The sequence below is a fragment of the Cygnus olor genome, chromosome 10 (genome assembly GCF_009769625.2).
Source record: "Cygnus olor isolate bCygOlo1 chromosome 10, bCygOlo1.pri.v2, whole genome shotgun sequence".
Classification (NCBI taxonomy): Eukaryota; Metazoa; Chordata; class Aves; order Anseriformes; family Anatidae; genus Cygnus; species Cygnus olor.
Genome location: NC_049178.1, coordinates 9,465,640 through 10,018,832, shown reverse-complemented (window position 1 = coordinate 10,018,832; position 553,193 = coordinate 9,465,640). Strand labels below are relative to the sequence as shown.

General features: G+C 44.5%; 17 protein-coding genes and 3 long non-coding RNA genes across 47 annotated transcripts; 8 read left to right on the top strand and 12 right to left on the bottom strand.

Moving 5' to 3' along the window:
- Positions 1-7,235: 7,235 nt before the first annotated feature.
- IP6K2 (inositol hexakisphosphate kinase 2) lies at positions 7,236-28,056 on the bottom strand. 2 transcript variants are annotated; one of them, XM_040568804.1, is made up of 6 exons: positions 27,946-28,056; positions 14,049-14,332; positions 11,717-11,939; positions 10,830-11,005; positions 9,368-9,543; positions 7,236-8,020 (listed from the first exon to the last, which is right to left on the bottom strand). In XM_040568804.1, exons 2-6 carry the CDS (start codon positions 14,248-14,250, stop codon positions 7,523-7,525), a joined length of 1,275 nt encoding a protein of 424 aa, XP_040424738.1. In that variant the 5' UTR covers positions 14,251-14,332; positions 27,946-28,056; the 3' UTR covers positions 7,236-7,522. The 2 variants fall into 2 exon arrangements, with proteins under 2 accessions (XP_040424738.1, XP_040424737.1); XM_040568803.1 differs by lacking the exon at positions 27,946-28,056 and having other exon boundaries at positions 14,049-14,392.
- Positions 28,057-41,957: 13,901 nt separating this feature from the next.
- LOC121075465 lies at positions 41,958-45,586 on the bottom strand. The gene is made up of 2 exons (XR_005822976.1): positions 45,481-45,586; positions 41,958-43,667 (listed from the first exon to the last, which is right to left on the bottom strand). It is a non-coding gene; the product is annotated as an uncharacterized LOC121075465 (long non-coding RNA).
- Positions 45,587-46,081: 495 nt separating this feature from the next.
- Positions 46,082-60,977, bottom strand: ABHD6 (abhydrolase domain containing 6, acylglycerol lipase). 8 transcript variants are annotated; one of them, XM_040568800.1, is made up of 10 exons: positions 60,864-60,977; positions 54,898-54,973; positions 53,142-53,285; positions 50,804-50,960; positions 50,302-50,415; positions 49,888-50,020; positions 48,977-49,134; positions 48,297-48,351; positions 47,847-47,947; positions 46,082-47,378 (listed from the first exon to the last, which is right to left on the bottom strand). In XM_040568800.1, the coding sequence occupies exons 3-10, from the start codon at positions 53,258-53,260 to the stop codon at positions 47,202-47,204; spliced, it is 1,014 nt and encodes a 337-aa protein (XP_040424734.1). In that variant the 5' UTR covers positions 53,261-53,285; positions 54,898-54,973; positions 60,864-60,977; the 3' UTR covers positions 46,082-47,201. The 8 variants fall into 8 exon arrangements, with proteins under 8 accessions (XP_040424734.1, XP_040424727.1, XP_040424728.1 ...); XM_040568793.1 differs by lacking the exon at positions 60,864-60,977 and adding an exon at positions 57,317-57,450; XM_040568794.1 differs by lacking the exon at positions 60,864-60,977 and adding an exon at positions 56,982-57,189.
- Positions 60,978-62,890: 1,913 nt separating this feature from the next.
- Positions 62,891-67,721, top strand: DNASE1L3 (deoxyribonuclease 1 like 3). Its single transcript, XM_040568802.1, has 8 exons — positions 62,891-63,057; positions 64,134-64,222; positions 64,581-64,673; positions 64,812-64,924; positions 65,296-65,408; positions 66,111-66,268; positions 66,995-67,091; positions 67,338-67,721. Exons 1-8 carry the CDS (start codon positions 62,926-62,928, stop codon positions 67,464-67,466), a joined length of 924 nt encoding a protein of 307 aa, XP_040424736.1. The 5' UTR covers positions 62,891-62,925; the 3' UTR covers positions 67,467-67,721.
- Positions 67,722-73,697: 5,976 nt separating this feature from the next.
- Positions 73,698-161,506, bottom strand: FLNB (filamin B). Of its 7 annotated transcripts, XM_040568792.1 has the most exons (50): positions 161,419-161,506; positions 158,747-158,803; positions 147,143-147,240; positions 145,355-145,745; positions 121,700-121,948; positions 120,655-120,752; positions 119,645-119,792; positions 116,993-117,111; positions 116,206-116,283; positions 115,374-115,536; positions 113,922-114,119; positions 112,066-112,203; positions 110,829-110,955; positions 110,079-110,215; positions 109,493-109,686; positions 109,031-109,144; positions 108,366-108,509; positions 107,895-108,018; positions 107,472-107,632; positions 106,797-106,887; positions 106,373-106,542; positions 103,881-103,998; positions 102,865-103,127; positions 101,666-102,263; positions 101,259-101,432; positions 100,717-100,879; positions 100,192-100,352; positions 98,753-98,920; positions 97,922-98,008; positions 96,982-97,105; positions 96,173-96,329; positions 94,364-94,553; positions 92,174-92,421; positions 91,431-91,505; positions 90,597-90,699; positions 89,595-89,735; positions 87,907-88,035; positions 87,211-87,384; positions 86,901-87,059; positions 86,329-86,532; positions 85,556-85,708; positions 85,116-85,238; positions 84,281-84,547; positions 83,681-83,818; positions 83,475-83,590; positions 81,468-81,600; positions 80,202-80,378; positions 77,522-77,740; positions 76,360-76,563; positions 73,698-75,522 (listed from the first exon to the last, which is right to left on the bottom strand). In XM_040568792.1, the coding sequence occupies exons 4-50, from the start codon at positions 145,701-145,703 to the stop codon at positions 75,335-75,337; spliced, it is 7,956 nt and encodes a 2,651-aa protein (XP_040424726.1). In that variant the 5' UTR covers positions 145,704-145,745; positions 147,143-147,240; positions 158,747-158,803; positions 161,419-161,506; the 3' UTR covers positions 73,698-75,334. The 7 variants fall into 7 exon arrangements, with proteins under 7 accessions (XP_040424726.1, XP_040424719.1, XP_040424724.1 ...); XM_040568785.1 differs by lacking the exon at positions 97,922-98,008; XM_040568790.1 differs by lacking the exons at positions 77,522-77,740; positions 97,922-98,008 and having other exon boundaries at positions 161,419-161,505.
- A 21,392-nt stretch (positions 161,507-182,898) lies between these two features.
- Positions 182,899-267,804, bottom strand: LOC121075758 (sarcolemma associated protein). Its single transcript, XM_040569327.1, is given in 26 exon segments — positions 182,899-184,824; positions 189,209-189,343; positions 191,738-191,794; positions 191,796-191,910; positions 192,576-192,692; positions 194,005-194,258; positions 194,260-194,327; positions 198,446-198,520; positions 199,264-199,386; positions 204,146-204,205; positions 204,513-204,593; positions 207,963-208,019; positions 214,037-214,099; positions 218,268-218,318; positions 218,894-218,944; positions 219,028-219,196; positions 220,467-220,604; positions 221,606-221,746; positions 222,582-222,653; positions 222,972-223,067; positions 224,429-224,491; positions 225,552-225,588; positions 226,871-226,943; positions 232,493-232,640; positions 266,141-267,475; positions 267,642-267,804. Coding segments are annotated over 25 exon segments (2,532 nt in total). The 5' UTR covers positions 266,339-267,475; positions 267,642-267,804; the 3' UTR covers positions 182,899-184,734.
- A 7,392-nt stretch (positions 267,805-275,196) lies between these two features.
- DENND6A (DENN domain containing 6A) lies at positions 275,197-301,399 on the top strand. Of its 3 annotated transcripts, none has more exons than XM_040569322.1 (20): positions 275,197-275,416; positions 278,670-278,708; positions 278,802-278,844; positions 282,413-282,525; positions 283,472-283,552; positions 283,919-284,024; positions 285,077-285,156; positions 286,507-286,569; positions 287,237-287,292; positions 287,618-287,740; positions 287,917-288,012; positions 291,023-291,117; positions 292,898-292,963; positions 293,062-293,126; positions 293,679-293,768; positions 296,618-296,671; positions 296,770-296,879; positions 297,356-297,458; positions 298,940-299,014; positions 299,522-301,399. In XM_040569322.1, the coding sequence occupies exons 1-20, from the start codon at positions 275,234-275,236 to the stop codon at positions 299,651-299,653; spliced, it is 1,773 nt and encodes a 590-aa protein (XP_040425256.1). In that variant the 5' UTR covers positions 275,197-275,233; the 3' UTR covers positions 299,654-301,399. The 3 variants fall into 3 exon arrangements, with proteins under 3 accessions (XP_040425256.1, XP_040425257.1, XP_040425259.1); XM_040569323.1 differs by lacking the exon at positions 299,522-301,399 and adding an exon at positions 299,123-299,495; XM_040569325.1 differs by lacking the exon at positions 283,472-283,552.
- Positions 301,400-302,248: 849 nt separating this feature from the next.
- On the top strand, positions 302,249-312,626 carry ARF4 (ADP ribosylation factor 4). Its single transcript, XM_040569326.1, has 6 exons — positions 302,249-303,012; positions 308,795-308,875; positions 309,421-309,530; positions 310,113-310,184; positions 310,664-310,789; positions 311,672-312,626. Exons 1-6 carry the CDS (start codon positions 302,946-302,948, stop codon positions 311,756-311,758), a joined length of 543 nt encoding a protein of 180 aa, XP_040425260.1. The 5' UTR covers positions 302,249-302,945; the 3' UTR covers positions 311,759-312,626.
- A 4,576-nt stretch (positions 312,627-317,202) lies between these two features.
- Positions 317,203-321,831, bottom strand: PDE12 (phosphodiesterase 12). The gene is made up of 3 exons (XM_040569319.1): positions 320,545-321,831; positions 319,431-319,509; positions 317,203-318,729 (listed from the first exon to the last, which is right to left on the bottom strand). Exons 1-3 carry the CDS (start codon positions 321,808-321,810, stop codon positions 318,287-318,289), a joined length of 1,788 nt encoding a protein of 595 aa, XP_040425253.1. The 5' UTR covers positions 321,811-321,831; the 3' UTR covers positions 317,203-318,286.
- A 986-nt stretch (positions 321,832-322,817) lies between these two features.
- On the top strand, positions 322,818-394,403 carry DNAH12 (dynein axonemal heavy chain 12). Of its 5 annotated transcripts, XM_040569316.1 has the most exons (75): positions 322,818-322,913; positions 324,228-324,391; positions 325,829-325,919; positions 326,209-326,235; positions 327,210-327,399; positions 328,534-328,609; positions 329,412-329,570; positions 330,226-330,421; positions 331,052-331,240; positions 332,335-332,485; positions 332,586-332,677; positions 332,939-333,117; positions 334,000-334,135; positions 335,044-335,169; positions 337,137-337,271; positions 337,821-338,014; positions 338,805-339,045; positions 340,039-340,224; positions 340,582-340,782; positions 341,957-342,151; positions 342,359-342,480; positions 342,650-342,932; positions 344,238-344,357; positions 344,771-344,927; positions 345,178-345,350; positions 346,290-346,442; positions 346,844-347,083; positions 348,150-348,395; positions 348,731-348,850; positions 349,741-349,850; positions 350,684-350,867; positions 351,975-352,115; positions 353,001-353,084; positions 353,168-353,356; positions 354,089-354,208; positions 354,939-355,127; positions 355,634-355,785; positions 356,525-356,663; positions 356,751-356,917; positions 357,945-358,200; positions 360,032-360,331; positions 361,061-361,239; positions 362,332-362,524; positions 362,615-362,776; positions 364,474-364,668; positions 365,437-365,570; positions 365,902-366,064; positions 366,797-366,877; positions 368,132-368,308; positions 369,147-369,278; positions 369,731-369,820; positions 371,349-371,489; positions 372,206-372,447; positions 372,832-372,979; positions 373,459-373,604; positions 374,685-374,899; positions 375,476-375,668; positions 376,911-377,103; positions 378,066-378,238; positions 378,723-378,863; positions 379,793-379,951; positions 380,305-380,449; positions 381,325-381,475; positions 381,797-382,050; positions 382,625-382,765; positions 384,673-384,810; positions 385,755-385,988; positions 386,406-386,594; positions 387,097-387,200; positions 388,241-388,445; positions 388,642-388,779; positions 389,239-389,330; positions 389,875-389,942; positions 393,135-393,174; positions 394,319-394,403. In XM_040569316.1, the coding sequence occupies exons 2-74, from the start codon at positions 324,228-324,230 to the stop codon at positions 393,146-393,148; spliced, it is 11,703 nt and encodes a 3,900-aa protein (XP_040425250.1). In that variant the 5' UTR covers positions 322,818-322,913; the 3' UTR covers positions 393,149-393,174; positions 394,319-394,403. The 5 variants fall into 5 exon arrangements, with proteins under 5 accessions (XP_040425250.1, XP_040425248.1, XP_040425247.1 ...); XM_040569314.1 differs by lacking the exons at positions 393,135-393,174; positions 394,319-394,403 and adding an exon at positions 391,041-391,773 and having other exon boundaries at positions 324,307-324,391; XM_040569313.1 differs by lacking the exons at positions 393,135-393,174; positions 394,319-394,403 and adding an exon at positions 391,041-391,773.
- Positions 393,535-407,261, top strand: ASB14 (ankyrin repeat and SOCS box containing 14). 3 transcript variants are annotated; one of them, XR_005823139.1, is made up of 10 exons: positions 393,535-394,531; positions 394,973-395,028; positions 395,292-395,423; positions 395,520-395,678; positions 397,610-397,855; positions 399,320-399,491; positions 400,350-400,893; positions 402,084-402,237; positions 402,995-403,349; positions 406,562-407,261. XR_005823139.1 is itself a non-coding variant. In XM_040569320.1 (9 exons), exons 1-9 carry the CDS (start codon positions 394,404-394,406, stop codon positions 403,186-403,188), a joined length of 1,785 nt encoding a protein of 594 aa, XP_040425254.1. In that variant the 5' UTR covers positions 393,535-394,403; the 3' UTR covers positions 403,189-405,317. The 3 variants fall into 3 exon arrangements, 2 of the variants coding, with proteins under 2 accessions (XP_040425254.1, XP_040425255.1); XM_040569320.1 differs by lacking the exon at positions 406,562-407,261 and having other exon boundaries at positions 402,995-405,317; XM_040569321.1 differs by lacking the exons at positions 393,535-394,531; positions 394,973-395,028; positions 395,292-395,423; positions 395,520-395,678; positions 406,562-407,261 and having other exon boundaries at positions 397,679-397,855; positions 399,340-399,491; positions 402,995-405,317.
- A 786-nt stretch (positions 407,262-408,047) lies between these two features.
- Positions 408,048-411,093, bottom strand: LOC121075636 (DCC-interacting protein 13-alpha-like). The gene is given in 6 exon segments (XM_040569126.1): positions 408,048-409,421; positions 410,074-410,123; positions 410,126-410,159; positions 410,513-410,563; positions 410,799-410,996; positions 411,085-411,093. Coding segments are annotated over 6 exon segments (492 nt in total). The 3' UTR covers positions 408,048-409,271.
- Positions 411,094-411,699: 606 nt separating this feature from the next.
- Positions 411,700-438,572, bottom strand: LOC121075759. The gene is made up of 8 exons (XR_005823140.1): positions 438,435-438,572; positions 419,008-419,246; positions 416,121-417,183; positions 415,404-415,582; positions 414,970-415,066; positions 413,618-413,680; positions 413,131-413,180; positions 411,700-412,708 (listed from the first exon to the last, which is right to left on the bottom strand). It is a non-coding gene; the product is annotated as an uncharacterized LOC121075759 (long non-coding RNA).
- Positions 438,573-446,660: 8,088 nt separating this feature from the next.
- On the top strand, positions 446,661-453,990 carry ALAS1 (5'-aminolevulinate synthase 1). Of its 2 annotated transcripts, XM_040569311.1 has the most exons (10): positions 446,661-446,977; positions 447,601-447,807; positions 448,748-448,903; positions 448,987-449,209; positions 449,673-449,857; positions 450,478-450,657; positions 450,831-450,995; positions 452,101-452,369; positions 452,873-453,035; positions 453,602-453,990. In XM_040569311.1, exons 1-10 carry the CDS (start codon positions 446,779-446,781, stop codon positions 453,760-453,762), a joined length of 1,908 nt encoding a protein of 635 aa, XP_040425245.1. In that variant the 5' UTR covers positions 446,661-446,778; the 3' UTR covers positions 453,763-453,990. The 2 variants fall into 2 exon arrangements, with proteins under 2 accessions (XP_040425245.1, XP_040425246.1); XM_040569312.1 differs by lacking the exon at positions 448,748-448,903 and having other exon boundaries at positions 446,683-446,977; positions 448,972-449,209.
- Positions 453,601-458,221, bottom strand: LOC121075752. Its single transcript, XR_005823138.1, has 3 exons — positions 457,767-458,221; positions 457,397-457,682; positions 453,601-457,117 (listed from the first exon to the last, which is right to left on the bottom strand). It is a non-coding gene; the product is annotated as an uncharacterized LOC121075752 (long non-coding RNA).
- Positions 458,222-459,837: 1,616 nt separating this feature from the next.
- On the bottom strand, positions 459,838-489,287 carry TWF2 (twinfilin actin binding protein 2). Its single transcript, XM_040569310.1, is given in 14 exon segments — positions 459,838-462,003; positions 462,712-462,833; positions 463,267-463,417; positions 463,502-463,627; positions 464,631-464,687; positions 465,479-465,523; positions 465,525-465,563; positions 465,566-465,658; positions 468,349-468,363; positions 469,727-469,831; positions 470,763-470,858; positions 472,865-473,043; positions 477,598-477,675; positions 489,130-489,287. Coding segments are annotated over 14 exon segments (1,299 nt in total). The 5' UTR covers positions 489,155-489,287; the 3' UTR covers positions 459,838-461,835.
- Positions 489,288-491,549: 2,262 nt separating this feature from the next.
- Positions 491,550-501,430, top strand: PPM1M (protein phosphatase, Mg2+/Mn2+ dependent 1M). The gene is made up of 10 exons (XM_040569306.1): positions 491,550-491,788; positions 493,138-493,261; positions 495,745-495,999; positions 496,374-496,486; positions 497,094-497,178; positions 497,505-497,623; positions 498,123-498,186; positions 499,080-499,187; positions 499,713-499,861; positions 500,129-501,430. The coding sequence occupies exons 1-10, from the start codon at positions 491,565-491,567 to the stop codon at positions 500,274-500,276; spliced, it is 1,389 nt and encodes a 462-aa protein (XP_040425240.1). The 5' UTR covers positions 491,550-491,564; the 3' UTR covers positions 500,277-501,430.
- Positions 501,431-504,731: 3,301 nt separating this feature from the next.
- WDR82 (WD repeat domain 82) lies at positions 504,732-520,234 on the bottom strand. Its single transcript, XM_040569308.1, has 9 exons — positions 519,838-520,234; positions 514,141-514,238; positions 510,907-510,973; positions 510,603-510,702; positions 508,428-508,544; positions 507,913-508,068; positions 507,419-507,488; positions 506,139-506,281; positions 504,732-505,667 (listed from the first exon to the last, which is right to left on the bottom strand). Exons 1-9 carry the CDS (start codon positions 519,996-519,998, stop codon positions 505,638-505,640), a joined length of 942 nt encoding a protein of 313 aa, XP_040425242.1. The 5' UTR covers positions 519,999-520,234; the 3' UTR covers positions 504,732-505,637.
- A 21-nt stretch (positions 520,235-520,255) lies between these two features.
- Positions 520,256-534,178, top strand: GLYCTK (glycerate kinase). 5 transcript variants are annotated; one of them, XM_040569301.1, is made up of 9 exons: positions 520,256-520,454; positions 520,798-520,875; positions 521,408-521,597; positions 523,843-523,890; positions 526,823-526,928; positions 528,863-529,253; positions 529,622-529,773; positions 531,626-531,801; positions 532,424-534,178. In XM_040569301.1, the coding sequence occupies exons 6-9, from the start codon at positions 528,967-528,969 to the stop codon at positions 533,327-533,329; spliced, it is 1,521 nt and encodes a 506-aa protein (XP_040425235.1). In that variant the 5' UTR covers positions 520,256-520,454; positions 520,798-520,875; positions 521,408-521,597; positions 523,843-523,890; positions 526,823-526,928; positions 528,863-528,966; the 3' UTR covers positions 533,330-534,178. The 5 variants fall into 5 exon arrangements, with proteins under 5 accessions (XP_040425235.1, XP_040425239.1, XP_040425238.1 ...); XM_040569305.1 differs by having other exon boundaries at positions 520,376-520,875; positions 528,863-528,914; positions 529,005-529,253; XM_040569304.1 differs by adding an exon at positions 524,051-524,138 and having other exon boundaries at positions 520,376-520,875.
- A 788-nt stretch (positions 534,179-534,966) lies between these two features.
- Positions 534,967-535,888, bottom strand: LOC121075749 (mediator of RNA polymerase II transcription subunit 27-like). The gene is given in 2 exon segments (XM_040569309.1): positions 534,967-535,339; positions 535,341-535,888. Coding segments are annotated over 2 exon segments (921 nt in total).
- Positions 535,889-553,193: the final 17,305 nt, after the last annotated feature.

The following is a 553,193-nucleotide window of genomic DNA, read 5'->3' as shown; positions in this document are numbered from 1 at the left end:
GCAGGGTGCAGGATGCAGGGTGCAGGGCTGCAGTGATACAGCGTTCAGAGCTGCAGGATAAAGGTGCAGGGGTACAGGGATGCAGGGCTGCAGGGATGCAGGATGTAGGGTGCAGGGGCGCAGGGATGCAGGGTGTAGGATACAGGTGCAGGGGTGCAGTCATTCAGGGTTCAGGGGTGCAGGATGCAGGTTCAGGGGTGCAGTGATTCAGGGGTGCAGGGTACAGGGATGCAGGTGTGGGATACGGGGTGCAGGGTGTAGGACACAGGTGCAGTGATGCAGGGTGTAGGATCTAGGTGCAGGCTCACAGTGATGCAGGGTGCAGGGATGCAGGGTGTAGGATATAAATGCGGGGTCGCAGGGGTGCAGGGTGCAGGTGCAGGGACGCAGGGGTGCAGCAATACGCAGTTCGCAGTTCACAGGTGCATGGTGCAGGTGCTCCCCAGCAGGCTGCTGCTCAGCAGAGGGCACCAATGGCTCGCGAATCGACGCGGACGCATTTCGGCTGCAGATTTGTCTGCAGCGCTGTGTGGGCTGCAGGCTGCGGGGACAGGCACCGCTGCAGCCCCCGAGCTCAGCAGGACTGGGCGGCCGGGCAGGGTGCTGTGCAGCCCTCGGCACCCACCTGCAGCACCGCCGGCTGGGGAGGCCATGCACCATGGCTATGGGGTGCCTCTGCCTGACCCCGGGGCATGCACGGTGCCCTCCGGCCTGGGACACCCCAAAAACCCCTCTGCTGTGTGTGTTGTCACAAAGCACGGCGACAGCCAGGTGGGAGAGCACCCTGGTGCTGCAGAGCCGTCTTCGGGGAGGTTTCCAACCCGCGTTCAAGGACGGATGTTTGGGAAGGTAATTAGGACACGTCTGGAAAAGCAGCACCTTGCTGGGGCACGGGTTCACACTGGGATCCCAGCGGGGCTGTGTTCCCCCGGGGTGCAGATCACCGCCCGGCTGGGGGGGGGGCCAGGCTCCCCGTGCCCTTGCCAGCTGCAGGGGCCGTGGAAATTGCCTGGCGCCAATTGAGGGCACAGAAAGAATAGGTGGAGGGCCAGCACTCAGAACAGGAGTAGTTTGGTGTTTCCGTAGAGATTAGCTGTATTCCAGGGTGAGGTTTCCTTGCTCTGGACAATATTAAATCTGTTTTGTGTTCCTCCGAGAGGGCTCCGCGTCCCCTATCGCGGCTGGCATCGCTGCGCCGAGCAGAACGGCCCCTCCAGGTTGGGTGTGCGGGAGCCCCACGTCACCAGCTACGTGACTGCTCAGCACCACCGCTCGCTGCAGACCCCCTGCAGTTATCCCCGAGGGGCCGGGACGGGCAGCGAATGCCCAACGCCTGTTGGCACAGGCACCGCGGACATTACGGTCTCCGGGCTGGGAGAGAAGTTCTGGAGCCTCTGGATCAGCACCGTTTGCTGGGGGCTCGCTTTGGGCCGAGGTGTCTGCCCTGCAGGCCGCCAGGTGAGGGCCTGGATGCGGCCCAGCTCCTGTTTGCACTGGGATAAGGGAGCTTCGTTTCCGTGAAGCCAGCAGCACAGCGTGTGCCGGGAGGCGAAGGCAGCCCCGGGACGTGGAGGCCCCAACCTCCCACACGAGCACCGTGGGCACTCCCTCGGTTCAGCACAGCGGGAAAGGGCCTGGGTTTCCTCCACTGGGGTGGGGAAGCCGAGGCGATGCTCTGCCTGTCCCATGGAGCCCCAAAGCAGCCCCTCTCCTTACCCCAGGGCACCGCAGCAGGGTGAGGACACCCACCTGGCCTGGCCCCATCAGACCCCCAAGGGGGCTTTGTGCCGTGCTCCATGGCTGGGGCTTGCCCAGGGGCTCGCAGGGCAGCGCATTGAGCCCGCACCCGGCTGCGGTGCACTGAGGGCAAGGAGCCTCTGACGGCACCCTGAGAGCAGGGTGAGCGGCTGCTGCCCGTGGTGATGAGGAACCGGCTCTTAATTACGAGCCGCAGGTGATTTATCTAGGGCTGGGTGGGGCAACGAGCAAGGATCCCACTGCGTCAGTCGTGTGACTTCAAGAGGTGACCTTCAGCCCCCAGATAACAGCACTTTCATCCGCTGCCCTCAAAGCAGGGGAGACCAATGCCGTCACCCTGCGGCACGGGGAGGAAACCGAGGCAAAAAGCGATAAAACGGTTCCCAGGCCTGCATGTGGAGCAGGGAGGCACGAGGCCTTCAATCCCTGCTGCCTCCACAGCAACCCCAGAGCTCCTAACGTGGGCAGGGGGCTGCTCCCGCGGGGACTCGGTGCTGAGCAGCAGCAGTGGTCCCAGTGAAGCCACTGCGGTGCCCAGATGGGAAGCATTGCACAAGGGCGCTCATATGATCGCAACGCAAACCCGCCGGCGCTACATACACTTATATAACTCCGCACCGCCCGCTCGTCAACAAGTTGCAAAACAGCAGCGGGATCGATCCTTCCACTTTTAGGTGTGCAAATATTATTGTGCTCCCGCGGGGCCTCTCTGGGTGAAAAGTCAGGCGGGGCGGGAGGCGCTGCGGGACCCCGGGCTCCGGAAACCGGGCAAGGCCACCGGGAAGCGGGGTGACCGTGAATGGCACCGGGATGCTGCTCTGCCATCCTCATGTTTCCTGGCATCCTGGCAGCTCATCCTCATGGAAGAACTCACTAGGGTTGGGAGCAGGTGGCTCAGCACCCCTTGGTCCTGGCCACCCTGCTGGTGGGCACCCCAGAGGGGATGGCAGGAGGGGGACACCCACCAGGGACACCTGGCTCCTGCCACCATCCCCATCAGGCCCCATTGTGTGCCCTATGGGACCCTCCTCCCCCAAATCCCTGGCAGGAGAAGCCCTCAAACACACCCAGCAGTGGGGAACAGCCAGACCGGGGCCGTGTGGGGCAGCTGGGGGGCCCCAAATGGGAAGCAGCAGCATGGAGCCGAGCGGCCGGGGCTGCCTTGCGCAACACTTGTGCACGGAGCCTATGGACGGGCTGGCTGGGGCCCAGGGCCCCTCCTTCGGCTCTGGGGAAGGAACATCCAGCTGCTGTCAACAGCTGCAATTCCTAGAAACGACCAAGACAGAAGGTCGGACGGGTGGAGGGAGCGCAGCGGGCGCGGACAGCCAGGGGCTCAGCCTGCACGTGCGGACACGCTGCAGGTTTCACGACGAGCGGCTCTCCTGGCCAGCTCCGCTCAGAAAAACAACCCCACGGCTCCGTGCAGCTGCGCCCCAGACAGAAAAGAGGCAGTGGGACACAGCCCATGGCCCCAGGAGGAGCTGTCAGCCCGGCGCAGACAGCCCGGCGTGGCGGCTGCCAGCCCGCAATGCAGGGCTCGGTGTGGGCTTCGCGCTGCCTCTGCCGGGCCGCAGGCTGCGAGGGAAGGCTCCGGGAGGCCGAAGGCTGCGGGAGGCCACTCGTCTCGCCCTCATTTCCATACAATGCAGGGAAGGCGGCTTCGCCTCCTGGCAGCTCCCGTCCCGGGACACGCGCTGCTCTGTGTCCTCCCCGCCCTGCCCAGGGGACTCCGGGCTGCGGCACCGGGCAAGCACCAGCACAGGACCCTCAGCTCCCAGTGCCACGGACGGACACGTGTGGGACAGATGGATGTCCCAGCCCCGCTATGGCATATGGCTGTGGGTGCTCGTGGATGCCCTCGGGGATTGCCACGTGCAGCCGCGACACCCCAGCTCGTCCCCTGGCGGCGGCACTGCTGGCTGGGGCACAGCCTGACGCCTCGCTCTGCCGCAGGGTAGCAGTTTCTGTTCCCAGTTAATGGTCTTGTGGAAATGGCTCGAAACCAGTTTTATTGCCCCGGTTACATAAACCTGAATCCGGCACTGTTAGACACCACAGCGGGACGTGCCCTGTGCCTTGCCGGGGCGCAGCACTTTGCAGGCTGGGGGGATGCACGCTCAGGCGGGCATCGCAGCGCTGAGGAAACGTTTTGCTCTTGCTCTGTGCTGCCTGGCGCTGTCTGCTGGCAGGGACCCAGCCGGGGGAAGCCGCCCGGCCCTGCCAGCCACAGCACCCCGCACGGGGCTGCCCTGCGCCGCGGGACCTCCTCCACAGCCTGGGGACGCCCGGGCCACGAGTGCCAGGGACACGCTGCTGGCAGGTCCCCGCCATTGAAGCGGGGCTTGGTTCGCAGCTCCGGCCACAGGAATGCGATTCATCTCCATCCAGCCGACCCGTGGCGATTCCCAGCAGCCGCCTCCTGCCCCAGTTTTTGGGCTAAAAGTGACCTATTTGTGTAATGAGTGGTCCCCGTGAGCCCGGCGCAGCATCGTGCGGGGAGGCAGCGGGGCTGCGGGTGCCCGGCTCCTGGACCAGGCGCTGCACCTCCCTTGGCCCCTCAAAATGCCATCAGGCAGCAGCAGGAGGGAAGGCGGGGTGCTCAGGAGGGCTGGCAGGAAAAGGTGGGTCTCCTCTGAGCATCAGGAAGTGGCCGGGGAGGAGACCAGACACCGGGGAGCCAGCGGCGCCACGAGGAAGGGGTCAGGGGAGCAGGGACGTGCACTCAACATCACCCTCAGCCAAGGCAGTGCTCGGTCTGCAGCTCTCTCTGCTCTACAGCCACAGGAAGAGGGCTACTCCGCTTTAGGTTTCCTCCCTGGTACCTGCAGTGACACGTGGGTGTCCCTCCGGCCAGGAGGGGACATCTCCAGAGCACAAGGTCAGCCTGCTGCTGCCTGCCAGCATCAGCCCTGTGCTGATGTTGGAAAAACAGGAGCAAAACAGGAGCATTGGAAGAAAAGCCTTGCACAAGTACACAGCTCCAGGGCAGAGGGCGGCCACCCTGGTCCCAAGGGAGCAAGACAGGACAAGTGTTCGCTCTGGGCGTGCACGGCCCCAGGGAAAGGCAGGACAGTCCCTGAGAGCCCCGCGCCCAGGGGTGCCAGCAGGAGCCCTGCTGCTGCCGAGGCCCAGCTTTACGTAATTCACTTTCCACAAACACAAGGAACTGCTTGGAGGAATTTGTGCAGAGCAGCATGGAAGGAAAACAGCCCCGCTCTTGAACTTTGCAGGATAATGTTCCATTCAGAGCCGCTCGCTGTCTGGGTCGCCCCCGCGTTAACCCTGGAGGACATGGGCTGGGCCAAGCGCCAGCACAAGAAGGGGCTTAGATCACGGGCAAGCGAGGGACGTCTTCCTCCCAACATTTTGATCTTGCTCCTTTTAAAGCATCTAAAAGAAGAGCTGCCCCTGCTCTCCCCATCCCGCTCCCCAACCGTGTCTTTGCTTCTCTGTCAAGCAAAAGGATTGGCAGAAGGATTTAAGCAGGGAGAAGCGAGGTCCATCTCCCCCTGTTCTCACGCACCCATTGCACCCAGATAGTTGCCATCACACACCCCAACTGCTCCAGGGCTGACAGCGGGCACTGTAGGACTCGGAGAAGTCTCAAGCCCCATTACGCCGCTCCCCGGGCAGAGCCCTGCCTGCGAGCAGCAGAACAAAGAGGGCTTGTTGAGGAGGCAGCTTGCATCAGAGCAAATGCGATTGTTCTCATCGGATTTTATGAATTCCCTCCAGAGTTCATACGTAACACAAGTACATTAGAGGACTTTATCCCTGCTAATTTCAGACTACAAAGTCAAACCGTGTATCAGATGAATCTGCACAGGCAGGCTTATTTATATTCCGCGGTGGCACTGGGTGACTGCAGCGCCTGCCAGGAGGCTCGGCATTAGCTTGTTAGCAGAGGGCACCGCAGCCTGCGCAGCAGAACCCGAAAGTAAACGTCACATTGCTTCAAGCAATCCTCCTCCTGCTTCCCAGTCCCCCTCCTGGTTCCCGGCACTGACTCACACCTGGGGCACAGCACGGAGGGACGGCAGGGAGTTTCGCTGATCATCGCCCAAAGCATTTTGCAACCCAAAAGCACGCGGAGCCCACGGCCCCAGCCCCCTCCCTGGGCATTTTCACAGCTCAGGGCAGGAGCAGCTTAGCAGGGCTGAGCACAGAGACTCATGAAGCACAAAATGGCATGGGAGTGATGGACAAACCTGCCTCCTGTGGAATCCCCCCACCTCCAAGTGCAGCCACAGAACAGCAGGGTGACCGCAAAACAAAAAACCCTTTAATACCAACAGCAGTTTGTGCACAGGTACTATGGAACAAACAAGAAAAGCAACCACCAACTCATGTTGCAAGAGTAAAGGTAAAAAACCTCTTAGAAAAGTACAAAAGAGCACAGGACAGCCAGCAGACAGACTTTGAACGGGAGAAGCCGATAGCAACAGCCCGACTGTTGCCCTGCCGATCACATGCTCCCTCCAGACACTGAGGGGTACCCAGGGACTCAGGACGACGACCTCCCACCCCAGTACCTGGGGCCTTCCCCATGTCCCCCTGCCCTGGCACGCCTGTGGGCAGAGGATGGGCCGGGGAAGAGTACCCCAGCACCACCCCAACTCCACAACCCCTTTATTTCTGCATGCCCTCGCTGCTTTATTCCGAACAACTGCAGTAAGCAACAGCATTCCTGTGCTCCTGCGCCCTCCTCACAGCCCGCTTCCCATTTGCGCTATCACCATGACTTGCAAGCTGCCCAAGGGGAGAAGTCAGCCAGCAAAAAATGGCTAGATAAATAACGGCTAGATAAACAAACAGGCCTCTTCCAAAAGGAAAAGTGGAGTTACTCTTATCTTTGGTGCCGTTATTTGCTGTCTTCTCACCTTTTGACACTTCTTCCCACCTATTTGTCCCGAGTAAGATTTTAAGCTACTTAGGGTAACTTTCAGGCTCTGCAGCCCTGCCCTGGGAGCTGCTGTAACAGCTAATCCTGTAGGAGTCTCTTACGTATGCCTTGGCTCAGCCTAGATTAAGAAAATGTATATAGAAACGGGTTACACAGCAGGGGATTCAGTTTACAAGGTCCTGAAATTGGAAACAGCCTGTTGGCTATTTTAAAAGACAAGTTCTCACTTAAAGTCACTTTTTTTTTTTTTCTGGCTGGGAGACCTCTGGAGGTCTCCATCCAGCCTTTGTGTGTTTGGTTGCTCTGAGCTGTCTTTCTTTCCCTGACCTACAGAGGCCTTGTTCCTTGGCCTCTCCTCAAAGGCAGGTGCTCCAGCCCCTGGCCAGACTGGCAGCTCTCCACTGGACTTGCTCATCGTTCTTGAGAGGAAGCCCAGAAGTGATGTTATTCTGCACGCAGCGTATCGAGCCAGGTGAGCCATGCTGGTTTTACGCTGCCTTTGCATTACGCACCCAGGAAGATCTCGGAACTTCACCTCTTCCTCAGCCAGCAGCAACGACAGAAGCAGCACTTACAATGAACAAAAAGAATTTTATTGGAACGTATACACACAGGGATAACAGAGGTATCTGAGTAATCAAATATGGAATGTTTAAGAAAGTTAAAATAAATAAGGATACCAAGTTTTGCCAGTGCTAGGTCCAGCACCAATATAAGTAAATGCCCTCCGAACAAGTCTGACTCTGATGGGACCATCCCTGCAGAGCCTGTAAAGATTCCTACCACCAGAAAGTGGCCAATAATTTTGGAATACAAAGAGTCACAATAGTGCTTTCTACCGCTGTGCATTCACACTGTTTATTCGCTACTTTCGTCTCTTATTTCTTTAATAATATCTATTAAATTCTGAAGTCCAAAAACATAACCCGTGTCTTGGCCCTCATGTACCACGCTATCTTCTCCATAGTACTTGCAGGTTGTGTGGGCAAAGTCTATCATGCGAACATCAACAGTACTAGCAGTGGGTTTGTAGGCATATGCTCCTGCTGACTCATCTGAAGACTCCTCTGAAAGGTCCTCCAAGTCCTCTGGGTCTGAGTCAACAGCGACTTCCTGCCTTTCCTTCCCATCATAAATGATCAGCAAGGAGCTCGAATAGAAGCGGTAAGACTCCTGTTTCTCCAGGACAGACTTGAGTTCAGTCAGTTTTTTAATAACAGATTCAAAGAGTTCCCTGCGCAGGTATTTGCCATTATGAAAGAACTGGTAAAGTGCTTCTTTAAATCCTTGGACTGAGAGTTTTCTTCCGTGGTATTTATTCATGAACATTAGCTGGCCAGTGCCTGCCTGGTAGACCTGCATGTTTCAAGGACACAAGGGAAAAGAAGAGTTAAAATTGTTGGCAACACTTATGCGAAGACATGGGGGCAAGGTGTGGGAGACATGCTATGCAAAGCTCTTACAAGACAAGGTACTGCTCTTAAAACTGCTCTCGTAGTTACAGAAACTGTTAGCAACAACAGATCCAGCCGTGTCTATGGAGCTTGGAGGCACAGAGGAAGTGGAAAATTCCTTCAGTTTAGATTTGAGCTTTTCCACTTGGAATGTAAGAATGGGGAGGTTAAGTGAGATTAGGAAAGCTGTGGCCAAGATCTCCAAAGTCAAGCTCCAGCTTGTACCACAGCCACTCACTCAGTTCGTTACCTGCCTCTGCTCATAGGCACACCACGAGTCCCAGAATGCTGGGCTCTAAGTGACAGCAACCACCACTTCACAAGACAAGGTGTGCCCCATAATCCTCTGTATTTCAAAGAAGTCAGAATTGCTCCTGCAGGAAGATTCCTTCCTATAGTAGAGTGTTCTATACATCACACAGCTCACTAATGCCAAAGTATCTACATCACGTAAGGATTGCAGGTGCCTCTGTTTTCCACCACAGGTCTACACTGGAAAACGAACTGACAAGCCAGCCCTGCAGTTAGAAACGCAGCTCTCACACTTCTGTTTCTGCCTCGTGCTTTTCTCCGAACTGAAACAGCGAGCTGAACACCAAACATGCCAAGAGTCATGCTGTGGAACAAGTCCTAGCAAACACTGCTGGCATTCCTGGAATCTACTGGATGGGAGGAGAGAGGCTTCAGAAAAGCCTCGAAAACAAACAAGTTGTTTCCCACTTGTCACTCTAGGAATACAGAAACAAGTAAACAACTCAGGTGAAAGTCCACACATCTATCTTGTTTGACCGATAGTTCTGTCATGCTTCTTAATCCACTTCTTGTCAACACTTCACAACAACTCCACTTTAAGCCCTGAAAGATCTATGGCTTTGCAAAGTCTGCAAGACGGACCTAACTACTAGTTAATATTTTGGCAAATTTCCGCATTTTATTTAAAACACATGTGCCAACAGACCTTCAATTGTTTCTTATGCTATCCTAAGATGTTAACCACATCAATAATTTTACTACACATTTTTCAGCTACTGTTATGGAGCAGGAGTCTGTTTCCTTGCTCAGAGAACACAATCACTGGGATGCAGAAGGTGCTACAGGCTGCTCCTGCAGATGCTGCCACCTTCAACTGGTGGAAGGGAATGAAGCACAGCATCTCAAGGACAGCAACACACAGGGTTACTACCTAAGCCAAAAAAAACACCAAGAGAAACGGGTGCAAGCTTGTCCCCTTGCACATAATTCCTCTCACCTGCATGCCACAAACTCGGACTCCAATAACAGCTGATGTACTCTGCTGACATTTGCGAATCTGATTAGCCTTCTTCTCTTCTGATGCATCATCTCCGTGCTGTCGGGTTCCCATTTTAAGGTCCAACACGCATGGTACTTCATATCGAGATGTCAGGTTTTCCAGCAAAATGAATTCTGACTAGTTAAGGAACAACCCTCACAACAGAATACAGCTTATTACAGACAGATTTTAGTGTCGCAGTCTTCATTCTAAGCACACCAAGTATACAGTAGCCTATCAAAACTTAGCTAAGACTTGGTATCATAGTGGATATCTATTCCCAGTTCCAATGGTCTCTAAAAAAAGACAAGTGATTTTCTACATCAAGTGGGAAAAATATAACTAGGTCACACAAAAACATGATCTGGCAGATAAGCCAGACTTGGAATTATGAAGTATTGCCTACTTAGCAGAAGACTTATCTTCTTTTGTGGGAAATTAAGATTGCATGTGCTTCAGTTCCTACTGAAAAAACGCTGAAGCATTTCCACATCTGAAATGCCAAAGTTCAAAAATACTTCAGAACATTTGCTATCTGTTTCAGAGACATTACACACTAGTACTTAGATAATTCAATAATCACCTCCAGTGAAGCCATGACGATAACAGCCATCAAGTACTTTCTACCAATTTGAACAGTTTTAGTCACCGAGTTGTTCTGGTAAGTCATTCACCAGAACTCCTCACATAGGGGAATTTGCTTACAAAAGTGAATAGATACTAATATTTTTGCAGGATTTACTGGTTGCATGCAAGCCTGCGTACAGCAATAACCCCCCAAGGATGCACGGGGGAGAGATGTTTACCTACAGCTGCAGAGCCCAGAAGTGGGCTTCAGCTTTTGCACTTTGTCACTTTTTTCTTTACTCCCATCCTGACAGTTTATATCCAACTTCTCTTTATCAAAAAGTCTCACTATGAGGAGACTACTAGAAGCAGACAACTCCTTGCATCAGAACACCCTATCCCTTATATTTAAAGCAACACTGAGAAGTTGCTGGAAAAGCAAAGAGGAAGCTTGTTTTTAAGATCACCAATACTGAACACAAATATTCGTGGTTCTTGCCACTGAAAAAAAAGCCACAGAACTATTCTCCCTTGAAAGCTTACACTAATAAACTGGTTTTGTGGAAGATCCCAAACACAGCATACTATAAAGCCTTTCCACTAACTAATGCACAGTATATGGATTTAAATCAAGTTATTTGGATTTCTTAGCCTAGCTACTTTACTACATGCTGCAAAAGCCTGTGTTTTGGAGTTGGCGATCCCTTCAAAGTCACCAAGTAAACGACTGCTTCACAGAGTCTCTCTGGATTACAGTTAAGCCTGTGCTGAGTATTTTATCTGTCACGTCCAAGAAATAAAAAGCAGAGCCCTTCTCATTCCATTGTCATGAGGTCTTTTCAGGAAAGGATACTATATTGATTCCGATGTTTTGCATTTTCCTTCATCCGTTGTAACTGTTGCTGGTGACATTTCATGCTCCAAGGATTATGGTGTTTAAACTGTGAACTGACATTTCCTTTTTTCTCTACAGTATAATATAAAACTTCAGATTTCTTCAGCCACTCAAATTCTTCTTCCAATTTGTGACTAGAAAACAGAAGCAGTACATTAGAGTAAAATTCCAAAACAAGCTCCTCGAAAGGTTCATCAGTGGGTTTAACTTTTTGATCTATTTTGCTCACCTTCACCAACAGCTAGCCTAAGTTTTGTTTTGCTTTCTGTACATCTGGACAACTTCCAAATCAGTGATGTATCAACCTTTGTAAAGCTACTTCCACATTAGTACAGACTAGCATACAGCCGAGTCATGTTACAGAACATCTGGTAATTCTATTTGTACATTCTTTATCTGAGCTACTTCTGCAGAAATAAGAGATACTCTAAGGTCTACCCTTTGCTAAGGACAGTGGTTTAGCACAATGCATCACAGCTCAGAGTTCAGAGTGGTCACAATTATTGTAAATGGGGGGGGGGAATGCATCACTAACAGGGACAAAGCAGGATCCTCCAGTACAGCAGAACTGTGGTGGTTTGTTTGTAATATATATTGTCCAACACTGGAAAGCCCTTATCAACTGATCACAGCAAAGAGGACTCAATATGCTAGCAGGCTGAGCACAAAGTAGTTTCACTACTAACCCTGACTGCACTGAGATCAGGAAAAACAAAATGTGAAAAGAAACTGAAAGCTAGAGGTCTGGAGAATTCTCTGGAGTTCTGGAGATCACATCCCAGTTTGGCAGGAAAAAAACGTTCTGCTTTAACACTTTGCAGTCCAGTTCTCCCTAGCAAACCTACCTTTTCATTTTTTCCTCTTTCCTGTGCTGTCGTACCCATTCCTTAGATATCTTCTCGTTTTCTAACAACATTGTCTTTTTGTTAGTCCATCGCAACAGCTTACTTTTGGGTTCACAGTCAGAATTATCTAAGTTTTCCAAGTTATCGTGGTCCCCATTTAACGGATATGCTATTAGACATAAGTTTCCATCTTCATCCTCTTCAAAGCTCACTGACACCACACCTGAAGAGAGAGAAAACATAAGAAGCTGTGAACTGCTGAAGTGAGGAGCGAGCCCTTTACAACAGGTAGTGTTACACTGAGAATAGAGCAACTTTTGGTTTGTTTCTCTTACCCTTGTCCTTAGTTTCTATCTCGCCACAGGCCAAACCTCATCTGTCAACCTAACAAATATCAAAAGACCTAGACAAAAATGACACCCCACAAAAGACAATTCATCACATTAACAAGACAACGATACAAAAAGTTCTTTTCTCTCTCTGATGCAGAATTAATTAAGAATCAAATAATAACAGGAGACAATTTCAATTAATAAAAGCTTTTATTAATTTGAAAAACCTGACTGGTCTGACCCTAAGTGAGATGTAAAGCATGTGTTAACATCTTGCAGTGAGAAGTGACCTGCACAAAAAAACACCAAAAGCTGCAAGTTTTGCATGGCAGCAAAACAAAGAGCACTTATCCAAACAAGATCTGGTTAACAGAACCCCAGGGGAAAGGAAAGACTTGCAAGCAGGGTAACAACACAAGAAAACATCGCATTACAATAGAAACTAGTCCAAACGCTTCTCCTTAGAATCACCACGTTTAATTATACATTTTCTCCTCTGTTTCGGAATATATTTTATTGATACTGGTAATGCAGCAGTCTCGTGAAATAAATAACAGAATGCAATACAGAACAAATCTGACTGGTACACAGACACAAGGTGAACCTTGAAAGCACTTCCTTCTCATCCTCCCTCTCAAGAGTCTCTAGAGCACTACGCTGCGTCTTAAGAGTCTTAGCAGAGCGCTCTGTCACATGCCCTTAGTGCCACATTAGCACATTTCAACACTTAGCAAAGGAGCCATAACGATTGTCTGAATTGTCTTTCAATTTTATTTTTCAGTCCTCTCTCTTTATTCTCAAAAGAATCAATCTGCACAGTTCTTGCAGCTCATCACTAGGCCAGAGGGGAGAGGTCTCGGTGAGAGAGTGGCACTTCTGAGCTGGGCAGGCGGCTCTGAGACCTACAGTAGCTGGGGCAGGGAGTGCAGAAGCTCTGACTGACAGTCCTGCTGCCACAAAGGAAAGGACAACAGGAAAAAAGGGGGAAAACCAGCCAGCAAATGGCCTTTGGCTTTATCCTGGAAAAAATAACAGAGAAGGACCAAGTGAGGCCCCTTATCCCTCCCCACACTCCCCCAAAAGCCACACACACTGGTACAATTGTTCTATTACATTGTGAAAAGTATCATTCAACGACCACATTTTCTTCCAGTCCAACAGAACGTGTAGTACGATGTGCCAGAACGTCTCTGTAAGCACGCAGGGAGCATAACTCTGCGACATCTCCTCTGAAGTCTTCCACCAGTTTTACAAACAGTATGCAAAACTCGGTCACCCTTACAGCTGTTAAAGTCAGTGTGCTTTAAAAAGCAGCTCCGTTTAAAAAATGCTTCGGTCATTATTTATTAATCACTAGGCAGCAGTGGATGGAATACCAATGGGAAAGAGAAGTATTTCTGTTAACTAGCGCAACGCTTAGGAGAACTGGAATTTCCACTCCTACATAACATCTGACTCAGCCTCATCACGGCTACTTGATCCTTGCCTACCTCAATGCCATGAATTTTCATTTCCTTAATGGCAGAAACAACACTGCACATAGTTAACAAGACACTTTACCGACATGTATTTATTGTGATCAAAATGAGAGAGAGGACGCATCCAAAAATAAGAGACCACAACTAAGCTCACACAAAACACCAGCAACCAATCTTATTAAATCCCTGTAAACAGACATTAAACAAGTGGCAAAAAAAAAGAATCCACAAAAAAAGCAGCAGCGAATTACTGAGAACATTTACAAGCTGTTAGCTACTTACCTGTGCCTAAGGGAGATATATGGGCTATCACCAGCAGAGCTGCTCTACTCTAATGCTGTTAGTCAGCCCAAACACCAACTTGGCAAGCATTTCCACCCTGCCTCAGACAACATCAAAATACATGAAAAAGAAAACCCTAAAATCTCTTCCTGTAGAAGAGACTTCAGAGACAACAGAGAGCACGGCACGCTCGCAGTTAGAGGAAACAGCACCCAGCCCCGCTAAGTGTTGGCGACTTACCCTCGTACTGCGGAGTGAATTTACGCATTTCCGTCGGGAGGGTCTCGTAGAACTGGTGCTCCCGCTGGATGAGGGGCTTGCAGATGGTCTTGTCGTTAAACCGGAGGACGCAGGAGTGCCCCCCGACCTGGTGGACAAAGGGCTCGAGCAACACTCCCTTGGAATAGTGCTCCACTTCCATGGCTCCGAACGCTGGGCTCATCCTTGTAGCTCATTAGACAGAGGCAGGGGACGGCGGCGGAGAGCCAGGGGGCTGGCCGAGGCGCGGGCTCCAGCGCGGCCGGCTGCGGAGGCAAGCACAGGGCGCCCGCTCAGCCCCGCACGCCGCCGCCCCACTGCGGCCGCGCCGGGGGAGCAGCCAGAAGGGGGCCGCGGCAAGCCCCGCCCACCGCCCGCCGCCCAATGGCGAGCGGAGGGGGGCGTGGCCGACGAACCAAGGGGGCGTGGCCACGGCTCGGTGGGCGGGGCTACGGGCCATTCCCCCTACCCCCCCCCCCCCCGCACCACCGGCGCTGTGCTCTCAGCCACCCCCCCCCCGAGATCACGGAGCTGCCGCCGCCGCCCGGCCGTGCGTTACACGAGCGGTAATGCACTGCACGCAGGGACTGCCGGGTGTCCCGGGCACGGCTCTGGCTCTGCTTGGCCTCCCCGGTACTCCCCTCGGAGAGCCGAGGCCGCAGGGCCGCAGCAGGGCCGCTAGCACCTGCAGCCCGCCCGGTCCGTATTACTGGAAATAAACAACTGCTCAGAGAACCTCATCGATCAGCTCAGCTCAGCTCAGCTCCCGGAATGTTTACCCGCGCCCACGGATAACAGATCAATACCGGCTTACTCACTACGCACCAGCTAGCTGGGTTTTTTCCTCCCCCTTTGCTTTTAAGACCCTCAAGAACAGCACTGAATCAGCAAGCCTCCCCTCCCCAGCTGCTTTCCTGGTGTTTTTCATCACATGCAGCTCCTCCCAGAGCACCCTCACCCCCCTCAGCATCAACCAACAGGCGGGGAAAGCCTCCCAGCCTCACGCCGGACACCTGCCACTGCCAAATCCGTTTGGCTACAAGCCCCACACCAGCACAGAGAGGGGCAGGCCCTGCCCGACCCCCACGGCACCGAGCACTGCCAAGCAGGACCCCTCTGCACACACGGGAGCCCACCCCAAGCTCACCTTGGGTAAGGCACAAGCTCCCCAAACACACCTCGGGAGCTGCTCCACTCCCCAGCACGGCTCTGCCACGTGCTGCCAAAGAACTGCTACGCACCCGCCTGTACTTGTACAATGCAGCGGTGGTTTTAGGAATCCGGAGTTTTAATGGGGATCTCTTAGAGCCAACACCGCTCCTGGAATTTCCCAGTGAAAGCCAGAGCAGTGCTGCCGAGGCAGGGAGGCACGGCTAGGCGCACACAGTGAGACCCTGCGCTGAGGGAGCCTTACACCAGCACGGCTGTGCCTCTACCAGCACCAGCGCCGCAGCGCATCGCCCCTGCAAGGGGCGCTCCTCACAAGCCGCTGATCCTGAGGCCACTTTCCCACTCACCCCGCGGTACGGACACCGACTGGCACCTGCAGTGGTTCAAAAGCAGCTTGCAACACCCCTGTCCTCTACCACCCGGAGAGCCCCGGTCCCGCCGCATCAGAGCTGCCCGAGGAGCTGAGCCTTGCGCAGGCTGCTGCTGCAGGAAGCACCGCCCGGCACAAAGCACCTCCGGCACAGGCAACACACCACCTTGTTTACCCAACACATCTTCAGGGAGCTCACTAGCAGCAGCTCAGGGAGTTCTCTGTAACAGGTGCCCAAGTGCTCTGGACAACATCCCTCGCCATGGTGCACACGCACTCGATGGGATCGCGGAGCACAGCCCTGACTGCTCGCACCACTTCACTTTCCTGAAAGACCCGGACCTGGCAGCACATCACACGCTGCAACCTCTCATTCAAGGGCTCACAAAGCGAGGGTTTTTTATAGTTCTGATATTACAAAAATAGCCGTTACGCAATATTTAGGCGGGCTGCGAGAAATGTTAGAAACATCTACGCAAGTCAAACACAGAGCGCTTGGTCGGCATGACCACAAGGCAAACGGGAATACCGAGAGGAAGGAGGGAACTCGCATCAGAAAAGACAACTTCACTGTGCCTGCACTAACAAGCTCTGCTGGGTTTGTCTTCCAAAAACACAGCACAACTCTCAAGTGATATTTCAGATTTTTGTAGTACATCGCCTGATTCTATAACCAGCTTGTTTTCAATGCTCTTCAGAGAAAAAAGTGCACAGGCTAGCTGTTTTTCAGCATTTTTCCCAGACGCTAAACTCAGGCTCGGTGTACTCTGCCCTTTACCCCACCACCACACGCTTCAAAGTGTCTTTGATGGAGTCTTTTGTTCAAAAAACACATCAGAAAAAAAAAGCAGATGTGCAATTCCTTCACAAGTGTCAAGCATTTTAAGAAAAACCTGACGTAACTTGAAGGAGGCAAACAAACTTGTCTAGACACAACAATAGCTTGAGCAATGTCATTCTCACAGTAAGCAGCAAAAGATGTCAAAAACCCCAATCTATAAAACAAGAGTGATGTGTAATGACATCTTATTCTCATCCTAGCATGACAGTGACCAGCAACAGAACACCACAACGCACTCATCTTTGCAGAGTTTTAAAATTAATCTCAGGTGACGGCATCCTTTGGCAGGTATTTCATGGCATTACAGATTCTCCGCTCAGTCCCACACGGAATTGCATTAACGAACGCAGCCTCTGGAGAGCACAGCTCTCAATTAGGCAGCGACTCCTTCCTGCACAACAAGCTCGCAAAAACAACCCCCTTCCCCCAGCCCCTGCGACAGCAGACTTTCTGATGCACAGCTGCCCTCTGAACCAGTCTGCTTGAACCCGGCTCCCCCAGCACAGACTTTTACATCAGGCGGCCACCCGCAGCTCCCAAGAGACCCAAGACAGCTTTGCAGCAAGACAGACAAGGCAAAGCTTTCTGCCTGCCTTCCCACAGCCCACTGGGCAGTGCAAAGGGGAAGCTGACGGAGCAGCGACCTGCACGGCACAGCTGCTGCAGGACGTGATAACCCTGCCGAGCCAAAGTGGTTCTGAGGAAAGAGAAAATCACACAGCCAGCAACAGGAGAGAGGAAAATCCATGAGCCACTGAAGCAGCCGAAGAGAAAGCCGGCTCAACTTGAAGAATACTCAGAATGCCAGCTGAAAAGGGATGGAGGAACATGCAAACATCGGCATCGGAAGAGTTATGGAAAGCTGGTGAGACCAACACCTCCTTTGTGCACAGATCTGGAATTATACCGCAGGTCTCGGTGGTAAGTCATTACAGCGACTGGAGAGAACGACTCTTCACAGCTGAAGCAAGAAGCACACCAAGAACCTACCACATCCCTAACTGCAGTAGTTACAGGTGTGTTACAAGCCCTCGTGTGGCACAGGAGAGCCAGCCTCCTCTCCTGCTCCGCCAGCAGCACTGCAAGTCTCCCACTCCCAAGCAGCGAGGGACGTGAACCCAACAACGCGGAGCACCCAGCGCTGGGATATCAGAGCCGTGAGACTGGTTAAATGGGCCCAAGGCTCAAAGTTCTTGCACAACTTGTGGCTCATCGTGACGGAAACACACAGCACCATTTTATTAGCACACGCGCCCAATCTAGCATCAGTGAAGAGCTGCTTCTAGCATTCGCTTTAGTTGCTGCTTGGCTCATGAACTGAAGCTGCTCTGGTGTGTTTTACTCCACGAGATCTTAAGACAGGAACGGGGATAGCCCAATCCTCCAGTGCTCAGTCAGTTACCTTAACACAGTGTCAGAAATACAAAACTATAGAGATAAACTGCACACAGGATAGGAACCAAGCCCTGTACAATAGGCTGTTTCTCGGTGGAAAAAAAAAACCACCTTCCGCATTCTTTTATCACAACTGTTTTACTAGATTCCTAACTTTCAGGATCATTATACCTCTAAATAAGGTAAAAACAGCCCCACAAAATGCTTTTGAAACCTTTCCTACCTTGAATAACAACAATGTAATTAAGGTTAAACAGTAAAAGCGAGTTTCTAGCATTTTTTTCTCGTTAGGGTAGAAGTGCTGAGCCCACAGAGTAACACGCTTCCAAAAGCCACGGCTGAGAGCAGCCTTACATTCTGCGTGCTTACAGAAAACAATCACTTATTCTGGTAACTGATTTTTAGGGAAAAGGTCATCTTCACTACACGTGTGTGCTAGCACTGTAAAGTCTCCAAAAACGTTTTTTGCTGTAAACAAAAAGCCCTTCCCCAAAGAGCAGAAACGTAAGTGGAGCACAGCAGATTTAATATTGCTTCCAGCACAGGGAGAAGAGCCACAGACTCAGGAAGGGGAGACCCGACAGGCGAGCATGCTGCTTTTTACTTCTCTCATTTCGTTTTCCCTAAATGCAGGAGCAAAGACACACGGCAGCAGCACGCTGTAGGTCTTTGCAAGGTTCCTTGACAAATTTGGATAGCGTATCCCCCAACACTCCACCCTGTATTTCAGAAAACTTCACAACTGAGCTCTCTTTTAAAGACTGACTAGATTGGACAAAAATGTCTTTTTGTTAAGTGCGGCGTTAAGCCAAGCGGCTGCGATGCCTCTCACTACACCACTTACTGAGACCACTAAGAAAAAAGCTGAGCTACAAGTTTCTATGCAAACCAACGTTACTTAAGCTCCTCTGCAGCAAATTCATCGATCTAATGATAACTAAGTTGTCTCCAGGACACGCACTCAGAGATGAGCAAGCATGAGGCTTTGCAAAAATACTCAGCAGGAACACTTAAAGGAGTGAGCTATCGACTCCTCCACACCGAGGCTCCACGTGCTTCGTTCCCCAAGCAGAAATATTTCTGCTCTAGCCTTCGCTGCTAAGCCACGAGGGCGCTGGGAGTCAGGCACTGCAATAACGGGCTCATCCCCGCCACCCCACGGCAAGCCACCCATGCAAAAATCCAAAAAAGCGAATCCTGCTTGGGGAACGTAAGGTGCTTGGGGCAGGCCAAGAGAAGAAACCACCCGCTTCTTAGAAGTGCTGACACAGGATATATTTTCCTCTCATCTGCCCTTATCAAATGGGTGGCAATTGCAGCGACACACTGATGTAGTTTGGGACAACGAAAAAACTTCACCAAAGGAAAAAAGATTCCTTGAAGTCCTTTGCTAAATCACACAAAATAGATGGACCTAGGGACCCAGAATTATTCATGAATCCTGGAACAGAGTTTACACAAAACAAGCTTGCAAAGCCCTTCTGGGAAAGTGACAGAACTAACCAGCTATCAGTCTCGGCCCACTGAGGTAGAAATCTAATCCTGTTTTTAACATCAGACAAACAAAAGACTCCCGCCAACGAAAATGCATACTTATCGTCAGGTGGAAAGTACCTGCTCACCAGCTCAACAAACTAAAGCAGCAGCAGCGGCCCTCCTCCGCACAGTTACAGGCACTCCCATTCCAAGTTGTGTACACTTTTCCTGCTGGGCTATTGGAGGAACGTAGCAATAAATTCTGGAACACACCCACTGGCAGTAGCTTTTAAGAAAACCCTGTGCTCTGTGCCAGAGCTCATCCATCACTGGCACATGACAAGCAAAACACAGCTGGAAGCAGTTAGTTCTAAAAAAGTTTCACCATTTTTTAAGCCTTTACCAGTTTTACAGCTCTTCATAATTAGTGCCAAACAAAACAAAGAAGTTGAGGGGTGTTTAAAACAACTAGAATGTGCAGGAGAACCCCCTGAAATACCCCAGGCTCCTCTGAGGACATCGTCAGGTGTGTCACACTAGAGGCACTCGACCTTTTTCCCCCGCACTGAAAGGAGGGAAGGGCAGCCCGGCACTGGCTGCCACAGCCAGGAGTGTAAGCCAGCACCTCTTACAGAGAGCCCCTTCTGCAGGGAGAGTGCTGGGCCCTTCCTGGCCAACACCACTTTCACCTGTAACATACGAATGAAAGATGAAGCATTCCAGTACTGACACATGTACAGAAAGAAGTATATTTTCAGCATATAATGGACTTTTAAAATAAAAATCAGCAATATTTTTACTATCACCTTTTACTCTCTTAACACAGAGTTCTATTTTTTTCCTTTAAATATAACCCAATCCCAGCAATATTCACTATGGGGGAAAGCCACTGCCCCACAGGTTAAGAGTTATTCACACCTGTAACTGTAACCCCACAGCTGCAGACCACATCTTGTAGCAGATACCAGCAGGACTTTTGAATACAACTTCACAAAACAAACACAAAAGCCTGACTTGCATCATGTTCCATCACTGCTCCTCATGCAGGACCATCATCCCTACCTTAAACCAGCTCTACACCACTAGGAGAGCCCAGTTCCCCTGCATTTGGTCTTAGAAAGCGAGGCAGTAACCAAGGCAGCCTCCAAGAGCTTCTGGCTTTTTCTTACCAGAAGCACACAGGGCAGCCACTCAGCCAGGGAAGGCAGTTTCTCCAACCTCAATGCGGATTTTGGGTGCTCAGTACAAAGAGTACAAAGTACCAAAAAGCAACACTTTTGGCTTTCCCTACACCCTTTGTAATCTGCAAGCTTAACAACTACAGACGCAAAGCTGCAGAGAAATGCCAGATTTACCCCTCAAAGTTATTTTATCTCCCTAGAACTAAAATAAAGCCAAGTTACAGGTTACTAAGCATACCCAGCCAGAAAAGAACACACAATTCGGACCCGTGCAGTTTTTCCAGGGATTGTGTAATTTAAGAACTAGCCTCTTTTCCAAGTAAAAATGCCATGGAAACTACGAAACCCGAACCACCAAAGCTAAGCTACTTAAACTTCCTATTTAGAAACTGATCCATCTTAAAACAGCACTCTGGCACCAGTGGCTAAAAACACCAGTTGCTATAAAAAGACAATACTGCCCTTTGTAATGGAGAAGCCGGAATAGCATTCAGCCTTTAATCTTCTGAAAATATGACAGCAATAGCTAAATTGCATGGATTGCACATGTGAAAGTGTTATTCAAGACACAAAAGAAAGCGAAATTCAAGCACTGAGGTTAAAATAAATTCATGTCCACACCTTTCTCATTACCATGAAGTCGGCAGCCTGGTAACTGTTTCCAACCCTTCCCTCCAAGGACACAGCACGTTTCGGATTGGCCCTTGAAATTGTGACCAAGTTGTCCTAAATGAGAATTGCTCTGAAGTGCAGCTATCGAGTCCCTTCCAAAGGTCTTAAACTCAAGCTTCCACGTCCAAATCCAGTCCAACTCCTTGAGCCAAAATTTCCAGGAATGCCATGCCAAACAAAGATAATCTATAAATAAACTACAAGAAGAATAGTGCCAACAACCTACAGTTACCTATTTCATGCCTCCTAATTATACGCATACTCATTTGTACCGTCGACATACTCCAAACAAAGTTTAGTCCCTTTTTGGAGAAACTGGTCAAAAAAGCAACCCGTTGCAGAAGAAACTGGTCAAAAACAACCCAGACAGAGCCAGTAAGCAGACATGAAATGCTCATCCACAGTTCAAGCCATGGTTCCTCAAGTGTTGGCTTTGAGATGTTACTTACTGCTCATGACAGATGGAGTTTTCATTCCCCAGCAGCTGAGGTTCACGAGATGCATTTAACGGATCTTTTGAAACTGCATTTGTTTCAAAACACTTCAAGCTACTGAAAACACATCTCTAACCAACTAAAAGCCTGGACTCACATCCTAAAGGGAGACGATATATGATTCAGCAATTCTACACACTCTTCTTTCCCCTTTCATGCTTCTTAGAGGGATAATGAAATAAAATTAGGTCCCAAGACCTTGAACATGAGCTCCTTTCCAGGATGCCTAAGCACTACAGAAATTTAATTCCAGAACACAGAAAAGAGTGATTTCACTGTGCTTCTTGCTGAAGTACAGATTGGACACGAGCAGATAAGGACAGGAGAGGAGTTTTACAAGAATGACTCCAATGCGGCACAGTAAAACCACAATATTATTTTATTTACACAATGAAAAGGGACAAGGGCCTTTTGTACAAGTATGCCTGCTAACATAAAAATGTTTCTTTTAAAAAACATTTACGTTTTTCATCTTTCAGTGATCTCCCAATACACCATCTGGGACCAATTACAGGCTTACCATAGTAATTACTGTCGAAGAATTAATCCATCCTCATCTCGCACAGTTTACATACTCAAACAGTGGTACAGAAACACTTGACAAAAATCCTATCAACGTCAGTAATCCATAAAAGGAAGCTTTCACAGGAGCTTGGCTGCATTGCTCTCACACCCCAGCAGGCTGAAATACACTCAATAACGCAAAAAAAAGAGCTAGCTTTATTAGTCCATTAACTGGGACACAACCAGGATAATTTTTACGCCCTCAAAGACCTTCGCTGCTTTACAGGAAGTTTTTAGAGCACGAGCAAGCACGGCTGGCGCAAGTGCCTTCAAAGAGACACCATCACTAACCAAAAAGGGAAGACTCAGACAGGATGACTGCCAAAAAACTATTTTTTCTTCAAAATCCTGCACTACTGCACCACCATCTATGCTGTGCTCACGTTCCAATTCTGTGTTTCCGAAAAACAGCCTACTGTTCGAAAAAAATGTGTCAGGGAAAAATCAAGCTCATGAAAGACCATTTTATTTTTTCAGATCAAACTGTGCGGTGATGTTAGATCATTATTCACTCTTAAACACAAGAAACCACCATTAGGCATTTACAGTTAAATATGTAAAAGGCTTTGTTTCAATGGAACGAGCCTCAGACAGCCCTCCTCTCACCACTCAACTCGCTGTGCCTCAATCAGCCTTTATTCAATTTACCCTCATCCTTGGGAGACTATTTAATTCTATGAATTCTGAAGTGATTCTCCAACACACTGTTCCCTCATCTAGAACTTTCCCTTTGGTTTAATATTCACAGGCTTCTCTCCAGAAAACCGGCCAATTATATCGAGCTAAACCCAATTTTTTATTGTTTGCTTACATGTATTATTCCCTGTTACAAAGCTAATTATTTCAGTACGAACACATCCACCAAATTTAACCTCAAACCTCTAGTTAAATGGAACCAACCTTCTGAAAGAGCTAACACCTCAGAGACATCAAGATGATGCCTATCGTGCCCGCAGTTCCACTTCAGGACAAGGTACTACATTAGCATCTGTAGGCTGACGTCAGATTAAAGCGGTAATTTGCCATCGCATTCTTAACGTATATCCGAAGCACAAGACAGATAATGTGCTGTTCTTCTGGAAAAATATGTGAAAAGCAAAAGAGCAATTGTTAGAAGGAAGCTGTCATCCTCAGTGAGCACAAAATTAGGCAGCACCCACAATTCCTGATAGGGTTTCAGGCACTGTTGAAGTTTTCTGCATCACAGCACCGCGCTGCTATTTGGGTACTGCCGTCAGAGCCATCTGTGCCTCAGGAAGAAAATCAACATTTCTGCTATGCCTGTTCTAATGCGGACCCGATGGTACTTGTGATACCAGTCTTGTTCTGGCACAAAGCCCCCAAACGCTTCCTTCTTCCAAATGCGATCTTCCGAGGAAGGACAGCCCCAATAGCTGTACCTGCTGTCCTTGGGTTTGCTTGCCCCATCCACAACCTGGGGCATCATCAGCCAGTTTCAGCGAGTCGCCCCCACCTCATCAGCTCCTTCCAGCTCCAGCGTCAGCACAGCAGGATGAGAACACAGGGACCAAGACTCGCAGTTCCACTGACAGGCTGCTGTGTGAAGTCAGTAATTACTGCTTCTGTGGGGCCTACTAATTGGCCGATCAGCATGTACGCAGCTCCAAACCAACCCCAGCCCGTGCACTGCCTCCCAACCATTCATCACGGCACACGCACAGAGCTTGTCTTCACCAAGCAGGACTCTCAGAGACCCAAGTCATTTTATGAGCAAACCTTGACTTCTTCCAGTAAAACAATGCAAAACCGGGCACTTGCTGGCTCCAGCCACCTCCAGTAAAAGACCTTCCATCCGCACCAGCGATCCGGGTGCAGAGTCATCAAAGATAATTTAAGAATCCGACAGCCAGCACAGCGAGAGTACTTTCTGTACCTATTACGAAGGTTATCACTGCCCTATTCCAACACACCCTGGCTTTCAGAGGCAGGCTCAGGACCTCAGAAACTTAGTCCCACACAAGTCAAGAGGCAGCATAAAACACCCAGTGATGATTCCAAGCTCCTAAACACTTGATTAAACATCAGCAAACAACCTTCATTTGAACAATCTTGCTTCCGCTGCATCAGCAGAAATTCAGACTTTGCAGGAACAGAAATATTCTGGCTACTTCCAGCTCATTATGTTGTGTCACAGAGCTTTTTGCAAAGGGGAAGAAAAGAATTATTTTGAAACCAAATCGTTATTATGAAAAGCCCACAAATAACATTGTACTGAGGCATTTCAAAGAAAAGCTAGAGAAATATCCCCCTACAATTATACCTTAAAACCATATAGCGTGGCCTCTTAATATCTGAAAACCATCCCTATACTGTTTCAAAGATGCGTTAACCTTGGGCAAGATGGAAAGCCAGATAAAAGAATTAGAGACAGAGGAAAAATCCTCTCCCCTGCAATGGAAAATTTTCAGCTCTGGGAGCGAGGCACGGAGATGCTCAGCCGGACCCGCGTTGCCTAGGCACCGAGCACAGCCGCCTGCCAACAGGGACGAGCCGAGCGTCAGCACATTCAGCCGCCGCTCAGCGCACGGAGCGGGTGCGAGGCAGCGAGTTTGGCCACACCAGTGTAAAATACCTGGCTGCCTCGGTGTCGTGGCTCTAGTCCGTGCCCGAGAGATGCACAAGACCCACGATGAATATAAAAATATTGACGTACTGAGCGCGTTCAAGTCAAAATTTTTATCTGCGTCTCTTCTTCTGCCCTTTCCACCTTTTGATGTAGCATCTCAGCTTTGGAAGGCATTGCTACCCATCACACCGGCTCTGTATTTAAACATTGGTACAGAAATATGAAGGAAACCAACGAACTTCTTCAAAAGGAGGAAGCTATACCTTGGCTCGGCATCACAAGCCACATCAAACCATACCTCACCCCAAAACCCCGCCTTCGCCATGGCTGCCCCACATCTCTCCCACGCGAAGCTCGGCTCCCCCAGGCAGGGCAGCATCAAAGGGACACCACAGAGGCACTTACTCCGCACGCTGTGGGTCTGGAGCAGCTCCAGAGCTCAGGGAAGCACCAGCTCTGTTCCCTGGCCCTGCAGCAGCGCTCCTGCCTTCCTGGAGGAGCACCTGACCCGGCTCTCCTGATTTCCAAATGCCCTTAGAAGATCACAAAATAAGTGACATTTAATACCAGTCAGCCCCAAATTCCCAACCTTTACCTGAGCTCCCTGAACTTAGACAGTGAAGATTTAAAAATTAAGAGTGACTACCGTTTAATTTATCACTTTAGGTGAAATTTCTTTGTGGAGTCTCTATCACCAGTAGCTCTCTCACCATCAGCCCAACAGCATACACTGCTGTGCCACCACCTTTCCCTAAACTGAGGCAGACATTTGTGACCACGGCAACACTGCTGACAGACCGAGGCACTCTCCCTCATGACAAGGCATGCCTACTATCCCCAACCTTCAGAAGAAAAAAGTCATCCCAAAAACATCCTCTCTCACCCCCCAGCTGATCAGAGGACAATTAGAAAGTGTCACCATACCACTGATCTGGCTGCGGGCCCAACCACTGACAGGCGGCTGAGAGTTTCTTTCTTTAACATCTTTTCTCATCCTGCTTTTTCAAAACCTCATGCCTGACAAATCTGAAGTATTCTTTGCAAGCAACTGGTAGGGAAGGAATTTTTCAGAGCATACAGCCCCGCGTTCACGTGTCTGACCACTATCCAGATTTCCAGCTTCATCCCAAGTTACTGTACCACGTCGTTATGCTGATTCTGATCTACCTTGCTTCAAGAAGAGATAGCGACATAAATCTTATGCTATTTGTACAACCAAAGTACTGCAGGCAAGTTAACAGATGACTCCAGAAAGATATAAACAGCAAAAGCAGAAGAGATAGAAGAAGAACTTTTCAATTACATTAATGCATCTAAATTTATGAAAAGCTACTTGGCCCCATTTAAGGTCCTAATTTTTTAGAAAGAAGTATACATGAATGGCTATAATCCTTGCCAACATCTTACAATTCTTCCCTGAAATCCTTCTGCAAGCCTTCACCAGGCTACACTTCTGGTCACTTGAGATTATTTTAGGAGAAGAAACACTCCTGGATGTTTGCAGTTCAATTGTTGTCCCCTGTTGTTCTCCCTCTCCCCCCCTCCATTTACCAATTACAACAACAGTCTGGAAGATGCTAAAGAACCCAAATAGAAGTAAGCATTAGGTGGCAAATCCATTTTAAAGTACACATACTGGTGTGCGCATGTATGTATATATAAAAGCAGTCTCCACTCCAGGATATTATATATCCTGAAAATATGCAAAAACAACTCAAAGGCAATTTTAAATGCTACAAATAGTTCATTTATCTTTAATAAACAGAGCCATGAGCACGGATACCAATTCTTCAAGACATTTAAAAAGCCAAAATAATCCTGACCTTTTTATTCTCAAGGATCAAATTTGACCTGTAATATTCCCACTTAATTTCACACGTTGAATACCAATAACACATCCCATGGCATCTAACTCAAAAGTTAAAAGAACTCAGAGCCGCATTAGCTTAACTCGGAGTCGCATTAGCTTAAATGTTCCAGAACTAAATACTAAAATTCTGATTTCATTATTTGGCACAGAAGGGCCCCCTTAGATGTCCATGAGGATAAGAAGCACACACGCACTGGATGCATTTTTTAAATATCTGAGTAGCCATGGGACACATAAGGCAACACGCCTAAAAGTAAAAGATGACAGACTAGAAGTAAGGGCAATTAAGTTCCAGCTTGTATCAGGAAAGGTATCTGTGTTCAACATGTGTACTTTTCACAGTGGAATTAAGGCCAAGGACATATCAGGGTGTAGCTACCAAGAGGCTGTTATTCTATCAACAACGATAACGTTTATTTCCTTTAGCTGAACGCCGATTTCCAAAGCCCCAACCCCAAGTGTTTTTGTTGGGGACCTGAGGGCCCCCAGCCGCGTTAGCAGGATGCCGCAGCAGCCCGCAATGCTCGGGGCAGCACGTAGCGAGACAGCCCCGAGCGCTTCCGACTTCACGCAGCGGCGTCGCTGAACGGCACATCCCGTTACGCAACGCTCCCCAACATGTTATTTTGTCATTCTGCGATTTCACGAAGCAGACCCCAAACCTGCAGCACATCCCGCACACGGCCAACACCTCACAAACCAACACCAGACCGTGTCGGAGGGGTTTTCCGACCTCAGTGACTCCACGAACCAGGCTAACACCTACACCTACACCACTGCGGCCTCCCACAGATGGGCCAGAAGCCCCGCACTGGCGGGGGCAGCGATGCAGGACGAGGCAGGACGAGGCAATACGGGGCAGGACGAGGCAGGGCCAAGTGGGACGAGGCAGAATAAGGCTGAAAGCTCGGCGCAGGGCACAAATGGGGTGACACTGGGGCAGCACCCCCCATCGCATCCCATCCCATCCCATCCACCCCATCCCACCTTCACCTCACCTCACCCCATCCCATCCCACTCACCTCATCCCATCCCGTCCCATCCCACTCACCCCACCCACCCTCCCTCCCTTCCTCCCTCCCTCCCCCACCCCACAGCCAGCCCCAGCCACCGCCACCACCACCCACCCCCGGAGCACCCCAACGCCGCGCAGCTTGGTGGGGAGAGGGCTCCCCACACACCCCTCAGAGCCCACCCCCGGAACGCTGAGAAGGGCACGGAGCCGGCGGAGGGCCGCGGAGCGGCGGCCGCGCCGTTACCTGCTGTCAGGGCCGGCGCCGGCGGCGGCTTCGCCTCTTTTGTTTCTCAGACGCCAAAATGGCGGCGCGGGGCCGGCCTCCCCCTCCCGTTCCCCCCCCCGTCCCGTTCCCATCCCCACCCCGGCCCGAGGCCACGCCCCGCCTTCGGGCCCGCCTCGCCATTGGCTCGGCCCGCGCCGCCGCGCGCTGATTGGGCGGCCGCCAGCTGCCGCTGTTGCTAGGGGAGCGGGGCGGGAGGGACCCGGGCGCCGCAGGCCTCCTGAGGCGGGGAGCTTGTCCCCCTCAGGGACCCGCTGAGGTGGTAGGGGTCTTGCCCCGGTTTGTTGTCCAAAATCAGTCATAGTGGCCCAAAAACACTCAAATAATGCCCCCTCGGTGGCTCCCCAGCCTCCCCATCAAGGAGGAGCCCCGGCACTGAGGCCACACAGGCCCATGGGGCTGTGCGTGTTAGGCTCACCCTAAACATCAGACCCTAAACATCTGTAGGGTTACACAAGTCTTATAGGGGCGACCCTGCCCCAATTCACCCTGAGGGACCTCGTGGTGCCACTGCAGCAGTCAGGGCTTGCGTGCCGGCCCGCCGGTGGGCCTGTGACAACGCGGGCCTGGGAAGGAAAAAGGCTGAATAATGGGATTGCTGCAGTTTAAATTACTAAGCGACAGTCTCTCTGGCAATGAACTTAGTGACGCCCCGCCATCTATTTAGTCACGTTAATGAGACAGAACAACTCCTCTTAGATACAAATTACTCCGCGTTTCATTTAAATAAAGGTCAGAGAGCTAAAAGCTGCGCAAGCCGCCACAATTCTGCTTTGCAAAACACCCAGCAAAAGGCACCCTTTGTCTGCGAAGGCAGGCTGACATTTCTGGAGACCAGCTGCAGCGGGGCTGGGAGCACAGGGTGTCCCTGGGGACACGCACCGTGCACAGCTCCCACCGCCGAGCACAGGCTTGGGGTGCAAATGCTTTCCACAGGGCCCGGGAACGCTGCTCGATCCAGAGGTCTGAGCATAGGTTCATGAAAGAGATTCAGAGGACAGGAGGTCTTTGGTTTCTCCTTGTACTAAAACACTAGCATGCATACAGTCTTCTATAAGAAATAACAATGTATGCTGGTTCTCACCGCTTAAAATACATCAGTCTCGCTCGGGTAACAGTTGAAGCCAAGCAGGGCTTCCTGTTGACAGTTTTCTGATTTATCTGGTTGGTGCCATAAGAATTATCTTAATTTCAAAACGCATTTTCTTATGCGTCTCTCACCATTCACAAGTGGTAACCTTCCTTGGGTTTTTAAAGATTTTAAGTCCAATCTCTTTGGGCTGAAGCTGGCCATGAGTGGTCAGCTCAGTAATTTACCCAAGAGACTGGCAGTTATGACTGGAGATTATCACTACATGCTACCAGTTTTAATCTGCGTTTGCAAGCCCAGGAGTACTACAAACAGCCCAGAGCTGGTCCAAGTTCCTGCCTGATTTACACCCCCAGCCACAGGGAGGTGGGAGCCGCAGAGCTCCCGTTGTGTGACAGCACGGTCCTTCCGAGCACTAGGGAAGTTCCCACAGGATCACGGAAGCATTAGGTTTCCTCAAGCCTTGCTTCTTGCTGCTCTTCTTTCCGTCCCTCTTAATTAGCCAGGGAGCAATTCCAGGCTACACGAGTCACTCAGACATCTCCTGCCTCCCTGCGATCAGCTTCCCCGATCCGGGTCATGCCTGTAATGAGAAGACGTTGACACCGAGCGTGGCTTGGCAGGGCTGTGTTGTTGCTCGGCTCTCAGTGCCCCTTTCATTCCTCGGCTGCCCTTGACTGCACGTGGCTCACGGTCACTTCCCTGCCACCAGCCTGCAGCAAGCCCTGCTCACAGACACGGGGCTGATCCTGGGGCTGCCCCACTTCACCGCTGGGGAACATCGCACCCCAAGCAATGGCTCGGGGCTATGGAGCCGAAGCCGCTGAGCTCCGCAGGCCCCGGGGAGCTGCTCACAGAGACAGCGGAGGTGTCTCTGGAGCCAGCAGGGATCTGCTCAGGCAGGCACTGGGAAAGGTGCCTGTCTCACACTGCCAAAACCATTCACAAAGTAAATAGGCAATAAACATCCTGCTTCCCTAAACACCCTCCTCTCCCTTGTGTGTGTGTGTATATCTATGTTCGCATTTTTAAAGAGCCGTTGAAAAGCACCAGACTGACAGTTTAAAGGAACAAGCACTTCCCTTTACTAACAGAACTCATACAATATAGGAAGCAGCAGAGAAAAATCCTCTTTGCTGGGCTGTGTTAAATACACGACCCAGAGGAAACACCCCTGAACATAAAGTTCATGCACGTTCATTTTTGTTGTCTCCTGGCCAAGGACCAAGGAACTGTTCCTTTTACAGGGAGCAGAGGAATGCTCTGAAGTTCCGTGGTTCAATATTACCTTTGCCAGGATGAGGGCTGCAAAATTTCATTATATAAATGAAAACTGAGACCCTGAATCAGAAGATGTAAGCCAAAAAAATTCAGTCACTTCTCACCAGATCAGCCCAGTTCCAACCCAAGACAGTTTTCCTCCCCACTGCACAATCCTCACACTCAGTCTTCAGCCTGTGGTCTGTGCCATTTTTGTTGTGCCTACATTAGTTCAAATTAATGCACATGGTTCTCATTATTTACTTGCAAAACATTTCATCAGATGCTGTGTCTGATTCAGTACACAAAAAGCCAGACCACTAAAGGAGGACAGCACTTAACTTAATAAGGAAGATGGGAAATGTCATGCTTTAAAGATGCCTTGCACGGAAATAGATTCCATGCTCTATCCTCAGTCCTGGCGGGGTCAAAAATAATAATATTAGGAGCATGGAGCTGGAAGGAGAAGGCTAGCGATGGGGGGATTTCTGTGCGTGGGCAGCAAAGCTGGTTGCCAGAGCCTCTGCAGCTCTGCTGCCGGCCTTGCCAAGCACCTTCTGTCACCCCTGAGCAGTTACAGGCTGAGTGCTGAGGCACAGGGGATAAACACCGCATAAACATGGCCAGGCTCTGTTTACCAGGGTTGAAGCTCTGCTCTGGGATTTCTCAAGAGCTGTGGGGATGAGGAGCTGACAGCCACTGCCTGATGAGCCAGGGCATGAGGGGTCACAGGTGATGGATCCGCGCTTTCCTGCAGGAGGCTGTGATTAACGGAATGTTTTTTTCTCCCCTCCAAGTTCCTTTTAACTGATTTGATCAGATCCAGGAACCACAAGCAAAAACATCTGTAGCTTATGGTTTACGGGCTCGGTTTGTTGGCTGTGCTGCAGGCGTGCGGGGAGGACACAGCAGTGCTGAAGCCGTGAGCAGCACCAGTGCCCAGCCAGGAAGAGCGGTCACCGAGCAGCGCAGCCCATCTGTATTCACCGGCCCAGCTGTGCCTCTCCATGTCCTGCAAAGCCTCAGGTGCCCTACGTGCGCCAGGGTCCTGCTGGGACCTGCTTGCACCCGGGAAAGCAGCAGAAGAGTGACCGGGAAAAGAGCTCTGAGCCAGGACTACGGGCAAACTGCTCCCTGCCCCTTCCCACAGGGATGTTCGCCCCCTTCAGAGATCTGGGTGTTACATAGATCCAGCTTGGGCTCCTGATAACAAAACACCAGCTACTGCCATGTCTCTCCTTCCCCAGCCTTTATCGGCCGTGTCTCCTGCGGCTGCACTTCTCCAGCAGGACTCTCTCTTCCCTAGTGAGCTGCTGGCACAGCAGAATTCCTCTGCGCTCTTGCAAGATAAAACCATTACTTGTCAAAAGACACCTGAGCAGAACAATATGTAGATAGCCCAAAGGTTAGGGCAGGCCAGAAGAATCTTTTTTCCTTGCAATTTTTCTATGTTTTCCTGCACGGCAAGGCAGTGCCTGCAGTCCCGTGGGTGCCACCTCCCCGGGGCTTGCAGCCCTGGCACAGGGTGGCATTGCCGGGGCTCTGCGCCGTGGGCGAGCTCAGCCGTTTCGGTGCAAGGTGGCCGTCCCAACAGGAAAGCACCGGTGGTTTTGGTTTCCTCTTCTCACTTCTCTGCTCAGGCAGCTCCGGCCCCCACTGTACGCCCTCCTGCAGCTTCGCTTTCTATTTCTGCTTTTCCTGAGCCTCCCTCAGACGTTTCTCAGTGAATAAATCCCTGCTCTCCTGCTCGTCTCTGCATCCCAGTGGGGACAGGCAGTGGCACAAGGGCCATCTCAGCACCCAGCCTGTGCCACGCCGAGTGGCTCTCTGCCCTCTGAGCATTCACCCTGCCATGGTCTCACCTCAGCAAAGACCAGCTCCCCAGGGTGCGGAGGAGCACAGCCGGGAGGTGAAGCTCCTTGGGGCAACATTTTGAGAACTTCCCACGCTGGCTGACACCAGGGTTTGGTCAATGTGCCACGCTCCCACCCCACCGCAGCTCCCCACGCAGACATCACCGTCACTGCTTGGAGGAGCTCAGCCATGCGGGTTATTTAGGGCAGGGAAAAGCCACTTTAGATAAAAATATCAATCAAAACGAGAGAGCTCGTCCTTCAGCTGCTGCCAGCTTGCCATCCACACCCTCCAATTACCATCTTCTCTGCAACTGCTCTGCACAGCCAGGTTTCACTCAGAGATGTGCCCCCCATATTCTGCTGTCCTTGTGTTTCTGCAGGACCAGGGTCCCAGCAGACCCCGTCTGAGGTGTTTGCGAGGCAGGAGGAGGTCAGAGCTGCAGATGTCCCTCACTGAGCCACCCCGGTGAAGAACCAGTTTTGCAGAGAACTTCTCGTCCCCATTCAAGCCCATTTAATGCTTGCAAGGTTCTGCACAAGTAAATCAACTGAGAGGAAGAAACGCTGGCAAAAATAGCGGTTCAGAGGAGACTGTCTGTATTTTACACATCACAGGGTGCCTTTGTGCAGCCAAGCCAGGAAGAAAAGGGCTTGTGACTCCTCGCTCATCGCTCTTGCTGCAGATGGGCCGAGCGCTACATGGCAGATCTGCTTCCTTGCAGAAATTCAGCGTGACTCCTGCTCATCGAGCTCGCTGGCAGCTCTGCTCCCTGCCAGCCAAACCTGCAGCGACCGAATAACCGCGAGGCTCGTGCCAAGGGCACACAGGCACTAACCTGCCACAGCAGGGACCAGAGCCCCTCTGTCCTCCTCATCCCTTTAGCCATCTGTCCCCAGAGGCAGCCCCCCAGTTTATCTCCCGTGGAGGAGCCTGGATGCATTTTTCCTCCTGTTATTTTCTCTTGCCCGCTCATCCATCAGCCTGCCCCAAAATGCAGCCATGGGGGAGGAAGCAGGACTGGCAATGCCAAGGGGTCAGGGCGAAGCAGCACTGATTGGAAATGTCATTTCTTGTGGATCCAGCCTGCCCATATCGCCCTCCCCGGCAGCTTCTCCTGCTGCTCCAGGGACTCTTCCTGCAGCTATTTTTGGTGCCGGGTTACATCACCGCCAGTCGAGCTGCTTTTAAACAGGAGCTGGCTGCGAACATCCAGGCATCAGCTACAGCAAGCCGCATTGCTGCCGTGACAGCAGCTGGGAGGCGACCAGGCTGCACCCACCAGGGAAGAAGAAGCAAGGAGCACCTCCGTGCTGCTGGTGCCCTGAGCAGCGCCCATCGAAAGAGCCTGGCTCCCCCTGGCACCGGGAGATGCTTTCCAGCAGCATCGCTATTGCCTGGCTGTGAGATACCAAGCAAGTTAATTAATCGTCTCCACTTCTCCTCTTTCCAAAGAGAGACTTGATGCTGACCTACTTCTTAGAGGGGAATTTGCAAAGAGCTTCGGTGCCCGTGACAAGTGGATGGCACTGCAAGTGCTGCTGCTGCCCATTCCCAGCACCCCGACCGACCACTGAGGGGCTGAAACAGCAGGGAGTGAATGCCAAATATCATGGCTGCAGGGCACATAACAGAGTGCTGCTCCTGCAAAAAGCTCACGATTTCCAGCCTGGCGAGAGGCTCTTGCTTTTGGGCGAGAGCAGTTCACGTGCTGGCCGGCCACGTGGCTCCGCTGTGAGCCGGCCACAGGCTTGCCATGTGCAGGGCAGCGAGCCCTCAGCGTGTCTGGCACTGTCACCGCCACCGCACTTCTCCCAGCCACCCCATCTTCCAGCCTCCCTTGCTAACTACAGAAAGCTGTGCAGGAGAGATCAGCAGAAAGGGGGAAATAGGGGGACCCCTGCATGGCCCCTCAGCAGCATCCCACGCGGCCCCCCCAGCCCCCTGCATCCCAGCCGGCCAAAATCCCTCCCCTGAGAGACTGCGCCCAGAACGAGGGCCAGAGCCCTTAAGGAGGAAATTCTGCATTAAATTCCTTCCTCCCGAGTCACTTGCAGAAAGGGAACAGCGTGTGCTCCCAGCACACAGATGACGTCTCGCTGGCTGCCCGCCGCTCCTGGCTGCTGTCGCTGCAGGGCCATGGCGGGGGGCTAGGGGACAAACATCTCCCCGGGGCCCCCCCACATCCCTGGTGGGCAGAGCATGCAGACGGTCACCGGAGAGCTGCACAGACCCCTCTCCCCTTCTCCTTCATCCTCTGGAGGAAAGCAAAGGCAGAGTCACGCTGCAGGTTGTACGTGAGCCCGGGGCAAGGCAGCGATTAGCAAGGGCTCAATGACCAAGCCTAGGATTAAGCAGAAGGACCAAAGCCTCATCCGGTGCAAACGGACACAGCTGTGCAGAGGCCACCAGCAACACGTTAATTCGTCCTCAATTCCTCCAGGGGAATAATGAAACAGTTAAAGCGACCCAAAGAAGTAGTTAATTTTGTATTTGCATTGAGCTGCTTAAAAAATAAACAGAGAGCAAGGCCAGGCGTGCCAGCAGCTGCCACTGACCTCAAAATAAAAGATGTTGTGGGCTGATCCAGAGCAGGGCAGGCTTGTGAGCAAAGTGAGGAAAGAATGTGGCAGCTTTGCCTGGCATGGAGCAAGCGCTGCTGCCCCCTTCTTGGTCCCAATCTGCCAGCAGGGGCATGACACTGGAGAAGTTATCCGAAAAAATATTCCCAGCGATTCTCTCTCATCTCAGAGATGAGGCAGACGTTGCCCTGATCTGGGCAATGCATGCAGGGATTATTCAAGCAAACTATCTGGGCCAAGGTTAATGAAAAAGCCTGCAAAATCCTGCTGGTCGCAGAATTCTGGTTCCCTCGCCGCGGGCGAACTGGCGTCATGGGGAGGTGCAAGGCCAGAGCCGGGCACGCACCTGGGCTCGCTTTGGGTTTCCCATCCTTGCGAAGGCGACAAGAGGCTTAGTTCCTCCCTGCCCATGAAGCACACAGAGCACCTCTGCTGAGAGCTGGGAGGGATTATTATTACTGTTATTATTATCATTATCCGTTACCTCCGTCATCCTGCAGGAACGAGCTCCGTGCTGCTCAGCAAGAGCTGGGGTCATCACAGAGCAAGCTCAGCTGGCACAGCCCTGCCCCAGTGGGCTCCTCTGCGGGAGCAGCTTCCAGCATCTCAGCCCTGACTTTAAAATCATTATGTCTCTGGTCATTAATGCAAGGAGCACCTAGACACCAGGGCACGGCAGTAATTGGGGCAAGAAGGTCTTTGCGAGTGTGCATGCGGACACCAGGAGTCGTCTGAGGGCAGCACTGGCTCTGGAAATTGGGCTATGAGTCATGCCCACACCTCTTTGCAGAGGTCCCCAGCTGCTTTCCCTGGGACAGTCCCCATCTTGGAGGTCCCAGGCTGCCTCTCCCTTCCGATGGCAGCTCTTTGACAGCTACTGGGTGGTGCTGTCACATTCCCCTCAATCTGCCAAGTGATCGATTCATTATGCACCAAAATTCATCCCGAACCTGTATGGGTTCACGGAGTTGGGCTCCTCAAGGTGGAAGCAGCTCCAGCACCCAACCTCTTCTGTCAGCAGCCTCCACCCCTCAGTAAGGCACAATTACTGTTTGCTTAAGAGCAAGGGTAATTAACCACGCAAATAGCTGCCAAGGAATGTCAGAGTCACAATGGTCCCTGTTACGGAGGAGATGGCACTAAATGGGGATCATTGTTCTTCTTGGCCCTAAAAATCTGCTGTTGGCACCCAGCACTGGAAAGCAAACCCGTAGAAGCCTCAGGGTGAAGATGCACAGGGCACGGGCTCCTGCTTGTCTCCTCCTGCGTGGCCACCCCAGTGCAGTGTCCCCTGAGGCCACCAAGAGCCTGTCACCGCACCGGCTGGCACCAGGGCTCAGGATGTTGCAGGAAGGGGTGGTGCGGGGACATTCAGACAGCAGCATCGGAGGGGGCTGTTGCCAAGAAATCGCCCAAAATAAGGCGAAGAGGAGGCAGCCCCAGACAGAGCCACTCGCCCACTGCCGCTCGAGTCCCTGCCAGGAGGCCATCCGCTCACGTCACACCTGGGAGGGGGACGGTGACAGCTGGGCCACGGCCATGGGGAGAAAAACCTATTTATAGTCCATATAATGAGCTACAACTGAGAGAAGATGACAGGGAAGGCGATGCATCAGCAGGGCAAGCGGGGCTGAGCTTTCCCACTAATGGGGCAGTTGTTTCACATAGAGCCATGGCCTGTGTCACTTCCAGCAGTGTCACTTCCAGCAAATGGCGGCTGACAGCCCTGGCCTGCCTCTGTGCCCAAATCACGGTGACCACCCCGCCACGGTGACCACCAGATCCTGCTCACCATCTCCGACCTTGCTGCAGGCAGCACGGGGAGCGCAGAGCACCCCTGTGACCCACTGTCACCCACGGTCCTGTGGGGACCACTCATGTCCTCACACCACCAAGGGCCACCAGCCGTCATGGCGGGGACACCTCTGCCCCAAATGAGGCCTACCCAAGTCTAGCTCCAGGGGAAAGCAGACCAGAGCTTGGCCCTGGCACCAGCCTGCAAGCTCCAGGGTTAAATGTTGGTGAGGGTCCCCTCCCCAACCTGGTGACTGTGCCACCAGGTCCCCTCCCCAGGAGCACAGGGCCCAGCAGCTCTGGCAGCCAGCAGCTCCCCGGGGTTATTTTTAGCTTCCTCGCTCAGCCTTTCGTTTTAAAGCTGCCCACGGGAAACATTTCTATTTTATCATGAAAACAACTGGTCTGCAAAAATACATTATAAGGACATCAAAGTGCTGGAATAAAAGGGGGAGGAGGGGAGAGGCCTGCTTGCAGCAGAGCTGGGGAGAGCGGAGGGGCAGCTCCCCGCCATCCCATGGCTAGGGCACCGGGCAACCTCCTGAAGGAGAACTGTCCCCGAGGAGAACCCCTGTGGTGGTTGGGTGCCCAGAGACCCCAGGACCTGCTCGCTGGGGACCCCAACCAGGCCACCAGCCCCTGAGGTGCCAGCCGTGCATACAGATCACAAGCAGCTCCACCAAAACCCCCCAAAATGTCCCCTCCCACATGCAGCCCCACGCCACTAAGACGCTGCGGAGCGGCGGCCATGGGGAGCCACCAGACTGGGGACGAGCCAAGAGCCTGACCTTCGTTTGGCCTCCCGCCTGGTGAAACCCAAACCTCACCCATGGTGTCTCTTACCAAATTAACAGATCATAACCTGCCCGAGGAAATTAACCTGGGAGACGTGGGACAGAGCAGTCCCTGGGGTCTTCACAGGACCCAGAAAAAAATAAAAATAAAGGTAAAAATAATCAAAGAGCCTTCATTCAGCAGCCACAGGGGCCACAGGTACAACTTCTGCCCCACGATTATGGCCATTTGCCGGCCCCGAGGGGTCTCTGAACAAGCTACACGCTGAGGTGAGGGCACCAAGCAGGGCTCCCGTGGTGGTGGGAGACATTTCTGTGTCAGGCTGTGCTGCTTTCAGCAACTCAAACCCTCAGCCTGCTGAAAAAGCAGACTGAAATTCAGAGAGGAAGATGACACAAGCCCTCTCCCCTGTGGATACACACAGCAGGGGGGCTGCAAGCAGAATTGGCCAAAATCTGCCGGCGTGCTGGAGAGCAATCCCAGAGGTGAGCCCTGGGGTGGGGACGCAAGGGGCAGGGACATGGGGACAACCTGAGGGAGCTGCTCGCAGGCCTGGCACCCAGCCGGGGGTACCCGTCCCCGTGGGGCCGGCTGTGACCCAGCTCTCAAGAGGCTCTGCCAAGCATTGCTGTGGTAGGCTCTTATGAACACTTCAGCTATTTTATTTTATTTTAGTGTTGCCAATTTAGTTGGCTGGGTGGGGAGCGCCAAATTACCCTGAGTCAGGGCTGGCACCCAACAAACCGCCTGCTACTGTTAGCGATCACCTGCGCCCAGTGGAAGGGCTCTCCTCAGCCCAATTTTCCAGTTAAAGAAATGCCCTTGGGGGAAAAAACACGTTGTATCACTGGAGATGGTATCAGCCCGCATTCACCCCAGGTGAGAAAGTCGGGCTGGCACGGGCAGCCGTGGGAGCTGGTTGTTTTTTCAGGCCGCCAGCATTGCAAAATGCCTTTTCCAGTGGCGATACCGATGGGGCAATTCTGCACCTCTGCACGCAGGGCTGTGCCGCTCTTACAGAGCCCTCCGCTGGGGACCAAACCACAGAGAAAACTGCTTTTGTTTCGGTCTCCCTGCCACAAACCCACTTTCTATCCATCCATTTCAAGCAGCCATTGGGGGCAGGTGCGCACGGCTTTGTCTTTGGAGAGGCAGGCACAGCGGCAGGGAGCCCGCCCTGTCATTAGGGTGGGGGTGTTCTGGGTGCTCGTGTTCGCCGTGGGGTTTGCCCATGTGCTTGTTTTCCTCAGTGCTCAGCTCTGCAGCTGCAGCCCACCGCGCTGCCCAGCCTGGCTCCTGTCCTGCAGGCGAGGGGAGCCTCCCCAGCATCAGCCATGGCACCCAAAATGATGGGTTTGTCGCCCACCTACAGCACACGGAGGGGATTCAGCATGGGGCAGGGGGACAAGCTCGTCCCCAGCCCCATCCCTCATGGAGCAAAGGGGCAGTTGCAGAGCAGCAGTGCCCATCGCACACTCCTCCGTGCTCCTCCAGCCTTGCACTACTGTGCCAGCTGCGAGGTTTTAGGAGTGTGATCACACCTACAACACAGACACGCGTTTTAGTAACACACATTATGTATTGCCCTCGTATACAAGCACAAGTAAGGCGCCCTTCCCTGGGCTCCCGGCGCAGGCAGCCCAACATTATTGTCATTTCATGCCCGATGCTGGAGCGCAGCTGCACCTCCCTCTTGGCTCTCCCCTTCCCCTGCCCTGCCCGCTCCCCGGGCCGAGCTGCCTGGCTCCTGCAGCTCTATTTCCGCACAGCAGACTGGTCATTTCCCTGTCACAGGTCCGGGTTTTTATTTAACTCCCTTTCAGCTTCCCAAATTAGTAAGGACGGGCTCCTGCTCTGTTTGCTTTGGAAGAAGATGCATTGCCGCAAATTATTTTTGATTAAAGTAAACAAAGTCTCTCTCTTTCTTTTTTTTTCCTCCCTGCTTTGATGTTGTGGCTAATTTTAGCTCTCAGAGGAGTGATCCCAAGGGCACTGGCCAGGGCCCAGCACAGGGCACCGGGGACGCCCGATGCTGCCAGCGCTGCCCAGGCACCGCTGCCAGGGTCATGCGTGCCTCCGAGCCACGAAACTGCCCTGGCTGGGGGCTTCCATGGGCAGCAGCCATCAGGAAAATGCCCCCAGGCACCAGAGCAAGCATCAGTGCTTGGGGCACCATCTCCAAACCTGCAGGAGTGGCACCAGGGTGCCCAACATCCCTCCTGCCCTGCTGTCCCTTTGTGACCCACAAGGCACAGGCTGCCCCAGAGCCGTTTCTGTTTCATTTCCCAGCCTTGGGGACTTTCCGTGCAGAGCAGCCTGGCACAGCAGGAGACACCACAGCCATGAGAAACCAGGCTCTGGGACAGGCACAAGGTGCAGATCCCAAGCATGGGGAAACAGGAGGGGTGGCCACATGGACAGGGGGAAAACACAGCCTATTTCCAGCACACACACAGGGTTGCGAAATGCAGGATTTGTCCCGGCTGGGCTGTTCCTGGTGGCAGAGCCAAGGGATTAGCGGGTGCAGTAATTCCTATTTAACCTGCGGGGAACCAGTGCTGGTTCACATTCCCATTTCCTGAGTCTGTTTACTACCCACCCGTGCTCATCCACTGACCCAGGAAAGCAGCCAGACGGGGGTGCAGGTGTTAAAGCAGGGGCTGCAGCAAGCCCTGGCATGGCACAGCACGGCACGGCACGGCACAGCAGCATGGGGCCAGGCCATGGGCAGGATGACACCAGCTCGGACCCACGCAGGGTCCTGCAGCCTGAACAGCGAGGGGGGGTTCAGGTGAAGACTTGCACAAGGTCCTGAGTCAGCAAGGGCATACGGGGCGTTATTTACCCAGACTATTTTTGGTAGCTGTTTTGCAAGGGGACAGCACCTCCTCACCCTGTCCCCATGTGTTCACTGCGGGGAGCATCCTTCCCACCCCAGCCAGCCCTCGCCTCAGGTTTGGGGTGGCTGTCCTTCTGAGGGGACATCTGGGCGCTGTCCCACGGAGTCCCCACATCCTCCCCCTGCAGCCCCCATGGACGGGCCCCCTCCCGACAGCAATCCCGGTCGGCACAGACAAGGCTATTTATAGCTCGGGCTGATGTTGATTTGGATGAAGTGGGAGATAACCAGGTTATTTTTAGGTGCAGGGCAACATGCTCTGCTGGCTCAGGCAGGCTCTGTCCCACCTGCCGGGGCACGGCCGGGAGCTGGGACAGGGCATGGCCCGAGCTGGCACCATGCCTGAAGATGGGGCAGGATGAGCCCAGTCCCTTCCCCTGGAGCCCAAACCCACACTGCGGGGACCTCTACAACGTTAGGAATTAACAATATTTTCAGTAACAGCTGCCCCAGGCAGGCCACAGGTCACGTAAAACATCAGCCCACATAGCCAGGACCAAGAAAAGAAGCGAGCGGCTGAGAATCGAGCTTCCTAAAGGGAACCCCTGGGCAATTCTACTAACAAGTGGCACCAGCCCGTCCAGCCTGCAGCGGCTGTGTTGCTTTGTGAGCATTCAGATGGGCTCTAATGGCAAAAATCTGGTCTCATTGAAGGCTGTGCTGACATGGGGTTCAGCGCCAGCTCTTTGATCCCTCTGCTCCAGCACGCTCGCGGGAACCATTGGGAAGGCCACAGCAGCGACAATTAACCTTCAGGCTCGTTATGCAAGTGCATTGTGTTCAGGAAGGACGGGAGCGGCGCTGAGCCTGGAAGCATGGAGCCAGCAGCAAGCAGGGGGAGGATTCGCTGCGACCACAGGCACGGCCACAGAAAATGACCCCCGGGTGATAAAATCTTGGATAAATCCCCACCGCCCAACAGGAGCTGTAAAAAACTCATCGCTCCTGGTGTCTGGAAGGGGAGCAGAGCTGCCCTGCTCCTGGCACCCGCAAACGACGGGAGCAGCCCTGGCCATGGCGCGGTGTCACGTCCTCTCCCCACCGACTGGGACACAGGGGCACCTCCCAGGAGAGCTCCTGGTGGCAGTGCAGCTTTTGATTTACAGCCACGCTTATCAAGGAAACTGTCTGTGCTCCGTATAATGGGGAAAAAGCAGCCGCACAGAGGTTCGTGCGTCTGTTTTCCCCAGGTGCTGGTGGTGGCGGGCAGGAGGTTCTGTCCTCCCTGCGCCCCTGGCACGGGCAGCACAGCAGAGCGCTGGATGTGGCCCCAGCCGCGCTGCTGGCAGGCACCTCTTTGGCTTGATTAAAAGAAAACGGAGCGGGAGCAGTGCCCGGCCGCTCGCTGGAGTCAAGTGACAAACGCACGATTTCCAGCATGCCCTGCACGAGGGCAAGGTCTGGTTAATACAGGTCCAGCCAAAAGCAGGTGTGAACTCCAAAGAGGAGCCTGCCCTAAGCCGAGAGCTCACCCAACCCCGCTGGCACCCTGATGGATGAGGGGGTCACATCGTGGGGGTGCCAGCAGGGCACGGCTGACAAAGCAGAGGGAGATTTAGCAGGCAGCCACCAGAGCAGCCTCCCCCTCTCTACCCTGGCTTGTTCAAAGCGCCAGAAGCACAGGTCAGCAAGCAGAGCCCTGTGTCACGGAGATACAAAACCCTGATGCCAGTGAAAACGTGAGCGTTACACCAGGCCAGCCAGCCGGATCACCCCAGGACGATCCAGGAGGGGATCAGGCCAAAACCCAGGCTGGGGAAGGCAGGGAAGGGGCAGGTGTGGGAGCACAGAGGGGCTCACGTCCCAGCCCAAAGCCCCACAGGCAGAACTCACACGGGCCCACGTGGCAGGGGTCGAGCTCAGCAGTGCCACACAGGGCCTGGGGGTGGGGGGGGGCTGGTACCAAAGCCCAGGGTCCCCCAGCGTGGGCAGGGATGGTTGAGCAGCCCCATGTCCCGGGTTAAACTATTATATAAGGGCAGGACCACGTGAAGGCTGCCTGGTGAAAATGTAAATAACGTTTGTGCCAAAGCTCGGCCGCGGGGCCAGCAGGAGCGCAGAGCCACGCACGGGGACGCCGCGGCCAGGACAAGGGTGGCGGGGCTCATGGCAGCGCTTCGTGCCTCGGCCTGCGCTGTTTGAATCCCTCCCTTCTGAAAGCAAGACCTGAAACGAGCAAATAAACACTATCTGGAAGCACAAAAGGCCTGACAAATCTCCCAAAAATTCTCTACGTGGGCTGCTAGCGGCGGTTGCACAACAGGAAGAGGTTGTTGATCACATTTGCCGCGTGCCAGCTCCGTGCACGCGTGCTCCAGAGCTGGGCCGGCCCAGGCTCCGCGCTCAGCTGAAGCCAAAATTTTGCTGTGGGCCAGCACCCCCGGCTCTCGGCCTCCCACCCGTCCTGGTGTCCCGTTCCCAGCCAGAGCTTGGAGAAGCAGCCTTCACGCCCCAGGAGCACCAAGGGCTTTGCTTTCAGTCTCAGCACAAGTTAATGAGTTAACCCCTGTCAGAGCTGACTTGTCCATAAACTTCAAAGTCTGGACATCTCGTGGAAGGACAGAATTTGACCCCGAGTGCAGCCAGCTCTGAAGGCGAGGCGGGAGCTGGGCTTTGCCCTGGGATGGGTGAGGTGCAGGTGGGTGCCATGGGACACCCAGCTCCCGGCAGAGCCCAGCTGGACCCTGTGCTCTTGTAGGGCATCGGCACCCAGCCAGGAGAGGGTGGGGAGTGGGCACGGGGACAGGGGCAGCTCCTCCTCCCCGTCAGCGATGCGCAGGGCCAAGCACACATGTGCTCTGCCTTCCCCCGGCCAGAGGGAGTTATTTCCGACCCCTACAAAAATAGATTTGGGCAACATCTTAGATCCGCTTGTTGACATCGTATCGCTTCCTCGACTCTGCAAACGCTCCCCCAGGAGCCAGCCCAGCCGGGGCATGCAGCAAGGACCGAACACCAAATGGGCTCCAGCGGGACCCGCAAACGGTGCCTGGACGTTCTGGGGGAGGCCCGGGGCCCTGCTGCTGAGCGTGCAGCGGGTGCAGGAGCACCGAGGCCACCCCTGCTCCCCTGGGTGCTGCAGCCTCTCCCCACGCCGGTCACTTGCTGCCACCTGGTGCCACCACGCCACAAGTGCTGACGCAGGGAGCTGGCCAAAGCAGGGACCCCACAGGCGCGTTTGTCCACGTTGCTTGCACCAGGGCAAAGAAAGAGCTACAGGAGCAATGTTTCTTTGGTGGTGTTTTTATCATGCAGGACAGTGTCATTCCCAATGGAAAAATAGGGATCCCCAGCTTACACCAGCCCACAGTGATGCACGACGTCTCGCAGCTCCAGCAGGACTTAGTTCCCTGTGCAAGCTGTGGGAGGGAGCTCAGCAGCCACCCAAAAGGTGCTGGGACTCGGGATCCTGGCAAATAGAACACAAAAAGGAGGAAAAGAAAGGTGGGGGGGGATAATTTTGGAAAAACAAAGGTGAAATTCTGTGCTTAGGTATGAATAACCAGTTGCGCAAAGGCAGATGACAGGCTCAAAAGTAAGACTGCAGAAAACGGTGGGGGTGAATCATGGCTGAGCAATGTCATTTGGGGGGGCTTGGGGGTGTTGGTCGGGAGTTTTACTTTAAACCATGCTGGCTGGTGCGTGTGTTCTTAACATGCTCGTGAAGTGAGCCCCCCACTGTCTGCAGGCAGCAAAGCTGGGGACAGGGTTGTTCCAGCTCCATGCATTGCCCCACCAGGTACACGAGGGGCAGGTGGCAGAGCCTGCAGGGTCAGGGAGATTTTGTCCTGCGGACATGCAAGAGGGAGCCACAGGGGGCTATGAAGACACTCCTGGAGTCCTGCCTCGCGAGGACTTCATGCTATGTGCCCCAGGAATGCAGGTCACCCTGCGCCCAGGTAGCCCATGCCAGGGTGACAGACCTCAGTGCTCTTCTTTGGTCTTACAGCCCCCGTGTCATAAAGAACACACCCTGTCCTCTTTGCTGGGACAAAGCACGTTTGTCACTTCTCTAGGCTGACTTGGAATAAGAGCACCTGGCAAAAAAAGACACCACTGACCCTATCGATCTTTAGCTTGAATTCTGCATGAGAGGAAGATGACTGATCAGAAGCAAACACTGCCCTGGTGGGAGCAGCGCGGCGCTGGCCAGCACAGTTGGGAAAAAACATGAATCCCTGCTCTGTGAGCAGAAATCCGATGGCTCACCCAGTGCTCCCACACAGCTTTTCCCTGAATACACATTAAAAAAAATAAAAAAAAAAATCAATAGAGCAGTACATCAAGGCTGCGCGTGGGTCCCATTTTCCAGAGCGAACCAAGGGTTTCTAGGAAGCGGTTCAATGCAACGCCACTGCCTTCGGAGCAGCATTCTCACAGCTATTTGCTGCACCCTAACATAATAATAAAAAGACAGCAGTTGCTGCCCCCCGGGACAGATTGGGCAGCCCCAAAAAGGGCCTGCCAGAACGGGGAAAAACACCAACACCGACCAAACAGAAAAAACCTCTATCCCATACTGAAAAAAACCCAAAACAACCCAAACACAGATCCTATGCGTTTTCTTGGCGTTCCCCCTCCTGGTTTCAGCGGGGCAGCACGGCAGGGCTGGCAGGGCGCAGTGCTCTCCGCGGGCGCCCCGTCCCATGCAGGCAGGACGGACATGTCCCGGGGTGCTCCCATCCCGGCTTCCCCGGGATAAACACATTTCACGGCCAAGGGGGTTGCGAAACGCGTTGAGTCAGGGGAAGGTTCACCGGCCTGTTTGCAGAGCTGGGTGAAGGACTCGGGGGGAGCGGGGCTGCTCCCCAATGGCAACCTGCACCGTTCGCTCCTGCTCCCGGGTGCCACCAGCACCCAAACCGCAGCACCCACCATGGGATGGTGCCAGCAGCTGGCAGAGCCCCAGCTGTGTTCTCAGACACAGCCTACAGAGTGCTACAAAGGCTTCGAGCTGAGCACCCAGCCCCACGTGTTTCTCCACCGCTTGCCAAGGCCTGTAAGCAGCCCAGGCCAGCAGCAGCACCAGGACACCCCTTTTTCCCAGCACTGAGCACCCAGGAGCAGCCGCTGCTGGCTTCATCCTCCCCTCCCACTGCCCAGGCTCACCCTAACTGGGACCCGCTGGGCTCCCAGTGCCCCAGCAGGGCAGCCAGACCCCCATCAAGCAGCAGGAGCCCCCCTGCCCCTTCCCAAGCCCCATTCTGTGGACACTGCCCTACCTTGGGGTGAGGAGTCCAGTGCCAAGGAGCAGCTGAAAATGCTGGAGCAGCCCTAAATGTTGGGCAGTGCTGGGCTTTGCTGGCTCCCAGCAGGAAATGAGGGGCAAGCCCCACAGTGCCCCATCACCAGGTGTTTCTGATGTGTTTCCTGATGCTCTCAGTGGGCTCAGCTGCTGCCAGCCCCCTCCCCTAGAGGCCAAGGGTTTCTATCACCCAGGGACCTGCTGCCCCCAACCCCTTTCCCTGCGGCTGCTCCTGCAGAGACATCCAGCTACAGCCAGGAGCTGCTCTGAGCACACTTTTGACATGTTTTAAAGTTAATCACTGCACTTAAAGCCTAAATCTCCTGAGCTTTGAGGTTTTATTGCGTTTAGGGCTATCTCCACTTAAAAAAAAAAAAAAAGTGAAATTCCTGTCCTCTTTGAAGAGGTGAGCATAGAGCCTTCCCCGCTTGCCACCATCTCTCCTGATATTACCAAGCATCCTCGTGGCAAAACCTGGAACTTGCAGAAATGTGGAGAGAAAAGAAGGAAACAAGCAAGGCCCCGGTGCTGCCATCCCACACAAGCCCAAAGGAAAAAGAAATCACCACATGGCGCACTCTTTAAATTACTAGATTTTAATAGCCATATAAATCCCCTGAATACAGCAATCTGTGGCATATGAGAAACCATAGAGATCCAACAATTTTTTCTGCCTTTTACCACATAAAACTATCAATGTTTTTTTTTTTTTAATCAACTCCTGTAGTAGAAACAATAACCAAGCAATTAACACCAAATTTCTAATTTTCTAAAAGAACAAACGTTTCTTCTCTCAAAAAGAGCAGAGAAACCACCGGGGAGTTTCAAACATATGTACAGGTTGTAGTACCTCGGACCGATGGCAAGAAGATGGCTCAGAAATACAAGCGCCGGCAGCCTCGCGGGCGCGCTGGAGCCACCCGTTACTGCGACCACGCTTCCCCCTCTTCCATGCATTTCCAGCACCGTCACCACCCACAGAATTCACAGAATTCATTAAGGAGTTCGTTATTTACATTGGAGTGTTCAGCAGCACGACGGGATAGAAAAGAGCCGAGACACGCACTCGCCCCTGCACTGGCTGCACGCGCAGGCTGCCCGGGGGCTGTTAAGGCATCACACATGCACAGGAGCTGCTCGGGGATTGGAGAAAATCCGCTCGCCAGAAGTGTAAACAGGTTTGCACACACAGCCGTCTGCCTTCCACGCGTGTTTCTCATGTGTCCTGCGTGACTGACAAGGTAAGGAGCTACACGGAGGGCGCTGCGCTGGAGCACGGGTTCTCGCAGCACGGCGGCATGCAACGCGGGGTCTGGGTGCAGGGGGCACAGCGAGTCTCGGCCCGGGGCGCTTCCCCCTTCCTGCGCTTGTATACTTCAGGTAAAGGTCATTAACAGCTATCTGCAGGTAACTGGGATAACATGGGCTGCATAGGGAGCTTCAGCACACTGCATGGCTAGCGTTTTGTCATTTCAGCTCACTTTTACCTAGGAGTAGAAAAGGTACGGATCCTGTTCCTGCATCTACGAAGGTTGCTCAGAGTTCCTAGATCAGTGTGTCAGTAGTGCTACAGGTTCGTGTATCAGTGGCTCTGCCTGCCTCAGGGACTTTGGCACGTTCACCACGGTTTGTACAAGATCCCTGAGAACTCATCGACGCTTCAGTAGGTTACGACTCCCAGGCATGGCATCAGCCCCATCACGCCTGCTTTTTGCTGTTGCCCGTGCTGTGCAGCAGCGCCAGGAACTCCAGCATGAGGTTCGCCGTCTTCCGCGGCCGCTCCACCACCACCGAGTGTCCGCAGTTCTCCAGGATGGACACGTGGCAGTCCGGGATGGCGCTCGCTAAGAGGTGGGCACCAGAAACATCCAGGACCTGGGCATCAGGGAAAAAACAATCACTGCCATGGAGCTGGGCTTTCCTGGCCACAGTAGAAACCCTGCTGGAGATGCCTTTGCAAGCTCAGGCAAGATGCCGAGCAGGAACGTGGTCCTTGTGATGCCTCTGAGGGCTGGGGCCGTGCTGTACCCCCCTCCCTGGGGCTCTGTGCTGCGTGCCAGCTCATGCCTTTGCATGCCAGTGTCTTGCCCCCTTTCCCACCCTCCAGATGTCTTCGCTCTTCCCCCTGTAACCACACGGACACCCAGGGAGATGGAGCCCCACACTTCTCCCTTGCCACCTACCCACGGAACAGCACAGAGCAGCACATCTCCCCCAGTCGCCAAGACAACTCTGCTGGCATGTTATTCCTCTTCCTAGCCCACACCAGCCTTGGCAGCATTGATGTGGGTAGGGATGCAGATGCGGTCCCCAAGAGCCGAAAGCCAAGAGGTGTCTACGTACCTGGTCCTGCTTTCCCCAGATGACCTGCGTCGGCGCTTTGATCTTGCCCATGTTCTCCTGGAGGGAGTGCCTGGACTTCTCATCCACGATTTCCAAAAACACTAGGGTGGGCAGGGGGAGAGTCAGTCCTATGTGGGAGGCACACTTCGCAGGCAGCCCCTGTGACACCGGTGGGAACCAGCCTGTGGGCAGGGGCGATGGGCAGAACCCCGAAGGGCTGTCCTTGTGAAGGTGTGACAGAGACATCCTCCTCCGACCCCACCTCCCCACAGACACCGGTAGGAGTTGGACCAGCTGGGAGGACGAGGGCAAAGCAGCAGCTCCACCACCCACGCATCCCCAAATCCACTCGCCCTCTTGCTCCCTTGGGCCCTCAGCACAGGAATGTGGGGCCAGGGCGCCAGGGACATGGTGACAGCCCGGGGAGCGTGGGTGCCACCTTGCACTTACGTTTCCGATAGAAATCGTTGTGTGGGATGCGGACGTCAACCAGGCCCTGGAGGATCTGCAGGGAGAGCACAGAGACCTGCCAGTGGGGCCGAGCACAGGGCAGGCGGCCAGGAGCATCGCTCAGCCCCAGCACGCCCGGCTGTCACAGGGCACTAAGGGAACACGCCTTTCAGCAACAACTATTTCGGTCTTTTATGATGCAAAATGGCATTTTTCCTCCGATGGCTGGCAGGCTGTCTGTCTCAGCCATGACTCTGCTTTTCTTCCTTCTTTTATTCGTTTGCCAAAAAATTGTTTTTGGCATTATCTTACTGTTTTTTTTCTTGTTCTCCAATCTACTCATCCCAGATTTCCTAAGGAAAACCAGCTAAATAGTGAGCCCCTAGCCAAGTTCCTCTCACCTCACAATGTGATGATTAACATTCCCATTGCTTCTGCTAGAAAAGCAACAAACGATCCCCCTCCAGGCCAGACAATAGCCTTCTTCTTTATTTATTTAGCGCTTCCTGCCAGCCATATTTATTGAAAAACACTTGTACATCCCAGCCCACTGCCCAAGCTCACGTGGGGATATTTCAGCTGGTGCTGCTGAAGGACAGGGGGAGAAGCCAGCTGCTGGAGGACAGAGCTGGGCAGAAGCAACCCCACTTCCACCCCAAAATCCCCTCCTTGCTTCTCACCTGCTGCGGCACCTTGAAGCGAACATAGGAGCAGAGCTTCAGCATGTCGGCCATCTCCTCGGGCGTCGAGGGAATTAAAGGGATCCTGTCGATGCGCTCGGACTCCTGCAGCTCCCGGAGCTGCTTGACAAACTTGCTGTCGGTGGAACTCGGCAGACCTGGGCCGAAGGAGAAGAGGTGCACACACTGGAACCCACACGAGACCACCATGTGCCCAGCGGGCTGGTGCTACACGAGGTGTGTTCCCTGCAGGCAGGCACCAATACCTGGGGAAAACTGCGGCACGTAGCCTCATGCATACAGTGGGTGCAAATACCAGTACCCAGCCTGCCAGGGTCAAGGAGAGGACATGAAATTGCAGGAGTGCCCCACCCGTGAGTGCCTCTGCAAGGGCTGTTCCTAAGAGGCTGGAAATCTGGCAGCAGTGCAGACCCCGCACAGGGGTCACGCATCCAGTAACACAGGAGGTATCAGCCAAAACCCCTCCAGAGGGGGAGGAGCAGGGCTCGTGGCGGCTAGGTGATGTTTTGATTTGCTTCGTTACTGATTTCTCATCTTGGAGCTGATCTGGTGCAGGGAGGAGCTGCTGGAGCAGCACAGCTGCAGCACAGCCCCCGGTGGAAGCCCTCTGCCCTGCACCCATTTGCCCCTGGCTCAGCTCTAGCTGTGGCACAGAAGGGCAAACTCCAAAGCCCTGGAGAACAGCAATCTGGGCAGGGCTGGGATTTCCTCCTGTGTGCTCTGTGCCCTGGCAGTGTGCCCTGCCAGAGAATTTCAGACTATACATATTAATTATATCCAAAATTACTGCACTAACAGGCAAGGTCTACTTTGCCCTCAGCACTGCTCTGGGCTTTCGCACCAGCTCCCGCTCACTCTCCTCCACGTTTCCCCCTCCTCATGTTACGCACCCGCGGGGCAGATAAGAGTCAGGCTGCAGATGTCCTCTGGGTACTGCGCGGCATAGACTCCAGCAACGTTCCCACCCATGGAGGTGCCGACCAGGTGGAAGGGCCTCTTGTTCAGCTTGATGCACTCCACGAACTGCACGGGGGCAGAAGGAGCATATTTAGGGCAGGGGAAGCAAGAGTGTGGGGTCATTAGAGAAATTCAACTCAAAACCTTGAGGCCAGTGGTCCTGGCAGCCCAGGAAGGGCCATGGGAGGGAGCGGGGCCACGCAGGAACCAGCATCCCTCACATCCCTGTGTGGTTTCAAGGCCAGGCACAGCAGGAGCAAAGCACTGAGAGCACCAGTGGCCTCACCAGTGCCGACACACTGCAGGGCAGGCACAAGGAGCGGGACCAGGTGGCAATGGGGCTTTACCTGGTGGATCCTCTTCGCTTGTCCCATAATGGAATAATCGTCCAAGGCCGAGCGGGTTGTGCCCTCGTGCCCAGGCATGTCAACGCACACCAAGTGCAGGTTCTTGGGGAGGAACTGCCGGAACAAAACGGGGGCGGTTACACCAGTGGGGAAATGCTGGGAAATTCATGGGGGGAAAGATGGGGGCTGGTAACTGCGGTGGGAATGTTTTTTTTTTTTTTTTTCCTCCCAGCAGCCCTCGGTTACTCTTGCTCTAGAATAAATCAGCTCACATACCAGGGGTGAAATGCTGAGAAACCACAGGCAAGACTTGCTACTACTCTTACCCTGCATGTCAGAGGGATGCAAAGGATTCAACAGACACTGAGCACAGAGCTGGGGGTACTCCTAGCACCTTACAGACACCATCCCAGACCACGCATGCAGCTCTGCGGTCCCTGCACTGCCCACAAGCCCAGGACTGTTGATTCCCTAAGTAGTGACAGGAGGAGCGGCGCCCCACCTTGACTATGGACAGCCACATGTCCTTGTGGGCTGAGAAGCCATGGAGCATCAGGATAGACGGCCGGTACCCAGGTCTCCCTCTATAGGAGTAACAAAACTGATAGTCGTCGTAGTTGGCGTATCGGACCTGCATACCCAGCGCTCGACGCCAGTACCTGGAAACAAGGAGAAAATAACTCCAGGAGCAAGGCAAGACCAGGGCACAAGAGGACCTCTTCCCCATATGCCACCCCAATGATCTTTAAAAACATGCTTACAGCCACACAAAGATTGGAGGTGGCCGTCCCCACTCAGGTGATACCGGCCTGACCCCAAGGAAAGCCAGGCCATTTCTCTGAAAGCAGGTGCAGACAGCTCCCAGCAGAGCAGGCTTGCAGCCTGGTGAAGGACGATGCAGTGAAATTACCAGCTAGAGGGGACCTGGGCGGAGATTACCAGTGACACTTTGGACACATGATGTGTACGTGCGGTCCAGGACTGAGGAGCAGGCACGGTTTCTCTGCATTTCCCCTTATGGCCAAAAGTGACCCTTGTCAGGGCAACTGCTGGGCGACTCCCAGCTGCCAAGATGCTTCCAGATACTTTTGTACACAACATCAAAATTTACACAAGACACAAGAGCAAGGTCACCAACACTGTGCTGGGCTGTCCTAGCTCTCTGCCCACTCAAAGCTTATGCATAGCGCAATCCTCTTTTATCATAATCCCTTTTTTGAGGGAGTTAGGGGGACTTAGGCAGCATCGTGGCCGTGTGCCGGTCCTACAAGGAGAAGTGAATTTCTCCCTGAATAAGTGTCTTAAGAGTGCTCGCCTCAAAGGCACCGGTGTAAACTACCGATGGGCAAGATGATAACATTTTTAGCAACTGATCCCGATGGATCAATTGAGCGGAAGACAAAATAATCTGCGCAAAGCTGAACTGATCCCCTGCAAGGTGTTAACAGGCTTAGTGGCAGCAGCTAATCCGATTAACCCCGCGGGTAGCAGAGGCCGGTGGCCCCGGGTGCCTCCCAGCCCCCATTAGCGGCGGTGGGGCACGATCAGCCACCGAGGTCCCTGCGTGGCCCTGTGCCACAGCAGCTGAGGATGCGTGCAGCAATGGCAGTGGTGACAATACAGAGGGAAGTGAGTGATGGGAGAAGGGAGAGGTGTCCCAGGGATGTGCTGCTGCTTTCTCCTCTCACTCAGCCCCTGAAGGACAATGCTGTGGGCTCTTCTCTCACCCCTTCTCAACACGAAGCTCCCCAGCGCCAGCCCCCCACCCCTCATTCCCCTGCCATCTCTGCCAATGTCCCTCCAAAGGCTTCACTCCTATCAAACCCCACCTGGCACAAACACCTTTTTCCGGCTGTGCTCCTCTGACCTGCAGCCCATCATTGTCCCCCCTACCCTCCGTCATCCACTCAGGACGTGGGAAGGAAAAATCCTTTCACTGACCGAGCTGGCAACGTCTGCACCAATTCCTGGTCCCTGACAAGCCGGCTCACTTAACTCACAGATACTGAGATGTCAGATACGGGAGAAGCACATCACCTTTGCCATGTGAGGCTCGGCCCCAGGTCCCACCGATGGCCCTTGGCACCTGCCCTGGTTCATGAGGCGACGCATTGCCTCACCACATGGTGTGAGGAGCTGTGTCCCCCTGTGCCGCTTCGGCTGCGGGGGCTGGAGGCACCTCACCCCCTGCCAGCTCCCAGCTGCTTTGATCAAAGTGCTGCTGGTGAACGCTCCCTCAGAAAGCTCAGAAAGACGGCCTTAACGGCCGAGCAGTGGGGCAGGACAGCGGCCTGCTCTGTCAGGAGGTGACTTTGGTCAGGAACACCTGCGAGCAGGACGGCGGGAGCCACCATCTGCTGCTGGCACGTGCCGGCAGCCCACGCGGGAGGCCGGGTGAGACACCGGGACACTGCCCGACTTCCCAGAGGAGCGCTAGTTTGGCTTTCCTCCGCAACAAACCCAGAAATGAAAGCCAACAGCATGCTTATCGCTAATTTCCAGGGACGAACCACGACTGAAGGACGTGGCGCCTGCCTGCTGTTATCAGAAAGGACAGGGTAAAGAAAACCATCGCTGAGACCTCTCTGGTGCCTCAGCCCAGAGGAGAGGGGGAGAATGGGGAGAGCCCCCTCCATAACTGCTGGTGCGAGGAGAGGCCTTGCCCTCGGAGCAGATCCCAGACCAGGAGGGAGCGGGTGACCTCAGGGAGGCTGGGGGGCCCCCAGCCTGCTGGGGCTGAGGGCAGGAACAGCAATTCTTGGCCCGGCCGCAGCCCCGTCCTTCCTAAAATGCTCAAGCCCCCCACGCTGAAATGCAAGCAGCCGGAGTAACTCACTCACCAGTAGTAGATCCGGATGAGTGCCGAGGGCCACAGGAGGAAGGAGGCCACGAAGGCCAGGATGGGGATGGCCAGGGTGCCACCGGCTATGACGAACATGTTCAGCACATCCAGGTCCATGCTGCTCCTCACGGCCCGGCCCTACCTGTGTGCATCGAGTGAGGGTCAGTCAGTGCTAAATGACATCTCCGCAGCCAGGAGAAAAGGAAAGTGGCAGTGCAAGAGGCAAAGGAGAGAAAAAAGCAGTGCAGCAAACTGTCTTTCAGTTTTAAAGCTCAGTATTTCTTCCAGCTCCTGAATGATGTCTACTGCGATGTTATCCTCACAGAGCGCCCATCCCAAGAGGGCAATAAGCCTCCAGATGGGCACGGACTGAGGCAGCGTTGATGGGGTTCAGTTTTTGCAGCGCCTGGCAAACCCACCAAACGCAGCCCCACACCCATGAGATGCTGGTGGCCCCGCAGGGCTGCCCCCACGCCAGCTCCACGTTGCTTTAGGGTGCCCAGCTCCCTCCCACCTCCCCTGCCTGCTCCCAAATCCCCAGCACACAACCACTGACCTAGAATTCACGGTTTGAGCCTGGCTCCAGACTCATTACCGCTCCGCACAGCCACCAACTAATCAAGGGAGCAGAGCCTATTAGTGCTCTCGGGAAGTGATAGAAGAAACCTGGCAGGGTGCTCTTTGGCCACCCGCCCTCATCTGAGACAAATTCATCCCCGTCCCTGACACAGCATTGAAATATCGCTGTCCTTCCCCCTGCCCTAGAAGCATTTTGCCCTTGCTGCCATTCCCAGGTCCCATCCCAGCTCCTGAGTATCCTCAGGACAAAGTCTCCAGCAGGTATCGCACACAAAGACAAGCGTTCATGCAGCTCCTTGCTCCGCTCTCCTGCTCATGGGCAGCATGGATATATTTTTCTCATTAAGGGATTAAACCCTGTTACACACACACAGCCTTTAATTCCTGCTGCTAACCAATGTATGCCTCGTCCATTTCCTCAGCGCTAGCTCTTTGGTCACAGTTATAAAACAAAACGTTTCCAGCACCTCATGTCCCCCACCATCGCTCCTCCTGCCCCCCACGTTTCCCCACGTCAGTGCAGGCAGGGTATTTCTGCTTCCTTTAACTGTCATGTTATGCTGCAAAACAGGAACCAAGTCACCACGGTGATATCCTCTCCCACACCGACACTGTAATACTGAGTCACATTAAAAACACAAATTACATATGGCTGAGATATAAAGTTTAGAGAAGCTCTGTAGCAAAATCCAGGTTCTCCCTCTTCCCCAGAGAGAAAAGGGAGTAACTGAAATTTGACGAATACAGTAAATATTTGCATTAGACACCTCCTTAACAAAACCAAACGTCAGTTACTTCTTCAAGCCTCAACAACACACATTATTTGTTTAATTAACATTTTCTAGAAAGACCTTTGCTCCCTGCGCAGCCTGCCCGTAAGCCCACATTTTGTGCAGCGGGTCCACCTTGTGCCCGGGAGCAGGGCTGCAGCACCCAGACCCACCCGTGAGCACTTGTTGCCTTTGGCTACGCCACTAAAATAGGGAAGAAATGAGGCACAGAAAACAGATGACACCGACAGACCCACTAGGACAAGAAGCCCACAGCGGGGCCGGTGCAGGGGCGAAGCGCAGGCCAGGGGCCACTGCCCCCGGGTCACCACCTCGGCTCTTCCACCTCCAAAGCTCTTGGAAAGCAAAACACCAAGGGGAGAGGTGTTGGAAAGCCCAGCTTACTCTGCAGAGATCCCCTCCTGCTCCTCCTCTCGGCACAGGTCCCGCTTGCTGTGGGTGTCGGCAGCGCCCGCAAGCACTGTCAGAAGAGGAAAACAAGGTTAGGAGCTCTCCTGCTTGCCTTCTTTCTGACCCTGCAGGCACGGAAAGCAGCCACTTCAGGGTATTTAAGGAAGCAGCTCCCCTTCCAGATACATCATCGTTGCCTTCTGACCAACCTTTCCCCTATTTGTGTAAATATGGTGTTTTGTGCAATACGGTGCTATCAGGGCGCCCGTTCCGAGCAGGACCAAAGTGCGAGCCACTGGCGGAGCCAAAAGGAAAAGCTAGGCAGTGCAAGCGTGGGGCACAAGAGGATGGCAGTGATAAGGCTGAGTTCGTGGCAGGGCACGGGATGCTGAACCAGGGCCACCCGTTTGGCCCCCGCATCCCACAGCTGCTGGGAAGGGGCTGGGGGGTGCCCCAGAGCCAGGGATCCGGGCAGGCTGGAGGGGTGCCCCCAGCCCTGCCAAGCCCCCACAGCTAGCGGGGTGCACCACCGATGGATGCTGATGAGTCCCCAGGGCCACTGGCCAAAAGGACAAGTTACTGTGGGCAAGGTTGGGATCCCCATCAGTATTTTTTTCTCTTTCAAGCTTGTTGGATCATCCCAGGAGGCCAGAGAAGATCTAACGGTGCAGCTCAGATGTACATATTGATTTTTTTCAAGCCCCGTGTAAGACGCAGCAGCAGCACATGCCAGTGTGTGGGATTAGAAACCTGCATTTAGCTCAAAAGAAAAAAAACCAACACCCAAACCCACAAATGTGAAGCAGCTCAGCTCGTTACCCAGGGAGACCAGGAGGCTTTGCAATAGGATTGGTGCTGCTCACGGAGCAGGTCTCGGCTGCAACAGGCACAGGGCGAACCTCTCTGACGGGACGAGGGCTGGCGGGGGCTGCACAGGGGTGCCGGGGGGGGCTGTGGCCTCACAGTGCAGCCTGGTTCAGCAGGCTCTGGCTGGGGAGGGATGCACTGCACTGTGTGCAAGGCCAGGGAGAATTTTCACCCGGAGAAATCCCCTGTGCACACCCACTAATCAGATGTGTCAACATTCAAGTGTAAAGGTTACGGGTCCGTGCCGCACACGCAGGGCTGCTCCCCTGCACGCTGCTCCCCGTGCCCACAGCTGCCGGTTTCTGACCTGCAGACCAACCAATTTTAAATCTCCAAATATCCAAAAGACCAGCAGCACATTTAAGCATACTCAAATTTTTGCTCGAAGAGCAAACATCAGGCAATTTTAAGTTCCCACTGCAGAAACAGGGGGCTTTAGCGGGCCTCAGCAGCTGAAAGAGGGCCCCAGGAGCCCTGACACACCACTACCCGGGTAGGAAAACCCAGCAACATGCAAATGAACATTTTCCTTGGAAACCACCTCCCCCTCATCAGCCTCAACACCCAGCAAAACACCACTGACCATAATCCATGACACCCCTAACATTACAGCTCCTCAGAGGTATGTTTTGCAGCGTGACCTTTCGGATACCAGTCAGGGTGCAGTTATAATTTCAGATCTGTTGGTATTTGCATGATCTCTGTCCATCAGCCAGCTCTCTGTCTTAATCCAGCCTCTGGAGGGCTGGAAGTAGGAAATGTGCCCTTTCACCTTCACTTATTTATAGACGGCAGGAATGAGATCATTATTTCTGCAGCGCCGCTTCATAAAGCGCCCATCTCTGACCCACTTGCATCTGCACGGCGCGGCTCGCCAACGTGCGTGGGAGAGCCCCCGGCCCTGGTGCTGCACCCGGGGACGAGCCATCAGCGTCACCGCCGGCAGCCTGGGGACAGCCGGAGCCGTGCCACCAGCCAGCTGATGGCTCGGGAACCCATAACGTGTCTGTCCCCATGCCAGGAGCCCACCGCCGTCCCCATCCCGCTGCACACACGGATGCGGATGCTCGGCGCAGCTGATGTCACGAGTGCGCCCGGACTCAGCTCCCCCCGGGGGTGGGGTTGGGGTGCTGGGGGCCACCTCCCGGACCCCCCTGCCGGCACACAGCCCCCCCCCCCCCCCCCCCATACATCTCCCCCCACGCACACACCCGAAACCTGCCCCAGCACAATGACGGCATCCTCTAGGCAGCGGTGCCCGAGCAGCATCACTGCTCTCCTCCCCTTCGTGCCCTGCTTTCCGATTATTATTATTATTTTTAATTCGAAAGCAAATTCTTTACGATTTTTAAATAAATCGTTAAAAATTGCCTCTCGCCTTCCAACCAAGGCCTTTCGGCTTCTCCCCCAGTCTCCTCCTCCCTCCCCGCCTCCGTCAATACCAGGGCCGGGAGGCACCGGGGAGCGGGGGCGGACGGCGGAACGGTGCCCCCCGGCCCCAGCATTGCCTCCATCAGCTCCTCGCCCCCCCCCCCCCCCCGCTTACCGTGCCGAGCCGAGCCGTGCTGCAATGGCAGCGCTGGGCGAAACGAGGCGGCTCCGCTGCGCCCTCCCTTCCGCGCCGGTACCGGCGAGGCTCCGCGGGGGCGCAGCGGAGCGCACCGGCGGCGCTGGAGAGGCGGGGGGGTGCGGGGGGGGGGGATGCAACGGGGAGGTGCAAAGGGAGCTGCAGTGGGAGAGGAAGGGGGTTCAGGTGGGGTGCGAGGGGGTGGGGGGGAAAGGGGGTGAAGTGGGGTGCAGGGGGGGGATGTAATAGGGGTGCAAGGGGGGGCTGCAATGGGGGGTTGTAATGGGGCTTCAATTGAGTTGTCCGGGGGGGGTGCAATAGGGTTGCAGGGGGGGTCTGTGAGGGATACAACAGGGGTGAAAGGGGAGGATATAATGGAGCTGCAATGGGACTTTAACCGTGGTGCAAGGGGGCCATGCAATAGGGGTGCAGGGAGGATGCAACAGGGGTGCAAGATCATGGGGCTTCCGTGGGGGTACAAGGGGTACCGCACTGGGAGCGAGTGAGGTGATGCAATGGGAGGGCAGCGGGGTTACAACAGGATCCAAAGGGACTGCAAGGGGGATGCAATGGGGTGGGAGGGGGCTGAAATGAGGCTGCAGAAGGGAGGTTGCGAGGAAGGCATGCTGAGGACATATAGAGGTATACAAAGCAAATACAGCTGGGGTGCAAGGGGGGTGCACTGAGGATGCAGCAGAGATAGAGGGGTTGCAATAGGGATATAGGAGGGGATTTGGTGTGGCTGCAACGGGGTTACAACAAGCATATACAGAGGTGGATGCAACGGGTTACATCAGGGATGTAAACGGGATACAGCATAGTGGCTGCAGGGATACAAGGGCAAAATCCAGTGCTGCACCCTAAACAGAGGCTGCACAGCCCTCTTGCACCAGGCCCAAAAATATGAGATAATTAAATTAGAAATAACATCAGCTCCTGAATAATCACAAGCAAACCACATCAAATTCTCACCATATGCACCTTGATAAAGCATGTTCCTTTGGCCTGCCTGGCTGGAAAAGCTGCAAGAACTGGCGCACACAGCTTTACAGGTCAGAGTTTACTCCAATAACCCAAAGCTTTTGATAACATGAGCTGTCAGAAGACATTCATCGAACCAAGTACAGGCAAGTTAAAGCAGACATAATCCAGCTGTGCTGCCAGCTCAGGATGGTGTCAATAAACAAAATCCTGGTTTCTAACTGGGCTGGTGAAGCCAAGGCACAGCTGTTTTAGGAGAGTCATTTAAAGAACTTCCCAGCCAAGTTAGGCTAAGCAAAGAAGAGCTCCGACTAAGGTGACCTAAGCAGGCATATGAGTCATTTCATGAGTTTCTCAGCGGTGTTTGCATCATATTTGTTTGTCCACACCTGCTGTGCCAGGCGCGAGGCTGGAGCAGCCCAGGGCACCTCCCGCAGGACATGTGCGGGCAGTGAGTTACAAAGGGGGTGTTTGGTGCAAGTCACCTGGCAGGAACCCCCTGCAAACAGCCATGATGAACCACCACACTTAAATAGAGAAGCTGAAGCAGAAACTTGCAATGGTTTTGTGCTGAATCATGGTGGGAGCTAGCTGGGAGCCCACGTACCCTGTGCTGGCCTGCTCCAGCAATCCCAGCACTGGTGCTCACATTGAAGACCGGTGCCTGCACTAACCTGCCCTGTGTGCCTGGTGTCTCCTCTCAGTACAGACACGGCCCATTTTGGCAGCTGAACAGGATGGGGGCACCCCCATCTCACCCCATGGCTGGTGGTGGTGTTTCGTAGCCAGGTGCTGGCCACCCTGTCCCTCAGCTGAAATTCTTTATTCCTGGTCCCAGCGTCAGGAGCGGTGCGTCCCACCAGGGCAGGAGCACGGCTGTGATGTTGTGAGGAGAGGGGCAGATGACTTAGCATGTAGTCAGAAACAAAAACACATTTCTAAATCAGAATAGCCACAGGATTTCAGCCAGGAAAAAAATAAATCAGAGTTGGCTGGCCTTTGCCCTCAGAAAGGAGGCAGCAGGACAACCACAAACCATCTTGTTTCCCATAGGAAAGCGGAAACTCTGGCTGTACCCAGGCCTGGGTAGCTACGGATAACCAAAGCTCTGGCTTCACCAAGCTGGAGAGCAGCACTGCTTCACCAGATAAAAGGCTTCCACGCTATTTTCCACCGCTGGGTCACGCATCCGCAGAGAGCACGGCGCGATTACTTGCAACCACAAGTGACCGCGCGCCGCTCCGGCGATGTGAGTCACCTTCCTGGGATGAATCCTCCCTGCCTGCTCCCACTCACTGCACGGTGCTGCCAGCAGCCCCAGGGACACCCCAGGACCGGCTGCTAAGAGCACCTCACTTGTAATGACGGGAGGACAAAATGCAGCCCGGGGGCAGGGGCAGGCTCCCAGCACCTTCATCACACAACCAGGGAGCACAGCAACAAGCATACCTGGCTCCCACAGCGCTTTGAAGCAAGACTTTTAGCAGCTTTCAATGATACTTTTTTGACTCAGAGTTGTTGCACATATTACACGTGTTTTAATTGCATGTTTAACTGCTAACAATTGCTGCATACTAATAGTCACAAAAAAACCCTTGCTTATTTGGTGGCTGCAACACCTTTGTGTCTGTGTACTTCAAAGCCCTGTCTAATTGCCACGCGTCAAGGGCTTACTCGAGGGTTCAGTTCAGAGCATCCCAAGTTCTTCTGCGCCTCAGCTACACAGCCTTGCTCAAGAGGTTGAAAACATGATGAGGCACTCTACCTTGAACTGCCTTCGCAGGCAGGCTTTCCTGCTTTAAATCACTACTTGACCAACACAGAGGTATCACGTTTAAAGGAAAACCCTGTCAGAGCCCTGCACAGCAAGGATCTGTGCTCCAGCAGTGACGTACCAGGCAGAACGTGCACCTTCCAGACCTGCAGACAGACTGAGCAAGGAAGGAGACCCTGCTGACTCCGAACAAACACCTTTCACCTTGCACAGCTCATTTTCACCCCCAGCTAACTCTAGATTCCTGCAGGGTGATGCGAGGACAACTGTTTGTGTTACAACAACATAAAATCCCTTCCCAAATGGCCATATTTGGTCTGCAGCCTGGTTGTGAACTTTAGCAACACAGAACAGCCTCAGTGCTATTACTTATTAACTTGAAATTCCAAGGGATGGCAATAAAGCACTGCCTGACAGCTGTGGTAAAGCCAAAGGCCCTCACCCAGGCCGCCCCACTTGCCCAGTGCCACCAGTGACCACAGGCTGGCTCCCGCTGCCGACACACAATGGGATGCGGCCTGGCCCATGGCTTCCTCCCCCTTGCCCCTTCCAGTGGGGCGCAGGAAGCATCAGAGCCGCCAGTCCCAGCTCTCCAGCAGGGAAAACAACGCTGTGAGTGCCCCGCATGGCAGCAAGGGCCATGACTGAAAGGAAGCGTCTGCGCCTGAGGGGTGAGGAGGCTGCTCCAGACATCCCGTGTCCCCACAGGGACTCCAGTGAGACACACAATGAAGAGACACATCCCACCCCACCCCACCCATCCCTCAGCACCTTCCTGGGAAGGGAAGATGATGGAGAGCTGAATCGCTGCTCCAGAAATAGCAAGGCCCCAACACCTGCATGGTGCAGGGCAAGCAGGCAGAGCCCCCACCACCACAAGCTGCCCCCAGCCCCACTGATCACACCCTCTACCCCCAGCTGGGGGAGGTTTTATGGGAAGGTGAATTAGGGAACGGCCTGCAGCTGCTGCTCAGGTGGAGGCAGCGTTTTTGTGCCAGCATCCCTCAGGGCAGGGGCAAACAGGAAAGGAAAAGCATCCCTTAGCGAAGCAAAAAGGATTCCTATATCTATGGCCAGTGTCAGGGGTGCTTGTCACCCGTGTGGTGGCAGGGACAGGTACGGCACCCACAGAATGGCTGGAGGTGCTCTTGCACAAGTCCGGGACAGCCCAGAGCTGGAAAGAGCTCACACTACACATTACAGCTTGATACGGAGCAAAGAGTACAAGCTGTAAACTGGGAGATAAAGCAGTGCAGGAAGGAGCAAGAGCCATCCAGTAACATTGTTGTGTTGCTGTCACCTCCGCAGAGGGTGACGCCGGCTGTACTTCTGATCAGGTGCGGCCTGGAGGGGAAAGTGGAGCTGAGTCAGGCTCTGACAGCAGCTGCCCTTGGGCAAACACAGCTGCAGGAGGCAGGGCACCCGGTTCAGGACTGAAAACCCTCAGAGGCACCACAGCAAACATTTTTGACGCTGGGGTAGCACAAGCAGGCCTGGCGTGGCGTTTTGGTGTCTCGGACACACACTGAGGCTGTGCCCCACACCACAAGCATCACAGGATGAGGTGGGAGGCAGGTTCACCCCCCTGAGCTGCTGCTCTCCCTCCTGGCCACCCACAGCTGGGAACACAGCAAATCTTTGGTTCCCCAAAACTACACGCAGCCATCTCTAGCCAAGGAGCTTCCTACTTACCTCCTTTAAAACAAGGCTACTCCTGAGCATGGAAAGGCCCTTTACATCACTTTATAATTTACTGTTTTCCTGTGGAGTCTTTCCTGACCAAGCAGGGCCCAAAGGAGAGAAAGCAGCTGGGACAGGCTCACTCCTGTCCCCCTGGTGTCCAGGACAGTTGCTGTTATTTCTGACCACAGCACAAACCTGTTTAATTAATTAGGTGGTGATTAGAGCTTGTGCTTCTGGATATGGCATTAAGAGGGGCCCTGCCGCCCTTCCCCAGTACGTGGCTGTGCAGGCAGGGCAGCGGCACGTTGGGGCTGTGGGGCTTTCTCAGGAAAAGCAGAGAGGATGTGAAAGCACACTATCAACCGAGAGAAAATTCCAGAATGCATAACACCATCTGGCCTGACTTCTTGTTATACCTCCTTTCCCATCCACTGTGCAGCACGGGTCTGAGCCACATGCAGGCTCCTTGGGCCAGCAGCCCAGGACTGCTGTTTGCTGGGGACACTTGGCTGGGAGATTTTGGGGCTGGGGCCATCACGTACCTGCCCGTTACTGGGCTGGGATGGCTGAGCCAGGGCGAAGAAGCAGAACAAAACATGGGCACAGTCAAAACCTCCATGTTCAGGGTATCCCACCACCATTCCCTCTCACCGGAGCTTTTGGTGCCCACCATTAGCGCCCTTCAGGCATCCCCATCTCCCCACCGCTGCCTCCCAGACCCGTTCACCACCCACCCCCTCCACCTCCTGCTCCTCCAGGCTCACCCAGGGAGCCTGGTCCTGACCCAGGGTGGCCCCAGCTGGTGGCCAGGGCTGGTGGGCACCCCACGGCGGGTGCCTCCCCATCAGGAGGGGTGCTGGGGGCCGGCAGAGCAGTTGCCTCTCTGGGACGCAGAGGCCAGCTCAGAAAAGTGGGTTGTCCCCAAAGGGCAGAAGTTCAAAGTCTCAGTGCTGCCTTGGGAGACGGAAGTGAGGGAAAGGAGGAAATGGCAATTCCTGTTCGTGCTTTTGATTGACAAAACTGAGCGTGCGTTTTGACCTCTCAGCTGGCTGCAGGGGGACGGATGCACAAACACACACGCACATGCACACACACGTGTATATATTTATAGGCACACTCCCAGCGGCTCATTTTGTCCGAGGCCCTGAAGATGTTGCTCTTTGTCTTGTTCTCGCTCTTCTATTTCAGCCCATCTCTGAGCCTGAAAATCTGCTCCTTCAATGTGAGGTCTTTTGGAGAGACAAAAATAGGCAGACCTGAAGTCATGGATGTCGTAGTAAAGGTACGTTCATTTGCCTGGGGGAAACAGATGTGGAGCTTTGCAGGGGCTTCTTATCCGCATAATCTCGCACTTTATTTATTCATACTTGAATTTCAAGTAAAAGAATGAGTGAATAATTGAAACCATTTATACCGTTAGAGTGAAAATCAAGCCTGCAGTTGAGCAGGGCATTCACAGTTATTTTAGCTTGCGTGAGAGTATAACAGAAACAGCATTTGCTATTTCCTTTGGAAATTGAGTTAGGAAAAGGATGAAAATTTTTGTGCGCAGTAAAAATAGCTTTTGCTTTGAATCCACAGAGCTTTGTTTTGCGATACATTATTTACCTTGCTCATGTGCTAATTATTCTGAAATATCCTTGCCTAATTAAATGTATTCTCAAGATAGCAGAGTATCATCTTGGAGTGTGGTGCAAAACTGAAAAACCTGCGTGCTAATTTATTTAAACAAAACCTCACCAACTTGCTAGCTCTGTGGCAGCTGAAGATAACTTTTCCATTCTAGTGGAAGGAGCCAGGTTGCGGACTTGCAGCCTGGAAGCACCATCCGTGACACCACGGTGGCAGAGGACGTGGTGCCGGTGCTCGTAGCATGCCCACGTGCACCAAGCTGCAGCAGGAGGGGCTGCTGCTCTCTGTGCTTTAATCCCGCCGTTGTGAAGAGCTGGAGAAGAGGGGTTTGTTGCAAAGGGATTAGACCTGCCATTCGGGACTGTCTTTACTATAGTCAGTGCTACATGCAAGATAAAGTAAATGATGGCAGCATATGCATTTGATATGGTTTTAGGGGAAGAAAGGGGCTTTTTCTCACAAATATCACCCGCAAAATTTGAACAACAAAACCAGCTCACACTGCAGCCCCAAAAATGCCCTGCTCCCAAGTTCCCTCTCCCAGCTCCTGCGTGGGCCGGCAGCAGCACCAAAAGGAGAAGGGCTTTGCTCGAGTCGCTGCCCGCCTCCGGGACCCCGGGGGCAGCGCTCTGCTCCTTCCACAAAGGACTTCCTTCGCACCAGTAACCACTTCTTTCTAGCCTCTTCCTAATGCTCCAGGCTTGCTTCTGCTCTTTCCTGTTGCAGATCATCTCTCGCTGCGACATCATGCTGCTGATGGAAATAAAGGAAGCCAAGAACAGGACGTGTCCCCTGTTGGTGGAGAAGCTCTCCGGGTAAAACAATGTGTTGTGCCCCTGGGCCAGCACACGTGAGGCATGGGCACTGCGGGAGGGCAGGAGGCCGCGTGGCCAGGCGGGCGTCCCTGTGCTGCACAGACCAGCTCTGACCACAGCCTGGGCTGGATGTTTCTAAGGAAAGCTTAAAAATAAATAAACCTCATAGCAGGCAAGAATTGGGCAGGACACTCAGTCTGTGCCCATCTCTAAGACGATTCTGTCTCCATATCCCCCTCTGAAGCCAGGCAGCCAGTCTCTCACCCGGGGCATAGGCGCTGATGTGAGACCCATGGGACATCAGCTCCTCTGCCTCTGGCAACACGGGAGTGAGCTAAGGCAGCTCCTCTCCTTCCAGCCAGACGAAAGGGCAGGAGGAGGAATACAGCTGCATGGTCAGCGGGCGGCTGGGCAGGAAGACCTACAAGGAGCAGTACGCCTTCATCTACAGGCAAGTGTGCTCGGCAGGGACAGCATGCCCGTCCGTGGCCAGTCCACAGCACGTCACCCTGCCCTCCTGCAGCATGGGGATGGGATGCACGTCCAGCGAGCCACGAGCACCTCCAGGAGCTCTGCTATTCCATTGCAGGCAAAATCTGGTATCGGTGAAACAAACCTACCAGTACCCTGACACCCAGCCCGGGGACGAGGATGCCTTCTCCAGAGAGCCCTTCGTTGTCTGGTTCCAGTCACCAAAAACTGGTGGGATGCTCTCAGAAACGTGTCCTTCTGCTGGTGGCGGGGCTGGGGTGGGTAAGGGGCAGTGTCCGAGCCCCCCGCCGCAGCACCTGCCCCTCAGCAGCCCCAGGGGCCTGGCAGCTCTGTCCTGCACTGGTGGCACGTGGGTCTGGAGCAGGTTTGCAGCAGCATGGCATGTCCTCACATCCCCAGCTTGGCCTCAGCACTCGTGCTGCAGATGCTGCAATTACCCAGCAAATGCCCTCTGATGTGCAGCCAAAGCAGAAGCTGTTTCTTCTTTCAGAAAACTCTTCTGGCTTCCAAGCCAGTCTCTTTGTGATTCATTGCGTGTTTAACCATTATATTATTTCCTTTTCTTTTGCTTTGTTTTTAAGCTGTCAAAGAGTTCGCTGTAGTCCCTCTGCACACCACACCGGAGATGGCAGTACGGGAGATCGACGAGCTCTATGATGTGTATTTAGACGTAAAACAGCGCTGGGACACCAAGGTTGGTTGCCACATGTGTTACTATAGCAGCTCTGGGACTCATTCACCCCGCACAGTACTCAGAGCCTGACAACCTGAAAACTGTTGACACTGAGCCCCAGATTTTGAGCATCTCTTTGACGTACATTCATTGAGGTCTCCACCTTTTGACCAGTAAATGTGATCCCCAGTAAAACCGCCACACCTCAGAGGGGTGCATTGCCTGCCCCTTCTCTGCCAGCCCCTTCTCTGGCTCCCAGCCAGGCAGGGATGGAGCTGGGAAGTGCAGGGCTCATCCTGAGCAGCACAGCCATCAAAATCAGGAGCTCATTGGTAACTACATTACATCAGAGGTGCAGAACATCCTCCAGGAAAAGTACCTTTTTTTTTTTCATACTCTTTTCTGCTCTTCCGTTAATGGACTAGCGTGTGCTTCCCTAGGATTGTAAAATATTTAGGTTTTTCTTCTTATGTGGGTCCAGATCAGGGAAACCTCCCCTGACATCAGCAGTGCCTATCCCCCGTGCGCCCCGGGGGTGCCAGCTCGGCACAGGCAGCAGCAGGCTGGGTGCACGGCCCCTACCAAGCCCCACAGCGCTCCTGAGCACTCGCTGCATGCACTGCAAGGGCCGCTCGTCACCTCTGTGGACCATAGAAACCCTTACTGGTCTTATTTTGAAGATCTATCCTCACGACTGCCTTTGAAATCCCTCCTGCCTTGCAGAACTTCGTCTTCATGGGGGACTTCAACGCCGGGTGCAGCTACGTTCCCCGGAAGCACTGGAAGAACATCCGGCTGAGGACCTACTCGGAGTTCGCCTGGCTAATTGGTGACAAAAATGACACCACGGTGAAGAGCAGCACAAGCTGCCCATATGACAGGTAAACAGCTCACAGCCCAACCAATCCCTGCACAAAACACTCACATAAAAAAAAAAAAAAAAAAAGCAATGGGAAGGTGTCACTGACTGTCAGACAAAGCAAACTGCGTTGCTTTGGGGATGGATCTGAAATCATCCCATCAGCAGGGAGAGTTGCAGCTGCCCTGCTGCAGAGGGGCCTTGGCGATGCCAGCTTTGTGCCACGGTTTCGTGCTGAGGTTCTTGTTATTGCACTCATAATCTGAAGGGACAAATGCAGAGCCTTGTTCTGCACAGCTGGTGTGAAGCCTCGCCCAGACCCGGCATACGGCAAGTCCTGCTGGGGCAGGCAGCTCCCTCGGCAGGGACAGGGCGTGCAGCAGCTTGCTAGAGCACAGGGGCAGCCAGGGCTTCAACCCCTTTAAAGAGCTCCTGCATCAAAGCCTGACTTTGGGACACCCCAGTCCTTGGTGGCTTCTGTCTCCAGACTCCTGCTTTGAGCTCTGTGGTGGTTTCGATGCACATCATTGCACGTTGGCTTCCAAGGCCAAGGTATTTGGGTGTCTCGCTGCCAAGGAAAGCAGTCAGACAGCTGTGGCACAAAAGCAGCTGCTGGCATCTCTCCGCAGCCAACCCCAGGTGGGGACAAACCTTTTGTATCTGTGCCTGCGTGGAGGCCACCTCTGCGGCCACTGGCATGGCTGCCACTGGTTGTGGAACCGGTGCCCCATTCCCTTGCCCCTCACAGGATCGTGGTCAGCGGGGAGCAGCTCAGCCAAGCCGTCATGCCGCACTCCATCAATATCTTTGATTTCCAGACGGCTTTCCAGATGACCGAGGAGCAGGTAGGCACAGCACAGCCCACGCGGCACCACCGGGTTCCCCTGGGAGGGCCAACGCGGCCCACCTTGGCCAGCACAGAGCCATCTCCCTGCAGCAGGGAGGTGCAGATACGGGCACAGCTTGGGCCATGCATCCTCCCAAAGTGACACAGCATGCACGTGTCCCCTCCCAGCGCCACCAGAACCCCTCCAAACAGGGCCTGGAAGGCGCGTGGATGCTCCCAGCACCCCTGTGCCCACCCCTTGCAGGCGCTGGGGGTGAGCGACCACTTCCCAGTGGAGTTTGAGTTGAAAGCAAAGGGCGGCTTCTTCGACTGGATAAAATCCAAGTTCTCAAAGAAGAGGAGAGGAAGAAAGAATCGCCAGGCAAACTCATGAGCATGCTGGATCTGCTCACATGGAGTGACAATACAAGGATGCCACCAGGTCTTTCAGCAGACCAGCGTCACTATACTCACAGCAAGTGCAATATTTAGCAGGGGAAAAAAAAAAAAAGTTTGTTAAACCAAAAATAGAGTGTGAAGGTGAATTAAACCTTCAGGTTATTTTCCTGATTGTAAGTGCAGCAAAAATAAATCATCTAGAAGCAGCACGCTAGACTTACTGTACCAATTACCCATGTAAAGCAGTAACGCAAAATGCTTCCCCGTGCTTTATTTGTAACACCCGAGGGGCAGAGGCCCCCCCCCACTGGCTCCACTACTCCCCGTCAGCAGCAGAGGGGCTGCAGGACCTTTCTGCATCGTGTTGTGCTTCAGGGATGCCACCAACAGGATGCAGGGCTGTGCGTGGCACCTTGCAATGTAAAACATGCAAAACGTCGCTGAACTCGACTACTTGGTCGGTCTGTGAAATGCAGAGCGCTCACAGCATCAAGGGCTTGGGGAAAGACAGAAGGAAAAGACAGATGGGCAGACAGCAAGAGTCCCTTCTCGGCGCTGACACAGCCACAAGGCAGCAGCAGTAACGCACGGGTGGTCGCACTCCCATCCCGCTGCCAGGTGCGCCCACCCTTCCTGGCTCACAAGCCTCAGGTGAGAAGTCTTGCAGAGCCTAGGTGAAAGGAGAGCAGGATCAAAATTGCAATTAAAAATCTGATTTCAGCACCCTGACATGGAAGTGAGCTAGCCCCCCCCCCCCCCCCCCCCCGAAAAGTCATGGCAGCCAAAAATTCTCCAATAAACCAGATTTTAATGCTGCTTATTTAACCTCAAGGCACAGTGATCTGCTTTCTCAGATCAGCCTCTATTTAGTACAAACCCTGTCGCACAGAAGACATCTGAAATGTGCAACTAATCCAGCAGTTTGTGAGGGCAAATATTCACAGTCCTTAATCCACGCCCCTCATTTTGTCTGCTGACCAGGGGAGGGCTGGCAAACAAGATACTCTTGTAGGGGAGGAAAACAGTTTGGCCTTTGTGAAAACGGCCTGTCTGGGGAGAAAGAATTTGAAGAAAGAAAATAAATCTGGAGGAGATCATGCCAAAAGGGGGACAGCAACAGTCCCAATTTTCAGTAGCAATTAATCTGAAAGTGATACAGCATTTCATAAGCTCCCTTGATTAATGTCCCAGCCAAGGCAAAAGGAAAGAAAGAGCCTGATTTAGAACAAATATTTACATTGGGATTTTTATAGAAATGCCACTGTCTGGCTGACAGCAGCGATGTTTCATGTGAAGGTTGAAATCAATCTAAGTCTCTGGCCTCGCATCTTAGTCCACATGACAGATGCTTTCTGGCTTTCAGAAAGAAGCAATGCACACAGGAACAAAGCTCACTCCAGCAAAGTAATAATGGATATATTCAATCATGAAAAATATGTAAATATGACTAAGCTTTACTGAAAAAGGTTTATCCTTATTTGCAACATCGAACATTATGCTTTAGCCAGCATTTGAGACCAAGAGGCATGCTCAGCTACTAATCGCTGCAGTGGCTGCAGCCTGGGGCATGGTGTTAGCAGATGGCACTCTGTGGATGGCACAGAGGATGAGAATTTGACCTGCAGAGAGACATCTTCTGCAAAGTGCTGCTCCTTTGCACTTTTGGAGGACTCAGAGCAGACAGACAGCATCGCTTCATAAGATTGCAGAGGGGCTGGGAGGTGCCCAAAGCTTGTACGGTCAGTGCAGCAGGTCTCTAGATATATTCCTATGCTTATCCCACACATTCATCAGACAATATTGCAAATATATACATATAAACTTTTAACAGTTTGTCTTCTCTGAATTTTCCACACCAGGGGATCATTACCCAGTTCTCCCAGCTGCAGAGAGGTTTTTAAATAGTTCAAGCCTCCAGGATCCTGGATGCTCTGCAGCCAGAACAAAGCCCCTCTTTAGATGAAGGAGGCTTCTGGAGCTTTATTTATGACCAAACAGGAGTTTCACGCTAGAAATCAGAAATGGCCCGGGGAGACGTTGTCTTGCGCGAGCCAGGTCTCAGCTGAGGGCTGGGAGAGAAACAAAGAGGCTGTTCTGAGGCTGGAAACTCTCCGCTTCCTCCACGAGGGCCTTGGCCAAGTGCAAACAAAGAGCAGAGGGGGTTCAGCTAAACAAAAGGTGCTGAGCCCTTTGGCCCTGGGCAAGCATCGCCATGCCTCCCCTCGGGTACCAGAGGCTGGGAGAATGGGGAAAGGGGTACCGGTGGCAGGAAGAACAGGGGGACACCAGTACAAATCTGCACGGGGATCTGGCCGTTTGGGGGGCTTTGCATGTGCCCCGGAGCAAACTGGCACGGAACACAGTGCAGTTGAAAATGCAGCGCTGGCGGAGCATTAAGAAATGATAAATAAATCATCATCAAACAGAACGTGCTGTTTAACCAACTGGGGTCAGCAGGACTGGGGACTGTCCCCTCTCTGCAGCAGTACAAGCATCCCCAGCTCCAAATTCCTCCAGCACAGCGATACCCACGTGCAGCACAGCCCCTTCTTTGTGTTTACACCCATGTTTGTTTTGCTTTTCCAAAAGTTTAACTGTGCACGAATACAAACAGAAGCAACTCCAGCCTGCACAGCTTCCAACGCTCCTGCTGCTTTCCTGCTCCTGTGGCAAGGGGAGGCCAGCAGCAGGCACTGGCCACCCACCAAAGCCACACCAAACACGGGGTGTACAGCGAGCCCCCAAGCTGCAGCCCCAAAGCAGGCTGTGCTGTGCAATCACCTCAAAGCAGGCCAGCAGCAGAAATATCAGAGGCAAAGAAATCAGGGAGCCTGCTTTCTTGGTCATTAAAAGCATTTCCACGACCTCTGTAAGCCCCATGCCCAGGATAACACCGGTTTCTGCCTTCTGCAAGCCTCTCTCCAGCTCTCGCGTGGGGAGCTGCGCGTGCAATAAATATTATTATGGCCCCCCCTGGTGGCACCATTATAAATCCCAGTGCCTGTTGTGGCACTGCTACAAATCCCAGTATCTGCGTGGGCCCCGCGCTATCCGGATGCCCATACCGCAGCACCGCCTGCAGACCTGGCATGGGAAGGAGACGCAGCTCTGACTGCAGAACCTCACGGACCTGCATCCCCACACACGCCTCATGCAGCCCCTTCCCACTGACCCTCGAGAGTTGCCCCCAAAATGGCCCTGGTCTCACCATATCTGTAAGCGAGCTGGTTACAAACCCAGGCTGCAGTTGGAAACGCGCTGCGGTGACCATTAGGAAGCCTGCCCTGCCCAGCTGAGGCAGACAGCATCGAGAAGGTGGGATTTTTTGGGGGGGTCTTCCTGCTCAGCCCCCCTGCCTTCCTGAGATGCGAGGCCACCTTTTCACCATCTGTCACCTGGTATAAAAGCATGAATGCCCTCTCTGTGCACTCTGGTTGTATATCAGGAAGGAAAAACAAGGTTAAATGCTTCAGGTGTCATTTTAAATATAGCGTCTCAGCTGTCGGCATTTGCACGGTATTTTCTATTAGGCAGAAGGCAGATTTATAGGCGTTAATTTACATATTGGCAAAGGAGATAGAAACCTTCAGTGAAACGCTCTGTAAATGCTGGTAGTTGGACTGGGACCTCCTTTCTGTGCCTCCGAGCTAGGAGGGGGCTTGGCCCCAGCTATTTTCAGTGACGCCAGATGCAAAAATCCCCCAATTCCCCCCAAAATCCTTAGGACATTGCTGTCAGAAAGAAATATCCTCGCAACCTCTCAAAGTAGGGCCAGCTCCTCCACAGGGCTCAGAGGACTCACAGGCTTCAAGCTCAGCATATATGTAAATATTTGCAGTACCAAGGTCCTGCAGAAAGGCAGTTCATCATAGGAAGGAGCTGTCAAACATACCTCTGGGTCCTGCTAAATTATATTTTGCCTATCAATTTTTTTAAAAACTCACATATATTAGCCTTTCATTCGTGTTGTATAAAGAATGCACTTTAAATTCACTCAAATTAATAGCGACACAACCATAAATCCAGCCTGATCTCGTGACATTGCCAGTATTTTTTCTAAGCATGCAATATGAATTCATAGCTCTGGAAACAAACCCTGCAAGCCTGGGAAACGTAGGGAAGCAATGGAAAAGCATTTTCCCAGGCGGCCCCGTGGAAGCAGGAAAGCACATGCAGGATTTCTGGCAGCAGGGCTGTTTCGATGCCCTTCTGTGAGAGGGACCTGCTGGTCGGTAACTCAGCTGCAGCCTGTCCTGCTGCTTCTGCCCAGCTCTGTGCCCTGCCCTGCGTTAACAGTCTCACTTTAGCATCCCAGCTGCTGCCAACTGATGCCTGTTTGTACGTAATCTCTCTGGGCAGTCTTTGAAATGCAATTAGGACATGGTTTGTTTCCTTTAAGCAAGACAAGTGCATTAAAATGCAGTGTAAAAACAACAAAAAAAGGCAAAAATAAAATCAATTCAGTTTTAAATACATTTGGACGCTAAAACTGCCCACAGAATAAAACAACTGGAAATTTCACAATCTTGCTTTCCACAGAATGACAATTAGAGGGGGAAATGATTACAGGCTTTGCACAATCTGAATAAAAACAGTCCTGCTAAGCAACAGCCCAGTGATCTGCACTGCCGATGCATGTCATGAACACCAGAACAGCTCGATGCCTGTCAGGGGGTGCAGGGAGACCCGTCCTGGCCACACGAGGTACTCTGCACAGTCTGAGACCCAGCACAAGCTCCAGAAAAAAATAAGCTAGGTTACCTTTAAAATATAAATGTATATTTAAGGTCCACAGGGCTCTCCTGCTGGTGGCCCGGAGCAGGAGCAGCAGTGTCGCTGGTGGGAGCCGGGCCTTAAGGCGCTGCCGCAGGAAGCCTGAGGAAAACACGTCCCCAGGCCAGCAGGCCACAGCAGATGAGAGGCTGTGGAGAAGCCACACTGTGGCACTACACACACGTGCTTAAAAACCAGCCAGTCCGCTCAGAAGACTGGAATTAAGCAGATGCGTGGCTGCCTACGGAATTAGGGCCACCTGGTACCTGAGGAGAAACAATGCAAGTCCTGTTTGGACAAGCTCAGAAGAGCCCCCACAAGCCACGCAGCCTGCACTCTGACCGGCCTGTGCCAGGGCCCTGCCACGCCTTGGGTTTTCCTTTGGGGTTTTCCCCCAAAAGGATGCACGAATTTGGGCCTACATCAGTGGGGTGCCGCAGGGCAGTGGGCTTAGAAAGGACGTCCTGTCCAGCTCACCCCGCAGTCCTCCTCCCAGTCTCTCTCCCAGGCAAGACCCCAGGGCATGGCAGGAAGGAGCACGGCGAGAGGCACCGGGACGCCAGTAACCAGGCACACCAACATCCCAGCCCCACTGCAGCCTGCCTGCCGTGGTGTAACCCCTCAGACAAGCTAATGATCACAGCCCATCAACTTCAGACAACTCTCCTTAATTCCAGCTAACGTGATTAGACCAAATGGTAACAGACAAGAGGAGGCCTGACAAGAGCAGGGCGATTGGGTAACACCAGTTACACAGGCACAAGCCTCTCAGGTTTACTCAACCTGACAGCTATATTCAGGCTTTTTTTTTTTTCCTTTCAAAATTTTAAATAGGAGCTTCAAGCTGACACAGCACAAAGCTAATGAAACACAATTAACTACAAAAAGAAAACAACCTGATAAACCTTGGGCAGGAAAGTCCTTGGCAGCAGCTGCTGGCCCGCTGCCTCTCGGGTTTCAGTGGTGTTTCCAGTGGGAGCTGTGTTTGGGAAAACATCTGCTGGTTTCCATAGCCGTGCGCTGGAGCCGGCTGGCCTGAGGTGCCACGCCAGGAGCCACCTTCTGCAAACAGCCCCACGGTGCTGCTGGAGAGCACCAGAGAGCTGCACGGGTGCCGCTGGCAGCGATGCAGGAGCAGCCCCACAGCCCCACAAACACTTCTGCTCTCCAGCTCCGCTGATCCCCCATCACCGCGGTCTGTGCAGAAAGACCTGGCACAACATGGTCACGTCCTGCCATGCTGATGCCGTGGCTTAAGCTTTTGCAATGTTTTGTTTTAGCAACAAAAAAAGTGAGGTTACAGGAAAACATACAATGGCACTGAAGCTAGGCCCAAGTTTTTGGATGCCTCCTGCATGGCTCGTGGTCCGGAGGTCACTTGGCATGTCTGGAGCTGCTACACACTGTAGTTTTGGTTTGGACTTTATGGACTACATATGAAAAGAACCCGGTGTTGTTTTTAACATGCACATTTTAATGAAGCAAACATTTCTATTTAATAAGTTATAAGATACAATTTTACAATCCTGCATTTTATTCCAGTTTATTTTGTTTTCACTTCCTAGTTTACAATGTAGTGAGCATTTCACATTAAGGCACAAAAAAGCACAGTAAAAAAACAAACAACCGTCCTTTATTTCCCAAATCAACTGTGCTCAAGGGTAGTGCATCCACAAGTAACTACAGAACTGTAAGCGTGAACTTCTCCATAGGGACAGACAGTGACATTTCAATATGTTTTCACAAATCCTATCTTCTCCTAATCACAGAGTTAAAGCTCATTTGGAGAGTTTTACTAAAGCCCCAGAAGCTGACAGCAATTCCGATACACACTTGGAAAGTAATATTGAGTAATCCAGGACAAACATATAAGTTACAATGGAAGTTTTCACTCCTTGACCCTAAGCATGAATCCCCCTCACAGCACTAAAGGAAATTTTGGAAGAGATGAGCATGCTTCAGGCACGTCCTTGGACTGAGATATAATAAAACAGTTTGCAACAAAACCAAGGGTTTGTTGGTTCTTATTGCCATTGTGTCAGCACATTTACACACCCACCCGCCCTCCCGCCCACTACCCAAGTACAGATGTGGGTCTCCATGCCCAGGAGGGGTTTGCACCATCTCCCTTATTGCCTGCCCAGCAGCAGCCAGGGAAACTGCTGATCCCTTCGCCATTATACTGCTGTGCTCTGACCTGCGTGGATTTTGGGTCACTCAGATGAGAGCTATGCCTGGCTTGGCAAGCTAGGGACTTTATTTAATGCAGCCAAACTGGGAGTTGTTCTTAAAAAGAAAATAAATCAGTAAGCGTGTTGGGAGTTACCTGTAAAGCAAAGTTTTAGAAATTTCACCAGAATCCCAAGCTAATTAAAAAACGCATTGCTAGCATCACGGCCAAAAAGCTACCTGTATAGATTTACAAAGCATTAACATAAAGGCTGAAAGCTCTCAGGAAATAATTTTAAGTCTGCTTTTGGTCTGCTATAAAAGATAAACTTTTCCTAAATGTAAACCATTAGCAATGCATTTTCAAAAACATTTTAAATTTGAATGGTAAAGCCACTTTTAGTAGCCTTTTATTATGTTAAGCATTAAAATTGATCAAGTATACAAAGGCACCTATTATAGTACCAGTTTTATCTCATTTCTTTACAGAAAAGAATTTGAACTGGGGACAGCCCAAGTCATGTTCCATAACTAAAATGTAAAGTCTCCAGTCAAATAAAATCAGTAGTTAAGATACCCAATTACAAAGACAAATTCCAGTTTTCAATTAACATCTAAAGTCTTTAACATCCACAAGGGAAATTAGTGTCTAGTTATCCACATGATTCTCCAAACATTGACAGTGACCTGGACAGTACTGCAAAGGTACAATTTGAAGAGGATATTAAATAGATTTACATTATGTTGATAAGTAGAAGAGAAGTGAAATGCTTGTAAAAACAAAGTTACAGAATTTACTTCTGAGCGTATTGAAATGTGAGCCGTGTGTATCTAGATACTGCATTTTGCAACAGGACTGCACCCAGTATAACTCTACATCTGAATTGCAAACACACAGACTGACTCGGATGTGGGTTGGGATTAAGGAACAGTGATATGGAAAGGACTCCCAGGAATGTGCTCGTCGCCCCACTTCACCGCCAGGACGTAGTCACCCCTCTCCTTGACGACGTAGGTCACATTGTACTGATGGCTGCCCAAATGCTTGATGGATACTTCTTCGCACGGTATTGTAGGCCCGTGGACACCGACTAACAACATATTTGAACCTAAAGCAAAATAACAGACTGTTAGCATTCATAAGCTTAAACAAACAAGCGTGACGACTGTACCACAACATTAGCTCCATAATATTACCACAAGATTTTGTTATTTTAATTTACAATTCAGAGCAGTAATCTGAGGTATGGCTAAGGTAGCTTGGTTTACGAGGGAATTTTATTTAAAAATCTTCAATCTCATAGAGGCAAGGGTCTATTTGTGCACTTTGCTGGACCTGACACGCTACCATTATCTAATTACAGCACAGGAGAGATTAACGCTGTGAAAGCAAGCAGGCACTGCCTCTCAGGTACTTCCTTAGAAGTCAGCAGCAGAGACCAGCAAGCACAGCTGGCCTGTTATCTGCCCACCACAACACCTGCAGGTGGTGATCAGCACTCAGCTTATGGGAACATCTTGCACTACAGGCTGCAATGCACCAAGAGGGATGCTTAAGCTTAGCAACCTGCCTGTTCTCATGCCATAACCCCATTTTTATTTCAGGTGCTCCTGGCTAAGAAAAGCCATTTGGAGAGGACGTGGAATCTTTATAGCCCCTTAAGATTGATTTGGTGAGCACCATGCAGCACTTAGAGTGTTTCTTTACAGCCAGATCAGCACCTCGAGCTCTGAATTTCAACTTCACAAAATGCTGATTTACAGCTGAAGCTGAAATCAGGTCTCAGATTGCTGCTAAGAGCTCTCATTAATTCATAGCTGCCAGCTCACAAAGTCATGCTCTTCCTCTTTCCTAACACAGAGTTTGCAATTAACTGAATGATGTTTTAATGCAAAAACCACCCAGCTAAGCCACCATAACATACAGCTGGTTCCTATACCCTTACCTGCTTTGCTGCAGTCCACAGAAAAGGAGCTTTTCTGACCCACAAAAGCCTTTGAGAGTCCTGCTCCCCGGGAAACCACTTTGCTGGCATCCGAGGTGGATTTGGGAATGGCACTATAGCAGGTTTCAGTTGATGACCTCGTCACTGACTCTACCATGATGGAAGAAGTTTCGTTTGCGCTGCCTGGGCTAACCAGTCGCTGTCCTGGAAACAGAAAAGACTTCTGACACTCAGATTCACCCCATCTGAAAGGCATCTAGCAGGAGGTTTTGAAATCCTCCTAGCAACTAGCATGCATTCTGCATCCAAAATGCATTTTCAGAGGAGCAATTTCCTTCTTCAGTATTTAAACCAACATCTTCCAGTAACACTGGCAACAGTCCCATCCCAGAGCCCTTAAGTGGTTAAAGGACCACAGGAACTTCAGGATTCATTAAGCAAAGCTGGCCGCTGGAGAAGAGTTAATTGTGCTCCAATCACCAAAATGCCAAAAATGGCTTGAGTTGGCAGAAAAGCAGGTGCAATTTCGCAACAATCCATTTTGAAAGCAGAGCATGTCCCAGCCCGGGGGGAGTGCAGTCCCTACCATCTGCCCCCCAAGACCACCACCACACCTGGGCGCCAGGAAGGATTCCTCTAGCTTGGGGCAGCAGTAGAGCTAGCCTATGCTTCAACACAGCACTGAAGAGAAAGAGCTCCTAGATGTAAAACCAGCCTTCCTCACATCATCTGAAAGCCCCTAGACACTATGGCCCTTGGTCAGGCCACGGCAGCACCAAAATGAGACCAAGAGGGGCATCATTTGTGCTGTAAGTCTCCAGGTTTCAGGGGCTGGGGAGGAAAAGTGGGTAACCAAGTCGTATTTCCCCACTGCCAATGCAACACCTTAGAGCTAGGTCAAAGTCTAGTATTTCCCCTGAAGCTGTTTTAGAGCTGAGCTGGCAAGCTCCACGACTGATGCTTCTGCAGCCCGCAGGCAGTTCTCAGCATCTCCCCAAATCCCTATCTAGGGTTTGGAGGTGATGGGGAAAAGTGTTTTTTGCCTCTCGTGTTTTTGGGCACCAGGCATCTAACCCTGACTGCTGCGCTATCTCAGAGGGACATACTTGCTGAGTGACACAAACTACTTCAGGCACGCAGTAAATACTGGTTAGCTTTTTACCTGTAACCTTTGCCTTGAAGGGGCTGCCCACTATGTGGTTAGGTCCACCATATTTAACTCCAATTAAATAGTTTCCTGGAGCCATGGGTGTGTACATGACTTTGTAACCTTCTGGAGTTTCCTGGCAGTCCATTTTCACCTTTGATGGCCCTTCAATTGTAACAGAGAGGGTACCTGGACCAGCCTTGGTCGTGTTAATGAAAAACTCCGACTGCAACCCTAGAAAGACGTAGCACAGTAAGACACACTCTTCCTCACAGCCGTTGTTACAAAAGCAGCCTCAGTTATTAAACAGGAGCTGATGATTTGATGCAATGGACAAGACAGCCCTTCAGGACCAAAAGGGAAGTGTCTCGGCATCAAAAGGCCGACTTAACAAGGAAAGGCAGAACTCTTTAAACGAGGGCCTTTCTGCTGGGAGCTGGAGCCCGCACTGAGGCGAGTTCCTTCGTGTCTAAGCTCAGGGAAGTTCAGAGCCGTCCCACCACACGGGCCATAAATCAGTGGTGAAGGGCCCACAAGAAAGCCTGAGAGACAAGGGCTGAGAGGTCTCCTGGAGGAGCCGGGTGTTTGAACTGCTCTGCAACAACACTCCAAGCAGTCTGTGGAAACAAAAGCTTGTTTAATTACAGCATCTGGCTAACAGAGCTGAATTACTGCTCTTAATACTAAGCCAATGACACAATGCCAGCAGCACGAGAAGAATTTAAAAGTGAGGCTTTTAGTCCTCAAGTAATTTACTGTCAAACTGGCTTCAAATATTTACGATCTTTGGTTGCTGTATCAGACGCTGCTGACAAGGAATAAAGGGCTCGAGTGCCATCAGAACCAAGACAGCTATGGGAAAGTTTACTACAGAGAGACTGAAGCATGTATGTGTGGTGGCAAACCCGGGGAAGTTTCTAGCCTTTCTGCACAAGCAGCCGCTGTGTTGCAATGCTGGAAGAGCCTGGAGCTCCCAGAGGCACTGTCCCTGAGCGTGGCAGCAGGAAGCCTTACCAAGGAGGCCAGGCAGCCAGCTTGCAACACGCACTGCTTAGCCACAGTGTTCCTGGTGCAGCCCCGTCCCCTCCCACACGCTGCTAACAGTAAACGGGCTCTGCAAATTAATACATCAGAAGCTGGAGGAAAATTAATTTCCCAAAGCAGCAAGCCTCACAGCTTCTCCCTGCAGACTCCTCGCTCAGGAGCCGCGGCTTTTTCCTGGTGCCCCATCTGAAGGCTGCCTTGTTGGAGGCTCCCGGGGGACACGTTTCAGGTGCTAAGCCCCCAGCTATCCGGGTCTGACACTGGGCCATTGTTCGAGAATGCTCCCTTAGGAGTGGCCAGGATTCAACAAAGGGGCACAGAGTAACCTTGCTGAAGTTAAACAGTCTATTTAGATTAATAACAACCCCAAGCACCTTTATAGACGGAGGAAAATTCCCCCGTCCCTGATGCATCAGTGGCTAGTATTAATGAGTGCTTTTGTTTCCACCTATTAAAGCAGCGCAGGCTGCAATATCTTTATTTTACACAGTATATCCATACGCTTCCAAAACTAACTGCTTGGTTTCTCCAGAACAGCACAAGCTTTGGCTGAATAAACACAGTATTTCTTCCAGGGACAAAAAAAAAAAAAAAAAGGTATAAATAGAATCCTCAAAAGACAGCAGTGGATAGCATAAAGGGAACTAGCTGCTGCCTTGCATATCAAAGGGAAAAAAAACAGCTTTATTCTGCTCTTCACCTGTGTGTGGCCCACAAAAGCACACAATTAAACAAATCAAAGCGCATATTCTGGAATGCTTTCATATTTTCTTACAAAGACCAAAATCATACAAATGAAAAAAAAATCTACATTCCTGAGTTGAGAACTGTCAGATGGGGCAGCCAAAGTAGATAAATAGGTGTCAGATTTCCAAGTAGTGTCAGTATTCATGCTGCATCTGAAGCATATATGAAATACTACAAACAGAACACAATTCATCATATTCCCTAGGTTTACACGTCATGTTACATTTAACTTGACATTTCTTAGAGGTGCAAGCACTAAGGAAAAGCTAACTGGGTACACCCTCGCACCCAGTTGATTAACAGGGGTATGCAAGTTAAATGAGACTCCTTAAACTAGTCAGCCGGCTGAATAACTGCATTCACTACAGGAAAAGCTTCCAAAAACCCTGTTTTGCTGTTACTTCTCATTACCAAGTTTCAAGACAAAGGAAAATAAAAACTAATCGACTACATTTGTTCCCCCCCAGTATTTTGCCCACTCTGGAGCATACATGCAGGGCAGTCACTGACTGCTTTCTGACAGCTGTGTAACTCTGCAAAAGCCTCCGTCCCTTGCAGGTTCACGTGTGGAACAGGGCCAAAGCATCTCCAGAGCTCTGGGGGACCACCTAAGCAGAGTTCGGCTAACCAGCTCAAGTGAACTTTTGCTGCAGTTGCTGCTTTACAAAGGTTTTAAGTTTATTAAGGCTCAGTGTAGCATGCAGACCTGCTAGTGATGGTTATGAGACTTCAGGAGCATGCGAGAAAGCAAAATTAGTCTGCACCCAGGTCAGCAGAGAATGTGTTAGTTCAGCTGCCTTAGCAGAGCAAGTCATGTAAAAATATGCCTACAAACAGCTTCTGGCTCCTTCAAGAAAGCCAGAAGGCCAACAGGTTTGTACAGGAGCTCTAAAAGAAGGGTTACCCGTGGTACCGCTCTCCAGGCCCGGTCCGTACGCCGTGACGAGCGCAGGGTTGCCCGCCTGCCCGGGCTCGCCAACGCGCACTTTGAAGGGGCTGCCCACCACGTGGCTTCCGTTGAACTTCACGTCGATGGAGTGGATTCCGTTCTCGTGGGGGATAAACCGAACAGCGTACTTGTCTGCAGGAGAGAAGAGGCTTTTCTGACATTTCGGAGATGACAGCAGCAGCAACTAAACCCAACGTGGAGCTAGTTAGCGGCCCAAGCAAGGCTTCCACGTTTCAACATATTTTGGTCCCAACATAAGCAAACTTGGCTTTACAAGCTGCTACGCTCCTATTTAAGTAGAAAAACGATGTATTTATCACAGGAGGTGTCACGGATTGCATTTTCACCTTGTCTACCAGAAACTGATCTCAGCTGTCATCCAGCCAGCAGCGTGAGTCTCAGCGTTATGTGCCTCACCCGCGAAACCAGAGGTGACAGCTGAATCACAGCCCAACCTGTCAGTGGCAGACAGAGCAGCACACTGGGCTTCCTTACGAAAAGCAGCTGGGAAAAAGCAAGTCAAGTTGTACCAGCAGGCTGAGCGTGCTGCTCTGACACCACAGACGTGGCACCTTTAAGAGTTATTCAGCAATTTGCTGATATTTCATGTTTTTGATTAACCCAGAGGAGTGACTGACCTTCCCCAGCTGGACTACAGCTAGACTGGCACAGTACAGACCATAATTCATTCAAACTTCAATTGAAAAAGAAAACCTCATTGCTGAAACAGGTGTTGAGCTTTCTGTAGCGTTTGCTTATATTCGGTTTCCTTAATGTTTCATATGAAGGAGTGCAAGTTAAAAATAAACTATTTGTCAAAGATGGAAGCATAGCTTTGAAAAATAAACTTCTTCACTGGCTAAATTCAACAACCACATCATATTTCACTCCCTTCCTTTACGAATAATATCGCTGTGCCTTCACTGGCAAGCCAAGATTTCATGCAAAAACTCTAATTTAGAGTTTGCCCTTAAATATTAGCATCTTACACAAGTTAGGACTCGGTCACTTCATTAGTTATCTAGGAAGAGCATGAATGTAAACTTGATTGAACAGCTCTTAATGAAATTGCTGACAAGGAGAAGTCATTCTCCAAGCAAGCTGCTCACTCCTTGGGTACACTATTAGCAAGCCAAGGGATTAAATCCAGACACTGTGAGGCTGGGAGAGTGTTTTTGCAAGTCACCCCATGTGTTTTGATAAACGTAAAGCTGTTCTCACCTGGCTCCAGCTCAGACACATGGCACTCTTCTACAGCTCCGGAGGGGCTGTGGACTTTAGCATCAATCTTGCCCTTTGCCCCATTCAGCCTTATAGCAAAGGATGCTGGCTGATTAACTTTTAATCCAGACTCCTGAGAATGCAACAGTCAGATTACCAAATTTAAACTTTTGTTTAAGATTAGTGGCAGGGAAATAACCATTTCAACATAATTTTTTAGATTTCAACAAAAAGACAGCGTTATGACTTAACAGTAACTCTCAAATCAGAAGTTTTTTCTTCTCTATTCTTTTTAAACTCTTATGGAGTGACTGATTTAAGTCACCTACATCCACTCAGTTGATTTTTTTTGATAGTATAAGACCATTTTTGGAAGCCAGATGACACTCTGCCAAATCAGGCAAAGGCAGGTTTACAAGACTAGTCACCCATTATCACCGAGGTCAGACCCCTGTACGCAGGCACTTGATTTAAAGGATGTTTAAGTGATAGCTCCATTTTCAGCCCATTCATTCATTCCAGATTCATTCAGGGGAAAAGCCTCTGATAATCCAGTTGTCTGAAAGAGTAATAGGCATGTTTATATTTGCCACAAGAGGCTACATTTAGAACGCCACCACAAGATGTCTTAAAATGAGAAAGTAATTTAAAGCACGAAACCAGATGTTGCTGTGCTGTCAGACCATCGGCGCTGCGCAGCATTGCTTGCTGGAAGGTGACTCAGCTCAGCACCCATGCTGCACTGCTCGTCACAGCTAGAGAAGAGCTCTTGCAGCTATTAGAAGTAGTATTTTATGCCGAACATACGTTACCTGATTTCATTTTCAACTAAATCCTGGAGAGGTAAATAAATGCAACTGAGTAGAACTGAGGTACAATATACAAAGCAAATCCCTGATGCAGGTTTAGCAGAGCGATGCTGCACACGGAGCTCCTTTACAGAATACTCAGCTTTATCTGCCTCTCCAAGACTTAATTGAAGTGAGTATTCCTGTCAAAGAGTCTTTAAATGAAACACAAGAGAAACATCAATACCACAGTGACTAATTAACGCCCTTGTAACTCGTTGGCAGAAGAGACACTACAGGAACAGGCTGTCACCATTTGTTTACACAGAGAAGGTGGAGAAGCCCAGGCAAAGTCCAGTAAAGGCACATCAAAAATAGCCTCAACTGAAGTACTAATTGCTCGTCACCACTCAATGAGGACTGAGGTACAGTATATTTAGACACACACTTTACTCTCAGTCTCCTTTCCAAGTTTCTGGCTTTGGAGGTTTAAGTCAGACCTTTAATGTTACTTGTACTTTAATGCAAGTAACCACACACACAAAAATAATGGTAAGGTTAACAGATGAACCCGGACCAACTACAAAGCTGGAATTCTCTCCTACAGATTTGCTGCCATTCATGAATTATCTGAGCTGTGACTGTGGTTTCGTGACATCAGCCAGAGCGAATTCGTGCTCTGACTTCATCGGGGGGCCTCATCCATCTGCCTGTGCAGATGCTCAGCGCTCAGACAAGGCTGCAGTAATGTCCTGACCAAGCAGGCCTACACTGTCTCACCTGCAGAAATGCAGCTTTTCAGCCCACGTGCTGACACAGCAACTTAGTTATCAGCATGATCACTGCTTGTTCATTTTCATGCTTCAGTTCTAACTGGGCCTTCCCTAGCTAACTGTGAGGGAAAAACAAGTTTTAGCTCTACCAGTGCTGCTTCTAGAGCCTTTTATTTTTAATTCTCAAATGTTACTACCTGTAATAGACTTATTTTAGCCTTCTGCCTTCAAATCCTAGCTAGTTAAAGCTGGACCAACTCTACTGGCCTAAGTTACCAAGAGGCTAACTGTCAAAAACCTCTCTCTATCTGCAAGCTGAACTTGAAAACAAGCACCAACCAAGGCAAGGTTATCCCTAAGAAGAAAGGGCAACCATTTTGGTCTCAGAGAACAAGGACGAAATCAGTCTCTGTGGCAAGTTGTGGAGATGTTTCCTTATGTCTCACCTGAAGGCTAGTGACAGTGAGCCTGCGAGCATCATCAGACGGGGCGATGACTGGAACCAGGTAGGGGCTTTCAGGAATGTGCTCATCATTGAACTTTATGGACACCTCATAGTTGCCTGGGGGGAGAAAAAATGCAGTGAGTTTCCTTCATGTCTTTGGAAACAGCTTTCAGTTTTATTTCAGTACATTTTGGTCTTACTGTGTACCTGGCTCTTGAACTATGTATGATACACCACAAGATCCATCTTTATGGTCTTCAAAGGCAATTTCTGCTTTACTTGGGCCTTCTACTGCAATAGACAGTCCTCCAGCTCCAGCTTCCCGTGTCCATATGCTGAACTCAGCTGTTGAAACACACAAGAGCATACACAAGAGTAAGATCACTGCAGCTGGGTTTCAGCTTCCTTCTAACATACATCCTCTTTCTAATAGCAATATCCCATAATTATGTGTATGAGAAATGGTACGTTGAGCCATGGTGCCGGGTGATAACACTTGGCAGCTTTTCCAAGAGCCTTGAATTAGCCTATTAGCTTTGAATAGTACACTAACAACTTCAGGCTCATTCTGAGAGCAGTTACCCAAACATGGGTTTCCATATTGTGAGCTTCTCCATCTGCACGATGCAGCAGTATTATTTCTTTGCACATGTTTCTCCACTGACCACCCCCAGGCGTGGGGCGAGCCTGCAGTGTTACACTGAGCTCTGCTCAGGCTCTCAGAAGCAGGACTTTCACAAAGGCCAACAGAAACCAAAGCACTGCACTGCAGACCCAGACACGGAAGCCCAAGAGCAGAGGACTCACCTGGGATGCCTGTCTCTCCACGCTCCAGCCCCGGGCCTCCAGCTCTCACTTTATGAGCTCCACCCTCGCCAAGCGGCCCCACGGTGAACTGGAAGGGGCTGCCGGGCACGGGCTGCCCTCTGTATTTGACATCCACAGTGTGAACTCCCATTTCTTGCGGTACAAAGCGGACGCAATAGGTGTTTTTGTCAACTTCTACTATTTCTGCATCAAAGTTTCTTCCAGAGGGACTAGTTACCTGGGCTGTCATGTCCACGCAGTCAATTTCTAACGAGAACAGAATACAAAATGCAGAAGAGAGGGACAAAGGGGCTGGGTACTTTGTTTTTTGAAGCAGAAACTGAGTTCAGGTGATAATGATGACAGCACAGATGACAGAACAGGTACATAGGTGCTAGGTTGTACTGTCAGCTAGATGCATGCTGCTGAGCAGCAAGCCTGACCAGTTGCAGCTCTCCAGGTGCTACGAAGGCAGATGAAAACGCTGGATAAGACCAGCCAGCTTATACTGGTCTATGATTCACATTTGCCAAGCAGCAGTACAAACACTTAACAGATTATCTTAAAACCCTGGAGACAGGCTGAGCTGTGCAGCCCGTCCTCCAGCTTGCTTTACACACAACAGATTAAGGTCTCCCTGTTATTTATTTCTCCATTTGCTGATCATGGTTATGCATATTTTTAACAGTTCATAGAGACCACACTACCAGTATTTCTTCCCTACACTGCCTTAACACGAGGATGACTTAACACTGAAGTTCCTATGTCCATTGCTTCAGGTACACCTACGCTATACAAGTGCAATTTATGGTTACGGGAAAAGAATGTCACTTACCTGGAATTTTTAGGTTCAGATCACATATGCTTCCAACTGTTGCAACAGAGGGAGCCCGTCTTGTTCGTGTGATGCTCTCCTTAACTCTTCCCTCACCACTTATCTTCACAGTAAATGGGCTGCCTGCAAGTGCCACAGCAAGTCATTCCTCTTTTACTCACTACACACTGCATCAAGGTGAGGAGCGAAAGCTTCCTCTAACTTGCACTGTATCACAGTGGAAGTTTTACAGCCAGTTTACAGTCAAGTCCAAGTGAAATACAGCCATGTAACTAGAACAGTTTTGGATGCCTGCTTGAAGGGTACTGGTAAGACCTCCTCAAATCTTCAGGACTTACGGTATGGTCCAGATCACGCAGCCTACCCACAGTTCCAGCGTGCTGGCCAGCTAGGTAAGACCTTTGCTGCACTAAACAAAGGTGCCAAACACTCCTGCTTACCTGGAATATGTTCATCTGCAAATTTAGTAGACACAATGTACACGCCAGGTACAGTTGGAAAATAGGACACTTTGCAAGTTCCATCTTCAAGGTCTTCGGTTTGGATATCTACCTTGCTGGGTCCTTCAACTGCCAGCGAGATGCCACCATAACCTATAAAATAGTTAAGTTAATGTCACATTTCTACAGTTGTATCATAAATTTGACATAACATACTCTAAACCCAAAGCAGTAGCTAGTCATTAGCCAGCTTGTTTCAGAATTCAGGAGCTGCATGATGTCTTAATAGTACTTTGGTAGTCCTCATAGGTCAGATCACATTTAATGAATGCACAGAATGCATTCAGCTCCTAAAACGCTCTGACCATATCCCTTTTATTTCATTAACATTGAAAAGTTAGCTTCAAAGACTGCAGGCAAGGCTCCACGTCAAACCAACAGGAAAATATCTTCCTCATGTCCTTCTTGCTGTACACTACGATTCTAGAATCAGCACCATCAAATGGAAGAAAAGCTTTGTCAGTCCCTCAGTGACAGTCCCTGTTGGCTGTAAAGAAAGACACTGGCCAAAATACAAAGCATTTTAGAAGTTCATAGCATTGCCTGAAGTTAATAACTGAGAACAACAGTGCATGCTTAATGTGCTCTTTGCATTACAAACAGATCTGCTGCTTTGCAGTTTGTGACCTGGTGATTCCCTGCTGAGGAAGACAATGCCGTCCTTCAGAGAGTGTGTCTCACAGCAACTCACAGTCCTGTGCAATGGAACTAACCCGCATCTCTTGTGTCTACAATGAAGTCACACATTTCAAAGGTTCGTCCTTCTACCAAACCACGTCCAAAAACTCTCGCTCGTCTGGCATCTCCTATCTCAGACTGGACCACCATGATTGTTACAGGGCTGTTTGGTACATGGCTCCCATTTTTCTTGATGCTAACCAGATGTTCTCCTACTTCCCGTGGAATGAATGAGATACCTACAAAGCAGAGAAATGTGACAAACTTACTCACTTTTTATGCATGTTTTACTTGATTAAAAAGCCTTAAGCATACCAAGCAATAAAGAACACTCTTTACACATGTTGAAGTGTTATTCTCAAATGGGCCACAAAGCCATTCACATATGCTGACAAACAGCAGCTCAGTCACAGCCTGGAATGCTAACAGAAAAGGTCAGTATTCAGATCCTTCTGTGTTTCACCAACCATACCAAACAACAACAACCATTTGGTTTGACAACATACTTTTGGGAAGGTGCAGAGAAGAATTAAGTCATTTTACATAGCAAAGAAAACTGGAGTAGAGGCTGCTACACTGCTACCAGATGAAGACTATCAGAACTTACCAATGTGGTTATTGGGCAGCCTCTTCAGAAGACAAGGCTCATCACGACCTGATGGGGCTTTAATGCTGGCTGTTAGGAGACTGAGATCAGTCTCAGTGATGTCCAATAAAAAGTCAGCAGCAGAACCAAGCTTAACCTGGGACCGTCTTCTGTTATCATCTGTGGAAATACAGAGAAATGAGTCCAAGATATCAGGTGGTTAAATGCAGAACAAGTTGGGGGACTTCATGCTCTTGCTGCAAACCAGCCCCCCATGCTATCAGAGGTTAACTTTCACTCTGAAGTGCTTCCAGAAGTCTAAGCTTTATACCTGTAATCTTGGCTGTGAACGGGCTGCCTGGGATGTGCTTGTCATTGTACTTGACCAGTATGCTGTAGTTCCCGGGTAGAGTAGGCAGGTATGTGACTGTGCACGTCCCATCTTTGTTATCAATGCAGCTGATTTCTGCTTTTGAAGGTCCTTCAATAGCCAAGTCCAGTCCACCTAGGAAATAAGGAAAACAGCACTGCTGTAAACCTTCATGCACAACAAGATCAACGACTTTTAAAGAGGAAGATCCAGTACTTGGTACTGGAAATGCAGCTCAGATTTACCTTTTCCAAGGATAGCAGCAAAAAAGAGCTCAGGCCAATCCATCGAGGCCACGAAACCATTCAATCTGTTAGATTTACTTAATAGTGATTCTACATCCACTACTCATATTCCACCAAATCTAGGCTGCCTTCAGCTTAATTTTAATCAAGTGAACTATTTGTACCCTGTACCATATCCGAGCCTACTTCTCTCAGAAAGAAGTAATAAAACAGTTCAGTTGTTACTGCACAGAAGATGCAGCTTAATGAAAGCCATTTTGCATTATATTTGCATAAACCATTATTTGTATTATACCAGAGATTCTTATTTGGACAAATGAATGCAAATTATGCTTCAAATTAAGGCTGACACACATCACGCTTCTTAGAAGTTTCTAGTTTAGAGTAGGATGGATTTAAAGAACAGACTTACCCTCTCCTGCATCTTCTGTGACAATGGTAAAGGTCGCTGGCTTATTGGCAACCCCATAAATGAGGCCAGGCCCATAAGCAGACACACTGCCACTGTTTGGATAATTCACATAGAATTGCAGAGGACTCTCTAAAGAAAAAAAGCAAGAAGCACTTTTAAGGATGAGTGGCCTGGACTACAAGTTTGAAACAGGCATCAAGCTGCTCTGACCCAATGGAATCTTAGGCTATGAATATACCCACATTTTTCAATGCCATTCTCACCATTTGGTATTTGAAGAACCTTTGCATGACTCTAGGGCACTTTAAAATGAATAATCCTTCCCCTTCATCTTCAAAAGATACCTCTCCACAATTTGTTCCACATTTAGTCATGACAAAGTGCTACTCTAATCACCACAGATAAGCTTAAATGATGTCGTAAAAGGGTCTTGCGCATCACAAGTTTATATTTAGCACATTACATCAGAACATGACTCAGAGAAGCGCTCTTTCAGTTCAGATACAAATCCTGAATTTCACTATTTCAGAATTAGGAACGAGCACCGCACACTGCCTGACTCAATGAACCTGAACTAGGGAATTTGAAGGGTATCCAGAAACACATTTGCCAGCCTCAGATTAGTAAAGCTGGTGCACAAGAACAAAAAGTACAGTCACCAAAAGCCAATAATAGTTTCAAGAAAAAAGACACAGATAGCTCTCAAGTCCAAAATGAAATTTTGCAGCTGAGACAGAAACAAGCTTAATTCATGATAGCCATCAAGAAGGAAGCATTGCAGCATATCATCCTTCTCTGGCCAGGCACAGGCCAGTGCTCTCACTGAGCCAATACGTCAGATAGTTTGGCACTTACTGAGGTGCTACATCCACATGCACTACTGCAGATACTGAAGTAGCACTGTGCATCACGTTATCTGAGCTCCCTGTTTCAGCCAGAGTTATCCTGTGTTTCCATGTACCAGCAGAACCAGCAGTGATGATGGTATTTTGTCCCATGTCTGCACAAACTGCCATGGGGCTGCCCCTTTTCCCCCATGCAGCTGACATGCCTGTGGTTACAGGGCAGTGTGAGCTGCCAGGCGAGGCAGAGCGCCGGTTGTGGAGCTGATGAATTAAGGACAAAAGAAGAGAAGAGAAAGGGAATGAAAGGCAGTGGTTTCTCTTTGTTAAGAAGCAGCCAGGAAGAAAGAAAGATTACAGCACAGCGTGCATGAGTGTTTTATTTTATTGCAATGAGATGGAAAGAGTAACTATAGTGTTTTAACCACTTAGTCTTCCCCACAGATGATAGCTTTTATGCCAATGCAGTTTTAAGGATAAACATGTACTGTAACTATTAGTTTTGTTGAGCACCAAGGCAGTAAATTTCAACCTGAAAAAAATGGTAGTTAGAAAATTGTATGTTTCTTCTTCATAATAAAATGCCACAAAAGCTAGCTTCCAAAACCAAAATCCATTTTAAGCCTGGCTGGTACTATTAAACCACAATGGAAGCTCATGTGTGCCTGCACTTACTCCTTTGCTTTCGTTTCTCTTTGGACTGCCTGCAGATGAACTGCTGCTGAACAGTAAGATGTCCTAGGCAGCTTCTACTGCAGTGCATACGACTAAGCTACAGAAACCTTAACAGGGAAAAGATGCATCAGGATACTTGACTCAGAGCTGTGTGTCTGTTATCAGACTCACCTGGGATGTGCTTTCCCATATATTTAATGTGCATTTCATGCAGTCCAACTTCAGTAGGAGCATATCTCACTGTTACTGTGCCGTCCTTGTTATCCACAATATCTGGAGTATCGGTCTTTCCAGAGGGCATGTGTACTTCACCTACAAAAAGCCACCATGTGAGTTACAAAAGGAGAAACTGCCTGCTTCCTCTCTCCCACCCACAAAGAATGGTCCAGCCTTTTTAAACAAGCATTTTAAATTGTTAAACTTTTTACCCACAGGCACAAATAGGAGACTAATGGGAACACTAAACAGACATGTTTTCTACTTAAGCTACATGAATACAGCACAGTGGTAGACATCTGGCAAACAGTCCTGTGACCTTACAAACTCCACAGGCAGAGCTGTTTGCTTCAGCCACTGGAATTTCCATGGCAAGCCCCAGGAAAGGCACTGATATACTTCATCACAAGGCACCCCCTCTCTAAGATCAAGAATCCCTTCAGCGGGGGCAGACCAGGGCTCAGGGTGGGACTGCTGACCTAGAGAGCAAGGGGGCCCCAGCCCACATGCACAAGGGCTTTTTGTGACTGGGGTGCTGCCAGATGAAGTTTCATGCAGAAGGGAATTGCTTTGGAGAAGGGAAGTGACAGGGATGCAAGATTAGATTTTTTTTTCAGCATCTGCACAAAATATATTCAAAGATAATCAAGGATGTATATAGCTGCTCCAGAGGGTAAAAAGCAGCAGCAGGTCCTGCAGCATGGTAATTCACAGCCTAGCGCCAAGGGCCATGGCAGCACCAAGAACTCCCTCGTTTAACTCAAACCAGCACATGGGTGTATCCCACTTAACCCTCAGCGGGTGCCACTTGATGTGAAATTAAGCAACTAAGTTACTGGCACAGTACAATTCTCCTCCACACGCTATGACCTAGACCACACAGACTGTTAGCTGCAAACGGCTAAACACGCTAACAAAGAGCAAAACCTCTCCGGAGACTCTGTGTCCTTTGGGTACCTGTTATTTCTCCTTTCCTTACAGCAAAGGGGATAACCATATCAAAGGGCCTGAATCCCATGCCGTTCATGTCTCCAACCGGTACATAAGCTTCTTCCGTCACCTGCGGGAAGCAAAAGGGTCGGTCACATTGTGGATGAAGGTAGGCACGAGATAGCTGAGCTCTGAGCAGCTCCACCGTGAGCAGAAGCAGGACAAGGCGCAGTGATTATGGTGGTCAGGCAGCCCCTGGACTGGGCCCAGCTAGAGCAGCGGCCAGTCAAGCTTTCCTCCACAACACCACCACATGGCAGAGCAGAGCAAATCAAACATGGTGCGGGTGGATGGGAGGCATGCTGGAAAAAAGTGAGGTCAAAATGGAACACAAGAGCATGGGAGACAACGTAGTGCACGCAAGACCCAGAGTGGCTCCATCTGAAAGGATTTAGTTGCTAAGGCCTGGAAGAGAAAGTGATTTGAATGTGGCAGGGTGATTGCAACACAAAATTGACAAAAGAAACTAGTTTCACAATGCGACTCTGGACTCAAGACACGGTGCTATTTTACTGGGAAAACAGAGCAATGCAGTCAGGTTGCTTTTGCTAACAGGAGACATTGCAGAAGTAGAAGCTGTGGGCGTAATGATCCTCTTCGTGTTTAAGGTTATGGAGAGTTTACTTGGAGATTCCCTTCAAGCAACATGGAACAAGCAGGTCTGGATCCCAAGAACAATTGATCAAACAGAAAGAATGAATACAATGACCAGACAGAATCAAGCAGTCCCAAGAAGCAGGCCGTCATCTGAAATGGAACACAGATGGGGGAAACCAACCAAAAAATGTAAAAATTGTGTACCCAAGGGCGGAATCCAGCGGGGGGCGCACCCACTGTCTCCTGTGACCGCACGGCAGCAGCATCTGCATCTACAGCCTGGTTGGTGGTAAAGGCAGGTTAGGCGTTATTCCAGTGCCGTTATCCCCACATTTCACGACAGAAGGCAGGGCACCTGCCAGCTTCTGAACACCTTCCTCCCCCCACCGCCCCTCCCAGCGGTCCCACAACCATGGCCACCTCCAGCCGGGGGGGCTGCTAAACCACCTGTACCCACCACCGGGCTGAGGCATGGGGGAAGGTCACCGGTGGCACAGCAAAGGGACAACGCAGTTTGGGGGAGTTTGGGAGGGAAGCTGGAAAGCAGTGCCTAAACACGGGTCAAACTGAGTTGCACACCATTTCTTAGTTTGGGGTCAACATTACAGAGTGAAAAACGGACAAGTCAGAGCACTGTATCTGATGACAGCTGAAATAATTAGCTTTAGAAGCTGATTACAACCACCCTTACATCATTTAGAAAGAGAACTACATAGTCAGGAAATGAAATATTTTGTTCAGGGCAGCCAAGCCTTCAGCCTCTGATAGCTTCTATCCCTTTTCACCTAACCACATTGCCTGCTCAAAATAAGCTCTGCGAGTAACAAGGACTCATTAGCTAGGCTAATAAATACCTAAAAAATTACACACACAGTTAACCTATCACTAAAGAAAACATGGAAGCAGGAATCTGAGCGGGAGGTATTTGTGGAGCAGAGCTGGCTTACCATAACAGTGAAAGGACTGTTGGGAATGTCCACCCCACCAAAGCGGACATAAATCACATAGGTTCCTGGTTTGGCAGCAGTGTAGAAGATATCGTAAGTCCCGTCCTCATTTTCAACAACATCTGCCTCAGCTTCTGTCCCATCTGGTGTCAGGACGGTGCAAGTCACTTTTCCCTTCCCTGCTGATTTGGCATCGACCACAAAACCAACCTCCTCACCAGTCTTCACAGTGGGTGCAATCCCAGGACCTACAAGGCAAGTTTTGTTACAGAAACCATTCAGAGGGCAGCCTTCCCAGGCAGGCAGCCTGGCACCAGAGCCCCACAGAAATTGCTGGGGAAGCAGACGTATGGCAGGGGCCCCCACAGCACTGGCCAGCACAGGAAAGGCTGGCGGTATGCAAGAGCTCACCACCCACCTTCCTCCTCCTCTGCAGTCATGGAGACTGGATGAGAATAGAGAAGAAGGAAGTTTGAAGGAAGCAGCGCCTTACACATGCCCTTATCACCATACTCTTTATGCAGTGCCACAGGCATTATCTTTTACTGCCCTGGCCAGTGGCTTAGCTTTACCTATCACTGCTTTAACCCCAAACTCCCTGGGCAAGCATCTGCACCGCCACAGCCTGTAAAATGGCACAGTAGCAGCCATGGCCATGCTTCTTCTTACATTTACAGCAAACAATTTTCCACTGCTTTGCCACGCGTCCAAAACAATCATGAAACAATGCCCAAATCAAGCAGATCCAGCCTAAAGAGTGCTGTGTTTAAATGAGAACTATTAACTCTTGTTTGCAGTGTGTATTTGATACTCCTGCTTTTGACCACCGCTTGTTACTGGGTAAATGGCTCATTTTCAAATGGCAACGAACCTGCCATTTTAGTACCTGAACAGTATTCCAGCAGCTACTCCTACAGCGACTGCATTTCAGCTTGGCAGCTGAGAATCAAAGCCACTTCTTGGAAATGGGAAATTTAACCTGGCATCTGCGAGGAATTGCCATTACTGTTATTTTGAATAGTTAGCGACTTGAGTTACTTGGAACAGTATCAGATTCAGCAGCCATTAGGCTCTGAACAATTTTCGTAGCAAAGGGGATACCTGCCGCTCTGTTCTTTCCATTGTGCCAGCAACATATTTCTGGTTTAAACAGGCCTGAAAGCAGCCAGCTGCTGGTCTGGCACTGGGTACACTCTCACTGCACAATTCAGGTCGGTACAATGCCCAGACAACTGTCACGGGTCTACAACCAGAGATTAAGTTTCCCTGTTCAGTTTGGTCTTGCCCAATATATTTATTTATAAATCACAGGACTTAACATTCAGTGATGTTGCTGTAACTAGTTCCTACCCCTTCTGCTCCTTCCCACAGCCTCTTGCTGCCTGGGAGGTGGCAGCTTGCCATGGTGGCCAGCCCAAAGCTGCATGATGACCGCTCTGTATGAGAATGGGCAAGGGCTGAAGCTGTAAATGTGCTCCACCAGCAACAAATTCAGAATTCCTCCCCTCTACCGAGGTACTGATTTTTGAGTTGTAGTAACTTTTTACCTTGAAGATCTCTCCTTCCACTCCCTCTTCCAAAAGTCTGTCCGTACTCTGGCCAACTTCAACCAGACAGAAAAGCAGCAGAAAACATACCCAGCCTGAGCAGGATTTGCTAACCTTAAAGTACACAGCCAGCTACTTTCACCCACAGCACAAATTCTGCTCTTGCTCAGAATGAAAAGCTTCTTGCAATTCTAGCAGTGTAAAGAGCATGAATGCAGTGAACATGTGCAGAGGTGTTATTCTTAAATCAACCTCACTGCAATTCTCAACAGGGCTTACCTAGGCCAAAATAAGCATCAAACTTCAGTTGCATCTAGCTGTTTATAACAACACCCTGGATGGTTTAAAAGATTTTGCTAGAGAATGCAAGAGATTCTTGTTCACTCCATGGGGTAGAGGGTTCTCTACCTTTATGAAAACCCCTCTTGTAAGAGCAGCCAGATTACACAAATCTCTAGTGTCTTCTACAAAGTCAGATCCCTCGTGCTCTTCCCCCCCTCAAATTAGCATTTTTTCAGAATCAACACTCATTAGATAGTGCACAGGGAGCACATGCAGCCTGTTGCATCAATTGTTCCACACCCTCTGAAGGCAGCTTTACACCAAGTACAAACAACTGCAATACACAGGACCCAGCACACACCTGTAGCCAAACACTTGCTGGCATCCCCTGCTGGAGATGCCCGGATGCGGTAGGGAGAGGACGGGATGTCATCGCCACCGTACTTCACACCGATTGTATAGCGGCCCGTTTTGTCGGGGACGTAGGTCACGGTGTAAGTGCCATCCTTGTTGTCATGAATGTCCACTCTCTTGGGCTTGCCCTCTTGGTCCTGAGGAAAGCAAAGCACATGATCTAGGCACCATGAAGTTAGTTATGATTTCCTTCAACAGGATAGCAAACCTTTCACAAACATATTTAGATGGTATCAAACAGGTTCAGAACTGAAGCTCAGAATCAAAGTACTAGGAATAGACTATTATAAGCACTGTAAAACAGTCAGTGCTATCAGCAGCTAGGCTTTGCTTGATACCAAAACCTTTAAGAGATGTAGCAAGCCATTTTAATTAACTTTGCATTAACTGTACGAAATTTAAGGCTTTGTTGTCATATAGCTGCTGGAAATGAAGAACACCTCCCACGTCCCCAAGGCACAGATCAGGAGTTAGACCAGGCATCTCTATCCTGATAAAGCACCGGGTTGCTTTGCCCAGCTGCTCCCTGAAAGGTTTGAGGTCAGGAAGTACTGAGGAGGGCTGACAACAGACTCCAGTATGAGGCATCGAGCTCTTGAGATACTGCAAGGTCTACAGTTAAAAGCAGGTCCGTGCAGTCCCTTCAAACACTACTTCTATACTGAATAGAAGAATTAAAGAGCTGCATAAACAATACAGACCTGAGCTTCAGCATCAAGCCTTCTTACCTAAAACCAAGATCAGTACTGTGTAAAATGATTTGGACAGAGCTAGTCCCAGCTTTCAATGCAACTCAACAGCTGCAAAGCGTGAAGCACTTTAGAAAGTCCTCCAGGCCTGCTCACACACAAATCTACATGTTGATGCCATTTATAATTTATGGCTTAAACTGCCTGGACTACAGTATAAGCTGCGATGGACTTGAGATTTCAGGTACAGTGTGGAAGAGCTTGCTCCTTTCAGAGAGCCCTGTGAAACATTTGACATTCAAGAGCTGAGAACCACAAGCTGTATCAAATACATTCCCACTGCGCAGGGCTTGTGGAACTTAATCTTCAAAGCCATAGTCATGCTGGGAGCTCTGATAAATATCCTGGATCCTTTAAAGGGCACACTTGCATTCCAGAATAAAGCCAATTGTTTTGCAGCACCTGAGCAGATGGGACAGCACAGGAGCAAGAATGCAGAATGGCAAGTACAACCGGCCATGCCATGACCTAGGCATGCCAGGGCTGAGAAATGTGCTTTATGGCCCACTAAACAGAGACATTTTTGCTGAGGCCATGGAGACCAAGCATCTGAAACTTCAGGGAAAGCAATAACCAAGTCAAACAAAAAACATTCCTGTAATATCTCTTTAAATGGCTTACGACTTCAAGCAACCTTGAGGGAAACTCGTTATCATCACATAATGCTCAGTGTGGATGTTACATCGTGGCCTTGCTGAACTACACTGATAGCAGGCTGTCTCCATTTCAAATTCCAGCATTTCTGTAATCTTGTAAAGAACCTGTATTTATCTCTTTTGGGGCATTTGCAGAGTGTAAGGTTAATTATGAGCCGAATATAGTACAGGTGATGACTAAGACAGAAGTCTCAGAGAAGCAATTTCAAGAGTTTCACAAACAGAGCTTAAGGCCCAGCCAGCAGTCCAGTCTTCAGAACACCAAAGGCTGTGCAGACTTCATACTGGAGCCACTCAATCCCACCTAGAAACAATTTGTTGCAACCCCTGCATGGCTTTGCAATTACTCACAGTTATCTGTACAGCGAGAAGCCCCTGCCCGGCATCTTTAGCATCCACAGCAAACTCCACAGGCAGGCTGGCTGGTATGCCATAGGAACTGAGACCTGGTCCACTCGCTGTCACTTTACTGGCATCATACGTAGGAAGCACCTTCACCTTGAAGGGACTTTAAGAGAAACCCGTTATCAACCCCTCCTCCTAAGTCAAGGTTGATCATTGTTGCAGAACATACTACACAGGTGGTAGTATGTACACAAGGTAGTAGTACACAAGGGGCATTTGACAAACTACCAGCTTCATTTGAGCCTTTAGCCAATGCCCAGCCAATCACTGGGACAGTTTTCCCTTCCCTCAAAGATTGATACAGGACACTGCTAACTCAAGAGATCTGACATGCTGTGGAGCCTTTGAGCTACTGGGGCACATGCGCATCCCAGAGTCTCTGCAGTGCCTGAACCCACGGAACAGTGTTCTGGTTACTGCCCTGAGGAGTAGGTGTGGCTCTCCCGGTAACTGTCCGGAGTGGAAAGGAAAGCTTAAAGCAGAGCTTTGTCACTGGGATGAACAACCTCAGAAAGATCACGGGCAGACAAGCTGAGACAGAGCCGGTGCTGAGGTGCAGATACACCTCCCCTCTGGCATCCCTGCTGTAGAAGCAGCAGTCTCAAACCACCGCTAAACACAGAAGCCGTGCATGTAGCTGCACTGGTTTTAGTAGAAAGGACCACAGCTAGTCCTTAAATGGTGCTCAAGTGCTTCGAGAGCACAATCAGGTCACGAACTCTTCAGGTTATCTAAGTTTATCCTCACCACCTTACCTGCGAGGAATCTCTTCATCAGCATACTTGACAGAAATCATATACGGTCCCTCCAGGGTGGGGGTGTACACCACTGTGTGGGTGCCATCTCCATTGTCTACCACATTAACAGGCTCCACAATTCCTAAAAAAGCAACAGACAATTCTCAGCTGCAATATTAAAACTCAATTCCTCATCAGCTCCAAGATGTTCTGCTGATTTACAGTTTGGAACAAGTTAAATTTCAAATTTTTTTTATTTTTTTGAATGAAGATAGTGGGCATGGATCAGTGATCAGTTTCCCTTATTTTGTATTTAAGAGCCATTAACTTAAGATAGATTTGCCATCAACTGCTCTCTGGGCGCCCGTCTTCTCACTGTAAACAAAAGCTAGCATGAAGATACTGGAGAAAAAAATCTGCCTTTTTGTACAGTCCTGGTCAAGAGCAATTGCTCAAAATACTCTGAAGATCTTCCCACGAAGAAAATGAGTAATGGTTATAATTGCCTGAACCGCCATTTACAAGATTACATACTGCTACTGGGATTCACTGCACAGAGTTGAGCCCTAAAGCCTGTTAGTGCATAGCATTCACCAATTTGAGTCTTTCACAATCAGGTATTAGGAAAGGCAGGCTCACTGCCTAGACAGGAGAACCCTGCAAGCTGCCAAAGTCCTAAGAAAGCAGGATCAATTATTTCAATTTGCATTAAACTAAACCTACAGCAGATTATGCGACATATCAGTCCAGATCGACACACAAAGCAGTCTACAATTACAACTTGGCTTGAAACACAGGAAAGATTAGCAGTATAGCGAGTGCAAAAGAAATGTATAGTTGTCATGCAAAGCCTGAAAAGCAGCACAGTTTGTTCCCACTCCCTCCTCCAGATGATTCTTGCTGTTGCCAGTTGGATTTCTGAGAGCCAAAGTTGCCAGTAGTTAGTAAGAGTTCAAACCTGTTGCAGTGTCACCCTTTGGATCACCTTTAAAATCCGAAATCGTTTTCAAAGGAGAGCTCGATCCCTGGGAATCCGTCTCATCCACTAAAATTAAAGAACCGTTACCTGAAAGTCACTTGCACCAGGACGACCCGATACTTGAGCGGTGAACTGACTCTCACCTCCTAGCAGGGTGCAACTTAGAGGCATCTAAACAGTTCAGTAGGGGCGACCTGTACACTACCCCTTGCTACCATTCTAGTAGGGCTTAAAGTTGCCCCTCAGCTGTGCCTCGTGGATGGACAGTTATTTCACTGCTGGGCTCTGGGGATCTTTTTAGTGATGTTGCTCCACAGAGGGGCAAGGCTGTAGCAACGGTCCTGCACTGGTCTGAGCAGCGCCCTCGCTAACAGAGCTCTGCTGTGTGCTCAGCGAGCAGCGGCTGCCCTGACCGAGGGGCTCCTTGTTCTAGGTGAGATGCTGTGCTATGCCAGCCAGCCCAGGTTCAGATGGAAGGCTGCTGTGAGACGTTGGATTTACTTGTTTATGCCTAAACCTAAGCCATGTTTGTTCATCGGTGATGCTTACTCATCTCACTTCTCTAACCTCTGAAGATTAGGATAAAGCGATTTAAAGACATTGCTCAAAGCAGCCCTGCACAGCACACAGCTCTCCTCCTCTTACAGCAACACACGTGGATCAGCATTCCAGATGCATGCACCAGAAGAATGGGAACCAAGGGAAATGCTCCTACAAGGGGCATCACCACCCATGCAAGTAGGGCCAGTAGCATGATACCCACCCAAGTGCAGAGATGGGCACAGCCAGGTTGAGTTCTTCGCTTCTTACCTCTGGGTCCTGCCACCACCACCTCCAAGGGCGCTACTCCTGCCTTGCTGGTGTCTACAGTAAAGGACTGTGGGATTTTGGCTCGAACAGCTGTTCCGAGACCTGGCCCTGCAATCTTCACCTTGCTGGGATCCACAACATCCTTCACAGGAACCTTGAAAGGACTGCCTGGAAGTTAAGGCAGACAGTGTTAAAACAACACAGCTTTAACAGTTACAGTAAAATGCCCAAACGCCTGCAAGTGGCTGGCTCTGGCTTTGCAGGCTGAACCATTTTAATACCTTGGGCACTTCTGTGGTACCTAAACAAGACGAGTTACTATCAAAGACAGCACCAGTTCAGCCTATGCTATGCACTAAATCAACATAGAATAGAACTTGCAAGGCACAGGCAACTGATCAAATGGCAGGTTGCAGTACATAACTTAAAATGTAGAAATAGCACTTTTAAAGGGGAATATATGAAGGGTCGTCAGACTGCACCTGGAAGTAGCCAGGCTGAGTGCTGCAGACTGCTGAACCCAAATTGTCTGCTATAACCCAAGTTTTAGTCCTCAGACCATCTGCTTCTGCTCTGATCACAGAGTAACAGTTGTGATTTATCAGCTTTGAACACCTGAGAAGAAATTCATGAAACCAACCAGAAGCACAAGCAAAGCTTCACACAGGCACTTGTTTCTTTCATTTTTTAACAGTTTCAGTATGTTGATAAATAAAATGGGGCCAATAGGAAAAAAACAGCTCCCTCTGAATGCCTGGGAAAGAATATTAGATATATGCTGTATGACAGCACTAAACACACAGTGCAGCAAAACGTGCCTGGTGTTTAGGAGCATTAATCACTGGTTTCAAGCAAAACATCCTTCTTTTAATTGTAAACTGCTGGCTTCCAGATGCATCTGGAACACTGCTTAAATCTACTTCAGCTTAATATCAGTGCAAATACACACACAGATTAATGCTTGCTTTCAGAAACGGTCACTACTCTTCCCTGCAGAGACCAAAACTTAGAGCATTTAATACAATCCCCATGACAATACACTTACTACATTGTCCATCCTCATGACAATATGGGCTTCATATAACCCCCATTAGACCATATTACTGCAGAACAGTCTGGAAGGCATCCAACAAACCAAAGGGCTATTTTCTTAACCTAACAAGTTACGCTGCACTTAAATCATGTCCTCCCTGACCCAACACAACCAGCATGGGCTATATGTGCTGTTTGTCAAGGCTAGCATCCCTGTCCTTATCCCACCCATCTGGACATGCTCTTTTGCTCCCCTCAGCCAGGTACTAAAGTTTCTTCCGGTACTCCCAAGAAAAGCAGAATGTTAAAACCTCAACATCCTCAGCAAGAGTGAGATGCAGCGAAGGCATCAAGTCCTTAGCTCAACACCTTCCCTCCTCAGAAAGCCACTGAGCAAGAGCTCTTACCAGGAATATGTTCTCCCCCATAAGTGATGTTGACATCATAGTCTCCTGGAACATAAGGAACATACTCGGCGCTGCAGCTCCCGTCCTTGTTATCTTTACAGCTAATTTTAGATTCTGAAGGTCCCTCAACAGTTATTCCTAGGCCACCAATTCCTGCCCCTCTGCAAAAGAGAAATACAGATTGTTAGAATTACCCATTTGTAGGAGCACTCGTGCTACCTTTAATGAAAATGCAGCAGCCTGACTTGTGATGTCCAGCCTTTAGTGTGCTCTGGAATGCAAAGCAGTTCAGCATAACCTCACTCACGTTTTCCCAAAATTTTATCCTCAACCATTATCAGCTTGTAATCTCTGCAGAGCAAAGTGCTCAGTAACCTATGAGGTAGCATACACATTAATCAAGAGTACATAGTTTGGCCCTTTTATAAATATTTGTACTGGATTTAGCATCTTGCATTGCACAGCCCATTACGCTCCTCCCTCTCTCCCTCAGATATTCTTGAAAGATCAAGTAGGCCTAGGTACCTGGTCACAACCGAAAAGGCATTTGGCTGATTTGTGAAAGCTTCTTTGAGTCCGGGTCCTTGCGCCTTTACACGTGACGGGTGGCAGCCCTCTGTCACGTTCACTCTGAAGGGACTGTTTGGCACAGGCACACCATCGTATGTTACGCTGACTGTGTGGGGACCTGTTAGAGGAGGAAAACACACACTAAATTCCCTAAATATTTTAAACATTTCACTTCTACAAGATCCTATGGACTTAGATGTCAGCAGATAAGACCATCCTCCTGCATTTCACAAAATTTGAGTAGCGTTTCGTAACTGAGACACCACCTACGCACTGTTCTTCTGAAGCTAAGTTACAGTAAGTCATTTATTCAAGTTAAAATAGATACTTTCTGTAGAATTAGCTTCTCTACTGGCAAAAAAAAACCTGCCAGAATGCAAAGTTACTGGCAGACCTCAACAGTTTGCCAAATGAAAGTGTCAGAAGAGATGTTTGCTGTTGGTTTTCCCCTCTCAAGTGGAAAAAAAGACAAAAAACAACAAAACAACAGAGGTTACCCTTTTCAAATGGCGTGTACTCTACTGCATATGTTCCATCAGCATTGTCTTGGATCTGACAGTCTGCGGGGGAGCCAGATGGGCTTGTGATCTGTGTCCTGATGTGGTCACCACCAGCTTTTGTTAGAGGTCGAGCATCCACAGTGAACTCAGTTGTAGCTTCCCGGAATACATCTGCAGAACAACATTTTGAAGAGTCACTTCAAGAACCACATGCATTTCAGACGACAAAACATTTCATGAACCAGCATGATAAACAACTCGTTTGGGAACATAACAAAACAACCCCTTTGAAGGTCACCATGGAAACACACAAAGCTGTTACAACTTGAATTGCTTAGAATAGCCTGTGTAGGGTAAAAGACCTTCAGTCCTACAAACTCTGACAAAAGCTGGGTTATTCTCACCTTTCCCTTCCACTCCTGGTCCAAACACTTTAACTCTGCTTGTGTCCACTGCTGGCTCCACTTTGACCCGGGCAGGGAATTTAGGCACTTGCTCTCCACCATATTTCATCTTGATTGTGTACATGCCAGCCGAGAGAGGCACATATGTCACAGCGTAGGTCCCGTCTTTGTTGTCGTCAATCTGGACTTCAGCTTTAGAACCAGTATCCGACACCATGTCCACTCGAAGGTCACCAGGACCCGCTTCCGTACAGTCGACATTCAGCACCCCTGCTTCACCTACTTTGCCACGTTCGAGACCTGGGCCTGTGGCAACAACTTTAGAGACATCAAATGGCATTTCTATGTCTGCTTTAAATGGTGAACCAGGAATGTGGACCTCTTCGAAGAGGATGTTTACAAAATACTCTCCAGGCTTTGTGGGCAGATAGGAGACAGAGCAGGTTCCATCACCGTTGTCTGAGCATTCAATCTTAGCTTCACATGGGCCTTCTACTGTCAAACCCAAACCGCCAGTTCCTGCCCCTTTGGTATCTATCGTGAATTGGGCTGGTTTTCCAACAAGGCCTCCTCGAAGACCTGGGCCATGAGCTTTTACCTAGAAGAGAATATGCAGTTGAGCTTAACTTTTCATGCTATTAATAGCACAGACCACCTAGACAGTCGTTTATATGTGAGACTTGACTAACAAGCTCTTAAAAATAGACAGAAAGCAAAGTCTCTGTCACTCCTCCCAGCTTTACTGTACAGTTGGTGTCTCATTACTCCAAACAAGTTTCTAGACAAGGATATCCATGCTCTTGCCACAGTTGTTTTTATCCAGCCACTGAATATAAGAGGTAGACATATTGAATAGTGGATAGCTATAGACAAGTTTTCCTTGAAATTTATTTCCTTAGAAAGAAACATCTCAATTAATACATTTGATACAGCCATGAAGCCAACTTCTATTAAATTAGGAGCAACTCTTGCATGTGCCACTCTATGCAAGATGCCTGCGGTATTCTTAATTAGTTCAAAATGTTTCCAAATGGCGTTTTAAGGATGACTTCCATGAGTCACAGAGTCTGCAAAAGAAACAACTCAATGCTCTGAGGAAGGATGTTCCAGGGACTAGTTCGGCCAAAAGTTTCATACCATAGCACACGATTCAGTTTTCAGTTATTATCTGCTGTTACAGCCATTAACCATTCCCTTACCTTGGAAGGATCTGGAGGTAGAGTGGCCTCCACAGTATAGGGGCTCCCTGGGATCGGATTGCCATCATAACTCACATCAACCATGTACAGTCCTTCTTCTCTCGGGATGTACTTCGCCGTACTGCACTCCTTACCCGGAACTGGCTCCACCAGGCATGGCACAGCTTTCCTTGAAGGACTGGCAATATTAACATCCAGTTTACCTTGTCCACCAGCTCCTTTGGTGTCAATTACAAATTCCTGATCCTTCCCTACTTCCACTCCTGAAAAAAGTACAAAATCCATATTACTACATTGAGTACTTAATGTTTGACAATGCTCCAACAAATCCCTAATGCACATATCATTGAGGGAGCAAGCACTGGCAGAGCCTTACTCAGCCTACGCCCTTCTACATGGAAAAAAAACAACAACACAGAACGAACAAAAAAAAATCAAACAAAAAATAACAAAGTGCCCTGGCTAATTGGAAGTTACAAAGCTACAGTGCTAAACAAGGCTGCAAGACATGGCCTAACAGTGTAATAGAGGCTCATTTCAGGAACACAACATTTCACAGCCCTAAGTTGTTCTGCTTTCAGAAAATGAGACTGTATGAATGAAACTCCACACTGTAGCAGTTACATATATTTGAACAATGATCTAGCCCCAGGAAAACCAATTTCGTCAGCAGGTTCCTGGTTTGGTGAAAAATCCAGTCCTGTTCACCACAAGGGACTAAATCCCAACACAAACCTTGCTACATATTTTTTTTGCCACATTTTTTTTCCAAAACAAAAACAAATAAAACAAAACAAAAAAAGAGGAAATTTCAAATTTAGTCCTCTAAAGGACCAGCTAAGTCAGAGTAGCAATGCTATGAAATTGCATGAAGCTGGTTTATCCCTCGATTACAGCAAGTTAAAGAAAAGCTTGTTTCGCCCACTTATGTTATAGCAGAACGTGTTGGCTGTTGCACAGACCTAGGAGACCTTTCAGAGGCAGGCTATGGGGCTTCCAAGCCCAGACGTACTTACTGTTTTCAAGTCCATTGACTTTAATTTTGCTTAGGTCAAGCGGAGCAGCAACTCCCACAGTGAAAGGGCTTTTAGGGATAGGATCACCACCATAAGTCACCAAGACCTTCATTGGACCCTAGTTGGAGAATTTATGAGTTAGATTAACGCCTCACTTCATACAGATGCACTAATATTCAAGCAGTACATAATCATTTCACCTAATCTGTTTTTTTCTCCTGGCATGGAGGCGGCACAGGCCGTCTCCCACCCTCCAGGCCCTGCAAGACCAGGTATCCCACCCTGCTGCCCCGAGGCCAGGCCAGAGCCCGGCCTGCAAAGAGGCCATATTATTACAGCATTTCAAATACCAGGGCTTTAAGCTGTACAAGTCAGAAAGATTAATGCTCTTGTGTATTTTGGCTGAAATACCACACAGCCATGGCAAGTTCCAGCCCAAGATGTGTGCTCCTTTTATTCTCTTCTACCGCAGTCCATATTTTAGCTATATTCACAGTTTGCTTACTTTTCGTTCTTGGCTCGTTCAGCTCCCAAGTGAAATAATCATGGATGTTTCACACAAGCTAGTGAATAGCTTCCATGATTATTCTTAGTTGTTTTTAGAAAACACACACACGGGTAGCTGTAGCAACACCACAAGTGAGAGAGATAAGGCTGAGTAAACAGCATTAAACCAAGGATCCTCTGCTGCTGACGTGGTCCCTCAGGAATTTAACTACCTAGACAGTCCTCCCACCGCTCTTTAAGAGTACAGAGTCTCACCGCTCCTGCTGGCGAGCCCTAAAAAGGCAGGGTTCAGGAATGATCTACGCACTCACAGGCTGAAGGAAAAGCAAGGCTACTAATTACTGTACAGTCTAATTTCACCTCTTTCTAACCACTGTTTTTCTACCACCGCTACCTGTGAGCATCTCCTGTCAGTCCACAGCTTTTCCATGACCCAACATGCTCCCTCAGATGCAGGTTTCCACCACACAGCCACGTACACACACACTCCACAGCCAGGGGACTTGTACTGCTCCAATGTTGAAACATTACCAGCTGAGATGCTCCCCAGAGCGCTGCAGAGCTACCCCTGCAGCATCTGAATGCCACGGTCTAGCAGCTGAAGCTATGTTATCGCACACCAAGTGTTGTCCATAGGTTCTTCAAGGTTTTCTTATTTTTCCCAGCTTTGGGACTACACAAGGAAAGATGTGAAAGGCTACCAGGTCTGTCCATGGCTTAATAAAATCCAAACTCATTCACTAACGAAACTATCCCTCACACAGAGGCAATAAGCCAGAGGGTTTCTAATTCTGGCACCAGGGTGCAGTAACACTGAGGACAACCTATGCAGAGGACACCTGGTTTCAGTATCTGGCTTGTCTCACCTCTGCCCTTTGCATGAAGCAAGGTCACTGCTCACAATACACACCCGCAGGCTTCGGGTTACTTTGCTCCCTCCTGCATACCAACCCTGACTGAACAAGCAAAAGCTTCTCCAAATAGACACACCAGCCACATCCTGAGATCATGCAGCTACTTTATTCAAAAACAAACGCTAGCTCTACGATGCGCCCAAGAATGCTAATCCGGTATTATCAGATAAATAACGCTGCAGTCCCCCATATCAGCCCATTTTTATACAGCTACATTCAAAGAATTCAGTACAGATGACCAAGAAGCTCACTTGTTTGCTCAGGATAGCAAAACACTTTCATCTCAGCACTACAGTGCCTGTGTCTTCAGAAATGCATGAGTTAGGCATTCTGGAGTTTAACACCACTTTACAAACACACAAGCACAGCACAAGCAAAAATACTTCTAGTTATTAGCAGCTTCCACTTTCAGCTCTTTAATGGTGTTGCTAGGAAGCATCTGTCTGAACCAAAATGTTAGACTGAAGTTATTTTCAACCCAAGGGCAAACCTCAAATACAGGCAAATACTTTGACGTGTTTAATCTGCAGTCCAGCTTCCCCGCTCAGCACCAATTCCTTCACTTTTCTACTTGTGTGGGGCAGTACCATTGCCCAAATGCTGTGCTTTTTCACCTTGTTCTGGTTTGCAGCAGAGCAGCTGCTCGCTGAAAGCTGGCACACTGCAGCCCCAGCATTACAGCACTGCAGACGGTGGCAGCAGCCAGGCCAGCTGTGCAGCAGCTGGCTCCGTTTCAGACCCCAGGATGGATCACCACTTTTCCTTTTCAACAGATAAGGCAGCACAGAGATATCACCAGTGTGGAATGACAACATGAGCTCTGTGTTGCTGCTTCAATAACTCACTTGGTCCCAGGAAAGAGAACAGTGAAAAGCTACCCATAACTAAACCAGAAATCTGTACCACTAGCTTCCAATTCACTCTGTCATGAAGGCTTTGTCTTAGCGGAACTGGACATCCTGGCAGGTTTTAACCACTAATTCCCCTGTGTACAGGCACCAGGGAAGGCAGTCATGGCATTACAGCAACATGAGACATTCTCTTTTGTATTCCTACAGGAGTCAGACCTACCTGCTGTATTGGGGTGTACCGAACGGTGTGGGAATAGTCATAGTTGTCAATGATATCCAGATCTGTCACTGCCTCTCCTGGCACAGGGCTGCTGAACTGCACATCCAGTGGTGCTTTTCCAGCTCCCTTAGTGAACACGGTGAAGTGTGTTGGCTTGCCATTTTCCACACCTGAAGAAAAATGTTAATTCTCATTTACGCAGAGTTCACACACAGAAACTCTTCTCAAGAAGCATTCAGTACCTATAAATGCTGCTCAAGCAAAAAGCCAAAGGAACAGAGCCCTTTCCAATTGCCTGCCACCCCAACCAGCTGTATCCAGCACTGCATTGCTGAATCCCGGCAGTGTCCAGAAAGGCAGCAGCTACCCCGCAGCAGCTGCTCATGGGCTAGCACCAGCAATGCCATCTCAACCTAGGTCTCACCAGTTTTGTTCAGCCCGGGTCCTTCAGCTTTCACTTTGCTGGCGTCATGTGAAGGGTCCACTTTAACTCTGAAAGGGCTGGCAGGAATTTCCTGCAATAAAAAAATGGAGCTCTAGACATAACCATGTCACTCTTCACTACCCAAACTAGACAGATAAAATGAAAGCAGAAACATCTTTAAATGGTTATCTCCAGCAGCATCTTAAGTAAAGTTTCACCTCACTTAAATGCTCTGCCTTACTGAACAGCAGCATTCAAAGTCTAGGACATTGTTAACAGCTGGACTGCTTGCAGGGGCCTCTCCCACTTCTTTCTTTAAGACCTTATTTTTATTCCCAAATTCCCTGGTGAGTAAGATAGGTTTTCTATCATTTAGAATGTAGCTTTGCCTTGCCTCTAGACCTAGGAGGTAAGCCATGACTCACACCACACTCACTATGCCAGCTCAACATGTTACTTGCTTGAACTTCATAGTCTCCAGCCATCTCCCCCTTATTTGTGTACCTTCAAGTATGAGAAAAGAGTTCTTAAAACACTGACTAGACAAGGGGCATGTAAGTGGAAGTGAAAAGAGCCATCTGCACATTGCCACAGTCAGCTGTTGAGTGCCAGGTGCTATGCAGCCAGAGAACACAGACTCTGGAAATATTAGGCTGTAAAATGAAGACTACAAACCTCTCCTGCAAAAAGCACTTTAATAGTGTAGCGCCCAGCGGCAGGTGGGGCATACTTCACTGTGAACGTGTCATTAGCATTGTGGATAATGTCAAAATCTATGTCTTCTTCCTCATCGCTGACCACACGAGCATCACACTTAATTCCAACACTGACATCACCTAGGAAAAGCAAATGGCAGTTTTTCACCAGATGGTACAGACATCACTAGCCAAACAGCCAGCACATTCTGATTTCCAGCAGTTGCACAAGTCACAACGTTAACTGATGAAATGGATCACATCACAATTCATTTTAACGTTCTGTTGCCTGAGGTTTTTCCATTTAAAAAAAAGGAATACCAGCAGCAGGAAACAAAACATAACTCCCACCCCTGCATGACCTGCAGTTCTGATACCACAGCAAAACCCAGTTTGCCTTTACCTTCTCCTGCATCAGTGCAGTCAACAGTGAAGTGGGTTGGCTCGCTCGCTTTCAGGCCAGTTCTCTCCACACCAGGTCCGAACACCTTCACTTTCTGAGGATGACTTCCCTGACCTATCAGGACCTGTATGGATTCACAAGGGTCCAAATCACACACCTGAGTCATGCTTGAGACCAGAGTCAAGCTGGAGCATTACTTGGGCAGAGGCTATATGAAAACAGTACCAAAGTAAGAACAAACTGCCCTAACTCCCCCAGGCTGCGTCTGGATTGATATTAGACCTCCAACATGTGAGCTTGCAAAAGCAGAAAGCTCTTTCCAAGTGGAAATATTCCCACAAAAGACAACAGACAGGCACACTTTCTTCAGGATCACAGAAGGGGTTTATCATCCTAGATATAATGACAAGTAGTCTTAAGCACTAGTGTCCTACTTGGATAGAAGTAGTAATATCCCCCATCTGTACTTACCCTAAATGGGCTATTGGGCACGTTGGCTCCTCCCCAGACAACAGAAATTGTATGTTTGATTGGCTTAACTGGCACATAGGAACAGGCAAACACACCGTCAGGTTTGCTCTTTATCTGGATATCAATAGGGTTTCCTTCTCCATCCTAAAGAGCAGGGGGTATAAGCAGAAGGGTCAGGTACTTCAAAAATCTTTGTATAATTTGAATATCCCAAGACTTTCAAAATGTTTTTTTCCTCAGAACTGCAGCTCAAAAACACTGAAGAAACATACAGATTACACTCCTGTAAGTCTTCCTCAACTAAACTGCTTATTTCTAACATCATCTCACAATACATATTTCAACAAGTTCACCTGAGATTCACCGGCTCAAAGACACTCCAGGTGCTTTTGAATGACAACTCCAGAAAATTACAACCTGCCTCTTTGAGGAGGCTCCAAGTGCAGGAGTAAAGCCATGTGTTTCATACTCTAGGGAGAAGTCACCTTGTCTTGAGTTGGATTTGCTGCCTGACTACATTATACAGATCAAAGCACAGAGCTGCAACAGAATTACACACTCAGAATTAAGTGGTGTGTAATTGAGTAGAAATACTTAAGGCATTTTTCTCAATGGTTCTAAAGCCCTTTTGCTGGAGTTTCACATCTCTGCCTTTGGCTTTTTACCTGTGCATACATCTTCAGAGGTGCTTTTCCAGCATCCTTGGTTTCAACTGTGAACTCAGCAGGATTGTTCACTATACAGCCAGTTTTCTCCAAGCCTGGACCATAAGCCTTCACCTGAAAACAAAACCAAGAGTCTTAGCTTGCAGTCCAGAAATCAGCAAAATTAAGCTATTTATTTCTACAGACCTTCCCTTCCCACAAAATTCATGAAGCACAGGATACAAGCAGAGGCTTGTCTGAAAGTTGATAATTTTGACTAATTCAGCAAGTTTCCATTATATTTAATTGAAACCACAGCAGTATTATTAGAAAAAGCTGAGTAATATCTGGCTGGAGCATGGCAAATTCAGAGCTGTAAGTAGAGTCAGCTTAAGAGTCTAGTGTGTTACCAGAAGCCTTTAGAAACATCTCTGTAATAGTTTTATCAAGGACTCATATGCCACAGTGAGCTCTATACACTACCTTATCCGGGTTGAAGTCTCCTGAAGCTGGTCGGATGAAGGCCATGTAAGGACTGTCTTTTATGTCCTCATCATCACACATGATGTGCACAGCATATTCACCAGGCTCTTTGGGCCAATACCTTACATCACATGAACCATCATTCTTGTCATCACATTCAATTTTAGCTTGAGAAGGACCTTCTATTGCAAAGCCTGAGAAAGAAACACTTATTTACCAACTGCACAATAGGTTTGTCGTGGCTGCTAATCTAACACTGTTTCCCCAAACTGCTTTTTATTAGCCTTAACCATTCCTTATGCTATCTCCCTTCTTCAGCAACATCATTTCCTTCTGTATCTCATCCCACAAAACCACAGAAAACATTCCCTGTCACAAGCATGCTCCTGTCTCTAGGACTTGCCTTCAGTACAGACTTCCGCCCTGATATATAAATTCGTGTTTAGACTAGAACATCTTACTGATCTGTTTTGGTTTGGTTTTTTGTTGTTTTTAGTTTGTTTTACTGCTTCTCACATTTCTCATTACTTTGTTACTGGCATTGCAATATTTAAGTATTTCAGGCAAACTAAGTAAAGTAACATACCAAGAGAGCCAACTTCTGTGCCAATGGACTCTACCACAAAGTCAGCTGATTTGCCCACAATCCCTTCATGCAGTCCTGGCCCCCAGGCTCGTACTTTCTGAGGACCTGCTTCATGACCTATGTGAACCTCAAAGGGGCTACAAGAGAAAAGAAAAGCACAGAATTAGAAACAAGGACACATACAGCATACATGCTTTTTCCCCAGGCATTTTAATGAGGCTTCACACTGGATTTCCCAAATTAACAGATGCTATCTTGTGGTGGCACAGCGCCCAGCAGACAGTCTCTCTAGCAGAGAGGTCATCTAATGTATCATGCACTTACACCTCACACCACAGATCCTGAGTGTCAAGTACTTCGTTTGCGCTGCTTGCTGTAGTCTCTGACACTAAAATAACAGATCCCTTCAGAAACTCACAGTGAAGTTCAAGCTGCAGGAGTTACCGGAGCCATCAAGGTTGTGTGTGTGTGGTTTTTTTTTTGTGTGTGTTTTTGTTTTTTTGTATTTTTTTGTTGGTTTGGTTTGCATTCACCATTTTGGGATTATCAAGACTCATGCAAATCACCTTTCAAGACTTTCCCAAAGCCTCTGCAGCCCTAAAACTGGCTGCAGATAAACTGTCACAGCAACTGCTGGCTGTAAACGTCCCACCAGAGCTTCTTCGAAAGTCAGCTTTGCTTTAAAAGCCTGCCAACTACACAACCTGCTGAATGACACAAAAACCTCAAACTACGCTACTTCTAACTCACCTTTTGGGGATGTTGTGTCCACCCCATGTAATCGTGACAATGTATTTCCCTGGGGTAGCTGGATAATATTCAAATGCATATACACCGTCCATAAAGCCTTTTTGTTTCACAAGCTCCTCCAAGCCCTCTGTTGAAAGATCAGTTCAGCATTAAACTTAACAGCTTCCATCCTGCCGTCAATTACTCAGACAAGTTCATGTTTTCTAGTATTTATTTTAACTTGTAAGAATAAATTTCTCCCACCAGAGGAAAAAAAAAAAAAAAAAGGTCAGGTTATACAGGAAGTTAGTTCCAGTTGCCCTCTAGGACAAAGACAGCAAACACTTCCAGAAGAAATACAGCAGAAAGTATTTTAAGTTACCAGACTTAATAGGTTCCCTTGTGTTTTATTTTCTTAGTCTGCAGTATGATGCATGTCATATGTTAAAACAAAAAAGCTTAACATTTGTCAGACTTTGCAACCACAAGTATGCAGGGAATGCCTTCTTTTCATTTTCTTCAAGATGAAGAATCTGGGGAGAAAAGCCTAATACACTAAAATTTACATCGCTACGGCTGCTGCTTCCCCCCGCCCCCCCGTAACCGCACGAAGCCACACAGTCAGAAGGCTGTGCGAGTGGAGGAGGTGAAGGCAATACAATGCACCTTTTAATACAGCCTCAGCCTGGGGGGAGGTGACTGACTCAAAGTACAACACAAACAAAGCCATTCCCTGAGCCCAGAAACGGGGAATGGGGAGCAGCAGCACAGCCACCACTGCTGCGCAGCCCCAGGACCCCCCAGCACAAGGCAGCGGCCACCAGTGCGCCCATCGCACTGCTGTGCTGTGGGCTGAGCTCGTGGCAGAGTGAAGGACCTGGGGCCAGATCCTGGCAGAACGTCTCCATGCCCGCCTGCAGGTTCCCTCAATCTTCTCCTTCCCTGTTCACGCAGTGCTGAGCACCCAGCGCAGCCAGGATGCTGCTCTAAGGCATTCCTAGCTTTATGAGGGCATGTTTTCCACCTTGCCAGAGACCCTGGAGTGTGACTTGCTCCTACAGATCAGATAAAGATGCAATGTGAGCCCATAAAGCTTGGAGGACAGACAGTGGTGTGGATTTTCTCAGTTATGCTGTGGTGATGCAAACCCCGCCAGTTCCAGTAGGCCACCATCTCCTCACTGCTCCTCCTCGCAATCTCTGCTTTGCTCCCTTCCCCAAAACCCATCCACGGCACAGGTTCACCCCACCACACTTACTTGGTCCTTTTATAGTCACGCCGATGTCTCCGCTGCCCGCTGCTCTCGTATCAACCTTGAAGTCAGCTGTTTCCCTGATGCGGACGCCCTTAGGTTGCAGGCCTCTACCGGTGGCACGACAAGCATTTGGATTGCAGGCTGCAAGGGAATTTCAGACATCAATGCAGCCTTTGATTCTCAAAACACATGCAGCCTAGCCAGCTTGGAACAACCTTTAGTTAAATGTTGACTCAGGGCAACCACAGCTGAGCTTGCAGCACAAGTCTTAATGTTATGGTAGTAAGAAGAACACATACAGAGTCTGCCTCACCATTGTCCGTGTCCCCCAGCTTTTGGACAGCAGCATTCAGTGCAGCCAGGTGACACTGAACCCCTACAAGAGCCATATAAGAAGTAAAGCAACTCTGAAGCCATGTTGCTTTCTAATTTGATGACAGTTACGAGAACAAAACTTTTCCATGGATATCACCCCCAGATATTCACTGTACTAGGCACAATCTTCTTTAGACTGTGCCACATGTAGAGGCACGCTGCAGTATGGGGTGAAATTCTCCTTTGCAGGTAAGCCCTCGTGAACAATGTTATTGTGCCATTCTCCTTCAGATGCACCAGACTGGAACAGCAGTCACTACTGGAGCCAAGTTCTGCACTTGCTTCTTTAAGAGATGTCACATCAACCCCCTGCTTGCAGCAGCTCACACCCACAGAAGCAGAGCCATAAAGACCCCACAGACCAAAGTAGTCATGGGTCGGGGCAGAAGGTTACACATGGCTGAGCTTAACCTTAGGCTTGCCACCTTTACTCAAGTGCTTCTCCAGGCCTGCAGAGCTGCTACAGAAACAAGCTAACGCACACTTAGGAACGACTGTCGTTATATAATCCAACTATCAGGTGGTCTTCAATTCCAGAGACCTAGAGGGTTTGAAAAGACTTAGAAATCACAGCTTCCCGGTAGCTTAATCCCAACATGCGTTTCCCCACAATATGCCGTGCTTACAGCAGGAGCACCAATCTGCCAAGCTGCTCGTTAGGTTCTGACATGTTTCAGTAGCTTACCACTTTTACCCTCACCCCGGCAGCAGCCACACCACTACATGTCCCGTGCCGGACGGTACAAGCGCAGATCGCATGCCATCTGCTAGCTCTGAGAACTGGTGGGGTGGGAGCACACGTGAGCAAGCCTACCTCGGAGTGGGAAAGGCTGGTGGAACCCTTACACAACTGAGTCAGGCAGTTTGTGGTTAAGCAAGTTTCACTGACTGGGTCACACACCATTTCAGTTTGCTTGCAACTTTCTTCCCCAACCCCAACAAAAACAAAAACCCTTTTGGCTGGGACAAGCTGCAGGCTAGAAGCTTACGAAAAGCAAACATGACGGAGCATCCTGCACACCTCTTACCAACTATGAAGCCATTAGCAGTGAAGTCCAAAATTCCACAAATGGAGGGTAGCTCAGGAGAGATGAGCAGAGATCTAAAAGCATAGGAGCACGTAAGGATGGAACAGAAAGCAAGTTAGGTGTCAGTTAGGAAGGAAAACTGTAAATACAGTAATCTGAGGAACAAAGGTGGAAAATAGCAAGATACTGCATAGCTGCTTAAAACATCTCAACAAAATACAAAGGGCAGCTTAATGTTTAGAGTTCTAGGCAGAAAGAAAACTCTCACAGCAAAAGCAGTATTACTGTTAGGGAGCACTGTTTTGACCAGGTGAACACTCAGGTGACCCGGTGAAATCAGGTCTAAGATGTTGAAAGGTAAAGAAAAGGCCCAAGGCAACATTTGAGCATATTCTGTGATCGTACCCAACGTGAAAAGTGACCATCTACATTTAGGTGCATTTTTAAAAAGCATACCTTCTCCAACGAGAACATTGCAAGGAGTTTTGGGAATTGCCTCCCCTGCAAAAGTCACTTTGACAATGTGAGGACCGGCTTGAATGGGTTTGTAGACACAGCGGTAGACTTGGTTGCCTTTGTCTTCTACTGTAACTTCAGCAAGGCTTCTCCCCTGAGGATCCTCCACTTCCACGTTCACGTCACCCACACCGGCACCTGCAAAGGAAACCAACCGAGCTGAGCCTTGGCTTCCCCACGGCAGCGCGCGGCGGCCAGGATCAGAGCCAGCACCTGGGCTCAGCTCTGCTGTCATCTCTGAACACAGCCTAAATTTTCAGCCTCTACTGACAGCAATCAGCTGTGGAAGCAGGGTGGGGACAAGACAGCATGGTGGCATCTCCAGGAAGCTATCAAACTGACAGGACCAGTTACGTGGCCCTCTCCACAAGGTTTGTTACATTACTGGATACACATGTGGCCTGGTTATGCTACTGCTACTGCTCTGTCACAGAGTAGCCCATAACTTCAGTCAATTCAATTTGCTCATGCTTTGGAGCAGTTTAGATTAAGAGCTCAGACAACAGACATCCTGGCCTGGGCAAGGATCCTTCTCTGTATATATTCACTTTTGCTCAGACACCTGCTCTGTACAGGTTTTATTAAACTCATCACGCAACAAAAACGGTTTTCCAGACACTTGCAGAGGCCAGACATGCCTTTACATGATTCAGACCACTCCCTCGCTCAATTAAGAGACCGAATATAACACTTCCCCTCACCAAAATCACATTTAAATTTATTTCTGAGCACCCTCAGGTAGAAGGCAATTTAAAATATGATACTCAGCACATTTCAGTGTTTAATACTTCAAGTAACTACTCAAAGTAGTTTCGCATTGTTCAAACTGAATTGACAGCTGCAGCACCTTATTGACTCACTCCTCAAGGCTACAGCATTGGCCTAACAGTAGGCAACAAGCCACGTGATGGAGATGTTCTAATGAAGACAGAAGTCCTCTAATAATTAGAAGAGTTTGAAATCAGTTTGTCAGTGAAGTGTGAACTCAGAGTAGCACTAGATCAGATTCTTTTTCGGTAACACTAAATACAGAGCCCACTAAGCATTTAGTTTATTTACAGTTCATCCTTCAGAGGCGGGTATTTCACATCCCTGTTTAAAATGAGTAGTGGGAAGAAACCAGCCAGGAACTTGCCTGCTACCATTCTGCAAGTTCATGGCAAAAATCTGGGTAATGCTTAGCATCTTCCTGCCCCAGCTCAGCTCAGCTCAGCACTTCAAATGTTTCATCCACAGCAAAAGCCTCCAGAGCAGCTTATTTCACCTCTGAACTCAACAGGCTGCAAATCCTCATCTACTTTTCAGTTAGAGCTTGTTTGTTCCTCCGAGACTTAGGCTTTCTTCACATCTGAGGACACTGCAGAATTTCAGCCCCCCGTTTGTTCTGCTTACCTGCAGTGTAGAGGTCAAAGTAGGTAGGCTTGTTGGCAATGTTTCCTGTTGCCTCCAATCCTGGTCCCTTTGCTGTCACTTTGCTCGCATCTCCCTGGGCTTTGTCAACATTCACTTCAAAGGGGCTCTTCGAGATGTGCTGGCCGGCAAACAGGACCGAGACCTGGAGACAGACAGCGTCAGCTCCGACCCACGGGGCAGGGGCAGAGCTCAGCTCCACTGCCACACAGCTGAGCATGAGGCTGAGTGCATGCATGGCTCAGAGGCAAGAGAGACAATGTAACGGACAACCCAAAGAGTTGTATCTATCTTTTCAGGCTGGCTGTAGGGACCAGCAATCAATGCGCCAAGCAATGGCATCACTCAGCAAAAACCTGCTTCTGCAGGCCCCTGGGAACAGAGCTGGGTGGAGAACCTTCTCTGCAAAACCCCCTCAGCAGACAGTGTTATCAGCAAAGAAACACCTCACAGAAACAACCTGATACTCTCCTCTGCACTTCTGTGACAAGCCACAAAACTTTTCATGAGGTTTCATGAGCTGCAAGAAGTGGCCCCAGGTGAGAAGAGAGCCAGCTGTTGCACCGCCTACAAACCCGATTCCCTCAAACACCCACACATGTTCTCCCAACACATGCACACCCTCCCCCTTGAAAAGGTGACAGCCCAATAGTCCAGACAAAGGATTAAGGCCACATCAGGTTACTGCTCCTTTAGGATGCCCAGAGAGGCTCTTACACCACTAGTAAACATGCAGCCCTCATGGGCTCACACTAACAACCAGCAAAGCAGCTCATTTAGCAAGAGAATCCTGGGTATTTGACACACAACCTACCTTGTGAGGTCCGGTAACCTTTGGCACATACTGAACTGAATAGGTCTTGTTTTTGTCACTGGATGGCATTATCTTCGCCTAGGAAAGAAAACACATCTGCCTTCGAGCTGTGCCCATGCACACCAGCCTAAGACTTCACTGGGTAGCACTTGATACTGCAGTCAGCAATGTCAGAGCCACGTTTCTGCGGAAGCAGGTATATACTTGCTAACTCCCCATTCCATATGGAAAAATGATTTGTCTTTAGATGAGAACCACGCTACCTTTTCCCCAGCCCCCTCCCTTGCTGTTAATTGCTCTACTAAGGCAGGCCAAAACTGAGGAGACATTAAGTCCAATGTACAGCTGTATTTTTCTGGAATGTCGTAACATGATCAAGTGGAGCACTTGGATGAGAAATTTCTATAAACATTAAAACCAGCATTTTAACTCAAAATGATTCATGGCTTCTAAATAGCTGCTTTAGCCATTCTTGCAGAATGAGTAAGGGCAGTGATTTAGTGCTGTGTGTTATCTAAACCCCCGTCAGAATGTACTTGGCCACTCAAGCTAAAGCACTACAACTACCGGACGTTTGACTTGTGTTGCTTATTTGCAGGCAGTGAAGACTTTCAGGCTCACCCAGTAAGGCAATTATGAGGGAACACTTGAAGCTTACACTTTTGATAGATGGTACCGTGCAGCTTCTTTTTAGATTACTTATCTTGTGAAAGATGGAGGCTACTGCAAAAACTTCAGTGTGCAGACTAGCTTTCTGTTTTCCCAACAAAACATTTAGCATACACACCTCTTCCCTGTTTCCTTCTGGATCCTCTACAAAGACCATCAGGTCTCCCTGCCCAGCACTGATGGTGTCTACTGTGAAGATGGCAGGCTGCTTCACCATGTTCCCATGAGGCTCAATCCCTGCGAAGCAGATGCAGAGCGGCACATTAGCTGTTGCTACAAAACTCAAGAGGTGCTCAGAAGTGCTCAGATTTACCATTCTTCGAAAGCTGCTCAAACTATTTTGCCAGTAAGCTCTGTACAAATGGCATGCAGGAACCCCTTCAAACCATGAAAATCCTGCAATCCAGTACCACTTCCATTTCACTTAATCAGAGTTTCCTTATTCCTTAGCACAGGGCCTGCTACAGCATGCAGTTACCAGCACGGTTTCATCATCTCTCTATACTTAGCCCCAAGTCATTACACCTGTCATGGTGGTGTCAGACTGGGCGGGAGGAAGAACTTCCCAAAGCTGCTGGTCCAGACTAGCCCAGACTTATTTATCTTTCTTCCAAGGGAATTACTCCTCGGCTTATTCATAAAACCGTGGGCACTACTTCTCCGTCGTACAATTAGTGGAAAGTGCAATGTCTGAGAGATTGTAAGGGAAGTGGTTGTGTACAACAGAATTCCTGAACTTGTTTATCTTTGGAAAACAATAACTTGAGAGCAATGCAAGGAAGATTGTGTTTTTACTAGGAAATCTGAGCATTCTGATAAGGTGTTAACAATTGACATATTCATTCTTTCAAACTAACCCCTAGATTATCATCTAGTTTAAACGGCTATAAATTCACTCTGCATATCTTCAATCCTCTGCACAGACATTACAATACAGTATTTGAGTATCCCTCCTCCTGCAGGCACAAAGACAAGGACAGCTTATCCTCGGAAGATGCTTTCAGACAGGACAGCATTAGTCATAGCACTGTCCTAGCCTACGTTTAATCTTCTAGATTTCTCTCTCTTCTCGGAGATCTGCTTTGGTTGGTTAACTGAGAACTCATCATGCGTCACTCATGATCTGCATGCTACCTCCACAGGCTCATTCACAGCAAGCCTGCAGACAGCAGACTCCCTAGGAGTAAATCACAGCATTGTCCAGGGAGATGTGCTGCACCTAAGATTCACGTTAGGATGTTCTTACTTCAGTACATGAAAAAAACAATAATAAACAAGACTGACCAACTTCACACTTGACAATTACCTTTTTCTGGAAGCATAAAGAAGTGTTATTTATTTGCTCAAAAGACTCTGCCCCATTTGGCAGCGCTCCTTGCTGTTGGAGTCACCTTTCAGTCCTGACACGTTACCAGTCAGAACTGTCATTTATATTCAGTGACTCAATTTTGACGATTAACTAACTATGGGAAAACATCCGTCTTTCAAGAAGAGCTGCTTATCCATTATATTTTCCATTACAATGGCTTCAGAGCACAGTATGCAGAAAAGCTGACAGCAAAATTATTTCAATTTTTGAAAGAATGTGAATGTGACTAGAGCCAGACCTAGCAAACTGATGCAGGCTGATCAGTCATTTACGCAGTCTGACAAATGTGTCCGTGTGCTGTGGTTTGCTGTGCAAGCCACCACCAGAGGATGTAAACCTAAAGTAGGGAAACTGCTGAACTTCTGACTACAGTAATTGCTTATCAGTGCACAGGTAGCATGCTCATCCACTTGACTAGTTAAGTTTCAATAGAAAATCAAGTCAAAAAAATAATCAAGAAAAAACAAAACAAACTAAGGAAAGTCTCATTTCTTTCCATTCCATTTTTATACACCCAATTCTGAAATACACTAATTCTAAAAATCTTGAAGGACCAGCAGCAGGCTGCAGGTCTGAAACAAGACGGAATGGAGAACAAAGTGCACTGCATAAATTATGTCTTGCTACGTACCAAGCACATTAAACATAAAAGTCTGTTATTCATTTAGCTGTTACTGTATTCCAACCTAGAGTAGAACCACATCAGAAGTTATGGGAATTTTCTATTTAAAACCTAAGTTAAAAATACGAATGTCTATGCAGATTTACAACTGCATAAACACCGTGGACGAGTCATTCCAATTAGGAAATACAACCTTTACAACAAAAGCTCAGCACTATTTAGCATTTGAAGGGTTACCAACCCACCTGTGTGCATGTGCAAAGTATTCACACTTATCAATCAATTCAAATAACTCATTTAGAATTAGCATACCCTAATATGTATTGTCACCTGTCTGGAAAACTGGACTCTCTGCCTCTACAGAGTGCCCGCTCAGAGATGCACACAGATGCAAAGAGGTTTTTCTCTTTAAAGGAGTGCTGTTACCAGCAGAAGCATTCGCTGCTCTATCACTGACCACCAGCAGCAATACAGCCAGCTTAAATTTCATACCAGGGTTGTTTTAGCCCCCATGTCATGCTGCTTCTTCCATCTGTGGACTGCAAGATCAACAGCTTGCAAAACAGGTTCAGAGAGCTTGGGGAATTCACATGTTAGAACTAGGAGTGTCTTTTGGACTATATCCACGTATTTCTGAAACTAGGCACCACACCAAGAGTACACAAGTGAAACTTTGAAGTCTGTTACAGTAGGTCTGGAGTTCAACATAAGCAAAAAACCCCACCCAGCTTTCTGAAGAGTTAAATACTCTGCGCAGGTTAAGCTTACTGAGTCCTTACCTCTGCCATAAGCTCTTGCTTTCTTTGGATTCAGTTTGGGCTTTAAAGGAGCTCCTGGTTTCAGCTTGGCTTTAGGGAATTGTGACAGGTAAGTCATTACAGAGTGCTCATCCACATCAGGGTGGATAATTTCCTCAGGAGTAATAACCTGAAAGACAGTGCAATTAAGAATATGATATCAGTGCTTGGATACCGCATGTCAACACAGAAACAGAGCTACGGCACAAATTCTTGCATTTGAAAACTCCCACACGCTAATGTGCTTTCTTCCATTTATTTCCCTGTGATACACACTACTTCATTTATTATCTCATGGCAAGAAAATCAAGAAGCTCATTATGGTCCCAATGTGATTTGGGAGGCAGGGGGTTTTTGCACGTTCATTATCTAGGGGTTGTCAGGAGACTGTGACAAGCTGAATGGTAGCACGCCAAGACAGCTGCAGCCATGTTCACCCCAAAAAGCAGCACAGGGATAACTGAAACTGAGAGAATCAAGAAATCAGAATTCTGCGTGCAACAGCCCTGAAGTGAGACTTGTGACCAGTTTCTTTTCGAGCTCCCAAGGTACAAGCTGCTCCAACAGCTCCAGAGACTTCAGCACTTTTGTCCAGCTTTATCAGCATGAAAACAAACTGGTCTGCAAATATATTGTTCTCTGTTTAGAAGTCATCTTTGCAGATGATTTTGTAGCCCAGTGAGTTTTTCTTGTACAGAATTCAATGCAGCTGAACAGACTCACTCCATGGACTAATAAGGCAAGCATCACTAAATGTGCACTTTTCCCCCACTCCACCTACATGCTGCAACACTGGCTACCTTCAGCAGAGACACAAAGAAATAAAAACTCACAACTGGAGCACCGAAATATAATAGTGTTTTTCATTAAAATTTGTCCTCTCAGGCACTTTTGCTTAAATGAACTGTAACTTTTTCACCTGTTTTTCCCAATCTCAGTTCAAGCTAGCTGCAAGTACAAAGCCCAGCGCTGCGCCTCCCGCAGTGCCTTACCTGCGGCACACCCAGCCAGTCATCCGCCTGTTGCATGGCCTCGCGAGCGTTGTCAACGGGTTTGCTCGGGTCCCAGGTCTCCCAGTCAGGGCACAGGCCTGCAAATACATTTCAGTCATTAGGTGTCATCTGCAGAGAAGCTTCCTTAGCTAAAGAAGCCAGGTATAACCTCTGTAACTACTTGTATTACGCTACCATAAAGACATTTGGACCCTCATAAATGTAACCAAAATGGGGTGAGCAAAACTGCTCACTGAAATGCTTCTTGGACAATCACCACCATCTCCAGGGGCTCTTCCAGCAAAGTATTAAAAAGCCGGTTCAAAAAGTCTCCCTCCCATCTTGCCTGTCAGCAGAAGAGACGTGTATCATTTTAGACAGCCACACAATGCATGGCTTTAAATTTAAATTGTGGAAGACACTGCCCTAAATTCAGCACAAATACATCTACGGATCCTTTATGTTCTGGTGGTTCTCCTGTGGCAAATTTCAGCAAGCAAATTTCAGCTGCCTGCCATAGAACCCCCGATAGCATTAGCGAGGCTGTATTACGAGGAAGTGAGGAAACTGCCTTTTTCACACTTCATCACATTGTTCGCTTTAAGCAGCACAGCCGTAACTTGCTAAACACTGAAGCTGCAGGTAGTGTGCAGCTTTTGGCTGCCCGCTCTCCCTGTGCAGCCCTATTTTAAGAGGACACACGAAACCTTGAAGTTGAAAGGCTGCTGGCACTTGCTGTGGGAACTTTCTGCCATTTGGGAGCCAGCATTTGCGCCTTCGTCCCGTGCACCCGATACAAAACTTAGAGGCGGCACCTCCAACAAAGCAGTCATGCACTCTGCTTGAGGCCAGTATTTCTCTTGGCCAGGTCTTCTACAATGTGCTGCCCAGCAACTGGCCTCTTTGGAATTGAGTTTTCTCAACAGCCTTGCTGTTGCTCAACAGCCTCCAGCACAGCGCTGAAAAACCTCCTCCTTCATGAGCAGCAGATCAGGCACAAGAAGAGAGAGCAAGAGAACATTGACCATCAGAGCAAAGGACTTACCTGGAGCACAACTGTCAACAAGAGCCCCCAGTGCTTTGCCATCCTGCCAGTTCTGGTTGAAGTTCGTGATTGGCAAGTAAGGAATTTTGTTCTGAATCCAGCCCAGCAGCCTCTGCTTCGGGGTCTGCTTTTTTGCATCATCATCACCCTCATCCTCCCACACGGGCATGGAAATCGAGTAGTGGAGGATCAGGGTCCATATTAGGCCAAGGATCAACTTCAAGTTTCCGTCAACTATGGCTTTACTATCTGGAAGACAAAAGACATGCATCTCATTATTTCTCAGTATGTTCTTAAGTACTGCACTCATGTAATCAAGGAGAGAATCCTGCAGGCCACCACAAGCATGTGCTCAGCAACACCCTCGGTTTGTCCAAGCTCAGCCAAACAAGGGCTGCTCTGCAACGCTACAGGATGGCCTCAGACCAAGTGATCTTTTCATGCACAGCAAATTATCAATACATGCTATCAATACAAGAAGGTCTTGACTTTCAAAATAAAGTGATTATAGGGAACAGCTACCAAGAACAGTACGCACCAGGGCACTCCCTTTAACCCAATGCTCAGATGAAGCTGTTAATGCTCAGACAGTTTCACAATAGGTCAGTATGTCCCAAGCAGATAGTACCCTAACATCAGACCTTGAATGGCATTTTATCTTTGTGGATAGCTAACATCTCGTTTTGCTCAGATTTTATTTGCCTTTCTTTTTTTTAATATCAGTTTTGACTAATCTTACAGGATATGATAAGTGTCTGGCACATAGCTGCTCAGAGCTGATTTCACATTCACTCTGAGACATGAGATAGATAGCCAGGAAGTGATTAAGCCCTGGTGGATTTTAATTACCGGCTTGAGGTGAAAGTCTGCCTTGCGCAAGCAGTGCCATCTCCTAGCACCAGCGCCACAGCTGGCCTCGTGTCCCTCCGCCTGCCTCCTCCCGTGTGAAGGGCAAGCTGTTCAGCAGAGCGAGATCGTTCCCTAATCAGTTCAAAGGGAACATCTCCTGTACCAGAGCCAAAGGCATAACTACATTTTCCATGGCAGTGACCCCCAGACCTTGCTGGCAGGCTTCACATGGTGCCAGAGCTCTGCGAACTGGAACCACGGGCTGGAGCGTGCCAAGACATGACCAGCAGTGCCAGAGCATCTCTGTCTCATGGCAGGACCAACCTCCATAATACTGCACTGGAGCACACGGCTGGCCATCGCATCCTCATGCCAGAAACGTCTCTGAGCTTTAGTCTGGGATTTATCCTGACATCGGCATTTTTACTAGAGTGGATGCAGCAATGATTTAGTGTATTACACGTAAACTCGTCTCAGAAAGCCAGCCACATTCCCGGGGATGAAAGCCAGCAGGACAGCCACCTCGAGCAGACATGTTACTCGGGATAAAGGATAGCCCGTCTCGTGTTTACGGCACATAAATGTGTCTCTGCACAGACGTGCCGCGGTCACTGCGGCAGCCAAGCGGCTTCCTCCAGCCCCACTGCCACCTCCGAGGGCAGGACACAGCAGAGGTCCTTGAGCAGGGTTAAGAGCCCGTGCACGAGGGCTTCTGCTGCAGCACAGGAACCTCCATCTCACGAGGCTCGGCGGGTGGCTGCCCGAGGGCAGGAAAAGGCCGCAGCAGGAGCGGGACGGCTCTTCCTCCCCAGGGCCGGTGTCATTCCCGCAGCAGTACTTGGTTAGCAAAGTCGGTTTGCTTTTTCAGTCTCCGCACTTCCTGACGCGCATAAGGATCTCATGATGTCATTTTTTCCAAGCCTGCTTGCAGGAGGACTTGTCTGCTTCCATTTGGGGTGGGGAGGAGAGCTGCAGAAGGCAGGCGAGACCCTAGCGGCGCCGCGCAGAGCACCCACGCACCCTGCCTGCAGGGATGCATCCCGGCTTCCCACCCACAGCTCATCACCACTATCTCCAACACGCTGCAAAAGGACGTGCTGAGGTTCAAGAAGAAACCAGAGCCCAAAGCAACAGTGTGACGCTCAGCCCCACCAGAGTACTCAGTCTCCAGAAGAGCCAGTTCAGCACCACCACGCCTGCAGCCGTCCCCACCAGCTCTACGCGCACACCGCCAGTGTAAAACAACCACAAGTTTGGAGTGGTGAAAAACAAAATTGTTTCCAATGACACTTAAGCACCAGCAATTACGACTCCAGGCACTGTCGCGTACCCCAGCTCGGCCGGTTTTCCAGTGGAATTCCCCCATTCCCTGGTTTGCTTCAAGCCACTTTTCCTGGCGGTACCAGAGTGGAAAATGAATGATACAAAGAGCAGATCTTGCAGCACTGCTTTCCTACCACAAACGCTACTTTTAGACATACTTATTACTCATACAATCTCCACTGAAGCTTTACAGAGCCTTTCAAACTACGTTTCCTCAACGACTCCCCTGGAGCTCACGGTACATTTGCAGCAGAGACATCCACCTCCTGCGGTCACTCCCTCAGGATTACAACGCTGCTGCAGAGACCCTCCTCACACCTCACCCACCGAGACCACTGCAGGCAGTTTGAGGTAAGCATTTTTGTGAAAGCGTGATCTGCATGATTTACTTCATTCATGTTATGACGCCTAAGTGAACATCTGCAAGACCCACTTACGCATACGCTGGTGGAGCCACTGGGAGATGCCTACCTTGGACTCGAGCCCAGCTGGGAACAGACACCCAGCTTTACTAGTGCCACCTAAGGCAACCAAGGGGGTTGGTGGTTTTTTTGTTTGATTTTTTTTTGCATTAGAATTCAAAATATTTGGCCTGGTACGTGCAAGTACCGCTGACGCTCAGTTGCAGGCTGTGAATGCTGCTACATGACCACTTCCAGAACATCTGCAAGCATCACGGCCAGAGACCTGGTCCACAACCCGCAGGCAGCAGAACAAGCAGAAACCCCCACGTTCACCTTTACCAGGAACCTTTATCCCCACCTACCCCGTTCAACGCACATTTTAACTCGGGTTACACTAGAACTGCAACTCGCTTTCCTCCTGCGAAAGATGCGGACAGCAATCCAACCCCAACAGCGCCGCACGCCTCACGCCGCCTTCCTCCCACGGCACGGCCTGGCGGCCCGCAGGGACACAGCGAGGCCGGGCTGCCAGCGCGGCGCTAGGCCCTGCCGACCCGCCGGCTGCTCGGGAAGGCCTGCCAGCGGGACGTAAGCTGTTCTGCAGAACCAATGCCGGCGCTGAACAAGCAAGCACTCACTCTTCTGTTTTAAGAAAGAAAGAAGAAAAAAAAAAGCCTATATATAGCCTGCTACATTAAGTTTTATGTAGGAGTATCCTGCTTCTTAGTCAGCTATTAGGATTTAAGTGGCTGCCCGGTAGGGTAAAGAGGAAAACAGACCGAACCAGAGCTGGTTTGCTTCCCCCATCACACCTCAGAGTCTAGATTGTAATTCTTACCCTTTTATTATCCTATTAACTAAGTGGCAACCAGCCCAAAAAATGGATTATGGAGATTCCATAGGCCTGCAGTACACGCCACCAATTCCAGCCTTGAAAAGGAACCAAGTTTTAACTGCTCGAGCTGATTTATAATTGTTGCTCTATACTAAATATTAATATGATATGTTACACTTGGACTGTTAACACTGCAGTCTTTGCAGCACAAAGACATTACAGTGTCTAGTTCCAAGCCAGCAACGTAACTCATTGGAGCCCAAAACGTGGCCATCCCAAAACAAATGTGTGCCATTCTTACAGCTTGGGCCACAACAGACCTCAGGACCCAACATACCACATGGAAAAGAGCCAACGCTGCAGAACTTGGTGCTCTGCGTTCGGACCTGCAGCTGCCCCAAGAGAAAGAGCCAAAACTGAAACCTGGCCTTGATCCGAAGCTTGCAAATTCACCTCTTCTGGTACAGATCTCTGAATTCCACCCAGTTCTGTGCCATTACAAGCAGGATGGTAAGGTAAGAGTTGTCTTAGGGTCTAAATCACCAGATCGCTAAGTAAATTCAGCATCTTTTGCCTTTAACCTCAGCACCGTGGACACACTACAAATTTATTTGAAGCTTCTTCAGAGCTATAACAATATTAGACTATAATCATTGCTTGACTTCAAGAGCTCGTGCTTCAAGTGAAATTCCTGTGCTCTTATACATCTTTCAGAACAGCTTCACTCATCCTGCTCAGGTTTTTTCCTAGCCCTGTCTACGTTCTTGATTTCAGTCAGCTTTATACTAGAAGCAGCATAGTTTTTGGAGTTTAAAAAAATAAATGAAAAGATCTTGTCCCATGTGCAGTGCTGGAGGCCCCTCACTCCTCTGCTAAAGAGCTTCCAAGTTGCAACATGGAAAATTCCAAGCAGATTTCTGGGAAAAAGGGGAAAGTCTTCTCCATTACGGCTGCTGCGTACTGGAACAGGAGCCCAGGCAGGCCATAAGGTCTCCATCCTCTGAGATATTCAAACTCAATGGATGCAGCCTTGAGCAACCTGAACGAGCTGAACCTACAAATACGTGGCTTGGACTATAAAGAAACAGAATATCCCGAGCTGGAAGGGGCCCACAGGTCATGTAAGTCCATTACGAGTCCATGATCCCTGCAGGTCTCTTCAAAATAAAATTATTCTACAATTTGAAAAAAAAAACTATCTTGCAAATAAGTCTTGGAATGGTATCTTTTGCTCATGTGCAAGTCTGCCTTACATTCAGACGAAGCTGAATTACACTCAGCTGTGGCGAGGCTCCTTGAACTCTGCCCTATAGCAGAACTGCAAGTCATTTTCGTTGGACAATTAGTGGAAGCAAGATAAGCTACCGCAGCAGACAGTTTCCTCACTAAACTAAGCTACTAACACAGACTATGATAAGTCTTGTGAAACAAATGAAGGACTGAAAAACCAACTCAGAGTAGTGAATTTAAAACAGTTTCTTAGCTAAGCTGCAGTTGCTAGATCATTCTCAGCAAAGTCATCTCAAGTTTTGCTGTTGGTCTTCACACATGCAAGTTCTGTCACAACCAGGATAAATATTCACATGCAGGTCCTCTACAAAGCTGTCGCCCTCTCCCATCTTGATGTCAGCTACATTTACAATTTAAGAAAGAAGACAAACCCAAAATGCCTGGTCCTTAACAGAAGACAAAGGCGTGGTTCCAACGACAGCACTTTCTCCATATTTCCAGACGCGGAAGGAACTTTGTATAGTGCAAAGTTCATCTCGGTTACTTATCATCGCTTATGCCCACATCTTAGGAATTTTAAATCCTGCTGTCCTGCAGCTTGTGAGCACTCTCCCACCTCTAATTATTCTCAAATATTATTGAACAGTTATAGCAACTTGGGAGGGGAGAGCGAAAGTTAAGCACTCATTAGGGCTTTATATTCTGCAACAGTTAAAACTGAGCACGGAACCAAGCTTCAAAGCCCTTCTCCATGCTGTGCACGCCGAACAGAAGTATGCAGATGAGATGGAGCTGAGCAAGCTAAGGAAATTCCTTGCTGAAGCATACAGTATGTGTTCACAGGCTTACCGTGGCTGCTAAAGACATTAGCAACATCCTCTGCAGGGATAATATGTCTGTAAATCAATTACACGGGTTTCTCTGTGCTTTGAGAACATGCTTCAACCATTTCCTTCAATGACCCCTTAAGCCTAGGTGCACCTCTCAGCTCCTCAGGGCTCAGTGCAGAGCTGTCGCCTGGCCGCACACGCTCGGCTCACCCAGGGGAAGCACAGGCTGTGCTCGTCTCACATAGTTGGCACCACAGCCGCTGAATTCCAGCCAGTTTCTTGGATTCCCAGCTATGACCTGGTAGCCTCTAACGGCAACGCGCTCCAGCCTGACCGCATCGCGGCTTCTCAGCCGTGTTTGCAGTGTGCTGTGACCCGTGGGAGAGCTCCTCCTCCGCACCCAGCTCACCTGAACGCCGGCAGGTGGTCACCTCCTCACCTCCAGCTCCAGCTTTGCACCGTGCCAAGACTGAGCACAGCCACAGCTTTACTAACCAGCCTCGGGGCACCGTCCACACCTTCAGGAAGCGTAAGTGACACCAGGCGCACATCGGCTCCACCAAGCTTTCCACAAGGGGAATTTTCCAAGGGGGACGGCATTACACTGGAGGACCAAAAACACTGAGTGTTCATCTGGACACAGGAGGATGGAAAATGTTTTTTTTTTTTTTTTTTTTTTTTTTTTTTGCAAGAGGAGGGAAATGACTTTCCTCTGTGCCTACCAGGGTATCCAATTATTAAGAAATTTATAAGATTCCTCTATGAAAGGCTCACCTTTGTATTTAGGAGATTAAACCCTGCAACTCAGGGAAGGGTTTTTTTGTTTTGTTTTGTTTTTTTTTACTTTAACTCGATTTGAAACCCTCCAGACCAGCGAGCAATCTTCAGGCAGCTACTGCATCCATGCCCCGGAATTCTCATTCCTGCACGCTGTGTCCTTGGAAGGATCTCTCAGGAGGTGGAACAGGCAACTGGAAAAATAAGGTCAAATTCCACCCCCCAGCGTAGGCTTGACAAAAGAATCAAACAGGCCTTTAATACAGAAAGGACTAAAGAATCAAACCAGTTGGGCTCACAATGAAATACAGATTAAAACAGCTCTGCCCAACTTAGTGGGCACCTAGAGGCCGCTGACTTCTCACATCCAGAAGAGTGAGGTGTAAGCCAGCAGAAGAGGTGAATCTAAGCCAGCAGTGTAATAGCCACAGCCACCAACCCAGTTTCTCCAAAAGTAAGTGGAAACCCAATAGGGTTGGGAGGAGAAGTCACAAATTTCAAAGTTGGGAACTGTTGGGGTAGGAGTGGAGGAAAAACAAAAGACTACAGGTGGCTTATGATCAAATTCCTTCATACTCTCACTACACTAGGGCGTTTGTTGCCTTCAGAGCCATGTACCAAGTTATGGACGCAAGGAAAATGTGCCTTCAGGAAGAGCCACACGCGGCAGCTGCTGGCGCACACCTTCCTGACTCCTGCGGCAAGTGCTCCCTGAGGACATCCATATACCACCAGCTCTCGCAGGAGAAGGCATTGGGGACACCTGGGCTTGGTGGCACTGCCACGGAGCACGAGGACACACCGGCTGTGCTCAGGCCAGGTTGCTCAGGAAAAGCACTTTCAGAGATGTCAGGAGGACTTGGTATAGCCTGCAAGCTGCTGGGATGGACTGACAGAGAGCAAGGAAGCAGAGCAGAAGACTAAGAGCTGCTGTCCATGCCGGCTCTTTAAGACTCAGCTGCTCGTTGCCAAGCAGGTTTTGGCTTGCAGCAGGAGGACCAGGGATACAGACACCCAGCCACCACGCCGTGCACAGGAACACCACACTAACGATCTGAACGATCTTTTCAGGGCAAAAAAAAAAAAAAAAAGTCAGTCTGAACTTATTCACTGCCAGCCAGCCCTGTGGGGCAGCGTGCCAGCCCCAGCCCGTGCCACCACCACAGTCTGACCCCAGGCTCTGGCTCGGCCAGCAAGCCCTGGCACGGCACTGCCGGAACCCCAACGCCGCCGGCTCCTGCAAGCCCCCCGCGGATCGCGACGGGCAGCAGGCCTGCCGCGACACGCTGCGGGCCGTGACATCACCGCCGAAACCGCCCGGCCGCGGCCCCGCGCGCCGAACAAAGCGCATTCCCTGCTGCTGAGCTCATCCCCACGCTCCGCCGGTGCCGGCCGGGCCACCGCGGCTCCCGCTCGCCTCCGCTGGGGATGTGCCCTGCATCGCTGGCCCAGCCACCCTCGGCTGCAGAGCCCTGCTGTTGGGTGGAGGAAGGAGTGGAAGGTGGCTGCGGAGGCTGGCAGCCCCTACGAACCACCCCGTGCGATGCAGACGGAGGGTTTGGTTCACGAGGGGTGTTGAATCTCCCCACTGGCACGTGGGGAAGGGTGCTGGCAGCAGCCCCCGTCCCCATAGCGGCGAGTGACCGCAGCGAGCCCACGGGGGACGAGTGGCCTGGGAAAGGCCATGGAAGGCGTGGGAATGCGCCCACACCGCCGCACGTCCCCATCGGCCGGGAGGGAAGCACCAAAGGCTGGAAGGACAGTCGGCGCAAGGCATCCCAGCGGTGACTAATCATCCAGGAATTCGTGCGAAGGAAAGTCCCTGTGGCTTGGGAGTGAGCTGCTGGGAAGTGGATTGCTGTGAAGCGATGGAGAGGGGGCAAGGAGGAAGGTGTTTTCCTGCCTTCGCCATATCCTGTTAGGTTAGCCAGGAGAAATGCTCACCTCTGCTGCCAAAACCAAGTGCCGTGGCACAAACCACACGGCCCTCCTCCGGACGCGGGGCAGGGTGAGGGGAACGACCCTACTTCAGGTCTCCGCTCACCACGGGTCAGCACATTGCTACGGCACAGCGAGCCTCTGCCCTCCGCCACAGTGAGCTCGTACATCCAAGTCAGCAACACTGCCACCCGATTCAGGGGAATTAAGTTCCATTTTAAGCGAGACATGAAGATTTTAGACAATTTTGCATTTGACTAAGCTTAGTGAGAAATGTTTGTCTGATAAACTGGAGGACATTACTGCATGCATGCAAACAAAAAACGCCTTCTCACAACACACCACGGGCTTACACAACCAGAAAACCCAGCCTTGATCAGCAAGGCTGAACTGATAAAAACAGCCACGCAGTTAGACGTCTGCAAGTTTAACAACAAAACTCAGTATTTTCTCTAAAGGAGGAGAGCCCTGTAACCACCTCTGCAGGATTAAGATAGCCCTAAACCACCCTGGTTCGCATCAGGTTGCATCCAAGTTAAAAACCTGACTAGTTTTTGCAAAAACCTCCCAGGGCCATCAGAGACCCCAGCAGGCCAGATCCCGATGGCATTAACGCCATCACCTCCACGGAGCTCAGCCCCAGAGCTGTGCATGTCCAGTGCAGCAAGCTGTGTTGCATCTGCTTGGGAAAGGCTCTGCTTTCCCAAGAGCCCGACTCTTCCCATCTCCAGCCACACCCTCTGTCCCCAGCACAGGCACCCGCACCGAGAGCGGCGAGGCCGAACAGGAGCAAGCAGCGCGGAGGTTTCCAGACGCCAGGGTGACCTCTGCGCTCCTGAGGAGCGTGTTTACTCACACTGCGGGTAGGTCAGGACAGTTGTAAGAAACAGCACGGAGAGCTGTGCCGAGATAAATGAGCCCATTCAGATAGGGCTGCCTAATGCCTTCTGGGCCGCAGACGCCAGGCACGGAGGCTGCAGTGGATGGAGTTCCTGAAGCCAAAACCAACACGTTGGAAATTATCAGAAGTGATTGCTGTTTGGGGAAATCCTTGGCCACAACATACACCGAGATTCAATTTTTCCACCTGAAAAGCAGAACCATTGTATTGTCACAGGACCGTCTGAAGGAAATTCCCATTCATGCAGCCCTGCATGGCTCCACCAATCCCCACTTTGTGCTGCAGCACCAAGGAGCTCAAGATCAGAGCACGCTTTGTGCTCCTGGGCTGTTTAACACGTCAAAAAAATATCCTGCCAGGTATTTCAGCTACTGAAAGGATTTGTGGCTTGTCCAAGCCTTGACGTTCTCTGATGCTGAGCACCTCACAGCACAGCTCCAGGTTTTTCTGGAAGCATTTAAGCACAGAAACCCTGTTACAGATGCTCTATAGCTGTCTGCAGCTTAGTGATAAACTTACCCCAGAACTTACCAGCAGGTCAGCTCCCTGTCCTACCACTTCTCCAAGAAGCGGGAGGAAACGTGATTAATCTCTACAATCACATCCTCACTACAGAGAGCGCCAATTACTTTGAAAACCTCTCTCCAACACCTGAGCCATTTTAACGACTCATGTTGGCATTGAGGCAGGTACGCACTCTCAGCATGACCACACAGCACCGAAAGCAGCCCTACAGCCACACGCTGCCACCAGCAAACACCCCGTCACCCCATCTCAGCCAAGGGTCAGGCTCAGCAACCACCCGCTGCCACTGGGTGCCACCACGATGGCACAAAGCACCGGGGCCAGCTGCCGTTGTGCCTCCGAGCACTGCCACAAGTGTGTGTGCCCACCCAGAGGGGTGACGAACCCTCACAGAGCAGGCTGCTCCCTGTGGCCACGTGCCCCTGCCACCCCTCTGCCACCTGCGGGAGCCAACAACCCTGAGCCCCTAGCTCTATTCACACGTGGGGGATTCGTTCCAGGGTTTGAGGGTAGTTGTTGGGTTTTGTTTTGTTTTTCAAGTACGCTGCACGGCTGTACTGCTTTTCCATGACTGCTGTGAAAATGTCTTTGTGCTTTTGCATCCAGCTAGATGTTAGCTCCTCACTACCTTTCATAAACAGATACCTGCCCTCCCCTCCACTGGACACCGTGCCCATCCCATCTTCGGCAGCAATTCCACACACCTGTACAGCCCAGCAGCACACACACTTCCACCTACATGGAGCACCAAGCACAAGGCTTGCCCCTGCACGGTCAGGATTTAAGACCTGCGTGCTGAACATCCTGCACAGGACAGCACTGGGTTTACACAGCTTCAGCCAGAAGCTGCTAACACCAGAACAGCCGCCTGGCTCGAGGTCCAGGGAATTCACCCACCGGTGGCAGCCGCGATCAGACAGACCCCGTGCAAGAGGAGCCCTCAGATGCAGGAGAGCGGTGGCAGATCCACGGAGAGGCACGGTCGCATGGGTGGTCTCTGAGCACCTTAAGGAGGACCATATGGGATTAATGGCACAGCCTCAGCACACATCAGCCACGGCTGCACCACACGCGCCCGTGCAGAGCACGTACCCACACCTCCCGCCCCAGCACCCCGTCCCTGCCTGGTGCTCGCTGCACAGCAAAGCTCTAAGACGACTGCTTCGGACGCTCTCCAGCTCCGTGCATGGGCTCCCACCGCCTGCAGGCCCGCTGCTAACCAGCAGCAGCTCTGCCCATCTGACGCAGCCAGCCTAGCCCAACTTTGTCGGGAGCTGCTCACGCGTAACGGGCTCTGGCCGCTAACAGCGTTTCCGAACCAGGCAGTGCCCAGAGGGACACCTCCTTTCCTCTCCGGAGGCTGGACCTGAAGCCTTCCAGCTGGGCGCTCCGTACAACCCCTCCCAAGCATTGCAAGCTCCCAGCCGTCTGCGCCTCCAGGGACAGCGCTCTGCCATATACGAGCTGACTGCGCGGGGTGCAGCCAGTTACCCAAATACCAGCTGCAGGACCTAGCTTTTCACCTGCAGTCTCACATTGTCCGCATTTGCAAGCCAATTGTATTTTGCATTCCTAACACAACACAAAAATAAAGGACTGGCTTCAGGGGCAATTTTGCTAGAACCAGAACAGCTGCTCTGCCTGGTTGCCCTCTGTGCCACCTCCTGACTTCGCACCCATCAGTAGCACTGAAGACAAGCTCAACTAGCAATAAGACTTATGCCCCGAGACAGTCAAAACTCACATCCCACAGCGAGGAGCAGCACCTCAGAGTTTACGTATCATTACCATTTCCGCACGTGCACACCGCAGGCCTGCTATTTAAGCAGCAGTTGGTTCCCAGGGATGAAGCCATGCCGTCCCAGCACAGATAACTGCACACAGATCCAGGCAGGCAAGTCCACTCTAGCCTGCACAAGACCTGTCTTTGCTTCTGGGACTCAGATATTGGCACCTGTGACCGTATCCCTTACAGTTACCCAGCAGACTACCAGGTATTTACACCTTGTTTGTTACCAATTCCTCAGTTTCACCATGAAAAGTGTTTAGTAGCATGCCTCGCTGCTACCCCATCCAGAGGTATTTGTCCTGTTCCCAAAAGGGACTGGGCTGCTCCTCATTGTTTCAGTGCTCAGCCTGAATCCATCTGCTGCCCAGGCACTGCATCAGGAGCCTCAGCTCTTTTTCTCACAGGTAGGGTATGAAATATTCTGCAGCTAGTTAAAGCCTATGTTTAAGTAATAAAGCTGGTTAATTAAAATATTTAAGTTTCCTCTGCCTTAGGCAGTATTTTCAACCAATAGGCGCAGCAGCTAGTGTTAGGCAGTTTATTTTTCTCCTTGCAATTAAAAATCTGTTAGGTGTATGTAGCTTCAGTTATTTATCTCTATCAGAAGAGGCATCTCTTTAGTTTTAAGCACCGAGCTCACAGCTATGCTGCAGTACCACAGCGAAATGTGAAGTAGATTTACAGAAGCAGGTTTCTGTGCCACTGACTCCAGGGAAATTCCCCGGCTGAGTCAGGGGCGCCAGGCAGAGCTTTACTCAGGAAACCCCGCACACCTCAGCTGTTCCCAGGGACCGAGCCGGCAACGTCTTACTCATGGCTGCTGCTCCTGGCGTTGCGGCATCGCCTGCCAAATTGGCGTTTTACCTGTTCGACAGCACCAAAGCATACAGCAGGCCCCAGTGCTACTGCTGATGACAGCTTTCTGTGAGCGCCTTGCAAGGTCCATCCTGCAGGAGCTCACCAGGTCAGGCACTTCTGCCGACTCAGCAACCAGGAGCTCAAGAGCAGCCCAGAGGCAGCACGCAGCAGGCACAGCTCGGCCTTCAGGACAGCCTCAGGGTGACCCAAGACCCAAGCTCGGGGCTCTGGTGTGCAGGCCGAGCCTGCTTCCACGGCAGAGCGAGACACCCCCAGGACCCTCACGGGGTAGCTCCAAACCTCCACCTTTCAAAAAGCTCTTCCTAGGCTAAATCCTGACTTTTGGAGGCCTATGATTTTTAAGTTCCTATCACCCCCACAGTGCAGTGACAGATCTGGAAGCCCCCAGCTGGTGGTAAGGCACACCATGCCCCAGCTGTCCCCAGGGGGTGCTCAGCCAGGAGCCAACCACCCTTTGCCCAGGTTGGCAAATGTGACCCTAACAGAGGACAGCATGACCATCTTGTCTCATGGCATTGTAGATACCACGCACATATGGGTGGGAGCAGATGGAGAAGTATTTTATTAAGTGAAAGTGCCACACGTTTTGGGAGCATGCCATACTTTATGCCCCGTGTCAGGAAAAGTCTAGGAATATGCCCAATAACCTTTGTGATATGCTCCTCCTGTGCTGAAGTTCACAGCAAATGAAGATGTCGGTGGCCACAGGGTTAATTCTTTGGGACAAGTTCTTTACAATATCCTTGCTCAGGAGTCCCACATGCTGCTGTCTCTATAACTGCAGATGTCTGCAAGTCGTTAGCTTGTTCACTAATGCTCACTGAGCAGCCACTAATCATCTGGCTGTGACAGCACCAAGGTCAGGGCTGTGCCGTCAAGCCTTTAAAGTGGCCATGTGCTGAATGAAAAGCTTAAATTGGTGCTTTTTCACCCCCTTTGCACAAGGGGAGAATCTGAACCACTAGAAGACAATCTCAGAATTTTCCAACTTCTTTTTTTGTGCAAAAAAAACTTTAACTGGCTAGCTGAGAGCTGTACCTGCTCCTGCACAGCTCCATGGAGCACTAGGGCACATGGCAGCACATAACCACAGCAATCCTCAACAACCTGATGCTGTAGTTCCTCAAGCAGACATCTTCTGCTTTTGGCAGCTGGGCTGAGCTGACAATCCTTGCTCTTCCTCACTCCTAGGTTAGGTCAGGGAAATACAATCAGTACAGAAGTTGCTTTACCAGCACACTCTGCCAGCTGGGGTCTTCTGTGGTAGGACTTCCTTGACCACTCACATTTGTTGCAGCCATTCAGTTGTCCACTATGCACACCACATCCTCAGCTAAGAGGATCTAGTTCAGTTCAAACAGCACTAGACACCACAGGGCTATGTAGTTACCATAAAGCTCACATTCACACAAACTGCTGGGAGCTTCCACACCCAGCACCATGCTAGCTCTCACTGTACACTTTCTTCTCACATACAGGCTTTGTTTTCAGTCTATAAAGAAAAGAAGATACTTCATTCTTTTGGACATGTCACAGGCATGGCCTCTCAGATGTACAGTTACTCCTGAACACTCATTTTGGTTTTTTTTGGGCAGCACATCAATGTGAGTGCAACACAGACCAGCCAAAGGAGCCCGTTAGGCCTAATAAAGTTTTGGTGGACAGCAAGATGCAGTGCTGACAATTACCATCACCTAGCCCGAGTCTCCCAAGGAGCAGAAAGACATTTCCCCACTCACCCTAGACTATGAGTATTTGAGGAAGATTCACCATGACCTGTTTTGGCCATTCAGTATAGACCTCCAACCTAGCCCAGGCAGTTCGAGCTACACAGGGGGATCCCCACAAGGCAGTTTGTAAGAGGTCCTCACATGGTCAAAGTCAACAAGTCTATGGCTGGTAAGCTCTGTATGGTTATGGTAGCAGTCTGCACATCCACACTGGAAAGGGGAACCATTCATGGGTTGGGAGCATTATGATTTCATGGCTAGAGAAGATCCTACGGTGCCAGTCTAAAAGCTTCCACGCCTTTGTCCTCACATCCAACAGCTGCAGCATCTGGCACCCCCAAGGTTGGGCTGTGGCACTGAAGTTACATTTTTTCCCCAGAAGTCACCAGCTTGTTTTTTCTTTATAGCTGTATTTTCACCCCAAGCCTAAAAGAATTACTGAAAGAAATAATCCTCAGAGACAACCAAAGCTGTTTCCATTTGACTTTTAATTAGACCATTGATTTTGTTCAAGCAGTTACATAAGCTATCAGACATTTGCATGCAGCCACACTGTTAATCAACAGCCAGAACAGAGCTGAAACAATGCGATTAGCATCCCAGCCTTCCCACAGTCAGTAAGTTAGGTCTGCTCAGAAACCAACACTTCCCCCACAGAGGAATTTGATAACAAATTATGTCTGCGCGAGTGACAACCACTCACAGAGAACCACTGCAACTAATAGCTGCTGCAGCAAACAGCAGATCTGCAAAAGCAGCCAGGTGTTGGAGCAGGCTCATCCAAGTCCACTCACAAATAACTACGTTTAGCATTCAACAGAATTCCAGCTCTAGTCTGTGCATCAAAACTTGCTTTCCTGTGTTTGTGGAACAACTCAGATTGATGCAAAGATCACTCAATTTGGTGTTTTAGAGCAGGCTCAGGGATGCCAGGGCTACAGATTATTTGTGAGAGCAATGAGAAGAGTTACAGGGTCTTGCAAAGAAGGAAACCCCACAGAAATCCACTGTCTAGCTATGAAGTGAGGTAACACTTGGTATCTTGCACAGTCAAGATGACAGTTTGACACCAACATTGTTTAGTAAGCTGCTGTTCCCCATTCCATGGCAGGGATCCGAAGTCAGATTAACCCAAGTTTTGTGTCTCGCACCACAGCGGACAAGGTATGTTTGTCACACTGCCCCTTACCAGGCAGGGAGATGCCCTCGGCCAGATGCAGGCCCAAGGCAGCACCACCATCTCGGGCACTTCTCTCCCACAGCCTGAGCCCAGGGACCTCCTTCATGCAACAGGAGCGAGCGCACGTGCCTTGCAATAAAAAGATGATTGCACAGAGGTGAAGGTCTGCTCCAAGATGTGCATGTCATGGTTTTAGCCTTGAGACCTACACCAGCTCTGAGAACTGGTTTGCCAGTGGTTGGAAGTCCACCAAAACCGTGCTGCATCTACTTACCACTGCAGGATTGTTGTGAGAAAAGGGCATGTAAAACAGTTAATTACACCAATTAAAGGAAGGATAGCTAGCACATTAGTATCTAGCCAAAGAGAGCACTATTTCCTCTTCTGTGTTTGAATAACCTTCAGATTCACATATCATGGATGTTTGCTCAGAGCACAGGTCTGCTCCCCCAGCTCTGTGCATTGCGCCCAGGAGGAAACATTTCAAAGCTTGTTTACATGACAGAGTTCACGAGCTGCCACCTACAGCTCATTTCAGCCCACCAACCACACCAGTGCTCTTTAATACAGTCTCAGAAACGCATACACATGGGTTTTGTCTCCTCGCAAGGGTGGCTGTAGACTAATCAAGACCAGCAGGCAGCCACGAGCGGCCTGGTTGACCTGACATGGCCGCAGGCGAGACTGCAGCCACCCGGGGCACAGGCCCGCAGCAGCTGCCCTCCAGACCTCAGCACAGAAGGCCGGTGGGAACGGCGCAGCCAGGAGGCAGCAGGAAGGGTGGGCTCACAGCTTTCGGGTACTGCCCCGCAGCGGCACAAGCGCTGCCACCACACCCATGCTCACAGAAGACGACCTCACGGATCCCACAGCCAGAGCAGGGAGCTGCTCGCATGCACCTCAGCAGCGCCAGGACCACATCTGAGGGCAGGCCTCACCCAGCTTGGCCCTGACAGTCACAGGGACACGTTCTGCAGGGCACCTTCAGCGTATTCCTGCACTGACTCAGCTTGAGGGGCCACAAGCAGAGGCAGAGACGGCAGGCCACCACCCCTTCTCGCCTCCTTCACCCTCAGGGGCACTGAGGGCTAGGGCTGCTGTTCTGCTCTCATAACCGCTGTCTCCAGCAACCTGTACCACCCAGGAAGGGTTCTGGTTACAGAAGCTCTCAGTAAAAACAGCACTAAGTGTTGCAGCCGCCCCAAGGCTCCCACCCACCACCCAGCATCGGCCGCTCTGGGGCTACTCTCCTCCTCCCTGCCGAGCAGAGGCCCCTCACAGCAGGCGGGCTGGGTTCCAGCACAGAAGCCTGTCTGTCTGTCCATCCGTGCCTACCTCACCCTCAGAGGCACCACCTCCTGGGAGATGTGCTGTTGCTGCCACGGAGCCCGGCACAGCTCTTGCTGGAGTAATTCAGTGCTCTGACAAAGAAATGCGTCATGCTTTGCTGAGTGCCCCAGAGCACGGCAGAAGGAGCGGCAGCCCATGATGTCACCACAGCCCGCGGCCATTTTCATGCTACTGCTGGGTAACCCTGGCAGGGGAGCTCATGCAACCTGCTGCTGCTGTTAGAAGGAACAGCTCATCCCTCCGCAAGAACAATCCCAGCCTGGATGTTCAAAGCTGCGCCAACAACCTGCAGGCTGATCACCACAGCTTTCTGTATTTCAGAGCTCTTTTCTGTAGGTCAGTGAAATATCAGCCGAATTTACGCTTTAAAGTTAGAGCTCGCCTTCAGCATTGACTAGTTCCTCCCCATTAGACGGGCTGTCTGCTTCTGTAAGCTGCAAGGAACAGAAGAGGACCATCACCCAACAGACTCAGAGGAAACACCCCATTAACGATGAGGCTGCGCAGCTATGAATGATCATTCTCCTCAAAGGGTTTGTTAGAGAACCGTGGCTGCTTTGTTCAAGGGCAGTACCAGCAGGAGGCCCAAACCACGCCAATCCATCACAGCCGCAGAGACCAGATTGTGCTGCTCCAGCCTCTGCCCACCCCCGGGCAGGAGAGTGTCTGGTGTTACTCACCACAAGGCAGCCCATGCTTCCCAGGAACTTGGGCAAGGCTGCAGATGGCTGTTTGAAGTGGCCTAGCTTGTTTTCCCTAACAAAAAAAACCCCTCCAATTCTATTCCTGCAAGGGTCTTGAATATTACCGTTGGAACATGCTAACAAAGTAGAAGGCATTGCATACATCTTACTACAGATGTTAAGCTTCCAACTGCTTACAGCAGAACAGCGTCTGCACTAGGAATTGCAATCCATCGAGCCCACTGCAGCAGATCCACTCCTTACTGTGATGCACCAGATGCTATGCAGACACCCCCAAAAACTCAAGGTTAGTTGTAGGAGACAGTAGGCTGAAGGAAGCTCACAGACAACATTAGAGTCCAGAGAACCATCTGGTTATGATGCAACAAACTCACTGCAAGGCTTTCAACTACAAGATGCTAGATTTACCTCTGACCTGTGATGTGTGTCCTTCCTATTAGATTACAGAGTACTGGTCTTTATTCAGGAGGAAGGTTAAGGGGTAGGGTGTTTTTTTTTTTGCCTGGTGGGGGATAAAAATCTGTACCAAGCAAAAGCAAGGCTCGGGGAACAAACCTCTCTCAAACTTCGCTAAATTAGTCCAAACCAACAGGCAGAGCTTGCTCAGCCCATTCAGAAGATAACCTCAGACATCGGTTGACTCAACTCGAACCCAAGATTAAGTTCTTCAGAGGAACCAGGGCAGCTCACCCCACCCCACCCCACCCAGGCACCCGTTACAGGAAGGGCGGGTAAGCACCCACCGCTACCGCACTGACTGTGGCAATCGAGAAAAATACAACAGCAGCTAACGCAGACTTCACATCCTCAATACTTTCATAGCAACTGCTACTCATTTCCCCAAACATAATATAAAAGGGCATGTATCTGTTCCCTGCTGTTAGCAGTTCTGCCTGCAACAAACCAAGCCTTGTGAGTAGTGCCACACTCACACAGTGAAAGCTGTAGGAAAGTTCTCAGATTTCCTTTTTGGGATGGGCAGTGCCTTTCCTTAGCCTTTTTTACATGGGTTTTGTTTTAGATTCTTCCCCCGACAGTTAACGCTCAGCTACACAGCATTTCCTTCCTCCAGCACAGACATGCTTGGAACGTCTTTTTCTGCTTTGTTGCCAAGTCCAGGCGGATTGCAGCAACGCATCCTCACCTACTTCTACCTGACATGCATCTCCATCACTACCTTGGTGCACCTTGCCCAGAGGTGACAATCCCTCCTCAGGGGGAGCTGCTCTGGAACAGGGACCACAGCGCCATCACGGTGCGCACACACCAAAAAGAAGGAAGAAAACCTCACAGCAGCCTAAAGGCTTCTCTACAGAAAGCCTGGCTACTTCATCCAGAGCCCAAGTCAGATGTGATGCTTTGCAAATGATAACTGCTGGGACAGGCTCTTCATGCACATTGGTACCAAGCTCTAACAGAGCCAAACCCTGCATCTCAGAGCTTTGAATCCCCCTTTCATTACAGCAGCAGTTGCAGGCCAGGTGCCCTGCCTGTGAGCGGTGTCCCACTTTGGGCAGTACAGGATGACACGTCCACATGCGGGTACACCCGATGCCGGTGGCAGAGAACTGGGCAAGCGCTGCAGCACAGCACAAGTCTGTTCACACCAGCGTCACCTGCAACAACCATTTTGCTCTGGTGCGCTTGCTTAGCATCTATTATTGGTCTGAACTTGGCACGCCCTCGTTCAGGTCCCACGCAGGCTGCACAAAGCCTTTTCCTGACGGGCAGAGAGAAAACAGAATTCCTCTAAAGCTTGAGGGATTCGGAGATCATTGTTTTACTTCCCATTGCTTGCAGCAGACAGCAAACAATACTGGGAATGCAAAAGCCCGGCCACACACGAGGCTAACCACATTCTTAGATTACAGTTGTAGGCTAGGAAAATAGTTATCCTGCCCACTTTAGGTTTAAACATCCCCACGTAAGTCAAACAGGACACAGCATTACAATATGGAACAGTCAAGACTTCAGTCCTTCTTGAATGGCTTGTATAGTTTTCAGTGCCTTAAACAAAAAAGCTGTTTAGCACATTAGTCTAACTGGTCTCAAGTAATTTTACGAAAGAATTTGATCACTTTACAAGTTTCCTCTCAGATGTAAAAGAATGCAAGAACAGCCTACCTAAGCTACTTTAAACTGTAACTTGGAGCAAATGGCTCAGGCAAAACCACTTACTCTTTAGTCCAACAGTCAAATTACTGAAACACCAGGTCCTGAGGAGACCCAACCACCCCTTAAAACACAAAGCACCTCCAGTCTCCAGTAGTGAGGCCCATTGTCAGTCTATCAAAAATAATTTTAGAGGGGAAGGATTAAGTGTCATGTTTCCAAGAAGCAGAAAGCTGCTTCCAAGAAACACTGGATATTTTCCAGAAAACAGCCTCCAGGGCAGTCACAGGTAAGTGGCAGACAAAATGCAAGTGTGTTTTGACTACCTCCTTATGATGTGTTAATAGCACCTGGAATGAGACAGAGAGAGACCCTAAGTGTATACAGGCTGAAAATACATTTGCCTTCTTTCAGGTTTCAAGCACCTAGCTCTAGGTATTAGAGGATAATACATTTATCTAGTTTAAGAAATCTAAGACTCACTCTGTCACCCCATAGTGCATCAACAGCCTAGGGATAAAAAAAAGAGCTGTGTCCCAACCGTTTTCCTGGAATGACATTTCAAATGGGTACTCAAAGGACCCACAGGTTGAGACAACTCATCTTTACAGCATGCTGGAGGTCTGCGCTACAGGGCACAGTGCATGCATCAAGTACTCAGTCCTTAGCCAAAAACCCACCCGAGACACAGGTTAGGATGGTCAGGCTAGGCCAGCAGATGTCCTTTCCAGAAGTTCTCCTGCAGCTGGGACATCAAGGCCACCAAGGTCCCCAGGAAGCAAGTACCAGCAGACCGTGATTACAACCCCATTCCCTCCTCAGCCACCTCCCTCCTGGCATGGTTCAGCTCCCTCTAGGCACTGCAGTGGTGCTCAGGACAACCACAAAGACAAACCTTAAAACCCAACGCAAACTGCAGCTGACACCAGATCCCAAGAACACAGGAGCAGGCAGCAACACTGCCACGCAGCCCCCGCTGCCTCTCCCCACCTTTTTACTCATGTTACTGCTCAGCATCCTGCAGCTGGGAGGCAAGTCAGATCAGCTCACTTATCTGATGAAAGTGCAACCCAGCAAAGATAAACCACATGTTTTTCAGTTTGATCAATCTGAGTGCTGCACTCTAAGATTACCGTTTCACCAAACAAACAAGCCGGCTGCTCAGCACCCGTCTTGCTGCTGCCCGTGACACTGCACTGCAGGGCAAGCATTGGGTGCAAGCTACGGTACAGGCTTCAACCCATGGCCACAAACTGTCCGCCAGGCTTCAGACCATAAAGTCCTGATTCTAAGCTAAATCAGAGGACTCACTGCCTGATACCTGGTTTCTGGAGACAAGCTCAGTGCCAAACATAACCTCAATCCCCTCCCGGCAGTTTGCTGTGGCTTTTACCAAGGCACAATGTGGCTCCCATACAAAGTAATCTCTGGAGCCGATCAACTCCTTAGGCCCTTGTGCTCTGCATTCCTGGCGTCCTACTCTGCCTGTCACGCTGCACCACTCAGCACCCAGGAATCCGCAATTATCCTCAGTCTAGCAGGCAAAAAGAGCTAGACTTAACACTTCAGTAGCACAGCAGCCACCTCGCACTGAACAGAAGACTCCTTCCTGCCCAAGTCCCCTGCCCTAACTGCTTTTTCAGAGCTTTCAGTCCCACCTTTGCTGGCTGGCCCACAGTATGGACATGCTTTACATTTGTTCTTACAGTAGATCACACGGTCACAAACTTACTTGCACTGAAGTGAAGGCACCTCACGCCTTGAGGAAAAGGCAGCTTGGAACTGCCCGTGGACTCAAACCAATGGCTAGATAAGGGGCAACAGCAGGAGAGGCTAACTCCTTCTCCCAACTGGTACAAAAAAAGGTTGTGGCCAAATATTACAGATTTGATTGATTTCTCCACATATGTGGCTTTTTCTTTCTTTTTTTTTTTTTGGACAACATCTGAATGCCAAAATCGTTCAGTACCAGGCTTCTAGAAGCATGAGCTGTAGGACAGCAGCAGTAGCTAAGCCTTTGTGCACGGCTTCTAAAGCATTCCTGGAAGTTAAATAATAACTGGAACAGGCACTGCATCCATTTAGCAGAGGTTTGATGGCATTATTAATGCTAGAAATCCAGCAGCCACAGCTGTCTGTTTTCCCAACCGATTTGGCTCAGAGCTGGCCCCAGGTCCCGAAGGCCAACCTAGTCCTCGTAGTTCTCTACCTAAGAGCCCGTACTTGGACATAGCTCTAGGCCTCCAAATGACCTCATGTTTGTTCAGCAGCACAAAAGAGACAAAGTCCTAAATTCTCCAGAACCTAAAGCCAAAGGGAGAAAAGCACTAAGGGCAGGCAGTGTTTTACAGCCTTGGCTGTGCCTGCAGAAGGAGCAGTGTGGGCTTCAACCTATTTTGCTGAGCAGAATGCCACAAGGTTTATTTTGAATGTCTTTTTTGGAAGGCAAGTTCAGGATGTTTTTTCAGGAGTGGTTCAGTTTATCCAGGGCTGTACGTATAGTAGGACGCCTGTGCTACTGCTTGGCTTCCACTCCAGTTGCGCAGCACAAATGGGGCTGTAAACCCCTCCATGCAGAGGCACTAGCAGCCACAGACACCTCATTCTCCAGAACTTCAACAAGCTGTTACTGTAAGAGGCAATACAACACAAGTAATCTCCAGAACAGTTAAACATGTCTTCAGTAGCTATAGCCACCCTGCAGCTAAATCTTATCTTATAAGAGTGCTGTGCTGCTGCAGCAGTGTTTCTAGAAAGGAAATCGCTCAAAGCCAGGCCTGACCAGACTAACCTTGATCTCCCAAACCCGTATCCGTCGGGAAGCCTCACAGCACAATAGGAAGGCAGCTGGAGCAGCTAAGTTTTCCTAGGTCAAACAATACAATAAGAGGGAAGCGCTCGCCTGGCCGTTAAAGAGCTACTCCACTGGCCGAGCAGAAAGGTGAGTTCCACCATCAGCAGCATTGAGAGCTGGCAAGAGAAAGCTCAGCAGAGAAGCCAGGCAGCTGCAAGTCAAACCCTGCTGTGTGAAGGGAATGCAGCTCTAAGTAAATAATTAGCACCAGCTCTGCTCCCAGCTGCGAGTACATTAGCTGTTCTCCCCTCCAAGGGGGGCCAGACATTTGGGACCCAAGAATCCTCATTTTGTCCACATTAGCAGTGAGAAACCACAGGGCACCCACCCACTCCACCGAGCACGTTTCTAGGGAGGGCTTCTGCAGCAACTCTTACCAAGTCTCTCCCACACCAGGAAAGTTCTTATTTTATTGCTGTTGTAGCTAATGCCTCTGAAGGGAAACAGCTTTCACCTTGGCGGAGAGTTTTAGACAGCCGAGCAGAGCTAAACTCACCCAAATTCAGCTGTGTAATTCATTGAGGCCAGAGTCATCAGGAGACAGTAATTAGAGTTATCTGGCAAAGAGCTAGAAGCATTCACATTCTTTCCCAGAGATCTCTCAGGCATTCAAATTATGGCTTTACAGATTGTGCTGTGGCCACACCTGAGCAATCCCCAAAACGGTCACCACAGGCATTCCTGAGGGATCAGCTGCCATTTGCCCTGCATACCAGCCGCTGCAGCTTCCCGAGCGGGCTGCCAGCTACACAGCAGTCGCACCCTCTGCTGCGGGACGGACAGCGAAGCCTAGCGCCAGCCAGGGCGAGCATCAGCTCCAACCCCGATCTCCAGGCATTAGCAGAGCTCCTTGGGCATTTTCTACCGCGAGCTACCGCAGCACAAGGATTAAGGAGAAAGTGCAGCCCTGCTCAAAAGCAGGATGTAAGCTGCAATTGCACTCTGATAAGCATGCACGCTAGCCTGAGCACTGGCATCATCTACTGGGCTCTAGAATGTAAGAAGAGTCCTCTTACACTCCTCTATCATCTATGGTAGTGCCTTTGGGGGGGGGGGGGGGGGTGCAGGCTGGGGCCAGCAGCATCCCAGCTGGATCTGCTGCCTGGGCTGACGAGGGACATCTGGGGAAAATGCTGCACAGAGAAAGAACGTGCTGCAGTTTTCCTCGGGAAGGCAAGCTACCTGGAAGCACAGCCAATGATACAGGAGAGGCATCAGGAGAGGATAACACCATAGTGCTGACAGGCAGCTGGGGGACACAGCAGTGGCACAGGACCATGCACACAGCTCGGGAGCAGCACCCCACTCTGCCCGGCGAGGGGACCCCACGGCCACGCAGCACCCAGGGGCGGCACCCCAGCCCGGGGAGCAAAGGTTCTGCACGTTAAGCCTTAAAAAAAAAAATTAAAAAAAACGATATAAGAAGGCGGCGGGGGGGCACTCACCGATGGAGACCAGCTTGATGCTCTCCCGCTCCAGGAACTCGAGGGCGACGGAGACGTTCTCCAGCTGCATCTGGCGGAAGGTGGGCCGCTGGTGGTACTTGCGGTACATGCGCTTCTGGCTGAGCACCTCGAGCAGCGCGATGAGGCGCAGCCCATCGCTCAGGTCGTGCTGCAGGTTGCCGATCCGCTTGTTGACGCAGCGCAGGTGCTCGTTGCACCAGCGGGTGAAGGTGTTCTGCTGGATCCGCTTCCAGGGCGCGTCCTCCGCCAGGTCCTTCTCGGTGGCCGGCATCTCGCCGTCGGGCTCGGCCGCTCTGCGCCCGCCCTGGCCCCGCGCCTGCGTGCTCATGGCGGGCCCCGCTCCGCCTCCGCCCCGCCCGGCCGCGCCCGCCTGAGGGGAGGGGAGGGAAAGCGATGGAGGAGGGAAGGAAGGAGCGCGGCCTCGCGGTTGTCCCGCTCCTCCCGCAGCCGCCTCAGCCCGGCTCTGCCCGGGCCCCCGCGCCGCCGCCCGGCCTTTATCCGCGGCAGCGGGGCCCGCCCTCGGCCGCATCAGCCGCCCGCGCCCCGCCGGGCTCGGCCGGGCCGGCCCCCGGGCTGTGTGGGGCCGTGTGGGGCCGCTGCGGGGCGCGGGGCTGGTGTGGGGCCGGGGGCGGCCCCCGGGGCACCGGTGTGGGGTCGGGGGTTACAGGCCCCGTAGCGCTAACGTGTGGGCGGGGGGCTGCCCCCATGGCACCGACACAGAGCCAGGGGTGCGGCCCCTGTAGCGCTGCTGCGTGCCCGGGGTGCAGCCCCCTGGCACTAATACACATATTTGGCGTGCAGCCCCCCTGGCACTAATGATCATATCCGGGAGTACAGCCCTCCTGGCACTAATACACATACCTGGGGATACAGCCCCCCTGGCAGTAATACACATAACTGGGGGTGCAGCCCCTACAGCACTAATACACATATCTGGAGGTGCAGCCCCTATAGCACTAATGCACACATCTGAGGGCACAGCCCCCCTGGCACTAACACACATACCTGGGGGTACAGCCCCTATAGCACTAATGTGCATACCTGTGTGCATATCCCCCCTGGCACAGGTGCACAGCCCCCGTGGCACCCGGGCACGAACAGAGCTGAGGCCAGCAGTGCAGCCACCAGTGCAGCCCCTGTATGCGCACAGCCGCAGCAGCACGGCACCCCAAAGATAGCACGGCCGGCTGGGGGTACAGGCAGCCGTGGGTGGGTGAGCCCAGGCTGGGGCCTGCCCGGCACCGAGCTGTGCGGCAGAGGCCGGCAGAGCCAGGTCTCTTTGGGCAGGGAGGGGTTGGGTTGTCTGTAAAATGCTGCAGCCACCGGGCGCCGCCGTGCAAAGTACAGCGCAGAGCAGCGGAGGCTGTGGGCTTGCACAAGATGCAGCACGCTGCTGGGGAATAGCACCCACCGTGCTGACAGACGCTATCTTATCAACTGCTTAAACAAAAAACAAACTTCAAAAAGCGAGCAAGTAAGGCTTGAATTCTCGGGGGTTTCTCTCTTTTTTTTCACTTTTGTGACTGATTTCCTGGCGAGCCACTCCCTGCCGACATACAAGGCTGAGACTTGCCGCTGACTCATTTGATGACAGCAAAAAGTCAACAGAACTATCCCATCTGCAGTTGCTACATGCTGACTTGGTAGGGGTTGCTGAGAGTCTCATGACACTTAACTGGTCAACAAAAGCCGCAGGGAGGTGCCTTTGCCCATCCCTGCCCCGAGGGATGCCTGAGCCCACCCGCGGGCCACATCCCGCGCACTTACCTACGGCCTTGACTCTGCTCCTGGAGCTGCCCCGCTGATTCCAAGTGTCCGCGTGTGTCTATTTACATCAAGGCCGTCACACCGAAAGATGTGAGAGTCTGTCGGAGGAAGCACATCCATTAAAACACAATCAATAAAGTCTAATTTCATTAAATGACCACAGCCACTCTCCACTAAAATTAGAATACAGATTTCCAATGATTTTATCCCAGTTTTATTCTAATGCCTTTACTGAACTGGAGCACTGCAGTTTCTCTCCTGCTCCTTCCTCCAGACTCTTAAGTTTTATTTAATAAACTTGTTCACAGGAAAATAGGAAAGAAGCAAAGATGAAGGTGAGGTAAAGTGGGAGCCGTGCCCAAATTCCCGTCCCTCCCCAGCCAGCAGGCAGCATCGCCTCCTGTTTTACAGTTATCTCAGAAATCAGAGATCAGATTTAACGTACCGAAATGATGAGGTGTGTCTCATGGCACAGCAGCCATTGCCCTTTCCTCAAATTATTGACCGAGCAACAAAGAATTTGAATAAAAAACGCTTATGGAGTGTCAGGCTCCAACTGAAGGACTTTATTTACAGAGCAGAAACAGCAGCAGGTCCCGGGGGAGACCTTGGAAGCTCCCTGCCATGGGCACAAACTGGTCCAGCTCAGGAGAAAGTTGGCTGGGAACAAGGAGCTGAGCCTTTTTCCAAGGGCTCCTCTCCCATCACCCTATACTTCATCTCTTAATAGATGCTAATTGCTTATTGACTTTGGCCTGGGTTGGGGCTACTTAGCAACCATGCCACATCCGGATTAGCTGATTGCTTATAACATTTTAATTTCAGTTCCTTTCCACTCCCGCACCTAGTAATGCACACTCTTTAACAACACTTTGTGCCCAGGCCACGCTGCAATTTGGAGCTTCGGGCTTTTTTTTTCCTGTAACAAAAGAAGCAAATAAAAATTAAACAGGGAAAAGGTAGAAACAGTATCAGGACCTTAACTGTTAACTTAAGCTTAAAGTTTTCAGTGGAACTCGTCTTTTCCATAGGGCATTCAGAGAAAGTTCTCATCCCACAGATTATTGTGCAATGGCACACTCAGCACACACAAGGACGGCGGTTTGTTTCTCTGAGTGGTTTCGCACCGCTCCATCCATCCACACGTCCCACCAGCAGCTTCAAGGCATGCACTCGGATGTGAAGCTGTAACCCCAGGCTCACCCCACCAGCATCGGGGAGAGGCAGAGCCCACAGCTGGGGCCAACTGTGCTGCTGCCCCCAGCCACTGACCCCAGGACCCGCAGGACAGAGCCTGTGTCCTACAGCTCGCGTGCGAACTGCTCCAGTGCTCCAGCTTTTGCACGAGCAGAAGAGAAATAAAAGCAGCCGGACGGCAGCCTGAGGGGGAAAAACTCCCAGAGAAGTGGCCACCACTGGTGCACGTCCTGTGGCCATCCAGCACCCGTGGGGGAGCAGCACCAGGTTGCAGCAGCCGGCCGTGACCACCAAAGGCAGCGGCGGCATGGTCGGGGCTGCTGCTGCTGGGGACGGCAGCGGGGCAGCGGGTGCTGGTGCTCTGGGTGCAGTATTGCGCTCCAGCCCCTCTCCTCTGTGCATCGCAGGGATTTTAAACAGAATCCGGCCTTCTGCATCCCGATTGCTTTCACAATTTTGGGAACAAAGACTGCTTTATGGGAAGAGAATGAAAAGAAAGCAAAATAATTTCTGCTCTGAGGACCAGATCCTGTTTCCTTCCTTCCTTCCTTCCCGTTCACAGATGGTGTCTGAGCTGTGGTCCGAGCAAGGTTTCTGGCTGCTGGGCAGATGGGGCAGCCCACACGTGCACCCCCTCGCCTGCCCCTTTGTGATCGGGGCAGGAGGGCACCGTGTCCGGGAACTGTCCGGCCGTGGCTGTGGCCACTGTGTGGTGCAGCTCCCCTGGCACCAACACCTGGTCCTCTGCAGCCCGTGCAAGAGATCCCCCGTGTGCTCCGCAGCCAGGCTGTTCTTGGGGTCATGTCTGACCTAAAAAACTGGCTTGACTTTGAAATGAAGTTGGAAGACATTTTAACACAAGCGAACACATTTCCTGTACTTCATTATAGATGAACTAATGTGTGCCTTGCATACCTTATACTTACAGGGATGATGTGTGTGTGGACATACGTACACATGCAGGGAGAGGGAAGGCGATTTCAACACTACACACTGTGGCAAATACTTTTTTCTTCTAATCTGTCCAGTTTGACAAGGAACTTTCCAACCCAGCTTTGCTCACTAGACACAGATATATGGAAGGAAGAATAGAGTCATTGCTTTTTCAGTTCTCTTTAAGTGGTTTCAAAAAAAAGCAGCATTGATTTTTTTCCAGTGTTTTAAAAATACTCTTCCTCCCTCTTTATGATAATTTGCAAGGATGGGCTTAAAAAGACCCTGTTTATTCTGCACCGGAGGTCTTCCACTGTCCCACATTCACTGTTTTATCACGGAACTGCTCAGGATAGTTTGCATTTGAAAATGCAGCACCGACAAATGGGATGAATTGTAACGGCATTTGGTTCCTTTACGTTTTGCAAAAAGACACTGATGACTGTCCCAAAGGAGAATATGGCAGCAGGCTGTGCGAACCCACAAGGAATTGCTTTGTGGGCAGGAATAAACAAAATCAGGAACATAGGTTACACTTGAGGAGTAAATAAAAGTTGGCCAGCCTTTACAAGACTGCTGCTGCTGTTCCTGCTGGAATCAGGGATAATCCTTAATGGAAATTAAACCCCAGCACAGATTATTGATCCGACACGTCAGGGCCCTGGATGTGTGCTGTGTGACCCCATGGTGCACACTCATCATTAGATTTTGGAGCATCCCAATGGGGGGGGACAGCAGCTCTGACTGCTGACTGTTGCGTTCAGGAAAGGTCTGTCTAAACCTCCCTTGCAAAAGCAGAAGGGTGTGGGGAGCAGTGGCAAGGCTGGCACTGACGTCCGTGGCCAGGCAGCGCATGACGGGTGACTAACGGGGTCTGAGTCTGCTCCAGAGGAGCCGAGAGCATCACGGCCCCGTGACAATGCGTTCCTGCACTCCTCTGAACCAGGGATCCCCCATTTGGGGCACTGTGCGTGTCCTCTGCTTTACGCAACATTCAGCAATGGTTTGCTTTTATCACAGTGGACAAGGATCAGAATTAACCTCAAGTGGTAATCCAGGGTTGGCACAGCTCGGTAAGAGCAGGCAGCAGCGGGCTGAGCATTCAGGGCTGAGTCTTTGCAGGTGGAGGGGATTTCTCCACTGGCAGATCATATTCCTGTTAGCCCCTCTGCAAGTAGAGGCTGCATCTTGTAAAGACTTTGGTGACGCTGCTAATACACGAGGAGGGCTGACTTTTTTCCCACACTGCAACTAACCCCGCACAAATGGCTTTGAAGATGCACTGCAGCCCAGCAGAAAAGTGTTGGGAAAAGCCAGCAAGATGCCTCCATCCCTTCCAAAGGCTTCTGTCAAACCCGCTGTGCTGTGAGGGTTTGTGCCCCAGGGCTGCCCAAGTTTGGGAGTTGTCAAGGCAACCGCTTGGAAAAAGAACTGGGCCATGGGCTATAGCACCCGGGCAGCTTTAGAAATTTATCAGGAGATTTTAAATATTCATAAGTTTTTGGCATGTAATGGCCTTACCCAAACACAGGACAGCATTGTGCACTGCAACAAAAGCCATGTGCAACAAATGCCGTAAAATAAACGACCACATGATCAAAACACTGCACAGATGTTAATCCTCACAGTGCCCCGGGGAGACTCCTCCACCAACCCAGCCTTCACCCAGTAATTTCAGTGAAGCTGAGGCTCAGGGCAGCTAAAGCTTTGGCTCCTCGTGAGCCACAAACACCATAATCCTATGGGATTTCGGTGACAGCTGCCACTCACCAGTGTGGCCAAGTGACCGAGCACGGCATCGCCACGCAGCGAGCGGCACTCGCCCCGGCCCGGCTGTCACATCCAGGTCGCAGCCTCGCACCAAGGCTTCCCAAGCATACCACACATTTTCTTCTCCCCTTACACTATTTGCTGAGTTTTAAAAGACAATAGAAGTGTTTCTTCTCTATTGATGAAGTAGTCATTAAGCCTCTCCTTTCGCTACCCTGATCTCTACCAAGCGAAGCAAAACCAAGACAAGTCGGTCAAGTCAAAGCATGAATTCAATGGATTGCGTCATGGGCTGTGTTCTCCTTATTCAGCAGCTATATGGAAGGCAAAGAAGTTCCGCATTATACAAATATCAGCTAGGACATCTGATACAACTTGTTCTCACTTTTTCCAGTTTCTTTTTCCTCCTCCCTTTGTTATCCAGGATTGTGAAGGCAGCAATGTGAGAGCATGCAGCAGTGGTTCAATCCAAATCGGGCAGAGGGATATCTTTAGGCAGAGAGATCTCTAGAAACATACTGAAAAATATAAGACTTAGTCCTGGAATTTGTATCGAAATTCATCATTTGAATGTCTACTTAGGCAACAGTTGCTTGCAGTAGCAGTTACGTCTGGGGCATTTTTTTCATCTCCCTGTGTCTGGAAGAACATGATTTCTCTTCTGTACGTAGAGGTCTCACTGCATTATGTATGTATCCAGAAGCTGGAAACAGTGCCAAAAGCAGCCATCCATCTGGCAAACACGGTGCCTTGCCAGAACTTACACTGCTGCTGCCTGTTGGATCCCGGGAAGGCTCGCAGCTGGGGTTTAAAGCTCTGCTTTTGACACAGGCTGTGAATGGCCCAAGAGCAAGCCTGCTTGTGCCTATTGCAAGCCCGTGGCAGCTGAGATCAGGGACACAACCAAACTGGGACCCATCGGGTACGTGCTGGGACAGAAAGGACAGGGGATTCCCCAGGAGCGTGTCTCATTCAGGAATTCACCTCCCTTCTTCATCTGAAACACCCTCACTGCCTGTTCCTATGGCAATGCTGCAAAGATCATCAAACTTTCGAGGCTCTTAAGAGCAGAGGAAGGCGTGCAGGGGAACTGGCATCTGGGGAAGGATGTTTAATTTTACTTCCAACCCCTGCATATGGCTTTAAGTGAGAAGTATATGCTCTGAGCCGCAGATAGGCATCTCCGTTTGCAGAACCTCCCTAAAAGTTCTGCAGTGCCTGAGGAGGATGCCCGGCAGCACCAATGTCCCCATGGCCGCTGCTCCCAGCAGAAGCCCCACCGCGCAGCGGGGCCTGAGCGAAACGCAGCTCTCCCAAATCAACGTGACTCGACATAGCAAACGCTAAGTCAAAAAATGATTTGAAATAGCAACTCATTTTTAAAATAGCTCAGGATCTGATTTCATGACCTAAGAAGTCAGATGCTGTAGCAGAAACACAATGCCCCAGTGTGCGTCTAATCGCGGCTTCCTGCCCGTATCAGATAGCTGCAGGCGCTGTGCTCGTTTGGCACTTCTTGCGGTTCCCTCCAGCTCTACCTACTGCTCGTATTTGCCTTCAGAGTGGCTGCGGCTCTCCCCCTGAGCCGGTACACCCTTTTTTCTCAGAGTTTGAGCTCCTTTTCCTGTGCTTTTACTCCGTGAGTCAGAGTTTTCAAGAGTGACGGTGTAAAACCAGAATAAAACTGCTCACCTCCGCCAGCCCCTGCGGCCCGCACAAACTCCCAGGTGTTCCCCTGTTACTCCCCCAGGAGCTGTTTTAACCTGGATGGAGAAGAACAGCTGTATTTGGCCAAGCTCCCCCTGGGGACAGCTGGATGAAGCATAGGAAGGAACACTTTCCAGGGGAACAGCGTATATTTTTTAAACAAACCGAAGGCCTTCTGTGTGACATAAACAGAGCCGTTGACTTCTATGCAGCCAGAGGGGGGTCGTTCGGCAATCCTGGCGCTCGCCCCAGGACACGGCGGCTGCGTGGACGAGCGGTGGTGCAGAGCGTGAGCAGAGCCACGCGCGTCCTGGTGAACTCAGGGGAAAGGCATGACGCAGCACAGCACTCGTATCCATCGTCTCTGCTGTGTTGTTCTCTTGAGGGTAAATAATCGACCAAAAAAATACTTTAAATGGTTTTTCTTTCTGCAAAAGGCTGACGTCACTAAACATTTCTCACAAAAAAATATTCCCAGACTGAAACCTTGCACAAGAAGCCTACTGGCTGATTTGGAAAGCTGCTTTATGAGCCCCTAGAAGGGCCGATAAGCCTTGGCTGGAGCGCAGGGACACAAAGGCAGGGCATTGTTCTGCTGCTCAGCCCACTAGGTGCTGGCAGCCTGGTCTCGATCCAGCCAAGCAATTAGAGTATTTGACTTCCTATATAAATGCTTGGATGCATATGCATGTGAGGCCATATACCTGGGGGCACTTCTCTGCTCGAATGGGAGCAAACCTTTTAAACGGGATCCCCGTGTGGCAGCCGGCCTCAAGCCACTGCTCCTCCGTGCAGTTGGTGTTATCACCTGCAGCACAGCGATGTCCCGTGGCTCAGCTCTGCCCTGCAGTACTCTGCAAGAGGAGGACAACTGCAGGGCAAAACCTGCAATTCCCGTGGCCCTGCTGAAAAACTGGGGATAATGGTGCTTCCTGGCTTTTGCAAAGCAGCTCCATGAGCACCAGCTTAAAACGAGGCGATAAAAGGTATGCCCCTGGGAGAAGAGGGCATAGAAAGGTGCTCCTGGTGGAGTCAGCAGGGAAGCCAGGCAGCTGTGCCTCTCACTGTGCGTGTGCCCGGCAGAGCTGAAACAGGAGATGGGATCAAGGATAAGCCCGGTAACACGCTGTCGGATTGAAAAGGACCAAAAGTAAAAATAGATCCCTTTCAATCAAACAACAGTGTATTTCGAAGGGCAATTCAGCCTTGCTGGAGTAATGGGCACGGCACTTCACGGCAGACACCTGGTACAGTGCTCCCAGCTAGGAACATTGCCTTCATAAATCATACGCTCTGTTAAAACACCAACAGAGCAGCTGGCAATACAGCGGGGGGAAAGGAGCCCTACTGGTCCTGCTCATCTGGAGGGAGCACAAACAAAATACAATGGGGCTGGGGCTTTGCTCGAGAGCCTTTTTTGGGGGTGGTCCCCGTGCCCTGGTGCTGGATGCCGCATTGCTGCAATGGTGCTGCTGGAGAGCGGAGAGGGAAGAGTGAAACGTGGAGCCAGCAGCCCCAGGTAAGCGGCTTCAGCTTTCTGCCACGGGGATAATGCTTGGTGGCCACCAGGCACCTCCAACGGCCCTTGTTGGCTTTCTGTCTCCCTGAGGCTTGAGGCCAGAGGCTATTCTGGTTACCAGCACCCCTGGTTTGCAACAGCCGCCAGCAGGGCAAAGCGTAGCCACCAGCAGCTCCCTCCTCCTTCATTCTGCACAGAAATGGTCTTCTGGACCTATCTCCTTATTGTTGAACTTTGCACATAAAACATTTCTTCAGTCCTTTCGGTCCTTTGGTCCTTCGCTGGCTGGCAAGCTGCCGATACAACCGTGCCTTCCTCCCACTCCCCCGCCAGCCTTGGTGACGGCATGCCCAGGCACATGCAAACCGAGGGCGGCACTGGCCCGCTGCGTCTCCTGCAGTCCTCACAGCAGCAGTGAGTTTTCCTTCGCCGAAGCAAAATCCCCTCTCTGGCTCCTCGACAGCAGCGAGCTTCCCGGAGGCAGGATAGGGGCATAACGAAATGGCTGCAAACTGGTGAAGTGCAGCAGCAGCCCAGCCTCACCGATGGTGTCCGGGGCTGGAAGCCTGTGGGCAGAGGGCACTTTCCCTTCTGGGAGAATCCCAGCCCCTTTGACGACACTTAGAGACACAAATCCGCATGAAATGCATTCATCTGCCAGCCCAGGAGACCGGAGGGATACAGCCCCACTCCCGGGTGCGTGTCCCCAGCGCGGTGGCTTCGCGGTGGGGCTGTGGGCTGGGAGGGAAGGGGCAAGCTGCGAGGGCAGCCTTGCTGCCAGCCCCACGCCCCAGGAGGCATAAACCCCAAATGCAAACATTTTACAATGCTGCCATCTACTGCCACCAGCCTGGCCGGCCCCACGGGCTGTGCCCGGGGCCAGGGACACCCTGCGGGCACCACCTAACTTTTCCTTACGGCTGCTCCTTGCAGCCAGCCAGGTCTGGTGCTCTGAACATGGGACAAGCCCCAGAGAAACTAGCCAGCGGTTCGGTTCGATGAAAATCCCCACAACGGGGAAATCTCTAAGCCCGAGGCAGGCGAGCAGCTCGCCTGCTCTCCCCACGCCTCGAGAAAGGCAGCGGTTCGGTGGGAGGCAAGGAAGGGGATGTGCTGCCCCTGCCGCAGCCTGGGAATATCTCCTAATGCCGCAGGAATGCGGTTATGTCATGGCGAGTCCCCCACACGCCCTGCCACTGCCTCGCAGCCATCCGCCAGCACAGCGGGGCTCGCCGAAACCTCGGGGAAGCATCGTTACGGCTGAAATCGAGGCGTAAATTTCTGCCGGTGCGGCTCCTGGCTGCGAGGACCTGTGAGCCCCAACAGCCACTGACTGCGGCGAAGTCACACCGATGCTTCCCAGGGCCAGGACCAAGGTGCTGGTACCTGGCCCGTCTGTGAGAGCCGTAGTTGAGAGGAGGGGGGAAAAGGTTTTTAAAAAGCCTCCCGTTGAGCGTTACCAGGGGCAATACTTCTGACTCTGCAGGAATCCTTCCTGCCGCATTCACTGGCAATGACGCACCCACGGGAGGGTGAAGCATGCCCGAGACGAGAGCCGCTGAAGCCCCCTCCTGCTGAGCTGCTGTTTCTGAAGATTTGTAGCTCTTTGTCCAGCGGAGGAGCTTTATTATTACGGAAAGAACATGAGATTTTTATGAGTGATTTTACAAATTAGTTTCTCAAATTGTTTGCAGCAGCACGAGAAACGTTGCGGTCATTAAAGTTCATGGAAAGTATCAAATGTTTGTGCGCCGCGAAGGCCTTCCTCGTGCAGCAGGAACGGAGCAAAGTCAGCCCCGGCGTGTTTAAATGCCTGACCTCGAGGTGCCATTCGTTAACTCCCGGTAAGCGCACGGCCGCTCCTTCTGCCCAAGTGCACAGGGGTGAAACGAGCAGGGAGCCAATCCAGCACAAACCCAGCTACAAACAGGATTTTCAAAACAAATTACTAATTATTTCCATTCACCTCATTTAATTTGGGCTCATAGAGAAACGCTGCTCATCCAATAGTCCAAAATATGTCATGTATTAGGAGCTCAGGAGTCCAACCCAATGAATGAGTCATCACCCAGCGGATGAAATCTCATATCTTCATGGCTGCTCATAAATAAGACAAGCTCAACTTTATAGTAAGTCATAAGTAAACAATGAACTATATGAAAATCAGAGTCAGCTGTGCTATAACTGCACGGGCACGGTGCCCACGCAGAAATGAAAAGCAAATGTGATACCATCACCGTCTGGCTGTGGAGACTCAGTCCGGGGCCGAAGCTCCAGCAGGGGTTTTCATGCTCGTAGCAGGAAGGCCGAACGCCCGAACCTCCGAGGTGGCTGCCGATGGCTGCTCGCAGCACACGAGGCATTATCATAGCTAACACCACGTCTGCAGCCCCGCAACCCAGCCGGGACACCCAGGCAGGACGGGAGGGGAAGCAGCAGGTGATGTGCCCGGCGCCCGCTCTGCTCAGCACCCTCCTGGCCTTGTGCCCCCACCACCAGCACCCCTCAGGGGATTTCTGTTTTTTCAGACGCAGCCTTTGAAGCCTCCCAGGTCCTCGGGGGCTCGGTGGGGTGCTCTGAAAGGGAGGTGTCCTGCTGCTCCCTGCCCGACCCCTCACCTCTTCAGCGCAGCCGAGCAGCTCAGGCTTCCACGAGCATGGCGGTAGGGCCAAGACGGTAGCTGCTTGACTATAGGAAGGGGAGAGAGACCAGAACAGCCTTTCCCTGAGAGCAATGCTCCAGTATGTGCCAAAATACACAGGGACACGGGCTGCCTTGCAACTGTCCCTGCAGAGCAGGGGCCGGGGCAACTCAGGATATCCTCTCCTCTCTGCAGCGATGTCCGTAGGCACAGGGGGAAACCGCCAAGATGAGGCAGAAGAATGAAAACCCCAAAGAGGCACACGCCCGGCCGCAGCAGACTCACTGCAGGGCAGGGAATGCTGCATCTCGTGCCCACGGCCTCGCTGCCGGCTCTGCCCACCAAGCACACCCTCAGTGGGAAGCACGCTTTGTTTTCCCAGCCCTGCTACAGCTGGGACAGGGCAAAGCACAGGCATAACCCAACTGGGGGCACGACTGCACAAGCCCCCACCTCTGCTTTCCCTGCAAGCAGGGATCCTCTGTGTGCACGCACCTTTTAACATTGTTAATAAAGTCGCCAGTTGATGAGCAATTTTCAGAAAGAATGCAAAACTTGCATCAGTGCAATATTACCTCTAATCAAGAGATCTTCACAACCCTCCAGAACAAATGGAACTTCATATTTTCCATATGTAACCATCCTTGTCACCCAAAGCACTTTGTGTTCAATATAAATACCAGCTTTCATTAGAGGAAAAAAAAAAGCCTTGTGGTGCACGGTTTTCCTGGAATTACATAGCTCTGGTTCCCTCACTCAACATGTTTAGAATTAAATCAGAAAACCTTAACTCACCCTCTAATGATCTGTTTGTTTCCAGATCCATATTCCCACAATATGTTTGCTGACAGCAGTTGGGCTTTTTGACAAAAGACAAGCATTTTTTCCCAACAATGTATATTTGATTTGTTCTGGTGCATTACAAGAGAAGAGTGCAGGCTGTATAAGCTGTCACCAGTAACGTGATTGCAAGGCTAAGTGTAATTTATTTAGTACAAACTAAATGTTTATACTAAATGTTCTTTGTTCTGAACATTATCACTTCAATGTTCAGCATTTTATGAAGAGAACAGTGAAAAGGTTGGGTCCTGTTTTGAACGGATTTTTAAATTTAGCATCGCTATGAATCGGAGCCAGAACCCCAGTGCGTGAAGCTCTCAGGAGAAGGATCGTAAAAGCTGCTCCCCTCAGCTTCAGGCACTTCCAGACCGCCCCGTTCAGCTCTGTGTTATGTGTTCGATGTAAGGAAACCAAAATAGCTCTTGAAAGGATACGCTGCTTCAAATAAGCATTACACTCTGAATAATGTTGCATGCGATATTTTGACATTACTGTAGCTTATTTCTTTCTCCCGCTCCCTTAAAAGAAAATTCCATTCAAATTCCCCTAGCTTCCACAAAGCACTTTGACAGCAGCAGAAAAGGAAGGGGCTGTGATGAGACCCAGTCCCCCCAGCACCTCTGCAGCCCCGCACCTTCTCGCAGCAGGACAGCACTGAGCCGGGGCACGGCGGCTGCAGCACCGCGCCACAAAGCAGTGAGAGCCAGCAGTTAGTTATTGGACAAGGGGCTCGCAGCCGAGCATGAAGCACACACAGGTTGGTAATACCTGGGGAGCCCCAGATGTGGCCTCTTCTAAAAGATATGTTTATCTTATCTTTTTCTGGGTGTGGCCAAGTTCCTCTACCAGCAGGGAATTGCACGCTGCTGGTGGCATGAACAGCATCGCCCCTTATATGCACCTGCCGGTGCTGGACACGTGGCTCCAGCTGTGACATCCACCGCTCACAAAAAAAAATGGGGAGAGGGGAGGAGGATGGCTAAAGCACAGGACTCACCTCGTAGCAAAGAGCCTCGGGAGCCTGATCTGGGACGAGCCTCGGTCACTGCAGCACCTGCGCGAGATGAGAGGGCTCAGGCGGGGGCTCCCCCCCGAGGCAGCTGCAGCTGCGCAAAGCGATGCGCTGCAGAAACAAGTCCCCAACAGGGGCAACCTGGTGACCAACCAACCCATGCCCCTACTCACTTACTACAAAGGATTTTCCACCACTACATGTTGAAAAACCAGCATCAGACGTTTCTCTAAGGCTAGCTTAAGTTGGAACTATTGGAGCTGGCTGTCTCCCCGCTACGCTGTACCTCATCGCTGGCTTTGCAGCCCCTCTTCCCCAGGGGGTCATTTCTCCTACGAACAGCATCTCCAAGTCTTACTCCTAGAAAGAACTGAATATCTTACTTCCATTTCTACAGAATTATTCTTATTTGCTTATGGTAAAGCATTTTAGACCCAACAAATGAAATACCAGAAAGTTTATCTGGAGAAAGGAAATACTTTCTGTGGAATCCCATTTGCTCCCTGCTGAGAGGATGACTCACAAGGCTGCGAAGTCCCTCGGCAGCGCACAGGGGTGTTCCTCTGGGGTGTGAAGCTGGCCCTCCTTAATCACAGATAACGCCTGCATGGCACCAGCATTGTTCTGCTGCCAGTGCCCCATCCTAAATAGGCTTTCAATGGCAAAAATGCACACTGAGATCCAGAAGGCAAGTGACCTTTGTGCTTGCGATTCCGAGTTCGGTTACGCTTACTTTCCTAATTAACATATAGGTATTCCTTTTTGTTGTTGTCGTTAAGACAACTTTACTTAGTTTTAATAGGCTTTTTTGTTGTATTTAAAATGTAGAGGAAAAGAGAAAAAAAAAACACCATTGTTCTCCCACATGTTTGTTTTCACTACGACTGCTAAGAGGAAAAGCCCTCTACAAAAACAGGATGCAGCAGACTCCTCTGCTCTGCAGTACCCCGCAGCCCCCGTGCCCTCCATGCTCAGGGCATATTGCAGTGTTCATCAGGCATCCATAGAAAGTCATATGGAAATGAAAACCATCAATGGGAGTTTTATTACCCTCCTGAATGGGAGTGACACGAGGTCCCTGCTGAATAAACCCCACCAGCCTGGGCAGGTTCTGCTCCCTTTGGACAAAGCACAGGCTGCCTATAAAGCAGACGTCTTTCCCTGCAACCCTCCTTACAGACAACAAGGGGTGGATGGGGATGTCCATGGGGCAAACCCCACTGTTGTGGGAAGGCATCGAGCCAAGGGCTGCATGGCAATAGCCAAGGCACCCAGTGGTCTCATCCCATGCCCCTGCTCAGGTGGCCTACAAGGCTGAGCACAAGGGACCCAGCCGATGCTGCCCAGGTTGGGCACTACCGGCCCTATAGGACATGTCTCCAACCCCCTGGAGGCTTCACCCCAAACCCCACATCTCTGGGGTGCCCTCGGGAGCAGGATCCCACGTGCACTGCTTTTGTCCCACTCTGATCACTGCTTCCCCTGCCTGCTTCTGGACCGAACACAAGCGGTCCCGGGCTGTGCCAGCAGCCTGCAGGAAAGGTGCCAGAAGCCAGGCAGGAGGGCTCGCTGCGAGCGCGTTCCTGCAGGCTGCTATTAGGGAGATGATAAAAAATCCTGCTTTCTTTCTCCCAACACATTGGCTTTTGGAGGAGCTCATCATTCCAGAGAATAACGCTGACTTGTTCTCGGTGATACGGAAGAATAAATCAAAGGCGGTGGCCAGGAGAGCTGCGTTTCTGTAACCAAGAGCCGCATCTCTGGCCAGAAAGCACCTCGTGGGAATCCGATTCTGGCGACTCAGGGGCCTGTAAAGAGCAACTCGAGCTTTTCCGACTCTGAAACACGGTGATTGCAATTCCATTCACCCTACTCAGAAACTACCACTTAACAGCCATCCGTCTGGCAGCCTCCTTGAGACACCGAGCCAAAAGTGTTATAATAAGAAAAAAAAAAAAAAAAGTGGGTCTCAGATTTTAGGGAAATACTTTTTCTGGTTTCTTTCTAAGGAAAAATATATAATGCTGTAAGGTTGGAGGGTATTCTTTGGGGTGAGGGGAACAATTGGCTATTTTAGTTTTAGGTTTATGGGGATGGGGCACTGCTCGTTTTCCTTTGAACTAAGCAAAATGCTTGTTTCTGCAGCTGAAATAATCGCCTTTGATCCAGCCTTAACTTCTGAACAAGAGGAATCACTGCTATAATTCCAACATTTTACAACGTAAATGATATAGTAAATGTTTATACAAAAACCTTAGGTAAGACTCCGCTGCTTTATCACCGCAGAATAAAGAGAAGCCCAATGACGGGCACGCTGCCCATCACCCGGCGGGTACTGCCTTCGTTCAGTAAACCAAAGGGCCAGGGAGACAACGCACACCTCGTACCGCAGCTACACCCACTGTCACTTAGGACCAGACCCCGACACTGCCAGCCCCCAAAAGCCCCTCTCCGTTCATGCTGAGATCTTTCATCACTTACAAGCTGTAAGCAAACACCCGTCAGGAGACGAAAACCCACATCCATCGCTTCTTCCTCCCACACCCGCAGCATGCAGGGGGCTCCCCCCGGCACCACCCGGTCCCCGGAGCCTCTCCGCTCGTTCCCAGGACCAAGGCCCCGGCCGCCCCCCCCCCCCCCCCCCCCCCGGTACCTACCGGGGGCTGCCCGCTGCGGGAGGGCTCCGGGCGCCGCTCCGCTGCCGGCCCGCGGCCGAGATCCCTGAGGCGGCGGGAGGGCTGAGGGAGGGGCGCGGGCAGGGCGGGCTCGGCCCCTCCTGGGCCGCACCTCGGGACTGTTGGGGGGCAGCCAGCCCCTTACCCCCACGGCTGGGGGTGTGTGGGTACCGGGTGCCCTCCCTCGGGCCCCGGGGTTCACGCCCGGGGAGGTTTGGGGAGCACCGCTGGCAGCACTTCTTCCCCAAAATGCCACCTCGCCAAGCAGGGAATGGCTTCTGGGGGAGAAGCCCGGCTCTGGGAGAGGGTCCTGGAGTGCCCCAGCAATGGTCAGAGCCCGCTGGGCCCTACCTGGGCACCCAAATCCCAGTGGGTGACCTGGGGACAGGGCCGAGCCAGGCCCAAGCTGAGAGGGCGCTTGCTCCTGTGAGGGAGCGTCTGGCCCTGCTCGCACCCAGTGTTCCCCAAACCCATGTGTACGTGGAGAGGGTAGGGCTGGTCCCCAGGAACTCAACCTCCCGTTACTTCCAGCAAGATGTGTAAAACCACTACATGACAAGTCCTGACTTCCATGTTCCTCCTGCTCTGTGCTGCCATAAAGCCATTGCATTTTGGGGGCAAGCATTTTGGGGCACTGCTTTCTGCTGGGCTGTGTCCCTAAACCAGCTCTCACCTTGACCTATCACACACACCCCTACAGGTCGTTTTGAGGTCGTAGATGGGAACCTTTGGGCTCCAGGCCCCCTAGGAAACTAAGCTAAACCCAGCCTTCTCTGAGGCTTCCTCAAAAACCCCTCATTCTGCACGAAACTGTACCCCCATGTAAAGCTCTGCTGCCACAGCTCACCCACCCCCTGGCCCAGTCACCGACCTCAGCTTCATCTCAAAGCTGAGTTTCACCCCTGTGTGCCACAGCTGGTCCCCAGGTCCTGGAGTACAAGAGGGATTCTGCTCTCATTGGGGACCAGATTTGGGTTTGGGTCATCTCACTCGGGAGCGGCCTAGCGGGCGGCAGCCTGTGCTGTGGCTGGGGTTACTGAGCCAGCAACGCTGCGGTGCTGCCTGGGGGGCAAACATCCTCCCCCCGGGGCAAGAAGCGGGTTCAAACTGTTTAGAGAACAAAACTCTGTTAGAACGTTTCATTGGAGTCTGGGGAAATTACTTTTAAAATACATACACATCGCATTAGCAGCAATAATATGCTTTTTAAAAGTCCACTGTAAAAGTAATGATGTTTAGGGACAGAGCCAATGTTTCAAGCCCTTCTGTATGGAGATCGCATCAGGCACGTGGTTCATGTTCCCAGGTTCTGCAGCGTGAAAGAAAATCCTCTGCTAGCTTGCTAAATTGAGATAGTTCAGTTGTGTGATTGTTGGAACTTGGAAAACTTCATTAAAATTGGGGGTTTCAGTAACAAATATAGGCTTTTCAGCTTGTACCTAAACTGCCCTTCTCCTCAGTCATCAGTGGGCTCTGCTGCCATGATGCTTAAATGAGCTGTTATATTTAAATTATTAGAAGATGACAAATGAAACCAGGAAATAAAGCATCCACAGGACCTGTCCTGGCAGCTGCCTCAGAGCACTACGTTGTGAGGTTTCCACTCACCGGGCAGACATCGGCTGCTCACCTTCCCCTGCAGCCGGGCACCACGGAGGCAATGCAGCCACCTCAGCACCTGGCCCTTGCTGATGTTTCGTTAAACACTGGTGACTTCTCAGCTGAAAGCAAACTAGGTTACCTCCAAGTGCATCTCATGAGAGCAGAAGCAAGGTCTCCTCGCCTTCACCTCCCCGCGAGGAGGCGGCCATGGAGGGGCAATCGCAGCTGATTTGGACCCTGCATGGCCCAGGACACACCATGTGCAAGCACATTATATATCGCTTTTACTTATAGTTACCTGCCCTTGATGGCATTTTCTAGGGGAGCAGGAGCTCTGGAGAAGGACCAGCCCCACAGTCGTGGAGATGATCCCATCTGGAGCACAGAGATGGGTGCTGCAGCAGTGATCTGCTGGCATGCATGCTGTGAAGCCAGCCTGAAATTTCCACAATGTCTAAAATAATGAGTAAAAAGTATGAACAATGAGAAGAGAATGATGAAATCCAAGTAAACACTGCTAATGGATTTTTTCCTAATTTCTTAAGCCACCTCCTACATTTTTAATGAAACAGAAACATCCAAAACTTTCCTACTTGGAGATCTCATTTCCTTGTTAGTCAGAAATGCCCCAGATACTTCTCCATCTTTGTTTTCAGCGGCTGGCATTTCACAGAAATGACTAAAAGCATTCATCTTTTTGTTAAGAATACACTTTATTATTATTATTTATTTTAAGAGGTGTTTCTTTTTTCTCTCTTATAACAATCCTAAGTTTTTCTTTTTTGATATGGGAATAAGCATTTTTCCAAATTTCAACCAGCACCTCAAAGCAACTTTTCACAGAAGGGGTGGAGATATGAAATATTTCTAAGACCCAGTTTTCTTTGATTTCCAAAGAATTTGATTTAAGAGCTAGAAAGCTGTGAAAAACAAGCCCAGTGAGAGAGCAGTAACACGGAGCCAGGTCCTTCCTAAGCCTCTGAGACCCTTTCAAGTCAGTCTGAAAACCTCTTTGTTAATCAAAATAATTGCATGAGAACCCATCGGGAAATTCTAAAACATTAAAAATGAAAAGTTGGCATTACAAATTCACCATTGTGGCTAAAAAACAGATTATCTCCATCAAAAGCTGTGGGAAAGTTTGCTTTGCAGCAGTAGGGGTAGAAATAAATATTTGCCCAATCTGTTTTGTTTAAACTAAAAACATGCATACATGTGCAGTGTGCTTCAATTAAATGCTATTTTCTCCCCCCTCCCTGTGTGTGTCATCAAACTGCCCCCATGACGAGCTCTTACAGCATCTCTCCCAGGAGTTGGGCCAGCGGGTCACAGGGAGGGTTGTGCCGTGCCAGGGCGGGATGGACCATTTTGAATTTTAAGCCTTTTTTCTTCAGCCTCACCTCCGAGCCCATTTAAACATAGCTTGACCCAACATGGGGACCGGGAGCAGGGACTCCTCTGCAGCCACCCAGTGTTGTGTGTCCGCCCCGACCGACCCCAGCGCCAGGGTCAGGATCCTCAGCCATTTCGAGTTGAGTGGCCTTGCTTGAGGAAGGGAGCAGATCGCTTGGGGTCACCAGCCTCAAACTAATGGTTCCAAACCCAGCCACACACAGCCCCACAGTGGTCAGGAGCTTCTCTCGTCACCTACCCCAAGAACAAAGTCCCCTGCACCAACAGTGGCTCCTGCAGGGACACATCCGGACTTATGAACGCTACATGTCTCCACTCTGGGCTCTCATTCTTAACATCTGTTCACAAAGTTAGCCATGTGCTTTGTTTTGAAAATAAGGTCCATACTTATAAACATGTCATTTAAAAATTCATCTGTTTAAAAAGAACAACACCTCCACTCCAGCAGCCCTTCTGGTCCGCTCCTCGGTGGCAGCAACGTTCAAAGGGGTGAGGAAGAGAGAAAAGCAATGGCTGGACTAGAAATGAATGGTTGACACATTTAAAATCACCTGCTGGAACCAGCCACAGAAGAAAATGTTTCAGGATATTTTGGGAAATAAACGGATGATGCCCATAACCCACTGCTGCTCCCGAGGGGGCTGGGGGCCTCTGGGTGCATCACACCAGGACCCCACTGGAGCAGCTGCTGATGCTGCTGGCATCACATGAAAGCGCAACAATTCTGTGTGTGGTACATAGATCCTTTCAAAATGTGTTCTTGCCTGAAACAACTTGCAGCTAAACAGAAGCACAGCTTATTTTGTCCAGATTTAGCAAGTCTTGGCTCTCTGTCAGCTTGGGAGGTCAGGGTCTCAATGCTTCTCCCCCTCGAATCATGAGGAACGTGGCCACAGGCTCCAGACGGGAACCAGACCTTACCCTACGTGCTCATCTGTTGAGCTGACACCTTTTAACATCGTAGTGCTTACAGCAACAACACACGTGGTGCAGCTGAGGGCTGCCACAAGGAGCAGAGCAGGAGGGGCAGACAGCAGCAGCTCCCCGCGGGAGGTGACAATGCTCACCCGCCGCTGTGACCGTGCGTGTGCCTGCACCCAGCACCACTGGTCGTGTGAGAGGAAGGTGACTGATTTGACACAACGCTGTGTCTGAGCAAGGAGTGGTGGCTGCTGACAGGCTCAACCTGGGGGCGAAGGCACCTTCCTCCCGCCCCTCAGACAAACCGGAGAAGCCCAAAGGCAGTCGAAGGCACCTCAGGAGAGGAACAGGGACCAGCGGGGAGCTGTGCTGGGGAGGAAAAAGGCCACGGAGCAGGATTACAGATGAACACCACGTGCAGCGTAATTAATCGAGATTAGTTTTTATTTTACAGCACGAGCAGCCTGCAGGCTCAGCATGTGGCGATCTGGCCCCACGAGCTCCCAGGCGCGGGGCTGGGCTGGGCGCCTGCGCTGGGAGCGCTCCAGGCTCGACGTCAGCCCGCGGGAAGCGGTGCTGGTGACTCACCGAGTGCGTGCTTGCTCTGAGACTGATGAACCCCTGCCCGACACTCTGGCCCTTTCCACGGCCCTGCTCCATTAATCTTCCGGTTAAAAAGCACGGCAGCTGCTGGCGGGGGAATTTCCCACGGAGCAGAAGGGTACGGGCCCGCAGCCCCCCGCACTAACTCGCTGCAGGGCCGCGGGGATTCACGGCTCTGCCTGTGGCCAGAGCAGGGGCTGGCCACAGCATCGGGCAGCTCATGATGACATCTTTGCTGCCATGAAAGATCCACCTCGGTGCTTTTAGGCAGATTCCAGCTTCTGCAAGAGCAAGCTGCCCGGCTGCAATGCTCACAGCCAACCTCCCGCCTCCCCTCGCCCCTGCCCTCTACAAACCACAGAGATTTGGGATTTTGTTTTCCCTAGATTACAAGTTGCTGTGTGCTGACGCAGCACCAGCGTGCTACCCCCAAAGGCTCACCTACCTTTGTGCTGTGAGCAATAACAGGACTTTGCCAGCCTCAAAAACCTGAAGCACGGTTACACACCATCTGCTAACGCTCCTGAGGCGCAAGAACTGCCCGGGGCCACAAATGTCAGAAAGACCCAGGACACTGGGGAGACAGGCTCCACCGAGGAGCTACATGGAACAGAACTTGGTGTCTCCGTCCCTTCTCATCCAGGACAGACTGTACCTAACACGGTATCTTCAGGCGGAGAACTCTTTGGTCACACTGGGGATGGGGACCTGGGGAACAGGATGACCAATGCAGCCAAGGACTGGGGTCCAGTTACCACACAGCTACTTTACTCCATCCTTTGACTTTATTTTATATCCATATTTCTTCAATATAATAGAATACAACTTATTTTACATAATGTATACAAACTATATCACAGTGCTTTACAGAGCAAAGCATGAATTACATGGTAAGAACTGGGAGAAAAATGATGGGATCCTCCGCACTGCCAAGCCCACTGATTTCCCTGTGGAAAATATTTTTCTCCCTAGTCAGTGACTACTCCCTGGACACCCTCAATCTACTCCCACCTGACTACGTCCTGCCCCAAGGTGACCATGGCTGTCACCACAGCACCGTCCCCATCCCCAGCAGGAGGGCAGGGCTGGGGCTGCTGCTGCCTGTACTGAGGCTCCCACTGCTCTCATCTCCATGTCTCACAAACCATAAAAAGCAGCTGCCTTCTGAGCATCACAGTTATTCCCAAGGTAATTATTGCAAACTCAAGGAAAGAGAAAAAAAATGGTACAACTCATTCTTTTCTCCAAGGATGAGCTTTGAGCTTTTTTTTTTTTTTTTTTTTTTTTCCCCATAACACATGGGTGGCCCCAGATAAATCTCTGGGTTTGGCAATGCTGCTTGCTACATTTATGGAAGCAGTAAATCAGTTGCAGCTCCACAGTAACAGAGCCAGGGCAGGACATGGACCTGTCTCCTCTGACAGCTTTTTTTTTTTTTTTTTTCCTTTTTGCAGCTGCTTTATGAACACAGCTAGGAAAAGCACTCAGAACCATCACTCAAGATATTATGGGATACTGTAGGTGATGTTGGATTGATGACTGCTACATCTCTAGGAATGAAAATACTGACAAGGGGGAAGGGGATGGCTTTTCTGGAGGTGGTGGGCAGCAGAAGCTGCTGGGGGGCGGAACGCAAAAAACAGGGAGACAGCAAGGAGAGACAGAGGGATACTGGCCTTGCTGGTAGGAGAAAAGATTAGACAGATCCCCCGATTGATCTCTGTAGGAATCCTGAACGAAACGCACACCTACGCAGACACACGAACACGTAGCCACAGAAGGAAGGTACTGGCTATGGCTTCCCGCGACGCCTGCGTCACTGCAGAACATCCCATGGTGAACAGGGCGCTATTTTAAAAATTATTTCTAATGAGTAATAAGAATAATAAAACACCCATTTTCCATTCTCTAACCTAACGGAATATATAAGTTCACAGCATCTGTACAACAATGTCACATCCAGAGCATTTCTCCAGAATTGGAAAGATCAGGTTCCCTTCCTGAAAGAGCAAAGTTGAACACACCCACGGCAGAACTGATGACAATGTGCAAAAAAAAAAAAAAAAAGAGTACAGGAAAGCATGTAGGAATGTTTCTGTGTCACTTAATTTAGAAACATAGGTCAAACATACATTTGATGGGTAGGAAAAAAGGGTTAGTGGACAAGAAAATATAGATGTTTCCTAAATTCTAGTCTGCTTCCACTCCTAATCCCTTCCATTCCAGTTCTCAAGCTGCCACACGTCAATGAATCAAACTTTGACCTCAAACCGTGCAGCAGGAGAATTAGTTAAATACTTGAACTAAATATTGCTCATAAAAATCTATTTCATTTTCTTAACTGCAAGCTTTCCAACTGGGAAAGGAGTTTTAGGCCCCGAGACAGTCTAAATTGGTAGGAATAGAAGTTTCTCTTCTATCCCAACCCAAATAATCTGGAAAAGATACAAACTTGCACATGGAATTCTTTTCCAGGAGAAACTCAGCATGATATTTGCTTAACCAGGAGGAATTCTCTACATCTAAACGATCCTTGAATGATCTCGTCATTTCTGACCACACTTCCTGTAGTCCTTGAAACCACTTCAAGTATGATGGGTCTCTGCTGACCCTTGCGGCTGCCGTTCAGCGTTCCAAGAATTCCTCCTGACCAGGACCTGGAGCATCTGCTGCAGCATCTCTTGGGCCCAGCAGCCCTGGGACAATCCCACCTCAGCTTGGCTGCCAGGTCAAGCACTACTGTGAGGTCATTCCAGCAGAAAAAGATCTCAGACCATGCCTGCACATCTGCACTCACCAAAAAAATATTATAATAACTTGTAAAAAATCTAACATGTCTCTTCCATTTTATAATGTATTTATATCATAATATAGGTATAATCCCTGGAGCAGAGCAGCCACAGCCCAGTGAGTAAGCACAAAATAAGCCCATGCCATGGCCTCACAAACAAAATAAATGCACTGCTGGATGACATCTGGCCACACAGGTGGAGCCAGGTGAACGACAGCTTCCAACGTTTTCAAGAACAGATTAAGACTTGGGGATAGAAATGGGTCCCACCCAGACTCATTTTGCTTTTAATCAATAGTTACATGAGCTTTTACCTTTATTTAAAGTTTGGATAACTGAAAACTGATAACCATAGTCTCAAATATTAAAAGAGCAAAGTGTTTATTAAATAAATATTGGGTAGTCATTATGAAGCTTCTCTTCCAGAGAAGGTTATGACTATAATTAAAAAAAAACATTCAAACCCTAAATAGAATAGAACTTCAGTGACTGTGTCTTGGCCCCATTTGTAAGCGCATCACACTCCTTTCTCTTGGCTCGCCACCTTACGAGCAGCAACCATTTCTCAGACCGTGGAGAGGAGGTTGCATCTTCCATACAAGCAGGCAGAAGACTATTGCATTAAACTAACGAGGGAAGCTTTGCCTGTGGAAAATATCATCATTCAAGTTTCCATATTGGTGGCATAACTGGAATATCTAAGTAATCGTGCGAGTGTTTTCTTGGACTAGTTTTAAGATTACTGCATGAAAGGAAACGCTTTGAAGTTCTGGCGAAAATGAGAACTGGAACTGGTGGCTTTGTATCCTGCTGGGCCTTTTATGGGCCATAAGCATATATATAGAGCAGTGATTAGGTCAAGCTTTTTTACTGCTTTCAAGAAACATTTCTACATCTGAATTCTTCCTTAAGAATAGAGAAAAGGAGGCAGCAGCTCTCCCTGTTTTGCTCCTGGCCAGCAGAGGGTGGCTTTACGTGATGCTCTGCAGATACACAAGGATGGGCTGAAGGATCTTGTAGTCCAAGGTCTGCTCCCTCCTGCGCAGAGGCATAAGGAAACAAGCCCAGAAAGACCGTGAACTTCAGGTGAGCCCATCTCTGTGGCCTGTGCACATGCAAAGACAGCTTGCTGCCTTCTCCGCCACACAGGCCTGCTGCAGCCACAGGGAAGATGTCCTGCAGACCTTGTCTGGTGACTTCTTCTGAACCTCTGCCTTGGGCCTTAGGTTCTTGCAGGAACATGGGGTCACAGCTGAAGGGAAGACTGCAGCAGAGACCCTGCTGGCCTTCCCCAGTGTGGGTGGCACTCTGTCAGGCAGCTTTCACTGCACACAGGGTCAATTCCTATCCGCTGTATCCTATCTGCCTCCACAAAGCCATTAAGACATGCAAACAAAATTCACAATGATGTTATTTTGATGTGTAAACAACAACTCATGGCCAAGACAAAAAAAGGCAAAATACTGAGAGTCTAGTATGGCACCAGTTAGCTGAGAATATTCTTTTTCCTTCACCCTCCTTGCTTCAATAGGATCAGTACTTTCTAATGCGATCTTCATCACATCATCTTAAAAGATTACTCAATTCTGTTGAAGCGTAATGAACTGCGTTGTAAAGTATAATTTCCTAGGATTTCACACTCATGATACTCTAAATTACACTGACTCCTGTTCCAGATGTGCAAAAAGATGTGCTGAATTTTAAAGGACAAAGAGAAGATGCTATTAAATACCCACTAAGTTAGCCCTTCTCTAGAAAGTGCTATATGTAGATATAATGACCACTGAAAGAATCCGGAAAACATAGACCATATCCTAAGGCAGTGATGCATCAAACATGTGCTGAAGCCCATAAAAATAAGTTAAAGGCTGTGTTGACAGACAGGATGAAGGGAAAATCTGTTTCTGGGATTAGTAGTTACAAAAGGTCTTCCAGATTCTGGAGGAATCACAGAATGAGATTTCCAGATGGCTAACCAGGATCTTAGGAAGACCAGAGAAGAGGCATGTGTCCCTAAAGTCACCAGGCACAGAAAATCTTCTGGGTAAATGGTATCTCAAGGTATTCCTGAGAACCTTCACATGAAGGTGACACCCAAAATATCCAAATGAGGGCAGGCTCTCCAAAAGCGGTCAAAATCTTCTAATGTATAGTTTCCCTCAGATTTTAGCCTGAGCTTGGGTATTAGAGTAAGCAAAACACAGCAGATAGCACAAAAAGCAAGTGTGTGGCCCCTTCCAAACCATCTCAGCAGCGTTGGAGCCCTTTGCAGGGCCAGGTGCCGGGCTGATGGGTCGGTCTGTAAGCGTTTCTCCCTCTCTGGCTGACAGCTTGGCAGCGCTGCAAGCAGCAACAAGGAAAAGGCAACAACCAGATGAGAGAAATCAGGAATCTGACCCAAAAGCTCGTGAGACAGACCTGGCTTAAGGCCAGAGAGAAGTGGCAACAGCCACCAGAGTCTTGTGTCCTTCCACGAACAGTACAAGTGACGTTGCTTGCTGCCACGTGAGCCCATGTCTGTGCACAGAGTGCTAGGAAACGGGGAGCATGTACCTGCTTTTCTCATGACAATTCAATAGAAATCTGTTCTTTTTGGTAAACATGGCATAGAAAATCCAGGTGAGGAGAAAGCAGGGCTTTCTCTCTCCAGCAAGCAGAGGCATTGGTGCACTGCAGCCGAGGGCCAGCCTGCACCGAGGTGGAGCCCGCCAGGCTGCGGCTCTTCCCATCGGAGCGAGTTTTCTCCCACTCAGACACAAAACCGATGCGTGAACCCAGCCCGGACAGTGCTCTTGGCTGCTGACAGGACAACTTCAAAAGCTGAATGACAAGCTGTAGAGCAGATGTTCACCCCTGGCAGCAACTACAGCCGTGCCGTGGTGCATCATTTTGCTTTTTAAGCCACGGCCAGAAAGGATGCACGTTTCCTATGGGCTGTGTTATATGAAGGAGGCTGAACCTGAATGTGGTGATATTTTCTGACAGACACCAGCAAACTTCACCAGCAACCTTTCTCCGGTAGGAAACCAAGAGCTTCCCCGACAGTTCATCAGTGCCCTGAGCACCAGCACCTCTCCGAATGACTAACACACTGAATCACAACAGCAAGGCAGTGGTTCCCGCTACTTTATGGTTCAGGCATCATTTACAAAAGGCCTCTGGAGGAGTACAAAAACAGATTTCTGGAGGAAGCCTGAAGAGGACAAAAGAGCTGCCTGTGTTTGCCTAGCATTTCCCAGCAGGCTGCAAGCACTAATTTTCACATAGTTTTAAAAGAAAAAAAAAAAAGTGAATAGTTTTTGCTAATAAATTACAGTTTGATTCACAAAGCTGATCTGGCTCAGGACACAGCATCTCTTCAACATGCAACGTGAAGATGAATCACATGTAGCTCAAAAGGACATCGTTCTTAAAATTTGCTCTTCCAGAACTATTTAAGGTTCCTGTCCTATAATAAAAGATGATGTCATTCTTAATAAATGTAATGGTGCTCAGATCAAACCTAGGAAACCAGTCTCTTCCCTCTAAGAGTTTAGTAACCATGTTAACCTTCTTATCAGGTAGGAGAGTGTAAAAACTGGCCATGGTATAAATAGAAGCATAGATAAAAAGAAAGATGTGCAAAAGTAACCAAAAACACATACTTGACACATACTTCTTTTGTTCCTAGAAAACTGGCTAAGTCAAAAGTGATATAGTTCTCATTGCTCTCCCTCTGCCCAAGTTAAGGAGATTAAACTTCCACACAGGAGAGCTGTAACTGAAAAGTATTGCCATTATTCTAAGCACAAATAGCTTTTTCTCTAATACCGAGCATGCATGTGGCCTCCCCTCTCCCCCCAGCTTACATTTTATGAGAGTTTGGACAGTCAGAGAAAACTCTCCTTCCACACGTTCAGGATGTTTAGATTTCAACCTCCTTGCAGCAGGAAAATAAAGTCATCTTCTTTGCAATGCCACCACACTGAGCATACACACAGCACTTAAAGAGTAACGCATGAACTGATCTCTGCCATTGCTGAACACTGCAGTGATCCCGAAGCACGTCTTGGTCCTGTCATGTCTGCAGATGCTCTGTTAAGGACTCCAGGGACATAGAGCAATTACTAGGGTTTGTTTCTGCTTTCCAGGAGCAGTTCTGTTTAGGAGAGAATAAAAAGGGATTATTTTTACCTTATCATTTGGACTTACAGGGTGTGAACTGAGTATGTCTTCCCACAGAGATGCATCTAACAGCTAAGTGTTATAGTGCCTCTAACAGGGGGGGTTCCTCCCAGGCAGTGTACCCAGCCCTAAAGGCTAACGAGTGTGAAGCGTGGGGCCCAATTAGCAGCACAGCTGGGGGCTGCATGGTCAATACCACTGCTGTGTTCAGGCCACACACTGAGGGCTGTCCAAAGTTCTTCTGGTTTGGAGTGGTTTGTTTGTTGGATTTGTTTTGCTTTAAGACTGTTATACTTGACATCTGATTCTGGTAAAAATAACAAACCATCTCATTTTACTTAACCTTAAATTTACATTAAAACAGTACTGTAAACTGCATTGTCTGAATCTGTGGGACTGTAGGAAGCCTCTATAAGGCATTTTCCATTTGCATGTGTATAGAGAAGAAAACATTTAAGTGAAGATAATTTTTTCCATATATATTCTGTACCTTATTATATACAAGAGAGAACGAGACAAAACAAAATTAGAACAAAGATTCTTTGAAGTTTCCAAAGAATCTTTGCCATAACCATAGGGATAGCTAAAACAAAGCTCCACGGATGAAGCAACGAATGAAGCGACAGATGCATCGAGAGCGTCTCACTCAGAGCACAGGATTTAGCCAACACAATACCGAGACCTTGCAGAGGACGTGCTGACACCAACATCCTATTTCCTACAGCAGAAGAGGTCGACAGGTCTTACGTTCTCCTGACGCAGTCACCCTTCATTATGCCCCACAACAAAGCCTGGCTACGCCTGCCCCCGCGATGGCCCCGTACCAGGGCACACAGCACACGTACTGCACGAGGTGACCGCCGCTACACCTCACCCTACGTTTCCTGCTGCAGCGATGGCTGAGGCAAAAGCCTCTGCTCCCTGGAGACCACGGAGACTAGAAGGCCATCTCTAACTAAACACCCTGGACGTGATTGCTACCTTCTTTGTTGTTCACCCGCTTGATGCTGCGAGGAAAGCTCCACGTCAACCTGATGTTGCTGCAAAAAGCAGAAGTCGCCTCACATGGGCCCGGCCTCAGCTGCTCAGGCGGCACTGAGAGGTGGTGACCTTGCAATGTCAGTAGGAAACCTGGGCCTCAGCTGAATGCCAGGAAGGGGACAAGAATGGAGCAGGCTTCCCAAAAGGTTCAGGCACGGAGCAGGAAGGCAGATGCCGTCTCCGGGGCCCCTCTCTCTGGCAGTGCTCTAAGCAGCACCATCACCTCACTGCCTCCGAAGCTGTGCCTCCTGCGCGAGGCAGGCCAGCTCCCTGCCATGCAGGCTGCTGGTGGCTGCAGGACATCCACCAGGGAGCACCAACCCAGCATGGGAGGCAGCAGGACAGCAGGCAGGGACCGAGGACATGGGAGTGCTCCTCTAAGGCTGTGAGAGGCTTCCCTCCTCTGAAGCAAAACCCAGGAACACCACTCTCCTTCCCAGACCTGCTCGCCTCACCCTTCCCTTCCTGATGCCCCCCGCGCCTCTCCTCTGCATGCTGTGAGAACTTTCCCCAAACACACAGTTTCTCCCCCATTTCCTTCCTCGCAAGACACCTGGAGCTTCCTCCTGCAGCAAACCCTGCTGACCTGCTGCAGTGACACCGGCCAAGCCTCACTTCCCAGGCCCTCGTCTGGTTGTCTGTGACCTGGGAACAGCCACACAAACAGCACGGGGCTGCTGGGGTGGTGAATTCAGAGACAGCATGGCTAAGGACGTGAGGGCTTTTACATGCTGAAGATGACAGGTAGATTATTTCAGCAAAAATAGCCTGACATCCTCGAGGAAAAACAGAAGCAGAAACTACTGGCAAGGACTCTCTCAAGAAAGCTGTAGGGGAAGTATTTTCCATCATGAAATGTGGGATAAAATGCATTTGAAATTTCTGTTTTGACATCTCAAGCTGTTACGGGAAGCCCCTTGTTGAAGGGAGTCAGTTTTGCATGCAATAAGCAGTGTAGCACCGAGACAGAAGAAAATTCCTTTCCAGTTTCAATGCCAGTGTAAAAGTTATTGAGAGGCAGCCAATATATTTGGGGATGCTTTTTACACTGCCCATTGCAAACAAAGAGGTGCCTCAGCAGAGATCTGCAGACACAGCAATTACCATTAATACCGACTCCAACTGCACCCTTTCAACACAGTGATTTTTAAAAGCTTGAAATGCTTTCAGTTTTGCCTGAATCCATCCCATTAAAACAGAACTGAGAAGCACAAGGCTTCATTCTGCTAAGACAGACTGCACAGGTGAGTTTTATACAGTGCCCTCCTACACCAAGCTGTTTCTGCTGTACTGTTCACTTGATTCAAAAATACAGGTAAACGCACAGCTTGGACGGCTGCTAGAATGTGTAGTTGTAAAATCAAAGTTGCATATGTACACTTAACACACAACTTGGACTCCAGCTGAAAGCCACAAGGAAGACTACAGGATACTGAGATACAAAAGACTGTGCTTTTCACCAGAGCGTAAATGTTCAGAGCGCAACCACGTGGGCACTGCCCAGGTTCAGTTCTCCCACCCTGGATACTTGGACATGCTGGAGCAGATGTAATCACATTTACTGAATCAACTTTAGATCCCACTTCTCCAAACCCACCAGAACCCACATTTACACATTGAATCATCTTAACCTGCATGACTGCACAGAAAGGCACAGACGGAAAAGCCAGATGCAAGCGAGGCCATTAGATCTGGCTGTGTCTGTAGACAACCACGACACAAAGCAGGGGTAGAAACAGCCACCACCAAGGAAGCGTGGTTGACTGGATGCCAAGGCCTCTCTAAATGCTGCACTTGGCTTGAGCTGCTTTTGAACAGGTGAGCTACCTGCATACAAGATTTGGATAGCAACAGACCTCAGAAGGATTGTCTTTCCATTTTTCACGTTCCACGAGACCTCTTTTCACTTTTTTTTCAGCTTGATTAGTCAGAACACGGAAGGGTGAAGTGGTGGTGTCCGTAACCAGCGTTAACAGGATGTGACTCCACCGTGACTCATCAGCCTCTTCATCCTCAATTGGAGACGGCTGCTTGCACATGTATTACTACTACCTATGGTAATCCTCGTCAAGACAAACAGGCAGCTTTGCATGCTTGTCTCACAGGTAGCAATGTTCCCCTTAAACAGTTATAACTTGGTATTTTCACAATATATTCATACCAAAAAGGACTGAAGACCTCCAATACATGCTCAAAATCTAAAAAAAATAGCACAGCAGCTTCCCAGTGAAATGTCCAAGCCAGCAGGATCTAGCTAAACCTGAATCCCGCTTACAGTACACGAAATAAAAAAAGTTGACCCGTATAATTGCAGAATATAACTAAATACCCAATTATTGATTTTTTTTTAATTTTTTTTTTAGGTTTTAAAACTTACCATGCTTTAATATTCTTCAGTGAAATGTTTTTCATTGGAACTGGAAAATATTTACATTAAACAAACCAAATTAACACCACTGTTACATGAGTTAGTGTGCATATGAGTAGAATTGAGATGCTTTTGAGAAAGATCTCTGCCAGTTCAACAGCTGCATCTTCCATCCTGATACACATTTCATCAATGCTTCATCAATGAATTTCCTTGCCCACCTAAGGGTGCTCAGTAGCAAAGACTCCCAGCAGACCCAGACCCACTTCCCGAGCAGATGCAGGATCATGTGCATCTGATAAAGAGATTCAGTTCCACCAAAGAAATATCCCCAAAGCACTCTTTCTGATGGAATTATTCCAGTATTTGTTTCTTAATTACCGGGGAAAGCATCAGCTTAGAACAAATATACATTTTTTTTTACCACTCTCTCTAGATTTGAAATGAGAAACACCTTTTAAGTCACAACTTTTTTGCTGCTTTGGTATTAAAAATCTCCTCCTGAACAGGGGCACGGATGTACTTGGGAACACCCTCCCTCACTGCGTACACAGTGTAAGGTAATAATAATGGAGATTGTTAATCACCTGTTATTGGCTAGGACATAATTGAGAACGTATAAACATGATATTATGCAGCAGGTGTGTGATGGCAGCAACATGAAATTTGCTGTTTAAATAGACTGATGAGAGCCCTTTACATCTGAGCATTTTGGAAACTAGGGAGGACTTATAATTCAGAGAAATCTCAGAGGAAGGACGTACAGACGTACTACTGTTGCAACATGTAGGGCCAGGACAGCAGAGATGCCGACACCTGGCCAACCCCAATCAGCAAGTGTAATGAAAATGACCATAAAGTTGCTGCAGGCTATGTGTTCACTTACATGCGATTGCAGTAAGTATGAAATGGGAAAAAATACTGAGCAATACATTTCTATTACAATGCCCAGCCACAGTCAGATCACAGTTAAATTCTGCAACACAGAAACTGCCAATGAACTTGACTGCTATATACAATTGAAAAGCACACCTTTAATATCACATCTAAGCAGCCTGTAATACTGATACTGAATTCTCAGGAACAAGAAAACCTTATCACCACTTTCCACCCATAGAACTGCTCAGAAAAAAAAAAAAAAAAAAAAAAAAAAAAACTAATTCAGTGTTTGTCTCCTTGGTCTAAGGACGAGTACTTTGCACTGGCATCTGGGAGACAGGCATCAAAGACAAAGTTACTGGCAGACAGAGTAATATCTGCTACCAACAACATCCGTGAAAAGCAGTTAGAGATGTTTAACACTATAGGCTTTTTTTCTTTAAAAGCCAACATCTACTGCACCTGGTAGAATGTTTTAATGTTAACTCGAAATTTAACTTTTTAGAAAGAGAAACAGAAAAGAGACAGGCTTTCACACCAGGACTTGACAGGGCCTGGTGTGCAACCATGCTAACTCAAACCCCAGCCTGGGCTGGATCCAAAGCATGCAGCAAACATGGAAGAGACTTCCTTCCATGAAAATACTAGAAAATATACTGTGAAAATACCTCCACTGCCGCAGCTAACCGAGAGCCACCTGCCTGCCCTCAGTGAGTGCCCTTCTGCCGAGCCAGCACTGATCAGAGCTCCACAAGTACACGGGATTTACAGCACAGGTTAGCAGCTGTAGGCTTTTCAGTTTTCTTACAGGATGATCCATGAATGATGTCCCCAAATCTGTGAAGGATGTCACTAAACAACAGGCAATGCCTGCACAAACTGGGGCTGCACTCGCACCCTGCACCAAGTACCTCCAGCCCACCTTGCCCTGGGTTTGTGTGCAAAAACAAGCACTGCTTGGAGCCCTGCTTTACCCTGAAGCAGGGGAGGAAATGTCGTGTGTCTGTGAACCCCAGTTGTACCAAATAAACAGGTGATTAAATCCCAATTTATTTTAAAAGTAAGTTTTAACTGGCTTCCTTAAAGAATTGTCGTCTGTTGCAATAAAGCAGTGCTGCATGTTACTGGGAAAACGTAGAGTGCTGAAATTTGGAGTTAGACTGAATGAAAGACCATGTACAATACAAATCAACTTTCTGTTGTGTTGTAGGTTTATTCTTGTAAATTTTACTGTTTATTCATCCCAAAAGATATTGTATATTCGGAACATTTTAAATACGAGTTACTATATTCTTCAAGACAAGTATTGTTGCTGCATCAAAACTGATGACACATCCAATAAAATATTTTCCAGAGTAAGAACTCCTAACAAGAAATATAAATATAATATTGACATAATGGTTTAGCATGAAAAGATTAAAATAACTCCATTCCATACCGATGCCCTTACTTAAACACTCGTCGTGTGTGTGTGGTGATTCTAAGAAATTCCTATCAGAGGTTACTGAAACAAATACGAGCTAGATTTTGGATAAACTTTATTCCAATGGAACGGAACGATCACTTTTCTCTCGTTACTCATCAGGTTTGAGAAAATTACTTAAGCTTTGGTTTATCTTCATCAGATATGACAAACAGAGAACATGCTTAGAGGCACACCTGCATTTTCAATATATCTCCTGCCATAATGAAATAATTACATCTCCATACTAACCTTCCTTTGCATGGTTGCTAAACGCAAGCAATTGCAATCTACTTTACCACACGCAAGCGCAGTCTCAAAGAGCAGTTATACACATGCACACGTACCCTTGGTGCATTAGAAGTGTTACATTGCCAGCACTGGAAATAACGCTCAGACAGTGTCTGTAGGTTGAAAAATTTAGACAGTCACATGAATAATTTGGAATTAGAAATGCCTTTGAGAGGCAAGTGGCAGTAACAAGCAGCAATATAGCTAGGAGAAAAGGAAAAGACAATATGGTCTTGGGAAAATGACTGGTTCTGCTTCACCTCTAATCGAATCACATTGTGTACAGAATGCAAGAACGTAGAATAATTTATACATAAAGCATTTTTTTAAAAATAAAATCCAATTTTTGTAAGTTTTTAAAAAAGTAAATTTATTGGTGTTACTATACCAAGACTTCTGTAAGTCATTTGACAGCTCAATAAAAACGATCATTACATTACTAGCACTGCTACTAATAATCCAGATTAAGAAACAGCTGACATTGCAAAAACGAAGTGAAGTAATCATTGCGTGTTTTCTCTACTGTCCTGCAGAGATCTGGGATTTGGCTCACTCCCATTCAACAGTTTTTGATCAATAATGTAGAAAAGCTTCAACAGTCATTGCTGTTAAAACCCCGAATGGAAAAAAAAAAAAAGACAAACCAAACAAAAAATAATAAAACCAAAAAACCACTGATGATTTGGTGAACAGTAATGGGAACAGCTTTCTGTCTTGTGCTGCCCACTTACAGCAGTTACTGCTGAACAATCCTGCAGTCAGATACCACGCGGCTGGAGCAATGTGAGGAATGCACGGACTTGATTCGCAAGATTAAAATCCAAATGTTAGAGAAGCCAGTGAATACCAGAAAGGTCCTAGGGATCTGGTAGGCAGCCAAACAGGATTATCAGAGTGGGATACAAAACGTATTATTTATCCCATGTTAGTAGGTTGTCACTGTAAGAGCATGTTCTGTTCTGGCATCCCTTCCAAAAAAATAACGCTCATACAATTAGATATAAATTTAGAAGCTGACAACAAAAATCGGAGGATAATCGGAGGAACGAAAAAAAAAATTAAACTCAATCCATTCATATAAAATAATATTAGAAGGTATTTTGATCATGTAGTGTCAAATCTCTGGATCAGGACATTTGCAGTAGTAGAACATCCTTTAAAAGATATATTGAAATCTAACAGCTGGGAGCCAAAACCAGATGAATTTAAGCTTTTTTTTTTTTTTAAATGAAGAGTACAGTAATTGCTCAAGTAACTTACCTAGAGAGGTGACCAATTCTTTTCCTGAAGTTCTTAAATCAAGATTTCTTTCTAAAATATGTGCTGTAATTTAACTTGATATTATGTTTCTGACATTAAAATCAGTGAAGTTTTATGACTGCGATACCCAGAGCAGTAATCAGATATGAATTCCCTCCACTTTTGAATGAATGGAAATTTGAATCTCTGATGGCCATTACCGCTGAAACTTTTGTTTCTTTTGCTAATTTGCCTTCTACATTTCCAAGCCAAATTCTGGTAATACGGTAGCAGCTTTTAAAGCAGTAATGTGTACAACCCTTTCCCAGCAGAAGAATCTGGCTCTCTGGGCAAATCTTTGCTTACTAATTTGAAATAGCTGGCACAAAATAAAAACCCAGGGAAGCAGGAAGGACTGGGAGACACATACTGCAGCCTGATTCCTGCCAGAGGAGGACGGACAGAAGGATGGAAGAAAGGAAGGATGGAAGGAAGAAAGGAACTGTGCATCCAGAAGTGCACACACAGAGGGACTGGGAACAGCAAGGCACCTGGATCTGAGGAATTCAGCACAGTTGTTTGCTAGAAACAAATCACCCTTAGAACAGATCTAAAGGTATACGCTTGGAAGACAGAAGGGGAGAGAGGGAATATAGCTTCTAATTCTTTCCTATGACCTACTGATATTTTAAAGAAAATTCAAACTCTTGAAACAAGTTGCTAAGGGCAGATGAAAAACCAGAGGGGATAAAAGGCTCCAGGGGTAAACCAGCCAACCCGCTGCAGAGCTAGTGTGAGCTACAGCAGCTTCCCGAAAGCCCCTGGGGTTAGGGTGACCTGGTGTTTTAAAGCACTCGGGTGCTACTGGTGGAATGAATCTGCAGGGCATTTATTACAGAGAAGATTGAAGCTGAAGAAATGACTCTTGCGAACGGTAGAGCCACACAGATTAAGGCAGGAGACATTCAAAATATTACGTAAAACACTGAAAATTTGAACAGATGATATACTTCAGAAGACTTGATTGAAAAAAATTTAAGAATATACCCTCAAAATACACCTTTGCCTCAGCTATCAGTCATTTGACACTAAATCTCCCTAAGACTGTTTTATGAGAAAACTCTGCAATATATTGTGCAGGCTCACAACTCTCTATTTAGCACCAAAACATCCAGAGAATCTGGAATAAGGGTCAGGAAGACACTGGAAGAACACCTTTAGTTCAGCTGCAAGGAACAGCAAAGTTACAGTATAGTTTTTATGTTGTACATCAAATGCCTGTTGCTGTAGTAGTCCCCAGGAAGGCAGAATTGCTATTAGAACTTAATAATAATAATAATAATAATAATAAAAAAGAAGTGCCTCATCAAGATTCCAGAGAAAAACTGAAGAAGCATTCAGATATTTTATTATGATAGATCTTCCAAATTGAACTATTAACCAATAAAATAACTCTCAGATGTATTTTCCCAGTATGAGAAACCTTTTTAAAACCTCAGAGTTTGGTTCAAGCTCAGAGCACTTATTTTACAAGTAGATTCAGAGCATCTTAAATGCTTGTGAAAAGCTGCTCTTGTTGCAGAAATTCCAAGGCTTAGCTAATCAAGCCTCAAAACTAAAAAAGAAAAAAAAATCTGAATGTAAAAGAGCACAGATATTTACCATAAACAAACACAATGAAAACCAGCTGAAAAGAGAGGTTTGTGGACAGACTGCTTACAAAACTCCACTTGCTGCTTTAGTGTCAATGCGCTGGAAAACAGTAACTTCCCATTCCCCAGCCCTTCTCCAGGGATTCTCAGGGAGTGAACTGTGCTGATTCCTGATCATTTTGAACATGCAAATGTCAAGAACTCCTGGGAAAGGCCATGTATTAGGGAAACACAGGTATAATTGTAAGCATGAGCACCCATGCAATGTGTACTACGCATCTGTGTATGCAATGTAAATATGCACACATGCACGTAATTAATCTTTCTCCTTTAATACAGCCATGTTGGGTCTCAAATTTCAGCTCTCTGATGCACTAAAGATTTCTGAAAACACAACATTTGTCTTTAATACAAAACCAGGCCTACGTCACAGGCAGTGTTGCTCTGTATGGGGCACCCGTTGGCAGTGGGGGCCCCCCACCGATGTGGGTCCAAAGGAACTCAGCCCCTTCCCCGCTGCGAGCCACGAGGGACTCCTGCTCCTGGCCTCTGCTCCACCTCCTCACACCACACCTACATGCTACCCGCAGGGAGGAGGGAAGAGGATCAGTTGGAAAAGTGGCTGAAAGGGACAACCGGAGAGTGCAGGATGCTGAGGAACAGACAGCATCAGGCTCCCTTCCCCCAGAAGGGCTTTCCATATCTGCAGCCACTGCTCCTGCAATCTCATGACCTCTGCCACAGGCGCAATCCAGCTTTCAGCTGTAAAAACTTTATTATTTTCTCCCCAGCAAGAATGCTCCCAAGTTCTTCAAGGCCCTCTCCTCCCCCCTTTCTTTCTGAAAGCCACAGACAGGAGAGAGATCAGCTAGACAAAAACTTAAACCAGTGCAAATGTGAAATACAATGTAAAAAAAAGTCTTGATATTACTGAACATGCTGCAGACATTGCGCCTAGTAATTGTGGCAACATGTAGCACAAAAGAAACTTAGCATGAGTATTGTTTTCAAATGAGATTCAACTCAAACATGCATAGGGAGAGTAAAGTTATTTTATTAAATCATGCACATCACGTGTGTTAGTGCAAATAGTTTAATCTGTACTCCAGAAATTCTATTGTATTTTTATATCTTTACAAAATAGATTTAAAACAATTATTTACTTTAAAAAATGTAATTCTGAAGTTAAGCATTTCAGAACAATATTTGCAATAACCTATATACAAGAGGTACTGAGTACCACTGGCATACGAGTGTTCTGTGGTTGGGTGGCCTCCTGCAACTGAAAATGATGAAATGAATGAACTAAATGACAATATTTTCTACGAGTCTTGTGGACTTTTTTCCATAACTAATAATCCTCCCAATAGCAAATCCCATGTAACTTAAGATAGAATCTTTGATTAAAGGACAATGACCCTCAAAACTTTACAAGGTAAATTATATACTAAATTTCTATTTAAATATTTAAACTACCTGTTGATTGCCATAGAATTGTTTAAAGCCAATTCAATTGTTGAGATTATCTCCCTATGTTGAAGTTTCCTTTAGCAGAGCCATTTTACTTTACCATTCTTTAACATATTATTTAAGTCTTTAATAAACTTTTTTGACAGAACTGTTGAGCTGAACAAGACAACTAGAGTCTACATTTAATTCAGCACTAACTACAGTGATTCCCACCAAAAGTCAGCAAAAAGCAATAGGCATAGTACTTGGATAAGGAAAATAAACTTTGTAATGGGGACCACTGCATTGTACTTACAGCCATGGAATGAGGATGCACAAAATTCTACTACCAAATTAAAATCACATTCACCTGACAATACATTACCAGGTGTATGATTCCAATTTTGTAGTATTTTATGTATCTTAGAATTTTTTCAGCTAATCACACTGTTGCAGTTCTCTTAATGAAGTTATGTCAATAAAAGCTTAATTAAAGAGTTTCTCCAGCTCATCAGAAAGTATCAAATGACTGAAAAAATAAATCGATACAATGTGATATGTGAGAAAGTATTCATACTTTTAAAGAACGCACCTCTTTAAATATATGAAATTTAATAAATTACATTCAAACTAAAGTTAACGTGAGTTGAACCACTGCACTATGTCCATCAAATGACCAAGTATTTGCTCCCAGAAATACCTTAGCTCACTCAAGAACACACACATGCTTATACTCGCACACGCGCACACTAAATAATCTAGGCTGGTCTCCACCATCAGTATCTCTGTCTCTTTAAGGCTGGACATGAATTGTGTTTATTCCCCAAAAGTCATTAATAAAGCAATCCTTATCAAAGAAAAATATGTTTCCTTCAAAAGGCGTGATAAGAGAAGTTTTCTTAAGTCTTGTTCCCAACAGCTCAGTGACTAACAGCAAGTAAAATGGTATACTAGTTTAAAAAAAAGTCATACTGAAAGGCACTGAGCACACTGCATCCGTTTTCCAAGTATCTGCAAGGTTACTTGGCATGGGTGTCCAAATCAGAAGTGTGTTTTTCCTTTTAAATCTGGCAATCAGATTCTAAAGCACGTGTCTGCAAACCTAGCTATTATAAATAATTTGGTACCAAGAAGCCTACTTTAGGCCACCAATATAGTATTCAGAATCCCAACATACTAATTTAAAACTTGCATGAAATTGTAAGCAAAAATATTGCTCACAGTATGATGAATCACAATTTTATTCCCTCTTTATAGACAGATACATTTTATACAGTTTAAAGCAAATGACCCTACTGCTGTTCTCACGCGGAGCTGTGCTGTATTAAGAGGTAAAAAGGAAGAGAATTAATCTGTTTTCCCTCAGTATATGAATGTTGCCAGCTTCTAAAGGGAGGACGGTGTATGGATTCAACAACAGTTCTCATGGAGAAGCTCTGGTTAGGCCTGGGTACAGCACCACGGCTGTTACAGCAACCAAAGCTGCCATCACAGGCATCCAAGGCCATTGTCTCTGTGTGGAAAGAAAAAAAAAATCAATATCATATTTGTTCTAATTCATACTAATCAGTTTACCCCATGGTTCCTGAAAGTCCTGAGTACCTGTTGATAGGCATCACTAAAATGTTACCCACAAGCCCTACTGCAGGCTAGTCCTGACTTGGAGGGGCACAGTGACCCGTGTTGCTCTGGCAAAGGGAGTTCCACAGCTCTTCATGACTGAAGGTCACCAGGAGAACCAGTTCCGTATTTCCAGCTTCGTTACCGTACGCACCTCAAAGAAATCTGCTATTAAACACGTGAGGGCTTAAGATGTTTAAAACATCACTTGTGCGAAGCAATTGCTAGCCAGGTGTACGTAGTACTGACATCTTTAACTTGGCTTTTGAAGGTTCAAACCCAGATCTATGAAGTTAGTTCATAACAGATCCTAACAAAATCATTTCCAACGGACTGTCACAACATTTTATGACGACAATAAGAGAAGGACACACTGGGAGACGTTAGAGGAAATGCAAGCTGAGAGGTCAGAATACAAACCAACCACCTATTTCTCATCTTGGTTTTATCCCATCTTCTTCACAGCCATAGTGAGAAAAATAAGGGTTTAAAGACAGAGGAATTTCTTAGTCCGTAAATAAGAACTGAAGCTTGTTGACTTTTATTATTATTTAAAGGCAAACTCTTCATTTTTTCGTAGTTAATTAAGCAATTAAACTTTCTTCCAGGCCCTAGCATCACAGCATTGTGCAAAAGGTAGCCCATTTGCTAAAGACAAACTGAGACCAAGTTAGAAGAGGCACATTCAGAACCAGTTAGAATGGAATTCATTGTTAGAATTAAAGAAATCAGACAGATGTTAAGTGATTAGTTGATCGCTCAGCTCATCAGTATCGACAGAATGGCAATATTAAATGAAGGGTTTGCTTCAGGTAAAGAAATACCTGTGAGCATTTCACCATGCACTATTTTATACAGAAATGGCACATACAGGTGAGAGGGACAAACATACATCGACTGAACAGTAGTGCTTGTACCTTTCGCTACCACAATGGGCCGTAACACCAATACAGGAAAGCCAGGATTAGGCCGATGAATACGGCTGGGACGGGTTGTAATATGGAAGGCTAAAGAAGGGAAGGGATATTAAAAATCACTTTGTGCTATAAATCAATCAGGTAAAGATGATTTAGAGAGGGGAAAATAAGTCAGTGAGCTTTGTTTTAAATGAAATGTATTAAAGACATCTAACACAATACAGCATTATCTAATCTGGTATACAAAGTTAGTACACCATTCTACTCAAATGAACAGGAATGTTTAAAAATAAAGGGAAGGAGGCAGAAAATGTTCTAAGAGACTTCATCTCAACTTGGAATTTGCCTGTATCTTCATTCTATTTTTTTGTTTGTTTTGTTTTTTGTTTTTCTTTTCTAAGTGATAGGAAATCCAAACTGGATTTCTTAAGGGAGAAAGACTCATACCAGATATTAAATTTTTCAGCTGCTTCTTCATTCCACCTTTCTCATTTCCATCACCAGCCTCCAGGAAAAACAATCTTTTTCCTTCATTAATGAATTAATTACAACTATGTCCACAGGCAAACCCAGTAGTTCAGACATTTCTGTAAGGTTATAGCATGACTGTACATTCAGCACCAAGGTACTATGAATCAGGGAAGTATATTGCTGTTAGAGACACCACAAAGATCAGCATCTCTGGCAGGGCATCAGCCTTGTGAGCAAATGCAATTCTAAAAATCGATCCAGTGATGCAGCTGGGCCAAACTACCAGCTAGCAAGACTTCAGGGTTCATTTAGCTTACGCTTTTATTAGAAAAATCTAAATATTTTCTCAATTATTTTCAGTTAACTGTAAACTACTTCACATGTTGGATATATAGCCTCTATCCTTAAAATGATAAACTAGAAGCAAAAATGGACCTAATTTCTTCTTCAGCTGTCCTTGGAAGACATCTGCTTTCTCTGCATCTTAACCTATATATTTGTGCACACACACAGACACACAGAGGTTAAGTTCAAACCATGCTTTGTATTTTCTTAACAACTTTTTTGTGCTGAAGCCACCCTGATTTCTTTCAGCCAAATAAATACATGATCAATTCAGGTTTGAAGACTTCTAAAACATTGTGATTGAAAAACAGAATCTCACAAATCATGTGCAACTCTTAAAGTAATTTCCATGCAGTATTAATTTTTTTTTTGTCATTGGTGCCACAAATCACAGTGCCATCTTCCCACAGAAAGCACATGGGTAGAAATAATCACAGCAGTGTTCAAAAAAGCGCCAAAAGTTTAAGTCAACCAGAGCAGCTAATGTTCTCAAACCATTCACATAAATAAATCCATCGTATGAAGCGCATCAGGAAATAATCAGTGACTACAAACATGCAAGCACAAGTAGTACACCACACTGCTAAGCAGTTCAGAACACTAAGCTTTTTCTTTTTTTTTTTTTTTAAAGTAAACTTCATCCTTCCTAAAGGGAAAGTATAAAACCTTAATATTTAAATGGTATTCTAAATGGAAAAGAGAAGCCTTCTCTTTTCTAACATTTATTAGTTTACCAGACAACCTTAGAGATTTGTTTATTTATCAGCTACACACATTCAAGTCTGGGGGCATCTTCACAAACGAGACAGATGACAAATATTCACCACATTAAATGAAGTTGCCTCCAAATGATTAAATTTCCCCCCTCATGAACTTATCAAAACACATAAAAAATTCTCCTTATTGCTGAAGAGCACTTAACTAGGTGCTTCATCAAAAACATGCATCCTCTATTAGGATATGAAGATATGCAAAAACTCAGATATAGATGGGCTACAAAAAGGAACAAATCCCACACTGGGAAGTCACTTTCTGTGGGACACTGCCCTAAAGAATGAAGTAACGGATAATGTTTCCAGTAAGAAGGGGACAAGAGTACTTGAAAAATTAGAGTTTGGAGCTCAGCCCAGTATCCATGATGCTTCAAATAATCCACAAGATAGACATATTTTACATTGCTGATTTTGAGTAATGCTCGCTTGGATAAGCAAGCTTGTCCTGCGAGTCCTTATATGGTTGGATGCTCTTCATACCCTGACCTCCGGGCTTCAACTCTTGTAGCTCTTCTGGAAACAGATTTTGGCAACTGGTCTAGTTCCTCATTTCATTTAAACACCCACCTCAAATTCTTCCTAAAAAAAGTCCCTTACCTCACAAGCTTTCATCTGGTACTCCAATTCCCCTCACAGTATTTTTCTTCCTTCAACTACCCTCCTTTTTCACTAATCACCTTAGGGCTGCGATTAGTGTTTTAACAGAACAGGAAGTCTCACATTCACAATTATTTCATTATGGTCTCTTCTATTAGAAAGTTTTGGTTTGTTTATTTCTGCACATCTGTCTATTTCAGTATCTCAACATTGTTTTGGCACTGCAGAAGAATTCTTAAAAGGAAGCAGGTTCCAAGAGGATATTAGCATCATAGTCATGATAACAGCTTTGAGTTCTTTACATCTTTGTTTAACTATGTCAGAGGTTTACTTTCAGTAAGTGGGCTATGGTAAGAGTATTCGTATCAACTTTGGGCATGTAGCACACAGCTGATTTTAGAGGATAATACATGTAAACTTTTTATTTTGTACTGACCACTACAGGAGTTGTTGACCCACCACAGATCATGGCAGCAGTACAGGAAGACAAACTGGCCATCCCAGAGCAGTAAGGTATCTAAAAGGCTATAATTACCTTCTAACACATCTGCCACACTTAACATTTGGAGGATCTCAGAAGCCTCAGCATAAGAAAAAGCTGTCCCTAGCTGTAAACTTAATTCTAATGATAGAACCTCTCAAATGAATTGTAGCAGAAAAGATTTCCATTAGTGAATAGAAAGAATGGTTCAACTACGTGTATAAAGCATGAGCTGACCAGGGATAATCACTGTTAAGAAGCATAAGCAAGAGTGAGGAGGGAACAAACGTTGTAATATTCACTAATAAATAAAATAAAAGCACCTCGAAGAAGGTTGCTTAACTCTTTTGGACCCAAGTTTCTCAGCTTTTACTTATGTATCAGTCTCTGAAATTAGAAAGTTTTGCCTAGTTCTGGTTCATGATTAGTTAAGCTGGATTATTTCAATACAGCAGATACCTAAGGCCATACTTAAAACTGTCACAGAGCTGTAAATTTAACTTGCATGCATAATTGTACCAGTGTAATGACCTGCAAATTTGCATAAGTAGTACCAGAATGGAATTTTGCATATGATATGGTACATTGACCTTTTGTTAAGGCCAGCCTTTTCTATTCAACACTTAGGTGTTCTCTCAGTCAACAAAATTGGTGTCATAACCAGACTTCCCCAAGTATTTTGGGCAGACTTACATTGTTTCCTTTTTCTTGTAGCAGCTTCAGGTTTTCTTTACACTGTTTAAGCTCTTCTGTGATTGACTGTTTTTCTTGCTCAGCCATCTCATACTTCGCCTTCAGTTCTGAGAGCGCTGCCTGTGTTCTTTCATACTAAATGCAAAAAGAAAGAAGGCTGCAGATTTCTGGACATCCAAAGCATGCTTACAATTGCTTAGCACCCAGCTTTCTTTTCTGCCCAGCATAACTTGCCTTGGATCAGAACACTCTCTCTCAATAAAAGCAAGACAAAAATATTGTTTTGTTTTTTTTTTTTAAATGAAGATTTTGTTCCTGTCTTTGAAAAACTAGGACTCCTTGTATGCTATTTCAGGATAATTAAGTGTAAATTCTGTGTTTATGTATAACATGATACAAAGAAGTGTAATAAATTTCATGCTAGATATGTAACGATCTCCCCTACTACTGGAGGAGAAAAAACAACTCACTTAATGACTAAACAGGCAGCAACAACATTACAGCTTGCTTCAGAATCAGAAAGATTATTAGAGGTCACGTTACTAACAAAAATTCACAAGTAGATAGAATTAACAAATTAAGTCTAGAAACACAGATTAACTAGCTACATTTCTATATTAGGTTTCAAATATTTTAAGTGTCCAGAGCTTCAGAAATTTTCCACTTCAGACAAATGTAGCACCTGCCCATGCTGTATGACATTAAGAACATACAAGTGCAATAGTTCAGAATGAGCTCACCATTATCTCTCATTAAATAATCAATAACATTTTTATATTACTTGAGAGGATTCTTTTGCAGACAAATTTTGCCTGACTTGGAACTTCTTAGGAATATATTCAGACAGCAAATCACTGAATAGAAAAGAATGTGTTTCTTTTTACCTGGGACATTCTAGAAGTAAACTACATTTTTAGTAGACTGTCACGTATTTTCTGAAAAAATCACTGCATTGAGTACTGTGTCCTTTTCCAGAAAGCTTGCTCATACTCAACTGTGCTGAGTCTTTCCCAGAGCGAACAATTTACGTGCTGTACCAGTAACAATACAGTAACATGACATCTATCAATGATAATCATGGACAACAGTGCATGAAGAAATTAATATGAATGGTTCACAATTAACACATCTTCATGCTAACCTCGGAACACAAGGCTAACACACAGCTTATCAACTCTTGCAATGATTTCCAAAGCAGAGAAATATGAAGTAAATTAACTCATCTCTCTTATCAAACAATTACTCATTAGCATATGGGACAGAACTGTAAGAACTATAAAGACAAAACAAGATACAGGGGAATAAGGAATCCTTTACATTTAAATAGTGGTCTTACAACTATGCTGATCAGTCAAATAGGTGCAAAAATCAACATTTTGTATGAAGCAAATAAAACCATTTCCCACACAGCAAAATCAATCGTAAGAGAAGGAAAGGCATTTAAAAAAATAATATGCCACAATTCTTACTGTGGATTAAGTATAAACAATACGGGGACAATGCATCTCATCTTTCTATCTTATGGACAGTTTCTCCTTTTTCAAACTTGCATTCGATTTTCTCTACAGATGACAAGTTTTCTAGTAGTCATCATGCAGTGGTTAGTGAGGACAGAACCAATGACCTTCAATTTGTTTGTGGCATTTGCCACAAACTTAAAAGAGTAGGCAACTTTACAAACATGTCTGATTGCTAACACACAGATTAGCAAGACTGTTCAAATTAGAAAAACAGTAAGGAATGTGACACGGATGACCTAACGACAAAGCAAAGAAAAACACTGCAGTACACAAACTAATAGCAGTGACAGGGGAAAACTTCTCTCAAAATGCCTCTAGAAGAAAGCAAGAAACTAACAGAGACTATGGCCTTCTTCCAGACATGATCATTAGAAGCTAGGCTCAAAATGCTGGCTTTTCCTTATGCGCTTGCTAACCATCTTTAGAAGCCTAGTGATCCATCACGATGAAAGGAAACCATATCTAAAGAATGTGTAGTCCTGTTCTCAAATAAAGCTTAAATCCAACTAGGAAAATCATACTGACTAAGAATACATTTTGACTCATAATGGCTAACTAGACTCTATACCATGACGATCAGGAACATTTCTGAATAAGGGTCACCTGTCTTTAACAGCTTATAAGTAAGCTGTTAATAAGGGTCACCTGTCTTTAACAGCTTATAAGTAAGCTAATGCTCTTACTAAGGTAATGCATGGAAGTAAATTTCAGGAATTTCTCAAAACACAAATTATTTGAAATCTTCCCTTTGAGATTTAACCATAGATGTGTGTGTGTGTATATATATATATATATATATATATATATATATATATATACATACATACATATATATATATATACACACACACATATATATATATAGTCACCTAACATAAACGTACTTGAAATAAAAGAAAAAGTTCTGCTACTAAAAATTTTGAATTTTTGACGTCTAAGCTTTTATAGTGAAATAAAAGGAAAGTCACTGGGCATTGTATTCCTTCAAAACAGAAATGTTTCATGTTACCTCTTTCTGAACATCCTTTGCTTGACTCTCAGCTTCACTGAGTTGGCTTTTTAGACCTAGCTGCATCCTGTTGATGTTTTTCTCTTAAAGATCCCATCTGATTTTCAAGTTCCTTTCGAGACATTTCAAGAACACTTATATTGCTGGTTAGCGCTAAACTCTGCTTCTGAGAGCTGAAAAATAAAATCCAATTGATTCTTTACCTATTTTAAATTTAAACAAAAGATTTTTAAAGCAGTTTTCACTTTCAAAAGCTTCACATTTCTATTTATTACAGAAAAATCAGCTAGGAACAATCATAGAAGTGCAGATCATCACTGACTCCCTAATGCAAAGTACTGACATAAAAGATTGTCCACGGACTTTTAAATGCATGTGCACACATTATCATGTTTAATGTAATTATAATCTATACTATAACTTACATTATCATTAATTTTTTAGTTTCATATTTTACTTTTTTTATTAGTCTCTAATTATATATTATATACATGAAAGCATTGTGAACAAACTTGTAATTTGAAGAAGTCTGTCCAAGGTTGTTAGAAGTATTTCATTTGTTTGCACACATGCTTCTTTTGCTTACTCCAATGGCATAAGCCAATAGCAAAATATATCAGGATACCATGTAACATATCTGAGAAGTAATACAGAAGCATTTGGGGAGAAATAAATGGCAAAATTGTGTTCTGCCAAAAACTGAGATACAAACAAAATTTCAGTTCATTTAATCACGAACACTATCAGACATTTAGTACCAGTTTTGGGAAGAAATAAGAATAATCAACCTCTAAAGTTTTCTCTGATACCTTCCTAGACAAATTCACTGTGCCCTTACCTAGAAAGCTCCTTCTCTTGTCGCTGAAGTTCAGATGTAAGCGAAGTATTTTCCTTTCTTAGTGTAACACATTCAGCTTCCAGAGCACTCCATTCTGCCTTCAACTTTTTCAAGTTCACCTGCAATTAATAAAATTAAATTTTGAGTACAATAATTTCATGAATGCTTCAAGCAGCACTAGCTAATAAATGGTGGAAAACCTGGTATTAGCTGTAAAGCTCAAATTATTATAATCACATTATATGAATTCTATTGCAATCATTTATAAAACATATCACAGTATCTTTTACTGTTAGGAAGAGCTTGTGAGCCAGTAAACAAGCTGGTGCTTTTTCTTAATGTGAGCTTCTTTAAGGCACAAAGCAGTAGAAAATTGTCTTGCTTATGTGTCTACTCGAGTATTTTAAAACCAGTGACAAAAAAAGCATATCTGAAGCATATTTGATTTCACTTCTCAGCAGAAAATCGGAAACTAATTGAAAGTAACAAACAACTAAGATCATTAGATAACCATGCCTCTGCTATAGGGAACAGTATGTTTAAAGCAATAACTAAATGGTTAAAATGAGACCTTTGAAATAAATCAATCTATGGTAAAATTGGTTTTTATCACATATTACATGTCTTCGTAATATAATGATGGAGACTGGAGTCTCAGCTGGGAAAAAGCTTTTCTAATGACTTCTAAGCTTAACTAACTCAGAATTCAAAGCATATTTTACAGATACCAGCTTCTCTGTGGCATGTAGAATATTTTAGCATGAGCTTTTGACCTCTATTAGCAGATTCTCCAAGACCCGAAGCTATAGAACTCCAGTGTATTTACCTGCGTGTACGGCAGGTCATGTGAAGAGCAAATGAATGAGCCTAGCAGATCTGGCTCAGCACCAAGTATTTGTGTATCTCTGCACATCATGCTTCCAAAATAAAACTTTAATTCTAAATGTATTTTAACATAAATGAACACAATATCATCTGTTTTATTAACCCATAATAAATGCAGGTTTCTCAAGTGAAGCTTTGCTATAAAAATTAAAAGTTCAGAAGCTACCCCTTTACAGGCTTTAGTTATATAGATTTAATTATACAGATTTCATGCAAGTCCTTTTGAAAACCTGTAGCAGTATCGATCTCTCTAACAACACACGTTTTCCAAATGGCATGCATTTGGCCTACTTTTGGTATCAAAAGGGTACCTAAGCTAATTTAAGCATAATTGAAAGTTACTATTTAATGAAATATACAAAAGGGTTTTATTACACTATAAGCCTTGATACACATCTATAAATAAAAATATAGTAAATGCATGTGTGTGCATGCATGATGGGAAGGAGGGATAGAGGAAGGGAGGAAAATTTGAATTACTGACATTCATCAGACTGAGAGGGATGCTGTTTGTGGTGGTCTGTGACATTGTATTAAACAAGTACCTTTCAAACGAGTAGCCTCTTCCTTGTGCTGCTCCTCACACTGCTGACACCTGAGCTGAAAACTGGCTTGTAGATTGACAATTTCTTTTTCATAATCTGAGGCATCTTTCCTCCACCGCTCAAGTTCTGCTCGCACAGTTTGCAGCTCTTCTTGAAGAGCAGAAATATCAGTATCTCGTTCTGATGCTGCCTTTTCGGCTACTTGTTGAAGGGACAGAATTTCATTCTGAGCGCTGACTAGCTCATTTCGAGTGGCTTGAAATTTCGCTCCTCCTTCTCTCACGAAGATTCTCAATATCTTCTTGCAACCTCCGCAACTGAGCTGGAAAACATACATAATTGTTACGATTTTTATAAACCTTATTTACAGAAAATCTAAACAAACCCTCCCAGTTTAATAGAACTAAAGAAAACTAATGCAAATAAAACATATTAATATTAACAATGATCTACGCACATGAGGGGTTGTATATTACAGAGAGTTAAGAAACAAGAAAAAGGGTTTGACAAGCTTTCTAGACATGGTTGTTATGTGGAGGACATTAAAGGAACTATCCTGAATATGAAATCAAGATTTAGATCCAAATTTGTTGTAAGCAAAACAAGTATTACAGAATGGGGAAACTGGGGGGTTAGTGAACAAGACGAAAGCAAGAAAGCTTCTGTGACAAGCCAAACAGATTAGCAATACTACACTGGAAATGTTTGCCTGTTAAGCAGCTAAAGTTAACTTGTGATGTCTATAAATATTTGAGGCACAGAGTGTAATTTCTACTCCATTCTCTTAACTTGTAAATTAAACAATTACTTCTTTGCAAAAGTGTTTTGGCAAGGCTCAAGATGAATTTTAGATCAAAAGCAATAGCTGCACCTAACATACTGAACTGTAAGAAGACCTTTAGTGCTCATGAGTGGCTGCAAACTGCAAATGTGCAGCAGTCACCTAAGTGCTGGGTTATTCAGCATTTCACAACTGCATGAAGCAAACCTTATAAATTATTCCTATTCAAACTGTTTCATTACTTAACATCCCTTCTCTGAGCACAATTATTTTTTCATAAATATGTATGCCAAATAGAATCCTGTGCAAATACTTACAAAAATACAGTACAGAAGAAAGGAAAGTATGAAAGGAAGAAGAACAAATTATAGTTAAAAACCTGACTGATGGAAGCAAAATGTATAATTTGCCCAGTGTTTTTGTTTTGCCTTTTAAAGTACACAAATCAAAGCTCACATGTATTTCACTGATTTTCAAAGAGAAAAAGCAATTACCTAATTAATGAAGAAATGCCTCTGAGAAAAGAACAAAGTTCTTTAGATCACTCAAAACCCTAATATCAAATATTGTAGAGGGTTAGAATTACGCACCTTACAGTAGTATGTTACTTTTTCTGAAGCAAAGGGCAAGCAAGGACAGTGGAAAGCACGGGGAAGATAACTGAGGACTAAGTAACCTTCATAGGTTTCTTGCATTTATTTTTGTTCTCTCAATCCATTACAGAAGATGACACCGAGAATGTGAGCGAGTCATGCTGTAATCTGATATAGCATAAAAACTGCTCAGGAGGGGCTTTCACGACAACTATCCATGATGCTTGATGTCTTTCAGACCTTTCATGTACAGAGATATAGGCATGATTCATGCACAGGTACAATCTAGAAACTTTGCTGCTAGTTGACATATAGTAAAGAAGAAACATGTAACTTTTTTTCTCTTCTGAACAGGCTCCAGCAAGACATTTAGCTCATTAGATGAGCTAAGGAACCTATGAAACACCCAGTTCTGCACTTTGGAAGGAAAATACAGCACGGTAAAGACCATGATAACTCCTATGTATTATAATACAAAACAGCTATTATAGACTACACTAAATGAGATTTCACAGCAATCCTGTGTAAGATGAAGCAGCATACCTGTTCCATGACAAAAACATCTGCAGCATGATGGATTTTTGAATACGCAAGCAACAAAAGGCTTCCATCTCATTCATTTGGAAACAATTTCTACAGGATTATACTAACAGAATAGTAATCAAACTAGTAGATGAGAACAATCTGACAGAGCAAGACAACAGAACATTAACAATCACCTGTGTATTGTTGTACTTGAAGCTTTGAACCTACCAAACCCTTACTAAAAGTACATGTTTCTAAAACACCACAAATTAAGTCTTGTTAACACAGCAGAAGCCCATCAGTTAGCAAAGCGGTGATTTTTCAATATACATATCTTCCTGATATATATGTTTTTTAATCAAGCCCAACTAAATTGCTGCTTCTCAGGCAGCTTTTCCAAGAAATTTTATTTTTTTGTCTGCATTATTTATGAGCAGCTCTCCCTTTAAATACTCAGGCATGAAAACAAGCATGGTATGAATGAAAATCCAAAAATATACAAGTGTTTCTAAAATTTGGTGGAGTTGTAGAAATAACTTACACAGAAGATTACTACAAAGAATACTGGAATGGTTTCCGAGGCATGGGATATAATTTGAAATGGCTATTAGGAAAAAAGCTTCCATTACATCTCTTATTTATGTAAGCCATTACCTCAACCAAACTGAATGTTTCACTTTTTTTTTTTTAATAGGCAATGACTAGTTTCTTGAGATACAAGAATTTCCTTGCTTTACCTATCTGTGCATGTAAAGAACTTCACGTGTAGAGACAGGATTTCAGTTGTTTCTACAGCACCCTCTCTATGTCAAACACATGAGCCACATAGCACTGGCTGGTCTAAAACACTGATTCCATGAAAATACTTCAACAAATGTTATTGTATGAGATTGTCAGGATTTTTTTTTCTCCGCTAGAGTTCACAGAGGCTGCCAAGATAGAACAGTGACATCATAACAACTTCTCCCAAGTTGTGTGATAAGTCACACCCTAAAAGTTTGGAAAGCAGCAAGCAGACAGATAATATCAGAATGTTTTAAACCACAATGGAGTGATAAGAGCAAGAATCATTAGCAAGAACTCACTTGGGAAGTGTTCAAGAGACAAAGAGCCACCTTGCAATTAAGCATGGCTCTGTCAAGCTTCTACTTTTTTCTTTTTTTTGAGAAGTTGTAAAATTTCTTCCTCCTGCATAGAAATGCCTATCAAACCCTAATTTCTAGCTTTTCCTATAGCATTTTTTTCTTAGAGAATTTTCCTTGTTAGCAGGACAGAAGTCAAAATTTAATCGCTCTTATTCTGAAGAAGGCTCCTCTTTCTTAGAGGAATAATGGCAGAAGACCTAAATACGCTTTGCTGACATTCCTATAAAACAGTGCAGCCATAAGCTTCTCAGTAAGTGTAACTGGTATATGAAAAGTATCACATTCTACAACAATTACTACCCATAAAAATAAGTTTCTAAAGCTAATTTAATTTCCTAAGACAGTAAGACTTGTGTTTTAGTCCATTTACCTGTCTGTTCATGTTTTCTAACCATTTTGATGTCCAAATCCAGCAATATTACTGACAATGATCTCAAGGTATGAAGTTCCTACACATCCCTTCTCAATGGCTGAGTTGATAATGATGGTGTTCATACCAACATTTGTTTTAAGGAAGAGTCCTAAAATAACCCTTATCGATTTTAAGGCAAGATAGCCTCTCGACCAGTGAACTCACTCGCACGTACAGGCTGACAAACAAGCAGGCGTGTAATGCCGAAACTGCTTACATGACATGCTACCACTAGCCCAACATACTGGACGAGCGACTCTTGTCAAAGCTTGAGCTAGCACAGATCTCTTAAAACACCAGGGCAACACAAAGATGTGGAGGGGCTGAGGTATTCAAGAAACCCATAGAAAACCAAACTTGGCTAGTTTCACTGCTCTTCCAAAACCCTTCTGCTTTTCAGTAAATAAGAACTTCACAAGCTTGAAAACAGCAGCTTCTGTGACACAAGTAAGAGTTACACAAATCATGGGACTCCATTCTGCTATAATCATTTTGGGCCGAAAGGAGCATGAGTGTGGTCATACGCATTTTTCATAAAGCACAGACTGTGCCTCTGTTGAAGACATTTTAATGCATCCAACTTGAGTGCAGATCTGGAGTGATTAAAAATTATTTAAGAGGATTTTACTAATAAAGTGAAGAGACTGGGAAGTACAACAAAATAAACCTTCTGAGTGTTTAAGGAAAAGGTAAAACAGCCATAGTAAGAATCTCTGGATCATTCAAAGCTAAGAAAGACTGAAGGAGAGAAAGGAGAAGAGGAATGTGTTACAGATGACATTACTTGCATTTTTAAAGTCATCATTAAAGAATAGAACTTGACAGGAAACATTTAACAATAGAATTCAGAGATACTGTGAAACGAATCATATTTAAAACATACACTCACTTAACATTTTCCTTCATAAGTCCTTATGATGCCATGGAAACAGCTAAAGCAATATATCTCCCCTAGGAGACTGAGGTGAAAAAAATATTTCATACCTTGCAGAACATTTATTTGCTTGTTAGATTCTTCAACTTGCACTCGATATGCTCTTCTCTCTTCTTCCAAAAGTGCTACAAATGAAAGTGAAAATGTGCCCAAATGCTTGTTAGTAAGAAGTATTTCAGTTTTGTAATTAGTTTTAGTCATGACTTCCCCTTAATTGAAAAAGATTAAAACAGATTATTCCAGTAAGTTATCAAAGCTGGTAACTGTGTAAGTAGTTTAATAAAAGTTAATAGTAAATATATTATTATTGTGGTAGTATTGCAATTAATTTGAAATTAATATAATCAGTTGCCTGATCCAAAACTCCATGTGTGCTAAATGCAAACTGGTGTAGGGGTGGGAAGAAAAAGCTTCAGCACGACCACTGGACAATGTGAGTTAAACTGGACTACGCTATTTCCTGCTAAAAACAACCCATGGTCTTGCTGATGACAATGAAACAGCTCCATATTTGAAAGGATGATCTGAAGAGCTACCACTGAATGCATTAAATTATGTGCCTTATCTGATTGAAATATGGATGAACCAATATATCTAGATAAATATATCTTCTATGAATGAATATATAGAGTTCATGTACGTATTCAATGCCATGAAAAGATGGTCAATCTTGAACCAAAAAGTCAGGGGCTCAATCTGACTGCTTATATATATTAAAAAAAAAGTTTCCGACTTTCTGTGCAGGAGACGGGAAATGCTAGGAAACAGATCTATCCAACAGTCAACAAAGCTGGACCCCTTTTTAACATTACCTATTAAATACAATTTTAATGGATACCCTACATAATCAAGTTGATCTGAGTCTCACCTTGAAGTTCAAAGCATTTTTGTTTACTTGTTCTAGCTAGCTCTTGTGCTTCAATCAGCTCCTTGTGTAGTTGCTGAATTTCTTGCTTAGCCTCAGTCTCTGATTGTGCACCCTGCAATTCATCTGATAAAAGAACATTTTCTTTAAAGCATAAATTTGTACAACAGTTTAATTTGCACTGTCATGTGATGTCATGTGCCTTTTTATTCACATCATCCAGAGTTAGTTAAAGTAAACTCAAATTTGGATTAGGTAAATATTAGCAAAAATATTAATACACTTTAAAAAGGAGGTAAACATATGCATAGTTTAAAACATTCACTCTACATAACATGCAGTAAAAAAAATCATACATGAACTCAAGAATTTTTAAAAATACTGTATAGATTGGCAAGGATTTCTGTATTGACATAAATGAAGAAACAATAAGCATAAGACAATCCATGACTGTATTTACAATTGGTCTATTTTTAAAAGGAAGCTACTGTAACCTTCTTTCCTAGCACAGACCTAGCAGTAATGATCCTGCATCCCCTATCGCCCAAGCCCACCCTCCCACAGTCCTGCTGCTCCACGTGCATCCCAGCCCGGTCCAGCAGCATACCAGCACTCAGAAAAGAGGCTGTGTCTTTCCTATTCTCACAGTAATGAGTTGGTGGGATCACAGAGTAGAGATATGGGTGCACATGCGCTTTTAGACCTTCTCAGAACCAAATTATGAGAGCAGAAAGAACAAAGAGGACTAAATATTTCACCCAAATACTCTTTTATAAATTTATTAAGAGTTCCAAATCCTAGTTGCTCTCTACTGGAGATGTTTTGTTCTTAGCTTCCCATGGATGAAGACTTGGAGCAATTAGACTTTCAGTCCTCCTTAATGAGACAGTTCAGCAGAAACGGATGAGGAAGTTGGCAAATTATGTTCTTGATAAAGAAGCAGTGTCCCAAATCAAACAATAAACACCCTAAATGAACTTTCTGGTGGACAGCATTTTCAATCAATGAAAGCATACATCACGAAAGATAACACTGCTTCAAGGGAGACGAGAATCTTAAGTTATGGGACAGCATAATCAATTTTGCAGAGATGCAATGTGTGTCAAGGTAAAAATTCTTTTCTACTCAAATGCAGTTGGGAAATTTCCATACACTTGATACGTTTTTAAATCAAAAGCCAAGAAACACAAGTATGCCTATGAAAAAAATAACAGGTTTTTGGTCTTATACAAACTGACAAACATCACGTTTGTGCTAACTCTAAGATGCAAAACAATTCTGTAGTAGGATGCTCTATTCATAACTAGTAAAAACTGTTATTGGGCTTTGAAATAATTCTTTCCAGAAGCAATTTCATGTCATGAAAACTGGTTTGAGAACCAATGCAAAAAGCTGCAATTAAACAAGTATTTGAGCAATTTCCAGAAGTATTCAACATTGGACTAACTGTCCTCAGAAGTCTAAGGAGTTCTATCATTAATTATGAGGTATAAAAAAAATAGGTTGAAATACAACCGTTTGAAAACCCTCATTCATTTATTCTAGTTCATGGAAAGTTTTCATCTATGATCAGATTTTTTGCCATGTTATAATAGATTCTTAATAAACTCGATTTTCTGCCCCACACCCCAACACAATTAAGATTTCCTTTAACATTTCTTTCATTTGTTTTTTACTCTACTGGTAGATTTAAAATCATTAAAAACAAACAAAACAGTGTGATATGTAACAAATCGTTTCCAAAGCATATGAAATCTGCTTCTCCCTCAATCTGGCTCTAGAAAGAAGTCTAACTCACGGTCAGTTCTAAGGAAAATTTAACATTTCCAATTCATTAAAGAATATGATAGTGTGTGAAGGAATATTTTCCATCTAATATAAACCTGGATTTTGCAATTTCAGGATCTATAAAGCTTCAATAAAAAAGACAAAGTTGAGATTAAATCAACATGATTAAATCAGCGTGAGCACATTAGCAGAGCTCTGCTTACATGTTTGCCTTTATATTTTTGTTCTGATAACAGAGATGACAGGATGATACATAGGCTGCTGTCTTAATTCATCCCTTATCCGTGTGTCTGGTCTGTGGAAGCAACTACCTTAGTAGGCTGGTATTTCTCCAAGTCTCACAAAAGTTCCCTTTCAGAATTTTACAGGATTTCTGAGGTTGTTCAGATGAGTACTTTCAGAGTATTCAGATGAAGTCAGATAGACAATTTTAAATCTGAGTTTTCTTCACCTTTATAAGATTCACAGAAACCTTATAATGCACGTAAAATAAATATTTGGCTATTACTGCAACATTAAAAAAAATGGTTCCCAAACTTCTTGAACGAGACCTCTACTGATTCTTGATATTTATTATCTAAACTAACACTATTCAGCAAACAATTCAGCAAACCCTCAACGGAACACACTTTTTACTTAGATTCCACGGATCAGTCCCGGAGTTACAAAACAACATAAGGAAGTTGACAAGAACAAGATTACTGAACTTCTGATGGCATTTATTACTTTCCATCTGTTCAACATATACCTGTTTTTCACTTTGCAATTTTTCTTTGTTATAGGTAGTCACAAGCCACTTACACAGCGACATCTAAGGAATTCTTATAAACGGCTAATAAAGATGTTTAGCTCTAGTAATCTGTGCAAGGTCTTCCCCTTCCCCATCTTTGCCAGATTCTGACTTGCAGAAGCTGAAGCAGATCCCTGAATGCTCTCAGAAGTTATTGATAGAAAATACACTTGGAGGAAACTACAACAATTTAACATCTCATCATTTTCTTGTTCCATACATTTGTTTTTAAATTCCGACAGTTAAACAAAAAGGAGCAGTGCTTTTTCCAACAGCCATTTCCGCATTCCAGCAGCTGCCAGATGAGAAATGTTCTCACTCTTCCTTAATTACATGAATGCATAACAAACCCAACTCAAAGTCTTTCTGTGGCAATAAGATCCTTTTAAGGGCAAAGTCAATAGTATGCAGTGGCTCTCTGACATAATCGCAAACAAAACTGTGAGCTTACAGACTCTTCATAAAAATTACAAAGGCAAATGATTCACTGTACAGATATTCTTAAATGGTTTCAGGAGAACAAAATAGGAATGCCCATAAATAGCTTCAAGAGAAGAAGTTTTTCCAATTCCTTTAGTTAATTATAATATGCATTTTGATTGCAAAGCTGTCTATGCAAATAAGTATTTTTCTACTTTGAAATTCTGTGATGGTTATGGTTTAAGTCTAACTGGGTAAAGACAGATGAAACAATGACAATCACCCACATGAACACAAGACTGTTTTGATGTTACTACCAAAAATTTGATTTTAGCTTTTTAAGAGTTCAATTACCCCTCCCTGTCACTTTAATACAGCCCGGACAGAAAAAGTGTTAAGTACACCCAACCCTTGACAGAACACGAGCCCATTCTAACCCAGGAAGCAGCATGCTCACAGAAGGCTTATCTTGTTCTTGGGCTATAAAAGGCAACCTTTCTGACAGAGCCTAGGAAGGCTTTATTTGCATTTAGGGAGAGTTCAGTCACCAGTGATTTTCAATCTGAGGGTCCATGGACTACTTTTCACGTACCTGCAGAGGATAACTAAGAAATCCAGCCAATTATGAGTAGTCTTCAGTTGGCTACATGAGAACATTCACTTCCACTGATTTAAAAAATATATATACGTACACACACTTTTTTTTTTTGAGAATCCAGAAGGGTAGAAAAATCACTTAATCAGTGGACCTACCACTACAGATTTTTTATTTGTTTTTCCACAAAGCATATATTTGCTTAAAACATTTAGCTAACTGCTTTTGAATTATAAATATAGTGTATGAGTAAGGTTATATGCTTTATTTTTTGCTGTTCATTGCAGAGCAAATCGTAAATGGAACATGCTCAGTGTTATGAACACTCCTTTTTATATGGTTCTGTTGAACTGAAATTCACTAGAAAATCTCATACTCAGTTTTAGGTTTCTTGTTTGGAAATATATATACTACATATTTTAAAGTTCTTTCTATCAGAAAATCAGAGAAGTATAAACAATTACAGAAAAAAAAGCTCTCTTACGGATTTCCTAAATTTCATTGTGGTTTCCTGTCTTTCTGAACCACGAAAAGCTCTCACATTCTTCTTTACTTGGGATGCCAATGTAAACATTATTTCATAGATATTCACAAATATGTGGCAGCACATAAAGCCAAGAAAGTTAACTTTCAGTATGCTAAATGTAACGATATCCCACAACACATTTCAGATCATGTAAATATGTAAATGGCTTGCTAATCAAGCCTAAAGTACATGCCTTCAGAGCAGTAAAAAGTGTGATTTTGTAACTATTAAGATCATAGCTAAGGTTCAACAATCATTCCAAATACTGTTAAAACAAGGAATTAAATCTTCACTATGTTAACAATAAAAAAAGACTTTAGACTTTTCTTTTTAGCCACCAGATACAAATCAACAGAAACATTTCTGACAGTGATGGAAACTACACAGGTAAATGTCACAATGCTTAAAGTATTTGTCAGTGGTGGAGGAATCCCTTTTCTCCTTGGTTATTAGCCCTAAACTGAGTAAATGTTGAAACTATTTTTCAACAATACTTGAAGTTATAACATGTAAGTTCATAGAACAGTGTCGGTGAGTGCAGCTAACTTTAAGCACAAATTACTTCTATATTAACACTCGGCAGTATGCTTTTATATCACCCAAAGGAAACATCACTAAGTGCAACTCTTCCATACTACCATGATTTAAACATTTCTTGAGTCTTTGTACAAACACACATTTCATTAAAAATCAACAAAAAAAAGCTGGTAGACTAACTTATAAGTACAGATTATGAGTCTAAAATTACAAAAATAAATTTGTTTACCTTTCAGAAGAGCTACTTTAGCAATAGGTTCATTTAGATCTTGGTCATCCATTTGGGCATCTGGAAAAAAAAACCAACGCTTTCAGAGAACAGGTAGACTACAGACAGTTTTCATATATGCATTCTTTAAGCAAAGAACCTTTTATACTCTTCCCACATTACAAAAGTTAATTATAAAGTTGCAAAGTAAACAACACTGCTTAAATTTATATTATTAATAATATTTTATATTATATAAATTTATATAACCAACTTATAATACATAACACACAATACAAGTATTCTCTGCCCTTTTAGAAAATTCTCATGATTAAGTGATTTAATTCAAACTAATTAGATTTTACAGAAACTTCAGTTAAATCTTTACCTGTAGTGTCGTCGCTGCTTTTTTCCTTGCTTGGACTGAGAGTGTCTGACAAATCAGATTCTTTCACTCTTGCCTGATTCTCTGTAAGAGACAAGGAGATTCAGCTACAGTAACTAAATACTTTGTTCAGTTTCTTAATCATATTTTTTTCTATACACATATATATCTAATGACTGTTGAATGTCACTAGAAAAAAAGCTGATAACACTTAAAAACCTGGTGTTTGCTTATTTCTTCATAAATCTGGGCTAAAATGGATTCAGTATTACTGAAGTCATTATCTAGCCTAACATCTAATAGGGGATGTAAGAGCCTCATGCACAGCTTGAACTTTTGTTTAAAGCTGTATTCTTGCCAGTTGGAACTCTGTGCAAAAGCTGATTGTTTTATTCAATCAGGGAACAAATAAGAAAAGAAAAGTAGAACAATGCAGATATTGTTACAAGTCAGAATGAGACTGCTATTAAGAATAAAACTGTGCTTCAGTATTTTGGACAAAAAAATAGCAGCAAGTCTTGTATATACTGTACTGTAAAAAAAGCATAGCGTTAACCAATCAAGAATCCTAGTAATATAAATTAATACACTCACTAGTTCCTAGAAAGAATTTTTAGTTCAGATTGTATTACTACAAGGCAGTTGCTATGTCTTTTCCATAAAAAAAAACTTCATGAAATAACTGCACCACATTATTGTATGCAATTTAGTGAAGCCTCACACGTTTTTTTCACCAGTTCTAAATTTTTTAATGGGAAGCAGACATTTTCAAAAGTTGAGCGGACACAGCAGTAGCCCTGACTCCTAGTCTAAAGGCTTACTTTGTGAGCCTTTTTTTTTTTTTTTAGTAACTATTTAAATTTAATTATGACGGAACCATTAAACAAAGGCACAGCATCTCTTGACTAAACCCTGTAAGTTCGGCACCTATGAACCTTGACACCAACATGCAAGTGAGGTTAAACATAAGGAAGTCTTTCTTAGCCAACTATGCCCAGCCTTGGTTTCACAGCATTGCTGCCTACCACAGATTAACAGATGTTTCTTCTGAGTATCAAGTTCCAGGTGAAGAGAGATGCATACGTACGTACGTACAAAGGCATCATTACAACATTCTCATTATACAGACTTCCCTTCTACCATAGATACAGAAAAGCATGGTGAACATAAATAATTTCTTCACATATAGATATTGTAGATTAAAAAGTGTCAAGTAGTAAACAAATCAAGTGTGTTATACCAACAGGGTTAGTATATGAAAATATTAAAAAAAAAAAAAAGGCAAAGGAGTCATGAGAAAGTTTGGGGGAATTGTTTTTTCAAATAACAAGAGAACAAATGGAACTGAATGCCCCCAAAATGAGACGTGGAAAAATGAAGACATATGCACTTACACTGGGAAATTAGCAAGATGACAAACACAACAGAAAGAAACCATTTTCTTCATTTAACATGAAAAGTTTTCTATTTCTTTGTGCCAGAACATCTACTTTAAAATGAAACAGAAGAAGGCAAGTACAAACAAAGAAACTGATCAACAGCCAGACTTCCTACCTTAACATAACTGAAATCACTGGAGAGAGAAGGGGAAAGCATCTGTACACTTAAAACACATTAGGGGTTCAGACCTGGCAGCTATTCCAAATAGAAGTCATATGACTTCACAGCTGACTTCAAAGCTCATATGGACTGGAGCAAAGAACTTGACGTTTGGGGGTTCCTCTATGCTAAAACGAAAGCAGTACTTCCCTAGTTTAAAAACATTACTCCTTAAAAATAATGTCTGAAGATGTTATGATACAAAGCATTTTACAGGTATCAAATAGAAACAAGCCCACAAGACTGACATGAAAACTGTAATAATTATTAAAACAAGTAATACATTATTTGTAAAGCTTAGGTATTAAGAAAAGTATATCCTAAAAACCTCACCCATGTCAATGCAGAAGTGCTAAGCTGAGCAGTATTTGTATCCAGCTAACTTTACCATATCTGGGCATACATGGACACAGCTTCCTTCTTCTGTGAGAAACGGAGCAGTGCAAGTCCCAAACCCTGAATTAATTCTCTCTCTCCCCACCTCCTCCTATACTCCCCTCCCACACATCCTCAGGTACACAAATTCCTCCTCCCCCCCATCCTCCTCCTCCGGAAACAGGGACCAAGATCAGGCACTAGAGGAAAGATATATATGCTATACATATATATATATATATACATACATACATATATATATATATATATATATATATATATATAGCAACTATCTCCATCTGAAACAGCAGAAGTAAAAGAGAGAAATGGTTTAGAAACCTGCTTACTATTCTTGAGCTGCAGTCTTAAGGACAGAACTCATTTTTGTACTATATTATTTCACAGCAGTCATTCCTGTTTCCCATAATAAAACTGAGCTGCATAAATATAGCCAAAATGATAAAGTATATTAAAATGTGTTGACATCATACTTTCTTGATGAGTTTGAGTATATTAACAAGCACTAAAAATAGCTTGTCATTTTGCAAGTTAAGTGGCATGCAAGTGTTAAGTTACAGTTATTGTATGCATTCTTCTGCCAAATATGGCACACTGTCTGTAACTTACTCACATACAGCAACAGATTAAAGGTGCAATTTCATACATAAGGTGAAAAGTTTCTAAAATACCAGAACTTTAAACAAGCTGACATTTATTCAATACAGTAACTCTTTGTAGAAGGACAGAGGATAAGGAAGTTAGTATGTCTGGACATGAATAAAAAGCTACAAAAGTGGAATCAGCCTAAAAGTCCAAATGATTTTACATTATTAGACACACAAGAAATATTGATCTACACACTTTGAAACATTCCTGGTTTTGACACTGCTAGATAAGGATCACTTGTCTTTCAAAAGGTAAATCTTTTCTAATTAGACCTTTGTGTTTCACTTGTTTTACACTGAAGAGCAAAAGTTAGAGATGCACATTTATATTTTATTTGGAAAAGGCAAGTTTAGAAGGTTAATAGTTATTTTAAAGTAATTATGAAGGTGTAAAGTATAAACAAGTCAAATTAAAAAACTCTTAATCACAACTTAAGTGAGCCTATACATTATTTCTATGTCCTTCTATAATAAAAACAAAATCATGATTGAAATTTATGCAGGCATGAGAGATTTAAATCAATTTGCAAAAAACACTTTCAATTTTTTAGAAGAAGTAGATTCAGGTTAAGAACTCAGTCAAGACTAGAATTTCGTCCACTCAATCTTCAGAAATTAGCTTCCCCTAAACATTTTTACCCCACAATAGTATGTGGAGCAGAGTTCAGTACACAATATAGCTCCCCTTCATTGGTTGTTTTTTACTTAAATGAACATTCAACAACACTCAAACTGCTAGTTAAAGACAGAACAGGCATTAAAGTGACATAAAAGCCATGCTTCAAATACAATTAAATAAATCCATAAGTCTAACCTTTCAAAAGCTTTGTTTCTTCAACTTTGGTTAGATGTCCTTCATCTATGATCTTGTCTGCCAAACAAAATAAGTGTTACTTTCCAAGCTCAAATTAAGCAAGCTTTTCCCTGCACACATCTACGTAGACTACATTCCATGACCAAATTAAAAGCTGATAATATTACAACTCAGGCTTGAACAAAAACTTTATTCTGGCATGGAATAATGAAACAGAGCACACAAACCTAGTGGAACTTGGTGATAAAGTGCATAATTAGTTCATTTGCAATTTATTAAACTTACATTATTAATGCTTTGGTTCACTGATGAAAAGTTATGATTTTTTTTAAATGAACTTTTTTTTTTTAATCTAAGTGGGAGCAAAAAATAATTAATAAATTCTCAAGTTAAAACTAACAAAAGAAAGGAATTCTAAGAGCTGGTTGCTTGAAATGAACACCCACCAAATAGAGTGGTAAGCCACCTCCACCTCACAACTGCTTTATCAGTGCCCAGGAAAAGTATACAGAAACAGCCTTTATTAGCTTAAAACTTTCAGAACGCTGCTTTCCAGAAGGCTGTGCATACATCACATTCAGGTTCACAAAACTGAGTTTACGTAGCACAGACAGGGCAGTCTATCCATGTATGTCAAGTGCATAAACAACTAAAAACTGAATTTGAGACTAGATTGCTAACTTCGAACTAAGTAGCCTATTCCAGGTAGGACACGAAGACAAACAGTAAGACCAAGGGAAATATAGGTTTGGATTCATCAGTGATACCAAGAGAACTACTGAACCAGCAATTAATTTCTTGTTACAGGATTTCATTATTTCAAATTCCTTAGCAAGCGGCTAGGCAATGCCAACATACAAAGTTACTGAGGGTCAAGTACCTTACAGATCACATAATCAATTTCTATGCAGTAAATCTTGCACTTTAGACAGTGTTGAAAGCATTCCTAAGGGCTGTTAACACTCAGTGAAACACCAGGCTGAAGCTGCCTCTCGTCCCCACTCGGCGCTCTCCCTGCTGGATCCCTGACAATCTGGCAGAGAACAGTTTGCTGGTTCAGCCATGTGCTTGCTCTTAACAGGTAATTGAGATGGAGAGAAGACAGGACATACAGTGCGTACAAGAGTTCAGATTAAGCTAGTTAGCTGACAGGAAATCCTTCTCAATTTCTTAGCAAAAAATAGTGAGTTTAGTCATGGTTTCTAGCTTCACGTAGGTCTGGAGATTAAGAAGTCTCTATATTCCTCTGATGGCGTGTTGCTGTTAACATGACAATCTAAGGACAGATGCAGGACAAGAGTTGAATGGAGATATCTTTTTCACCACAGATAGAAAAGAACAAGCTTTTAGACATGAAAACCTGAAGTCTGAAAACGTGTCTGTAGGACCAAAAGCTTGTCCCATCCCATTCCTGCCCCCCAGCCAGACAAACCACTCTATAAGAGATGCATCCTCCATCTATTTTTATCTACCAATATTGTCCTGCATTTTCACAAGCTTTCACAAATACTGTTTCAGTAAAGCACCAAACTGGTGCTTGGTTAAACCAAACTGGTGCTTGGTTAAAACTCTGGATTTTCGGGATTGGATTCAGGAGGTCACTTGTCATCCAGTTCAGAAGAGTCTCATGTTTGTCAGAACTGGAGAGAGACTGCAAAAGGACAACAGTGGGCATCAAGCTTCTACAGCTGCCAGAGAAGACTGACTGGATGATATCATGAGCCCTATTCTGTTTAAAAATAAATAAATAAAATCTAAACAAAAGCCTTCAAATGTTATTTTTTCCAGGATTCAGCTGAGGCTGGATGCGTGTGCAGGCAGGAAGGCAGAGAGAGAAGAACTGAGGAATTCTGCCCTTATTTCTGAAAAAATGAGCTGAATGTAAAAACCTTGCACTCAAAGTGGCTATAAAACTGCTTGATCTGAAGGGCTGATCTTCTATATGCTGGATGGTTAGCTTAAAATACACTTCTGTGATCAGCTTACGAAAGAAAATTTTGCATTATGAACTGATGGATCTTGAAGTCTTCACGTTGAAAAAACAGAATAATTATAACACAAAAGAAAGTAATTAGTCTTCTTGGCCCAGTCACTCTCATAAACTCCCTGAACACTGGCAGCAGCTCTTTACATTTTTGAGAATTCTGAGTTCCTACGACTAAAAGTTATGTGCAGATTTAAAAAGTTTTTGCCTTTCCCACAGTGGTTTACTGTTTTCTATTGCTCATTTTGGCAGTTTTAATTTCAACATTTGTACCTAAGTTGCTTTCTTGACACTATTTCAGCAATAACACTCAAGTCCCCTTGTCCAATGTGACCCAAAGCTGGCAGAGCAAGTATTTTTCACTTGGTGGCTAGCATCTCTCATAACTTACAAAAAGACTAAATACTCTGTGTTTTAAAAATAAAGCGTCAGTATAGTTCAAAGCCAACAAGAAATAGCTTATTTCAGCATACCTGTGTATACTTAGATAATAAATAGAAAATTGGATGTAGACATGAAATTAAATAGCATTTTATACTTCTATTCTGTACTCTTACCTCCCTACTCATTAAAGACAGCAGAATCCAGACGACAATCAGAACTTCAAACAAAGTTGAAGTAGATATACCTGTATCTTTAAAACTTCCCTGTTTCAGATCTCTGCATCTTTTCATGTTACTATTTCAAAAAAAAATCTTCATAAACTCCATCACTTAAATTTAAAAAATATGCAATTAAAAACAAAATCTCCATTTGTCCTGAATCAGGATGTTCATTTTTGAAAACACACAAAAAAGAGGATCCTAGCTTTAACCTCTGGCAGAAATAATTTTAATATTTCATGTTATCCAGTAATTATTTATCAAAAATTAAAGAGCTGTTGATATATACATATATATATACACAATATTTTCTATTGAAATACCATGCTTTGAAGTTAAGATTTGCAGTTCATATTTAAGTCAATTCCTGTCATTTAAATTTAAGAATTCCCCTTTAGATGTAGGTTGCCTATTACTATGTGCAATCTGATAGGATATCTTAGCATTACAATGATTGCTTAAGTGTCCCCTCTCAATATATTTCTGTTTTTGTATCAAATTAATCTTTCAAGGAAGCCAGTTTTGAAGACCAATGAAAGGAAACCTGGCCCTCTACAGAAATTTCAAAACATCTGAAAAAAAGTTGTACTAACCAGTTTTAACTTCGTTTGTCACCCACAGGTCATAAATACATTTTAAAAAGTTGAAAACAGCCATTTAATCCATCCAAAACCTACTCCATTTAGATAAATAAATTAAAATACAGAAATAAAAGCGCAAAGACAGACATAGTAAAAAGGCAAAAATTGACTTGCATTTAAAATCATAAATGCAAAATCATAAAATGAGGAAAAAAATAGGTCATAAGGAACAGCTAAATTGGAGCAAAAGATAGGAAGCTGACAGGGCACTAAACATCTCTTTTGTCTATTAATCATCACATTTGGCAATAACTCATACCCAGTACTAATTAAGAGGGAGAAGAACGTGGTTTTTTGCTATCGATTGCTCTGGATTTCACCAGTAGTAACCGAAAAAAAAGTTATGAAATGAGCAACGGGTGAACTGGATGTAATGATCAAAAAGCAGCATACTTCTCAGATCATTCAGAGCAAGATTTCATAACATTTTATAGCTGCTGTAGATCAAGAGTTACTGGATGATGTCGTGAGCCCTACTGTTTGGAAAAACAAAACAAAACCAAAACACTACAGAAGTCAGGTTTTACAAACAATGCTACACACATCAAACATCCATGCTGCATTGCAACTAAGCTTTTAAGAGTCCTATTGTTTCTTCCCTACCAAAAAAAAAATAAATAAATCTATCTGGACTATCTTGAGGAGTCTGTTAACTTATAAATACTTTTAATTGCCTTTACCTCCATAGCAACTGTTTATACAGAATATTAAATCACTTAACCATCAAATTCTCCTTCTCATGTTACTTTACATACATTTACTTGACTCTTTCTTCATGCATTTTTCTTCACTTCCCTGCTGATGCTTTCCTGATTTATTCCCTGCTTCTTCCCCAGAACTAGCAATACACACACTTTCCTCTTCCTACCAGCACAAGTCAAAACCTTCTCTTCTCAAACTGCATCACAGCTGTCTCACTTCTCCTTTCTTTTTAGATTTCTCTTACAGTTTGCAGATGATAGAGTTTTAATGCCTCTGCTTCTATTATGAAACAGCAAACCCTACATAAGACTACTTAAATACGTGACATGCATTTCCAGGATTTTATTTTTATAATACACCTGCTCCTTTCCCAAAGAAAACCTTGGTGGGGGGGGGGGGGGGGGTGCAGAGCATAGTATAGTATGACAGGCTACCCTTTCTCAATCCTGCTAGTCTTTGTCATATCGTTCTAAACTTCAGTATTTGCTGAACGTCTTAAAGCCTCGTTCCTGGTGACCCCCACTAACTCCCAGCCTTCACTGCTGCAGAGAGTGAAACACAGGAGCAGGACTAAAAGAACAGCTTTTACATACAAAATTAAACAGACTTGGAATCTTTTTCTTACTTGATAGTAAAAACGTACACTGTCACAAAAAACGCAGAACACTGAACCCTTGAAACTCATATCCATTCTGCTGAGTTCTTACAGTCTCTTTACTCTAGCTTTCAAACCCCTCAAGAAAGGGGAGACATAAATAAATTGACCTTTATTTTATTGTTACTACTTCAAATTGAATGTTAACATCTTTCATTAGATCCTGATGGTTGCTTCTGCTTCTCAATAGTGACAAGACTGGCCACATTTCCTTTGCAGACTTGGTACTAATTTAAGTTTTGCTAAAGTAGGTTAAGCTAATGCCCAAACAATGAAAACGGTCAACCAAGTTGTATTTGAACATGACTCAGCATGCCTGTTTTTTCAATCTAGACCAAAAAACAAAAAACAAAAAACAACTTCAGTTCAGATTATGTAATAAATGAACACGATTCTTTGTGAAATTTAAAATTATTTTAAACGTCAGCTCTCCAGGAGACAGCTACCACTCATTCTCTTTTAAAAATAAGTATTTTTCAATTCAATACAATTTAAGTTTTCTTTGATAAACATTAGTAGTAACCTGTCATTCGGTTTATAGCACTGCAATTGGTATCACAAGCAGTAAAGTCAAACAAGTCTGTTATGTTTCCCTACTGAAATACAAAGTGGAAGGAGCCCAACAGGTATAAATGTCAAAAAAAGACACCATCTTATTTCTGTTCAACTTAAGAGTTAACAGAAATTATGTATTAGGGGAAAAATAATTCCTTATGCTACCAAGGACCTTTCTTTGAAGTTTAATAGCACTTTTCTCTTTTTCCTAACGATGTTTTTCTTCAATTGGAAAACAAGTATTAACACCTTAAGTGTTAATACACCCTCTTCTTTAATTACACATATGCAGATTCTGCTGCTTCATCACTCAATTTCAAAACCCATTTGCTTTGAAAAACAAGTTGCTCATTCCAGAATATTACATCTTTCCAAAGATCGGTATTGCGTATTTACACTATTTTTATTAAAAGAATCTCTTATATTTCCACAGAGAAATTAAGGTCTTGTTTCCCTTTTTGTTCTTTGTAACAGATAATTAGAAAAATATGTAAAATCTTTAAATATCATATAAATTATAGATATAAAGTGAAATGGAGAAAAGGCATCATTACCTCATCTCTGTCCCACAGCAGCCTGTAATGTTTGCTTAAACTGACATTTGTAGGCTTTCAACTTCTTAATTTGTAACACAGAAGAAAAATTACACTCAGTTTTAAGTATCAACCGGCAACGTTACCACCCTTTTACGGGCCGGAGGAAAATAATGGATTAACTGCTAAGAAAAGACAATTCGATCATTACTTTCCAAGAGCAAAGATATCCTCTTCCTACTACAGGCATCTGTTTAATACCACAATGCCACAGTTCTATGCTTAATAAGTTTCTGCTACTACAAAAATAATGAACAGAAGTGACAAATTCTGGGTTTTATCCACCTTTTCTGAGTTTTCTGTTGTTTTTAAAGCAAATGTGACAAACACTCTTGTACTCACTCTGACATTCTATGAACTGATGAATAAAAGTGCAGTCCCCTCCACTCTTTGAAAGAAAGTGCTCTAGTAAAGAAAGAAACACTGAAGTTTACATCTTCTTATCATTTTCAGGTTGATGCAACAAAAATGTGAAAGGTATGTTAACAATATTTGTCATTGTGTATTTACAGTGAACTTTTGAGGTCTGGGTTAGATGCAAGTAGACAATACGTACTTGAAATAACGTCTGATTGGGTGATACTAGAAAGAGATTACTCCATCTGATCAGCTTCAAAAGGGTACCTTTAAATGCTAAAGTCTAAGAGCAGTTCTGAAGCATAAGAAGAAGTCCCTTAGCTCAGTAGAAGCTATTTAAAAAAAACACTTTATTTAACAAATTTAGTAGGAACAAGTTAGAAAATTCCAAACATTCTGCATTTGGCATTTTCAGTATTACTCTTTCAGGTTAGGTGGTGACAAATGAATTCCACTGAATTCCCATTTACAACTTTAGACATCTGGCAAAAAGATTAATGCAGAAGTGATATTCAAATGACAATAAATTTAGAATACATAAGATGATACATTATTGAAACACGCAACTCCATAGTGCTGTCATCAATTCCTACTTGTTAATTCAAAACGAGACATGAATATTGGCAAATACCAAATCCAAATACTGAAGAAATAGGGAGCGTGTATTTAACCTACAGTCTTCAGCATTTTATTCTTAGCTTTAAAAGGGTATTTAATAAGTTTTTTTTTCATCTTCATGTTTATTCTTCATATGGCATACCCTCTTGAAATGCAAAAATATTTATTTTACAAATGTAAATATCTTCCTTTACTCTTTTTAAAAAAAGTTTCACTGCACTGAAACAATTGATTTTTGAAAGGAGGATATTCTGCAGTGAAGATCTAAAAACTGGGCTCAACTCCCAGGTTTATCCGAGTCTTTTATTAGACCTTGTTCAGCTCCCAGCACCTTGCATCTCTTAAAACAGTGCTAGCACTTCCATTCTGAAGAACCTTAAAATCCTTTGACCTCAAGAGTCTAACAATCTCAACAGAAAAGGCTGCTTTTTTGTACACAAACCAGCAAAATTTGTTACATTTCAACAAACTTGCTCCATCATTAGCTTCTGATATCAGCAGTCTAGCTGTTAAGAGGAAGGACATAATATTAACCTTCACTAATTTGAAAGTAACTTTAAAAACTTAAAGTAAGCTTCATTTTTCTAACCCACAAGGACAAGGGTTTTAAAAGACAGCACCATGGATGCACATATGGCTCAAAAAAACCCTTAAATCTGAAAGCCAGGTGTGGTGGAACTCACTGAGAAAAATACAAGTTATTGAAATAACTCAGTTCTACACAATGTTTGTCAGGGGCTTGATGTAAGTTATTCTCTTCTGCACCAGAATTTCCATGTGTGCAATGAGAGAAAATGAATGCCTAATCATCAGCACTTTAAAACACTTAGTTATAAGATGACTCTAGAGACACTGTTAGAAGAGCTCTTTGTTCCTCTACTTCTGTGGCTGTCCATAACATTAAAAAGTCATGTAAAATCCTTGTTCTTGCAACAGTTTAAGTATTATGTCTAGGAATATACCTTAAGAACTTGACCTGAAGTTTTGAGAGACAAAGAGACAAAAGGAACATTAAAAAACATAAGAAGTTTGTACAATTTTACCTTTTTCCTCTTTAAATAAATAAAGAAATGGAGGGGGTGTCATATGCAGCACATCAAAAAAAATATTTAAGAGAAAAATCTTGTCTGAGTGTTTTAGTTGTGTAGAGCATTTAATGATGGAAGAGTGTAAATAAATAGATAAACAAATAGAGGGAACGTTTTTTCTCCCTTACAGGCTATACTATCTAGTACAAAATCAATTCTAGAATTTCTAATTTCTACCTTTATCTATGAGTCTTTCCCTTATGCAAAATATCCACAACCTCTTTCACTGCAGGAGCAGCTGAATCTACATTACAACCCTTAAATTCTCAGTTCTTCTAAAATAATGCAAGCCTGCTCAGCAAAACACAGTAACTGTTCCCTGCTGATTTCAAGAGGGCAAAATCCAAAATCTGGCAGAAAAACAGTTACTGCCCGTCTGTCATTATATGAGAGCTGGATAAAGGACAGGAGAACAGAGAAAGGCACAGTCTGTCACCAAGAGAACACAAGACAACAAGCTCTAAAGAGTCAGAGAAATGTCAATGGACTAGGTATAGCTGAAATGTGCAGACGAATGTGGTACAACGGAAAATATGGAAAGCTAAGCTAAAACACAGAACAAAATAACATTAGATGCATGAGAGAAAAAGGTGACAGATTTCATAAACATGTACGAAGACAACTTGAATGGGAAGTTCTACAGTGTCTACAGTCAAAAAATGAAAATAAAAAAACCTGGCAGACAGCTTTCTAAAACTCCCAGGTTTAAGCATAAGTGCCTGTCCTACTGTTACACAATTTAAGGAGGAATATGTATTTCCATGCATTCATCCAGATGACATTTTGACTATTACGTGATCCAAAATAAATCAAAAAGGGATTGCTTCTTAAACTTCGGGAAAAAAATGAGTGAATAGCAAAGGTACGTTGGTATTTAATTGCTATAATTGCATAATAATGAAATTGATTTTGACATAATATTTCAGACAACTTATCAATTTTGACTAATAAAGAGACATCAGTATTTAGAAAGATAATGTGGTATTCCTGTGCACAAATTTAAAGCACGTGTTCATTAAAAAAAATAAATCAGGCATTTTTTCCTACATTTACTATGATGTTGCAAGTTATTTCTCTGTAAAACAAAATATATTTAAGCTCATAGCTTGGAAGCTTTTAGTATATGTTTCGATTCAGTTCTAGGGCTTTTTTTTTTTCACAGTATTATAGGATTTTCTAAAAACTTCCAACAACCTAACTTACTAAGTCTTACAGTTTTTATGTTTAGAGCAAAGACTGGTGATCTTTATACCGTATTTCAGTTTTGCACTGTAGAGAAGTTAACTATTTTCTAGAGTGGAAAATTAAAAAAAATAAAAATAAAGGCAAGTTTATTTCTTAACCATTCTATCCATCAAGCATGAGGATACCACTTGAAACTTATGGAAACTTATGGAAAAGATGGATCGATGCTAAGGCAAAGGGATAACTAGCACTTAGATAAAGAGTTTTTTACACAGTTCCTGTCAGTGTGTAATGTTTCTCTCCTCCTGCTCCAAATAAGAAATAGACATGAGATTATGCCATGATTAACTGCTTTTATTTTGCTATTATTCTCCCTAATTAAAAAGCTCTTCATTTATAGTACAAAGAAATTAGATAAAAAGCTAAAAATTAGAGCATAGACAGCTTTTAAATTTTGTTTCCAAACACTTAAAACAGCATAAATATTAGCTGGAACCACAAGTTCTCATCCAACTATTGCCACCAGGATTCCTCAGAGCTTTCACTATCCAGTAAAACGCAGCAAATGCTCAAGAAAGCTACATCAAGGAATAATTTTAAATGAACACATGACAACAAATTTATCTTAGTTAATGGAACAATTTAGTGAATTTAGAATCATAACTGGAATAATTCTTTTATACATGAAGTCAGGCAGATAATTACTCAGACCATTTTATTCTAAAATCCTCCAGTGTCTGTCAAGTGTCTGTCTCTCAAATGTCAAGATGTATTGGTTAAAAAACCTAGCTTAGACTAATTTGTCTTAAAAAAAATAGTTAATCTGTATTATATCCTGTTTTGTAAATAGACACTCAAGTTTTAAAGATAGCTTCTGCTATTGGTATGTCATATACTTGCATTTTTCATACATTACAGACAGCAAAAAAAGTTTGCTGACTCTACTTACCATACCCAATTTAATAGAAAAATTGGGTGTGTCTGTATTGCAAGGGAAAACAAAGAGAAAAATGGTTAATGAAGGTTTTCCACTTTGTGTCATAGGTCTGACACCACTTCACTAGATTCCCGTGATTCCAGTGAGACTCCATCAAAAAAAGACAACTTCCAAGTTTGGCACCTTAGAATTTACATAACTTGCTAAAAAAAAAAAACAAACCACCCTGGACTGAGAGCCTAAGCAAAAAAAAAATGCTGGTCAGAAGAGTGGACAAATGCTGTTTCGTTTTTTAAAGAGAATATTATTCAAAGTAAGACTTCAGAGAACAAAAGGTATTTGTTCAAACATCAACCATAAGACAAAAGGTAGCCTTGAGATACACTACCTTTTTCTGTGCTCCCATTAATTTTAGGTATGAAGTCATCGACTTGTATGCCTAGGATTAAGAAAGGGTATTATTTCTAGAACCAAGCAAAATGTTTTGGTTTTGTTTGTTTATAAATACAGCACTGTGAAATGCAAATGGCTTTTCAGGTTATTTCTTCTGAGTATCTAATCTAATCAAACAAAACAGATAAAATGTAACGCATTTTCCAGCAGTACAGATCATGTTTCTGATTGTTCAAATGTGTAAGATGTTGCTATCATCCAAAGAATTACTGTCCATTACATATATATATATTATATATATATAAACAATTTAAACAAAACTAAAACAACAACAAAAAAAATCTTTGAGGGGGTTAAGGGACAGGGAGGCAAAAAGCACTCAAATTGAGCAATGAAACCTAGGTCTGAATACTCACAACAGCAGTGCCCTCTGCTGGCACTCTGTTGTGGTCACATATATTTCAATGTTAACAATCTATACAGAGAAGAATCCAATACTGGCAAACTTGTAAATACGTTATTCTATTGCCAGACACCGAGACAACATGATTATTATAATAAAAGAAATTGAACAGATATAGTCCGGAAACCAGTTTTAAACAAGAAACTGATCACACCTACCTAAGCTGTTGTGTTCTTTAAGTGTTTTCTCTTGAAGGTGTTCTAACCGTACTGTAAACAGAATTCCAAGAAAAAGATATTTCACAGATTAAAAGAAAAAACAAAAAAACAAATTTTCCCCACTAGTGACTAACCTTGTAAAGCAGTTAGCCGCTCATTGGTGAAGTCATTATCAGCCTGCAAAGCTTCTATTTTTGCTTGAAGCTCTTGCTCTCTCTCTTCCATCTCATCTATTTTATGCTGCAGTTCTTTTTTCTCAGCCAATCCTTTCTGTTGGATTTCTTCTTGTTTTCCTTCTGCTACCTGCTCAAAAGAAAAGAAAAATCCCCACAGAAATGAAAATTAACATCTAAAGGAGTAGATTTCCTTGATGTTTGTATGACTAAATGCACTAAAGTAACTTTCTTTGGTAGTCAGATGAAGAACACATGAACAATGCAAAATTTTTCTACTGCTATTTTTCTACATGCTTCACTTTAGGAACAGTAAGAGAGAAAGAATCTCAAAGCATTTCAACTAAATTTTTGTCTGAAGCACCTGAGTTCTGCAGAACAGTACCAGGGCCCAAGAACGAAGAAATACCTGAAGTCTCCCATCTCAAATTATCAGTCAAAACCCAAAAGGCCTTCTCAACTGAACATACATTGCACAGATCAACTTGATTGAAAGCCGCAGCTTCTCACTTGCTGGACCTCATTGTAAGTTTCATAGATTTCCCTCCCCGCAAAGCTAGGTAATAAGTTTCAGTTTTGATCCTTTTGTGTACACTCATCATCATCAATGATTAATTCATAATTGAGAAACCAGGGGCCTTAAGACCAACAACTTAATATTTTAATTTGGAAAGAAAAAATTTCCATCTGAAATGCCAAGCTAAGAACCTAAGTTAAAGAACCTAAGTCAAAATTCCAGTATTTATCCAGGACAACAACAACTGTCTCAGGGCTAAAAAAAAGAATGCTACCTTCCCCACAACATCTGCCAATCTAGACAGGAGTCTCTTTGGGAACAGGCTTTATCACACTGTCATTAGTTTTTTCTCCAGCATAAAGGACCTTTAAATATTAATACACTTAGAAGTTTGGTCGAATAAACATGACATCATGCTCCTCTCCACCTAGAAGCTGAGACAATTTAACTGTTGTGGGCTATCTGCGCTTGAAACTGCACAATAAGGCAATGTGAAATGCAAATTTATTTCTAGATATAGCTTTCATTCCCATTAACTAAGTTAAGTTTTTTTTTTAAGGTTGAAAGGTCTTGTTTATATAAAAGCAACCGAATATGAAATTTCATGTATTATATAGTTTTATATTAAAAAACATACTGCAGCTTCAAAAATACGTTAACTCTTAAAGTGAATGAAAAGGGAACCTTTTTAGCAATTTAACTGATGACACTTTCAGGTATATTAAATGTAAACCAAAAGAATATGTAAACATTAATGTGCATCTTTCTTTCATTTACTTATTGTTTTAATAGTTTCTTAATCTTTACTTGATTGCTGCATTAGGAATTAAACTTTCTTTCATGCATTACAGTTCCATTGTAAGTCAGATAAGGTTGTCATTACCTTTAGCTTGTCAGAAAGATCTTTAATTTCATTTACAGCTCCATTGTACTTATTAGCTAATTCTCTTAATTCTTCCTGAGTCCGCTCATTCATTTCTTTAAGATGAGTACATTCATCTTCTGTATTACTTAAACTCCGCTGTAAGATAGAATTACAATAAATACCAAATATTCCAGTTGATGATTTTTTTTCCATGAACAATATATGCAACTAATCATACTTGCTTTCAAACTGTTTTGTTCCTAATTATTAAGGCTAAACACAACAAATCGAGTCCTTGCAAAAATGCTACTTGTATAAAACTTGGTAATATTCTACTGGTAATGTTCTATAACAGAACAGATTATGTTAAAAGATATTAGCTTCATGCACGTGCAAAAAAAAAGGCTATAAATTTAATTGGGACTGATAAGAATAAAGAACTGAAATGCGTGATTGGAAAGTAGGAGAAAGCTAGAAGTAAACATGAAACTCTGGCCATTAACAAACCTGTCAAGAACTATTACAATATACAAAGGTGTATTTAACTGAAGTCTCTTAAGATTATTTATTACTGCACTAAATCTATTGCATTCCCTAAAAAGCATGAAGTGGATACACACTTCTTGAATATAATAAGCAAGTCTAGGATATTTCTTAACCTAAGGGGTCATAGCAAATAAGGATAACAGAAAGAGAATATAGAATTGGAAAAGATAGTAGTGAGAGATATTATAGGGGCAGAATCTTATTTAAAGTGTCCAACACATCATCATCTTAACAGCTCATTCTTAAGTGTAATTCGTATAAGCAGTTCAGCTTCTATTTCCCCAAATTTTACAGTTTAAACAAGGTCTAACAGCAGTTTTTCTAAAGCACGTGTCATTTTAACGTTTGCTTCTTTCCCAGTCATACTAACTTCTATAAGACTACTTCATCCGTTCTAAATTGTGAGCAAAGAGTTTCAAGACTAATTTCTCATTAATTTCTTTAACAATGTAAGTACTAGATTAGCATATAATAAACGATGTTATTTAATATACTGCAAGTGCTACAATACAACAGATAGTGGCCTGCTACAGGCAACAAACATGGATTTAAGCAGTAGCAGTTATAACTGTTGCAGTATTTCCAGAAGACTAGTTATGAAACTAGAATACCTCCACTTCAGACAGTTTTCTGACTACTTCAATTTTCTCCTGTAGGACCCGCCTCAGGGACTCTTTGGCTGTTGTCTCATAGTTGTGTTTGTCTTCTTGTAATGCTATAAGCTCTTTTCGTATACTGTCTTCTGTTTGATTCTGTACGTACAATTCAAATACAAAGATAAAATATAAATTAATATTTTGCTGATTAAATACATTAGATTGTGATAAGACCTGTTCTATTCCAGAATATTTAGCAATTGCTGGCAAATGAGAAAAACATTACAGGCAAATCAGTGATCAAGGATTCTTGACATAACTGGGTGTAAACCATCTGTATGTATGACGGTACACATTCTATAATGAGCTTTGTCTTGTGTTCAAAAAAGGTATAGTTTTCCTATAATCAATGTCAAACCTAGGAGACCTACAGTATGATAAACCAGAACCATCTCAGGTCCCAATTTGAAAGACCTCCAACAGGCCCTGCAAAAAAGTTATAATCTAGGTAGATGTGAGTAAGAAAAAAAAAATAATTTAGGCATAATAGTGGCCTTTCATGTTATATGCAAGGCATGGCATACTTGTTCCTTTGTCTCTGAATATGAAACAGCACATGCCTAATGCCTTTTTCCAAATTCCTACTTGAAAAGAAACATCCACAGTAAACAGGACTTAAAGAATGGTTGCTTCTCACTGATAACAAATTCCTTTTCTGTATTTCACTATACACGTTCATATGCATATACAAAAAAAATCAGTTTGTGCTGAAAAGATGCTGAGAGAGAGCCATTTACTTAAATTTAGAATGATTCCATGAAATACAGAACAGACCTATAACTTTCATGATATCCAGCTTACCAAAACTGCACAGCCTCATTTCAGAAAGTTCACGTTCCAACTGCTTTCCTAAGTGTTTCATTTCAAAATACTTCAGAAGAGCTATCTTTCAGTATTCCTAGCGTGGAATGCTACTAAATGAATTACTTACCTTTGAACATGCTTGTAGCTGATTTCCCATAACCTCTAATCTTGATAGCAGCCTGTCTTCATCTATTAAAGCCTAGAAGAGAAGTTTGACCCTTGCATTAACATTAGATGTGGCAAAACAAATAAACCATTTCAACAGAATATTGTGCTTTAAGTAGTTCAAGTAGACAACTGCTTTATTTTCATTTTATTGGACTATTTACCATTACTAGTTACTTCAAACTTGTACATAATTGCTAAACTTAGTAAACATTGTCTTTTTCACAGTTTAAGAGAACCACTGCATGCTTTTTATTATTTTTTTTGGTCCCCCACTGTTTGTAAAGTAACAGATACAATTTATATATCACTATTTTTTCAGTCTATGAAGGGAAAGGATGGCTGCCAGTACCTGCCAACTAGTATCTGAAGCCTCTTGCGTGACAGCAAGTAGTCGCTGAAGGGTTGCCAGCTTCTGTTCCAACATTTGTTCCCGATGTAAGGCTTCCTATGATGAGAGCAGAGAGCCAACTGGTCAGTTCAGCCAGAACAACTCAGAAAAACAGAAGGAACAGAAGAAATACCTAATAATTTTAGACTGAAAGAAAAAAGGAAATGTGAGTAGCAAACACTGTCACATCCCGTTTTATCCATACGCACTTTTATTTGGATATTTCAACTATAAAATGTTTTCCTATAACCTCAGGTTCCTAAAAAGCTTAAATTTTCATGCACATGTTGCACATGCCAAGTACACATAGTAACAAGTTAGTCATTCCAAGACTTGAAACAGTATACCCACTCGGACTTTTGGCAGTAATTTAAGCAACGGAATTGGTGTAATGACCTGAAGGCAGCTTTGGTAGCTCCCGTGCAATTAGCTGCTAGTCCTTAAGTCAGGTCACAAAAGATAAATGCCAAGCAAGAAGTGATTTTTGTTTGTACTTGTTTTGAAACTGTAAGGAAAAAAAGAGCATCTTTGTTAACGATTCCAGGATATAAGAGTGAACAGACTGGTGAGCAAACCTGTATTTGCCCTCTCAAGAAAGAGCATATGCCTGAGCTGCTTCCTGCCGTGTCAACAAATACATATAAAGTTAATACCTGTCTCAAAAACCTCATCATTGTTTTGAGTAACTGCTGTTGGCAAACAAAATACAGATAAAAATAAATCAGTAGAATAACACACAAAACTACATAGAATTTACCAGTAAGAACATTTCATTTATTTTCCAGAAAGCTAATTTTATTATAATTTCTGAAGAGTTTATTTACATATGTTAACACACACTTTCAGTGTTGCCATTTTGCAATCTAACCCTTTCATGATATGGTATCTTTGGGAAAAAACACACCCAATAAAAACTGACACAGGGACAGGCACAGAAAGGTTGGTGGTGCGACTAAGGAAAAAGAACTGCTGGCACTGTCACCTCTTTAATATTTTCCAATTAATCCAGAGACAGAGATAGTCACACTAAGAAGTTATATTCACAGAAACTAGTCCTTGATAAGCCAAGTGACACCTTGTTTTGTCATTGTTTTGTATTACACAGTACATCCACAGCAATACATGATGCCAAAAATACCAGGAGCAAAAGAAAATCGGGGGCAGAGAGGCAGGAGAGGAGAAAGGCCAGGAAAAGTCATAGTTCATACTGCTCATGAACAATTCCAAAAGTTTACACAGAACTAAACTATGTTAAATTACAACAATTTTTACACTGTTTCACTATAGAAAAAGGTAGTTAAATGCTTATCATGTTCCTGTTTACAAACTGGAAGCCAAACAAAGAACATAAGAATTTGGGGTTTTTTGAACAGAGATTAAATATTTAGCCAAACTAATACTGTGATGAAAAACATTACCTGTAGATACTGTGAAAGCTGAAACAATTCCTGAGAATACATACTGGGAGTGTTAGCAGCAACCTGAGGAATAAGAGAATTTATGATTCAAAATGTTTTGGGATTTTTCACTAGATGCAAATAATGCAAAGTTCATAATTTAAATCTAGTCATGAAGATAAACTTCAGACTATCTAACTAATAGTGTTTTCAATTATTTATTGTTCTACTATTATTTTCCCTTGCGTTAACACAGAACTTTGCAACTCTGGACTGAGGCCCCACTATGCTAACACCTTTACAAGTTTTTGAGTCACCAAAGCCCCAAAGAACTTAATATTGTCTGAAACAAGACATAACCTGACAAAAGAAACATGGCGCACAAAGGTGAAGCCATTCAACCAAGGATAAATACAAATCAGGGGTGTTCCAGAAACGAAATTAGTTTCTCATGTTCAAATTTGATGTGTCTCATCCTCCCCATTCAGACTTCATCGTACATTTTCAGTTGACCTAACTTTATCATCTTCATCATTCCCCATAGAAGTACGTGTTTCAGATTTGGTGAATACCTGTATTATCTTTAACCATAATTGTTCTTGCTGCATATTAGCATCATCACCTAACTTGATTTTCATAGACATCCAATTAAAGAAAGTTTCACTATTCAGTGCCACTGCCTCAGCAAGGGTTAAGAAAGCCTGCTTTTGCCAAGCCTTGCTTGAACTCTGTACTTTCTCCGGCCCCAGAAACAATTCTGGATTTAGGGCTAAGGAGGTGATGTGGTTCATTGTTGCTGTTGTTTTATTTGAAGACTCTCTACGCTGACATAATTTTGAAACTGTTTTTCACATAGTTATACCTACAGTCCCTCTTCAGAGTTTCTGCCATCACACCTTGGATTCACCTGGATACACCGTTTTGAAACCTTAAATGCAAAGTCTATGAACTCTTCAGGCTGCTGACTTCACAAATAAGTTTCCTTAGTTTCTCAAAATTTTGTTCTGTGCTTTGAAAACTTCGATTTGAACCTGTTTAAGTTAATCCATTTTTTTATAGGCTAGACAGACAACCAATTGATGGTCATTTGTCCCAGGCAAGTAACACCTATTAACAGATTTTCAACAGCAAGTTACTGAATTACCTTGTCAACAGGACTTGGTAATGGAGCATGGATAACACTAAAAAAGAAAAAAAAAAGGTAAACGCAAAGTATGGGACAGCAGTTCAAAATCCACAAGATCACTATTACTGTGCATTTAATCACAACGCTTTTTACTAAAGTTTTTTTTCTTGGGGTAAAATTGAAGAATTTATAACAATCACACAAAAACAGTTGATACTACACTAAGTGACATTTTTGAATTTACAGAACTATTTTCATATTATAAACCTAAGGTGTTTTCTAAGAACACTCTACCGACTTCTTCTCCAGTAATTACATATTTGATGTTTTAAAAACCAACTTACTAAGATTTTAAACAATTTGCATGCACAGAACAATGCTTATGGAAAGAGATACAATATTGGTCACAAATTCAGAGTATATTCAATGACTTACATAATTTTGTACACTTTCACTTGCACGTTTTCATCAGAAAAAAATAATACCACACATTTCTAGTATTTCTTAGTGCATGCAGTTACACTGAAAACTTTCCATAATACTTCATTTTGACTTTAGCCTTCCAAGAAACAAACACCCTAAATATTTCTGGATATTAATGATGTAGGAGTATTTAAATAATCAAAAACGCACAGTTGCTGAGGATGAAAGCTGGTTAAACTTATGTCATTTGTAATTTTCACTCAGTTACTGCAAATGTTATTGTTGTTTCTACTACTATTTGAAATTTTCTCCAATATATACACATATACACTGAAAAGCCGCTTGGTATTCATCTGAGTTTGCAAATATTCTTTCATCCAATGTATTTTATGATTCCTTCACCCCAATTCAGGCAAAACATTCCTTCATTGTAACACTGAGTAATTACATCATGAGGAAACATTATTTTATTACTTAGCTGAAGAATATAAAGTGTTATGTGTACACATGTACAGACAGAGATGATACTAGCTTCACTTTGGTAGAGTCTGTACATTTAAATGAACAAAAATAAAAATCTCAAATTATAAAACAGGGAAGGAGTATGCTTCATTTGCTTTCTTTTTTCCGGTGTTATTCTGTTTTTAATACCATTTCAGTATACTAAGAATCGCATCCAAACAGAAAAGTTGAACTTGGTAAGACCTTATTTATTCTTTCATAGTTGCCATGATTTTTAAAACTGATAATCAAATGAGATTTCTTTTTTCACAACGTCTGCAAAAGAACCATGTTCTCAGTTATTTTCTTTGCTTAAACACACAAAAATGTTCATATGTTGATTTTAAATATAATATCCATCAAATCTTCAAAATACAAAAATTTATTTTTGCCACACAGATACTTATACTTACTCTGATCGCAATCGAGCTTCCATTCCATCTGGAAGAAAGAGTTTGATTGTGGAGACTATACATCCATGGGTAACTGAAAAGAAACAAATAGTACATCATCGTGATCCGTTACTACTTAATTAGAAGTTCAGTGCTTAATGATATAGTAGAACCAAGTGAACTGTCTTAAGAAACTCCAAGGCTGGTGAACAAGAAAAGGCATAAATGCCTTCAAGCACCAGTACTTTGGTCTGCCTTCTCAGCCCTTCTCTGGAGACAGGAAACTTTACCATTAGAAACTTGAACAGTTTAGGCTGTGTACTTGGTCCCGGCCTATGAAGCAGTTGCAATTCCAATTCTTCCAAATGAGCAATGCCTGCAAGATTTCTTCACTGCAGTGAGTTAAAACATTATATTTGGTTCATAAAAAAAGGGAAAAAAAGAATGCATCTTACCTGCGTTAGTTAACAGGAATACAGAAGTATAAACATAACAATGAGATAGCTTTTTGACACAACTCCTGCATCTAGAGACTTCAGAGGTAACAAACAATTTATGTCACCAGACACTCATTTGGCATTTGGAACTTGCCAAGTAATCACTATTTACAAACACGAGGATCAAAAAGGAAGCACAGAAGAGAGTACAGGAACATCCTCTTGGGCACTATGAACACCAGCGGCATTCAGGACAATATATCTCTACTATTGTATGCTTGTAGTATGTATCTGAAATACACAGCCCTAGTCATGAGACCTTTCATTTCAGAAAGAGAAAGCTTGCTTCTCCAGGACTGAATTCAGGATCTTTTGAACTGATGAAAGATCCTGAAGAATAAGAGGAGAAAATAGAGTATTTGACTCTCCAAATATTCAGGATACTCAAGATTCTTCAAATATTCTTCAAACATCAAGATCAATCTCTCTCCACGTTTCCCAAAATTATACTGATACCATTTTCAGTAAGACTGCAAACAGTCAAATTACAGCTTTTTTTTTCCTGTGTAGTTCTATGATTTGGGAAGTAAATCTTCTCAGTCTCACAGAAAGAAAGATAGAAGTTGTTTGCAAAACACCCCAGCAAGCTGTATCCAAGTAAGTATATGGTCTTCTATCACTACACCTAAGGAACCCACCAACATGTAAGACACAGCTGCTCTACTTTCATGGTTATTAATATCAGCAAAACAGTTAAACTGGCTTTGAAAAAAAGGGCAATGGGTGTTTTAGGGCAACGGTAGTACTCCAGGGAAAAGAGACAGGTCTTTGAGGAAGCTACCTGAATAGAATCTAAAAATACAGGAGATGATCCAACTAAAGAGTTCTTCCCTAACCTGCATTCAGTACTAAAAGCTAAGTACTTTGGAGGAATATCCTTTTGGCTATAGTGCCTTCAGTTGCTTTGCCTTTAAGTTGAAACATTAAATTTACATGCCAGCAAGGAACAAACAGGACCTTATTCTTGAAACAGATTGATCCACGGGTTTGGTGGTCTTTTTTTTTTTTTCTGCAAAATTTACAAATCTGTTCTCGAGAAAACAGTATAAAAAATAAATAAAGGTACGTTAGCAATATTAGTTGTAGCATGTTGTACTCACACAGCTTTCACATGGAAGGCTCCTTTCCTTTAAGGCATCATAAGGAAACTACTGATTTCAGGCAGAAAATATTAGGGTATGTGAAATCAAAGGTAACAGACAGCCTTACTGCTGCACCGTGTATCAGGTAAGCACACTGTGAGATTATGTAATTCTGAAGTTTTTCCCTTAACGCTCACACTGAAAAAAATACTAAAATCTAAAGCTTTTTTGGTGTTAAATAAATAAATAGGGGACTTAATAGTGACTGAAATAGTGACAGTGAAAAGGCATTGAGCATTTTGACTGGTTTATAAAACAAGAAATAAAATAAAATCTTACTCTATAATGAGCCGATAGCTAAAGGGTGAACAGAAGAAAAATCAGACAGCCTAAGGGAAAGGTAAAGCAACATATTAAGCATTATAGTGGCAGCTGGAGAGGATAGTAGGAATTGCTTTACCTCCTGCCTCTATTATTTCCTTCAGAATAAACAATAATAAATTAAAAAAAGAGACCTGTGGTTGCCAAAAGGGCAGGGAAATGCCCCTCCAGCCACAGCAGGTCCCTCAGCCCCGTACCACTGCCCGCTTGCCTGCACTCACCTCCCGGGCTGAGGGACGCCGTGTGAAGAGGTCGCAGCGGGGCCTGCGGCCCGGTTCTCGGCCCGACTCGACTCGGTTCAGGGCTCGGTTCTCGGCCCGGCCCCGCTGACAGGACCCGGCCCGGCCGCGGAGCCGCGGCGGCTGCGAGGAGGCAGCAGAGGGCGATGCCCGCCCGCGGCTCGGCGCTGAAAGCCCCGGGGGAAGCGGGGCCTGGGAGCGCCGGGGGGTGGGCGGCGAGACCAAGGGCAAAGAAGGGAAAACTCTCTGCTTGCAGGAAACCTGACAGAGCCGACTGGAAAGCAGCACAAAAAGGGGTTTTTATCTTAGGTTTTGGTTTTGTTTTGTCTCAAAACTTTTGCTTCATGGATAGACAGATTACTGGCAAATGATGCTCTCGTCTTCGTTTTCACGTGTTACTGGGAAAAGAGCAGTCAGGGCAGCAACCCCAAAACCGCTAAGAGACTGCCTGCCTCTGTTACTTCACCTGGCTAGCTCTGTGCAGCTGGGACACGGCACGCAGCGGCTGCCCCACCTGCACAGGCTTTTACCAACTCCATGCCAAGAAAAAGAGGGATGAAGGGTCTAAACCTGACCAGAAAAAAGTGCACAAACTGTATTTGAACTGACTCATCAGGTATTACTGACGGCACTGGAAAGCCTCGCTCCCTTCCACGTGGGTACTGTTAACTCTCATAGCGTTCTGGCAAGGAGCGGGACATTTAGGCACTGCTAAAAGAAAATAAACCAAAGCACACCAACACAGGGAGAAAAGCACAGTAGGGTGATTAATAGATAGACACGGCAATAAGGATAGGGAAATGAGCAGGCCTGGGTGCTCGCTAGTAATAACAACAAGCGGACGAATAAGGAAGCAGGAGGGCTGGAAACATTTCTCTCAGGCCTGTTAATGACTTCAGCTCGGCAGCAGAACTTGGAAGAACCGGTGGCTTACATAAGACAGCCCGAAAAAAAAAATCACTTACAGAACATGCCACTATTTTAACGATCCAAACCAAGGTCATATTTGCAAGGAAATGACTTACTAAAACACAGCCTGAACAATAAAATAAAAATAAATATATTCTAGCAATATTTACGCAATTCAAAATTTACCTAGCCAAATACACTCTGCCTATCCAGTCATAACCTTATAATTGCATACAACAAAACGCCGTGATGCCTTATGCAAGAAAGGTGTTATATCAGAATGCAAAATGGTTTTAAAGGGAACCACTAATTTAAAAACTCCTTTCATGTCTGTGTTTTGTTACTAGGTTAGGTTAACAGTAACATCTAAGATTACTGCAATGAATTGGTGGAAAAAAAAGCTTTTATATGCATTCCAATTGCATTCATGTGTAACCACTTTTAGCTGTGATGCAGCTGTTTCATGCCCCTGCATGATACAATTTTCATTCATTGCTTGAGGAGGCACAGAGGGCAAGAAAGCAAACTTGTACACCTTCCTCATTAGCTAGCTCAGCACATTCATGAGCAGTGCTGGAGTACAGTTCCTATGTTCAAAGCAAAAGGAAGGCAGCAAAACCAGATCGCTCATGACACAGAAGCTTGGTCACATGGATCGTGTCCTGTAAAGCTAACAGAAGACATTGGGAAGAACTACTGCTGTCAATTCAGGTGACTATGCTTACAGTGAAACTTCCACAAACTTTCACATAAATGAATTGCAAATAATTGCTGATAAAAAACAAAGGAACTAATTTTTTCTTCCAACTAAATCTTAAAATAAAAACTGTTTTAGGTCTGAATAGACACGAACAAATTTGGTTCCTTTTAGTGAGGACAGTACCACATCAAATAGACAGTCCCAGGTTCACTGGAGATGCAAGGTATTCCTTTGACTTAATGATACACTGAATACTACTAGTATTCATAAATATTTGCAGTTGTGTCAGATGAAATAACATTTTAAGTAAATCCTAGATGATACCAACTAAACATCCAGGAGTTAAATTTTCAATAACATAATTTTTGAGAAAACTGAAACATTTTAATGACCTTTAATATCACGAATCACTCAAAAATACTATAGCTCCAGAAGTTCTTCACGATAAAGTACTAGCCACCTCCATGCTTAAATAGTGTTTTCTTTAAATATGTGTTCATTAACCTTCTTCCAATACTTCAGACTTATCTGGCTAAATACAGAGACAGAATTCATGAGTAAGAGATGGGGGAGCTTCATAGTTGTTTTGTTCACTTAAGGCTCTTCAAAAAATCTACTGCTGTACAATGTTTTTTGTCGTTGTGTACATGTGTGTCTGTGTGCTTTAAATATAAACTTTACCATCAGCAAAAGAAATCTAACATTCTTTCAGTTCATCCTTTTCTAATATACTTTCCTTTAAGGATAAGCATGGATAAGACCTATGAAGGTCTTGTTCCAGATAGTAGTAAAGTAGAAATGCAGTGATGACAGTTCTGCCATTTTATTGCCAAATCAGTTACTGGATTAGGATCCTTCCACACACGGCCAGAATACTGATGTCCACAAAAGTAGCAGACCCATTATGTAACTTACAAGTCCTGATGATATTTATTACCATCTATTGATTACCATCTAATAATTCAAACACAGACCAGCAGCCTTTAGAAACAGAAATGGCTCCTGAGACACAGTACATAAATGCAAAAGAATAGAGACTGAGGCTGCATTTTTAATTGATTAACAAGGACATAGAGTTTTTATCATAATACGAGATCTCCTGAATGTGCATACTGGGAGGGGGACAGGAACAAAACCAAACCGAACAAAACCCCATCACTTCATTTTTCAGCTAGCAGATTTTTTCTATCCTTATTTTTTAAGTACCTGCAGGAACCAAAAGCAGTACCAGTTATAGAAAAAAAAGTACCTAGATACCTTGACAAGAATAAAATTACCCTGTTCCACACCTCTGCTTAGCATGTTATCAATAAACTCAGTTTCATACTTTTGCCGCATTATCAGCTGAAACTACAGGGTTCATATGCTTGAAAGAAACGTAGTGACAAAACCAAACCCAAAAGAACTATGCACACAGCCCCACGCACACATGCTCACACTGAAGTTTTAAAATTGCTCTAAGTCAATTTAAGTGAGACAACAGGTCAACATGGTCCTAGCTGAGCCTCCTTTTCTGCATCTGCATTACCTAGTCAAAAACACACCAGCACCCATACAGCCACCCAAGAATGTGGTTTAGGGAAGCAAGTCAGCAGAAAATCTAGTTGTCAGGGTGGAGGAGGGGGACAGAGCTAGTGTTTTCAGCAAATCAGTTTCTTGATCTAGTTTACCCTGCAGACTCACTGCCAGCACAAAAGAGGGAAGGGAACCAAAAAAGGAAAAACTTTTTCCTTTCTTACAACAGGAATACCGTTTACTCTTGAAGTTTACACTGCAGTAAGATGTTCTAATAAATATAGTTGGGGAAAAGAAAAAGAAAAGATCCATACCCTTACCTTTCCGCGTGTTCTCCGTCACATCTACACCAAACTGGATGATGTCACCTGACATAATCTCACATGGTGGGCTCTCCTCAGATCCTCTACTCAGTCTCTGACTATTAATAAAGGTACCATTACTACTTTTAGTGTCTTGAAGATAGAACTGTAAAAACAAACAAAAAGAGTAGTAAGTGTAGTAAGTTATACAGAAAAAAAAACAAGTATGATGAAACTGGAGCTCCAGTAAATTTTTATTTGCTTTAAAATATAGCTTGATACCCAATGTAAAAGAGAAGTAATGGATTAAAATCAAGATATTCTCCTCAGGATGTAACACTTTTACATTATAAACAAATATTTTTATTTGATTTTTAATTGTTTAACATACAATTGAATACCAGCACATACATTATGCAAATAATTGCTATGAACTATACTTAACCTACTGCCTGCATGGAAAGAATCAGATGTTGTTAGCAACACTTTTTATGTACGAATTTATGTTAGTTCACAACGATTCTAACTGCATACAGTTTATGATGGCAATATTCCATGATACAAATGTGCTGGAGGGAAGACTAGCATTGAGGGTGGACAGAAAAGATTTGGAAGACGACAGGATTCAGGAACTGCAGTAACACTTCAGTGAAACTAAGGAAAACAAAATGAGGATGCCTTCACTTCTCAGGGAAACTAGTTCACACTATTATGTTAATCTTAAGATTGCTGCATCATCAAGTACCTTTGCAAATATCCATTTATAGAATTAATTCAATTTTAATAGCCACTTACTGAATCTGAAATGGCTTATGACACAAGACTTCTAGTCAGAGGAACTGCTGCATCTGAGGAAAGGTTACCTCGCAGGTGAGTCACCTGGCAGAGGACCGGTGCCACTGGCTAAGACCTGTTCAGCAGACAGCATGAAAGAGGGGACTGGAATGTTATTAAACAGCCAGGTGGAGCTCTGCTACGTGAGCCATTTTCGGGAGTTCAAGACAATGCCAGTTATTAAAGGATCCTTATGGGATGCTAGAAGTCCCTGACTGCCTGCACTTGTAAAGAATCTCATCATCTCCCAAACAAGTATAAGGCTGGGGGACAAGTGTTGCCTTCAGAAATGAGGGTATTCCCATGTTTTACCCATGAAAGCAATTGAAGATTATTATTTTTTTTTTTTTTTTTTAGAATTCTGTGGAAAAAAAAACAACATGCTTTTATTTGTCTCTATTATCATATTCCTCAAAAAAGTGATAAATATAGCACCCCAAAAATATTGAAGGAAAATGTGGTCTTAAAATGGAGAGACCAGCTCTGGTACTCTTCAGATCTCATCTTGGAAATGACAGCAAGCACATGACACACGTGCTTGTCCTGAGTGGCATAAAGTAGCGTCCCTAACCTGAGGGCTTAAATGCCACTGCGTCCAGAAGCTGGGACTCAATACAGCAGGTAAGGTGAATGCCGAAACAGGAAAGCTCAGCTAGATGGTAACATGAAAAGCAATACATGAAAGACTTTTTTCTAAGAGATACGCCTTCGGTCTTAAAGAAAAAAATCAATTAGTCATATGCTCATAAAGGGGAAGGTAAACATGAATTATGGACAGATCAAGAAATATCACCTGCATTCACTGTATTAACAATCAGACCCACCCACTTTAAATAGTAGTCTGTATATATTATTAAATATTAATATAAACATAATAGTCATATAGCTTTTATAACAGTTTAAAGTCAATCAAATTAATTAGCTCATTAATTTACTAATCTGAAAGTCTTCAACCCTCTCATGGTTCCGTGCAGAGGTAATTATTTTTACATCCTGTTTGTTTTCAATTAGTGTTCTGCTCCACTTGAAAAATCCTTCTGTTACGAAAAAGTGAGTCACAGGCAAGGAGAAACAAACATGTTATTTGCTTTTCCCCACCCTTTTCTTTCCTATGCATAATACCTGCCTCTTACTCCTCCAAATTTTTTGATTCATCACTGCCCCTTGTAAACACATTTCTGCAGAACCAGCAGGTGAAGCACAGACAATATAGCACAGAGAAATACAGAAGAGTTACCGGGGGAAAGGGAGTGCAACAAAGCATCAGCAACACCAAACTTACAAAATACCAGTGGAGTCACAAAATTTAAAGTGGGGGAAAAAAAGCTAAATAAATGGCTCTAAGAAATACACATTAGATTTGATATTATCAAATTGATGTCCATTAAAATACACGTTACTGAATTTCATTATGTAAATTTTAGAAAAGTGATGCTCTTTAAACGTCTTGAAGTTTTTATAAACAGGATTAAACTACTCTGCTTCTTGCAGCTAGTGAAGAAATCGGTAATACCAGCAATATGTTAATGAGCTGTTGTCTGGGTAGAAGTGCACTGACTTCAACTGAAACCTTCTTCCTAAGTGCTGTCTTGTCTTCAGTGCAGCAACTGGCCAGCAAGCCCAGCAATGGTCCCTTTCTTGTACCAAGTCCAAATGTTATTTCCCTACTAGTTTTCACCAGTTGACATGGTCTTTCTCAAAGGTCAATTTCTCCACCACTTTTGTAATATTGTTAGAAGTTATCCTCATGAACCAAACCCAAGCACAAGCCCTGAAACAGACACTTGTATCCATTAAGCAGCATTTATGGTAGGATAGTGGTATTTAATACAGTTTGAAATGTGCCGTGTACTAGGTGGGTTCCCCCACTCCCCAGATGCCTGTTACACTGCAGGTAGGTAATACAGGGCCTTCTGTGAAAGCAGCATCAGCTGTTCTTCCTGATTTTCAGTGCAAACTGACAAACTTCAGCAGCAACCAGCTTAAAGACTAACCAAACATTTCACTTTCCCATTGCTCATCGCTGAGTTTCACACCACCACCTCCTCTGCTGTTCTGGCTCGAGCCTTTATTTAGCTCCAGCAAACCAGCTCTGAGAGTTGTATGAGTTGTACGAGGAGGTGCTTAAGCTGGTAGTGCCAGAAAAAAGGGCAGCATATACTGACCTAATTATACCTGCTTTTGCAATCCCTACCTCTCTTCAGATCATGCTGGAGGCTCAGCCCTTCCATGCCTTTCCTTAACTACTACCGCACTTCAGAGGGCAGACCATGGGCGCTCAGAGCACCTCAGCTTTGGAGGCCTGTTAAAGAATTAGCGCATCCTTAGTGCGGACAACTACACTTAGGGTACAACAAGGCAATATGGAGTTATTTAAAAAACTCACTCTCCAGTATCCTAACACCTTCTCAGACAGAAAAAAAAAATCCATCCCACTTTTCTTCCATAGTCATTTATGGGTTTATGTTCATTTACATCCTCTCCCATTTACACCTCATTAATAAACTCAGTTAACTGTGGATGTCCTACCACACTGCTTCCACAAAATTTAAGGAGACTATTTTAAAGTAAAATTTGCAGTTCATCTGTACACTCAAACTTCTCCAGGACAGCCCGTATTATTCAGAAACGGCGTTAAGTTCCAAAAAGTTAGATTTCTGTTTCCACAACACTTTATGAGCATTATGTAGCATTGCTCATATTTCAAGTTACTGTTCAGTTCTGCAAAGTGAAAAAAGTACCTCCTCTGCTTTGACCTGTGTTGGATAAAAAAATCTTACTCCATTTAAATTCCATTGCTTTCTAGGTCAATGACTCAAAAGAGTACCAGCAGCTTGCTAAATCACAGAACACATTTTACTTTCATGCAGTTAGATAGATAGCACTATGCATTTTTTCCCCCTATATAAAAAAATCCTAGTATTTTCTAAGTACTGAAACAGAAAAAATCTTCCCGAGACAGCTCACGACTACGACAATACATGAAATTTACGCACAGTGTATGCATTCTAGCTGATATTAGGAAGTTACAGAATTGTGATGTTCCAGAAGGCCAGATTCGAGCTTTACATATGAAATGCAGGAGACTTTTCTTCAATGAAATAAAACCAAAGGAAAAAAAAAATCACTCTAATTAACAGATACTAGGATAACACGCTATTTCCAGCAGGTAGGCTGAAGGTAACTCCTTACTTAGCGTGTGCTTCCAAGCCATATGCAGTTCTGGTATAGGATGAGACACTTCCGACGGATCTCAGAAAAGACAAAGGACGGGGTCAGAGATGCACTGAAGATCTTGAAAGAGAGAAGCACGCTTTTCCAGTGATTTAATTACTTGAATTTAATTACAGTACAACACTAGGGCAAAACAAACAACCGATATGCTTCTGTTTTAGTCTCTTCTACAAGACTTGCTTATAGCACTCCCTTCTTACACCTTCATTTTGACTATATACAGCATTTCTCTCAGTACACTGCATTATTTCCCTAAGGATCAACCTAGAAATTTAACATGAAGTTCTAGAATTAGCCTAAAGTGTAGGCAAATAAATCATCAGTTAACTTGCTAGTTTAACGTTTTAGCTTTCTCAGAACAAGATTAAGATCTCAAAACCCAGCAGTGTATAATAATCAATCACACATGCAGAAGCTGAAGATAAGAGATCTGTCTATTGCGTAGCTTTTCATTGCAAAGCCCAAGGTAAAGGTGGAGAATGAGGGCTTCACATACTAGCCTAGAAGAAACCAATGTTTAAAGAGTAAGTACTCTATTGATGAGTTCTTGATCATTCAAATAGTGTTCTTTTTTCCAAAAACTCATGATCTAACTACTGCAAGTACAATACAATGAACAGAAACCTCAAGCCTCCAGAATGGAAACACACCAATAATGCAATAAGGCAGTAAACAAAGCACGGCAATTGTTCTGCGAGACAGACTCGCAGAACATTCGCAATCACTACACAAAGCCATCCTTTTCCATTTAAGAGTACACTACTGCTACTCCCTCGACCTCAAACTTCTGTTGAGGACAATTACACCGAGAATTAAAGAGAGAAGAATTACTGAAGAACGGAGGCAATTTGCCTCTGCAGATCTAAGACCCACTTCACGAAGAGGAGTGAACTCTCTCTAAAAACGCAGACGCAGACCACAGCATACACTTGCACATCACCCTTATTCCATCGCTAAATTATTAAGTAAATAATAAGCACCAAAATGTAGGCCATTGCCTATACCTTATTAATTCAATACATTACATGCCTAGACAAATAATATGGAAAGAATCTCCCCATTTCAGGGCTTCCTCGGTTACCCTTTTCCTCATCTTTATTTCCTGTGTGAAAGAAGCATGCACAACTCCCACACACTTCAGAGCCCTGTTTCACAGACTTGAAGGCATCAATTTAGTCCAGCAAGATTTAAATGTCAAATTCTGATGCAAAGGAGATGACAAATTCCTTTTTGCTGTATTTACTACCACAAAGGTGCAGCAAGGTTGTCAGCTAGAACAGTAAAGCCAGAAATGCTGCAGCTGAAGACGAGAGGTTCTTCCCCCTTACCGTGCTACAAACTAAAAGACCACTCACGGAATGATTAATGCTGGTTTTACAAACACAGCCCCTGAGGACTAAAGCCAATACACAAATGCAGCAAATAAATGAGACTGTAAAAGTTGGAATACTCAACTTTTAGTAATACTTAGTGAAAAATTGATCTAAATAACACAACCGTGGTTTTGCTTCACGCTGAGTATTCTACTGTGAGGTGAAGTACATTGCTTGTGCACAACCTGAATTGTGCACAAGGATCTTAAAACAATACATAATGGGGTCAAACCAACATGGCCAACATTTATCACACCGCAGCCAAAATTTTCTTCTCCCATACAATTAGTAGATCACTTTATATTCCATAAAGTATTAACACCGAGTATTTTCTGGATTTGGGAACAGCACTTCTGCTAACAGAGTACACTGTACAAACCACAATGAATTCCAGGTCGCTCCTTTGGCTGTAAGATAGATGAGAAGTTCAAATGCTAAATTATCTCCAGATTCAATTGATTGAGTTCCTCATTCTGGTCTGCTTAGACACATCCTAAATTCCTTTCCTCTCACTCGACTAACTCCACCCACCTATCAAGGAAGTAGAAGTATTTTTCTCCATAAGCAAGCATAATTCACAGGGTGGGGTACATCAAGAAAAACTGCTTTTCTATTTAGTTTTATATTTGCTAAACACATGGACCTAATAGCTCATTGCTCACTGAACTCCAGCTCCTTAAACAATGTGGACACAAAACTAGGGCATTAACTTCTGAGTTCTCAGCAAATCTCTTTTTAAAGGGATTCTACCAGCTACCTGAGGCACGCACATGCTGTGAAACTACAAGTGACAAGCCGAAGAGAGGGATTTGCCACGCAGATTGTTTGGACTGAAGGAGAAGCAGCAGGTTATTCAGAGACCATAATTATTGAAGGTGCCCAGAGAGAAGCAAAAGTTGCTTTTTAGTTTACAGTAGCCTGTTTGGAAAATAAATTTAACCACTCTTTCCATGCATTAAGGAAAAAAAAAACAAAAATCTTCTTTGATACAAGACTGGGCAAAAATATTCCCCCTAAGCTTTCAACTAGGATGTAAGCCTAACCTAAATCCACCATTTCTGTTGAAAAAGGCTGAAGTCCTCAGGTATCCCCAGGAATTCGGTGCCATACGTCCAAAGCTGCCAGCAGGCCCAAGGGGCAGGAAGGAGAGGACAGCAGGGAACCGCTCTTCTGCTGCCCAAGTGGCTCGTGTCTGTTTACACCTTGAAGGTTTGTTGATTGTACTGCCAGGACAACCCTGCTGGTTGCTCCTATCTGTTGTCAAGCAAAATAAACTGCAGCAGTAAAAGCAGCTTTGTGCCTGCATAACTCAGTCAGGGTATAAACAGACAACCTTTTCTGGATGTGGCTGAAGTGCTCTGAAGTATTAATCCCTCTGCAGCTTGCCATGCCCTGATCGTTCGAGTGCTTTCAAATTCACTACGGGCCCTGTCATTCAGCGGAGCTTTGTTTGAGCTAACTCAGCCGCCTTTGCCTGAAATGGGCACAGGGTCTGCGACGGGGCAAGGAAGCCAAGAGGCAGGGGAGGAGGAACCACCTCAGGCAAAGGGGAGATGCGGAGCAGCCAGACGCTAACAGCTCAACCTGCGCCCAGAACATATGTCTACGTCCAGCCTCAAGTTACTCCAGTGTTTGCCTTTGTATCAAAAGGTCACCTTTCTCAATAAAACTGAGCAAACATTTCCAGATGTGTTGTACCTGCAAACGTTTCAGTGCAGTTTGTTCTTTTGACCTCTTCTTGACATAATTCTTACTTTAGCTGGCGAGTATACACTTACCACAATTCTAAATAATGGTATACTGAAAGCACTCGCGCACACAAGAACAACAACAAACCTACCAAAAACCATGTTTGCAGAGTTAATACCACCTCCTACCTGTCAGGCCAATCAGGCAGAAGTAGTTACTTTCTAAGCCAGTACTAAAACCCTGTGTTTGCTAGTAGTTGTAACTTACTTGTTTGAAGATGAAAAGTTCAGGACTCAAGGTTACCTATGGTCAACAACACTATGCTATTCTTCAACGCGTAATCTTTAGATCAGGAAAATTCACAAACAGGATGCCAAACATTTACTTCAAGAGAATTTTTTAATAATGACCATTTCCTAATATAAATTAATTGAAACACCATTAAAAAAAATAAAAAAATGTTTAATTATTCAGCTTTAGAATGATCTATGTGGCACATAAAGGAGTTTTATGTAAATGGTTTGGGCTATTTATTATTAAATAAAATTCTCAACTTATATTGTTGTATTGTTCAGAGTAATTATATAGAACAGATTGGCAGAAGATGGCTAAAAGTATAACTTCAGGACCTCCAACTAAATCACAATCCAAGTTCTCCAGTTTAATAAAAAAAATCATGGTCACAATTTAAAGCTTATGGATATAAATAAAAGACTGTGGAATAATCTCTCTACTATTTATCTCCCAAAGCGTACTGTAATTATGGATTGCTGCCTACAGGTCCAAACCAGTCCCACACACCTTTCACACCCACTGTACCATTCAGAGCCAAGGTGAATGGTATCTTCAACTCACATGTGGCAATGGACGGAAGAACTGGGACAGCTGAATCCACCGCCACCCTAGTTTTCTGCTTTCTGTGATGGGGAAGGAGCAGATAAATTGGCTTGATGGCAAGTACAGCTGAACAACTCAGAGCAGTTTCAGAATTTTTTTTTTTCTTTGAGAAGAGCATGCCAGAGAACTGCCCGCACTTACAATGTCAACTGTCTGGTTTCAAGCGATTGCTCTATGTCAGATTCTTAAGACTGCAAAGTACATATTGCAACCAGAATACGGAGTTGTCTGTATTACAAAGACAGCTATCTGAAACTGGAGATAAGCTTAGAAAACAATGAAAAACTACATCAGATTTGCTTTCATAAAATATTAGCGAACAAAGTGTGTCACAGTTCCTGGAACACCGGTCAGTACAGAACTGTATGGCCATCACTAACCCACTTCCAGGTTTCTTTTATTTGCTTTAGCTCTAAAAGGAGCTATCAACACCTAGAACAACATAACTTCTGGCAAAAAGACAGAAGTGTGATGGGAAGTTTATATAGAAAATATCCTTTTATATGAGACACAGGTAAGATACCAATGTTAAAGTGATATTTTACACTGAGAGCAGTGCTTTTACTCTGTGCTTGTGCACTCATCCAAAACTTTGCACAAAAGATGCTCCCATCTTTCTCTCTCTCTCTTTTTTTTTTTTTAAACTGGAACCAACCAAGAAGAATAGAAGCATCATCAGAAAGGCTGACTACCCTTGCTAACTTACCTGACCTCACACTCCTCTGGCATAACTGCCAGCACTCTATTAACCTCACAAACTCTTCTTAGAAACAATTTATAACCTAGTTTGACAGCTGTGAATTTAATACCTCCAATAATCATTCTGTGACCGAAAAATGCCATAAAACACCCCATCATAGAATAGAAGGATGAGAGGATGAGTCCTGAACATCCTCTACTGCACAGGAACACTTCATAACTCAAGCTTCCATAATCAACATCCACGTAGAAGACTGACGTTGAAGGATGTGACCTGAAGCAATCCTAGGCACAATGCACAATATTCGTTCTGCTTACTGAATAAACTTTTCTGTGGTGAACAGAAGATGTGGAATAAGCTGGTTTAAAAAGGTAAAAGTTACTCACGAACACTGTTCTGTCCGTAGATTATGCAAATAATCCAGAAATGCAGGCACAATCAGGAGGAGCAAGATGACAAGATACTCCAGAAAAACCTTGAGGTTTTTTTTTTTTAACCAAAAAATGTGGGAACACTATGCAAAAATAGATCTCTCTCTACATCAATGTCACTAGTTTTGATGCAAAAGACTATTTTTAAAGAGATGAGATCTAGAGGAAGAGTTCTGATTTACAAGTAATTTGGTTTATATATAGCTGACTGACTTGCTACTGTAAGACATCTGTCACCATAGTTACTAATTACTACTCTTTAAAATACCTCTTTTACTTAACTTTTGTCCTCACAGTTCATGAGAATTCCCCCAAATCAGCCTTCAGCTACAAATGCTGGATGACTTTAGGACAACTAGAAAAGATTTCAATTAATTTTCTTCAGAGCTGAATCTTAACGTCAGTCACTTCACATACGGCCTGTTTTAAAACCCCTTGGTAAGTAACTCACAAAATAGCTACGGGCATTAACAGCATTGGAAAAGCAGCAGCAATTCCATTCTGAAAACAGAGACAGGACCAATTTCCCAACTCACTACTGATTTCACACAATGTTCTTGAGGGGGAAAAAAAAAGTGAATTTTCAGCCTGAAGATGCTGAGATATTTTAAGGTATATTGCTGCTGCAAGTGCTAAGCTAAAGGAAACGAACAATAAAGTGCAGTCCTGAGAATGGTTACTCACATGGTCCTGAGATGCCCAGACTGACTCATTAGACTACGAATGCAATATAACGAAGAGACTTGTTTTGCATGGCTGCTGTCACAGATGACAACATCTTTTACAACATACAGATACTTTGAAAAAAAAATAATCCTGTAGCTTCATATTAAAAACCTGGCTAGTGTTACAGATTCATACAAACAGTAAAGGATAAAAAACAGGTTTTCCAGAAGGACATTATATTTGTTGCTGAGTAAGTAGTTGTTCTGCTCTACTTAAGAAAGCTAATTTTCTTATTACACAAGAATTATTATTATTACATTTAATATGGCTATGTATCATTTATCACAGTGATACCAGTGATTACTTTGTATAATTTACATCAATTTCTATCACTATACCAAAGACTTAACCTGGGGCAAACATATGGACAAGGTGACTTTCTGGCATTCCTTTTAATGTTACTGCGTTCTCTGTATAAAGCAATTATGGAAATACACTGCAACTCAACATGGCTCTAAAAGAAAAAAGAAAAAAAGACTGAATAGGTGATTACCCAGAAATTCAAACTTCTTCAGGATAACCACTTAAGATAGCACAAGAACCTCTAGGTGTAAAAAATTGCAGAAACATTCATCAATCCTGATGCCCTTGCATGAATACTTTCCTCCAAAACTCAACTAACTGCTCAATGCTATTGTTTGCTGTAATACTTTTATGGGACTTTGGCAATATGAAATATTTGAACTTTGCAATAATGAAAGTAAACAACATCCTGAAGCGTGCAGTCCTGAAGACTGTATCTGTTGGAAACAGATATCCAGGTAAAATAAGCAAAGAATTATTAGCTCTACAAAGAACAGGTTCCCACATAACTAATTTCTTTTCAAATGTATGTTCCTAGAAGCCTGCAATTTATCACTGCAGTTTCTCACCTTTATGTGCGAAAAGCACCTGTACTAAATTTCTGCACCAGGGAAGAACACTAGAACTATTCAGAGAACTAAATTACTTATTCCTAAATTCATGATCAAGAGAAGTGATTACACATGACAGTTACTTTCCCTAGACAACTTTATAGGAATGCTCGAGTACAGGATTAAAAAAAAAAACAGCAAAAAACAAAACCCATGGTCTTGTCGCTGACTATAGCGATGAAAAGTGTGACAAAAAGGCAGGTTTGTCATGTTTAAGCATAACTTTGCTCAAATTTAAGACCAGAAGTAAGGCATAAATCTCTTCTACTCCTTAAATTTTAAGAGGTTGACATTATTAAAATTTGGCACAAATAAAAATGAAACCCAAAGATCCGTAACACCTACTAAAAGAAATGCTGAACTGTTTCAGTGGGAAGACACTGGAGGACAGGCAGAATTGACAGAAAAAGCAGAAGATAGATTATAAAAAAGGTAAAAAAAATGAAATCTTGAAATACTACCAGGAGCTGGCTCAGCAAAAAATTCAGAAAAGAAATTCAACACTAACATTATCCATTGTTTCTGCTTCCTCAAAAATCCTGAAGTAACTAGGTAACTGATACACAAAAAATTAACTGAAATTGAAATTTTCCTTTAGAAATTTAATTAAATCACCAAACAATATTTTTCATTTGCAAGAAAATGGAAAACAAAAGCAGAAGCCAACAAGATTACCCGATACTTCGCCAGATGAAGAGCCAGAAGAGAAAATCTACTTTACAGCAGCAGAAAGCACGAGGCTAGTAGGTGTATCAAGAAACTCCAACTCTCATCCACAACCCCAGACAATCGGAGGTCGGTGCAGCACTGCAAAGGCTGCTAGCTATCTTGCCACACTGCTAAGTTTCTCCCTTTGGTTAATCATTACATCAAAGCTCCTCTACTCCTTGCGAAGAAAAAAATCTCCTCTCACGTGTTCACTTTTAACTGTATAGAGAATACAGGGAGGATTTGCTGCAGCTGGTTTAACCTTTCCTCGTTTTCACTCCTTCCGCATAAGGTCCTGCAGTGTTTGCCTACAGTCATTAATGCCATACTACTGCTGGTTTATGGCAGAGAAAATTCCCGGGGATCACACAGTCAGATACAGATAAAACACACATTGGATTTCACAAACGTTCCCAACTTGAAGTATGGTCTGGTAAGCAATTTTCACAATAAAACTCTATAAAAACTTTTTAAAATCCTGAAGAACTTATGAAGGGGTTTCTTCCTTTTAGTAAGGGTCAGGTTCCACCTGCAAAGACTTGCGATGTGACTGCAGTGTTTGGTACTCACGTCTGAGCAGAGCTAGGTAATTCACCTCTCCTTTACACAAAGCAGAGACGTCTTGCTTTCTGACACCATCTGCTCCCAAACTATTTATTAACACAATAGATTTTAAAATGTTCAGCACATTTCTAAACTACAGTTAAAATGACCGTACTGGGATAAGTTTTATGCTATGGTGCTATAAACTCAATGCAGCCAATAAAGAGGCAGAAGCACAAATTCTAACTCAAAACAACTGCCTAAGCACAAGTGACACTGCACTAATTTTAATCACATCAAATCAAGTATTTCTGTAAGAGATCCAAAACACAAATATTTCCTTAACAGAGTGTGGTAAGTTCACTGCACACATCTCCACACTGAAAACAGGAGGTCACCAGGGCACTTTGCTCCTCCACCTGTTTCTGAAAACTTCTCTGGGTCACGTAAAGAGCAAAACATTTTTATTCTTTTTAAGTACTAAATTAAATTTATTTCCATTCTGTGTTTTGAACTTGACCATTCCATACAGAGAGCAAATGTAATTAACTGGAAACAAAACACTGTCAGAGAAGGGTGCGGCTCCGTCCAAAGACGGAAAATTCATTTTCCAGAACAGAGGAGAAATTTGACAATTGGGAGTTTATTTGTACTCAAGGCACTGCCAAGTCATACCTCCAAAAAAGTGAGAGTGGAAATAGTCTGGGAGGAGGCTGGATTTATTTGCAACTCACTCTCAGGTCAAGACTTCCAAAGCAGGCAGCAACAAATATTTGCAAACAAAAGGCTGATTATTCTGGTGTCCTTTTGAGATCAATGATTAGACATTAAAAAAATGTTCACCATTTTTCTAGCTTAAGGAAGGAAATACCTAGATCACATATCCACGTACTGAGACGAGTCTGCCAGTGACACGATAGATGGTGCAAGCTGCTTCTGATGGGTGATCTTGGAGGATGATAGTGAGCCATCTGTGCAGCCTCCTGGGGCCGGAAAGCCAGCCCAGCCCCGGCAGAGCGCAGGTAGGATGTTCAGGAGCACGGTAATTGCAGTTTCAAACACAGTGACTCACGATTTATACTGGTCTTAGTGAAGGGCAAAAATCACATCCATGGCACCTTGGGTTTGCAGATTAAAAGCTTTGCTAACGTGGCAAAACTTACCAAGCTAATTATTGCAGCACAGCTCTCCATGCAAAGTCTTTCAGTGTCCTTTTTTCTAGTTATTTTCCATCACTTTCAGAAAGTCAGCAGGGACATCACACTGATAACACCATGCCCACGACTTTTGTTCTTCGGACAAGGTAAAGAAACCTGAATGCCTTTTCAAATCTCTTTGTCAATAAAAAAAGCACTCAGAACACGTGCAAGCCCACATGACCAACCTGCCAGGGGGCACCAGGAGCACAGGGAAGGGAGCTGCAAAGCTCTGCTGGCAACCTCAGCCTTGCAGCTGCACAGCCAGAGAGGGAAGGAGCCCACACCGATCAGGAATACGTTATCAATCAACGCACCTTATTTCCTTCTAAAGCAAACATTTTTTCAAAGTACGAAAAGAACTTCCTTCTAGCCCCAGTGGTTCTAGATTGTCACCCAAGAAATATCCCCCATGATAAATCTCATATGGGAATAAGAATTAGATGCTTTAATTCTTTAAACAGCCATCAGGCAATTTTTCAAATGGCAGATCCTTCAGTGTATGCAAACCAGAGGCATCTACAGGCAGATCTCAGGTCATATTATCCAAAGGTCAAAACACAATATAATATTATCCTTACCAACAGGATAGGCATTAATTGCTAGAAACAGGCAGTGGATTTTTTCCATAGTTCACACCCTAAGACCACCAATCTTAAGCTGCTAATGCTACATACATGTATTTACTCAGGCCATTCTTTGCACTTAGGTATCATCATCAGAAAAAAAAAATAATAATTTCACCTTCTTCCACCTTGACCCTTTGGGGAAAAAAAAAAAAAAAGGAGTTTTGATAAGCATTATTTTTTGCTCCAGACTGATTAAAAAAAAGAGGGTGGGGTGTATAGATAGTTTCCACCTGAAAAGCACATGCAAGATTATAGAAAAATGTCTGGTCCCTGACTAACGTGCTTTTCCATGCAGCTACGCATCAAGGGACCTCGTCCTGCTTAGTGTAGTGGCCTTGTACATTATTCATCCATGAATGAAGGGCCATCAAGTGATTTTTCTCATTAATTCAGTCATGATACTTTAAAGTAGGCATAAATAAATAAAGGCCAGTTGTAGAGAACATATAAAGCAAAACTATCCTACCTACCAAGAAAAGCTGCTGAACAGAACAAAACCACACAAAGCAAAATTAGTGTAGGCCTAAATGACTTGAATACACTTTAAAATAATAATAATAAAAAAATCCACTCAACTAAAAGGTGAACCTTACCAAAAGATTAACAGCCTCGCCAAAAGGTTAGCAATGTCACATAACTCTTCCCATGTGGTTGCCAAGGGCATGTCCCAAAAGGTTTAACTAACATACCAAAGAGGCCCGAATAATATTTTCTTAAGATTAGGAAATAATTAAATTATACATGAAATACATTTTTTTTTAATTACACCATAGTAATTATGGCGAGTATCCTCTATCAATTTACATAACATCAATATTATGTTTTTTCTTTGTAAAATCTTGGTGTTACTCATTTGACAAGGAAACAGCATGCAGTCCCACAGACCAACAATGAGAAAAAAAAAGACAGTTTGCAAGCATGAAAATGTCTTTTTTCAACTATTTAAACCTGAGTTGCAACCACTAGAGGGCAACAATTACACACACTCATTCAAATTTGGTAAAGTGAACAAATTCAATGGAAAAAAAAAAGCACCTATCAGAAAATAAACCAGATCTGTTTATTTTATTTAAGTATTTTTCATATCGAGGTTGTCATTAATTGTAGCATATATATCGTTGGTTGTCTAAACTGTGAATTCCATCTTTACAGTCTGAAGTCTTCATACAGAAGCAACGTTTAAACTACAACATTCATATTAACAATTCTTCTGCTTCTCAGATTTGAAAATTAGGTTTCTCAGCTTCAATGTTCCTGCTACCAAAATTACGCAAATTACTGAAATTCTATCCAGAGTAAGCATGTGTCAAAATCACAATGTTGTCAAAGCCTTTTCAGATTAAACATAGGAAGTGAACTTCCTATTCAGTGGTAAAAAAAACACCGTGCTAGTAGTTGGCCATACACTCCAAAAGAACTGGAATCACCATGCAGATTTTTTCCATGTCTAATCAGCAGTTCAAAAATATTGCTGTTCTGAGAACAGGGAGGCTTTTTCTTCACGAAAACATTTTCTTGAAATGTGTTCCTGACATTTAATATATTAAGTTTTGCTACCATTCATTATCCAGACTCTCAGAAGAACAAAAGAGAAAGTCCAGAAACTAAAGCAAACCAGCAGAATGAGTCACTTACTAAAAGAACGAGAATTAAAACAACTGGTAGAAGAATATGCGTTGGTAACCCTAAGTAATAACATTTAAAGAATTGTTTCAAGATCTACAGTTCCATTAGGACACGGAAGGAAACTCAGCAAGCTTGGTTTCTGCAGTCATTAAGAATGATAATGACACTGAATAAACGTTTGATGCATTCAGGCATGCATCAGATCAGTCCCATTTACACTGGCCCATCTACTCTGAAGGAAAACAAAAACCAGATGAACCCTCATATTCATTTCACATGAAACTCCGGCTGCACCCCCAGTATAAACACAGCCTTCCCACAAAAAACCAAGTTTGCTCTTAAGTAGTAAGCTTTCACATACCAAGAGGCTTGTCATCCAAACTTAAATTTAATATGGCTGTAGACAAGACTATTTATACTTTGATTAAAGAAAAATCAGCAAGTCTTTTACGCTACCTATAATTAGGTAGCATAGTCTAGTATTAGTAGGAAGTTTTAATAACCTTGAATTAGGATTAGATGTTATCCATAGTTTCCTTCAAAGGAAAATAACTTGGGTTTCTGCGAATTGGCAGCATTAAGAGCAACATGACTACATACAAATTCAGGAGAAATGCGTTCCCCCATTGTTTCTTCTGTACTCCTCTGAATCATAGTTTTCTCCTGCAGCCTGGCAGTGTACTGAGGTCCTATGCAAATACCAGGCATATCAAAACCTGTAGATGATGAAGCCAGACAGAATGTTTTGTTGGATTATTATAGCTTTGCATTATTTTAACACCATCATTTATAAAAATAAAAATAAAAAAATTGACTCTTTTGCTAGAACAATTTACTAGACGGATTTTTACAAAGTGTTTACCTGTCGAAAACATGTAAAATGCTTCAGATTAAAGACTGCCTGCCCAGTCTTAAAACAAGATGCTATTATTATAATAAGAAAGGAATGATCATTTTATATATCATTTTATATAGAGATCAGTAACAGCTCTCCTTCTTGCTTATATACAGATCCATGTGAATATTCACTGAAGCTACATAACCTGGAAGATAAAGGCAATAAATGGCGGGTAAGATTTTCTTACATCAAAGTACCTTTCCACGCTGCTTCCCTTAGTAGGCAGTAATTAGCCTGCCTATTGCGGGCTTCAAAAGGAGGAAGCAAGTCCTTTTCCTGCGGGATCTTAAAACTACCTCCTTCCTCTGTTGCCATCTGACAGCAGGGGTTTGAAGAACCAGCTTAATTTTAGATACTCTTAAATGAGAGACTCAATGGCAGTTCCTGGAAAGAAACCTGCACACAAGCTCAGCCTTTACACATCTCCTGGCTTTACTGGACAGCGCTCAGTATCCCCCAGCTAAGTTTTCAGGGAAGTGTCAGGAGTCAGTTCTCTGCTTTCTTTGTGTGTTTCAATATCTTGCATCCTGACAAGTTCCCTCTTTCTCACGAGGTCTATGCCGTGCAGCAGTAGCATTTCACAGGGCACCCAACTGCAGGGAAGGCATGCTGGGCAGCGTGCAGCCATTCCCTTCTCCCAGCCATCTGCTTTCAGAGCTGCTCCACGCCGTGTCCCCAGCTTCCTCCCTGTTTACATGCTCTGGTTTCTTTTGGAAGGAAAACTGGGCATGTGGAGGAACTGAGTGCAGACGGGTCCCCTCCCACCACAGAACTGAGATGTGTCCAAAGCATGTAAGCGACCAGAAGCACACTACAGAACATCCTGCACTATAGGTTCAACCTTCAACAGAAGGTATCTTAAAAACCAAGGAGTGCTGCACTTGCAGACATGAGCACAAATACTTTAGGAAATTCTTTACAAGTTCTCATGGGACAAATAAGCTACTTTTGTTTTTTCCCCTGATGTTTGTTTGTTGCACGGCTTGCTTTTCTCATCTCTTTCTTAAAGTTAGGTACAAGACCAAATAAGCACTTAACCAAGGTCCCCCCCTTACACTGTTAAGTTGCATTTTACACGGCTAATTGAAAGCTGGACAGCTTGAACAGCCTATCTACCTACGGACTGCACACAGGACAGCCTGCCAGATTCCAGGCTCAGCAGCTCACTGTCTCCAGACTCCCAACGCCAGTCAGTCAAGCAGAGCTAACAAGAACCAGCTCAAAGCATTTCACTTGTTATCGTCCACCACCAGCCAGCAGCGTTCACCTTCTCTGAGTTTCTCAACGGTTTTATAACCTCAGTGTTTCTTAATAGGCACATCAGGAATGGTGACGTTTTCTTCACTTCCTTTTGAAAGGTTTAGCTTGAACATTTAAATAACAGAAACAGTAAACAAGAGTGTTAAGCCACAGCGATAGTTCAGAGTAACAAGGTAAAAAAAAATGAAAAATCCCAGGCCAACTCACACAGACACTATTCTGAAAGAAAACCTGTAGGCATTTCAAACTCACTGAACTCAGTACTTTATTTCTAAGTGTTCTACTAACGTCTAAATTATGGTGTTTAAAATCATTTACAAATGTACTAAGCAATTTTAGAAAATCCCTCTGTACATAATCATTCATACATTCAATGTCTAACTGGCATTTTTTCCCCCCCAGTTTTCCCTTAACTTTAAGGGAGCATTATAGTCATTAAGCAAAGCAATTCACTCAACAGTAAAATCCTGTAAGTTACAGTAAAACATTATTGCACTGGGCCAGAATGCCACACGTGTGCTTCCTTCCCAGTAAGACAAGAACTATTAGAAATCTTTATTCGGGAATAACCATCACCTTTTACTCTTCCACTCCCCTCTTTCTAAAGGTTTACACTTGCATTACAAATGCATATTTACAAGCATCTTGCCCTGCTAACTCCAGGAGCAGGAGAGGTGTGCCCGTGGTGAGTCAATGGATCAGCTGGAACCTCCACACCACTTGAACTACAGAAGATTACTGCTTAACTTCTCTCAGATTTATGTGCAGCCACAATTTCAACTGAAAATTCAGTATATACCAGAAGAATTCAGTCCCTAAACCATTTCAAGAATAAAACAGAAATAAGATTTAAAAAAAGAAAAGCCTTAATTCAGCCAAATAATTAAATAAAGCACTTCAAACTCTACTCATTTTGGAACACAGAAATCATTTTAAAGCAGTACTTAATCCTCCTTACCTTATGTTAAGAGTCACTTTTTTTTTTTTTAAACTATTTTTACTATTCACATTTTATCTGAGTTTTTGTTTTCCATTCATTTCAGATACTGTTTTACATGGATGTTCAAACTTAACAGATCAAAATCACTATTTACAGTCACGAAGAGTCTCAGAAAAAAATAAATGCCTTGGATTTCTGAAGACAACTATTAGAGCTTTTACATACTGCAGATACAAAAAGTAATCCCTCGTGTCAATTTGAGGATGCAAACGTTTATCTCTACTTAGTATCAACTACAGTGCAAACTGAATTGCTAGGTTTTATGAAATGACACATTCAAAACTACATCAAGTATAAACTCTTTGAGCTGTGACAACAAAGTAAATGAACATCAGTAGCTCTATGCTGCTAATTAAAAATACAAAGCAAAACCACTGAAGCAAACCCTCGAATCCAATGATTTCCATTAAAGGGTCACAATAAAAACATTCAAGAAAACCTATTTCAAACCCATATGAAAACACATGAAGTGGTAAACAAGAAGTTTCCGTAGAACAAACAGTTATGGCACAGAGACTGCGTATTTCTCACTGTGCTTAGGAACAGTCTTACACGGATTTCTGGAACTACCCTCCCTAAAAATCTTTAATGGAAGATGACTTACCTTACATTTGCAACGAAAACTCTGTCTGATCAAGAAACACTTATCTTGCTGCACAAGAAGCTAATAATAAATGCTGTTCCTGCATTGCTCATAAAGATGGCACTATTTAACATGCTAAGACTATTTTCACAGAACTGAAGAAATTCAGCTGAGAGAAATACGCATTCTTAAAAATGAAATATTCAAGCAGCAAACTAACAGAAAATTTTCCAGGAAAAGCTTTGTTACCTTAAATGATAACTAACCTTTACATTTTTTTTCACCAGCATAGAAGTCTGCTCGTCAAGTACTATGCTTAATGGTAGAAGTAAATTCAAAAAGGAGAAGTGGTAATACATGTTTCCTGTTATGTGTTTTTTTTTTTTTTAAGAGCAACTTGCAATCTAAAGTGTGTAATCTAACTCCAATTGTTGTAAAGTTTCAATATTCCCTTTTGCATCACTTCACCCACTTGCAACATTGATCACCTGGTCTCTATCCCGTCTTCACTAAATCTTCAACGGAATCAAACTCCATGGTGTATCCTCACTGCTTTGGTGCTTGTCTCACTTGACTCATTTGTTTACCCCTAACACTGAAACGTCATCTGTGCAGGAGTGCTGCTACAAGGCTCACCTCCACATTTCTCACACCTGAGTGTACAGAGCTGCTTCCCGTCCTTCGTACTACCTAGGCACCTACAGACCACCTTTTGATATGGCCTGTAGTCTCAAATCACAGAAAGCAGGCTCAAGACTTGCATTCAGAAGGAATAAGAGACGTGGAACCAGAAAAGTTTATTTCAGCCCTTGACCTCACTCTTCTTTCCCCCAATTTTCTCTCTCTAGTCCCTAAAAATGCTTATCCTTGACTTCTTCACCAACTATCCAACATTTACTTTGAATCCACCTGGACAAAAGTCGCGAGGAAGCAAAGCTGCAGCTGAGATGGGACACTGCCACAGCCCCTGGGAATCCTGCCTTCCTACGCTGCAGAGAGGGACAGCAGGAAGGGGAAGGCGGCAGCTAGGATCACAGTGACTTTTGGGAAGACACGTATAGACTGTGTAGTACCCAGTGAGAAAGGGGTGCTTGAAAACAGACAGCAAGTAGGTAAGGCAGCTCCTTATGAAAGGCTGGAATTTTTTTTCTTCCCCATGAATGGGCGGAATAGAGGAGCACACAGCTTAGAGCACAGGCAGGGGAGCTGACGTCTATGGCCAAGCTGTTGTCAGAGCAGCCTGAGTTAAGGGTAGGTGTGTGGATGGCAGAACGGATGGGGCACCAGTCATGGAGAAGGGCTCAACTGACTTCTGAGAACTACTTTGGGAAAATTAACAAGAAAACAGCCAGAACACCCACAACAAAAACTGAAACACTTACAGCTACATGGGCACTAAGTCTCAAGAGAACTAGAAATATGAAACAAGGATCACTTCAGTCTGATGCTGTAGCTCAATGGTGCCTTTGTTGCCTACTCCATTTCACTCTCTGTTAGCTTACTGGCAAGAGCATCTTGCTCTCAATGACAATTATCAACCACATGCTTAGAAACGCACAGATTCAGTGATGCTGGACTTCCTAAAAGATATTTTCACTGGACAATACAGAACACATTGACAAGGTTTTGCTTCATGCTATTTGATTTAGCTGTTCTGTGAAGGGAGCTAGAAAGTACATATTGAAACAAGCACTTTTGAGGTGGACTGAAATCCTTCAAGACAGGAGAACTGGAAACTGAAAAGCATGATCATTCTCTGAACTGCAGCACTGAGTCTTGCAGAAAGTAACAAAGACTCCATCTTCTACCAGTTTTCATAATCCAATTTCTCATTAGCACTGTGGAAAGATGCAAGACATATAAGCTTCCCGCTGCAGGACGCTTAGGTTTTACCCCAACATCATACCAGCATGTCCGAAAAAATCTTAATGCTTTACTTTGTAAGGAGCAATCATTCAGGTCTATTTTCCAGATGTTGAAGTCATAACACTGAAGAAAAACTAAGAAGTATTTAAATATTTCCAAAACTCTAAAGTTTGGGTTAATACACTATTAGTATGTTAAACAAATATATTAACTATTATAATTCAGGCATTTAAATGATAATGCCCTTTCTATGCCTCAAGTGTAGGCAGGTGTCTAAGTGCTTTGAACTTTAACTGAGCTGCACTGTAACTGACTTCACCACTTCTGGTTGTATAGAATAAATATTCAGGACATTCCTCCCATCATGGTTCTTCAAGCAAGGTCACAGAGCTCCTTCTAAAAGCTTGTTTTTCAAAGCAGATAAACTTTCTCCTCCCTCCTCTAAGATGCCAGCCAGCAACCAACGCTCACACTTCAAAGGCTGCATTAAAAAAAGTAAATTCTAATACAGCTAACACTCTTTCAATTGGTCATAAATACAGTCCATCAGGAAAATAAGGAGCTCATCCCAACCAGCATAGACTCAACGTAGCATATGCTTAAAGCAAAAGAAAACTTGCAAAAAGGCCCCAAGACCTGCACACCGACACAGTCAAAGAAAACTGCCCTCCTGGCCAGCTGTATGAGTGAATGAAGTGCATCTAATACCTTTTTTTTTTTTCTGATTTATTACTGATGTTCTTTTCTTCCACTGAAATGGGACACTGCATCAAGAATTATAAGAAGCACGAACAGTGGGAAACTCTACTGCAATCTGAAATGTTGTAAACAATTCAAATACTATTTTAGTATTTCAATGAGTGCAATGAAGTAACGAAATACCACAAAAGGAACAATGACGGGGAAAAAAACAAACAAACTGGAAGATCAGTAGCAGGGCATCCCCTCCACCCACTGTAGCTTCTTTAGCTTTATGGAAAGTAAACCCCAGAGTGTGAACTATAAGTAAAAAATTGTAAAAGCAAAGGCTGAATTGGCCCATTTTTCATATTTGACTCAGTACACTCACTAAAACCCCTTTTAATGTCCTAGCAATTACACAGCCACTAGTAATACTAAAACTGCAGAAAGCTGCCCGCTTGCTTTGGTGTAAAATATGTTTTGCTTGTGTGTTCCCACCACGTTATTTGTTATTTCAGACTACAACCAGAACTTCCCAAAAGTTGCAACTTCTCTTCAGGCTGAAGGGACTATTCCTAGAAAGCATTTCTGCCTTTTGTTGTTTGCTGCTTGCTTACATTTTCACTTTCTCATCCACTAAACGCAATCAGTTTTAAAATAAAAATGCAAGTTGGCTGTACAATGCAGTAATTCAGTTCTGAGTTAAAAAATGTTTTCTGACCACATATAATAACTGATTCTCATTCTAAAACTGACCCTGCCATGAAAGCTCCCTACTCAAATGCAATTTCCCAGTATAAAAGCATTTACTGTTGTGTTAGTAAATGCTAACAGCCTGGCCAGCACACAGGCTGTGCTGTCATGTTACAAATTCTTAGCAACATCTTGAGTCTCAGAAGCCCAGCAGCTACCCACACACGTACTGTTAGCTTCCAGGTACAGACTAAACCAAAGTACCTTGTGTTCGTCATAGATGTGACCATTCACACACAGGCAGCCACTCTTGAATGAAGACACTTGTTAAGCCACCAAACTTTTATCAGTGGTATCCTGCACAGTCGAGGACTAGAAATTTCAAATGAAAAAAAAATCTAAGAGGTTTTTTGTTTGCTTGTTTTGGTTGGTCAAAAAAGAAATATGAAGTAAACACCTCAAATCTGGAAGGTCAGTTGTTCCATTTCCTTTTTCTCTTACTTTTTAACATGGCATCAAGCAATTTCTCATGTTTTATTACAGCTTAAAAAAAAGCAAAACAGAATGAGAAGTTCACCAGATCTTTACTCTTTAATTGCCAAGTAACTTGTAATTTTAGTACTAAAGAGGAAATCAGAGTGCCTTGGAAAAACAGCTTCAACCTGATGGCACCAGAAAAGGTATCCTTAGTGCTAACACCAAAGACCTCATTAAACATCACCAGGCAAAAGCTTCCTTTCGGATGCAGATAATGGACCTCAATTTTAGATCACTAAAATATACAAATTACCAATTCTAAGCACTGTCAACAATTAAGTAGAATTAAGAAGGAATACTTAGGAAACCTCAGCACGAGTACAACAGTGGAATAAAAGGATTACTTTTCCAAATGTCCACAGGTATTAGTAAGCGCTTACCATTTCTTACATCTTTCTATTAACTGCAATGTTTGCACTGGATAGGAGACAATACATAGTTTTGGTTCAGCTTTGCTCACCTATGTAAAAACCTTCTAGAGCAACATTTAAAGCATCATTATGTAACGTACTTTTTAGACTTAATTTAGGTTGAGGCATGACACCAGCAGACAGATCCAGTCACTGAAATAATGTAACAAGATTACAGCCCTCCTAACATTACACAAAACTACATCTGCATTAAAGGTTTTTAAAGGATACTAAAAAGCAATTATTTTTGTAAATCTTTTGGAAACAAAACTGCAATTATAAAGGAAGATGTGCACAGCAAGTTTAAGCTATAAAATACATCAAAGAGCACAAGTTACAGATCTCACAAGAAAGACTAGTCATCATGATTCTTTAATATTAGATCATAAAGCTTACATCATCATCTCAAACTCATCCAGTACCATCTACCCCGGGGAAGACTCAAAATAAAGCTTTGTGGGAAAGGGAAGAAGAAAATTGAATGCACTTTGATTTGATCAACCAGGGGAGAGCAAATAACCCCACCTATCATTGTATCTGCATAGAAGATCATTCAATTTCAGGCACATTTACACCTTGCTATGAAGCAGGGAAAATCCCAGAACAAGGATGACTGAAAGAGCCCCCAGGAAGGCAATCTGGATCTCCCAGAGTAGCTCAAAGAAATCAGGGTGGCTGTGTTAGTGCAATGTTTTTACCAAATTAACACCTCTCAAACCCATTTCTGGAACGTGGGGTCACATTAACTCAACCTGAAGCTAAAGGGTAGATAGATCTACATTAAAACTCTCTGAAAGCAACAGCCTGTGACGGGATGCATGTATAACCTGCGCTGACTTCAGTAGGTGGCAAAGTGATTGGACACAGATTCCAAAACAGAAAGCAAGTTTTGAAAGTTGTCAGTGTATGTCAACGCAATGCATTTGTTCATGTACAAAAAACAGCAAACGTTTTCCCTTCTGTTTATGTGATGGTTAAAAACCTATCCAAAACAAAGAGTGTTTTAATTTTCTAATTAACAGTCAGATTCATAAATTTAACCAAAAATCAGGATGAAGCTATGGTAAAGAGCATTCAAAGCGCCTAAAAATAACCACGTTTCTATATTACCATAAAAGTAGTCCATCAGTTCCTCCTTTAACTACTTCGGAAGGTCTCTGTCCACAGACCAAATCACTGACTTATAGTTACAAACAATATTTATATATCTACCGAAAGCCCTGCCTAAACAGCACAATTGTAGCTTTATCTAGTGTCAACCAGCTACATAGATTTCAAAAACAGATATGCCTTTTCTATGATGATTTGTATTCTTGTCTTTCTCCTACAAACTCTGGAATATGCAGTCTAGGAAAAGTTCTCAAAGAGGAAGATTTAAAAAACCAGTTTCCCCTTTGAGTTTTTAAAAAGGAAGTGGTGGTTGAGAGCCATAAGTGAAAGTGTTGAATTATTTCCACCCCTATGGAACTAGGGGAAGAACTAGGAACATCATCATGTCTTTCATCTAGTACTTCTTTTCTGTCAAGTACATTTTAAGAAAATTTCTAGCTGACATATTTGGGTGGGAATTCTGTGTTACAACATAAAATTAGTACTCTAGGTATTTCATAATACTAGATTTATATATATATATATATATATATATATATATATATATATATGCATATATATACACATACTGAAAGTTCTAGGTCCTCAGAACATATACAGCTTAAGACAATAGCAACATCAGGCAGCCTACCTAGCAGATATGCCTGACCCCATCCTTAAAAACTTATTTTGTTGTTGCCGTTAAGGATTAATTCTGTACCCAAAAATTCTATCCCAAGTCCACAAGCAACCTAATTAGTCCTACTGAGAAGCTGAGGACCGGGCTAGGTGACTTCCAGAGGCGCCTACCAATCTAACTTATTCTGTGACAATCCATCCATACCATGCAATTTGGCAGCCCTTGTTCATAGCATTCCATCTTTCTTCCAAGTAGATACCACCCTAGCTATACATAATGACTTACAGCTCTGCAATTTACAGAAACAAAAAGATATTTAAACTTATAGTTTGTTCCTTTATAATATGAGATAATATGGACTCCACATAGCCTTAAAAATCCTGACATTCAGCAAAAGGAATCCCTATAACAACAGCAAGAAAATAACAAGGGATTGCAATTACCTATCTAGATCAAAGATTAGAAGAACATTTTGTCTGCAGAGTGGATTATTTCACATCCAAATATAAACATTTGGTTTTGTTTTGTTTTTTCCCCTGCAAACAAAATTGAAAATGTTAAGAATTTCAAATAATTCATTATGCCTCCTGAAAGCTTTCAGAGTCTTCAAGCACCTGGAAATGGTAAGTCTGAGTACAGAAAACAGCAATGCTAGAATAAAATTGCAAGTAATAATACCATCAACATTGATTTGCAATGCCACTGCCTGTCAGTTCATTCAACTATCATAGCCAGCAACCAGACAAGAAGAGAGTGGCCAATTAATTGTGCCAGAAATCACTGGAAAGGTCACCAGAAATTTAAAAGGCAAACAAGCAGACAGGCTAAAAGCCCAGCTCTGCAAAACCAGGAGATCTGGCTTCTACCCTATATGGTTAAGTATAACACTTCAAGAAAAGCAATTTAATAATAGAAAACAAGACAAAGTCATCAAAATCTCTTTTGTTTTATTTTTGAGAAGGGAGTAAAGTGTTAAATAAACCACCAAAAACCTCTTACAGAGCATTAATATTGCACCATCAAAAAGATATCAAAGTTTTAGAAAATCTATGGGTAAACTTAATCTTGCTCAACATCCAGAAAAGGCACAACTCTGAAAAAGTGCCAGTTAAGAATATAAAATGCTGTATCAGGCAAGACCGATGGCATATGCAAATAGCAGCAGCCAGTACCAAATGTCCTCAAAAGAACGTGCTGTACAAATATCTATTTGGCCCATACCAAAATTTTTCTTCTTTGATTTGAAACATACGCATTTCTACTCCTTCCTTTAAAAAGGTTACTAGTCTATACACAAACATCCACAACTTTTTTACCTTAAGCCCTTGCATTAATTTTATTTTTTATGGAAGACGTATTACAGCTGTAATTATGAGAATATACAGAAATGAACCATTAACTAGTATATAACTTACTTTTGCAAAAATATTATAAATTCCTCAAGCCCTTAATTATTCTTGACTAATCCCAGTACGTTTAATATTTACTTTTTATGGTTGCAAGTTTGCTGCTACGGTTTATTGTGCTTTTCCCCTCAACTACAGCGTTAATTCAGGATTTGGGACTTTCTGTCACAAGCCTGCTGGAAGTTCATCATTATTTTTGAGACTGAAATGAACTCTAAGACATCACTCAATCACATACCTGCGTGTCTGCTGCAAGGTAACACCAAAATTGTATCTGATTGAGTGTCCAGCACAATTATTTTCCTTTTCAAAAAGGAAACTGTTCAGAGTCTCTGGCACACATCTTGCGGGGGCTTAAGATGGTGCAGCCCACTCCACCTTTCTGCCGGAGGTTACCACTCCTAAACCAGACTGAAAAAAAGGCATGGCTATACTGGAGAAGAACCTGACAATGCTGCAAGCCTTCTTCTATCAATTCTGCTACATGAAGAAATATTCCTAGAAATACAGACAAGTTGGGAACATCAATGCATTGCCACAGTAAGACTTAACTTGGAGTTCTTAGATAATCCAAACTCAGCAAGTTAGTAACATCAACAGGAAGCAATTATTGATGTGACTCAAAAAAAAATAATAATAATCCAGAGACAACAAACAATCATATAATTTAGTAGCAATAGCCTGTAAAATTGCTAGCTTTAGGGATGGAGACAGTATTCTTCCTTCCCTTTCACTTGCCAGGTTGGTCTGTAAACAACGAAGTTCACACCAGTTTCATTTTACACTACCTATTAAAAGAAATTACAAAAAACAGAACGCAATGAATCAGCTGATGAATGTCTACATATTTTGCAAAGTTTTAGACGGATCAGACTGAAATCAACTCAAAGCAGCACACTGACTCAGCTAAACACTACTAACCCATACAGCTCTTTAAAGGACACAAATTCAATTACATTCACTAGATAATGAAGCAACCAAAACTGTTTAAACTCACTAAGAAAATGAGAGGACAAAACCAAATGAAAAGTATTTCTCCAGTGTAATGTAAATCTACCTGCCAAAGAGCAATGGATTGCTGCGAATAACGCGTGGAAGTTTTTCAGAGAAAAAAAGTTTAAGAGATTTTAAATAACAGAAGTGTATTAGGGAGCAAAGTTTTACATTTATAAGCACAGAACCAGGAGCAAATGCAAACCACGGCATCCGAGGCCTAAGGGAAACACGTTTACCGGCCTTCATTACTGCTAAGTAACGTAATTCATTTGAGGTTTGTAAAAATTCATTTCAAATACAAAAGGGGTTTTTGTTTGTTTTTAAAACCTAATCAATGTGTTGGCGTTCCTGGCTCAGTACAGATGCATCATGACTGCAATGGATCAGCTCCAAGAATTACAGTATTAGCTCTGCAGCAGTGGCTCTAGATGGTACCGCTGCAGGGAAATCCTTATCGGCAGCAGCTCACCTCTGCTATAAATGGCCAGCTGACCTTCTATATGGCTTCTAACAGAAACATTTTGGTGAAATTTACCGAAATTGATAACTCCCTACTCTATCCTACTTACAATTATACCAGCATAAAATTGGATAGTTCATTTAGGGTGAGGGGCACTTACATAAAAATATTAACAAGTATCCGTACAAGGCTGGCTGATCTCACCCTCTCACTAAAAGCATCTAAGCACTGAAATTTCACCTCAGAGCATTAGGGAAGATCCCAGGTCAGTCTCCCAGGCCACTTGGAATAAACAATCAATGTCTGGAAGATAAAGTGTCTCTTCAACAGACACTGCAGCCTGCAAGCACAGAGCAACACTGAAAATACTGATAGCACTATTCAGCTCTCAAAGACAATTGTAACAATGATGAAAAGAGGTATTAGAGGAAAAATAAACATCAGATATGCTACCTATCTAAAGAAATGCTACTCATACATGAGAAGTTAAACATTTGATACACAGACCAGCACCGAGCAGCCCAGAGTATCACACAGGTATCTCTATAGGTGGCAGCACAAATAACCTCTCATGAAAATCCTGCAACCCCAAATACCATTTTTCATATCCCACTAAGTTCTGTGAAACAGATTTACTCAAACACTTCTGAACATACACCATGTCCTAGGAAGGTGTCCCATGTTCTCGAGTCCTCTCGAAGTCTTGACCTCCAAACAACATAACGTGTAATGTTATTTGAACAGCATAATTCCTTTTTATATTTTTTTCCTTCCACAGTCAAAATATGTTTATCCCTTGTATAATACAGCAAGAAAAAAGAGCAACTAATCTTCTGACTCCCGTTTACCAATGTGTTTCTTATATTGTTGGTCCAAATTGCATGTAGTACCTTAGACATGGCATAACAAAGTGTTGAGGCGGATAATCGTTGGCTGTGCTCCTCTTACAGCCCAACACGTTCTCAGCCTTCTTTGCTACTTAGGCACGCTACTTGATCCTGTTCGGCCTGCTGTGCCCACCAGGACCCATCCAAGTCCTTCCAGCACAGCTGCTCACCAGGCAGTCTATCCCTGGCTAGGAGAACTGCATGGGGTTCCTCCTTCCCAGGCGCAGAACTTCATGTTTGTCCCTGTTTGGGCTCCTGAGGTTTCCTTCCGCAAGGCGACGTCCCTCTGGATGGCAGCCCTGTCCTCAAGCGTATCCACTTAGTGACCCTGCCTCAGAGAGTGCACTCCAGTACCTCCCTCAGGCCATCGATAAAGATGTTAAATACAAGGGGTCACAGTACAGACTCCTGTAGCATTCTGCTCATTACCAACATTCAGGTGGAGTACCACCTATTAACCACTACTCCCTGAGCTTCATCCTCCAACCAGCTGTTTCTTTGTTTTTAAATCATCTACTTGTTTAGCCATCCAGTCCGCAATGCCCTACCTGGGACAGAAGACTGCCACGGAAAACACTGTCTTCAGCAGGGCTTTTGACAAAGTAATAGTGTGTGCTGCTTTCCCCTGCACACAAATGTAGTGAATTATTCATAAAAGGCAACCACACTCACCAGAGATGATTTCTCCCTGCTGAATCCATGCTGACTTTTACCAAATCACCTTCTTCACGTGGCCAAAAATGTGTTCCAAAACTTGTTCCAAGATTTTCCCAGGGACCAACACAAATCTGTCCAGCCTGTAGTTCCCTGGCTGTATCTCTGAGGTTGTTTTTTTGTTGTTTTGTTTGAAGAGGGTGCTCCCTGCAGGGAACATTCTTTAACATTCTTTTATCCCACATAATTTAAGGCTAGAAGCCATGAAGTACAGCCTTAATAAACTTCATCTGCTATCATGTCGACTATTTGGCTTTTAATCTACTAATTAGCATTTCTGTAACCAAGATAACATGAGCCTGTTCAACTCAATTCGTACCCACACTGACTTAAATGAAAACAGTAGTATTAACTGCCACCCTAACATGGAAGCTTGTGCCTACAGATTTTTTCAGTTGTTAAAAATGACCAGTAATTTGTAGTCCTTTTGGTCTAAGACAATACTTTACTTCTCACACAGCTGAATTCTCTGTTATAAAAGCCACTCGCAACAATCTACCTCAGGCACTGGATTAACTCCGAGAAGTTCTTTTCTGAAAGTCTGAATATCGGCTGGAAACTTCAGGTTTGTACCAAAAGCTTCTTTCCCATCTGCCAGAAGCATTTCAGCCTGGGAGAAGTCACACACAAATTATGAAGGCTTTTTAACTTGCTTTTTTAAAAAACAAAACAAAACAAGAGAACAACTCAGGTTTAATACTATTCCAATTAAACAGCTTTTACATCGTTCCTGTCCATTTGCAGTGATAGAAGCTGAAGGAGCACATTTAGATTTTCTGAAGTATAGCACACTTTCTTTTGCTTTGATTCACACATTTTGGAACACTCCTTGTTCAGCACAACATCCACTTCCTACATATCTAGTGACTCATTTCTACAGGCCTCTCTTAAAAAGATCCACATGTAATTACTCTCCCCCCCAAAAAATATCAAAATCAATTCTAAGCATAAGCTTCTCATGTTACTGATATCTGAAAAATCCACAAAAAGCAAAAGGATACATTGCACTGTTTCTATAAACACAAGCAAATGGAGACATTGCGCTGTTTTTCTATAAATATTCTACTAAGCACAGAAATAAAACGAGTACAGGTTTCCCCCTCCACTGCTTCCACCATTACTTTTTCAGGTTTACATGCTCAAAAGGTTTACATGTGCTCAAAAACATTTTAAAAAAGAAATGTAACTTTAAACATCTGCTTTTAATTGCTATTTACTTGTGATCTTGAAGACTCATCCTGCTTTTATCATTAATAATGCCAGCGTTACACAGACATTATCTCCTTTGGGCAGTCAGCTTTTCCCATGCATAGTTAGAGTGTCTTTATACAAGGTCAATATTCACCTGTCTCAACCCAGAATAACATATCATCTTCAACTTGGTGTATTTATGTGATTCACTTCAGCTTAAGCATATCCCTGCCTCAAAAAAAATTGTTTAATAGTTCCCTCACCAATATTTACTGATGTTCCCTCTCCCCACTTTCCACCCTTCCCTCCTGATTATGCTGATGCTATTGTTTACAGGCTACGTAGCAAACAGGATCACTCACATGATTCACTAAAATAAAAACAAACAAAACTTCAAACCCTCAAGGAAAAAAAAATATTAGAGTACAACTGAAAGACAGTTCAAGAGGCAGCAAAGAGGATGGACTGGGAATACTGGAAACTGGTATTGCCATTGAAGTACACAACTTTTCAAAGCATAGCCCCAGATGATTCATGAACTATTTTGAATTATTCAAAGATTCCTCTTAGTAACAAAGTTAACATTTCAAGGTCCTTTATCTTTCATAAGAAACAGTGTTGGTAAAAGTCCTATACATAAGCTCCTAAGAAACGTTAACGAATACTGTGGAAAAAATAATTTATGTAGGTTTAAATATACGTCACTGATAGGATAATGACATATTCCTAGATGAGACGTACTTATTTGAAGTTCTGTAAACAATGATAATAAACGTTCTCACATGCAAATATTCTGGTATAATTTTAGGGTTTTGTTTATTCTTTTAAAACACCACATAATTTTTTAAAATCACTTTTGTGATACAAGATTAAGACTATTTACCAACAGCTCATCTACCTGCCTTTTCCCAACAGCTTGTATGTATTATCTCTTAAGATGCATTTTCTCCTCTCCTTCAACTATCAATCTTCCCAAAATTTACCATTCAGATACTCAGCCAGATCCAAAAATCAGATGATATTAGTAATGAAACAAACACAGAAACCAAAATTCTACATCCTGCTTTACACTTTTTACAGTACTACGTATAAAATTTATAGTAACGTATTCCTACACATCACCCAAAACCCACTCTCCTCAGTTGATCATTATGGCTGCTGATCAAGATACTCACATGGGCAATTATCATCAGGATCCCCATCAACTCATCGCACGACAGTATTTCAAGAAATACCACATTACTATCTTATTTACTACTTATTCACTACTAAGTTACTATTTTAGATCAGCTAGATAAAAGGAATAATCATATATAATTTTTTTGACATGTATTAGAAAAGCCAAGCTAAGTAAACATTTAAAAACAGAACTAAAAACCAGCTGACTCTTTTAAACTCCTCTATTAGCAGACTTGCTCACCACCCAATGCTTTATCAAATTAAACCTTCTTTAATATGGCTAAATAATGTATAGCTATCACAGGGTATATGAGGGTCTTAAAATGTTTATAAATCATGAGAAATGTTAATAAAAAGCTGTACGTACAATGCTTTTGAATTTAAAAACAGTACAATAAACTGGAACACTTTATTGAGTCAAAGGTTAAAAATTAAGCTTAAACTAAAAATAGCAATATTTCCTGCATGTAAGTTGTTTTCTAAGTGTCCAAGAACACACATTATATACACTAGAGAGCCAAAACAACATTTTTAATGAAACACACAGATAGCAGTTTGCACAATTACACGCAGGTAACTTGAAAGCCAAGCCATAACCCAGCCTTAATAAATTAAATGCTTGTCTTGTCCCATCATGCCCAAGTATTGCATAACATGGGATAGTTAACAATGGAAGGTTTAAGAACTTTGACTGCATTCTACAATTCTTCATGCTGTGTCATACTACTAAGAAATACTGCATTAACTACAGACCATATTATTCTCAAAATCGAGAGCTACACTGACCACATTTCACAGAAGGGCATGCAGGGAATCTAAAAAAAAAAAAAAAGAGCTAATTTATAGCAGATGAAGTTCTAGGGTGGAATATCAATACATTTTCAAAAATACTGTGCTGAGCAACTGTAATCTGCACTTTTTTCATTTCTTGTTGGAAATTTAAAATTAACTTGACAGACATTAAGTAAAATGGCTTTACTTGTCCCAGTTCAATCCCTAGTGGACAAAACATGCACTGCAAAGCCCCTAAATTTCACTTAACAAGATATCCACTGTCTTTTTGAGATAAACAGTGATGGGTTAATAAAACACAGGCATATTTTAATATCGTTTTCACTATCATTGAGAAAATACTTTGTATGCCATTTGCTACATTCCTGCTGACATAACAAGCCTTCTATCAGACCCAAACAAAACACATTATACACAATTTCAAAATGACAAGTAGGAAGAGTGGCACGCAAACCCAGCATTTTTTAAAACCAGCTTTTTGATGGCTCCTCATGATGAGATTTATTTACGTGCTCTGTGAATAATTTCTCAGCGTTTGAGGAAAAAAAATACTGTTATGCCACTTCCTTCATACAATCCTATGCTTTCAGATTTATAATTATTAATCACCTCAAAATCACTTACTCTCAGCAATGAACAATAAGCATGCAAATTCATCACTTATCTTCAACTGCTTTTTTATGTACTTTTAACAATAGGTAAAGTTTCCACACAGTAAGAAATTACCAACTTACCTGAGAATTAATCACTTTAACACAAATCTTACTCCTTCCACATGTAACCATACTTATTACAGTGAAACTAAAGTGACCCGCAACACACAGGGTCTTGTTAAATAAGCGTGAAGGTCACTATTTTTAAATAAAGAAAACAAAACGTCTTACCTTGCCTGTCTTGTGATCAAACCAGACAAGAGCATGGTTCCTGGACAGCACCTTACAGTCAAAAGTTGCATTATTCTGAGCTGGCCTGCAGCGAGCCACTGAGCGGCCAATCTTGACAGGCTCGTCCAGGTAGACATGACGCTCCTGAAACGGATGAGAGTTCGGGCGGCAAGTGAAGATGGCCAAGGCTGAAGGCATCGAGGACAGATTGGGGTTGCCACACCAACCAGAGATGAAGAGAACCTCTTCCGATGCAGACTGTCCTCCACGATTTTTAAGCCGAACCTCCACAGCAACTTTACATTAAAGCACGACAAACATTATCACGTATGAGAGGCCTAACAACTCATTGTTTCAGTGTGTAAACTAATTCTGGCAATAATCCAGTGAAAAAGCCCCATTATGTCTTTTAACGACATCAGCAGTGGCCCAGAAAAAGTCTAAAATGCACAACTTTCAATCCATCCTCCTCTGGAAGAATAGGAACAAGCATCTGATTCCTTCAAAGAGAAGCAAAGGCTCCTTGAAAGAAGGATAGGATGTCTCAAATCCAAGTAGATGAGTCATACAAATACTTTTGTTTGGGACCTCAACTGCCTTCTTTTTTTTCCCCCTTCCGTAAACAACACTGACCAAAATTCTGACCCACGTAACATGGAAGCAAAGAAAGGTTTAGGGAAGGGGGAAAAGGATTAACGTCCTCTCTCAAAGCACACAGGTGAGGAGTTGGAAGGTGACCACAAAGCCCTCACTCCACAACAGGGATCTAGTCACCTCACAGGGCAAGCCGCATTTCATCATCTTCACGTATTAAAACAAAGCAGAATAGATGGTCCTCGATTTAGGAGCTACGCTGTTTTCCTCCCCTACCCCTGATAAAGCCGAACTGCTCTACAGTTCCTCGCAGCCACTCAGATAAGGAACTTGATAAGGCATGGAGAGGGCTGCAAACTGCTTCTCTCGGGGACAAGCCGAGGCGGGGGCAGGCTCCTCCGGGGCCGGCCTAGGAGCAGGCTGACAGGTTGCTGCCAGCGGGGCTGGGCGCGGGGCAGGCTCCCTCCGGGCGGCGAGCGGAGGGTCCCGGCCAGGAGCCCCCTGCTCGGGGAGAGGAGGAGGACGAGGAGGAGGAGGATGAAGAGGAGGAAAAGGCGGCCGCAGCTCCGCTCCTCTCAGCCCCTCCGCAGGTGGCTGCGCATCGGGGGGGGGCCGCCCCTCGGCCCCTCACGCTTCTCCGCCCGGCGGCGGCGGGAGAGGCCTGGCGGCCGGGCCCGGGCGCCTCCCGCTCGGTAGCTCTGCCTCTCAGGCGACCGCCGGCCGCGAAAACTTTCCTCCGACCTGCGGAGGCGAAAACAAACCGGGTCAGACGCGGCCCTCGCCCGGCGCCCCCCTTCCTCCTCCTCACCCCCCCCCCCACCCCGTCCCCGGCCTAGCGGTGCCCGGCCCCGAGGGAGGCTCGGGTCGGCCCGGGGGGAGGGGGGGGGACTCGGTCTCCCTCCCTTACCTTCAGCACAGCGGCCGCCATAGTGACTGGAAACCTACCCGGTGCGGCAGCCGGGGAGGGGCTGGGGTCGGGGAGGGGGGGGGGAGGGCAGGCGGAGGGAGGAGCCGGCCTCGGCGGGGCCTGACCGGAGGCGAGGCGAGGCGAGGAGGCCGCCCCCAGCCTCCGCGCGGGAGGCTGCGCAGGCGCCGGGGGTGGGAGGGAGCCGCGCAGCCGCCTTGCGGCCCCGTGAAGCCGCCGCTGCCGCCCTGGGGCCGCTGCTGCCCTCTGCAGGGCGCGGGGGGAGCGGGGAGGGGACGTCGTGTGAGGGAGTCTCCTGTGGGAGGAGGTTCTGTGAGGGAGTCTCCTGTGAGGGGCTGCACGCAGGGCTGTGAGGGGCTCGGGGGCTCTGAAGGGGGAAAAGGGCTGCGCAGAAAGGGCACGGTTATGAGGTGGGAGCGGGGGCATGTCGCTGAGGTGAGTGAGCCCCCAGGGTAGGCACCATCTCCTTCTGCTACAGGGTGGGTGCGCCCCCCTGGGTGGGAAGGAGCAGGGGGCTCGCCCTGAGGTGGGGGTTCCCCTGCCCTGAGGTGAGGGGTTCATCCTGAGGTGGGGGCTTGCCCTCCTTAAGATGAGGGTACCCCAAGGCAGAGCAGGGTTTCTGCACTGTCTCCAATATCTTGTTTATTCAGGGTGCTCCCCAACACCTTCCGCCTTCCTTTCATTTTTCATGCCATTTTGTGATCCTAGGTGTGAAATTTGGGAATGTCGTGTGACGGAGAGGCTGGCTGTGTTTTGCTGGCTCTGGTAACGATTTGGCAGCTGGGGTGGACCCCTTGAAGCGGTTGCTGCAGGCCCAAGGCAGAGCGACAAAAAGGTCAGGGGAGGATGGAGGTGGGGTTCGCTGGCCCAGTGTTCTCCTTCAGCTGTTCAGGGAGCATCGCACAAGGCCATAGTTATCCCCGTTTTATAGAGATTGAGGAAAGGGTGTTACTTTTTCAAGGTCATACAGTAGGCTAGTGCAGAACAGGTCTCTCCAGTCCAAATTCATTTTTAAGTCAGTCAGTCCCTATAAAGCAAACAAGCAGAGATTGTTTGATATAGGATAGATGCTGGGGTTGCGCCAGCACTATAATTACCCTGTGACAAGGTGTTGGGATTAGGGAGATGGGAGGGTTTTGTGATGCCAGGAAGGCCAGGCAGCCGTGGAGGAAAGAAGTGGAGCCGTGCCAGGCAGTTTAGCCAGCAATATAGGAGAGAAATACATAGCAGTTGAAGTAAGGCAGTGAAGTGCCTAAGAGAAAGAATGATTACTGTGTTATTAGTTATAGCACGGTAAAATCTTGGGGTCATTTTTTTTAACCTTTTTTTTTTTAACTCTTATTATTGAGGGTGTAGGATTGGATTCATTGCAGCCTAGTTTTCTATTTTTCTTCTAATGATCCCAAGAAAAAAGCAACAGCAAAAACATGTTTGTGTATCTGTGTTTGAAGCAAGGAGATGAAATCCAAAATGAGACACAAGTTTTATTTTTGAGAACAAAAACAGACTAGTATATGGAAGCTTTAGGGTTGTATATCTGTAGTTTTTAATTCTACAGATGGTGTATGTATATGATACACCACCTTATAGCTTCCATCAGCTTGTTTGTAAGATTTTACTATTGTTACAACTATATTTCTAATTTACTCTTTTATGTAAATGGAAATTTGATATGTCTGTTGTTTATAGCATACAGGCTGTCGTAATTAATCAAAAAGAGGAAAGGAACGTAACAAGAAGATGGGGAAATGGGGAAATAAAAGTCTACCAGGAGTTAAACTTGAGGGAAAGAGCTGCGAAAGCAGAAATAATTGAGAACATTTTGGAATTGGAAAGGAGTAAGAAGTAGAGGGAACAAATGCTTCTAACAGGTGTTGGAATGAAAAGAATGTTTATGAGAGCATTTCTCATATTTGTGTATGCATGTTTAATTGAGAAAGGAGTTTGAAAGTCAAATCCAAGATGAAGAAGCAGCATTAGCATTTATAGGGAGTAAGAGAATCAAGAGAACTAAGAGGGATATTAGTTACTGATGTTCTCTGTAAGTACTATTTTTTAGATATTAATGAGACTCAAACATATTTCATACTGTATTGTCTGTACAATATCTTTCTCAAGGTTTTCTGTGACCAGTAGAACAAACTAATACCCCACATTTAAGCGTCTTTTAAGCCTGTGCTATCCGTGTAATGGTATCCTGAACCTTTCTCCCTCTATCCCCTGGAGAAATCCCATTACGACAATCCCAAGGGGCAAACAGTGGCATGTGCCAGCTGCCTAGTACTTCTGGGCGCTGCCAAGTGGCTCAGCAAACAGAGTTCTGCCTGCTTTCATCAAGGGGCCTAATTCGAGCCCTCCTCTTCTGTGTGAGTGCCAGCTTTCGGAGAAGTTGGATGGACTTAGTTCTCTCAGACTTTTTAAATCCTATTTCAAATTGGCTAATGAGTTCAAAAGTTACTAGAGGCTGACTCATAGACTTAAATTAAAAATACAGAAAGTGGTTGCATTCTGAATTGGGGAAACAAACTATAATACGAGTATTTTATGAGGTATTTGATACTTATCAAAAAGTGTCCATCTTCAAACAGTGGAAAGCAACAGGAGGATGAAGAGAGTTCAGTATGGAGCAGTCAACCACTATACTCTGCTCAGCAGGAGTACGGAGGATGTGTACGCACATACATCTTTTCTGCAAGCCACTGCTGGCCACACCACCAAAAGAGGTAGTGAGCTTTGGCAGCCATGTTAGGCAAGGGCAGCAAGATGCTACCTCGGTGGCCATCCTTTTTCTGGGCAGGAAGTCCATAAAATTTAATGATAGCCATCATAACTGAGGGCAGCTACAGCATGCTCTATAGCCATCTTGGATAAGGGAAATGAAAGGGAGCCATCTGTTGCGTTTGTCCCCCAAAGAACTGGTGTCTGTTTCAGAACGATGAAATGTGGCAGGGTTACGGTTTATGTATGTACCTGCTAAATATCTGGATTTTGGTTTGTGTGTGCCAAAGTGCAGGAAAGACCCTTTGGTTCTAAAGACTTGCTGAAAAATAGGATCTTCTGCTGAAGAAAGCCTGCTGTGAATTCTAAATTATCTGTAACTGCCAAGGGGGGGAACAAACAAAAAAAACCACTGAGCATCATTATAGCCAATTCAGTGACAAATTTCTGAATGTTGTGTAATGATCTAGAAGGCTACTAAAATGTTGTATGTTAGATTAAGGTTGTCACTGAGAAGGTGTTGTGAACCGATTGCTTAGTGGGAGATCCTGAGTAAAGAGAGATTGTTAGATATGGAATGAATGAGGCATGCTGTGTGGAAAAAGTTCAATTTGCAGTATAAAAATTATGATGTAAGTTGAACATGAAAACAGAATAAATAGATAAGGAGAAAGTTGGAGTTGCACAATTTTCTGCTGTGTTCTCACCCCTGAAACTCATTCAGCAGCAGCTAACTAAATCAATTTCTTATGATTTCCAGAAATAAAACAAATAATATGCATAACTGCCCTACACAAAGCCATACCAAATTTTAAAATATAACACTGCATAAAGGGATTTACAGTTACATAATGTGGAAACATACAGCAAAGTTTGAACTGCTATCTGTGTCCTGATGTTATATCTCTTGCAAAACAAGCTTGCCTTGCAAGTAGCTGCGGAGACATACAGAGTGAAGCTGAAGCATCAAAAAGTAAAAAATTGTTTCAGAGCAGTAGGTTGGTTTTCCTGCAGCTATAAATGTGTCAGTTCGGATGAGAACAGACAATAATATTTTGGTTCATAGCAATCACTTCTTGTCCGCTAGAGGGCCAGGGGGAGGACCAACTGCATGTCATCTCAGACTAGCTAGCTCAGACAAATGTTTGCTGATCTACAGTTGCTTTTCAGATCCAGTGACTGAATATATAGTAATTTTTTTCCTAAGCAGGAAAAGTGGTCTCACCAAATAAGGTAAGCAAGGAATGGCAAGATTCTTGTGACACTAGTGATTTTACAATTTGTTGAAATATACTGCTTGCAGTTCTTGATAAAATTCACAATATTCTGTGCGTGCATGATAGCATATATCTCTGGACGGTGGCAAGACTAAATGGTGTGGTTGCAGAGCGTATCAATACAGCAACAATCCAATTTGAATTTTCAGATACATGTTGTTTTCAGGAGCTGCTGAATACATATACTTTTTACAAATGTTTTCTCTAGCAGTGTATTTCTGTCCTTGCTGATACATCATGAGAAATAAATGGAGCAAGATCATTTCCTCAGAATAACGATCATTACTGGAAAAGAATAACAGGCATTTGCTAATAAGCTATTTGCTAGTTTCATGATCATGTTTAAAGAGAGTCAAATTATCCTAGTAACTAAAGATCATAGAGAACATAAAGCCCGTAATACATATCAGAGCTGCATTACACTTTATATTTAACTACAAACCTTGCATTGCAGTGTTTGAAGCACTGCACGTAGACGAATTTTGGAAAAGATTCTGTATGATGATTCTATAAACATTGGTATGTGAGTGAGAAGGATCCGACTCCTGAGTCCCTTAGCTTCCAGTGGCCACACAAAAAGCTTTCTACAAGCTCACCAAGCTCTTCCTAAAAACTTAGGACTCTAGTCCTCACTACTCTTGTTGGAACATTTCCTTCAAAACCTTGCTTCTCCAATGATTAGAAAATTTGTTCTAATTATCAGCCAGAATTTATTCAAGGGTGGTTATACCTGCAGTGCTACCATTTTTCTTTAGTTTCAAAATTATTTTCTGTTCTTTCACCTCTCTGACTAAAGAACCGTTGCATTATCTTTCAGCCTTAACTTTGAAGGACAAAGCAACTCAGCTGGTTTAATCCTCTCTTGTCAGGTAGACTCTTCATTTATCTTGTTTCACTGTATACAGTTATAACAATGTAATATGCATAGTAAGTTTTATATACTATGTAAAGTAAATGTTATATGTAAAATGTATTCTCTATATAATCTTTGTTATATAGAATCTGTCGTATGTTGATAATATTAATACAATGTATATAGCAAATATAATGTAACATACTGTTAATAGTTAATCAGTTTATATTAATTCTAATATATAACTAATTTTACATAGAATGTTTCTTTATTTCTAATGAAATTCTCTAAGTTGGTCTACCTGGCCTCTTCCCTGCTTTATCATTTTAGTAGAACACAGGCATCGTGTGATGAGCTCTTAGTTGCCTTTCTGTTAATATGAGGTTGACATTTTTGGGATGTTTGAAATTTTCCGTGGTTTGAAGAGTAAGAAAAAGAAAGCGTTAAATACATTTTTTATAAATGTATTTATTACACCTATTTTTCTGATACAAATTAAGTATTATTTTAAATAAGAATCTCAAACGTGGGAGGCAAGGGGAGATAAGCAGAAGATGTTTATCCAGTCCTTTGGTGTTACGCAGTGGATATGTGCAGTCCGCACTGTCACTCCCTACTGAAGCTGATGGAAATTGGCCAGCCAGCAGCCAACACTACATTGGCTGCTACCTGGTAGGAAGCTTCCTGCTGAGAGGCAGGACAGAACAGCAGAGAGAGCAGTTGTGGTTGAAAGAGGGTGGAAGAAAGCAAGATAGCTTCAAATGCTGAACAGCGTTGGACTTTAAGAATCCACCTGTCCTGCATAGGCCTATACTCATCAGCTGTCACTAAAGAGGACAGTTTTTTCAGAAGGTACTCATGTCCAAACCTTGTAGAATATTTATATGAACAGATTGCAGTCTTTCTGCAAAGTAAGGCAGAGTTCAAAGAGATTTGTAAGTGCAAACTCCATATGCAGAGCCCTACAATTCATGTGCAACTTGTAGCAATGCATTCTGTGTTGACAGGTTCCCAACTTTGAAGCTTGTACTTTGTCCTGCACTGATTTGACCCAGTATAAGCTTCCTGAAGGAGAAAGCAGTCAGCCTCAGTTGTTATTACAATACCTAAAATACATGCAGGAACATTTTAATTCTTTTTCTTAAACAACTGACATCCATTCTCAACCAAGAAAGATCATTGCACTTTTTGAAAACTAAAATGCATTTGAAACGTCTATGTAAAAATTTTCCTGAACTGATTATTTCCCTAGTAGTTAGGAAAATCTCCAATAAGTGAGAACCCTTCTTTCTCAATGATGATATCTCTGTTCTCTAAACTTTCTCCTTACAAAAGTTTATTTCTGTTAAGCATCAGGTGGAATTAACTTACTGGTTATTGCCTATGTTTAACAAAACGAGCAGAGAATATCAATCTTGCTAAAGGACTTTATTCTCCGTAGTTTACTTGTGTACAAATATATAGAGAGACATATTTAGGAGTATACTTTTTGATTTCATGAAGACTTAAAAATAGAGACCAACGAAAACTAGAAAGGAATGCATAATATAAAGGTCTATAAGAAGCCATGACACATCATCTTTTCCTAAACCAAGCGATAAAAGCTTTTGGCCAGGCCTTGTTTCAGCTCCTAAACGGAACCAGCAAATTAAATACCACTGCTGTGAGTTTAACCTGATGAAGCTAAGCCTTAGTCACATCATATTTTGGATGGCAATCTTTTACAGAGTCTGGGAATTAGCTACTGGAAAAGTTCATGAGTCTGAAATGGCATCATGGTAAAAAACCTGAAGCAACGGGAGACAGCGCGAGCCTTCCTGTACAGCCACTCCCATTGCACGCTACATAACTCCTTCCATATCTTAGTTTATATCTAAAATTCACTTTGCCACTAATGGTTTACGATAACAGAAGGTTGCTATATCTTAAATTATTACAATGATAATTTTGTGTATTATAATTTTATTTGCCTGAGTTATATATGAATTTCTCCTTTGTCTAGGAAATTACTATAATGATCAAAGCATGATTTAATTTCTTCCAGTTTGGTTTTGATAGATAAACAAATGTTGTTAATGAGTTAAGGAAACAGTGCATCCAAATAGTCCTAACTTTTCTGTTAAGTATGCACAGGTGTGGTATCTTAGTTTCAATATTTGCAAGTCCGAATTGGAAGAAGTGTTAGGGCGTAATTCAGGCAACTAGCCTGGCTGCACCTACTACAGGTGACGTTTTTCTGGTAGCAGTCAAGCAAAAGCCTAGTGTGAGTAACCAAATAAAAGGAGTGACGGGTTAGGAAAGCCTTTTTTTTCCCCTCTGGAGGGAGATGTGTGATTTTTTTATTTCTCAGAGTAGCTGTGTAGCACATTACCTTGAATGCCGCGAACTCCGTGGGACATGGACTGTGCTAAAAGAACACTTGGAAGAATATTTTGAAAGCATTAAATGATGAGCAACCCTTGGCTTCTGGCTAAGACACCGACACAGGTTTTAAGAGCTGTGTTTCCTTCCCCATCTGTTAGCCCAATTTCCCGTGCAGCCCAGCTCCAGCCGGCCCGGGGGCGCAGAAGTACCCCAAGGCTCCCCCCCGCGGCGACGATGGTTGTGCCCGGCGGCGCCGCCCGCCCCCTCCCCCGCGGCCCCGCGCGGCCTCTCCCACTCGCGGCGCGGGGGGGGCCTGGCAGGGGAGGTGCTGCCGGGCCCGTCACGTGACGCGCGGCGGCGCCATGGCGCTGCGGGAGCAGGGCCCGGGTAGCGGCGGCGCCGGGGATGGCGGCGGCGGAGCCGGTGCCGGGGGCGGACAGGACGCGGAGCCGTGCCTGGCGCTGCTGCCCTGGGACCGCTTCTCGGCCTGGCTACACTGCGTGTGCGTCGTGGGCTTCGACCTGGAGCTGGGCCAGGCGGTGGAGGTACGTGAGGCGGCCGCGCGGGCACCGTTAGGTGCGGGCAGCGCGGCCGCGTTTCCCCCTCCCCGGGCCGCCCGGCTCCGGGCAGGGCGCTCCCTGCACCCCGCCGGCATCGGGAGCTTCCTCAGGGGGCATCGGGAGCTTCCTCCGGGGCCGGCGTTACGCGGCGGGGGGTGCGAGGGAAGCGGGGTGGGCAAAAGGCCACGGCGAGCTGGGGGGGAACCCTTGAGGAGCCCTGGGGGAGCCGTGTGGAGCCCTGAGGGAGCCAAAAATAACCGTTTGAGGTACGTTCCTTGCACTATTAAATGAACGTCGAGCTGTGAGCTACTGATGCTGCCCCACACTGCAGCTTTTTTGCTCCCAGCTGCCTGTTACCATCTTGCACAGATATCTCTGGAGCAGCATATTGAACTGCATTGGGCCAGGTGATCTTTTCCAAGGCCTTTTCCGACCTTAATGATTATATGATTGAGATGAAAAACAAACTAAAAGAGTACTTTCATTTGGATCAGTTTCACATCCTGTTCCACTGTGTTCATCATATGACTGTGCAGCAAACACAGTTTGTGTGGAAGGAAAAGTGTCCTTTCTCTAGTTTTTTGGGTTGTTGTTAAAGTGATGCTAGCATAAGCGTATGGCAGACGGGCTTAAAATTCAACAAAGATAGCTATTACAATAGTTAAAATACGTAATTTATATGCATTGTTGGCTGCAAGAGAAATACAAATAGTAAACGGGCACACTGGGGTTATTGTCTGAGTTACGTTCATCTAACATTATAAGGTGTTGCTAACAACTAAGACAGGTATTTCTTTGTAAGCTGTGACTTAAGCAGATAATGTTCGCGGTGGATGAGGGAAGCACAGAGTATCCCTTGTCCTGTCAGCAAACAGCTCAAAACTGTTAGCAGTCCCATTAATTTTAGTTGAAAGCACAAAATGAAACTCAAAATGTGTACAGAAGTAAGGCCTGAGTTGTTTCAGTTATGTTGCTGTAGGACAAATAATTAAGTTAGTTTCCATTGGAATCCTTAACAATTAGGTTACGTAACATTACAGACAATTAAGACGTGGAAATGCAAAGTAAACACTTGCATTGTTTCAAACCCACAAGATGTGTTATTTCTTTTTTGGAAACTCCTTAGACAGAAGCAGCTCCGTGCCCAGATCTGCAATTCTAGGAGAAAGTTCTGATGACTATTCCGGGGGAATAGGAGGGAGGTGGTTTCCAAGTAGGGGCGAAGTTACATTTCCTCCAATAATCACACTTTGCAAGTTACTTTTTTTTAAGGAACTTCTCAAGTTTCACTTATAAGCACATGCACTTATAATAAGGTTGGAGTTTGTGACACTGGATCTGCTGTAACACTGGAATCCATTTTTCAGAAAATGAGTCTTTTGGGCTTATTATTTTCTTTCTTGCCCAGCAAGTTAATTTATTGATTCAGTCAGGAAAGAAGAATGTGTGTAAAGGACATGTAGATTACAAAGGGAAATGTTTGGAAACAAGGGACTGATGGTCTCTCATAATTCTGCTTCTTTGTGTCCACTTTGCATTCTTTTCTTTTGTCCACCTTGCACTCTCGTTCTGTCCTTGCTTTCGTTCATTTGATAGGCAGCTTCATTTTCAACACCTTCTTGCATAGCGGTAGCTCACAAGAATGGTGTTCATGTTCTTTTCTATTTGGACTTCTTTAGTAAGGTCATTCAGAATATTGGGAAAAGTTTTAAAACTTCCCCTGTGCTGTGCTTGCATTCGTTATCACAGCATCGTTCTGACATGGGTGTGCAGGTCAGAAAGGCTGAGGAGATGCAACAGTTGGCCTCCATTCTGTCAGAACTGTTTTTAACACTTAATTCCTTTAACTTCTGGGAAGACAGCGGCTAGTGAGCAAAAGGAATATTAATTCAAGTCAGGTCTATAGTCCTAATTATCTGACTAGGTGCAGATCATTTCAGCATCGTTCAACTGCTGAAGTAGTTCTGATCAAGTGTATTACTTCTGATAAGTTCATTACATCATCACATTAGTACAGAAAAATGTACGAGGTTGAGAAGCATGAAGATAGGAATTGCAATTTAGTACATGCAGTATGCGGTATTTCACCTATTCCACTATGTCTGGAAGTCACTGGATAGAAGGAGACTGAGGGAAAAAGAAATGAAGAGGGGATTTAATGGCCAGGGGATGGCAAGTCTGCTTATTTGGAGACCTGGCAATTGATGTATTTGTTGCTTTCTATAAAGTAGAATGACATTATATTATCAGGAGATACATTTACTTAACATGTTGTAGAAAACAAGATTAAATGAGATAAATGAATATGGTCAACTTGCGTTAATGGTATGGTAGTATGAAAGGACTCTACACTGTGTTACTGTTCTTGGATTGAACCTCCGTTCTTACAGAGGTTCTCATCTGCAGAAGCCCTGAAACCACCTTTGAAACATTATTTTTGAATTTATGTTGGATTTTCTTTGCTTACAGGCTAGCCGCCCATTTTAGTAGTTTGGGGTTTTTTTAGTACCTTTTAGTTGAAGTTCAAGCATCTCATTATTTTTTTCCTCTATGTTCTGTTCTTACTTATTGGCATAACAATCAATTTTGTACATCCAGTTCCTTTTTTTGTAAATGATGTTTCCATGTCTTACATTGTGTTGCACTTTTTTTGATTTATGCATTGTAAACAATACGAAATATATATATATATTTTGTTCTGTCAGTTCAAGTGGCTTTTTGAGTTTATTCATTGAGCTTTCGCAGTTGCCAGCTCTCATTAGGGGCCAGTGTTCATCCTTCACCAGTTAGTATTAATCTATATTAATACTGCAATTGAATTTTGATTATTCCTACCTAACTATCCAGTGCAACAGATTTCTGACAATAAAATGTTACTGACATTCTGTGGAATCATTCGCTGCATCTCCTAGGTACAAGTTAAATATAAAGGCTGTGATCTTGCTCTTCCTTAAGACCAGTTGCACCAAAATGTCAAGTACTCTGAATTTTTGAGTGTACCTGTATGGTCTGCAACTGGCACCCAAAACACCATGTAAAGATATTTATCTTTACTCTCCAAGGTCATTAGCCTAAAAGCGTTTGAGAAATAAGAACAGACATGCAGTGTTAATAACTTGTCTCTGCAAATAGCCAAAGCTTGCAAGTATTTTTTAGGGTTGTATTGTAAAAATGTTTGGGAAGCTTTTTGCTTATATCCAGTTTATTTTCAAATAAAATATTACCTTTTTTCCTGTAGGTAATATATCCTCCACATTCAAAACTCACAGATAAAGAGGTAAGTCTTGGTTGCTGTGTAAGTATATCATTTGTTTTTAGTTTAGTAATTTCAGGAAATATAACTGCTCTCTTCCTTTTTCCTATTCCTTAGAAAACCAGTATTTGCTATTTGTCATTTCCAGATTCCAACTCAGGTAAGTGCTTCTTTTAATCTGTATTCATCTGTTGCTATGTTAAAAAAGAATTTAACAGTAAATATCTGTGGTTTTAGATTAAATTCTTCATGTGCAAATCTTAATATCACAGTCTAATATAACTTAATATAACTGTATTGCAGTAAGGTCTGAGAACTCTTTATTTAGTGTGAGTGAAATACTGGGAATGTATGTAACAACTTCCAAGTGACATGCATGCAGAAGTTTTAAAGTTCTTTGCCAGTAAAGAATGGATATCTTAATATCTCCTTTAAACAAAGTAAAAATATTGTTGTTGAAGAGAAAAGTGTAGGCACAGAGTTCAGAAATGCATGGAAGGGACTTGGGACCCTCTTCTCATAAAGGAGTAAATGTATATTTTCTAAATTCTTAACGTTGAAATGGACTTTTAAATTCAAGAGAGAGAACGGTCCTGAAGGAAAAACTTTAATTATCTTAAATTTTCTTCTCTATTCTTTGCTTTTGTTGCTGTGTGGTCCTGCTTGCTGAATTCTTCATTCATCTAAACTTTTCCTTTTCTGCTGCCAAAGAGGAATTAGAGGCATATGGCTGATGACTTAGACCACCTGCAGAAAGAGATGGCAAAAGTACAGACGCTTCTTTTCACGTTCTTTTCTTTACAAAAATCAAAGCTTGTAGTAGCAGATTTGTCCCTATAGTGCTCTTAACCTCTGGTTGTTCTGCAGCATAACTCTGATATCAAGTGATGCAGATGTATGCTTTTAATACATATGAGAGAGCTCTGACATACGCCATTTAAAAAATGCCTTAGCTATTTTTCCTCTTTGTCTTAATGTCATTAAACTTAAGATATTTTCACTGTTCTTGATATCCTATGTATAAATAAAGCAAAAGCGTCTTTCTGTTATTGAAAGAGAATATGTGTTAATTGTCTTCTTATTACTCTCATTGTTAATGGTTATAAATTTGTCCAACCTTTGAAAGGTATTAAAGGTACAAAATAATGCATTAGGAACAAAGACTGATTTTTTTTTTTTTTTCTTTTCCAAGTAAGTGTTAGTAAAGTTATTTTAGGCAGAATAGGTGTATGTAAAGAGGGTTTCCTTTCAGCAGGAAAAAAAAAAACACCTTTCTTCTCTTTATGATGTGACTATCTGCAGGTTCTTGAGCATCCTTGATTTTCAGTAGGCTGATTTCAAATGGTTTAGAGGGATTACCTGCATAAAACCCACATTTAAAAATTAGCTGAAAGTATGTGCTATCCTTTCTGATTTATTTTTGATTGTAGGATGTAACATATAAATAAAAGCTTTGTGTAATACAGCAGTAGAGGAAGTTACTAGCTTGTAGCTAAATTTGAGGTCAGTCTTTCCTAGGTTTTCGTGGCTTAAAAAGGCATAAAGGGCCTGGGAGGGGTTGTTTGGTTTGAGTATTTATTTGTGTGGAGAACTTGACAGATCACTTCATCTTTTCGTTTTTATATCTATGAATAGAAGTCATTCTAAGACTCCTAGTGACCATGAATTTAGAAAAAAAAAAAAGATTTAATCAGGTGCTAGGTCATAACACTTGTGTTTTTATATGAAGTTATGTGATACTGTTATTTTTAAAACAGTATATTTGACTCTTCTGCATGGGTAGTAAAGAAAAGAACAGTCATTTACCATTCTTTTTGAATTCTATGTACATGAAGAACTTCATCATATTGTGAATCATATTTATTTAAGAATTCTCCAGGGTGTTAATGATAAAGGGTAATTTACTTTTACCTCTTTTTTTACCTCTTAATTTACTTCTACCTCTGTGGTAGCTTTTTATAATAGCTGGTTTTAGCTATACAGCTGAATGAAGGGAACTAATTGAAAACATGGAGTAATTTCTTAGTGCTTTGTTATTGGCATGTAAGCTATTTTTCTTGTGATGATTAGGTCCATGTTCTAAGAACTTGTTTCAGCTACCTGTTTGAATTGGTTGGCTGTCCCAGGGTACAGTGTTGTGGTGTTTTTGGCTTTGTCTTGGCACATTGTGGTTTCCCACTGCAGCTTCGAGGGATTCTGAGCCTCGGGTCTGGATGCTCTGACCATGCCATTATTAATCCATGCTGCCAGTTGCACAGGAAGGTGAATTTGGCTGAGGATTTGGGCTACCTGTGGTTGCTGTAGCAGTAAGCATGTGGTTGATGGAGAAGTTTAAAAAAAAATAAAATATTGGGCTTGTTAGTCTGAAAAAGAGTTAGCTGGAGTGTGGAGCTTTGCCGCTCTGTTCAGTCAATTAGCACTGGCTAGTATAAGGACAGCTGTTAAGAATCCAGATTATCGGTAGTCACTTCCTGATTTTTCTTTTCCTGTAGAGCTTGACAAATGTTGTCTAACAGCTGTAAGAGCAAAACTCTAATGAAGAAATTACACTTGCTTCCCCATGCTGAATGTCCTTTACCATCTGGAAACCTACTGCAATAACAGTAGCTATAGGTTTAGCAATAGATCTTTTTTATAGTCACTTACATGAAGGTTTCCATTGTTAGAGTAAAAATAGTCTGCTTACCATAGCTTGGCAATGCCTGGGAGGTTGCTTTTCAATTTATTGTTTTCATGTTAATAACACTGCATTCCAAAGGGGCAATTTTTTTTAACAGGTTTGTCGCAGTGCGCAATGTGCTTGCGTGTTCTTAAGATTCTAGCCAAACAGCAGTCTGCTCAGCTTATCTAGCTTTTACTTGAATGTCAGGTATTTTTTTTGGAGCATCCTCTGTTTCGACGGCAAGCAACATTTTTAATGGCAAGAACATAGTCACGAGGGCATCAGTGCTACAAGTTCTGATACTATAGTTCTCGTGTTCCACCTAGAGAAAGTTTCTTTCATGTCTGGTACGAAGTTAGCCAAAATTTCAGACTGCAAATAGTCAATATACTTAATTAGATTTTCCTGTCAGAAATTTATTTCAATAGCAATGAAGGGAAACTTTACTCTTTGTGGGTATTATGGGACAGTCTGTTTTTGTCCTTTCCTGGAATTCTTCTGATGTGACTTTGTGTTAGTAGCAAATATTTGTGTTTAAATATATGTATTATGTTTATGTTTTGACAGCATGTTCAGAATGTCTGAATTTCATTCAGTTTTATACAGTTCATTTTTGCAACCATCAAAGTTATTTAGTCCTAGGCTTGCTCTTACAGTGCAACTTCTCTATTAATTTGGCCCAGCTTGATATCAAAAAAAGGCTAAATGCTGTCATTGAACAGAAATTTGGTCAAGATCAGAACTGTACCAATAAAATAGGTAATAACAGTAGGAGGACAGCTGTTAGTGGAGCTTTTCAGGGACATTACAGTCTTAAGTCTTTACAGCTAATAAACTCACTGTGAGGTGGAATGACTTTACTTTCTCTTGTTGAAGAAAAGCTATTTATTGCTGCCACAGGTTTCAAATCACTCACCCCAAATTTATATATTTATAAATAAGTGGGCATAATAGCAGTGCAAAATAATTGAACCAGAACTATTTTACCTCTTTCTGTGGACAAGTCCTAATGTTTAAGCAAATTCAAAATACTGTCATTTGTTGTTTATTTCTTCCCCCTATGTAGGTTGTCTTGGGGACACACAGTTTTGTTTTAGATTTCGACGGTCTCCTGGAAGGAAAGTTTCATTGTGTTGTTTTCTGGACCAATTGGATAGAGATCTACCAGTTTACTTAAAGGTTGGAAATTAAAAAAATAAATAAAGTTAATTTCTTCTGGATAATGTTAATTAATAGGTCTTAACACTTAGATTAATGCTTGAAAAACAGAAACTGAACTGGATGTCCTGAAAGGTGAAGCTGAGCAGATGTTTTTTCTAGTATGTCATTATCATAATAAGTAACTGATAATGGATTTTGGACTGCAAAGAGTCAAACTGATGACCAGAGCTGTTTTGTTACTGACTGGAAACCTGAATATCAGATTGCAGGAACCCTTACCTTATAGGGAATCTGAAGTACTTTATAATGTTAACAAACAAGACAAAAACAAACAAAAACCCACAAAGTTGAGAGGTCTCTCTCTGTTTCCTCTCTTCATGTTCTTGAAGATGGCGGAGTTATCTAAAAGAGGTAGTGACCAAAAAGTCATTCTTGGTATTTTAACTATGCTAGTGGGAGTTTGACTCTCAGATTCAATTTGAATCTGTTTATGCGGCAAATAGTTGAATTCCTGCATGTAGGAAGTATGATGTTTTACTGTTGAAATGTGAGAGCATGCTTCCTTAATATCGCAAGCGTATTTTATAACACTTATACATTAAAAGACTAGTTTTTATCTTCTCAAGTCGGGGTTTCTTCAATTTTTTTTAACTACTAAAATCTTTTTAGTGCAATTTTGCAAAATTTGAGTGTTGATTCGTCAGGGAATTAACTCTATTTTTGCTTTCATGGTATTTCAGGAGAATGTAGATATGAAAATAGTAAAGCCAGAAAGCACAACTATTTCCACACACTGGTGCTTTCTCTTTGAAGTAATTGAAAATATTTTAATGCAGAGTACTCTTTTTGTGCCTAATCAACTTAGGAGCTTGCAGGTAAATAAACTTCTAAAATACATATAGAATCCTTCTGAAAGACAGACATTATCAGGTTGATATATTTAATTATTTTGGTTCTTTTGCAGAAAGATCCAGCATATTACTATGGCTATGTATATTTCAGACAAGTTCGAGACAAATCATTAAAAAGAGGCTATTTCCAGAAGGTAATTTCAATTATCCTAGGAAAATACAAATTTCAAAGTTAATTATTTTTCAGTGACCTTAGAGAAGCAGGAAGAATATCTTGCACTCTTAACTAAATTCTTTGGTGATTTGTAGTAAACCGATTTAATTTTACGTCAGCTTTGTTATGTTCCAGCAGTACTGTTTGGAAGAAAACTATTTTATGTTAAAACAAAAAGTTGGGAACTTTGGGGAGTTCTTTCTCAATTGCCTGCAGTAAAATGTGTGGTTAGCTTGTATGTGTGTGGGAAAAGTCACACTTGGTGTTCTCTGAGGATAATCAGTAGAACTGCAATACAAGTGATTAACTTAAAGTTACATTTTTGTTTTGTAACTCTTTATTCCAGTCACTGGTCCTCATCAGCAAGCTGCCATATGTCCATCTCTTTCGCACTGTGCTTAAGCAAATAGCACCAGAATATTTCGAAAAAAGTGAAGCTTTCCTGGAAGCAGGTAGTGCTACTGTTATGTAGTTCTGGAAGCGCTCCTACAATATCACATACCTGTTTTGGAAAAAATAACAAACCGTCATGGTCGAGTTTGTGCGTTTGTGTTTTTGCAGGGTAGAGGGCTAAACTTCAGCAAACTGGCTTGATTTCTGTCTAGATCATTGAACAGAACTAATCTGGTTTTGGATCCTTTGTGGGAGAGTTGATCCACACTGAAAAATATTTAAGATTTTGTCATAAATTTCAGAACTAGCTGTTCGGTACAAGTAGCTGATGGAAACCTTTAATGTGTACTCTTCACAAATTGAGTCCTCTTGGGCATTGTGACAACTTTTGTTAAGCAACTGTACAAATGTCATCTTGCATTGGCGGGGGGGGTTGTTTTAACCAAATACGAGAAGCAACAGGGCAGCACTGATAACAGGTGCATCAGCCTGCCCCATATAAAATCTGAGTCTTTGTACTTTCACTGAGCAGCAATTTATGGAAACCGTTCTTGCTAAAAGAATTACCTGTGTATAGGCAGACTTTTGACAGGTTGTATTATGAACAAAATAAGTTCTAAAACAAAATTACTACTAGAATTAGTAATGATACTTGTAATTGCTTACAACAAAATGCTGGAAAACTTTGTAGGCAAACCTTTTATATCTCTTAGGACTTTTATTCCCCCATAATTACTTGTGTCTATCTGTTCTACAGTAGCTGATTTGCTGAAGTGTTTATGTAATGTTCACAGTTTTTTAATAATGTGCTTTCATGCTTTCTCATAATATTTCTTTAATGAATTACAAATCTGCTATAAAAACAGAAGACAAGATGACAGTATTTTCTTGAAATGAAAAATTTTCTAGTTCTAATGAAATAGTATATTAAGAAAGTCAACAATGCTGTAAAACTTCCTTAGAGTATGGAGTGAAGAAAAGATAATGTTGTGGGGTATTAGCACTAACTTAAAAATTCAGTGTGCACAAAGGTGACTACAATACTGTGAGTTAATGCATATACATACTAGCTGTATGTATATGTGGTATACTTTATATTTTTTTCTTTAAGTCTGTAGTGATGTTGATCGCTGGCCACCACCAATTCCAGGGGAGATACTACATTTGCCTATCATGGGTATTATAATGAAGGTAAGTATTTCAGCACTTCTTTTCTCTGAGGGTGGTTTCTTTTCCGTTTGTTGTGTATGTACTCACTGTATTCTCCCTTGTTTTCAGTGTCTCATACTTCATTCAGAACAAGAATAGACTTATATTCCACTCTGAGTAAAAGCTGGGGTTGTCTTCATTAGGTTCCTTGATTGAGGGGGTAATTTTTTATTAATTTTTTGTGGTGCATAGGTTAACATTTGTTTTTTTGTGGATATTAAAGAGAGAGATTTCAAGAAGACTATTAATTGCACTCTCTATATTAACCGTCTGGAATATGCAGGAGGCTTTAATGCTAATTATATTTGTCAAATATTAAGTAACACTTGAAAATACTGATAATTAAATTGTAGTCAACTAAATGAAATGTATTGATGAAAAACATTCTTGTTATTGAAGTTTGATAAACAAAAATCTGTTTTGGCCCATGCACCAGAAATTAATTTCTTGGCCTGTTGATAATTCTCAATGAAACTGAAATACGTCTGAAGAAATCTATTAAAGAAGTTGGATCTAGTGCATGGAGAACTGTGGAGATTAAATGGTGGCCAAGAATTGTGCCTCTGGGAGCCACAGTATCTTTATTTGAAATGCAATTAAATGGAGTTGATGGATCCAGAGGTTACAGGCAGAAGTACATTCTTAGCAGATAGTTTCAAGCTTATGGCCAGACACATTTGCCTTACCAGGGAGAAGTTTCTGAAGCTATTTTGCTTTATATATCTTTAGAAATAGTAGAATATAGAATAATATAATAATAGAATAATAATAGATAATAAAATATAAAAAATATAATTCTATAATAATAGAATAATAAATATATTTAGAAAAAGATATTTATGTTGTTCACTATATTTGGGTTTTGTACCATACCCACCAAGAAGTCTGACGTTTTGACAGTCTTTTTTGTTTTCCCCCTCCTAACAATAATTCTGTATCACCTTAAAACCCCATAACCTTGTTTTAGATTGTTCTCTAAAGCATTTGAATGTTTTTGGTTGGTTTGAATTTATTTTAATTTGAATTTATTGTAAGAGTTGTGACTAATGTAACCAGTGGTCTTTTTATTGAAGTATAGTTTTCATATTCTAATATTCAAATTGCAGTATAGTGCTACGTAGCATTGCATATCAATTCCTGTAATAATTATCTGTAGTTTTAAGCTATGTATTCTTTGTTATGTGAATATTCTGGAGAGTAAGTTAAGCACAGTACTGTATTACATTCTGTATTACATTCTCTTTAAATGTTGCAATTTATGTGTAAGTGATTATTTTAGGTCAATGCCAGATTTGATACAAGGAGGAGAAATTATTTGTCTTTCTTTCTTAGCTGCGGATTCCGACATACCGTGACAAGCCTGGAACAACCCAAATAGTACAGAACATGCACCAGGTAGAGATTAGATGCTGCTGTTGTGTATAGCCATAAGACAAAGCTAAATAGCTGCCTTCATTCTTTCTCTTTAAACTTGTTCATAAAAGATTGATAGCAAATCCTTATATATTTTGATAAAAATGAAATCCAGTCATTGAAATTTTGAATAGAAGAGTCTAGTGTTGGATTCTTCATATAAAAGTATTTTAATCCTGTTACCCTGGGCACATCAGGGGATGACACGAGTCATCCTGCTGCGGGAAGAGGATAGTTGGCTAACAAAATTACTTAACTTGAGCATCCTTTTAAAGAGTGAAGCTATACAAAACTATTTGTTGGAGGACAAAAATCACATCAAAAATCTTTTCCCATAGAAGCTGGTTATAAAATAAATCTGTCTGTGCCTTCATATGCTGCACAGCTCTTGTTTGAAACAGCTTCAGCGTTTTTTATCATTTTCAGCCTGACAGTCGCATAAGGGGGTGGGCGGGTGGGTGAGTGTGTGTGTGCTGGGGAAATCTTGCTTTTATCATAAAAAAAAGTTACTTGGGGAGACAGTGCACTACGACCGCAGTAGTACAGTAGTGGTACATAAGGTATATAGCATCTACTGTATATAAACCCTTAAGGCAAACTGTTTTAATACCTGTGATGACTAAAAAGCTAGTATTGTGATGTCTTTTAGGCAAATGCTCAGATCTCTATGGCCTTACCAACTGTTCATGAAGTAGACCTTTTCAGGTAGGACTGATTTATTCCTAACTGTGAATTTCCCACAAGTCAAAGATGGAGGGTTCCATAACACAAAGTTAACAGGTCACAAGCTATTGTTTATCAGTATTATTTTTAATACTCTTTTTCCGTAAAGCTGTCTAAAAAAGAATTCAGACAACATGAAACTGCAATCAGTAAGCAAGTTCATTAAATGTTCCCTTTTACAATAATATTTTATATTTTTCAAATGACTCAAATTCTCCTGGAAACCTTCTTTTCATACAGTTATTAACCAGATATGTATTCCTTCTGGTTATGTTAAATGTATTAAAATCTCTCAATCTGTTTTCAGGTGTTTCTGTCCAGTGTTCTTTCACATCCAGATGCTTTGGGAACTAGTACTGCTAGGAGAACCACTTGTTGTGATGGCACCGTCACCATCAGAATCTTCAGAAACCGTGTTGGCACTTGTTAGGTAAACGTATTGGAGCTGCCAAACTGATGACCGAGTGGATCATTGTTGATTGCAGCTGATTGTAATTGGAGTTGATCTGAATATAACAAAGCCTTACAAATTTTAGATTAACTTTTTCTTTCATGAAATTTTGTATTGTATACATAAAACAAACTTCTACTCTTTCTACCCTGCAGTTGTATTTCACCATTAAAGTACTGCAGTGATTTCAGGCCATACTTTACCATACATGACAGTGAATTCAAAGAATATACAACTCGCACACAAGCCCCGTAAGTAAACCAAACTTTGTTGTGAAGGTGTTGCTTAAAGTCACTTGTAACCGTAAATCTGCTTTAAGATATTGCTCAACTATTCTGATTTTAAGATTTATCTTATGAAATACAATAATTGGACATTTAAAATTGTCACTGCAGTTAGATAGGATAAAGAAGTTATTCAACAATGCCATAATTTGAGCTTCATAGGACTCTTGTGTACAGCATAAATAAAAGTGGAAGTCTGAAAGCAAGATTAAGTTTGGCTTTTCAGTAACACTTTGCCTATGCAATATCAGCTCTGGAATAGCTCCTCTGGAAATTGTTTTGTACTCATTTTAAGCAATAATTGAACACAGTGACATCTAGAATTCAACATCCGTACGTCTGTTTTGCAAAGTTAATTCATTTAGAGTCCTAGCTGAGACTCTCCTTTCAAAAGTATCTCTTCACTAAATTTGCTAGAAAAACATTGTAAATACTTCAGAAGTTAAGATCCTTTTTTAAGAGCATGAGTCTCAAATCCTGTACGAAACAGTTGTTTAAAACTGCTCTAAGGACATTTGCTTCTCTTTAAAAAAAGATTAATATATTCTACTTTTATTTTAAGAGTATACACCTACGGTATTTCTTATGCTATTTAAATGCAGCTTGATTTGGAAATGGAGGACGTGTGTTAGATTCACTGATATTTTTTAAACAATTTTTTCTAGTTCCTCAACAGGCAGTGGCAGTTGTGTTGGGTTTTTCATTTGTTTGTTTTTTACTGTGTTTTTCCTCTCAAAAAAGTATTGCCAGTGGAAAAACATCTAAACATAGGCATTGTGCTTCCAGTTGTATTCCAGGGGCATGGTTATACAGTATGTAATTTAATTTCTAAAAATAATTTCAAGAAGAATTTAGCTAAACTTTAGTCACCCACGTTTTACTCATCTGTAGCAAAATATAAAGGTTGTTCAGTACCTTAGAATTTCTCTGGCTTTCTTACAGAAAAATGGCAAGGCTAGAAACAGGTGTTTAAAGCGGTGGCTCTAAGAAGGGGAAGAATTCAGATGATGCAGATTCTGTGTATTTCATTCTCTTTAGGGAGAGGGGAGCAAGGAGTGTTTTTTCCTCTTTGTTTTGACTTATGCTTTTTCAAATGTTACTTTAGTGATGCAGAATCAGAATTGGTTCTGGTAAGTGTGCTCCTAAAAGTGACCAAGTAGTTTACCACAAAATCTTGCTATTGTGTTACCCGTAGCAATAAAACAACATTCCTCACGATTTTCTACCAATTTACCTTGGCCTGGAGAAACTTCTCTGTGTGAAAGAAAGCCTTACTTTAAACCTTGATGGTTTTCCTCCAGTTAGTAAAAGAATGTCAGTTCGTGTACATTGGTCCAAATCAATTGTGTGTGAAAGCCGCTTTTTACTTCCCACACAATAAGCATGAAATAATTGCTGTGTTAAGTTAGGCTAGGCTAGACTTATCCATCCCTATGGTTGTGATCTTTTGAGACTGTTTACTGTTTCTTATGTTGATTATTTATCATGACGATTATAAGAATATTAGATAAGTCATCACAAATCGATTTTTTTCAGAGTACAATGGAGGAATGTGTTGAAACATTTTTATGGACGCTGATCTTTATATTGTTTTGGAAGAGAAAATATAAGTCTCCTATGATAACATGGAAAAATCATGAGCAATATTTGCAAATCCCACTGAATTTAAATCAACAGTAGTAATGACTTTAGCAGGTTTATAGAAACACCAGAAATAATGAAACTGAATTCACAAGGGTGTGTGAGTGGGGAAATATGTAAAAAATATGTGGAATGAAATGTTTCCAGGTGAACATGCTTTAACAGCAGTAGGACTGGGAAGAAGTGATTTACTGGTGAAGCTTGAGTCAGTGACGAGCAAGCAAAGACTTCAGAGTTACTGATGTGATTTCGCACTGCTCAGTCTATGGTGTAACAGGGCTGAGAGATGAAAATTGCTATTTCCATAGCTCAGGCATTATACCAAGCTACAAAGCTGTGTGTTCAGATTTTTGTCCTCTCTCTGAATGCCTGAGTTTAAAAAATATATATTGTTATAATTAGTAAGTGGAGGCAGGAATGTAAGTCAAAAATAGTTGTAGATTAGCATTAAAAATTTATACCCACTTGTCATCATGTTAAAAACATGAGATTCTTACAACCAATCTGAAGAAGTAATGATAAGCTATTTTTAGCATAGCAGTTCCAGTGAGGTTTGCAGTTGTACTCTCTCCTTAGCTAAGATTTGACCATAAAATGGATGGCAGCCACTATATAGAAAAATATAGGACTAATATGATGTAATCATAATATAAGACCCAGATTCTGCAGCGCTGCTCTTACTGCCTCTTTTTCTGCCTGCATGCGTCCTCAAAGCCAGTTTCTATACAGAGTAGAAAGGAAAATCTGGCAATTTAATAGCATTGTGCCCAGGTTTACGATGTTCATGTACTTAATAACCTAATAACTGCTTTTTAACAAAGGACACTGAAGTGTTGGAAAGGAAGTAGAACAGCAAGTGTCTTTTTCCTTAATCTTGTCCTCTGAGCGGTAGCTCAACTGAGAAGTCTTGAACAAACAGCAGTTGCATTGGACATCAACGTTGAAGTACTGAGAGTCTGTCATAATCAAACTTTGAAACATAGCAATTAGCCTTTCAAATATAGGGTTAAATTTCTGCTCATTTAAAACAAACAAGCAAAGCCCACAATAATGTTAGATAATACCCTGTTCTCATTGTAAGTGGGCAGGAAATAGCTGAGAATGTCAGGTGGAAGGTATGGCACTTATATTCTCTGCTCCTGTTCAGACTTTGAGACATCTGTCCAGCTGTTTTCTAAAACTTTCTTTAAACATGTTGTCTTACCTGCAGCTTAAAATTTAACTCTTAAATACAAAACCAGAATAATTTCAAGTTAAGAATTATAGTTGACCTCTTGTATTGATTAAGACACATGCTCTTGCTATCATATTTTAAACATTGTCATTATTTTTCTAGACCATCTGTCATTCTAGGGGTGACGAATCCTTTTTTTGCTAAAACACTCCAGCACTGGCCCCACATTATTCGGATTGGAGATATTAAACTTCCAGGTAAAGTATAAATATCCTCTACAATCCTGTGTGACAAGATCTGTGTACTTATTTATAAACAAACATGTAATTTAGTTTTAGTTTAGTGAATTTAGTTTACTACTAACCAAATACCTGTCAAAAAAAAAACATAATCAAATACCTGTCGAAAAACAAACAACAACAACAAAAAACTGTCAAAAAAATCTGTCACGTGAAATTAGGCTCTCCAGTACTGTATGTTTTGTATTGCCCAATCTAGTATATTTAATGCAAAAGGTGGCTTTGGTGGATTCTACCAAAAATGTATTAAATTGAGAAACGTCAATTCTGATACTAATTCTAGGATTAGCAGAATATAATAGATCAGTTGCAGTAAGTGCACGGAAAGTAAGATCCATTAAAAAAGCTAAGTTAATAAAATAATTCTAATCTTCTAACATTTCAGTAATTATTATTTGTTCAAGGTGGACGACTTCCTTAATTTTAATGTAATATTTGATAACATATGGATGGCTAGTCTGTAATAAAATCCTGCAGTGCTCCATTTATGATAGGAAATTCCTGAATGTAGTTGTTTGCTGTGACAGGTTCACTGTTCTGAAAGTAGGACTGTATAAATATCCAGTTAGGGTAATATACCATAAAATTTGTAAAAACAAGTTTTTTATAATCAATTTTTTTTATAATCATGGAAGTTTTTGCTTTACTTCAAAATATTATCCCTGTCCATGCTTCAGAATACCTGTTTCATAAGAAGGAAGATGGAACTATGTAGTTAAAATCTGAAAAATAGAATCTTACTTAGACTGTTGATCTGAAAGGCCGTGTACCAGGTTGCTTTCAGATTGGATACACAATTTTCAAGTGTGAAACTCTAAAGTTTTGGAGGAACTGTGTAAAATGCTTAGTTGGGAAGTTCTGGAGATGAATCTGTCTGACCTGCCTTTAAAAATTTAAACTTTAAAAAATTTAAACTTTATTTCTTTATGGACAAAGAGAGGGCTTGTGATTTATTTTTATTTTTTCCTTTTCTCCCCACTCTGCAGTTTCAGTAGTAATTTATACTATTACAAGTGTACTAGATATACTAGATATAAGAAGAAAATTCTGCCAAGGCTGCAAGATTGTTAACAGGATTTAGGGTCTTAGGGCTGGACAAGAATATATTTGACTAGAAGCAAAACAAAACAAACAAACAAAAAAACACTTACTTTGAAACAGTGACTTAAATGGATTTTGTTATAACACGTAGTCTGTGACTACTGTTTAGTTTCATATATATCTAATGACTTTAATTTTGGCTAAGGTACTAATGATTTGCTCCTGAAAGTGTTTACCTTAAGAGAAATAAAGGAAGATGGAATAAATTTTGAAGCGAATGAAACAAACATTCATTGCTCAACAGTCAATATTTTTCTTTGGCTACTTTGTTTCAGAAGGTTGTCAGTTTTTTGTTTTGTTTTGTTTTTGTTTTTCAACAGAGAACCTTTACATAAATTAAAAGCCTGTGTGATGGTGTTAATGTTCTTACTGGATGTTTCTGTATATTTACTTGTATGCTTGTTAATGTTTCTGATACCTCTTAGAATAGATAATGTCTTAGATAATATTATACATGGATACTATTATAAATATTACAAATATTTGATAATATAATAAAATTTTATAACATTATTGTAAATTATTATATTATTATAAATATTATAAAATTTCTAAAAATCGTTGCAACATATAGCATACTAATACCTAGCAACAGGAATGGAGATTTCTAGTAAGATGGCTTTGAATGTTTTGGCAGGTGATGTTCCAAAGCAGGTGAAAGTGAAAAAACTGAAGAACCTAAAAACTTTGGACTCCAAACCTGGTAATCAAGTTGCCTCAGAGTTGAATTACCAGTATTTTTAGTTTAAAACAAACAAACCATTTTTCCTTTGGCTATATGCTACTGCTTTTTTTCTTTAGGTGTTTATACCTCTTATAAGCCATACTTGAACAAAGATGAAGAAATTGTTAAACAGTTACAAAAGGTAATACTGTAAGTCTCTTCGTGGAAACTGTATAGTATGCTGTCTTACAATGTTCTCATTTAGGGTTGATCTCTGTCTACATAACTAAAATGAAACTGCATTCTGATTCCTTTGCCCTGATTGGTAACTGAATAGATACTTTGAAATCCTCATTGTAGAAGAAAGGCCTTCGTTTATATGTTTCTATAACAACATGAATGGTGAAATTCACGAAGCTTGCTTAATGTTTTAGATAATTGAAATGATTGATCAGTCTATCTGTTTTGGCTTTTCCACCTTCTGCCATCCTCCTCGTGTCTCTTTAGTCTAGAAATTTCACCCATGAGGTATTCAAGAATCAGAGCTTACAAACTAAAAAATTAGCTATTGAAGGCTTGAATGTGCAGAAAGAACTTGATCCTATTGCTTTCCTTTCATGGTTCAGGAGAGGGGGTGCAATGTATAAGCTTATGGCAAATGAGTACAGCAATATTAGAACAAATATTCTTTTTTTCTAAAAAAAAAAAAAAAGCCCTACTTACATATCAGACTTACTCTGATTTCTTTTTTAAGGGTGTGCAACAGAAACGTCCTACAGAAGCACAGAGTGTGATTCTTCGGAGATACTTTTTGGAATTGACAGAAAGTTTCATTATTCCACTAGTAAGTTGTTAGACTTTTTTTTTGTATATGTAATACAAGGTAGGTTTCTTTTGGTGACAGTGTACCCCAGGGGTCAATACTGGGTCCAGTACTATTCAACATCTTCATTAATGACTTGGATGATGGGGCAGCTTTTACCCTCAGCAAGTTTACAGGTGACAACTCTGGGAAGAGTGGCTGATACTCTGGAGGGCTGTCCTGCCACTCAGGGACCTCAACAGGATGGAGAAATGAGCTGACAGGAACCTTATGCAGTTCAGCAAGGGGAAATGCAAAGTCCTGTACCTGGAGAGGAATAACCCTATGCATCGTTCCATATGGGGCCTGGCCAGCCGGAAGGCGGATCTGCAGAAGAGGATCCAGGGGTCCTGGTGAACACCGGCTGAACCACGAGTCAGCAGTGTGCCCTTGTAGCAAAGAGGACCAGTGGTATCCTGGGCTGCAGGAGGAGGGCCGTTTCCAGCAGATCCAAAGGGGTGATCCTTCTCTTTTAGTCAGCACTGATGAAGCCACACCTGATACCTGCAGTATCGTGTCTAGGTCTGGGCTCCTCAGTACAAAAGTCATATGGAACTACGGGAGAGAGTCCAGCGAAGGGCCAGTAGAGCGATTGATTGAGGAACTGGAGCACACTAGGAAAGGCTAAGATAGTTGGGAATGTTTAGTATTGTAGCATAGGGAAGAGAATAATCAACCATTCTGTCGTTCTATGAATAATATTTGAGCTGCAGAAATTTAACATTAGGCTATGTCTTGACTTTTCTAAAATTCATTAGTCTTACGTTTCTTCAGGTATGGTAATCAGCATAAGAACGATGTGGTAGCGTAATATCAAAGGAGGAAACGTTTATATTCCTCGACAACAGGTTCAGATTTCAAAAAATGAATGCTCTATTGTGTATGTTCATAGCATTTTCAGATGCTTGCTTGTGATGTACTGTGTAGCATTTATGCAAAGTATAACTGTGCGTATATTTTAACATGGGTTAAGAAGGAAGTTTGTTTAATCCTTCCTCAACACTTGGAATTGACACCCCTGCCCCTTGTCTGTTTGAACTTTTTTTTGTTGGAGGTTTTTATTTTTGTGTGTGTGTGCATTTAAATACAGGGGTGTTTCCCCTGAACTTGAGGAAATGGCAGTACTGAAAGAGTAGAGTTGGAAAGTACTTGGTGATGAGAAGAGCTCTAAAAATGTTGATTCTTGTAGTAATTTGTTATGATAGCTGAGGGGTAATCTCTCTACTAGTGCATGACAGATCAGCCAGCTCAGCCTGTAAAGGAATGATTCTCACGAGTTTGCTTTATCAAGTGATACTTTTTCTGGTTTTTGGTGCAATAAAACCAATTCCCAGCAAACTCTGCGTGTTCAGATGACTCTAGAAGATGCTGTTAAAATTTTACAAAGGGGAGACTGACTTACATTGAAGGTTGAGATACGTATACTTTTCATCTAATATAAAGGGGTGTCATATAAATTATTGTTTTTCAGTGAATCAGAATAATTTATTTTACAGTATCCTGCTCTTCAGCAAGTGGTGGATGCCTGCTGTTTAGCTCTCTAAACGTGTTACTTCACCTGTTCAAATCTCTAAGTGTAAGCTGAGGGGGCAAATTTTGCCTGATTTCTAACCAGTAAGCAGGGTTTCTTGGAATGCTAAACGTTCACCAGATTGTTTTTAATTCTTGACTGAGATGAGAATTGGCTGAAAGAAACTTACAAGTAGGAAAATTTATGTACTCTAATAGTAAAAACTTACCTGCCTTGTAAATTGAAATCCTGTTCTAGTGGTTGCAGGCTAGTGATACATATTTATGCTGACAGATGAATATTGAGTTTAGGTTGCTGAATCCGTGCAGACTGACAGCTTGGAGGCTTTGACTAGCACTGAAACTGAGATTTGTCATCTGTTCTCTAGTCCTTGGGATGATGTTAAATGTGTTCTAATGCGCTCTTACCTAGCATTTGGAGTTAGGACATTCGCAAACAGTTCTGTACAAGGTTGTCATGTCTCTGGGCAAGTGTTTAAAAACAGGGAATTGATACCTAAGGCATTGGATTTTACATACTGATGATCCCTTTCTGAGCTCCATAAACACTCTGTGGATGAGCTGAACTTTTCATCATTTTAGAGCATGCCATGATTGGCATCCAATTTCTGTTTTCATAATGTTACCAAATCCGATTATGTTTGTAGATCAAAAAAGCATGGCCATGTGCAACAGCTTGTATTGATGTGCTTGTGTGAACTGGCAAGGTGGAGCTGTCTCCTGAAGTCAGAGTTTAAGCTTCGGATTGACATTCCTAAGAAATGTCTCTACCACTGATGCTTGAGATAACCAGCTGAAGTGCTGCCAGTGCCTTTGCCAAGCATTGCTACTGCAGAGAGGCTCACAGCTGATACAGCGTTTGGTATGGTAGTTCTATATTTCTTTGTGCAAGAGACTCTTAAGCACCCCTTCCAAATACTTGATACAATACGGGATTAGTGTTTGGCATTCACCCAGGATACGAAGGTACCTGTGAACTACCAAAATAGGAGGAGAAACTATTAACTAGTGGCTGGAGTTCAGGGTATATATATTTCACATATGTGTTTGCTTCCTATCCTGCTATACTTTTTCCTGCGTCCTTCTAGAACCTTGCTGATGTCAGGTTCTGTAGTTGAGAAGTGAAAATGGAATTAGATAAGCTCCTTCTTATATTCTCATGTGGTAAATATGTATGACCCCACCCTGTACCATTACTTAGAAGAGAACGCTCTGTGGTCACAAGTGATAAGTAAATATACACGTGGACTGTGTATCTTAAATACTGGTTATGCAAGCAACCTTTTTTTCTCTTTCCCTAGGAACGTTATGTGGCAAGCCTAATGCCTTTGCAAAAATGTATATCACCATGGAAGGTAAGGAAATAGAATCGGCATGAGCTGGAGATCGGTGATTGGAGAAGACAGTTACAGTATTCTAATGATTTTTTTTCTTTTTTTTCTTCTTTCTGTAGAGTCCACCACAACTGAGGCATTTTAGCCAAGATGAATTCATGAAGACGCTAGAAAAAGCAGGACCACAGCTCACTTCTGGTTTAAAAGGAGATTGGATAGGACTTTACAGGTCATTTCTTTCATCAGCATTATTTTTTTTTCCTGAGCATGCTTATTGTCAGTATTGGTTTGAGTAAGACTTTATAAAACTGACTTTTGGAAAATATACTTTAATAGAAATTGTCCCGGTAAACAAGTATTATCTGTCAGGAGGTTAGAACTGGACTTTCCCCTTAACTTCATACCTGATTCCAATTAAACACAAAAATAAAAATAAGGATATTTAAAATTCAGCCTTGCTTTTATCTTGACAAAATGTCTAACGTTTATTGTCTCTCAGACACCTTCTATTTATGTTGATTTCTCAATACTTTTCTGGATTAGTAGAAGCTACTGTTTCACCACGGTTTTGTGAAAGTAAACAGAGAAAGGGTCCTGATCCTTATTCAACATCAAACATAACTACTTTACAGTTGATGATATAGAAAACTGTTATCAGAATTGTAATTAAAATAAAAATTTTATTTTGTTTCTGTGTTTTAACAGGCATTTTTTGAAATCACCAAATTTTGATGGCTGGTTTAGGAGCCGGCAGAAAGAAATGACACAGAAGTTGGAGGCCCTTCATTTAGAGGCACTCTGTAATGAGGTTAGAAAAATGCGTGCTTATGATTGTATTTATCAACTTGTAATAATAAAAATATCTCCCTCAAGTCAGTTTTACTTCTGCTGTTTGCATTGGTTGAACATAAAAAAGTTGATAACTTTGTCAAGTACATGTAACAAAACATGAATTTGTTAACCATGTACAGGCTAGAAATAAGATAACAAAAGAGAAAAGTATGACAGTTCACTTTCTTTTTTTAATGACTGTCATCATTTATAACAAGTCTTTAATCATTTTCTTTTTATATATATATATTTATATATTTTGAATTTCACATTTTTCCTCAGAAAAGATGGTTTTTTCCTCCTATTTGGCAATGTTATTTCATTCATCTTCTTTTCCCTCTGTTTAATTTTGACATAACACACTTTGAGCTGCTATTTAACTTTGGAGGTATAAACTAAGTGAATACCACAGAAAGTTGACAACTGATTATTTATTGATAGGAAATAAGCCTACAACTAATCAATAATAATTAGAAACTGAGATGTGAAATCTGTTATTGGTATGTAATGATCATATGTTGTAAGATCTATTCTTTACATAAGCAGCTGAGGTATGTATCAGCATAATTTGTCAGAACAATTGGCTGAAATAAAGGCATCACAAAAAGAGAAGAGATTGTGCAGCTAAACAGAGAATAGGAAAAGCAAAAAGTACATCACAGCTTTAACTAGTGGATCTATCTATATATATTTAATTTTAATTTTAAATAAGCTATTGATTTTTATCCCTGGATTTGTCAATTCCTAAACAGTACTTCATAGGAATCCACACAGGTTGTTCAAGTAGAGCAGCCTAATAGTTTGCAGGGCAATAGCTAGGTCAGTTATCTCACCTAGAATATATCCAACTATATTTGATACTAATTTATTACAAAGAGAAGGATTTTTGTCACATTTATTACAGTTTCTGCTCCTTGTTAGCTTTTTCTTTCGATCTAATAGTTAAAATCTTTCTGTACATGAGAAAATGTCTTTAATAGGTGAATAGTAAAGGAAGAGGAGAACAGAATTGGCATAAGGAAATTCACTTAAGTACATTTTGCTGGTTATCAGCTATGTGATAGATTTCCTTTAATGCCCTAGAAACAAGAAGTGCAGCTTGGCACTATTTTAATCTATAATCATGCTGGCCAATCTGATTTGGAAAATACTCACTGCCATTTTGCATTGTAGATGTTATTTTTGAAACTAAGCCTGTTTGGCATGATTTTTTTTTCTATATTTGTTTGTATTGTGGTTGTGCCTTAGTCTTCTTTTATGTTAAGTCCTGGGCGAACCTGCAAATAAAGCAGATTTTGCAGTTCAGAGACAGTATGTGAGTAAAACAAGTTAGGTAAATGGCATAAAAATAAGGAAAAGGAGAAGACCCACTAAGAACAGTAGGTGTAAATTACTTCCACTTCTGAAAATTATATGTGTTGCCATAAATACTTCAATGCTTAATTTTTATTCTGTTAGAATTTGGTTTTCTGGAGTCAGAAGCATACTGAAGTAGAAACGGTGGATCTTGTCTTAAAGTTAAAGAACAAACTGGTAAGTATGTGAATTAAACATGGCTGTAATTTGTCTTGATAAACCAGATAGAAGCATTATATAGTTGTGTTCACAAGTACTTCAGCAAAAATATTCTTTAAAATCTAGGTGGCTAAAGGAATCAGTTGTTATAAACAAACAAACAGTTCAGCCATGACTGAAAGCAAGCCAGCTTCCCAACATTAGCCAGCTATGTTAGAAGCATTGCAGAGAGATCTTGTTAAAACCACTTGGAACTGCCTGGGAGCAAGGCTGAATCCTCACAGAAGCAGAAAACCAAACTTTCTTGTCATTTCTGGAAGTCCAAATCAGTGTTAGCTCATGCTGGTGTATGCACCTTGAGGAAACCTGATGTGGCAGGTTTCTGACCAGAACAGCAGATCCAAATCTCTATTCGGTTGACAAATGAGGAATTCATTTTCCAGATTTGCTAATATGTTATTTTGGTGTCTCTTGAGGTAAACTGGCATTTTTGGTAGAAGTCATTTCTTATTGTACATTTTGCAGTTGCAGGCTGACAGAGAGCATCTTCCTGTGAAAACTGACACACTGAAAAAGCTGCAGGCACACATCCATGACATTATACTAGCACTTCCAGATGACTTGCAGGACATCTTGCTCAAAACTGGCACAACGTGATTTCTACTGGCCTTTTGTGTGTGTGTGTTTGTATGTGTGCAGAAAATGGAAGGTGAATGTAGTGTCGTGGAAGACAGTGGCTTACAAAGTTCAGGACACATATCTAAATAGTAGGTTAACACTACAAATGGACTACACTACTAGTATAGTCCACTGTAATATTTTCACTGTTTTTTCCCCACTTAAGTACCAATGCAACTAAAGGAATTCTTGTGTCTAATAATGTTTCAAATAAGTGCTCTTAAAGAAGAATCTGTGGGCATCTGAAATTATACCACAGTATAGGACCACAGTGCAGTGCTGGCATTGCAGAATGTTTTCTAATTGGTGCTGCTATACCCAGTCCTGTTAACTCAGGGGTAAGCAATATTGATCCTGTACTGTCCTGTTGGTGTAGTATCTGACGTTTGTTTGTTTGTTTTTTAAAAAAAACTTGGATAACGTGACTTGGTCAGTATGCATCATATTTGAGGTATTTTACTGGTAAACCATCAACAGTTTACAAAACTGTTTCAGGGACAGCTGAAATCATCAGACTGGTTCTTAACTTCCTTCCTTTCACCTTCTTAACCTCTTTCCAAAGACCATATTGATTTAGAGAATCATTAGAGAACAGAAGGCAGCTGACAGAAATTTCCTGAAGAGAAGCCTTTTCTATTCAATATCAGTTAATTAGGGTGCTCTTATTCACATGCCTTAAATAAATATATACTAATTTGTGGCTTTAAACTGCTGACATTCAGGATTTAAAGTGGATCACCAGTGTAAATGTATTCATCACAGTAACAGTATTCATCGCAGGAAGTAAGCAGTAGTGTTCTAAAACAGAATTTAAAATCAATGACTTCAGTAGAGTTAGCTGATACACAATCTCTTTCGGTTGGAGATCACAGCTTCTGTTTGAAATTTTTATAAATATATTTTTTTAATTATTTTTGGTTTTGTTTTTACTTACACCAGTAGGGTCTTTGACGAGCTAACAGGGTGGGAGGAGATGATGTTGGCTTCAGCTGACAAAAGCCTACGGAGAGGTCAAACTGTGGCAAGAAAAGATTGTAGCAGGAAATTGTTCTTGGTATATGCATATAGCAGACGTGCATAAAGAATAATTTCCTCTTGCATACTAAGCAACAAGAACATGATGTTTTTCTTGAACAAGGTTCCGTGGTATATTAAAACTCAGCTGCTCCACATGCAGTGTTGTACTTTGACCAATTTCAAGTAGAATAAACTTAATGCTATAGTGTACACACAGCATAAACTTTTACATAACAAGTGGATCACAGTTATCAAAAAAATCTGCTTTTAAGTGCTTGGATAGAATTTTTTAAAACATATGACATTGTAATCCTGCTATAAGAAAATGCTTTTGTATGATATTTCATATCATCTTTCTAAAAATGTCTTATTTAGATAAAGTGTCACAATTGTATTTTTATGAAAATGTGTATTTTAATACTGTTATGGTTTGTATACAATTATTCATGACCAAAAGTTTAATGTATCTATTATGTTACTTAAACTACTTCACTTTAGCATTACTTTCTAACTTGGAATTTCTTTTGCACACCATGATGAATATAATTTCTAATCTAGAAATTAGTAAGTGGCCATTCTTATACTAAATTTAACTTGGAGCACTGTGTAGCTTCTCGGAACCATATAAGCTGGTAACAACTGATAAATATTATTACGTGACTGCAAATATGTATTTTTGTAAAAGAAAATAAACTTTTTTTTTTTTTGGAAGTTATGTGTCTTAGATGCAGGGTGTGACTTTTTCCTTTTTTTCTCTCAGCTCTTAGAGAGAGACCTCTGCTTAGTCTGACTTTGTGAAGCTGTATGGTGTAGGTGACCAGAAATACATGCTACAATGGAGTGTTGTAGTTTGATCATGCATCATGGTTATTGTGTGATAGAGTCCGCAGGATCCTTAAGAATCCAAATAGCAGGGACTGACTTCCAAGCAACATTTGTCTATTCTTCAATTTCCTGTACACAGCTGATGGGCCCTGGAGAAACATAACAGTGGGAGGCAGGTTCCAAGCAAAGTTCAATTTGCCTTTCCTTAATGGAGGTGGCATTAGGTTAAATGCCTGAACTGGATGTTTAAACAGAATTATTTGAACCTTGCTCAAAAGAAAGGCAAAAGGGAAAGTTGTACTGGGTTGTTTGCCATCTTTGTCAGTGCTCTGTAATGCTTTTTGTAATGGTGGTTCAGAAGGCCCTTAAGATAGAGCTGCAAGCCCTGGCCAGAGGTGGTCAGGACGGTGGGAGCAGCCCTGTCCTGCTCCCTGCAGCGTTCTGGTTGCCCCTTGCTCTTCCACCTGCCCCTTTCACCAGAGGGCTCAGAACCCAGAGCCAGGCTTGAAAATAAACACAATTCTACACAGACTAAAGAAACCTTTGTCTGGGGATTGGAGATTTCCCTTTTCACGTCATACCCTCCAAAAAGGAGCACGTTGTTACTAAAACGTGGCTCGTTTCGGTTTTCATTCCTGCGTCTGTGTGCTGCCTCCTTCCTGCTGGGGCAGCCGCACACGCCGTTAGTGCCAGCATCACCCTTGTTTACGTTCCCTCTGCCCCTTCCGGCTCCAGTCAGAGAAACAACGTCAGGGAAAGTCCTGCTGCAATCAGCGCTCCTGGGGCTGGGGGTTTGGGGTTTTGTTGTTTTTCACTTTTTTGTTTTTTACTGCATGTTCTGTTCGTTACTGGGACGTTTTTGGGGTCTCGCTGGGGCTGTTTTACCCCCAAAACCACCCTCTCTCATGTTCTGAGCAGTCCTTTGACCCTGCTGGCTGTGCCGGCGAGGTGGGCGAGCCCCACGGGCCGGGGGGCGAGCCGGGGCCGCGCGTGGTGCAAGGCCTGGGCCTCTGCGCGCCCCGCGGACTACATTTCCCGGCATGCCGCGCTCCGGGGGGGCAGCCGGAAGCAGCGGCGAGGCGGGAGCGAAGCCCTTCGCCTACATCCCCCGGCACGCACCAGCGGCGGCGCTGAGAGGCGAGCGAAGCGCGGAGCGGCCGCGGCGCCTGCCGGGAAGCGTAGTCCCCGCCGCCGTTGGGCGTTCGGGCAGGGCGGCGGGCGGGGATGTGGGGAGCGTGACGTGATTTTGTCCGCGTTGGAGCCGGGGCGGCCGTGGCGAGCGTGACGTGGCACAGAGCGAGCGAGGGAGCGACGAGGCTCCGGGCACCGAGCAGCCGCCGCCGTCCGCCGCGTATAAATCGGCGCCGCCCGCCCGCCGCCAGCTGTCCACGGAGCCGGGCCGCGCTCCCCTCCCGCCGCCGCTGCCGCCATGGGCCTCACCATCTCCTCGCTCTTCTCCCGCCTCTTCGGCAAGAAGCAGATGCGCATCCTCATGGGTAAGGGCCCGCCGGGCCTCGCGTCCTGCCCGCCGCCGGGCCCGGCCTCCTCCTCCTCCTCCTCCTCCTCCTCTTTCTCCTTCCCTCACGGCCGGGCCGGGCGCCTCCCTCCCGCTCTCCTCAGGGTCGTTGGGGAGCGAAGGGTGGGGATGGGGGTGGTGGAGGGGCTGCCCTTCCTCCTCCTTCTCCTCATCCTCGTTCTCTTCACCCGTCTTTGCCTTCTCCTGCCGGCCCCTAGACAGCTGTTTGAACCCCGAGGTTCGCCCCGTAAGGTTGGGGGGTCCTGAGGTTCGCCCCTCGCCCCCGCCATGGCCGATGTTCTGGCAGCCGAGGTCTCGGCGCCGCTGCTTTGCGAAAGGAGGCCCTGGCAGAGCATCTGCGTGCTGGGATTCCTCCCCGCTCCGCGCACGAGACCGTAAAACCCCACAGGTTGGCTTTTTTAATGCTTAATTATTTTTACTGCCTGGCCGTAATTATTTACTTGGAGTTGGATTATGGTTCTTTGGGAGCAGATCGTGCAGCAGCTGAAGCCAGTGGCTGTTGAAGATTCCCACTGTAAGGTTGCAGTTCAAAAGGTCAAAGCGAGCACACACTGCCTGCCTTCACCATTTCCTCCTCCGCTCCAACTCTTCCCTTCCTTCCTCCACCCCGCCGAGCTTTATGCACAACCGGATCTTAACCCCCCATTTTTTTTTCTCACATTCTTTTACCAAAGCGACTGGAACTTGACTCGTAGTTGACTGAAGTAGCTTGTCCTAAGAAATTTTATGAATTGTTCTCTTTGACGTAGCCAGCAATAGGACTGGGTCCTGACTATGAAACTTCTTGGCACACTGGCTCAGCCTTAATGCTGCACTGCAGACACCAAATGCACCTTTTTTAAATGATAATTTTTCATGCTCTGCATACATTTTGTGTTGACGAAGTTCTTTGTTATACGCGCAGTAATTTTTATTGTAAATTCTGTGCTTGAAATGAGAGACTCTCATCCATTTCAAAATAACCTGAGTAAATTTTGTCTTTTGAGACAACACAGGACATCTGTTAGTTTCAAGGAAGTGATTTGACTGTCTGCCTAGCAGTCGGACTCTTCATATGACTCTAAATGAGTGATGCGAAGTCTTCAAATGAGCTCGACTGTAACATGAGATGGTGTCAATGATGCTAGTAGCTCTTTTGCATTCTGCAAAATAATGAAAACAGGCACACAATGCCAGACAAATCAAAAGAACTTGCCAGGGCTTTAGTTTCTTCACTGGTAATTAGTTCAAATGAGGTTAGATACGGGTTAGGGAGTCGTGCTTTCTTCTAGTTGGTTCAACTGCATCAGTTTCTTCTGACTACAATTTCAGTGCTTTTACCTCCTTCAAATATAGGGCAGGCTGAGAGCAGGAGAGTGCTCCATTCTTGTTACGTAGTATGAGAGGAAAAATTTCCTATATCATGATGAGGGTGTAGTGGAGGTCCCAAACTGGGTGTTTAGAAGCAGAATATGTTCTGTGAATTGCATAATTTGCTTACACCTGGCGAAGAAGCTCTATGTAGCATTGTACATTGTATATTGGCACTTTGAGGAGAGATGTCTGAACAGTGAGACTGAATTAAACTTTTCCTCAGAGGTGGTAACTTTAGATTTATGATTTGAAAATGAGCTCAGCAAGGTTAGGCAGTTAATTTTTTTACATGTAGCGTACTGGTGAAGTAACTGCATGGGGTAAGATGTTCATGAAGAAATATTTAGGGGGGAAATATCATAGGAGTGAGTTGGTAGCGAACAGATGACTCATTTATAATTCATACTTCCCTTTCACAGCTTTCTTCTGTTTCTGTGAAATTCAAGTTAAGTAGAATTAATCTAGCTCGTAAAACAGACTCGATGTTACTGAGTTCTGCAGAATTCGAGTACATATAATCAAGTATTTTGAGGGCACCTGAAGCTTTCATTGCCAACAGCAAACAGCACGTTACCTTTCATAGTCTCGAGCTACATTTGTAGTGAAAGGTGGCTGGTATGTCATTACAGAGCTTTCTTTTCAAGTGCACTTGAGTAATAAGGTATATTTCAGAAATATTAAGTTAACTTGCTTTTGAAGAAAGGAATGTAAAATAATTCCTGGATCTACTTCATAAATGGAAGCGACGTAAGAGAAGAGAAAAGAAATAACAAAAGGGAAGGATCAAATGACTTAATGTTAGACAAGGCAACCGGGGCATTACAGCGGAGAAACCGAGTCCTGATCCTACATGTACATGTCTGTAAAACTTCACTCGTACTTCTTATGCTTAAAAAGGAACAGTACTCGTTGTGCGCCTTTCAGTGCCATAATTCAGCCTGCTATCTTCTGGTGTAGTTGTGTGAATGTTAAGCAAGATAATGGCTACTCAGAAGCTTCAAATACAAAGGTAATTGTTAAATACATTTAAAAAAAAAAAAAAAAAAAAAGGCCAGATTCTTTGGGGAACGTTATCGTGCAGGACACAACTATTTAGCAGTTTTTGTTGTATTTTTTTTTTAACTACTGTCCACTTGCATGCTGTTGGCTTTCTTCATGCATGTGTTTTCTTGAAACTGTGTTGAGAATTGCCCCTTGGGGGCCTCCAAAGAGTTACCACTTGAAACTAAGCCTGAAAGAGGACTAATATGTAAAGGATAAATAAAGACGTGTTGAGAGAACTGGTATCAAGGTAAAAGAAAAGTGAAGGAATAACCATTTCTAATGAATTGGGCTACGTTAATTTTGTGTATCTTTAAGCTGTTGTTTGTCACAAGGTAGACTTCTTTAATTAGTTAAATCCAGTGGAAGCTCCCCACATCCCCTCCTCTGATCAAAGTAGGAAGCTGGGGATTGTTGGAGGGATGTGGTGTGGTGGAGTTGCTGTTACCACGGGCAAGCAAACTCTACACTGGAGATGTAGAAGCGTGATGGACAGACTATAAATAAAACGTCCTGAAGAGAAGTAAAGGGCCTACAACTACCCTTGTTTTAACAGCAGCTGGAAGCGCTGTAGGTGTTTTTTCTCCAGCTAGAGGAAGAGGATGTTTGACTTAAATTGTTTCAAGTGCAAGTCTGAGCTTCCCATTTGTACTTGAATTGTAATCTCAGTGCTTTGTGCTGTAACTGTTGGCTGTAATAACCTACATCGAGATTCTTACACTTACACCTTGTCCTCTTGGTGATGGGTAGTCACAGTGGGAGCAGAGCGGACATCTAGAGTTGGAAGTTTATATTATTTGAGGATTTAAGACTTAAATTGAGGTTGCTCTCAAGATCAAAACCTAAACTTTATGATACGGAAGTAACTCATAGATTTACATTTAGTGTTACAGAGTAAACATAAATGTGTTCATTCTTGGAAAACATGATCCAGCAAGTAGTGTAAACTGCTGGACTCCTAAAAGCAATAGATACACTTCCTAGTGGCTCTAAAAATTAAATATGACTTGGTGCTCTGACCCCTTTTGTTCTAAAAAAGGGGTAAATCAGCAAACTGGTGTATGAACAGAGGCTATGCTGCTGGTAGCTATTGATTATATAAACTTCAAGTTTGTAATTTGATTCAAAGTGGCAGTTTCTGCAAACGGGGTCATGGTGATTTGCAGAAACTCTTTCCCTCTGTTAAAAGCTGCTGTCTCAACAGTGGAGTCGGAAGAAGAAAACATCTTTCCGTAATTCAGCCTGCCTCCGTGCAAAGTCCAACGGCTTAATTAAAATTGTGGATAAGAGTGGGTTTAAGCAAAGGCTCTGGGCTTTGTGCTCACATAGCTAACGTGGCCTGCCAATGCCATCGAGGCAGCAGTAGGTTCTGGAGCAAGAGCAGAGTGGGTAGCTGTGGCAGTCATTTCTGAAGGTCAGATAACTTCAAATTCTTGACTAATTTCTAACTGTTTTTTTTGTTGTTGTTGTTGATCGGGGAGAGTTCGTGAGTATGTGTAGCTTTAATTTGGTGGTTCACGTCAAATTCACTTACTGGAAAACTTTTATATATGATGCATGTACACCACGTGCTTTCTTGTAGATATCTAGGCATCCTACAAACATTTGCTTGAGGATGATCTACATAATAATATTGGGTTTCAAGCATTGTGCTATTAAAACATTGTTTTTCAGCTTAGATGGAGTGTATGAGGGTTTCAGAGTTTGCTTAAAGGGTTTTTAAGGCTACCTGGCACTTCACTGATACAGGGGGAAAATGCTAATGCTTACAAGTTTCATGACTTGTTCCTGTGAAACTGCACTCTGTTTTTTGTTCTTGTGCATTTGGTTCTAGACCAATGCTGAGACAGTAACTTTAAGTAAGACTTTAAGGCTTTTAAGGTTAATTTGAGCATTTGGGGAGTCTATTCCTCCTCAAAGAGCTTTGTTCATGATGGTAGGTTTTTTTTTTCCCCTTTTACTCCATTATATTAGTAATTAGAACAACGTTTGTATTTATTTATTTATTTTTTACACAATGACAATACCAAAGAAACTGCATTCACATGTATGATCCTGTTCGTGGTATTGAAATACAGAACGTTTAGGTTTTGTAAATAGTTTCCTGTAACAGCAGTTTCTGTCTTGAGAAGGAGGCAGCTTTTTAAGAGTTGGGTTTCGTTCTGAATAAGTAGGGTATTTTCAATTCCATGTTATTGCAATGCCAAGGAAACGGTTGTATTATTAGTAGTCAAGTCATCAAGCACTCAGAGCTTATGTATGGCAGCCACCAAGTAGGAAACTAATGGAGAACACTTAGCAGTGTTATCAAGCAAGGATGATGGTTGGTTTCTGCTACAAGTATTATTTAATTCTTATATGTGGGTTTTATTTTTGCTTGGGCAAAAATTTTGAATTGCACAAATAGACATCTTATTCAAGCTGTTGCTTGCTGAGTGCTTGTAACCTACTTTTTATTTAGGTGTTTGTGATCAGCACTGGATTATAACATAAATAATTGTATTTTGAGTTGCTCTTGCAAGTTCTGAAATGTCTAACACTAAGCAGTTGCACAAACAACTTTGGGAAACTACAGTGTGTGCCTACAATCTCAGTGATGTTTCTCAAAAAAAAATCTTCAAGGCTCCAGTTTCCTTTTTTTAAGGATCATGTTTTTACCCTAGAACTTGCCTTTTAAAACAGCAAGCTTAATTTTAGTTGTAGCACCAGAAGAGCAAGAAGATCAGTGCAGCAGGCCTTCTATAAGGATCAAAAGTGGAGAGTGTCTCGTAAAGAAAGCATCCTTGAGGGTCTCAATGAGTAGAAGTGATGTCACGGAGAGAATTACAGCCCTTATGGTCTACATGGAGGGAGGGCAGGATTTACGTAACATGCTTGTGGTTTTGTTACTGCAAAAGAAATATCTTAGTGAAGGAACAAGGGGCTGCAGTGAGGGAGAGTAGCAGTTGTGTGATCAGTTAGAAGCGACTTTCTGCTTGTAGAATGTTTCCAGGCACTTAAGACCATCTTGACTTACAGAGAAGAAACTTTCAAAGAGAATGAGAAAACTTAAGTAGCACAAACATGAGGGAAGATGACTAGAAGCTTCTTCGTCTGTAGGTTGTGGTTGAAAATGTGTTACTGAGCTTGTTTTCTTTGCTGCCTGAGTTCTGTCTCGGTGCCGGGTAGAGAAGGTGGGGCAAAGCATACAGTACTATATCAACAGTGACTTAAAGTATTTAAACAGTTGTATCCTCTTGGGGCGGAAAAAAAGAAAGCTAATACTCTACATTTAAAATGGCCTACCTTTGAAATTAAGAGGTTGTAGTTCGTATTGTGAACTAAAGCAAATTTTCTGTTTCTTTTAGTTGGTTTGGATGCTGCTGGTAAGACAACCATCCTTTATAAGCTGAAGCTAGGAGAAATTGTCACCACAATTCCCACTATTGGTAAGATAACCAATTCTCATGTTTTTAACCAATTCTTGTCTTCATTCTCATTACTCTGTATTTCTGTTGTGGAGGTGGGCTGCTGAAGAGTGTAGAAATTTGCTGTCCTTGCTGTTAGTGTAGGAATTAAGACAAACGTGGGCTTTTCAGAATAATTTGTAAGATCTGGTAATGCCGTGGCAGAGTAACTGTCCTACTGTGTCCCACCAAATACGCACCCAGACCGGAATCCGGTGTCTGACAGTGGCCAGCAGCTGGTGCTCAGAAGTATGGGAACCAACGAGGTATCAGTACTTAGCCCAAACACCATGAGCCTCCAGCAGGTTGTGGCTGAAAGACTCTGAACTAAAAGTGGTGAACTTGGGTGTGAGTAATTTTCTTTTTTTCCTTCAGTCAGTTTTTGCTTTGATCTCCTAAAAGATAAAATGGCTTAACAGGAATAAATTGCTAGAAGTAAAACTTGAAGTTGCTGTCTTTAACATGATTAGAATTACATTTTAGCAATAGCATTAACTATTTCTAACTACTTGACTCTTTTATTTCAGGTTTTAATGTGGAAACAGTAGAATACAAAAACATTTGTTTCACGGTTTGGGATGTTGGTGGTCAAGATAAAATTAGACCTCTTTGGAGGCATTATTTCCAAAACACACAGGTAAGAGTTTTAAGACAGCAGTAGTTAATGACCTGTTTTGTAAAGACTCATTGTTCTGTACTCTATATACTCCATGTTCTGTAGAATAAATATGGGAAGTTGTCTTCTGTTCCTTCCTGTCAGAAGGGTTCCTCACTATCTTCCTCAAGTTGTGAGGATACCCAGATTTTATTCTAGTGGAAGCTAGGTTGTTACCCTGAAAGCTTCAGGTCTTAGTCATGAGCATAGTCTGGCAAGGATGAAGCCCTTAGAATCTGTCAGTATTCAGTAATATATTAGCTTATGAAATCTTACTGTTTGTTTTTTTGTTTTTCCAAATTAACAGTTCCCAATCTAGCATATAAACTGACGTTTCTCGGTTAATTTTTTTTATTTAAAAGATGTAGCTTAATTTTGCAATTGCTACTCATTGTGTAGTTGTTCAGACAGGTATCTTGCATTCCTTGAACAGTTTTTTTGTCAAATTTGCTTCCATAAGAGGGGGGACATTCACAATATTCCATAAGAATTCTTTAATTTCTAAAATGATATTATGTGTTTGCATTTTACAATGGTTTTTCAAAACTGCTTAACTTCTTGCAGGGCCTCATTTTTGTGGTGGATAGCAATGACAGAGAGAGAATCCAGGAAGCAGCGGAAGAGCTGCAGAAAATGGTAAATGTTGATACCTTCTTTTTTTTTTTTTTATGTATCAGATTCCTGAACAGATTTTTTTTAAGTCGAGGGAGTTTGTAGAGTGCATATTGTATGTACCGGGTAGTGCTAGATTAAGTAGTGCATTGAGTTGTAGTTACAACTCCATGGAGAGCTTTAGCTCAAGAACTACCAATGTGTCAAAACCTTTCTTTCGTTTGCTAGAACGTTAAGAGAAATGCAGCAGATGGAAGAACAGTTTTAGTAAAAGAGAGTTTCGTGGCAATGTCCTAATAAATTTAAATGCCTAATGAAAGAATATTTCATTACCTTTGGAAATTAAGTTGGTACCAGATAAATTTCACTATGGACTTGCTAGTGACTTCAGGAGCAAGAATTAAAAAACTTATGCTTTAAACAGTATTTAGATTTCTTTAGTGCTTGTTGACATACTTAACTGAGATAATTCAATAACGTGGCCATTTTTTTTTTCCTGTTAGCTTCAAGAGGATGAGCTGCGAGATGCAGTGCTGCTTCTGTTTGCAAACAAACAAGATCTGCCAAATGCCATGGCAATCAGTGAAATGACAGATAAACTAGGTCTTCAGTCCCTGCGTAGCAGAACTGTAAGTGCTGAACTTGCCTGGTTGCTAACTCTGGCTTCCTGTATTATATATCATAAAAATAATTTCTCTTTAAAGGAAAGGGAAGTTTCTACCTCTTTTTGTAGAAAGATGAGTGTATCTGGTATTCAACTCTGTGGACAATGCTTAAGGTTTTCCTTCAAAATAGGTGATTTAGAAGTATAATCCAATTTGTACAGCTGTTGCAGGTGCTTCATCTCTTACCTCTTTCTGGAAAAATAGAAATACTCCAGGCTGTTACTGAACTGTAGCTGTCAATGTTTGACAGAGTGTGGTGGGCTTGCCTGTTGTCCCAGTGCTAGCTATTCTTGGGGAGAAAATGCATTCAGCGTTCTTACCTCTACAAAGATGGGAGGAAATTAGGTAGCTCCGGAGTCATTAGATTCCATCTATGCAAGCCTTAGAGATATATGGTTGTTTCACATAAACTGTCTATCTTTAGGTAATACTCGATCTCTTTGTTGACACACCAAAATTGTAATTTAAGATGTCTTAGAAGTCCCTTAAATTAGATAATTCCACGCCCATTTCTTGGCAAGCTGTCTTGGAGAACCAAGAAGCTATCTTTCTGTATAGAAGACAAATGCAAATTCTGAATTATTTTTTTTCTTGATGCACTAAACGGTGTTCTGGCATTTGGTAGGCCAACACTGAGCTTTTGGATGATGTCTAAACCCTACCTATCTTGTATATATTTTTCAAAACTTAGAAAATACCCTCTGCTCAATATTGATTCTGTGGTGCAAAACGATGCTTAAAGAATGCTATTTGAGCATTGATCTGAGCGTCACATACAGTGATAATTTAAATACTAGCAAAATGCAAACTAAGTTTACTCTTTTTGTCTGTTTTCTGTGTTAACAGTGGTATGTCCAAGCTACCTGTGCTACGCAAGGAACTGGTCTGTATGAGGGACTTGACTGGCTGTCAAATGAACTCTCAAAACGCTAACTCAAACTGGATGACTCTTTCACCAGGGACATGTTTGATATAAGTGGTCTAGGCTTGTTACAACAAAATTAGTTTGCATCTTGGTTATTACAGTATCTGGAACTGATATTTGGGCAGGATATTAAAGCGTTTCAACTTATTTTGTTGCCAATTATTGTTTACCGAGCTACATGTTGCAAAGGTAGCAATATGCTTGGGTAAAAATCTCCTTAACTTGGAAAAAGTGTATCTTCTGATTTTATTCCCCTTGTTAGTCTAAATGCCTGAATATAGTTATTGTGACATCTTTGAGATCTGTTTTGAATACTTTTTTTGAGCCCCGATAAATTAATGTTTTAATTTTTTTTTCTCCCTGCTACTTTTAGTTTACTGATGCCCTGTTTCATTCCTCAGACAGTCTGCTGATTTAAAAATGTAGCATTCTGTATGTATTTATTTCTATCCCTTGCCAAGAAGAATTCCTAATATTGCTTGTTCCCGCCAAGACAATGCTCTAAAACACTATTCAAATCTACTGCACTGAGGAACATTTTTATTAATCTTTAGGTTCTGTTAGCCCAACTTGCCTTTGTGTGAATTGGATTCGATGGGTAGAATAGTTCTGTGCTGGTTGCGAAGAGCTCATGTTGAGGTTGTTTTTAATATTCAGCAGATTGTCTTCCTTTATATTGTATCTTTTTTTATGTTGCATGTTGCTTTTTGGTATCAGCCTGACTATTTTTGCCCAGTGTATAATAGTTCTGCTGAAGTTTTACTGTTTGTTGGTGAACATATCTTCATAAAGAAATTTTGGAAAATTCATCAAACTCAATGGATTAGTTTATTCATAACCCACTTGGAATTATTCCTAATAAAATGATAAAATGTATAGTTCTGTGTATGCTCTTCTTGATTCCTGAAATAGTTGAATTGCAAGTTGTCAACCATTTTCCATAAACTGAGTTTTCCTGCAGCTTGAATGTGAACATAAATCTCATTTTCACTTGTTTGGAGCTATATAGATGGGGACACAAAGTGGGCAACAAAGTTGTATACAGTGCAGTAGAGTAGTTGTCATAAAGACATATGATTCTGTAAGTGTCTTTTGAAGTTGTAAATCTAAAATTCTTTTTAAGATGTCCAGATATGAAAATACTAACAGTTACAAAAATGGTAATAAAACAAGTACAAACTGCCTGAAAAGCATGCATGTCTGTTTCGTAGTTGTTTCTACCTTTAAAATCAACCTGGGGGCTAGCAGGAGAATCACAAATTCTGTTGGTGGCTAGCTGGAAAGCTAACTCAAACACTTATACAGGGCTTTAACCAATACTATGTTTATGGTGATGGTCACCCCCAAAAATAAGGTCTATGTAACTGCTACTGCGTGCTTTCATACTTCTGTCCCCCCTCATCCCTACCATGGTTCCAAAATATTTAAATTAACATGTTTTTTAGAATGTTTTTCTCTTGTTCTGTCTGCTGTACAGATGCAAACATGTCTCAATCTTGCATATTAATTATATGTCCTTAGGAACCCAAAGCATGATTTCACTGCAGATTTAGCTCATGCTCTTCTCTTATTTTTAGCCCAGGTCTTGCTGTCTTGCTACAAGAAATCCCAGTGACAAGGTCTGAAACTCAAGCAAGCTTAGATTAAGAGCAACTCCCAAGGCAGGTTCTGCTGTAGCTGGGACTGAAGTTTCTAGGAAGTAGTGGTACTGCAAACACACACAACTGGAGGAAATTCCAGAACTCTTGAAACGAGTCATTGACTCTCCTCAGTATGTAACAGAAACACAGGAGATAGTTAAGGTGAGTAAGGTTTTGCTTGCACCTTTAATGGCTTGCTGATTACACGTTAACCTGAGTGGACACATCTGCTCTTTGGATCAGCAGCTGTTAATACGCATATTTCTTGTAAGGCAGTTGCTTGGAATAAACCTTGAAAGGAACACCTTGCTCAAAAGAGCTGGTTGGTCTGTAATGTGGGATGTATTGTTAGTCCCGGGGGGGTAAAATGAAATGATTGTGACACATTAAATGCCATCTCCTCTTCCAAGGCAGACATTAGACTAAAAACACAGGCAGGTACATGGAAAAAAGATGACTTTTCTTGAAAGAAACATTATTTTCTGTACAGATAGATGACTTCATTGTTTTAATTCTTTAAAATACTTTTGAGTAATTAAATGTGGTAGCAACTACACTTCTGAGTTACGGCATGTGAGTAGCGGTTAATATTGCAAAGGGTCACCATGTTTGGCATTCATACCAGTAGGTTGTAATTCTGCTATAAAAGGAGTGATTTACAAAATCAAAGTAGTAAGGATCTTCAGCCTCAGTTAAAAGTGCAGGGAGGTCTGCACGAGGTGCGAGTGAAAACTACAGCTTACACTGGAAGGCAGGAGCCAATGAGAAAAGAAATGTCTGCTTCCTGAGACAACAGATACAGCATATGCTGGAGCAGTGCTCTCCTGAGTTTATTGCATCCTATATCAGAGAAGGGAAAATAGATTAGAAGGCAAAATGAGATGTTCCTTTTTCCTTTAACTGGCTAGAAAGGTGTAGTAATGAACATGAAAAATGCTAAGAGAATACTGCCTGATTTCTTTATTTTTATGTTTTATGTGGAGGATATGGAGAATTCCAATTGCTGGAACCATAGCTGAGTTCAGGGTTACGAAATAAAATGGCAACAAGCTTTACAGGGCTCCTATTAATGTGGGATCTAGAGCTGCTTAGGGAAGAATTAATTGCTAGGCAAGATATGGGTAGCTGTATAGGGTGAACTAAAATGAGATCTAAAATCACCTTGTGTAGTTGTGTAGAGTAGGAAGTATGATGTGTAACTTCACAAGAGGTAAAAACAGGCTGGTTACAAGAGGTAAAAACAGGGAGGTGTGGGTTAGTGGTGTATCTAAGGCTTGCTCCTTCCACCACCCAACTCGTCCCTTACCTCCCAGGAAGAAAATCAGAACTCTTTTGTTTTTCCTTACCTAAACCCCAGTGCTGTGTTCTCACTCCAGAAATGCCTGCCTAATGCCTGACACATTGCTGCTATTGGCAGTCAGCCCAGGCTGCTGCATTTTACTAATTAAACCAGGGATACTTGTGCTGGAGAACAGCCAGCGCTAACTTGTGGGGCTCTATTTCTTCCCCAAAATACTAAGGGATTAAATGCCATGGGCAAGGACTGTCTACTGGGCCATGCTTTCCCTTATCAGTTGCTTCCTCCAGATGCCAGCTGTTCCGTGCTCTTCCTCTCCCTAGTCTGCAAGGAGGCAAAAGAAGCAACCCAAATTACCGATACGGGGATTAAGAGGGACCTGCTGCTTCTTGGAAGGGAGACACAATACCAGGCAAGTCTGTTCTCTGTGCAGCTCCATCTTGTGGTACTATGGAGAAATTAAAGTGTTTTTTTTTTTCAATGTTTTAGATAGGGTAACACAGTTGTAATGGATAGGTATTAAAAAGGAGGAAAAGCATGCTTGTTCTCAATTTCTAAGGGGAGCTTAGCCTATGTAAGCAATACAACTTCACATCCAAGCTTACAATTGCAATAAGGGATCTTAACATGGCTGAGAGGTTTCTCTTTAACTTGCCATATGCTTGCAAACATTAGGTCTTCAGGTGTAAGCTTTCCCTCATTTACTAAATCAGTAATTATTCTTTGCCCAGGTATGAGGTTTCCAGTCTCCATTCTGTGCACAAAACTTTCTCCTTATTTCTGTATCTTGAAGTTCAGTTATAAACCATGGATGTTTTTTACTGTCAACTCTGTAGTGTACAAGAGGACAGATACCACCACCAAATAGTATGCAAGGCTGAATTTCACTTCCCTTTTCAATTAATTAGCAGAGACCAGTAACTGACCAAGGACCAATCCAAAGTACTTAGGGTCTGATTTTACAGGTTGGGTACTGTCCTTCACTCTGTATTGCAATGATCTAATGTCATTTGTTGCCACATTTTGCATTCTGCTTCCACTTTAATCATTCAAAGGCCCTTGGCTACCATTTGGCTTGGTTAAAATGCTAATTACCAAAAACTGACATCTGAAGGTTTTACATATAAGCTTACCAAAGCTCATTACTGTAAATGAGAGCACTTTCAATGATGTTGAAATGATGCTGAAGCAGATACTGCCTTGATGACTTATTCCCACTTCCAAGCCTGAGTCTTGTTTTTATGGCACAAGATGCTTATGGTGAACCAGCTCAAGAAAATGACCCAGTAAAATGTTAATACAATTAAGAAAAGACCTGGATTTTAGCCAGATCATTTCCGTATTTTAGTCTGGTATGCATAAGCAGGAACAAATAGCCAGAACTCAGAGGTGGTAGAGTAGGATCAGGTAAAAGAGGTTGGGATGAGAGGAAAAATAGAAAGTGACTGCTTATGTTGCTTGAAAAATGAATAAAAAAAAAACCCACATATTACTGGAACAGTCCTTTTGTCAGTTCCTGTTTACCTTTGTGGAAAAAGTTACCTCTCCCTGCAACTGAAGCCAGTTACAAGCACCCTTTGTGACTACAGGGGCACAAGTTTCGGCTCCTGTTTATTTGAAGGTAATCCTTACTTGACTTTTTTTTCCCATATAGTAGGAAAGGGTTCAGAGATTCTCTTTGTCTGCAATTCCTTAATCCTCTCCTTTTAACTTTTTAGATCCCTTTCTAGCTTCTCTTAAGAAAACATTTCTCATGCCCTCTGTGAGGGTTTTTCACTAAGGTCTCCTGCTATCAAAGGTGGCTTTATGAACTACAGAATCAGGGATAGCATCAACTCAATCTGGAAAGGGTCTGGACAAGTGGTCCGCTCAAGTGATAGTATGTAAGTCAAGGCAAGTTATCTTACTATGCTTGCTCTTACACCAGCTCAGTGTCAGAGCCAGCTGCATCTATCCAGCTGCTTCTTCTCAGAAATAGCAGAGCTACAGTCTTTCTACAAGGAGGAAGCACCCAGTTCTGCAGCACACCTACAAGGCAAAAGCACAGACTCTCATGACCCCTTATAAGGTTAGATTACAATGTTTCTCAAGGCTATCAGCTATCCAAGCAGGACTAAGTTACCTCCTGGCTTTTTCCAGAGACTTTAAAAACTGAATAGCAATTTCACCATTAGCATGGAAGGCAGAGTTTTGAAAGTATTGTAACTAAAGTAAGCACAGAACTAAGCACAGCATTGGATTTTAGCTCTAGTTCCTAGAGTTACCCAACCCACAAAGTTCTGAATTACCTTTTTTATTCTCTTCCTTAGCATTTTTCTTCTGTTTAAGCACAGATTCTGTTAAATCTTTTAACATACTTGCTATTGTAAGTGTTCAGTCTGCAGATAGTTACAGTTCTGCTTGTTTCTTTTGCCTCTTAGAATATAAAGAACTTTTTTTTTCAGTAGCACTTTAGGACTTCTTTTGCCATGAGAGATACCAGTAACTAGAAAGAAGTCAAATGAGAACAGTGACAAACAATTGAAAAGGGAACTTTATTAGTCAACATCTAGTGAAAGTGTTTTTAAGTGGTGTTTTGTTTCATATAAACTAATTATGCAAGGAAATAATAGTTAATGATTCATACCCCTCCAACACCTTCAGTGATGGTATGGATAAAATACATTTCCCAACATCCAAATTATCTCCTACACAACAGGGAATTCAGGTCTAGGCAGGAAAAAAATACAGGAAAAAAAAAAACTATTCAAAATATTTTTAATAGAACCTTATGAAGGTTTTCAAGTCACTTTTTTTTTTAATTTAGGCATAGATAACATACCACCTTAATTATTCTGCCCCTCCCCCTGCTTGAAGACAGGTTGTTAAACTGAAAAAGTTCCCTCCCACCCCAAGTCAGCTGCCTTAAACTTAAATATTTCTTATATTACTAATGACAATAGACAACAGAAGAAACATGTGGATACAGCCTATATATGGAATCCAGTTTTAACAGGTGCTGAAGTTACCCTCATTACCCAGACTAGGTGGGCAAAGTGCTTCCAAATGAATTATGATATTCAATTTAACACAGTTGTTGACTGAACAAGTCCATTCACTGATAAAGACCTTCTTTTCAGAAAGTAGCCAATACATCCATCATGCTGCTTGCTAAAAAACTAGGCACAAGACAATTTCTGAATTTATTTTAAAAGTTTGGTCTTCAACAGTAATCACCATAAGATTGAACTAACTGAAGTAATTTCTTTTCAGGTTCTGTATTTGGTTCTGAATTAAACAGGGTTCAGTTTGTACACTTACTAAATTCATATAGCTTTTTTAACAAAGTTTTTAATCTTTAAAAACCCATAAAAAGGCATATGATAATCCACTTTTCAAAACTCCCCATCTTAAATATTTTCCTATTAGCATATAAAAAAGGGAAAAGCTATCATGCAAATATTCTGAACAGTGAGTTAATGTTTGGTAGAACCATTAAACACAAATTTTTCAGTAGTTCTAACTTTCCTTTTAGTAGCATACAAGCCAGGGCACAACCTCAGTTTCCCAAAGGTAAACGAATGATTGAAAACCCCAAAAAGCACCATAGGAGAACCGATCTATTTCCACTTTAAGTCACATATTAGTGCTATATGATCAGAAGGATGTGAAACACTTGGCAAAGCCTGATGGGTTGTTACTTCTTCATGACTTGGCAATGGAATGACCTGTTCAACCTCTAGAGCAGTTTTGTCAATGAAAATGTAGTCCAGACATCCATGAAACCCACCAACATAGTTTGTGTAAGCAGGTTCCCCACAAGCGCTTTGCAGTTTGAAAGGATGGGTTAGAGGCATATTGCACCTTTCTTCTTCCCCATTAGAGACCCAGTCTTCATGATCTTCAGCAATGCCACCGCTGCTGATAAAACTGTAAGTTCCAGATGATGGCGTGCTGTTAAAGTCTCCACAGAATATGACAGGTATACTGGGATGCAAGTCACATGCTACATGCTTGAGGTGAGACAGGGCTACAGCGATCTGGATGAGACGGATGTGCCCACCTGAGAATATAGGAACGTATTGCTTAATTACTTCATAGTAGCACTGGAAGAGTTTTCAAAAGTTGTTAATTTAGGCATATGTCACGCATGGCACTAAAACGGTAATCTTGCTTTAAATTCCCTGTGCACGTTATTTTAGAATAGTTTTCATACATAAAGACGCCTTTATTTGCGACTACAAAATTTTGCAGACGCAGACAATGTTTAACTTCAAATTCACAAATCTAAGTACTACAAACCTTAGACATCCATATCACAGGAGCCTTACAATACTTGGAAACCATCCTAATACTGCTCCTAAAAGGAACAGAACTAAGATAAAAGTAATTTAAAGACGGAGAGCCTCTTCTGAAAGCTTCTCTAGCCAAACCTGGTTCCCTTTCAGGTACAAAAGGACTGGGGAGCCATGAGCACACACGGGGCTGTATTTTATAGTCTGTGCTTCAGGCAAATTGTGCATAACATGACTGACTTTCAGCTGTATTCTACCAACTTCCTGGCAAGCTAGAACAATCTCACTATATGGAAGATGATAAATCTAATAGCCTGGCTTGGTTTTATCTATATAAGGAATTGAGCAGGAAATCTCACAAGATCTTTCCACAAGAAAAGGTAATAGCTGCAAAAAATTAGGGTTAAATCAACTCTTCCCCAGGAAGGAGAATGCAGTCATCCCATATACAGGAATGCAGGAAAGTTACCTTTTGGATGCCAGTACAAATGGGTGTTAGCTACACAGATCTTCTTGGAAGGATCAGTTGCAGACTGAAGAACAGAAACCTTTAAGAAAAAGAAATCTTTGATACATTTTAAATAAAGGCACTATACATTTTTTTTAAAAGTGCGTTAGGTAGCTTATGCCTTGATGCCATTCCAGACAACAGAATCTGAGACTTATATACCAATGAATGGTACAGCTCTTAAATTGAGTCTGTTTATCCTCTGTGTAAAGTGTAGCCATTTATATTGTCAGTACTACCACTACAGAATTCCACTGACATCAGATATTTGACAAATTTTGTCTTGTTTTTAAGTTTCTGGTTTGAATGGATTGAAGGAAAAAATATGGCCAAGATTTTTTCATATTACGTTGCTAATACTGTACCATTCTTGGTTATTTTACTTTCTCTTCCCCTACCCCGACAACAGCTTTAGCAAGCAAACAGCAGCACTGTACTGTTGTCGAATTAAACTTAGATTTGAGATGATTTCAGTTATCAAGGAAAGTTTGTTATTCCTACCCATGCCATAGAAAACTTGTAGCAATAAGCATTTCTGAAATTCCAGACACAGACCTAGCAGGCAGCCCTTCTGCCATCAACAAGCTCACAAATCTGTCCAACTTTATTTCTCTACCCCCTGTCACTTTGTAAAGTGGCACCATTAAAGCAAGCTAAATTAACTTAATCTCACAACTGGCAAGATTAAGTTTTGTGAAATGTGTTATGAGAGTAAATAAGTGGTGAACAACCAGGCAGCAAATACCACAAACCAGCAATCAACACCAAGCCCAGATTAATCCTCAAACAGCTGATTTCATCTTCAAGCAAAGTAAGCTTGCATTTTTTCGAAATTTTATGTTGTTCCATATATCAAGTCCAATTGTCAACATCTCCTTCGCCTTAAGTTGCTCATTTGCCCTACTCGTTATTGTTACCCTAGCTGGTGGGGAACATCCCCCTGTTCTGTCATTGTTTCACATTCCTAGTGCTTTGTCTCCCTTCCTCCTGCAGCTGGGCACTCAAACACACCTGGCTCAGCTGCCAGCATACAGCAGGAAGGGGAAGGAGGGAGCAGGCATATAAAAGCTGGTACCTGCAGCACAGATGATCTCTGCAGCACCTTCTCCCGCACCGCGGGGTATTCGGCCAGCTTATCGCACAGCTCCTTGTGCAGCGGGTCCGAGAGCAGGGCTTCACTGAACGCTATGTCGTGCTGGCTGAGCAGGCTGAACTTGTCCCTGCGGTAGAAAGTGGCCAGGCCCTCGTGCTGTTTCTCCTTAATCTTGAAGAGCCCTTCGAGTCCGAACGCATCCAGAGCCGGAACCAGGCTGTCCAGGAAGACAGACTTGTCCACTTCTTGCAAGCAGATGAGGTCGGCGCTGTAGCCCGCCAGCTCCTTCTTGAGCAGGTTCTGCCGGTAGTCGATCTCCAGCGCGTACGGGGCGCAGTACGGGTACAGCACGGTGCGGGAAAACTCCGTCTGGGCGTAGGTGTCAGCCAGGATGTTGTAGGAGACAGTACGGACGGAGCCGTGGCCGCACACCTTCCTGGTGTACAGGTGCCGCGAGTCGAAGGTGCAGGCGCCGGGGCCGGCCTCCACCGGGCCGCTGCTCTCCACCTCGCAGGGCTGCCCGTAGCGCTGCTCCCCGTCGCCGGGCGTGCAGCGCAGCTTCAGCCGCAGCCCCACGAGCGCGTTGCAGGGCGTGAAGACCCGCTCGGTGCCCGCCGCCTCCTCCACCCAGGCCGCGTCTCCTCCACCGCCTTCCCCGTCCGCGGGCCGCCGCTGGCGGTACCAGCGGAAGACGCAGTGCCTCGGGGCGGCGAACTCGGCGCTCACCTTGGGGCACACGGGGAAGCCGGCCAGCAGCGAGCGGGGCAGCCGCAGCTCGGTGACGGCGGGCGGGTTGCGCTCCACGCGGTACCGCGCCTCGCCCACCTGCAGCACGGCGCCGTCCTGCCACGCCGCCGCGTTCGGCACCTCCTCGGCCACCGCCAGCCCGTCGCGGGAGAACAGCCGCACGGCCGGCACCGCCGCCGCCGCCTCCCCCCCGGCCGCCGCCGCCTCCTCCCCGGGCTCGGCCCGCGCCTTCCTGCTCTTCTTGGCCGCCTTGGCTCGGCCCTTGGCGGCGGTGGCGGCGAGGCGGGCCAGCGCCCGGCCCAGCGGCTCCGCCTGGTCGCGCTGCATGTGCCTGGTGCTGCCGTCGGGCAGCACGAGCCGCAGGCTCAGCTTGGGCTCTGCCGGCACGCAGCGCACCACGGCCCGCTCCATGCCGGCCCGCTCCATGCCCGCGGGGACGGGGCCCGGGGCCGGGCCGCCCGCGCGGAGCCAGCCGAGAGCGGCGCGCAGCCGCTGCCACATGGAGACGGCGCCGCCCGCCCGCTTCCGGCCGGAAGTGACGGCACACGCACAGCCCCGTGGCGGCGGGGCGGGGCGCCCAACCGTCGCGGCTCAGTGCCCGAGCGGGGGGGCGGGGCCTGGGGGAGGCAGGCGGGGCTGCTCTGAGGCGGGCGGCTGGGGCGGGGCGGTGACGTCACGGCCCCTCCGACGCCTGCCTCCCCCCCTCAGGGGGCTGCGGGGTGCGGTCCCACCGGCCTCGCGGGGCCCCTTGGGGGCGTCCCCTGCCCCTGTGCCACGGGTTTGGGGCTTGTGTGCCGCTCGGAAACGGTTATGAAAGCTGAAATGAAATCGTCCTTGTGAGAAACACTCTGTAGCCAATAACATAGGCTCAGGCGAGGATCTCAGTGAAGTAGCAATTTTATTCGCGATTGCAACGGCGGGCGTCCCACAAGCAGGAGCGCGCCTACTAGTTCCATAACACAGTTTATGTATGTGTATTTTTTTTTCTCGACGACCGGGACCCTCCCCTGTTTCCCCATTGACTGGGTAATCCAGGTTCACAATGTATCCGGTGCTTCACAGACAATACATGGCTTTCAGTTGCCGGCCTGTTATAAGTCAAATTTTTTTTGACTTTTTTACTCTTTGAGGTGGTAATGTTTCTTACACCGTGATTTCCGCCTAATTGCCCTAAGGATCGTGGTTGTCTACATTTTACAAGGTCGTCCGTTAAGCTTTCTTATCGCTGCAGACGTATCTCAATACCACATTCCTTCCCTCTACACAGTGTAACTGCGCAAAAACATTTCTATTCCCACAGTCCTGGGCTGCCAACGTTCGTTATAAAGGCGCTCAGCTCTGTCGAAAATGGTTCTCGAGCTGCTGCCCCCACAGCCTCAGCCCCCGCACCACACACAGCCCCCGCCGGGCGCGGCTCCCTGTGGAAGCGCCGAGCCGAGATGGCGCCGCTGAGGGAAGGCGGCCGGGCGGCCCCCGCGGGGCGGTGACCAACGGTGGCGGCCCCGGGCCCCGCCTCGCCCCGCCCGGCAGCGCCGCCCGCTCGGCTCCCGGCAACCGCGCTGCTATCCCGACCGGCCGCCGTTGTGCCCGGCAGCCCCGGGGAGGTGAGGGCGGCGGGGACCGGGGGTCCTACGGGGAGGCTGGGGCTGGGCTGGGCTAGGGCTGCTGTTCCCCCTCTTTCTCAACAGAGCTGTATCCGGTCCTGCTGGGCCGGGGGAGCTGACAGGAGGAGCCCCTCGGCTCTCCCCAGCCCAGCTGTGTTTCTTTGGCCGGGCCCCTCCCCGTCCCTCTCCCCGTCCCCGTTTTAATTCACTTTTAGGACGTAGCACTAATGTAGGAGGCGGCTCTGGCTTTCTGTTTCCCGGCGGGAACCTGAGGAAACGCACTCGCGAGTTTGGGTATCGTGTTTCCAGGGGAACCCTGCCGTGAGGCTGTGGGGATTGTCATGCTTGGCTGCACGCAACACTGAAGCCCCTGCAGAAAGATAGTCTTTTAGTGCACCTGAATCCAGTCATACATCAGTGTTTTTTTCTATTTTCCAGTCCTTATACGAGGAGATTAACAAATTTTGTTTGCCAAAGGTCTGTAACCGTGGTGGTTACTATTCTTTCCTCACCTCCTTTTCCTTGCTACACATCTTCATCCGCCCCCTGACCAAGATTCCTACTTCAAATCCTTATGTCTCCACTGTCTTGTTGCGCAGCCCAACTACTTCCCAAAACTGTGATCGCAAACCAAAACTCCTGTCTGTCTCTCAGACACACCACTTAGTTTGAATCCCATATCCACCCAACCAAATTACAGCCCCCTGTGAAACCAACCGTAATTTGAATGGTAATTCACTCTGCACACACAAGCCAGGACTTAGCCACGTTCCTTCAACCACGTTAACATCTCACTTTTCTCTTGTTTTAGTAATCTCACTTCAGTCTTTGCTAACTCATGCTCAAGTTGCTTCTTACCCATTTGGACCCCATATTCAGTAACATCGTTTGAGGCCCTATCAGAACAGGAACTGTGAGACTGAGCCGTTTTGGTGCAGTCTGCCCAGGGCTGGGGGTTGATAGACTCCTTTGCTGGTATCTTCTGTGCTTTGTACAGGTGGTGGGTTAGCACCTGAAGAATTTTGTAACAGAACTTAACTGTTATGCAATGTACAAATCTTGAGTTAATGAAATGTACCATCATTTTCTACGATTGCAGACTTTGTATGTACCTTCTGTTGAACTTCGCCATTTTAGCATGTACCGTATTTTTCTCTTTTCTGAAACATAAATTTTCATATCTAAACTGTAGATATCCTTGTGGCTACCACATTTTATGTCTTATGTAAATTCAATTTAATATATGCACCTGTTAAGTTGCTTTCTGGACATGAATAATTGTATTCTCATATTGCCTGTTTGTTATGGTTTTAGATGCTACACTCAGGTGGAGCACCTTCCAATAAAAAGACTTTGAGAACTTTGTTTCTTCCCACGGTTTTACCTTCAACAGTCACATCAGATATGTCACCACTACAGAATAAGCTACTGACATACCGAAGAAGCAAAGAACAGCAAGAGATGCTTAATCAATTACTGTGAGTTTCATGCAATTCAAGAAATGTTGAAGTTCAAATGAAAGAAACATCACACTCTAGACATCAGGGAAATAATAATGGTGTTTGTTAATTTTAGTAGAAGAGCATTTGTTTGTTGGAATCTCAGATTGCTTTTATTTTACAGCACCTAAAATCCAATTGAGGTGTGTTTGTTGGGGCTAGTCGTGAGGAAAAAAATAACCTTCCGGTTTTGAACATTGTTTATGACAGGCTGCGAAAAACAATTCAAAGAGAATCAAAATCTGGATCACTTGTTTTTTTTCGTATGAGTGATCCAAATGTGGGTCTCCTTCTAAAAGGCTTCTTTGTCACTAACCTTAGTGGATTTGCTCCTGAAGTTAGCGATCTGTGTTACTTGCGGAGTAGCACAGCTGCCAGGATGATAGGTAAATTTTTTTTAGAGGGATGATTATTTCATATAATTTTCTGACTAGTGTATACTCAAGATTTAAAAGTGTACCTTTTTAAATATACATGTACAATGTGAAACCAAATAGTATTTTAAATAGAAATATGCAAATATTATGTGAAATCTTTTAGTAGTGTGATTAAAGAGCCAAAAGTGTTCCTGGAGAGTATTTCCATACTGTATGTACTCCTGAATTCATTGTGCCCAGTTCAGTTCATTTGCATGGATAGAGGAGTTGCAATCTTAATTTCCCTGGTCTGATAAATTAAAGAGCCTGCAAGAAGGATCCACCTTGCTGAAAGTGAATAAGAAGTATATTTTTGCATGTGTATCTGCTCAGTAAGTTAACTGTACTGTTGCTCTGTTTCCAGCAGGGGGTTCTCGTAAGTATAATAGATCAGTAGGACTTTGCATCTTTTTGGCTTTTTCATGAAGTGTTAATACACGCATATACTTGGAACTGGCGGTCTTACTTCCATTTGGGAGTTTTTAGCTGAGCCATATTGAGGTGAAGCTGGAATACTCTTTGTAAGATATGCACAGGCTATATCCCAGAAGGATGGACTAAAATATTTTAATGCATAAGGTCATGCCAACGTTAACCTTTAAAGTTTTCTGATAGTTATTTAGCAATTTATAACCAGAGGCAGTAAAAAAGAACTAGGAGTTCTATTCTGTACATTATTTCTTGTTTCATAATACAGTTGGGCAAGATCTGTTGTAGTTTGTTGAGGAAAAGTACAGTCCCAGCAGGAGCACTGGGCAATTGGTGAGACTGATCAAGATGTATATATAGAAATACATACGTATGTGTATATTGATTGTGATTAAGATAAATGTGTCTCTTTCTGTAAGAGAAGACAGAATCTGCAAAAAGAGCCTCACTTTTTAGTGATCAAACAGTTGGCAAACATGAAAAAACAGGTTAGATCAATTAAAATAACTGCATTATTTTTAATATAGTATTTGTATTTTTTCTGAACTTCTGACTGTACATTTTACTTTAGAATTGATCGAGCTTTAAAAGTCTATTCTGAATCCATGGAAGAAAAATATCAGAGAGTTCCTGCACCCCCTATCCCAGAACTACCTGCCACTGTGAGTGTGTATTTCTTCAGCATTATTGCCAATTTTATGCTTTGTTATTGGGCATTTATGCTCTTACTTCTCAGTATTTACTTGAAGATACTTCTTATCTCAGTTATTAGTAATTCATAAATGGATTTATATGCACAAGTAGTCCTATTGAAATTGATACCTGTATATATACAGTTAAGTCTTTACTTAGGAATCATACCTGTTAAATTTAAAAATCAACATTTATATTTCTGACTTTTTTTTGTTTATGTTCTTAATACATTAGGATTTTTTGTTCTTTTTTATACAGATGAACAGTGAGCAAAAACAACGACGAGTGAGTTAAATTCTTTCTTCTGCTTTTTTAAAGTGGAATAATAAATTATCTCTGTTCAGAAGAGTTAAGTATGTTATGTGGAATTTGTATCTGTTAAACAGAAAAAAACTTTGCAATAGTCTTGTAGGGGGAAAAATGCAATCGAAGGCAAAAATGGGAATCCTTCCTTGTGATCCAGAAGGAAAGCGTTTTCCGTTATAGAAAGCATGTGTATGTCCAGCAGTAATTAAAGTTTTGATATAAATTTTACTTAAAGATCATTACATAGAAAATATCCTATGAGGCTTCAGAGTTTTTTTCAGTTGAACTCATAGATCATACTTTAGCCTTTACAAAAAGTAGTCTTTGACATTGTTCATTTGATTTCAACAAGGAATAAAGATGTGCGAATATTGATAAAATTTTTTGAATTGAATTGTGTATAGTTTTAAAAATAATTTCTCTCTGAAAGCCACTTTCAACTTAAATTAATATTGAAATACTTGTGTTAAGTAACCTAAGGGAGCTTCTGTTTTTCTTGGTTGATGTTAGATAAACTCCTTTTTGAAGACAATATATATACTGTTTTATAACAAATGCATCACTCAAAAGCATAGATACCTATTTGTTTGGCAAAACAAAACCAAAAAAACACACCTATTTGTGCATACTCTTTGCTAGATGAATGTTTGTCCAAAGAACAGTAGTATGAACTTGGAACTCTTTTATTATCAGTCAGGAACTTCATCAGAGAAACAAGGAAAATACTAAAAAGGTGCAATACTTCATATTTGAGCACTAACACAGGGAGGCCATTTTATCAGCTTGTGAGTAGCTTTTAGTGCACTACTGAGTGAATACTTAAAAGACTTGATTATGTCTCCCACCCATAGGTATAAAAAATGACAAATAAAAAGGGACTTCATTGTGAAACCTAATGTAAAAAAATATTTACACAGCCCGTTATTAGACCTCTGATAATACTGTCCTTTCAGACCAACTATCTCTTTATGAAGAAGTGTGTGCAAAGTAACCCGGTGGTTCCCATTCAGCAGCAATGTCTAAAGTCTGTGCTTGCGCTGGTGCCACAGTCACTCATGGAAGGCAAAGACAGAGAGCTGTTAGTTGAAAAGCTTTTAGGGCAGATAATAAAGGACTTCGAAAAGAGCATGAAAAGATGTGTGGGTAAGTACCACAAGCTACACAGTATTAATATTACTGTATGTGTGTGTATGTGTATATATGTGTGTGTATATAATATGTAACAGCTTATAATGTGATATGTTATCTATGATAATAATATATATAGCACATATGTATTATATATACACACGCATATATATTATATAGATATTATAAGCTGTTACATATTCTCCCACAGAAAATATTTTTCTAGATTGTTCTTTCAGTGAGACATGACTTCTGCAATTAGCCATTCATTTCTTTTTGGACTAGTAAAAAGTTATGTAATCCTATCTTAACCAGTCTCAAGCTATAGCTCCGGCAAAGGCAGCTGTAGACTTCACACTGACGTCCGTATTTCATTAAGCCTTTAACCTTTTTATATAATTTGGCGCATTAATGTATGTCTGTTTTCTACTAAAGACAGTAGAACCTTTCTATGTACTAGTCATCCTTTATTTTTTTTGCAGCTTCAGGAATAGCAGCTTTTCTAAGCCGTTCGTCCACAAGCACATGCATAATTTTTCTGATGCTGCTTTCTCTCATGAATAAGATCCCAATGAAAACTTGCAAAGATAATTAACTATTTTAGAAATCACTCACAACTCATCTAAAATTTTAAACTTTTAAAAGAGATTCATAAACTTGAATTTTGAAAGTGGATTCCCTTGAATTCATGTCTTAACATCTTTATTTACATCTTTAATATCTGAGAACTAAAATTTAGCATTTTTTTGTCAATATTTTAGTGAAAGGTTGATCTTTTTTAAAACACCAATTAAAAAGATCAACAATTTAAACTGTGACCAACTTTATAATGTCATCAGTGGGATAATTATAGTATCCCACTATATTTATATGAAAAAAAATGCCATTAATACCGAATTATTTAAATACTAGTTTATCTAGTGAATAAGGGACAAAGTGTCTGGAAGTTAGCCACCTGATTCTGTACAGGTATTTTCAAAAGCTGTGATTTTGAGCTACCTTTGGGAGAATGATTTTTTGGAGACTTGGATGTACAGTTACCTTTCCATCCCACTATGTGTGTAGGCCAACGTGGAGAATGACAGAGGAAGTACAGTGCCTATTGAACATGCTCATACATTTGTTGATTTTTACTTTTTTTCTTCCTAGTGCGAAGTGTTCTTATTAAGCCAAATGTAAAAGGGCTTGAATACGAAGAGGAGGCACCTTTGTCTTTATCACCTTTGTGAGTGGATTAAATTATCAAATTACCCATAGGCAAAACACTCAGTTGCGTGTGAGAAATTCTAATTGAGCTGCATGAACAGAGTTATGGCATAATATTAATTCTGGAGACCCTTAATGAGGTGTTTTTTTCTGTTCATAGTGGATTTTATATATGAAGTTCAGAATTACAAAGCTGACAATGTTTTAATGCTTTTGCTACAGTTACACTGAGTAGAACCAATGAGTGCAAATGAGACTTCCAGCCCTGAGTGCCTAGATACTAAAGTTGCCTCTGGAATGAAGTGTGTCCATGCAGGACACTTTACCCACAGACAGCAACATCATGCAGTAGTTTAACATGCTGAAACTGCATCCAATGCCAAGGTTTCATTTGGCCTTGGTGCTATGCGGTGAAACCTTGAGACCAAATGCAAAGAGTATTATATTCTGCAAAGTAGAAGAGGAATTGAGGTAGACAGAATATAATTATCTGAATTGTACAATTTCTGGAACATTAGAACATCTGCCACCTAAACATTGATGATAAATACTTCCTGTTAGCAGTTTATTGAAGTTTGAAGTTTACATTGATAGAGCTTCTGGAGGAGCAGGTGATTTGAAAATACTCTGGAGTATAAAATCATGGATGATTAGACAGATTATGGCTTCCACGGCATTATACTGAGGATGTATGTATGGCACTTAAGTAAATGTTTGTTTTCATGAATAAGGTTTTTGATACTTTTGTTTATCTGTAATAATGTTTTACTCAAATATTACTTGAACTCCACTTGTTTTTGTTTGTTTGTTTGTTTATTCAGAGGCCTAGATTTTTCTAGACCATGGCATAACAGTTTTATCCACGCAAAAAATCGGATCCTTTCTAACTTGCATATTCTTCACCCCACAATGAAAACTTTACTGGATTTTGGTTATTCAGCATTTTCTACCTTTCTTATAGTGGATTTTTCAAGTTTCAGGTAAAGTCTGTTTTGGTGAATTATTAACCGATAGATTTTTGAAGCTGGTAAACAAAAGAGTTTGTGCATTTCTATTACTTACTGTGTTTTGGGGCTTTTTTCTATAATAAATATGTTCAATCTGTCATTTAAAGTTCTTTGAGCAGGTTACTTTGTGCTCATAGAATCATAGTGTTGTGTTGTCACAACTTTGTGTTGTCACACATTTAATTTAACTTTTCTTCTAAGCATAAATATTTTACTTGCCCTTAAATTTCTGGTAATATCAGCTGTTTCAGTTGATGTTTTGTCTGTAATTCTGTTAAGGTCTACTCATTATTTAGTTAATGTCAATGCCATGATCTCCATGAAACTCTGGTTGAAGTGGATCATATTTCTTATTCTTACTATTTTTCATCAGTTATTGAATTTTATTTTTAATCTTGGAGTTTCATTGTCTTTACCTCATTTTTTTTCTGGTAACTGTTCTTCATTTTCTAAGGTTTGAGGTATTGTTTTTTTTCTTTTAAGACTGCAGAAGCGGTACTTAGGTTCCCACTCTGCTTACTGCTAAGAAAGAATGTGTTTCTAATACAGTATAACATTAGTATCGCTTCATTCCTTTTTTTTTTTTTACTATTTTCTGTATACAGTAGGCTGTAATTTTCTTTTGTAGATTGAAGGGGCCAATTGACTGCGAATCTTTAAAGACCGATGTCTCTTTATGCTGTTCAAAAGCAGAAGAGAAGATACTGAATACATGGTATCAAAGAGTTATCAGCCTCTTCACTCAGAAGGAGGCTTTGAATAGTATAAACTTAGATCAGGTTGACTCTTTTTACAACTGTGTGGCTACGCTCATGATTAATCAGGTAAATATGCTTCCTCCTTGTGATTAACTTCATGTGAAAGGTAGGGGTTTTTTGAGTTTACCGAAAATTAACAATCCTTTAACATCAAGTTAAATTGAAGCATCTGTTGTTTACATTGTTCTGTTTATGAATATAATAATCAGTGGGAATATCTAAGTTCAGCATTTCAAGAAGGCAGACATTTTTAGGATCAAACCTTTATTTAGTCTGTAGAAAAATAATGGAAGATATTCTAATCAAATTATTGTCATATTAAAAAAAACACAGCGCATCAAAAACCAAACAAAAAACAAACACCAAAAAAACCACCACCGCATTTAGAGGAAAATGCATTCCATTTATTTCATTTATATTTAAGGCACATATTACTAATAGACTTACTTTTGTAGCAAGAATAGATGCATGGACTTTACTGAAGTGTTTGTGTACATGTTTATTAGTTTGCGCTCTTAAAGGGTTGAGACTAATACCCACTGAAGTCATCAGAAAGATTCATACTGCTTCAGCTATCTATGAATCAGGCCAAAAGTACTACAGTGAATGGAAAACCTGATTTACTGAATGAAGGGAAGGTGGGATGGGGCTCCCTGTTCTTTCAGCTAATAATAGGAGATATATTTTATGATCTAGCTGAAAGAATTCTTGAGAAGAAATGTTGAAGCATTTGTGAAACTTTTTGATCCTGAAGACAGAAGTCGTCTACCTTTATTTAAGATGGAACTGATTCTTGATGAAAAAAAAATGGAATTTTATCCAAGCTTCCAAGACCTGGAAGAAGCAATTCTGTTTATAGTGAATCGTATAGGACAGACTCTCCAGGTATGCTTTTATCTTTATTTAAATATATAAGTGCTAAGCAGCTCACCATGTGTAGATATTAGTAATTTAGGATGCCGACTATGATGGTAATGAGAAGCAGAATGCATCTCCTGATAATTATTTTCCCTGAGGATTCTGCAGGTCTTATAATAAATCGTGATGCTCAGCAGAACTCTAGGCTCTGAAACTCATTTTGCTATTCCTTGTTCATGAAAAAGTGGCACATTTGCTACTGGTTGTTTTAGTCTGCTGTTCTGAACTGCAAAACTGTGTGTATGTCCACAAATGAACAGTCGGTCTGTTCATTGAATAGAAATCAGTCTGAAAACTTAACCAGGAAAGAAAGCTAGCTAGAAGATAACCTTTTATATATATTTTTTTCTTTTGTATGTTTAGAAAACCTGGAGGTGCTTTAAATACAAATAGACACACTTAACAATTTATTTATGTATTTTTTAAGGCATGTCTTTTTAACACTGAAAATCAAGTAGTTTTGCAGTGTATACTGTGAACTAATGTTTTGCGTAGAAACATCTCTAACACCTTATTTATGTGTGATGATTTACTATAAACTTGCATTAATAATTAAGATCCACAAAGAAAAACAAAGAAAATCAGAGTTGATATGCCTTGCTTAAAAAAAAAAAAAAAGGCACCAAACAACTACTATATACAATACCTAAGGATTTATATTATAGGAACCAATCTATGACGCAGGGAAGGCAAGCCTTTTCTAGTGGCTTTTAAGTGTATCCCTGCAAACTGAGTATTGGCCTTTAATCATATGTGATAGCACTTTCAGAAAAGTGTTTTGGATTTAGTTGTGTTATTTTGCATGTAGGACAGAATTCCAATTTATGTAAGATTGGATAATGTAGTTAATTTTTGTCCATCTTACATGTTTCTTGATAAGCTTCTTGAATCTGGAGGAGTTGTTCTAGGTCCGTGTCACGTGCCTGGCCTTAATTGTGATTAGGGTCTCATACTTTTCTGATATAGTGTCTTCTGCAGATTGCAATTTACTTTTAAAATAAATGTATCCCTGTATTGCTTTTATATTTAAATTAAATAATCAGAAGTTGCACTTCTATTAGAATGTCCAAACAGTACATTCTTGGCTAGCGGGAGACACTACTTGTCTGGACACTGAGCTTCCTACTCACGTCATATCATGGGCCACATCTACACTGAAAAGCTCTATCAAAGACAACTTAGAAGGTCCAAAGGAATATTTTGAAAACTATGGTGAGTGATAAAAGAGTATGTTTAAATAATGGCTGTGTTACTTTGAAATAAGTAACTTACTGTACAGTGTGTTATAAAATGTGTATTTCTCAAATTGCAGTTGAAAAGTATGGCTGGCTTGTGGATGGAACTGCACAGGCACGTGTAGAAAGATTTGAAGCAGAACAACACAGTTTTGGTGAATACACTGCTGTAAGTTTTTATTTCTACATTTTGTAATATTTACTGTATGTATAGCAGTGATAAAAAGGGATCAGAGAATAACAGGTATTCAGCCTTTAGCTAAAAGTCATGTTGACTGCCAAATGTACAAAATAAGCTTTTTCTTTCCGTAGAAGTGTATGTGGTAAATAGAAAAAATGAGTATTTATTTTCTCGGATGTGTAATACTTTTTCATTTAGCCAAATATTTAAGTAACAGCCCTGCAATGTAAATCTAATGTTCTTTTGCAGTTCATAGATGAATTCTTCACCCTCGAGAAGGAAATCTTGAGTTTACCAGAGATGGCTTATTTTCCAATGATCTGTTTGAATTGTGAGGATTTAAAACAAGGTTTGGCTAGTAGTGCAAACACCTTTGCAAAAATGTTGATGGACAGAATAGTTGCAAATTACAGAGAGGAAAATGAAAAGTAAGTAGAATTTTCTGTTTGTGAACGTTATGTGTGCTAAATCCGTAGTGGAAATATTTAGAAGAAATGCAAAAATACCATACTCTTTTTAACGAAGGCTCTTGGCTAAGTAAAAATTTCATGGAAGTTGCTCCAGCTGATGCATTTTTTCCTTTGCTCTAGGCTTAAAAACTAGTGGAGGAAATTATTATTAAGCTTGGATAATGGGAGAGCTAAAAGATCAAAGGGCTTCATTACTACTACGGCTTTTTAAGTGTGAAATACAGTAGTACAGCACTGTCAAAGACTGGATGGATTCTTGTATTACATGATAGATACCTCTAGGCTTTCATAGATAATGCCAGATAGTAATACTAATGCATTCTAATAGTTAACTTGCAGGTATAGATTAGATCATTAGTGAAGTCATATTAAATTGTTCAGTTAAAATGGACAAATTATAGTCCTGTTTTACAGTGATTCCGTATTAGCAGAATGAAAGAATATGTACTAGGGATGTGTTTGAGTGTGTGCTAATGATACTGTGCTTAAGTCACTTAAGCACTTTATGTACTTATTAAAAATAATTGAAGCATTTGTTGCAAAAGAATACCCCCAAATTCAAACAAACCTATTATTATTGTAAGTTAATAAATAGTATTTTGCTAGGCTTACTTGTTCATATTCTCTATTTAATTTCGTATATTTAATTTCATAAAGTAATGGAGCTGTACAGGGGTAATACTTAAAAGACAGTGATTTGAACTTTAGTTCTATTCAAGCTGAACTAAAATCTTAAAAAGTTTTTTTAAAAATTTTAAATCTTTAAAATCTTTAAAAATCCTTAAAAAGCCAAACTAAAATATTAAAAAATTGATATTTTATGTAAAAATTAATTTATAGGATATGTAGAGAATTTGAAACAATTAAAGAACGTGCATTAAAAGTTCCTGAGACCACGGAGGAAATAATGGAAACAATAGCTTACATAAAGGAGGTCAAAACCAAAGGTGTTCAGGACCTCTTGCTAAGGATCAAGGTAAATGACTATTCTTTCATTCTTATTTTTTACCAAACGTGCTGGTGTATACAAATACAGAATTCATTCTGGAGTGCAGAGAATTTAGTTGTCTTATTGCGTGTATTAATAAACTGTACCCTCAGTGTTGCTTCATACTAAAGTGGAAAGTTCTGCTCATTCTTTGTCATATGCCTTTCTTTGAGAAACAACCTAGGCTTGTGATTCCCCATTCCCATGTGTTCTGCACATCAGTGAGGAAATGCAGCTTTTGATAAAATAAAGCAGACTGAAAGGCATTCAGGTTATTGGTTGTGCCTAGAAACTTATTTCAGGGCTGCTTAAAAAATCTATTTCTGTAAAAGCAAAGATAATTTTAAAATTATTACTTTAAAAGTAAAGATAATTTTATGTATAATAAATCATGGCTTTGAACACACAAGAAGCAATTTGCTATTTGAGCAGAACATAGATGATGATACGTTAGCACTAGTACCATGTGTGTGCTTGGAGAACAAACCTGGAAAATTGTGTAAGGTGTGTGTCAGCCAAAAACATTATTGGATAAGAACCTCTGTGCGTTGTTATACATTAAGATGATGTGCATCAGATTTTCTGATTTGGTAATACGGCTTTAAGGATAACATATTTATGTTGCATAATGTTATAAAATGATATCTGAAGATTTCACACTTAGATTAACTGGCCACAGAAGTCATATTTAGAGAAAGAAGTTCATGAAGGGGGCAGGGATTTGAGTAACTTTTTACATATTTTGAATGTTAATATTCAATTGCCTGACATAGCTCTAAATTCTGAAAAGTCCATGAAATGTAGATTCCTATTGCATCATTGTAGATCATTTTTTTCCTACCTTGTGTCTTAAACAGGCCTATGATACATAAAGTTTTGTGATATGTCTATTATAGGAGTGCTGTTGGCAAATGAATTACTTCTTAGATGTTTTTTCATTTGCTCCTGTAGACATTGCACTGAATGCAACAGTTCTTCTATGGCCAAAGAAGATTGACCCTATTTTTGATGAACATGATAATGTAAGGGTATTTTCTTTGTTTATGGTATATTTTGACTTGTTAGATTTTTCACTTTTCTTGAGCTGTTCATTTTTTCAGCAGCTAGATATATCTATACATATAACATGAACCTTACTCATTTTGAAGAGCTTAAATAATGCATTTCCAGGTTTTTATATCAAAAGAGGGCTTTTTGGAGTAATTAAAAAATGCAGAAAATTGTCATTGCAGCTTAAAACATTCAACAAGTCCTAATATCCTAATTTGTTTGTGCTCAATACTAGGTAATTCATAGGAATGTAAAAAATTACTACAATGCAATTGACTGTTACTGAAAATATAACTGCCAGCCCTTAATAACATTTGTTAGTAATGAATGGTAGGAATTGTGTTACTTAGGTAGCCATCACTAATAGAAAATACATGACATCTACAGTTACAAAGAGAACATTAGATTATTAGATTACTTTTTTTTTCCTTTTTTTTTTTTTCTTCCTCTGGTCTACATTTGTCTTGCAAGCATTCTTTCTCTCTGGCTAAGATATAGTAAGTCAAGCCTTTTGGTGTTCTTTTTTCTCTTTGTAGTAATTGTGTAGAATTTGTCCTTGGATTTATTAATGACTTTTAGAAATGGCATTTAACATTTTTTATAAAAATAGCGATACCTTTTAAATATCACAATTGAGGATTTCTCTTCCGCTATGTTTGATTTCCATACTACAGAATATGTCCAAGGATATTGAATAAATCTCTAACTTAAAATATACCCAGACGGTGAGATTGTCTGATAACATGCAAACAAAATATTTTACATTAATGTAACACCACCCCCCCCAAATGAGTGGAATTAATTTTATACTTGTACACAGAGAATTCATGACGCTTGTTCAAATTATTTTAAAGAAAATGTTGCTACAGAGTGTATCTGACTTATTAATGGGAGTCCCTCAGAAATGTATCTCTCAGTAGCTGACTATCTGGCAACTTGCATTGTGCTAGAACTTAAGGAAAAGAATATTTTTACATCAGATCTTCACGAGTCTGCAAGTTTGAATTTTATACTGTTAGATATAAGTCCATTCCTCATAGAATCTCAGTATCATGGAACGGACCCTTAAAATTCATCTAGCCCAACCTCCCTGCTGAATGGGATCTTTCACTAGATCAGGTTGCTGAAAATCCTGTCCAAACCAACTGTGAACATTTCCAGTCATTGGGTACCCACAACTTTTCTGTGCAACCTGTTGCAGTGTCTCACCACCCCCATTGTGGAAAATTTTTTACTTATATCCAATCTAAATCTACCCTCTTTCAGTTTAAAACTGCTGCCAATCATACTGTAATGCAGTTGAAAAGGACTGGTTCCTCTGGAGAAGTTCTGTTTGTCCTTCACAATTTTTGTGCGGCAGTAGTATTCTTGTCTTAGGAGATCTCCTTTGCAGAGATTGATTTCTTAGTTGATACCTTAAAAGTAACCCACTTTTGTGCAGATCCTGTGCTTTAGAGTTTTCTTGTGTTCTATAATTTCTGCCTTTTATAGGAGTAGATACATGTGGGGTAGCATTGGACTTCAACAACTGTAGATGTCTCCTTTTTTGGCAATAAAGCATTGAATCCTAAAGATGAGAATCTCTTTATTCTTTGCTGTAATACATGTCTTTATGGTGTCAATATTTACCCTGTGCTGTAGCAATTGGAGCTTCCCTATCTTTTTCTGAAGGAGTCCTTCATGCAATTCTAACTGCTATGATTGTTGAGGTACGGGTTCCACATTAACATACAGAGGCTGCACACACTTAAATGGGACATACAGAAAGCAACTCATCAAGAAATGTATTTATTTTAAGGATAATAACTTACCTGTATCATTTATTTTCTGCCTGTGCTAAATATTTAATTTAGACAGCACTGTGTATGTTAATTATTGTGGGGATTTACAACCACTTCTGCATTGTTTTTTACTATAAAAACAATCGTCTGTTTTGTAGATGATTGAAGAGTCCAAATGTAAAGGAGAACAAGAATTAATACAGAAGTCTGAGAAACTGATGGTGGAATTAGAAAAGCTGGTACATTCTGTAACAGAATTTGAAGAATACTCAGAACTGGACTGCATGCAACAGGTATGACTAACATTTAGTGTGAAATGGATAGAAATGTTCTGTATGTTTAAAACACAGGGATCCTGGAAGGAGTTTAGAATTAAGTAATCAATTCTGTTAGCAAATGTGAACTACAAAGTGTATTACCCTCTTGCCACAATGTCAAAACTCATTAAAAGCTCTACCCCCACCTGTCTGGTTTCTTGGGCTATACTGGTAATAACATCTGACTCAAATGAAAGTTTACTATAAAATTGTGCTTAAATTAGCTGATAGGTTCCTTCCCCTTGGGAGGAAGCTGCAGGCTGCCAGGAGGCCTCCCCTCAGCCTGCTCTGCTCTGGGCTGAACAAACCAAATATGCCAGGAGCAGAATCCAGCATTTGTTTTTAAATTTCATATATCTGGTGATTGCCCAGCACTCTATCAAGATCTCTCTGCAAGGCCTCTCTACCCCTGGGGGAGTCAACAGACAAAAATACGAAGACTTACTATGTTTCGATGCTTTATTTTGATAGCTGTCCAGAGTATAGCTTAGTTATTTCTCAAGACATTCAATTATTTGATTTCAGTATGTAGCTGACCTGAGAGCATTACAGAAACGCATACAAGAGGCAGATGAAACAGTAGCTCATATTAACAAAGAAGAGACTCTGTTCAAGTGGAAATTGAGTGTCTTCCCACTCCTCAGCAACTTAAAAGTTGATATTGAACCATATCAGAAACTCTTCCAACTTATACTGAAATGGCAGCAAACACAGAAGAGGTATTTCAATATTATATACTTGAGGGTAAATGAGGGAGAGTGGACAAAATACTCATGCTATTTTTGTTCATGTCAGATATAGAACATGCCATTTGTTTTCTTGTAAGCTTTTATCAGTTGCTAGAAATCCAAGTTTAATGGTACTATAGTTTATATATTAGGGTTGTTGTTTTTAATTCAGCTAGAAAACATCTGTTGTTTTTTTTTTTTAAATGCAATACAAATAAGTATATTTCATATTGGATTCTAACTGTATTGGTCACACTGGTAAGTCTATAAATAAGAAAAGTTCTGCGAAAGAAATGTATTGGGACAAAAAAAAATGGTTAGGTATGAGCCATTTTGTATGCCAGAAGAGGAAGAAGTTTAATTAGGAAGGTCACAGTCTGCATGTAATGAAAACCATACTTTATCTAATGTCCGTCCAAAGTGCCATGTAGATGTGCTCAAATGATTATGCTGCTCTCCAGTGGTTAGATATTACCACAAAAATTGTGATATGACTCTAAATTAAGTGAGATTTCTTACCAGTTCTTGCGTTCTTTCAATAAGACTAGAAAGTATTAATCTTTTTTGAGAGCAGGACAGAAATACACAGAAGAGCATGATCAAGCCACCCTTTTCTAATGCGTTAGAATTTTGTGTAAAATGATGGTAACTGGAAACAAGAGCTTTACTCTCATGTAAATAACTATTAAATTAATCTGACTTATTTGTGTTGCAAAACAAAGTGTTAAATGTTTGTGTAGTACATTTGCTATTCTGTTTTTTAACTTTGTTTTTTTCTCAGATGGATGGATGGTGCCTTTTTGGAACTAAATGGGGAAAGCATGGAGGCTGAGGTTGATGATATTTCTCAAGAGATATACAAAATGTCAAAACTCTTCCAACAAAAACAGAAGAAAATTCAGCAGGAGTTGAAAAAGACATCACAACACAGAACTGTAGAAGAGAAGAAAGGAGAAGAAATAAAGGCAAATCCAACTCTTACAATGTGTTCTTCAGTTCTTGAGCAGATTAAAGACTTTAAGGTAAAAATAAAATGGCGAGGGTTATTAATATTTAATGCTAAGGGACAAATTCTAAATTAATTACTCAGTATGGGTAAATGCTGCAGTGTCAGAGTTTTCCTCTTTAAGTTAGGATATTGATGTTTCATACAAGTAAAACTCATTTAGAACTACTAACTTTCCTAGTAAGTTGAATGGTGCACCAGGGCCAAATTTCTTCTGATCTCACGCAAATGTTCAGAGACGCAGGAGGGCAAAACCTTTCCTCTTCCATTCTGTCCAGCAGGGCCTCAAAAGGAAGGCCAGATAGCAGAAAGCTACTGCTTGTTTGAGTAATAGTTATGGCTATGCAATTTTTTTAAGAATGTCTGTTAAACTTGCATTGATTAGACCCTACATATGAACTAGTGTACAAGGATTTACGCTTTTGCTACTCTGTGTTTGTGGACATCTAAATCTAGTCACGGGAAACTAAAGAAAAATGCTTGAACCTAAGCACCATGAAGTATCCTCTGTAAGTTATTTCTTCTTCCTATTGTGATAGAGAGAGCCAGAGCTCCGAATCACCATGCCTACATTGTACTGTCCCATTTATTTTAATAAGATTATAGATTTTTTAGCAGTTTTAGGGATGTGGACAGTTAAAGAGTGAATGCATACAGGGGAAAAAAGTGCTTTGGGGATTCAGGGAAACATTTAAGAATGTAGTTAAGAATTTTGACCTGGGACCATGTATTATATTAAGTAGAAGTCTGATTTAACATAACATAGTTGAAATTTTGTTCCTTTTCACTTTCTTGCCAAGACCTTTGCTTCATAGTATTATATTTCTTCTTCAGTAATTTACTGCAATTATTTAGGAATGGAATGGATCTGTCTGCACTTTTCAGAAAAGACTTCTCATGTCATCAGCTACTGGAACAGAATTTTAAATGCAAAACGAGGATGAGAAAAAAAGTTGAGAAATAATGCACATTGCAATTTTTATGTTATAAATGTTTTTTCCTCAACTAGGAGAATATTCCCACTGTGAATGTCTTTTGTAACCCTGGCATGCGAACTCGGCATTGGCAGCAAATGTCAAATATAGTAGGATATGATTTAACACCAGACTCTGGAACTACCCTGAGAAAAGTTTTAAAGCAGAATCTAGCCCCTTATTTGGAAGAATTTGAAGCTATAAGTGTGGGTGCGAGTAAGGTAAGCATGGAGATTTGATAGTGACAAATATAATGTCAGGTCACTTTGTGCTGGCTTTTATGACCTGCTAGACCTTTTGCCTTTGCCCTTATACTAAAGAGATTTGGTGAGACTTTGGCCCATTAAAAGATAACTGTGAGTGTGTAAACATTTGTCTTTCATGTTATGTCCTTTGTATTTCCTGAGGGTACTGCTTTCTATGCACTAGAAAATGAATTACTAAGAAAAACATTAAAAATAACTTATGCTGTTAGATCAAAATAGTTTATTCATCTCAGTAAGATCATGTACTGAATTAATCAACCTGAAAAAAATAATAAAGTAAGTAGAATAAATTATTTTCTTTTCATATGGTAGGAATTTTCCTTAGAAAAAGCAATGCATGCCATGATGGAAACCTGGGATTCGATTTCCTTCAATATGACTGTGTATCGTGAAACTGGTGTTCACATTCTGTCTGCAGTGGATGAGATTCAAGCCATTCTCGATGATCAGATTGTGAAAACTCAGACAATGAGGGGATCGCCTTTCATTAAACCATTTGACAAAGAAATCAGAGTATGATGAGAAAAACATACTTTTTTTTCCATTTTGATTTGCATAATAACTGTAATGCAAGAGTAAGCCAACAGTGTTACAACATTGTTATTTGATGTTAGTGAAATGCATTATTGTTTCTTCAGCAAGATTCTCTGGAGTTCATTTAAGTCCTTCATACATCATTTCTCAGTGTTGCAGTTCCCTCTACATCTCAAGTTTTGGTTCCTCTCTCTTTTGCCATTCAGATACAAGTGCAACCAAAAAAACTTTTGGTTCACATACTTTGAAAATTGCTGTTTCATTTATGGTCTTTAACTTTGCTTCTTAATATCTTCAAAGTAAGATTTCATTATTGTTCAAATAATCGACATTTAGTGATGTAGTCCTTGAGTTTTGGAATCAAATTTTGAACTATAGTGTTTACTTTTGGGCAGGGAAACTTTTGGAGGGCTGGGAAAATTTTTCTTTCTTTTTTTTTTTTTTTTTTTTTTTAATCAGGCCTCAGAACAATGATGGGATCAATTTACAGCTGCTTGTCTATTTGCAGAAATAGAGTAGTCTTTGTGGTACTAATGCTGTGTCTGCTGTCAGTAGAGAAGGTGGTCAATTTGCTATGCAGTTACCCTCTCTAATTCCTTCTATTTGTTTAGAAACAGGTGATTCAGGCAGGCCCAGTTAACATGTAATAATCCTGTAAAGGGTACTTATCCTTTACAGACAGCCTCTTCCAGAGTCATCTGCTATTGTCTGCTTTTGAGACAGGATACTGGTCTGGCTGGATCGGTCCTCTGATCTCATGGTCTTTCTGGTATTCTTGTGTCCCTGCTATAATTCAGCTGCAAACCAAGAGCTCCTTGCTGTGGGAGATGGAACATAATTTGTCACTGGTAACCTGCAGGGTGTTACTGAACCATTAAGTTATTAAAAGATCGTAACACTGAAGTGATAACTGCATTTTGGGAAATTCATTTCCAGATACATTAAATTTCTGAACTCCTTTGGCCATCTGTATAAGTGAAAGAACCTAAATACTCCTAAATATTCTTCCATTATTTTGCAGACTGCTAGACACTTTTGTTTAATTTTCTTCTTGGGAACTAGAGCATTACAGTGTCCTCTTTTCCTCTAATTATTCTCTTTAATACTATTTGTGTGGAAATATCCATGTAACATTCTTTAAATATTTATTAAGGAATGGGAAAATCGCCTAATTCAAATTCAGGAGATAATTGATGAATGGCTGAAAGTGCAAGCACAGTGGCTTTATTTGGAACCCATTTTTTCTTCTGAGGATATCATGCAACAGATGCCAGAAGAGGGGCATCTCTTTCAGACTGTTGATAAACACTGGAAGGATATTATGAAATATTGTGCCAAAGACCCAAAGGTAAGGAAGAAAGACTGTATTAAAAAGAAACAATAGTTTCTCTGTTTCTTTCTGGCATTATTTTTGTTTATAGAATATACAATGATCAGCTACGTTACCTGCCTAGGCTTTCTAGGAATAAAACAATGTTGTACCTTAGTTGAGCAACTTTTGCTGTGCAAAGTATCTTATTTATAACTTACAGTTTGCATGTGTTTGTTATTACAGGTTCTTGTTGCTACTTCCTTGCTAGGGTTGTTGGGGAAGCTTCAGAACTGTAATGAGCTTCTTGACAAAATCATGAAAGGGCTTAATGCTTATCTTGAGAAAAAGCGTCTCTTCTTTCCCCGGTATGATGTGCTTAGGCTATTTCAAAAACAAAAGTCTTGAACATTTATATTGTTGTTCAGTAAGGTCAGCCTTTAAAGTAGCTTGATAATTCAGTTAGCTTCCTTTCTTTTTTTTACCTTTTTTTTTTACTCTTTTTTTTTTTTTTTAATGTTCTCAATCTTTTTCTAGCTTCTTTTTCTTGTCTAATGATGAAATGTTGGAGATCCTATCAGAGACTAAAGATCCTCTCCGAGTTCAGCCTCACTTGAAGAAGTGTTTTGAAGGCATTGCTAAGCTACATTTCCTTCCCAATATGGATATTAAAGCAATGTATAGTTCCGAAGGAGAATGTGTTGAACTGATTTCAAAGATTTCTACTACTGAAGCTCGAGGTGCAGTGGAGAAGTGGTTAATTCAAGTAGAAGATATTATGCTGAAGAGTGTACATGATGTTATTGCTAAGTCAAGAATGGTATGGATTTTGTAGTATGTTTTTTGTAATAATTTAATAACAATGGCACAAAGAGAAATAGACCTTTATTTTAAGGATGTCTCTTGGCTTCCTAAAATTCTTACTGATTACAAGTGTTCATATAGATGAAGTTATGGCACCAGGAACAAGTTAACACGACTTGCATTTATAGTGAGTTAAGTAAGAGTTTACTTTGAATAAGAATTAAGTTGTTTTCCTGTAACAGTGGATTTAATCTTTTTTTTTTTTTTTTTTTTTTTTAAGATTCACAGCAATACGGTGTTTCTAGGATATATAATTTGAAGTTAATGAATTATTTAGCATTTTTTATTTAACTAGAAGTTAGAAATAAATAAAACATTTACAATATGCTTGCTCCCTCCTAAAAGAAAATCATTTACCAGAGTATTTATATAGTATGGAAAGATAAGTACATGAATCTTAAAAATTATTTGATAACAAATTGCAAATCTAAAGGGAAGAAGGCATTCAAAAGATAATTTGGACTTAGAAAAAAAGAATAGAGTGTTTTCAGCAAAGAATGTTAATAGGATCACAATATATGCTTCTGTATTATATCACAAAAACATAGAATGGTTTGATTTGGATGAGACCTTAAAGATCATCTAGTCCCAAGCCCCCTAATGTCAGCAGGGACACCTCCCACCAAACCAGGTTGCCCAAAGTCCCATCTAACCTGGCCTTGAACAGTTTGCCCCAGAGATGGGGCATCCACAGCTTTCCTGGGCAGTCTGTTCCTGCACCTCACGACCCCCATAGTAAAGCATTTTTTCCTCATATTTAATCTAAATCTACAGTTTTTTACTTTAAAGCCATTACCCCTTGTCTGTTGTTACACTCCCTGCTGAAGAGTCCCTCTTAGCTTTCTTGTAGGCCCACCTTTAAGTACTAGTAGGCCACTAAGGTCTCCCAGGAGCCTTCATTTCTCCGAGGTGAACAACACCAACTCCATCAGCCTTCTTCATAGGAGAGGAGCTCCAGCCATCTGATCATCCTCGTGGCACTCCTCTGGACTCACCCTAACAGGTCCACATCCTTCCTGTGCTGGGGGCTGCAGAGCTGAATGCAGGGCTCCAGGTGGAGCCTCATGAGAGTGGAGCAGAGGGGGAGAATGACCTCCTTCAACCCGCTAGCTGCACTTCTTTTGATGCAGGCCAGGATACAGCTGGCTTTCTGGGCTGCAGGTGCACATTGCCAGCTCTTGCTGAGCTTTTCATCCAGCAATACCCCATTATTTAAGTATGCACTGACACTGTATTTGTACACTGTATTTATCTCTTTCAGGCATATCTAAAGACTGAGAGAAAAAGTTGGGTTCTGGAGTGGCCTGGACAAGTAGTTTTGTGTGTGTCTCAAATGTTCTGGACAAGTGAGGTACATGAAGTTCTTTGCAATGGACCAGAGGTACTATGTAACGCATATTTTATTTTATTTTATTTTTAAATTTTTATTCATTTTTCATTTCAGCTGGTGTATTTTGCCTAGTCAAATCTTCTCTTTCTGCAATCAAAATAAAATTTGATAAAACGTCAGCATATGAGTTTGATATGCATGAATATCTGTAAAGTGATTTATACCTTTGATTCAGGTACTTGAATACTCTTGTTTAGAGCAACCCTGGATTAAAATGTAGTTTTGGAACATACATGAAAAACTGTGATTGAGAGAAAAGTTGATGCAAAAAAAAATAAATGATGATGTATGAATATATAGGTTTAATAAGCAATCTCCATTAAGGTATTTAGTTACTGTGAAGAAGTCTGGAACACTTGAAGCTGTCATATACTCAGTTTCATAATTACCTTTGTTTTTCCCAGGGGTTAAAGGATTACTATAATACACTTCAGCTTCAACTTAATGATATCGTAGAGCTGGTAAGAGGAAAACTTTCAAAGCAAACAAGGACTACACTGGGTGCCTTGGTTACTATTGATGTTCATGCTAGAGATGTCGTCATGGAAATGATTCAAAGTGGTACTTCTCTTTTAAAAATATTTTTCTTTCTGTGTGTCTTTAATTCCATAATGCTGAATTAATCAAAAATAGCTAACCAATCTGATTTTGCTGCATGAAACACAACAGTTTTAAGACGTGAGCATCAAATGTATGTGAGTATTTGGATGCGAACATAAACAGTAATAATTTCAAAGTTGTTTTAAATTTAAATCTAATAGAAAATCCAGTTATCTAAAACTTCTTTTACTTTTAATTATGTATTTATCAGGTGTACAGAGTGAAACAGACTTTCAGTGGCTTGCACAACTACGGTATTACTGGGAATCTGAGAACGTTCGTGTCTGCATCATTAATTGCAATGTAAAATATGCTTATGAATACCTTGGAAACTCACCACGCCTTGTCATTACTCCTCTAACAGACAGGTGTTATCGCACCTTGGTATGATCTCAACAATAAGTGGTACTAAATACCATATTTACTGTAGTATGTTATTTTTTGCATTGTTCATTATAGCCATACTTTTAGGGCTTTCAGTTGTTGTGAGACTGCTATTTCTGTAAAAGGCAATTTTCAAAGATCGTAATTTCTATAGATTATTGAAAATGAAATTGAGCTACAGTAGCAAATCTGGACAGCCCATCAACATGACTTAAATTTTAGTGGATTGTTTTGTTGTGAATATGATTTTTAAAATATGTACAGAAAAACTTCCCTGTTTAGGTTTTGTCACTTTCTAGGTTACAAGAACACGAAATCCATTTCTGATGCCCTGTAGTTGTTAAATGAAATGGAGAAGGAACCACTTGTTATCATAGCTTTCCTAAGGCTAGTAGAAGTTTAGCAACTTTTTAGTCTCCCTGCTCCTGTTAGAGGTGTTTATCGTTGTACTGTTCTATCATCAACTAACCTGACAATGGAAAATTACCATGCGTAACAAAATGATATACTGTGAGGAGTACAAATGCAACAAAGGGGGACAGGGTAGGAAAGAAAAAGAAAAAAGGAAAAAGTATATGAAAGTAGAAGTGGAGGTAGAAAAGAGTAAACTAATTGCTTGAAGTCTGGTGTGAAAGATGTATCTAAACAAGACCTGAAAGACTGGATTCAATAAAGTTCGAGTAACTAATCATGGTCGTGATCATAATGTATAAAACTAAATTCTCTTTTAGGGAAAATTCATTTCTCTTGTCTCTATTTCTAAGCCATAAGTAAATTTCAGATTATTTTAAAATTTGCATAATATATAAATGTACTTCTTCTTTTAGTTTCATACAGTCATTTTATTTATCTAATGCAATTTAAAGTAACAGTTTCATTCAGAATAATTTCATATGAATGAAGTACTAATAATTTCCATAAACTATTTCTGTTCCTTAGATTGGAGCTTTTTATTTAAACCTTGGTGGGGCCCCAGAGGGTCCAGCAGGAACAGGTAAAACAGAGACCACCAAAGATTTAGCTAAAGCTTTGGCTGTGCAGTGTGTTGTCTTCAACTGTTCTGATGGCCTCGATTACCTGGCAATGGGAAAGGTAAATAGAATTAAATGTTAGGCTTTGTATTTTATTTATTAGGATGAAAAACTGTGGGGTGCCCACTTTGCAGGGACACTTGAATAAATGAGGTTTGCTACCCTTGGACACAATATAATGGCCCCTACATATGTTAAATTTCTATGTATCATGAAATCCTGTAAGTCACTAATTAAAACACAAAAAGAAACAAGAGTTTGACAGAACAGAATCTTGTGATTTAGCTTTCTTTAAAACAAAGACTTTGTCATTATATCACTGACTTTTGCTCTAAACAGGCCTAGATATTATCAAAATTGTACCTTTCATATAATTAAACTTCCAACATGATACTCTTAGTTTCTTTTGAATCCTTGAAAATTGTGTTAGAGATATTATTGCTGTCTTTCTTAATTTTACAGTTTTTCAAGGGATTGGCTTCGTCAGGTGCATGGGCATGTTTTGATGAATTCAATCGCATTGAACTGGAAGTATTGTCTGTTGTGGCACAGCAGATCCTTTGCATCCAGAGAGCCATACAGATAAAGCTAGAAAAGTTTGTTTTTGAAGGAACTGAACTGAAGCTTAACCCCAACTGTTTTGTAGCTATCACTATGAACCCAGGTTATGCAGGACGTTCTGAACTTCCAGATAATCTGAAGGTAAAATTGTAAAATACATGCCTTTGCTTAAAAAAAAAATTAGAAATAGTAATAAAAGATATATATTTCTGGTATTATTTCAGGTTTACTTCATATTTTACCACATACTTTTTTTGTGATTTACACATACCAAATCTCTTTTTTCCTAACTACTTTTGTTATTTCTGAAAGAAATTAAACCTTTTTTTTTTTTTCCCTCTTGTGTCTATTTCTGTTTTTCATGCGTATTTTTCCAGACCAAAAATTTCAATACCGTAACAAGTAAACTGGCAAGTGTCAGACTGTTATTAGATTGTATGATTTGGATGATAACTTTTTTAAGATGGAAGGATACGTTGGAAGAATGCTTTAAGAAAGTATTTTCACATAGCATTTATTGTAGGCTTGCTTAAAAGAAGTTCTGGTGAACTACACTTCATACATATGAGTTTGCTTAAATTACATGGTTAAATAAAAACTAAGGGATTATTTTTGTGACTACATTAGCTGTTTCATTGAGGAGGTTTGGCTTTAACAAAGTGATTTGGAGCCTTTTGGAAGCAGTGCTACAGCGTACTGTTCCTTAACACTCAGGGTAGGGCAGAGTAGGTGCTATACTATACATGTCAATTTAAAGCAGACTTAATATGGTATGAAAATATGTCAAGCACTGATTACCTCAGGAAAGGAAGTGCATTCTCTCATGCTATCTACATCACTTACTGCTGTGTTGGATGCATCAGTGTAAGTGGCAAACTGCACTTCTGAGGCAGTGTTGAGGGGAAATAGCTGCAGAGTGTCTTTCCTGCATTGACGTGTACATGGAGATGGATCTTGATGGTGTTGTGTTTACATTAGCTTCCTAGCAAGTCATAAACTGTCTCTGCATAAATTAGCAGTTTTTCTATTTGATTGGCTCCCAGTGTTCTGCACATTACTGCTTTCCAGTGTGACTGTGTAAATGATCCACAGCTTATCTACATGATCATATTAAGCAGTACTTCAGTAGAAAGTAGAAATGCTGTGGTGGGATGATCCATTACCCACAAAAATTATCTAAAGATATTTCTTTGGGTATGTGTTTCAGGTTCTTTTCCGAACAGTAGCCATGATGGTTCCTAACTATGCTCTGATAGCAGAAATTTCTCTCTATTCATATGGATTTCTGAATGCAAAGTCACTGTCAGTGAAGATAGTAATGACCTACAGGCTTTGCTCAGAACAGCTTTCCTCTCAGTATCACTATGACTATGGTATGCGAGCAGTTAAAGCTGTTTTGGTGGCTGCTGGGAATCTAAAATTGAAATTTCCAAAGCAAGATGAAGATGTATTGGTGAGTTCAAGGAATAATTCATAAGGAATTTTACTGGTGCATGCAGTTCTGAGTTCTGAGGGTATTTCCACCACATCTTCACTGTCACGTCACTGCTCCACTTTATTTAGGTTCCCTATTTGTGAAACAAAGATTGTCTTTTTTTATTTTTTATTAACATCTGTTAAGTACATGCTGCACTTTCCAGTGCTCTTCTGCTGATTGCATAGTTGTGTTTAACTGCTTATCAAAGGCACCATATAATTAATAATCTTTATTACATATTGTTTTAATTTCTGAACAGTTTATTCTTTGTTTCTAATGAGAACAATAAACTGTGTAATTGTTTTCTCTAGCTTCTTAGATCAATTAAGGACGTGAACCAGCCCAAATTTTTGTCATGTGATATACCTCTGTTCATGGGTATAACTAGTGATCTATTTCCTGGAATCAAACTTCCTGATGCAGACTACAATGTAAGTATACTTGTAACCTTTTGTTGGTAAAAATTATCAGTTTTGCTTGTTTATCTTGTAACCAAGTGTAATTAATACAGTAATTTGTGAGTTGTTGTGAGATATGGAAAATTGTGAATGTTTGCAATGAAACTTTGTACCACAGAAAATTCTTGGATCTGTTGTGAGTTTAATTCACATCTGAGTTCCCTTATGTCCAGAAGGGCTGTGTAAGGCATCTTACAAATCAGAAACTGATCTGCAAATTTACCGGATTTCAGAGTCTGGCTGATTTCCATCCTAATTTTGGATGTAATTGATCCTAATTGTTGGATATATTTCAGTGAGATTAAGCTTTGTGCTTGCATTTTCTTTTGCTTATAACAACAAATAAAGCACAGTTCCTTTGTAGGAGGATCATTGGGAAGAAGATAAAGATGGTGGAAAAAACAGAATGGATTCACTTTTAAAAATTTTCCAGTAAATACTAGACTCCTGTCAAAAGTGTAGTATACTGATGCACAGTGTTGGTTTGCTGCTGATGATATGCCTTTCCCGCAGGATAAAATTTGTAGTTAACTCCTGTTCTAGCATAGGAAGTACAGAAGTGATTTTTTTTTCAGGGATGTTTGCTCTATTCTGATTAGTAGTGTTTCAGTTATTAATTAATGTGAAACCCTTGACAATGATCATAAACTGTTCTACTGTAGTCCAAGAGATGAATTTAATTGATATGGTGCAATGAATATTTACTTGTAATTTTACTAATGAATAAAATTAATAAATATACTTAATCTGGAATTATACATTTGTAATTTGTAAACACGAGAACAGGGTTTTAAAAGTGGGAGGGGAGGAGAAGAAAAGAAAAACTTGTAGCAAATGATAAGACTGATTTGTTTTGATTTTAGGATTTTCTGGAATGTGCGAGTGAATGTTGTATTCGACATAATGTCCAACCTGTAAAAGCTTTCATAGAGAAAATGATACAGACGTATGAAATGATGATTGTTAGACATGGGTAAGATTCCCATTACTGTTTCACAAGCTGTATTTGTTGTCATTTGGGTTTATACCATGGTTATCTATATCACATATAAAAGGTTTTAATGGTGGCAAAATGTTTGTGTTGAAACAGTTGGTTACCAATACTACTTTAACATGTACCAAAATTCTCGTGAATCTAGTGTCCAGATTTTGGCCTGGATAGAGCTAATTTTCGTCATAGTGGCTGGCATGGTGCTGTGTTTTGGATTTAGCATAAGAATAATGCTGGTAACACACCGATGTTACAGTCATTGCAGAGCAGTGCGTATACTGAGTCAAGGACTTTGCAGCTTCTCATACCACCTGCTAATGGGCAGGCTGGGGGTGCACAAGAAGCTGGAAGGGGACAACCAGGACAGCTGGCCCAGCCTGGCCAAAGGGATATTCCGTGCCATGTGGCATTGTGCTGAGCAATGGAACTGGGGGGACTCGGCCAGGGGGGCTGCCATTGCTCGGAGATTGACTGGCCATCAGTCAGCTGTAGTGAGCAATGGTGTTGTGTGTTAGTTATCAGATCTCTGCTGTTCTGTTCCTAGGGGGTGGGTGGGGGTGGTGTGTGTGTGTGTGCGTGTTGTAAAAATCAGGCAGATACACAATATAGGCTTGCAAGTTCATGTATGATTTTGAATGCAACACCTTTAAAAAGTTATTTTCTAGATACGTTGGCCAGATCTACCAAAATATTTAAGCATATGGATGATGATGTTGGTCTTCATGTGGTCTGTAAAAGTAAAAATTGCAAGACATCTATTAATAGCTTTTAATTTTTTTTCTTTCCTCCTTTTTTTTTTTTCTTCCATCTAACAGCTTTATGCTGGTAGGGGAACCGTTTTCTGGGAAGACCAAAGTTCTACACGTGTTGGCGGATACGCTGTCTCTTATGAAAGAGCGTAGTTATGGTGAAGAAGAAAGAGTAATTTTTAGGACTGTGAATCCAAAATCGATCACTATGGGTCAGCTTTTTGGGCATTTTGATTTGGTATCTCATGAGGTAATGCATGTTTTTAAAATAGAGTGTAGCAATTGCCTGTCTTTATCTGTTTCTTCCTGTCACATGCTGTGGCTTTCATGGGGCTTGTATGAATGTACTTTTTTAACTGCATTTTAACTTTAGGTTAACTCATGGTGTTATTGCACAGCTGTTTTCAGGCCAGGAAAGGCTTCTGCTTTTTTAAGTCCCACTTCCAGACAGTGTTTCTTCATTCTCTGGAATCCAGTGTTTGTAGGGCTGTATTGTTAATAACATTACTGGTTCGTTGGTTTTAAGAATCAATAAGCAAACATAACAGTATGGGTTCTTTCTTTTTTTTTTAAACTTTTCCCATATATGTGAGACCTCCTTGATTCTTGATAGTAAACAGTGGAATTTGTGGTTTTATCACTTTAAACGCACATGAGAACACAATTTTAATTAGTGTTGTTCTAACTCATACTTAGATGGCTGGTTTCAAATTAGTGTTGAAAATAATGCAGCAGTAAGTGTGTATGAAGTTATGTAGGTTTCAATATGCAAAAGAAGCAATGCTATTCTGGGAGGCATTGTCCTAATACAGCTCTATCCATGCTAGGGAGACATACCAAACTTAACTGGATTCATTTCTCTGTCAGTTCTGAACTAGTGTAATCAAAGTAGTGCCAAAACTATCTGGGAAAACTTACATACTCATCAGTTCCCCACTGTAAAACTTAGGTTTGGAGAAAAAGAATATAGAAAAGTGAATATGAAATACTGAAAATTAGGATGAGTCTGGGAAGAATCCAATGCAAGCCAGAAAAAAAAACACTTCTAACTTTCTGTGAAGTGAATTCCCTGTCTTCTGTTTATTTTAACAAAATGTATTTTTAAAGGCGAAAGATCACTGTCTGTTTTTAAATTTGCTGATGTTGCGTGGCCCTTTGTGAAACTGCAAAGCTGTACTCTGCTCTCTGCAGAGCAAGAGTAGGTAAAGAGAAGAAAAATGAAAAGGAATAGTTTAACTTTTTCAGTTCAATTGAAAAAGCCTTTGACAAATACTTACTAATAGGATTACTGGTAGTTTAAATTGAAATATGTATACTATGTCTTTTTACCTTTCCTTCCTACATTCTCCCCTTCTAGTGGACAGATGGTATAGTTGCTAATACTTTCAGAGAATTTGCATTATCTGAGACTCCTGAACGCAAATGGGTTATCTTTGATGGCCCAATTGATACTCTGTGGATAGAAAGCATGAACACGGTTCTGGATGACAACAAAAAGGTATCAGTGTAAATAAATGCCTAAATAATATATGACATTTTGAAAGTATTCTTCTACATATAAAAACACAAAAGCAAGCAGAAAAACTTGGCATTTCAAATGCAAGGTGGCTTTGGGAATAAGTCATTACATTTTGTGTTTGTTTTTTGTTGTTTTCTTTTTTCTTTATTGGAATCATAATCATAGTATCAACCTGTAAGTTGTTTAATGTATAGTATTCCCTTAATATCAGATGTTTGTAATGAAAATGAATAATTCAATTTTAAATTAAAAAAAAAACAATTAATGTAAAGTCCACAGTTTCAAAAGTTGTCACTAATTGTAAGTGCTTAAGTTTCTGCAATCCCAACTGAAGACAAAAAAGGTTTCATTTTCAATATTAAATTCTGAAGTTAAAGTTGTAACCATACAACTTCTGAAAATGGGCCTTAGGAATTTGCAAGTGTATATAAAAATTACAGACAACATTTTGCATTTAAATTTTGGATAATTTGTGACAATACTCAATTTGAACTATTGTTCTTATAAGCAGGAAAGGTGGATCGCCAACTGGAATGCTTCGTTATTAGCAACAAGAGTAGCAGATATCCTTTCTGCTTGCTGCCTTTCTTTATCCTGTCATATATAGGGTCGATAGTTATTGGTAATGAACCTACTGGTAGGATAATGTGGAGTACTATGGTGTAAGTGAAGAATTTAGGTAATGCTTGTAAACTACTGGTTTTTGCTCCAAATTATTAAACATTTTATGTGGTTGGCATTGCTTCTGATTAAACTTGGATTTGCTAATTTTCATGTATACCTCCAGTGTGATAGGAGGGGTAATTGACAACTGCATGTTTTCTTTTTTTGTAATCTTCCTTGTGATTTTTTTCTTAATTGAAGCTTTGTTTGATGAGTGGAGAAATCATCCAAATGTCCCTTCAGATGAGTCTAATTTTTGAAACAATGGACCTTTCCCAGGCATCTGTAAGTTCTGTATTTAATGGAAATATAAAACTAAGTTCAATAAATTAAATATATAATAAAGCGAGTTTACTGTTCTTCCCTAGCCTGCTACAGTCAGTCGCTGTGGCATGATTTATTTGGAGCCTTCACAACTGGGCTGGACACCACTTGTTACCTCTTGGTTAAGTAAACTGCCTGAACCTCTTAATCTAAAGGTACATCAAGATCTTCTGCAGGGACTTTTTGATTGGTTAATACCACCAGCATTACAACTCCGTCAGAAACAGTGCAAGGTATTGTTTGTAATTTTTTCCTGCAGTAGTTAGGTATCCACTTGCATTCTTGTTACTTGGGTAGTGAGAACTGTTCTCTCTTGACGAGGATAATTACAGTGTCTATGCAGCAGCCACCCATTATTTTGGGAAGTGCAACTCTTGTGTCCAGTGTGAAAAGTTGGAAAGAGAACATTAGGTAAGATGTGTTGTAAGTTCATCATAGTTTCCACCTTGTTCTTTTCAAAAATAAATTAATCATTCAAAGTATTGAGTGGAAAGTCACCCTTTTTTTGCATTTTTGGTGATGGTTTTCTGTGTGTGTTGTGTTTGTTTTTTTTCTCCTTTTTTTCCTTTAAAGATGTTGTTTTGAATAGAGAAAGCACTTTTTTAAGTTTTAGGGAAATGTACATGTAGTTTTTTTGCAAACTATGCATTTTTTAGTGCATGCTTTTTAGTGCATGGGCTTTTGCTTGTTCATTGTTGTAGTTGTTTCTGTGTGTTTTCTTTTTATTTTAAGGTGTAAGAATAGGAAGTCCCATGGTAGCCATGAACATGGTTAACAACCTATATGTTGTGACATTTCAAGGGTAGAGAGAAGTAAATGATCTTTTGAATGAAAATCAGTGAAAATCTTGCCTTCGAGTATTTGTTCTGAATTAGCTAATCGTTTAATTACTTTAGTATTTTGACTCCAAAATGTAAGCTAACTTAACTCATAAAGTATAATACCTCTCCTTTTGTATCTCTTAGGAACTGGTACCTACAAGCAATAGCAATACTGTAGTAGCTCTTACACGGCTTTTTGAAATGTTGATTTGTCAACCTGTACAAGAAGATCCCACCAACAAAAACATCCATGTGTGGATTATGGTTGGTTTTGTGTGTTTTTTTTGTTTGTTTGTTTTTTAAACATGCTGTAAAATGTGTATGTATCTGTTTCTGCATATGCCTGTTTTCAAAACTAATTGGACTAACAAAAACAATTTAGTTTAGGAGTAAAAGATATGAGAAACAACTTTGCTTCTTTGTTGTTCCCTTCCCACAAACTTTGGAAGTACCCAGATGTGACAGCAGCATTACAAGTAACAAATGAGATTAGATATTTTACTGTTTTTCCAGCTATCTGGGATAACTACTGTTACCAATTGACTTGTTTGAGCAAAATTTCCTTGGGACAAGTTTTCTCTAGAAGTTATAGTAGGTGGACCCTCTGTCTAACCTTGTTTGGTGGTTCTTAAGATAGATGGGGAAAAAAACAAACACCAGAATGTAGGAGCCTGTATTTAAAACTGAATTTGAAAATTCCTAGATCTTGGTTTGCAGTTAGAGAATCCATGAGACCACAACTGAGCTATTATCAGGCTCTGTCATGTGACATAATAATTTACTCCATGGCCTCTTTTTTTTTTTTCTCAAGTCGGTTTTAGTTTGCTCTGTCATTACTCAGATTTCTAGATTTCTTTAGACCAAGTTTATTCAAGGGTAACCTGTGACACCTTTATGCTTAAATACTTTTCAGAATTATGTTTGTTAATGAGACTATACAGTGTTCAGATTATGTCATCTTTTTAGACAGTTGCTGATCTTTTTGCCTTTGCAGGGTTGCTTTGCTTTTGCCACAGTCTGGTCCATTGGTGGAACTTGTGATGGTGATAGCAGAATTATTTTTGATAGTTTCTTGAGGGAAATTTTGGCTGGAAAATCTGGAAGAAATCCTGTACCAAAGGTAGTGGCAAAATGGGAATGTCCCTTTGAAGAGAAAGGCTTGGTCTATGACTACATGTTTGAGGTAAGATTGCTTGCTTCTGTCTTGATTGAAGTAAATTTTTACAGTCTGAAAGGAAGGAAAATAGAGGTAGATGTATATTTTAACTTTACAAAGATTGTTGGATGTTGTAAAGTGTTGGTGTTGAATCAAATCCTATAGTGCATATTTCATTTATTATTATTTTTAAAATAGTAATATGCTGACCAATTTTTTTTTTAGACAATACCTAGCTGTGCACATCAGTTATGGTCCCTTTTTAGATAAAGCTAAGCTGACAGGGTCAAGTCTGGTTTTGCATAGAAGGAAAGATGGCTACTTTCTATACAGATGGATATTGTGTCTGTGGGCAACTTGTTTATGTTACAGTTGTGTTTATTGTATCCATTGGAAATGTTAGATTCTACTTACTGTTTTAAAGTTAGGCATATGTTCTTTTTTTTTTTTTTTGGTCTGGTTGCTTTTTGTTTTGTTTTGTTTTTTCTTTTCCAAACCAAAAGCCTTAATTTTACCTCTGTATTTTTTCCTAGCTGAAAGGCAGAGGATGTTGGGTTCATTGGAATGGATTTATTAAAAATATTAATTACAGTGATAAAAACTTGAAGATTCAAGATATCATAGTCCCAACTATGGATACAGTCAGATATAACTATTTGATGGAACTATTCATTGCCCATGGAAAGTAAGTAACTTCAATACAAATCTCAGAACAATTTGCCATATGTAGAAACATCTTTTACTCTTTCCATTGACTTCATGTTTTTTATCAAGCCCTCAAGGTTTGTTTGGCCTGTTAAAAATAGGCATTTATTATGAAGAATACAATTTGTTGCCTTAAAGTCTAGGTTTGTTTTGTTTTGTTTCAGTGAAGTCCTGTTATAATTCTGCTTTAGTGTGTTCATTCTGTGTCTTTCTGATGATTCAGTTACAACAGCTTGAGGAATTTTTTTACTCTTTCTTTTTTAGTACTGAAATATGTATTTTTTCTTTGATTTGTCCTAAGTTAAAATCAATTATATTATATATATGTGTGTGTATAAATATATTGTTATATATTATTATACAAAAGAACAAAGTTTAACAATTTCAGGTTGAATTTCAAGGCTGAAAGTTTTATGAAGTTTAAATTACTGAAAGACCTATCAGGAGAAATTTAAGTTCCACGTACGTCCATATATACTCCAAAGCCAGTAGAATGAGAGAATGAGAAATGTCTCTTTCTCCACCTCTGATCCCTTTGTCAATTACAAAGAGATTGTGTGAATGAGTATTTTAAAACATTATAGCTTCTTTTTTTAAGGCATTTAATATTTTTAGAGATAGGAGAACTTAGAGCCTTTGTCTTCTAGTTGCAATTAATTTGTAGTTGTTTAGATTTCTGTGGTCTATGCTTTCTTTTCTTTCTTTCTTTCTTGGTGAAGACCACTGCTTTTAGTGGGACCAACAGGTACTGGGAAATCTGTATATGTCAAGGACAAGTTAATGAACAACTTGGAAAAGGAGCGCTATTTTCCCTTCTTCATTAATTTTTCAGCTCGAACCAGTGCCAATCAGACTCAGGTTGGTAGAACAGACAATTTGTGCTTCAAAAAGATGATCTATATGAATATTTAATCAGTGTTCTGAATATTCCTGTCTGCATTGTAGAACATTATTATGGCCAGGCTGGACAAGAGGCGTAAAGGAGTCTTTGGCCCTCCAATGGGAAAAAAGTGCATTATTTTTGTAGATGATATGAATATGCCTGCTTTGGAGAAGTATGGTGCACAGCCTCCTATAGAACTTTTAAGACAGTTCTTTGACCATGGAATTTGGTAATTATTTGAAATAAAAGTGAAGAGTTCAAGTTGCTGCATTTGGTGATATTATTATTCTCTTGAATTTTCTTTTCAAAATTTTCTTAAAATACTTTGTAAATTTTATGATAGCTTTGGTTTATATGAAAAACATATTATTTAAAGTTGAAGCAACTTTTATGTTGCTCTTTAAGTGATTTTTCAATTTAGGAAATTGATAATCAGTTTTTTTTTGTGTGCATTGGCTATTGCTGAAATTCAGTATTTTTACGTATAAATAAAATCATTCTTTAACACTTTAATTTTTCTGTGTCAGCATTTATCTTTGTTTTTATTTTTTTCAGTGTTCTTTGTTACTTGCCATTCTCTTCCTCCTCCTCACAGTGAATTGGCAGACCTATTTTTTAGAATGCAATTATATGTAACTTTTGATTTTACTCAATACATTGTTTTTTACTGATATCCAAGATTCTCTTGGTCATTAGAATATTTTTAATTAACTTTTCTTTTTTTTTAATAACATTGAAATCAGATCTGGTAGTAGGCATGAAGAGAAACAAGCTGTATCTCTTCCTAGCTTTTGATTTTTTGGCTCAGCTTTGATTGGAAGATTGAACCAGGTGGTCTCCTGGGGTCGCTTCCAGCCTGAATTACTCTGTGATTCCAGGCATTTCTTGAATACTGTTACGTTTGTGATTCCAGGCACTGCTCAAATGTCTGATACTCTTTAATAGAGAGAATATATATTTTGCCACACTACAGGTTTAAATATTTGTTTCAAAATTTCAGATCAGGTTTTATTTAACCCTTATTAAACAAATAATCTTTCTTTCAGGCCAGCTTGATGTGTTAAGATGAGCTGGGGAATAGTTAGTTACAAGACTAGTCTGGGGTTTTATTGTTTTTTAGTTTTAATTGTTGTATTTTTATATGTATGTACATATGTTATGCACATAGAGCATTCTGTAGTATGGGTGCATTTAACCTTTAACAAATGTGTTATATCTTTCTCTAACTAAATGTCACATTACAATTTATTTTGAAGGTACGATTTAAAGGATACATCTAAAATTACACTCGTTGATATACAGTTACTTGCTGCTATGGGGCCTCCAGGCGGTGGGAGGAATCCTGTTACTCCTCGATTTTTGCGACACTTCAACATTTGCACTATTAATTCTTTTAGTGATGAAACAATGGTCCGCATCTTCTCTACTGTAGTAGTTTTCTACCTACGGGCTCAGGAATTTCCTCCTGAGTTCTTCTCAATAGGAAATCAAATTGTCACTGCCACTTTAGAGGTAAGAGGAGAGTACCTTAATGGAAGTTTCCTTTAGTTTGTTTAGTAAAATTCCACTAGCTCTATAATAATTTAATTGGTGAAATAGAGATTTTAGATATTTTGTTCCTTGTTATTTTTAACATACAGTCTCATATGCCGTGATAAAATTGTCTTAGCTTTATGGCTGCAGTAACTTTCTTATTCTAGGAAAAGTCTTTTTGAATGTATGTTAATAAGGGCTTCATGGTACCTATCCACATACATCAAGTAGGTCAGACTGCAGTCTCTTTGGGGTTAGACAGGCACAAGAAGCTATTTCATGCAAAGGCAAAATGAAAATAGCAGTTACAACACTCCCCAAATCCTTCTTTGAGAGACTAAGATTGAAGAAATCATCCTCTCCACTTCTGTGGAGACTCTTCCAACTTCCATGTTGCAGATTTTGGCAAGTATCATATTTGCAAGGTACCACGTGCAAAAAAGGAATGGCAATTTGTGACATCTTTGCAAAGAAGCATCAAGTTGAAGACATCATCTCACACACACATATAGCTTTAACAGCTTATGTAGCCCAAACTAGTAGCAATGTTAACAAATCTAATGCCTACCATTAAGTATTCAAAATTGAAATGCATCAGGTAGCTAATTTGACCGGTGAGGAATTCTGACAAAAAATCCGACTAGCTCCAAAGGCAAAATCAAGTGGCTCAGGTTTCACAGGGGACGTGAGTTTGGAATTATTAGCAAGTGACTTTCTCTTCTGCTGCAGAACTGAGGCCTTTCTTACATGTACACACTAGTTCTGCTTATACCCAAGGCTGTATTCAAGACTGAATCCACCTTGTTCCAAGGCCTTATAGAGCTGATATTTTGGAACTCCTGTCAGATAAGACATTCAAAGTGTGAATGATGAGGCTGACTGAATATTGCCACTGGAAATCTCTTTGTGCTTTCAGTTTATCCTTCTAAAAAAAAGGAAGAAATTTGCAAGAAAGTTTTGCTTCTTTAGGCAGAAAATAATAGTAGCAGCCCAGTACAGTTATTACATACAGCTGTTTGAGTGCATTTGACTATATATGCTATTTAAACTGTTCACTGCTGTCAGGATAGAGAATCTATTCTAGCATGGATTTACATCCAAGTAAGTAGTATCTTCTGACTCCTAGGATTAAAGTGTAATGGAAGAACTAGGCTTTGGATATGAGATAACAGGTGAAATAAGTGTGTAGACAGTACCATGGATATAGTATGACTGTTAAACTTTTGTTTTAGCGTTTTGTTTTGTTTTGCAAGTTTAATGTTTGATAATTTTCTTCACATATGAGTACACAGAGACAGATCAAAAGTGTACTCTGCTGGCATTCCCTTAACATGTTACGTATGTTAAATGTAATGTCAAATGACATTATTTCCATCATACAACATAAGCTATTGACAACTGATGCATTCAAAATTACAGTAAAACATCATCAAAAATACTTTTCTTAATCTGACCATTCATCATTTTTGTGGGTTTTCTTTTTATTTTTGAGTAATTTGTAGGTATACAAACAAATAGATTCAAACACATGAAAACTAGGAAATTAGCATTAAATAACTGATTACTTATCCCATTTGGAAATTTAGATTAATATTGCATATATGTTCCAGAACTTCATGAGAAGAATCCAATATATTCACAGGACTTTGAGATCTTTAGACATTATTAGGATTTCTGAAATGCGTGAAATGTTTTCCTTAGAAAAATACAATTTTGGAAGAAAGATGTTTTAAAAGATTTATTATAATAATACAGTCAGTGTTAATGTCTTGTCAATTTTTGCTCATTTTTTTGTTTTTATTGCCTTTAGGTGTATAAGAAAGCTATCAAAAATCTTTTGCCCACACCAGCCAAATCTCATTATACATTCAACTTGCGTGACTTTTCACGTGTTATCCACGGCTGTTTGCTCATTAAGAGAAATTCAGTTGAAAGCAAACACATAATGATTCGTTTGTTTGTACATGAGGTATTTCGTGTCTTCTATGACCGTCTAGTGGAAGACAATGATAGAGCATGGTTGTTCAATTTAATTAAAGATATTGTGAAAGAACATTTCAAAGAAGCATTTGATTCAGTTTTTGCACATCTGAGGCAGGAAAACACACCTGTGAGTATCTCATTTAAGCGGTTGCAAAATCATTGTTTTTGTTAAAAATTTAGGACTAGAAAATTTCTCTATCACAAGTGAGATTTTGGATTAAGTATGCTTGAAAATTAGAGTTGAATTTGGCAAAATGACTTTGGAAAAAACGAGTGAAAATGTTTGGAAGGTGTTTGACTGTCATATATAAACTTCCTTTTCAAAATAACATTTAATTTAAAATGTAACTTCCAGAGACCTGATTTACTGAGAAAAAAGACATTCCCTTTTTAAATCTAGCCCATGTTTGAATTATCATGTGGTAAGCTGCGTTCTGTAATGGTAACGACATTTTAATATTTTGAATGTTGTATAAGTCATGTCATATTCCTTGACCCCCCCCCATTCTTTGCTGTATAGAAGAAATAACTTTGTGGTCATAGTTGCCCATTTCATATGTTGAAATTTGTGAAACATACATCTTACAAATTTGGTATAAGCTGGCAGTTACTATCATGAGACTATAAATGGCTAATCAAGACAATTATGTTCAAGAACAAATTTTTTTAAAAGAATATTGTTTAATCTGGGAAATACAGAATTTTAAGGTGGGTGTTGTTTGTGAGTTAAAATATTTCAGAGTGCTTGTTCTGCTCTCTTGAGTATTTGTCTAAATTCTCCTTTCTTTCCTAAAATTCCTACTGAGAAATATTATTATTAAACACTACTTCATAATTTGTTGTATATATACAATAGGTGACAGAAGAAAACATGAGAAGTTTGTTTTTTGGTGACTACATGAATCCAGAACTTGAGGGAGATGAAAGACTTTATGTTGAAATTCCAAGCATTCAGCTGTTTGGTGATGTTGTAGAGCAGTGTCTGGATGAATATAATCAAACGCACAAAACAGGAATGAACCTTGTGGTTTTCAGGTGTGTACGCTCTGTATTATTGTAATACAAAGAGCTCTGAGCAGTAGTTGCTAATTCAGCGTATCCAATTTTGCAGGCTGTGTTTTTTGTTTCGTCCCTTTTATGTGTTCCTGGTATTCCACTTTTTTGGATGGAAATGAACTAATTTTTCTGTTATGGCTCTGCATTTTTCTATGAGAGAGTAAATAATGAGAAGTTTTTTGTTGTTGTTTTTTTGTTTTTTGTTTTTTCCTGAGAGACTCTTTGAATGTATTCTTCAGCTGTTACAGAAGCCTTGTGCACCAAATCTGGTGGGTGCTTGACTTCTGCTGGGCTTCTGTTACCAGTGAAGACTGATGTCAGTTTAGCCTGCAGCCACCTCCCTGTTGGTAGAGGTTACTGTCCCGTCATAATTGCCAGCGTAATTTAACATGTAGATGATCTGTGAAGATGACTAGTTCGTTTACACACAGTTTATTTAGTCTAAGTCATTTTGACAATCTGGATTTGTAAGTACCTCTATTATATACAACTGTACTGGGAGTGTGAAGAGCTGACAGCCTCAGATTGAAGGCCTCTTCCTGAGCATAGAAGCAATAACCCAGTTACCTCACAGAAGGGCAGCCAGGAGGAAGGAGAAACATGTATGACTTTAGCCTTAGAGACCCCTCTCATGGATAACATCCTCATTTGACTACATTATTTTTCTAATCAATCAAAATGAAGAAGACTTCTTTGAAATGCTTTAACTATTTTTAAGACTGCTTGGAACTACTCAGCTTACACCCTGTGCTTAAACAAGGTCTCCTGTAGATCTTGCTGCATATTCCAAAATAAACCATGGTTGTGTTTCCACAGTAGGCAGGGCTCTCAGTGATGTGCAGGTACTGCTTTCTGAAAATGTTGATCCCTTCTCTATTTCACATATAAATTATAAAACATTTGTTTTTGATTTTATTTTATTGTGGTGTATATAACTCCCTTTCTCACCCTCCATGTGCCTTCAGAAATTTGTTTTGGAGATGGTACTTCTGTACATTTTTAATGGGTTTATTGGTGCGCAGATGTATATATATTTCTGCCATTCTGGTAATTAACACATTTCAAATTTAGGTATGTGTTGGAACATTTGTCTCGTATAAGCCGTATACTGAAGCAGTCAGGAGGTAATGCTTTGTTGGTTGGAATGGGAGGAAGTGGACGTCAGTCTTTGACTCGTCTAGCAGCATTTATGTCAAAAATGTGCGTTTTTCAACCAGAGATTTCAAAAACCTATGGCACAAATGAGTGGAGAGAAGACCTGAAAGTGAGTATTAATAACCTGTTTGCATTTTGACTTGATTTTGATAAAGGATGTTTCAAACTATACAATATTTTAACTGTCTTGCATTTTTAGAGGCTGCTGAAGAACGCAGGTGTAAAGGGCTTGAAAACTGTATTCATAATCACAGACGCACAAATTAAAGAAGAAAGTTTTTTAGAAGACATTGACAGTGTCCTCAACACTGGGGAGGTACCCAATCTTTTTGCAGCAGATGAAAAACAAGAAATTATAGAGGTATCTTTATAAATTCTCTTATTCTCTGTCATTTCCCATTTAAGCTATTTTATCAGTTCAGTATGAAGTATGCCTTAATTCAAAGTGGCTTTTGGATGTATGCATTCAATTTTGTGAGTTTTTTTTGAGATTTTTAGATAAATCAGCTAGTTATTAGTAAGCTGGAATAGCTTATGCCTACTACAAGCTTTAATTCTGACCTCATACTCTGTTCACAAACCCATTAAGATGTCCACATAGGGAACGTTGTTCACAAATATGTTAATATGCTGGAGCCATAGTTATTTTTTGCATTATATTGTGCAGAAGAAGAATGTACCTCATAATGTTTTCATTGATCCATTCAGGACAAAGATGTATTTTGAGAAATAGACAGCCTGTCTTTGTCAGTAGACTCTTGTGGTCTAGGGCACTGTTTGACAGCATTTCATAGTCTTGACACGTCTGATCAGAGAGAAGCTGGGGGAGGGTGCTCCATGAAATCAGGCTTAGAAGTAAAGATGCAGTGTACTTGGGCAATAAATAAATAAATAAATATAACTTAAATCATGCTTGGAATTTTCAAAATAGCAATCACTGGTTGGGGGAGGTAGGGGCATCAATCTCTGTATATCTCAAGTTGCATACATGATGTGTCCCTTTTACAATTTTACAGTTTGTACAAACATACCCAATTGGTGTATGCTAGCACTTGGTAGCTACCTGTAATATGCCAGCTGGGACAAAGTTACCTGTTACTCATTTAAATCTGCTTCATCAAAATATTTCCACTTTATTGCTACTAATCTGATTTTTGTCATTTATTTTAATTGCAGGATTATGTAAAGCACACATGCTCTTGTGGTGGAATAAGTTGAGTTGTAGGGAGCTACAGTAAGGCCTAAGTGTTTCATGGATTGTTAACTGAGGATAATACTTTCATGAAGTAGTCTTTTTTTTTTTTTTTTTGAGAGAGAGAGGGTTTTTTTGAAATAAATCAATAGAATATGTTTGAAACTTGAATATTCCTCTCCAATTAGGTAAATACAGCATATTTTAGTGTAATATTAATATTGAAAATGTTCTCAGTAAGTTCATGTCTTGAAGTGTTGTTTAGGGAACTTATATAGCACTTAAATGTAGATGAGAACAACACGTGTTTTTGTGTAATGGGAGTAGTAATTTGCCTCATCTGTTCATATATCCTAAATCTGTTTGAGTGACTGAAGATGGGTTGTAATTAAGTCTAATTTTATTTGTTCATCACCTGAAGACTTTGGTCCTTTATTTCATGAGGGAGCTAATTTAAATTTTTGATTTTCCAAATGTGTCTTAGCCATCTGTCTTATCCTAATGTGTCTTGTCTATCTGGCACTTGGAATCTATTTTTTTTCCAATTTTTGTTCTGATGTATTCTCAGTTGTTTAGCGCAACAGGTGATCTTTTCTAGAATTATTTGTTAGTGTCACAGATTTACAGTAAATGTACTATTTACTCATATTTACATACTCATAAATATTTACAATATTTATTCATTTACTTATTCTCAACTAGTACTTAGTATTCATTCTTTCTTTCTAGTTTATTCTACTTATTTCATTTATCAATTAAAAAAAATATTTCATGGTGTTACTATCATTAACAGGATTGTTAAAGGACTTCAGAAGTACTTAATGAGAAATTATATAACAGCTTTTACCCTATGTATCATTCCCAAGGGTGTTCGTACACTAGCTCAGGCTGGCAATAAACATGAAGAACTCAGTCCCTTGGCCTTATTTGCATTTTTTGTGAACTGCTGCAAAGAAAATCTCCATATCGTGGTAGCATTCAGCCCAATTGGAGATGCTTTCCGCAATCGTCTGAGACAGTTTCCCTCACTCATCAACTGCTGTACTATTGATTGGTTCCAGGTATGTGAAAATATTTATGTTTTTTTTTTGTCAATGAACTATGTCAGTTTTTTAACCATGTCTGTGTTTTCATGGTATAGAATTACTCTGTTTTTCAAAATTTTGAAATAGCATAGACAGTTTTGGTAATATTTTGGGAGCTCTTTGGTGTGTAGTCTCAGTATTTCTTGAACTAAAGAAATTCACGTTTTGTTGCTACAAATTTTACACTTCTACAGTAGTGAGTAGTCTCAGTTTGGTGATGGTAATTTGTCATTTTTTTCATAATATATATGTTTTAAAGGACTAGAGAAAACATTTCAGTGTGATTGCACAATGGTCATAATTTCTGCTGTCTGTTAAGCAAATGCAAGTCCTGCTGGAATACTGTAAGTAAATCTTTTATATCAGAATAAAACTTGGAAAGCTACTGATCCTTGCTAAAAAGCAAAGTTATTCGCAGTTAAAGTACAGTTAACTTTATAGGTTGGCTTGGTGCTGAAGTCAATTGATTCATCTACCAAAGGATAACATAGATGCAGAAATGTTTGGATAGCGTGACAATATGCAGCTTTTAACTAGAAGATCATCCAGGAGTCACCAGAACAGATTGCATGGGTAGTGACCTTGCTGCCTGATGTAACTCTCATATCAGTTCATCATTCTTGAGACCTAGTTGGGACTAGCATGTCTCATACTGGTATTTCAAATGGTGAAAAATCTCTTTAAACTATGAAGACTGCTAACAGCTAAATTTTACACATTCTTCTCTCCTCATTTCTCCATCAGCCATGGCCCGAAGAGGCCCTTGAGCGTGTGGCAAATAAGTTCTTAGAAACACTTGAGCTCACAGACAGTGAGCGTCAGGAGATTGTGCCCGTCTGTCAATACTTTCATACTTCAGTTTTATCACTTTCCTCAAGGTCAGTCTGTTTCTTTTAAAAACAACACATTAATTTCTAGAAATATTAAGAAGAAAAAGATTATGCTAATGAAAGGAGTAAAATGAACATCAGAGAACTCAAAAATTGATTTATAAGGGGCAAGAAACAAGATAGGTGGCTGAGTTTCATTACTACTCATTTCTGTCTTATAAATTAATGTATAAGCTTTGTCTGCCTAAAATATATAAAATTTTGGAAACCATTTACTTCTGTTAATTGACAAATAGTTCATTGCATACCTTTTCTACCAATAGTTAAGCCAATAATAATAATAATAACAACAATTAAAGGTATTCTTTATTTCTAATAGGTTTTTTCAAAGTCTCAAACGCCATAATTATGTTACTCCCACTTCTTATCTTGAACTTATTGCTGCCTTTCGGAAACTTCTGACTGAGAAACGAGACTCTGTAATGACAGCCAAGAAGAAATACGTGAATGGACTAGATAAACTAGCTTTTGCTGAATCACAGGTGATTTGGGATGGAAGTGGAACTGAAAATACAGAGTGGTTGGCAGAAGCAGGTCTTTTGCTAGAGAGATAAGTCAAAAGCACTACTTCAGATCTTTAAGTATGTGGAGGTTTAGAAATGGATTAAAATCCTTAAAATGGGGAGCAGCCTTAATTATCTGGTTCCAAATCTGGTTAAAATTAAGAAATGATTTGCATTCTAGCTTGGGTCCGTGTGAACAAAATATTTATTGTTTAAAAAATATATTTTCTAACAATGAGGGGCAGTACATTTCAGCAAATATAAAAGTGACCCATACTGTTTTTTTATGATATATTATTTTTCTGTTATACCTAATAATTTGTGTGATTAATTTCAAACAAATTATCTCAAGATTCTGGTCAATCTTAAACAGTAAAAATACAATAAATTTGTTTTGCCTTTTTTTCTTGCATTCATAGCTGTCGTGTTAGAGTCCAAAGGCCTCTAAGCATGCATTTCTAAGCAGTATGTGAACAGAGCTTCCCTTCCTAAATAGTTATGTGAATGTACTAAAAATAAATGTACTTCTTAAAATTAGTGATTGTACACGAGATAAAAATAAGTCTCTGAAGTGTTTTGATTTGAAAACAAATGTTTTTTTTTTCTTCCACCAGTAAATTAGTCATTGGATAAAATCTGGGTTCTAAATAAATTGTTGGAAATTATATTTTGCAATTCAGAATCCTGGTTAATTCTTTTGCATATGTATAGGTTGGTGAGATGAAACAAGAGCTAGTTCAGCTGCAGCCCAAACTGGAAGAGGCTAAATTGGATAATGCAAACATGATGAAGGTAGAGTTGCATAAAACATTGTATTTTTAACACAGGCATGTGCATATATATATATATATATATATATATATATATATATGTGGTATCCATAATTTCACCTTCATAGTAATTAGTTTTGAATGAGGAATCTAATCATACAATGCAGTTCCGTGTCTCAGCTGACTGTTGACAGATTCTAAAGAATATGCCTACTTATGGTTACCGATATGTATCTTTTAGAAAATAAGAGCTGAGTTCGTGTTTTTGAGCTTCTTGTTTACTGCGGTTAGCAGTACTGTAAAATTTGCAGCTGTTTGTGCTTATATCCTTTGAACTGGAAGAAAATTTTACTTTTTATCTAAAATACGTATACAGTCAAATGAATATACAGTCCTTGCCTAAGCTCCGTGCTAAAGGATGTTAGAGAAACATTCACGCTAATAGGGGTTAGACTGGGTTTCTCACAATTATTCACAAACATCGTAGTTTTTCAGCATACAAAATGAACAAGGTAAGTATTGCATGGTTTGTCTTTGTGTGCACAGGGATTATACAGTTGATATTTAAAAGGATCCTAAAAAGGAGTAACTTCATAAAAATTTATTGGGATTTGGGAACAGTCTCTGAAGTGTATTTGAAAACTCTGACTTGAGAAAAGACACTTATCTGGTATGTTACTGTTGCATCACAAAAAAGCGAAATTTGAGTAACATTTCTGTGCACCTGCTTCTGGTGCTTGTAAGTGTTTTTACAGATACAGTGGTATGTCTTCTACCTACTATAAGAAACTGAGATTTCAGCTCCACCACTACCAGCGAACAGCATCTAAGAAAAATAAATACCACTTCTGCAGAACTGAAGAGGGAGTACTTGGTTGAAGGGTTGACTTGTCCCTGAACATAAAATAAATTTCTGTAGTATTCAGTATTACAAACTGAAGCTATGAAAACTCACTGTAAAAGCTAGTCATTTTTGAATTACAGCCATATGCGCAAACTTGTTTTCTTTCATGAACTTCGAACATATTTTAGCTTTTATTGATGGTAATCTGATTTCATGCAGTGTACCTACTGTTAAAGATCCATAACAATGCTGCAAGATCCATAACAATGCTAAGAAATAAATTATTCCATTAACGTAAATTGAAAATACATGAAAATATTGAAATACTGAAAAATAAAAAGAGAATATCAAATTATTCCATAACTGCTAACCTAGGTAATCTCAATTTGTTTCATCATTCAATAGGAAGCTCACCCATATCTTTTTCTTTAGACTATAGAGATAGAATCTGCAGAAGTAGAACAAAAAAGAAAAATTGTAAAAGTAGATGAAGAAATTGCGACAGAAAAAGCTGAAGAAGCTCAGGCTTTGAAAAATGAGTGTGAAAGCGATCTGGCAGAGGCGATCCCAGCACTGGAGGCTGCACTTAATGCTCTTGACATTTTAAAGGCAAGCTAATCTAAACTTCAACAGTCAGAAGAGTTACTTAATATGATGATACTCTTCCATTTATTCGGGAAAGCATGCACTGAGATGAAAGGATATTAAAAAGTACTAAATTTCCTGGGCTTTGGCAAAAGAGATATAATACCTGTTAACAGTTATGGTTCAGTAGATGTTCATTCCAATGTACTCAGATTACAGGAGGGGGGTGGGGAGGGGAGGGGAGAGAGGGGTTGTGCATTAAAAATTTTTTTTGTTCCTTTGCAAGAAAGTCCACCTCTGGGGAAAATACACAAAACCTGAAGTTATCAACAGTGGTATCAGATGAATTTTCTCTTTCAGCTAAGTTAAAGTTGACCACCAATGTGTAAGAAGGCCTATGTTTGTGGCTAAGAATTATCTGGATCTTTAAGTGAAAGGTTTCCTCTTTGTCATGACTTTGTCATGACTTAGGCATGATCTGAAAGCAGTATATTTTACAAAAGTCCTGCAGGACTTGCTTTGTAGGAGTTATGAAGTATATGAGATGTATATTAGATGATGCTTATGAAAGCATGTAAAAGAATTCTGACCTAGACTTTTAAAAATATAATTTTAGTTAATCATTAGTTTACAGTTACCAGTATTGCTTTCATTTTTATACCTCTGCATAGGATAAATTAATGTTTTTTTTTAATTGCCTTGCTAATGCTGTATCATCCCTTCTAAAAGTCCTTAAAGTCCTTTATAATTATGTTCATTGGCAATGGTGCTGTAATTTCTTTTTTTTTTTTTTTTCTGTTCATTTATCTTAGTGGTGAGAAAAGCATAACATCATTTTTTTTTAATGTGATTTTTATTTTAGCCTTCTGATATATCAATTGTCAAATCAATGAAAAATCCTCCGTCTGGTGTCAAACTTGTCATGGCTGCTGTCTGTGTCATGAATGACATAAAACCTGAAAGAATTCCAGATCCTTCGGGGACTGGAGGCAAGGTAATATGACAGACTTTGAGTTTCAAATAAAAGTGTAATTCATGTTCTTTGTCACAGCACAGGACACTTGTTCAATAAGTAAAATAACCTGAGATCCAGTAAAGTAAGGAAGTATGTACAGCCTCCATTCATTATTTTGCTGAAAACTATGCTTCAGACATCTTCAGTGTCCAACTTACATAATTTGGAATTCTGAAACATGCAGAGAGAACTCATGTAATTTGCTTAACTCATATATAGGTAAAGAGATAATAAATAATTCTTCCTTGAGTCACTGCCTGGTTTTTAGATATGGTTGGGGGAAAATATTTGATATGATAGACTTCATTCCTGTGTCAATGAGATACAAGATCATCAGTATTAAATATACATGAGCTAATTAGAAAAGGTTTCTCTTTTTTGTGTGTGTTTGTTTTAAAGTTTGAAAAGTTATTTCCTGCTTTCTTTTGTAGATTTTAGATTACTGGGGTCCAAGCAAGAAGCTGCTTGGTGACATGAATTTCTTAAAGGATTTGAAAGAGTATGACAAGGACAATATTCCGGTATGGTTTTTGTTTAAATTTTCAGTAGTTTTTGCCATGTATATGTTTTCTTCCAGGGGGAAAAAATTAGAAAATATTATATTAGTGGTCACATTTGGCCTGAATTTGTCAACTTATTATGACCAACAATGTTTACAAGATTACAAGGCAACTTTATAGGATGAATATTGTAATGGCAAATGAGTTAAATTTTCTCAGGGTGACCCTTGTAAGTGGCATTTCAGAAGGATTTAAAATTCCCTTTGGGAGTTTCTAAGGCTTCTATTTTGCCTATTTTCTATTTGAATGAAATGTCCTTCTGTGCACAAATTTTTCTAACTTTGCAATTTATAGGTACTATCTCATAAAAAAAGACGTAAAAATAACACAAACTGTCATCTGTCTTACCCAAAAATGGCCATAATTAGGTGCCTTGAAAAGAATAGTGTGTATGATACTTTCACCAAATATTTTTCCACCCTTCCACAATTTAAATGAAGGATGCCCTAAGTTAGGTAGTTTCTGTGTTTAGTAGCTTTTGGTGGATCACTCTTCTTTAACTTCTCTAGTCCCCTTAAGATCATATACGCTTTCAATAGCCACAAGATCTTTTCATAAAGCACTCCAGAAGTCTATTTTAAGTGATATGAAAAGCTGTGTTGTTTCTTCTGAAGCTTGGTCCTCTTAGCCTCATTTCATGTATTTTGTTTTGGTTTTATATTTATTTATTTATTTATTTATTATTTTGTAAAGACAGTGAACATTTGATCCCTGTCCAACCTTTCCATGCCTTTTTTTTTTTTAAGATAGTTTTACTCAGTCAATTATTCCAGTATTATAATGTTTTCATTTTTTAAAATAACTGTCTACATTGGTTCTTTTTATAATGGTTGTTTCTAATTGTGTAATTTTGATTGAATGCATGCTGAAAAAATGGGCAATATTTTTTTACATATACTAGAAGATACACAATAAACCAGGAAGTGTACTAGCTACATAACTTTAAATTATGACCTTCTCCCCCAGAGATCATACTGTTCAAGAGTGTGATTCTTGCAGTTTTCCAAGTTCAGTAGAGATTGAACTTGCTTTACCCTTTAGAAAGCTGGTCCCAAAAAGTGGGCACAAGCAATGTAATTCATTCAGATCTTGTCTTATGTTAGTAGATACACATTCTTATAGTCAATCCCAATAGCTGTGTCAAGAAATGATAGCAAATAATGAAATTAGCATGTTTTGCATCAAGGGACAGTGTAAATTATGGCTTCTATAAGACTGTAATGCTCTTAACATTTAAGTAACTGACACATGGAAGATATACTAATTGTGTGATTATGAACGATAATGATAGGATTAGGATGAAAACATGAAGGACTGCAAAGAGTGACAGGGAAATTTGAGGAAACAAATGAGAAGTGGTTTCTACAACAATTAATAAATGCTGAGCAGTTCTTTACTATTTTGGTGTATAGAGAAATGGCAATCAGTGTCAGCAGCAAGCCTTTGCCATATGAAAACTTTAATGACCTGTAATGCATTCATTATCCAGGCAGCTGTCATGCAGAAGATTCGGGCTGAATACCTGACTAATCCAGAGTTTGATCCACCAAAGGTGGCTAAAGCTTCCTCAGCAGCAGAGGGTTTGTGTAAGTGGATAATGGCAATGGAGGTGTATGACAGGGTTGCAAAGGTAAGTTTTTGATCCTAATCCCACGGTGATTATGAAATTTTTCCTTTGCTTGGTATCTTCACCTTAAGCATTGTTATTAAATAATAAATTGTTGTGGTTTAGCCCGGCTGGCAGCCAAACACCACACAGCCGTTCGCTCACCCTCCCCCCTCCCTCTCCGGGATGGGGGAGAGAAACGGGAAAGTGAAGTCTGTGAGTTGAGATAAAGACAGTTTATTAAGACAGGGAAAAGAATAACAACAACAACAATAATAATAATAATAATAGTATTAATAGTAATAATGTGTACGAAATAAGTGATGCACAATGCAATTGCTCACCACCCGTTGACCGATGCCCAGCCTATCCCCGAGCAGCCGGCCCCCCCCTCCACCCCGGCTAGCCACCCCTATATATTGTTCAGCATGACGTCAGATGGTATGGAATACCCCTTTGGCCAGTTTGGGTCAGCTGTCCTGGGTCTGTCCCCTCCCAGCTCCTGCTGCATCCCTAGCCTGCTCGCTAGCAGGACAGAGCGAGAAGCTGAAAAGTCCTTGGCTTGGTGTAAGCACTGCTCTACAACAATTAAAACATCAGCATGTTATCAGCGCTCTTCTCATTCTAATCCAAAACATAGCACCCTGCCAGCTACTAGGAGGAAAATTAACTCTGTCCTAACTGAAACCAGGACAGAAATATACAAAATGTGCATTTGTGTATTGTTTGCAATTGAATAGGTGGTTGCACCCAAGAAAGATCGTTTGAGAGAGGCACAGCAATCCTTAGCAGAGACACTGGAACTTTTGAATCAGAAGAGGGATGAACTTGCAGCAGTCGAAAATCGTTTGGCTGCTTTGGAACGAACCTTTACTGAGAAAACTGAAGAAAAGGCTCGTTTAGAATTCCAGGTTGATCTGTGTGCTAAAAAACTAGAACGAGCAGAGAAGTTGATTGGAGGCCTTGGTGGAGAGAAATCAAGGTCAGGTTAAAGTTCAAATGTCAGATATAGTATCTATTGTAGAAACTTTAGTTTCTACATCAGTTCTCTGAGCCTTTAATGCTGTATCTCTATCTGAAGGCTGTATAGTTTTGGACTGTAACTGTTTGGGCCCTTGAAAGATCCTTAATTATTTGTAATATAAAAATGCAGGCAGCAACATTGGGAGAATTGTAGAGAAAGTCTTCAAAATGTGAAGAAACAACAATGTAATATATAGAACAACATCTCTCTATATAGAGATACAGATATAACATGTACATACATATATGATATAAGAACAACAGAAAGGTTGATGTTTGTCATCAATGCCATAAATGTGGAGGTTTCAGCACCATTTTATTCTTTAACTTCTGCTTGTCATAGATGGAATAACGCTGCAAATGATCTTCAAGACGCATATGATAATTTGACAGGAGATGTTCTGATATCAGCTGGTGTGATAGCTTATCTGGGAGCATTTACTGCTGGATTTCGACAAGAATGTACGAAAGATTGGAGCAAGCTGTGCAAGGTTAGAACATTATCTTATTTTTTAATAGTGTTTTTTTTGTTGTTGTTGTTGTTTTTAGACTACTGCAAAAGGCTTCATAATGTGGGCCTAAACCTAAAATCCCTTTTAATTTGTTTATTACTAGCCTAATAAAAGTCATTAAAATAAGTGAGATAAATTCTGATAATCCAGTATTCTGTAAATTTAGGCTTCCCTGAATCAGTGAATTTACTTCAGGCTTAAAGTAGCATATCTGAAATTGAGAGAACATCATTGACTTTGTGAGGCTTGATTATTATTTAAATATAATCTCAGAATTTTCTCTCTTTTGCCTTTAAATGGAAGGATTAACTTTAAAATCTCTTTAAAAAACTCTTAAAGGAAATGCACTTTGCCCGTCTGAATTGAAGGCATTTAATAAAAGATGTAAAGAAACATGTAATAAAAGTTCACTTTTTTTCTTTCTTTCTTTGTTTCTTTCTATTTTTCTTTTCTTGCAGGAGAAAAATATCCCTTGTTCTGATAATTTCTCTTTGATCAATACTCTTGGTGACCCAATAAAAATAAGAGCCTGGAATATTGCTGGTTTACCAACTGATGTCTTTTCTGTAGACAATGGGGTCATTGTTGAGAATTCAAGACGTTGGTAGGTGACAAAAAGGTTTAATTTTCTAATCCAAACAAAAACAAGATTTCACTTAAACACACACAAACAAACAAAACAAACAAAAAAAAACCCTTAAACATCTAGAGACACTTTAGCCTCTGTAAATACAATGTACCAGAAAGCAGAACTGGAAACCTTTTATCCTGGTCCTGTGAATTTAATAAATTTGAGAGGTATTAGACTAGAGGAATTTGAATATGTAGTTACTGGAAGCTTTCTGGAGGTGCAGTGCTCCTGCAGGGGTGTGTTACTGGAAGTTACTGGAAGCTTTCAGGAGGTGGAGTGATGTGAAACCTCCCATTAGCTATCTACAAATTGTCTGCACTCAGCTGGAACATAAGATTATAAAACTTCCTAGTAATGTTCCTGTGATCTGTGTTATCTTAAGAGTCTTAACTATAGATTCAGATTGCATTTGGATTACAGTGTGTAATTCCATTCTTTGAATGTTACTTAAATTCTCTGAAGGATGCAGTAAGAGGAGATGTTTTATGTTGTTCATTCTTGACTTCTATTAAAATACAGAAATATGGATAAAATCAGCAAGAGTAAAGGGGAACGAATTTTGTTCAACAAAATTAAAATAGTCATCTTGCCCTGCCCTTCTTACAATTCCAGCCTTACACCAACTAACACACTAACGTCTCAGATTCAAATTGCAACTGATTGTTGATTTTTTTTTTTAGGTGCAAAGATATGTGAGAGAGAACTCAAAACTATCAGAATTTGTAAAAATAAATTTAATTTAAAAATATAGATAAATAAACGGTAATAAATGGTGGTAATTCTAGTGGAGGGACAGAACAAGATTTTCATAGAATTCTGCATTCAGGTGTATTTTATGAAAAAAGTTATGAACGTTTTTTGAACCCCTTAAAACTATTTTTGCTATTACTTTTCAAGTTGTAATAAAACACTTGTACCTCCATTTGTCAATGAAGTTCTAAAATAACTGAAATCAAGATTTTATCACTTTTCCCTTGACAACCTGACACAGAAGCATTTTAAGATAGCTTGAAATTTCTGCAAGAACTGAGAAAACTGTCTTATATATTCTAGGCCATTAATGATTGATCCTCAAGGTCAAGCAAATAAATGGATCAAGAATCTTGAGAAAGAAAACCGCCTGAATGTTATCAAGGTCAGTGACGCAGATTATATGAGAACCCTGGAGAACTGCATTCAGTTTGGAACTCCACTTCTGCTGGAAAATGTTGGGGAAGAACTAGACCCATCACTTGAACCTCTGCTACTTAAACAGACTTTTAAGCAAGGTACATCAAAATTAATTTTGAACCATGGATTACATTACTGTTCATCTTTTAGTCTATGATATTGTCTGGTTTACTTCCTGGTTTACTGCTAACTCCACAGTTTTCTTGTGCTTCTCTGAAACTTGCTGAGTAGCTGTGACTTTGGTTTTCAACTTTTCTTTCTCTTTTATCTGGAAAAAGACGGAAAATGCAGACAAATACAAGTATGTGTTCAGCCCTTCTGAAATAAAAAGGGGAAACGTTGAAACACTGTTCACTTGAGTTTATTTCAGAGAGAGAATTGAAGGAAAGGGTAGTCCCTAAGAATTCAGTATTTGAGAGTAATTTCACTGTTCTCAATTACCATCTCTGGTATTGTATATGTACATTGAAAGTACAGTAGAAATTGGATTGAATCAGTTTGAAAATTTCACTCAATGTGAAAATTTTGCAGAGTATCAGATTTATTTATTTGTTTTTATTTTTCAGAAAATTGTCATTGAAAAGAAATTTGCTTTTAATTCATCATAGAAATAATGTTTTTTCTATAAGCAATTGACATAAAGTTTTTCTTAATGTTTCTGATCTTAACTTTAGGAGGCATGGATTGTATCAGGCTTGGTGAGATCATCATTGAGTATTCCAGTGATTTCAAGTTTTTTATTACCACAAAACTGAGAAATCCACATTATTTGCCTGAACTTGCTACAAAAGTTTCTTTACTCAATTTTATGATAACACCAGAGGGACTTGAAGACCAATTGCTAGGTATTGTTGTAGCGAAAGAGAGGTAAGTGTCTCTGTATGGCAAACGGCCATTTAAAATATTTTATGGCATAATTCCAAGGAATCACAAAATCACACAGAATCACGGAATTGAAGGGGTTGGAAGGGACCTCGAAAGATCATCGGGTCCAACCCCCCTGGCAAAGCAGGTTCTTTAGAGCAGGCTGCCCAGGTAGGTGTCCAGACGGGCCTTGAATATCTCCAGGGAAGGAGACTCCACAACCTCCCTGGGCAGCCTGTTCCAGTGCTCTGTCACCCTCACCGTGAAGAAGTTCTTTCTCATGTTCGTGCGGAACTTCCTGTGCTCCATCTTGTGGCCATTACCTCTTGTCCTGTCCCCACAAACCACTGAAAAGAGGTTGGCCAAATCCCTCTGCCTCCCACACCTCAGGTATTTATACACATTGATGGGATCAAAATGGAAACGAGAGGTGAATTTGTTGTAAAGCATAATGAACGTTATGTGTTGTAAGTGTTGCTCAGTAACAGCTTAAAAAAAATTTTTGGTTTTCTAAGTTGTCCTATACAAAGTTTACTAGGACTTCACTGAAATGCAAGTAGATTATGTCACGTTTACTGTGAGGTAAGTGTCAACAGGATAATCAAAATAGCAGATGTAAAATCATTGTGTTTTTTTTTTTTTAATGGAAGTTTTCTCCTGTAATATTCCTTGATTGTTTAAATAATATTAACATAGTTTTCTATGTTTAAATCATTACTGTGTTTTTGCAAGTCGATTAAGCTGCCAGACGTAGGTGCTGAATTATCAGGATTTAGTTTTAATTTCTTACGAAATAAACACAGAGTACCTCTGAAACTTAATACAGGTCTTATCTGAACCTTCACAGAGACATAAAGTAGTTTCTGGGTCATACAGAATTGTCTATGCAATTGGGCTAAATTCTGTTTGCTAAAAAAGTGCTTCCAGGAGTAAACTTACTCCGCATATCACACTTTTTTTTTCAGACACCAGAGATATAATAAAGTAAAACTTGGATGTGCTGACATTTGTAAAGTGCTAAGATGTTAAAATTCAGTAATTCATTTCCAAATACTGAACTGAAGTTATGCAAAGAAATCTGTACTCTGTTATAAATATATGCTCAACAGTAGCAACCCATTTAAACTGATGAGAATACTCACAAATATTTATGGTGGGAACAGAGAGTTGTCTTCATGGGCTTCCTTTATAGTTAGTGGAAGATGAGAATTGACTATGTTTGCTATACGTGTGTTTCTTCATCAGACCAGAATTAGAAGAGGAAAGAAATATTCTCATCCTTCAGTCTGCAGCCAATAAAAAGAATCTAAAAGAAATCGAGAGGAAAATTTTAGAAACCTTACAGTCATCTGAAGGGAATATTCTGGAAGATGAGAGTGCTATTGAGATCTTGGATTCTGCTAAAATAATGGCTAACGAAATCACAAAAAAACAGCAGGTAAGGAATGATAATGTTTTTTCCTTAATAATATGTAGAAATTAAATGTAAAATTTGCAACTAGCAAAAGAACTGTGGATTAGATGCAAGGAAGAAATTCTGTGCTTGTGAAATATGAAGAAATAAAGTTTGGACTATTCTAGAATCTCCACAGGTTGTTTATTCAGTCTCCAATTTACAAATGTTTTGAAGAATACATATCTATCTGAAGGACTGAATAAAAAGTGGCAAATCCTGAAGTTAAGGTAATATGTTAAGCTAAAGAAAGGGCCTAATTTTAAAAACAAATAGAAAATTCAGACACATTAATAATCTGGGTGATTAATATAGGTATGCAAGCCTAGATTCTTTTGTTATATTTAATGCATAAAATACCATCTAAAGTCAATGAGAGCCAAATAATAAGAGAATAAAGATGTTTTTAAAATTACTATAGACTTAACAGAAATCAGAATTTCTTTAAACTGATGTTGTCCTTTTGTTAATGCCTCTTAAGGGTAATCTTAGAACATATCTAACAGTTTAATTCTGAAAAACCTTTTTATATTCAAAGTATTATTTTGTATAAAGCTGATTTATAGTTGAATAAATAGAGCTTAAATACATGAGCAGTCTGAAATTGCCCATGTTTTTTAATATTGCGGAGATAAAGATTGATACAGTTGCTGCTAAATGATGCATCAGAACTGTTGTGCTGTGTTTGTCCTTTGTTTTGACTACCGCATCCTGCAGTATAGATAAATAGATTAGGCACTACTGCATTAAAGTTCTCATTTTACTAGTGTAGGCATCACCTATTGTGATTGTGCGTTTTGGAATATTAAAGTTGTCTTACTGTGGTGTTAGAAAGTGCTGTGTAGAAATATTTTAATGATGTTATTAGATAGGAACATTTTTGTTCCAAAGAGAATATTGAAAGATTGTCTTTGGGAAAAAAACTTGAAATTACTATTGATATGCAGGTTGCAGAGAAAACGGAACTTAAAATAGCTGAATCTCGAGAAGGCTATCGACCAATTGCAAAGCATTCATCGGTGCTGTTCTTCAGTATTGCAGACCTGGCAAACATAGATCCCATGTATCAATACTCCCTTAGCTGGTTTGTTAATCTCTTCATCAACTCTATTCATGATAGGTAAATACAGTATTTGTGGTGTAAAATAAGATGTTTTCATTCTCTTCTGAACAGTTCCCTCTGTTTTTAAACCATTTACCTCTCAGCCCTCTTTAAATGTAGGCTTTTGAAACAAAATATAATTTGTTATAAAATAAATGTTCTTTTTAGTCACTGTTTGAGCAAATCATGAACTGTAAGCATGCACTGGAGACTAATACTTAAGTATTTTTAAGAATGTTGCTTATAGAAAGGGTGTTCACTATGAACACTACAAGAGTGCTGCCACCTAACTCCAGCAAATCAGTTCATTATTTTGCTTGGAACTCTCAACAGAGCTGTAAAGCATTGAGTATAATTGAATTTGGGGGGAAATGGGCATCTAAGTCCCTTGTGGAGCATGCAGGCTTAATACGATTCATCCACAAAGTTAGATTTAGATTCTTAACTGATTTGCTTAAGTTATTAAATCTGAAGTGTCACCTTATCATTTGTTTCTTTTTAGTAACAAATCCAAAATTTTGGAGAAGCGACTTCGATACCTAACTGATCACTTTACATACAATTTGTACTGCAATGTATGTCGGTCACTGTTTGAAAAGGACAAACTACTATTTTCCTTTTTACTCTGCTGTAATCTTCTCATGTAAGCCCATTTTTCTGAATTTTTTAATAATAGAAACCAATGATTTTCTCATTGGGGAAAGAGTCAAGAATATTTGGGGGTTTTAATACTCATAATATGTATAGGTGGAAGATGTAGGTACATGTACCACTACTATAGCCTTTGGGCACGTTATGGAAAAAATGTTTGTGTTCACCTTTAAACCAATGGCTTTGTCACTGATACATCTTTTAAAGAAAATACATCCCTTTAAAGAAAATGGATAGTGCTACGTCGTATCAAAAGCTATTGCTATTACTTAAGACCAAGTTTATAAATAGAAGTCTGACACTATTGTGCCATTCTAGCAACTTCTAGGCTTTTGTCTTTTTATTTTTTTTCCATTTTCCCTCGTCTTCCTCTTATACCCTTTTGCATCCATCATGAGATCTCAATTGTAGTCTCTCTTCTACTGTCTTTTTATTTGTCTTCCTGTGCTTTTTTTTTTTTTGTAATTTTGTGCTAATACATTCTGAAGGGAAAGATAAATTCAAAATTGCATGGTCATGACTATAATGTGCATATCTATTTAATAACAGTGTGTACACACCTGTATATGGACCATTCTTCCTGGCCCAATTTGTTGCTTTATTGTGTTCCCAGAATCTATTTTTTCTATTAAGCCTTTAAAAATAAGGAATAATAGCACTTTTTAAAAACAAATATGTTGATATATACTTTTAAATCTTGAAACCGTTACTGTAGTTGTTATCAGTCATTGTTTACCATACAATTTGATTGTCTAGAATACTGTGATCTGATCTCAGCTTTTACTGCAGTAGAAGTATTGCTAAATGGTAGTGAAGTATAATTCATTAAAACAACTCTTTGTTATATAAAATTATATCTCAATAACAGAATATTATCCAGTTCTTTTTTTTTTTTTTTTTTTTCCCCTGCTTGGAATATAGGGCTAAAAATGAAATTGAACGTCAAGAGTTTATGTTCTTACTGACTGGTGGTGTGGGTCTCAAGAATAAAAACAAGAATCCAGATCCGTCTTGGCTACCAGATAAGAGCTGGGATGAATTATGTCGTGCAAGTGAAATCCCAGCTTTGAAAGGACTGAGGTATAGTAAAATGATATGAATTATCCATAATTGTTTTTGACCAAATTACGCATAACATGCTGAAAAGAAATGTTCTAAAGTGGAGTTTTTCCTGAAATACAAGAAGCCAAAAATTCATGCCATCATCCCACACCTATGATTCTTTCAAGTACCACACAATGCTGGATAGAAGAGGAAGCAGAGCTTACTGTCAACTCAGAACCTTTCAGGTGAAGTCTTGTATTTCTGCAACAGCATGCTGGGAAAAGAGCTTCATTCAGCTGTTGGATTATTTTCTGATATAGATGTATTTTTGATAAACATCAAAATACACTCCAGGTATTTGCAGTAATTGTAAGCACTTTTTCCTCTAGGAATAACGTCACTGAAAATATAGGCGAATGGCAAAAAATCTATGACAGCAAAGAGCCACAAAGCTTTCCATTACCAGAACAATGGAATAATACATTAAATGAATTACAAAAGATGATAATTCTTCGGTGCTTAAGGCCAGACAAGGTAAAATGATACATTATCATGTGTTTGTAGACTGTTGCAGGTCTTGTACCATAGTTTGCAATAGTTGTTAAAAGAAAATATGAAGAACAGATTGGTTATTAAGAAAATAAATGCTGTTCTTATTTTTCAATTAAGCAGTTAAAACACCAGAAGCATCATCTGAGATATTCTGTTTGATGTGATTTTAATGCATTTTTCAGAGTATACTCATCGTTACAGTTTTCTTCAAGTGCTCATTTGTGTTCAGTCTGTTCTTTGATGCACCCCATATACATAAGAGCAGGACATGTTAACAAGAAGAAATGCACAGAGTGTCCAGTACCATGTACTTTCATACTAAGGGTTAAATGTGAATAGAGAGATTAAATGTGTTGAACAGCCAAATAGAACTTTTAACACATTCTTCCTTATTTCACTTAGCAAATTGTATTGTGTGCTGTTTAGTAACAACCAATGTTAGGATTTAAAGTACATGTTGCAACTGCTTATTAGTGAACATTAGTGTAATTATTTGTAATTAATTCTAAGGGGGAAACGTGCTGGTCCTTCACACTAGGCCTCAATTAAAGTTTTAATGTGATTCAGTATTGCTCATATGAGTTATTTTACCTTCTATTTACTAAAAACATTTTTATCACCTGTGGGGGAAAAGAAAAAAAAAAGAAAAGAAAGGGAGGGGGTGACAACATGAGCTGAAACCTATGCTTTTGAAGCATTCAGCAAAACTAGTCTCACATCTGTGTGAACTAGAGAGGTCTCTGTCTAGGTGTTTTGCTGAGGAATTTAACTGAGTTAGGGTACAGTGTACTTTGAAGATGCTGTGAAATAATCATTTATGTTTGATTTCAGTTAATAGTCTGCATTTACTTCACCAGATTGGTCCAGCTATAACAATGTTTGTAACAGATAAACTGGGGAAGAAATTTGTAGAGCCACCACCTTTTGATCTAACAAAAAGTTACATAGATTCAAATTCTACAATCCCTCTAATATTTGTGCTATCTTCAGGAGCAGATCCCATGTCCAGTAAGTATATACACAAAGAGAAAATGAAAGCCAAGAACAATTTTTCAGATTAGAGACCTGTGGTTTAGATTAGAGGTTACCTCAATACACAGTGGGGATTATTTTGCCCTTAGCACAAGTAGATTTGAGTGCATTATGTCAGACTGATACAATCATGTGCTCCCTAAAAAGGACAATGGTATTTAATACTGAATAATTACACTCTGCACCAAAGCTATACCTTCTTGTTGTACGTACATTTTTAAAAAATAGTAATTAACGTTTTTTCATTTTTTTATGAATGAATGAAGAAATGCTAAAATCGTATGCTTTCTGTTCAAGGCCTTCTGAAATTTGCAAATGACAAAGAAATGGTTGGAAATAAGTTTCAGTCCATCTCATTAGGACAAGGACAAGGACCTATTGCTACGAAAATGATTCAAGAAGGAATGGAAGAAGGAACCTGGGTTTGTTTACAAAATTGTCATTTAGCTGTCTCCTGGATGCCGGTACTGGAGAAAATATGTGAAGAGTTTAGCAGTGAAAAATGTCATCCAGCCTTCAGACTTTGGCTTACTAGTTACCCGTCCCCAAAGGTACATGTATTGACAAACAGTATTTATTCATAGAAGGGTAAAGCTGGTGAAATTTTAACCAAAATTTTCATATCCCTGAAGGAACTAATAATGTGGAACTTCTCTAAAATGATTAGAGGCTGTTGAAGAGATAATTTAATCAAGAAAGGTCATTTGAAAATTAATTCTAAAAATAACAATAGCAATCTTCTTTTTTAATACTTTGATATTGTGATGTGTGATATTTTGTATAGTAGTGAATGGAACTGCATATTGCCAGCATGTGTAATTAAGGAGTTTTTTTGTTCTCTGTGAGGTTTTCTTTCACATAAATTGAAAAAATTAATTTCGCAGCATACATTTTACCTGTAAGGTATTGAATACCAACAAAACTCTTTAAAATACAGGTTTGTAGTTTACAGCATGGTCTTAGCTTTCTTTATCTTTGAGTACTTTTTTAAGCTGTTGATGTTTAAAATGTGATTTCTTACAGATAACCGATAATATAACAAACACAATATAATATATTGTTCTAATACTATAACTTATATTCCATACTTTCTGAGTGCAGTTTTGCTATTTTTTTAATTTCTAGTTCCCAGTAACTATTCTGCAAAACGGAGTAAAGATGACAAATGAACCTCCTACTGGTCTCCGGTTAAACCTACTTCAGTCATTTCTTTCTGATCCTCTTTCTGATCCTGCATTCTTCTCCGGATGCCCTGAAAAGGAGCTGGTAATTTTCTCATCTCTTTGTCTCTTGACGGTTTGTTTGTTTGTGTGTGGTGGTGGTGGTTTTGTTGTTGGCTGTCTTTGTTTTTGATCCACAAATGCACTGATTTCTGTCCAATGAATATCATAAACTGAAGTGATTGTGAGTTTAGGTTTTAGAATGATTAAAATGATGAGCTGAGAATTGCTATACTGGGTAATTTCATGTGCCAATAGCTAGAATGTTTTCTTTGGCTTTATTAAATTACACAAAACTAAAATGTTACATGTACATATTACACAGTTTGCATAAATTTTGAACATTCATTAGTAGATGATACCTGTCCAAGTTGTGTAACTGAGGGGCAGAACTCAGCTGTAATGCCATTCCAAACAGAAGCACATGCAAAGCCAAACTTCCTTTTGAAGGTATAAAATTAGGATAATATAAGCATTATCACTATTGAGATGGTAAGGGTAAGCACTCAAATCCTTTTCTTGCTCACAGGGACTAGTACTGCAGTGCTCATATCTCTTCCTGATAAGTAAGGAGCCCCTTAGGTAATCATCACCTCTGAAGGAAGTGAAAAAATAGTGGGATTAGTTAGCAAAGAATATTGTAATCATTATATACAGCTGTGAGTGGTTGCAACTAAGGATTTACATTTAACAGTACAACTATATTTTATATGTTTGTCTGTTGAGGCTTAAAATTAAATATCTGATATTTGAATTCTTACGAAGTCAGCACCCCTCTACATGGAAAAAGAGAAAAATCTTGTATAAAACTTTAACGTTTTCATTGGTCACATGGACAGTGGGTTTGAATGTCCCCTCTGCAAGTCTCCAGATGACATCTAGCTGGGTGGTGCAGATGACACTTTAGAGGGAAGGGATGCCATCCAGAGGGACCTTGACAGGTTTGAGAGATGGACACAAGCAAAGCTCATGCAGTTCAACAAAGCCAAGTGCAAGGTGCTGCACCAGGGTCAGCAATCCCCAACATCACCAGACTGGGTGATGGATAGATTGAGAGCGGCCTTGTAGATAAAGACATGGGGTTCTCATGGTTGAGAAGCTCAATATGAGCCAGCAATGTGTATTATCAGCCCAGAAAGCCAACTGTGTCCTGGGCTGCGTCAAAAGAAGCATGGCAAGCAGGTGAAGGGAGGTGATTCTCCTCTACTTTGCCCCCTCATGAGACATCACCTGGAGTACTGCATCCAGATCTGGGGCCTCCAGCACAAGAGAGATGTGGACCTATTAAAGTGGGTCCAGAGGAAGGACACAAAAATGATCCAGAGAGCTGGGACAATTCTCCTGTGAAGAGAGGCTGAGAGAGCTGGGAGTTGTTTAGCCTAAAGAAGTTTTGTGGAGACCTTCAAGTACATAAAGGGGGACTACAGGGAAGATGGGGATACTCTTTATCAGGGTGTGTAGTGACAGGACAAGGGGAAATGGTTTTAAAATAAAAGCGAGTAGATTTAACTTAGATATAAGGAAGAAATGATTTACTATGAGGATGGTTAGATGCTGCAACAGGTTGCCCAGAGAGGCTCTGGATGACCCCCTCCCTGGAGGTGTTCATGGACAGGTTGGATGGGACCTGGAGCAACCGGTCTAGTGGAATGTGTCCCTGCCCATGGCATGGGTATTGGAACTAGAGGATATTTAAAAGTCCCTTCCAGCTCAAACCATTCTGTGATATTTATGATAACAGCACACCTAAGTGTGTTTGCATACGTGGCAAACGTGTGCATATCTATTCCCAAGTCAAATAATCACGACGTATTTCATAGTTGCCTGTATTTGTACACTAGACAGAGAGTGGTAATCAAATGGTGTGTTCTTGGTATAAATTCCTGAATAGCATGAACATGTAAGTCAGTTAATGATACTTTTTCGTTTTGTTTTGTTTTGTTTTTCTTGAAGGTATGGGAGAAACTGCTCTTTGGAGTCTGTTTTTTCCATGCTCTGGTTCAGGAGAGAAGAAAATTTGGGCCTCTTGGTTGGAATATACCCTATGGGTTTAATGAATCAGACTTGAGGATTAGTATCAGACAGCTGCAGGTAAAATCATCTATCACTGCTTTTATTTAATCTCTGATCTTATGAACCATAGGAAAGAGTCTGATAGTCAGAAAGGAGCATCCACTTCAGTTATATCAAATGTTCACAGAGTTTTAATCAAACTTCCATGACTTCACTTCAGCCACGAAGGCAAGGAACGTCAATCATATAAATATTTTCAGAATGACAAAGAAATAAAATTGTTCTGCATGAGATTTTGGTGCATACGGATTTATGGCATATAATGAGTATATATGAGTACAATAAATTTTTAATTGTCATATGTAAGAGCTCGCTGTCCTATAAGTAACACCATGTTAGTAACAGTCACCTATTTGTGATTTTGTGATTCACATGCTTTTGTGATTAGCAAAAGGAATTTTGTTTCTATGTATATAACGTTAATTAAACAGAGTCCCAGACTGTTCTTGTCCCCTAAAACAAAGTACTCTACACTTCTTGGCCTTGAGTCTTCTGCAGGCCCTTTAATAAATCAAAATCAGGACAGCTAAAACTGATTTACAGAAGTCAAGGTTGAGCTGTTTAAGTTATCAAGCAGTTAATTAAAGAAATCAGAAGGTTCTGGAGGTTGGAAGAAAAATTCTGTGAAACACACATTTCTACATGCACAAGAAAGAGAAGTGTCCTTCTAGAAAGTTTAGGTTGAAGAAACTATCCATTTGTAAATAATTCAAGAATTATTTATTAATTTTGGTGTTCATTAGAGGCTTTTACTACTAAGTCCTGTTAATTTTAAACAGTAATTTTACCTGGGAGGGGTGTTGGGGGGTAGGGGGTGGGGGTGTCAGAACTTTGGAAATTCTAACACTTAAGTGGGGAGAAAACTGTAAGTGGCAGTTTTGCATGCACTACAGTTTCCAGGCCTTCACTTTGTAGGTCAGACTGTTGCTCTGCAGATATTTCAAGTCTCTCTTGTGTTTCAGTTATTCATAAATGAATATAGCCATGTTCCGTTTGAAGCTGTATCTTACCTAACTGGTGAGTGCAATTATGGAGGTCGTGTGACAGATGACTGGGACAGACGCTTACTGCTGACGATGCTGGATGACTTTTATAATCCTGAAATAATTGAAAATCCTCGTTACACTTTTTCTCCCAGTGGAATCTATTATGCTCCACCAAAAGGCACCTATGAGGACTACATTGAATTTATTAAGGTAAAAAGTAACACTGTCATAATGAAGATGGGCTAAGAACACATCCCTTAAAAGCTTCACTGCATTAAAAAAAATAGGTTTGCAGCATGTTTTACCGGGTGCTTGGCTTCTTGCCTAACATCCTTGTAAGATCCTTGCTATGGTCTAGTATGTGTTTCTGCGAGGGTGAGGGACTCAGTAAGGTAGATAGGAGGATGTAGCACAGATAATCAAGAATTCCTTAGAAATGGCTTTCTGTGTGTGAGTTGATGGCTCTATCACCAGTAATATTGTCTATAAATACCCATCATTGAGGTCCTTATCCACTTTCTGTTGAAGTCAGTAGTAGTTTTTCACTCAGCTTCTTAAACAAGTCTTGGATTTAATTCTCAGTCCATTGCTTTATCTCATGCAAATGTTTACTGTATTTTGTCCTAGAGTCTTCCCTTTAGTCAGGAACCAGAGGTATTTGGTTTGCATGAAAATGTGGATATTTCAAAAGATCTTCAGCAAATTAAGATCCTCTTTGAATCTCTGCTTTTAACACAAGGAGGAGACATTCAGGGAACTTCTTCTGGAGGTGGTGACAGCACTCTTTATGAAATTGCAGATGATATTCTCAGCAAGGTATTGTAGTATACCAATGACTCCAATTTATCTTTTTACAAAGCAGAAATTCTTTAGACAGAATTTTCAGTGTAAAATTGATTTCATATTGGAGGAAAAATCTACTGAAAGGAATTAAGTGCAATATGAAAGTAAGAAATTGTGTGGCTGTATTTCATTTGAAACTATTTTTACAAAGTAGACAGGAGATAGGACAGAGAAAACAGCAAATGAAGTTTGAAAAAATACTTGTTTCATGTATGTGAACAAGTTTAAAATTAAAGAAAATGGAAATGTATTTATAACTTTTCATGGTAAGGAAAAACCATGGTAAGGTTTTTAAAAGATAAATATAACTTAATTGCTTTTATTTGGATTATGCTACTACAGTATCGATTAGATACTCATGAGCAAGTTTAACGGTGTCTAATTACTCTGCAGTTTTTCATATCTGCATGCTTTTAATATAACTCCAATTTATAACGATATGTGGAATGATTTCTAAATATGTTGACATTTACAGCTTCCAAATGATTTTGACATTGAAAGTTGCCTGACTAAATATCCTGTGAGATATGAAGAAAGTATGAACACTGTGTTGGTGCAAGAAATGGAAAGATTTAACAAGTAAGAGAGTTCTATTTTATTAAGTGTAACCCAAACCACTCCATTAACAGAGGATGTTTTTCTGCCACTCATATACTGTAAACACTGGAAATTCAGAGTGTAGGATAGATTTTGGGAAAAATGATCTGGTGGCAAAATGAACTGAAAGAGAAAAAATGCATGATAGAAGACGGGAGTCTTAAGAGTCTAAGTAGCATTTTAAAATAATGTGAACGATATTTTTATGTTTTTTATTTTTTTAAAAACTACTTTTTCAATGTATTTCATTATATTTTACTTTCTTCCTTCACATTTCTGGCCTGCAGGGCAAAGGGGTAAGAAACTGTAATATACACACAGTTTATTTCCTTTGTAGCTGGAAGTATGTCTGCTTATTTCTATATTATCTCATATGTTTTTGTTTTTAAATTCTTACTTTTTTTCCCCTTTCCTGATGCCTTTCTTGCTATAATTCTCTGTAACATTTTTTTTTTTTCTGGGATTACATATCTCTATCCATTTTTATTTTTGTCTTAGGGTCCTTAGAAAACTAGGAAAACAAAGCAAGAGAGAGACTTTCTTATCTTTACCTGCTCCTCCATTCTTTCTTCCTTATTTTTCTCTGTTCTCCTTTTTCTTTATTTCTCTGTTCACTTCTTCTACTTCAGTTTCTCCCAAAAGTTTAATAATACTCTGTGGCCTTAATTCTCCGAGTTTTCCTTTGTTTCAGACCTTACCCACCCCTTATTTTATAATCTAAAACTTTTTCCTTCATCTAGTATACAGTGTATATACATTTGGAGTTCCAAATTTGTCTTTTCACCATACAGTATAGATTATATTAAAGATTAAAAAAGAATGTATTAAACTCTTTGTAGTCTTACATAACTTTGTAACTTTAAATGCGTGTCTTTAAAGAAGCAATTACAGTTATATACCAGTTATACAAGTTTCATAGATCATTCCATAGTCGTCTTTTTTTTTCAGTGAGGATTTAGTATCTTGCAAATCATAATTCTGTATCTTACAAATCATAATTCTGTCTTATTTTTTAATTCTAGTTTAATACGAACTATTCGTATTACGCTAATTAACCTGAAGAAAGCCATTAAAGGATTGGTTGTTATGGATGCAGAATTGGAGGCTCTGTGTGGCAGTCTACTTATTGGAAAAGTTCCTGAGAATTGGGCTAAGCATTCGTATCCTAGTCTAAAACCATTAGGGAGCTATATTCTAGATTTTCTGGAAAGGCTGAAATTTTTACAGGTAATGTACAAGAGGCAGCACTACTAATTATTTAATCTACTTTTTTTCATATAACTTGCCATTTATGTTAAAGGAATATTGGGAAAGAAGTGATAGAGTTTGCTAGATTTTCTAAATCCAATTATGTAGAAAGTGATCAAAGAACATAGGATTTGTCTCTTTCTGATTATTGAATGTATCATTTTCCTCTTTCCAGGATTGGTATGAATTAGGGAAGCCCACAGTTTTTTGGCTGTCAGGATTCTATTTTACTCAAGCATTTTTAACTGGAGCTATGCAAAACTATGCTAGGAAGCACAGAATCCCTATTGACCTTCTGGGATATGAATTTCAGGTACAGATAAATTATAAGTGTGTATTTTATTAATCTGGGTCCTGATGTTACAGTGAGATGCACTAAGTAAATCCTGACTGAAATGTTCATTTTGCAATTGTCATGCTGCAATTGAAGACATACATTTAATTCTGTGATAAGGTAGGCACATTTCTGTAAAATAAATTTTGAAAGTAGTTCTCTCATTGGACCTGGGCCTTCACTCAGAGGAAAAAAACAGCCTACACAGTGTGTATTTGTCTGTGTGATTAAAGCCTTATTTTATAACCTACAGTAAGGGCAACTAACAAACCACAGAAAGCTTCTGTCTTTATGGTTTTGTATAAAAGTAGTACCCAAAAGAAGGTACTACATTATTCTGATTTTGGATTGATTTTCTGAAAATTGGCAGTAGGTATAATACCTGAAAAAGCAAACACCTATGAAAGTTTATTAACACGGATCACTTATTTCTTGTAGGTTATTCCTCAGGATACTGCTGATACTGCACCAGCAGATGGTGTTTATATACACGGATTATTTTTAGATGGAGCTCGCTGGGACAGGACAAAGTCAGTAACAAATTATTTTAGTACAGTTTTAGAAAGCTTTCTTAAGTCCTCAAACAAGATTTACGTATTTTGAGTGTTACTTTTCATACTACTACAATAACACACTTGAAAATATATTCATTCTTCTCACGGTCTCAAGATAAGAAAATAAAAGAGTGACTCTTTTAAATATTATTGTGCTGGAAGCGTTGGGATGTGCTAATCTGCGTTAAAATACAAATCCTTCAAAAAATCGTCTGGCAGCATGAGCTGCAGAAGGATTTCAAGCAGATGCTCCAAATTTTTTTTAAAATAACCAATAATTGGTATCTAGCCTGAGTCATCTTAAGACTGTAAGACTGTTGTGACTGTAGCACTTTCTTTGCTTTTCTCACAAGTTCTTCAAGTAAATGTTATGTTGCCAGAGAGAAGTATTTTATATATAAAAATACTTTTTCATGCACGGAAAATGGAAAACAAATATCAAAAAAGAGCACTAAAATGTTGTTTTTTCTTGGTTTAATACCAAGCCGCAAATAATGACTTTGTTGCTTTCTCTCACCAGGGGAATGTTAGCTGAGCAGTATCCCAAATTGCTCTTTGATATAATGCCAATCATCTGGATAAAGCCAAGTGAGTATAATTACCTTGAAGTATGTGCTATTTGACTAGATATTTGAACAATGAGTTCCTTTGTTACAGAAGACCAATGCTCATACCCTCACCAAAGCACCCAAATGTGCACCTGACCTTTGACTTCTACATAAAAGATTGAATGAGTCAAGTTGGCAACCAGTCTCATCTCATCTGAGCAATAGGCCTGTCCCCCCTCTCCACAGGTGTTTGTAATTATTAATTTGACAAATGGATTATTTAGATTAACCTGATCTGTTTCTCAATCAAAAGATAATTTTGGTAGGAAAAGCACATGGTGTTTGAATTCCTGGCTTACTCAAGTTGAGGAGAACTTAGAATTGACTTACAGAGACTTACTGTTTTACTTCGCATGATTTAACAAGGTTTGCTCAGATTATTTTTATCTGCTCCTAGTTTTCTGTGATGCCAATAAAATATTTTCTATGAGACTTTTCCTTGATTAGGAATAGTAAATAGCTGATTTTCATTTATTTGCTTAAGCAAGACTTTATATTCCAGTTGTTGCAACTTAGATGCAATTATCTAATATGCAGTCACACAAAGTTTCCACTTTTTCTGTCTGTGCCTTCTTTTGGCATTGGGTGAATCTGTTCTCAGAATTGCACGATTTTAAACACTGTGCAAGTTGCATGTGAACAGTCTGGTTATAAGAGGATTGTTGAATCTCCAGTGATTTGAATTGCAGTTAGGCTCTGTGGCTGCTGGACTATAACTCTTAGGGAGATTCTAAAAGCTTGCATCTAAATGTTAATCCTAACATGAAAGCAGAATGCAAAATGCTTTAATTATGCAACTATTCAGATTTTAATGTGTTTTTGAATTATTACAAAGTTTGTAGAATTGCAGAAAAGCATAAATTCCTGAAAACAAATTGTAATTAAACTAGTTTTCTGGCTTTTTTAAAGGAAAAAAAAAAGATATTGTGTTGCTCGCAAAGCAATATTGCTATTTTTATTTAGCTTTAAAGATGTTACTGTAAGTATTTAATGTTTAAATTAATACTTAATGTGGAGGTTATATTCCTATCAATAAATCTGCTATACGTAGTACCTTGGTTTCTTTTGTTTTTTAAAGCTGCAAAATCGGATATAAAGAAATCTAACGCGTATGTTTGCCCTCTCTACAAGACAAGTGAGCGTAAAGGAGTCTTATCTACTACTGGACACTCCACTAACTTTGTCATTGCTCTGACGCTTAACACGGATAAACCAGTCCAACACTGGATCAAGCGAGGTGTTGCATTGCTCTGCCAGCTGGATGACTAACTTTGAACAGTTCAGATACAAATGTCAAAAGATACCTTTCTTTTTGTTTGCTTACAGAGGTGGAGCATGCTGTATAACAGAAACCTAGAGAGTGTTTTTTTTTTAATCTTAAAAGAAGGCATGTGTTTTCTGATCCTCAGTATTTTGCCTTAAAAAAGTATGTGTTATTATTAGCACCTTTACAATCTGTAAAAGGTATGGTTATGCTTTTAGCCTTTGGAAACATTATTAATGTGTAAACATAAATTTTATGCATTACTAAAATATCACTAAATACATCTTAACTGAAAGCAAAGCGTCTGCACTTTCTGTGAGAAACATTACAGTTAATGAACTTGAAGCATTAAGAGTGCTTAATTGTGTGAGTGGAAACCCAATAGATAGTAAGTTTGGGGATTTCAGTCTTGTGTTATGTATAGCCTATGTTCTGTTCTGCAATAATGAAGACTGCAGTACGAGAAATTTTTAAACTATCTGTACTAGGCACTACCAAGTCTCTTCCTTGCTCAGCAAATTCATCTTTTCAGGATTTAATTTGGATTTTTTTTTTACTTTTCTAAACATTAAGCAGAAATGATCAGAACCTCCCTTATGACTGCCTGCCATAAAATGTTATTTCTGCTTCTTTGTTGCTCCAGAGAGGCAGTCCAGTTTCAATTCCTTCGATTCCTTTTGTTTTCTTAAAAAAAAATAATAATAATTAGTCAAGCATTCTACCTTAGCTCTCCTCTACTAAAGAACTATTTCCACCTTGCATGCAGACACAGCTATCATCATTTCTTTGTAAGGATCCCTCCACAAAATACAGTGAGTGAATTAAGCACAGAAAAGTCTCACTCCAGCCTACCTTCACTGTTATAATTAGACAACTTTGTTTTTCATTTCATTGCTTACTGTGTGTTACACATAAAGAGGTTTGGGATGTTTCTTTTTGAAAAACTCCTTTTCCCTCTACAGACTCTATATTATCTTTTGTTTGCCTTTCTATTTCTACTAATATTTATATGTAAATTGTGATTAGGCAATCAGAGGTGCATAGTAATTTTAATAGGGTCATCTCTCTATTTTATCTGATAGTTTATACTTACTTTTATTGGTTGTATTGTTTTCTTTATGTGTCACCTTATCCATTTTTAAACAAGCTCCTGCCAGTATCTGTAGTTAACTCTTGTGAAGTACTAATATATTTTTTTTCTCCGTAAGGTAATACGTACCACTTGCAGTTCTCAGCTTCTCATTCCAAAAACTTAAACAAGAGTATTTGGTAAATAAACAGAACTTCACATTCCTTATTTTGCTGTACCATTTGTCAGATCAGATTATGAAATGTAGCTAACCTGTATGAAAGAAACATGGAGAAGGTCCCAGAGTATCTTATGATAGGTTATTTATAGTGAGCTATTAACGGACACAAACTCTACTGAGATCATTTTCTATCCTGCAAATATTGCTTTCAACTTAATAATCGCTTCTTCAAAGTGTGAAGTCTTCCACAAGGTGAGGAAAAACTGCTTTTTCTCAATTCCTAGGAAAATTAGTAGTTTTTAAAAAAGTGTTTATGTACACATTGTACTACTGTAGGTATAATTGAATGCTAATAGATACTTGTATGTATGTTTTCTTACTAAATTTCTCTTTCTTGATACATATGCAATTACAGAGCAAGGCCTTGCAATCACACATTAGGTGGATCGCATAACAAATGAAACGATGCAGGATTGCTATGAATTACTGCTGCTCAACTTTAAGACATTTCTAGGATTATTCCAAGTGTTGTATTGACATTTCTTCATTTTGCTGTGCTTATTCATTTTCTCATTTATTTATTTGTCTTCAGTTTTATTTGTTCATGTTATTTTATTTTGCCCTGTATTTTTAGTGTTTTGTTTTGTTTTGTTTTCAGGTCAACTCTCTTGAAAGACAGAAGTGCAAGTTTTGATGAGGTAAAATGGATGAAAGGTTTGAGTCTAACAGAACATATTTGATTTTAATCTATAGTAACATAGCCAAATATACAAAGGAATAGTGCTACAGATTATGCATATAAAAAGTGTACATCTACACGCATAATATTTAATGATCGATTTGAGTGTAAAGATTTTCTAATCTTTTTTTATTTGAACATTTAGACTTGAATACTATAAATGGGATTTTTGTGCTACATTGTTTGTATTATAATCTTAAAAGATTCTTAAAAACATTCTTAATTGAATCCTTTCAATTTGGTAAACATTTTCTTTTTCTTTTCTTTTCACCGTGGTGATGTTCTTAAGCTTTTTATTATTATTATTATTAACTCCATTGTGATTACACCAGTGTTTTTTGATTTCTGCATATATTTGAATTTATATTGTTGCAATATTTTTATATATATCCCTTACAACTGTTAGGCAAGTACAGGTATGCATTAACAAAGAATGCACACTTGTAGGTTTCTCTCTGCCAAATGGCTGCAGATGATGTACATAAGGTGGCAGGTTTGGTCTTTTTTCAGCCATGGAGTATGATGTTGTTTCAGTTGAAAGACTGAAGTACATGATGTTAGCACAAATTTGCAATATTTTTTCTGACTACAAGATAGGGCTCCAATGAGATCTTTGTTGAAACACGTTGAGCAAAAGGTATTAGTAACAAATCTCGTATCTTTCAGCTACTTTTCACTACCAGGCCCTCTGTGAACAAAGTGAAAAAACATCCCAAATTTTGTTGCAGATCTGCTTTCCTACTAAGGAAGCATCAGAGCATGATTGTTGTATTTGAGTGTCTGAAAGATTTAAGGGGGGAGGACTATTTAAACTATCTGAAAATTGTATTTTACTTATTTTTATTCTTTCTAGTAGTAATGCCAGATGAAGTACCTATTCTGTATGTTCAGTCTGTGGAATAGAGATAAAAGCTGGCACATGCTATTGGACTAGAAGACCTTTATTCTGTTCTAGAGTAGAACTGCTCTCTTTGCAGTGTTCCAGACTAAATACCTGGGAGAAGATGGTAGCTTGAGAAGGAGAAGTTCTGATTCATTTATTTTAGGCTATGCTTTGTTTCTCTTGATAGTTAAAAAAACAATTGCTGTTTCTATTACTGCAGACATAACCTGAAGACTTAACATCTGTGTCCAATTAAAAAGTAGTGTTTTCCTACAAAAAGGTGATCCAAGTTGTGCTGATTGGCCATGTATAATGCTATATATATATCTGATGATAATTCTGATGATGAAATCCCTACCCAGCAAGCTATTCAGGAAAGCTTACAAGATATGCATAAAAATGAAACAAGTGCCAATGCAACAGAGGATGAAAGGTAAGGTGTTACTAGTTCTGTTTTGGGTGTTTTATTGGCATTATTATATGTCTGGTCTTGTGTCATGGGTACTAGAAACCACTTGTAGCTTGCTTGTTCTGAGTTCTCCCTAGAAAAGTACGCGTGTTTCCTCAAAAATACGGAATGTATGAAGCTGTCAGGTGACGTTTTATCTAATATCTAGATGAGTACAAGGCTTCACTGAGGTAGATTAGGATGTGATATAAGACATAGGTTGGTGTGGTCTTTGGGTGGAAACCCAATATTTCTAGTGGCACAGGCAGACCAACAAAAATGCATTTTAATGTGTTAAAGTCTGACAAAACCTACATAACTCAAAGAAATGTAACGTGGTCTAGTCTTGAGTATGTAAGTTAAGGTATAATTATATCCTGAACTTCTCATTAATTATAGCACTTTATTTTTATTGTGTTTATGCAGTTTCCAGTTTGTTGCCAGTAAAGAACATGGAATGATAATTGCAGCAATTCGGACAGTTAAGTACAAATACACTGCACTAAGCCTATACCCTAGGAATCACTTTGGTACTGCATTGTTGAGCAATGCCTACATTTTGTGTGTTTGATCAGCTGATTTAAGTGCAGTTTTTCATGTAAACAACCCCGAGATTAAAAATTGCTTTCTCAAAATAATTTTTTTATTCTTGATACACTGGGATAAATAGCACTCAATATATTAGTTGTGTTAATTTTGTTTTATGATGAGTAATCAAATATGTGTCTGTCTCAAAATATCACAGGCCAAGAAGAGGTCCTGAAGAAGCTGGTGAGGCACAGTTCTGCTTTTGAGGAGGCAGATCAGCAAGGCTGGCTTCCCATGCATGAAGCTGCATCACAGCTTAATATGAACATCCTTGAAATAACGTTCAAAGGTATGGGGTCCTCCTGGTTTTCCACTAAAAAGTATTACAAAGCCAGGTCTGTTGAAGAATTCGGCTTCAGATGTGTTCTGCTTTTCTGTATTTCAGCCTCCCGTGCCATTACGTGGGAACAGACCACACTTAAAGGGGAAACACCTCTCTTGGTGGCAGTAAGAAATTGCTTTGTAGACCATGTCCGCTTTCTCCTGTTCAATGGCTGCAATCCCAATGTTAAGAATGAAGAGGGAGATTCTCCTTTAGTTGTAGGTGAATATCTTGTTTGGGGGTGGAGAGATGAGGGAATGAAGTGAGATTATAGTTAAATGTTTTAGGTTGCAATTTGACTTCTTTGACTTGTGCAGTATCTAAAATATTTTGCTGTAAGGAGCAAAAAATGTTAATCTCAGTATTTAATGTGTTTGTTTTTCTTAGAAGATCTAAGGCTTTAAACGAGCTTACAGAGCTTACATTCCAAGTTAGGAACTGTCACTACAAGGTTCTTAGCATTATTTATTAATTAAAGTATTGTCCTTATTGGTCTATTGAAGCGTGGGAAGCACAGAGCTAGGAGAAACTGATCTAGTGCAAGGAGCTCCAGGTGACCTATTTTCTATCTCTCAGTTGGAACGAATTTGAGGTTCAGGTTGAACACACATCTTTTTCCTTAAAGAATCAAATAACTTTCTACATAAAGTACTAGAGTGTCTTTCTCTGCTTTCCTTGGCATCACTTATGTAGTTGTGCCAGATAACCAAGTCCTCCTGCTTCTTCATACTATCACTATTCTTTATGTCTGCGGGCATAAAACATTCATATTCTCTACTTCCTGGTACCACTTTTGTTGCATCAATTCCTCTTTCTCAAACAAACAAACCACCAGAGTAATTGGTTTTGATTTTCAAAAGTAGTAGCAAAGCAGCCTGATTTACCAGCGCTACATCGACCATAAAGCAGTTCAGGCACTGCTGGAATTAATCCACATATAAGTGATGAAGTGAGCCATGCCTAAATTCTTGATTCACTTCCGTTTGAATTTTTTAAATCTAAGGAGAAAGTCCTATAGCTCATACCACTCTGCATGTGAACGCCATTTTAATTTAGTCAGGTACAAGTACTATAAGCCTTGATTTGTAAAGAACCAGTCCTAGTATTTTGCCAAGATGATTTTCAGAACACTTCTATGTACATTGTCTCCTCTGATTTGGACTACTATGCTATTGTTATTGCTGAGTTCTAGCCAATAAAAGGAAGGTCTGTTCTCATTATCCGAGTTCTGAAGGAGCTCTGTAAGTTTACGGAACAAACCTGTAAGTTTTTCCTTATTAGAAGGGTGGCTTTTTTCAAAACAATAGTCAAAGAAAGAGGAAAAATCCTATGAACCATCTGTAGGACTCTGTTCATTCTTTTGAAATGATTAAAGTTTCTGTTCAGGGCTACCCATTTAGAAAAGATGCAGAATATTCCTAGATACTTTTAAGTGCACTATATTAAAGTGCATCATCCCCCAAGAAGGGGATGTATGAGATTTACCTAAAGTAGCCACACAGGTTACAGATAATGGAACGTCACGGGTTACAGTGTGCTGTCAATGCTATTTCAGGTAGCTGTGGCACACTATTCAGTCCTGCACAGCCAGGAAGATCAAAGAGAGGAGAGGAAGGTGTTGCCTATTAATTCCATTTTCTGGAGCCAACGCAAATCACTCTTAAAAGATCCTTACTGTCTTGACAGCTGAGGCTTATTAAGATGTGAAGGTATATGGCACAGTCATTGTAAACTTTTTTGTATTATGGTAACTGCCTATGAAATTTAACTATAGCAGGCCGGCTTCTGACTAGAGTAAGCCCACGTATATGAACTCCATCTAGTGGCAGGAAACCTTGCATTCTGTTACCAGAGCAAACACAACAGATGAGTAGAGCGAGGAAAAGAGATTACCGTAAAATTATTCCTTTGTATAGTTTTTTATCCTGAAAACGAAGAACAAACGTGGTGAAAAGTTAAACCTTTCAGTGTAGCTTGGCATTTCTTGTAGTATAAATAGTGACATTGCTTCTTGTATAAATAGCAGTGTGGGAACAGTTTGAGCATTCCTGGGCTGCCACCTAACAGAAGCCATGCTGCATGGAACAGTGTGGGCTAACAGTCTGGCTAATGTTTTTTTTTTGTTTTTATTTTATTTTATTATTATCTTACAGCAATTAAATACAATTCACATGAGATTGCCACCTTGTTGATAAATTCTGGTGCAAAAGTGAATTTGCAGTGTGTCCACAAGAGGACTGCTTTGCATGAAGCAGCCAGACTAGGCAGAAAGGATCTGGTGAAGCTTCTGCTTCGTTCTGGAGCAGATCCTGACCCTCGCAGTGGATATGGGCTCACACCTCTTGCACTGGCTGCACAAGCTGGACACACAGAAATCATGGAACTCTTATTGCAAAAAGGTGAGACTTGATTATACAGGATGTTACGGGAAATGAAGGCTCAGGGCAGAGGAATCTTGCCAATGTCATAAATATCTGAGGGGAGGTTGTAAAGAAGACAGACCCGGCTTCTTCTCTGTGGTGCCTATTAAGGGCAGGAGGCAATGGACACAAATTGAAACCTAGGAAGTGCTTGGAAATCCTTAAAGCCAAGCATGGAACTGGACCGTCTGCTGTAGCTGACACGACTTGAGCGCAGAGTTGGACTGGACAGTCTCCAGAGGTCTTTTCCAACCTCAGCTGAACAGTGGACCTGTTTTAAAATGCAGTAGATTCATTTAGTAACATGTAGGTTCACTGTTGTTCCAATGAGTAGAAATTGTAAGCTACACATGTTATATGAAATGTTTAAAGTCCAAATGGAACAAAGTGAATCCTCTTTCACTTACAGAAGTGAAAGGAAATAAAAGGATTGTTTTGTTATTGATTATACAGTCTGTGATGATAACAGAAACAAACATACAGTATGTATTTTGAGAGATTACTTTTCTACAGCCAACTATAGTCAGCAGTGAGTGCTTTGCAAAACTGATACATTGCAGGAGAGTTTTGTTTGCATTTTTGGGTGATTACTAAATTATGTCTTACATTATTTGAAACTTTTAAATCCCAAATCACATGGATTGAGGTATGCCTGAAGAATTCTTAGTATCTAAATTTCATGTTATAAGACTTCTATATATATTACCTCTAAAATAGTTATCCTAGTTATACACATTTTATTGGTCTTTGCAAAGCTCTGTGATTGGATTATAGCCAGTTGTTGTAAGACATGCCTTTAGAGTTAACAGCAAAAGTACCTTTCATTACTAAAGCAAGTAAAATGCTATTTGTGCCCCAGGGATTGTTGTGATTTAGTTAAGGTCTGAAAAAGACTACACTTTTTGTAATATTCAAGCCATACGTTAATGTTTTAGTGAGTAGTCGTAATTTTTATTTAATATGCAATATTGTTTTCTCAGGTAGACAGCTAACCTGAGGGAAGGCCTGACAGACTTTTGAGGTGGGAAGTTATATGTGATGCTCAGCAGCACTGGACTAGATTGTATGACCTGTTTTGATACTGGATTCTCTGACATTTCGTGTTATATCTGTTAGGCCTTTGTAAAGGAGAGCTGAAATTTATTGTGTGTAAGCCAAAAGCCAATTATTTTTATGAATAAGAACTAAACCTCTTGCTTGCCTAATGCTCTCCTATCAGGTCTTATTGTGTTATAGAGTTCAAAGTAATTTGGACCTTCCTGTTTCCAGATTACGTAATCACTTTTAAAATCAAGGATCCAACATAAAAGCTTATGACATAATGGTTTTATGTGGTGAAGAATAGAATTCACAATATCTTGTCACTGGAGGAGAAGGGTTGGAGATACTAATTGCTGAAAATTTACAGTGAATACGGTGAACATCCTTGATGCTTCTTTTCAGGTGCTGATGTTCTTTCACAGGCAATGGACTGTTCTTCTGTATTATTTGAAGCAGCAGGAGGAGGAAATCCCGATTCCCTGAGCCTTTTGCTACAATACGGGGCTGATGCCAATGTACCAAAGCACTCAGGTCATTTGCCAATCCACAGAGCTGCATATAGAGGACACTTTCTGTAAGTTAATATACTTAAAAACCAACTAAAAATGACATCAAAAATATCACTTTTGCGAATTCTGCCATATTTGAAGCAGGTGGTGAATCTGTAGTTTTGTAGAAAAAATTCTAGCCAAGTAAATAGGAGTTTTCTGTGTCTGAACGTAAGAGACCAATCAGGATAAAAGCTTCATTTTAGGATGAACATACTGTCTTTGGATAAATCTCATCTCCATCCTATCATAGGAACAGAAACATACCAAATACTTTAATAGGTTTAGGAGATATGGATTATCCCTATTTTAAAGACATGAAAGTTAGTGGAAGATAGTGATGTTAAAATCGCAACCAATAAGTAAAAAACAACTTTTCGATACTGGGAATGTTCCATGGTGCTTAAGAATCTAAGGATTTTTAATTCCTCTATTAATACATATATTTAAACTATTTTTAAAATCATGTATTAATTTAAACATTATGTTGTACTATGTAGGTATTAATATTAGAATATATTGTATTAATTCCTTGATTCCCATAGATTAAACAACAACACGTTGCTCTCAACATTCACGGAAAGCTTTTATTTGAGATGGAACAACTATTCCTCTGGCAAGGACTGGGGCTGTCCATGAATAATAGTATACAATTTTATGAGAAGCTGGTGTAAAGTCATAGTATCCATTTCTGGCTAACTATTTAATTCTTAGCAATTAAAGTTAATGCAGAGGTATAGCATGCCATGGTACTGATTTCTTAATTAAGACATTGAATACCGTCAGGATAAATTTTGAAGCCCAGCAACACAGAAATTCAAAGATTGAGGTAGGTGAGCCAGTGTGCTTCAGATTCCAAGATTCTCTTTTTTTATCTTCTTCAGTGCCTTAAAGAATTTAGTTCCAGTTACTAATTTTGATGCCATTAAAGAAAGTGGAATAAGTCCGATTCACTCAGCAGCAGCAGGAGCTCATCCTCAGTGCCTTGAGTTTCTTCTGAAATCTGGGTTTGATGCCAATTTTATGTTGGATCAAAGAATTCGCAAAGGGTACGATGACCGCCGGAAATCAGCGTTATACTTTGCTGTTTCAAATGGGGATATCTGTTCAACACAGCTGCTGCTGAATGCTGGAGCCTTGCCAAACCAAGATCCCATCAACTGTCTGCAAATAGCCTTGAGAATGGGCAACTATGAGTTGATGAATCTACTGCTCCAACATGGGGCTAATGTCAATTACTTCTGCAGAGTGAATACAACGCATTTCCCATCAGCTCTACAGTATGCTTTGAAAGATGAAGTCATGTTGAGAATGCTGATGAACTATGGCTATGATGTGCACAGCTGCTTTGATTGCCCTTGGGGAAACACTTCCCATTCGCAGTACGTGACTGATGGATGGACTTCTACTGTTATCAAAGATACAACAGTAAGTGTATAAGGTGGCTTCGTATGTTGGTGTTTTACTGCCAGTATCCTTCATATAGCTGTGTGAAAACGTACTTACAAATGTGATCTGTCTGAAAAGGAAATGTTGGAACAGTAAAACAGTTTACACACAAAGGTTTTAAAATTAGATACTTTGCTGTCATGAATGAGGCCTTATGGCAACATCTATCATAAAAAATGTTATAGAACTGTGAAAATACAGCTAATGATATGCTGTTGATAAGTACAGAATTTGCTCTCCAGGGCAGTCTTGTCCATGCTGTGAAAGCAGGGACTTGCAGGCTGGCTCGCTGGGTTGTCTCGTATCACGTCACTAATAGTGGAAGCCTGTTGTAGGAACCCCCTTAGTCTGGCATGATAAACACTGAGCAAAAATTAACAAACCTGGATTGACCTAAACAGGTTCCTAGAGACACCCATCAGAGTTACTGTATTTTTTTGTAAAGTCCATTTGAATGTAATAAATCTTTATTTAACCTGAAGATCATAAAATCATAGAATAGCCCGAGCTGAAAGGGGCCCACAAGGGTCATCGAGTCCAGCTCCTGGGTCCCTAAAGCACCACCAAAAATCAGGCCATGTGTCTGAGAGCATTGTCACTTGAACTCTGGCAGGCTTGGGGCCATGCCCTGGGGAGCTTGTTCCAGTGCCCGACCACCCTTTTCCTGATACCCAGCCTGAATCCATCCCCTGTTGTGCCTCAGACTCTTTCCTCAGGTCCTATCTCTGGTCACCAGGGAGAAGAGATCAGTGCCTGCCCCTCCGCTCCCAAGATAAAGGGGTGCAGCATGCACCAGGCTGGCAGGTTCCCTCTTCAGCATGTTGGGACATAGGTGTTCTGCAGCACCAGCACTGTCCATAAGTTTAAATTCCCAACTGAGGGTTTGACATTTCTCTTAGGGAATGGTAGTACTTCTGTTTAATCACTTAGTGATGCAGCTGTTTAAGTTCATTTTTGGATATAGTACAGAATAAGTCTCTCAGATTTTCAGACTGTACTAGTGAGGCTTAACACAAGCTGTGACGACCTCTAAAGCTCCTCTAACAGACTGAACACTTGCTCTTCCTAGCGTTCTGCTTAAGTTAAATAATTGTTCTTGTCCTGCAGAGGGGGAAGTCATTTACAGGAGTATTGAATGTTTTCTTATTAAACGTTTTTTTTTCCCTCAGTTCTGTGAAGTGATAACCTTGTCATGGCTGAAGCATCTTTCTGGGAAAGTGGTGAGAGTAATGTTAGATTATGTCGATCATGTTAACATCTGCTGGAAGCTAGAAGCAGTTCTCAAAGAACAGGAACTCTGGGCAGACATCAATTCAATTTTAAGTAAGTATCTGATATTTAGATGTGAAATGACACGCAAGTTGTTCTGGGATTGGGACCTTTGTTGTTGGCGTTATTTTTATTTATTCTTGACCCTTGTAAGGGCAAAGTTATGTTTTGACAATAAGGTATCTCTGCAACAAAACTCAGCCTGTGTAGCGTTTAAGCTAAGTCTCTTTCAGAAGTCTGACAGACTGCACAGTTCATGTGGAGTACTGGGGAACTTCAATTACAAGGTAGACAACACAATCCTCTTCAAGGGGAGAAAAGCTCTTCCCCCATCTCAAGGTGATGGAATAACTAATAAATTACTGTCTTTAACTAAGTGATTGGAATTCCAGTCCAGATTAACTCTGTCCTTTTCATTTGTACACAGATTAAAAAGCAGTAAGTAAAAATTCTACTTTCAGTAGCTTCTTCAGGTTGGCAGAGAAAATTGAACAACTATGTGGGGTTAAAGTATGTTTGCTTGACTTAGACTACTTGTACTCCATTACCATACATTTAGCTAACTTGACAGAAACACAGTCTGTTGCTTTAGCTGACAATGGTTGTAAATATAACTGAGAGAGGCATGGGCTGTGGTAAAAATGCTCGATCCTGACAGGTCTGGTCATCCAGGGACAGTCACGTTGATTTTATCCATCAATTCACAGAAAGAACATATGGCAAAATCTGGAGCAAAGTTTTTGAAAGGTGTAGGTAAATAATTGCACAGAAATGAATAAATAACTTATCAATTTCACCTTCCTATTTCTAGCAAATCCTCGCTCTCTAAAGCACCTTTGTCGTCTGAAGATACGGGAATGCATGGGTCGGTTGCGTCTCCGTTGTCCTGTCTTCATGACCTTCCTTCCACTGCCAAACTGCCTGAAAGACTACATACTATACAAGGAGTATGATCTTTATGGACAGAAAAACTTCCTAGGAACCTCCAACCTCAACTGCGCTTAATTATTAGCTCTATAATTTGGAGGGAATGTTGAAGTGGATAAGACTACCTTATGCATCTCTTTTTTCTTTGGGGATTTTTATCTCATTTGTATATTAAGGAATATGAAGCTTCAGCATTTCCCCCCCCTTACCCCTGAAGAAAAAGGAGACAATCTCAAACTGTAAGTATTGGTGATCCCATTCTATATGAATACGGTGGAATATAAAATATCTGAAAGTTATGGCCATACTGCTTTAAATGCTTAGTGTGAAAATTTAAAGAACTGTTAAAATCACAGGTAGGGCTGTAAACCTTGCATTATTGCTAGGTTAAAAGCTGTCATAACATGTAATACTACCTCCAACTGCAAGGTTAAACTCAGGGTTTGGTTGAAGGCCATGAAGTTAACTAAAACCAGGACAGGACATAATTGTTTTTAAATCTTGTACCTTCCCTTCTCTTGCCACGAAGTAGAGGTTTTATTTATGAAGACCTACAGCAAAGTTCTAGAAAGCAGCATAAGTAGATTTCTTTTTTTTTTCACCCAGTTAGATGATCCCACTTCCTAAGCATTAAACTGGGATTAACAGCTACAGATGCCTGCTTATTACAGCAGCTAGTGTTAAACACCAGTGTTTCAACAAGGCAACGGTACTTCTGAAACAGGTTAGTTCTGCATCTCAGTCTCAGGTATTGACATGTCTCATCCACTATGTATTGCATTGCTCTCTCTAGAACTAGCTTCCTTTCACAGTACTGGCCTAAGCCATGCTTGCATTTTTTTGGAGTTGCTCCTGAAACAGTTGCAGCTTAAACTTAGGAAGCATGTACCTGACAGCAATCACCACTGTTGTCTTAAGAAAGTCTTACATGATGCACACAGACCCACAGCACGCTTATTCCTTCTAAAAATAGTACTGCTGCCAGTCTGTGTATTTAAAAAAAAAAATCAACACATGTGGTATTAAAAGTATTTATTTATTCCTTCATTATCAGGTAAGCATAGATTTTCTCATTATACATGCATCTGTATTCGCTTAAAGTTACAGAATTCAAAAGTCTGCTTTTCTCCAGAAAAATCTACAATTTTTTTAAAATACAAATTTAACCATAATGTAGTTATGACCCCTTGCTTTTTACATGGTGTCTGTCATGTAATTAAGAAAACTAATGAAGCCAGTGGAAATATGTAAGTACCCATGTTAATAGTTGTGCTGGTATAGCTTCTGTACACATGAATTCTGATCATTACCATAATGACAGCTCTGTACAAAGTGCTACACATCATCAGGTAACTAGAGCAACATATGCACTAAAACAGCCAGCTAAGAGAGTAAGGATTTTCTTCTAATGTTCAGTCTTTGATTGTTGCAGAAGTTAATAGCATTCCCAAGTACAGCAACTTCCTCTGAGTATATCTAGCTAATGTGATTAAACTTAAGGGAATTGAGATATAGTTTGACAACAGAGGGATTCAACTGCACATTAAAACTTCGTTTAGTGGGAGGAAATGCATCCCATCACCAATAATGGTGCTTCCTCAAAGTCAGTATTATGTATTATTAAGAAGTAGGTAGCTTTTGCATCAGTACATATTTCCCCCTGGAAGTTACTATACTTAAGCTTTTATTTAACCTACAAAATGCCGACTGAAGCTCTGGCAAAATATATAATTTACTATTCATGCTTCCAAGATTAAGACACAACAATCAAAGCTGAATTAAGTATACTAGTGGAGGTTTTAATACAGCTATTCAGGGAAAAAACGTGTAAGTCTCAAACATTGCAAAAATCACTTACACTTCACTAGAACAGGACCAATCCAGAACATCATCATAAGAATTTGACCACTCCACTGTATTATAAAAATTGACCTGAAAGATTGTACAAAATCCTTGGCTTGCAATATAGACTTCATTAGGGATACAAGTGCATTCACAATGACACAACAACTTATTCTTGTCATAACAACTTAGATACCACTGTGGCAGGACAACAAACAACAACTTAGTGCCTGGGTGAAAAAAAAAAAGCCTTGGAGACTGACTGATTTGCAAGAAATTTTATAAAATAGAGCAAAGGAAAGAATATAAAATATCAGCTCTTGCTGTTAGACTAGATGTTATCTCAGTTAAACTCAGTAAGCAGAGGCAGATTTTCGTTCTCTTTGTGAATTCTGAAATAATAAAAGACTATATAACAAAACTTCCTCCAATGGCTTCTCCTACATTCTGTGCAACTGTAATTCATCGGAATTCACCTTAAACATATGCACAGTCAGTTTTGTTTCTTTATATCAATGTACATCAATTACATCTTTATAAATGGTTTAGCAGTATTAGGTTTTTTAGCTGTGGGTTCACATCCATATAAAGATGAAATTTGACTGGATTGTAGAAGGGAAATATTTCTGAACTCTTAAACATTACTGACTGTTAGATAGTAAGTAAGTTGTCTTGATATAGTTTGAAACCTAAAAAGATTAAGGAAATAATAGACTATTAAATCCACGTTAGCTAATACAACACACTTGTTACCAGTTCTGTGTGGCTAAGTTGCATATGACCGTTAACTTGTCCTCTAGTTTAGACTTCAAGAAATATATTCCTGGCCATAGAGGGAGTGCTAGGTATTATCTGTAATGCAATAAAATGCATTTCCATAGTTTGCCCATGCTTCTTATGTGTTTTGATATTCATGATGTTATATACATAAAGAACGTATGTAGCTTGAAACAACAACTGACAGCAAGACTTGCATGGTCTACATAGTGTAATAAACTTAATATCCCTTACCCAAGAGGAAAAAAAGTCGGTAACCATTAGGCTGGAATTAGCAACATAACTTAGTCCTAAAAAAACACTGCTGACCTATGCAACATCCTTTCAAAATTGTGTACTTGAAAAAATAGTTTCTGAAATAATACCAGGTTCACATGAAGCAAACTACAGCTTCAGCTGAAAGTGCCTGGAAGTTCAGTCCCTAATTAAAAAGTAACAGGAAATATTAATCAGGAGAAATAAATTATGGGAACAGAAACCAATCGGTAATTTACTTACAATAATAGGCGGTGAAATTCTACCCCCGTAGCTTCCAGGAGAACTTGAGGTGTTTATGTTAAAAATTGTACTCTCAAGGTAAATATTAAACATTTTGTTTTTTAATTAACAAAAATATTTTTTAATGAATTCTGTTCTACTTTAATGTCCTGATCTTCCTTGACTTGCCATTTGCTCCTGCAGCTTGTGTCACTCTCCTGGATGTATTTCTATCTTTTTACTCATTTTATACCAGCAAAAGTCTCCTAAACAAGCAAAAAACCCTGATTTCATTCACGTTATCGCGTTGTTTTTGTTAAGCACTGCTCTCCTCATTAATTTCTCTTCTTTTCAGTGGTTATGAGAGAAGAATCATCCACTGCAAGTGAAATGCAATTCACTCCTACACTGTTTTAGAAAACTAGATTTAATGGCAATAGATGGGAAAGCCTGAGCTAAAAATGAAGTAATTCCAAACATAGTGGAATCTGAAAAATTCCTTAACAGGTATTTCATGTCTCATCTTTTATTCCTGATTTCCTCCTCATAGTTACATGCTTAAGTCTAAGACATAAATGGTAGGGGTCAAGAAAAAATATATCTATTCTCTGTCAGCAGTGCTTTCTGGTGAGATTGCTCATCTATTATCTGTCTTCCCTGTGGAGTGGTGGCTATTGCAGCTAATCTTACTCTGACAGCTCGGTGACTAGCTTCTAGAAACTGGATACCACTAATCACATTCTTCCTGAGCTGTTTCACACTTACTTTGTCTTCAGCATGTACTTAAGGAAGACACAATAACCTTGAGCTGTGTAGGCATGTTATTTGATTGACAGAAAGCAGAAATAGTGCAAAAAACAAAGACCATAAGAGAAAGAAACACAAACTAGATCAGTTTACAGAGAGAAACTGACTGCCATGCAACTATCTGTAAGCCCATATTTAGGCACAAAAAGGAGAAAAAAGATGCATTTGCTGCCTTTCTGTACTTTTTTTTCGAAAGAATAAAAACAGTCTCTTACAGATGAGATGAGAATACAAGACTATAAATAAAATTAAAATGACATTTAAGTTTTTTGTTGTTGTTGTTGTGTTTGTTTTTTTTTAAAAAGCCTCCGATTTGTATGGTCCATGTGACAGTGTGCTGGCCAAATCTGGCCACAGACTGATGCCATTGGGCCTGACTGGGCAACACCAAAAGCAGGTACTTCTGCAACTGGCTACAGTGGGGATGAAACATGCTGGAACTGGAGCTGCTAACTACCTCAGTAAGAGAGCCTCAAGTCTCTTTGTTGCTCAGCCTCCCACGCCACCTCCTCTTTCAAGGCAGGAATATTGTGACCACTTCCATGGCTGCTCAGTCCCTTCTATATGCTCTGGGGACTGTGGCATCACAGGAGCTGCTCTAGCTCCTGTTGCAGTAGCAGCCCCAGCGCAGCAGACTTATTCCTGCAGCAGGCACTGCTCCTTTCTCTCTTCTGCAACAGGAGTCAGATGCAGTTAAGTTTCTGCATAGAACTTAACATCTCCAGCAGGAAGAGCAGGAGGAGATTGCCATTATTAGCCACAACTCCTGTGTGCGAGGAGAGTTAAGGATAGCGTTCCCTCTGTGCACCTACAGATGTCTAGCAGAGAGGTCCTGAGCTTCCTCCCTTACTTACTTTATCAGTGTCAACCGACTCTAGCTCTGAAGGACTGGGCCATCACCAGCTGATGGGAAATATTCTGAAAATTGCTTCCATTCCTGAACACCAGAAACACCCTGCAATAAACTGTAAAACAGTCATAACTTATAATACAACTTGGAATATAAGTATTTTCTTTTCTTTTTACATTTCCTATTACTTTCAGGCCCCTATTAGAGAGACAACTGTTTCATTGGAGTTTAGTACTTACAGTAATTAGTGCAAAAAATAAATATTTCTTCTTACTTCAAACAAGCTTTCTCTTCTGGATCAAAAGATGAATGCACATTTAGTATTATACAAAATAAATATTACACAGGGTATGGACCATGGAGTTCAGGCTTACAAGGTGTAAAGAGACATTACTTTGAAAAACGCGTTATGGGATTTGACTCTAGGATGTAGACTAGCATAGGCTTTTACTTCTGTTTGCAAAATACAGCTCCATAAAAAGACTTTAAAAGCCTTAGCTCATTTTCAGTAAACGTAGTGTACTGGTAGCAAGGCATTTATAGATTCAGAAGATTTTTCAAATGATAAAATTCAAGATGTTCCTGCAACGCTAAGCATGTTGTTTTCTTATAAGAAAGTGAACTCAAAGGCTTACAGTTTTTTATCACATATAGTGGGGAAAAACCAAGAAAATGGCACTTGTGCTACAAGAATATATACATTATTCTTACTGTTTGATAAGGAATGTTTTATACATTCCTCACGCAGCGAAGTGCAACTGCATCTTTTCAGCTCTTATATAGGTGTGACAAAGTATTTTTTTTCTCTCGTGTTCAAAGAAGCCTTCCAGCATTATATTCAACAACAAAAAAAAAAAAGAAAAAAAAATCAAGACATGCAATATGAAACAAAAAGTATGATCTTTCTGTTTAGAACTATTGCACATCTCATTGATATTAATAGGGATTTTTCTTTCTAAAAACAGTTATGTGCAACAAGTTATGTAAAGCTTAGCACTGCCTTATTTGGACATCTACTTTTGTTTCCAACAATGTGTTCTGCATACTTGTGTAAAGAACAAATTTCACCATACTGTTTAAGATTAGTGAGTTTAAGTCTTGTTTCAAAAGCAGTCAATTACACAGGCAGGTAAAAGGGAAAAAAAATATAAGAGTTTTTCCATACTGCAGAGAATTTTTTGAGAAAACAATTTTGTAATAAACATGGTAGCATCACCATGCTTTATCTGGCATACAAAAGAGAAATTATACTGACATGAAAGTGGAAATCAATCGATAAAGAAAAGTCAAGGCATATAAAGGTCTACGCATCATGAAGTCTTTTATACAATACAACAGACCCTCCACTTACATTTCACTACTTGTAGAACTTAAATCCATGATTCCAATTTTAATTACGTAGACAACCTTAGGTTTCAGATTCTCTCTTCTTCTTTCTATCTTCTCCTAAATTGCTGTCTTCTGACTGGCTACTTCTAAGGACTACAAACTGTCCTTCTCCCCTACTTGGGTTTGATCTGCTGGAAGCAGCTATCAATCGGCTTTGCTCCTTTAAGTCCTAATTTGAGAAGAAGGGGGATCAAAGGGGAAGAAATCAGCAAAATAATACTCATTTTAAAGTTGTCTAAAGTGGAAACAGGATACCATTATTCTGATTTGTAAACTGTCTTTTAATATTTTCAATGGACAAGTTTTGTAGAGACGGAGTTAGAAGAACAAGCAGGAAACGAAAATATTTTGGTTTCAGTAGCTGGCATTATTAGAACAGCTAATGCATTTAACGCATCTGTACCAGCAACCCATAAAAAAAAGCAGGTCAGAACAAAGAGCTTGGCCTACGGCCTGCAGCCCCTTCCTCACTATGTAGCAAATGAACCGTCTCAGTACATGGCAGATGGTTACTTGCCACAAAAGGGGCAGTTCATGCATGTGACAACAGCGTTTTTATTTTGGGCCTGTGATAGTCCTTCAAGCACTGCTCCTGAGTGCACCTATAAAGGTGTTCTGTGGTTTTATCTCCTCAGAAGAGCTCTTTTTAAAAACGACTGTGAAACTATACAAAATCCGCACAGGAAATACTTTCAACAATTAACTTCATTCCACAATGTTCTGTGAATTTGTACTAAAGACTGTGAGACAGTAGCTGGAAGTAAAAAACTAGAAAATAAAGATAGTAAGTAGGAAAAAAAAAGCATTAAGAAATAACATACCTTTTTGATTTGTTTTTGTTTACTTAATTCTTTTTGTTGTTTATCTTTGACTCTATTTCTTTTGCCTTTTCTGATGCTTTTTGATCCTGAAGGGTAAAAATGTAAACAAAAGTAATGGACAACAGTCTGACATGTTTGATACAGTACTGATTTATATAAGTTTGTTCAAAACCATTAAACACTTAATTAGTCTTCTCTTAATGGACAGGTATGCTTGGTAAAGGTATTAAGAAGTCATCTTGAATATTGTTCCAAAGTAAACATGGCTCAAAGTCTTTTTATCTCGGGTTTAAGTTCAATAAAACAAATCCCTTAGAGTATTCTACAGCAGCATTCAGTGCATCTAGAAGCATCTTGCAGAATATATTCTATTACACATACTAAATATACCATCTCCATTCCATTCATGAGGGTACCTTCCCCTAAAAAAGATTCTTACCAGTTCTGCATGAAAAGCTATCTGTTTTGCCAGTCCAACGGAGTCACAAATCTAAATACAAATCAGATTTGAAATAATCTGTAAAAATCTAATTAAAAATGCCTTTAAAAATACACCATATTGTCATATCAGATATGACAGTATATTAAAACATTTTGTGGTACTATCAGGTTAACTCTTTTTCAGTACATAAACAAAATACTTAGCCAGCTTGAATGGATTGGATCTAACATCTTTGAATCCATGTCAGGTTCCAAACCGATACAAATATAACTGTCACCAATACCTTTTCCCCTTCGTTATTTGATTCAAATATATAGCAGATGGAAGTTTGGCGGTTGTCAACTCTCCCTCCTGAAGTTTTAAGCACAAATCCAAAGAGGCGCTTAGTCTCTTGGTGCGTAGCATACAAGACTACGTTGGGCAAAGGAAACTGCCAGAAAGGATCAAATATGGAGATATTAAAACCGGTTTCAGATATTTTCTATATGAAGTTTCACTGTACTGCACATTACTTTGTTATCAAAAACATGCAACCACACCAGAGAAATTTACAATCTGACTGGACATGCAACTGCCATGTTGCATGTCAAACAAAACAAAACAAGTTAGAAGGGAAAGATTAAAAGATTCAAACGAGAGAGGAGGGAATTACATTTGCCATGAGATTCAGTCATCTTTCTAAATGCGAACAAGCATTTTATTTATTTTTATTTTTAAAAAATAGACACATATACAAATTGCATTTTTGACTAAGCTTTCAGTATTTGGTGCAGTGGTGCACTTCTCTAAAACTTTAACTGCAAATAGTTCAGCTCACCTGAACTATATAAGCAAGAAAACAAAGAAGCAAAAAAAAAAATCCATATAGCCTTATTATTTTGTCACAATAAAAATACTTTGCCTTCTCAATTCCTAAAAGAAGTCAGACTAGACATTTCAAATAATTTTTTTAAAACTTAGCAAAGGATAAGTTTTTAAATTCTGAAGGTCCCTATTGCAAGTGTTATAAACTGACAGGATAAGAGTTCTTCCTAGACTTAACTGCACACATTTAGAATACTAGACATTCGCCCCATTGCTTTATCCCACCTTTAATAGCTCCCAGCTTTGGGGCACTTTTGAACTTAGTGTCACAAAGGTAAAGAAAGAAAAGGGAAAAAAAACCCACAGCTTGAAATATTAGAAAGGTTTCATATGCTTAGGATTTCTTTTTATGGAAATGGTAATTTAGAGTTCCTGACGAGTTGAGCATCTTTAAAAGACCCAAAGAAGTTAAATGACAGACCTGAAACTGTGCAGAAACAAAGGACAGAGAGGGGAGGAAGAGTTTCGAAATACGAAAAATAAAGATTGCTAATACTGAAGAATTAAGCTTGCCACATTTCATATGCTATGAAGAATTCCACCTTTTTTTCCATGTATATTTATTGCAAAAAAAATAAATAAACAATCAAAAAAACATACAACACTAAACATAATTATGGATTAAAAACAACATACAAAACCAAACACCAACCAAAACCTATTGGACTTCTGAACTTACTTAACTCCAATCTTAATGATACTTCTCTACCACATATATATTTCAAAACAAACACATTATTAAAATAAAATATTCTTATTTTCTTAAGATTTTACCCTATCAAATCATGGAAAAAATGTTTCAAAAACCTATTTCTCCTATTAAGATCATTCCCCTTAAGCCTGATTTTCTAGTGTTTTTCTGTTTATGTTTAGATGTTTGCATCTGTCTCCCAGTTTTCATGGAAATTTTTGTGGAAATTTCATGCTGTCAGTGATTTTTGCTAACATTTCATAATATTTTCAAAGTAAGAGAAATATGTCACTGGGTATTTATCTCAAAATGTAAAGTTACTTACTCATAGTCTTGTAACTTGTGTCTGTGGATTGATTAACCTAAAAATTGTTTTTAAGAACAAATCAGAAAGTAAATTTTATCAAAGTGAATGAAGATTACTCTATAAGTAAACATCAGTAGAAGTCAGAAGCAAACTTACTTTAAACAGTCACACGTGACTAATAAATATGATTCTGTCATCCGGAAAATGTTATGGATAGCTTGAGCTGCTAGTATTTAACGCATTCATTCATAAGCAATGTCTGGACTTTCATCAGACTTCACCACCATAGAGCCAAGAAATCTTACAATAAACAACTGATGAAGAATTGAATCTAAGAGAAACAGAAGTAATGAGTAAGTGATCTCCACTTTGGGTCTTCCATTCAAAACTACTTCTTCCAAGACCAAAGATGGACTGCAGTCAGGAAAACTCCAGGCTTCCAATAACTTGAGAAGAGTTTACTTGTACTTATAAATTACAGGTACAATTACTAAACAGCAAGTCACATATCTTTTCATTTGGTTTCATGAATACAAAAGATGCAATACAATGATTAAAAAAAAACAAAACAGGACTTTCAGACAGTCTGATTTAACTTGTCTAATAATACATTGCTAGTGTAATGTAACTAAGCACTCTAAAACTGGTGTTAAATAAGAAGGTACAGATGAAAGCACAAAATTAATTTGTAAATTCTATTATTCACCATTAATTTATGTTTTTTTTTTTTTTTTTTTTTTTTTTTTTTTTTACCTTCTGTTTCAGATTTTGAGCCTCCAGATTCACCAAAAGAATTTGTGCATCTATTAAAAAATGAAAACATTAAATCAGGAGTCAGATTACAAGAACCACTAATGAATAATGTTGCAATCTCATGTTGCGTCAAATAAGATCAAGATGTAATGATTTCACAATTTATAATCTGGAGGAATAATGTATTATAAATCATAAGAGCAAGCAATTTAATTCGAAGAAAGACATAAATTGCTATATTTGAGGGCTCAAATTATGGGCAAAGTACCAGGTATTACTGTCTTATTGCTACCACAGAGAATTTGACTCACATGGTATTTCTTATACTCGAATTAAGCCCAAGTCAAAGCTTTGTTAATATTTGAAAAGGTACAGTTTTAGGCAATGAAATATAGAATTCAGGAATTACAGCCTAAAGCTAGTACTTTCATTATTCCATAGGAGCACCACATCTCTTATCACTGTCTCAAGCTGTTGAATTACTTACTGAAAAAAGTCACTGGTTTTATTTCAAATGCAGCTTTCTGAAAACATCAATGGGGTTTTACTCCTAGAGAGTCAAGAGAAATGTGTCTGTTTCTGGTTCTCAAAGACAGAAGTGCTATCAGTAACAACAACAAGTGAAAATACTCTAGGCTTCCAAGTCTACATTTTCAATAACACTATAGCAATGCTGAAAAGAATCCAGGGAATGGGAAATTAGTTAAAACTTCTTAACCCTTTCTCCTTGGCTAACTGGCAGCTCAAAAACTCTTGTCAAGGGTTTGTAAACTTTGAATTAGATTTTAATATGGGAGTAATGAAGCTATCACCTCTCAACGGTTAACATTCTAAAAGCAAATTTCGGAACGAAGAGAAAAATTATGTCTACATGACAGAAATCTTAACTAAGAGATGTCCAGTTTAATAAAATTGTTCTAGATTGAACTCTGAAGTCAAGATTGCATTGCTACAATGCTTAAATAACATGGACTCAATCAAGAATCCTCCCAGTGGATGTTGACCTCTGTAAATATACTACAGACAAATTCTTTCTATTAGCATCTTTTATCACTTAGATTCCTCTGGACATTTAAGACTAGATGGGAACAGTAAATGCAAAATCTCACAGGATCTCACAAAAAATTAAAAAAAGATTAAATATATGTCATCAGTATCAGAAAGTAAGGAAAGCCTTTTTTTAAAAAAAATTAGTTATAAAGTTGCAGTGTTTGGTACAGATGGCAACACTATTCTTTACTGATCGTGTATGGTTAATTGAAAATACTGAGCACAACTCTGAATCATTTTTGCTATGAAAAATATGATTTTTTTAGAATAACTGATGACTTTAATTTAGCTCAAATATTAAGCTTTCCAATTCCTGAAATACAGTTCAAGATTGATTTTAAATCAGTATGTTCCCACGGGTCTAGTTATCCAACTGATTATCCCCTGTAATACCAAACAACAACAACAAAAATGTCAAAAAAATGTTAAATGTAAATCATTTTAACTCTTATGTATCTGTAGTACAACTGAAAGTTATTTATCTAGAGGACAGGGGAATACAACACACATTACTGTGGCTAGAGTCACGTCAATTAGTTTTCAGCCATTTTTCTTTTTCTACAAGAGCAGCTGAATCTGCAAAAGTTTTCTCAATGTCTGAATTCTGTATGTACAGTTCCAGAAATGCAGTGCAGATTTACAGGGTTTTATTATTATTTTTGAATGGGAAGGTTTAAAAAAATAATAAAAACAGGAAAAAGGGTTTTTATGTTTTGGGATGAGCTCTTAGACAATTTTAACTTGTCTGTATGTCAGATTACTCTAGAAGCCTAGATCGTTTTCACTCACCTTTCAGGTTCAGAAGAGTGTCATCGTATGCCATCATCACCTGGAAGCAGGGCTACCAAATTTCTCTTGAATTTCCAAGAGGAAATAACCCAAGCTGCTGGGTAAGCAAGCAATAGGAAAGGAAAATACTTTGTTAAACCAAATGATTAAAATAAATCAATAAATAAATCATTAGCTGTTAAAGCATGAAGAGCTGCTGCAAAACAGAAAATAACATTCTGAATCTAATGTATGTAAATAAGCCATGTTTTACAACTGAATTTAACCCAAAAATACTTGTTTTGCTTTGCTGGTCACTGTAAATTTTTTGACAAGAAAGAGAGTAGGGACAGAGGCAATGTGTGTGTTGGAGCTGCTGCCTAAACATATAATATATATATTTTTAAATTAATATTTATTTGGGGATTTTTTTTCCTTCTCTCTACATTTTCTACCTGCCTGCCCTGAAGATTTTGCTTGACCAGGCAGATCTTCACTAACCGGAGATATTATGTCAAATTGCATAGGAGTGTCAGGGGCAACAAGTGAATCCAAGGAAAGTGCAGATAAAGTTGCTGATTCGGATCCCAGTGACCCTGTGCTGCTAGTACGAGCTGCAGTAGGATGAGATTGCCTGAAACAAAACAAAAAATGAACATGAAGATGTGTTAATTTCAGGTTGGTTGATAATAAATTCAACTGTATGGAAGACGAATACAGTATTCCAAAACAAAACCTAAGAAACTGAACAGAATTAGGATATAGTAAATACAACGGAGTCTACCTTCCAAACAAATCTGAAAACTTTATAATTACTACTTGCATTAATAATGCCATCAGATGGTCTTAACGCATATGAAATATACTACAATCTGAGGTCTGCTTCCAGGAGTTGTACACATTAAGAAAAATCTCTTCAATACATAGAACAAACAAGCCAGATGTGATAAAACTAACAAAACTGTCCATGCTTAGCTGGAAATCTGGATCATTTGTAACATTATTGGATGCTAAACAATGATAAAAAGATGAATTCAGGACACGTTCCTCTAGCCTATCAAAGCATTAGTTCTGAACATTTTTGCAATTTTATTTATTTATTTTACTGGAGCTTTATCCAGGATTCTTTTTATATAAGTGTTCTTCAAATGACCCATAGTTCAACAACTTACAAAATTGGATGCATGCTCTCGTGCCTCTGCTGAAAGGAATGGGATGGAGTAACAGCTTCTAAAGCTGACTGATTTACACGTGCAGCAATTTCCTGCAATAGAGAGATGGGAAAAACTAACTGAAAACATTGCCCTCAAAGCACATTTTCAGATTTTAGTTTTACATGCAATTGACAGAAGTTATAAACTGTCTGTCCCCTTTCAGTAATATAGTTGTAGTATTTTCTTTAACTTGTAACATTTCCTGCTATTGTATGTGCTTTATAATACTACATATGTTAGTAAAAGCCAGCAGTAAAATTGCAATGATAAGTCTGACAAAATAAGCAAACGTAGCCATGCAGAAAAAATAAAAATCTCACTTGAGACACGTTGTCTTTAACTACTAACTAACAAAACGTGGAGATTCAAAAGTCTGCACTTGAAATTAGGGAACGTTTATAGGTTTCTGAAAAACCAAGACACGAATGACTATGAAGTAACCACTACGTAACAATGTTATTTCAGCAAATAATGGACCTTGTACAGCTGAAGAATTCCACTTTAATCTTTCATTAAATCACTAATTCTGAAGTATCAGTATTTAATATTGATGGCTTCACTTCATGGGGTAAAGCCAGTGGAAGAAATCACTGGGTAAAGAGGATTTTAGAGAAGGAAAATATCTGTATCTGTCCAGATATTTGTCATGTTAATTTGCAACAAAGTATCATATACACAATACAACTAAAAGGTCTTGCAGCTGTCAAAATGTTATACCAAACAAAAGCCATATCATTTTCATGCGTTCTACATAAGCATCTAGATGAATGAAACAACGGAATGTATGCTTTCATTAATTCATGAAGCACCATCAACCCATACAATGACAAGCTTCAGATTAGACATGTAGGAAGTACTCAGCTTAATCCCATGCTACCCAATTAGGTCCAGTTAATCCCTTTTTAATTTTCAGTACATCTATATCTGAAGAGATTACTGATACTATCAATTTTAGTGAAGTTGCCTCAGGGTTTTCGCTTAGATATATCTGTTTAGATATGTTGCTTATTGTGCATATCCACTGAAAAAGAGAGGGAAAAGAAAAAAAAAAGAGAGAGAAAACATTATTTTTTTCATAACTTTTTCAAGAAACTTGATTAAATACCTGAATTGACTAGTTTCATCTTTGTCACTTCCTTTGTAATTTCAGGAAGCCAAACCAGTATTCTGCACACACAGTTTGCCATTAAATTCACTGCTATCTGCATACTGCACCTTACAATATCAGATTTTACTTAAAGAATTGTTTCAGTCACACTGAAGACCAAAACAAAAACAAGCTTAAATCATGATTCTATAGAATGTAATTTAAAAAAAAAAAAAAAAAAAGTATTGTTCCTGCTCCAGCAGGGGGATTGGACTAGGTGATCTTTCAAGGTCCCTTCCAATCCCTAGCTTTCTGTGTAATTCTGCGTCTGTGTGTGTATTCTCTGAACTCTGAACAGTGTATTTACTGACTGAAAATTACATTGTTTCCTCCAAATATTATAAAAATTCCATCTGCCTTCTGTGGGATTTGCCCATCTCTTGCACCTCTAAGCTAAAACCTCTTTTCTCACTGTACTATGAAAACCCCTTTGTTCCTGCTCCTTGCTTTTCAATTTTTGGATTATAACTCCAAATTTTCAACTAACTGGATTATATATATGCATGCTAGCAGCGCTGTTCCACTGAACCAGAGCAGCTTGTTTTCAGGCTTGTCACCTGAGCTATCTAAAAGCACAGCAGCTTCAACCCAGGAAATCACAATTCTGAGCTACTAAGGCTGACTACAAGCTCCCTTCGTACGGTGGGCCTTCTGAGGGTAAATGTTTCAGTTAGGCTATACAATTTCAAGAGAACAAACGGACCAAGGCCAACCTGACACAGCCCAGTTAAATACCTTAGAAATAGCATCAAAGGTTTACATCAATGTACCATTAAAGATCTCAGAGGAACATAAATCAAGGCTGAAAGTACCATATTTTCTGTATTTCCTTATTCTGTATTCGCAAGCAGTCTTGAAAGCAACCCAAAAGCAAATTATGCCCCATTTCTTGATTCAACTATCGTTCATTAAGTATGTTTCCCTGACTATGCGTCGGGGGCCACAAAACAGTTTTTCCTCACTTTTCAGCTGCCTGTATCATTTATTACCTGTGTCCTAACCTAAGGTCTCCTTTATTTTTCCATTCCTGACAAGCAGGGCTTTTTTTAACGTGGGCTTTTTTTGTGGGCTTTTTTTTATTAATATTCCATAATACTGAAAACAAATTGACAATGATCAGAACAAGATTTTTTTTCCTCCAGTATTTAAATACAGTAATATTTTGTCAGACTCCCTGAAACTTATTATTATTATTATGGATAGCAAGTTCACTATTTATTACCTAAAACATACAAAATGTGCTCTCCAATTTTTCTTACTAATTTATTCCCCTCTGTGCCACAGAAAATCACTGGACTCCATGCAAACCTCCTGTAAGCTTACCTCTTCATAGTCTTTTTTACTCTCTGCCTGTAAGATTGAAGACCCGAAAGAGGAGAATGAAAGAGAAAGTTTTGTCTACTTAAAATGCCTCAATTCCATTTAGACAGGAAACCATATTTTCATGTTCGTACATTGCACAACAAATTAATAAAGTCTGAAGATTCTGCATACATGCTGAGCACAGTCAACATTTAATGGGTAAAAAGTCTTATGTTTTCAATTCAATTGAAAATGAACAAAATTCTGTTCCCATATAAGCACTCACATAATGCAGTCAAACCTTTTTATGTACTTTCTACCACATTCACACAGCTACAGCAATTGTGAGTACGCTATTACTTAGCAGATAGCTAACAGTAATGTAAGAATACTTACTTTTTACCATCAAAAGATGTTATCTGAAAACAATAATGTCTGTCTTCGCAGTCCACAGCCATTACTGAGCAATTGTCTATATCCATGACAAGTCCTCCAGCTACATCACCTCTTGCTTGGCTCATCAACTTTCCACCTTGAGTGAAGGAAAACTGTCTCTCCCAAATGGAAGATACCAGCCCTTTCTTACTAAAACACGAAAAGAAATCCTTACTTAGTAGGTTAGGAGTTCAGCTGAGCTATATAAATTAGAAAAAAATAAGTAAAAATTTCATGAGCAAGCCATCTGGGCACTTAAGAAAAAAAAATATTCCTCATGCTTTAAGTTAATTTTACAGCTAAATTATTCTGTTTCCATCAGTTGCTTTTTTTTATTCTGTATCCACTGCTGGGCAAAGTATACATAGCTTTGCTTTCTTAGATTATATGAAACTTAATTCAGAATAAAAAGGCATAAATTATTTAGTTTTCATTATCAGTTCTTACAGTGTTGCTTAATGAAATATGCATATTCAACTGATACGCATTATCAACATCATTTCTAAGACCTCTGTACTCTACGCAGCCTTACATTGTTAAAAAGACTAAGTGTTGGAGAACTTTGTGTTAAGCACTAGAAAAGACATGTAATGCAAGATACCTCAATTTTCCAAGTATTTTGTATCATTCAGTAAGATTCCCAAAATTTTGCTTTGAGCATTTAAAAAAAATTTTTTTTTTTTAATTTTTCTTCCAGAAGGAAGGAAAGGAACCCAAAACGAAAAGTCACTAACACTTGTGGTTTAGCCTTCCTTTTTGGTCAGATACTCCTTCAATATTAATTGCTGCAATGGATCTTTATGGATCACTTTATGGATCAATCGACTATAACACTATCTTGCAATTAATGTTGTTTTTGAGGAGAGAAGAAAAATAGGATGAAATGTTGTATACTGATATGCTGTTTCAGCATCTTAGAGAGAAAAGGTATGGAATTAAGTTGACCCCTGACTGAGCCTTCGGTGTTGGCATTAGAAAAGTACAGGCTAGAGAAAGATAAAAGAAGTGTTAAAAGGGTTGTTGAAGGTATTAAAGGTGTGGCATGTAGTATTTGACAGAGCTGTTTGAAGTTGAATGAGCAGGGAAAGAGGATGTAGGAATGTTAGTAGTTCTGGCTCAACTGCTGGTTATAAAAATGAAGCTGGGGAAGGAGGGAAAAGAGGTGGAACTTATGGTGGATACGGGTGCAACATATTCAGTTTTAAATAAAGCATTAGTACCAGTGGGGAATGACTACGTTGTAGTGAAAGGGGCAAACGGCCAATCTGAAATAGCACATTTCTGCAAATCATTGAAATATAAATATGGGAAACAGTGGGGTATTCACAAGTTCCTATACACGCCCAACTCTCCGAAGTCACTCCTAGGGAAAGAGTGCCTAGGGGCTCTAAAAAATGAGGGTTTGTACTTTCAAATAAGGTTTGAACTCCAAAAAGGAGGATTTGCACCTTAAGATAAGTCTGTGGACCCTAAAAATAAGGCTTTGGGCCCCCAAAATGAGACCATGGGCCCAAAAACACGGGGGTTTAGGTGATAAAAAGAAGGCTTTGTATCCCAAATGGAGGTTCTGGTCCCTGAAAATGAGGGTTTGGACTGTCAAAAAGGGGGCTGGACACTTGAAGTAAAGCTTTGGGCCCTAAAAATGGGGTGTTGGAGCTCTAAGAATTATTCTTTGAACATGAAATTGAGGTTTTCAGCCCTAAAAATGAGGTTTTGGACACTAAAAAGGGGTGTTTGGATTTTATAAGGAGACTTTGGGGTTGGAACCTAAAATGATGCTTTGAGTCCTAAAAATGGGTGTTTGGACTCTAAAATCAGTCTTTGCACACTAAAATTCAGGCCTTGGCCTGTAGAATGAGGCTTAGGTCAGTAAAAAGGAGGGTTTAAGGCTTTTGGCCCTAAATATGAGTCCCTCATCGAGGCCCTCAAACTGGGGGCTTTGGAACCTAAAATGAGGCTTTTAACTCTAAAAATAAGACTCAGTGTCGTTTCCGTTATCTCCAGCAATTGGGAACTGGCCCGAGCAGTCACAAGGTGGCGACTGCGGTCCACGTCTTCATCCTCTGCCTTACCACCACATCCCACAAACTCAGCCTTCCCGCTTGTAATTTCCTCCTCTTCTGGGATAGCAGGTGTGGATATTTTACCATGGAAGGCATCAGACCGAGACTGGGTCTTGAGTTTCAGACAATAAAGATCTCACATTACCCGATTGCATTGTCCTCCCTCAGTGATCTTCTGTCTGAAGGGGGCTGTCCACGAGGCTGTTAATCCTACAAATGCTGTAATGAGGACATGTCCCATGGTGTCTGTAGTGCAATGGAGGTGGAACAGCTGAACATGTAATCCATCAAGGCCACTCAAAACCTATCATTGGAGAAATTTATGAATACAACTTTCACAGAAATCAAATCCTTCTGCTTTTCTTGAAGCTAAAGAGCCTTTCTCCCCCACTATTATATCACATATATATATATATATTACATTATGTGTTTTATATATATATATATAAAACTGGAAGCATTTTCTAGGGAAATGTGCTTGGATGATTAGCAGTAAGGCCAATGGAAGCCTACAGTAAGCAAAGTCCTCCTGTGGGCACTGAGACATGCAGGTGCTGTATGAACAGATAAATGGAAGCAATGCCATTTTCAGATCATTGCCTCCAATAAGTAGGCCCAAACCCCTTTTAAGGCCTCTTTTCCTTGGGTGGCAATCTAAGATGTGCTAAGAAACCGAAGCATGAGGTTGCAAAGGAAAGTGGGCATAAGATTTTCTTCCTGAGCTGACTTCCCATTTGGCATGTGTTAAAAATCAAGCATGGTCTTTGTTGCAGTATACAGTGGCTCAGAGAAGCACTGAAGCCTACTCCCACATACCCAATTTCTGACTCTTCTGCAGCCTCTCCACCTCTAACATGTACCTGAGACAAGGCTCTGGCAGTTCACAGTCCACATGTGGTAGACAGAATCAGGACAGAGCTGCAGCTGCTCATGAAAGGAACAGCTTTTGGGCTTGTTGATTACATGAGGAAGCCAGGGGTGTAAATACAAGGGATAGAAACAAGTTCCAGACCCTTTCCAATTCCACTTTCCTTTCTCACCGTTATATGGTAATTCCCTGGGGGTGGTTTGTGTGACCATGAATCAGGATGAGACCAGAAGCCCCAGGATCTGCTACCTCTATCATAATGACCAAGAGCCCTATGCTGGCAGCACAGTTTATGAGTGGCTGTGTACAAGGCAACAGGCAACCACGTTGGGTTGAAATTACAGCTAACCTTTGACTTCGAGCCCAGTTCAGAAAGCACTGAACTTCTTCCTAGAGTGGGTCTAAGTTTAGCTACTAAGCTGAAAGTTTGCCTTCGGTATTGCAAACCCCACTTTTCACGTGTCCTATTAATACTTAAAATACTGAACACGCCAGTCTCTGTTCATCCTTTTGCATCATTAAGAATATGCCAACTGGGGGATAGTGCTAGGCTTTAGACAGCTATGGTGAAACCATTTTTTTTAATGCAAAAGCTGAGGTTCTCAGTGAGATCAGTGATGGGGAGAAATATTTGCAGCGTAAAGAAGAGGCACAAAGAGAAATGGAGTTGGTCAAGGCAACGCATACTATCTAAGGTGGAACCAGCAACTGCTACCAGGTCACCCAGTCACTAGCAGCACTCTCAGAGCAAAGTCATCCTGTCTTCCTGACCACAGTATGGGTCTTCCATGGCTGTTTTGTGTCCCATCCCAATACACCTTGAAGATGGACACAGGGGCTCAAGCAACCAACTCCGCAATACTTTGGAGGGTGTCAGCCCAACCAGCTGGGATGGGACAGACGCACTGTTATTGCCACTTTCCATCCAGAGACCACAGCAGAGATTTAAGCAGCCTAAGCAGGCAGCTACAAGGAACCAAAAATCACAGGTAAAGATCAATGTAGTTGAGACTTGCTGTCCACACTTCCCTCATTGCTGTTGTGAAAGGAGGCAGCTCCAGACAGCTTTGACACCCCAAAAGAGATTAGGTCTACCAAGGTGGGAAGCTCATCTGATGACAGTGATGGTCCCATTGCTTCCATGGGTAGATATTGCTTGTGATTTTCTCTCCTCCTTATGACTTCATCCTCACATCTGTGCCAAACCCATTTGTTCATAGCCCATAGTTGTGGTTTTTTGTTGTTTGTTTTTTTCCCTCCCACCTGCCTTTCTGATTACCTTCCTTTCTTAGGGAATTAAGAAAAATGGCAGTGGGACAAAACCTTTACCTCAAGTAAATCTCTCACTGTCCCACATGCAAATTTGCTCAAGCAAACTGGGAGAGATTTGGCCTGTGAAGGTTAAATGGGGGAAGGAGAGGGGAACAGGCTCTGTCTGTATCAGAACTGATCTTTGCTGCTGGGTTACAACTAGGCAATGAAGCAAAAGCCAACAGAGTGTGAAGAGGAAGCTCAGCCAAAGGTCACTAGGCTGTCCTTAGAAGCTTGTTATCAGAACCTTGAAAATAGGGAGGAAGGTCATATGAGTTGACTGTAGCAATAACCAGAAAAGGTTGACAGAGTTGGGGGAGCTTATCATGCTTATTCATCTAGCTCAAATGGCGAGGGAAGGGTGACAAGGGGACAGAGACATACTGACACAGAGGTACAGCTAACCCTGGAATGCCAGGGGAATACACTGTCACTTTTTCTGTGAAGGTCTCGGTGCTTTCAGTCAGTTGTTCAAGAGATGTAGAGGGAAGGGAGTTCAGACATGCCTGTTTCCAGAACTGGTCTAAAGGGGCAGAAAGATTCAGGAGTGAGAAAGCCTGGCAAGCTGAATCTGGGCAGAATCTCATCGGCATCTTTCTGGTCATCTGTGAAGTTGTCCCTGACCACTTGCACTGTTTCTAGCATCTTAAGGCACTGTAAGACCTTCAAATCTGTTGCATGAATGTAGATCAAAACCACCTTAAAAATATTTCCTAATATAGGTGACCCCAGATATGGAGCTGCTCCTTCTGAATACATACACCTCTTTTGTCCATAGGTTTCCCCCTTCTGTGGCATGAATAAGAACATTCTTCTCTACATTACAGGCTAGCCCCAAACACTTTGGCTCCAGAGGCATTTGTTTTATTTAAATTTAGGTGCTTGCTAAGCAAACGGAGTCTCTCTGCTGATGTCACTGACATGCAGCTGCTTTCAGTCCCTGAACTTTGTTGTTTCCCACAGGGGTGAACAGAGTTCAGACTTGGCTGGACTCCCGAATGCATGAACCCAGACAGCACGGAGATCAGTACCAGGCAAACGTGTGCTGAGTGCACAGGAATGTAGCAGAGACCTCTGGGGCAAAGAGTTCCCTGTTCACAGTGCCATCACTGAAGAGACCCTGATGGTGGAACAGGACTGGTCAGAGTGGGTAATGCTGCACCATCCAGCACCACCTGAGTCCTCAGCATGCAGATTAACAGAGGGTAGGAGGAGTTCGAGCTTTCCAGAGAAGCTCCTGTTGGGAGCACTGAGTTTGCTCAGGTGAGCACAGATGAGCACAAGCCTGCTCCTTGCTGTAAACCTTTATGCACCAGTGGTCTTGCACCTCCAGAGGACCCAGGGATGCTGTTTGCTCTCCTTTCTGCACCATTTCTGCACACCATAGAGGGAAACAACAGTTCAACACAACCAGGGGAGACCACAGAACAAAACAAAGCATCTGTTGCATTTACTGCCTTTACATACCGAAAGGAAAGATTCAACAGAACATCTATTAGCAGGAGGTCATGGCAGCCCTGTCTCAAATGAGCATTAACTCTGTAGCATCCTCCTAACCATCTCCCCTGCAGCTTCTTTCCCCTCTCTTAGCACTACCATAACAACACATGCTTGTGCTGGGATGTGTTGCTATCACCACTAAAGGGAAAGTAGGAACATTAAAGTCACAGCAATATAAGAACAGTGTTTTCCCTTCCTTTGACGTTCGTGTTGTATTTGCACAGTGGACCCCCTTCCCTGACAACCAAGCTACAGCAACAAGAAAGGTGGCACAAGCAACAGAAAGCATTATTTTCATATAGTTGTTGGCCAGCTTGTGATCCACTGGAGAAACATCTTAAAAGCCTTGGCTGCATTTTTTTTTTCTTAAACCAAGCAAAATTCTCCCACCTCTAAACACTGCAGGACTGCACAGTAATTTCTAGTCTCCCCATCACTGATTATATTTGTGCTGCCGGAGAAGCCTAAGAGCTAGTGGAAGATCAACATCTTCCCCTCTGAGCTGCAGATCGTCTTTTAGAGGAGCCCCGCATACAGCTCAGCATGGCCCAGCACCCCAGGGGGGGCAAGCTGTGACTGACATGGCATGTAGTGACCGTCGTCACAGCCACCAGGCACTGTCCAACCCTGGCAGTTCCCCGCATGCTGCAGGCACGCAGCACCAGGATGAAGCTCCGATCTTTTGGAGCGCTCCTACCTTTCAGAGCACTTTCTCCTGGGGACTGGCTTTGTTGTGACCTTCACGCTTTGACTTCTCCAGCCTCAGAGGAGTTTAACCAGGAAGAATATGTTTGGCCTTATATTGGACAAGAAGGGAAAGGGGGTGCATAAGGAAGCTTGCCCCAGAATACCCTCCCTGGGTTTGAAGAGCTGGCAGCAGCTCTTGCTGAGCCAGCTTTGTGTCTTTGACACAGGCTATATTGACCCAATGCTCTGGACACTGGCACAATGCTGATAAAATTCTTTCAGGCCAGAATCTAAAGACCTGTGAACAAGGACTCTCCACATGCCGCAAGATCTGCAGCTGAAAAAGCTCCCCAGTAACAAACTAACCTTGCAAAAGGGCTGCAATTCCTTCTAATGAGCAAGGTTCCCATGTTGAAACACATCACAGCAAGCATTTGTGTACCATAAACCCTCCGTGTCAGCAGGAGTGATGCAGAGAAGCAGCCTGTCCTAAGCACCAGCTTGGAAACAGTGCTAAAATCAGACTTGTCACTATCATGGCAGAAAATGAAGAACTTGGCAACAGAGGGAGATTCACCAGCAGCAGCACAAATAATTCCCCATACAGAATGCTTTATTTCTACACCTGAGTCCTTCAAAACTCACTGGACTGCACTGCAATAGAGCTTTAATAATGTGATGAGTACTGGGAAATTAGAGGAGCAGAGTTTCAATTGATTTCAATCTCCAATGCACAACAATGATTCAACCAACAAGCCCATTTCTTACACGTTCAAACCCTTGAAAAGGGTCTATATTGAACTTTTGGCTTTCACTACACAACCAGAAACTCCTCAGCAATCTAAGTTTGCTGCAAGGTTGAAGTTCCCCGAGTGTTTACACAAACCAAGGAACAGTAAGCAACGTGCAGTAGCTGCCAGCAGGACAAAGCCTTCAGGGTGGAGCACCAGGACCCAGAGATTGCAGCCACCTCTCCTAACTCTGCCTTCAGGAACTGACTCGTTCCTTTTTCTCCTGGGAAAGCAGAGATAGGAAAACAAGAGCTGGTTGTCACAGGAAGATGGAGAAGTCAAACAAAGAGAAGTGCTGTAACTGTCTTCAGTTTGAGACGTGCTGCTTTGTCACCCTAAGGTGCAGGAGAAGTCACGGTCCCCTGCAGCACCTCAGAGCAATTTCCTTTCCACTACAAGTCAAGCAGCCCTGCATCTCTTGGTCAGGTTCCCTCCCTCTTGGAGGGCAGACACATTCCTTTGCCACTGCCTCTCAGCTCAGTGTCAGGTCTGCAATGCGCCTGGTAGATAAAGCAAGCCCTATCAAGACAAGTGCGTTCTTGTCTATCACTGTACCTTGATCCATTGTACCAGATTTTTTTTTTTTTTTTTTTATCAGCTCCTGGAGCTGTGGGAAGCAGCTGGAACTCATGATCTGTGGGAGGAAGGGGCAGCACATCAAGCATCTCAAAAATAGAGAGAGCAGAAAGATTAGACAGGCTAGGCTCAAACTAAGTGAACCAGACAAAGCCCATAACCCCTGCCAGTAGGGCAAGCAATGCAAACAGTGGATGCCTATATCTAAAGAAGAGAATTTTTTCCCCAGTCACAGCAGAGGAATGTGTTTTAAGTAGCTGCCTCTTGGCCTTTTGTTTTGTTTACTCCTCCAAAGACAAACACAAGTGTGACGCCATATCCCGCATTACTGAAGTGCAGAAGGAAGTAGCTGGGAAGGAAAGGCAGATCACAGTGACAAAATCCAGGCCAGCCTAAAGGCAGACAAGTACAAACACTCTTGCTTAGCCTGCTAAATAAGTAGATATTTATCTACACAGCCTGCTACCACAGCCTGTGGATTTTTTCCAAATGGAAAATATGTGCTGGGCTTTGGGATGCTCCAAGCAGCCAGGAGAACACAGAGTTCAACTCAACTGCTCCTCAGGTTTGCTTGGTTTCTTTAATGAGCACCCCAGCACAGAAGGACCAGACCTCAGCTAACCTGATCAGGCTTCACAGCCTCCAACATGACTGCATTCCTATTTACACCAGTTCAAGAGCTACGTGGCCGCTGCCTGTTTTTCACGCTCAAAGTAACTTTGAACCTGCGCAAGTATAAGCAGAAGAGCAAAATGAGGAAGCGACCCACAGAAACTTGTCCCATACGAGGTATTTCCATGGAGAATCAACGCAGGAATGGTGCTGCCTGCCCTGGGTACTGGTTCAAATTGGGTGCTTCATTCACAGAAGACTGTACCTATGCCAAGTGTGGACAGTGTCTGAATACCATTATAAATATAGATAAGGTGCCAGGGAATTGTTTCCAATTCCTGCTGTTTTTATTACACACCCTTCTGTATTTTACACTCTCCTGAAGATCACCAGTGTCTGATTTCAGGGTGTAGGAGAACTTTGTGCTAAGAACATCCAGCCTTTTGCTTTCATAGTTATGCAGAGTGGTCCTTGTCATAAACCCGAGTACACCATAAAGAATCACAACCAGAAGGCAGAGGGAAAGGACCCAACTTGAACCACCCTTCAAATAATCAGAAAGATTAAGTCAACTTCTTGAACAATTAGGCTTGGCAGCATTTAGTTCTGTCAAATTACTCCAAGGGTATTTTTCTAGTAAGCAAACATTTATTAGAAAGTGCAGATGTACAGTAAGCACAAGGAGGGTTACACAATTTTATCGTCAACTGTCCTGACCTTCAGGGAAAAAACTCTCCAGCAAAGCATAGTTGCCATAAATACTTACGCTATGACAAAAGACGTCTGAAATGCAAGCTATTGACTGGATACTTAGCCAAAAGGAAACCTTATACCTTTCAAACTGTGAGCTGTAAAGACCAGCAAGCTTTATCACAGCGTGATACACTGACCTAGAGTTTAGAGGGCAGGAAAATGCAGCTGACATTTAGCACACAGTACTAATTTACTGAAGGAAGTACTTTTTCAGATGATACAGAACTAACTTCTTGCCAAGTTCTAGAGCCAACCCAAGCAAGTTCATAAAAGGGTTAGGCAGATCAACAGGGAACTGGCTCACCAGCACTCTCAGGTCCTGGGCTGTATCAGGGGATTGCCACGAGTATAATGCACACCAGCAGGACATCTTTTAGCATCTGGCGGATGAACCTTTGGTCTGACTCATTTGTTGCATACAGTGAGCTGAGAATCAAGATGTAACACTGCACTTCTTACCAAGTGTTTGAAGCTCAATTTTGTTTGCACAAAGTAAAGCATCCTCACCTGGAGCAGTGGGATTTTGCACACTTGTTTCTCAAGGTGTCTCATGCATTTAGTTCTTCCTTCTGTCTCTTGTGAGCCTGAGCAGAAGAAAAGCCTCTGTCTCCGACAAGAGCAGACACCTCTGCACTGGGCCTGCTCTGCTTCTTGTTTGTGAAGTATTACAACACACTGTGCAAACAAACAGTCCAACCTCGGACGAAACAGACATCTTATACAAATCCCATGCATGGGATTAGTCATGCTAATGTTGCAATCATTGATATCATGGGTAAAAACAACCCAAGGAAGAGGAGTTTGAAAAACTTCCATCACTGATTACTTGAATTATAAACAAAGATTTCCAACTGTCCTGTGCTAGCCCAACAATCAGTTGTACCTACCTTTTGTCTGCCATCTTAGCTCAGGACTGCACTGGGGCAGAATCTCTGCCCCACCTCTGGAGTGGGCTGCCTTACTATCGCAATTGCAACCAAACAGCAAAAGCATGATTTTACTGCTTTATATATGTTTATTCAACAGTTATAGGTACAATTCTTTGTTATCGTAAAGATATACCCTCATCTCACCTTCAGTTGAGGTAATTATAATGTAGAGTTCCTGGTGCCAACCACACTGTAAGATCTTACATGGGTGAAGATCTTTGTTCAGGGTGGTGTGGCACCAACATGGACCTCGAGCAGAGTCATGGTTGCTGCTATGCCAGTAATATTACCACTCATTGCTTGCTCTGGGTTTACAGCATGGAGAAGAGTCTTAAACAAAATTCACTGGTAACCTCATTAAGTTCTTTCAAGTTAAACATATCTTTTATTCATCCCTCCCCTTCCCAAGAAAATACAGCTGTACAGCTTTGATGCACTTACAGCTTTTGATTTAATCTTTTTATGCAGTAGAGGAGGTGGAAAGATGCGTGTTCAAATACAGGAAGAAAATCAAAAGACTTACATAGCAAAAGCAACTATGGAGAGTGAGGTCGTTGGACTACAGCTGTACGTCACGTGGCTAAACAGATATTGGACTGGTTTTCTTAGGAGTCAGTAACTAGTCACACAGACTGTGCAACTGCTCTGTCTCTGCTCTGCAAACATAGCCTGCTATCCAAACACCCATATAAGTACTGGCGTTACCCTGTATTCCTCTCTTTTGCATGCATTTGTCTATAAAAAGTGACTCACAACTGACAGGGCTAAGAGAAACCCAGGGCAGAGGTTATAACACAGGTGAAGTCATCACCTCCTCATTTGTCTGACAATACCGTCATGTGTAATGGGACTGACTGCAGCAGGGTAACTCCAGAGAAGAAGCAGCCCTGGGTACCAAGAGCAAATCCTCCTGGCCCATGCTTGCCACGAGGAGTGTCTTGCCTGGGACAGAGTCCCAGCTCGGTTGTGTTTGGTATGGCCAGCTGCAGAATTGCATGCCCTGCAGAACATCCTGCAGAGGTGGACATCCACATTGTATCCTCACCCAAAACATCTCTTCTTCCCCCGACCCCTGTGTATGCCATCCCACCCTCCAGACAGCCATGCTGAATTAGCATGGAGCAAATGAAAAAGAAAAACAAAATCAAAAAACAAAGCTGCATCTCTTAGTGTAGAAAATACTATGTAGAAATTAACGTTTAACCTTTCCCTGCCCTATGTTACTGGCAGATAGTTGCAGTAAATCCAGAAACTTTTCAGCTCACTTGGTTTCTAATTTGGAGGATGGTGGCTCCTCTGCCATGCAAGGAGCTCCATCAACAGCAAGAGTAAAGAATCCTAGTCCCTGATGGATTTGCTATTTGGATAACTAGTTTTTGTATGTTTTTGTGTTGTTGTTGTTGTTTGTTTGTTTTTCCTCATGGCTGTGATGGTTCAAATCTGCTACAGCCTCTTTCATGGTCAGGGTACCGTAAGGACTCTATCCTCTAGCTATGCAGTTTTGGAGATCTCTTAGAGACCTTTAAAAGCTTCACTGCTCTTTGAGCTTTTCAAACTGCAACATTGCCACTGCATTCAAAGCTGCTTGCAGGCAATCAGCACAGCCACAGCACAACCATGCCATCATGAATTTCAGCATAAAACAGCTGCCAAAAGAAACCAGTAGAGAATCATACAGTAGCCAGCAAAAATCCTTTCACGTGCAATAGAATTGCAATGCCAAAACTGAAAAGGCATCACATCAGCAAATCCTTGCTTGTATCTCACCTCCTCAGTTTCCAGAGATGCAGCCTGAATCTCCAAACCAAACAGCTTGAGCAGTCTTGATCTAGCTACCAGATCTTTAGCTCTGAAAATCTAGACAGTAGCAAAGCTCTTCAGTCCAAATCTGGAGTCTTGTTCTTCTCTTGTGAACACCAGCCAGTCACAACTGCCTAGCATGAAACGTCCTGTCACAAGAGGAGAGTTGGTCCTTTATGCTTTCAGCCCGTCACCCTGCAGGACTAACTGGTACCACCGGAGGAGCAAGTTGTATGTAAATGGATGGCTGATTCACACTGGGACACTGGTCTATTTTCCTGTCCCCATACATAATGTCACCCAGCACAAAGAGCTATGGAGCTGCGTTAGCCTCTCTGCACCCTCAGGACTCTTCTGCCCTGGGCTGTTCCTCTATGAAGGTGGTGGGCTGAAAGATGTTTTTATGAAACATGCTTTTTATGATGCTTTTAAAGCTGGGCCATCCCAAAATTATCATTTCAGGCAGAGAAACCACATCATCAGCCAACTTGAGCCTATCCATTGGGGTTTTGGGACATGTCCAATGCTGGACCTGGTGTTATGGCATTACCACCACCTCTATTTTTAATACCACATGGAGAGTACAAGAAGCCTCCACCCAATAGCACACAGCACCCTTCCATATACATCAGAGGTCAGTGTCAGGATGTCAGAGGGAACAGGGGCACAGAAATCAGCACAGAACACCACCCAGGCAAGAAGTGGTATAACAGGGGACCAAATCCATGAGTCCCAGGCCCACACAAGCCATGCCACAAAGGACAGTGAAGAATTTGAGCCTGGGATTCACCTAGAGCCATCTGAGGGCACATTTGGGTAACTGGCTGATATAAATCAAGGTTTTCAGTCCCTGCTGAACTGTTTTCATCTAGCATAGATCAAAGTAAAAGTGGTGATTTTTAGGTGGTGACAAAGGAGGTGTAGCTGCAAGCTGTGTATGAGCCCCCCCTGCTTTAAGATGCAGTGTTCCAAACAAACAAACAAAACTTGCACAGATTTGTCCTCAGATTTCATCCTTACCTACTCCCAGTTATTTTAGTTAATTATTCCCCACAGTACAGCCAGTTCTGGACTAAGCAGACGAACAAGCATTTATTTACATCCCTAAAGAAAGCAGCAGCACCAAGTACCAAAGCCTCTGATAACAGCCTGCAAGTGGGTCTCCTGCACAGGCACAGACATATTTCACTTTCCCTGCATGGTCCCACTCCAAGCTGCTGTGGCTGCATTGGGCTGAGCTCACAGAGAAGTCAGTGGCCGACGAGGGGCTGCCATCCTTATGGCTTTGTCTGGTTTTAATTAAGCCATGTCATTCTTCTTGAGGTAGGCCTGGTGGGGAACGTGGCCTGCTTGCTTTCTTTGAAGGTATCTGAAAATATCTTGTGAACAAACGAGCAGTGCACGGTCACTACAGTTTGGCAACACGTGGGGCTATGGTAACCGTTAAACTGTTATCCTGTGGTTTGGGTGAAAACCTGCATTAAAAAACATCACAACTTATCTTGAGATGAACTAACTGAAGATGAGCAAATAAGTGATATGCTCTTGCAACAGAGAGCTGCACAGAGCCCCAGGCTACGCAGAGTATTGCCAGCTCCTCCGTCACAAGAAGCTGAGTCCAAGGGCCACCTAGCCTTGTCCCTTATCCTGAGCAGCACCAGATGCTTCCCAAGGACGTGCAAGAACCCCAGCCTGCTTGCACAGATCTCAACCTGCCCTCCAACACCTTGGGACTGGTTTACGTCTGGACCATAGAACCCGTTAACCCCTTGGGAAAGCATCACCATTCATTACAGCACCAGGTTGCCTCACTTCGCACTCAGTTAAGACACTCCATCTCATTGCATTTATGGCCTCACCAACTTGTGGACACAATGTGACAGACATAAGTAAGCTCAGTTAATCAACGGTTAAAATGATTTATTTCACAGCCCAACCATCCAATTTTGTGGAAACGAGCCCCAAACAGGCTGAAGATGTTGGAACAGGAGGTTCTCCCCAGCTGCCATACAATACATACCATTCCTGAGTAGTTACTTGTTGCCATCAATTGTGCTAGAAACATCACTGAACCCACTGACACAGAGGATTTGAAGCTTGATTTAAAATAAAAACAAAAGGAGGAAAAAAAAATAAGGCAGCCTTGACAAGATCTGCTTGACTCACCCTGGCTGTGGTATTTAATGTTGTTGGAGAATTGCTCCATGCAGGGAGTGATTCAGAAAAAGCTCAATGAGGAAAAGCTTGTGACGAGGGAGGCTCATCTGCCTTCCTTCAGAGCAGCTGCCTGGCAGCCGAGGACAGATGCTCTTGGCACATTTATGGAGATGGCTCATATATAGTAAGTGAGCAACGCATTCAATAACCACACATTTATGAGACAGTTTCTAATCAAATCCTTCCTCCAAGCAAAGATAAGAGCTATCCTCCATGTTTTCACCGTGAGTACATGACAGCTCCAGCTGTCCGCATTGTGCGCAGCCACTGCATTGCGCAAGGATCCACCAGGCTGACGTGACAATCCCAGCTCCAAGGCACTGATCACTGCCTAACTGCGAAGATCTTGTGCTAGGAACTTATCCTAATTCTGCTTCTCGAGTAAGACATCCCAGCTGTCTTTGGTCCACCAGCAGATCACACGTCAGTGCCCTGAGCTGGGACATGCACTTGCTTTCTGCTTTCCTGATGTTCTGCTCCACGAGGGCATGCAAAGCGCAGGAAGTGCCTTCTTACTGTGGGTGAAAGACTATTATTCTGTTGAAGCTGTCGTTGCTCTACTGCTTCCTACATTGACTTCTCTACACTACCGTGGTGTGATGAGACAAGGACTGCCTACCCTTGGGTGAGACAGCTACAAGCAACAGGAGCAGTCCTCAAGACTTTCTCCTAGAGCCACAGCTGCCTGCCTGAGCCAAGGGGAAGCATGCTGCATGTTAGTTGAGTCTGCTCAGATAGCGGGAGAAAGTGTGATTCACCTGGCAGATGAACAAGTACATTGGTGCCATCCTTAGAGGAGTTGAAAATAGGAGGAGGAGGTTTCTTCACTGCTTCGCATTGCCAGGTTGGTGTCTCAGGAGTCAGAGACAACCCTGCATGGCCTGGGTAAGGATCAACAAGGCAGAGGAACTGAGGTCTGGGGAGAGATCTTCATGAGCTAGAGACCACAAAAATCAAGATGCTGAAGAGGAAGGACAGTCCAGTCAGACAAACGAGTGCATTTTATCTAGACATCACAGCGGATGCCAGTACAAAATGAGGTGTAACGGCTGCAGGAGATAGCACATGTGAAAGAAAGCAGCTTCACAAGAAACCATGTTCTGGGAAAAGATCAGCTGGACCTTCAAAGTCTGTGCTAGGAGCCTCCTGCAGCTGGAGAGGCTTCAAACACTCAGGCTTTGCAGGGGTGGACGCGGTGAGATATGGCTGTGATGGAGACCCAGTGAAGGGACCTGGCCAACACCAAGGCAGAGGGGGCAGAGCCTTCTGCTCACTGCACACTCACCACACACCCATGCTCCTCTTCACCTCCTTTCTGATTACTAGTGAGGCCTTTTAGTGGTTTCAGGCTCTCCTATCAAGTCTGTCTCAAACACATCACATTCCTACACATTTTGAAGGAAAGGAGAAATCCCTCGGTGAGCAAGTAGAATGCGGAGGCACATCGATGCTCCTGCACAGGAAAGGGCTGCAGCTGCCTGCCTACCTGCCTGACCAGCAAACACACAAACACACTTCCCCAAGGAAGAAGTAGCCAGGGCGCAGGGTGTCTCCAGCTGATATTTGGGGGATTTGTGAAGGAAAAGAGGATAGTGAGGGGTAGTAAGAGTTATTGCATCACAGGTAAGCATGAGTGAAGTTGGACTTCACCAAACCTCCTCCCAGCCACACAGCAATTTGTCCCTTGCCTAGGTTCCAGTTCCCTCTAAGGGCTTTCTCTCTTCTCAGTGAGCATCACAAAGTGTCAGCTCTGCTGCAGGCAAAGCGGAGCAGCCCCAGACTAAAAGCACTGGCACAACGCAGAGAGGAATTTTGGTCCAGGTCCCAGTTTTACTATTGGCATCCAGAGGCATCTGCTTATTCCGTGTCCCCTTTTTATAGTGGGACTGTCCTGTCTCCCAGCAGGGACTGCTCCCCCAGCACACATGGCAGAAGTCTCTGCTGTGCAGACACACGACTGGCAGGACGGGCCTCCTAATTACTGAAACCAAGCTCAAGGAAGACATTAAAGGACAAAAATCCCAGACCGCTGGACTCAAGTCCCTGTTGTCTGCCTTAATGCACTGTTCATTCGTCTCAGGGGACACTGGATCCTGGGGAGTCTGCCTGCTTTCAGGGTATCACACATCCCTCCAGCTGCAGTTTTCCTCCTCCATCATCCTGAGCAGAGCAGGTGGAGAGGGGAGAGGCCAGGCTGCCTGCCACCACAACTCTGTGCTTTTGCAGAAAGAACTGCTCAGCGGAGGAGCCCTGCTGCATTCCTCCTACTTCTGAGATTGTTTTTTCCTTTCAGCTGATGATGACCTACATAATAAGCAGGTCACTGGAACATAAGAGATTTTTTCCGAGGCAGAGGAGAAAAGCCAAACACAATTCCCCCACTGTATGCGCCTCCAAGGACAAAGCAAAATGCTGCTTCCCAGGGGTCCCATTCAGCTCAAGAGCCAGCTCTTCCCATCCGAAATCAGTGGGAGCTGCTGGGATCCCACTGGGGAGACCACCAGACCCTGCTCAAAACAACAGGCTAGTGAAGGACCATCTCCATGGGGGGGGGGGGGGGGGGGGGGGGGGGGGACGACAAGAGTCTTGGGAACATTAGCCATCCTCACGTGGGCAGCAAATGCGCCACGTGCAGCCCCTGTGCACATGGCTGCGAGCGTATGCAGTGGCCTTACTGCTCGAGATTCAACCCGCTGTGCAAGGCAAACTCATTGAACAAGCAGCAAAGGGAGGGAAGAAGAGAGCAGGAAGATATGGAGGGGACAGGTCGCCATAGTGGTCCTCGTGGTGCAACCCATCCCCAGCTGGAGGAAGGGTCTCATCGCAGTAAACCACAGGAATACAGGACTGAGTCATTCCCAGGTGGAACAGTGCCTTGGCTGAAATTCTGGCAGGCAACAAGCAGTATTAGAAGAGCCTGAACTTAATTTGCTTCTCATTCTCTAGTCATTTCTGCTCCTTTGCAGAAAGTATTCCTAAAGGTTTGCTGCAGTAAAGTGTAAACTGGAAATGAGAAGGAATTGAGTAGCCTTGAGGAAGGAAGACCTTAGAATATCCCTTCAGCACAGTTTAAGGCTTGGTAGCACAGAACCAGACCATCCCAAGCCACTGTCTTCAGCACTGCTCTCCCTAATCTTGGAGCTGATCTCTCCCCACTTTCAGCCCCCCCAAACAGGAGACAACACTGCAAGATGTAGGCCAGCATCCCTAATCTCCCCTCCGAGCTGGTGCACTGCTGGCAGGAAGCTTGCAGCTCCCTACCCACCAGTCAGGGGAGATTATCTGTTACAGAAATGGGTGCAACACGATCCCACCTGGGGCTCAGCAACAGTCCCAGAAGGACAGAGCAAGCGGGTAACCAGAGCAGAGAAGGGTTAGAAGCTCTCTCAGCCTGATGGCTCCTGGAGCTTCGGTAACAGTAACACCAGCTTGGTAACTAGGTCACAGTTATGATCCTTAATTAATCCTGAAGAGCCCCCATCTGCCATGGGGAAGATGACAGATAAGTTAGCTCATTAAGCCCACAAACAGGCCAGAGGGAACGTCATACCCTAGCCTAACCCCCGGAGGCATGGGGACAAAATCCCGTTTGGCAGCAGTGACTGCTTTGCCCAGCCTGCACTCAGCCAGCAGACACACCAGGCTCTCCCTATTCCCCCTGAGGAAAGGGAGGCAGCCTCTTCACCAACCACCACACAAACCACACCGATATAAGCCATGAAACAGGAGAGAGCTTGGATCAAAACCAGCCCAGGGGCAGGCAGAGGTTGGCTCCAGCAAAGGAGCCTTACCAAGTCCCGAGCCCCAGCTCTCTGTGCTGCGCTTACTCCATCGCCCCACTCTTCTCCCCACACCTCTGGGTGCTGTGCATCTCCCGGAGCCCATCTGCCTGTGGGGTGGCTGTGCACATAAGTACAGGTGGCTGATACCTGGCAGAACTGCCCAGGTGCCTGTGATCTGTTCTGCCTCCAGAGCCTGTGTTTTGCATCTACACATGATTAATATTAATGTCTTGATCTGCTTAAATCCCCTCTTCACAAGCAGATAACTCAATCAGCATTATCTGAGCTTTTCAAATCCCACTTCTCCCACCTGGGCAATGAAAAAGCAGCCGCCATCAGCAAAACACAACAGGGCTTCTGAGGACTCAGCCCAGAGCAGGAATATTAAAAACAATGTTTTCAAAGAAGCAATGGGTGACTAATAAGCTGTAAACTAGCAAAAGGTGTTAGATGGGGGCAGCTTAGTACCGAAGCCATGTCTCCAGAGACCCTTATTAAGGTGTCACTTGTGCTCACTACCACCCTCAAAGGCACTGCATGCAGCAACGTGCACATCTGACAGCACACCAGGGATCAGATGTAACTGCGTATGATTAAACCAAAACACATAGCAGGTAGAAAAGTTGCCACGTAAACATAAAACAGTATTTCTACCCAAAGAAACTTTGCATAGCAGAGCAACTGAGCTCCAGCCATATGTACCATCCCTGTACATGCGCATTGTTCCCTCTGATCCAAGTGCAGCTTGGTGAGGGACCCCGCCGCTAAGGGGTCGATCCATGAAAACAAGGTCACTGTCACATTGGGACACTAGACCAGGAGCTAGTGCAAGAACCTTAGGAAGGTTGTACTGAAATCACTTGTTCCAATTATAAAGCACACTTAGAAAGCAGTTCTAAGTTATTTCCTCTTGTAATTGGAGTTTTAGGTCTCATCATCCTTCATGGCAAATATATCTTAACAGGGAGGTTGCTATGAAGGAGACACACAGTTTTGGGAACCACACCAAAGCAAACATATGAAAGGTTATCACCTTTCTGAGGCAGCCATACAGAGAGCCCAGGTAGTGTGGAGCAAGCTGCAATCCCAAAGGCTCACAAGGAAACTGAGAGCTCACCCCCTTTGCTCACCTGCAGGTGAGCAGCACACTCCTTTGGTGTGCCCAGCACCAACCTCCAGTCAAAGTGCAACTCCAAGCATTAGGCCAGCCCTGAGGACCTTCTGGATACCAACACACACGGATCTGGAGGGCTGGCACATCTTTGCATGTTAGAACTGTGGGCTCCTGTTTCATGACTGAAGCCACGGCTGCTTCCCTCCCAAATACCCCACTTTTCACCACAGGTTCTCATTCCTGCTGCAGGTCTGACAGGATGAACACAGGCTTCGTATCTTACGGCCTGGCTTAGTAAAGGTGTGTTGACAACTGCCTAAGCTGCCCCAAGCGACACCTCTCCTCACCATCCCCACCATCCCCACCAGACACCCTAGTTCTTCACCTGAGATCTGCTGCAGCAGGAGGTCAGGCAGCTGCTGACTCGGTGGGTAGGGAACACAACTGCCTCCACCAAGGTGTCATCACCACACAAAATGCAGCTTACAAGGAGAATCCCTATCTCATACCACCCCAGTAAGAATTAAATAGTGAGTGGCCTGGGAAAAACTTGGTAATCACCTCCCTACTTGTTAAACAATGAACTTCAGCTGTGCTGCATTTGTAGACTTCAAAATGTGAATCAATAGAATCAGTTGGTAGGGTCCCACGAAGATCATTGAGTCCAACTGTCAGACTGCTTTGAGGCTGACCTGAAGTCAAAACATATCATTAAGAACATTATCCAAATGCCTCTTAAGCACTGACAGGCATGGGGCACCAACCACCTCTCTAGGAAGCCTGCTCCAGTGTCTGACCACTTTCATGGTAAAGAATTTTTTTCTAAAGTCCAGGCTGAACCTCCCTGGCACAGCTGTGAGCCATTCCTGTGCATCCTGTCACTAGATACCAGGGAGAAGAGACCATCACCTTTGTCTCCACTTCCCCTCCTCAGGAAGCTGTAGAGAGCAGTGGGGTCACCCCTCAACCTCCTTGTCTCCAAGCTCAACGAACCTGGTGTCCAAGGCCTACCAGCCCTCTAAATAGCTTTGTTGCCCTCCTCTGGATGCATTCAAGTATCTTACCATCCTTTAAACTGTGGAGCCCGGAACTGCACACAATATTTCAAGTGAGGCTGCAAAAGAAATGCAAAATTGTCATCGGGGCTTTTGGGGAAAGCGTTCAGGCACCGCTTAAGCACTAGCATCCCAGCACTATCATTGTGTCTGAAAACTTAGTCTGAAAACTTGCTGGTGGTGCTGTTGACTGGAGAGAGCCAGTTACCCCTCGCCCCAGATTTCTTCTCTGGGTAGGGGCATCAGCCCTCCCCACCACATTCTCTCATGTCTTGCTACTTTCTCCCTGTTTGAGCCAGGAGATAAACTTGGACTGATGAATCAGCCTTTATCAGTGCTGAGGGGGGTGTCTCAGGAGAGATATCCTGTACTAACATTGATCTTAAAAATAAATAAACAAACACATTATAAAATATCGCACTGGAAACAAGATGCTGCATTTTAAGAATGTAAACTCTGAATTGCTTTTTTAAGTTCAACTTTGAAGCACAGACTTGCCAAGACTAGAGGTCAAGTTTGGAAATACTTCAAAAAAAACCATCACAGCTACACTCCAGTTCACCTAGAAGCTCATGGGATGGCTGCAGGAATCTTTGGGCAAAGTGCTGTAACCTGCAAGAGGCTCTTCTCTCTGAAGAGAACAGATTTTCTAACGTATATTAAAGTTCCCTAGGGTAAACAGAGCTCTATATATAACCACAGCACAAAGGTCGATCAAATGATCCGTCACTAATGCTAAGCCAGCAACACACAGCAACTCTCCACCCTCCCTTGCTTTGATCCTGCATTCAATTCAACATGAGAAACTGGGCATGGAAGTGAAGAAAATTACTTAACCCTGTGTTTTGATTTTCAACATTTCAGTCTTAATTGCATATCTGATCCCTTTTAACTTCTTTGTTTTACAGTCTTTGCATTTCCATCTCTTTCTAGGACATTTCCTAGAATCAGCTTTTATCTTCCTTGACAAGGGCTGGGGCAATGCACAGTTATAAGAGAAACCAGGTGAACCTCACCCCATTAGGTGGAGAAATTCCTGAAAGACATTGGAGGCTCCAAGTTATTTACCATGTCCCCTGGAGATACAAGAACAACACATTAAACCTTTTCCAACCATTACCACCACCCCAGGCCAATACCTGACAAGACTCAGCACACCAAGTCAGAGACTTCAGAAGTTTGTTCCTCTAAGCCACCTAATGTCATAGATCTAAGCTGAAATGGTGTTCAAATCTGCTGCAAAAACATCAAGTCAAATAACCCACATGCAGAAGAGGCTGCCAGCTGGGTCACAGTACCCCAGGAAACTCCCATCCCCAGCTCTCCTGGCTGATCTTCACTTGTATTCCTCCTGGTACTGCCTCTGCTGTTTGGCAGGCAGATTGGCCCAGGAGCCTTGAAAGTAGAGCCCAGAGCTTTGCGTGACTTAGGTTGTTTGTGAGACAGTGCAAACAGAGCGTTTGCCAGCTTTTTGAAGAGTTCAGTACAAAGCCAAATGAGGAATGGAAGCCGGCTGTACTCCAGTAACCCGAATACGTTGTAGAGTTTTTCTGGTCTGCAGCTCACAATTTGGAATTATAACATACTAATTTCCTTCCTTGATATTCAGCACTGGCTCCTTCTCATCTATTGCTGACACTCTTATCATTTTAATAACTTATTGATGTCCTCTAACCTTATCTGTAATCTTTAGAACATGGGGAGGAAAAATACGTCTTGCACCTCAAAGGTTAAGCAACAAGAGCTATTGCAAAACAGCAGAGAAGCCTCATGGGCAGCAGGAACCAACACACTGGGAGATGAAAAGATTTGCAGAGGAAGGGGCCGGACACCAAGCTCATCCTTCCAGATTTCTGCAGGCTAGGGCATTACACAGACTTTTCTCCCACTCATAGGAGTGGGTTTGGCCCTGTGATGTTTTGTGCTCCCCTATTTTTTGATCTCTGGAACATCTCCACTTAGTGAGGCATCCTTCCGCTCTCCTGTTTCGCCACTTTCTATCACCCTTTGGATTCTTTCTTTCAAGAAGCTAATTCAAATTAATTATACAACTATAACAACTTATATTACTAACAATTAAATATAACAACTAATTTTGTAATTATAAAGTTTTCCTGGCCATAGATGGAAACAATAAAAGATCGAAACTGCTTTACACTTCCCTTTGTTTATTGCTTGCTTTCTCCAAGACAGTTCTTCAGACAATTTCAAGACAAGCAATATCCGACACTGGATAAGAGGAAAAGCCATGCAGATAACAGAAGAGTCCTGTTGCCTCAGTGTGTCCTCGTTCATGGGACAACCCACACTCAGGAACTCAAGGGTTGGGTCTAGTCAGGAGGGGGTTTCCCTCACTTTCTCATGTCATCAGCAGGTGTCCTGTTCTGCTATGCTTCTACTCTTCACTTCACTGAAATGTTGATCCTTGCAGAAGAAATTAAAATACCAGATACATAAGAAAAGATTAGACTTTTGCTGAAAGAAACCTCAATAACTAACCTTGCTGGTAGGTGAGAGAGGAGCAAACAAGAGAGTGAGGGCAAATGTAAGGCAAAGCTCACAGCAGATGGAAAGAGCTGCATACGAGTTCCTGCTGCGTACTGCACAAAGCTAGACAAAGTTGAGGATGCAAGATAAAAACAAGACTCTCGGATTTCCAAATCTGAAGCAACTTGAGGGAAGTCAAGGAGATATTCTGGAATCAAGATAAATCAGCTGGGCTCTAAATTGCAGCAGCCCCCACGAGGGAGTGGTGCCCTGCAGCAGAAGGGCAGGGTACCTGTAAGAGGGAGGCATCAGCTTCTGCTGTCCCAGCTGAGTGTGTGTGAGTCATGCCCCTGTAATGGGACTTTGCCAAGTGAATGAACCCCTCCACATTCACGGGAACTACCTGGGGCCTGGGAAACAGGCAAAAATGCCCTGACCCGACACCCTGTGAGGACTCACAGGCCGATCATCAATTTTAGAAGACATCCAGTACACTGGGGAGAAAAACAACTTGGTGCTTGTTTGCATGAGATGGGGTAAGAAGCTTGTCTCACCTGTGCCTAAAAATCAGGGGTGCTGCTCAGTCACTCGACAGATCATGGTTGCCTCAGCATTTAATAGCTCCTCCAGACAGATTGAATTCTCTGGTGATCACAGGGTCCTAGAGAGAAATGAGATTTCCTCTTCCGTCATGTGAAAAAGACATGGAGGGCACTGGATTCAAATGAGGAAAATCTGCTAAAGAAATTCAGCATGGGAGGAATTGTTACTATGCTACTCTTGCAACTCTAAAGTTTTGCCTTAAAAGGTAAAGTAAGTTCTAAGAAATGCTGGTCTCAGCACTGGAGACGAAAATTCTCAGATCTAAGCCTGGAATTTGAGTCTGGATTAAATCCAGATGTCAAGTTCATATCCACTCCCTTAGAAGATTCAGCTCTCAATATAGACAGTGGCTTGTGCGTGGGGAGGGAGAATTGTTTTTCTGTCTTGCCCTCTCGTGACACTGACTGGGTGGGAAAAAATAAGGAATGTGTGCATCTGAGTTGAGAAGTGGGCAAAATGTTGCTAATGTTACATGCTTTCATTTGGACAAGCTGGGTATAGAGGGGCTTTGACTCTTGCTTTTCTCATGAAGTACCTAAATGCTCCCTTAAAAGCATAAAATCCATTAAAATTCCAAGAAAGGAGCTAGCTGCTGACAGATGTGAGACTGGGTGAAGGTTACACACCTGTGCATCACATTTTGCTTCCAGGAATACTTGGAAAACTTACCCAAGAGATGAGGAATGGGAAGGAAGTACTGAATGTACCTTTCACCTGAGCCTCCCTGATAAACCAGTAGCATGAAAAGAGACCATCTTCCACAGCAACTATTCATGGACAACTGCAGAAAACCCCTGCAGTAGGGGATTTTTTTTTTTTTCCATTTAAATTTCAATATGGGAAACACGTTCTATGGCTTCTCATCCATCTCCCAAATTGCTGGAATTTAACCTTTTTTTTCCCCTCTTGCAACTTATTTAGCAAAGAAATGGACAAATCATCAGAATGGAATGGGCTTAAAAAAGATAAAATCAGCAGAGACTCTCGGGGTGGCTGAGCCCTTCCCCTGACCTACACCACAGATCCATCTTCCTCTGCTGAAGCCAGCTGGTACGCAGCATCTCAGGGACTCTTCCCAGAAGGCTGCTCTGAAACATGCTTATGGCTAGGAACTACCCAGCTTCCAACCCAAACTTTTTGAAGGTCAGTTGACTAAGTTTGTTCTCATACCAGTGCTATCCCTTCAGCTTAAATAATTTTCCTGCTCTATGACATGCTGCTCCACCCCTTCAGAGGCAGCCGTTCCATCTCCCCTGGCTGCCATACCTGCCAGCTCCCCCTAAACAGGCTACATAGGCCCACTCTCTCACAGGATGGGCTCCCTGTTCTCCAGTCAGCCAAAATGGTGTTGCCCATTTTGTGGCTCCTCTTTATTGGAGTATGGCAAAGGGTGTTTGTGTGGCAGTCCAAGCTAGTTTCTCCTTAGCCCTGTGGGATGACAGTAATATGTTGCAGCAATAAAATACCATTTAACTAATCCACTGAAACCCTAAGAAATTCTAGTTAATGGCAGCTTTGCTAGTATTTCCATTACTTCCAACATATAAACTCTGGCAATACTCGGGGATTGTTGAGAAGACACCCTTTTCCCCTGATTTTCCCCCATTTTGTTGGTCGCAGAGCTCACAATCTTCTCTGTGCGCTGACAACGACATGTTCCTTCTGCAACTCTCCAAGATCAGGGTCAAGTTAATGGCATTCCATTGCTGTTTAGCTCAGCGCAACTCCTGTCACGTACAAGGTTAAATAAATTCACCAAACCAAGCTCTAAATAAGTGTTATTATGGCATCTGATTAATAGTACAGATTGCAGGGAAGTCTGATAGGAAAGCTGAGAGCTCTGTTTCACTTGGAGATCTCTGTATTGTAGCCAAGGTCACTGTCTCAGCTTCCAACCTTGAATCAAGTTTGAGTAAAAAGCAGATGTTCTTCAGGCTTCCTACTTGACATGTACACTTCTGAATACAAAACCAGAAGTTTCTGAATTCCAGCAACAGAACAGACTAATTTACTTCATCTCTCAACCTTGCAACATGCTAAGGTGCTGCTATTAAGATAATCAGGATAAAGAAGCATTATCAGATTTTTGTGGGATTGAACCTGCTGTGGCAGGTGTCCACAAGCAATGAGCTCTGTGCTCTGCTGCAGTCCTCTGCCAGCGTACTTGCACAACACCTCTCTGGTGCATCTTACAATGAAACAAGTATTCCCTCTGCCCCTCCTAAGTCAAGCATCATAGTCACTGAGTATGGGAGGAGTGGGAGGAGAAAGAAAAATACCGTCAACACTCTGTAAATTAAGCTTATGTGACTTGATTTCCATTGTTAAAACCAAAATTAATCCATTGCACAGAAATAATCCCTCAGGTTCAGAGACATTAACTCTGCTCTAGGAACACTCACCAGATATCTGCACAGTAGAATTTTGTGATGTTTCCTCATTTTTAAAAATAACCGATGTGATTCAAAGATTCGGGGTAGGGAGACAGATGTTGATGGTTGAACATTGAAGAGTGGTAATCTGAAACACAGATTAGGTATCTTTAAATTTGAAGTGCTTAACTATTGTATTTTGCAAAATGCAAATAGCTAAGGGACGTAACACTAACTGAAAGCCAGTGACAAAAAGAGAGCACTCTCCATGAGCAAGCTAGACTAATAAATTGAAGCCTAGTCCTTGTGTTACCAGGTGACCAAGACTCCTGTTAACACAACTACTATACAGGCTGAGGTCAAATGCCATAGCTTTAGTTCAATCATGTATTTACAGAGCAAAATAAAACTGTTTTATGTTGTTTTATTTATTTATTTAGTTTAGTTTAATGATGGTCACTGATGAAAGAAAGCTTATTGCTTAATAGTAACTTCTGCATTACGTTGTTGGAATAATGAGTTGTTTAAGATCAAGACTTCTTGACTTCTTAAGTCTTCATCAAGACTTATTAAACAATGCCATAGATTCCTAATAAGCAACAAGCAAACTGTGCTTAAAAAATCATTTAGCCCTATTAAAGCCCAAATCCCATGCCTCTGCCTTGTAAAGTCGTCTACTTCCTTAGGGCTGCATGAAGAGGGCAGAATTCCGTCCTCTTACCTGAGTTTAGCAACGTGCTGAAGTTGACAGCAAGCCTGTTATTGAACAGCATTTGTGACGCTTGCCTTCCTCTGGATCTACTTACTTAGATCATGTTTACATATTGTGACCAGCACCCTTCAAGCAAGTCAGTAACAAAGGGAAGAGGGCCAGGCAAATATCCTGCTAGTCTTCCCCCTGCCTTCCTACACAGGAGCTGTCTAAAGATTAATCTGCAGCATGTAAATACTGACCAGTGCTTCCTGTGTGCCTTTTGTACCCAAACTTCAGTTCAGTAGCGAGTTTTATGTCAGTTTTGTATTTCCCCCACCACCGTACTATGAGTGCCTTCTAGCAGCTATGTGACTTGTGAGGAAAAGTGAGCTTTAGGAGCCCTCCTCAAACCTTTGTACCTGTTCCGAAAAGTACATTGCCTCAAAGGGCCCTAGAGACGGCTCCTGCCTGGGTAAGAGGTATGTGAGGCTGGGCCTGGCAGCACTCTGCCCGAATCCTGTCTTCTGTAAAATCATTATTTCGCAAGATGGGGGCGAGGGAAATGCATCATCTTCCTTCTCTGTTCTTTCCACACTTCAGAAGTTAGCATATCCCTTACGGGAATTAGCACTATGGCAGCTTGGATAGCCAGATTTATCAGGAGAGGTCCTTCTATTACTACCCGCTTGTAAATATTCTAAAAAAAAAAAAGATAAACTTCAACGTTCACTGCAAATCAGAGGATGCAAGATTCGACTTCGCTTTGCCACTGCCACTTTCACGAGGGTATTATTAACCTCCAAACCCTGACCGTTGGCACCGTGCCTCAAAAACGAGGCAGCCTGAGCATCTCTGCCAGCAGAACGGCGAGGGCCGGGGTCCTGCCGCCACCAGCGAGACCCCCGCCCGCTCGAGGGCTCTGCGGGGCAGGGGGGACAGGCACCAGGGGACACCGGAGGCGCTGGGTTTCCGCCAAGGGCGCCCGAGCACCAGGCACAAGCCCAGAGGCTGGGCTTTTTTCTTTACGGAAAGGGTTGTGAGGCATTGGAATGGGCTGCCCAGGGACGTGGTTCAGTCACCGTCCCTGGAGGTTTTTAAAAGACGTTTAGATGTAGAGCTCAGAGATATGGTTCAGCGGAGGACTCGTTAGTGTTAGGTCAGAGGTTGGACTCGGTGGTCTTGTTCCAACCTAGATGATTCTGTGATTCTGCGAATCTGTCATTCCGTGATTCTGCGATCCTCTGAAGCGGGGGCGCTGCCCGCTCACGGCCCCCTCACGGCCCCCTCCCGCCGAGCTCCCCCAGGCCCCGCCCCCACCCCCTCAGGACGCCCCGCCCCACGCGCTCCCGCGCCTGCGCCCTGGGGGCTTGGCGGCGGGTTGGCCGCAGCGCGCCTGCGCGGCGCCGGGCGGGGCTATATAAGGGGCAGCGGCGCGGCCCCCGAGCGGGAGGTGTGCCGGGTGGGCGGCGGCGGCGTCACTTCCGGGCTGTCAGCTGAGGCGACGAGGAAGCTGAGGCGATGGAGGCGGTGGTGCGGCGCTGCCCGTTCCTGGCCCGCGTCTCGCAGGCCTTCCTGCAGAAGGCCGGGCCCTCCCTGCTGCTCTACGCCCAGCACTGCCCCAAGATGATGGAGGCGGCACCCCCGACCGCCGCCCGAGGCCTAGCCGGCTCCGCCGCCCGGGGGCAGCAGGCGGGGGAGACCCCCGCGGCCCAGCCGGGTGAGTAGGGGCCCGCGCCCGGGGCAGGCGGCGCCTCCGGGGGCCGCGATCGGGCCCTGCGGCCGCGGAGAGGCCGAGCTGCCCTTGAACGGCAGCTGTGGCACGTCGCGGGAGAAGCTTCTGGAAGGGCCGGCTTTCTCGATAAGGGTTGCTTAATGCCCCGGGCGCCCGCGGTGATTAAACGCGGGTGCTGTCAGCTTGTCTCGGAGGTCAGGGACGGGCAGCTCTGGCGTGGTGGCGGCGAGGCCGTCGGCCTCCCTCACGCTCGAGCGGCTTTTCGTTGGACTTGGTACCGCGCCTTGGGGCGCTCCTGCCCTGGCACTAAGGACAAAGAGCTGAGGCAGCGAAGGGGTGGCAGGAAACAACTGAAGCCTTCGAAATAAAAATCTGCCCTTTTGGGATGAAGGAGAGGTTTTTATCCTGAGAAGGGTACATTGCTGCATCAGGGATCTTAAATCAGGTGCCCACTGGGTGTTCATACTTGTATAAATAAGATGTGAGCACTTAGTTAAATAATTCTTAGTGGCTTGTGCTAAATTATTTGCTAGAATAGTGGATAGGAAAGCTCAAGTCACTATTAAAATGATGAAACTGAAGTGCTTTCATTTCTGTGCCTTCCTCAGAGGGCAAAAATGCCAAAGATGTGGCCCGGCAGAGTACAGATGGATCCCAGCCACCTGCTGGCCACCCGCCTGCTGCTGCTGGCCATAGCTCTGCTATGAAATGCCCGTTCCTGGCAGCTCAGATGAGCCACAAGAACAGCAATGTCTTCTGCAAAGCCAGCATTGAACTTCAAGAGGATGTGAAGGAAATGCAGGCGGACAGGAAAGGTATGTACTGTGTGTGCCAAAGTGTTGGCTCCTTCCTAGAACCTTTGGTGCTTGACTTTCCTCTGTTGTGTGCCAAGTCTGACAGTTGCTGCTTACCCTGTGTGGGTAGGGTTATGGTAAATTGCAGTAAAAGCTTGTTGAGGAATGCACGTGTTAATGGCATACCTGCAGGGTTGTGCGGTGATTGCCCTCGGTAATCTTGATGCAGGAATTCTTTAGACTATATTTTGATGCCCTGGTTCTAAACGTGTGAATCAAGCTGTTTGTGCACCCAAAGCAGGTGCTTGGGATTGAAGAGAGCCTTACCAGGGCGCTGGTATAAATGAGGGTGGTATATCCAGAGACAGAAGAAACACTGTCAGGGTATTACACAAATAGCAGAATGAATCCAGGCTGGAAAGCAAGTTAGCAACTAGCTGGTTTTTGGTTTATGGAACTACAGGGTGTTACAGGCTGGCTTGCAATCTGATGTAGAAGGGCTGTCCTTCAAAGGAAGGAACTTTTCACCAATATTTGTAAAACCTTGCTGGCTGTCTCAGAAAGGAAGCCTGTCGTCTTTTTATTTTCTAGCAGAACAAAGTACTAGAATGGAAAGGAAGCTGCCAACCTTAATTCTGCCTTCAGTTACCTATGTACTGACTTTCAGATGAGTGCTGTAGCTCTATAGGGTGGGTTTTTGAGTCATGATGAATCAATTGTGCTATAAGGTAACTACATCAAATGTTGTCATTGATTAGAAGGATTTTCCTTTTGTCTCATACAATGCAAAGTTAGAAGCAGATGCAGTAGCTGATCCCAGCAGGAGCCTTTAGATTCAGGTATGTGCTTTCTAAAGAATGAAGAGTTAAGCTACTTGAGTTGAGTTCAGCACTGCAACATTTTAACTCAACAACCTCTATTTTAAACTGATTAGCTTGACATAATTCATTGATGTCTGTAGGTAAAGAATTTGCCAGTGTAACAACTACTTCCCCAGTGAGGAACACTGAGACAGAGGGAGAAGAGCAGAGTGGCTTGCTCAAGAGGTTTAACGATATTATGCTGAAGCAAAGACCTGAGAGCGTGTCTCATCTGCTTCAGGATAACTTGCCAAAATGTAAGATAATATAGCAAAACCCTCACAGACCTGATCCCTTGTGATTTTTTTTTTCCTGTGTGCTGAAGTCTGTCTCATTTCAGCCGTATCCACCTTCCAGTACGATCAGTTCTTTGAGAGAAAGATAGATGAAAAGAAGAAAGATCACACCTATCGAGTATTCAAAACAGTGAACCGAAAGGCACAGATCTTTCCCATGGCAGATGACTACTCTGATTCTCTGATCACCAAGAAGGAGGTGTCCGTCTGGTGCAGCAACGATTACCTGGGCATGAGTCGTCATCCCCGTGTGTGTGGAGCAGTTATGTGAGTAGTGCCGTATTAAGGGTCATTTACAAGCCTAGGGTGCTCTGCAGAAGCTTTTGTAGGAAGACATCTGAAGAACTGACCTCTGCACTATGCTACATAACCTGCTTCTAGTGTTGTTCTTGTTATAATCAAGCTCCTCTTGAGCTAGAGTAGGTAAATTATTACTGCTGTAGAACCAAATACTATTTACTTGCCAGTCCATGACCTCATCTGATTTTTTTTCCTCAAACTTCTAAATACTACTGGACAAACTGGATGGTATATTGTAGCTGTACTGATTCCTTAGCTTATTGAACCCCTGAGTTGTGCTGGTTGCTCAAGACCTTAAAACTAACAGCAGCTTTTGACAGCCAGTTCCATTTTAAGACAATATTGATTAGGTACTAGAATGTCTTGAGCAATGATCCTGCTATCCGTCTGTGGTGCTCAGTAACACTGTCTTTCTTTGGGCCCTTTGCAGGGATACACTGAAACAGCATGGTGCTGGAGCAGGAGGCACAAGAAATATTTCGGGAACAAGCAAATTTCATGTTGATTTGGAGAAAGAACTAGCTGATCTTCATGGAAAAGATGCAGCACTGCTGTTCTCCTCCTGTTTTGTAGCCAATGATTCCACCCTCTTTACTCTAGCTAAAATGCTGCCAGGTGAGATCTCAAAGTGCATCTTGTATTTACCACAAAAACAAACTCGCACTGAGCAGTTGGGAGTATGTTTTGCAAATGTCCACCCAAAGTGTGTGTGTGTGGGGGGGGGTTCATCCTACTCAACCAGAAGAGTATATTTTGTTTAAATGCTATAAATTGTGTGCAGCTCGTGCAAGTCATAGTTGTAGCATACTGAGACTGAATTCGCTGCTATGAACTTCAGAAGGAATTGAGCAAAAAGCACTGGGTCTTTTACTTTGACTTAAATTCTACCTGAAAATGAGGCAGCAGGGATGTAGTGTCCTTATACCTGGGGGTGTGAATTTGTCTCCCTCTGATGTAGTTCAGGACAGGTTTGCTTTAACTCCAGAAGTTTTTACATAAAGTGTTCAGGACTTGGAAGAACCCTTCTGCATTTCTTTAGGCTCAAATTTCTATTGGTTTAGACACAAAATAAGCCTCAAACACTATTTTTGCCTTATGATTTTTCTCTTTTTCCTCTGGCCAAGAGAACTTTCTAGAACTTTCTCTTGCTGCTTGAGCACTTACCGTGTGTGAAATGATGCTGGGAATTAGCCGGTGCTTTCTGTACTTGACTTGTAACTGGGTTGTTCCCTCAGGCTGTGAGATCTACTCTGATTCTGGAAACCATGCCTCCATGATCCAGGGGATTCGGAACAGCAGGGTACCGAAACACATATTTCGCCATAATGATGTCAGCCATCTTCGAGAACTATTGAAGAAGTCTGATCCATCTACCCCTAAAATTGTTGCATTTGAAACTGTGCACTCAATGGATGGTAAGGTGGCATAAACTCCTCTCTCCTTCCAGTGCAGTCAGCGCTCAAATCATCTGTGTTTTGGGTCTAAAAGTAGATTTCTTTTATCTAAACCCTTACAGCATTTTAGCCCAATGTTTATCCAAGTTGAATACAGGGAATCCTAAGCTGCCTATTGGTGCTTTGGTCTGTAGGTGCTGTCTGTCCTCTGGAAGAGCTGTGTGATGTGGCCCACGAACATGGAGCAATCACTTTTGTGGACGAAGTGCATGCTGTGGGGCTGTATGGAGCTCGAGGTGGCGGTATCGGAGACCGGGATGGAATCATGCACAAGATGGACATCATCTCTGGAACGCTTGGTATGCATGGCCTGGTGGTTTCACAGCAGCTTATGTATTCTAAGGCAGTAAAGCTTCTGAGCAGCCAAATTAAGTGGGTTAACTCAAAATCAGTCTATTGAAATGAACTTGCTAAGGATTTATGATGGGGGGAGGTTAGTGTTTTTCAGAAAGCCCAAAGGATTTAAGTATGTCCTGCATTTTGGAAAGTATTTAAGCTACTTACCTTGCCTTACTAATCAGCAAAGGCAGCATTTTTACTTTAACAAGCTAGCAAAAAAATCCTTTTTGTAACATATTGTACAAGTCCTGAGGAAATTCAGGTGAGAAAGATAGCAAGGTAGTACTCTATACTTAGTAGTACTTGGTTCTTTTATATCAAATGGAGTGCTCCTAATCCAGAAACCTGAGATGGGGAGTTACATAAAAAGACTTGGCAAGAACTGAAGCAACTGCTATTATCAAAGTAGAATGCAGGCTTGGGTGTAAGTTTACTGCTGCAAATTGGAAAGGTTTTTCTAAACAGCTTCCCAAACATACAACTTACCAGGAAAGCTAATGTCTCAAACTCTTACTGACTTGTTACAGCCTAATAAAAATAGAATTCCTCACCAGACACCATGTTTTTATTTGTTGCTCTGTTCTGGTACCTGAGCGTTCCCGCCTTGTTTGGAAAAGGGGGACTTGTATTCACCACAGTAACAATAATGTGTGTTCCTTAGGAGTGTAGGCTATTTCTAGCATCTCTGGAACAGATTAATTTAAATCTGTTGAGAGACTTAGTGTTGATCTTCTAGGGTCACAACAGAAGTCTGTGCTTGATGATTGTACTTAAAAGTTCTTCCCCCAAATCAGAATTTGAATGTTTGAGATGATCTTGAGCTGTGCTTGCTGTGTAATAACTAGTTCAATTGTTACTGGGACAGTTTTTAAAAACAAAACCGCAACATGTGCTGAGTAAATACAAGGTGGGGGGGGGGGGCTGGAACTGTTGCCTGCTGTGTACTTAATGTTGTCAAAATAACTCACTCCTTATAAGTGAAAATGAAGTAAGGCTGTAATACTTCAAGCTGTTCTAATGGGTGGAAGGAATAAGTTGGGATGATTTACTTTTCTATTTTTTTAGGCAAAGCATTTGGTTGTGTAGGAGGATACATCTCCAGTACAAGTTCCCTGATAGACACTGTTCGTTCATATGCTGCTGGCTTTATCTTCACAACATCCCTGCCACCCATGCTCTTAGCTGGCGCCCTAGAATCTGTCCGAACTCTGAAGAGTGCGGAGGGGCAAGTGCTGAGGCGCCAGCACCAACGCAATGTGAAGCTTATGAGACAAATGCTGATGGATGCAGGGCTTCCTGTGGTGCACTGCCCAAGTCACATCATTCCAGTAAGGGTGAGTACTAGGATATCTATGACACAGGACCACGGTGCCTGTTTTCATGGCTGTGATCACATTGTTTCCAGGTATTAATAAAGTTTCCAGGTATTAATGAACATTCACAAAGTTGAAACCTGCCATAGTGTTCAGCAGTGATGTGCTAGGAGTCTGGCTTACCTTCCTTGTCTGAATAAGGCTGTGATTAAGCGGACTTCTGCCTGATAAAAATGTTGTAAAGCACAATGGTAGTGTACAAAACCTACCATCTAACAGTATAGAGAAATCAAAGATAGTGGTAATAAGCCAGTAAAAAGAAGAGGAGTTCAGGTATTAACAGTTACCTGCTTAGGCCCAGAGGGCACTAGAGTAAAAGCTTTTAGTCTTTGTCTGATGCATGTTCTGTTTAGTGGGCACAAGGAAGCCTAGTCGTGCTTGACTTGTGGCTGGCAAAGTTGGGCCGACAACTCTGCTACCTTACATGTTTTTGTTAATCTTAAAACTTTGATTTTGAATTTCAGGTTGCAGATGCTGCTAAAAATACAGAGATCTGTGACAGGCTAATGAGCCAACACAGCATCTATGTCCAAGCAATCAACTACCCCACAGTCCCCCGTGGAGAAGAGCTGCTACGTATTGCCCCTACACCTCACCATACCCCTCAGATGATGAGTTATTTTCTTGGTGAGTGGTGCAGTGGAAACTCTGGGCTGTTTATACACTCTCAATATTAAAGACTAGGAAACAGTTCAAATTTAAATTGTATTAGCTGGGCAATGTCTTTCCACTGCTGCAGCATACATAGCACACTTCTGTACTTAACTGGCTTTGAGCATGACCTGTGAAAGCCAGCATGCTGTGACCTAGAATAGTGTGCGAGCCCAGTGCAGTCCTACATACAGCTGGTTCTATCCCAGCCATTTCTGGGGATCTGTTTGCATTGTCCAAACCAATCTTTACTTGTTAGAAGGGGGAGGGGTGTCCAGAGAAATCTGCTGTGCTCAGCTGAGCTTTTAATCTGTCTTAAACACTGATCTTTATGGGGGAAGCAGTTACTCTTGTATCCTGTCAGAAGAGGTAGTATGAGCATACCTTTTTAAGGTTAAGGCTTTACTGCAGTCCAGTCACATTGTGTCAGACGATTCTTATAGTTTTCTTTGCTAGGAGAATAGGTATGCTGATGCTTCTGTTGTGCTGCTTCTCTAAAGTGATTTGATGTTATATGACTTGAACTTTTCTGTTTATAACAGAAAAACTGCTGGCTACATGGAAGGATGTTGGTCTGGAGCTGAAACCACACTCATCAGCTGAATGTAACTTCTGTAGAAGACCTCTACATTTTGAAGTGATGAGTGAACGGGAAAGATCTTACTTCAGTGGAATGAGCAAATTAGTATCTGTCAGTGCATGAAAGTAATGGTGTTAATCTTACTCTCATCTAGTTCTAGTACCCAGTCAGTAGCATTTTTAAATTGCTTATAAGCATTTTAATCATAGTTAAAGCACTAAGCTCTGAAAATAAATTTCTAGAGCCACTGTTTAGTTGTATTTTTATTTTTCATATTCAGCTTCCGTAAGATGAATTGTCAGTGGTTAAAAGGGCATCCCTGGAATAAAAAGTGATCTACACTGACCTTCATCTGAAGTACTGCCTTCTCAATGAGTGTAAACCAGAACTTTCAGTACCATTTCCTTGTGTAGTGTGAGGGATGAGTTTATCTATTAAAAGAAGGCCTATGGGTACTTAAAGCTCCTCAGGAACTTCTACCTTAAATTTGTTGAGGCTATGTCTAGGCTCCCCTCTGCTTCTCCATTCTTTCACATGGGTTTTGTGGGCATCTAGCCCTGTGGTACACTCCATGTGCATCCTAATTCTATCTGGGAGTGGGTGTAAAACACTATGCCTTATCCCTGGGCTGTTATTTTTTTAGTCAGTCCCAGGGCATCTTACGTGTTGGGAGGTGCTAACCCATATCAGTACAAACAAAGGTTAGGATAGTGCTACACTGAAGCTGAGATGGGAATGTTCTTAACCACTCATGAGCTACAGAAGGGTGCAACATTCACAACAGTTCTGGCACCACATGGGTGCTACTGGCCTTGCCTCTCCCAGGGCCAAGAGGGAGCCGAACAGCCTATGCAATGTGGGCAGGGAAGCAGGTCTAGTGTTCGCCAAGGCAGCTACGGCCAGCAAGCAGAAATCAGCTGTCAGGTGTTGATAGCCCAAGAACTAATGCAGTTTAGGTTTTAGGTGCTTAGGTTTTGCAGTCAGCCAAGTCTCTAGAGGTTGCGCCCGAGCTCCTGTCAGAACTTTAAAGCTAGCAGATGTGTTGATGTAGTACTATGCATGCACAAAAACTTAGTATATTCTTACTTAAGATAATGCTGCAGTATGAGCAGGAGAGCATTTAGAAGGGGTTCTGCTACCTGCCCTCTGCTGCTTTACTCTTGGTTAGCTGTATGTGCAGTAGTCTCACGCAGGTGCTTCCACTTGAGTGCTCAGCAGGGTCCTTTTTTGTACCTGAGAAGCATTCTGTTGTTTCAAGAGGAAAATTGCCAATGGGATTTAATAAGTGGTACTTTGTGACTGCTTGACACAGTTGTTTTTTTCTTTAAAAAAAAAAAGTCAGGGTGTAATGTCCTAGGAAGGGAGGGCCTATATCCCATTATATGGATGGGAGGTGCAAGGTTGCTTGTGGCTGCCCAAGTTCTTGCCCAAGTTCACTCCAGTTGCATGTTCTACTTTCATGTGTGCTCCACGCTAACCTTCAGTGGAAAAACTGCTTATCAGTGAACAATTCCTAATAAGTCAGGTCTTTGAGAGAAGTAGCTTGTAATAAAGTATCAGTGTAGCTTTTGCAACCTCTGATAATTTGCATGTCAATTAGGCAACAGGCCTACGTAATGCGTTCATGAATAGCAAGTGCATACTTTAATCAGGGGGTAGTTCCAAGTACGTATGTAGCAGTATGGGTGAATATATGTATTGAGAGGACACTGTTGTCATGAGGTCTAGAGCAGAGCACAACGCTACTTTTTTTCATGCAGCGGTATGTCCTTTAACTGCTACAGGCCAAGTTTTCACAAGTTACTGCACAACTCTTGCTTTCAGGAGGTAACAAGCTTCCCTGGCACTGGCTATTGCTGTTATTATTGCTGTTAATATTGCAGTAATATTACTGTAATATTACAAAGCCACTTTTGGGAGTTAGACTGTAGTCAATCTGCAGACATCACCTCCACCCATTGGCAATCACCCGTACTTTCAGTATGTACTGAAGGACACTGCTTTTCCTGAAAGAATTCCTTTCAAAAGACTCAGCTTCCTAAGTCAATGAGTTCCATCTAAAAAGTCATCTGCAAGCCAGGCAAGTGCCTACTGCCTCCGCCTGGCGCAGTGTTGCGCAGGAGGGCAGGAACTACTTGACCTCAGGCACTAGGATTAATATGGCAATTTAGGTCTATTGCTAAACAAGGCAGTTGATAAAGTAGCTTGCTAAAACCCACCCCCAGATTATGGTGTATGCAAGCAGTTTCTTTGCTACTCCGAAGGGATTAGCTTTCACTTGCTGTGACATTAACCTGATCTTACTAAGGCATGTTCCAGAGCATGTAATGCCCCACCCTGGTTTCCTTGCACTGCAACAAGCAGCTTGTGGCTAAGGCTTCATGAATGTTCAGCTCCATTGCACATCTCTTCTCATTAGATACTAAGTTGTATTAGTAACTTGAGACATAGCTATAAAGCTGCAGATCCTTCAAGATCCTTCATCATCCTTTCCTCGATGAGTGTCCTAATGCCATAATGCACCTTTGGTGACGTTTGGAGTGTAAGCAATCCATGCGTGCATGTGGATGGGGACATGTTGACTAATCTATAGCCACAAGCCGAAAGTATAAGGTTACTTGCATTTCTAGTTTCTTCACTGATAGCATTCAAACTTGGACCAACGCATTTTGTATACCAGCTAATAGAGCCGATTTTTTTTCTTCTAGTTCTCACAGCAGGTTCTCCGCACTCCTCCATGGTGCAGGGGAGAAGAAATAAGACAGAGAGGGCTCCAGCTATCAGAAATCTCAAACAATTCCAAATTAGTTGCAGGTGAGAGCGGAATCCGAAGGTTCAAAACTAGTATTGTTTGCAGTGGCAGGAGCACAATGAGCATCAGCACGTGGTAGTCAGTGCCTCTGTACCCATTCACATCCCATGTGATAACTTATCTTCCAGTGCTGGTAAGCAAGGGTGTGAAGGTAGAAGCAGAGCGCAGTAAGAGACTGGCAGAGATGTTCATCACAACTGCAAAAAGTGACAGAGCCAAGGGCACACAGGATGTATTTCCTCCATTGAGAAGGACAAAGAATGAATAAACAAACACACATTGTTTCCCAGCAAACAAAGCTTGAATGGTGGGTTGCATAACTACTGATGGTTATGTAAGCACTAGTTTGGCTTCTGGAAAATAACTGGTAAAAGATGTTTAAAGTTGGGGACAAATAGTCCATAGCACTGACAGAGTAAGCAAGCAAGAACGGAGCTGTACAGACTGTTAAGATCTGTCTGGGGACCCACAGGGGCAAATAATTCATCCAGTTGAGTGTTGCATAGCCTTAATCTCATATCCTCTATTTCTCAACCTATTTGCATAACAGAGAAACTCCAGGCAGTGCAATGCCGTAAAAGCATCCTGAATGCAAACAAAAGCACCCACCACTGGGGCAGTGGTCAGGCCAGCAGGCCCTGACATCCTCTGCCACCTCCACCAGGGCTGCTGCACAGTCCTAGCGCTTCCACCACACCCCAGCCTCTGCTGTGCCCTGCTCTGGCTGGCCCCAAAGCCCCTCGCTGAGCATGCAGCATGGAGCTCTCGTTGCTCACAAAGCTCCAGGGGCCTTGGCTGCCTGCCCAGCCTCCAGCTGCGCGCTGTGGGTGACGATAACCAGCAGGTTCAGCGCTGAAGGAGGGAACCAGCCTCACAAGCTCACAAACCTCACGCCTTCAGGAAACTGGACTAAAAACAGCCCCTCAAATCCCACGTGATGAAAACCCAAAGCACTTTCTAGGCCTGGAGGTAGTCCCTCTGGTGGGGAGGAGGAGCTACTCGGTGCAGACCTAATGCCGCAGCCCCCTGCAAGGCAAGCCACCAGCCTGCCTGGCCAGCGCAGCTGGTCCTAAGCTGCTGTCACGAGGCACAAGCACCACGGGGCAGAGTCCCCACAGGGATTTCCAGCCATGTCATTGTCCTTGTGTCACTGCTGGTGGTCATTTGTGCTGCTGGCTGCTGCTTGGGGCCACCTGAGCAGGAGCAGCCCTTGCCTGGGCATTGAGGCATCCTAGACAGGAATAATAATAATAATAATAACAATAACAATAATAATAATAATAATATAGCATTATTAATGCCGCCAGATCCACACCTCTCTCATATCCCTGCTGCCCTGCAGACACATATTTTGGGGCACATCTCTTGCTGTGGTGAACAAGGTGATGAAGAAGGCTTCTCTCCCGGCACAGACGGGCCCACAAAGATCTGAGCGGGTGCTCCTGAGAGCCTGACCAGCCCACTTCTCCTGTATTCACATGGGCAGCTCTCAGCTACATGTTGGTAAGGGGTCGGTCCTGGGTCCAGTGCTGTTTAATATCTTCATCAGTCACATAGACAGTGGGATTGAGTGCACCCTCAGCAAGTTTGCAGATGACACCAAGCTGAGAGGTACAGCTGATACGCCAGAAGGAGGGGATGCCATCCAAAGGGACCTGGGTATGCTGGCGAAGTGAAGGCCCATGTGAACCTAATGAGGTTCAACAAGGCCAAGTGCAAGGTGCTGCACCTGGGCCAGGGCAATCCCAGACAGGAGGCCAGACTGGGAGAAGAGCTCATTGAGCGCAGCCCTGCAGAGAAGGACTTGGGGTTCTGGTGGATGAGAAGCTCGACATGAGCCAGCAGTGCGCACCTGCAGCCCAGAAGGGCAACTGTGTCCTGGGCTGTGTCAAAAGGAGTGGCCAGCAGGGGAGGGAGGTGATTGTCCCCCTCTGCTCTGCCCTTGGGAGGCCCCACCTGGAGTGCTGCATCCAGGTCTGGGGCCCCCAGCACAAGAAGGCAAGAAGGATATGGAGCTGTTAGAGGGGGTCCAGAGGAGGGCCACAAAGCTGATCAGAGGCTGGATCAGCTCTCCTATGAAGAAAGGCTGAGAGAGCTGGGGATGTTCAGCCTGGAGAAGAGAAGGCTTCGGCGTGACGTCATTGCAACCTTTCAATACTTAAAGGGTTCTTATAAAAAGGATGGAGAGGGACTCTTTACTCATGTACATAATGATAGGACAAGGCGGAATGATTTTAAACTGAAAGAGGGGAGATTTAGGTTAGAGGTTAGGAGGAAATTCTTCACTCAGAGGGTGGTGAGGCACTGGCACAGGCTGCCCAGAGAAGCTGTGGATGCCCCATCCCTGGAGGTGTTCAAGGCCAGGCTGGATGGGGCTTTGAGCAACCTGATCTAGTGGGTGGTGTCCCTGCCCATGGCAGAGGGGTTGGAACTGGGTGATCTTTAAGGTCCCTTCCAACCTGAGCCATTCTGAGTTTCTATGAGAGCCGGAGCGGGGTGAGGCGGTGGCACAGTACACCCCGGCTGGGTGCAGAGGGGCAGCAGTCCGGTTTGGGGGTGCTTGAGCTGAGCCAGGGAATTGCTGTGTGTGGAGCTGGGACTGGCTTTTTAACCTGCTTTCCAAACAAAACCGACCACATGCAATAATTAGTGCTCTGCCTGCTCTTTATCCAACTCCTCTCCTGCCCCCATAACTCTTCAGCACCCTGTTTCAACCCAAACTGGCAGAGGGTGAGTTTCTGATGCTCTTGAATCCTGCCAGCCCTCCTCCCCACCATACACCAGGGTGGCAAACCTGCTCTGAGTGCAGGGTTCGTGACCGGGGCACAGGATGCAGCAAGCACCCAGAGCAGAGCCAACCGACTGGAGACACACTATTGTTTGAATTACCCAGAAACGCACAGGGGAGTCAAGAGGACAGCTTACTACATATGAAAATGAGAACTGCAGACTATATGAAAAGGAAAAAGTGCACAGTTCTGACCGGGGCTGGGGATGAGGACCTGGCCCAGGATGCAGGCAGACCGTCCTTCCAAGCACTCTCGGCTCAGCATCCCCTGGCCTGATCCAGCATTAAAATGTTGCTGGGTGCAAAAGGACTGCCCCGGCCCCAGCTTACAGCATAAAAGCCGCTTGGGATGGGTGCACCCATGAAGCAGAGCGAGGGAAAGCAAGGCTGAGCACCACAGGGGGCTGCAGGGGAGTACAGGGGGTGACGGTTGCTCGCTCAGGGCTGGCAGCACCTGAGCAATTCCCTCTGCAGAGGGACAGGGGAGGACCACGGGGACGAGACCGCCGAGCTGGAGCCATCAGAGGAGCTTCACTTCCTGACATAAGGGCAACTCTGGGGACTCCGGCAGCCCCCAAAGAGTGGCAGGGCAGCAGACTGTTTTAAAAATACTTTATTCTTTAGAAAATACAGCGTTCAGTACAGTATGCTCTGCTCCCCCCAGCCTTCACACCCCACCTTGCCAGGGCACCCTGGCTCCTGCAGCCAGCACCCCAACATGGTCAAGGCAATGTCGGCACATTCACCGGCGAGCAGGGAAGGGCAGGGGGCACAGCCCCGGTGTTTCCAGTGCCTGGAGAGTGCAGGGGGGAAGGCAGGCAGCTCTTGAGACCTCACTAGTACCCAGCAGCAAGGCACGCTCCCCCCACAAAATCCCCTCATGAAGCCACAGCTGCAGCACCAACCTCGGCCCTTGGTGGCCAGGGACGTGCACCGTGCCCTAACCCAGCCCCGAACGGGAGAGGGGACAGCCCGCAGGCTGGGCAGAGCTGCTGAGGGACATGCCAGGGCTGCCAGCCTTCCCCACACCAGGATTTGGGGTAGCCCACAGAATTTTTAAGACAGGCTCAGGGCTTTATCCCATCTCCCACCCTGTTTCCTTGCAATTGTCCGTCCATCCCCTCCATCCCACAGGTGCCAGGACCAGAAGTTTCTCCCAGGAATGACAAAACTGAGGATCAGGGCAGAGTCAGGCCAGCCCCAGCCCCTGCTGCTGGCTTGCGATCACACCACAAACACCAAGACCCCGCCCCCCCATGCCAGTAAAACACAGGGAGGTGGATGAAGCAAATGGGGTAGGCTAAAGAACAAGGAGATGGTGCAGGTTGCAGGGATGCCATGGAATCAGTGCCGGGCCCCATCCTTAACCCAGCCTGGGCAGCAGGGTCAGGGCTGAGTCCGGGCTGTAACAGCTCCCTCCAAGGGAAAAGAATGTATTTGGGTGGGGTCAAAAAGGGATCCAAACACCGCCAAAAGGCAGAATAACCCTGCTCCAGGGTCAAGTTGACCTCAAGACTCACGGAAGACCTTCCACCTTACCCTTTTCCACCTAAAGAGAGCGATCAGAGGGGGAAGCAGAGCCAGGTGCTGCCCTTCCTCCTCCCCTGCCCACCATCTGCATGCATGGCTGTGAAAAACAGGCTTTAAAATCCGCCCCTCTCTGTCCTGCCAGCACCGAGGACCAAGCTCAGACCTGAGGGGCTTCACAGCCACCCCGGCATGGGAGGCACTGGAGCAGGGCTCAAGAGCAGCACAGGGTGGCTGAGTGGGGCAGCTTCCTCTGCGGGAGCCCCCAAGGCAGCCACAAGCAGCATCAAGAGCGGGGCAGCTGGAAAACAAAAGCTGTTGCTTGGTTTCCAGTGCTCTGGCCACCAGGGCTGCTCCGTATGACATCAGGGAAGGAGAGGGGAAGGGAAGAGACATCTGCACTGCCTGAAATTCAAATTCCGATAAAATACAGGCTGGCTCTCATAAGAGAGAAACTCTCCTGCCAGACGCTGAGGCCACAGCAGCAAAGCCCACCCTGGAGGCATGGGGGCTTGGCTGCAGCCTGGCAGGGCCTGGATTACCGCAGGACTTGCATAGCAGGACTGCGCGCACAGACGTGGTGAGCAAAGTCTGTAGGAAGGGGGAGCAGGGAAAGAAGCATTTCATGTTTTCAGCTATCAAGTCAATGCCAGATGTCATCTTCCTTTGCATAGAGCAGCTTGCAGGTGAGTGAGTCCTTCACTTGGTGCAGGTAAACCAGGGGAAAGCAAGAGCAGCAGCTGTGATCCCAGGTGGGACCACAGCAGGCTGGGGACATGGTCCCTGCTGCTCCTATCCTCCTCCAGCTGCCCCAAGGCTTGTGCAAGGACAGGGGGAAAGCAACACAAACACCTAGAACCTGCCCCCTCCCCACCACTCTACCCTTGAGTGAAACAGCCCGTCCTGATGCTCAAAAAGGAATGAGAAAGGAAAAAGGGGGCGAGGGGGAAGGCTGAGATGGAGGGAAAGATCTCCAGGTCAGCAGAAAGGCCTGGAAGCGGAGAGGTGGAAGCCGGGAAATGCCATAGGGATGCTGTCCGTTCACTGCCCGGTCCTGCCCCGTCCAGATCTAACTGTCTTCGCCATTCTCTCCCGGGCCTTTGATCAGCCGCTTCTGTCCCCGTTTCCCCACGGGCCCCTTGGGCTTGGCGAAGGCCTGCTTGAAGGCGTGCTGCTTGGGGTGCACCTCGTCATAGAGGAACTCAGCCGTCAGCTCAGCTCCATCATCAATCTCAATCTGCACACGGCAACAGAGCGTTAGTGGCTCCTGAGCTCTCCCCACCATCTCAGTTACCTAGGCTGGAAAAGGCCTTGAAGGTCACCAAGTCCAGCCACTGGCTGACCTACCAAGTCCCCTGAAGCCCCCTAGTGCCATGCCCACATGTCTCTTGAATACCTCCTGGGATGGGGACTCCACCACCACCCTGGGCAGCCCATTCCAGTGCTCCATCACCCTCTCCTCTCATCCCCTGCCTTGAGGGCACCAAAAGGCTGCTCCCCTCAGGGCCACACAAAATCCTCTCTGAGTTCATTGACAGGTCTGGGCACAAAGGGCGGAAGTGAAGGGGGCCTCCATCTGCACTGAGAAGCGCCACGGCCCTGCGAGGGAAAGTGTTTGGGTCATCTCACTCTCCCAAACCTCTTGGGCCAGGGAAATCCATCCTCTCCCAGTGGGTAAGGGCCTCAGACCACAGATACTGGGACACCTATTGGGGCTGGGTTGCACAGGTCAGCGCAGGACTGTTCCCCTTTTTCTCCAGCCCTTTGTCCAGGCCACTTTGAAACAACTCTAGCGACACTTGAGGCTTCCCAGACTTGAAAGAGGCCCCAGTCAAAGCCACGGGTAATGCTGCCACCTGGACATGCCTTTGATTTGGCCGCAGCATGTTCCCCTGCACATGCCCTGCACAGGTTCTGCAGTCACCTCCAGGTGGCTCGGACTTACCTTCTTTGCTATCTCCAGACAAAACTCTTGCTCCACAGTGTCAAGCAACCGGCTCTTGCAGCTGGAGTAGAGCATGCGTTCCTTGATGCTGCACTTGTACCCAGGCATGGAGTAGATAAACACTGCAAGAGAGAGGACGGGGGCTCACAGCGCTGCCCAGGCTCACAGCCAAGGAGCAGCCAGATCCCAGCTTGGTTGTGGCACTTCCAGCCCACAGAGTCCCAGACTACTCAGGTAAAGAAGCCAAGCCCTCCCACTGACCAGAGACCCTGCCCAGTCAGCCCTCCCCAAACCTTTGCTGGCTTACTGTGCAACACAACAGGCACCACGCCACCTGCAGAAACCCTCTCCAGCATCTCCCCGATGCATTGTGCTCAGACTCCTGCACCGTGAGCTCACCACGTTGTCCAGGCCCCAAAAGGCTTGCTAACACCCATCATGGGGGGACAGCAAGTGGGAACCCACTCAAGATCTGCCCGTACCACCCACGGCAGAGACGTGGGCAGGGCAGGGACCAGTGCAGCCTGAAGGAGGAGCAGGGGAGCTGAGACTCACCGACAGACTCCAGGTAGTCTCCCTCATGTGAGTGCTTGTACAGGAAGAAATGGTAGCGAGCTGAGTCCTGGGGGATCCTCTTGGGCAGGTCAGCTATCTCTGTGGGGCTTGTGTGCACCAGGTCAATGGTCTCCCGCTCCAGATCCAGCTTCTGGTTGATAAAAGGGGATGGGGAGCAAGATGCTGCGGCAAGGAGTGCTCAGAGTGGGTAGGAGGAGATGCACCAGGGACTTACCAGCTGGATGTAGTTGATTTTCTTCTGCTTTAGTGCCTGGATAGCCTGCTGCGCGTCCAGCTGCAGGGGGAAGGCCAGGCCCTGCAGGGTCTGGTGCTTGCTCTCCACGCTGATCTCTGTCTTCACCTGGGGACAGAAACAACCCTGTGTGTCAGGGCAGAGATGGGCTGGGTGGCACAGGCCACTGGTGCGTGCCAGGTGAGCCCAGACACCTGCATCTGCCCCACGGTGTAGCAGCGGCCCTGTAGCAGCGGCCCTGTGCTTGCCTCTGCTGGGGCCATGGAGGTGCAGGCACAGAGTACAACAAAAACCTGCCCGCGCTGGGGCTGGGAGCATCCCTACCCTCCCACGGAAGGGATCCTGGGGGCAGGACTGCCCTGCCAACCTGTGGTGCCTGCCCCAGAGCTGCCTGAAAATACACAGGCTTGACTGGGAGCAGATGAGACCACGCAAAGCTCCCAAGCAGAGGTGACACTTGGGACCCAGCACACCGCGAACGCAGCACTACGATTTAGGTGGTTAGCCAGCCTCAGGGCTGCGGTGCTTCTCCGAGTGTGGAAATCACCTGGAGCCTGCCCCATGCACTCCGGAGACCCCCAGCTCTGCCCTCTCCCCCTGCCCAATTACTCCTAGCAAAGAGCACCTCGACCAGCCCCCAGCATCACCAGGGGTTCCCAGCACGAGGCTGCGTGCAGCGAATTCCCAGCAGGGGACGGGGAGGGGTGCTGTAACCAACCCCACGGCATGTTCACCTCATCCTTTCCAGCTGCAACGTGCGTGTGAGAAGGGCAGGGAGCCCTGAAATCACAGCGTTCGGCTTTGTGCGTCCTGAGCTATCTGTGCTGGGATTAATGGTTGCAGGCGGGTGCCCCCTGCTCCCACCAGAGCGGGGATTTAGAAACCCGCAGCTCACACAGGTCCCGTTTTCACGCCAAACCCTGACGAGCAGAGGCTGCAGCCCTGCTTTGCGAACCCCCTTTCCAGTAGGCCAAACCCTCCGCAGAGAGGAAGAGACAGGGAGCGGTTGCATCACCCCAGGCACCTCCACCCTGAACAGAGCTGCCACGGCCGGGCGATGCGATCCCGCGGGAGGGAGCGGGGAGCAAGACAGGCAGCAGGCACGGCGTACCTCCTCGGGGCCGGGGTACTCTACCAGCGATGGGCAGCAGCAACAGCCCCCTACCATCTGCCACAGAATACAGGGAGACGGAGTCACACCGACGGCAGAGGAGCTCTCCCCACCCAGCCCGCACAGCTCCAGGCAGGCAACTTGCCCCACGGGCGAGTGGCCCGGCAAGCGCTGACCCGGACACTCGGCAGTGAGTGGGGGTTGGTTTCATTCGGGAGCAGTTCAGGGGATTTTGTGCAAAGATGGAAAAAGGTTGTTTTTTTTTTTTTTTGATGGAGATAAGGAAGAAAAAAAATATCAAAACATGCCAAGACAAATTCAGAAGACAGCAAGAGTCTCAAATACAGCTCGGAGACAGCCAGGGAAGTTTGGCACGTGAGCAGCTCATGCCTGAGGTCTGGCTTGCACCAGACAGTGCTCGGGGCATGTGCAAGAGCTGCACTTGTCGGTGCAGGGCTCCCCACACCGGCTCCTTCCCCCAGCGTTGCAGGGTTGCTGCTCACCAAGCTGTCGCAGCAGCCCCGGCAGGACCAGAGCTCTGGGAAGGTGATGCCGGGCACTTGGGTGCATGCTGAGCCCACCTGACCCAGGTGGGCACCCATCACCGTCTTGAAGTATCAAAAAAAAGCCAAGAGTGATACGATCCCCGCTTCTAGCCCAGTTCAACACAGACCTTTGTCACCAGGTCCCTTGGGGATGGTTTTGGGAGCCTGGCGGCAATCCCGTGGGAGCGAGCGAGGGGCTCGGCTCACCGGGATGGAGGGAGGAGAGGGTACAGGGAGCGGGGCATGCAGGAGAACAGCGCCGGGCGTGGGGCGGCCGGGCAGCGAGCAGGCAGAGCAGCCTACCACCTCCGTGCTCGAGTCCTGGGAGCAGGAGCCCTGCAAGCGTGGGGAGAGGAGACACCGTCAACAGCACCCCACGCGGGGACAAGCCAGGGGTCTCGTTCGAAACGAGAAGGGGGAAAGGAACATGCTGGGAGGATGGAGGCCTACCATGTCTCTGCTGGCAGCCAGGGAAGGCGGGTCCTGGGTGCGGGCATGAAGAGCGACAAAAACGACACAGCAGACATCAGCACCGGGGAGGGATGGAAGGGAGAATCCCCTAGCACGGCGTCCCCAGCCCTCGCTGCTAGGCCCACTCGCACCCAGCATCTGCAGGGACATCTCCACCCCTGCCCTACCTCCTGCCCAGCCAGGGCGGCCCCAGGTGGTCCCAGCTCAGGACGTGGAGATGAAGGAGTTACAGGAACAGATCTGGGGCTGTCGCCCTCCACACAGCATGCTGAGTGAATAGGAGCACACCAAAGGTCTGGGAGAAAAAATGCCCAAGCTCCTTTCCAAGCTAAGCGCCTCGGAGGATAAGCAGGGAGGTACCTGGGTGTAAGCACACAGCTCTTGGGGTATAATTACTCAAGGGTTGACCGGGGAGGGCAAGCGGCAGGTCTGGTTGGCCCCCGAGCTCTGCTTTCTCCAGCCCTGAGGACGCCACGGGCATCAGCAAGGGACCAAAGGCAGGGCAAGCACACAGGCTCACCCTGTCCTACCCTGCAGAGATGCGTGGCACGTGGGATTTACCACTGCCAACACCTCCAGACCTTCATGTTTCTCCCTGACAAATGCCTTGGAAATGAAACGAGGCTGGGAGGACGAGCAGGACCGAAGAGTGAACGCTTCAACACTAAGCATGCTCAAGTCAGAAAACCCCAAGGGACTGAGGGTTGTCCCAGAAACGTTAACTCTGCCACATGCCTTCACCGTAGTATTCTCTGCTCCTGCCCTTTTTAAAACCACAAGCGTTGGGGCTTGGGGCCAGGCTCACGTAAACACTCCTCACTGCCACAGCCCAGGGTGCGCACAGGGATGGCCGAGGGCGCGCTGCACCCGCAGCCCCCAGCTCGAGCCCGGCCATCAGTGGCACCCTCAGGCTGTGGGGTTGGCTGGGGGTCATTTTACCTCCTTTTCTGAAGGGTTTTTTCTCCTCCCACCCCCTTTTTTGTTTCTTTCTTTCTTTCTTTCTCCTTCCAACAAGGGCTGCTGTCTGCGTGCTCATCAGCACTCGATAAACCTGGCTCCTGGAAGCCTCTGCACGCCTCTAGAAAGACTTCCACCTGTGGGTATTAAAATACCTCAATCTCAATTCAAAAGCCACAGGCTGCTGACAGCTTCCCGCTCAGGAAGGATGCATTTTGTGACTGTTTAAAAATAAACAAACAAACAAACCCAAAGCAAACGGCACACTTCTGAGACCTCCCACCATACTTCACCCGGCGACCGAGGAGGAGGATAGCTTCACAACAGCACCTCTTTCTGTGCAGTTTTCAAACCACAGGAGCAGCCCGCAACGCAGGTGAAAGCTCACAGGGCGTCTTGCTTTACAGAAGGCTGTGCAGCTTCCTGCGAGGGACAAACTCTACTTGCAGAGGTGCATTCCGGTTCGATTCCTTCCTCTCCTGGTGTACAAGGCTGCTGAGCTGGCACTGAAGCCGCTGTCATGCAGCTGCCACCTCCACCCTCCTGCTTTGCTGCTGCCTTTTGCCTCCCACTGCCGTTTGCGGGATCCCAGAGAGCTGCAGTGAGCCCAGAAACACGGGCACCTTTGGGGTGAAAACTGCAAAAGTGGCCGGCACCTTGGGCAGGCGCGCATCAGGAGGACTAGAGACCAGTGATGAAAGATGCACCAACAGCAGCAACTCCAGGCACGGGGGAATGACATGCACAGCAAAGCACTTGCAAGCAGGTGGCTTTTAAAGAAACAGTGTCCCTTGTGTCACTTCCAAAATCCTGATCGATTTGTCAAACTCAGGGCTATGTGCAGGGTCCTGAACTGCTAGCAGTGAGATGGCCAGAAACGCAGAACTGCTGAGGCTAGAGAGCTTGCTGCCTTCCAGATCACTGCCAGTCTGGGCTGTTCGCTCACAGGCATCGTTTTCTCCTCCCAAATGAGGGAGCTGCCCGTGTTTCAGCTGCAGAGGGCACAGAGCTCTCTGTCCCCCTGCCACGGTACGTTTGGGTGGTGGGGGGACAGCAAGGGAAGGGAGGAAAGCAGGCTCCAGAGCGCCGCCGTGCTGCAGAGTAAATGCAAGCCAGCAGCACGGCGCTCGCACTGCACACGTGGTCACCGCAGCCCCCCCACCCAGGGGCCCTCGTGCAGCAGCAGGATTGGGGTTTTGCACAGAGGCAGCCTGCTGTCACCCTGCTTCGGGAGCACCGCACGTGCCCATGCAAGGCACCACGGAACGGGATGCTGCAGGCTGAAAGCTGCTCGCATAGCCCCTCCTCTGCATCGCCCTGCTCCAGGAACTGGCTGTAAATTGAAATTATTGCGGAGTTATGAGTTCTCTGCCACGCCGGGGAAGTGAGCATGGCACTGGGCCGCGGAGCAGTAGCTCCCAGGAACTCCTGCTTGGGGCAAGGGGACAAGCAGGGGCAGCACCAACACACAGACTCTTCAGCAACCTGAGCATCCAGGTGCTTCGCACCCTTAAATTCACAGGCAAAATATTGATTTTCCCTCTCTTTCTAGACGCAGATGCCCACTCCCTGCGGTACAGGCTTACACAGGGGACAGCGTACCTTTAAAATGAAACCCAACCAAGCAAAACTTCAGCAGCTCATTCACTCAGGAGCCACTTCTTGCAATGATGAGGGTGGGAAGCAGAGCAAAGCAGATCAATCACAAAAAGAAAAAAAAAAAAGGCACCGTGAGCAACACTTACCTGGGCCACTTTACCCTGCAAGACACAGCCAAGAAAAAGCGCTTAATCCTACAACATCGGCAAGCTGAGAAGCTGGCACAAGTGTGACTGCAGAAGCCCAAAGGAGACACAAAACAAACGGCAGAGCCCAGAGCCGCTATCTCAAAGCACCGGCATCTCTCTCTCTCTCTTCTTCAAACATGGGAAGCACCCTGGATCCTCTGGCACAAATCCTGCCCATCCCCTCCAGGATAGGAGCTGGGACAACTCCACCGAGCCCCATGTGGGGGGGTCTCCCAAAAGCCGCTCATCTCGTCCGCCACAGCACCACACCAGCAGCTGTGGCTGTCACGCCACAGGACAATGAACCCCACTGTTCTCCAGGCTTACAGGGAAAGGAGGCTTTAGACATCATCCAAGAAAGAAGGATGCGGTTCTTGCCCTTTAGTGCGAAAAGAGGGCCAGAACATGGTTAGTCCCTTCCCAGTTTGTAAGGGAAAGCATGAGTGGGGAGGGGAGGACCGACAACAGCACTGCGCTGGGGGAGGCACTGGCCACAGATCTGCTCGGCAGGTGGGAACCTCCCACCTTGTCCTTGCCACTACCCACCAGACTGCTGGGCTCCGCGTCTCCCAGGCTTGTCCTGATCCACCTGCAAGCTCCAAAGACCCAGCACAGGAGAAAGAGAGGCATGCTCTTTCCATGACATCCAAATGAAATTCTGCTCCCCCAAAACACAGCTTCTAGGTGGCCTTCCCACCCCACGAACGGTCTCAGCACTTCCACAGCACCACAAAGAGGCTGGCACGGGTGCCTCACAGCGCTGGCTGGGAGACCAACGCGGTGTTACAGATGTGCCTGGCCCCCATCCTGCCCTGTGCTGCTTCCACACCTCCTTCCAGCACAAAAAAAACATACAAAAACGTAGGTTAAGACCTCTGCCCTTTGGGCAGCATCCCTCGTATTTACAGCCCCAGAGGAAGAATATGGGCAAGTACACCTCTGCAGCCAAAAGATGAGCCAGAATTCTTCCTGATTTCCCCCCAAATTCACATTCAACTCCGGGTTTTGCCCCAATATCTAAAGACTAGATAACACTGCCTGCTTCCAGCCTCAAACTGTCTTCTAATTTCCAATTACAGCAAGCAGAGCAGATATCAGAGCTTGTGTCCTAGTGAGGAAAAAGTCTGTACATTCCTCTTTACACCATCAAATTGAGCACGAGACCACACAGACACTTGGTCTACTTCGGCAAGTTCAGGAACGGGCTAAAGAGCATAGGTGTGAGAAAGCTTTGTAAGAACAAGCCACCGTTGTAGCCCCAAGCTCAGTCCAGACACGCTCACCCCTGGGCCCCCAGGAAGCCCACGCCGCGGAGCGGGGCCGGGAGGACGCGCACCTCGTTGATGCGGATCTGCTGGAGCTCCTGTTCGGCTGCAGTCAGCGGGGCGGGCGCGGAGCAGGAGGAGACGTGCTTCTGGTAGCCGCTCAGGGACACGTCCTCCTGCAGGCAGACAGACAGGAAGGAAAGCATCAGGGGTGGTCACTGCCATGCAGCGGGCAGGGCAGGGCAGGGCTGGACGCGACCCCAGCCCCGATGGCGTGTCAGAGCTCCTGAGCTAGTCTCTGGCATCCTCCTTGCTGAGGTGTAAGGTCAGTCTGAGTTACGCTCTCAGACACCTCCCTGCAAATCCCACGTTTGATTTAAGCTCTGCCTGTTCGGGCCACCCCACCCCGCTCTGGATGCCTGCAGCACACCTGCGACCTTCGCTGCAGCAGCGTGGCCTCTCCGGGCGATGAGCAAAGCTTATGAGCACAAAAGCAAGAAGGAAAGACGGAGATCACGGCCTGAGTGCAGCAGAGAGGGGATGTGAAGCAGGGTGGCAGCAGCTGGAGATGCTCAATGGTTCCCATCAGTACCAGTGCAGGTACCCTAAGACCTAGAAAAGGTCTGACGTCTCAGAGGCCCTTAAAATGTAGTTCCTTCTGCACAAAGCCTATGAAAACAGGAGGAGAACCTTCCACCAACTGCTGCCAGACAGAGAAGTGCAGTCACATTGCCGCAACTGCTCTGGCTCCACAACAGCCTTCTGCTGGAGTGACGCTGCTGCTGCGTGGCACTTCTTTTCTCTTTAAACATAAACGTCTGGACCTCTCTAGAACCTTCCTCTCACCTCTTTCACAATCACAGCCAACCCCGCCACCTCTGCAGCCTCTCCATGCCTGAACAGGCAACCCCTTGTCACACAAAGTGGCAGCAAACTACCAGGAGACCAAAGCAGCAGGGGCAAAACCTCAGCGCTGCCCTCCCCAAATGCCAGCACCCCATGTCCCACCTGACTTCAGCACTGAGTTTTGGGCAGGCTCCTGAAGCTCAGTTTTTAACCCAACAGGCTTGAGAGGGGAGCGTGACCTTGCAGGAACCACGTCTGTACCTTAACTGTTCCAAACATCTCGTCCTTAATGTGCCCCCCTCCAAACTCCTTCTTCACCGTTGCTCTGGTTGCGGCATACAGCATCTTCAGCCTGACCTGTGCAAGGAGGGAGACAGCAAACACGGTCAGAGGGAGGTTGTGGGACTGGAGAGCACCACCTTCATCCAAGAGGCACCCGATGTTCTCCGCCTCCCCCCTGCCCATCGATGGCTGCGGCACTGCCTTCCCAAAGTTTAGCCTGCCTGGTTACAATCTCAGCCTGCCGCCGCTTCTGTTTGCGACTAAAACCACATGTGACGTTGTCACTTGCTACTTGACCCATCCCCGGGAGCTGGCTTGCTCCAGGAACTCTGTGGCACAACAAGGAACAACGTCACCTCCGTGCTTGTTGTTTCACGTTCGTTAACCATGGGCTGTCCTGGTTACACACACACACACGCAAAACCAGAACCGATGCAGAGAACCCAGGTTCTCCCTTGGAGCAGAAACCTCTCAGTAGCTATTTGCACCACAGAAAACTGTACTACAAACCACCTGGAAACAACCGCCTGGTTTCTACCTCAGCCTCATTTCTAACTGCAGCATCTCCAGCTCCAGGGGACTGCTCCAAGTACAGAGAGGGCACAGGGCCACCAGGAAAACATATCAGCTCTATTTCTGTGACTGCACACGTATGCACACACATGCCGCAGCCCTGATAAGCTCTGGCCTCAATCCACAGCCCGCTGGTTTATTCTGTACTTTGCTGTCTTATCACAGAGCTCTGGAACATCCGTCACAACGTTCTTCATGGCACCTGAGTGAGAGAAGGAGCAAATACTGCTGGAGTCCCTTAAAAGCAGACAGACACCCTCAAATACTGCTGGAGTCCCTTAAAAGCAGACAGACACCCTGTCAAAGGGTGTTGTGTGCTTCAGCCAGCGCTTCTACGAGGAACAAAGCTCCTGAGGACATACTGGACACATTGCCCTGGAACACAGCTGGAAAATCCCACCCGTGAACCAACAATCAGTGATGAACTATGAGACAACGGTGCTGAGGGGTTTGGTTTTGTTGTTGTTGGGCTGACATAAGGGAACACACATTTTGAATGAAAACTTCCTGCTGACAAAGAAAAACGCTGATTCCATCCACCAGCACTTCTGCTGCAAAACCCTGCTCAGGGAAGAACGTTTGCAAGCGTTCCCCAGTTCCTCTGCCACGAGCCCCTCCACATTTTGTCGAATACCCGCCCGATGACAGTGGCTGTCAACGCAGCAGGGCAATTTTGTGCTTGCTGGAAGCCCATTAGGGAGATGCGCTCAGCAAAACAGCGTTTTCCAAACAATAAACCACACTTCTGAAATACTCTACACTAGCATCAAATGCAACTTCGTCCTTTTTGCACCGTCTCTCCGATGCTGCCTTAAGGTGTCACCTTCCTGACAAGGGCAAACAAGCAAACTCTCTCTCATGGTAGCTTCCAGACCGTGAGACGCCCTAGGGACACCGCCACACACTGCAGAAACACCAACAACAGCCCAAGAGCCACCAGGTGTCGTTGCTGCCCTACAGTTCTGCACCTCGAAGGGAAGTGGCCATTCACGGCCCGTTTAAGGGTGGTTTTTGGGACAGCCCAGTTCCAAGGCACAGCCAAGAGCCTGGGCTGGGGAGGCGAGGGCCTGGAGGTGGGCCATGAGCTCCGGCACATCAGGTCTTGTGTCGAGGGCTTGGTGCCAGGGCCTGCCCCACGAGCCAGCCCTTCCTAGTGGTGCTTTTGGCCAGGGCAGAGGCGTCCCCTTCCCGGCAGGGCGCCTACAGCTCCCCGGGCCCAGCTGCATCGTCACGCAGCACCACAAGGACAAGGAGGCGATCTTGCACACACCGCTGTCTTAAGAAATACTCCCGTCCCCAAAAGCAATCTGCGTGGTCTCTACCTCTCTTCAGCTGAGGTGCAGCGATGGAGGGCGCGAATGTTCCTCCTCAGGCTCAGCGCAAAGTCGGCTGCCTTGGCTCACACCTCCTTCACTCCTCACCCCCAGCTGTGCCTTCCCTGCCCTCTGCTTCCAGACAAGTCAGTGCCACAAATCCTCGCGCACAGGTGACCGGAGAGCGAAGCTTACCGGGGAGTTGTCAGGGGACCAGGAGATGAAGAGCCACTCGTAGCCCTGGGCATTCTGGCTGTCCAGGCGATATAGCACATAGCACGGCTGCTGCTCATCCAACAAGGGCAGCACGAAGGCATCGTAGTCCATGTCCCAGCGCCGGGACAGCTCTTTGTGCGCTCCCAGAACGAGCTGCTCTGGAAGGGGAAGGAAGAAAAGACAGCGTTATGCAAAGGCCAGGCTTAGCTCACCTCCAGGGCTGCAGAACGGCTCGGCCTGGGCTTGCCGCGACTCCAGCGCTGAGAACGACCCCGTTCTGCAGAGAACCAGATCAAGGTGTTGAAGCATGCACATGTGTACATTCCTCCTCTGTCTTCAGCTGGGCTTGGTGAGGACCTCACAAGGAACCACGTCAGGGCAGATTTTGAGTGCTGAGAAAAATAAAAATGCCCATAGCAAAAGCCAAGCAAGCCGGGAAGATGAGCCAAAGTTGCTCTTACCAGAGGCCCTGTAACCTAAGATGTGTCAAAACCCCTGCTCTGGGGGAAAAGGAGCTTGGGGTCCCCACTGTGCCCCCCTGCAGCAGGCTGTGCCGCCAGGAGAGCCCAAGTCTCTGGAGGTGACCTACATATTTCACGCACATGGTAGCATCTCAAGTGTCCGGAGAGTATTTTTTCCCTGCTACACAAGCATCGATGGGGCTGGAAGCAGCAAACGAGAGGACAGCAAGCTGGGCAGTGCGGTGCTGCGACTTAAACGTCAGCGCAGGCATCATAGAACAAACACACAAAAAAACATCTGAGAGAATCAAAGCAGAGAATAAAGGGTTTGCCACTCCAGGCCTGGGGTAACTTACTCCCACCCTGCAGTACCATCAGCCAGGGGTGTTTCCCTCCAGGCAGCAGTTTCCCCCCTTCCCTCCAAAACACCGCCCTGTACAGCTGTGATGATTTGTGCAGGAGGCCCAGGTGCTACTGGCACGGGCCTTCATGGGTATAACGACAAGAACAAACGCTAGTGCAACTCAAAACACACTCGCAGCAGATGTGGTCCCACCACCTCGGAGCCAACTCCTCCACCAAGACAGCTTTCCCAGGAGGGAGCTAGCTTCTGTCTGCTCTCTCCAAAGCCTACTCACAAGAGCTCTGATAAGGCAGGAACAGCACGTTTCTGCGTGCCTGAAGTGCAGCAGTGAGGTTTCGCACTCATTGTGGGTCTGCTCCTGGGTTGCAGGGCACCCTAAACCCAAGAGCTGTTTTTAGCAAATGTTCCCGCATCCAATTTGCAGGAAAGAAAAGAGGCCTCAAGCTGCAAGACAGTTAGCAGCTTGCCTAGAGCTGCTCTGCCAGTGCTGCTCCACAGAGTTGGCACCCCCAGCCTGCACTTTTCAGCACAGAAAAGGGTACTGAAAATACATTATCTTCAACAAAACCACCTGTTTGGAGAAAGCAAGGACAAAAACGCATAAAAACCTCAACGTACCCTTAAAAACCACAAAGCAGACATGCACAAGGACGTGGCTTTTTGCAAAGCCCCAAGACCTAGGCTCCCAGAGACCACAATAAATTTCACCTGGCCAAACCTACTGGCACCTCCTAACTATTCCCATCTGCTAGGTGTCCCAGTAGCTTATGCACAAGGCAGTCAGGCCCAATAAATTCACTGCAGGTGAATTGGGCTGCGTTTGAGCCAGACCCAGCAGGGTCCTCAAGAGCCAGCAGCATCCAGGTGTTCCCTAGGCAGAAAATGCCCAAAATGCCACACCAGTGCCAGCATCGGCACCCACATCCAGTCCTGCAAACTGGAGCTGAATAGCTGCAAGGATTGTCTTAGCCGGCAGATTCTGGGAAACACGGAACTTATTTAGAAATTAAAAAAAAAAAAAAAAAAAGAACAGAAGTGCGTTTGCACTTGTGACTTCTCTCTGCAGAGCCAGCAGGACTTCCTGAATTGCATCACCTCTCCTCAAAGCCGGTGTGGGCAGGAGCTCTGAGCAGCCACGAGCAGCGAGCGATGGAGAGCTGAGAGCACCTCTGTTACTGCTGAGGAAGGGGAGAGTTGTGGATCAAATCCCAAGTGCCCACCATCCCCAGACAGCACCCTCCACAGGACCATCTGCAGCATCACCCTTTTCAGCCTCCTTCGTTTGCTCTGCGACTTATTCTGCTTCCTCCCACTGACTCTCTGCAGCTCAGCTTGATCCCTTCAGGGCAAATTTTCCTCCCTAGCCCCTGCAGCAAAGGCAAACGCTGCAGCAGCCTCCCACGGCTGGCGTTCCCATTAGCTTGGAAAGCGTCAGAAAAGGGAAATTAAAAGCTGCAGCGCTTCACCAAACCGTCACTGGTAGCGATGGAGACTGTTGCCACCTCTTCCTGCAGCATCCTGGGAGCACTGCTGACCCTCGAGAGGTGCCCAGCACCCAGCTGTACGCAGGCAGCTTTGCTCTGAAATGTCCGTGCAAAGCATCGGTCCCCACGGGGACATCACAGGAGACAGACGGCCGCAAGACGACTGCACAGCGCCACTTTTGTGCGAAGAAACAGAAACCTGTTGGGGCAGGACCCAGCAAAGCATGTCAAGAAACCCACGGACACCACGGAGTGACTAGAGCAGATTTCCCCCATCATTTAAAAACGTTTTGGACCACAAGTCACTCTCAGGCCAGGAAAACATTGCTGAGCCTCAGCATGGAGCTGAGCTCACAGCGACGGCCTGAGATGACGGTAAGGAAGCGTCACTGCTCTGCGGGTGCTCGGCACGTCCAGCTTGCACGGTCCTCGCTCAGGTCTCCCTGCACCCACTCCCGACGCACCGAAGCACCCCAAATCCCCTGCAGCCCTGCCCTGCAGGGCAGAGGGTCCTCTGCACCCACGAGCAGAGCAAGAGGCTCCTCTCGCAGCGAGGTTACAGAGCAGAGCGGTGGCACGGAGGGGCTAAGCGACTCGTCCCAAGGTTCCCCGAGCCAGGCTGGTGGGGCCACCGCTGACTTGCCCCCAGCAGACCGAGCCCCTCGGGCACAGAGGTACTCCCAGCTCTCCTGCTCACTGCCAGGCAAGGCTGGCGTACGAAGCAGCTGCTGACAATGACACATCACGCAGATAAATATAGCCCATTCAGCCAGAGCAGGGCTGGTGGGACGTGGTTTCCATTGATGGTAAAAAGTCATCCTTGCTGCTGTCGTCAGCCACAACCCAAAGCCAACAGCAAGAGGCCTCGCACTCTAACTACAGGCTGGGCTTCTGTGATTTATCCTAACAGGACCCTGGTTCACGCTTTTTAAAAGCAAATGGTGACAAGAGAGCAAAATTGTTGAAGATGCTCCTGGCTCCCACCGATGAAGCAGACATAGCATCCCAGCAGGCGGGGAAGGAGTCATCTTGCTGAGGACAAAGCCAACACCGGTGAACTCTGCAGTGGCACTGCTGCCATGTCCCCCGTGCTCCAAGCCCAGGCCACATCCCTCTCCCAGGAGGGGCTCTGCACCTCCCAGACCCTCTGAGGGCTGCTCAGGCTCCTCACAACTGCCACCCCGAGCACCATCCAGCTCCAGGCTGAAGCTCAAATTGCACATCTGCAGTCAGTGGGGTATTGCTCGTTTTACTCCAGCTCCTAACATTCAGCCAGACACAAAGAGCTGGACACGGGCGTGGGACATCCCCCAGCGCAGTGCTGAGGCACCAGAAGAAGGCAGGGTACGGACGCGAAGTCGGCTGCTGAGCTCCAGACCGGCTGACGCCACCTTGGTCCTGACGGCCCAGCCGTGACCAGTGACAGCAGCTCAGCGGGGCATTAACCTCGGTGCGTTCGCTGCGAAACAAGTCGTTCATATGTAATCGCACCAGGCTGAGGCTACAGAAAGCCTACACCACGGAGGTTCCCTGCTGGGACGCTAAATCAGTGCATTGTTCCACTTGCTTATTTGATCAATATTGAGGCCAAAGTCACCTTTTGCCGGGCCACAGGCAAGCAGGCTGGTGCCAGCCTACAGCCTGCAAACTGGGCTACACGCAGCACAGCGGCAGCAGAACAGAGCAGATGCTGGAACTGGGGGCACTGAAGAGCCCCCGCAGCTGTTCTAAAGAGCTGCAGAGAGCCTGCAAACAGGGCCAAGCACAGCCTCCTGCCCACTTCTGCTTGCACCTGGGGCAAGGCATCTGCTTGCCTGGTTCGGGATGCCACGTCCAAGTAGGACGGGACAGCCGCGGGACAGGCTGCGCATCGCTCCTGAACGTCCTTGGACCCTCTCCCTCATCGCAAGGGGCACGGGCTGCTCCACTGCTCTGGGAGGCTGCCACCCCCTTCTCCTGCGGTTGTGCCAGCACAGCAGCCTCTCGCTGGGCTCCCCAAAACAACGCGCCTCACTGAAAGCCGCCCAGCACCCAGCACCGACTCCCTTTAGCAAGAGAAGGCACCAGCATTGAGAAGAGCTGGTCCAAAGTCAGCGGAAAGCAAAGTCGCTGCTTTTCCCAAGCTACGGTAGCACAGCAAAGCCGCTCTGGCAGAGGCTCTAAGGCTGTCGCTGCCAAGAGCTCACTCACCAGCTCACATGAATTTTATGCTTGTATTTCACCCCAACCCCGCAGCAGTCTGCTGTGTGCCAGGAAGCCCCGGCAGGATTTTGTACGGTGTTTCCAGAAACGCAGGCTCTTCTTTGGCACGTTTGACCACGGTGACAAAGAGGAAAGAAAGGAGGAGAGGCGAACTACAGAGCTGGTATAGGGTGAATCAAAGCACTTAAAAATGGGGCTTACCGTCCTCAATGACGACCTTGATGAGCCGAACCGAACCATTTCGGGCTCTGGCAAAAAAGTCCCTTAACTCCGTGGTGGCTGAAAGAACCAGAAACATTGTGATCAGATTTAACAGACAAAGCAGGCGCTGCTCGTTGATGGGCTGTGGGGACAGGCAACTTGGCAGGAGAGAAATTGAAAATAATAAAAAATTAAAAAAAAAATAAATCACTGGTGCCAAAAGAGTTTTAATAAAAATAATACTACAAAATCCAAACAGCTGGCCTCATCAGTGGAAGTAAAGTGCTGCGTCTCCCTGAGGCTTCAGAGTTAAATAGCAGCTGGGAGCACATGTGATCCAGATAACTTGATACTTGGCCTGGGTGAACATAATCACCCAAATTTAGACGATGGCTTGGCTGGTGCAGGCGGGCAGAGCTCAAGTGACAAGTTTATTAACTTTACAGAGCTGTGAGGTTTGCATACAGGGTGGCTGGAAGATGTCACAACAGGCAGAGCTCTGACGTCCGGGGCTCACGATGCGCAGCGGGGATGCTGCTGAGCCCTGATGCCGTGCACCAGGAGGGGTCCAAACCAGAGACACCAGTTTGAAATCCTGCAGCAGGTAAAGAACCTCAGGGCGCTCCCCGCTTGCAAACCTGTGGCGGCAGGCGATGGCACCCTGCAAATTTTGCTCCAGAGCCTGCAGGGCTTTGGTTACAAGGCTGTTGGAAAACTCGGTGTGGAGCCACACTCCTCCTTATCCCTCTTGACTGCTGGGAACAGACAACTTCGTTGTCCCATCAAGAAGGGACCATCAGGCTCTGGCAGCAGACAGATACCTAAGTGGCAGCCCACAGTTGGCATTACTCAACCTGGAAGCACCATGGGCACACATCTCCCCACCCCACCAGGGATATTCTACCTGCAGGCAGAGGCAACGCCAAAGAGATGCAGCTTGGAGAGGAGAGCCCCAGGGAACAGAGCATCTCCCAGCCCCAGAGAGTGGGAGGTCTGCAGGGATCCTGCCTGGAGAGCTGGGACCGACAGGGTTTGAACCTCACCTGGAACCCAGGCTAAGGCAGTCAGCGGCTGCCTGTCACACAGAGGTCTGCGGGAGCACCGGGAGGCTCACAAGAGCAGCACATGGAAGAAGAAACAGCGCTCATTTTCTGGGCTTCTTCTTACCTGCCTCTGTCGGCAGCGCCCAAATTTGCCTTGCTGCCCGACAGCCTCAGGCTCCCTGAGGACCCCTGGAGCCACTCACTCATTTCAGCCCCCATCAGGCTCCCACGTGCAACCCAGACTCTGCATTTCTTTCCAGCCGGGTCCCCTGCTTGCTCCTCCCACCCATGCACCCCATGTTACAGACCCTTTCATGCTGGTGCACATCTTTTTCCCCAGCCTTGCTCTGTGTGCACCCATTTTAAAGAAACGGGTACCCAGTCAGGGTGTTGATTCCAGGGCAACCTGGTTGGAAAATCCCATCCTGTGACTTGAAAGCTGCAGAGAGCTCCAGCACTCCCTAGAAATACCGCAGAAACCAGCAATGCAAAGGTAAGAGACGCTTCTCCCCAGGCAGACACCCCACTTAGGCTGCACCAGGACCCATGCTTGGAGCCAGCAGCAGCACCGAAAGGGGATATCCTCACGGAGCCCCATGGCTTGTGTGGGCCACCAGCAGGGTGGCTGGTGCAGACTGGTTTTCCTCCCTCCCGCGTGACAAATCTGAGCTGCATCTGCTTCACCAGCTCAAGAACCGTCCCGATCAGAGATCTTGAGGTTCTCCCTTCCCTTCTTCCGTACCGAGAAAAGGCACGAATGGAACCAGCTCCCAGACTGGTGTTCTGCAAACAGCAGAGGTCGCATAGAAACCCAGAGATTACATCCAAGCAGGACCATTTTAGAAAAACCACCCTTTCTTTCCCCCCTTTCAGCATCAAGGCACGCAGCTCCCCCGGTTTGCAGCACGCCTGCTCAGACCTTTCTCTTCTCCCAGCAGCAGCTCACTGCTCAGCCCGCTCCCACCAGTACCACCCAAGGCGGCTCGGTTATTTTTAGCCCTTTCCCTGATGAGACAGGCTGTTTCCTTCCGGCAGCATCTGTGGTTGTTGCAAATACAAGAGGTTTCTCCCAGGGCGGAAGAGGAGGAGAAAAAGAGATGTTTATACACCCAGGAAACGTAGCACAAGAGCTAAAAGGTCCTAATAAGCAGTAAGCTTCACTTACGGCACTGCCAAAACAGGAGAAAGGGAATAACAACGTTGGCCTTAGATATTCCTACAGCATCAGCTGCTGAGAAGAGAGACAAAAGCCCTGCGGTGCTAACAGGCTTGCAAATCCCTGCAAACGGACCCACCCTTTCTAGAGACCAAGGGCGTGCAGAGCTCGGGAAAGCCAGGAGACTGGGCAAGTGTACCCCTCCTGCACCTGGAACTGGTGGGACTGGCCAAAACCATCGGACTGACAGACCAGGCACTGGCACTTTCTGCACAGACAGAAGGATTTAAGCAGGTACAGAAAAGCATGCACGCTTCCAGAGGACCCTGCTGCCCAACGGGATGCACCGCAAGGTCTGCCAAGAGGAGGAGCACTTTCCAGAGAAGACAGCAGCAGAACCTTCAAAAAAAAAATAGATTTCTGTTCTTTAATTCTGCTGAAAAAAAAGTAATTTTCATTAAATAAAAAAAAATCACTGGGGTGTCTCTGACATTCCCTTCTGCCTCTTGCAACACAGAGCAAAACCCAGGGAAGAGGAAAAGGAATAAGCTAGCTGTGAAGGCTTTCAGCGTGAACTCAGCCACTGTTTCATTACAGCATGATTATGACTTAATTGGCATAGCAGACTTGATGAGACAGCTTGCGTGCCTGAAATATTAATATAAAAGTCCACATCCTGCTCTGGAAGAAAAGCAGGGCGAAGGGAAGAGGCCTTGGAGATGGAGGTGAGCAGCACCTTTGCCCCAAGGTGTGGGGTGACACAGAGAGCAGGGGAGTCTCTCGGATGCAATTCAAGGGCTGAAAACCCTGCATGTAATCAAACAAGAGCATCTGCAAGGCATCTGAAGCCACAGGAGGTCAGAGGGGCAGGAGGTGGGTGAGTATGGAGGCAAGCCAAGAAAAGATCCTTACTGTGGGCAGTTCCTCAGAGAAATCACAGTTTGTGCTCACACCTCTACACCTTCCCCATTCGGGACGGGAAGAGGCCAGTCAGGGTAAATCACAAGAATTGGCTTTACTCCTGACGCTTCCCTATCGGCATTTGACAATGAGACAAGGTGGGAGAGGAGGAGAGGAAGGAGAAGCTGGGCACACACCAGCACACCCGACGTCAGCCAGGATCTGCACCAATCCCCACAGTGACGCGGCTGCTGGGGCGAGCCGACGGCGTGCAGGCAGCGAGCCTGGCTGATACGCACAGCAAAGAGGGCATGACCATGGGGAACGGTGGTTTAGAGAGCGCTCAGGTGAGGCAGGTGCTTTCCAGCTGGCTGGAGCTCGCGAGCTGCACAGATTGCAGAGCTGCACGTCAGGGAACGGAGGAGCAATGGAGCTGAGCCAAGGGCAGGCTGCACACGTCTCCTGCCTTAGAAGGGGAGGGAGGGGAAGGGGCAAGCAAACTCACCCGCTTAGCAGGGGTTCCTGGAAAACCCTGGAACAACCCATCAGTCCCGAAACAAACACGCTGGGCTGCAGCCAGCAGGGATCCCTTGAGGACAACTTGCATCACATCAACCTAACTTCTTCCAGCAGAGCCACCAGCCCGCAGGCCAGGCAAAAGCAGGGGGCTTCAAGGATCGCAGCTTGCTATGTGTCTTGAAGTTTCAAAAGCTGTGGTGTTGGTGAACCCCTACAGCACCGGCACAAAACCGTGCCGATAACTCGCTCTGAAAGCTACTAAAGGCTGGATCAAGCAAGAACTCCTGGGGATCTGTTGTGGGTCCGGTTACAGTCCACACTTCCATGATCAGCTCTGGCAACTGTAATAGCGTTTTCTGCAGATGAAAGTTGGGAAGCCAGAGGAGGTGCAAGTGTGCACTGGAAGACAAGGAGAATTCCCCGTACTCTCAGTAGATTGGAGAAACAGGCTGGAAAAAAAGAAATAGGATGAAACTCAATAGGAAGCAAAATATCACAGTAGGAGAGCAACCTGCACAGACAGAGGGTCCAGCCACTCCGGAGAAGAGAGGGTTACGCTGGGTTGCAAGCCAAACACAGGTTAATCGCTTCATGTCACTGCAGGCAAAGTCATTCGCCAAGGCACAAACAAGAGCGTGGCTCTCAAGCTCAGCCGTGTTATTTGGTGCTGACAAGGCTTCGGGCTCAGCAGGAACAACACATCCAGGCTCAGCATCATGCAAGGAGAAAGGCACAGGCACACCGCGAGTGCCCAACAGATGGCAGCTGTGGGAGCGCAGAGTGCAGGGCAAGCCTGAAGGAACCGGGGTTGGTCAGTTCAGAGAGAAGAAAAATAGGGAGAAGCAAGTTGTACCAGGTTTTCAACCCGAACAGCCACACGATCTGAGGTCCCACCTCAGCACCTGGGAAGTCTCGTAACGATGGTGACCAAACCATGATGCCTCCATCCCTGCCCAGCCTGAAAGACCTCCAGAAACTGGCCAGGGATGCTGCTGCTTTGAGGCAGGGCAGGCTCAGTGGCATCTGAAGAAACCTTCTGGTCTTTCTCCAGCAGAGCCCTGCCGTGGACCCTCCTCACGGAGAGCCCACTTTGACCAGGAGCCTCGCAGAAGGCTAAGCGTGGTGCGAGTGCCCATGCCTCCCCCTGCACCTCCCACCACACGGGACAATACGTCAGGCCTCGTGTTTTGGTGAGCCCAGAAATTGCCTCCGGCCAGCCCGAGCCATGCAACGCCTCCCCTCTCCCATCTGTCTGCGGATGAGCTGCCCACATTGCATTCACAATGTGCTGAAACATTCACCTACCAGCACAACACGCTGGACATGCACAGCGGCCACGTTGTTGGGCCTGCTTGGCAAACGCGCCTCTCGCAGCCTGACTGGGCTGCTCCTCTCTGGTACGGGGCTGTCCCGCGGAGATTTTAGTGCTGGGCCTGATGTCTTTCATCAGCTGAAAATGCTGAGAGGCTGGGCACCACCCCAAGCCAGGCCCAAAGCTGATCCTTTCCAATGTTTACAGCCCCAAACAGCTTATCTGAGAAGAGCTGGGCTGTAACAAGGCCCAAGGCATGACACACCACCGCTCTGTTCCCTCTCCCCGGGATCACCGGCAGCCCAAACCATGAGGGACAGGCACCGCTGAGTGATGCCAGCCGGCCTCCCCCTGCGGACGTGATGGCGTTAGAAGAGCCGCTGCCTGCACAGCACCTGGGGGAGCCCCGGGGGACCGGACCCGCCAGGGATGGGGGTGACGGAGCTCCATGCTCACCCCAAAGCTCTGCGCGCTTCAGCCCTCCCGCTCGCCCCCCGTCCGCACGACAGCTCAGTGCTCCCGGATCAATAATACATGCTCCCTGAAACAGATGCCTCTCTGAATATGTCGAGTCCCCTTCGTCCTCCTGACAGGAAACCCGAGCCTCCGGCCATCAATCTTTCATCCTCCAGACATAATCCTCAAGTTGAAGCAACTCCAAGCAGCTGCTTCCCTTTCAGCACTGCAGCCCCTCCAGCCAGGGGCACAGCATCCGCAGTTCCCCACGTGGCATGGAGGCCAGCCCCATGGAAGTGCACAACTGCCACAGGCACAGGATTGCTGCTGCTGCTAAAATGGCTCCTGTTCAGTCCATTCCAGCCTAACTCCATCGTGCACCACCTGCTCAACCTGCTTGCTACTGAGCGCTTTCACACTGATAGGCTTGGCTGGCTGGCTGAAAGCACTAAGAGGATTTTATTTCTCACCATAAAATATATATATATATATATATATATATATATATATATATATATATCCTTGCAGGTACTCTTTTATCTGGAAAAAAAAAAAGCTACAGACATCAGAAGAAAATAGAATGAAAGGGCAAAACATCCTGAGAGGACACAACGAAAGCTTGTTCCAATTTTCCATGATGCTGGGCTCTGCTCCACAGAAGGATTTCGTGCGGATGAGTCCTGTCCATATCGCAAATCCTGTCTGGGGACGTTCAGCCACTTGCTCACTTCTGTGAAGCCACTCGCCTCTCAGCACCTAATTTTCCATGCGTGTCCCTGGGAAGCCATCTTCTCTCCACTCCAGCATCTCCCAGTTTCCGATCAGAGCCAGGCCTCCCCATCCCCACCCTGGGGTCAGCAATACCCATTTGGCAGCCGCCCGCCAGCCAGCGACACAGCCGCCGAGAGCAAAGCACACTGCTGCCTCACCCACGGAATCGCCTTGCTGGTCCCTGCTCCTCTTCTCTCCCAGTCTCCCAAGAGCAAAGGCACAACCGGGAGCACTGGAGCAGGTGTCAGGAGCCTGGTAGTGATCTCGTTGCATTTAGAGACTCCTGACACACACTTTCCAAGGGACTTCCTCTTCTCCACAGCTTTCAGGGGCATTCATTATTTACACATCCTCAAAATTACAGCTTGAATGGAACTTCTGCAGGGGTGAGAGCTTCCCTCTGCGCTTTCTGAGCCATGGGGGCATTTGCTCCATGTTTAGCATATGCCTAGGGCATTTGTCCGGCCTTTGCTGCGAAGCGCAGCGAGGCCAGGAGCTGGGGCATTGCTGATTGTCACCTGCCTGGCATGCACCTGCCGGGGCTGCTGGCACCGGCCGTCACCCCAAGCAATGGGGCAGCCTTCAGACCCAGTAATGCAGGTACTCAGCCCAGAAAAAGCAGCTGCTGCTCCCAAGGGGAGACCTGCTTCCCAAAGACATCTTTGCAGCAGGTCAACGGCCTCTCCTCCGTGTGGAGGCCAGAAACGGGGACGTTTCCCTTCCTGCACCTCAGTGGAAGCCTTATCACCCCGGCTCCTCCCTGCCTCCCACAGAGCGGACCTACAACCACATCTGCTGCAAGATGCGAGTCCGGATCCAGCTTCTGGCACAGGGCAAGCACAGCATAATGTCAGAACCAAGATAAGAGGAACCACCTAGCCAAACCCATCACTGCAACGTTTTCCGTCCCGGCGCACACCAGCTCTACATTCACACCAGCGACCTTCCCATCAAGGACCACCCACCCCTCCTCTCCGTCCGCTGAAGGTACAGTGAAGGCACCTGGTTAGCGAGTTACCTCCCATCCCCAAAGCCACCACCAAAGTCAGGCAGCCCAGCACAGCCAGGAGGACAAAGGGACCAAGGAAGCAGTAGAAGGAGTCATCTTCTTCCTTCTTGGGCTTTCTTCTCATTGAAAAGCCAGGAAGGTCTTGCAGGTGGTCTTTGCACCTCCGAGCAGACACAGCAGCTCCTGCAGGGCCACTGCCCCCCCAGGGCCGCGTGGCCAGGCAGAGGGACCTGCTGGGGATGGGCAGGGGACAGCCCAGAAGCCACACCATCGCCATCCCCTGCCAGGTGCGGTGTTGCAGGGTCTGCTCACAGCTTCAGGCAGGCCGGGAGGGGACACGGCCAGGGAAGGTCCAGCTCTCTGAGCTCAGCGTATTTAGGAAACAAAGCAGGATAGGAGATACGCCTATGCTCCCCATTTGCTCTCCAGTTTCACAATTACCTCCCCCCCCCACACACAGAAGCAGGTGGTGGACACCACACGTGGGCATGGGAAGGTCATCCCCATGCTCCTACAGCCCCACATCTTGTCCCTCCCCAAGCAGGGCAGGAACCAAACGCTTTTTTTTTTTTTTGGTTGACGGAACACAGGCATTTGCAGTCTCCCACAGAAACTACAAAACTGATTTCTTTTCAGATGAAAAAAAAAAAATCACCCCGAAGTAACTTTTTCTCTCTGGATGGAGGTTAAGAAAGAACACCCAGAGGTAACCAAAAAACAGTGGGTAACTTCCCACCCATGCCAAAGCCTTGGTTCAGCACCTCCTTATTACAGCACAACGGCCAGTCCAGCCAGGACAGAGAGTGCTGCCCCCATCTATCACAGCTCCGGGCAGAAGAGACAGCAAAACTACCCAGTAAATCCTCATAGTAGCTAAAAAGCAGGTTTCTAGCCACAAGAAACCCTCAGCAACCCTTGCCAGCTTCCTAATGCCCACAATAATATGTTATAACTTTTGGTTAGCCCTGAAGCAGTCAGGCAGTCAGAGGGGATAATCTCCAAAGGTCCCTGCCAACTGAGCTGCTCTGTTCTATGGCACCTCCCCAGCCGGGCAGTCTCCGTGGCAGCCCAGCTTTCTCATCAGCACCTTTGAGAGAGGTGCCACAGATACCTCAAAAATTAGCCTTTAACGCAGAGGCAAGAGGCTGAGCCCTGACGAACACCCCAAACTCTTCACCCTCGTGTTCCCGCAACCCGAGCAAGCGCTGCTATCGCCTCCCTCTCCCCAGGACCAAATATTTTTTCCCAAAAAGTCAGCACACACAAAGCGGTGACGCTCCTCTCTCCCCACGTCCCGTGGCGTGCCTGCTTCTTGCTGCCAGCTGTGCAGGGAAAAGGAGGTCACTCGAGTTTCTGAGGCATTCAGGGCCGGCCCTCCCCTGTGCCACTTACGCCAAATTCTTGCTTTTGAGCTACCACTGAAAGCTGGGCTCACAGATGGAGCTGGGTCGATTATCCACGTCTTCCTCAGGTGCCCGCTGGATGCTCTGACGCTGGAGGCATCCAGAATGCAGCAAATAAAGCTTTTATTCCTACAGAACAACTGGAGGCAGACTGGTGGCATCGACGTCAGCCACAAGCTGAGGACAGGAGGAGACCTCACGCCCACCTCCGCCTGTTGCTGGGGGTGCCCCACAGCTCCACCTGCCCCACGGCTACAGCTCCTGCACCACCACCTCCAGCCCCCCAAGCTGACTGGGGTGTGCCATCCTAGTTCCCCTGGGTGGCAGATGCCTTCCTGTAAATGGGAGAGGGAAAAAAAAAAAAAAAACAACAAAAAAAAGCAATGCATACCCCAAAAAATTCATAACGAGGCCTGTGAAACTGGGAAGAGCTGGAAAATCCCTCCTCCTTGGCAAACAACAGAGCTCAGATGCTCAGCAGAGGAAAAGAAAGCAGCAGTGGGATTGCTAGTTCTCATCTGAGAGTGAGTCAGCTTGCTGCCAAGGGAAGGAGTTAATTCGACCGCTGTGCCAGGGCAGGGAAGACCAAAAGACACCCAGACCATTTGTGGGGTTCCCCGTTGCGTCGACTGCCTCTGACCCAGCTCTGCATCGCAGGCGCTCCCCCAGCAGCTTCAGGCAGAGAGAAAACTGCTTTGCCTGGAGGACAGGGCGCACAGCACAGGCAGCGAGCGGCTTCGGAGAGCCATCGGCCCTTTTGTCCGAGGCAAAGAGAAGGGACAAAGAGGCAGAACGAAGAGGAACACCGCAGAAAGCGCTGGACGGCCGCCTGCATCACCACTGCTTGTTTCTGCTGATGTTGATCCCAGAGCAGCACGCCAGTTCGGTTATCAGAGATGAGCAAAATTGCCTCAGAGACCTGCACATCCAGGAAGACATCAAAGATGCTGCGGGACTGAGACCACCCAACGCAAGCTGCTCTCTCCAAAACCCCGAACGAGCAGGGAAGTTTTAAGCCCATCCGTTTCCTCCCCAAGGAGGGAACACGGTACGGGGGGCACCCACCCACACCCAGCCCAGCTGCTGAGGTAGAGCCTGTGGAGCCGTCCAGGCCCACCTCACCCTGCACAGGCTGCAGCTCCTGGTGGGGAGCACCAGTCCCTTCCCCTTTCCACCAGAAAGCTGCTGACAGTGCACCTTACGAACTACAGACAACAATGACCCGAACCGATAATCCCGGCAGGGTTTTCCAAGCACCGTGCTGCAGGAATGGGATGAGGCCACCTTGCTGCCCCCTTGCCAGTTCTCCCTGTGATTCCCCCCCCCCCCCCGGCCCCAAGGCTGGCAAAGGTTAGCGCACCCCGAGAGCAGCTCAGCAGCTTCGCAGGGCCGGCATCTCTCTTCCAGCTCTGTTTCAAGCCCCAGGGCACCCACAGAGCCTGCCGGGGCGGGTGGCATCAGTGAGCGGCCACGGGGCCGAGCACCAGGGGCACAGGGCAAGCAACACGCCTCACCCACACCAAGCCCCACCGGAGAGCTCTGGGTGCACCAAGAGCTCGGCTGGATGCTGGGGTCCATCCCGCTGATTTATTTCTGGTTTTATTTTTACAATACAGTGAACATTTAAGTAGATCCTGGACTTCGACATCTCAGCAGAGGGCTTAAACTAGAGGCAATGAGTCTGGACCCAAACGTTGTCAGCTACCAGCACTCCCAGGCAAAGCAGGAGAAACACCTCAGCACCACCCGTAGCTCCTCAGCGGATGCTCCAAGAGCATCTGACGGGGAAGGATGCTCCCGACTATCCTCAAGCGAAGGCAACGTGCACAAGGAGAGAGAGAGGTGGTGCTGCGAAGGAACAGCAGCCGTAAATTCACCACGCTTGCAGACAGACATTTGCCACGAGGAAGGGCGCCGCGATGCCCACGCGCGCCTCTGCCCGTTCTCCTGCCGGGAGCAGCGGTGCTAAGTTCACACCCGACCCGGCACAGCTCGGGCCGGCATCTCTCACATCTCTGCTCGCATATTGATTCACTCCCATCAATTATGCAGCACCTCTGGTCCTGATTAATGCTGCCAAGTGAGCCGGCAGGCGGAGAGCAGGGGGGAAATGCCACGAAGACGCGCACCGACACATCCAGCTGCGCTCACAGATCCGAGAACTGCCATCGCTGCCTCTTGGAGCCCCTCCCCAGTTGTTTTTTTTTTTCCAGAAATCGGCCTTCTCCATCCGACGTAAGAGTTTCAGAGACACCTCTTTGCCGTGCTTTCCATCCCTTTGTTTGAACGCGCTCCTCCTGCGCCGAGGTGGGAGGACGCGGGTGATGGCGGGGGCACGGCAGGACGCTGTCCCCCTCGTGCTCCCACCCTTCCCTTTGGCAGCTGGTTTCGGCTGTCCCAGCCCAGGCCCCTCACAACGGGGAGCACCTTCGGGGACGCGCTTTGCGGGGCCGAGCGGCCGGAGGGAAGCGGGCCTGCCCTGCTCACGGAGTTGCCACAGCAGAAGGCGGCTTCGTGCCCGAGCCGAGCTGCGTGACAGCCTTTTAATACCGAGCGTCAGCCAGACAAAAGGGATGCGCGAAGCCACCGACGCCGGCAGCGCCTGCGGATCAGCCGAGCTCCCCCAGCCGCCTCCCCGCAGGGCCGGGCTGCGTGAGCCGCCCCCGCCCCCGCATCCCCGGGCAGCGGAACCCGCCCGCGGCTTCGGGGAGCTCCGCGCGGTGACACCGGCACCGGCCCCCCGCGGGGAGCAGACTCCCGGCCGCCGGGACCGGAACGGGCCCGCGATGCTCGGGGCGCGGCCCCCGGGGGCTCCCGCCCGGGGCTCGGCGGAGCCGCTCCGCGGTGCGGCGCGGCCCGGGGGGGGGGGTGTGGGGGGGGAGGGGGGCGGCCCCGGAGCAGCCCGCAGCGGGCCCCGCCGAGGGGGAGGCAGCGGCCCCCGGGGAGCCGGCGGCCCCGCTTACCGTGGATGCCGGTCTGGTGAGTCATGGCTCCGAGCCGCTCCGCTCCGCTCCGCTCCGCCGCGTCCCGGGCAGGAAACGGCTCCGCCGGCAGCGCCTCCCGCTTCCGGAGCCGGAGCCGGAGCCGGGCGGGGCCGCTGCCCGCACCGCCCCCCCGGGAGGAGCCTGCCCGGGGCTGCCGGGGGCTCGGTGCGGGGCGGGGAGGTCTGAGGCAGCGCTGGGTGTTCCTGCCCGCCGCGGGGAGGGGACAGCCCCCCCCCAAACCCAGCAGCTCCCTCCCCAAACCAGCAGCCCCCCCCCAAACCCAGCAGCTCCCCCCCCAAACCAGCAGCCCACCCCCAAACCCAGCAGCTCCCCCCCCAAACCAGCAGCCCCCCCCCAAACCCAGCAGCTCCCTCCCCAAACCAGCAGCCCCCCCCAAACCCAGCAGCTCCCCCCCTAAACCAGCAGCCCCCCCCAAAGCAGCAGCTCACCCCCCATACCCAGCAGCCCCCCTCTGAAGCCCCAGCTCTGTACACGGTGGCGTGCCCGGCGTCTGAAATGCAGCGCGTAGGTGTGGAGCTCAGTGACATGGTTTAATGGTGGGCTTGGCAGCGCTAAGCGAAAGGTTGGACCAGATGATCTTAAGAGGCCTTTCCAACCTACATGATTCTGTGAAATGCCAACTGAAATGATTCTGTGATTCTGTGAAATGCCACAGCTTCCCTCTTCGGGAGCCCTGAGCCTGCGGTGGCAGAACCTGCAAAGCCCTGCACAGGAGCTTGCACTGCTGTGATGTGGAGCCCGCCTGCACGAACCCGTCCCCATCGCTGCCAACGTGCCACACCACACAGGTGGCATTTGCCACCAAGGCTCCTGTAGCAAGGCCAGAAATAAAAATGGGGTTTGACCACGGTGGCTTTTTGATGTATCTGCAGGCACCAACTCCTCCCTGCCCGCAGAGCACGCAGGATCGGGTGCTTGTGTTGTGCTCGCCGAGAGCTGCCCAGGGAGCACGCAGCCAGGCTGCGTGGGACTCACCAACATCACTGACTCAGCTGCAGCTTCCAGCAGCTTCCTTCTCCTACACGTGCCAGTGACATCCGTGATCGAAGCACTGCTGCCACAGCTTGGCAAGTTCACGACGGTGACTGTATTTGCCAGAGCAACCCCCAGGCGTGGGCCAGGCTGTGCTTCCCTCGAGCTCACTCTGGAGAGGAGAGGGGCTTTGAGACAGAGCCACCAGCCTGCACCGGGGCCACTCGTCGCCCCACGGGACCCGAGGACGTCGGCACAAGGTGGTACGCAAAACAAAGGGCAAAGGGGCACCGCCACTTCCTCAGCCTTCATTTGGGCCTGCACACATAACCTCAGTGCAGAGGGAAAGTTACCAGCAAGTGCCTAGCGCCACCCACCTGGGAGAGGTCTGACTCAAACACAGATTGCTTTTTTTTTTTTTTTTTTTTTTTTGGCTGGTGACTCAGTTTGGACCCTGCAGACAGCTTCTGGTTTTGCCAGCAGAGGCTTTCACTTCCTGCAGCAGCACAGGGCTGGAGAGGGAAGAGACCAGGGACGGGTTTTCAAGCCAAACAGGAACAAGAGTGCCCTCTAGGCCAGTTTTGCCATTCCCTCTCTGGCCTTACCCACCCTGGACAATGTTTTAGGGGGGCTCTGGGGCTGCTTGTTCACGTCTCCAGTGCCTTTGTGCATCCTTTCCACCAACCCTTAACAACATGTCTGTGGGCTTTCAGTTCTGTTTCAGTTCTGTCTTTCGGTGAGCTTCTCTGCAAAACCCATGAGGGCTCCGTGACTGTGGTGCGTGGTCCCCAGCCCACCTTCGGAGGCCCAGACGCTGTTCTGAAGGCCTCTGATCGGTCGCCGTGCTGAAACTGGACCTGGGGAGTAAGTAGCATGAGACAAGGGGCCGTGTAAGCGATCCAGCACGGAGGAGCTGGGAACCTGAGACCCGCTCACCTCCGAGACGTGCTGACCCGCAGCAGGCTGCTGCTTAGCGCGCCCAGCAGCTGCGGTGGGACACCGAGCACACGACAGGGTCGCTGCCAAGCCCCGCTCCTGGCTGCCGGGGCTGCCTCTCCCTCGCCTTCCTGTGCTCTCCTCAAGTCTCTGGCCGTGCAGGAGGAAAATCGTGGAGACCCCGCGCCAGCCCACCCCCGGGCGCTTTGGGTAGCGCTGCTCGGGGCTCCGTCTCCGCCACCCCGCGGCTCCAGCCTTGGAGTCCCCAGCTCCGAGGAACGGCGACGCGGGCGTCGCGAGGAGCCAGCCGGCAGTTACCCCGCTTCGGCCCGGCGTTGGGAGCCTGCCCCGCGGCCGCCATCCCAGCTCGCCTCTTCCCTCCCTCCCGCGGCGGAGGCCGGGCCAGGGGGCGGGCCGGGCCCGGGGCCGGGCAGGGGCGGGAGGCGCTGCAGGCCGGGCCAGGCCGCGCCGGGCCCGGTGCCCGCATGTCCGCCGAGTGGCTGCGGTGGGTGCGGCGGGGCGGCCCCGCGGAGCGGCCCGGAGGCAGCCAGGAGCCGGGGCCGCGGCCCCCGCCCGCCGCTCCGTGCTACCGCCGGCCCAAGTTCCTGCGCGGCGGCGGCGGCGGCGGCGAGGAGAGCCCGCGGGGCGGGCGGGCCGTGCGGGGCACCGGGCCCGAGCGGCCCCTGCCCTGGGGCTCGGGCTACGCCGAGTGAGTGCGGCCGCTGCCGGGGAACGGGGCCCCGGGGGGGCGTGGGGCCGGCCGTGCGGCGCTGGGGGGCTCCCAGGTCTGCGGGTGGCGCGGGGGCCGCGCGGGTCTCTGCGGGATGCGGGGCCGCGGGTGGGGGGGTGGGCGCGGAGGTGTGCCCGGGGGAGCGGGGCTGTGGGGGCAGCCTGGGCACGGCCGGGAGCCCCCCCCCCCCCCCCCCCCCCCCGCCGTGCCTGGTGCTCTGCCGGCCGTGCTGCGGTGAGGGGAGGCCCTCGGCCTGGATGGCCCCGCAACTTTTCGGGGATCCGAAAGCAGGATCCTGGCTGCTGCTGCTGCTGCTTCCGTGAGGAGAGGGGCAGGGGCCGGGCGGGTTGGTCCCGGGGTGCGTGCACCAACCCCCAGCCGATTGCCCTGGCACAGCGGGACGCAGGCAGCTCCTTGCCCCTGCTCCTTCTCCCCGTCTGTGGCCGGACGCCCGCTCGCCTCTGCTGGGCTGCTGCCAGCCGCCCGCCGCAGCGCTCGTACCCCGCACTTGGTGGCTGGGGCAGCCCCAAAAGCAGCGCTGGGGCAGCAGCAGGTCAGCTCAGGCATCTCGTCCCCTAACCCAGCCCTGTGATTTTACTGCTGGGACATCGCCTGTCTGCTGTTCCGCGCTCCTGGAGCCGCGGGGTTGCCGTGTTAGGCAGCGGCGAGCTAAAAAAAACCTCCCTTGTCAGGGGAAGGGATTTCTGACCATTGAGTACGAGTCACTGCAGTGTGCCTGAGAGCCAGGCTGCCAGCGCTGCCTGGAGCAGGTGGTGGGGAGCAGCCTCCTGGGGCAAGCAGCACCAGAGAGTTGTCCCCTGGCTCCTAGCAGAGTGCCGTAAAAGCAAAGGGAAAAGCAGAATATCAGAAATCTCTGGTTTTGCCTCGTTTATGGGCAGAGGCACGTTGTGATAGGCCCACGGTGTGACGTGGTGGCAGTGAGGTTGCGATGTGCAGTGCGATGAGCTGTGCGAGGAGACAAGGTGTTCACCCAGGGACCAACATTAGCAAGCCTAGGACACTGCCAGCAGGTGTGCAGCTCCCTGTGTCACCAGCACAGCCCAGCTGCTTCGGCTGCCAGCAAGGGCTGACAGAGGCAGGAGTGCTTCCAAACCACTTCTGCCCCATAACTCATGGCGTCCCTGGCGGAGGCGTTTCTCACCGTTGTAAAGGATGCGATGTTTATGTTGTTACCAGCAAAGAGATCCTTGAGTTTGAAAAGGGAGCAGCGAGCTTGGAGCTGGAAGGAAGGAGCAGGGGATCATTCCCAAGCGCACCTGTTGGATGGGCAGTGCTTCATGCCTAATCTGGAGTGTTTGAACCTGCAGGGTTATCAATGCTGAGAAGTCGGAGTTCAATGAGGACCAGGCGACATGCTGCCAGATCTCCATCCGCAGGAGGGAGCTGGGCCTGGAAGAGGACAAGGAGTGGCTGATCCTGTGCTCCACACAGGTATGGCCTATGGTCAGGCTGTGTTAACCCTGCTGCCAGCCCTGCCTTGAATCCAGGGGCCCAGGTATAGAAAATACAGAATTATGGAATGGTAGAATGGTTTGGGTTGGAACGGACCTTTAAGGATCATCCAAATCTAACGCCCTGCCACAGGCACAACACCTCGCACCAGCCCAGGCTGCCCAAGGCCCCATCCAGCCTGGCCTTGAGCACTTCCAGGGATGGGGTATCCACAGCTTCTCTGTGCAGCCTGTGCCAGTGCCTCACCACCCTCATGGGAAAGAATTTCTTCCTGGTGTCTAATCTAAACCTACCCTCTTTTAGCTGAAAGATGTCACTCCTTTTCCTCTCACTATATTCCCTGATAAAGAGACCCTTCCCAGCTTTCCCGTAGGCCCCCTTTAGGTACTGGAAGGACAATGTAGTTGCCCCATCAGTCCTGGACACCCCCAGGCTGAAACCCTTTCTTGGATGTGTTTAGGGGAGCCATGACTGGCCAGCAAAGGCACAACTCTACCCATATATACCATTTCTATTTCCTTGACCTGTGTCTTGCAGCGTTTGTGGTTGTCCTAGCCCTTTACTATGTTCCCTAAGCTTTCCTTTACTTGTACTTGCTCTGCTTCCGAAGACTGCATGTTAGTCATCATCACTTGGGCACAACAGATGCTCTCACCTTATAAAGACTGGGAACAGTGCTCCCTTTTCTCCTGTAAATAGAAATTCTCCAAATGTGGAGGAGGAATAGCATGTGAGGGTGTGCAGTGATGCTTCTGGAATCTCAGAGCTGAGCTGGCAGGTCTGATGGAGCAGCACATCCATCAGCGTGGTCATCATGGCCGAGCCGCTTTCCATCATTTATCGGCAGTCCTGGCTATCGGGGGAGGTCCCAGTTGACTGGCGGCTAGCCAATGTGACGCCCATCTATAAGAAGGGCCGGAGGGCAGACCCGGGGAACTATAGGCCTCTCAGTTTGACCTCAGTGCCAGGAAAGCTCATGGAGCAGATTATCTTGAGGGTCATCACGCGGCACTTGCAGGGCAAGCAGGCGATCAGGCCCAGTCAGCATGGGTTTATGAAAGGCAGGTCCTGCTTGACGAACCTGGTCTCCTTCTATGACAAAGTGACGCGCTTGGTGGATGAGGGAAAGGCTGTGGATGTGGTTTACCTTGACCTCAGTAAGGCTTTTGACACCGTTTCCCACAACACTCTCCTCAAGAAACTGGCTGCTCGGGGCTTGGACTGGCGTACGCTTCGCTGGGTTAGAAACTGGCTGGATAGCCAGGCCCAGAGAGTTGTGGTGAATGGAGTCAAATCTGGTTGGAGGCTGGTCACTAGTGGTGTCCCCCAGGGCTCGGTACCGGGGCCGGTCCTCTTCAATATCTTTATCGATGATCTGGATGAGGGCGTCCAGTGCACCCGCAGTAAGTTTGCAGATGACACCAAGCTAAGTGCGTGTGTCGATCTGCTCGAGGGCAGGAAGGCTCTGCAGGAGGATCTGGATAGGCTGGAGCGATGGGCTGAGGTCAACTGTATGAAGTTCAACAAGGCCAAGTGCCGGGTCCTGCACCTGGGGCGCAACAACCCCAAGCAGCGCTACAGGCTGGGAGATGAGTGGCTGGAAAGCTGCCTGGCCGAGAAGGACCTGGGAGTATTGGTTGATAGTCGGCTGAATATGAGCCAGCAGTGTGCTCAGGTGGACAAGAAGGCCAACAGCATCCTGGCCTGTATAAGAAGCAGTGTGGCCAGCAGGTCTAGGGAAGTGATTGTGCCCCTGTACTCGGCTCTGGTGAGGCCGCACCTCGAGTACTGTGTTCAGTTTTGGGCCCCTCGCTACAGGAAGGACATGGAGGTGCTCGAGCGAGTCCAGAGAAGGGCGACCAAGCTGGTGAGGGGTCTGGAGAACAAGTCTTACGAGGAGCGGCTGAGGGAGCTGGGCTTGTTCAGCCAGGAGAAGAGGAGGCTCAGGGGCGGTCTTATCGCTCTCTACAGTTACCTTAAAGGAGGCTGTAGAGAGGTGGGGATTGGTCTGTTCTCCCACGTGCCTGGTGACAGGACGAGGGGGAATGGGCGAAAGTTGCGACAGGGGAGTGTTAGGTTGGATGTTAGGAAGTACTTCTTTACCGAAAGGGTTATTAAGCATTGGAACGGGCTGCCCAGGGAGGTGGTGGAGTCACCATCCCTGGAGGTCTTTAAAAGACGTTTAGATGTAGAGCTTAGCGATATGGTTTAGTGGAGTACTTAGTGTTAGGTCGGAGGTTGGACTCGATGATCTTGAGGTCTCTTCCAACCTAGAAATCTGTGTCTGTGTGTCTGTGTATCATATGAGTTTGAGCTGTGCAGGGGATTCACCAGTGGTCGGGGAGGGTGGCTGGGATGGAAGAGCCAGGCAGAACACATTCAGCACATCCTGACTGTGCGCCCACTGTCCATATGGCCTCTCTCCACCTCTCTTCCCCCCATCTTCACTCTTTTTGTTGCAGTTTTTGACTGGTTACTACTGGGCACTCTTTGATGGCCATGGTGGCCCAGCAGCTGCCATCATTGCCTCCAACTATTTGCATTACTGCATCAAGCAGAAGCTGGAGGAGGTTGCGGGGGCCATCACAGAGGCCCATCCCCCCATGCACATGAGCAGACGCTGCGTTTGCGACAGTGACCCCCAGTTCGTGGAGGAGAAGCACATTCGTGTGGAAGACGTGGTGGTGGGAGCCTTGGAGAATGCCTTCCAGGAATGCGTGAGTCCTCCGTTCCTGCTGACACAGGTGGACAAGTCTGTCCCTCCTCCCTGACCCATGTGGGCAATGGCTCCCTCGTTCTCAGCTCTCTCCTTAGGAAGTGCCCGGGCACTGGTCACGCAGGTGCTTTAGCCTTCCACACGGACAAGGCTTGGCTGAGGGTGCCCAAATTAGTTCTGCAGCCTGTCCTTAGCATCTAGTCCAGTAGCAACAGCTTCATTGGCTGCACTGAAGCAATGCTGTCTTTGGCCTTGCTGATTTTCTGCTGACCATTTTCCATCAGTTTTTGCTCTAGATTTCTGCTAGGAGGCACAAGGCAGCTGCAGAAAACAACACCCCAGTTCATGTCATTCTGAACTTGTTTAAACCAACAGGATGAAGTCATTGGCCAGGAGATGGAAGCCACTGGCCAGACAGGAGGCTGCACTGCTCTGGCTGCTCTTTATCTCCAGGGAAAACTGTATGTGGCTAATGCTGGGGACAGCAGGTGAGTAACAAGAAAAGGGAGAAGTTGCTTGGGACCCAGAGCTGGGAGATGAGCAGGGTTTCCAGCACCTTACATAATCCTACAAAAGGTGAACGTGCGGCCCCTCTGTGCCGCAGCATGGCTGCCTGCCTGCTACAGGAGCTGTTGGGTAGATGGACGGATGGATGCTCTCGTGTCTTCTAGATGGGCTTTCAGATTTCAAAGGACTAATGCTGCCCGGCCATGGGGCAGTGCTGAGGCCTTAGTGCAGCAGTAAGCTCATCCAGGCAGGAGTTCAAAAGTGGGAGGTGATTTCAAAGCATCTTAAAGAGCTTCCTCATCTGTCCTTGGCCGCCATTCCTCTGAGGTGTGCCACTGTTAAACCAGGCAGGCTCAATTCTCTGCTGTGACAGCAGAGTTGCAATTGAGTCACTTAAAATGCACCAGCATTTTTAAACATTCCTAGGTGCGTAGCCGTTCTCTGGGATTGCTCTGCTGTGAGTTGTGCTGCTCCCACAGCTGGCTGACCCTGCTGCTAGCCTCAGTAAGGGGAGGTCAACAGAGATGGGGCTGCAGCGATGCTTATATGGCAGGGCACAGATCAGCTCTTTACCTCTTCCTCTTGTAGGGCCATTCTTGTTCTGAAGGACACCGTCGTGCCCATGAGCTGCGAGTTCACGCCCGAGACAGAGAGGCAGCGACTCCAGCACTTGGTGAGTGACTCCTTTCACACATCACACAACCAAGTTTGGTCCAGGAGAGCTTGTGATGAGAGCATCACTTGCTTCCTTAAGGACTGTAAGCGCTCTGGGGCCAGAATGTCATTTGACACCTGCCGTGGAGGGCCGTGAACAAGATTCAACTAACAGCATTTAGTATCGGAGAGGCTAACGTCCAGCTTGTCCCCTTGTTTTCCTGGTTTTGTTCCCATTCTGCAGGCAGGGGTGCCAGTCCCAAGGCAGGAGCAGAGCACGGGCTTGGTGCTCATCTCTGCTGAAGCGAAGCCTGTCTATGCTCGTGCCTTTGTTCCCTCCTCCAGGCTTTTCTCTTCCCCAAGCTCCTGGATGGAGAGTTCACGCGCTTTGAGTTTCCACGGAGGTTGAAGGGAGATGACGTGGGTCAGAAAGTCCTGTACCGGGATTACTTCATGGAGGGCTGGTGAGTCCTTTCTGTGTGAGGACAGGGCAGTGGGCAGGGCAGCTTTACCTGCTAGTAGCAACGGGAGGGTAAAGGGGAAAGGGACTGTCTGAATGCAGCAGCAGGGAATGTGAGAGCAGTGGGTGTAAAACCGTGTTATCTAAGTAAGGATGCTGCAAGCAGCCTCCCAGCAGCAGCTCTGCCCTGCCTGAAAGACTGGGACCAGTGGAGGGAGGTTAAGGAACTTCTGTGAGAGATGGTCCTGGGCTCTTACAACCTCAGGCAGCGAGCCCCAGCTTGGTGCAGGTACAAGGAAAGGAAGGGGAGAGGGAGAAACAGTTGGGCATTCAGCAAAGGGTCATTCTTTACTGCATCTGCTTCAACAAGTCAACTTATCCCTTCTTCAGTCAGCTCCCTGTGCATAGGGACACCACGAGGGTTTAACCGCAGTTGAAATGCTCAGACTAAGTTGTACCATCAAATGGACAAATCTAAATCAACACTCACTCCTCTGTTCTAGGGGATACAAGCTGGTGGAGAAAGCTGACCTCAAGTATCCTCTTGTCCATGGTCATGGGAAGCAGGTAGTTCAATGCTTTACACGCTGGGAGGGCAGAGACAAGTCTGCTGGGCGTTCTCAGAGCATCCCAATCACTCACATTCATGCTCTGAGGCTCTCCAGCATGGCACAGACGCGCAGCTCTGCACAGCGCTGACACAGCAGCTTCCGTTGCAACAAACTGCCTGTGAGCAAGTGCAGAGCAGGAGGAGGTGTGTACCAGATCCTCCAGAGCCAAGAGGTTGCATCCTCCTCCAAAACACCTTCTAGTGGAGTGGATGGCAGCCCCATCTGGCCTGGCCTTTCCTCCTCTCCATTTGCACACAAGAAACCATTCCAGCTATCATTTCCTGTTGCTGTCAAAAGATCCCAACTCAGATGTTAGCCTCCAGCTCTAACCAGTGCCTTTCCCAGAGGAGCAGCTGAGGAAAGGAGTCTGGAGAGGGAAGGAGGCGGGGAGAAGCAATGACTGCACACATCCAGTGCTTGCCCTACCACCACCAGTGGTGCAACCCACGTGCCGGCCCTTTGCAAAGATTCAGTGCAGAACCTCCTTTGCAAAAACAAAGGACCATTTATTTCAAGCCAGCCTAATTCTCTTCCTTGCCATCTCAAATCAAAAACAGATACCACCATGGGCTTCCCGAGGTCTGGAGTACACACCACTCACTCCGGAGCACACCATGGGCCATCACCGTGAGCTACTACCATGAGTGGCCATCCATGTGCTGGCTGTCCATCTCCATGCTCACATTAGGGCATCACTTCTAATCACTCCTCCATCTCTGAAGATTCCAGGGGCGGCTCTGGGTGATATTTGGATAAAGGTTCTAAAGGCAGTGCATAAATCATTCAGGACAAACTATGCATCTGCCTTTAAAGGTGCCACGTTCTTATATTTGCTTTCTTTGGGGCCAGGCTCGCTTGCTGGGGACTCTGGCTGTCTCTCGAGGTTTAGGGGATCATCAACTCAAAGTCATCGACACCAACATTGAAGTGAAACCTTTTCTCTCCTGCATTCCTAAGGTTAGTCACAGCATGTGGGAGTTGCAGGGTGGTGGTGGAATTATGCTGCTCCTCCTCTCTAGCACCCATGTTTTGGAGACCAGGCAGGTCTCAGCCACGTCCTTTTTCCATCTTCCTTCTCTCCGCATACTGCCCAGAGAATCCCCAAGGCAGAATAATCTAGAAGCACAGCAGCAAGGGGACATAAAACATTGAAAGCATCCTGATCCCACTGTAAGTCATCTCTCAGGGGAAGTCATCTTCCTTACCCCTCCTGTACGTTGCAGCAGTTGAAGTTACTGTCAGCATACTGACCAGAACGGAATACACTCACCTGCTAGAGGAGGTTTTAGAGGAGGTATACACTCACCTACTCAGAGGAGTTTTGCAGTCTGTGATTACCCTCACACAGGGAAGCCAAAGAATCACAGAGCTGTATGATGCTTCCCAAAGCCAGGTGCAATATGGGAAACATGACAACCCTTGGTAAATACCTGGAGTTTTCACACGTGAGAAAACCCTCTGATCTACTCCTGTGCTTTCCAGGTGAACATATTTGACTTCGCTGTGCATGACATTAAGGAAAACGATGTCCTCATCATGGCAACTGATGGCCTTTGGGACATTTTGTGCAACAAAGAGGTGGCCCATATGACCAGGAGCTTCCTTGCAGAAAACAGGACAGATCCCCACAGGTAACAACAGTTGCCATCGTTTCCCTTTCCAAAGAACCTGTCTGGACCAGCAGGCTGAGATCACTTGGCTTCTAGGTCAGCTCCAGCACGACCAAGCGCTCTTTTCTGTGACTCTGAAAGGACTGGACACCGGTCTTTCCCAATCCTAAAGAAGCAGTGACAAAGCTGGTGTCTTAAGAAATCTAGTAACGCAAAGCCCCATCTCAGTGTTGTTCTTGAGAGGCAGCGTTGTGTTAGACCAAAACTCACTTCTCTTTCTACACACAGATTTTCAGAACTGGCCAAGTGCTTGGTATGCAGGGCAAGAGGAAAGAAGATAGGCCACCAGTGGATGCTGGATGATAGCCGTGAGGCATCCTACGATGACATCTCTGTATTTGTCATCCCACTACACAACAGGGATGAGGACTGTTAACGTGATGTGCAGCATCTTGGTGCCCCCCTACTGCGGCACCGTTCAGCATCAATGCAAGACTAAGGATTTCTGCTGTGCGCGCACACTCTTCCAGTAAAACCACCTGATACAGAGCCTGAAAATGCACAGCCAGCCTTTACGCAGAGGATCAACAAGAACATGAACTTCTTATAAACATGCACAAGAAGAGCAGCTGACAAGTCATTCCTCGTACTCCCTTTTTTTTTTGTTGTGCCAATAACAAATTGCCAAAGTGGCCACACAAGCCAAAGAGCAATATTTAAGGTCTTTGCAGGACAATGAGCCTCAAATCCACATTTCTAGTGGTTCTAGTGGCCTGTCCTCCTTTTTAATATTAAAGAATGAGGATCAACTAAGATCCAACCAGTCTTGAGTGCTGGATTTTAATCAGACTTGAACTGAGTTTTGTAAAACTGGATGTATAAGCTATGAATGTCCCTCATGTCCATTTGCTGCAACACAAGATCAACTAAAAAAAAAAACAGAAGCTGTTGCTAGGACGGCATTACATACAGCAGCGGCCCAGACCTCTACCAGTTGAGAAAGTTGCCATTTATAGGCAGTACCACCTCAAAACAGATGTTATCAGATGGAGCTACACATCGGTGCACAGAAGCTTCCCCTGCAAGGGTAGATGCCTTACTTATTTAAGAGCATTTGTGTAATGTGCTACGTACCCAGTGTACAGATCTCCATTAAAATTTTAGTCCAGAACACACACTAACACTTTAGAGGTCATTTCTGCCACTGACAGTGAGGCTGGTTTCGTAGCAGTAGTGCTGATGAGAACTGTTTAAATACAGCAGCTGATTTCTTAGAAGAGCTCCACGCAAGATAGAACTGGTCACATTTGTCTGGAGTGCTGAACCACAAGTGCTATGCTCATTACAACAGCAGACAAGCCCAAATGAGCTGTGCCTTAAACTTTTATGATATGCTCTTAACCTGTTCAGTAGCCAGGTGAATTCAGGTCTAGACAAGCTTCCCATCTCCCCAAGTCCTCACTTTGTTTTCATTATTCCTTGCACAAGTTGCAGCGTTCCCCAGTGAAGTGGACAAACCCACACATCTTTGTTAACTGCTTGAGCTCCATAAGGATGAAAGACCTAATAAAAGAAAATTTTCCTATCTTCTTCCAGCTTTGTTCCTGTTCAGTTTTACACAGACCTGACATGAAAGAAAAATGGCCTTAGAAAACCACAGGGGAGCTTTTGCTTCAGAGTTGTCTTTTGCCCCTAACTTATTTGTTGCTAGAAGTATTCCCCAAGCGGTACCACCCCAAAAGGCTTGGTGTCAGATTATTTCTTGCAGTACAAGGCCTGGACCCAGGAAGGAGGCAGCCTTCTAAGGTATCTGCTCATGGTTTAAGCAAGCAGTATAAAAAAAAAAAACAAAAAACTCTCCAGCTTCACTTTCTCCCATCCTCTTGAGTTTAACCAGAAAGTAACACATGGGATTTTATCTAGGTTAACTCAGTGCTGCCATCCCCTGTATGGAGCTTGACTATAATGATCCAAGTCTCCTGTTACAGCAGCTCAGCAAGCTATTTCCCCACCTTCCTACTGAGAAAGGGCTCTGCTCATATCCAGATCAGTCTCCTGTGAACACTACCTAGAGCGCTGTACCTCAGCAAGACTGCTTCCCTATCCCAATACATTTCTAGGCAAGAAAATCCTCTTAAGGTTATGTAGGCATAGCTTTAGAGCCTCACAGTTTGCACTACACAACTTCTGACTTTCCAAAGTAACTGAGATTTTTAAAATAGATTTCTCCCACTCCCCTCTATGAAACCAGCAAGTCATATCACACCAGACAAAGGCAGAATTTACAGCACTCAGCAATCTGTCTACAAAATATTTATTGGTAACAGCCACAATATTGAATTTTCCACATATGTAATATTTTGTGACAAAGAATAATTTGACTTCATGTATTTACACTCATCTGCAGATACCACCTAGCAGTAAAATTTACAATACCAGCTCAAAACCAAAGAGACCAGCTTCTTCTCAACAGGAGACTCTTAAAGTGCAAATATAGTCAGAAGCAGCACTGGGACAGATACACTGCTGCTTCCAAATTTGTTCACTCAAGTGCTTCCATGTCCTCCAGAGCAGTAGCTGGGACATTAACCAAGGATGTGGGAGCCTCAAGAAGTCAGAAAGACTAACAGCCTCCTACAGCCCAAGCAGATGAGCTCAGCCAACATCACTCGTTCAGGGGTGGGCTGTTGAGTCTTGCTTCCCCCTCATTTTTATTTCATCCCCAAAAACAGAGGGCTCCTCTTAAAGATCTCAGATTTGGGTGGTGGGGCACAGAATGCTGTTTCCTGCTCGGCTTTACAGAAGTGTGGACACCGCTATATTCAGGAGCGCTGTTTTTAATGAGGTATGTTTCTCATTAGCTGGGTGCCAGGAAGAGCACGGGAGGTACAGTCCTGATACTTTCAGAGAAGCATGTAGAAGCTGGAAGCCAAAACCTTTATTCACCTAGTCTAGAAACGCACGATACTGAAGTTTCTTGACAATCCTTGGCACATTTCCCTCTTTTAAAGGCAAACGGAAAACACTCACTGCTACATCGACCAATAAAGATGTCTTTACCACTGTGTGGGTGGCAGCAGGCCTCGGGAAAGCATTGTTTTAACTTTGAACTGAGCATTAGTGCGGTGTTGTGCATAAACCTGTGAATTTATCATCACTCCAGAATGCCACTGATATTCTTAATGTGTATGTCCTTCTAGATTGGTCCTTTGGTCCTCTTTTTAGAACATTTCATGCCGCAATGCACACAAAATTTACAACACTGCAAGCAGAAGAGAACTGAACATTTCTTATACAAGCACTCAAACCACATCAGCAAAGAACATTTTTAGAATAACAGACTTCCAAATGCTTCCCTGACAAAAATAACAGGAAAAAACATCTGGGGGGTACCCATTCACTTCTTCAGGCATCAGACTTCAAAACCCTGAAAGACCATTTGCTACCGAAAGTCAAACTGTTAAAATGCACTACAAATCCCAAATAGCTGCATGTTACAAACCACTGCAAAATACGGCTGCTTACAGGAACACTGACAATGGTAAAATAGCACCAAGCAGCCTGAAGTGTAACAACACTGAGCTTAAGAGGTGGCTGTGGAAACTGTCAACCATGAGGACTGAGATACCCTTCTCCCTGGGCATTTATAGGTGCTGGTGGGACAGTACACGCTGGGAAGAGGGATGCTGGTGTGGCAGCATGAATCTCTCATCTGCAACTCTAACAGCCGAACAGCTTGGTGAGATCACAACTACTGTCCCGTTGTTCCCTTCAGTCCTTCACCCTGGGGGAAGAACACACTCACATCACAGGTGATGCCGTTAGAAATGGCTCTAAATATGTGCAAGAGCATTAGGGTAGGCAAGCCACAGAGCCTAAACAGAAAACAACCACAGCATTGATTCAAACATCAAGTTTATCAGGCTGCCTCGTGCACAGCAGTCTTTCTGACAACTGTCACAGGCAGATACTGCAGCTTGGTGTGCACTGCTGCTTTAAAGGAACCAGCAGTGGAGAACGCTCGTTCCAAATCCCCAGCTCTTACCACAGCACATTTCCACCTGATAAAGGCTAAAAAAAGAAAAAAAGGGGGGGGGGGGGGGGGGGGGCAAGGAAAAGCAAAACAGAAGCTGTTCTATAAGTCAATTTACTTGCGGAGAGAGACATGTTCTGAATTATATACAGGGCCCCACAGTTGAGATGAACGTTGGTGTAATATGGAAGACACACACAACTGACCTAAGGCAAAATGCTCGAGCACTGCTTTCCAGTACAGACTGAAGCTTGAGAGCAGAGAACATGCCCATTATTGTTTGCCACCTTGCCAGCATTTTGCATTTGGGAGAGGGCATGTACGTGTGACAGTGAGGGAAAGAATGGACTTTCCAAGCTGTGACCCAGTATATAAAACCAAGCACACTGAGAAAGGTAAGAATACAACGAATAATGAATGCCACATTGCTGAGCCTGTCGTGGCCTACCGTTGGATGCATCTGATCAGCAGTGTTTCAGGAGAAAGAACCTGGAACCAGGCCTGAAGAGTGGCTTGCCAACATTTCTGTACCATTTGCCACTGAGCCGCTCCGGGGCAGAAGAACGCGTCCCTCCCATCTCCCTTGGTGCAGGGCCACAGCAGAGTGAAGCCACCATGACTGCGTTAGATTTCTTTTAAATGCAACTCCATCTAACAAAGGAGGCATCACTCTTTTGGGACTGAAGACCTGCAAACCCTGTTAACAAGATGCATAATGAACTAACCGCACGCTGTTGGCGTCAAAGGGATACAGGTCTAAGCCCAGTTCGGGCTTAATCTAATGGAGCTTATTTACAAACCAGGAGGGGAAAATTGCATTGGTAGGTAGGTAAGGTAAACAGCCTAGACACCCCACAATACTGGCCCACATCAAGTTCTTTAATATCTAAAAGTAAAAAAATATGGCCCATTCCCACTGCCCTCCCCCCATATTATTTACAAGTAAGATCAGCCAAGATGATACATAAGGAAGATACACAGGCAGACTGTGCTTTCAGTCTCAGTTTGGTTTCTCCATCTTCCTGCTGACAGACTCCTTTATTGCTTGGGACACTGACCAGACCTCATCAGTACTGTGTGCGCCCTTTGGGATGCTGGCACAGCGAACAGCAGGGAGGCTTCTCCAAGCTCTGGCAGTGGAAAAAAACTGCACGGTTTGTTGCACGCTAAAATCGCCAGAAAAGGATGATAGGACGTATGATGTAAATTTACAGTCACCCACTCTCAGCATGTGTTCAACTGCAAGAGACTTCAGCATCTGCTATTTGAGTTGAAAATTGTCAGTGTTCACATTTGGCACAGAAGTAACTTTCCATCTGTGGACTGCAGTGAAACAGAGATCCCAGATGTAAAAAACGTGCACTTACGGGAAGTAACTGCACAATCCACCTCGGAACATCAATTGCCTTGTGCACTTACAGAAGAACATAAAATTACAGCTTAAAAACTGCCACAAGCATTTTGTAAATATAGCAGTCTCCATTGCCCTCAGAAATAATACTGTGCCAGTTCCAACTTCAGCTGAAGCCTGCTGGGCATGGACTGGAAGGTAAGAAAGCATTGCATGGTACTTCCGAGCACACTAGGAGGTCAAGTGGAGGAGTCCTTGGAAAGGAATGCAGCCAATAATGTAAGACATACGGAAACATACATAGGAATGGGAGCACAGTCTAGGAGATGTAGGCAATTCCAATACTATCCTTGCAAGAATATGCTGCTGTTAGCAGTATGGAAAGTCATCTGACAGTAGCCGCAGTGTAGGAATTAGTCATCAATAGTTGGCAACCAAAAGGCCTATAAAAGAGGAAAGAAAGAACATCTTTTACAGAGCAGAATACAAATCTCTTACAGAACAAGTCAGGAGGTGCTCACTGCTCCCTTCCACAAGTGCTCACGCAGAAACTAGTGGAGAGGCAGTAACACCCTCCCAGGGCTTTAAATCCTTTCTTCTACTGGTTTGGTTTGCATTGCACATTCTCCAGAGCAAGCCAGTCTTTTGCAGAATGAAAATACCAGCGATGTACAGCAACCTAAACACTCACACTTCTGCTGGCACATCCATTCACTGCCCCATCTTCACACCCCTGTTTTCTTGCCAGTATCTGCTGTGCTGCCCCATGTACCTACCCACCAGATAAGGTGCAACCAAGGCATGACAGAGGCCTGGCTGTCACCAAAAGCCCAAGGTAACGCCCACCAGTGGCACAGAACTTTGAGATTCCTTTCCAAAAGGGTCAGCACATCATCAAACTAGGAGGAACTTACCATATTTGAACATGCACTAGCAAAAGTCATGAATTTGGGGTTGAACTGCAGACAGGTTATAGGACCTGTGTGTTTCCCATCCAGCACAGCCACTTTCATCCCGCTTTCCCCGTTCCATACATGGATCTTTCCATCCTCTGATCCTACAGAGAAGGATGGAAAAACAAGATGCAGAAGATATATTGGAGAGGCCAGCAGAGAAAGTAAAGTTCATAATCTGTCAGCAAACCATAGAACAAGCATACCTCCTCTTCATAGCTTAACTTTCCAAATTCTCAAAAGCATCACTACAGCAATTACAAAATATCACTGGAGTTCACACACCTGTATTTAAACATAAGGTTTGTATCTTTGCACCATGGAGACCCAACACAGTGCAACACTATTCTGGCAAAGACATTAACAGCCACAGTCACTCATTTGAAAACGAGAGCTGACACCAACCAAGTAAGGAGGAAAGACCCTTGTCAACTTGCACTGACATATGAGAGGACAAAATCTGTGTGTAAGAATCACTGTTCATACAAGTTCTCAGTTCAGGCACAGAACCAGATAAGTATTTCATTAGGTAGGCACAGAATCAAATCAAAGGCTTTCCACTGAAGCTTTCAGTGCGCTATGCCAAACACCAGAAGTTCAATGGAGACATGGACTCCCAAAATTACAACAATAAGGCAGGTTTTTTCACTTTAAAGTGTCATTTTACAAACATCACTATTTTCAGGATGAACTCTGAAGCTGTGCGCTTAACATTTTTGCGGTTTAGCTTTGTTTCACTATTTTAAATAGTATTCCCAATAAAATGCATGGAATTTTCTTATGCTTCTGTATTTACACATCTGGCCTTTCAGGTAGGAAAGATTAAGAAGCACGAGTTACAACTTAACCATATTTAAAACTTGAACAGATAAGAATTTTGAACTTCTTCCACCAAAATTTTCATTTGGAAGGCCACAGTAGGAAGGTAAGTTTATCCGATAAAGTGCCCCCCATAGACAGACTAAACATCAGGTTGAAGAAAGTAAGAACAATCCCTTCTTCTCCACAGTGAGGAAGTTCTCAGCCAGAACAAAATAAAGTTTTGCCAAGACACATACAGGTAAATTTCATTCTCAAAGAGTAAATTACTAATGAAACAGAATATTCCTGCCAACCTAAAGGGGGCTTACAGCTACATTGTATTATTTAAATACTTTCTGTTTCCCAACAAAGACACGATTGGAGACCTGAAAAAACAGACAATTTAAGAGCACTTAAATTTCTTCAAAGAAGTGTCTTACCTATCATGATGAACTGAGAGTCTGGTGTGAATGATGCCTCCAGTGTGACAGCCTTACTATTGTTGTATCCCTATGGCACAAAACGGGAGAATATGTGGTAGAGCGTTCAGTAAACTCACAACCAAAGGGCAAAACCCCCTCTATGATACTGCAGAGCTCCGCGTGCAGGTGGGCTGGAAGGCTACTACTGCTTTCTGTCACAACGTGCCTAAATTTATTTGCCCTCACTGATGAGAAACCAGAAACCTGCACAAAGAAAAGGTACAGCACCAGCTTTTAAGGGGGAAATAAAGCTTCAAAGAATGACTAACAATCAAAATAAATTAGAAGACCAGCCAGCTGGCAAACAACTGCCTTTTGTACCTGTACAGGAGACTGAGACACAGCCCAGAATCTCTCAAAAAAAATCCTACTTATTTATCATTTGTGTTCATCTCATCCCAAACCAGCACCTAATGCTGAATTCCAAGCAGGTAACACATCAACATGCTCACCCCAAACGTATGCAGGACAGCTCCTTTAAAGGCATCAATCAGTCGAATGAAGCCTCCATTAGTTGATATAAGGATGAGTTTGCCATCGTTACTGAACTTCAGGCCTGTCCACTCACACGTTCGGTCATACTGCATCTTAAACGTAGCAAACGGCCCCTTCAAAGAAAAAAGGAGAAATAGAAATATGATGCATTACTGCTAACAAGAATCCGCTTTTAACCTTAGCTCAGAAAGAAACGATATGAAATGAAAAAAGAAAAGAACAATGACAAAGCCTGAACCTGTTGGAACAGGTTAGAGTTAGTGGATATGAACTTTAACATTGGGTTCAAGAGTGGATTTCAGGAACTGGTGACGTCTCTGTCTACTAGACATGCACCAACCAAAAACTCTCTAGGTGCTAAGTAGAGGCACCCCAGATAGTGAGTTGGAACAAACAAAACGAGTCTCTGAGCACTGAGTTTGTTACTTCTTGCAAGCTGAAAAGTGTAGGAAATGAAGTTAGAGTAGCTCACCTTGTCAAAAGAACGGAGATCATAAAGCTTCACCATTTCAGAATTGACTCCAGCAGCAAAAATCAGGCCTTCTGGGTCAAAAGAACACACAGGTTTCCCCTGGAGGTGCATTAAACCCTACAAAACAGAGGAACTTCAAGTTAGTTTGCTGAACTGATATTTGCATTTCTACCAGCACCCTTGGAGAGCCCACTGTGAGCAGGACATGAGCAGGACAGCAGCCTACAGGCGGAATGACTGAATTTCAATTATGAATATTGAGGTTTTATGAAGTTTCAAAGTCAGCTTCTCAAAAGCAACTTGACTATTTCATATCATCACACAGAGCTTCCAGTTTGCTGCAATGACAAAGATTACCTTGGAACAAATCAAGATCTCATTAGAACTGTCATTCACTCAAAAAGTATATTGAGAGGGGGGGATGTTGTGGCTGTATCAGCAATCATATCAGGCAGTTCCACAAAACACTGCTGCTGGAATCGATAGCGATGTGCTACCAATTACGGTTGTGAAGAAGGAGGGGAAAAAAAAAAAAGGTATTTTGGAAGCAAGTTGAAACAGCTCTGGTAAACACCACTGCTGAACTTTCCATGCCAGCTTAATGAAAACTCATACGCTCCGGAAGCTATCAGAGTGAGAATTAGTGAGAATTTAGTGAGAATTTTTCCTTAATTGACATTAGAAAAGACCTGAGATATATGATTTATGTATATATGTTATTTATATATACAGCCCTGATGAGAAGGACCTGGGGGTGTCCTTCCAATGGAAAGGACCCGTCCAACCCAAATTATTCTATGATTTTCTGTAAACTGACTGGCAGGCCTATGCGTTAGCCAAATGTTTTTATGCCGCTGTTGATTATAGCGAACAATACACTTAAGAAGTTTCTGCATTTCTGGAACACCGTTCCTCAGCAGCTTTTACTACTTCTCTATTTTCTAATTTAGGTCGGTTTCTCCCTGACATCTCTGAAGGCTAGGCAGTAAGCTAGCCAATGCTCAGGAACCTCAAAATCGGGACATCCTTGAGGTTTCACGATCATGTTTCAAGCCACTGTGGCTGCCATCTGATGGGCAAATGGAATATTACAAGTAACACTTCCTCAACCCGTTTCCCAACCTCCGCTGGATGCAGCTTCTAGTTACAAGCCTTGGTTTTACTATTCTTAAAACTTCAAACATTAGTGTAAATTTGGTGGCAGCTCTGTGATTTACAACCTAGGCATCTGTTGCAACTTCAAGACTGAGATCCATTCCAAAGCAAACTTACACGTTCACATTAAAGGCACACTCCCACAGACAGGCAAAATTAAAATCTCGAGTTAGAAAAAGGTTATTTTTAGGGCCGCTAAAACAATTTTGTGAGAAACATAACCTTTATTTCCTTTTGCATTTACAGCTACAACACCTGAAATCAGTAACTAGCCCTCTTATGGGTGGTCTCAGTGAGACGAGCATACAGTGCTACGGTATGACCTATAGGGAACTGTCAAACAGCTCAGCACCACTGAAAGGTGGAGATTTACTGCCGGTCTTATTTTCTTGCCACCTGCTGCCAGCTTGGATTTTTTTTCACTATGCGCAAGCTCATCTTCACTAAAATACACAGAAACCCCTTCTATCAAAATAAATAAAAATAAATAGGGTTTTGCCTTGCTTTAAGGAAGCTGCCTCTGCTGACAGACAGGTCTGATGAACAATAAAGGTGATGGAAGGAGTGGGTAGACCATATTGCTGCTATGTTACTTCGTATCAGCTGTTTCTTCATCAAACTTAATTGCATCAAGACAATTTAAACAATTGCACTATGAACATTCAAAATGCATCTCCCAATGCCCCTTCTGTTACCTTTCCCAACCCAGGAGAGATGCAGCCTGATTAACACGCTGATAATACCCAGATCTCTTGTTTTATCAGCTGTGAGTGTTACTTCTTGCTCTTCCCAGTGCCTCTCCAGCACAGTGACATAGGTGGAAGTGATTGGCGCTACAGACTGCGACATATTTAAGGATTTCAGAGGGTTTTTTTGATCTAGACTCCTTCAGCATTCTGGGAAGGTGTTAACAGTACATCGGCAGTAGTAGTGTTGTTTCCTAACAAGCATACATCCATTTTGCATCCTTCTAACTGAAAACACAACACACAAAGTATGCACATGAATTTGATATCATACCTGGCAATTTGGAGAGCGGAGATCCCAAAGGCGAATAGTTTTATCAAGGGATCCAGAAATAAAAGTATCATCCACTGGAGACATTGAAAGGGCGACCACTCTGCAACACAGAAGATAACATGCCTCAAAGACAGAGGAAAGGAGTTAATGGAGCAACACCTAACCCACCAGCTGTGTACAAGCCCGTAATTGCCATGAACAGTTCTACAAAGCAAAAACCAGAGTGAATTGAGCGCAACACAATTCAAGCTCATCACAGGCATTATTTCAATTTCTCCTGTACTGTCCCCAAGCCACATCTTACCTTTTGGTATGCCCCGGGAAATACCGAATGTATTTGTTGTCATGCAGCGAGAGGTATCGGATTGTATCTGAAACCATAAACAAACCATATGCTTTATTACACCATGAGCCTAACCTTATCTGAAAAGCTGTCACACGGTAAACTTGCCCTCCACGTCAACAGCAGTTTTGCCACAGTGAGTAAGTCTGGTCATTTGATTTCAAGTCAGACCTCAAGCAAACAATTTTCCAAGGCAGAAGAGGATGTCAAGCACCAGGAAGGATACTTCCCACAGCCTGAAGTCCTATTACATCTTAAAGACGAACCTTCATGTGATTTTTACATGTCAATCTCAAAGTTGCTCAAATAAAAGCACCAGTAGGTTTTATTCCCTCATTCTCACAAAATCAGGACATTCTAAGTTGATAACATTTTTATTTTTTTGCTTTACAGGATGAATATTGCTGTTTTACCTGCATACCTATCCATCAAGTAAGTCTCCAACTGAACAGTAAGCTTAGGAAATATGTGAATTTATCCAGAGAGGAGAAAATATAAACTTCAAAGCCAGGACAAGATCGTTTCAAAAATTAAACGAGAGCAGCACTATTTCTCAACTGATGACTTTATTCTGAATAAAGACTAACATACTAAGAGCAGCCCAGAATTTTGGAAGACATTGTGGAGACTTTTGTCCAAGATTCAAATAAATCCTTGTAAGAGAAAGCAATTTGATGACATATCAGAGCACAGAGGTATTTTTTTTTAAACCTTTCTATGCAGATGCATTTGAGCAGTGAAACATGAGGAGTGAAAAGCTAAACATCTGACATCTGAAGACAGCTTTCAGAAGGAAGGACTAACTGCATTAAAATCATTTCTAACGCTAGTTAAAGGAAACTAGTTTAAGCTACTGCTGGATGGAAAAGATTGGCATGATGCACCTGCTCCACACAGTGCTGAGAGACGCCATACTGCTGTAACAAGAGTCTCCAAGGAAACTGAAGGAAAAGGACATTTTTACTTTTGACTAAGGAGAACAAGAGTCAACAGGATGCAATATGCAAGGAGCATTTTAACACCCGGGCTACAGCGTTTGTTTTTTTTTTTTTTTTTTGAAAGGATCATTTTGCAAAACGTGGTCTCTGAAAGCAGTTACCAATTTTGCCTGAAACTTCACATCAAACTGAGATCAGAGTTCCAAACCATCCTCCAGCATTTGACAATAAAATTAAGGCTGACTGATCAAGCAGGAAAGATAATGCTGGTGACACACTGTTCTAAAAGCCTCTATGTGACCTTGGGTGGCTATCCAAAACACAAATCCCTAAGATCAGTGTCACATTCCGTCAGGACAAGAACCAACCTGCTCCAAGCACGCTGTTAAAGCACATCTGTACTTCTTCCCATGAGACCCATTGTTACCTGATTTCCAAAGTACCCATGCAGAATTCTTGGCAAAAGAGAAAGCCCTTGGGAACTGCAATCGCGTGATCCATTTTGTTGCCAGCGCTCTGTCCCAGGCAAGGCAGTGGCCTGTACAGTTATCTCCTGTACCGGGTGGTATCATAGACCCTCAAACTGTACAAACTACTACCTCAGCCTGGAATCAGGCAAGAGGAACTTGATTCGAAGGTCTTGAGGAAATCTTCAGAAATAAACGGATTGGTAGCAATTCCAACGTGCAGAAAATGCTTGGGAGCAAGCGGCAGCAGTCCTACATGTTCCTCAGTTTATTTATCCTTCCCATAAGTGCAGAAAGGGCTACCACGCACTTTGCCTGTATTAGAGGCTACAGTGTCTGGAATCCTACAGAACGCACTTTTGTTTTTATTACACTTAGATATACTTACACATTCTACCTTTTTATTTCATTCTAATTCAGTATTTATCATTATGTTTTAATTCAGGATCAACACATTTTAAGTTTTGGTTCCTCAAAGACTTACCAATGCTTATAAATAAAAACTTCAAATGCAAAATAGCATTAAAAACTGTTGATTCCATTGTTAATCATTAATTAATTGTAAATTAAAATAACAGCCAAGTCAGAACTGCTACATAATGACGTAATACCGTAATAAAAAAAAGTAAGCAGGCTGTGAAACAGACTGAAAAGGCAAGTGTTTCCAGTCACACGCCTAATCATTAAATCCAATTCTATTGGTACACTTCCTTGTTCCTACAGTTTCAGGCTCAGCTTGCTCTAGTTTAACTCAACTTCCTAACTCTTAACTTTCATCTGCTCCAGATTCATGCACGCGTACACACACACACACACACCCCACCAGTATCTCCACCTCTGCACAGGAAAAAACAGAACTACTATTCCAGAAATTGAGTTTACAAATACAATGTTAGAAACAATTTATGAAGTGCTGTGCTAAGACACTTGGTCACTGAAGAACAGTTAGATACCAACAGTGAGACAGAATTTGAAGAACCAATTGACCCTAGCTGGTTCTAGCCATGGGAAGAAGCATTGCCTTATGGAAGGATTAACGATCTATTTATACGTCCTTTTATTTGAAAGTCAAATTAAACTCGAATCCTTACATTAACAGAGTCTGTCACGAGGCTCTATAAAGCCGCTTGATGTCGCTGATTTAAAGAATGTAGCCATCACGGACAGTGACTGTGGGAAATGTAAAATGGAAACCAGTGCTTTGTCTATGCCTATTACAAAAAAAGCAGTGAGCTTCGTTTCTGTTCAGTAGCCCCATCTCAGAAGAGCTCTACTACCTCCTCCAGGCTTGTCTGGTGATTTGCAGAGTTACCTGATTTTCCTGCCCTCCCTGCTGCAGAAGGGCAGAAGAACCATTCCCTTCCTCTGCAGCTGACTTGCCGGTGTGCCAGGCAGAGCTATAGCACTTAGCCCACCTTTTGGCCTCATTCTCCTTCTTCGGCATTTCACAGGAGGAAGAAAGTAAGGCACACAAGCTGACTGACTACATCGGTAGCAAAGTGAATTTTGAATTTTTATTTTTCTCAGCTCCCCAGAGTCAGGAACTGATTTTTACCTCACTAACCATGCCTAAACACTTTGATGCTGCAGCAACATAACTCACGGCAGTATGCTTGAGGGACTTTCGGTGAGGTGTGCATTAGAGTTGAACGTTAAATCCCATCTCAGACAGCATGCTCATCACTTAAAAGTTGCTCTAAGTTTTTTCCAGCTCTTCAGTGCTGTTTATCTAGGCTTGTAATTTCAAGTGTACAGAGATTAAAAATGCTGACCTACAGCGGATCACTTACCATCTATTTTGTTGGAGCTGTACACAACAGTGTTGGCTGCGTGCGTGTATCTGATGAGGTCCACCCCATACTTCTTACTGTACAACGTTCTCTTTGGTCTGTCAGAAGGAAGCAGAAATAATTGTACTCACTGCAACAAAAAGCTCAAACCGAAACTGCTCACACTGACAGTGCCTGTTTTCATTACCATATTACAGGATTGTTTCGAGAAGTCAGATGTTTTTATACAAAGAAAAGCATTTGTATTTCATTGTCAAACAAGCACCTTGGTACTTTCTCCAAGACCATCCCTAGACTTGAGTTCCCCATGATGCCCATGAAATTCACTTATTAGTCTCCTTCAAAAATTCCCCCCCAATGTCTACCATAAAGAGTTGGAACAGCTACCTTAAGAAGCCCTTAATGTCAAGCAGCACTGTTTCATCAGTACCTTGCCCTTCAAAATCTCTAGTCCATTTGGTGCATATTTTAGATTCAGAATTTGTCTTTTCATTCTATGCTAGCTCAAAACCTAGAACAAAACGCCTCATCCCGACTAGTACTTCTTGGTATTAACACAAACAAATATATAGCAGTGGTATAAAAAAAGCACTGGTAACAGAGTAGCTCTCAAACTGCCAGAGAACTGTACTCAAATCCTATCTTAATTAAAGCACAAAACTCAAGTGTAACGTTACATGACAGAATTAGAGACATTCTAGAGAAAAAAGACATCAATAACTGTGTTTTTAAAGGTCCAGTATGCAAGTGATGTACTGCAGGAAAAGAAATTTAAACTGCAAAGTAAACGTAGAAGCAGCAGTTTAGTAAGTGTATCTTTCAGGAGCAGCAGCACTGAAATGTGGTGCGAGGTCTCCACTGTGCTCCTTCCTCTTTCTTTCTCACCTGAGGCAGCACAGTGGTTCCTGAGCTGGGCAGTGAGCCATCACAGGTATTGATCAGCATTAGAAACAGTAATTCCCAGAAGAGATTGTATTTTGAATCCAGAAATTGGTAACTCTCATTATTACCCAGGCCCATAAAATGTTTTACTAATGCAAACAGAAGACGACAGCACGGGAATGGAATTGAGCAACAGGAGCAGTTTAAACCAATACTACTGCCAAAGAAGAGTTCACCAGACTACCCCCTCAGACAAGGTACTGCTAAAATGCTCAACCATTTCCTTGTTTCCATCAGCCCCAAACTGACACACCCAAACAAGAGGAGGAGTTAGAGACTTGTCCTATCAGGACTAAAACAGACATTCATTCGTAAAAACTGATTCTTAAACAGCAGAAGCCATGGGGCTTTACTTCAAACGTGCTTGCTAGGGACAAGTTTCCATCAACTGCAAGCCAATACAGCACGGGTAAGTAAAAACCCTACACCGCCTGTACCACTTGCACCCAATCCCAACAGATTCTTCCTCAGTTTCTTCCAGTATATCACTGTTTCAAAAGTGTCGCAGATGCAAACACGGTACAAATTTAGAACTGTACATACATAATGTACTTTAAAATACGAAATTTGAATTTGGACAATGAAGTTCTGTAATTTTATGCCTGACACACTTCCCTATTTTGTAGCTATGTCAGCTGTGCTGTTGACCAATTTTGTTAGTTAAAAAAACCATACTAAGACTCAGGTCTATTCCGGCTTTCCCTTATCAATGAAAAGTTTAAAGCTTAGAAGCTCTATTCAAAATAGAAAAGCAGATTATTGGAAGACCTGCTACAAACGAAAAGAACTACCAGCAGCAGCACAGCACCCAGGGAGCACCTGAAGGAGAACGGCGACAGGAGCTGGCAGGAGGGAAGGCGCAGACGCGCTCTGGCAGAGAACAGAGAGCACGCGCAGGGCAGCACTGATTCACTGGAGTGCACCTTTTGCGACAAACTTTGGGATTCCACGTCAGTACCCAGAGCGCCAGGTACAAGGCCTCTGGGCTACGCAACGGTCTAACCAGAAGAAAAAAAAAACAGGGGAGTGCCACCTTGATAACTCCTGTTTTACAGGAGGCTGAGCTCTGCCGGTGACAGCTCCAGCTAGTTGAATTTGCAAGTTTCTCCACGCTAGTTAAAATACCGTCGTAAAGAATACCCACACATACACAAGTGTGCTCTGAATGGCTATACGTAGCTGCTTTTGTCTCCCTACGTTTTTTTAAACTGAGAGGAAAAATCCTTTAAAAGCCTGAGAATACAAAATGTTAACTCCAAGAGCCAAAGTCAAGCAAACAAAGAATATACACAGAGATAAAGACTAAGATAGACAAAAGCCCCAACTTGCCAAAAAAGAAGGAAAGTACTTATGCATTTTAGGAAAGGTGAAGTTTTCATGTAGAACGATACAAGCAAAAACACGTCACTCCCCGCATACGACTGCCTGTTCCCAATTTACTTTTTAAAAATAAAACCAGGAAAACTAAATTTTACTTTAAAAAAAATCACAATCACTGACCATAACCCAAGTTTAAGGTCAATCTATCCAGCCCACTTAAAGACCAAGCAACATCCCCAAAGTGAAGTACTTTAGGAGATTACACACAAATTTGCTATAAAGAATAGACAAAGCAGGCTAGGTTTGTAATATCATCCATACCTTGGTTTTTATCACCACTACCGCTGCTGCTGGTAAAACCATCACCCAAAAGCAGGCTCCCCGAACACCCAGTGAACACCACGGCTACGTAGGAACACAGCTCCAGCACCTCTCGATTTGTACACAACTGATACTTACCAGAATACAAACTAAACCTTAGCTGAACCACCGTTACATCATTCCGGGTTACAGATTCACAGCCATGAGCCTCCTGGTCGAGTCTCAAGGACCACTCACTGCACATCCCCACACAATTCCATTCTGAAACTTTCCAGCATTCATTCTTAAGCCCTCACGGATGCAGCTAAGCCTCTTGGTTATGCTTTTGAGGCAGCCTATTACAGCGGTATTTCTTGATGCAGAACAGGTTAAAAAAGAACCACCGTTTAGTTGTTTACACGCTTTGAAATACGAGTGGAATCTCATGTCCAGAATTATTAGGTGTTCATGAAGAAGCAGCACACCGTTTTCGAGCTTGTCTATGCTCTGACTAGACATGACAAGAGAATCTGTCTTTCAAGGAGATGATCTTGTCCTGTCAGCTCTTCGCTACATCACTGTTCAAACCGTGCCAACGCATTCAGAAACTGAAGTTCCCGTCTGTGGGCTTGCTTATGCTGACAACACGATTCTCATATTGGTATGGCTTATGCCTGAATGGCAAAACAAAGCAAACCAGGTGAGTGCATACCTATACTACAACCAAACACAGCTGCATTGTTAATTCAACCAACAGAACTCTTCGTAACAAGGTAGGAGGACTTGTCACTTTTACATGGGGAAAAAGTTTTAACTCCCAGACCATTTGCTTAAGCAGGGTATGGCACACCAAAACCCAGCACACAGGAAGCTTGAGTTCCATGGCCTTGAAATGCTCGCTTAAGATAAAGAAAAAAGAAATCTGCAGGCCTGAAAATGTCAACTGCTCACAACGATCATCCACAGACTCAACTTTTCACTGGGAAAGCGTGCCCTGCATCCCTAGGTACCTCTCGAAATCACTTAAATGTTGAAGTCAATTGACAGTACAGCAATTTTCAAATTAATTTTATAACCACTAGAGAAACACAACCTGAAACCTGAGTTACCTTGATGGAACGCGTCTGCCCTGTCCCCCTGCAGTAGAAAGCCATTGATCTTCTACATTTAACTTAATTAAAGCAAACCCTCTCACTGTAAAGCATATATCATTACTAGATGGAGATGAAAGCACCAAATGCCTCCCAACCCATCAAACTATTCTTTACAAGTTTGAAAGGGGAAAAGCAATCAATTGTATCTACATTAGCATCACTCAAACCTTCTACTGTTGCATATAATTAGGATCTAGAATGCAACCCATGGCAGAAACCATCCATACAACATTACCTACTGTTACAAAAATGAAAATGAATTCATTTCAAAAAGAAGTTCACTGTATCAGGTTGGGAACAGCAACAAGTTTCAATTGAAGAGCAAGCAAACTAAACAGAAGTATAAAACAACTGTCAAAAGCAGTCTATAAAATTAAGAGAATATGCAGGACAATATTTCGAACACATTAAGCCTTGGTCTGCTTGAAAAAAGCAGGAGGGTTAGGAGTACCTGGCTAACTAGAAAACACACGTTATACTGACACATCTACCACCTGGTACTCCCAGTCACTTCTTTTTCTCCCCCACGTTATTATGCTGTCCTTTTCACTCTCTCTCCTACAGTACACACACTTGTTTTCCTTTCACTTTCTGCATAGATGTGATGCTGCCTAGTCTGATCTTACCCCCACCCACCCACAAAAAAAAAATCACATGTGAATTAAGTCTCTAAACCAAGCAGCACATTAAAATTTAAACAAAATGTACAAGAGTTTAAAGAAGCCAAGTGTGTATTTGTACCACTGAGAAAATGCAATCTCTAGTCTTAGCTTTTCTTTGCATCATCCCCAACGTTTCATTGCTATTGCACGGCACATCAAAAAAAACAGCTCAGGATCTAGGTTCTCTTTAGCTTCCAATCCTCAGCTCCAGGATCAGCACCACTCTCTGCTACAGCTTTTACTGAAAACCAGCATCAAAACCATGCCAATTACATTTTTTTTTTAGAACTTGGAATTATCCAAACATTGAGTTTTTAATGGAATAATTACATCGTTTGAATTTATTTGCTCCAACTCTTACAGAATGCAAATGTCTTTTGCTTACTTTCCAAAACATAAACTACCAATGCATACTATTGTTTGTCTCATTTGCACGTTTTTATCTTCTGAACAGCAGCACCATGTCTCAATGGCTGTGCAAACTTCTGGAGTTTTATCTATAAATCAGGACAACCATCTCATGAAAGAAAGAAAGAAAACTGGGTGATTCTGTTCAAGGAGAAACAAACGCATCTTAGTTTATCAGCATAAAGTAGTATCAGTAAGTAAACATCTTACTTGATTAAATTGACATTAAATAGTGTTTGGGGATGTATATTTCAAGTGTGCTTTACAGATAAAAATACAACTACCGAAAGACATTCAGAGCACAGAAGACCACCTTTATGCGCAACAGTCCCAGGTGCCACTTGGGAACTAGGCTTTACTGAAAATACCATCAAGCTTTTGTAAGTTATAGTGAACACACATTGCACCTTCTTAACCTTTCAGTTTGCTTACCTAACAGTTGAACGAAGTTGATCAAACCAAAGCATCCATATGCTGCTCACAGTAGCTGCTACTATTTTAATGAGCGAGACTTAGGGCTGGAGAAGCCTGAGAATTCAGTTTGCATCCTTAACAATCTCTAGACCTGGATATGTGACTGGATTCAAACCCCCTCAACTTCAGCACTATTTAGTTCTCGCTACGGTGAACTCTCTATCACACTTGGGAAATTACCAGCTCCAGCCTGATTACCGGCACCAACCTAGCAGAGATAACGAGCAGAGACACCCACCAGACTGCAGCGCTCCCATCTCCGCACCCCACTTCACCCCTTTATCCAAAACCTCCCACGGCATGTCGCCGCCCTGCTGCTTCCGAGCCCCAACTAAAAGCAAGGGAGGAAGAAGCGGGGAGCGGCAGCCCAGCAGCCCGCGGACAGCCCCGCAGCCCTGAGGGCCTCGCCCCCGGTGGGGCCGGGCTCCCTCACTCACTTGCCCTCCTGGCAGTCGTACAGCACGATGGAGTCGTCGTCGCTGCTGGAGATGACGGTCTCGCCGTTGGGGCTGAAGTCGAAGCAGTTGATCTTGTCGGAATTCTCGCGGAAGACCTTGGCCACGCGGAAGCTCCGCAGCACGTTGTCCGTCAGCTTCATCGCGCCGAGGGCGGCGGCGCTAAGGGGAGCCGGGCGGGGCCGGGCCGAGCCGAGCCGGGCCCGGCGGTGCTGCGGGGAGGAGCGGCTGGCCGGGCCGGGCCGTGCCCTGCCGGGCCGTGCCGGGCCGGGCCAGGCGGCGCCCCGCGGCTGGGCTGTGCTGGGCTGGGCTGTGCCGGGCCGGGCCGGGCCGCTTCAGGCGGCGGCGAGGCGGCTCCCCCTCATTGTGTCCGCCATCTTGCTGCAACGCCTGCGGGAGGGGCGGCGCGCGGGGCACCCTGGGGGAGAACGGCGGGGCGCGCGCACAGCCCGCTGGGATTGAGAAGGGCACCGGGCTGTGGGGGGGGGGGGGGGGGGGGGGGGGGCGGCCATTTTGAGAGTGGCGGGCGGGACGCGGCTGTCAGCCGGCGGGGGCCCCCTCACGGCCCCCTCACGGCCCCCTCCGGGCGCTCCGCAAACGTGAGGCGAAGCTCACGGCGCGGGGCTCGAGTGTGCGTGTGTGTGTGTGGGGGGAAATCAGCGGAGAAGTGGGGCTTGGGGGGCTCAGAGAGGCGCGGGGCGGTTTTCCTCAGGGGTCCTGGCCCTAACGGGGTCGGGGTTGGTGTGGGCTGAGGGCGCCGTGCCTTGGCGTGGGGGGTGCCTCCTGAATTCCCCTCCGAGAGCAGTTTCTCTTCTTTACATCCCTGCTGTAGACCCGTCGTTGAAACATGATAGATTTCGTTTTTAAAAATTTATCTTCAGTTTTATTATTACGCTTTAATTTCTCGGTATTTTTAATTCCGCCACAAACTGGCCTTTGCAGCAATACAAGTGCTGTGGCACCCTGGTCTTATGAGTGACAAACACAAAAACCTCCACGAAAGACATCCTGGGTTTTGAGGTAGGTGTTCTGGTACAGGTACCTTGGGGTTGCTTTTATCCGTCATAGATCTTGCTACCAGGTTCTGTTCATGTTTTTATACTTCTCATGCCTTAAAGAGTTATTCCTGGGGTGAGAATATAGTGGTGAGAATAGTGGTGAGAATCTCCAACCACTGCGAAGATTTCCAGCACCCTGGTATTTTAGAAGAAAACCAGGTCTTTTGTTGTTTCAGTCCCCAAGAAACTTAGACTCAAACCACAACAAACAAACAAACAAAAAGAACAAACAACAAGAACGAAAAAAACACCGCCAAAGCCCCAATCATTTCATAAATGGTAACTGCATTTTCCTTCCGCAGTCTCCAGAACAGTTTGCTTTAGAATAATATTGCCCTCTTGTGGACAAACAACAGTAAGTCTGGGACCTGTTGTCAGAGGGCTGTTCGCATGTCATTCAAACACGTTCAATTATTTTCCGTGCATATGTGATTTAGTCAGTGAAATAAAAGTCTTTTCTGAGATAACTTGCTCTTACCACTTGTTTCCTACAGCTCACCATTACAGGTTTTGACATCTAGCCTGGTTCACCCCTTCATATTGCGATCTGATTGGCCTGTCAGAATGATTCACTGAGCTTTTTTCAGGAATCGACGCGAGATTTTAACACTGGAGCTTAGGGAGACCCAACAGAAGACACATTCATTACTTCAGAGGGTCTCGGGGTCAGCCACTTCATTACAGGTCAGTTCGAAACCTACGATCGATTTTAATGTAATGAAAGATTTTAGAGAAGTTCAGAACAGCATGCCTCTTGCACACTGTAAATTGCATGATGAAAGCCTGGATTATCTCATGTGGGCCCAGAAGATGACTCACCAATACCATCATAAGACAATTTACTTCAAAACACCTACAATACTTAGCCAAGTTTTAGAGTTGTATAACACCGTGGGTTGTTGATTTGATATTTTGTCACTCCCTTTTTATTCTTTCTTCTGCCTTTCTTCCCAATCATTGGAGCTTAGTTTGTCAGTTTATACGGAGCTGGAATTTATCTGGCAGGATAATTGGATCTCCTAGCAAAATGTCACATTAGGTAGGAAGTATGGATGATGCCCTTGCAAAACTAGTTAATAGAAAAAAGGCTTAATTGCTGCTTGAGTAATATTGATCAAATGCAGTCATTCTACCTATGCATTTCTATATTAGGTACCACTGTAACCTGCACAATACAAACAGTCCCACGCTTGCATTTGCTCAGATGAGTGGATGTTAATTTCCTAGAGATGTTTCTGGAAACAGTGCTACTCAGGTGAATAAATTTTTGTTGGACTCTGCTGGGAGTGATGATTCTCAGTGGGTGACAGTTATGACTGAAGGCCTGTGTAGAGAACTTGTGTCCCACAATTTGGCATCTCTTTATGGGCTCTTGAAGCTAAACGTGATGCTCTGAAGTCCCTGCTGTTATCTCTGAGATTATCTTCTGAGATTGTATGTAATCTCAGAAGTGTTGGTGGAAGGGACCTCTGGAGCTGCCTGCTCCATCCTCCGGCTCAGTGCCAGACAATCACCAACGCAAGGCTAGCTTGACCGTGGCTTTGTCTAGCCAAATCCTGAAAGACTCCTAGCTCGGAGACCACAGCTCCTCTGGGCAGGCTGATCCAGAGCTGTGCTATGGTCACTATAAAGAACATTTTGCTCACAACCAGCGTGAACATCCTGAGTCGCAAATTGTGGCCGTTTAATACTTCCTGCCACTACCAAGAAGGTTTCATCTCTGCTGTCTTCATAACTACCTTTCAGGTAGTTGTAGCTGCTGTCAGGTTGCTTCTAAGCTGGTTCTCAGCCTGCCCTGATACACAGAGATCCTGCCCCAGCAGCAAAACCTCATACTTCTTGTTGAGCATCATGAGGTTTCTGTTGGCCCTGACCTAAAGTTTATCATCATGGTGCCTCTGGAAGGTGTTTCCACTCTTCAGTATGTCAGCGCTTTCCCTAAATTAGAGTCAGCCACAAAGTTACTGAAGAGGCACTCTTCGGTAACTGTGCCTCCAGCTAACTAATTAATTGTAGTTTTATATGTATAATATATATATATATATATACATATATAATACATAGAATATATAATTAATTCTAATTACTAAATACTTAGTGCCCTCAGGTTACTAATGAAGCAATGGGGCGACACAAACCCCAATAGAGATCCAGGTCTTCCCTGTTCATTACCGGCTGTCATCTGGACAGAGAATCACTGATGTCTGCGCTCTGAGCCCAGTGGCCAAGCTGTTTTTCAGCCAGCATAACAGGGTGTTTACCCAGCCCAAACTTCTTCAGCTTGCTAATGAGTGTGGTGTCAAAAGCCTCACTGAAGTCAAGGTAGATCACATCTGCTGCTTTCCACTTTCCCCATAGCCTGTCGTCTCAGCCTAGAGGGCAGCTGTAATTGTCATCCTGACTGATTAATACTCCTGGCTCTTCCTCCTCATGTTACTTCCACCTAAGGAGCTCATAATTTTTTGCTGTTAATCCCAAAGACTGTGACCTTGTATTTTGCAGTACTGAATTTTGACCCTTTTCAATCATTTCAGGCCTCAAGGCTGGCAACTTTTTTTCTTCTCTAGAATACTATGATCCTTCCCCATGTTTTAAATGGCTCTCAACTGTGATTGTGAGTTGACTCAGAATAGGGAGTTTGAGAAATTGCAGCATGAAAGGAAGTAGACTTGGCATGGACTTGGCTTCAGGGCAGGACTGTTCTGCATCGAGCTACAGAAGGATTTTTTTAGTGAAAAATTTTTCTTCCATACAATCCCCAGTGCAAGGGAGAAACATTTCCAAAAGGTATGTAGGGAGTGAAGGGAGTGTGACCTAGAAAAACTAGTACGATGCATATGTCAAACATAGTTAATTTTTTTACTAATGATACTGATCTATATGTATAAAATGCTGAGCAGAACACTTACTTCTCTGTGTTTGGCCTTAGGCTACATTCCTCATCAAAGGCAAAGAAACCCTGTTGACACTTTTCCTGGTGAGTAAATCAGTCATAAGAGCACCATATTTCTTTTCCAAGAAACATACAGAAAAATGTATATTGGAAATCAGGAGTCCTGGGTTTTTCCCCAGAGCTCAGCATATTCTTGATACAAAGGTGCTCAGACTCCTTCTTACTTTCTCCCCTGCCTGCCTAGCAAACTTTCCGTGCAGCTGTCTGGTCTCATTGCACGTCTTTCGTCCACCATCTTCCTCTTTCCCAGTGAACCCTGAAGGAGCACCATGGTGAGTAGGGGCAAAAGGACTCTACACCCCATCCCTGCACACCTACTTGTGTACTGGACTCTTTGTAGCAGACCGGTGAGCAGCTGGTCCATCCTAGACATGTTCCCTTTTACAAAGTGTGAATGAGGCAGCACGGTAATTTTATGCAAATCCATGTGCAGATTAAAAAATTAATCAAATTCTGAAATTTTCATTTAAAGAGATTAGTCTTGAAAAATCCCCCATCTAATCCTCCCCAAATAGTCACTTGGAACAAACCTTCACTGCTTTGTTTTCCTCCTGGGTTCAGTGCATCTCCTAGAAAATTTTCTTGTGATGCTTTTGGGACCATCTGGAACAGCAAGTTTGAGTTTGAGCAGGGCTCAGCAGGCAAATTAAATTTGATATATCAAATGATAGAGAAGATGTGTCAGTCAGTGGGGACATGGGAGTTGAACGCAGTGAAGTCTGTGCACGCAGTACACTGTGCTGTACTTCACAGGTAAACTCCCACGGTAGTGCATGAAAAATGGAAGCGGTAAGCCTCGGTGAGTCTAACGGTAATTTACATACCAAGAGGCCAGAAGAAAGTCATGTAGCAAGTAAAACGAGTAGCAAGAGACATCCTTAAAACTTGCTGTATCTGGTAGTTTGCTACAGTAACAAAGATGTAATCTGTCTTTTACAGCTTGAGCTCAAAATTATCCTCAAGCAATTGGGGTTTGATCTAGTGCCATCTCAGATTTTTTTCCAATCCCCTCAGGGCTTTTGGAGTCAACTTGGTACGCGGTGGGACAACCACCAATCATTGCCACACCAAAGGAAAACCATGGAAGTCCTGATGACATTAGAAATAAACTACCTTAGAATGCTGAAGATCTCAATTAAATCATATGTCCCAGAGCGTTAATATACAGCATCTTCACATCTTGCAGCATGTGAAACTGGGGATGTGTGGCTGAATCAGCCTGCAGCAAGCCCAATTGCCCCGGCTTTAAGAAAACCCCAAGCCTGTGACGCAAACCGTTAAACAAACCTCTGACCATAGCACCCAGAATAATTCAGCTCTGCTCAGTGATGGCAGACTAGTCCCTAGAAGGGAATATTTTCCCACCTTTCAAATACCTGCCATGAAGGCTGGCACTGGCTCATTTTTCTCACTGCATAGGCAGCTCGTTTGTGAACTCTTTTCCTCCCCAGTGTGACTCCAAGCTTATGGCTTAGACTGTTCCCCTCTGTGCCCATGCTTTTGGTCTCATGCCACCATCCAATTTACCTGGCAGCTTGCCACGTGTCTGCCCCTGGTGCTGGATTGTTTCTGTCTCCTGACTTCGGCTCCTAGCCTGCAGAATTGCTTTAATTAAAAAGTTAATGAAAGGTAATGCAAACGAGTGTTTTGCCTGTGTTTTATCACAGTCCAGCTCCTCTCCCAGAGAAGGTGAAAATGAGGAGCTAGGGTTTTGCTGCTTTTTGTGGTAAGAGTTACCAGTGGAAGTTTCTGCAGACTTAGGAGGAGTCCTATGAAGAAAAAGCTTATAATGGTAGTGCATGCAAACAAGTATGTTGATGGTGAACATTATTCACCAAGGAAAGCTGAGGAAGTTTTCATTCAGAGGGGATTGATCTAAGCCCCTTCCAGTCTGCCAGCTCTCTTTGTAACGAGTAATTCTCAACATCATTTTCCTCCTAAGATTAGTGCAAACTTCTGGAAAACTTTCTAAAAGGCTTTCTAAATATACCACAATCCCAAAAATGTCCCATGCAGGGACAAAGGGAAGGCAAAACCTCAGCCCCGCTAGTGCCCATAGCGTGACTGTATATACAGAGAGAAGAGGGCTAGTGCATCCCTATGTGATTTCCCTGAGAAACTGCGAAATGGAGGTTACTACATGAAGCAATGTAGGTCATATCATAAGCCCCTTTTTCCAGCCCAGATTCCTCTCAGCCAGCAGTGGGAAGGGGAGTAGTAGCAGTAACTGGCAGTTACACCATTTCTGTACCCTCCATCCATGGAGGTAATCTGAGAGCTGCCACTTAGATTATTTTTCTTTCCTATGCTGTCTCTCCCTGGGTGTGGGGTGATATTCAGTTCTCTTGATCTTGTTAAAAAAAGCCCTGGTAAAATGAGTAGGAGTTTTTATTTTTTTAATAGCTACACTGGATTTCATAGCTCTGATTTATAGCTGTTCCCTGATGACATTTAGTACCTGGTGCCTGAGACTGTATAAATAAATTACATAAAAATGGATTTGTGACATCATTAGTTGCACCCCCATTCCAAGGGGAGCCTCCAGTGAGCCTGTGTGTCTAATCAGAGCTGACAGGGAGCAGAATTACACACGGAGACCTCCAAAGCTGATGGGTCTGTGCCAAATTCAGCTCTCCGTTGCATTGGTGTAAGGTTGGATAACCCCTAAATGCAAGGAGATTTGCACCGGATTTATTCTGCTTTTACACCTGTGCACTGAGGTCGGTATCAGTGACGGTGTGCCTTAAAATCTTCCGAAGCAATGGAAAGACATGCACTGACTTCAGCAGAATCTGGATCAGACCTTGATGGTTAAATTATAAGCTGAGTTCAGAGTGCAGAAAACAGATTACATGCCTGCTATTGTAGTGAAATGCTTTCCAGACCAGAGCAAGCATTAGCAGTATGCACACAAGTGCTAGATGAATTAAGCTGGCATTTATTTTTTCATCTCCAGTAGGAGAGGATTGCTTTTAAACGACTCACGCCTGCTGTGTCATGTCTGGAGCTGGAGCTGAGAGGAGCCGCCAGGAGGGTGCATGTGACAGGATCTGCAGTTGCAGGTCTGGTTGTACTCAATTCCCCTGGTCTTCAGGGTCAGTCATGCACAGAAACATCAAGGCAGAGACAGAGCCTGTTAAAAGCTTTGGGGTTTTATTTTCTTAAACTTGCCTGGCTCTATTTAGGCCTTTTTTGTATCCTTCTCTGTAAACCCTGTATCACAACTCGGACAAGGCGACCTGGAGCACGATGCACCTCTTGTTTTGTAACACCTTTCTCTGATTGCACTGTGCTGCCTGCCAGGTGAATTAGAGACCTCCTGGGAAAGGAGATGCCAATCTCGGTTCCTGAGAGGTGCATGGTTCACTTCACTGGTATTAGCACGGTTATTCAGGCCATCATTGTGAGATGGCTGAGGCTCAGTGGTTTAAACTGCTTAGAGCACCAGCTGCCATGAGATTTAGGAACCTAGTAACAAAGTGGTCAGTACACCTTCTCTTTTCCATCTCTTCTCATGATTGAAGAGACAGTCTGGAGCAGTATCTAAGGGGAGCTTAGATAGGTAGCTTATCTGCCCTGGGTTTTACCTTTAAAACATGTTTCTCCTAAGCACTGAATCTTTTTTCCTTTTTTTCTCCAGCAAACCTATGATTCACCATACTATGGCTTTGTCTGCGAGTCCTTTGTCCAATGGATTTCAGAGTGTGCCCAAGTTTCATTGCCTGAGAAGGTGCTTGGGTGGAGTTTTTCACAGAGCCTTTGGGTCTGTCCTCTGTCTTTGCAGCAAAGGCTGATTTAGACCCAGAGGAGCTGTTGGAAAGCTTGTTGGCTTAATGATTAACACCTGTCAGTGCTAGGGGTGCGTTAGGACAAAGAGACCTCTGAACTTGTGTGTTCTTACAGAAGAGGAGCCAGACACTGGCCTTGTACTGAAACATATCCTTTTAGTAGAGAGAGAATTAACTGGCAGGTAATTTGAATGGTTCTGTGATTAAGCGTGTTGCCAGGGCTGCCTCAGCCTCCTGGCACCCTTCCCTAATTGCCTGCACCATAATTGCCACGAGCTAGTGAGATGCAGATCGCAAGGGTCTTTGGTTCTGAGAAACCAGCAACGAGCTTGCTGCCAGTTAATGGAGGGAAGAAGTACTGTGAGGGAACAGACACGTGCACGCTGGCAGGGGCTGCCTTTCCTCTGTCTGGGTGAGCGTTTGCCCTTGAGCAGTTGAGATTCTTCAGTCCATGCTCATATCTGCTGCATGTAATTCTAATACTTAGTGGAGACTAGCTCAAATGGACTTTCACAGATCCAGCTGGGAACTTTGCCTGGATCCAAAGTCCTACCTGATCTCTAAATACGACTTTAATGCATAATGAGAGGGCTGAAAAATAAAGGAGAATGAAGCCCTGTGTTAATTTGCTGTTTGGTGGGGAAACCTCATTACTGGTCTTTCTGTGGCCACCAGCAGCAAGGGATCAGGCAGCCAACAAGCACGTTGTTTTTGGTTTTGATTCTCCAAAGTCTGTACGTGGTACTGTGGGGGAAAATGGGGCAATGCACAGCCATAGAATGAGGTCAGCATTTGGCTAGCACATGGAAAGGCGTTTATGTAGTGAAAAGCTGTTCCACTCGGATGCCCTGCTCTCTCCGGGACAGAGGGCAGCTTCCATGGTTTGGAAAAGTGTCAAACACTGAGCAAATTGAAATGATGGCTTGCCAGTGGCAAATTTACAATGACAGAGAAGCTGTCTGGCAGGGCTCACCTTCCCTGTGGGAGGCGATGAGATTGCGGGGGAACCACGAGCTGACAGGTAGTTTGAATGTGACACTGTCCTTCTGTCCCTCCTGCCTGGGGAGAAGTTGGAAAATGCAGCTGATAGAGCACCGTAATCATAGGAGGAAACAGGAGCTAGCGTTCCAAGGGTCACAATTTGGCTTCCTTGCTCTCCCGGTAACAGCCCTGTCTCTTCCTAGTGAACAAAGTGCCTTCCCTTGCAGGCTGGAGGGTGCTGTCTGCCTGAGCTCCTGAGGCCTCGTCGGCGTCGGCAAAGTGTGTGCAAGCCCACCCCGCCGAGCAGCTCGGCCCGGCCACCCTAGGCAGCATGTCCCTTCGCGAGCACGCGCTGTCCCTCTTCCGCAGTGCGGTGGGCACCGTCCGGCCGGCTCCGATGCTGAAGAGGGCTGTGAAGCTCGAGGGAGATGGGTGCCCTCAGCTGGTAGTGAAGGGCCGGGCCTTTCCAGTGAAGAGGAACCTGTACTTGGTGGGTTTTGGCAAGGCTGTGCTGGGGATGGCAGCAGCAGCAGAAGAGATCCTGGGGGACCACCTCATTCGGGGGATCGTCAGTGTGCCACTAGGCATCCAGGAGAGCCTGCAGCGAGCGGGAATGCAGTAAGGGAGCCTATGACTGGGCAGTTTGGGTGGGGGTAAACTGCCAGGTTTGTCCTCTGGGGGATGTTGCTGTGAACCCTCTGAATCCTTTCCATCTGCCCTTGCTCTGTTGCCCGCCCTGTCCACCACGCCCTGACCTTCAACCTCCATTGCTCCATCACGTCCCAGTGGCACCAGTGACAGTCTTTTGCATTGACTGCGCTGCCTCCCCAACCCTGGGAAGAGAGGCACAGCAAAGGCCACCTCTTTGTCCTGGTCACTTGCCGTTTCCCTCTGGTGCACCAGGCCTGTCTCCCTGCCAGGTGACAGCCTGGCTGCCTGTGTGGGTGCTCGTGTCAGCGGTGTGATTGCCTTCCTTACCCCTCCAGGGAGATGCTGCTGAAGCCGCACAGCAGAATCCAGGTCATCGAAGGTGCAAAGAACAACCTCCCTGACCCAGAGGCTCTGAGGGGAGCAGGTGCCATTCAGGAGCTGGCTGAGGGCCTGACAGCAGACGACCTGCTCCTTGTGCTCATCTCAGGTGGGGATCCCAGGGAACGGGCCCTGCTGAAGGCCCTTGTTGCTGCTGTAGTCCCTCCAGATGCATGCCCGCATGCGGCTGTGCAGCAGGGGACTGCTGTGCTGTGCCGGCCTTTGCAGTGATTTTTCCTCTCCCTTCTCCCACAAACTTTTCTCCAGGAACGCAGCAGGGGAGAGCAGGGGGCTGCCAGCTGCTGCAGTGGACGGGCTGCCTCCCAGCACTGGGGAGAGGCTGAGCTGTGCGGGCTGGGCCCACTGCTGTGAGACGGTGGCACACAGCTTGTCAGCTGCCCTCACCTTTTGGCAAGGATGGCACTTTCTTCCTGCCCGCTCCTTACAGCTGCAGGTGCAGGCTTGGGAGAATCAGTGCTCGGTTGATTCACAAGCTCCGAATTTGTGTAGGGATGTGAGTCCGTAAGCTGAAGTTCGGGACTAGCCTCCCTAGGGCTTTGCTGTTTCCCCGGACTCTTACTGTGGGCAGTGGAAATGAAGCCCCTGAGGGAGCCGCACACCTCGCAGGGGCAGCCCTGACCACATCCAGGGAAACGCTCCCAGGCCTGGAGCATTGGGCCAGGCTGTCCCCAGACCGGGGACTGTGTGGGGAAGAACATTGCCACAGCCTGAGCTCAGCTGGGTGAATCAGGGCAAAAGCAAGCAGGGCCTTGGAGCAGCTCTGTTGAAACCCCTTGGTCTCTGCTTGGTAATTTTCACTATTTGCTTTGTGGATGCTGGAGCACGATCTAGTGCAGGGAGCGCAGTGCCGCCAGGCAAACACCCAAGTGGCTGGCATCTAGCTGTGCTTGCTGGGAATTCCCTTGGGTTTCCTCCTGTCCTCTGGCTACCAGCATCTCCAAGAGCCTCCTCAGCCCTTCAGGGAGCCTGCACAGGATCTACCCGTGGCTGCAGCTCCCTGTGCACGTGCACTCCCACACAGCAGCCGGTCCCCAACTGCTCCTGCCTCTCAGCTAGATCCCTGGCTATTGACTGAAACACAGGCATTTGCATTTGTTTTTCTTGCTCATCATGTTTTATTGATGCTGATTTGTCTCAAACCTCTGAGCAGGTTTTGCCTTTTGACGGTAGCTTTCAGTTGTACTTTTGTGCATGTTCACTCCCTGTTCAGATCTTGCTCTTTTCTATTCTGTATTTTCCATCCATTTCACTTCTCCATTCTAGTCTTTTTTTCTTGCCTTCTTTTCTGCATTTCCAATGCCCACCTGTATCAGTTGCACTGTCAGAATTCCCATCGATAACACTGTCACCCTGGGTGTGCTTTATCTTGTTATTCTGTCCCCCTTTTCTTTCCTCCCAGGCCTAGATGAGTGCAGTTTCAGGGGTAGTTTCTTATCTTGCTGCAGCCATAGCTGGTGTTTTTATAAACCGTCTTGAATAAATGGAACCAGCAAAGCAGGCAGTGTCTCCGCGTGCTTAATGCTGAGCACCATGTGAGTCCTGAAGCCTGTGGTCCCCACTCACCCATCCAAGTAGCCCTTGAAAATCAGCGTGGCAACCCACTAGTAGTCTGATGTAGTGGGGATGGTAATTACTGGCCCCTCTCTGCATTCCCCACCGCGCTGCAGATGTGCGGTACCATGTTCCAGTGAGGTTTATACTGCCCATGTAAAGTGTAGCTGACTGCAGACAGTGCAAGGCTGCCATGATTCAATCCTGTTGGTGAAGAAGACTTCATTTTCCAGAGGTGCTAGCATAGTTCCCCAACCAGCTCTGCCTTCCCCCCACTGACTGCTAAGGGAAATGGAAAGGTTGCTCCTGCTTAGGTGTCGGGCAACCCAGCTTTACTCATGTCCTGATGGAAAACGTGCTCAATCCCCGCTATCTCTTCTGCATTCTAGGGGGTGGTTCAGCCCTACTGCCTGCTCCCATCCCTCCCATCCTCCTCGAAGAGAAAGAGAAACTGACAAAGATGCTGGCTTCCAGAGGAGCTGCCATACAGGAGCTGAACACTGTCCGGAAGACTCTGTCCTTGCTGAAGGGTGGAGGGCTGGCCCGGCTCGCATATCCCGCACAGGTAACAGGGGTAAGCCTCTGCTTGTGCAGAGATCACCCGTCTGCCTTCAAACAGTGGTTTAATCAAGTCCCAGGGCTTTTTTCCTCACTGAGTGAACAACATATGTGTGTTGTTTTGGAACTGTGCTTCAGATTTCACTGAGGATCCAAACTCTCAGGGAGATGGGTGTAAGGAGGGGAATTCAGACCTGGCCATCCCATCACACCACTCAGCAGTCCCCAGCCCTCCCCCAGCAGCAGTTTATGATGTGCTGGTGCATTGCTGTGCTGACTCCCACGGCGCTTTCAGGCCAGCTCTGACCCTTAGCTCACCCAGGGGCTGCTTTCAGTGTGTGCCATCACTGGCATGTAGGCTCAGCCTGCACTAGGTTATCAGCCTAAGAGCCGGCTGTTTTCTAACATGATGGTCCAGCATCAAAAGACACTGTAGGTCTTTGCGTTCAGGGGGGGCAAGGTGACTCTCACGGGACTTTAAAACAAAAATGGGCCAAAATCTGCCTGTTTCTAGCTGCTTTGAGATGGGGATAGCACAAGTGTAACTCAGAGTAGTGCTTATGCCACGACTCTGGCATGGTCACCTGCCTCTGCCTGCCACAATAATCCTCTGGCATTGCTCCTGGTAGGTGGTGAGCCTCATCCTTTCTGACGTGATTGGCGACCCTCTGGACATCATAGCGAGTGGGCCCACCGCTGCCAGCTCCCACAGTGTCCAGGACTGCCTTCAGATACTGGCCAAATACAACCTGCTGCACAGCCTGCCCAAGTCAGTGGAAACAGTCCTCTCCAGCTCTCCCACCACACGCACTGCTCCAGAAGACTACTCCCACGTTTGCAACGTCATCATTGGATCAAACACGCTGGCTTTGGATGAGGCCAAACGCCAGGCTGAGGGCCTGGGCTATGTGGCCCTGATTCTGAGCGCAGCAGTCTGCGGGGACATCGGCCACGTTGCTGCGCTGTACTGCCAGCTGATCCGGCTGCTCTGCCTGGGCTTCGCTGGCCTCGGAGAAGGGCCTCTGGGCAACGAGGTGAGGGGGAATCTTCTGCAGCTGGCAGCAGAGCTAGATATCCCGGGCTTGAACCTGGCTGAGTTTCTGCAGGCCCTCCGAGGATTAGGGCCTGAAAAACCAGTCTGCATCCTTGCGGGCGGAGAAACCACGGTTCAGCTTCAAGGAACCGGGAAGGGAGGAAGGAACCAGGAGCTGGCCCTGCGAGTGGGGCTGGGGCTGCGCAGGACACAGGGCGCTGAGGCCAGCAGCCCCCTGGGGAGGTACGAGATCATCTTCCTCAGCGGGGGGACGGACGGGCAGGACGGGCCGACAGGAGCGGCAGGGGCCTTCTGCAGCCCGGAGCTGGTGGACGAGGCGTTCCAGGAAGGCCTCGATGCGGAGGCCTTCCTCAGCAACAACGACTCCTATACCTTCTTCAGCCACTTCCAATGTGGGCGTCACCTCCTGGTGACAGGCTTGACAGGCACCAATGTCATGGATATCCAGGCTGTTTTAATTAGACCCACAGACAGATCATAAGAGCTCCCTCTGCAGATATTCAGATGCATTTAATTAGGACCAGGGGTAAATGAGACAATAAGCACTGCAGACAAAACTACTAAAATTAGGGCTAGCTGTCAAGGGTGCTAATATCTTTGATAGAAAGATTCCACTAATTAATCACGAGTGGATGTCCACAGCAAATGCATTGGGAACAGTCAAGCACTTGTAATTGGGATCTGAGAAAGGTAAGCAGTCACATTGTGGACATGGAGGTTGCAGTTAGCACTTCTGCTGAGAGCCACTGCTACTGTGACAGCTTCATAGAACAGAATAGAATGGCCTGGGTTGAAAAGGACCTTAAAGATCATCTAGTTTCAACCCGCCTGCTCTGGGCAGGGTTGCCAACCACTAGAGCAGGCTGCCCAGAGCCTCATCCAGCCTGGCCTTGAATGCCTCCAGGGATGGGGCATCCACAACCTCTCTGGGCAACCTGTGCCAGTGCCTCACCACCCTCTTGAGTGCTGAGTGAAAAACTTCCTCTTAATAGCTAACCTAAATCTCCCATCTTAGTTTAAAACCATTCCCCCTTGTCCTATCACTATCAACACACGTAAACAGGCGTTCCCCCTGCTGTTTATACGCTTCAAGTACTGGAAGGCCACAATGAGGTCTCCCCAGAGCCTTCTCTTCTCCAAGCTAAACAAGCCCAGGTCCCTCAACCTTTCTTCATTGGAGAGGTGCTCCAGCCCTCTGATCATCTTAGTGGCCCTCCTCTGGACCTGTTCCAAGAGTTCCACATCCTTCTTGTGCTGGGGGCCCCAGGCCTGCACGCAATATTCCAGGTGGGGTCTCACAAGAGCAGAGTAGAGGGGGACAATCACCTCCCTCTCCCTGCTGGCCACCCCTTTTTTATGCAGCCCAGGACGCAGTTGGCCTTCCGGGCTGCAGGCGCGCACTGCTGGCTCATGTCCAGCTTCTCGTCCAGCAGGACCCCCAAGTCCTTCTACGCAGGGCTGCTCTCGAGTTCTTCTTCACCCCGTCTATATAAATACCTGGGATTGCCCCAGCCCAAGTGCAACACCTTGCACTTGGCCTTGTTGAACCTCATGAGGTTCTCACGGGCCCACTTCTCCAGCCTGTCCAGGTCCCTTTGGATGGCATCCCTTCCCTCTGTTGTATCAACTGCACCACTCAGCTTGGTGTCATCTTGGTGTCACTCGATTCCATCGTCTGTCATTGATAAAGATGTTGAAGAGCACCGGTCCTAAGACTGACCCCTGAGGGACACCACTTGTGTTTTTTGTTTTGTTTTTTTCTGGAATACAAAATTTATTTAAAGCTTATAAAAGACTTCAACATTGCAAATTCTGTTTCAAAACACAAACTGTACACAGATATTTTCCATAACATTTAGGATAAAGATCATTGATATCAGATCTCCCCAGATACACCATTTCAGCTGAGAAGCATCAAGCAATCACACACAGATTTTTACCCTCTTCTCCAAAATACAATAGACCCACATCTGCCGTGCCGTATATTAATGTATTAATGCAACCCCAACATTTAGTACAGGGTGAAAAGGCCAGAAATAGAACCAGCAATTAAACCATCAGCTCTCTTTCCAGCCCGACATTGTTCTCTGCACACGTGCCAACTGCTGGGCTGTGCTACTATTGCCTGCAAGTGTCATGAAAAGCTTCAAGTGTTTGGAAATCCTTCCACACAGGCGGCAGGCCATCCTGCAGGAACTTCCTGCAGCGCTGGCATGGAGCCTGGAACAGCTTTATGTAACTTCTTAACCAGGTCATGAAAGACCTGACTATGACATTGGGCATCCAAGGCAGCTGGCAGGGCAATAGAGCAGTGGTCGCATGATCCATCACCTTCTGAAAAACCTGATCGTTGGATTTGGACCATATGTCAAGCTTGCCATCTTCGGTATAGACATTTTCATTGTAGCCTTTTACTATTGTCGGGTCAATGAAGAGGCTCCACATCACCACTATCGGTTTTAGCACTTTTCCTAGGGTAACTAGAAGCATTGGTCCCGTTTGGCCGGGATAGCTGGATAGTCCTTTCAGGGAACATCCTATCAATGCGACTGATCACATCATCGACATATTGAGGAGGTGAGATGAGAGTTGTTGCCTGGGCTTTTGGTCTGCGTTTTGCAGATACTCCCATCTGGTTGGCTGACCGTCTCAAAGACTGCTGGCTCAAAAGGCCAGCTGCTAGCCCTGCATGGTACTGCAACTTATTTGACCGTTTGTAGGCTTGAAGAAGTTCGCTGTAAAGAGGTCTTTTGTCCTGAACAGGATCTAGGCTCAACAGTCCACTGTTGTGCAAGGGACGGTTCTTGGACAGTTCACCAACTGGACTGCTCAGACACTCCAGCTCACGGCTGACGGAGTGCAGGCTCTCCTGGAAGGCGGCCATGAAGCCCTTCTCGCATCCCTCCAGCGTCTCCTTGTTCCGCATGCCATCCTTCCGGCAGTCAAAGACCCTTTTCATGCTGGAGCGTGGCGCCTGGATGGCGGCAATAGCCTGGGAGGCCTCCAGGTTCACGCCAGCGCTCAGCACCCCGTCTGCCATCTTAGCCCGGGCCCAGCCGGCCTCCCTCCACTCTGGAGCGTGGCGAGGTTATGGTTAAAAGACATGAAGAAAGCGAGACCATGGCTTGGCTGCTGGGGAGAGCTCCCACTGTGGCTTTTGCAACCCCCGCTGATCCCAGGAGAGCTTCCGTGCCAGCAGCGTGTATGTTAAGAGCTTTCATGGTGATGTTTTCCAACCGGCCGGAAAACAGTCATGCATCCAGCCTGAGCCAGTGACCTTTCTTCTGTGCTGAGGCAGAAGTCGCTGTCACTCTGATTAACTCCGCTAATTCTGCAGAACAAAAGGCAAGGAAACCTTCACACTCAGCTCTCCTGACCCATGCTGCTGAGCTGATCAAAGGGCAAAGCTGCCGGAGCCTTGCTTTGACAGGGAGCTGCTCCACCACACACATGAGAATGCCGTGGTTATCACAGTTTCACCACTGACTGCAGCGCAATACATGGGAGAGCAGAGATGAGATGGCTTTCCCAGGACATGGAGCCCACGGTAGAGCTGAATTTTAGAAGGGCTCTGCCTGTAGCAACAGGCATGGTGATGGTTTTGGCTAGCTATTCAAAGGACTTCAGCTCAGCAGCCAGTACGACCCAACACGTTCAAGTCCTTTTGAAAAACCTGCCTATTTGTCACAGAGCCTAAGCGGAAGCTGAGCTCCTTTGAAAATCCAGCCCTAATTTAATAGGACACGCTTGACTCAGACTCTTCCCAGACAGACAAGCCTACTGCATGTGGCTGATCTAATCTCGTGACATAAATACACTGTCCTGCCAACGCTGCGAGTAGTGGTGTCACTGAACAGCTGCTCTACAGCAGCACTGAGCCGCTCAGAGATGGATTGGAGGGTGGATTTCTGAGAAGGATGTGACACCTCCTGCTTTGTTTTTTTAAGCCAATACCTAACAAGTAGGGGTATCAGCAGGACTGCCATGGGAGCCAGCCCCTTCCCCTCGGTATCAGTGCCAGGCTGGCTGCTGGACTGACTGGGCCACAGCCAGAGCCAGGATCAGTCCCTGCTCACAGCCCAGGGGAAGTGGCAAGGCACAAGCCTGGAGATTTCAAAACCCCAGTCTTTCCCCTGGTATTTAAACACATCCCCACATCTCCTTTGTGCTCTGAGTCTGAAGGTCTTCTGTAACGTGCCTGAACTTGCTCGTGCTGGCAGACGGCTTTGAGGACTGCTGGAAGAGACCTGCCAACCGCTGCAAGGCTGGCCGTGCTGCTGTAACGCTGGGCGACGATGGCGTGGGAGAAGCTGCTTCGTGTTGTGAGTTTTCTCCAGAGGTTGCCAGTGGGCTTCAGAACATTTGGCTTTTGCTGTGTGCCCGGCATGCCAGCACCGCAGGGGCACTGACACGAGTAGATTTACAGCCAAAAAGTGGTCTGGGGCCAGATTAACTGGCTAAAGCTGGCCCTGCAGTGCTGCTAATGCTTCCTGTCAAATTCTGCTCCAGTGCAGTCCTGAGTGGCTCCAGCTCCAGCTCTTCCCAGCACAGAAGTGCCACAGGTCTGGTGTGCCGGCTTGGGCAGACCACCACGGACCCTGTGTACCCCTGTGCTCTGCCTGCAGCCTTCCACATCACTGAGCACCGTGCTAGTCCTTGGAGCTGCTGCTTGTGCTGCACTCAAGTTCAGAAGACCTTGGGTGAGCGCTCGCTGGCTTTCCCTGGGAAATGCCTATGCTGTTAATACCGCGCGTACCCTGAGCAGTGTCCTTGCTTTCTAAACAGTGGCTTTTCACTAATGATTAAAAAGAGTTTGCAGCGGTGGGGGGAGAAGGCTGGTAAGAGGTTTGTTGAAAGGATGGAACCGTTTGAAGTGCATTTCACATCTACATTCACTTGGCCTCCGTATACGGTTTTATTCTTGTTCCTTCTCTTCTAATGAGGAGATAACAGGACAGGGGGAGGTTGACCAAGGACACCCAGGTTACAGAGACACTCTTCATCTTCTGATGTTTCTACCTGGAGACATTGAAGCTTTTTTTTCTGACTGATTGCTTGAGTGGGCCATATCCATCTGTCCAGGGAGGAAGGAGCTCTGCAAGACGTAACTCTCTTCAGCGTGTGCATCCCTTACAGACAAGGCATCGTTTTATTCCTCTAGAGGATGGTAAGCACAGAATTGCACGTTAATGCTGCCACCCTGCCTAGTATTTCCTTTGCTGACAGAAGACCCCATGCACAAGGCAGCCTAAATTTGGGCTGCACTGGCCAGGATTGCAAAGATTAGTTAGCAGGTGCGTCCAAAGATAGAGAGCACCACTTACCTGCCAAGTACCGCTTTGTCTCTGGGCTGTTGCAGCCTGTCAGGAGCAATGACTTTGCAGGTGGGGACCTGGGGCTGTACCTGCCCTGGATGGGACACCAGCGTCACTTGAGCCTGCCTTGGTAAAGGAAGAAGCCAAGGGTGGGACTGTGGTTGCAGTGAGTGATTCCACCACGAGAGCCATGCTGGGGCCAACTCCTCACCATCCTGGCTCCAGGGTGCATGTGCCTAAGGAGACAAGCCACAGAGTGCAAGGACACCAAGAGCTGCTCTGTTTTGATGCTCCCAGTCCCTGCCCTTTTCACCTGAAAAGCAAATCTCTTCTAATCCAGCCTCTGGGCAGGAAGAGGGGGCCAACAGCTCCCTGCTCTCATCCCCACGCGGGAGGCGTGGGGACAGCTGTCGGAAAAAGCACGGGCAAAGGAGAGAGCAAAGCTGGGGCATACATGTTCAGGGTGGGCTTGCTCTCCAAAGTGGGCTGCTCGTAGCCAAACGGCGCTAATGGCCGGGAGAAGTAACTGTGTTATTAACAGTGCAAGCTTTTGGCAGTAAATTAAAAATCTTGGCTGCTGCCCTTGGCTCTGCTCTTGCCTCTTAGGAGACATTAATATCACAGCTCCCCAGCATTCCCATTATCACTTCATTAAGGATCCAATAATGATAAATGTGGATGGTTTTATTTTGCGCAGAGCCTGATTAATGGCTAATATTTCACTAGGTGTTAATGGGGCCCTTCCTTTATGAAGCGATCGGAAGGGGTCTGCCTTTAATCTCCTCCACAAGCTGGGTAATTTCCACTATTTTCGCTAATGTGACAGATTTAATGCAAACCTTTAAAGAGCAGTGGCAGCCTCTTGAGAAACTTTGAAGAGCGTTGCATTTGGGGCAGCCCTCACTGCTGCGGCCGTTCCCCAGCTTCTTCCTCCTCCTTTCCCTCCACCTCCTGCATCCTCGGTGATGAAGCACAACCACGTCAGAAAACCACTGGCAACCCCGGGAACCCTGGGTGCAGGATGGAGCTCAGGGTGGCTTTGGTGGCTCCTCCGAGGCTGGCTCCCACGGTGCACGGGCTGCTCTCCGCTGTAGGACCCCAGCGTATTGCACGGCTTCAATCCCTATATGAAGCAGGATGTATAATCACATAGGAATAAAAAGCCATACAAGACGGTGAGGTGCTCCATGCCGGCAGGGCGACAGGCCGTTCCCTCTGCAGCTGGTGGCTGGGATCAACCCAGGGAGCCCCCGGCCCTGTCGTGGGGAGGCAGAGGAGCCCTGTGTTAAACAGAAGAGAGGTGGCATTTCAGTCAGGCGGGGGACAGCAGCTGGAGGGGGGGTCCTGCAGGGCATTGGTGCTTGCTCCCAGCTCTCCCAGCTAACAGGGGCCCCATCCCTGCATGACTGCCCCCTTGGAGCTGGGACAAGCATCACCGTCTTGTCCCGGAGCGTCACCATCCTGTGTCTGCTTGCACCACGGCCGTCCCTGGGCTTTTTCAGCTCCAAGCATCCCCGCATTGCAAACGCGTGGTGGGGAGAAGAAGGGGGTTCGCGTGCAACCAGCCCCCTCCAAGCGGAGCACCCCTGCTCATCCCTCTGCTGTCTCGCCGGGGAGAAGATGAGCGAGCAATTTCCAGTCCCACGGGCGGAGCGAGCCGTTCCAGGGAGCTGTCAGCGCCCGGCGCACGCTACTGTCAGAGCGCAAATCCCCTGGCAGCCCATTAGGAGCAGCTCCAGGCTGCCTGCAGGAGCTCTTGACAGGAGGCCAGACACCGGCGCGAACAAACACAGCTTCTCCACTAAGAAGGTGGACGTGGGTGGAATGAAACCAGGGATCACTTCCCCCGGTCGCGGCTGTTTGATGGATGCTCAAGGAGTGGCCGCTGCGGGCAGGACCAGAGCGAGCCCTGGGGGCACCGCGGTGCAGGCTCCCCGAGACCGCGGAAACCCGTCCAAGCAATGCCGGGGAGAAGCACTAAGGCCAAGTGGGGGCAGCAGAAAGGATTTGTGTCTCCTTTCTTCCTGCCTCTCCCTGGGAACTGCTCACATCCCAGCATCGATTCGGGCATCTGCAGGAGGGGAGACCTGGGGCTAAAAGCACGGGGTGGCAGCAAAGGAGAGCGGGCTGCGAGCGCAGCCTTGTGCAAGGCAGCCCTGACGCGCTGGGAAGGGCAAAGCTCCTTTTAGCCAGAAAAGCAAATGAACCCTCAGCTTCTAAAACCTCTTTTTCTTCTCCCGCCTGATGGGTATAGCATCTGACCTGGCACTGCTGTGCAAAGCACCGGGAAGCACCAATACTCAAAAGCACCCTCAGAAACCTTCCTCCGTCTCAGGGCTGGGGTCTCTCCCAAGGCCGGGAGCAGCTCAGCGGGTCGGGTGCTGCAGCAGCCGGTCCGACCGTGCTGCCGGAGCGCATGGGGCACGTGGTGGGTGCTGCTGGGCCCTTGATTGCTTCTTCAACGCCTCCGAACAAAGTCAGCAAGGAAGGGGTTGTTGTGTGATGAATTGTAAGGAAAGATGCAGGCGTGAATCACTGTACCCAGGTTGGGTAAGAACACCGATGGTGCTGTGTTTGGGAGTAATTACTCTCCACGAGCATGTGAATCATTAGGTATAATTGCCCTAATAAATAAAAGTGAGATAACTTCAGTCTCTAACCTAATCTGTAAGAGCAGCGCAAGTTACTGTCAGGGTGAGCCTGATGAAAGAAAACCAGGAGGAGAGGGAAAACGGAAGAAGCTGAGCTTCAAAACCTGGGTGCACCACGGAATCGTCCCGCACCCACTGCGGTAGCAACGCCTAACGGGGCCTGGCCGGTGCGTGCCCGCTGGGGGTCGGCAGCAGAGGATTTTCTGGACCTGGATCAGGCTTGGCTGAGCCAGGGCCGTCCTGCCAGTGCCAGCGCCCACCGAGGACTGGAGCCGGGGCACAACTTCTCCAGGCAGAAGTTTTCCCCACTGCAAAAACGCAATTGAATCGTAGAATCGTTCAGGTTGGAGAAGACCTCTAAGATCATCTAGTCCAACCCTGAACCTAGTACTGAAGTCCCCACTACACCGCACTACTGAATTCTACATCTGCACGTTTCTTGAACACCTCCAGGGATGGTGACAATTGAGTTAAAAAGGCCTATATTTGGGGGTGGTAGTGGGGTTACTCAAACAAAACTATTTCACTTCTCCCCTGGGGAATGCTGGAATGAAAAAGAAAAACCCGCCCCACTCTAAGATGACATTTTGAAACGAAGCAGAAATTTTCTTCTCCACTTAAAATGTCATCACAGACTTTTGCTTAAAAAAAGAAGCCTTCTCAGAGTGACATTTTAAGGGGAAATGTTGACTTAAAACCAGAAAGAAACCCCCCAAACCACGCAATGAAACATTTTAAGCTGCAATGAGCCTACTTGCAGGGAAATCAATATTTTTGCAGAATAAAAAATAAGAATATCTCAAGGAAATACAGATCCTTAGTGGATTGAATTTCCCATGGGACAAAACCAGCCTCGCTCTGCCCAGCCCTGAGGAAGCAATACTTCTCTGTGTTCAGCCCACAAGGAGGAGGATGAAGCAGCAGCATCTCTCTTCCCGGGCAAGCAATTTTTCCCCAAATTCCTGCCTGGCAGAGAGAGACAACCTGGTGCCCGTGTGTCACCAATCGCACCAGATCCTGCCGTCATCAAGCAGGGTCATGCTGCATCCCCAGCCCCGCCAAACCCAGCTCCAGCTCTGCCCGGAGATGCTCCAGGAGACCCAAGTGGACCGAGCAGAGCCATGCTGTGCCGCCCCTTCTCCTGGGGGAGGTCTGGCCAGCAGCAATCCGTGCTTCAGCTCTCCCCCTGCCGCAGTTATCGCTGCCTGGCTTGTGGTTTTTTAATAACCTGTAATATGAGAAGCCCGCCCTGGGGAGCGGAGGGATTATTGTCAAATATCACCTCCCATTTGCTGGGCTTCGAGGGGCTTTAGCCGTGTAGAAAGGCGTGGGATTAGCCGGCAGTGGGGAGAGGGACCCAAATCGCCAGGCTGAGGCTGGCTGGGACCGCAGCAAAACCTCACAGACAGCAAGGATCCTCCCAAGGAGAGTGCTGGGTGGAGAGGGCTGCAGAATCCTAATTAGATTTTCAAAATTAATGAATTGGCACCAAAACAAACAAAACAGAAACAGCGGCTGGTGCGGCTCCTGCCGCCACCTCCCGGTCCCAGGGGAGCAAGCACAAGGGGGCTCGGTAGCACAGGCCCCCAGGGTGGTAACAGATGGGGACGTGGGGACCCCAGGGGACAGAAGCCACCCTGCCAGGGAGAGGAGTCCCACGGGCTGCACAGACACATAAGATCACAGCCACAACGGGGAGGACACAACGCCTTCAGGACCCTGGCAGCCCCATGGTGCCCACCCAGGGGAGCGGGGACGCTGCCTGCCTCGACCCCACGGGCTCCAGGCTCCGCTGCCATCCCGCGCCCCGCAGCTGATGCTGGGGCTTGCACCAGGACACCACGGAGGCCAGTTGCAGCGCCCATCCTGCTGGCTTGGACATCTAAAAGCCGATAGCTGGAGACACGAGGCATCCTAATAACCTCTTACAGCAAGCATCCATGCCCCTGGCTGTATTTCACGGCTCCAGGGCAGCCAGCGGCCAAGCCAGCTGCAAGAGGGCGCAAAGCATCTCCCAAGGGACTGCAGTGGCAAGGCCAGGCTGGGCTTGAAACACAGCTCTGCCATCTCCCTATTCATCGGGGCCCCACATCCCACAGGGATGCCCTGCAATATTAATTAGCACTATTATTTATTAAATGCTGTTGGTCTCCCCGGGCCCCAGGGAGAGCAGGTGACTGACAGCTCTTTTCTTCTCTCTGGGGCTAAAGGCTGCTAAGGGGGAGGGCAAAGGCAGCTTTAGGGTGGAGGCTCATCCTCCTGAAGAGGCCAAGGCACACGGAAGTGGTGGCTGGGCTGTTCCTGACTCTCCTCGCCCATCCCAGTGTTCTCCCACTGCTTTCCTCGGCTGCTGTTGAAAGAGGGACCCAGACCCTGTTTTAAGAAGGTCCCATCTGTGCCACCACCTGACACCCAAAGTGGGAGCCTGGGGTGCTGGCAGCCCAGAGGATACCCCATGAACCTGGCACCGTGGCTCAGTGGCCTTCCAGATGTCCCCCCAGTGCCTTGGGAGCACCCACTGACGTGCCAGCGAGCCTGGACAGTGGCTGGTGGCTGCGCAACCCAGCTGCAGCCCCATAGCTAGCAGGGAGCACCCCGAAGCACAAAAGCCCTGGTCTGGTAGGGGCCATGGGGGACGATGCCCTACTGAATCCCCTCTGAGCTCAGCATAATGCAGAAAACAAGCAGCGAGGGCATTTTTGCCCCAAAGCATGGGCTCCTTGAACCCATCTCACCTGCCTTTGCTTCAGCCTGGAGTGATACGCGGGGCTTGTCCCCGCCCTAAGCTCACTGAGAGGACCCTACCCTGGAGACTCCATCCCAACCCTCCCCCGGCTGCTTTAACCTCCCAGAAACCCTCCTGGAAAGGCAGGAATCGCCGTGTGCTGTGTACAGCCACCAGAAGTTGATTAAGCCCTAATTAATTGCATTAAGGTCAGCCAATGTACTCTGCTAAGGAAGAAAGCCAATAATTAAACTCCACGTGGGGCATGCCTCTGCCATCAGCTCCGCAGACTGCAGGAACAGAGCCGGGCTCAGCAGGGGCATGGCCAGCGCCGCTCGCCATCACGTGCCGGTGGGAATCGGGAAATAATTAAGTGCCACACATAAAACTATCAGCACTTCACCAGCCTCTTGACAAAACCCACCCCGCAGCCCTGCTGGGGCCAGCAGCCAAGCACCAAAGGGACGGACAGACGGACGTGCGGACGGACGGACAGGGGATGCAAGCAACGCAGCTGACGGCCACCCTGGGTCTTCCACCTTCCTGGAGGCCTCGAGCCCAGTGAAGCTCCATCTTTTTCCTCCCCACACTGGGCAAAGCGTGCTGGCAGCTGCTTGGTGCCCCCGGGGCCACCCGGGATGGCGCGAGGCAGAGGGACCGCAGCGGCTCCGGCTGCTCGCAGGGCAGCACCAGGTTGTTTCTCGCTGCTCCACACCCCGGGCAGGTGAGGATGCTGCAGGGAGCCCCAGCCCTGAGCTGAAACCTCGCCCGGCCTCGGACCTCCCGCGGGGGGAGCAGGGAGCATCCGTCCTCCCTGCCAGCTGGGGACAGGGCAATGGGGCAGCGCCAGGGCAGGGATGGGGTCCTGCTGCTTCTGGGGAGCAAGGGGGCACCGGGGGCTCTGCCCATTCCATCCCTTCCCATGAGCAAGCTCATTTAAGGCTTTTCTTTGCTCCCGGCTGAAAAAATAAAGGCCAAAGTAATCTGCCTGCCTGTCCCTCTTTGTCTCAGGGATAATAGCAGCCAGTGCTGCGTGCAGCCCCCCAGGGCTTTGCAGATTGCAGCTCTCAGAGATGCGTGGACAAAACCGAGAGGTGCCGGAGCAGGATGGTAGAGACGCCACAAGGTCGCCGGTGCCCTGCCCAATTGTCCCCTCCCTCCAGTGCTGGTCCAGGCAATGGGATGGGACCAGGCAGGTGATGGGGACCCGGCGGGTGCTGGGCCACGCGGCCAGGTGCTCACGGGTCTGGGATTTCCAGTTCCAGGGCTGGACCCTCAGCTGAGGGCAGAGCTATGAATATTTCAAGGAGGTCTTAGCTTTAAAATTTACACTCCGCTGATTCTGATAATTACCCTTCTGATCCGGTGGGGAAATGGAGACAAAACCATGTAACCCAGTGCAGTAACCACGACAGTCGGAGCTGTCACTCTCATCCTTACAGTGACTTGTTTGCAAACCACCTACAGACCCAAAATTACCGGCTGGAGACACGCATGAATCATTTCATATGATTCTGCAGCTGAACCTTGAATAATTCGAAGGGTCAAAACAGGGAAGAAAAAACACAGAAACCATTCCCTCATTTCCCATTAGTTTCATCTGATGGGTGCTGTTTTGGCCCCAACAACTGAGATCTACTCAGGAATTTCTCCCAACTAATCACGCCTCAGATAGCAAGAAAACAAAACAAAAACAAAACAAATAAAAAAAGGAGGTGGGGAGGAAACTCTCCTGCATCCCCCTCTGCATTGGAGAGGTGGCTGCCCCATGGTGATGGAGAGGGCAGAGGCTGGGTGCTTCATGTCACGGAGCAGACCCAAGGAAGACGACGGATACTTCTGCATCCCTCTCTCTGGCTCACCTCCTCCTTCCCCATCGCATGCTGGCAGCCAAGTCCCCAAACGTCCCCGCCAGCACACGGCCTCAGTGTGGTGAGCTCGAGGCTTGGCGATGGGCTCCATCTCCCACCCGTCCCCAACTCATCGCTCCTCCAGACACAGCCCGCGGCACCGCTGCTGACACCAGAGCTGCTGGCTTGTCCCCGGCGCCTGCCAGCCCAGCGAAACCTCCAACAACACGGGGGGCTGCTCAGAGCCCCCCACAAGCCAGCGCCTGAGGTGCCAGCCCCCACCTGGGACCACGGGGCTCAAGGTGGCAGCGGGAACGCGCCAGGGTGGCTGGGCTGAGCTGGCCTGGCGCTGCTGCTGTGTTTGCAGCAAAATGAGGATTTTTGCAGCTCAGCTCGCAGAGTTGCACTGAACGAGTACCCAAGACACGCTGCGGGGTGGCTGTCCCCTCCTGCTGCGCTGCGGTCACTCAAGCCCCATGGAGCAGGGTTTTGGTGGGCTCAGGTGTGCTTTGCCCTGTTTTTTGGGGGGGCTGGTGGGGGGTAGGTTGAGACCATCAGGCTCCCACAGCCACAATGGAAGCCTTGAAAAAAAACTTCCTGGAAGAGACATCGGTGCGTGTGCTTTGCAGACGTAGGCACAAAGCCCCGCGTGCCCCGCCAGGCCCCCCCACGTCCCCGTGGAGTGCCACGGCCACCCAGCGCTACCTCGTTTTGTGCCTTTTGGAGCTAGCCCTGAGACAGAGGAGAAAGCAGAGGGAGCAGAGCAGGGATGGAAACACCAGACAATGAAACTGCAGCGACCCCGAGCTCCTCCAGCAGCTCAGTGTCCATGCTTGTGTCTTCCATAAGCGTTTTGGGATGACCGTGCCAAGCCCGGTGTCGCCGCATCCCCTGAGGGACCCCTGGCGCTGGCAGCCCCATCCCGCTGCCATTCACAGCATCCTGTTGAAACCCTAGCACTGGGACGGAGATAACGACAAAACTACTCCTGGCGATAAACAAGGGGCCAGATTCTGCTGTTGGCATCCGGCGGGTGACACCTGAGATGATGACACGAAACCGAGCACCTCCCCAAGAGCTAGCCAAGGCCACAAAGCAGCCCCTGTGCAGGGACGCAGGCAGCGGCGGCACCAGGCCAGCTCTGTCCTTTTTCGCCTGCGGATGCGCTAATCCCAGTGAAAGCAAAGGTGGCTTTGGGAAACGGGATCCCCTCCTAGGGAGGCAACGCTGTATCGAAGACACACAGAAATGGGAAACGAATAAAAGACTGAATCCCTCCCCGTTCCAGCCAGGCAGACAAAGGCAAACCTGGGCACACATGAAAGGCAACGCTTGCCCCAAGCCCCGCGGGACCACCAGTGCTGGGGGGAGCGGCCCCACACACAGCCCTGGTGGGGACACAGTGCTGGGAGAGCAGCCCAGCCCTGGGAAGCAGTGGCGTGGAGCTACCTGTGCAGTGCCTGGCGCCGTGCAGCCCCAAACTGCGGGGACCCCAGCGCCGCCTTTTCCCCCACTGTCCCTAGGAGGTGACAGGGATTTATTGGGGCAAGTGGCAGCTGTCCCCAGCACTGGGGACTGAGGCTGCCTCCCGTGCCAGCCCGGGCAGCATCGCTCTCCAGAGGCTCTGCCAGGGCCAACTTTACAAGGGAAGCTTTTTTTTTTTTTTTTTCCCAGCTGAAACAAAGACGAAGGCTCGAGCAAGCGAGAGCACGGATGAGAAAACAGGCGGCGGGGTGGCGGGGGGTGGGGGGGGGGAGGTGGAAAAAAATAATAAAAAAAAAACCCACAACCCACAGATCCTGAGACAAGAGAGAAAGGAAGAAAAGAAACCGGAGGCTGCAGAGGTAGACGTGGAGATGGGAGGGAAGAGAAGGCAGCCGGGAGCGGAGCGGGCAGCGCCTCTGTGTCACGTATGGCACAGCCCCGGGTGCCGCCGGCCACTGCGATGGCCCCTGAAAGGCTGCGGGGGGGTCCCGTGCCCCACAGGGAGCGCCCGGTGGGGACGGGGAGAAGGGGGAGCAGGGAAGAAGAAGAAGGGGCGCAGTGGGATGGCTGTGTCACCGTGCACCGTGTCGCTGTCAAGGGAGAGACCCCTGGGGCCGGGGGGCACGCCCGCGCCCCCAGGGCCCTGCCCGGCCCCCCCCTGCTTGCCGCCGGGCTCCCGGCGCCCCGAGCCCGCCCCGGCCGCGTCCCACCGGGGCACCGAGACGTCGCTGTCACCCGGCGGTGTCCCGGGAGCTCCGGTTCTGCCTCCCGGCTGGCGACCCGGAGCCGTTTCTCCCCGACCACCCTCGGCACCGCCAAGGCCGGGGAAGGAGCCGCTCACCCCCGAGCTCCGGCCCCGGGATGCTGCGGGGAAGGCGGCCGCAGGGAGACGGGGGCCGGGGGGCACCCCCGGACCCCCGGGCAGGCAGCGCTCAACCCGGGGAGGGGACCGAGCCTGGGGGGGGGGGGGTGGGGCTGATCCCCGACCCCCGCCGCTGTGGACCCCCGGCAGCCCCCCCCCCGGCAGCCGAGCGCGGACCTGCCCGGGGCTTATTTCGGGGCTCGCCCCGTGCAAGGGCAGGAGCCGGTCCCGCTCCCCGCCTTCGTCCTGCACTCACCGAGCCGGGCCGAGCCGGGCCGCACCCTGCGCGCCTCCTCCCCGCCCCGCTGCCGCAGCGGAGCCCCCGCCGGTGCCGGTGCCGGCCCTACCTGCGCGGCGCCTCCGCTGGCCCCGTCTGCCGCCGCCGCCGCCGCCGAGCCGCGCTGCCGCGGGGGTGGGCGGGGAGGGGAGGGGACGGGGGGAGGACGGGGAGGGGGGAGGACGAGCGCCCCCTCCCCGCCCCCGGCCCGGCCCCGCGCCCCCCGCCCCCCCGCCCGCCCCGGCCCCGGCACCCACCCGCCGCACCCGCTCCCACGGGAGAGCCCCGGGGGCGCCCACGCGTGTCCCTCTCGCCGCCGCCGCTTCGCCTTTCCCTGCGGCTCTGGGCTGGGCCTTGGCGGGGAGGGGGCTCAGGGGGCTCCGCGCCTTCCCCTTCGCCCGTGTCGGTCCCAAAAAGCGCGTGGGGGGGGCGCGGCTGGGCTCGGAGCGGGGCTTCGGTCGCTTGCCAACAGCCGGGGGCAAATGTGGGGCGAAAGCCCGGGGGGCCCAGCCTGAGCATCCCCCCGGGCCCGGGGTCCCACCGCTAACGAAGCTGCTAATGAACGAACGGGCCAGAGGCACCTGTTAGCACGAAGCGCCCGGCTTGGCATCACCGAGATATGCCCACTCCTGAAGGCAAAAGGCATTTGCATGCCAGGACGGGTGCTTAATGCAGGCAAATCCTTCCCACCCTGCACACCCCGAGCGCAGCCCTGCGAAGGAAGAAGCACCAGATTAGCTGGGTTTCCCAGAAGAAAAGCCCGAAAAGGGGCAGCCAGCTGGGCCCAGAGGGGACTTGGCCACTGTGCTGCACATCTCCGTACAAAGGGCTCAGCTCTGCCCCTATGCAAGAGGGATTTTCAGGCTGATGCGGCAACAAAGGCACTTAAGCTGGCCAGGTAAGAGGCTTTCGAGGTTAGCTGGCCATTCCCATAGCACAGGCTTTTTTTTTTTCCTTCTTTTTTAGGGGGAATTATTTTTTGTAATCTGTGTTGCTGCTGGCTGGGCGCTGGAGCAGAAGTAAGCAGGTAACCGGTGCTTTCATCCCCGAGCTGGCTTCCCACTGCGGCCGGGCTCCAGACACAGGCTGGAAACAGCAAAGGCAGCCGCAAAGGCAGCCAGAGTGGCAGGAGGCTCGTGGTAGCTGGGAATCGCTTTTTTTCTTTTTCTTTTTCTTTTTTTTTGGCAAGTGCTGGCAGCAGGAAGCTACCCGGGGATTAACAGCTTTCACCCCAAACGCCTGCTGCACGGGCGAGTTCCCTGCCGAAGGCTGAAGCCGTCTCGCCCCAATGGGGACGCTCGAAGAAGCCAAGTCCAGCTGGGTGGCACCTGCATCCCTTTGCCCCCACTGGAAGCACCCCTGGGTGGCTCGGGGTGCGGTCACCCAACGCGACACGGCGCTGGAGGGCTGGAAGAGGGTGCTCACAAGATTTGCAGCTCCGGTTCGTGTGCTTGGCAGCCCCCCCCACATCAAGTAGTCTCCCCTTGCCTGGCAGAGATGTGGGGGGATGGAGCTGAGCTGGGGGGGATGCAACTTGGGCCCCCAGCAGAGCTCATCCTCCTCCTACAGCCCCTGGAAGGTCCCTGGGCAGAGGGGAGGTGAGGGAGAATTCCTCTTCCTCTGTCTTCCTCCCTGCTCGGCCGGCATCCGCTGCTGCACCGAGATTAAAACAATCTCACCGTTATTTGTTTCATATTTAATAACCAATTGAGCAGCAGATCTCCCAGCAAGCCCCTGCTATCAATCAAACCCGCACAAAGTCCCCCTCCGAGCCCCTGTTTCCAAGAAGAAAGAAAACAAAATTGGACTAATTTATTATTCATTTGTTCATTAAGCCTGCATTAACCAGATATATTATAAAGGAAAACAGGATTTTGATCGGCGAACTCTCTGCTCATGAATATCCATCAGGAGTGGGCCACTGCGGGACCGGGCCGGCACCAGTTCCTCCGTAGGGATTGTCCCTTGCTCCCAGGCGGGGACGAGCAGGGCCCAGGATGCTGTCCAAGTGGGAGGGCAAAACGCTGGGATGCTGAGCAACTTGCCCAGCTTTAAGCCCCCAGTGAGACACAGCGGCGGCAAGTGCCCACGTGGCCACCAGGGGCTGTGTCCTGGCCCCACGGGGCTGCAGGTGCCAGCCTGGGAGGATCGGGCACCCGTGGTGACACCGGCACGGGCAGCACACCCAGCCGGACCTATATCTATCTGCACATATGGTGCAGCCGCACCAAAAAATAGGTTGGTTTAAAAAATGCATCACTTTGAAGTTATGTAAATGCAAAGCAGCGGCAAGCAGAGCACACTGGCAAAAAGGTTCCCTCTTTTTTTTTTTTTTTTTTTCTTTTTTCTCTCCTCTTTGCCAGCTTCCTCCGGTTAAAATTGGGTTGCAATTCATTAATAAAGGAACAGTTGTATTGAATAAGCTCCCATGCTTAAATCAGGACAGAGAGGCGTAATTAACCCAGCTCCGGTCTGATGTGATGGGAGAGGAAAATGCGCCTCTGTTTTGGGCCCTTCTCTTAAAAGCCCGGCGCGTTCTCCCGGCCTCCTGGGAACTGAATCGAGCTTCTTATTTAAAAATGAAGCTTGCAGCCTGGCGGAGCAGGTTCATGTATATATATAAAAGCTGTCACGATGATATTTTATTCATACCCCTCTCCCCTTCCCTCTGCTTGGAAAATCCAGGAGCAGCCAGCAGGCAGCATGGAGAGAGAGAAAGCAAGAATCCCCTTTTAAAAATGAATTACACATGCAAGTCACATTAGTTGGAGCCACAGGATGAGCCAGATTCGCAAGGCGGGCATGCGAGCAGCACCGCTGGCGCTGAGCGTTTGTGCCAGCCCCAACTGGGCTCTGCGGTCTCCCGTTGTCCCCTGCTTGAGGCCAGAGGACGTGGCAGCTGGGGTGGCCGCAATGTCCCCATCCCCTCCCCGAGCATTACAACGGAGCAGGACCGGAGCTGCGTTGAGCTGAGACCTCCCCGGGAGACATCCGCTGGTGCAGGGGGAGTAAACAGCCAGGAGTATCCCTGGGTGTGGGGTGGGGAGGGGGCTGACCCTTCACTGCTGCTTTTGGGGGTGGCTTTGCCACCTGTCCCCGCTGCGGCTTGTCTCGATGAGCACGATGCCGTCCAGCCACTGCCGGGATGCTCAGCATCGGCGCGACGCTGTGCATGTTGATGCGGCATCCCTGCGGCTCGCCGGAGCCCTTCCCGTCTGTGCCCCCCTTCCTCTACCGCCGCTTCCTCACCTGTTTTAAAACTAGAAAGGCAAAATTAAAAGGCAAAGCGCATTTTGGTCGCGGCAGGGAAAAGCTGCCCACAAGGACTGTGCCGCTCCCCAGGCAGGCTCTGACCCACTGGCCGCATCCTGCCCCTCGCTGCCTTTCCACATACTCCCCAAAGCATTGTTTAGCTCATTATTTACTTAATTAACCTATCAGAATAATGAACATGGCTCTATTTGACCCCAATATCAGGATGGGACTGGCCACAGCTGCAGCAGCATCACCACTGCCCTGGCCAGTGCAAGTGGTGGAGCCGTGACAGCCCTGATGGCACTGGGAGCAGCACGGGGCTGAGAGCCTGGGGGGTGCGGCACACCCGTGCCATGCAGGAGCACCCACCTGATGGGGATGTGCACCCCTGCACAGGGATGAGCAGGAGCTGCCCTGCAGCCACGTTCCCTGCCCTGCACCTGGAACACTTCAGGGGTGGATTGCAAGGAGAAAACCTGCCAGGAATTCACACTCCTTTTTAATTCCCCACGATCGTTGAGCATCCCAACATGTCCTCACCGCACATGGTGCTGGCCAGCCACCTCCTGCCTGTCCTCCTCCGTCACCCCACATCACCACCCCAGCCACCGGGGACCTCCTTGGATACCTTCCCTGTGCTGCCCCTGCATCCTGCACCCCTTCCCCACAGGGATTCAGTGGCTGCCAAAAAAAAGGTTGTTTGTTTCTTTTTGGGGAAGATTGTTCTCCATGCGCTCCTTGTATTTAGTGATTATTATGAGTTGTTTTGCTGTCAGTGAAAGCCTGCAATTATGTGCTTGCTCTCTTTTTTCCTGCCTGTCACCGCTTTTCCCCATAAATGCGTTGCCCACAATTTCAGCGCTTTGCATTGCAATGTGGGGCTGCACTAGCTTGGTGCTGGTCTGGTGGAGGCGTGGGGGCTGGTGCACACTCAGCAATGGCCCGACTTTTTCTTCGACAAAAAAGGCTACAAAAGTGGGAGAATAAAACGCATTTATGATCAGGAAAGAAAAATCCTAAAACTTCCATCTGAAAAGGCAGGTTAACGTGGTGACCTTGCTGGAGCCGGCTCCACAAAGCTGGCTTTCACTTTTGGTCCATGGGCACTGCTATGGGAGGGGGGAAATATTGTTTTCATTAAAATCCTTGGGCTAAATCTCCCCATTTTGAGATGAGCTGCCATTTGGTTAAAAAAAAAAAAAGGCAGCTGATTGCTAAGACCACAGTTAATGCATTGCCTCTGCCTAGGACTTTGCACCACCCATGCTGTAAATCCCTGTGTGGGATGTCCCCAGACAGAGCCAGTGTCCCTGCAGGACGTGGGGACACCGCAGATGGAGCAGCCCTGGCTCTGCCAGACCTCGCTTTCCTGCTCTCCCTGGAGAGACCCCCAGCACTCAGAGGCTTGCTGCAGCCCACCTCCCCGTCTCTGGCTGCTCACCCAGCGCGGCTAATTTTAACCAGAGCTGCCCTTCCCCTGACATCCGTCTCCCTGTGGCATTGAAATTAAACGTAGGCTGTAATTTGGCATTTGAGAAGCGAAAGGGATGGTGGCCCTAAGGGAAAAGCTAACAGCTTGGCTGTTTGTGTTAAATAGCTGTCTGCAAGCTTCAAACCGCGGCGTGCACGGGAGCCGGCCGCTGGGCGGGCTGCCAGGAGCTGCGCTGCTTCCCCAGCCCGGCTGCCTCGCAGCAGGGTGCTGGGCAGGGGTCCGGACCCTGCATCTGCTTTTCTGCACCTTCCACAGCTTCTGCTCCCAGCTCTGGAGAGGGCTGGCTGTGGGGATGGAGCCACGGCTTCAAAGCAGGAGCCCCCCCAGGGGGGGCTCCGCAACCCAGCACAGGGCAGCGCAGCCCGGCAGGGATGGCCCCGTTGCACCTCGCACGGTGCATAGAGGGGAGCCCAGCAGGTACATCTCTGGTCCC

Excerpts from the sequence above, each read along its gene's own strand:
- DNAH12 (XM_040569313.1), top strand. The coding sequence starts at position 324,228 with ATGCTACACTCAGGTGGAGCACCTTCCAATAAAAAGACTTTGAGAACT. Across the intron at positions 366,878-368,131 it reads ATAATGCAAACATGATGAAG|ACTATAGAGATAGAATCTGC; the intron begins GTAGAGTTGCAT and ends CTTTTTCTTTAG. Across the intron at positions 382,051-382,624 it reads CTAGTTACCCGTCCCCAAAG|TTCCCAGTAACTATTCTGCA; the intron begins GTACATGTATTG and ends TTTAATTTCTAG.
- DENND6A (XM_040569322.1), top strand. The coding sequence starts at position 275,234 with ATGGCGCTGCGGGAGCAGGGCCCGGGTAGCGGCGGCGCCGGGGATGGC. Across the intron at positions 286,570-287,236 it reads TAGTACAGAACATGCACCAG|GCAAATGCTCAGATCTCTAT; the intron begins GTAGAGATTAGA and ends GATGTCTTTTAG. Across the intron at positions 299,015-299,521 it reads TAAAGTTAAAGAACAAACTG|TTGCAGGCTGACAGAGAGCA; the intron begins GTAAGTATGTGA and ends TACATTTTGCAG.
- WDR82 (XM_040569308.1), bottom strand. The coding sequence starts at position 519,998 with ATGAAGCTGACGGACAACGTGCTGCGGAGCTTCCGCGTGGCCAAGGTC. Across the intron at positions 508,069-508,427 it reads ATCTCCGTTCTTTTGACAAG|GGGCCGTTTGCTACGTTTAA; the intron begins GTGAGCTACTCT and ends TTTTCTTTGAAG. Across the intron at positions 506,282-507,418 it reads CTCTCAGTTCATCATGATAG|GATCAGAGGATGGAAAGATC; the intron begins GTAAGACACTTC and ends CCTTCTCTGTAG.
- ALAS1 (XM_040569311.1), top strand. The coding sequence starts at position 446,779 with ATGGAGGCGGTGGTGCGGCGCTGCCCGTTCCTGGCCCGCGTCTCGCAG. Across the intron at positions 446,978-447,600 it reads GACCCCCGCGGCCCAGCCGG|AGGGCAAAAATGCCAAAGAT; the intron begins GTGAGTAGGGGC and ends TGCCTTCCTCAG. Across the intron at positions 450,996-452,100 it reads CATCATCTCTGGAACGCTTG|GCAAAGCATTTGGTTGTGTA; the intron begins GTATGCATGGCC and ends CTATTTTTTTAG.
- PPM1M (XM_040569306.1), top strand. The coding sequence starts at position 491,565 with ATGTCCGCCGAGTGGCTGCGGTGGGTGCGGCGGGGCGGCCCCGCGGAG. Across the intron at positions 496,487-497,093 it reads GCTAATGCTGGGGACAGCAG|GGCCATTCTTGTTCTGAAGG; the intron begins GTGAGTAACAAG and ends TTCCTCTTGTAG. Across the intron at positions 497,624-498,122 it reads GATTACTTCATGGAGGGCTG|GGGATACAAGCTGGTGGAGA; the intron begins GTGAGTCCTTTC and ends CCTCTGTTCTAG.
- GLYCTK (XM_040569301.1), top strand. The coding sequence starts at position 528,967 with ATGTCCCTTCGCGAGCACGCGCTGTCCCTCTTCCGCAGTGCGGTGGGC. Across the intron at positions 529,254-529,621 it reads CTGCAGCGAGCGGGAATGCA|GGAGATGCTGCTGAAGCCGC; the intron begins GTAAGGGAGCCT and ends TTACCCCTCCAG. Across the intron at positions 531,802-532,423 it reads GGCTCGCATATCCCGCACAG|GTGGTGAGCCTCATCCTTTC; the intron begins GTAACAGGGGTA and ends TGCTCCTGGTAG.
- ARF4 (XM_040569326.1), top strand. The coding sequence starts at position 302,946 with ATGGGCCTCACCATCTCCTCGCTCTTCTCCCGCCTCTTCGGCAAGAAG. Across the intron at positions 303,013-308,794 it reads GCAGATGCGCATCCTCATGG|TTGGTTTGGATGCTGCTGGT; the intron begins GTAAGGGCCCGC and ends TGTTTCTTTTAG. Across the intron at positions 310,790-311,671 it reads AGTCCCTGCGTAGCAGAACT|TGGTATGTCCAAGCTACCTG; the intron begins GTAAGTGCTGAA and ends CTGTGTTAACAG.
- FLNB (XM_040568792.1), bottom strand. The coding sequence starts at position 145,703 with ATGAGCACGCAGGCGCGGGGCCAGGGCGGGCGCAGAGCGGCCGAGCCC. Across the intron at positions 121,949-145,354 it reads CATCAAGCTGGTCTCCATCG|ATAGTAAAGCCATAGTTGAC; the intron begins GTGAGTGCCCCC and ends TTTGTCTTCCAG. Across the intron at positions 106,888-107,471 it reads AAGTGCTTTTTGCAGGAGAG|GAAATTCCTGCCAGCCCTTT; the intron begins GTTTGTAGTCTT and ends TTTTTATTGCAG.
- ASB14 (XM_040569320.1), top strand. The coding sequence starts at position 394,404 with ATGTATAATGCTATATATATATCTGATGATAATTCTGATGATGAAATC. Across the intron at positions 395,029-395,291 it reads AATTGCAGCAATTCGGACAG|GCCAAGAAGAGGTCCTGAAG; the intron begins TTAAGTACAAAT and ends AAAATATCACAG. Across the intron at positions 395,424-395,519 it reads CCTTGAAATAACGTTCAAAG|CCTCCCGTGCCATTACGTGG; the intron begins GTATGGGGTCCT and ends TCTGTATTTCAG.
- IP6K2 (XM_040568804.1), bottom strand. The coding sequence starts at position 14,250 with ATGAGCCCAGCGTTCGGAGCCATGGAAGTGGAGCACTATTCCAAGGGA. Across the intron at positions 11,940-14,048 it reads ATTCACTCCGCAGTACGAGG|GTGTGGTGTCAGTGAGCTTT; the intron begins GTAAGTCGCCAA and ends CTCTCTCTTCAG. Across the intron at positions 8,021-9,367 it reads TCCGAGTTTGTGGCATGCAG|GTCTACCAGGCAGGCACTGG; the intron begins GTGAGAGGAATT and ends TGAAACATGCAG.
- ABHD6 (XM_040568800.1), bottom strand. The coding sequence starts at position 53,260 with ATGGACCTGGATGTGCTGAACATGTTCGTCATAGCCGGTGGCACCCTG. Across the intron at positions 50,021-50,301 it reads AAGCGAAGAGGATCCACCAG|TTCGTGGAGTGCATCAAGCT; the intron begins GTAAAGCCCCAT and ends GCCCCCGTGCAG. Across the intron at positions 49,135-49,887 it reads GACTCTTATCTGCCCCGCGG|GTCTGCCGAGTTCCACCGAC; the intron begins GTGCGTAACATG and ends CCTTCGGCCCAG.
- DNASE1L3 (XM_040568802.1), top strand. The coding sequence starts at position 62,926 with ATGTTGCTCTTTGTCTTGTTCTCGCTCTTCTATTTCAGCCCATCTCTG. Across the intron at positions 63,058-64,133 it reads TCATGGATGTCGTAGTAAAG|ATCATCTCTCGCTGCGACAT; the intron begins GTACGTTCATTT and ends TTCCTGTTGCAG. Across the intron at positions 64,223-64,580 it reads TTGGTGGAGAAGCTCTCCGG|CCAGACGAAAGGGCAGGAGG; the intron begins GTAAAACAATGT and ends CTCTCCTTCCAG.
- PDE12 (XM_040569319.1), bottom strand. The coding sequence starts at position 321,810 with ATGTGGCAGCGGCTGCGCGCCGCTCTCGGCTGGCTCCGCGCGGGCGGC. Across the intron at positions 319,510-320,544 it reads AGAGATCATCTGTGCTGCAG|GTTTCTGTTCTTCAGTCTGC; the intron begins GTACCAGCTTTT and ends TTTTTCTTAAAG. Across the intron at positions 318,730-319,430 it reads TTTGTACTGGCATCCAAAAG|GTGGGCACATCCGTCTCATC; the intron begins GTAACTTTCCTG and ends CTATATTCTCAG.